General features: G+C 40.1%; 6 protein-coding genes across 10 annotated transcripts; 2 read left to right on the top strand and 4 right to left on the bottom strand.

Moving 5' to 3' along the window:
- Positions 1-23,447: 23,447 nt before the first annotated feature.
- SMS (spermine synthase) lies at positions 23,448-69,301 on the bottom strand (the record flags this gene model as incomplete). Of its 2 annotated transcripts, XM_084259171.1 has the most annotated exons (11): positions 69,142-69,205; positions 47,962-48,082; positions 44,747-44,840; positions 44,170-44,234; positions 39,523-39,698; positions 38,284-38,438; positions 37,482-37,571; positions 29,231-29,345; positions 28,465-28,544; positions 23,879-23,994; positions 23,448-23,487 (listed from the first exon to the last, which is right to left on the bottom strand). In XM_084259171.1, the coding sequence occupies exons 1-11, from the start codon at positions 69,188-69,190 to the stop codon at positions 23,448-23,450; spliced, it is 1,101 nt and encodes a 366-aa protein (XP_084115297.1). In that variant the 5' UTR covers positions 69,191-69,205. The 2 variants fall into 2 exon arrangements, with proteins under 2 accessions (XP_084115297.1, XP_084115296.1); XM_084259170.1 differs by lacking the exons at positions 44,170-44,234; positions 44,747-44,840 and having other exon boundaries at positions 69,142-69,301.
- Positions 69,302-113,954: 44,653 nt separating this feature from the next.
- On the bottom strand, positions 113,955-155,060 carry MBTPS2 (membrane bound transcription factor peptidase, site 2; the record flags this gene model as incomplete). Its single annotated transcript, XM_084258558.1, has 11 exons — positions 113,955-114,177; positions 115,858-115,933; positions 117,897-118,092; positions 118,863-118,957; positions 123,841-124,021; positions 124,910-125,028; positions 138,974-139,101; positions 141,167-141,270; positions 148,055-148,274; positions 151,877-152,025; positions 154,986-155,060. 11 exons carry the CDS (start codon positions 155,058-155,060, stop codon positions 113,955-113,957), a joined length of 1,566 nt encoding a protein of 521 aa, XP_084114684.1.
- On the bottom strand, positions 132,666-133,923 carry YY2 (YY2 transcription factor; the record flags this gene model as incomplete). The annotated part of the gene is made up of 1 exon (XM_084258147.1): positions 132,666-133,923. One exon carries the CDS (start codon positions 133,921-133,923, stop codon positions 132,772-132,774), a length of 1,152 nt encoding a protein of 383 aa, XP_084114273.1. The 3' UTR covers positions 132,666-132,771.
- A 53,693-nt stretch (positions 155,061-208,753) lies between the features above and the next one.
- On the top strand, positions 208,754-225,730 carry SMPX (small muscle protein X-linked; the record flags this gene model as incomplete). Its single annotated transcript, XM_084258423.1, has 3 exons — positions 208,754-208,792; positions 219,035-219,121; positions 225,596-225,730. The coding sequence occupies 3 exons, from the start codon at positions 208,754-208,756 to the stop codon at positions 225,728-225,730; spliced, it is 261 nt and encodes an 86-aa protein (XP_084114549.1).
- A 63,808-nt stretch (positions 225,731-289,538) lies between these two features.
- On the top strand, positions 289,539-291,512 carry KLHL34 (kelch like family member 34; the record flags this gene model as incomplete). Its single annotated transcript, XM_084259254.1, has 1 exon — positions 289,539-291,512. One exon carries the CDS (start codon positions 289,539-289,541, stop codon positions 291,510-291,512), a length of 1,974 nt encoding a protein of 657 aa, XP_084115380.1.
- A 3,330-nt stretch (positions 291,513-294,842) lies between these two features.
- CNKSR2 (connector enhancer of kinase suppressor of Ras 2) lies at positions 294,843-532,880 on the bottom strand (the record flags this gene model as incomplete). 4 transcript variants are annotated; one of them, XM_084259165.1, is made up of 22 exons in its annotated part: positions 294,843-295,058; positions 297,235-297,431; positions 330,698-331,244; positions 333,858-333,958; positions 339,896-339,963; positions 345,116-345,187; positions 345,760-345,833; positions 348,511-348,683; positions 349,081-349,129; positions 368,561-368,775; positions 370,360-370,449; positions 387,423-387,634; positions 392,440-392,573; positions 402,138-402,284; positions 418,601-418,669; positions 424,186-424,245; positions 430,991-431,110; positions 446,052-446,093; positions 466,696-466,783; positions 478,174-478,376; positions 486,716-486,879; positions 532,817-532,880. In XM_084259165.1, 22 exons carry the CDS (start codon positions 532,878-532,880, stop codon positions 294,843-294,845), a joined length of 3,105 nt encoding a protein of 1,034 aa, XP_084115291.1. The 4 variants fall into 4 exon arrangements, with proteins under 4 accessions (XP_084115291.1, XP_084115292.1, XP_084115293.1 ...); XM_084259166.1 differs by lacking the exon at positions 370,360-370,449; XM_084259167.1 differs by lacking the exon at positions 402,138-402,284.
- Between the last annotated feature and the right edge of the window lie 43,836 nt (positions 532,881-576,716).

The following is a 576,716-nucleotide window of genomic DNA, read 5'->3' as shown; positions in this document are numbered from 1 at the left end:
CTGTACCCAGTGCTTGTATAAATAAATAAATAAATAAATCTTTTTTTTAAAAAATGCACATTGACTCTGCCTGAGGCATTGCTGATGGCTTCCACTCTGCCTGGAAGGTATGCGGACAGGGTGCCTGTCCTTCCGACTCAGATACAAAAAGTGTACAAAGCAATAAGACACACTGAGCAATAGAAAAAAGTAGACAAAAAACTTGAAGAGATAACTCAAAGGGAGAGTCTCCAAGTCACCAATAAACATAAAAAGGGGCTGGACTTCATTAGCCATTAGAAGGATACAAATTATAGCACAAATTATAACGTCCTTTTCTCTCAGGTCCCTTATCTAGCTCCTCAGCACCAACCACAGCACCCCGTTCCCAGTTGGTGAGTTCCCACAGGTAGCAAGGACAGTCCAGTATGAGCAAACACCCGTGTGTTTCTTACTGTCTTGGAGCCATTGAGGGTTGGGATGAGGGCCTAGAAATCTTTGTATCTCTGGGACCTGTCAGAGAAGGTACTTACTGCAGGATGGATGCAATCCCAATGAGATGGCAGAAGTGGGCCTAAAAAGTCTACTTGTGGAATATGCTTTTCCAACTGGGATGGAGAGAAAGGAATAGAGGAGCGATAGCAGACCTTTCTCTGAAGTTGTGAGGCACGGTCCAGCAAAAGGGGCATCATTTCTTTCAAGCTGCCTCTGCTATAACTCACCTGACTCCTGAATGTCACGTACTCTCCAAGTCCACTGAGACTGATTTTTAGTCAATGAAGACATACCCTGTTTTCTAGAACTTTCTGCCAACAGAATACTCAGTGGGGGAAAAAAAGAAAACCAAGGAAGTCATCGTCTACAAATAGAGGCAGGGAGCTAAGATAAGAGCTTCAAATTATGATGGACTACTTTCAGTTTCGTAATGGATTTGAAAGTGTTTGGCGCTAAAAAGAGCTTGCTTGACACAATGTAATGGATACCATTAGTCTTCCCAGAGTAGCTTCATGAGTAATCACTGTCCATAGACTTCTTATTGTCATACAGTTCCCCTAGCCCCTCCTGCACTGTAGGACCCGAGACGAGTGCAGCTGCATGTCCAACCACATGCCATTTAAAGCTGCAAAGCTCGGGTCTCTCTGGTGGCGCAGCGGTTGAGCGCTGGGTTGCGAGGCTGCCCGCGGCCTCTGCAGCGCCGGTTCGATCCCCAGCTGCTCCCCGGCCACCAGAGGAGGGTCCCACATGGCGCGCAGACCTCTCCTGTCTCGCCCGCTGCTCCCCTCAGCAGTGTCCTTCGGTCCTTCTGCCTGTTCTGCTCCCTGCTCTGGCTCTGGTGAATTCTCTCACCCTCCCGCGGTTCTGACTGTGCCCAGTGCTTGTATAAATAAATAAATAAATCTTTAAAAATAAAAAAAATAAAAAAAATAAAGCTGCAAAGCTCGCTATCAGCTGTTACATCAAATCCATTCCATTCTCCTACCTGCGGAATACCCACCTGGAAGGTTGCAGGTTCCCATTTAGAATTCTCAGACTCTGGTGTTCAGAAACATGTTGACACGGGACCCTCAGCCACTCCCTTCCCCCCCCACCCCCCACCCCCCCCCCACACCCCCACAGGGCCCGGGGCGCTCTTCCAGCAAAGTGATGGGACAAGCTGAGAAGGAGCCCCCCATGCACCCTGGAAGTGGGCTCTGAGCACTTTGGAGAGGAAACTTCAAGTCTCGGGGATGCAAACTGTGTTCCAGAGGTGAACACAGGCACATCCCCTTTGGCGCTGTAGACCCATCACGCCAGCCCTAGGAAAACCAGAGTGAAGCCAGGACCCCGGCAGGGCTCCTCCTGCCCAGGGCTAAAGGCAAACTTGTAGCCCTTATCACACACTTGACCATCTAAACCCTTGCCCATCAACTACCCAAGGAGATTTCAACTGCAGGAATTTGGTTTTTGTTTATTTTTAAAGATTTGTTTATTTACGCATACAAGAGCTGGGGTACAGGCCAGAGGTGGTGATGGGGGGATGAGAGGATTCACCAGAGACAGAGTGGGGAGCAGAACAGGCAGATTCACTGAAAGACACTGCTGAGGGGAGCAGCGGGCGACACAGGAGCGGTCTGCTGCACCATGTGGGAAGCTCCCTGGCCAGGGATCGAACTTGCACTGCAGCGGCTGCAGACAACTTCGTAGGTTGAGTCCCAACCCCTTGCAGCCTCCAGGGAGGCCCCCGAGGTTTTTGTTTATTTTGCAAGCAGAGGAATACAGCTCTCAAGTGTGGGGAGGAGCTCCTCTGCCCCTGAGGGCCCCGAGGGCTAAAGCAAAAAGGGAAAGACCTCAGCTATTCTTAAATAAAGCAATTTATGCAAGTTCCTTTGTTTCAGGAGACGATTCTTTCAACATGTCAAATTCTGAGAGCATTTTATTGTGTTAGTATTATCTAAAATTCAGCAAGTGATATATATGAATTTCAAAAATGTAATACATTATGCAAATAGGAAAAGATCATTTGTCTTCCTAAGGGGGTGATACATCCGCTGCCTCACTGACATTCTCCGCCGTGAATTCCATTCGGAGTTTACTACTCATTTCAAAGGCTTAGCACTATTTAACCATCATAACTCCCAGTCAGAACCACTCAGACCCTCGATTCTGTTTAATTGTTGATGTTCCTGTAATGGTGAAAAGACGAGATTATTTTTGTTGGAAGCTAGCGAGCCAAGTCCCACGGTATGGTATAATTAAGAACAACTGTTTACTTTTTCTTAAATTCAACATCCCTCACCCCCACCTCAAAAACTAGACATTAAAGTACTAAATATAATGATCTTGGTAAACCAAATTGCTATGTTCCTGGCAGCCCTTCCCTGCTGTTTCCCTTAAACATTTCTATCTGAAATGGTGATGAATAAAAAAAAGAAAAAAAAAAGAAACCTGGACAAGATGCCGCTGCCCCTTCCTGGCCTCCTCCACCTGACCCTCAGCGTTTCCCTTCAGTGCCGAGAAGCGCTGTCTCCTTTCTCTCGCCCTTTTCCACCATTTTAGATTGTTACTTGCACTGTTCTAAGTGTCCGTGTTCTAAGTGTCACCACGCGGGCTCAGGAGACACCGGCCCCCTATTTCATGCCTGTGAGTTACTGTTCCCTGAGTAGATGGGAGGATATTTTTTGAGGGCCTCACCGGATATTGACACATAGGCTGTATCTGTGATGCTGGCTAATGAATAAATGATCACCTCATGGCCATGATGCAGTAGGTAGCGTTGTAGTACTGGAGCTATTCTTGCCGAAACAATACGAGAATCAGTTTCCCAGGGAGGAGAATCAACCTGTAACAGGGTGGTCCCCAGGGAAGGGGGAGGTTCCAGGTTTCCTGCCCCACCCAAAGGGAGGGTGGAGCTGATCAGGGAGAGAAGAAGCTGCAGAGGAGACTGAGGCAGGAAGCAGGATGGAGCCAGAAGGAGACCTGGAGGAGGCACATGGAGCCGAGAGACACATGAAGAAACGGCACTTGCCTTTTGGTCGTGGACTGGGTGACACAGATGTGGGTGAGACCCATGGGGAGGTGACCATGGCGGTTTTTATCTTGATGTTGATTTTGCCCTTTTCCTTCCAGACTTGTCTGGTTGTTTCTGACCCTTTTCTGTGGGTCCCCACTGGAAGATGCTTTAGACTTGTGGCAGGCTTTGGGGCCTTGCTCTGGGCCAATCCCATCTGGATGGACTTTTACCCACGAGGGGACTGGTCACTTTGGATGCTTGATTTAGAAACTAGATTCTTTGCCTTTCCTGTATTGTTTCCGAGTTGTATTAAAGTTCCTTTTCATTAAAGTCTCATATGCTTTGTGTTGATGCGGCGGATGGCAGAACCTATTTAGAGCAGGCAGGTTTTCGGGGTCTGGGCTGCCCCTCTCCCTGCCCTGTAACAAACCTAGCATGCTACCAATATAAAGTTTAGAATCTAAGAATTAGAAAGTCTAGTTATAAGATCCTGGATGATTCAAATCCGGGATTTGAATGACATATAGAAAACTCCTGGAATTTAGTGGCAAAGGCAAGACTGACAAGGCAGGCCCTTGTGAAATCTTTTTAAGATGCACTTTGTTTTAATAACATTTTATAATCATCAGGCAACTAGTTTTGGCTGTGCTTTAAGAAACTCTACAACACTGCACTTAATCCAAGGTTATTTTTAGGAGGTGAAATTGAGAAAGCATCAGACTCTGGAAATGCCTAGAAGGGAATCATTCTGAAGGGGGTTGGAATCAGTGATGTCACAATATGGCAACTAAAGCTGTCTACTTCAGCTATTCTCTTTTAAATATGTTGTAACACGTCAAGCTGCCTCTGATCACTTTGGAGAATAGCTGGGTTATAAAGTATGAATCAAGACAGATAACCACATCAATTTCATTGTTTAGCTAAGCACAATTTTGTGGTTATTAAAAACCCATGTTTCTTTCACAAGGTGGTGCATGGGGCCTGGCTTAACATATTTAGTTTAACTGTCCCCAAGATATAGGGAGGGGCAGGTATGTGTGTGTGTGTGTGTGTGTGTGTGTGTGTGTGTGTGTGTGTGGTGGATTTCGCAGGCTGAATGGCTCTGCCTACAAATTTAATAATCTTGGGTATAATTATCACCCTTGATGAGATATTTGATTCACAGCATCTTCAGCAATTTGTTATATTGCAGTTGTTTAGCATATAATAACTGATCCCACATAATTTAGCAGTTTAATTTAAGGTTTACAAATAAATTATATAGTAAGTTGTCAGAAAAATAATTTTGTCTAGACTGTGATCAATATATTTCCCTTTCTATAACATTCTAGGATAAAATATAATCCACTGGCATTCTGTAGCCATCTGTATATCTTTTTTAAAGCACATTTGTTGGTATAGCCATCAACGATCACTTTCTCGATGTTCAAAAAAATTGTTGCACCTAGAAACAGGCTCGAACAAATGAATAACTTCATGTAGGACAACAAATATATTTAAAATCACAGGGAAATGAACGGACAATTTAATCAAGGATATTGAAACAATTGGTGATCACAATGGGGAAAAAAATACCCTCGCAACACATAGCATACCAAAAATAAAAACCAAATCAAAAACTCTCACATTCTACTGGGGAAGAAAAAGCAGGGGAGAGGGAGGGAGAGAGAACGCTACATAAATGAAAAACCTAATTATGAAAAGCAAACATTTAAAACACTGAAAAATTATTCTAAGAGACAATCAGGCTAGGGAAAGGTTTCTAAAACAACACATAATAAACACAAACCAGAAAGTGAACAACGGACAAATCTGACCACACTGAAATGAAAAACGAGCACGAGTCTTAAAAAAAATCCCGTTGATAAATGAAAAGACAAAGCATAGCCAAAACTAATCTCTCGCTGATTATAAAGTGTAATTAAAACAAAGTGCATCTTAAAAAGATTTCACAAAGGCAGATGGGGAGCTGATACTTGTAACAATATAACCAACACGGGATTGCTATCCTGAAGATGTAAACACATCAGATCAAAAAGAAAATAAAAGCCAGATAGACAATGGACATAAGACAGGCATTTTCCAAAGAGGAACACTGGCTGGCCAATTAACTTAGAAAAATGTGCCCAACCTCATTAGTAATCAGGTAAATAAAAATTTGAACCACAAGAAATTACCATTTCACACCTCCAAACTGGCAAACATTTTCAAGTCTAAAGATGCCAAGTGCTGAGGGGGCGGAGCAACATGGCGGCGAGGAGACGCTGCGAGTAAGATCTCCCATTAAAAAAGTTAATAGGGGGCCTCCCCGGTGGTGCAGCGGTTGAGCGCTGGGTTGCGAAGCTGCCCGCGGCCTCTGGGGCGCTGGTTTGATCCCCAGCTGCTCCCCGGCCACCGAAGGAGGGTCCCACATGGTGCGCAGACCTCCCCTGCCGCCCGCTGCTCCCCTCAGCAGTGTCCTTCGGGCCTTCTGCCTGCTCTGCTCCCCGCTCTGGCTCTGGTGAATTCTCTCATCCTCCCGCGCTTCTGACTGTACCCAGTGCCTGTATAAACAAAACAAACAAACAAATAAATAAATAAATAAAACATGCCTCTATAAAAAAAAAAAAAAAAAGTTAATAGGGAGGAAAAGCGGCAGGTCCCAGTGAGAACTGGGACACGGAAGATAAACGGGTGACTCCAGCAAACTACCCGAAGAAGAAAGTGGCCATAAAAGAGGACGAGAAGGGAGGGAAGCGCAGAACCCTGCTCCCCTCCCCCGCCCACAGAGGCGGCACTCTCCGACCGGCAGAGACGAGGGAAACAACAAACCAAAACGGCCAACAAGAACAAAGGACGCAGCAAGCGGGACTGTGAGGGGAAAGGAACTATTGCAGCCACCACACCCCGTGAACGGGAGCTGAGGCGAACCCTGCAGGATTCGCCGCAGCGGTGAGCGAACGGCTCCGGGCGCCATTAGAGAAGAACAAAGACCCCGGGAGACGCGCACACAGCCCGGGCTGCCGGTAAGCTGGCGCGGAAAGCGGCGCGCTCGGCGCGCTTGAAAAGCAAGTGCAGACCTGGATCGTGGCTGCCCAGGTCCCCGCGCCTGCGACCTAGGCTTGGGAGACGACCTAGGCTTGCGGGGAGACGCGCGGAGGTCCTCACTGAGGTGAAGGTCCCTCCCTGAGTAAGCAGGAACCAGGAACCCAGGCACGGGAGCGGTGCAAAAGGCGCCATTCCCGCGCCACTGAACTGGGCTACAGCCCGCGTCCCGGAACTGAGGGCTTTGAACTGACACCCGGGGCACGAAAATTCGGGGCGTGGGTTCTCCACGACGGTGGGGCACAAGGCAGACACAGCACCCCAAAGCTGTTGAGGTGTACCCTACCATTCCCGCTCTGTTCCCTGTCCCACGGGGTGGGGGGAGGCGAAAAACAGCCCCCCAAGGACAATAGGAGAGATCTCTGGCGCCACCTAGCGACCAGGAAAAAAAGTCACTAACACCCCATAGAACAGGAAATTTCTTAAGACTGCTTGAAAAGGGCAGAAGGCTTCTGGAGGACCCAGTGGCCAGCCGGGAAGTTATTCCACGCCAGGCCCCTTCCGACCAGCAGTCTGAGCCCACAGAGGGAGCAGGCACCCACGTCCGGGGCAGACCGGGTGCGCAGAAGAGTGTGCCTGAAACCGGAGGCGCAGGGACTGCATCCCGCTTCGCCATTTGAGAACAGGGACATTTCTTCAGTAAAAACTGCCTAAAACCAGCAGAAAGCTCCCCCAGAAGACAGAGATGGCTCCTGGAAGAGCCAGAGGGGAGCGGAGAAGTTCACCCAAGATGTCAGTCAGTCCGAGCAACACAGTGTCCCAACGCATACGACAAATTAGAAAACAGACAGTAGGGAGTAGAAGAACCACACGCAACCTAACAACTCCTCAGGAAAGAAGCATACCACAAAAAGAAAACCACTCCCCAGATTGCAACGACAGCAACTTGGAAGAACTTCTGAGCCTTCCAGAAAGAGAATTTAAAATTGCCATGATTAAAAAAGTGATAGATCGGAAGAAGGAAATTGAGTCCCTAAAGAGGGAAGTAAAAGAAATGCAGGAGATCAAAGAATTAATGGAGGAACTAAAGAACTCCGGGAAAAGCAAGGAAAGCAGAATAGATGAAATGGAAGAATGAGTAAGTTCTCTTGAAGACACAGAAATAAAAAGAACCAAAACAGAAAAGGAAAGAGAAGTACGAAGGAAAAAGAATGAAGAAAGACTTCGGGAACTATCTGACTCCATGAGGAAAGGAAATATAAGAGTTATAGGAATTCCAGAAGGAGAGGAGAGAGATGTAGGAACACAGAAAATATTCCAGGAGATAATTGAAGAGAACTTCCCAAATGCGAAGAAGGAGCTGAAAATTGATATACAAGAAGCAAGAAGAACACCAAACTTCCACGACGAAAGGAAAAACACAGCAAGACACATAATAGTAAAGCTCCCAAGAATCCAGGACAAGGAAAAAATAATGAAGCTGACAAGAGGGAAGAAACAGATAACATTCAAAGGAAAACCAATCAGGCTGACATCAGACTTCTCTGAAGAAACACTACGGGCAAGGAGAGAGTGGAGGGACATAGTCAACAGACTCCAAGAAAACAGATGCCAACCAAGAATACTCTATCCCGCAAAGCTCTCTTTCCTCCATGAAGAAAGAATATGGACCTTCCCAGACAAAGAGAAACTCCGGAATTTCATTACGAATAAACCCCCACTCCAAAAAATACTACAAGGAATCCTAAAGCCAGAACCTCAGAGGGACGAATAACAATGAAAGAAGACCAAAAAAAAAAAAAGTTATTAAAAGAATAAATAAAATCAAAGGAAAGACAAACATAATGGCAAATACAGATGCTAACATATCAATATTAACTCTAAATGTAAATGGACTAAACTCTTCAATAAAAAGACACAGAGTTGCAGCCTGGATTAAGAAACAAAACCCAACCTTTTGCTGTCTCCAGGAAACACATTTAGCTACAAAAGATGAAAATAGGCTCAAAGTCAAAGGATGGAAAACAATCCTACAAGCAAATGGGCCAAAAAAGAAAGCAGGAACAGCTATACTTATATCAGATAAAACAGACTTCAAACTCAAAAAAATAAAAAGAGACCCCAATGGTCACTACATTATGATTAAGGGGACAATACTTCAAGAAGAAATAACACTCATTAACATATACTCACCAAACGAAAGAGCACCAAAATATATCAGACAACTGTTGTCCTCTCTGAAAACAGACATCAGAGAAAACACATACGTAGTGGGAGACTTCAACACACCACTATCAACAATGGATAGATCAACAAGACAAAAAATAAGTAAAGAAACTAAAGCTCTAAATAAGGACCTAGAGCATTTGGGCTTAACAGACATCTATAGAACACTAAACCCCAAAAAAACGGAGTACACATTTTTCTCAAGCGCACACGGATCATTCTCCAGGATCGATCACATACTGGGGCACAAGACAAACATCAACAGATACACCAAGATTGAAATCATACCAACCATCTTTTCTGACCACGAAGGCATCAAACTAGAAATAAATCATAAAAAGAAGGCAAGGAACTATCCTACCTCATGGAGATTAAAAGCCACACTACTGGAAGACCACTGGACTAACGAGGAGATCAAAGAAGAAATTAAAAAATTCTTTGAATTGAATGACAAGGAGGACACTAATATCCTAAATGTATGGGATGCAGCAAAAGCAGTAATAAGAGGAAAATATATAGCAATAGAAGCTCACATCAAAAAACAAGAAAGAACTCAAAGAAACAACCTAATCTCGAAGCTCAAAGATCTAGAAAAAGAACAACAAAAAAACCCCAAAACCAGTAGAAGAAAAGAAATAATAAAAACCAAAGCAGAAATAAATGAAATTGAAACTAAAAAAACAATCCAAAAGATCAATGAAACCAAGAGCTGGTTCTTTGAAAAAATAAATAAAATAGACAAACCCCTAGCCAGGCTCACAAAGGAAAAAAGGGAGAAAGCACAAATACACAGGATCATAAATGAAAGAGGAGAAATCACAACGGACACAGCAGAAATCAAAAGAATAATCAGTAACTACTATGAACAGTTATATGGAAACAAGTTCAACAATCTAGAGGAGATGGACAAATTCCTACAACTCTACAATCACCCAAAGCTAGATAAAGAAGAAATAGAACACCTAAACAGACCAATTACAAGCAGCGAAATTGAAATGGTAATCAAAAACCTCCCCAAAAACAAAAGCCCAGGACCTGATGGATTTACAAATGAATTCTACCAAACATTCAGAGACGAATTAGTGCCTATCCTTCACAAACTCTTCCAAAAAATTGAGAAGGAAGGGACAATACCAAACACGTTCTATGAAGCCAATATTACACTAATACCAAAACCGAATAAGGACAACACAAAAAAGGAAAACTATAGGCCAATCTCCCTAATGAACACTGATGCAAAAATCCTCAATAAAATTTTAGCTATCAGAATCCAACAATGTATCCATAAGATAATTCACCACGACCAAGTTGGATTCATTCCAGGGGCACAAGGATGGTTTAACATCCGAAAATCAATCAACGTTATCCAACACATCAACAAAAAGAAATATAAAAACCATATGATAATATCAATAGATGCTGAGAAAGCTTTCGACAAAGTGCAACACCCATTCATGATAAAAGCCCTTGAAATTCTTGGGATACAAGGAACATACCTCAACATCATAAAGGCCATCTATGACAAGCCAACAGCCAGTATCATTCCCAATGGTGAAAAGCTGAAAGCAATTCCATTAAGATCTGGAACAAGACAAGGATGTCCACTCTCACCACTGCTTTTCAATATAATACTGGAAGTCCTAGCCAGAGCAATAAGACAAGAGAAAGACATCCAAGGAATCCAAATAGGAAAAGAAGAAGTCAAACTATCACTATTTGCAGATGATATGATAATATACATAGAGAACCCCAAAATCTCCATAGAAAAACTAATTCAACTCATCAATCAATTCAGTAAAGTAGCAGGATACAAAATCAACACGCAAAAGTCAGTAGCCTTCCTATACACAAACAATAAATCTGAAGAAGAAGAAATCAAAAAAACCACCCCTTTTATTATCAAAACAAAAAAAATCAAATATTTGGGAATAAATCTAACAAAAGAGGTAAAGACCTATACAAAGAAAACTATAAAACACTGTTAAAAGAAATAGAAGAAGACACAAAGAAATGGAAAGACATCCCCTGCTCATGGATTGGAAGAATAAACATTATTAAAATGGCCATCCTACCAAAAGCAATATACAGATTCAATGCTATTCCAATCAAAATCTCAATGGCATTCTTCAAAGAAATAGAACAATTATTGATGAAATTCATATGGAATCACCAAAAACCCCGAATAGCCAAAGCTCTACTGAAAAAAAAGAAGGAAATGGAGGCATCACACTCCCAGACTTCAAACTATACTACAAAGCCATAATCATCAAAACTGCATGGTATTGGAACAAGAACAGACATACAGACCAATGGAATCGAATAGAAAATCCAGAAATAAACCCACAGATTTATGGTCAACTAATCTTTGACAAAGGAGCAAAGACTATGCATTGGAGCAAAGAAAGTTTGTTCAATAAATGGTGCTGGGAAAACTGGGTCGCTACATGCAAAAGAATGAAGCTTGACCACTACCTCACACCATACACAAAAATCAACTCAAAATGGATTAAAGAACTAGACATAAGACCTGAAACCATAAAATACATAGAAGGAAATATAGGCGAAACACTACGGGATTTGCACATCAAAGACACCTTTACAGACACATCACCCAAAGCAGTGATAGTGAAGGCAAAGATAAACAGCTGGGACTACATCAAATTAAAGAGCTTCTGCACAGCAAAAGAGACAATAACAAAAACAAAGAGAAACCCCACCGACTGGGAGAACATTTTTGCACCCAACACTAATGATAAAGGACTGATCACAAAAATCTGCAAAGAGCTGATGAGACTCAGCAACAACAAAGAAAATAATCCAGTCAAAAAATGGGCAGAAGAGCTAAAAAGAAACTTCTCTGAAGAGGAAATGCAAATGGCCAACAGACATATGAAAAAATGTTCAACATCACTTGTCATCAGGGAAATGCAAATCAAAACTACCATGAGATACCATCTCACACCAGTGAGAATGGCACATATTAAAAAAACTAGCAACAACAAATGTTGGCAAGGGTGTGGAGAAAAAGGAACTCTTCTGCACTGTTGGTGGGAGTGCAAACTGGTCCAACCACTATGTAGAGCTGTGTGGAGATTTCTGGACCTACTAAACATAGAGCTTCCATATGATCCAGCAATTCCACTCCTAGGTATTTACCCAAAGGACACAGAAACATCAATTCCAAAGAGCACCTGCACCCCTATGTTTATAGCAGCACTGTTTACAATAGCTAAGCTTTGGAAACAGCCCAAATGCCCAAAAATAGATGACTGGATCAAGAAGATGTGGTACATATATACCATGGAATATTATTCAGCATTAGAAAAAGATAAACACATGCAATTTGCAGCAACATGGATGGCGCTGGAAGGGATCATGCTCAGCGAAATAAGCCAAAAAGAAAAAGAAAAATACCGGATGGTCTCACTCATAGCAGGAATCTAGAAAACTTAAATAAGGGACCAGGAAAATGACTATAAGAAAGTGAAAATCAAAATCAACAAAAAACTATGAACCAGAGACACTTTTTGGGGGGTGGGGGGCGGGAGGGGAAGGATTGGGGTCAGAATGGGGCATTTGCAATTGTATGGGGGAATATAAAAATAAAATATTAAAAAAAAAAAAAGATGCCAAGTGCTGGCAATGGTGCAACTCCAACTCTCATGCCCTGATCAGGATGAGAAGTGCGCGCACCATTTTGGAAAGCAATCTGACAACATCTAATAAAGGTGAAGGTTGAAGAAGTAAACATGTGGGGAGGTACTGGAAGAGTTTTATTTTAAGAATCTACAATGAGGTGCCATTTCTTTTTTTTTTTAAAGATTTGTTTATATATGCCTACAATAACTGCGGTGTAGGCCGGGGTGGGGGGGTGGTGAGGGGTGAGAGGATTCACCAGAAACAGAGTGGGTTGCAGAACAGGTGGATCTACCAAAACACACTGCTGAGGGGAGCAGCAGGCAAAACAGGAGAGGTCTGCTGCGCCAGGTGGGTCAGCTCCCTGGCTGGGGATTGAACTCAAGCCACAGTGGCTGGCGATAGCTTGATAGCGCTGAGACTTTAACCCCTGCACCACCAGGGAGGCCCACTGAGGTGCCATTTCTAAAGGAATTGCAAATTTAAAGACCAGGAGCAAAGCAGTGAGGGGTAACAGATAGGAAAAGAATACAGTTCTAGATCACTTCTGCTACGTTTGCCAAGTACCTTTCCAACTGCTGATGACTTTTTGTTGATCAGCCCTTCACAAGCAAGTTTTGAAATTCCAGAATTTCCTATTTTCAGAACTCTACCATGAACTCTGAACAGGGGGTATTAAACATGCCTTGGATTTTACATTAACTTCTTAGTCAAATGTGGTAGATTGAATTATTGCTCGCAAGCTCTCTCCTGTCGTCCATACCCTGGCCATGGCCTGATGACTGGCAGGCACACTTCCTTGCTTCTTGGCCTCAAGGGTGGCCATGCATTGTGCTCTGGCCAATGGAACAGTGAGGGACATGACCAGATAGAGGCTGGAAATGGGCTTGCATCGTTGCGCTGGTCCCCTGCATGCCTTTTGCCATGAGGACGTGTCTCCGGCAGCCATTGGTCCAAGGAAGATTAGAGCAGACCTAGACCCAACGCACAGCTTGGAACAAGACCCAGCAGAGCCCAACCTGGATCAGTTGAGCCCCAGTCTACTACCAGATGGGGAGACATCAACTTGTTGCTATAAACTTTTGAAATTTCAAGTTCACTTGTTATGCAGCATTACTGCAGTAAGAGCTGATTAATACATAAACCCTCCATCTGCTGTCTTTTCTGAGACCATCTGTATTAGTTTCCCGGGGCTGCTCTAACAAAATTCCACAAACTTTGACTTAAAGAGCAATTATTCCCTCACGCTTCTGGAGACCGGAAGCCCAAGACAGAGGTGTCATCAGCAGGGCTGCTTTCGCCTAAGTGCTGTGCAGGAGAATCCGTTTCGTGACTTCCTCCTCAGGCATTCATTGGCTGGCAGGATGACGTTCCATCTTCAGATCACATGTGTTTCTGGGTCCAAATTTCCCCTTTTTGCAAGGATACCTGTCAGATGAGATAAGGGCCCACCCTAATGGCCTCACTGGCTTTTGTGGAGTCTTTTTCAACTTGACGGGAGGGTCTCAGGAGCCCATCCCCAGGGCGCCCGGTTACTTGGTCCATCCTTCTGAGTCCCAGCAGGTGGAGCAAGACAGTGACTGGATCATGTCCAGCTTATCCACCCGAGTGGCTGGCAGGTGGGATTGGACCCAGGGACATCGGGCCTGCTCCCTTGCCCGGACAGGAGCAGATAAATCTTTTTGAGCTGGAGTCTTCGTATTTGGATAGACACCTACAGTGGTCACCATGAAACTTGTGAGAATGGCCCATATCAAAAAGAATGGAAACGACAAATGTTGGCGAGGAGAAAAAGGAACTCTCATCCTCTGTTGGTGGGAATGTAATTTGGAGCAGCATCTGTGGAAAATGGTAAGGAGATTCCTTAAATAAATAAAATAGAAATAGCCTATGGTCCACACTTCTATTTTCAGCGGGCCTCACATGCCCCGTTGCTTCGGGATGGTGTTCTCTGCTTATTTTCTTTGCTGCTTAAGCAGCTGCCCACGTTCTTCCCTCCACACACTGCCCTGAATATATTCCAAACATCGCCTTCTGTGACCCCCGACAGAGGCTGCGCCAAGCATAGCCTATAGTGCCACTAAAAGCTGTTCTAGTACAATGTCAGGACTGAATCGTGTAACCCTTAATCCTTCCCCTATTATCCCTTGTATTTTGAATAAACCCGCAAAAGACACAAGCAGGAATTAAAATTTGCTCTGGTTTTACTCTCCACAGAAATAAACAAACTTACCTAAACCCATGAAATCAAAGCACAACAAAGGCTTCAGTGAGTTGCATGTTTATTTAGATGAATAAAAAGCAGAATCCTTTATCCTTGTATGTAGAAGGTTCTAACAGTTAGGGTCATCTCTGCACACTACCCAGGGCCTCCATATCCTTTCAGAATTTGGGAAGGACTTGGAAATTTCTGGATCGTGCATTGTTTCAAAGTCCCCACTAATTGGCCTCCATCCACAGAGAGTTTTGTAATTTTTCAAATGCTGGGGGTATAAATGCCTTTTGGGGAGTAGAGGGAGCTTAAAACCAAGCCCCAGCTTAATGGTTTGTCCAGTTGTCTTTTTAAGAAAATCCATGAGAACATTTTTAACCCTTGGAAATCAAACAGCAACTCATTTTAGCAATTACTATGGCAACGCCCATTGCTTTCGAGGCTGCTTGTGGCAGTAAGTTGGTATTTAAAACACTTCAGCTCAGTAGCGAGTCTCACCACAGCTTTCTGCATTTGTCTGATGCCAGCCATCTGATTTTCCACTTAGCAGCACTCCAGCTCGGCACTACTCAACACGTGGTCTCCTTGCGAGCAAAATGCAGATTCTTGGGCCAGTCCCAGAGCTACTGAATCACACTGCATTTTCAGGAGCTCCTCGGTACTCCTTACTCACACTCAGCCTTAACCAGCACTGTCCTAGTTTTCCTCTCCTACTTCTAAATCAGGGCGCAGCTGCTATTCCACTGGGACCTTGTCAAGTCTTCCGCCGGTTTTCTTGTAAAACGTAACTGGGTAGTTTTTAAATGAGATCCTACTTTTAAATTTAAAATATTACACGGGACCCTTTGCTTTAAATAAAAAGCTTTCAGCCCCCCTCTTGCTCTTCATTCTGCTCTTCTGCCACACGCATGGGGAAAGAAGGAAAAGAAAACCTATTACACCCTGCAGTGTCTTCGCAGAAGCTCAGGAACAAACATCGAACAGCAAAGAAATGAGGGGGTCTCTGAAGCAAGATCTTTGCCCCAGGCCGTCGGTCTCTGAGCCGGCAGGGCGCAGGAGAACCCGAGTGCAGATGGCCCTACCGCTGCCCTGTCCTGACTCGAGCTGGCGGCGGCCTTTATTTCTCCCGCGGCAGACCTCGCGGGCAGACCCCGCCGGCACCATCTCCCGCCGGCACCCGGGAAGGGCCGGGTTCTTCTCTGTGCAGCCGACAGCAGGAAAGCCCCAAAGACACAACTCAGCCACTCGCACTTCGGCGGCCTGCGAACCTAGCGTTTTACTTCCTCCTGCGCTAGATCTTAGAGGCGGCCCGTGCTTATCGGGGGGCCTCTTGAGCCTGTTTCATGCTGTGTCGAAAAGCCTGGCTAACGTGGCCCTCAAGCAGACGGGAGGCCAACTGAGTTGAGAGCAAGCAAGCCTCCCTTATTTTTTTCCCTTTAATGTTTCACATTTTACTTGGAAAAAATTGCAAACTTAAAAACTGCAGTAAGAACTTCAGTTAGTTTAATGCTCACACAATACCTGCATCAAAGCAACCGTTCATCGTTCGCCTTGTCGATGGGAGCCATGGTGCAGGATGCAGTGTAGGGCCTGGTGCCACATTCATTGCCACGTCTCCCGAGTGTCCCTTAATCTGGAAACCTGTTCACGGCCTCGTCTTGCTTGACACTAATACTTAAAAAAATACAGACCGTCTAAAACATAGAATGGTTCTCATTTGGAGTCATGTTTCCCCAGTCTTGGATTCAGGTAATGCTCTGAGCCAAATACTAATTGGCGCTGCAGCTTCGCCACGACCAGGAGGTCACGAGCCCATCTGCTCCTCGTTGATTCAATCCCCTGGTCAAGGTGTTGTTCGATTTCTGCACGGTCAAGTTACTGCTACTCTTACAATGTGAGGTAGGCTGAGTAACGGCCCCCTAAGGACGTCCACAGCCTATTCCCAGAACCCTTTATTTTATCTTACATGAATGTTACCTTATAGCACAAAAGGGACTTCGCAGCTGTCATGAATAATCTTGAATTGGGAGATGAGCGTGGGTCATCCAGGTGGGCCGTGTGTAATCCCACGGGGGCCTGACAACAGGGACGCAGGAATCAGAGAGAAGGGGACGTGGCAATGGAAGCAGAGCTTTGAAGATGCTACGCTGCTGGCTTTGAGGCTGGAGGGAGTCAAGAGCCAGAGAATACAGGTGGTCTTCAGAAACTAAGGAAGGCAGGAAACGGATACTCCCTGGAGCCTCCGGAAGGAACCTGCCCTGCCAACACCTTGATTTCAGCGCGGTAAGACTCAGTTCAGACTTTTGACCCCTAGTACTGTTCAAATAATAAATTCACATTATTTTAAGAACTAAATTTGTTCCAGCAGAAATAAGAAACTCACAAGCAATCTGTGGGAGACATTCTAAAGCCACATATATATGATCCTTGTTAAAATTTCCTAAAATTTTACATTAGGGGATGATTCTTGCCTGATTCAGTCTTCACGGTGATCCCAAAATTTGATTTTTCAACTCCACCCCTCCCCATCCCACAACTAATTGTCATCCAGCATTCTAAGGTAGGCAAGTTTCCCATCTGTGTATTTGCTCCCCGTTTATTTGTAATTTGCTTTTCAGAAGCACTCGTGATTTCCATGTTTTTGGTGATTTACAAGTCCCTACTACGCTTAATAATTTTAGTACACAGACTCTTCTGGACTCTTTCAGTGGGCACCAATGGCCAGGTTGAAACTAAGCACAACAGGCCAGGATCAGGGCCTCCCTGCAGGCACAAGGGGTTAAGCAAAGCACTGTGGCGCTATCCACAGCCTCTGCAGCAGAGTTCGATCCCTGGCTAGAGAGAAACCCACACGGTGCAGCAGACCTCTCCTGTCTCACCCGCTGCTCCCCTCAGCAGTGTACTTCAGTGGATCAGCCTTTTCTGTTCTCCGCTCTGTCTCTGGTGAATCCTCTCACCCCACACACCTCTGGCCTGTCCCCTAGTTCTTGTATGAATAAATAAATCTTAAAAAAAAAAAAAAGAGTCCAGGATCAGGCCTTGCAGCCTGCCTCCAAGGATGTCTGGAACTAAGGGGAGACCTGGTGCAAGAATTCTAGCCAAGGGCGGGTGGGCAGATGGGCACAAACAACAGACCAACTTACATTAGTGGCTGTGGATGTTACCTCGTTCCAATATCCTGGTCTGAATGCCGTACACCTTCCTGATTTCTGCTTCTCTTCAGCCCTAGGGGACCCTAGGAAGGAACCCGAGAGCCTGGTGAAGAGGGCTTCCTTCACCAGTCCAGTGCTTTTGCCAACATGGGGTCCATGCCCTCCTACGAAGTGCCTACGACACGTGCGAGGCATCCGACACCGACCAGTGCCAGCCAGAGGGACGCGGTTGAGGCTTTGGAGCTTACATTCCAGCTGTTGGCTGGACTCGGGCTGAAGTCTTGCTTACCCCGCCCCCAGGCCACTTCAGAGCCTCCAGGTGTTACGTGGCCAACTTAGAAAACAAACTCAGGTGTGTTCTTTTTCCACCAGACACGCTCTCATTAGACACTACACATTTAAACATGTAAGGACAATATATACTGGGATGAGGACTAATAAAACTGAAAACATCAGAGTCCTCAAATAACATGGTTTTGTTCCCTATCACTTCCTCATAACTTGATGAGCAGAGAGAAATACAGGCCAGTGTTGATGAAACTATGCTAGTTGAGGGCCTGGTTTAATTGTACATTGTTTCCCTTAAAGTCACGTTTTGCCAAGTACCTATGGGCGATACTGAGGACTTCCACCTCCAACACCGAGAGTGAAGGAAAGCCGGAGCTATGAGGAGAGAAGCTTCCCTCGGCAGTGGGAGGAATGCCAGAGAGGGGATTTCGGGTATCAAATTTAACTCGGACGACTGAAAGCAGGCAAAGTCAGAACCGGGTAGAAAGTAAAGGACACAGAGTGTAACCCAAGGAGCCTGCCTCTCTGCAATGAACACGAAGCTGTCAGAATCACTTCGTGAGAACCTAAGTTGCCAACATCATGATCAACGAAGATGTAAAACTACCCTAGAGCTCCATGCGGAAAAAAGGATTTCTGAATGGAAGCAGAAACCATCTCTAGTAATTAACTCCCGGGTCAAAGCCAACATCTACAGCCAGTCTTTACCACTGTGGGCAAAGCCGACGTCTACAGCCAGTCTTACTACTGTGGGCTCCCATTTCTGGGTTATGGGGTGCGGCAACCTCCCAGAACCCCCTCTCTACATATTGGAGGGTTTCTGGCCACCAGACCTGGCCAGTTTCCCCACATCACCGGGGAAGCCCTGGACTCATTTAGGCCATTACATTCCTGTGCAGAGGGGCATCTTCCCCAACGTGTTGTCATCGAGGATTTGCTCAGACACAGCCTGGGGACGCTGGCTGCATTCACGAGCTGGCCAAGGTGTCTCCAGAACCCCTAGACACAGGAGATAAGCATACCTGTCCAGTCACATCTATCATGTGATGTCCCAGGGAAATCACGCCCAAGAGTATTCAAATCGCTTTCCAAAAGCACCAGGCTACTTCTTGCCTGTGTTCTACCGCTCATTTTTGAAATAATGACTAAAGCAGAAATCAGTGGAATGACCGCACTGGGTAATTGAGATTTTAAATGGTTCTGGCTGAAGAGAACTGATCTGCCAGCATTGATCTGAGGTTCTGACTGAAGGTTGAAGGGACCCAGCTGCCCTTCCCCACCACCTAAATACAAGGGAAGCAAAAACTATAGGACAGAAGTTCTTCACCATGGAATGCTGAGTCCTGAACGTGGATGGGAAAACATCCTTATCTTTATTTTCACTAACCTCTAATGAAATCTAGCCTATTCTTTAAGCATGAACATTCAGTGACAAACCATGTTAGCAATGGCCATTGCTACACAAAAGGAATTGGATATGTTCTTAGTGCATTTCAGTGGCTGCAGTTTGTTTGTGCTATGACTTCAGAAATAGGGCATTTGACCCATCACTACATGCAGCTACGGAATAAGCCATTAAAGTACAAATATTTAATCATACATTTTTGAAAGCATAAAAGGTTTCCTTGCAACCATTTTGCATATTAAGAAACATGTGTCTGAGGAGGCGCTACAGGCTTCATTCACCAGGCTGCCCAAGGCGTCCAAGGATGAAATAGTTTAAGAAGCCATGATGCGGGTTTTCACCTACCAAATTCAAAATGATAGAAGATGGAATCAACATTGTTACTAGCAAAAAACCTAATTTTGTTATCAGCCATGGGACCTGCTGGGTACATATCAAATTTTGACTGCTGGCCTAACCCAGTGACATTAACATCTAATTTACAAAGCTATTTTAAGACTGAGCAAGATGATTTAAATAAAGTGGTTTATTAACCCAAAGCACAACAATGTAAAAGATTATCTGATACAAAAAGACATTCAGCAATCCATGATCAGAGGTCATTTCTAAAGGCCACATAGGGGGGGCCTCCCTGGTGGGGCAAGGGTTAACACGCAACCTAGAAAGCAATCCACAGCCTGTGCAGCACAAGTTCGATACCCGGCCAGCCAGGGAGCTACCCACATGGTGCAGCAGACCTCTTCTGACTAGCCCGCTGCTCCCCTCAGCAGTGTACTTCGGTCAATCTGCCTGTTCTGTTCCCCACTCTGTCTCTGGTGAATCCTCTCACCTCCCCCCACACCTCTGGCCTGTACCCCAGCTCTTGTATGCATAAATAAATAAATCTTTAAAAAAAAATAAAGGCCACATAGCAGCCTGTATCCAATAAGCAGCATCAAATTACAGTAACAGGTATCAAATAACCTTTTTGAGGACTGGTGTCTACAACAGTGCCATTCAAAATGCTATTCCAACACTGGGGTAAGGAGCTAGTGCTACAGAGTCAATCAACACTTTCCTCCTTCATAGAGAAAATCTTGCTGGGGGTGTGTGTGCGGGGGTGGGGGGGGGAGTTGAAGAAAACAAAGCACTTAGAATGCAAAGAATGCATGGAGGACCACAGTCTGAGTAGCACTACTCAAGTCTCCAATACAGGCCATGAGAAATCATCTCTTACACACACTTATACACACACAACCATCCCAGGAGTCACAGGAAAATAAATGAAATTTATCAATTTATTGAGACAAACGCAAGCCCTTATGTCAGCACCAGTTAGGGCAAGCAAGGACCTGGCTGTTCAGCTACACAGGAAGGAGCAGTGTAGCATTTTATTTTGATATCAGCACTGGCCTCACCCAGTACAATAACTATGGCAACCCACACTTCACCCAGCACTTAATCACAGTCAAGTAAGTTTTTACAAAATAGTCAATCCCATTATCAGGAGAAAGGAGCCTTTCTTTTTTTTTTTTTTTGCTTTCTAGATTGTTGTGTAATTATTACAATTAAGATAACAAGGCATTAGTGCAAAGACACAAAAAGACCAATACACCAGAATATAGAGGCCTCAAATACACCCACGCTTATATTAAAACATGATCTATAATGGATCTGGGTGGAATTTGATAAATGGAATGGGGAAAATAGCATGTTTTAGTCCTAAACCAATTTGTTTTAATTTTTTTAAAGATGTATTTATTTATTTATACAAGCACTGGGTACAGTCAGAAGCACGGGAGGGTGAGAGGATTCACCAGAGCCAGAGCAGGGTACAGAACAGGCAGACTGATGAAATACACTGCTGAGGGGAGCAGCGGGTGGCAGGAGAGGTCTGCGTGCCATGTGGGACCCTCACCCAGCGGCCGGGGATTGAATCGGCACTGCTGAGGCCGCGGGCAGCTTTACAACCCAGCGCTCAACCGCTGCACACCGGGGAGGCCCAGTAAACCAATTCTTGATATCTGGTGTGTTGAATAGAATTTAAACAACTATGTGACTTGTCTTTAACTAAAAAGTAGGTCTATGATAATAGGGTATACTGTTTTAAATCATAAAGGCGACCATAACATTCTGACACAACATCCACTTTAAGTAAAACAGCAATGGCTGGATCCTAGAACATTTCCTTACAATGCAGCAAAATGTAGCTGTTTTTAGAGTTCAACTTGCAAGCTTTTCTTTTAAAATAATTACAAAGAGATGTTCAAAACAGGTAGCATCCTTTCTCCAATACAACGAAATGAGTAGAGTCAGAATTTATCATCACCCCAAATAAAAAAACATTTCCATTCCTTTCTTCTTCCCATACCCTTACCCATTCCCAAATGTATAGCATGTGGCATGGCACAACTTGATTTACCTCATTTCTAACTTTAGGCTCTTGGCAGGCAGGACCTATATGTCACCAGATTTATCCGTGGATTTAGCCTTGGCATCAAGCCAGTCTTCAAGTATAAAGTTATGCCTACAAATTAATAACACCATATTCAGGCATCTTTTCTAAAATGGAAACCATTCTATCAATCCAAAATGGTATACTAACAGTAACAGTAACCATTGTTTTCAATCTCACAGTATACAGAACCTTTGCAAAGCATGGTAGACAATCCCAAGGGGGGTGGGTAGATTCTTCATGTTTACCTATGCTGTTTTCAACCAAGAGAAATTTGTTGAAAGCCTATCTAGTTTGCACATGACTAACTCCTCTTATTCTATGTCGTTTCTTCTCCTGTGCCAGTCTAGTAAGAAACAAGAGCGGGGGAGTAGACACACTCATTTTTAAAGGGTATCTATCATATACCAAGAACCTATCATGGGAGGAAAAATGTTCTGAGTTGACAAATATTCTATCTCAAAACAGGCACTGAATATTTCGTTTTTAAGGCTTACTGCAAATTCACCATAAATGAACCTATCCCATTGATAAAGCAAAAACCTTTCATATAAACAATACTCAGTGATTATCGGACAGCTCAATATTCAATCTTGATGTGGATTATTACCCACAAATCCACTGCCACGTTGTTAGTTACATGCACTTTCCTCATGTTCGAGGTGCACATCATGGGCCCCTCCAGCCAAATTTATTGCTATCTCTGCATCCAAACACCTTGCCCAAAATTCACAGCAGGAATCCAAAATGATCTTTATTCCACACCTAATACACAGGTAAGAGTGGGAACAGAAATAAGCTTTTGACTTTCAACTTTATAGTGAGGCCAAATCGTTCCCTATCCTCAGGTCAATTTTGTAATGAAGAACTGGTGGATGTAATAGCCTGTGCATCATTTACCTCCAGTGGTAAATGAAGTCATTACTTCTGTTCAAAAAAGGCCCTAAGGCCATCCTATTATAAAGAGATAAATGGTACTGAGTGATATAACCAAACTAAAAAAAAAAGACCAGGAGACACCTTTGTTCTGTGAGATCAGAAGCTAGATGGAGGGGACTGGACTGAAATAAAAACTGAAATAAAACAGCACACACACACACAATTTCTTTTGTGATTTTAATTGATTCATTGGTATTCTCTTTTTTTTTTTTTTAACTTTCTTGTAAGCACCAAATTTTAATCTTTAAGTCAATTTTTGGGAAAAGAAACACCAACAAGAACTTCCCTCCAGAATAAAAACAATGATGTCCATTCCTCCAAACAAGCAAATTGAAAGGCTACCAAACAAACGAACGAACAAAAAAAAAAAAAGAGGCCCACACAGAAAAAAAAAGTAACAAAAATCACATTCTAGGGTTTCAGTGCATTTAGCAGCTTTCGCTGTGGTGTCTAATCATCCTTCAGCTGACTTTCAAAAAATAACACCCTAGCTCATCAAAATATACATTTTCCATTCGCTTTTTTTAAATTAAAAATAATAATTAAAAAAAGAAAACTGGAAGGAATTCACAATCAATTGCCTGACTTGTTTCGATGTCATGTATAGCGTGTGAAGGTCAGGAGGACCGTCTGCAGCACGCGTGATCAGAGCGAGCCGACCTTCAAGGTTTAGCCTTCTTCCAAACAGTGTAGAAAACCCACCTGGACAGGGAGTCAAGGAATAAGAACAGGTGATTCAAGAAGAACAGGCCTCCCCGTAAACATGTTTGCTGGCCTACCAATGGGAAGTCGGGTTGAGTTTCTGGCGTGTCTGCCCAGTTCCAGGTGATGCTGCAGCAGAGCACTACATCATTAACAACTCCTGGGGAGCTGTAGCAGGCCACACCCCAGAATCTCTGGGGGTGGGAGCCAGGAATCTGTATTGCTTTAAAGCTCCCAAGGGATTCCAATGTACAACCTTGTTTGAAAGACAACCAGGGCTTTCTATACTAACAAGCAAATGCTGTTTCTTCTTGAGACTCAAAATGTTAAACCAGCCTGGGATTCACTCAGCTGTCCTAGCTGGCAGCACAATGCTACTGTCAAAGGATACAATTCCAAGTATGAAGGGACACAGACGGTTTCCTTTGAGAATTCCACAGGACAATACAGGTGTCCGAGCTGTTCTTCATAGAGCGACAGGGCTTCAGTCAAATTGACACAGTTCCCCTAAATCAAAGAGAGAAAAGCCAACAATGGAGTCACGGAGTTCCGCTAAGGGGCCACTCACTTGATGGTCTCTACTAAATGAGAACAATTCTGGCTTTAGATAAAAGTTCACCTCTGAAAATGAGATAAGGCTTCTGTACTTTCACAAACTGCATTGAATTCTATTTATAGATCCATTAGCTCATTATCCTTCCACCTCATTTACCAAGCCATTTCAAATTATTGGAGTATGAAGCAATAGAAAGCAGTGAGACCAATTTCTCATTAGTGACACAGTCATTGTATCAACACCATGCAATTAGCAAAGATTCATACATAACCCATTCAAAATCAGTTTTTCCAATAATAGACACTATTGTGCAGAGAATGAAGTATCAAAAAGATAATGTTCTTGATTTCCAGAATGCCTCTCACCATGGCCCTCTGAAGAGTGTAAAATATTGACAAAGGATGAATCCATATCCTGTAATTTCTCCCCCAGACCCACAATTTACGGCATTAGAGGACAAAAATTTACTCAGGATACATACTAAAGCGATTCCCCAGTTTCACTCCTTACCAAATATTTTCTCTCAACTTCAATGTTCTAATTTTTCTCCCCTTCTTGCCACCACTTTTTGGTCCCCAGCAAAGAGATAGCGGGCATCTGCTTGGGAACGTTTTCTTATTCTGGACAATCAAGGATAAACAGAGTGACCCACCCCTTCAACTTTCTTCTAGCTTACAACCCAGATGTGACATTTGGAGTTGGAGCTGTAGCAGTCACTCTGTGACCATGAAGAAGAGAAGGTGGAGAGTCAGAAGCTGGTGAAGACACAGTAGAATTACGGAAAGAATTCCACATGGTCCTAGTTCTAGAAGCACTGCAGCTCTAGCCCTCTTACGCATATGAATCACAGCAGATCTTGTTACAATGCAGACTTTCATTCCGTAGGTCTGGGTTAGTTTGCCCTCATTTTAGCAAATTTTCTCCCAAGTGCTTTTCAGAACAGATTTAAAAGAATGTTATTCAACGCTATCTATTTCCTTTTAACCTCTGAAGTTCTTAATATTCAAAAAACTTTATGAGCTCATTCTATTTCTTCGCAAGAACTTCACTATTAAATTTGCCTCAAAATAGCCAAGAGCAATGTACGATGAAATTATTTACAAATAATGATAACCTGTGATGCAAATACTCCTGGGAATGGCACTACAAAAGCAACCAACCCGACCTGCCAAGGGCAAGCGGGAGAGAGAACCGTTCGGAGAGCTGGCCTCGGCAGCTTTAACTCAGCACATTCGCTCAGCATGACGTATGCGTCAGTGCCAGCCTGTTTAGTAACCCATCATCTGGGATCCTGCAGTGGATTTGGCCAAAGTGCCCTTCCCCAGCATATAATTTGGTTTCAACATCAAGTTCACCAGGAGAGTATATAAACACCACACATGTAATTTAAGATTCACAAATAGAAAACACTGCCCGGCTGTTTTTAGAACACACATCACCCCCGAGGAAGCTACAGGATGGCAATGCCACCAAGGCACACCGTTCAACGGTTTTCCTTGCCACCATCAACGCGACAGTGCGCTTTTTATAGAGGCACATGGGAGGACCTCTTCAGACAGTGTGGTGAGGAAACAGGAAAGTTTTGATTAGTTCTTCCCCAACACTGTCAAAAAGCAATTTAAAAAAGGAAAAAACTCACCACAAATAGAGACCTACTCCAAAAAAGTAACGTGTTGCATTTCACATTCCTGTGTATTTATTTAAATGGAGCTGCTTTTTTTTAAGAATGACTCGTGAGTGATTCAACACACAAGTCTAGTAGCAAAGAAGAAAGTACCTAGTAAGGATTAGAGAGAATAATGGGGCAAGGAGAGGGCAACTCCTGAGGGTAAACCCCAACTCAGTAGCTTCAGTTCTAGAAAGTTCTCCCTAAAAGATGTCTGTATTGTTTCTCTGTCTTAAATTTAATAGTCAGCTTGTGTAATTTTTGTAACATAAAAAACAGGTCCAGAAGAATATATCCTGAAAGATACAACTTTTACCCATTTCAAAAAGAGCGAAAGTATGTATGAGTTGGGAAATGACACATGTAAACAATCTATAAAGAATAGCTCAGAAATAGGAAAAAATTCACAGTAAGGGCGGGCGCCTCCCGAGAGGAAGCCAGTGCTAGGCAGCACGGGAGGGCCGAGGGTGCCGCCGCGTGCAGGTCCCGAGTGCAGGGCAAGGGGCGTTAGTACTGTGGCATCACAGCTTACACCAATCTTTCTGTATGTATCATTTTGGTTGAAATGTGGAGCGGCGGGAAGGGGGAGGGAGGTCAAGCCCCAGGACCTGGCTCCTGGCCGCGCGAACACCATTCTTCCAAACTCAAATCCCCCTGGCTCAATTCCCACCAATTCAAGACACCCCCAGCTTCGTGGCAGCCAGTGATAATAGTGACCACTGGGATGCAAGCACGTCAGGCAGGAACATTTAGTTTTTGTCAGTCGCCAAATAAAGGCCCACCAACGCTGCCATCTCATGTCTCACCCCACTCCCAGGAGAGGGAGTGGGGGAATCACAGGTGTCTCCTGGGCCTTCCACAGCAGTTAAAGCAAGTATTACACTGATGACACGGTGGCAACTCCACTGGTACAGCCGCGTGTCCCATCCTGGTGGGCTTCTGCTTCCCCAAAGGCGACACTGCCCAGTGCGCATGGCTCTCCCTATGGGGGGCAGCCAGACTTCCAAGGTGCCGTTTGACCCCAGGTATTATAAAACAGGATCGCCTTGAGTTTCCAACAGTGATCACGCAGGGACAAGAAACATGTCCTAACACATCTTCCAATACAGTTTTTTTTTTTTTTTAACACTTCTTAGAAACACAGTCCTGGGCATATAATGTATTTTTTTGTAAATGCTATTTAACAAAGGGAAGTTATCAAAGTCTCAATCATTCATATTTAAGAAAGGGTCATGTAACCATTTAAGCAAGCATTCATATTAGTTTTCCTCACTGAGATCACAGTTCCCCAAGAAGGCTGTCCACCAAGCAAATACTAAAGCTAAGAAACAGTCACTCTGTCTTCCTAATTTACTTGCTATCTACTACAAACTGGTTTGCAAGGAACCAAATTATTTTCATCCTCTGCCCGTTAAAGATCCCCAACTTAAGCTGTGAGAGATTTCCTTCTATTTGCAAATCTATGGGTGAGCTCTGCTTGAGAAATGGCCACTCATGGAACAACTCAAAGCCCTGAATCATCCAGGTTGCTTTTACACAAATAAGGGGACTTTGTCTGAGCAGGTTTCATTGTGGGCTTCCTGTAAGGTGTGATTAGCAAACTTTCTCTAAAGAGCAGAACAGAAGATGTCCCCATCACAGCTATTCGGGGCAGTTGCTGCAGCAGGGAAGCAGCCATGGAAGACAAGTCAGGAATGGCTGTGGCCTTGTGCCAAAGGAACCTTCCAAAAACAAGTAGGTGAGATTTGGCCTATAGTTTGCAGATCCCTGCTTTAAAGAATCAAGTCTAGGCTGTGTTCCCAAACACTCCAAAACAACAGGAAAAGAGTTCATTCACAATTACCTGTTCCCCTAAAGCTTCTGGACAAGGCCTAGGATTAATTGCCAGTCTGGGGTGGGAGATGGGTGCTCCTACATGCAGGGGGAAGAGGAGAAAACCAGGATGGGCTGGAGACTAATTCAAGGTGTCTCCCAACCGTGCTGGATGTTTTCAGCATTATTGATCTCAGATCCCGTTAACTATACAGCATCTGGCTGAAATGCCCCCTTAGGAGAATAAACTTAAGACCTCTCTACTAGTTCCTGACATTTAAAAAAATAACACTTAAAAGGAAGGTGGGGTGGGAAGAGGGGAGGCGGGATTCTCTTGAAAACTGACGACGTGTCACAGGGACGACTGCCATTCTACTTAAGTGCTTGTCTTGTATTAATCAATGGATTTTTTAAATAAGTGGTGAGACTAAGTCATCAATTAAGCCTTTTGCTCATATTTTCAAAATTTTGTTTTGGATGTTTAACATTTTATTATAACCTATCAGGAAAGACAAACTTCAAACTTTCTTTTAAAATAAAGAACCCCCCAGAGAATGAGCACACTGCAACTGGTTTCCACCTTGTGGCAGGAGCCCATACTGCAGCCAAAGCAGTGGATCACATTTATATGGGTAAGCTGGCTAGAAGATGATGGGGCAGCAGGAAGCAGGGAAAAACGCAATCTGTGTCTCCATCTGGTGACAACAGTTCATACTACAGTCAAAGCCCAGGGCTGGTAAAACCTGGATGGTTGTGGCAACAGGACATAACAAAAATCATTAAGTTCCAATAGATAACAGGTAGATCACTTACTACGAAACTTACTGCCAGAAAGAACATTATCCAATTATGCTGTTCTATCCTTAAAGACTTAAATATCAAGACTACACATTCAAAGTTCAAAATATAAAATTCAAGCTCTGGTGGAAAATGGGTAGCCTACCTGTGTAAAATATTTCCCATCCTGTTTCAGTACTTTCATTGAGAGGTCAAGAATCAGTCTGAGAAATTCCCATGTGGAATCTGGATTTAAAAAAATTAAATCTCATCGATAAGGGATTTCATGCATCAGAAGCACAAAGTCAAACATTCACACTATTACTTCAATGATACCAATAGAAAGAACTACGAGTTTTAGGCTGAATATTTGAGCTTACTCATGAACCATACTGTACTGTCATATGGGGTGACATGGACAGACACACACACACACACACACACACAAACATGGGCAAGGTCAAAACCAAATGCACATCCACTTAGCACTGTTCTCATGACACCAAAAAAGATTCCACCCAAAGGCAGTGGTTGAAAACTGCAAGACCACCAGCTTTAAGAAAGGGCCTGCAGTGTCAGCAGGTGGGAGCCCCCAAACTCAGCAGGAAGAATGTCTCCCACCTTGCTTTGAAAGGTCACTAGTTTGTCCCAAGCAGCTTAAAAATATAATGTAAATTTTCAAAGGAGCTAGTTTCAGTGATTTGATTATGAGTCATCTTAGTTAATGTTTCAAATGACTGCTAATTTGCTCACTGAGTGGCAGAACAAGCCAAATCCGGTCATCTTTCCCCAGGGCCTCAGATTAACTACCTTTGAAAAAATGAAGGAACTTAACTAGACAATCTCTAAGATCCTTTCTTCCTCGCATGGTGCCTAGAGAAACACCTCCATGAACAATATCTTGGTTAAAACAAATAAAAACGAGAACCTACCTTCTTCTGGAGATGTGGAGATCGGAACAGCAGTCAAATCATTAATCACATAGTCAAACTCCCTCCCTTCTTTGGCGTACCTCTTCAGTACTGGAATACAGTCTTCTATTAGAACCTTCCAGAGGCAACAGAAAAAGATGGGGGTGAGCCAACAGGCAGGCAGGAGGTCACTGGAAACCTGACCTGTATGGGGCCCACTCTGTGGAAATCGCTATGGGAGCTTGAGGGGTACAGCGGGGCATGTGGATGCCTGGAATTCCTATCCAGGTTTAGAAGGTGATTAGAATCAATAAGCTGGTAGCCCTGTGTGCTCACTTGAGGGGTACAGCTGGGTCCATGAAATGAGGGGGCAGTGGGCACTGCAGCCATGCAGATGTGGGCTGTGTTCTTTTCACCAGCACACAAGAGAGATTGCAGACTGCTGGGGCAGATTCCCAGGGAGCCCTGGGGGACCACAAAGAGTCCCAGGAGGAATAGACACTGAGCGTGGACTGGCTGTGCTAACCTGGTGGTAGATGCAAATGCTGACAGTGCTGTAAGACAGACCTGAACAGAAGCTATCGGACCACTCTGATGGCCGACCATTTCTTCAGACCAAAGAACACACTGCACAGCCCGTAATGTCAACAGCAGGCACAGGCCATCCAGAGTGGACGGCTGATAGAGAAGTGGAATGGGCAATAGGCACTGGTGGTCTGTTCTCTGGTGGAGGACTGTGGGTGCTTCAGTGGCGGGTGTGCCACACAGGGACTACACTAAAGGGGTTGACCCTAGTCTTCCAAAACACTGAGGAGGATGTGAACCAGCCGCACTTGAACAGAACAGCAACAAAACCAACAAACAGGGCCTCCCTGGTGGCAAAAGGGGTTAAGACGCAACCTATGAAGCGGTCCGCAGCCACTGCAGCACGAGTTCGATCCCTGGCCAGGGAGCAATTCACATGGCGCAGCAGACCTCTCCTGTCTCACCTGCTGCTCCCCTCAGCAGTGTATTTCGGTCAATCTGCCCATTCTGTTCCCCACTCTGCCTCTGATGAATCCTCTTACCCTCCCACCCACACCTCTGGCCTTCACCGCAGTTCTTGTATGCATAAATAAATAAATCTTTTTTTAAAAACCAAGAAATAAAAAGACCCCCAAAAACTGGTTGTCAAAAATGGAAGCATGAAGGGCCGGCTTATATGCCTTCATGATTGTGTGCTCACACTCAGAATGAACACGTGGGGCTCAGAGTGTCCCCACTAGACAGATGTGTTTTTCTGCAGGATCTGGGGAAGAGGGAGTGGGGAAGGTGCTGGTACACTTTCTTCTCCACATCACCTCAACGTCCTCTATTGGTGGTCCCATGACAAGTGCCGGAATGGATTTTAACAGCAAAAACTTAGTTTCCGGGCCTCCCCGGTGGCGCAGCGGTTGAGCGCTGGGTTGCGAAGCTGCCTGCGGCCTCTGCAGCGCCGGTTCGATCCCCGGCTGCTCCCTGGCCACCGGAGGAGGGTCCCACATGGCGCGCATCCTGCCGCCCGCTGCTCCCCTCAGCAGTGTACTTCGGTCCTTCTGCCTGCTCTGCTCCCCGCTCTGGCTCTGGTGAATTCTCTCACCCTCCCGCGCTTCTGACTGTACCCAGTGCATGTATAAACAAAACAAACAAACAAAGAAAGAAAGAAAGAAAGAAAAACATGCCTCTATAAAAAAAAAAAAAAAACTTAGTTTCCTTTTCACCACACTCTTTCCCCCTTTTCTGGCAATAACAATACCTTTGCAAACATCTCTAAGGATGTAAAGTTCATTCTGTGCCCTGCATTAAACTGCCATCTGCTGTTTCATGATGTGGCTGGTTGAATTTGGTCCTCTCCTCCCGACTGCTGAAAGGCAGGGTTCTTCTTGGCTGCCCGTTCACATTTGCAGTTAGGGTCCACTGTGTCACCCCTCAGCCCGCGTGAGAGCCCCTGCTTGCCTAGCAATGACCCGAACTTCTTTTTTTTTTAGCTTTTTTTTTAAATTTTATTTTTATATTCCCCATACAATTGCAACCCCCTTATTTTGACCCCAATCCCTACCCTCCCGCCCCCTACCTCCCATAGAGTGTCTCTGGTTCATAGTTTTTTGTTGATTTTGATTTTCACTTTCTTATAGTTATTCATTTTCCTGGTCCCCTATTTAAGTTTTCTAGATTCCTGCTATGAGTGAGACCATCCAGTATTTTTCTTTTTCTTTCTGGCTTATTTCGCTGAGCATGATCCCTTCCAGCGCCATCCATGTTGCTGCAAATTGCATGTGTTTATCTTTTTTGATTGCTGAGTAATATTCCATGGTGTATATGTACCACATCTTCTTGATCCAGTCATCTATTTTTGGGCATTTGGGCTGTTTCCAAAGCTTAGCTATTGTAAATAGTGCTGCTGTAAACATAGGGGTGCAGGTGCTCTCTGGAGTTCAACATCACTTGTAATCAGGGAAATGCAAATCAAAACTACAATGGGATACCATCTCACACCAGTGAGAATGGCACATATTAAAAAAACTAGCAATAACAAATGTTGGCGAGGGTGTGGAGAAAAAGGAACTCTTCTGCACTGTTGGTGGGAGTGCAAACTGGTCCAACCACTTTGGAGAGCTGTGTGGAGATTTCTGGACCTACTAAACATAGCGCTTCCATAGGATCCAGCAATTCCACTCCTAGGTATTTACCCAAAGGACGCAATGATCCGACCTTCTAACCACAGGAGTCCTGTCTCCCTAAGTTCTAACCACAGGAGTCCTGTCTAGAATCAGCTCCTGGGAAAGAAAGGAACCAGGTCACCAGCCAGGCTTTCCTTTAAAGGAAAATGAGTACCCCATCTTCCAGACACTGGAGGGCCACAACCCTTCAGGAGTCCTACCAGTGACCTAAAACGCCGTCACCACCCTGTTTTTCACACACACTTGGTCTTCATTCACTGTTCCTGGCTCACAACTCCAATGACTTAGAATTTTCAAAGTGGGCAGAGTGATAAAAGGGGTCTCTTGTTCTGTTAATGGGGCGACCTTTGGGGGAGTACCTAAGGATGAGGTCTGGTTACTAGGGAAGCCAGTTTTAATAGAGAGCAGAGCTGATTTCCAGTGAAGCGAAATATATTACTGAGCAAATGAAATAATAAAGATTCCAGCAGGAGCAATGAACACTCCAATGCAGGCATCATCAACAAGTTTGCTGATTTACAGCTCCTTCCCTTTCTAGACTCATGGCCAGGGCCTCAGCACTCTTATCTACAAGGTCAGGCAGCCGGCCAAGCTGGTCTCTCTCTCCAAGGCCAAACCTGTATGCCTGCATCTTCCCCCCTTGCCTTGCCCCCCTTGTCAGGGGACTTTGCCATAAATGGTTGCGCCTGCTGAGAAACGATGTTATCCATGTAACAGATCTGGACACAGTTGTGTGTAAAAGGAACCCTTGGTCTTTAACCGGGTGCTCAGACCTTACGGGGCTGCTCAGGTCTGGGACCTCACGCATGAGTAATAAAGCTTCTCCTGCCCTCCCCCTTCCTGAAGTACCGCTTGTTCTTCCTCTGCCTGGGGAAAAAGTAGAATTTATTTCTACAACACCAGAGGCACAGCTCCTTGGCCAGCTGTCAGTGGCTTTCAGTGTGTCCCCAAGAGCCCTTGAGGTGGGTTCACAGAACTGCGGGGCAGTGAGCGTGGACATGGGCGAGAAGGCACGAAGTATGCCTCTTCCCCACAGCTTGCCCCACATACCTCTTCCAACCGACTGTTCCTGAGTTACAGTCTTTGTAATAAACTGGTGATCTAGTGAGTAAACTGGTTTCCTGAGTTCTGTGAGCTGCTTCTAGCAAGCTGACTGAACCTTTAGGTAGTAGTCCTGAGAACGAATTTTTTTGTTCACATTATAATCTACGTCATGTGTACAGTATTAAACATCAACATCTGTACTCACCACACTGAGTTCACCACTCTTCAACCCAACTCTGTCCCTCACTGTACAACTAGACCTCTTTACCCTGTTTACCTAACCTCCTGCCCCACTCTCCCTTCCTCGTCCCCTTCTGGTCACCACTCACGCTTCTCATAGTCTAAAAGCTTATTTTTGTTTTATTTAGTTCTGGCTAAGAGTAAAAAATTGGGGAAGGAGGCATGACAAACCAGAAACTGGAGGTGGGGGTAGACATGATCAACAAGGACATTAAACAAGCTATAGAAAAGTAAAGTGAGCACATGAGGGGGAAAAAACCTCCTAGTCTGCCTTTATCCAATCACTTGAGCCAATTCACATTAATTCAACTTGCTTTCTAGATTTTCTAAGGAGTCATATTTCTGCAAATAATTTGATTCTTTCTAAAATTATACTGTTTCATTCTCCTACCATACTGTATTGGATAATGCCTCAAAAACAATGTTAAATAAAGCTAATAATAAGCATCTCATTCTGTTCCTAATTTTAGTGGAAATGCCTTGTATATTGGCAACTTAATATAACCTTGCCTTTCGTTTTCACATAGTTTCAATTATTTAGGTAGTTTCCCCTCTACCACAACTTTATTTTACCTAAAGAGTATTAAGAATGATTGCTAGAGAGTCTCAAATACTTTGTCATCCGGTAATATTACTTTCTCCTTTATATCATTCACATAATGAATTATGCTGACAGGTTTAAGATATACGTCTTTGCATTTCTTTTTTTCTTCCTTTTCTCCTTTCTAAACATTCAAAATACTTGTGATAAAAATATATACATATAATATATTTGGAAAATATAAGATATCAAGATAAAAAAAATCATAATATGACCTTCCATTAAAATACCACTAAAGCCCAAGACTAGAGTCACATCCTGACACAGCTCTTGTCCTGGTGTGCTAGAGTTCTCGGACAGAATCTGCTGGTCTTGATTCACTGGCAAGGGCAATCAGTACGCCTGGTAGTGCCCAGGTCAGAAACATGACCTTCCCCTGAATGGAGAAGGCTGATAGGCTTATCCACAGCAGGGCTGATAACTGTTGTAACATAACTCTTTTCTCTGTTCTAGGGCTACTACAAAGTTCTGGGGAAGGGAAAGCTTCCAAAGCAGCCTGTGATTGTCAGTAGAAGAGCTGAGAAGATTAAGGGTGTGGGAGGGGCCTGTGTCCTGGTAGCCTGAAGCCACTTGGAGGAAGATTCATTAAATGCCATAAGTGCTTTTCAAAAAAAAAAATCCACTGAAGCGTTTGACAACCTTTAAATTGTTCTATATTTTTTAATATAAAAACCCTATAAGATCATTTTCTTTCTTTTTTTAAGTAATTTATTTTTTTCATTGTGGTTACATTAGGATTCTCATCAGGAATCGCCGCCATAGGGTACCACCACCAAATCACCCACAGCCCATCACCATCATCTTTACATTTCTGAATGAAATCTTTCTCAGATGTTAATTCTTTAAAGATTTTTTTAAATTTAATATTTTAATTTATTATTTTACATGGAAATCTTATAAATCAGTAAAAGATTTTTTTTTATTTTTCTTTTTGTACTACATTAATGATTTTAGTATTATGATTATTTTCTCACTATAAAAGGAATGCAGAATGCTTTGTAATATTTTTGATTTCTTAAAAAATATTAAGAAGTGGGCCTCCCCGGTGGCGCAGCGGTTGCGTGCTGGGTTGCGAAGCTGCCCGCAGCCTCTGTGGCGCAGGTTCGATCCCCGGCTGCTCCCCGGCCACCAGAGGAGGGTCCCACATGGCGCGCAGACCTCTCCTGCCGCCCGCTGCTCCCCTCAGCAGTGTACTTCAGTCTGCCTGCTCTGCTCCCCGCTCTGGCTCTGGTGAATTCTCTCACCCTCCGCGCTTCTGACTGTACCCAGTGCTTGTATAAATAAATAAATAAATCTTTAAAAAAAAATTTAAAAAAAAAATATTAAGAGGTAGTGATGTTTTTCAAGTGACACACAGTTGCAAAGCCCTGTGGTTTTTTTAATAGGAGCATTTTAATGGCTTAGGAGCTTGCCTGCTGCTCCCCCACAGACCAGAACTCCCAACCCCTTTGGGAGCTCCAGGAAACTATCTACAAATTCTCCAGGCTCCCCCTGGTGGTTGTTCTGCTCCAGAAAGAAAGCAGGAGAAAGGATGCTTTTGGGTACCCAATTTCACAAGGTTCTTTTCAAATGAAACACTCCTTCTTCCCTTCCGGAAAATGCTGAATTGTCACCACCTGCCCTTGGTGCTCGGCTTTCAGATGGACCAGCCAGTCAAGAGGTTGTGGCCCAGGGCCATTAGTAAATCTTCCCACTTATATCCATCTCTAATTACAACAGCCTACAAGCCCACAGTAATGCAGGTTTGGATTTGAAGTTCTGTTTTTTTTCTTAATGCATATAAGGCAGTCCTAGGAGACAGTGAGTTGGGGTCACTTCTGTAAAGTTACCCTCTAGCATGAATAAGTTTCCTTTAAACTCTGTCAACTTAATCTTCATCCATAAAATAGAAATAATACACACTTGGTAAATCTTCCAGTATTAAAACACTTTAGGCAAAGGTTAGGCGAACAATGCAAACATTTGCAAACAATAGCAATTTGTAGTTCATCCAGAAACAGATCTATCACGCTACTCTCTCCTTCCTTTTTAAACTTTGAAACAGTCTCCCAAGTCATCTTTTTTTTATAATTTTATTTTTTATTTATATATATTTTACATCATTGTTCATTTTTAAGCAGTGTTTGTTCCCACCCCCACCCTGTAGAACTTGTAGTTCCCTGTAGAACTTGTAGTTCCCTGTAGTTCCCTGTAGAACTTCCTTTAGTCCCTGTAGAACTTCCTTTACCAGTGCACCTGTGAGGAATGCCTGTTTTTTGTTTTTGTTTTTTAAGATTTATTTATTTATTTATACAAGCACTGGGTACAGTCAGAGACACGGAAGGGTGAGAGAATTCACCAGTGTCATAGAGGAGAGTAGAAGAGGCAGAGTGATGAAGTACACTGCTGAGGGGAGCAGCGGGCAGCAGGAGGGGTCTGCGCGCCATGCGGGACCCTCCTCCGGAGCAGCCGGGGATCGAACCGGCGCTGCAGAGGCTGCGGGCAGCTTTGCAACCCAGCACCAACCGCTGCGCCACCAGGGAGGCCCTCCCAAGTCATCTTCAAACACCACTTTGCCAGGAAAATTAACTGGATGCACACACTTTGGGGGGGTGGAGCATAAATGATTTATATGTCAACAAAATGAAGCACTCCTAAATTGTTTACAAATCTGGGTGTGCACATTTAAGATTTGATTCAAATAAAATGTACTTGCTTAGGTATTTTGCTCAACAATCATTATAGGCACACGCAGCCTCAAAAAACAATACAAAATGTATCTTACAAACTACAGTGATCAGTCAACATGCAAGTAAGACTTAGGACAGAAACTAATTTGCTTAGTGAGAAACAACAGTTCCTGTATCAGGCATTTTAATCATCTATACCTTCTAAGCATCTGCATTCCTCTGAAGGATCCAGACACAGAGATTATTTAGGGTAGAGAGACAAAATGTAATGGGCTGCCAGGTCACAGAAAGACATGCCATATTTTATAAAAGAATAAATTAATGTCATTAAATATAGAATCTAAAGTTGGTGGTTTACTATATTACACCAAGCCCCTCCCAAAGAATATTGAGGAATCAGCTGAACAGGGATAGTATTTTACTATTTTGAACACTGGAGTGGGGTGGGAGGGGCGGCGCAAATGCTGGGAGGGGCCTTTTCTGAACTCCCCTAGAGCTACATCAGGACAGAGCCATCAAGACAGAGCCAGGGGCATTCAACCTGGAAATAAGGATTCTTACCAGGATAGGAGAGAAGTCATCAGCCCTAACAACTTTGCTACAAACTACCACACCTCCCATCCAGTCATCACAGGGCTTATTAAACTCCATCCACTTTTCCTAGTAAGATATTAGTTGAGCCTAAATTCTATGTCTACCTCTGAGTTGTTACCATTTTTCCCTGAAGATCTCCCATGTAGATATGAAGCATACATGTTAATAACATGCATGTTAATAAAATGGTTTTCTCTTGCTAATCTCTCTTCTTACAGGGTCTCAGTCAAGAACGAGTAGAGTGAAAATTAATTTTCCTCCCTTACAAGAAGATCTATTTATTTTCTTAACTATACTTAGGATTTTCTTAATTATACTAATTATACTTAATCATTAAAAAGCTGTTTTCAAGGTATAATTCCCATGAATAACATTAATTATATTATCAGTGGACTTAAACAGAAAATTATGTGGAAAACAATTACCTGATAGCAGTCTCCTTTAAGATTGTCTAAGACATCGCCACACGTTTTTCGCATGTATTTCTTACATCCATCAATCACCATTTGGTCAATGTTCCCAAGAGGTTAAGGAGAAACTTATTGTGAATCTAGATGCAACCAAAGAATTCTGAAACCGTAATACTTTAAATGAAAGGTTAACACAAACAAGTTTTAGAATATTCATTGGGCCATCACAAGATTTTTTTTTTTTTTAATGAGAATGTTTTCTTGCACCAATGACACTCAAGAGGAATCAGTTTTCAGCAACTGCTGAAGAGAAGACACCAAACCCGTGCTGTGCCCAAGTCACTTGTACTTTTAATTTTCAAGTAGATTCTCTGTTTCCTTGTTGGTGGTCACAGAGAAAGGCTACTGATAGGTACTAAACTCAGTGTTTGCTGAAGGAAGTTTTCATAACATATGCCTCGCCTAGAGTCTTCAGGGCCTCCCTGGTGGCGCAGTAGGTTGAGTGCAGCGCTGTGAAGCTGTCTGCACCCTCTGCGGCACGGGTTTGATTCCCAGCTGGCCAGGGAGATTCCCACATGGTGTGGCAGATCTCTCCTGTCGCGCCCGCTGCTCCCCTCAGCAGTGTACTTTGGTCCTCTACCTGTTCTCCCCACTCTGTCTCTGGTGAATCCTCTCACCCTCCCGCGCCCGTGGCCCGTACCCCAGCTATTGTGTAAATAAAAAACAAATCTTAAAAAAAACAAAAACAATAGTCTTCAGACTGAAGAGGAAGAAAACAAAAGCAGCCCACAGAGCGTCTCTTGCAGACAAAGGATATCTCTACCATCGTGACCATCTTTGGTTTCAGTTTGACTATTTCACATAATATGCCCCCATCTCCACCTCCCAGAATCAGAACATCTTTGCCAGTGTAATCTTCTTTGCCACTGCCCATGATGGCCCGTGTATACGCCAAATCACTCTCTGCCAAATCTAGGGAGGAGAAAGAGATCCAAAAATGGTGAGTCAACCCAAACCCACACACTACCTGACTTGGTAGAAAGTACTAGAATCTACCCCAAAATTCTTTAAAAACTTTTAACAATGTGCAAAGTTGTTTTGTTTTGTTTTGTTTTGTTTTTGGTTTGCAGAATTTTTATCAACCCTACTGATCCAAAACCTATTATTATTTACACACACACATAATCAGTGGGGAAAAGTCATTCTTGCAAATATTCTACTATGCTCAGAAATTGAAAGCAAATACATCTTTCCAGATAAAGTAACAGGACTTTGAGAATTGCTTCAAAATGAGTGAGAAAGTAGACCAGAGTTCAGAGAAAACAAGATTGCCGAGGGCTTGATAATGGCTGGTGCTTGAGGGTAAATAGACATTGTTTCATCATATTATTTTTTCATCCCAGGTTTGAAATTTTCCACAACAAAAATTTTTCTTAAAAAAATAAGCAATTATATTTCCTTCTTAATATATCATCCAAAAAATCCATAAACCACTCCAAATAATTAAGAAATTAAGAAAAAGTAATGTTAAGACAAAGCTTTCAGGCCTCCACTATAAAACATGAAGGCCCAGGGCCTCCCCGGTGGCGCAGCGGTTGAACGCTGGGTTGTGAAGCTGCCAGCAGCCTCTGCAGCGCCGGTTCGGTTCCCGGCTGCTCCCCAGCCACCGGAGGAGGGTCCCACATGGCGCGCAGACCTCTCCTGCCGCCCGCTGCTCCCCTCAGCAGTGTACTTCGGTCCTTCTGCCTGCTCTGCTCCCCGCTCTGGCTCTGGTGAATTCTCTCACCCTCCCGCGCTTCTGACTGTACCCAGTGCTTGTATATATAAATAAATAAATAAATAAATAAGTCTTAAAAAAAAAAAATTATTAAAAAAAAAAAAAAAAATGAAGGCCCAGAAAATCCACAGGTTAAAGATGCAAATGTTCATTTCAAAAAAAAAAAACTGCTGTGCCAAAGATACACTTGGTGAAATCCACTACAGGAATATTTATCAGGAAAGCACTATAATATGTCATCACTTTGTTAAGTCATTGGGGTATCAATGGAATACTTACTGACATCCCCACTAAGGATGAGAATATTCCCAAATTGCTTCGAGTGCAGGATTTTGATGTTCTGATATGGCGAGTCTTCATCATATACCACTTCGTCTATGTCATACTCAACCAGGCGGCCATCAGCAGTGGGCCAGTATCTGTCTATAGCCCCTCCACGAACTATGGGTGGCAATCTGGAGGGAAAAAAAAAAACAGGAAGGAGACTTAGAAGAATGTTGCTTATGGAGAGGCTGCTCAGAAATGGACCTGGGAGCAAGAGGGCACAAAAGCCACATGACCCAGACTGAGTCCTGAACAGTACATGACCTACCTGGAGCCTTGGCTTTTAGGGCCGTACACGGACACCAGTGCCATACACCAGTTACTTTTCTTTTCTTTTCTTTTTTTTTAAGAAAAGATTTATTTATTTATGCATATAAGAACTGGGGTACAGGCCAGAGGTGTGGGGTGTGGGGTGGGTGAGAGGATTTACCAGACAGAGTGGGGAACAACACAGGCAGATTGACTGAAATACACTGCTGAGGGGAGCAGCACAGCGGGCAAGTCAGGAGAGGTCTGCTGTGCCATATGGGTAGCTCGCTGGCCAGGGATCAAACTCGCACTGCAGTGGCCGTGAACAGCTTCATAGGTTGCATCTTAACCCCTTGCGCCACCAAGGAGGCCCACATTAGTTACTTTTCTTAAAAACCTTCCTGCAATGCCCTAAATTTTCAACTAAGAGCTAAAGAAAACGGCCAGTGGCACAATCACACTTCATTCCCAAATACCTGGGCAAGATGGCTCAGGGTGGTGCACAAAAGCACACTGCCGCTTGGCTCTAATGCCTCTACCTAGCACAGAATCCACATTCAAGTGTTCCCAATTAGTCCCATGCCTACAAGCTGTTCTACTTTTAAATGAAGTTTGCCTGAGGATCTTTTCATTAGTCAGGCTGTCACACAGTGGCAGGTACCGCATCGAGGCCCAACATGTGTGCCCTACCACTGGGTGCCAAGTATGACTACCCAGTTAGATCAGATGCCATGGGATCACTACATGTGCAAAGGGCCGCTTTTTCCCTTTGAAATCATTAAGTAGTCTGTTGGGGGTTGCCCAACAAACCTGGTTCCCCAACAAATCTGCACACCAGTGCCTTTGATGTCTGCAAGATTTGTTCCTGGGGCCTTCCTGGTGGCGCAGCAGTTGAGCGCTGTGCTGCGAAGCTGCCCGCAGCCTCTGCAGTGCTGGTTCTATATCCAGCCACCGGCGAGGGCCCCACAAGGCACGCAGACCTCTCCTGCCGCACCCGCTGCTCCCCTCAGTAGTGTACTTCAGTCCTTCTGCCTGCTCTGTTCCCCGCTCTGGCTCTGGTGAATTCTCTCACCCTCCCACGCTTCTGACTGTACCCAGTGCTTATATAAACAAATAAATGTTAAAAAAAAAAAAAAGATTTGTTCCTGAACCAAGTATTACTTGATTGGCTGCAAATGGATGATTTTCTCTTTCCATTCTTTGGTAAATGCTCAGTCTTTTTAACAGGGTGAATGTACTAGGAACTACCAGCAGAGGACACTAAACAGTAGGGGGAAACAGACCTAGAAAGAGGGTTGGCAAATCCAACCTGAACACAAAATGAGGACGTTGCACACACAACCACTGCATGCAAGTCTCATGTCTCAAGCACGGGGGTGTTGACAGTAAAGCAGCCAGAGACACTTAAAAGGCCAGGTAACCATCCCTGACCTGCTCTGCTGAGTCCCCTTCCTGCTCTCCTGTTCCCAAGAGTATGGTCTGAACCTGTTCGAAGTTAACAGTTTTCTATCAAGAAATACTAGGATCCATAATAAGCACTGAGATTTACCAAGCAAATTCCCATAAACTCTCGTTCAATCCTAACAGCTCCTGGTATAACCACTTCATCTTTCAAGCTGCTGGAATAGAAGGCAGACGAGTTCTTCTGGCAGAATGTGGGGCCCCAATCAGGGCAGCCCCCAAAGAGCAGGCCAATAGGTCTGCAGTAGAGCCTATTCCACCCCTGCCCAATGGGTGGTGGTCGGAGTGGAGTGACATTGGATGAAGGTGACACATCAAGTCACTGGCTCTCCGGGAAAGAACCTGCCCCCAGGGACCTCCCTGGTGGCGCAAGGGCTAAGATGCAGTCTATGAAGTTATCCGCAGCCACTGCAGCATGAGTTCGATCCCCAGCCGGGGAGCAACCTACATGGCACAGCAGACCTCTCCTGACTCGCCCGCTGCTCCCCTCAGCAGTGTATTTCAGTCAATCTGCCTGTTCTGCTCCCCACTCTGTCTCTGATAAATCCTTTCACCCCCCACACTTCTGGCCTGCACCCCAGTTCTTGTATACATAAATAAATAAATCTTTTTAAAAAAAAAAAAAAGAAACTGCCCCCAGCCTTGACAGGTAACTACTGAGCTGTGCACAGGCCACTGGAAAAAAACAATGCCCATTCTCAAGTGTGCCAATGGGGCCTTGGCTAAGGGAAGGAGCTCGCTCCTCAACTGCAACACAAAGGTTTTTAAAGGGTGGTATAGAACAAGGGCCTCTCACGGGAGGGGAAGCCAGTCATCTCGATGAGGCACCCCTCCTAGCACACAGTGCATTCTCCCGACAGGCAGAGGAGATAATCTGGGAGTGTCAGGGACTCTTGCTTCATCCTTTTCTGCTGAAAATCGAAATTGGGTTCTGCCAAAGTCAGGCACATATCCTGGGGCTCATGTATACTGTAAACAGTCAAGAAATGTTTTCATTTTTCTTTAAAAAAAAAAGAATCTATCTGAAGTGAACTTGTTTTCCTCCTGTCTTTTGCAAAGGGTAATTTTCTAATAAATCCCATGACTTAGTTGAAAGTTCATGGCTAAGTCACTGGCCGTGAAGGGGTGGTATCTTCACATGTTGCTGGCACATTTGCTAAAGGCTGACTCGGTAACCATCTTAATCCCCAGAAAAGTGGTACCATTTTTGTTCTTTTGAGCCAATACCAAGTGACACTCAAACTATTCCCAATTTCTTGTCCCCTCCCACCCTGAATTTATAAAAAGACACAAAAATCAATGACAAGCAAAAACCAGATCAGCATTGGGTTGAAAATGTAAAGCTCAATTCCACTCTCACTTAGCAAACTTCTATACCGAAAAACCCAAGTGAACTAGACTTCTCACGAATGCCAAATCCCACATATATACTCCCCATCCATTTACTCACTCCAAGTAACCCCGATAAAAATCTGACCAGCAAAATCAAAGGTGTTTTGCTGTGACATTATCATGGAGTTAAGACAACTTAACACAAGAGAATGCTCAATTCAAGGGGGAACAGATAAGGAAAACTGCAAGCAGGACAAGGTGGACTGCAGAAAGAGGTGTGGGGGTGGCTGTGATTTCTGAAGGTAAGGGAAGAGGCTGGGGCCACCTAAACTGAGCGTGGGTGGGGTAAACAAATGTGGGTGTTCTGGCACACTTCACAGAAGCGGGCAAGTCCTGCACTGGGCCATGTTCTGCTTCCTGCCCTACGTTAAACAACCTTCCAGCTATCGTGTATCTCACATCTGCCCTAGAGCTGATCAGATTTTATGTACTGTGCCTTGAAGTACTTAAAACATCTTTGCTCTTGCCAACAAGGATATCCCTTCTGGAAAGTGATCAACTAGAGCAATCTGTGCTCTGGCCACTTGGGTCCACGTTGGAGTGACCTTGGTAAAGTCCCTCCGCGCCTGCATCTGTGAATTTGCCTTTATGATCAAAGGCCAGGCCTCCCTAGGGGCCTGGTAAGGAACCACCCAGGCAAGGGAAAGAGCAAACTGCTGAGAATCACTAGCTGTGCATCCATAATTCCCACTCTTAATTCCTAGGGCCTACCAAGGTTCTATCCCTTCCCACAAATGTCAAAACTGTTATTTCTATCAAGGAAGGTTCTCAACGCCCGACACCACTGGCAAATACCTCTGCACTCTCCAACAGAACTTTCTGTGGTGTCAGAAATGTTCTACATCTGCTCTAATATGAAAGGCACTAGCCATTAGTGATTGACACGATGCTGGTGAGACCAAGGCTTAATTACCCTACCTTAAAAATAGCCACATGTGATTGGTGGCTACACTACCACACAGGGAAAGGTTAACTGTCTTCATCGTCATTTGAAGTCAGCAACCTCCTGTAGCTTTACATCAGGTGAGCCTCGATGCTTAGCACCTGGCCATGTCTTCTTACAGGAAAGCTCTGAGGTGAATTTTCGATCACACTATCTTGTCATTGATCTCTTAAACTGGTTTAATTCTAGTATGGGGACCAGAACTGAGCAGAGACAACCTTTTCTCTTCAGAGGCTGAGAGAGGTGTTCCTGACACCCTGTCTGAAAGGGGCAGCCCCACCCAGGCCGTGGCTTTGTCCAGGTCCAGCTCCTTGGACGTACTCTGCATCCCCTTCTGGCTTACTTTCACTTTACTCAGCATTTGCCAATCTGTGTGTCTTCTACGTTGTCTCATTTGGTGCGAGGAGCCCACTAGTGCTCAGTCCACCAAGTTGCCAGAAGCAGAAGTGGACTTTGATCTTTTCCAGTCTTAAGCAGACACCACCAGGGACGCCACCACCACCCCGATCACGTCCCCACTGAAGCAAACATAAAAGGACGTTCAGGAGAGGCCTTACCGCTTCACTTGGCCAGCAATGTCCTGACTCAGTTCTTTCATTCTTTCTTCTACTCTGTTCAAAAGCTGCAATGAAAAGTAAAGAAATCAATGGGCTTATAGAATAAGCTGGGGAAAAACGGCTCAGTTACAGGCCACGAGGTCGAGGCCGTGTTGACTAGAGCACTGAGGTGTTGGCAGAAACCCACGTCCACTGTCCTGCCCCTACCCCTGCACAGCCTCCAGGCCCGGCCTGGCCCCACACCAGCTAGTCTGCACGGTGCTGACCTGACCTAAAACTCAGTGTCAGCTACCGACACTAAGGTTAAAGGATACGGTAAAGGTGACATCCTGGTTAAAGGCTATGCTCCCCCCGTGCAAAGTCAAGTCAGTACTGAGTACTCAAGCAGTCAAGGGAAAGGCGAGAGCTGGATCCTCACAACGGAGGAGCTAGTTTTCTTCTAGAATCACTTATCTGGAGGGAGGAAAGCTTAAATCTAGTTAACCGGTCAGTCAGTAATCAAATGAAGATAATCTTCTTCGACTAAGCACATTTTACACTCCTCTAACACTTGAGGAATTAAAAGTGAGGAACCAACACTTTCAACTTCTTCTTTGCCTTGCGCGTCACCCTCGTAGCTCTGAAGGTCCAGCAACACCAATCCATGTGGGTATATTCTCAAGTTGGCAAAGCTACAAAGGAAAGGGAAATCTTAAGGTTAGTGGTGGTGTCCTGGGACTCAAAAGAAAGTAAGAGGCCAACCCAACAAGAAAGAAAGATCGCTGCTTCTTCCCCTTTTGTTTTCGGTTTCGAGCCTTTTCTTTGGGAAAAGGACAATCAATAAGTTAGAGAAGAGTCAAAAGCTAACTAAGGTTTATAAAACAGGTTCTAGCGCCTAAGAAGTGACTCAGTAGCAAGTTCCATGCATCTGAGTTTTAAGAAGGCTCCCAAATCTGTGAGGCTGCCAGGGTTAGTAACCACTGCCCCACAGGCAGGGGAGAGAGGGCAGCAAAGGGCAAGTGAACGGAGTTCAGCTTAGAGGCTGTTTTCTGACTGCCAGCAGGTGGCAGCACGACTCATTTTGGGCAGGGTCAGCCAACCCATGTCCTCCAGCCTGCAGCCCCAAAAATGGTTTTTACGTTTTTTAAGTATTGTTAAAAAAAAAAAAAAAAAAACAAAAACAGAATATGCGACCTTATGTGGTTCCTTGCATATAAGGTTTTCTGACCCCTAACTAGTGAACCTCACCAGCTTTTTTTGGATGAAATAAATGTGTTACAAGCAACAAGAGTTAGTAAGATATTTTGATTTATGTGTGTATTTGTATTGTACATAGCAGACATGCCTATACAGGGTTATGATATAAAACTATTCCTTACTATAAATTATGGCTGACAAAACAGCTGAAAAATACCGAATCAGAAGATAAATTTTGTTCAAGGAACACAGGCAGCGTGGTTGGACGAAACCAATATAACCAGTGTATTTTCACCTTTAGCCCTTCCATGGTGTCAAAATCAAGTTTAGGCTCAGGAACCCCCAACACTCATCTACACTGAATGAGCTGATCATCCCCCCTCCTCCTGCAGCACAAAAAAGAGGAGCCCCATGAAGGAAGGATAGAGAAATGGCGCCCCTTAACCGCTGGGTGGTCCTGAGAGTTCTCCCAGCAGAGTGGCACAGAACAGAGAATGCTGGGAGCTAAGGTCAAGTACTAACCTCTGGACGTGAAACCTGAACGAAAGACAAAAAGTTGTCAGAGGAAAAATGGAGGAAAAGAGTTGGGTGCGCCCCAGGACCATGACCTCAGCATCACAAGGAGCCATTAACTAGAAGTGGGGTGTGGGGTGGCAATCCTTCCCCCTGAGAGAGAGGAACCACTGAGCCTCTAGAATGGGTACCCTGGAGATGGGCTCCAGCTACTGAACAAGAAGAGGGAGACCAAGGTAGAAATGTCTTTAAACATGTTGACTTGTATTTCCTCTGCTTTCAGAAGCAACTTCCAAACACCTCTTGTCCGTCAAAAGCTCCCTTCAGGCAAGAACTCTCAGGCCTCTGGAGAACTGGAATGATGTGTAGGGTAGAAACTGCTCATGCACACGAGGCAGGGCTCACTGCAGAGGCCTTTAGGCCACACAGGCTTCGTCCGACCACAATGATATGGTCCACTTTCCTGTGGTCTCACAGACAGTGAGAGACAGGCAGAGAGGGTGGGGCAGAGGCCAGGACACAGAGGAGCTGGGCACGCACCTACAGCTCAGACTCAAGGGCAGCCACAGACCTCTCCAGTTACTTCTAGAGACCTGCCGTTAACTGGGCAAAGCATGGAGGAGGACAGAATGCAGCGGAGGGTTTGCAGATAGAGGTGATTTGGGCTCATCTTTGACGTAGTATAGATACAGTGGAGGTGTCTGCTAAATATATACGGAGGTTTGCTATGTAGTTGCTAATACAACTCCCAGGTTGGGCAGTCTGACTGGCGTCGGGAGAGGGAACAATCACTACCAAAGGAGTGGACTGTGTAGACTGAGGCACAGAGTAACAGGAGGGGTGGTGGGCTCAGGAGCAAGTTTCCCTCATCTCTCAGCACTGTCTTCTGGGCCTCTGTAGGGCTGTGGCAGGGTGGTATCTTTTCTTTAAATGAAAAACGAGGCAGAAATACCGGGACATTAATGAACATACGTGGAACACTTGTACACACTGGGGCAAGGGATTGAAAGCCATGAAATATATCCAATTCACAATTCTAAATTCACAGTGCAAATATACCAAGAAACTTAGGCTTTGCATATTAAACCAGCCTAGATATAATACATAAAGCTCAGTGCATTCGTGTCTTCTGTTATTGGTCATTTCTTAATTTGGTTTTCTTTTCCTATTTTTAGAACACATTCATTTTCATCTACAAATTGACTGTAAAGATTATAGATACTCTATAATCTTAAGGAAAAAACCAACATCTGGGTCTCCCTAGTGGCACAGAGTCTAAAGACACAGCGCTATCAAGCTATCACCAGCCACTGCAATATGAGTTTGATCCCAGCCAGGGAGCTAACCCACATGGCACAGCAGACCTCTCCTGTCTTCCCACTGCTCCCCTCAGCAGTAGATTTCAGTAGACCTGCCTGTTCTGCTCCCCACTCTGTCTCTGGTGAGCCTTCTCAACCCCCTGCACCTCTGCCCTGCACCCCAGTTCTTGTATGCATAAATAAATAAATCTTTTTTTAAAAAGAGATTAAGAACAAGAAAAACCCTAACTTTGAATTCTTGGATCACTTAAGCTTTCTGGTGAGCTACTTGTGGATCGGATCTTCTTATTATCCAGCCTTTGACTGTGGTCTGCATTAGCTGATAAGCACTCAGCCCTGGGACAGCACTGTGCACTCATGCTCAGTGAACCAGAAGTATCAGCATCCCCTGTGAGTTTATTGGAAATGCGATTTCAGGTGCTGCCAAGCCTACCACTTAAGAAACTCTTGGAGTGGGGCCCAGGAATCTGTGTTTTAATCAGCCTTGAATAGTGGCTTATGCTGCCCAAAGCTCTGGATTCTGACCACGCAGTGCCATCACCTGAGGGGATCTGGAGAAATACTGATGCCCAGTGGCCTCCACCGCTGGGAGAGTACCCCAGCAGGAAATTCTGCAAAGTTCTCCGAGGTGATTCGAATGTGCTGTTGAAGCGAAAAGCACTCAATTCTAGCCCCCTCCCCAAAAAAATGCTAAAGGGGGAAAAAATATATATATACCTGAACATCCCCACCACCACCTTTTGTCCACCCCACCCCCTTCAGTGTGCACTTAAGACCAACTCACCTGCCATTTTTGTTTATGTAGGTTGCTAAGTAGCCATGGTCCTGCCAGGTGTGCACTGACTCTGTCATGCCCTGCTCCTGGAAAATGGACTGGAGGCCTTTCAGAATGGTCTCTCCATCAGCTAGATAACAGGGCAAGAAGGCAAGATGATTAGGATGAAAACATGTTTAGAAGGAAAGTCAACACGGCAGTTTAAGCACTGAACTTTACAAAAGAATCTCAACAGTCACCAGAGCCATTGACGCCTTGTCATGAGCTACATTCTCAACCCCACAAGGAAACCCTCAAGATATTAGCGGGCAATACAAGAACACACAACACAAGAACACGACTGTCTGACCACGGGCTACTCTGTCAAGGAGTCAAAAGATGTTCAGCCAACTAGAGGTGGTGTGACAAGAGGTTCAGCCAATTAGAGGTGGCGTGACAAGAGGTTCAGCCTAACCAGAGGTCAGAGTAATGCAAATGTAATGACAGTCTGCTTTAGGGCTAGTTAATGAGGATCCAGAGTACTAGTAGAAAGCTGTCCACCCTCTGGTGATGGGTACTATCAATCACTTCTAATCTTTCAGCTTGAAGGCCCAGGTGTTGTACAGTAACAATGGGTTGCTTTTATCAGTGAAGAATAAATGGTGCCTCAGTAACATGTTGCTCAACGGTAGGTACTGAACAACCTTGCACCCACAGAAACCCACTAGGCACTGTGATCCCCTCCTCAGTCTAGAAGTCAAACCCCCCCCACACTGACCCCCACACCCCTTAAGGTGGCGCTCTGGTGTCCTCAGGTAGGACTCCAGCAGAGGTTCTAGAAGCTGCATTAACATTTGCCGGTTCACGTGAAATCAGAATCTTCGAAAACATCCAACATTAGCATAATTAGAGAAAAGGCAAGATGCAATTTATTCTTTCCTAGTTATAGTTACAAAAGTCATTCCTTGAGAAGGGTTAAGATGAAGAACCAAAATGAGCCAAAACCCGCCCCAGCTGCACTCCACAAGCTGCTGCTTTTCCCACATGGCCGGACAATGCACCTGCCAAGAGTCGCATGGAAACATCCCTGTGACCTGAACCCAGACCAGGGAAGAACCCAAGATTTGCAGCTGACCACAGTGGCACTGCAACCCTTCCTATTGACTAAGTGATGCCAAAACTTGCACTGTAAGTTAAGGGTTTCTCTTTCATTTCACAAAGCCTATCTCCAGCGACACTGGGAACTGTCTCCCCAAGACCTCCCGCGCACAGTGAGAACAAAGGCCGCCGCGGTCCCAGTGCAGCTGGACCACAGGTGTGTCTTATTCTGGGGCTGCAGAGACTTCCTTAAGAAATGTGAGTTTGTTGCCATTTAAAAACAAGGGGGGCCTCCCCTGGTGGCGCAGACGGTTGAGTACCACGCTATGGAGCTCTCCACAGCCTCTGCAGCGTGGGTTCGATCCTGGCCAGCTGGTGAGAATCCCGCATGGCGCGGCAGACCTCTCCTGTCTTGCCCGCTGCTCCTCTCAGCAGTGTATTTCAGTCAGTCTGCCTGTTCTGTTCCCCGATCTGTCTCCGGTGAATCCTCTCACTCTCCCGCACATCTGGCCTGTACTCCAGTTCTTGCATGCATGAATAATCTTTAAAAAACATAAAAATGGGGGTCTCCCTGGTGGCGCAGGCAGTTGAGTGCCACACTGTGAAGCTGTCCGCAGCCTCTGCAGTGCTGGTTCGATCCTGGCCGGCCAGCGAGGGTCCCACATGGCAAAGCAGACCTTTCCTGCCTTGCCCGCTGCTCCCTTCAGCAGTGTATTTCAGCAGATCTGCCTGTTCTGTTCCCTGCTCGGTCTCCAGTGAATCCTCTCACCCTCCCGCGCATCTGGCCTGTACCCCAGTTCTTGTATAAAAATAAATAAATCTTTAAAAATAAAAAAAATAAAAACAAGGGTCCCCCACCCTCCATGTGGTGGGTGGAATGGTGGCTCCCTTTAAGCAAGCATGTGCAAGTCCAACCACCCAGAACCTGGAGGCATGCCCTTATTCAGAAAAGGGGTTTTGCAGCTGTCATCAAGCAAAAAGGCTCTAGAAAGGAGATCATCTCAGATTATCCAGGAAGGTCATAAGTCTAATGACAGGTGTGCTTAGAAGAGACAAGTGAGCAGACACAGGGAAAAAGAGTAGCAGGGGACAAGAAAACAGAGGCAGTAGCTGGAGTGATGACAGCCACAAGCCAAGGAGCACTGGGCAGCGGAGACTGCGAGACCTGGGGCCTTGAGGGAGTGCTTGGCCCTGAACCCTTTGTTTTAAATCTTTGGAATCCTCAAACACAGAGTAGCTAGACAGCACAACTGATACTCACCATAACATTCAGACAAAACTTGATGACAGAGAGTACTCCCAAACCTCCAGAGCAGAGGACAGAGAAGCAGGTCACGGAGGAAGATGCGAGAAAGCAAAGGGACTGCAACCCCTCCATAAAACAACAAAAGAGGTTCCCCCAGGGACAGAGAAGAAGGAGGAAGCCGAGCAGCTGAAAATCACAGGGGCCCTGGGCCACCAGAGAGTCGAGTGGTGGGCAACCCGAGTGAACTGAGACCACCTCTGCAAAAAAGCCCCACATGGAGGAGGCAGAAGCCAACCACACACTAGTCAACACCACAGGGACCCCCTGTATCATTAGCAGCTGGCTCACTCCCAGCAGAAGTGTGCTTTGGAGACTCACTTGGCAGAAAATCGTCTGCCTGGCTTTGCTATATTCTGGCATTGGCTTCAGGGCATGAAAAGGGGGAAGCCTTAACCCCAGAACTATAATTTTAAGATGGAATTTCTCCCCCCCCCCAAAAAAAAAATCTGATTTGACCTTGATAAAAACACTGATTTTTTTGGTTTGTGTTTGTTGATGAGGCCTGGTGGGGCCCAGCCTCCACCTGGTCAAGCTGTACACTGGTAAGGACGTGTGCCCCCACAGATCACCCCAACAGGAAAGGCCCTGGGTCATCATTCAAGCCCTCCTTGGCTAGAGAATACATCTTCTGTTTTGAAGTGCATAAAACAAATCATCACTCCTGGTAAATCGCCTCAAGACGGGCACTGCGAGCACATTACGAAACAACACAAATCCCCCGTGCTGGCAAGGGGACAATCCACACAAGGCCACCCTGCGCGTCACCGGCCAGGCTCTGCAGTGAATGAGGCCCCTCAGCACTAAGACTGAGCTGGGGCAAACTCCGTCCCTTGGGCCAGGGAGAGGGGTTGTCTTTGTCTGCTACACACAAAGCCCTTGACTGCTGGCCAAGCCAGCCCAGCATGGCAACCCCCCCCCACCCCCTTTCTAACCAACACAATGAGCAGAAGGCACTGGGCGAGCTAATGGAGGCCCCTCCAGCCAGGTTTCAAACTGAAGAAAAATACATTACAAAAGAAATCCAATTTGAGCCCAATTTGAAGTGTTCCTTATTTCTATACTCTGGACGTACACGCTCCAGCCAGGCTCAGTAGAAATCTACCAGGTCTGCAGAACTTTCCTGGCCGTCGCCACTGCGTAGTCCCTGAGGGCACTGAGTGTCAGCACTGCTGGGATTCTGGGACTGTGCCACTTTGCCAAGTGTCCACTTCATTTTTCTATTTGCCTTCCTCCTGCCCTGGGGACTAGCCTTGTCATCCACACTGCTGCAGAAAGAGGCACTGGAGCCGAAACAGTGCCCACCCCCCCTCCTTTTTTTTCAGAATCAGGGTGAAAACATGAGCTTCAGCTTCACTTAGCTTAACAAGGTGGCCTGCTTGGCCAACTAGCTCTCAGGTGCTCGATGTCTGTGTATAAATGCAAATTTATTTTATTCAGCTAAATGGATCATCCTTATTACTGTATCTTTGCAGTTTCCAGAATATCTAAATGAGTGGTTTTCACTCCTAGTTGCACATTATAATCAGTATCTGGGGAGTATGTCAAATTTGGATGCCACATCTTAGACCAACTAAATAAAAATCTGGGGGTGAGACCCAGGTATCAAGCGTTTTTTAAAGCTTTCTGGGGAATTCTATGGCACCTCAGTTGAGAACCACTGATCTAAACCATTAGACACAAAAAAGAAAAACAATTCCCCCTCCACTATCTCCAAACTAATGACCAAAAGGGTATAGAAAATGTTCGACCGAATGAAGTCCAAACTCCATATTAAGCATAGCCACAGGTAACCCATGACATGCCCATAAGATACTTTGTAATTAATATCCAACTTCTCCCTTCATGTATGTCTAGTAAGAAGCACATGACACACACGTCCAAACAAGATGTCCTCCTTTCTATCAAGTTCCCTCAAGTGAAGCTGACAATACGGTGTGAAGGACTGTCTGTCCCTCACAGCACTTTGGCAATTCCAGTCATACTGGCTACAAATGTGAGTAGGGTTGGGCCTCCCTGGTGGCGTAGGTGGTTGAGCGCCGCACCGTGAAGCTGTCCGCAGCCTCTGCAGCACGGGTTCGATCCCAGCTGGCCTGCAAAAATCCCACATGGGGGCCTCCCCGGTGGCGCAGCGGTTGAGCGCTGGGTTGCGAAGCTGCCCGAAGCCTCCCGAAGCCTCCGTGGTGGTGTCGGTTCGATCCCCGGCTGCTCCCTGGCCACCAGAGGAGGGTCCCACATGGCACACAGACCTCTCCTGCCGCCCGCTGCTCCTCTCAGCAGTGTACTTTGGTCCTTCTGCCTGCTCTGCTCCCCACTCTGGCTCTGGTGAATTCTCTCACCCTCCCGTGCTTCTGACTGTACCCAGTGCTTGTATAAATAAATAAATAAATCTTAAAAAAAAAAAAAATCCCACATGGCATGGCAGACCTCTCCTGTCTCGCCCGCTGCTCCCCTCAGCAGTGTATTTCATCAGTCTGCCTGTTCTGTTCCCCATTCTGTCTCTGGTGAATCCTCTCACCCTCCCGCACATCTGGCCTGTACCCTGGTTCTTGTATAAATAAATAAATCTTTAAAAAAAATTTGAGTAGGGTTATCCCCTCACCCCCATCAAAAAAAAGACTCCATACTCCAACTGCCCAGAGGCAGACAGGAAGAGTGGGCAACAGAGTTCCCTGAGAATGACTAGACACTCTAACACGTGGAGAAATGAGCCTGGGGTCAGAGCACAGCCAAGCTTAGGAACACAGACAGCAATGTCAGCAGTGTCCACATATCACAACATTTGAAAGTAGACTCAAAAGTTAAAAGAGATTAATAACCATCGGGCTTCTAAGCAGAAATGGTGGTGCGAATTAGGCTGGTAAAACACTTGCCAAAAGTTCTTAGAAAGCCGGCCAGGCAAGAATGATGTGAAACTTGTGTATCATCCTTCAGAGTCTTCCAATGTGGTCACAAACACAGAGACCAGGGCAAAATATGTCCTTTTGTCCACCTGACAACTCAATGTCTGTTTCCAGACCACTGCCTGCTTGCTGTGTGAGCAACAGTTTTAAAAGAATCAACTTCATAGGCTGGTCCAAACTAAATGCCCTGCTACCAGAAGGGAAGGCCAAAAGGGAGGCAGGGAGAGAAGCCTAAGCTCCACCCACCCCCCAACCTCATGACCAATGGGATGTGTTTCTAGGCTTTGCTGGGGAGTCTCATCCTCTTACTCTGCCCATCAGCTCCAGATGGCTGAACCCCAACATTCAGCTCAAACTGCCTCCTGTCCAACTGTTCTCCCAATGAAAATCTGAAATCAAAGTCCAAACTCAGGTTGGGATTTCCCTACTCCCTCCCATCAATGGTTCCACCTAAGATCTCCTATGAATTCCCCCTGAAGCTTCTCCCACAAATCCCCCACCAGAGCCTCTCTGCTCAACCCAAACTCACTGGCCAGATCTCACTCATCCACAGACCTAATTCCCTCTACCATCAAACAGGGGCACTATTTCAAAGGGTTCTTGTAAAGAACCTGGCACCCACACAACACTAGCTACCTCCATCCCCTGGGGTCCGGTACAAGTCATTTAATTGTCACCCACAAGGTGGGTAACCCTTGTGCACCGACCCAACTTTACTGGCCCAAGTAAATTAACTGCACCGACCCAACCTTACTGGCCCAAATTGAGGAATTCATGCTGGAAAAAAAGGTGCCAGGCCCCCTGGCAAATAGGCAGATAAACATGCTAACTATGCTGGGCTGGAAGCAGTGGAGTACAGCACCTGAAAAAGTGAATTCCAACAACAGAGGTTACCCCGAGGGAGTAAGCAATTCTAGACACCTCTAGAAAAACCCTAACTCTCCCAACACCTTTGGGTCATCTTCAACTTCGAGCTAGGAATAGTCAGGACTTGGGAGCGTGGGTTTTCCTTAGGCTACAGCCCCCAGCAGCACCCAGTCTCCTCCTGGGGTCAGGGGCGGGAACAGACCACAGCAGCCTCATTCCCTTCTGTTCTCACACTGGAGCAGCACCAGACTGAGGGCATTAGCAGATGAAATCTGTTCTTGCCAAGAACCTCTCTCGGCAGGCTGGAGATTCACACGCCATCGAGCCCCTGTTCCACATTTCTTTGTCCCCCAGTCTCTCTCCCACAGGAGACTCCAGCTATTCGAGCTCCGAAGAGGAGTGGTTAATGACTCCCACCGATGCCCCTTGCCCGGCTGGCCAGGGCCAAAGCCCAGCCTCCTGCCAGCCCACCTTCTAACTCACAGGCTAGGATCTTTCTAGAGCCCCACAGCCCTAAGTCACCCACCCTTCTCCACTCCCTCCAGCTGGTCTGCCCCACCCATATTTTCCAGTTAGATCCCAGGGTCCAACCCACTCCCTCCTCCCTCCCACCTCCCCATTTCTGCGTCTGCGCTCTGGTCAGGAGGATGGCCAGGAAGTTGGCTGGAGGCAGATAAATGTGTAGCTCCCTGCAAGAGGAAGCAGAAACACGGTGTCCTTACCCCAAAACCCAAGCCTGTACTGTCAGAGAACCTAAAGGGCCGGCTTGCCTCGTGCAGGTTCCCTTCACACACAAACCAGCTTCCTGCTTTTCTCACTAGACCCCTGAAGAGGAAGACAAGGAAAATGTACACAAACACAGGCTGAAGTCACTCCTGGTTATCTGCCTAAAACATCAGCCCAGCGGGCTTGACAGTGTAGTGGTGGGGACACGAGTGCAGGCACCGGTCAAACCCACAGCACCATACGCTGGATTCACGGGGTTTTCGAGTTAAAATGAGCCCATCCACTGCCGCAGGCATAATCCTTCTGAGAGTAAGAAACAGCAAACCGCTCACCACAGCCAGCAACTTGCCTAAGGACGGGAGAACATCTTCATATTTCACAATCAAAAAGAGCTTAAGGGGCCTCCCTGGTGGCTCAGATGGTTGAGCACAGCACTGTGAAGCTGCCACAGCTTCTACAGAGAGGGTTCGATTCCCGGCCAGTGCGAAGAAACCCAAATGGCACGGCAGACCTCTCCCATCTCGCCCGCTGCTCCCCTCAGCAGTGTATTTCAGTCAGTCTGCCTGTTCTGCTCCCCGCTGTCTCTGGTGAATCCTCTCACCCTCCCGCACTTCTGGCCTGTACCCCAGCTCTTGTATGCATAAATAAATCTTTTTTTTAAAAAAAAAAAGAGCTTAAGGCTGAAATTTTAAATTACACTAATTTAAATTTGTTAAAAATGTTAAAGTGTCTATGTGTCAGGCAACTTCTCAAACATTCAGAAGCCTCATAACTCCCAGGGATTAAAGTGAAGGTCTAGCAGGTGGCCCCTTGGCCTGTCCTTACCCCACAGCTTGGTGTTATGTTCCCACGTGCCATTTTGTTCACAACAGCTGCAAGATGATAAATCATCACGCAATCCCCAAGCTGCCAAAAGGGGAAACCACCCAAATGCCCATCCAGTTATAAATGGCTAAACACATGCTGGTGGATCCATACCACGCCATGAAGGAATGCAGCGCTGACACATGCTACCGCGCAGGTGCTGCTGGGAGGCATCGTACTAAGCGAAAGAAGTCAGTCCCGAAGGACCACATGTTACACTGCAGTTCTGAGCACATGAGATTGCCACAAAGGCAAATCCTTAGAGACAAAGAGCAGATTAGTGGTTGCCAAGGCCTGGGAAGGATGGAGGTGAAAGCTAAAGGGGTGTACGGAGTCTCTGGGGTGATAAAAATGTTCTAAAATTGATTGAAGTGACAGTCACACTCTGAACATTCTGAAAGGTACTGACTTGTACACTTTAAACAAGGGAACTCTGGCATGTGGATCCTATCTCAATAAAGCAGTCCCGAAACACCCAATCAAACAAGCTGAGCTGTAAAAGTCTCAGTTTCTGTAAGGCGACAGAAAGTTCCAGAAGTCTATTCTTCAATCAAACACAGGTACCAGGATTATAGGGGCTGCAAAGGAAGGAGTGGAGTGGTCTTCTCCACCAGCTGTCCGCCCCCCCTTCCCCCCATGGAATAACAGATGTCTGAGTGGCTGCTGGGTGCAGACACTGTCCCCGGCACTAGAGCCGGCTGTCCTGCCCAAAGGCGTGGCAGCCAGCCTTGGTGTCTGAATTCAGCAAGAGGCAAGGAGGGGTTGCAGAATGCAGAAAGCAACAAAGACATCAACAACTTGGAGGACTTATTTTCAAAGCAGTTCCTGATGTTCATACAGAAGAGTAACAAAACCAGAAAAAAGTAACTGCAGAAAGACCGGGAAAGACCTAGCTGAAACTAGACTGACAGACACACGACACAAATGACAAGCCGGGCTTTCCATGCAGAGGGCATTAAGGAAAACTAGCCATGGTGATTATTTCTTAAAGCTCACATTCGGTGCCCTTTAGCATCTGCCCTGCCTTCCCTTTCCCTCTGCAGGAGAGCAGTGACAGGGCACTGCCCACAGACACATGGGGCCAGCTCCTGCACCTCCCAAACAAACCCAGGCCCCTCCACCAGGCAGCCCTCCTTTTATCCTCCTTACCAAGCTGAAGGAGGGCTCATAAAAACCTAGCTGAGACACAGCGCTCACCCTTCTTTAGTCTGGAACCAGAGCAAGGGGCAACAGTGACCCTCTTCTTCCTGTCCAGCCAGCTCCCCAGCCCCACAAGACTAGGGACGTGTGAAAAGCAGCCCCCACGTGTGAGCGGGAAGCAGGCAGATAGTGCCAAGAGCCGAGAGCCCATTCTGACTCAGCCCACGGGGGAGACTAGCCAGGAGTTAGAAAACAAGGCACAAAGAGGGGAGATTAGGCAAAAGTCTGGCTTTTATAGGGGGTAGGGGTGATGCTGCCAGTCGGTAGTCATGAGGCTACACCAGGCCACCTGCTCTCTCCCAGAAACCTTGGAGAACATCAGGCAACCCAAGATGCCATGGCCTGAGTGTTTCCGAAAACAGGAAGGACACAGGCAAGAGCAGGGGGAGGCCATCCAGGCAGGGAGCACAGAAGAGGTCAGCACCACCAAGAACCCTCTCTGGGGGCCACACTCAACACAACTGGAAGAAGGTAAAGGAGTGAGGTGACACCAGGCCCGCAGCAGCATAATATGGACAAGGAAGGTGGCCAGAGGGGACGTGCAGGGTTGGAAATGGGAGGACAGGAGATTTAGGAAGGTACCTGCACTAGTACCGAGACCAAGACCAAGACCACCCCTCCATTCCCTACCTGTAGTTCAGAACTGTCACCGGGACTCTGGGGAGGGCCCCCCGCTGTCACCGAGCTGTGGGATGAGAACAGGTCACAGTCTAGCCACTGCAATGGTTTCAGTTCCACCAGATTTCTTCCCCGTAAGAGAAACTGGAGAATGGCTCTTTAGCATCCAGGAGGATGAGAATGGCTCTCCAGCACCCAAACAGGATCATGACTATCCAGTTTTCTGCCAACTTCAGGAGGGTAGAATCCCTTACAGGTCACACCGATACCATCTGTTTCAATAAACACCTCTAAGTTTTCTGCCTAAGCTCCCATGACAGGCTCTGAATCAACAATGAAATAGCACTTCTGCGGGTAAAGCTATTTAAACTCTGCAGTCAAAAAATCATATTTACAGGGCCTCCCTGGTGGCGCAAGGGGTTAAGACACAACCTATGAAGCTAACTGCAGCCTCTGCAGCACAAGTTCTATCCCCGGCCAGGGAGCAACTCACATGGTGCAGCAGACCTCTCCTGTCGCGCCCGCTGCTCCCCTCAGCAGTGTACTTCGGTCAGTCTGCCTGTTCTGTTCCCCGCTCTGTCTCTGGTGAATCCTCCCAAACCTTCCCCCACCCCCCGCACCTCTGGCCTGTACCCCAGCTCTTGTATGCATAAAAATAAAATAAATCTTTTTAAAAATCATATTTACATCGGCGTTGTCCCAAGGCAGCCCCAGCACCTTCCTTTCTTCTGGGTTAGGCCAGGGCCTGCTGCTCAGTCAGCATCCAGGTGGGCCCCCTGCAGAATGGACCTCAGGAAATTACTAAGGCCCAAGGAGGTGCAGAAGAGTGTTCTGGAGGATAGTGCAGAAATGAGAGACAAAGGACCCAAGTCAAAACCCCCAGGACATGGAGAGGGGAGTGTGCTGTGATGGATTCCAGATGAGGAAAAGGCCAGGTCAGGGGCCTGGCAATGTAGCCTTGTAAAGTTTTCCATGTGGCTCGGAAGCAGGCCACTAGACTTGGATGGATGGCCTGCTGGCGGGGTGGGCACACTTGCTCTGTAAAGGGCCACTTGGTAAAGATCTCACGTCTGTGTGTGTGTGTGTGTGTGTGTGTGTTTCTACCACCTTTTAAAAATGCCAAAGTTAACTACAAAGAAAGGCCACAAAAAAGAGCAGGATTAGGCCAAAAGCTGTAGTTTCCCGGTCTCAGACGTTTTCCGGTTCTCAATTACTAACCAACCGAGACACTTGGCTCCAATTCTACAACTTTAATGTCCAACAGAAGTATCATTCTTAGATTTTGAGACTAGAATCATCTGAGGAATATTTCCTACCTTTAAGTTAGCTACATTACAGGTTGGGAAAAAATAAGTTAATAACCAATATAAAACAACAAAATTAGGAGGCAACCATGAATCAGAGCAGAAATGGGATCAAAACAGAGGAGAGAAGAGCACAAGACACTGTGGTGATGGTTCATGGGTGAATTGATGGTGGGAATTTTAAGGGGAATACACAATGATGGAAAAGACACAAATTTAAAGAATTTTTAAAAATAACCAATATAACTCAGATCTCTGATTATTAAGGAATAAGCAGAGTTAATTATATTCATGGCTAATGGAAACCTCTCACACTATAGAAGGAGAGTGTACCTGCCTCCATTTTCAAGTCTCAACCTCTCATCTGTGGCCCCTCTTCAAGAACCTAGCAAAAAAAACAAACCCAGAGCAAGCAGAAGGGAGTAAGGGTAACAGCATTAATCAATGCGACTGAGGCAAAAAGCTATTTGAGATCAATAAAGTTGAGTCTCTAGCAAAACTGACAAAGGGAAAAGATAACACAGACTGCCACTAAAGGAAAACTACAAACAATTCTACACATAAATTTGACAATCTAAAAATAAAATGTGTCAATTCCTTGAAAAACACAAACTATCACAACTTACCAATATGAAATTGATAACCTGAACAGTCCTATAACCATTAGGGAAGTGGAATCCATGATTTAAAAATTCTGAAAAAAGAAACCTTGAGGCCCAGATGATCTCACTGGAGACTTCAAGTAGACATTTAAAGAAATTAACACCCAGTCTAAAGAACCTTCCAATTCAGGTTATGAAACCATTACCTTAATACCAGACTAAAATAATCTATCCAGTAGAAAGCTGCAGATCAGAACAATATCTCTCATGAATATAAACACAAAATCCTTAACAAACCCTTAATTTCCTTAACAATTAAGTATTTAGCAATATGCAAAGCTTCATACCATGACCAAGTGGGATTTAGTGCAGGTATGCAAGACTGGTTCAATATTCAAAAATCAATGTGACCCACCATATTAGGTCCAGAAAAATCACATGATACTGACTCAAAAAAAATTTTCCCAAAAATTCAATACTGATTTAAAATAAAAGCACACAGAAAAGTAGAAACAAGAGGGAAACTTCCACACTTGATGAAGAGCATTTACAAGAAACTTATATTTAGCATCATACTTAATGGTGCAAGACTGGATGCTATTAACAAAGTACAGCCTACTCATCAAGGCACAGGGAGGTCAAGAATTTGTCCAAGATAACACAACTAGTAAGTGGTCAAGCCAGGATTCAAACTCAAGCAGTTGGGCTCTGAGAGTCAATGTTTTTAAATCATGACACTGTGTAGCCTTCTTTAGTAATTTAAACGACAAGAATAGGCTATATTTCCCATACACGAAAACATAAGCAGTGGTTACCTACCTGTGATAGGATTACATCTGGGTTCCCCCTTTATTTTCTCCTATACCCTTGAAGTACTATAAAATAAGCAAGTAACTTTTAAAACAGAAAAAAAAAAAAAAACACTAACAAATACATAAACAATTACTCCAACAGCTTCTGCAGTCTTCAAGTAAAACCAAATCCTTTATTAAAAAAAAAAAAACATTAAAAAAGTCCTATCATGGGCCTTCCTGGTGGTGCAGAGGTTAAGTCTCAGCGCTGTGAAGCTATCACCAACCACTGCAGCATGAGTTCATGAGTTTGATCCCCGGCCAGGGAGCTGACACACATGGCACAGCAGACCTCTGCTGTCTCGCCCGCTGCTCCCCTCAACAGTGGATTTCAGTAGATCCGCTGCTCCCCTCAGCAAAGTATTTTAGTAGATCCGCCTGTTCTGCTCCCCAGTAGTCTCTGGTGAATCCTCTCACCTCCAGCACCTCTGGCCTACACCCCAGCTCTTGTTTGCATAAACAAAAATAAATCTTAACAACAAAAAAAAAGTCCTATCGTATTCTCTCTTGAACCTCATGCCAAAGAGAGTAAACTGATGATAAGCACTTCTTTCTCCAACCTAGAGGGATCACACTTAGGAAAATCAAACACTTGGACAGACAGGTCCAGGACTCACTTCCTCAAAATTCCAGAACCAAACAGGCCACTTAGCAGCAGCATTGTGCAGTTCAAAGATTCAGGGTGGAGCGTCTATAAAACCTACACCATTACTATTTCCAAAGCGGAACCAACAGCACTGGTCCTAAAAAGTGCTAAAAGGATCCCACGTTGAACCCAGTTTCAGATACATTCCATACTCACCTTTAGAAATCCAAAACGCCTGTTAGCAAATCACAGCCTGCCTTGTCCACAATGACCCGCAGTTCTTTGGAAGAGACAATTTAGTGTCAAAGCTAACAGTGTCCTAGAAATTGCTCAGGATCCTCACTAGAAAAAAGCCTCATCCCCAGGGAAATAGAGTCCCACAACATACACCCAAAGAAGTGTTATCTGGAAAATAAAAGTGTTCTGCTTTAATAACTTTTTTTAAAGATTTATTTATTTATGCATACAACAGCTGGGGTACAGGCCAGAGATGCGGGGGGTGGGGGTGGTGAGAGGATCCACCAGGATCCACAGGAGAGGTCTGCCTCGCCATGTGGGTAGCTCCCTGGCCAGGGATCGAACTCGTGCTGCAGAGGCTGCGGATTGCTTCATAGTGCGGTGCTTAATCCCTTGCGCCACCAGGGAGGCCCGGCTTTAATAACTTGAAGGGGTCTTTTAAATAAGCAGACCAAGCTTCAAATCACATGCCAACCCATTATTTTCTGCCCCTTCTTCTGCCAGAACTGTCCTTATCTTTCAGTACACTCTTAACATCACACCTCTTTATAACTGAGTATATCTTTATCCACTGGCACAATTTCAAAGTACTCAGTCCTAAGTAATGAAATTAGTGTTAAGTGTTTTATGTATCATCTGACACTCTTCCAAACAGTTTATTGGCTGTCCCACCTAACTTGGTGTGTGGGATTTTGGTATCATCAGCACTTTTGTGCAAAAGGAGAAATGAAGATACATGTAAAACTACCAGGAAGGTCAAGTCAGCTCAGGAATCTAGAACATGCTACCAGTTCTTACTGTTAGGGGAGGCACCATGTTCCCTGCTTCAGACTAGCTCCTGGGAACCAGGGGCAGGGCGAGCCACCATGTGAAGACACATAGCACAGAAGGCAGGTGGGCTCTGGGAAACTGAGCTCGCTTGTTCCTGCAGCCCTACCTGCACCCTAGTGCTGCTGGGAAGAGGGCAGTGGGGAAGAGAAATGTTGAGACACTGGGGAGATGGGTGGTGAAGCTGACAGTAATGGCCATTCTCTCGATTTGTGCTTTGATTTTGTCCCTTTAGTCCCAGACTTGCCTGGCCCCTTTCACCCCCTTGCTGTGGTTCCCCACTAGAAGGTACCTTAGACTTGTGGCAAGCTTCCAGGCCTCGGTGGTCCTCAGGCCGAGCCTGTTTGGTTGGACATTTGCACACGAAGGGATGAGTCATTTTAGGTGACTTATTGGGAAAAATATTCTCTCTTCTCTTCCCCTTCTATGCACACTAATTCTAGTAAAGCTCTTTCACACTAAGACTCTCCTTTGCCTTTGTGTACAGGGATGCTGGACTCCAACAGAGCTTTTGGGAGGGTCCCTGGGTACCCCTTGGTCACACGGTAACATTACCAGCAACTTTCAAGTATGGCCACTACATCAGTGGCTCCTTCCGGAACACAGACGACAGGATCAGTTTGATGAAATGCAGGCCCACCACAGCTGATGGCCCCAGAGTTGTTTTTCCTGGGGTCTGGAAAGGTGCCTAGCTAGCTGCAATGGTTTACAAGAGCATTTGTGCAATGGTTTACATACTTGGTGTGCAGATTCAATTGAGGAGGTTTCCCGACTTTTCAAAAGAACTGAGCCTGTAATTAAACTACCATGAAATGGTGGTTGCAGCCGCGGCACACACCCGCAGGCTTGGGTGACAACTGCAGTGAAATGGTGGATTGAAACGCTCAGAAAATGCATGCCTCCAAAAACTCAATTCAATAAAATAGCTTTATTGAACACATTCTTAAATCGACACCAACCACAATCCAGTGACTTTCTATTCTTACCTGCCAAGGGTAAGTGTAACTGTGATAGTCTTAATTCAAATTATAAAGCCCATAAATTGGTAGCCCAGGTACCAAGCCTGACACCAACAGATGAAACTTTTCCAACTATGAGACCACGGCACTTGAGGGTCCCTTCCAGGCCTGCAGGTGCTGACTCCAACCCAGCCAATTCATTACATCATGATGCGAAGATTCCAAATTTCTAACAGCTCCTCTGCCAAACAAAACTGCTTTCCCCGACTCAAACACCCAACGCAAATCATCCACCAGTTATTAAATTGGAAAATGCTCTCCCCTTGAGACACGTAAGACCTTGGAGTACTTAAATTAAAAAAAAAAAATCTCTCCCTAGCTGGGGTGGGGATGGTTCCTAATGCTTCCATTAGAATCGATTTCTTAAACAGCTGTTACCCCAATGCACTTGAAACAAGAGGGCCACCAAATAAGAACCATGCAGCTTCTTGATATAAAAGCACAAACTAATTTTATTATGCACTACACCTCCAAAGATTTAAAGAAATGCGTTTAACTTTGGAACTGTACTGCAATCATTATCATTTATACAATTTAATGGCAAGCTCACAAAATGAATTCCCGGCAATGTGCCTGGAGTCATACAGAACATCATCAGTGCAATTAAAATCTTTTGCAGAGTGGAGAGAAAGGGAGTTTTCGAGAAAATCACAACAAAGCCAACGAGCTTGCCAAATGAAGACAGACTCCAACAGAGACCCCCCACCCCTCCGCGGTCCGCAAACATTTGCAAACACAATTCAGGCAGGAGAGAACACCTAGGTAACATGGTTCAATTCCAGATGCCTCCCGGCTATGTGAAGCACAAGGAGTGAGAGGCTCACACTTATGAGTTGGGGGAGGCAGAGGGCCAGACCAGTAGAGAACAACCTTGTAAGTGCTAATAAGGTATCTCAGCTTTAACGACAGGGTAATGGAGGCGCTTGGGATGGTTCTGAACTGGGAAAAGGGAAGACAGGGCTCCCACAGGGGGATGGTGGTAAAGCAGCGTAGCCAGGACAAAGGTAAGCAAGTGTGAGGCTGGCAGGACCCGCAGGACTTAAGGACTTGCTGATGGGTGGCTGGGTGAGATGGGTCTGCCACCTATTCTGATTCAAAGGATTTTTTGTTTTCAGCAAGGATTACACTGCAGTGGTGGCACACTTCATCTGCATGAGAATTACTGGGACAAAGATGATTAAGAATGCAAATTAAAGGTATCCCTCCATTCAGTCAATCTAGAGTTGGGGGGGCAGGCACAAATTTCCCACTCCTAGTCATCACCCCCCCTTCATGTTCAAGTGGATGTGTGGGTGGGTGCGGTGGTGTTTATCACAACGGCAGAGTGAAGGAAAGGGATGATAATGCAGAGGGGGGAAGGGAAAAGCTTTTTCTACCTTTGAACATGAAAGTTAGATGCAACCAATACAGTCTTGTTTAGGCTTTTATGCTTATAATTACATTTAAAACACACAAAGACTGTGTGCCTCCACCAGAAAGAAGCTCAGTAGATACTCAGAGTGGGAGCTAGGCGGATGGGCTGAAGTTTCAGGAAATCAGTGAGGGAGGGCGTCACCTCAGGGCACTGGCTGCACCTACTTCCCACCACCCCCCCAAGTGAGGCCTTCCTCCCTGGAGCCTAAGGAGCCAATCAATTTGTGCTGAACTATCAGGTGTGAGCAGCACCTCCCCAGATAATGCCAAAAGCCCTCTGGATGTTGGGGGTGGGGGGGCGCGGAGGTGGGAAGAAGCTGGGTCACCGAAAATCATAGCCTTAAAGGAAGCCTTTCACAGCCTTGGAATCAAATTGAAATGGCTGAGTCCCAGCTACCTATCTCTCAGGGTGAGAAACTTCAATGTGCCTAGTCTTTAATTTTTTAAATGGGGATACAGGGCCTACCTGGTGGCACAAAGGGTTAAGCACAGCACTATGAAGCTATCAGCAGCCACTGCAGCTCAGGTTCTAGCCCTGGCCAGGGAGCTACCCACATGGCACAGCAGACCTCTCCTGTCTCCCCGCTGCTCCCCTCAGCAGTGTATTTCAGTCAGTCTGCCTGTTCTGCTCTCCACTCTGTCTCTGGTGAATCCTCTCATCCCCTGCACCGCTGGTCTGCACCCCAGTTCTTGTATGCATAAATAAATATTTAAAAATAAATAAATAAATAAAATGGGGATACAGGATCTATCCCAGGGCAGGGATGCCGGAAGGATTATGTAATGTGCTTAGAGTAATGCCTAGCCTTTGAGACAATTAACAAACAGCAAATGGCCGACTTTTCATGTCTTCAGAGTTGTCTAGAAAAGGAACCGGAGATATTTGCTTACAGCTCTGGGCTTGGTCTTCAGTGGAAGGAAACCTACTCCTCCCAAAAGGAATAATAGACATATTGGGCCTGCCGCTGGGCTGTTATTTAATGTGTTACTAAGGAAACACATAGGCCACATATTTGGGGGTTTATTTTTAAAGCTGTTTTAAATAATTGTGTTATTTTACACATTTAAAACTCTTGCTCTGAGAAGTATCCCATAGGCTTCCTTGATGGGGATCAAAAACACAAAAGCAGACCTCCCTGGTGGTGCAAGGGATTAAGATGCAACCTATGAAGCCCTCCGCAACCACTGGAGTTCCATCCCAGGCCGGCCAGGGAGCACATGGCACAGCAGACAGAGTCTCCTGCCTCGCCCGCTGCTCCCCTCAGCAGTGTATTTTGATCAGTCTGCCTGTCCTGCTCCCCACTCTGTCTCTGGTGAATCCTCTCACCCTCCACACCTCTGGCCTGTACCCCAGTTCTTGTATGTATAAATAAATAAATCTTTAAAAAGAAAAAAAAAAACGAAAAAAAAACACAAAAGCGCCTACCCTAAACCTTTCTGGTCTAGGCCACCACCTTCTATTAATTAAATTGACAATTACTGAACAAGATTTTTCTTATAAAATCCGTGAACTTGAGGGACACAAGTTACTTCGTTTCTCTACATAAGCTGCAGATCAGTGATCCAAGAGATGGACTAAAAGCATCAGTCAGGTTTTCCCCACTCAGGATCCATCCTCTTAAATAATCTACAGGGAAATGTGTGCTTGTGTCGCCCTAATGGACTGGAACTAGCTTTCCCCCTTTACCAACATCAGGTCAGGTCCATTTAAGCAGCAGAAGCAAACGCCTATGATGTACCAGAACTGTGACTAGGAGGCACAGTCTACAGGTTTCCCTTCAAAGACTCTCCAAGTCCAAGGGAAGAAATGGATATAGACACCATTAGGCTTTCCTGGGGCTGACTGGTCAGCCAGGGTTTGCTCCAACAGGCTATGAGAACCTCGCTGATCCCTGTGTAGCCAGCTCTTACAGGACTAGAAACAAACCATGTGTCGTTTTCCACCAGCCCAGGGAGGGGTTTCTTCCTTTTTTAAGATTTATTTTTATTTATTTATGCATACAAGAACTAGGGTATAGACCAAAAGTATGGCGGGGTGAGAGGATTCACCAGAGGCAGAGTGGGGAGCAGAACTGGCGGATCTCCTGAAATGCACTGCTGAGGGGAGCAGCAGGAGAAACAGGAGAGGTCTGCTGCGAGCCAGGCGGGCAGGGGATTAAACTGGTGCTGCAGTGGCTGGCGCTGAGACTTTAACCCCTGCACCACCAGGGAGGTCCTGGAGGGGTTTCTTCTTTTCAGCTTCAGGCTGAGAAATCGCAAAATGCTTTCTGGGCTAAATCCTCAGAGATGAGGAAAAATGAGATTATTTTTTAGCAAAAATGTCCTCGGTGACCTCATCAGGCGGAACACTAAATAGGAACCACCAGGCCCAATCTATAACTGCCCCAGTGGCCGCTGAGCACTAGCTGGGTTCTAGGCGTAACTAAGTTATATGGAAAGGCAACATGGTAACATAACTACCTGGCTCAGGTTCAATTCCATTAAAATCACATCATGGAACTGCATTACCATTTCTGACAAATGAGAAAAAGAAGACCATGAATCTAGGCTCCACAGGCATTTGACTCACCCTTGAGTCACATCCAATACTCACATGCCAAGAGTAATGCCTTTTGACTCATTACTATCAATTAAAATAAATGTTTTTGGAGACCTCACAGATGGTAGATTTCTCACTAAGATCCCCTTATTTCACAAGTGTGGATGCCTAGAGACAGTAGGGGTGACATGCCCCCCCCCCTCGAGTGATGGGGGAACACGGTGAGAATCAGCATTCTTTCTCACGAAACACTTTTGTAGGGACTCAGATCTCACATAGATGCATACATATACACACACCCCTCCTTGGTATTTCTAAAATGTTCTTCCCTTGCCATCAAACCTGGCTCAAGATTAAAAGGCTGGCAACTAAGAGTAATTGGCTGGAATTTCTCAAACTTTTTTTGCACACCCATGGTTCTCTCTCTGGCCCCAGAGTCAGCCCCAAGTATTCACTCCCTTTCTCTTCAAGCAGTGAAGGTTTGTCCCCAGTGTTGGAAGGGAACAAAGAAGCAGCCACTTTGAGCCATCTTTTCACAAGGCTGGTTAAGGCTTCAGGCAAGGACATTCGCAGGCGTGGAGTGCCATAATCTTCAGGATTCATCCCGAGACTACCGTCTTTAAGTTCAGAAAACCCCAGCTCCAAGACTGCAGGTTGAGTGTTCACAGGTGCTCACCACCAGGGATAATCCCTATAAAGTGCTCGTACTGGCTGGGCGACCTTGAACCACTATTACTTCCTCGAGTTTCACCTCTAATTGAAAATGCTAGAATGGCCACTAACAAGCCCTTCAGTCCGCGAGTAATTTCTGTACAAAACCTTAGCTACCTCACACCCCACGGGCTACAAGCCCCAATCACAATTTTATCTCCCGATTCTCCGCAGCAGGGTTCTTGCATTCCTGCATCCTCGACCTAAAAAATGTGGAAACTTAAAATGCATTGTTTTCTCCAAGTCACTTCGCGACCACGCACATACACTGTTATGAGTTGACCCTGCCGTGTTTTATAGAAACTTCCATAACATTAAAAGCACTAGGAGGTGGGCACGTTCCTTCCCCTTTTCAACCACAGAGAACTTGAGGTTCGGAAAAGCTGAGACACAGGCTAACGTCACATGTGAAAGCAGTCGAGAGGCTCCAGGACGCAAAATTAGTTCTCACTGCAAATCCTCGGCATGTTTATTAAACCTTGTGCCTTCGGAGATGGTCGGCGCGGGGCGCGGTGCAGAAAACACCGAGTACTCAGAAGTGAAAAAAAAAAAAAAAGGTGGCCGGGGGGGGGGTTAGAGAACGTGAAGACAACGTTTCAAATCGTGGAAACAGAGACGGTCGCTCCATCCAATGGGCGGCCACGGTGAAAAAGCAAGAGAAGGATGAGACGCTGCTAGTGGGACCTACGGGAAGCGCAGATTCACGTCTGCGGCACCCCCGGATTTAAAAGGCACCAGAAAAAAGACCCGCAGTCCTACTCCACCCCACCCCCCCCGCCCCCCCAGAGTAGAAGCACCCAGAAGAAAGCCTGCAAAATCCGCCTCCCCCTCCTAATTCCTGGACGCAGTTCCCGCCTCCCCAGCCCCGTTCGGGTCGGCTCTCCGTCTCGCCGGCCTCGGGGATCGGGGAGTTCCAGTTTCCGCGCCCAGACCTCACCTGCCCCCCCCACCCCCAATAGCCATCGTTTCCTTTTCCCGCCCCCCGTTCTTTTCCGGGGGCTCCGTCTCTTAGTGGATTGAATTCTGCGAGCGCGGCGGTCCCCGCCAAGCCCCGCGGCTCCCACGAGGTGAGCCCCCGCCCCCCACGAGGAGCGCCCCCGCCCCGGGGGGCATCCGCCCGTCTGGGACACTGGAAAAGGTCACGCGGGCAGCCCCGCGCGGCACAACCCCCCGCCGGGGCCCGCCGCGAGCTTCCCTCCCCGACTCCCGGGGTGGAGGGTGGGGGGAGTCCCGGCGCCGCGCGGCGCCACGGGGACCGGGTGGGGACGGCCGAGCCCGCGTGGGGCGCGGGAGGTGCGCCCGAAGCCCCCCCGGAGAGGCAGGGCCGGAGGAGACGGGGCGCGGCCCGTCCAGGCCCCGCGAGGAGGCCGCCACCAGGGCACGCGGGCCCGCAGCGCGCGCGGCACCGCCGCCCCGGAGGCACCCGAGCCGCCCGCATTGTTCGGCCCGCGCCGCGCGCCGCGTCCGGCTCCGGCTCCAGCACTCCGGGCGGCAGGGGCGGCCGCGGCGGGGCCGGGCAGGTGGCGGCCGCCCGCCCTCACCTTTGGCGCCGAGCTTGAAGTCGAGCGTGCTGTGCCGTGCTGCTGCCATAGTGCGGCGAGGCCCTGGGCCATGCCTGGGGGGGCGGCGCGGGAGGCTGGGGGCCGCGCGGCGGGTCCGGCGGCGTGCGGCGGGGGGGGCGCCGCGCCGGGGAGGCCGGGCGAGGAGTGGGCGGGGCCGCTGGGAGCGACCCAGGGCGCGGGGGCGGGGTCGCGCCGCCTCCGGGAGGGAGGAAGCGAGGCCGCGGGCAGCCCCGAGCGCGAGCGCGGGGCGTGAGGCCTCCCAGAGCAATGGTGGCAACGTGGGCGCCGCGTTCCCCGGCGTGCGTCACCAATGGCCGCGCCCCGCGCCGAGGATCGCGGGGCCGCTCCCGCCATCCGTTAGGTCACCTTAGGTGGAGACACCGCAGCCGGACTTCCGGGCGCCCCATCCCCTGCGCTTCCAGCGCGGCCTTCCCCGCCCCCCCCCAGCCGAGCCCCTCGCCTTTCCCGGCCGAGCCCAGAAAAGAAAACGCCGGGATCCGCCCCTGCCGTCTGAAAGTCCGACCGCCTTTCCCTTAACTCTTCCGGGGCTGCCGGCGAACCCTCGAGCACTGCGCTCCCCCTCTTCCTAGCCGGGGCTGCCTTTGCCTCTGAGGGCCGACTAGAAAGCTCGCGCGCTGCAGGGACCCAGGTTTTCCTGCCAAGTGGGAATGGGGGAGAAGCAAGCAAGCGGACCGCGTGATGAATGTGCATTTGGGGGACGGCAGCGCCCAGAGGGGCTCCTCCAGCGCCGCGCCTCCATGGCGCGCCGGTCCACCTCTCTGCGGCGGCTTGTCTTTGAATCGGGCGTCATGCCTGGGGTCCACGGAGATGCGGCAAAGCAAAGAACAGTAGTGTCCCTGCCCTCACTCCCTCCTCATCGCCCGGCCAACGGCTCCCGCTTCCCAGAAGCTCCACAGGAATTACTGTAATGGCAAGGGCAAAAGTCACATCAGTGAGCTCACCTAGAACCACAAAAAGGAGAACCCAGATGTTAGACTCAGCTCTCCGGCAGGCCACCCCCAGCGCCTGCTGTGCCGAGCCCCTTCCCTTTCTCCACCTGGGCCAGGTCTTTCCTTTAACAGGAAGGTTTACAATGTTCTTTAACAGACCATTCGGGGAAGAACCGGGCTTCCTTTTTAACAACTGCATTATTTTTTTTTTTCCTACCCAGGTCTCCTGTTTGTGACTGCGTGTTTTCCCTTCGGTGAATAAGGAGCCCCGAAGGCTCAATTCATTAGCTGTTCTGCTTCTGATCCATCTTTATTTCTGGACTCTTCTCCAGTTCTTGCTATTGCTCTGGAGTCGTGTAACTGGGAATGCAGGTGTCCTCCATCTAGTTGCAGGGGAAGTGGGGCTCCACAGGTCTCAAGTGTGCCTCTTCAAGGCGGGGGAGGCGCCACCAGCAAAGAGCCTGGGCAGTGACACAGGGCCTGGAACTAAAGGTCCTGCACTTGGCTTAATTCTTTGCTGTGATGTCTTGAAATTTCCTTTTGCCCCGGGCCTGCCCAGCAGCTTGCGTCCTGCAGTGCAGGGGACAGCAGCAGTGACCTCCACTCCCTTCGGGCTCCTGCTCCTGCTTGAGCTTGGGCTTGAAAGCCCAACACCAGTGGCTCACTGTTCTTCAACAAGGTGCAAAAAGATATGAGGGTCTCCCTGGTGGCGCAAGGGGTTAAGATGCAGCACTATGAAGCTATCCACAGCCACTGCAGCACGAGTTCGCTCCCCTGCCAGGGAGCTACCCACATGGCGCAGCAGACCTCTCCTGTCTTGCCTGCTGCTCCCCTCAGCAGTGTATTTCAGTCAGTCTGCCTGTTCTGCTCCCCACTCTGTCTCTGGTGAATCCTCCCCCACACACACACACACCCCTCTGGTCTGTACCCCAGTTCTTGTATGCATAAATAAATCTTTTTAAAAGAACATATGAAAATCGTTGAGATGCCTTGCTATTAACTAGGGAGCTAGTCAGAATAAAGTGGAGTTTAACAAAAACGCTTAATGATGTGGGCACAATGTCAGGGATAAATGGGCCTCGGTAGAGAACTGACATTGTTTGGGGATTTGGGGAAATTATTTTAAGAATGTTTGCAATGCAGGTATTATCCACAAATGACACAATCTTGGCCAGATTGCTAAAGATAGGGCATGGCTAGGAATCAAGGACTGTTGCTTTAAACACCTCCAACACTGGAAGGCTTTCTCATTATCTGGGTTTTCTAAGCTCAGCCCCCGACTTCAAGGCTTGCTACAGGACGAATCATGGCTTTGTTGCTGGGAACTGACCAGTGTAGCCTGTGCAGCTGCTGTCAGGGAATCTAGCAACTCATCCTGCAATGCAAAAGCAAGTGAGACTTACCCAATGACACTGACATTTTTTAAACAACTTCCTAATCCATGAGATCTTGGCAATGGTGAAAATGCAGATATCTTGGATTAATGTCTTCTGGTAACTTGTCTCTTCTTAGTAAAAAAGACGATTGAGACAGAAAAGCAGCGCCCCCCCCCCCCCGCCCCGCCAGCCGGCGAACACCTCTGGTGAACGTGAACAGTCCTCCAGAGCACCGGCGGCGGACAGGGCCGTTGGCGAGCAGGGTGGGACAGGACGCAAGCAAGGCCACTCCGGAACGTGCCTGACACCGAGAACACGTGAGCCTCCCCCAAACCACAAACATCCCCCGGCCTCCCCTCGGCCTGTGCATAACTAAGGAGCAGCGGCTGCTTGACCAACCACCGCCATCACCTGGTCTCCCCTCCTTCTAGAAAGATCCAGCAAGACACCCAATCAGAGAATGGCCCCCAACAGCATCCGCTTCCTTGACAGCTCCCCCAGAGCACCTGGCACAGGCCCCAGCCCATGTGGGGTCCTTTCTAACGAGCGCTTGCTGGGAAGCCCCAAACTCCCCCACGGTGTGCGTTCACCCACCGCTGCCACGAGAAAATACTGTCTTGCTCCAATCCAAGTGTATGCTGGGATGTAGGGGAGCAGGGGGCTGGAGGGCAGTGAGGATAAGATGAAGTCAACACATAGAGTGATAAACCACTGACCCTCTTAGTAAAATTCTACCCAGTGTTAAACATAACTCTTATCTAAAACTCACTTCCAGGGCCTCCCTGCGGGTGCAAGGGTTAAGCTTCAGCACTATGAAGCTACCTATCAGCAGCCTCTGCAGAACGAGTTCCATCCCCAGCCAGGGAGCAGACAGCAAACCTCTCCTGTCTCGCCCACTGCTCCCCTCAGCAATGTATTTCAGTCAGTCTGGCTGTTCTGCCCCCCACTCTGTCTCTGGTGAATCCTCTCACCCCCCACACCTCTGGCCTGTACCCCAGTTCTTGTATGCATAAATAAAATAATTTTTTAAAGGTAAAAAATAAAATAAAACTCACTTCCACACGGGCCTGCCCGAGGTCTGGCCCAAGTTGGACACCTGTAACAGTTTTTATAGGCGCAGTGGGAGAGATACCCTCTCTGTCCTGCAATGTTGCAGTGTACTTCGGTCTGTCTGCCTGTTCTGTTCCCCACTCTGTCTCTCGTGAATCCTCTCACCCACCTCATCTCTGGCCTGTACCCCAGCTCTGTATGCATAAATAAAGAAATCAAAAAAGAAAGAAAGAAAGAAAGAAAAGAAAAGGAGAAGGTGGTGGTGGTGGCCAGGGTGCTAACTGGAAACCTCCAGGCTGTAAGAACTCAGAGCCCACCCATTGCGCTGCTGTCCCCAACCTTCCTTGTAAAAGGAGGGTGCAGACTCAGGGATGCCCGGTGGCCCTTGATTGCTATACCTGTCATTAAAGCCAGTAGCAGGCCTCCCCGGTGGCGCAGCGGTTGAGCGCTGGGTTGCGAAGCTGCCCGCAGCCTCTGCGGCGCCGGTTCGATCCCCGGCTGCTCCCCGGCCACCAGAGGAGGGTCCCACATGGCGCGCAGACCTCTCCTGCCGCCCGCTGCTCCCCTCAGCAGTGTACTTCGGTCCTTCTGCCTGCTCTGCTCCCCGCTCTGGCTCTGGTGAATTCTCTCACCCTCCCGCGCTTCTGACTGTACCCAGTGCTTGTATAAATAAATAAATAAAATCTTTTAAAAAATAAAAATTAAAAAAAAAATAAAGCCAGTAGCCTTTTGTTTCACTGCTCCTTATTTTGCTCTTTCTCGAGTTTCACCAGGGATCCTTGGACTTGCCTCCTGCGCAGCTGTGGTGAAATCACTTCCTCTCTTAAAAACCCTGGCCTCGGCGTTTAGGATTAGAATGGCTGACAGATATCTGGATCAGTCCCCTGCCATTTTTCAGATGAAGGCGGCCTCGCCCAGCTAGCTAATTTAAGACTGTGTAACCAACAGAGAGGGACCTGGAATCTTTGACACTGTGATTCTCAACTTTGGCTGCACAGTGAAATCACCAGGGTAGCTTTAAAATCAACTGCTGCCTGGGCCCTGACCCAGGTGCAGCGGGGGTTAGCAGGATTGTTAAAAAATGCATTAAAAAAAAAAAACAAGAATTCCAAGTGGCAGGTCAAGGGTGCCACTGCCAACTCAAAAGGCAGCGTGAGGTTGAGCTGACTACAGGGAGAGGGAGAGTGGGGGTGTGAACAAAGGGTGAGGGGGCTCAGTGGTCTAGGGTAAAGGATGATGGGTGCTTTGATGGTGGTGATCGCGTGGTCACATATATCTGAGGACGTGTGAACCCAGTCCCCTAAATCGTGTGCGGTGCTGTAAAGCACGTGACCTCAGTAAAGGAAAAAAAGAAAACCAACCAAAGAAACAAAAAGCAGTGTGAACCGAGAGGGACACCCCTCCGATTCACACCCACAAGCATGGCCGTCATGTCAGTAAGTAAGTAAGTAAATAAATAAATAAATACGTTTTTTAACCTCCCAAATAACAAATGTTGGCAAGCATGCAGAAGAAAGATTGGCGCCCTCATCTGTTGCTGGTGGGAATGTAAAATGGTGCAGCCGCTGGGGAAAACGGTTTGGTGGTTCCTCTAAGTTAAGCAGAGTTACCATGTGACCCGGCAGTTGACTGCTTAATGGGGATTGGGTTTCCTCGTGGGGTGCGAAAAATGTCTGTGATTAGATCTAGGCGTTGGACGCTGAGCTTCGCACGTTATTAGATGCCAGTGAGTTGGTGTAAAACGACCCATTCTGTTACGTGAATTTTACCTCAATTAAAAAAAAAAAAGCCTGGCCTCCCCGGTGGCGCAGTGGGTCGAGCGATGCACTGTGAAGCTGTCCGCAGCCTCTGCAGGTTCGATTCCCGGCCAGCCAGGGAGATTCCCACATGGCACGGCAGACCTCTCCTGTCTCGCCCGCTGCTCCCCTCAGCAGTGTACTTCGTTAGTCTGCCTGTTCTGTTCCCCGCTCTGTCTCTGGTGAATTCTCTCACCCTCTCGTGCCTCTGGCCTGTACCCCAGCTCTTGTATAAATAAATAAATCTTTTTTTTTTAAAGCCTGTAGTCAGGGCCTCCCCGGTGGCACAGCAGTTGGGCGCTGGGTTGTGAGGCTGCCCGCGGCCTCTGCGGCGCCAGTTCGATCCCCAGCTGCTCCCCGGCCACCAGAGGAGGGTCCCACGTGGCGCGCAGACCTCTCCTGCCGCCCGCTGCTCCCCTCAGCAGTGTACTTCGGTCCTTCTGCCTGCTCTGCTCCCCGCTCTGGCTCTGCTGAATTCTCTCGCCCTCCCGCACTTCTGACTGTACCCAATGCTTGTACGTATAAATAAATAAATAAATCTTAAAAAAAAAAAAAAGCCTGTAGTCAAATCAAGTTTGGAAGTAAAGCTGTATTAAAACTTTTAGTAAGTGAACTTCATCGCCCGAAGTACCAAGTCAACGCCTGATGGAAGGAAGCTGAAGTTTGCAAAACAGAACCAAGCTAAAGGCTGACTGGGAAACTAACCTTGTTTTCCTCTGGGTTTTCCCGGAGCAAAGAGCATGGGCGTGTTCCTGGGCTGTTCCCGAGCTCTGTACCGGGCGGGGTCCTCTGACTCCAGGGGCAGCACTGCCGGGTGCTTTCCCACCTGGCGGGAAGGAGGGCTTTTCTCCATCCTGACCCCAAGACCACCCCTAAATTCAGGTCGTCCTGCACATCTTTGTTGATAAACAAATATCCTTAAGTCAAAAAAATGCCAAATATTTTAGGACCTAAGAGGAAGGACTGCTCCTGCATGCAGCCAAAGAAGGTTCTGGAATGGGTATCTGCCTGGAACCACGAGGACCAGGTGGCGAGCCCTCCTGACATTGCTCTGCTTTGAGAGCTTCTTCAGTCTCAAATGCTAACTTACTTAATCACAGGAGGTTGGTGCAGTTGTTCCAGGAGGTTGGTGCAGTTGTTCCCATTTTACAAATGAGTGAACTGAGCACCAAGAGGTTAGTTAGCTAGAAAGTGCTAGAATCAGGACTAGAACACAGGCAGATAGATCCAGCAGCCGGCTCTTCGCTTCTTCTCTGTGCTACCTCGGATGGCCCTGCCTGTTGCCTCAAAGTATCCTCATTTTTTTTACCACCCCCCAAACCCAAGGTGTGTGAGACTATGTGCCTCTCACCAGCAGGCACCCCCTTGCCATCAGGGAGAGTGTGATGAGAGAGGACACTCTGCCTCCCCATCTTTGGATGGTGCCGCTATCTGTACCAAACAACTCCTACCCCACCTCCTACTAGTTTGTGATAGTAGATAGGTCCATCAACCTCTCTGTGCCTCCGTTCCCCTCTGTAAAATGGAGCCGATAGTGAGAGTCACCTAGGAGTTGCTGCAAGGATTAAGTGAATACATATACAACAGCATTTGATAAATGGTAGGTAGGTGGCGAGGTGGGTGCTGCCATTGGTATGGTGCACCCTATGCTAAGTACCAAGCTCCTGCAGGGAGCCTGATTTTGCCCCTGTGCAACCAGTACTTAGCCCGGTGCCTAGCACACAGGAGTGCCTTTTGAAATGAATTGAGTAATAGAACATCATGCTCGATGCCCCAGAGGACTCCAAGCAGAGACCAAGTACCCTGGGTTGGTATTGGGAAAGGTAGCTGTGGGTGACAGCCAGCCCTTGTGACTTCCCTGCCATACTCTGATTCCTGGCCCACAGGATGCCGGGCAGTCCACAGCCCAGACAGAAGCCCCTTACAAGTCATTGGTAGAACCCTCTAGATGATCACTTAAGAAAAGTAAATGACAAAATAGTCTTCCCTTGAGACATTTCAAGCCAGCACCCTGAGTGCCAGCCATAATCCTCATTTGTGTGCATACTGACCCTTCTAGAAGCAGCATGTAGAATACAGATCGAGGAGCCTCTCTGGTGGCACAAGGGGTTAGGTCTCACCGCTATGAAGCAATCTGCAGCCACTGCAGCATGAGTTCGATCCCTGGCCAGGGAGATACCCACATGGCGCAGCAGACCTCTCCTGTCTCCCCGCTGCTCCCCTCAGCAGTGCATTTCAGTAGATCTGCCTGTTCTGCTCCCTACTCTGTCTCTGGTGAACCCTCTCACCCTCCCGCACCTCTGGCCTATACCCCAGCTCTTGTATGCATAAACAAATAAAATAAATCTAAAAAAAAACCTCAGAAGGATACATCAGTCCTGTTATTACCCTGCAGCCACTCCTCTCATCCCTCCCTGCACTCAGGCTCGGGGTGCGTGCGGAGAGATGTGTCCACACACACCACAGGGGTCCTCCAGTTTGAAAAAGCCTGACTGAGAGGGAAGATGGGCAGCCTGAGACTTCCCTCAGCCCTGAGAAGGCACACCCCCGACAGCCTTTCCTACACTGCGTGCAAAGCGCTCATCTCCACACTTCTCCTTTTCCTTCCATTTCCAACAAAGAATGGTGCATTGAGGGAGGGACTTAATGATTGGAATACATTACATAAGCACCAATGCCCAAGAATGGCGTCATCAAAATTGCTACCAAAGCAAATAATAGAGTGTGCTTTGGCATAAAGAAGTAACTTGCTGCCTTCTCTTCTGAAGGCAGCATTAACTGCATCTGCACTCGAAGACGTGATTGAATTCTCAATTACTAGTGCTTCTTAAATATGGTCTTCTGTAAGATAGATTCCTTTCTTCCTCAGTGTGAGGAGGCAGGTCAGCAGAATGTTTTGTCAGCTGGCTTGGGTCCTAATCTAAATTCCTGCACTGGTTTACTGATGACCTTTGGCAAAGACCTAATCATTTGGACCTAAATTTCTTCATCTGTGAAGGCAGTATTGTAACAGCACCTGTACCCCAGTTCTTGTATAAAAATAAATAAATCTGTAATAGCATCTCATGTTCTGAGGAGCACAATAGTTATTAGAAGTATCGCACTAAGAACAGTGCCTGGCACATAGAAAGCCACATGGAAGGTGGCTGATGTTTAGGGCCTCCCTGGTGGCGCAAGGAGTTAAGCACCACACTATGAAGCTGCCCACAGCCTCTGCAGCAAAAGTTCGATCCCTCGCCGGCCAGGGAGAAACCCACATGGCGAGGCAGACCTCTCCTGTCTCGCCCGCTGCTCCCCTCAGCAGTGTATTTCAGTCAGTCTGCCTGTTCTGTTTCCCACTCTCTCTGGTGGATCCTCTCACCCCCTCACATCTCTGGCCTGTACCCCAGCTCTTGTATGCATAATAAATAAATCTTTACAAAAAAAAGATTGATGTTTAACTGGCAGTTTTCTTGCCCCAGTCCAAATGGCGGGTACCTAAAAGTTTATAGGACAGCTCCCATTTCAGTCACCGTTTCCCTGCAGTAGACTTAAAAGATTTCCAGAGCCCACAGAAGGTCCACTTATCTGAAAATGCACCACCACCTCACAGTCAGAGGTGGCCCAGAAGCTGACTGTGTGGCAGTGGATCAGACTCCATTTTGTGGCACCATGCCCTTTACCTGCCAGACCCTCGGGTCTTTGTTCTCGCCTGGAACATCCCCTTTCTCCAGTGGAAAAGCCCACATGTGAGCATTCAAGGCTTGGTTCAAATGGCACCCCTAGACCAGGTTCAAATGGCACCCCTAGACGTTGTCCCGATATCCGACTTACCAAATGTCCACCCTGGGCAACCATGTTTGTAAAGTACTGTGAGTTCTTCACACATGTCACTTCTAATCTTCACAACCCATAAGGTTTCTCTTGTTTAAATACCAAACGCTGAGGCCTGTGATGTGCTGAGAGTCATGCGCCAGCCTGAGTCTGACTCCGGAGTCAGGAGAATTTTTCGCCTTTCATGTTGCCGCTGGGGACTGGGAACGAGAGAGCAGAAAAAAAAGCACTGAATGGCTCATTTAAGACAGACTCATTCTACATGCAGGCGATTGTTGTTTTAAGGAAAGGGTAGAAGAAAAAAGAGAGACTCCATTTTGGCATGCAAAGGCGAAACAACAAATATTCTTTTTTTCCTGATCCTGGATCCCTTTGCAGCTTCTTGAAAGCAAGTTATTTTATACACGCCCACACAGCTCGTATTTTAAAATCTTTGGCTCAGTTTTCAGCTTCTTCCCCTTGGTACAACCAGTCCTGCGACTCCCCTCTGTCGGGCTACATCCGTTCTGCGGCAGTTACTGCTGACATCCATGCTGCAAGCCCAGCTTCACCCCTCTCCACTATGACATGCTTTCTTCCGCTGCCACAGAACGTTGCCTGGCACGTCATGCTAATAATCATAGCAGTCTCGCACTTAAATATTATATATTAATATTAACATTTTAAAAATATGTTCATTGTGTCAGGAACTTAGTCCTTTAATAACCTTCAGTCACCTTTCTTTAGAAGTATATATTTTTATCACTTTTATCTGAGATAAGCCGTAGATTTCATTTCAATCTAAGTATACCTCTTCAGAATAAAACCCACAAGTGAAAATGAACATGTGTTATTTTAAATTTGCTTCTTTAAGAAAACACCAGGTTACTGCACTTTGGTTATTTGCAATCAGTCAAAATAATTTAGAAACTTTGCATTTTCATATTTGTGCAAAAGGAAAATTTTACTGCAAAGCAGTAAGTCTGGAAGAGTGAAGATAAAAGAACGTTCCATTGTTACAAAGCAATGATAAGAGATTTAAACAGGTTGAAATCTTTTAAGCCTGTTTACTGTTCTTTGACAAAACAATGGTAAGATCATCAGTGCAGCCAAGTCGTGTGTCTCCTACCACGGGGTATTGAGAAGGACCTAACAGCGTTTCTCTGGTCTTCTTGCCAAAAATACATAACCTCAGATTCAAAGTACGGGGTCTTCCACAAAATGAATAGCCGACATTTTTCAAAAAATGTCAAGGTCGAGAAATACAAAGGAACTGTTCTGGACGAAAAGAAACTAAGGACACATGACAAGTGAAACCACAATGTGTTACTCTGGGTTGGATCCTGGGCCAGGGAAGAAAAACAGCCATAGAAGATATTACTAGGACAATTGACGAAAATGGTACAAGAACTGGATTAAACAATAGCTTTGTAGCAGTGCTAAATTTCCTGACTTTGATCAGAGGACTGTGGCTGCCTGGGAGAAAGCCCTGGGGCTTAGAAATTACACCCTCCAGCATTTGGGCAATGGGGTATGATATCTCCAACTTACTAAAAAAATCGAATGGATGGATAGACAGACAGATGATAGGCAAGCATTTGAAATTATATTCAAATGAAAGGATATCAAAACAATGAATAGATAAAAGATATAAGAATGTTTTAAAAAAAGGAAAAAGTGAAGCAATGCTCCTGAGGTTCATGTGACACCGCAGCCACTAAGACAAGTTTAAATGTCTTGGAAACATTCTGCCTTTTAAGGGTTGAAGAAAACAGAAAAGTTGTCTCTTTGATACTCTCACTCCACTCACTGCTCACAGATTTAACAACAGCAAAAAGACCCAGGAGGCTCAGCCTGGTCCAGCCCTGTTCCCCTCCGCCAGGGCTCCTGGAAGGAGGTCACCCTCACCGACAACTTTGTGTAACCTCCGTGCTTGCCTCAGCCTGAGTGGGGTTTCGGCTTCTCTTTAGAAGATTCCCCAAGGCCCTCTCTGCTCCAGTAATTCTCAGTACAGGTGAGTGGGTGGGGTAAAGGCAGCTTCAGGTCAAGGCCAAGGACAGTCCTCAGAGCACACTAAAAGTTCATGTGCCCATTCTTTGATCACAGTAGGACATTTTGTCCCCTACCACATCCTCTTGCCCTCACTTTATCACTCAGCTCTCATGATTATCACCATGTCCTCAACCCTCAAGGCCGCACCCTTCTCCCTACAAACTCCCAACCCTGTATCAATTCAGCCTTTTGCTTTCTCCTGTCCTTCCTGTTTGTTCAGGGTAATGGGGCAAACCTCACATGGGTGCCGATTGGCACAATCACACAAACACACACGTATATGTGTATGTATACATATGCATGTATATGTGTATGTAGAGACATGCCCATACTTTTTTTAAAAAAGAAGATTTATCCACCTATGCATACAAGAAGTGGGGTACAGGTCAGAGATGTGTAGGGGTGTGTGAAAGGATTCACCAGAGACAGAGCAGAACAGGGGAGCAGAACAGGCAGAGCAGAACAGGCAGACTGACTGAAACACACTGCTGAGGGGAGCAGCGGGTGAGTCAGGAGAGGTCTGCTGCGCCATGTGGGCAGCTCCCTGACTGGGGATCAAACTTGTGCCTCAGTGGCTGCAGAGAGCTTCACAGGCTGTGTCTTAACCCCTTGCGCCACCAGGGAGGCCCCCCCCCACACACACACTTTTTATTCCGATTATTTTCCCCAACACAACCTTGCATTCACCCTACTTGGCAATCTTTACTCACCTTTTCTCAGTGCTTTTAGTACTTGATCTTTCTTCATTGTTTCATACTGTTGAAGCCGCCTTCTCCCATGGCTTCCATGATATCGCGTTATTTGGGTTCCTCTCATTGACTTGACAACTCCTTCACAGACTTCTTAGCTCTTTCTGTGTCTACTCTCGGACTGTTGAGCTTCTGCAGGCTTCTCTCCTTGGCACATCTACCCTCCTTCCCCTGCACCAATGGTTCTCAAACCTGGCTGTATATTAGAATCATCTGGGAATCTTTCCAAAATTGGCTTGCCTGGGTCCCATCCCTGATTTGATTGGCTGTGGCATGGGCTGGACATTGGGGTTTTTCATTCCCCCCAAATAATTGTGAAGTGAGACACGGTGGAGGTGGAGAACTTCTCTCTCCACTCCTGGCTCTCACCTCATCCTCTGATTTTGGTCTTATCTGTTGATTATATTCACCCACTACAGAGTCAAAGTCAAATCATCAAACTGAACGCTTTACCTTCCTTCTTAACTTGGTCTCTCTCATGTAATCTCAGACTTGAGACATTTACACACTAATAAGTAGTGGGGAAAAAAAAAAACAGACTTTGAATCACCATCCACGAAGCTGGCCACATCAGAAACTTTGGAGTCATTCATGAGTCTTTCCCATGACTCGCCATACTCACCGAATCTTTCTTAGATCCAGCTTATTTCTCTCAGCTACTTCCCACTACCTAAATCCAAGCCTTTAGTCTTTCTAACCTGTACAGTAAGAACTAATTCCCTGCAATTCATGTGCCTCTAACTTCTATAGTTAGTGGCGGAGAACACCAAATGCAATGACTCAACAACCCCCTCACTGACTCTTCAATCACTGCCAATTGCCTACCGAATAAAGTTCAAACGTCACCTATGGCTTAAAGACTTTTCATAATGTAGTCTTGGCCTTTCTTTTTTTCCACTCAGCATCTATTGTTTTTGCAGAGACACAGGGCTCTAAACCTGCTAAGTTACTGTGTCTCAGACACATCATGGTCTTTCACCAATCAAATCTTCTGCATACAGATTCTTTAGGAAAATATATAAATCATAATTATTGATATGAATCATGAAGTTTCAGTATCTTTTTTTTTTTTGAAGTTTCAGTTTCAACCACATAAATTCTTATACCTACTTAGCTAAGTCACAAATAAGCTTTTGCTCTTTTTTGGAGGTCCACATTTATCTTGTTTACATACAATGCGAGGGGCCTCCCTGGTGGCGCAAGGGGTTAAGCATCAGCACTGTGAAGCAACCTGCAGCCACTAAAGCACGAGTTCGAGTTCATTCCCCAGCCAGGGAGATGACCCACATAGTGCAGCAGACCTCTCCTGACTCGCCCACTGCTCCCCTCAGCAGTATATTTCAGTCGATCTGTCTGTTGTGCCCAATCTGTCTCTGTTGAATCCTCTCACCCCCCAGACCTCTGGCATGCACCCCAGCTCTTGTTTGCATAAATAGATCTTTTTAAAAAATACATGCAATGCCATATACGTGAGAAAACATGTAACTCAAATTGTCTTTTTACAATTCATGGTTATCCGGCAAGCATTATTTTTGCTGCAAGTAAATCTTGAACTGGAGGCAATAGCACAATAAAACCTTGTAAAACTCTTTGTGGCTAAACTAACAAGCTTGTCAAGGAACACAGAATATTAAATTCATCGTGGACTTTTCTCACTGGTTTCCTAAACTGGCGATGAGTCACTGCATTTGCATGTATATGCTGGACAGTTGTAAGAAACATATCCAGGAGACTTCTCAGAAAGTCAATTTCAGAAAACCGAGCACAAATGTGTATCATATACTGGTATGACATCACCAGAAAAAGATCAGTCTCTGTTTTCAAATTTCAACAAATCAGGAATTTTGACCTTACAGTTGGAGGACGATATATCATGATGTATTTTTTTAATATCTAACTGAAATTCTTCTTTGACTGATGCAAAACGTTAAGGAAAATCTGTGCCATCGTGTTTAGACTCTGAATTGGCATTTCTTTGCAAATATGGCAGTTCTTTGAGACAAAACATACCCAAAGTATTAGTCAAACAGTCCTAAATAATAGGTCAACTAAAGCAAAGGAAAAATACTTACAATTTTTCAAATTCTGAATCAATTTATCTTGGGTACTGTTAAAATTGCCTGTTAACCTACAGATAATTCTTTTTACTTTCATTGAAGATATTTCATTTTATAAAAAAGTCATAAATTTTAAACAAAATTTCCATAACTGAAATACTCTTTTTAACTATCACCATCTATAACTGGCTTCCTTTCATGTGCAAGAATCCAAACCATTATAAAGTGGGCCAAAGTTACAAGTTCAGAGCGTGTTATGTTCATTTTTGTAAACAATTTTCACTGGATATTCAATTCTGAATGCAGGCAACTAATTTTACTGATTCTTTGTTGACTGTTCTCATCAAATTCACTCTCTGCATTTGCTGATAATGTCCCTTACTATTGCACTCTTTATTATCTTTAAACAATTTTTATATACCAGCTGTTTTGTTTTGCTCTGTTGTAGCAGTTACTTGGAAGTTTCAACATTCTTTCTTCCAGTCTCCTTGGTTTACTCCCCCCTTGTGCTGTAGTACTAGTGTCTACATCTCTGTTGAATTCTGCATTAGTAATATACCTTCATTTTGAATTTAAAAATTAGTTCATACTTAGGTTTATTTTAAAAATGTTTACTTATAAAGCATATGCCATATCTCAATTTAGTTACCAATCATGATTCACAAAGGTATCACTGTGAATGATGCTCTCTGTAAAAAAGGTTCAAATAGGCCTTCCCTGACACATGGGGTTAAGACGGAAACAATGAAGCTATCCGCAGTCACTGCAGCATGAGTTCAATCCCCCGCCGGCCAGGGAGCAACCCACATGGCTCAACATGACTCGCCTGCTGCTCCCCTCAGCAGTGTATTTCAGTCAATCTGCCTGTTCTGTTCCCCACTCTCTCTCTGGTGAATCCTCTCACCCTCCACACCTCTGGCCTGTACCCCAGCTCTTGTATGCATAAATAAAAATAAATCTTTAAAAAAAAGGTTCAAATAATCACATTTCAACATTAAATTAGTGCATAGAGGAAAGCATTTTGAGTTGAGTCAATCTGCTGAAACTCACTGGTAACAATGGGTGTATGTGTCACAGGAGAGATGACTCAGACCGGACATGTGCAGTGTGGTCTGGCACTATCTATGAGATGTAGTAGTTAAGGTGAAATGTAGTCCTACTAAAACAATAAAGTTGAGCTTAATAGAGAAAATATTTTTTACAACTTTCAGGTTTTTTTTAATTTATGTTTCAACATACATGAACTGGGGTGTAGGCCAGAGGTGCAGAGGGTAAGAGGATTCACCAGAGACAGAGTAAGGAGCAGAACAGGCAAATCTACTGAGATTGCCCAGGAGAGCAGCGGGCGAGACAGGAGAGGTCTGTTACGCCATGTGAGTCAGCTCCCTGGCCAGGGATTGAACTCATGAACTCATGCTGCAGTGGCTGGCTCAGATAGCTTCATAGCATTGAGATTTTACCCCTGCACCAACTGGAAAGCCCACTACTTCAGTTTCAATTAAATTAAAACTTAGGGGGCCTCCCCAGTGGCACAGTGGTTCAGCGCTGGGTTGCGAAGCTGCCCGCAGCATCTGCAGCGCCGGTTCGATCCCTGGCCACCAGGCGAGGGTCCCACATGGTGCGCAGACCTCTCCTGCCGCCCGCTGCTCCCGTCAGCAGTGTATTTCGTCAGTCTGCCTGTTCTGCTCCCCGCTCTGGCTCTGGTGGATTCTCTCACCCTCCCGCGCTTCTGACTGTACCCAGTGCTTGTATAAATAAATAAATGAATCTTTAAAAAAAATTAAAACTTAGTAAAATTAAATAAAATTAAAACTTCAATTTCTCAGTCTCATTGGACTTTCAAGTGCTCAGTAGTCATGTGGGACTAGTAGCTGCCATATTGGTTGCAGTGGTCTAGAGAAATATAACTTTAATGTAATAATTACTATTGATTAGGGCCCAGACTCTGTGAAGTTATATTTTTACCTATTAACTGGTAGAAAGATAAGATTATGAGTGATTTTTGGGGGGTCCTGGAGAAATGCAAATGATTTTTCCTGGTGGAAATTGTAACACTAATAATGCATATTAATCTAACTTTGTAGTTAGCAATTTTATTCCAACATTCTCTTTTCTTATACTACTGTCCTTAAATTTGATATCATAGACTATTTGATGATGTGGAAAAATATTCCGCAATTATTACAAAGGTAGGAAAAGCAGGTCAGAAAAGAATATACAGATTAGTCCTATTTCCAGATAGTTTTAAGTATATTTGTTATAGAAAAATAAAGAAGTTTGTCATTATGTATGGATAGACCTATGCAAGATTTCAGAATAGATTTCTTTTTCTGACTGTTCATATTTATTTATTAAAGATTTATTTATTTATTTATTTATTTATTTATGCATACAAGAGCTGGGGTGCAGGCTAGAGTCACGGAGGGTGAGAGGATTCACCAGAGACAGAGTGGGGAACAGAACAGGGGGGTTGACTGAAGTACACTGCTGAGGGGAGCAGCGGGCGAGTCAGGAGAGGTCTGCTGCAACATGTGGGTTGCTCCCTGGCTGGCCAGGGATTGAACTTGTGCTGCAGAGGCTGCAAATAACTTCATAGGTTGCATCTTAACCCTTGCGCCACCAGGGAGGCCTCTGACTGTTCGTTTTTAAAGCTACAGCTATACTAAGAAAAACCTCATAAAATCATTACATCATTTTAGGGGCCTCCCTGGTGGTGCAAGGAATTAAGACACAACCTATGAAGCTATTCGCAGCCTCTGCAGCACGAGTTTGATCCCTGGCCAGCCAGGGAGCAACCCACATGGCGCAGCAGACCTCTCCTCGCCTGCTGCTCCCCTCAGCAGTGTATTTCAGTCCGTCTGCCTGTTCTGCTCCCCACTCTGTCTCTGGTGGATCCTCTCACCCACTGCCCTCCCCACTATACCCTAGTTCTCGTATGCATAAATAAAATAAATCTTTTTAAAAAATCATTGTATCATTTTATTTTTTTTTATTTTTTTTTTAATAGAGGCATGTTTTATTTATTTATTTGTTTGTTTGTTTATACAAGCACTGGGTACAGTCAGAAGTACGGGAGGGTGAGAGAATTCACCAGAGCCAGAGCGGGGAGCAGAGCAGGCAGAAGGACCGAAGGACACTGCTGAGGGGAGCAGCGGGCGGCAGGAGGGGTCTGCGCGCCATGTGGGACCCTCCTCCGGTGGCCGGGGAGCAGCCGGGGATCGAACCAGCGCCGCAGAGGCCGCGGGCAGCTTCGCAACCCAGCGCTCAACCGCTGCGCCACTGGGGAGGCCCTCATTGTATCATTTTAACTCAGGTTAAATGCAGGAGGCCTTTCCTTACCCTCTTCTCTGTTCCTATAAGAGGCAGTGTACTACTCTGAGACAGTTTAGCAACACTGGAATTCTAGGAATTTGTCAGTTAATTGAAATACTCCCTTAAAAAAATGATGAGGAGGAAAGGATGACATTGATACATCGGAATACAAGACTATGGAATCCTTTGCTTGTCTTTTCAGTGACTGCTATTTTCTTTCAGCTGCTTACTGAGATGCTGAGCTGTTTTTGTACTTCCTTATGACTAACACTTCAGTGAGCCTAAATTATTGAGTAAATTGACAATATCTTATAAATGCACCCACAGCAAACCCAATGCATATTTGTATCTATGCTTGCCCCCACCCTGAGTGCTATAATTCATTGTTTCTCTTTCTCACCCTCTATGGTTTATGAGTCCTTGAAGCAGGGGCTGCGTTTTATTAAGCTCTGAGGCTCAATGCCTAGGATAGTTCCTGGCATACAGCAGGAGAGTAGGCATGCTGTGTGAGTAAGAGAACCGGGTTTCCCATTCTTGAGTGCACACACTTAGCCCCTACAATGTGTCATCCTTGGCACTGGAGCTAACTCCATGAATTTGTGCACATTTGGAATAAAAGAGGACCATGAATTAATGGCTTGAAGAGGATCAAATAATACATTTAAAAATATTTATGCATGCAAGACCTGGGGCACAAGCCAGAGGTGTGGGGGGTGAGAGGATTCACCAGAGACAGAGTGGGGAACAGAACAGGCAGACTGACTGAAATATACTGCTGAGGGAAGCAGCGGGTGAGCCAGGAGAGGTCTGCTCACCATGCGGGTAGCTGTCTGGCCTGCTAGGGATGTAACTGGTGCTGCGGATTGCTTCATAGTGCAGTGCTTAACCCCCTACGCCACCAGGGAGGCCCTAGTTTTATAGTTTTGGATGTTAATCTTATCTAGGAAACAACTGTGTTATTGTGGAAGCCAGAAGCGTGCCTGTCAACTCCCAGGGCGGCAGTGTCTGGAGCGGTGCAGGATGAGGAAAGATTTCTAAAAGTCCATGTGAAGCAATGGGAAGCCCGGAGGGGCTGCACAGGGATGTAATGTGCAGCCTCCAAAGACCGTCTTGTATTTACTGGAATCAGGTGCAGCGGTGGGGCATGCAGGGAGTGTATATGCGTGGGGGATGATATTGGGGAAGTAAGCTAGCGGGGAGTGACAAGGGGCTATTGCCTGGGGGGAGGGGCTCTATTATTCCTGCCAGTCTAAGCATATGATCTCTATTCTAATATCTGCTTCCTGTTTTCAGCAAATACTGGTTTCTCAGTATGTTCCTCATACCAGGACTTTTGCCCTTGGTGAGAGGCCCCCTGTGTGACCCTACACCCAGCTGACAAGCAGGAACTCTGGGCACCGAGACAATCTCCTTGAGAATAAGGGGGCTGGGGATCCCACAAGTGTCCTCAATAGGTTTCTTTTTCGGTAGACACCCGATCCTCCTTATGAAAACCTTAAAATGAAAAGACTGCTCTTTGCTTTTTCATTTTTTCAAATCTCATGATTCAGGAGCAGAATCATAAGTTGGTAAAGTTGCAGAGTGTTTTGTTCTAAGCACAGACTCTGTTGAACTACAAATAGAATCAAGTGTTTTCACTTGATGAAAACACTGGTGTTGCAAGGGGTTAAGCACTGCACTATGAAGCTGTCCGCAGCCTCTGCAGCATGAGTTTGATCTCCCGGCCGGCCGGCCAGGGAGCTACCCACATGGCGCAGCAGACCTCTCCTGTCTCTCCTGGTGTTCCCTCAGCAGTGTATTTCACTCAGTCAGCCTGACTCTGTCTCTGGTGAATCCTCTCACCCCCCACCCCATATCTCTGGCCTGTACCCAGCTCTTGTAGGCATAAATAAATAAATCTTTTTTAAAAAAAAAGAATCAAGTGTTTTCATCACAGCTGGAATTCTACCTTCTCTGTCAGCTGCGGTGCCCACATGTTGGGTAAATCAGTCAATAGGTTCTAACTTTGTCCTGTATCCCTGTGGCATTAAGGCAGGCATTTCCACTGAGAAAAAGGTAACGCTGAAGTAGCATCCCTTGATCATTGATGCGGTGGTAGTAAGTTCATGTAGCAAAAGTTTCTAAAGAAAGAAGATGAGACACCCCACAGATTACTAATTAATTATAATAGAAAGTTCTGGTAGACAAGAGCTGGACCAAATGATTCAACTTTTCATCATTGACAAGGGGACAAAGTGATGTCATGTGATGCCATGATGACTGGGTTCTCCATTGCTGCATGATAGACCACTCCAGAAATTAGTGAATTCAGATAACATTTGAGGGGACCTTAAAATTGAATACAAATTGAGACAAAGGAACTGAAGCAGTTTTCAAATTAACAATGTAGTCAACCAGGGAGGAGGCATTAATCCAAGAAACTTTGATACACAGAATTTGGAGAAAAAGAACTCTAAGCAAACACTGAACTCTAGTTAGAAATCTATTTCTTTTGCATAGGTGAGAGTTTGCAATTCTGAAAACTACTTTCTGTGCATTCCAGGATTAAGTAAATAAGTGTATATTTTGTGAATGATATTCTTCATTGTTGGAGAAGGTAGTTACAATTATGGAAGGAGGCAGGAATAGATTAGATGCTGCTGTGTTGGATTGGAACAGGAGGTGTCTCTTTCATTCTATTTATTTTTGAGGGATCATTTTTTAGATAGAGAAATGGATATAGATATGTTTCTCTGTGTATTCAATACATATATGCATGTATGTAAGTACACACACATATGTGTATATCTGTTCTCCAGCTCTGTCTGCTGAGAGGGTAAAAGTAATTACACCAGTAATGATGAACATACCCTGCACCCAGATCTTGGTTTCTAAAGAATATTCTCCTTGAAAAGGGAGCAGGAATCCTTAGTGCAGTGAGTGATTTCAAACTAGAGCAAGGAAAATACGAGATGAGCCTGGATGATGTTGTACTAAAAAGTAAGACAACGCTTAAGAAATGATGGGACATATAAAAGGTCAAAGAAGCCAGTTTGAAGATTCCCACTGGCCAACTCTGGAACAATTTGACCATAAAACTAATAAATGACATTTCTTGAACATAGTAAGAATCTATGAGTCCATACTTATGAATAAGTGTGCATATAAATAAGAAGAGAAAGACCTTTCTGATATGTAGTAGAGAGCCAAATAATAAACATAGAAGACTGATGGAAATATAAAATTCACAGTTTATCCCCTGTCATCTTTCTTAATTGACTTAGGCAAGAATCATCAATGTTGGTGAAAGTGTGGGTAGTAACGGGATAGTTACAGGATTCAAGTAACTCAAGAAGACATGGTAATTATGAAGGGGACAGCAATGACTCAGAGCAGGTTGATCAGAACTGGCTGAAATTGGGTGTGTTACCTCTTTTTTTTTTTATGGGTTTTTTTTTTTTTATAGAGGCATGTTTTCTTTCTTTCTTTATTTGTTTGTTTTGTTTATACAAGCACTGGGTACAGTCAGAAGTGCGGGAGGGTGAGAGAATTCACCAGAGCCAGAGCGGGGAGCAGAGCAGGCAGAAGGACCGAAGTACACTGTTGAGGGGAGCAGCGGGTGGCAGGAGAGGTCTGCGCGCCATGCGGGACCCTCCTCCGCTGGCCGGGAAGCAGCTGGGGATCGAACCGGCGCCGCAGAGGCCGCGGGCAGCTTCGCAACCCAGCGCTCAACCGCTGCGCCACCGGGGAGGCCTGGGTGTGTTACCTCTTTATCGCCTCTAGGGCAATGTTTCTCAGGATGGGGGTCCACGGGTCATGTGCATCAAAAATCATACTATGCTTATTAAAAAATGAGATCCCAAGGTCTCCATCTTAGACTTCATTCAGAATCAAAGGCACTAAAACCGAGAAATCTGCTGTTTGGGTAAGTTTTCTTTTTTTTTTTTTTTGTAATTTTATTTATACAAGAACCAAAGTACAGGCCAGATGCGCAAGAGGGTGAAAGGATTCACCAGAGCCAGAGCGGGGAACAGAACAGGCAGACTGACGAAATACACTGCTGAGGGGAGCAGCGGGCATGACAGAAGAGGTCTGCTGCGCCATGTGGGATTCTCACCAGCCGGCCAGGATTGAACCCGCACTGCAGAGGCTGCGGACAGCTTCACAGTGTGGCGCTCAACCGCCTGCGCCACCAGGGAGGCCCCTGGGTAAGTTTTCAAACTATAATTATGAAGACTGAAGTTGGAGAAATTTTGCCCTAAAGCTTAGCCCAGCAAGCTTAGTAATTGGCATTCAGGGAATTTGATCTGATCTTGTTTAAAGGTCAGGAAGGGCAGAAGAAAGCTGAATATGTGCCCTAGTCAGAGAATTTGGTTAGTGATTAAAGCTATTTCCTCACCATTTGAAAAAAATCCTCTTTGTGAGACAATGATCTAAAGAAGAGCTTTCAAGAACCAAGATTCTATCTAAGGCAGATGATAACCCTGTCACATCACCTGTCATAGGAGCAAGCAGCCTGCATTGCTATGGGCCATGAACACACGTTCTTCTCTGTGCCTATTACTCATAATACAAGGTAGAGAATGAAGTGATCTTAACCCCCAATGCACTGGTGATGAACTAGCCTCAAAAATAAAGAGTCCATGAAGCCTCATCTCTTATGAACTGATAGGGATTAAAACTAGTAAGTCCCCCCTCCCATATTATTATCTGGCGAAAAAAGAGGTTGTTAACACCATGCTGGACTTGTACGTTATTTTGAAATTTTATTGGTCCCATAAATCAGGAGATATCAGAGTCACTGATTTACAGCTCCTTAAGCCACTGCAGATTCCATTACTCATGAAAACTCTTGGCCAGCCTGCTACAGTCTCTGCAAATAGCAGCACATCTGCAGCCCACAAGGTCAGGAACATGAGTAATTCCCTATTGGATTAGAGTCCATGTCCCCAGGTTTTTGAGACACAGTCAGTTCAGTTTCTTAGCTTTGGCCCTGCTTTTGAGTTATGATGCTTTTCCAAACGTCCCTCTGTTTTCTTGCAGGAAACAAAATAGTCAGGCATTCAGTAAGCAACACTTTTGGATTTCTTATTTCTGCACCAACAAGCAGTGTCTTAGATTTCTTCAACTTTTAAAGGAAAAGCTTTGTGTGCGCTATTATGTTTTCCTCAGCTGAATTAACCTTAATATGGAAATGTGCTCATGTTACACACCAAAGAAAGTTTCTGAAAATTTGAGCTTTTTAATCAGATGATCTTTTTCTCTGCTCAGAAAGTAAAATTCCATGGGGAAACAGCTACTCAGAGCAGCTTTTGTCCTTTTATAATATTTGTTTTCTTTTATTTCTCTCTAACCAAAGGGACACTTCAAAAACTTTCTGAAGAGGAAGGATGGTATTACAAATGAGCTGTTTGGAGATTTTTTAACAAACAGATCTGTTTTGGAAGCTACTATCAGCTGGAGTGGCTTACATATGAACTGCTTTAGCTGTAAATTCCTTAAAGTTAAGCCAACTCTGAATATGCATTATCTATGAAATAATGTCTGACTTTAGTAAGCTGATAGGCTGGCATACATTTCATGGGTGGTGGTAACCTATGACCTTTGAAAAATAATTATCACATGCCCTTAAGCTTTCATTTAACCAGATTTATTAAGCTTTCATTTAACCAGCCTTGGTAATGGAAACTTTTAGGTTAATTGAATCTATCTAGATTATGATTCTATGAAAAAAGGTAACTGTGAATAATAAAGTATCTCTAACATCTGTAGGTTTGAAACAACATCACACTTTTAGGTTTTTAAAGATAACTTATTCACATGAGTCTCTAAGGCAGAAACCTGAATCAGCTTAAAATACTTGCTTTTTTTCCTGTAGGTTCTTTATCAACCACTTATGGCTGTTTATTCTGTCAGCTCTCACTGGACTGGGTTTGTGTCTGTTAAGGTGGGTGGGATGCATGCAACATTTAACTATGTTAAGAAAGATGACCTAACGCTTGGGAACAAGGCAAAAGGATGACTGCTTGTCCTTTCAATGTGGAAATAAATCTCTATTTCAAGGCCTTTATCTAACAGGCCCACCCAAAGATTACTCAGGGCTTCAACGGAATACACTGTTACCTCATAAAGGCTCACACATGTTAACTTGGAGAAACAAAAGATTGCTGTGCAGAAGTGATAACCCCAGAGGTTGTGGTTTTATTGCCCTGTTTTACTTCTAACTTAGCAAACATGCTTTTGTATGCTTTTCCTTTTTGAACATATACATGTCTTTGGAATTCTCCTTTTTAGGAATTCTTCAGATTTACCACCCTGTTGGTTCTCTCACTACCGCCTAAAACCTGTGACATATGTTCATTCTATATTTTCATTGGGGTCATGTTTTTGAAAGTTATAATGAATCTTGTTACTTTAGTTCATCCAATCTCACATTTCCGGGACACACATTTGATAAGAATTAAACCAATGCATTTTGATTCCCTCCCTTGAGGTTCTAGTTCCTGGTAGTCTCGTCTAACAAAGTCATCAAGCTTATTGTCCCAGGAAAGAAAGGACAGACAGGTGCTGCCAGAACACAGAGGCCATTCATCAGCTTTGAATTTCAAAGCTGATTTTCTTGACCTTTTTTTAGTAAGACAATGTGCATAAACCCCAGGCTTTTTGGAGAAAGGGAATTCTAAGTAACAAAGCTTCCTTTTTAATACACAGGCCCTGTGTACAGAATTGAAGGGAGCCCCCCTCCTCCTCTAGCCCTGAAGAAGAGAAGGGAAAGTTTCCCCGCTTCTGGCCTCAGTTGTAGGGAAAAGAAAGGGGGAGTGGAATCTGGGAGGGAGGTCACAAGACACCATTGTTTTGATCTCCTCCCTCCAGGTTGAAATACCAAGGCAGGAAGTGTGTGTGTGTTAGCTAGGTTCCTGGGAAAGCGGAGGAAAGGAGGGGCGAGGCCCGGATCCTGCTTTTCTTTGGGAGGATTAACAACTGCCCTTCGCCATTATGAGGTCACGGAAGCCACGCCCCCCCCCAGTTGCCATCTACGAGAGGCGCAGAGGGGGGTTGGAACTCTCAAGGCTGATCAGTTCACTCAGTCATCCTAGTAGAGACATGTTTACCTACAAGGACATTTTAGATTAAGAGATTGGGTTGAGGTTAATAAAATTAACTCAATCTCGTCTTCCCCGCCCCAATTCTGCCTGGAAGATGGGACCTTGTAAGGGCCATGAGAGCTGTCAGAGAGAAATAAGACAGTGACACATTCGCCTTGGCTGGGAACGTTGTGAGTCAGTGTGAGAGGTTGCCACCTATGTACGTATCTCATGCTCCTCCAGCTCAACAAATGCATTGTTCCTTTTATTTCACAAGGAACATATCCTATTGTCTTGTGATTTCTGGTCCCTACCTGACACATCTGTGTACTTGCCACAAACTCCATTAGAACGTGCCAGAAATCTAACCATGGTGGTGATAGATCTCTTGATGTCTTGGAGTTCTTTCACTATTTGCTTATTATTTTTTGAGGCTAATGTTACTAGGTGTTATTTACTAAATAAAGCCTGTTTTACCCACTTACCAGTCCTATTCCTGTTGGGTGGGGTTACATGGCAAACTGTGGCCACTGTGCAACGCATCACTTCCAGGCTGCTGACTTTTGTTGCTGATGTGTGACATCTCAAAGCTCTTTTTTCCCCTCTCCCATGGCATCTGGCAAAGTTGGAGATGACAGGCTGACCCATTGTTACAGGGCAACCCCTAAGGGAAATGGGATGGCCCGGATGTGAGTCCTCACCCTTGCACTTTTTAAAAAAAAAAAATCTCAGGACAAGACCCAAGGGCAGGCACACAGGAAAAGGTTAGTAAAAGGCTTATTTACAAGGGAAATGAAACGAGGGAGAGGAAAGCGAGACAGAGAGAAAGAGATTATTAATTGGTCAATAAGTCCTATAGTAATGCTGTCTGAGTTGAGACCCCCATGCACGCGAAGACAGGCAAAACACAGCCCCCCTCCAGGCCCATATGTGTTCAGTTTCATACCAGTCATTGCAGCTGAACTCCACCCTTAGTTCCCAGCAGCCCTGCTTCAGGAAGTCAAGAATCCTGGCAGGTTCATGACATGCTGGGAGCTGCAGACCTCGGTACCTGGGATCTCTTTGGCATGGGTGTGGGGGGGTGGAGTCCATAAAACATCAATGGGTGTTCATTCAGGACATAATGTTCCCCCTACACCATCAGCCTCGGATTTCTGAGTCACTCTGGTGAGCAGAGGTCCCAGAAGACTTATGCCAGACAAGTAGCATGAGTGCAAAATACCTCTTTGTTCTTTGGGCTGGTTACCACAACAGAACCTGGTGTATCCTATTTGAGACAGGTATTTCATAGACAGGAAGTGACTGACTCAAGTTCTTTCTTCTAAAAAGGACATTGGATGGTGCTTTCTTTCTTCTAATGGTTCTTTTCTTTATACTTGGATGTTTTTTCATAATGAAAGAAGTAAAGACATTTAGGAAAATACTGGAACAAAACAGAAAAACAAATGAGATCCAAAGTCCTATTTTGCAGGCAGTGCTAACATTTTGGTGCATTTCCTTTCTTCTTTTTTAACACAGGTAATTCATGGTTACTATAGGAATATTGAAAACATATATATAAGCAAGATGAAAAAAAGGTAAAACCGGCTGCCTCTGGGGAGACTATAGTTAGATTTATACTTACGCACATAAACATTCTTACCTCTTTCAATTCTTTTAGGGGATTTTTAATGTATGCACTTTTTAACCTGCATTTTTTTCAATTAAATATTGTGAACATGTTGTCAAGTCAGTAAACATGTTTCTATATCATTCTATTGGCTGATCACTTTTCTATTATATAGTAGTACTATAACTAATTTTAGTAATACCTTATATTAGAATTACTAGACATTGGAATTGTTTCCAGATTTTTACTGAAAGAAAAAAAAAAAACCCAAGGTTGTTTTATTATTTATTTTTTTTTGGCATGGTGATGAATTTCCTTCTAGTTAATCATTCCTCTAGGATCAACTCTTAGAATTTTTAAAATAAAATTTTTTTAATGAGGTAACATTAGGATCCCCCCATCAAGTATCACCACCCTAGTGCACCCGCCACCAAATCACCCATTGTCCACCACCATAGTGTATTGTGCTCCTTTCCCTCCTTCTTGCCCCCGACCCCTTCTGGAAGCTTCAGTTCTATAGTCAGCTTTCATGGGTTAGTTCTTAAACTTGTCTTTATCTGACACTTAGTTTTAGAAATAGGATTTTGTGGTAAATAGCTTTGATAATACCAATTTACAGGATTTTGCTTGAGATCTTATACTACTATAATCATACAGTGAGCAAAGTTTCATACCTTGTTTTACTTATTTATTTATTTATTTTTAAAAGATTTATTTATTTATTTATACAAGCACTGGGTACAGTCAGAAGCGCGGGAGTGTGAGAGAATTCACCAGAGTCAGAGCGGGGAGCAGAGCAGGCAGAGGGACCGAAGTACACTGCTGAGGGGAGCAGTGGGCGGCAGGAGAGGTCTGCGCGCCATGTGGGACCCTCCTCTGGTGGCCGGGGAGCAGCCGGGGATCGAACCGGCACTGCAGAGGCTGCAGGCAGCTTCGCAACCCAGCGCTCAACCACTGCGCCACCGGGGAGGACCCCCTTGTTTTACTTTTTAATGACTATCTTCCTTATGTTATCACATGTGTTCTGCACAAATAGTTTTTAATATCATTACTGAGACATGAAAGTGAGCCAAGTTAGTTAATTGAATCTATTTAGTCCACTATTTTGGTTGTTATTCAGTTAGATGTCTTCCAGTTACTTTCTGTGGGAAACCACACTTTTAGGATCATCTCTTTGTAGAAAAAGTATGTTTAGAATGATTACTTTAGGATTAATTCCCAGAAAAGGAATGACTCAAAGGTCATGGACATGTTTGATGTTAGTTGACAAATATTGCTAACTCGCTTTCCAAACTAGTTCTATCAATCCACATCGTAATATGTCAAGTCATATCATGGAAGATTCCAGAACAGATATTAAAACAGCATGATGAGGGCCTCCACAGTGGCACGGGCAGTTGAGCACAGTGCTGTGAATCTGTCCTCAGCCTCTGCAGCGTGGGTTCGATTCCCAGCCGGCCACAGAGATACCCACATGGAGGAGCAGAACTTTCCTGTTGTGCCCACTGCTCCCCTCAGCAATGTATTTCAGTCAGTCTGCCTGTTCTGTTCCCCACTTTGTCTCTGGTGAGTCCTCTCACCCTCCCGCACATCTGGCCTGTACCGCCGTTCTTGTATAAATAAATAAATCTTTAAAAAAAAACCAGCATGATGAACGGCAGAACAATCCTCTTAAGAGGATTATAAACAAATTTTAAACAAATTATAAACAAATTTTCTTCTCTGTGTTTCAGCTCAGATTTTCAAAGACCTAAGAATGGTCTCAATTAAAAAGAAAAGCCATTTCATGATAAACACCAGAAAGGTGAACATGAACTAGGGCTCTTTTCTTTCTTATCTCAGCTCTTGAATTTGGATGGTAAATTTCTTCCCAAGTGAAGTGTTTACTCATCTCTAGCCATATAATTTATACTGAACTCACATGTATAGTCTACACCTTGAGGAGGATTCTTCAATGTTAGTAAAGTTCAGGTCCACCTCCAGACATACAAGAAAAAAACAATTTTTTCTAATAAAGGAGTTCCAGAAAAAAAGGCTCCATCTAAGTTTTATCTTTGCACAAAAGAAAATATTAACCTCAAGGGGCCTCCCTGGTGGCTGTCTGCAGCCACTACAGCAAGAGTTCAATCCCTGGCCAGGGAGCTACCCACATGGCGAAGCAGACCTCTCTTGTCTCACCCATTGCTCCCCTCAGCAGTATATTTCACTCAATCTGCCTGTTCTGTTCCCCACTCTGTCTCTGGTGGATCCTCTCACCCCCACACTTCTGGTCTGTACCCCAGCTCTTCTATGCAAATAAGTAAATAAATATTTAAAAAAAAATAAATATTTTAAAAAGTGTTCACTTTCTGAATGTCACCAATCAGCAGAGCTAAAGCTTGGGCCCAAAATATATTAAATATCTTTGGTTTACAACACTGTCTATGACTTAAAAGTACCAATCACACTTCTCAGGTGTATGTTACCACACCTACCATGGAGGCACCCATAGACCAAAATATTTCTTGCTCCATTTCTCCTCTTTTTATTCTTAAATGTTTATAGGAATTATGTCATAACCAAATAACATAACAAAGCAAAGGTATGACCAGGACAGTCACATGACAACAGCGATGGATGACCAGTCACCCGAAAAGTTCATTCTGGGGCCTCCCCTGGTGGTGCAGCGGTTGAGCGCCGGGCTGCAAAGCTGCCCGCAGCCTCTGCAGCGCCGGTTGGATCTCTGGCCGCCGGCAAGGGTCCCACATGGTGTGCAGACCTCTCCTGCCGCGCCCGCTGCTCCCCTTAGCAGTGTATTTCGTCAGTCCGCCTGCTCTGTTCCCCACTCTGCCTTTGGTGAATTCCTCACCCTCCCGCGCTTCTGACTGTACCCAGTGCTTGCATAAATAAATAAATAAATAAATAAATAAATAAATAAATAAATAAATAAATAAATCTTTAAAAAAAAAAGTTCATTCTGCCTGTAATGTGATGAGTCATTTTTAGTTTGCTCAGGGGAGAAAAAATTACCAAAGTCTCCCCCAACTCACATTAATAAAAGAGAAGATCTTTCCCTGTCTTTAAAGAATGCTGTGTATATGTTATTTTACAGGGAGCAGAGAGCTAACTCTATTCTGCCTAAAAGCATGTGCCTGCTGTGCCTCCAACCTGGGAAAGCCTGGAAGCTCTGTCTGGCTCACCTTGCAGGGGCAGTACTCAGAGAGGAGGAGGGGGGAAGTTCTTTATTTACGCCAGTGGGCTTTACACCGGCAGGCCCAGAGGTGATCTCTCTCCAGAGTCTGAGGGCCGAGCCATTAGGTTACAGAGTATTTATTGACTAAAGCAAGGGGTACAGTCAGCTGGGGTGCATGAATCCGGCTGTGCGTGGCCTTGAGGGCGCTTGTTCTCTAAAACTTTCAGTCTACAGGCTATGTCCCAACTTCAGCTAACAGGTCAGCCCGACATTTTCCACTTCATCTCTAGCAGCCGAGGCGGGAGAGGTTGGAATATACGCTTGTAAGAGGGACATGGCTTTCATCTTTAAAGTGGCCCATGTCCATCCACTGGAGAGTGCTAAGGTGCTGCTGGGGGGCAGGCACTGTGAGGATGGCCAGACCAAGAGGCAGCACAGGGTCCTGACCCTCTAGGAGTTTATAAACAGGAAAGGAAATAAGACATGTGAGGACAGAGATCAGCTTCATGAGCACAAGTGTTTATAAAACTTGGGAAGGACATGGGCTACATATTGAGGAGCTCTCTGTAGCTCCACGTGAGGGACCTAGAACACCCAGACTCTTAGAGACAGAAAGTAGAATGGTGGCTTTCAGGGGCTGAGAGGAGGGAGGAATGGGGAGTTTGGGGAGATGATTATGGGGTACCAAGTTTGACTTTTGCAAGCTGAAAGCGTTCTGGAGATGATGGTGGTGATGTTGACACAACAACGTGAATGGCTTAATACCACTGAGCTGCACACATAAAACGGTTAAAATGATCAAAGTTATGTTACGTGCTTTACCACAATTTAAAAAATCCTTGAGAAGGATGAATATCAAATTATAGTGTGACATAAAGAACTCAGACTCAAGGCTAAAAGCGCTTGAGTTCGCATCCTGGTATTTTTGCTGACTTGACGGTATGATCAAGTCACAAAATGTCATTAAATGTCTTCATCTATAAGGCAGAGAAAATAATAACCTAGCTTATAAGGGTCCTGGGAGAATTCAAAGAGGTAATATAAGAGAGAGCCACTTCACTGAATACATGGTGTTATACAAAAAAGTTGTTATCCTGAATGCCCAAAAATAGATGACTGGATCAAGAAGATGTGGTACATATACACCATGGAATATTACTCAGCATTCAAAAAAGATAAACACATGCAATTTGCAGCAACATGGATGGAGCTGGAAGAGATCATGCTCAGGGAAATAAGTCAGAAAGAAAAAGAAAAATACCGGATGGTCTCACTCATAGCAGGAATCTAGAAAACTTAAATAAGGGACCAGGAAAATGAATAACTATAAGAAAGTGAAAATCAAAATCAACAAAAAAACTATGAATCAGAGACACTTTATGGGGGGCGGGGGGCGGGAGGGGAGGGATTGGGGTCAAAATAAGGGAGCTGCAATTGTATGGGGAATATAAAAATAAAATTTATTTAAAAAAAAAAAAAAAGAAGTTGTTATCCTGGCAGTGATGAGGGAAGGAGTCATAAAGATAGTGGGAAGGTAACTGGCCTTGGGAAGGTAAGGAGTAACTGTGTGCCTGTCTCAGCTTATGCACCAGTTTTGATGGTGTTATCCTCAAAAAGAAGAAATTAAGACACGGAGCTATAATTTGCCCAAACCCAAAAAGCAGCTAGCCCTGGCTCTCAAATTTCTCCTTCTTTCCACTTATAGGAAGTTGTGAAATAAAAAAATGAATTGAAATTGAATAAAATAGAAAATAAACGCATGGGAATGATCGATAAAAGCAGAACTTGCTTCTTTATTAAAAAAAAAGTTTTGAAATAATTTCAAACAAAGGTTTCAAGAAGACTACAAAAGAACTCCATACTCTTCAAGCAGATTCAAGAAGTAACATTTTGCCACCATTTGCTTTCCTCTCTCTCTGAACCATTTGAGAGTAATTTTACTCAATGCCCTTTTAGTCAGAGAGAACGAAACTTATCCTTTAATCTCTTAGGTTAATGATTGAGGGCCTTCCAATTAAAGTGGCAAAAGACAAATTAGCAAGAGGAAAAAACCCTTAATTATATACAGAAACACGGGAGTGCACCAAGAAATTTCATTCAAGGACGCTTCTAGAATTTGGGGACGAGACTATGTCTTAATAGGGGATAGGGATGGGCAGAAGGCACTTCTGGGAGAACAAATGACTTCCTAGGAGGGAGAACAGGCACTATGAAAAAAATAACTGACTTTTGGAGAGGCAAATAGGCCCTAAGGAGAGCAAGTGGAAGTGGCGATAGTTTCGTGACAATGTGAGATTAGAGGTACTTCTGGGGAAGGGTTTTATGCAATTGAGTTCTTTGGGGAGGCTCTGCTTTTAAGCAGAAAAGGGATTTCAGGAACACAAAATCATCTTTTATGCCACAATGTCTTATTCTGGATCACTTTGGCTTCTATACTTGAGCCTGTATATCCTGAGAGCTTAGGTGAATACACACCATTCCCAAAATCAGGAAATTCAATGTTACTATCTGGGAGCTGAGCTGTTCAAGCACCTCTGCTGGCAAGTGCTATCCGGAAGTGGGGTTGGCTGAGCTGTTTCTGATGGCTATGTGAAGACTCCGTCCTACTCAGGGAAGATTTCTAGAAAGCGTACGCAGGGCCAAGCACGTGAGGTTCTCAGACACTCAGGACTCATGCGAGGTTCTCTGTCCAACCCACAGGTAACTACATCTGCATCCACCTTTCCTCTTTTCCCCCCTTAGAAAGAGTCTCCTTCTTGCTGGGGGCTGCTGCTCTGCTCATCGTTTGGACCCAATCTTCTTTCTCTCAGGCTCTTCCCATCAGGACCAATGTCCTTCCCATTGCTAAAACAATGAAAACAACAACAAAAAAAATGTTCTTCTACACGCTTTCAGTCCCACACTCTTTCTCCCTGCTCCTCCCAAGTGGAATTTTTCAGGGCATTCTCTGCACTTGCCACCTCTCCCTGCATGCCTGCCCCACCTCCATCCACTGCCCCCAACTATCCACTGCTCCCGACAGGGCTTGTCCGCTGCCCTGGGACTGTTCTCTCCAGATGGTTAGGAACGCAAGTATTTTGTTGCCGCTCTCAGAAACATCTCTATTATTGACACTTTTTTCTTGTCACATTCTCTTCCCCTTGTTTATCCAATACTAAACTCTACTAGTGGTTTTTCTCTCTAATTTTCTGAAGTTCTGTAATAGGGTGGTCCCCAGGTGCCAGTTCCCTGCTCCACCCAAGAGAGGGTGGAACTGAGCAGGGAAGAGAAGAAGCTGGAGAGCAGACAGGAGAAGGAAGAAGGATGGAGAGCAAAAAGGAGACCTGGAGGAGGCACATGGAGCAGAGAGACGTGTGAAGAAACTGGGTTTGCTTCTTGGTCCTGGACTGGTTGAAACAGGTGTGGGTGAGAGACCCGTGGGGAGGTTTAACAATGGCAGCGTCGAGCTTGATTTTGACTTTGCTCTTTTCCTCCCAGACTTGTCTGGCTGTTTCTGACCCTTTTCTATGGGTCCCCACTGGAACATGCCTTAGACTTGGGACAGGCTTTCGGGCCTCAGAGGCCCTGCTTTGGGCCAACCCTGTTTGGGTGGACATTTACCAATGAGGGGATGGGTGGGTAACTTTGGGCGCTTGATTTGGAAACTATATTCTTTGTCTTTTCTGTATTGCACATTAATTGTATTAAAGTTCCTTTCCATTAATGATCTTGTGCAGTAGAGTATGTTTTGTCTTGATGTAGTGGATGGCAGAACCTATTTAGAGCAGGCAGGTTTGGGGGTTCTGGGGTGCCCCTCTGTCTGCCCCATAACAGTTCCTCCGTTTCCTCTTCCTGTATACTTTTTACCTAAATGCTGGTGTTCCTGAGAGCTCCCCCTAGGATACCTGCTTTACCCATTTTTACATCTTCTACATTTTCCTATTAAAAAGTGAAATTAACAATTTTGGTGAGCTATTTGGCTTTATTAAAGGGTTCATGAATAGGGCAGCATTGCGAGTAAATACTGCAAGGGCTTACACAAAACAGGACGTTTATAGGCAGGAAGAGGGTGGGTCAAAGTTACCAGAAAAGAAAACATTATTTCAGGTATAGCCACCTGCCCTAGGGGAAGGCAGGGGAGTCTTATCATAAAGATGACCTCACTGATTAGGAAACTCCAGATTGATTGGTTTAGGGTTACACTTTTGGGAGAGGTTGAAACTATAGTAATTATTAACTCTGCATGGGCACCTAGCATGTAGGACTCTACTTAGGGCCTGTTTTTTTCTATTTTTAACACTCTCCATACTATCTGCTGTTAAAAAAAGACATAATAGGCCCAAAATGGAGTCATGCCAGGTCCCACCAATGCTTAATACCTAATCTAATTACTGTTTCAGCTTCTCCCAAAAGTGGAATTTTAAACCAATCAATCTGGACTTTCCCGGTGACCACTAGTAAGGTATTGTGCATAACACCCTTCCCTGCTCTCCCCTAAGGGAAAGTGGTTTTGCCTGAAATAATCATCTTTTCCTTTGCTAATAACCCATCCCGCCCTCCTTCTGACCACAAAAAACGCCCATTTGGAGCCAGTCCCTACTACTTGCTAGGTGGGATGTTGCTTAATTTATGAATCATTTGATAAAGCCAATTAGATATTTCAATTTATGAATTTTGTTTTTTAACACCACTTCTGTGAATTCAGTGGCGTACTGGGGGTGTACCAGCTCATACATGGTATCTCCAACTAACTTCTCCCGAGTTCCTGGTCTGCACATTCAATGACCCACTTGCCATCTCCACTTGAAGCCCTCCCAGGCATCCAAACTCAAGAGTCCCAGATCAAGCTACTCTTTTTCTGCTGTCCAGCACTCTCTTGAGTGGCACTGCCACCTTTCAATTGTCCAAAGCAGAAAGCTGAAGTCGTCCTGACTCCTTCCTGAGCCTAAACTATATCTAACTATCAAATACGGTTGAGTCTACTTTCTAGCTTGTTCTCTTCTCTCTTTCCGTGTCCACTGCTGATGTCGGTTTGGAGCGGTGTTGGGTTCAGAGAGCAGGCTCCTGGGGTTATCTCTGAGAAAAGTTTAATCAGAGCTCCCCTTTCAGTGGCACGTGGAGAGTTTCCCCACGAGGCAGGGATGTTTTGTTAAATCCAAAAGGGCAGGTTTATAATATACAAAAAGAAAAGGAAACAAAAGGACGCTTGCATAGACACAAGAGGACAGAAAGAGATGTCCCTGAAAGGGATGGGCTTGCTAAGAGAGACACCTGCACAGACACAGGTGGGCAGGAGAGCTGTATCTTGCCTGTGCAGTTCTTTTCTTTGGGAGAGGTTCATTCCTTTATGGAAGTGTTATCTATTGCTAACTTCATTACTTCTAGGGTGTGACTAGGTTGATTTGTAAGGTCGGTGATTCTCTGTAGTGGCCCACCATCTCCACATCCCGCCTCTGGTCAGCGCCGCTGGTGCTTTCTATCACAGTCTGATACTTGCTATAGCAGTTGGGGTCTAAAATTTTTTCATTTCTACAGCTCGTCTAACGACTATGTTAATCATTTCTACCCCCACCTCCAGTTTTGGGTCTTGTGACACCTTCGTCCTAAAATTTTTTTTAAAAGATTTATTTATTTATGTACACAAGGACTGGGGTACAGGCCAGAGGTATGGGGGGGGTGAGAGGATTCACCCAAGACAGAGTGGGGAACAGAACAGGCAGATTGACTGAAATACACTGCTGAGGGGAGCAGCAGGCTAAACAGGAGAAGTCTACTGCACCATGTGGGTAGTTGCCTGGCTGGCCTGGGGATCAAGGGAGGCCGCTACGTCCTAAATTTTCTACTCTTAGCCTCTGTCACTGCCACCATCTTATTCTACGTTACCATCATCTCTTGTTATTTCTTGCTGGAGGTTACTGAAATAGTCTACTAACCAATTTCATTGTCTTCAGATTTGCTTCTTTCCAATCCATCAGCCAGGATGATCCATTTAGAATGCAAAATCTGATCATGTCACTCTCCTTCTTGAAACTTCCAATGACTTCCCATTTGCAGTCAGGCTAAAGTTCACACTCTCCTTAACTTTGGCCTCTGTAAACATTCTTAGGTTAATCTCTTGCCACCCCTTGCCTGCAACACTTAGTGGTGCTTGGCATATATTTGTTTTAAAGATAAATGGTAGCTTTTTTAGTGAAAATCAAAATCAACAAAAAACTATGAATCAGAGACACTCTATGGGGGGTGGAGGGCGCGGAGGGGAGGGATTGGGGTCAAAATAAGGGGGTTGCAATTGTATGGGGAATATAAAAATAAAATTTATTTAAAAAAAATAAATGGTAGCTTTTTTCTTTACAAAACAAAAAAGAAAATTGGTATATTTACTACTGTACCTCCAGAGCTGGGAACAGTGTCTGGAACACAGTAGGTATATGGCATATATTTTTTAAATGAACGAAAGATTGCATGTGGCAGTTATAGAGATTGTAAAATGGGGATGAGCAAGAAAAATGGAAACTTCTTCCAATAATCATTTCTTAGAGGAGCCTATTAACAAGCGTCATACTCCAAATGATTTGGCAAGTTAAAAATGAACTACTGTAATCTCAGAAGAAAAGTATTTTATTTATTTTTTTATTATTTAAATTTTATTTTTATATTCCCCTTACAATTACAAACCCTTTATTTTGACCCCAAGCCCTCCTTTCCCCGCCTCCCACCCCCCATAGAGTGTCTCTGGTTCATAGTTGTTTGTTGATTTTGATATTTTCTTAGAAGAAAAGCATTTTAAATGAAGAAAAGTGCACACTTTACCAACTTCCTTTAAATAGATTATTATGAATACAAAAAGTTGCTAAAATTTTATAAGAAAATATAAATTCTTAATATCCCTTTACCTCTTATTTTCATAATTTAAAATTATGACATAAATTAATGCATATGTTTGAGGAGGTAATTAAGAAATCAGGAAAGTGTTCCATACTTAATCATCATATAACCTGCAAAATTCAAACCCATGTTGTTCAACAGTCATACACTTTAAAATTAGGACACTTACCCTAAAGATATACTTTTTTTTTTTATAGAGGCATGTTTTGTTTATTTATTTATTTGTTTGTTTGTTTTTGTTTATAATGCACTGGGTACAGTCAGAAGCGTGGGAGGGTGAAAGAATTCACCAGAGCCAGAGTGGGGAGCAGAGCAGGCAGAAGGACCGAAGTACACTGCTGAGGGGAGCAGCGGGCGGCAGGAGAGGTCTGCGAGCCATACGGGACCCTCCTCCGGTGGCCGGGGAGCAGCCGGGGATTGAACCGGCGCCGCAGAGGCCACACGCCGCAGAGGCCACGGGCAGCTTTGCAACCCAGCACTCAACCGCTGCGCCACCGGGGAGGCCCTAAAGATATACTTTTTAAAAGTCTTTAAAGTCTAATTTTATATAACTCACAGAGAGAATAATTAAAGCTTAAAAATCTAAGAAACAAAAAAACTTAATTAAGAAGTAGATGAAAGCAATATCTTTAGATAATATATATTAAGGATTATCCCCAGATTGTCTTATCTATATTATTTAGGAATGAGAAACATTTTTTCATTAAAAATAAAAGCACCTTAAGGAAAAGATGATTTAAATACTCTATTCAATTAAAACATATGATATACTTTCAATTCAATGTACTACTGAATTGAAAAGAAAATAATAAATAGTTGTCTCTTATATAAACAAGAATGATTTAGCAAATGGGGCACTCTTATTACAATTGACTTTTCAATAATGGGTGGGGGGAGTCAGAAACGCTGACCCCTGAACAGTTGAAAATCCAGGTGTAATTTTTGACTCCCCAAAACTTAAGTACAGCCATCCCTTTGTATCTAGGGGAGTACTGACAGCGGACGCCCCTCCCCCTCCCTCCCTCTCACTCCCCCCTCCCCTACTCCCAGGGTGTTTGAATCCATGAATAAAGAACACTCAGGGAAAAAAAAATCCATGTATAAGCAGACCTGCAAAATTCAAACCCATGTTGTTCAACAGTCAAGTGTATATTGATTCTCTCCAGAGGGTATAAATTTATGCCTCTTCCTGGCTGGTATGAAATATTTCTTAAGACTAATCATCTCCTTTGAGATGATTGGTTAATCACTTGGGGATAACAAAACATAAGGTTATATTCCTATTTTGTACCAATAGCCAAACACATTGCAGATAAAGAGTGAATGTTTAAAAAAATAAAGTCATAAAATTATCAAAAGAAAATGCTTGTGAATATTTATAAAATCAAGGGTGGAGGATGAGAGGATGGGCAGGACTTTCAAAACATCACCAACGGTGGAAAATGTAAAGCAAAGATTGATACACCATGACACATAAAAATAAGCATTATACTTACTTCCACATGTAACAAATCAATTGGTATAGCTGAGTTTATGATGAGAAGCAGTAAAGAGACAATAACGATTTCCACAAAAAATTGGCAAAGGAAGAGAATAAACAAAAAGAACACAATGGCCAACGAGTGCATTTTAAGATGTTCAAAAATTTCTCTAATCACAGAATGCAAATTAAAATGAGATGCCATTTTTTTACATACCCAATTAACAAGAAAAATTTAAATGTAGCAAGGCAATATGTATATCTAAAAGTTTGTTCACATTTCAAGATAGCAATTTTTCTTTTAGGATTACCTTCAGAGTTTCTAGAATTATCCAAAAAATTGTAAATACACAAAATGATTTAATTATAAGGATATTCCTTATGGCTTTATATATAATGCATAATTGGAAATAGTTGGAAATGCCAAAAATAAATTATGGCATTTTAAACACTGCAATATTATATGGCCATTAAAACACCATTAGCATATTAATAATACTGAAAAATGCATCACACATGGAGTTTAAAAGCAGTTTACCAGTCTATCTATAATATAATCTATTTTTTCAGTAAGTTACAATTTCATTTAGCATGCTTTCTATAATGAATGTGTATTTCTTCTCTAGTAAGAAATGATTTTTATGAAGCCCCCCCAAATTACATTATCTCCTTCTGTTCTAATTCTGTATCCCACAAGAAAATTTATGATTACCAACCTCTTTTTCCTAGGTATTTCCACAACAGAAAAGGTAGTGCCCTGCCCTGACGAAATGAACATTCTTGCAAAGCGTTACCTCCCATTGTAGATTTCTGCTGAAACATAAAGCATGGAAAGAAAATTAGAAAGCATGAGGGCCTCCCCGGTGGCGCAGCGGTTGAGCGCTGGGTTGCGAAGCTGCCCGCAGCCTCTGCGGCGCCGGTTTGCCGGTTTGATCCCCCGCTGCTCCCCGGCCACCGGAGGAGGGTCCCACATGGCGCGCAGACCTCTCCTGCCGCCCGCTGCTCCCCTCAGCAGTGTACTTCGGTCCTTCTGCCTGCTCTGCTCCCCGCTCTGGCTCTGGTGAATTCTCTCACCCTCCCGCGCTTCTGACTGTACCCAGTGCTTGTATGTATGTATGAATCAATCAATAAATCAATAAATCTTTAAAAAAAAAAAAAAAAAAAAAAAAAAAAGAAAATTAGAAAGCATGAAAGGATGGAAACAAAGTGGTTGAAAGGGAAGAAAAGAACACTAGGAGTAAAGTATGAACATCAGGGGCCTGGAAAGAAGCTAAAGTGTGGTCAAACATGTTTGCAACCCCTTCTAAAAACGTGAGTCCTAAATGATGAAAAGTAGTAAAAAGGTGACAGTCACTGTAAGGAAATATAGACAAAGGAGGTGGCTAAAAAAAATCTACAGACCACCAACCTTTAAAAATAATGGTTAGCCACTGTTCTAACTAATTACAAATTCCAATGAACGTACAATAAAAAGCTTATTTTGGAATACAACCTCCTGGGCTGTGCCCAGAATAGCTAGCTTTCTATTGTCTGATTTGTCCTCAAAATACATCCTAGCACACATTCCTATGTATTTATTACAGTGCCTCCTCCTGAGTTAAGTTACTGTTTGGTAAGACCAGATTTAAATGCCCCATTACTAGGGTCTCCCCTGGTGGCGCAGTGGTTGAGCACTGGGTTGCGAGGCTGCCCGCAGCCTCTGCAGTGCCAGTTCGATCCCCGGCCACCGGCGAGGGTTCCACCAAAAAAAAAAAAAAAAAAGCCCCATTACTATCAATGAATACACCCATGAACACAGATTATTTTCAATAGTCTCAGTAAGGGAAATCCTTAGCCAAGAGCTTAAATATTACAATTTTAGGTCCACTCTGATTTGGGGAAGAAATGCTTAAAAGGTTCAAGGCCTGGAAGATAGTCTTGAAAATGAGCTAGCCTGAAGGCACTGGCAGCCGGGAAGGCAAAAGGAGGCAAGAGCTAATACCACTGTGGACTGATACCAGGACAAGTCTGTCATAATTCTGCATTCTGAATGTAAGTAATTTAAGTAGACACTACTATCTTGAGTATGCCTGATAACATAGTAAGAATTTGGTGTAAACTGTTTAAACAATCATGTAAAGGAAAAAAAACTATCATGCCTTTTTTTTTTTTTTTTTTTTTAAAGATTTATTTTTATTTTTTATTTTATTTATACAAGCACTGGGTACAGTCAGAAGCGTGGGAGGGCGAGAGAATTCACCAGAGCCAGAGCGGGGAGCAGAGCAGGCAGAAGGACCGAAGCACACTGCTGAGGGGAGCAGCGGGCGGCAGGGAGAGGTCTGCGCGCCATGTGGGACCCTCCTTCGGTGGCCGGGGAGCAGCCGGGGATAGAACCGGCGCTGCAGAGGCTGCGGGCAGCTTCGCAACCCAGCGCTCAACCGCTGCGCCACCGGGGAGGCCCACTATCATGCCTTTTTTAAAGTTAGTTCACTTTATATAGAAAATAAACCTGAATTTCCTACCTTGTACCATATGTTCCAGAAATTAAAGTTCTCATTGTTAAAATACAACTCTAAAAGCAAACAGAAGAATATTGTGATATCGGAACAGAACAGGACTTTGTCAATAAGACTTACAATACACAAACATTAAATCAAGAAATTAATGGATTTGACTATATCAAACTAAAGATCCTTGTTCAACAAAGCACCTCATAAGTAAACTTTATAGATGGGTGACAGACTGGGAAAATTGCTTGTACCATCTAAAATAAGTAAGAGATTGATATCTAGAGCATGGGTTGTTCTGTAAACTGACAGTAAATATTTAAGGTTTGTGGGTGAAACAGTCTCCTGTAATTGCTGAACTCTGCAATGGTAGCATGAAAGCAGCCATAGACACTAACAAATGTGGCTGTTTCAGTAAAATCTTCATTACGAAAATGGAGGGTGAGTAGGATTTGGCCTGCAGGCTGTATTTTGTCAATCCCTAAAATACAAGAAATGGCAATCAGTAAGAAAAAATTAGGACACTCAATGGGAAACTGGACAAAGGATATCGATAAGCAATTAGCAGAATGAAAAACCCAAATGGCTAAACAAGTATATGGACACAGAACTTAATAATCTGAGAAATGCTAATGAAAAGGAAATGTTATTTTGTACCACAGATTTTTCAGAATGTGTAAGCCAGATAATTCAGGTGGAGGTAAAGGTGTGGGGACACATGGAATCCTCATGCCTTACCCTTGAATGTTAGTTACAGAGAGCCATTCTGGAGAGCAATCTGACAGTGCTAAGTGAAATAAAGCATATGCTTCCTTACTCCAAAGGAGAGCTCTCTGGTAAAGGGTGGTAGGCGACCTTGTAACATTCATACATTATCTTTGTAACTAGAGACAATATACAGCTCTATTTTTCTCACTTCTCTACTAAGAAAAATACCATCACAGATTGTCCCTAGTCTACAGATCAGCTGGTATAAACTACTTTCTACCAATGTATTTTAGACATGAAGAAAATCTTGATATTCTTAAACATCTAATTCTTTTACAATTTAGAGCTTCCTATCTCTAAAAGAAGTGACTTTATGATGACTGATTATTGGGCTGCAAAATGCACATGAATGTAAGATAAAGTGAGACTTCAATTTTATATAACAGAGAACCAATTACAGGGTTCTACTCTGAAATCCCTGTTTTCATTCTTCTGCCGTGCCAGCAGTACTTCAATAGAAAAGTTTGAGAAGCATTTAGCTAAAAAGAAGGGAAACTGTTGAGTATCCATCAATCTTTAGCTAAATAAAACTAAGGTTTAAAGGAAAATTTTCTTTCTTTAATGGAAAATTAAATTACATAATATAACCAGCTTGGTAAAGAACCACAACTTCTGTTAGTCATTTTTATTTCTACCCCCACCCTGAGTGTAACCTATTGTAGTTTAGATTCTGAAATAGAGGCTTTCCTTTCATTGAATTCATTTGTCAAGGTCTGATAAAATATACAATGGATTATGCAAATCAGTATAGCCTAAACAGCAAGGGAACTTGCAAATGCACTGATTAAAAAAGGTTTATTGTTTCAGAGAAAGTATATCCACAAGCTTTACCATAAAAAAAAATTGTCATTCAACTCTAATCCAGTGCTGAAAACCACTTAAGAGCCCTGAAATAACTGAAACATTCTTTTTCTTTCCAGTCTTTAATACATATTCATTTACTTAAAAGGTTAAACAAAGCACATGTGTACTATTATTTGAAGTCATTAAACGACAAATAGTTTACATGAATTACATACTTTAAATAGGTGAACTTCATGGTGTTTAATTATGTCTTGACAAAGCTGCTAAAAAACAAAGTGGTTTAGATTATCAGTCATCTTACCTTATGGCTCTAAAGTGCAGAGGTGAGGCGTGGGATGAAGCCAGCCAGCCAGCCATTTTATATGGCACTTAGTAACCTGAAACGTGTGTGTGTGTGTGTGTGTGTGTGTGTGTGTGAGAGAGAGAGAGGAGAGAGAGAGAGAGAGAGAGAGAGAGAGAGGAGAGAGAGAGAGAGAGAGGTGGGAGGGAGGATGGCTCTGTGGACAAGACAGGAAGCACTAAGGCAAAACGTGAAGAAGAACCAAATGTCATAGTCGAAACACTTTCTTTCAGAAATTTCTAGAAGCATAGACTGACATTGAGACTACTGTCAGAGACTAATGAATGGCAACAGGATGGTCCTTTTTCTTCATCCATAAACAGACTATTCCAAAAGAGTAGCAAGAGCACAGGAACCCCATTTATAAAGACTCCTTTCTGTGGCCTGCAACAACTTTCATATACAGAAGTCACTCGAGTCAAAACTAGAGGCTTTTAGAATCGAATTTAAAACAATTAAAATCATACTGTATGTAAGGGGAACAATTTTATGGAAAATAATATAAATTTTTAAACAAAGACAATACAAAGATGATAAAACATACAATGATGGTACACATTTATTCTTTTATTGCTAAACATCAAATGCCAGTTAACGCTTAAGAATGAACTACAGCACAAAAATTTCTAGAAAAAAATACCCGCACTTCATTAGCATGTGGACATCCAATAAATACCATAGGACAAAGTGATGACTGAGAGCCACATACCTGTGAATCACATGTTTACAATTTACTGTTATAACAAATAATGACCTGGATGAGTGATCATCCAAAGGCGAAATTTAATTCCATATTTTTTCAAACCGAGATGCTGAAAAGAATATATACATTCTTTACAGATTAGAGGTGATTAAAAAAAAAAACCTTCAGAAGTGTAAACAAGTCAGAGTAGGAACACTGAGAATAAAGTTTTACTGTTGAACAAAGTGGACAACACAGAAAAAACACTTTCTGCAAATCTCCAAAATAATTCATTTTTCGAATTATAAAAACCAAAACAAATGATTTTCCTAAAGATGATGATATACTGGGGATACAAAGACCTTCAAATTTATTTTTTATGTTAACATATTTACAGTAAATATTCAATAATACTTTTTACAACTTACTTAAATAAAAACATGCTTTTCTAGTCCATAAATAACACTAATTATCCATTCAACCACACTTATTAAGTATTTATGATGTCTCATGCACTGTGCTGGGGATGCAAAGATGAGTAAGACAGTCCTTGCTCTAGAAGTGCCCACAGTCAAGCTGAAAAGTCAACACATAACATTTCCTTTTTTACACAATGAGGTCATTTCTACAGGAATGGAACTGATGTGCTCAATAGCATATTAGAGTGGTCCCCAAATCCAGACCCTATGGAACAACAAACCAAGGTGTTTAACAGTTACAGGAAAATGAGGTGTTTTGTTTTTTCCCCAAGTAAAAGAAGCAAATGGGTAGGATTTCCTCTATCAACTTTTTTCTCAGTTAAAAAAAAGCTGTCCTGTACATACACAACATTTTTATTAACAAGCTGTTTAGTGTATGTAATTTAATTAATGATGTATTTCATGGCATTCCTCAAACTCTACTAGATCTGAGCATTACTATGTTAATACCCTTTGATCCTGACTGTCTAAAAAGAGAACAAATAATGTTTCCTGGGATAAATCAGTAATTTGTAATGCTTTTAGTTGTGATAATAGCTGATAACCTCAAGTCATTGATAACATGTTAAAGTTAGATTGAAGATATAATTTCTGTCTAAGAAGGTAGGTGAATTTGTAATCTAAAGAGTTCCCAAAAATCATTAAAAAGTTTGAGTGCCTAAAGAACAACTCAGTGAGCTGAGAAGGTTGAATCCCATGGACTATTTCACAGATGGAAACTGCTGGAAATTGGACATGTGGCTGTTCGCTTCATACTGGCCTGTTGACTGCTCAGGTCTCCCAGGGCTGCATCTCCAGTTCAAAAGTCCTGGAACTAGCAGGGCCCTTTCAAGCTCAAGAGTCAGTTCCCTGGTTCTGGCAAATCCACACTGGCACTCATATGTAGCCATTGTTACTATACTACCGATTCTTCTGTGGGCCCACAGAGGTAGCTTAGGGGAAAGAGGGGGAGAAACACAGAGAAACATGGGAGCCACTGGTGAGGACAGAGCCCGGCTCAAGGCTTAAAGTAGTTGCTTCTTGGAGAGAAAACCAGGAGTTGGGCCCTCCGCAGCCCCAGCTCTGTAGAGAATGGTAAATCGGACCACAGAAAGTCCTGTGATCTGTCTTGTGATCTGTTGGAAGAAATGGCTCAGTTCTGAGGTTCAACCCTAACTGCCTCTGCTCACATGCTGCACTTGGGAGACGCTTCCTGCAGCTCGACTGAAGGCGGAGGCCAGCGCTGCTTTTGTAAGGGCGCCGGGCACATTGCCCAGAGGCAACTCTTGCGGGGTAAAACATGTCTCATGATATTAAAGGCCCTACCTCCTACTTTGTTCATTTATTTGGCATCATTTGACAAAGATTTTCCCTTTCATGTCAGCAGATTCTTTTATACAATTTTATTAATTTAATTATAATCAAAACTTAGTTGTCAGAGTAAAAAATAATATACCATAGAGTTTTAAAATACTTTTCAAACAAGACAAAGGACAAGAGACAGAGGCTAAGAAAATGGTCATCCTTCCAGTTAGTCAAAGTCTGTTGTCTCCTTTAAATCTGGACTAGTGATACTTTTCTAAAGACATTTTCCCCAATTAATCACACCCAATTCTATCCTCTTTTATACTATTTCAACAGGGCGTGTAGTAACACAAAATGGTTTAACATGAATTTACACTTGGTTGGAAACTGTTCCACAAGTATCTGAGGTTTTAAGTTCAGTCTTTAAAATGAGAATGTCGTCAGGAACTAGGCCTTTCCTTTCTTGCTTCTCCCCCATCCCAGAGTTTGGATACTCTGGATATAGAAGGAACTTAAAGTTGTTGGCTAACATGTAATTTTAAGGAAACACTTGATAGTCTCATATCAAGTAAGGTTTTCAATATTGTGTCTTGTAACTCAGAGATTCTATCAGATGAGTGTGGACATTATCGTGCTGTGACCATCCAGAGTCCCAGGGTCACGTTGGCAGCCAGCAGGATGCTGCCACCAAGCAAAATGAAAAATCCTATCAGGTCTTTGACATCATTGTCTCCAATTACTGAGGTAAGAGTGGCATCCAGGAAAGAGTTTAAAATCCACTGTCCATCCAAAGCAAAGCAGGGAACTGCATTAACAATAGCCAGAGCTCCTGAGAGGGAAATCAGGTACCTGGTTAAAATCAGTTAAGGAGGCTCAAGTGACATCTGAGTGGAAATCTCATTTCTGGGAGTCAAAGGAAGATATTTTACTAGGACTGGATTTGGGATTACAGTTAATTTACTGCCTTTCTTTAAATATCTGCTTACCGGGCCTCCCTGGTGGTGCCGCAGGTTTAGAGCTGCGCTGTGAAGCTGTCTGCAGCCTCTGCAGCGTGGGTTCAATTCCCGGCCGGCCAGGGAGAAACCCACATGGCGGGGCAGACCTCTCCTGCCTCACCCCCCGCTCCCCTCAGCAGTGTCTTTGGTCCGTCTGCCTGTTCTGCTCCCCGCTTTCTCTGGTGAATTCTCTCACCCTCCCACATCTCTGACCTGTACCCCAGTTCTTGTATAAATCAATAAATCTTTAAAAAAAATATGCCTACTAGTATATCTCTACTATTTAAAACAAATGATTTGTATTACTTTTAAGTTCAATAACCTTGTCTAGAAAAATAAAGGCCAAGCACTTGTGAATAAGGTAATATAACGAAATCCTAGGAAGACTAAGTCTATCTAGTCCTTTAATGATACAGGGAAAGAAAAATGTAGAAGGAATAAGGGGAAATTACTTCTTGAGCCTTACAATGTATTATCTTATAATAGGAAGCAAAGATCTTGGCCCCTTGAACTCTATTATACTGTCATCTCTAAGGTTAGAGCATAACTATAACATAAATATAACTCTATTTTACCATTATCTCTAAGGTTATAGCATAAATCTCTCTAAAACAAAGTAGCAGTCTACAAAGTACAATCTTGACTACACATTTTTTAGTAACTTTTTCCATTTCATTTTTTTGCAAATTATTGCGAGAAAGTAAAAAGGTTTATAGTGACAAAAATAAAGAACCCCCCAAACTGCTCAGTTGATTACAATACTATATAATAATTAATTTTTTAAAAATCTCCTGCTTTATACACAAACATAATATGCTAAAGACAACATGAACTCTTGTCCCCTGACTTGCTATTTAAGTGGTAGAAACAGGCGTGATCTCTGTTATGTTTTCCCCCATTTGGTTTGAGCTACAGGCTTAGAACTGGCAGAAGTCGGGCTTCCCCTGGTGGCGCAGTGGTTGTGTGAGGGGCTGCGAAGCTGCCTGCAGGCTCTGCAGCGCCGGTTCGATCCCTAGCCACCGGCGAGGGTCCCACAGGGCACGACAGACCTCTCCTGCCGTGCCCGCTGCTCCCCTCAGCAGTGTATTTCATCACTCTGCCTGTTCTGTTCCCCACTCTGGCTCTGGTGAATTCTCTCGCCCTCCCGTGCTTCTGACTGTACTCAGTGCTTGTATAAATAAATAAATAAATAAATAAATCTTTAAAAAAAAAAAAAAAACTGGCAGAAGTCATCACCAGTATCTGACGCTTTCATCCTTTATAAACTTACTAAAAAGTTTTCAAACTGTACATTTAACTCTCAGTTTGTATCCTGGGTTCCTTCTCTTCCACTTCTTAACCTTTCTCCCTCCTTGATCAATCGCTCTCTGATAACTTCTTCCCTCCCACATCTGATCTTTTTCAATGTTAAAATCTCTATTTTAGTTGTTAGCATTAATCGATACTTGTAAGGTCTCTGCATGCTCTAATCAAGGTAAGACTACTCAAGTTCCAAGTAACACATTTTAAAAACATTTCACATTAGAAAGGATACTTGACAAATGTTTCCACAACCACAGGCAGATCTATGCTTAGAAAGTTGAAACGTGGGATAAAACTGGTGATGCTCACTAAAAAGGAAAAACAAGGAATAATGAACATAATTCATACCAGATAAGCAAGAACACTGTGAATTTTACCATATGGTCAAAAGTTGGGCTAGCTTACTAAAGTGGTTGAGAAAGCTCTCCCCAAGCATATGCAGGCAGGCTATTTAGTCCTACAGAGAAAAACAATCGGTAATTGTAAAACATCTAATAAAAATAGCAGAATGCTGAATTCATGTCCCAGCATATTTTGGGGATGAGAATGAGATCAAGTTGATTATACACCAAGTATGACTATCAAATACAGAGAATGAATTAAGAAAAACGCAGAATTTACTTCAAAATAGTCCTTAACTTTTCAGAGGTGTATCCTTAAAACCATAAGAATTCCAACTATTATAACACTTGACCTCTTTCTGGTTTTGGTTTTTTCTTCCTTGCAAAAGCGAGGATTAAGATGAGAGAATTTTGAGGTTTCTTCTACTCTGTAGATTCCACAATCCTGTTTTTATTAAAAACATTTAAAAACTCTCCTGTAATTAGGTATAATCCATAGTATACATTTCTGAATTACCCTCAATGAGGACATTTCTTCATTTGCTGAGGCTGTATTTAATATTTGCAGTCTAGAGTCATTTCATGTCAAACTAATAAACAAGAAGAGTGGCCCAGGTTGTATCTCAGGATGTGAGTTATAAAGCAAGGAGGAGGGCCTCCCTGGTGGCACAAGGGGTTAGTTAAGTCTCAGCACTATCAAGCTATTGGCAGCCACTGCAGGTCAAGTTGGATCCCCGACCAGGGAGCTGACCTACATGGCACAGCAGACTTCTCCTGGCTTGCCTGCAGCTCCCCTCAGCAGTGTATTTCAGTGGATCATCCTGCTCTGCTCCCCACTCTGTCTCTGGTGAATCCTCTCACCTCCCTGTACCTCTGGCCTACACCCCACTTCTTGTATGCATACATAAATAAAAATAAATTTAAAAAAATAAAGCAAGGAGAGGGCCTTTTAAAGAGTATTATAAAACTCACATGTCCATAAACTGATGAATAAAAAAAGATGTGGCCTATCCATACAATGGAACATTATTAGTCATAAAAAGGTGTGAAATATTGACACAAGCTATAAGAACATATCTTGAAAATATTAAGTGAAAGAAGCCAGTCATAAAATATTCCATTTATGTGGGAATGTGCAGAACAGGCAAATTTATAGAAACAGAAAGTAGATTAGTGGTTGCCAAGAGCTGGGGGCTGTTGGCGAGAAATAAGGAGTGACTGACTAATGGATCTGGAATTTCTTTTTGGAGTGATGAAAATACTCTGAATTGGACTGTAGTGATGGTTACATAACTCTGAATATATTAAAACTTATTGAATTGTACACTTTGAAAGGATGAATTATATGGCATGTGAATTGTATTTCAATAAAACTTTTATAAAAAAGGTAACACAGAAACATCTTTTGTACAATGAAATGAGTAAGACTATATGGTCTTCAGCCACAGAGAAGCTGCATATTTAGTCAAACCATGTTGCCACTGTCACTGGTTATAAAACTATATTCTTAACCTGTTATGGCCTGGTTATGAAATTATATTCATATAAAATTCATGTGTCATGCACAAATTACTTTATGGTCAAATTCCTATGATTTTTGGCATTCTCTAGGGTCTGCTGCTCTTGCCACAGCTTTGGGAGCATGGAGAAATTTCAGAGGACATCTGAGAAATCATCTGCAAGACCTGGATATAATGGTGATGTTGTCACGCTCCATAGGCAGAGATGGGAATCAGATCCATCTTGCTTATAAATTCTGATTCTTTTGCTACTTCCTAAATTTCATTTAAGGTTTAAGAACAAGTTAATAAGACTTTGAAAAGTGAACAAACGATAATAACTAAATGATCGCAAGGATTTGTACTGAGTTTCTACCACCAAGAACAATGACATCTTGGTTTTTCTGAGGGTTTTTCACAGTAATACCCACCTGTGTAGTGAAGGTGCAGTGGATGTCCCACATACAACATGTCGATTTGGGGTGGATGCTTCACTTTTATCAGGCGAGTATGAGTTTCCAAAGATGGTATTATACAGAAACTTGAACTTGAGTCTTTTTTACAATCTTTATTGGTTCTACAAACTTGGGTGGCTTCAACTGCTTTCCGGGCAGGCAGACATGTATGCTGTAAATAAAAAAAATAATTATCAATATTCAATACAATTTACTAACAAGAAAAACACCAAGTTACAATCCTTCAGTATTTTTCTTGTCACCTAGCATAAAAAGAACAAAACTCATATTAAAGAAATGTCATTTATGTGTAACTACTATAAATTAGATTTGTGTATTCCACATCAGAGAAGACACTACTGCTATAAATTTTAAGATTTTTGGATGAAATGTAACATGTGAAATGTACAGATTTTAGTAAAATGATACAAAGCAAAACGGTGTTTTCATAGATTCCACTTTAGTTCAATATGCTTATTTTAAATTTTTAAAAAGAGACAGTATAATTTTTTAAGATTTTATTTATTTTTGCATAAAAGAACTGGGGTGTAGGCCAGAGGTGTGGGGTTGAGAGGATTCACAGGGACAGAGTGGGGAGCAGAACAGGATGATCCACTGAAATACACTGCTGAGGGGAGCAGCAGGAGAGACAGGAGAGGTCTGCTGCGCTGTGTGGATTAGCTCCCTGGCCGGGGATCGAACTCAGGCTCTGGCAGTGATAGTGCTGAGACTTAACCCTTAGGTCACAAGGAGGCCTCTATATGCATATTTAATTACATTTTTAAATATTTAATTCAATTTTTTTAAATTGAAGTAAGACTGCATTATGACATTATACAGGTTTCTGATGTGTGGCACTGAAAATCATCATGTGTATATATCTGTATGATTATTTTGTAATAATTATATCAGAGAAGCAAGGCTGCTTCAGAGACAACTTACCAAACGCTTATTAAAGTTGTTCCTGTAAGAAAAGCACACGTCTGTGAGGCTGTGGTTGTTACAGCATTCGGTCGAGCCATCTAGCCGCTTGTAGGCTAAAGAGAAAAAGCTTATTAGAATCTGTTATATAGAGAAAGGAAGGAAAAAAAAGATTCCATTGTATAGATGTAATAAAATTTTTGCTTTCAAGACAAAAATAGTAAGTAAAATGGATGGATTCAGAAATGACTGTATAATTCAGAGTTCAGTTTGAAGGCTACTGGCTGCAGTTTGATTTGATGCTGCAGAAAGAGACATGCCCAATTTGAAATCAAGAAGCAGCACACATTCTTGGTTAGTTGCTGTTTCCATAAAACTTACCCACTCATCAAGCCAGAATTCCAGGGTCTCACTAGGTTTTACAGTAACAATAGTGGGTCAAGCATAAATATTCAATAAGCTAGATGCCCTAATGCCACTTGTCCATTACCATCACTGAGCTCCTGTGCCAACTCGAATACCAGTTAGGAGAGTGGGCAGAGGATGCATAAGGGACCATAATTCCTAAAGATGTCCCCATTATCAAAGATCTATCCCACCTCCAAACTTACTTTGGGGCCTTCCCTACAGAACCAGGGTAGCCCAATCTGACCCACATATGTGCACATATCTTTGCCTACATACCAGTAACTCACCATTTTTGGAAGACACAGAAACAGGGCAACTATTTATTTCCATTATTTGTTCATTACTTAAAGTTCTCTGGTAGACTGTTTCACTTGTATTTGGGACAGAATAAGGAAACTCACTGATAGAGGTGGGACAACAAATGATTTCTCCATATTTATTTTGGAAGGTTTCTTGCTTTTAGCACATTCAACTTGCAAAGCATAAATTGATGTATGGTGAGGACCAATTCAACTTAGTATCTTATATACATACCACCATACCCACATGGGCCGAAGAAGGCAGATTTAGGAGCAGTGTTCTCCCCATATTCCAGTACTACAAAAAGCTGTTCTATTAGAAGAGTCTGCAGGAGCACTCGCATGCAAATGTTACGCATGTAACTTTGTAACAATTTTGTATTTCAGTGAAAGGTTTTAGTTTGTTCCCCCCCCACACACACACAATGACTCATTTGAGAAAGACAGCTTGTCTTAGTTAGAGTGGGATCTCCCCTAGCCCTGCACATTTTGCTGCTGTATCTCCTTGGGAACACAAAGAATAAAACAGAGGTGAAACAAACTAGCTCATGCATCAATATCTCCTCTGCATGGGTGAGCTTGTTTTTTTTTATCACAGCTGAATGGCTTTTTAAGTTTAGCATGGTAGTATTTAAAATAGGAAGCAAATTGTGAACATCTAATGGCACAAACTGTTCTGATAATCACTTGCCTGCTCTAAGGGTCAAATATGAGGTAAGAAGTTGTTTAGGATTTTGTTTTTTTCAATCAACCAAAAGCCCTCAGTGTTTTTTCTCTCTGATCTGCTGCTACCCGCTCCCACCCCCCTCCATTTTTACCTCCTCAGTCTTTCTCTGATTATCTATTCCCACTTGGTGCAAACTTTAATTCCTTCTCACCTGACTTGAACAGAATCCTGAGTCTGGCTTGTTCACTACCTCGCTAGAAAACCTGTCCTCCATGTTGAATCCTTCAGACTAACCTTCCAACATAGAACTAGAGAGTAGAAATCCTCTAATCTGAAATTTCCAGTCCCTGTGCTGCTCTCAAATAGTCTATACCTCATAGCCTAAATCTTAAAAGACTTCTGCTTTTATAGCATCTCATCTCATATTATCCTCTTGTTAAGTCAAATAACTAGCAGTTCCCTGACCATCTTTTATTCTATGGTGTCAAGGTTCATTTCTATCTTGGCCTCTTGAAATTAAACTCACTATTGAGGTCCATTTCAAGGGCCACTGCTATAAAACCTGCCCTCATCTTCTCAGTCAAGATTGGAGGTCCCAGAGGCTTTTATGGGTTCGATTTAACTCTAGGAGATTAGAATTATCTCTTAAATATCCACGGGCTAGGAGACAATTAGAAAAAATTAAGACAGGGGCCTCCCCGGTGGTGCAAAGGGTTGAGACACAGCACTATGAAGCTATCCGTAGCCACTGTAGCACAAGTTCGATCCTCGGCCAGGGAGGTGACCCACACAGTGCAGCAGACCTCTCCTGTTGAGCCCGCTGCTCTCCTCAGCAGTGTATTTCAGTACAACTGCCTGTTCTGCTACCCACTCTGTCTGGTGAATCCTCTTAATCCCCGCATCTCTGGCCTGCACCCCAGTTCTTGTATGTATAAATAAATCTTTTTTAAAAATTTTTTATCTTTTACATCATTGTTCATTTTTGAACAATATTTGCTTCCCCCCTCAGGTGTAGTCCCCATAGACTTTCCTTCACCAATGCACCTGTGCACCATCACCACAGTCCCCTGTGCTCCTCCCTCCCTCCCTCTCATCCCTCTCCCTGCAGGATGTCTCTGCAGGATGTCTCTGATTAAATAAATAAATCTTTAAAAAAAAATTAAGACCCATGCAGTTTGATAATTCCATTACAGGGAGAGCCTGCATACTCTGAATGCACTCTAAGATGGACCTTAAGAAAATCATTGATTTAGTTAAGTCTTAAAAGGATGGTCTACACCAAAGGTGACTTTGGAATAAGATTGGAAAGAAGAGACTTTTTCAATCTATAGTTCATAGTCACCACTACTTTTTGTATTACTAAAATGATCTGGACAATCTTTTTACTATAGCTTATTAAATATATAAATGTAGCTAGAGCTCCAAGAGAGGCAGGTAAGCCTATTCATTCTTTTTCTTAAAAAGATTTATTTATTTATTTATACAAGCACTAGGTACAGTCAGAAGCGCGGGAGGGTGAGAGAATTCACCAGAGCCAGAGCAGGGAGCAGAACAGACAGACTGATGAAACACACTGCTGAGGGGAGCAGCGGGCCGCCAGAGAGGTCTGCGCACAATGTGGGACCCTCACCCGGTGGCCAGGGATTGAACCGGCGCGGCAGAGGCTGCGGGCAGCTTCACAACCCAGCACTCAACCGCTGCGCCACCGGGGAGACCCAAGCCTATTGATTCTTAATGCTTGAGTAGACTTTACTAGCATTGTGACATTTTGGCTTTTGTAATTCAATAACTAAAATTTAAAGAAGAAAAAACAAAAGAAAACAAAAAAATTTAAAGAAAGTGGAGAATAAAGGTAAAGGACTTAAGAAGTGTGAAATAATGAATTATTCTGCTTAAAGAGCACATTGTGGGTATATACCAACCTTCTGTCATCTGTAAAGTTATGAAAGATGGTAACAGGCTCTTGAGAATAGGAAAATTTTACAAACATTTCAAACTTAAAGAATCAGGTTAGTCCACTGAGCAATCCTAACATCACCACAGAGGAGACGACCAGACGCCATGTGCCTCCTGACACGTGCAATCAGAAGTACTGAGCAATAAGGAGTACTTCACAGGGAGTATTTTTGTCTTCCTGCAAAAGGATCTTGAATCTAATCAAGTCTCTAGATCTAATTACCATTTATACGAGATTGGTGGGGGAGATCAACTGATTATGGTGGTGACATTCCCAGAATTTGGGAAATTCAAGAAAACAATTGTTGCAAGTTAAAAGAAACCTTAAAAGACATGCCCTATACCTTTTTTTCGAAACAGCACTTTTCCATTTTAGTTTAAATATCTGTCATCATTGAGGCTTGCATCAGGGCATGTGTTTTCTTGAACACACCATTTATTAGCAGGTGAACATTAGTTGCTTTCTCATAAGAATACATAAGGATTCATTCAGTTATTTGCATTTGACTTAATGAGTACATTGTATATTGGGTCTTCAATTGTACTATGGAAATTATTTGGGCATACCTTATAATTTAAACAAGGAGATGGGAAATATAGACACTAACTAGCTATTAGGAATTATTGTTTATTTTGTTATGTGTGATGGTAGTCCTGTGGTTATATTTAAAATGTCATTATCTAGTAAAGACATGCTGAAGTTTATGGATAAAATGACAGATGCCTGGGATCCTGCTTTAAAACACTCCCTGCAAAAGTGGGCTGACTGAATGAAAAAACTGTCAAAACATTATCAATTGTTAAAGCTAGAAGAAGCATACATGAGTTTCCATTTACATTATTCTCTTGACTTCTAGGTCTATTTGAAAAGTTTTTGCATTAAAAAAAGTACTTCAGAATGGGTTACACATGGAAGATTATATTTGAAAAAAAAAATTAAATAACCAGTTTGTACTACTTTGCCATTATTGTACACAGTAGCTTAGTAAGGTTATTCTAGATTCTTAATCATGATTCCTAACCCTAGTATATGTGTTACGTATTCAGGACATTTCTTGACTTAAGGATTTAGTCTGTCACCATAATTTGTATTTTCCACCTCTGTTAATAATTTGGGTCCCATAAAGGGCTGGGAGACTAATTTTTCAAAGCTGAAAGAACTCAAAATAAATTTGGCAGCTTCTGAGAATAAACTTGCTTCACCTTGTCGCCTGCTACACAGAACATATCTGGCTTTAGGGGTGTTTTTGGACACTAAGATGACTTTCTCTGGATGCCTGCCACATAAAATAACTCTGCCTCAAACAGCTTTGGATATCCCACCAACCATATAGCACCAGGGCATTTGACGACTGGAATTCAGCTAATTAGCTATAGTTGAGCATGAATGCTGACTTAGCACAAGTGATTTTGAATGCCGAAAGAATTAGATACTAGAGTACTGAAAGTCAAATATGTTATGAGATGAGTTAGAAGTTCAATAATAGTATATAAAAAAGAAAACATACATATCAGTATCCAACTTACCAAGAAGAAAGTTTACTTGTTTGGTCCTATTATTACTTTACTGATTTTCTTAAAATAAGTTAGAACAAAATATATTTATAGACATGGTCTAAGAATTGATGAATGGCAAGTACTGCTGCTTGAAGCATTATCATATACACACCTCTAACTGGGAAGCTCAACTGCTGTAAAGTTGATGCACTTATACAGTAGCCAATTTGGGGCTCATAGGCGATGGTATCGAGGCATTCATTCCAATCTTGCACATTAGTAACAGGGCAATCCTGAAGATGGGTGACAAGGTCTCCCACAAAAAGACCCCTGGGTCCAACGGCAGGTGAGTCCTTGGTAAAGGGCAAATCAGATAATGCGTGAAGACAAACTGTGATTACACTGAGCAAATAACAGTCAAACACACCAAAATAATAAAATATAATATTCTGAATAATGCAGAAAACAAAGCAGCTGTGAATCTAAGATGTGTAATTCTAGAAAATTAACAAAATAAAGCCCAACAATTATAGTTACCCTTCCTACTTCTTCAAGACTTTGATGTTTTTGCCACTGGGAAAAAAAAATATACCCAACTTGCCAACTGTTCAGATTAAATTGATTAAAATGATAGAGGCTTTTCCAAACTGCTAATTGAACATTTTTGGTGAAAACAGTCATCACAACGACTTCATTTACCTATATTCTCCACGGATAAGATCACCAGACAAGTCCTTATCCAAATGTAGTCCCAACTAGGCTGACAATCTTCAGCACAAGGAGTATGTGAGCCAGTGTTCAGGCAACCTCCCTCTACCCAATGTCTGAATAGAAGTCTCGCTGCCATGGTAACACTTACTAAGGGAACAAAACGAAGCCTAGGGACATTAACTTAACCATTAGGAAAGGTTCTGGCAGGCCAGCCTAGGTTTCACCTTTCTTAGGAATAAAGACATCTGACTGAAAGCAAAGCTATAAACAGTAAAGGTTTTAAAAAGTTGATCCACAAACCACAGGTAGAACATTTTGTTATTATCCTTGAAACGCAAAACAGAAACAATTTTCAGTATTTTTGAAAAAGCCAATATGCTTCATAAAAGCATTTGTTTGATTTGAAAGGATATGTAATTTCTTCAGTAGAAAATGAGCATTTAGTGTATGAGGAAAACTAGTATAAAAGTACTTGACATAAATGCTGAGTACAACGCTGAAAAATCTGGCCTAAGTAACTCATTACTTACCTCAGCAACTTCAGTGATAAGCACCCCGACTCCAGTGTAGTAAAATGGCAGGAGAATTATAGGGAGCATAACAAGAGCTAAAATACCCAGGAGTGCAAGGACGAAATTATGCCATATACCTGAAAAGAGGGGGGAAAAAAAAAGAAAGAGGGTCAACTCGGGCTAAGATGAGAAAGGTATTTGGGCTTTGTAACACTTGGGCATCCTGATAAATTAGTAAAGTGACCAGAAGAGGCTGTGAGGTAGATAGATCTACTTATTAGTTTGACAGAGAGATGTCCAGTTAGCGGTCGTTTCCATTTCGGATACCGAAACCTGAAATGAGCATGTTAACACCAAATTAGGAAGATCACACGCTAATGTGGTTTAATACCAATAGACCCTATACTCTTAATATATATATATATATATATATATATATATATATAGATAGATAGATAGATAGATAGATCTCCTGGAGATCTATCTATCTATCTATCTATCTATCTATCTATCTATCTATCTATCTATCTATCTATCTAAAAGAGTAATAGAACGAATACCTACTTATTATATACTCCTTTTGGTAAATATATACATTTTTAAAAAGATTTATTTATTTATGCATACAAGACCTGGGGTATAGGCTAGAGGTGCGGAGAGGTGAGAGGGTTCACCAGAGACAGAGTGGGGAGCAGTACAGGAGGATTTACTGAAATACACTGCTGAGGGGAGCAGGGTGTGAGACAGGAGAGGTCTGCTGGACCATGTGGATTAGTGCAGCCTGAGGTGGGGGGGTGCAGTGTACCCCTGCACAGTGGTACAGGGGATCGAACTTGTGGTACATTGGCTGCTGATAGCTTCGTAGTACTGAGACTCAACCCCTTGCACCACTAGGGAGGCCCCTTAGTAAATATATACATTATTAATTTAAACATACTTTGATCTTTGAGATGAAATCAAAGCTATTCAAAAAGTTAAGATAAAATAATAAACATTCTTGTTGAGCTGTGGTATGAAAACCAGTACTGTGAGCCAGAGTTTGTATTTTACATCATGTCACAGACCATAACCATCTCTACTATATAAACAGAGATAGTCAGGTGGTCTGGAGCTTGTCCCTACCAGCCTGCATTGCTGACCGCCTGCATCCCTCCTTCAGTGACTTCAGATTGATACCTTGAAAATCGGCCAAAGTGGGGGTATTTACATGACAGAGCTCCTCGTCATCCCCTCCAGAGCCAGGCTTTAAGCATTCACTAGCACAACACTAGATGACCCCTCCCCCATGCCTAGTTTCCCTTCTTCTGGTAGTTTTTCTCCTGGGGAAGGGTAGGGGGCGCTATTAGCACTACTATGCCAGTACGGTTCTCAGTTGTGCAGGGGGAACTGAACCTTACCTTATAGGGTATTAAGCTTTCCTGGCTCCCTTCTACTACATGCCATTAGAGCCCTCCAGTCACTGAGACAACCAAAGAAGGCTGCTCCCTACCCAACACATTCCAAACATCCCCAGGAGGGTGATAGCATCAGTGGTTGAAAATGTAACCTAAAGACATTTCCCAGACTTGAAGGAAGTACCGAGTATGTCTACACGACTGTTTTGGCCAACAGGATGTGAGCGGATGGGATCTCCCTGTCAGACAGGCTGGAATGCAGCAACGATGGAGCTAGACCTGAGTGTAGGCCTTAAGAGCTGCACGATGGGAAGAGGAGAGCTGATTGGCAGACAGCGCCTACCAGCTCTCCTGAGTCCCCAAATCACACAATTCTCCTATCTGCACAGAACTACTTACATTTGGAATGTTTTCTGAGAGAAAAGCCTCTGTTATTTTTAGCTATTAAAGCAGCCAGGTACTGAGGTGGTACATGTTCCATGTACCCTTGTTACATGGTGAAATATTCCTCCTTTTTTTTTTGAGTATTGTAAGTTAAGTTTCAGAAATATCCAGAGCAAGTTTAGTCCAGGGCACATTGGTAAACAATCTTTTCTGTTCTAAACACAAGGATATTTTTTTTTATTGTACTTTGCTTTATTATGCTTCAGATATTTCAGCTGTTACAAATAAAAGGATTGTAGTGACTGCAGAGCAAGTCTATGGGCACCATATTTTCTTTTTTTTTTTTTTAGAAATTTTTTTTTTTTAATAGAGGCATGTTTTTTATTTATTTATTTGTTTGTTTGTTTTTTGTTTATACATGCACTGGGTACAGTCAGAAGCGCGGGAGGGTGAGAGAATTCACCAGAGCCAGAGCGGGGAGCAGAGCAGGCAGAAGGACCGAAGCACACTGCTGAGGGGAGCAGGGGGCGGCAGGAGAGGTCTGCGCGCCATGTGGGACCCTCCTCTGGTGGCCGGGGAGCAGCCGGGAATCGAACCGGCGCTGCAGAGGCTGCGGGCAGCTTCGCAACCCAGCGCTCAACCGCTGCGTATGGGCACCATATTTTCAATAACATGCTTATTTCATATCTTGGTGTCATATTTTTTAGTAATGAAGTGTTTTTAAATTAGGACATATACTTTTTTTAGACGTGCTATTGCACACTTGAGACTACAGTATAGTGTTTCTTTTTCTTTTTTTTTAAAAAAAATTTTTTACATCATTGGTCATTTTAAAACAATATTTGCTTCCCCCCACCCCCTCAGGTGTAGTCCCCATAGTTTCCTTCCCCAAGGCACCCGTGCACCATCACCTCAGTCCCCTGTGCTCCTCCCTCCCTCCCTCTCCCTCCTCCCCTGCAGGATGTCTCTGATTTATAATGGTCTGTTTTTGCTTTGTTGGGTTTTGTACTGCTATTATTTTTTTACACTGATGTCTTATTTGGTTCCCTATATTCCTGCTATAAGTGAAACCATCTGATATTTTTCTTTTTCTTTCTGGCTTATTTCACTGAGCATAATTCCTTCTAGCTCCATCCATGTTGCTGCGAATGGCATGAGTTTATCTTTTTTGATTGCTGAGTAATATTCCATTGTGTATATGTACCACATCTTCTTGATCCAGTCATCTATTTTGGGGCATCTGGGTTGTTTCCAGGTTTTGCCTATTGTAAATAGTGCTGCCATAAACATAGGGGTACAGGTGCTCTTTTGAATCAGTGTTTTTGTGTCCTTTGGGTAGATCCCTAGGAGTGGAATTGCCAGATTGTATGGTAGCTCCATTTTTAGTAGATTGAGGAACCTCCAGACAGCTTTCCATAGTGGTTGGACCAGTTTGCACTCCCACCAGCAATGTAGGAGAGCTCCTTTTTCACCGCATCCTCACCAACATTTATTGCTGCTTGTTTTTTTGATATGTGCCATTCTCACTGGTGTAAGGTGGTATCTCAATGTGGTTTTAATTTGCATTTCCCTGATAAGGGATGTTGAACATTTTTCACATGCCTGTTGGCCATTGACATTTCCTCTTTGGAGAAATGTCTTTTAGGTTCTTCTGCCCATTTCTTGACTGGATTGTTTATTTTGTTTTTGTTGACTCGTGTGAGTTCTTTGTGTATCTTAACACAAAGATATTTTTTAAAAACATCAATGGTTACAAACTACGTGCCAGAAACTGTATTTATTTTTTCATTCATATATTTTAGACTGTGTCTTTACCTGCACATTCAAATTTGTTCCATTTCTTATATCACTAGAGAATATTTCATTTTTTAAACATCACTGACTTTCCTCCCATCCTGTCTCAGAGGCTGCCCACAGATCACGAGCCATCAGCTACTTTGGGGCAGGCTGTCTGATGGCAAAATTCACCAAAAGACCAAGTACACCAGACATCACGGTTGGCTAATGCTGAGGATGCCCAGGAATTCAGTGACATGGAGAGGGCGTTTGAAACCCTCATCAAGAACTTCCATCAGGGCCTCCCTGGTGGTACAAGGGTTAAAGTCTCAGCGCTATCAAGCTATCAGCAGCCAGCCACTGAGGAAAGAGATGATCCCCAGCCAGGGAGCTAATCCACATGCACAGCAGAGGATGTCTCACCCGCTGCTCCCCTCAGCAGTGTATTTCAGTCAATCTACCTGTTCTGTTTCCCGCTCTGTGTCTGGTGAATCCTCTCACCACCCCCCTTCCCCCGGCACCTCTGGCCTGTATCCCAGATCTTGTATGCATAAATAAAATAAATCTTAAAAAAAAAAAACAAACTTCCATCAGTCCTCTGTGGAAAGTGGGAAGGAGACATCGCATCTGAGCTACAGAACTTGGTCACCCAGCATCTGCTCCACCTCATGGCAAGCAACTGTGGACTGGAAGAGAAAATATCTGACTAGGGTAGCTGTAATAACTCTTAACTGAAGTTCGGGAGTTTCTGGGTTGGAGAAGCAGCTGAGTGTAAAGACAGAGAGCTCTGTTCAGGGGAGTTGAGAACCTTCCCCTGAATTCTTGAGCGAATGCTGGGGAAAGGGAACCTTGCAGACTATAGGCCTGCAAATAAAACAACTCTCCCCACCACCCAAACCACCCTATACTCCAGTCTGCACTGCTTCACTGCTGCAAGGGTGGCTTCTTAATGGCCCTGGTGGGGATGGTGTCTCTGTTCATTTCACTCCTGGGGGTTCTATGGAGCTAATGGGTCCAGGAGTCCCCATCAGAGAGAGGCTGGGGGGCTGGTTGGGGCCAGGATGGATATAAAGGAATAAGGGGCTTCCCCGGTGGTGCAGCAGGTTGAGCGCAGTGCTGTGAAGCTGTTCGCAGCCTCTGCAGCGCAGGTTCGATTCCCGGCCAGCCAGGGAGTAACCCACATGGCACAGCAGACCTCTCCTGCTTCGCCCGCTGCTCCCCTCAGCAGTCTTTCGGTCCCGTCTGCCTGTTCTGCTCCCCACTCTGTCTCTGGTGAATCCTCTCACCCTCTCACACCTCTGGCCTGTACCTCAGCTATTGTATAAATAATAAAAATAAATAAATCTTAAAAAAAAAAAAAAAGGAATAAGGATGTTATAGGGACCAAGCCATTGGGAGTGGTGGGAGGGCAGAGAGGGGCAGGGCTATGGGAAATGATTTGAAGAAGGGGACCAGAAAATAGGGATGGATGTTCAGTACTAAAATTCTCCAAGAATTTACCTCTCCTATTTCCTTCCCCAACACCAACGATAGTGCCTGTCTAGTGCGCTCTCTTCCTGTCTCTACCTCTGCCTGGGTCTCCTCCTAAGACTTTGTCCCTGGGTTAAGACAGGGGAGGAGAGAGCAGGGTGGGGGAGCCTTTGGGAACAAGAGGACCAACTGGGCTTGGGCATTTACAGAATAAAAGTTGTATCACTTGATTAACTGAAACAGTAAAAAACAAAACTCCCCATACTGAGTTATTTGTAAGGTTGCCTACCGGTGATCACTTGGGATGTTTTAACTTTATACACTTGCTGCGACAGCTTGGTACATTGTTGTCACACAGCTAAGGACAGCTTGGTACATTGTTGTCACACAGCTAAGTAAGGATACATCCACAAGGGTATGGAAAGTTACATAGACGTGGGATTCAATGAAAAATATGTGCAGTAACAGTTTGCTTTCTAGTTTTTTCCCCCCTGCCTCCTTGTTCAGTTTCCCTAATTCCTCTTATAAGTGCAACCATCTGATATTTTTCTTTTTCCTTCTGACATTTCACTGAGAATACAAAATGAACAACAATGTAAAAAAACCTATATTTTTTAAAATGTGCATTAAAAATTGACCTCCAGGGCCTACCCTGGTGGCGCAGGAGGTTGAGCGCCCAGCGCTGTGAAGCTGTCCACAGCCTCTGCAGCATGGGTTTGATGCCGGCTGGCTGGCCGGCCAGCTGGCGAGAATCCCACATGGAGCGGCAGACCTCTCCTGTCTTGCCCGCTGTTCCCCTCAGCAGTGTATTTCAGTCAATCTGACTGTCCTGTTCCCCGCTCTGTCTCTGGTGAATCCTCTCACCCTCCTGCACATCTGGCCTGTAGCCCGGTTCTTGTATGCATGAATAATCTTTTAAAAAAAAATTGACTTCCAATGAGTTTGCATTAACTTATGTTCTCATAATTGGCATGTTTCCCCACCCTCTGAACAAGGCTGGATGCTATCATAATTTTAGACTCTGCCATCTGCCAGGTGAGAAGTAATCTGTCTTATTTTCTATTTCTTTAATTATGAGTGAGCTTGTATATATATATATATATATATTTATTTTATGCTCAGTAAAAGACTATTTGTATTTCTTTTCGCTGAGATTTTTATCTATTTCCTGTTTGCATTTTTTAAAAAAAAATACCTTTATATATTATTCTTTCTAATATATACATAGAGGAATTTGGTCCTTTGCAAGAGAAAGTATTATAATTTTTTCCTTCCAGTTTGTTGTTTGGTTTGGTTCATAGTTTTGCCTATACAGACATTTAAAATTTTGGTGTGGTCATATGGTTCCTTTGTATTAGACTTTTCTCTGTTCAGGATTATAAAAGATTCTCACCCGTTTTTCCTATAGTTTTCATAGCTTCATTTAAAAAACAAATTAAAACCAAACCAAATTGACCCACTGGGATGCATGTTAATGAAAGTAACTTAGGAATACAGCTATGCCCCAAACCCCAGTTACTAGTTTCACAGAATAATCTACCCCCACTGATTAGGGTTGCCACCCTCCTCCACCAACTCCCCAAGATGGATATGATAGTGCCTCCCAACTGGGGTTTTTCCCATGCAAATAAGTCAGGGAGCACACAGCAGCACTGATTCCTTGACTTTCTGGGCCGCCTCCTCTCTTGTCAGCGCCGCAGGTGGTACCTGATCACCCATCTAGATTCCAGATTTGCTCATGAGAACTAAGTGGAAACAACAATAGTAAAACACACACAGTTTCTTGAACATCCTGTCCATTAACAATTTATTTATAAGTACACCAAAGGAATCTGTTATAAGGTTTCTCAACATGGCATTTACTGGTGTGTTGGGCCAGATAATTCCTCACTGCGGGGGACTGTCTTACAAACTGTGGGATGTTTAGAAGCATCCTTGGTTTCTACCCTTCAGATGCCAGTAGCACCCTTCCCATTTTCTCTATTTTCTAGCTATGGTAACAGGTAAGTTACTATGTTTTTCTTTAGAACAGGCACTTTATTTTTTGCCTTTTCTATTACATGAAATACACAAACTAAGTGCTAAAGTCAATACACACAGAATATAGTGTATAATTGAACACTACTCGAAATGAGGGGGCAAAGAAATTATACTAAACAATAGCACCCGACATCACTTTAGGGGAAATAAAAGGATTAAAATAGGTTTAAACTGAGTAATATTTCAATCACATCTTATATTCAATACTGCATAATGCAATGGAACAAAAAGTTATGCAGAATGAGTTAACATTTGTTAACATTCACTAAAATTAAGATAGCAAACCTATATAACTTTTTTAAACATGAAAAGACTTCATGTATTTCTGCAACTTTTCATTTTTTCAAAGAAAATCCACGGCAAGCAAAGTTATCAACAATCAGCAAAATACATAGAGTTTCTAAACATATTCCTAAAGTAAAAACATGAACATTTGGAAAATACAGAATTTTAAATACTGTAACCTCTAGCTGAATTTCATGTTTAAAAGAACGCGAAAAGTCCCATTTTTGGCAGTTTATAAAGAACTATCTTTTGACGTGAAGTGCATGAATTATTTTCCTGTTGGGACCAAATTTTACAAAAACACCAAGCTTGCAAGCAGAATTACACAACGAGGCAAGGCAACTTAACAACGTTATCCTATAGAAGTACTTTTTTTTTACTTATTACTTTCTACTACTCTCTCAAAACATTACCCTTAGTTGTATAGGAATCAATGTGAAAATTCTAGCCTAGAATAAAAGATAAACAAGAGAGACATATTTTCAACCATTCCTGGAAGACACTTGCCGAATTTAAGGGGGGCCTTGTCTCTTACTGGCTATTTTTATTCTTAGCATGCGTTAACATGTGAGACTTGAGGTTAGTGGACTGAGCAAACTTCCTGTTGCAGGTATCGAAGGGGCACACGTAGGGCCGGTCTCCCGTGTGGATGCGCACATGCGTGCGCAGATTGAAATCGAGCGAAAAGCGTTTCCCGCAGCCTTCAAACGTGCACTGAAAGGGCTTCTCTCCAGTATGCACCAGTTGATGCCGTTTGAGTTTTGAGTTCTCCACAAAAGCTTTGCCACACTCGGCGCAGACATGGACCCTGGGGCCGTGGGTGTGCAGGTGCTTCCTCATGGAGGAGTTATCCGGGAACATCTTCGCGCAGCCCTTGTGCGGGCAGGCGATTGTCCTCGGAGTGCCTTCTTTGGGCTTTTTGGGCTTCATTTTAGTGAATTCCTTCAGTTGTTTGGGATCAGACAGGTCGATGCCAGGAATCCCCTCAGGAGGAAGCTTCTTCCCAGTCATGTACTCGGAGTAATCGGGGGAGGGGTCCTTACCCTGTTCTCTGGGCTCCAGGTCGTTCACGTTGCTCTCCGACCACATGGACACCGCGAACTCATCCTCCAGGGTTCTGAGCTGCACCTCCCTGGGCATCCACTCGCTGCCCATCTCTGCGGCGGCGGCGGCAGCGGCGGCGGCGGCGTTGGTGGCCGTGGCGCTGGCGCTGCTGCTTCCGGCTCCCACGCCGCCCGCAAGGCTCTTCTTGCCGCTGTACTTCCTGCCGCGGGCAGTCTTTTTGCCGCGGCTCGGGGCGGGCGCCGCCGCGTAGGACAGGGAAGCCAGGGTCTGCTGGAAGCGGTCGTCCTCGCTGGGCGGCCCTGAGGGCTGGCCGCCCGCGTCGCTGGCCAGCGCGCCGTGGGACTCGCTGTAGCCCACCACCTCTTCCCGCGTCTGCACCAAGATCACCTCCTGGTCGTGGTCCCCGCGGCTCGGGTCGCCGGTGAGGAGCGGCTGCAGTGCGATCAGAGGCGGATGGTAGTGGCCCCCGTGGACCCAACTGCCGCTCACATCCTCGTACACCCGGATGGTCTCCATGGCCATCACCTCCACGGGGACCGCTTCCACACAGATGACGCGCGGCTCCGCGAACCCCTCGGCGCCTTCGGTCGCCTTACACGCAGCGTCGTTGGAGGCCATGGCGGGGAGCTGGGCTCAGGCTCCGGCTCTGGGGAAGCAGGTGAGTGACGTAAAGGGGCCGGGACAGTGGCTGAGAGAAGCTTGGCGCCCGCGAACTGCACGTGCGCCGCGAGCAGGCTCGAGCCGCGGGTTTCAGCGGTTGAGGGGATGTGTGGCGTAGAGCCTTCTGGGGGCTGACGTAGGCGCCTTGACTCACGCATGCGTTTTTAGTAACCCAGGGTACGCACTTCCTGGAGCCCCCAGAATGCGTGACCCCGCTCACAGGCACAGGCATGCGTGTGTGCGTGCGAGCGTGCAAGTGTGCGTGCGTGCGTCCCGGCTCTCGCCTGCCTGCCTTTCCCGCCCAAACTTCAAGCTATTTTTTTTTTTTTAATTGTACTCCGGTACCAGGCTCTTTATGAATTATTCTGTTTCATTTCCATTCTCTTCTCTCTCCCCCCTGGTATATTACAGTATCTAGCGGAAAAACCACTACTCCTTTCTAATATTTGTGCTTCTGTTATCTTGTTATTTAGTTTCACACACTCACATTTACAGACCATGCGATAGCATCAGCGATGCTTGGTAGTGGGATTGCTTGTCATTTCCTTTACTAGAAAAACTTCTAAGTGTTACACCATTAGGAAGCTACTTCTACCTTTACTCAGGGTTTTTCAAAGTCGTGAATGGATGTTCATTTGTTAAATTCCGTTTCAATATCTGCCGAGATGAGGATTTTTTTCTTTTAATGTTTAGAGTTTACCATATTCAAATACATTTCCTAATGCTAAACCATCCCTGCATTTTTTACATAAACCCCATGTTTATAAAGGTTTTCTGTGCTTTACCTGATGTGGTATCAGTGTGATACTGGCTTTTCCATCTACTTTCTTAATTTCTCCTATTATAGTTAGCCTCATTTCTCCTATTATAGTTAGCCTTTTTTCTAATCTCCACAGGTGTTTAGGGTATTTATATATATTTATCCAGGATCTCAAAATTTTTTGGCAGAGATAACAAAGATTATTTTTTATATTTGTTTTAATTTTCTCTGGAATGTCATTCCCCAGTGACTGCTAATTCTGTCTATAGATGTTTTCTCCCAGTGTTTAATCTTTTTTTCTTTAAAGAACTAGTTCCTAGATTTAACAGTTCTAATTTTCTTTTTTGACTTAATATTTTCTGTTGAAATATTTACTAATTACTTCATCATTTCTTTACTACTTTATAGTTGTTTTCACTTCCTCAGTTGGATGCCTCATTGATTTCTTTTCATTTCTTATTTCATAATAACTGTGTATGACACTAAATGTTCCTTTTAGCAAAACCTTACACATCATTTCATTTTTGTTTTAAAATATACTGCAATTATGTTTTTGAATTGGTAAATTTTTCTAAGTTTCACAGGCACTTGCAAAGGAATTGTCTCCTATGTTTATGGTATGGAGTTTGACATATATTGATTTTTACTTGCTAAGTAAAAAAAAAAAAAAAAAAAGATCTTTGATGATCTGACTTTTTCAGCTGTATCTGCCATGCATTGAGAGATGAGATAGGCCTCCTTTATTAAAATTCTGTTTTTTCCCATCCCTTTTATTATCGAAACAAAAAAAATCAAATATTTGGGAATAAATCTAACAAAAGAGGTAAAGGACCTATACAAAGAAAATTATAAAACACTGTTAAAAGAACTAGAAGAAGACACAAAGAAATGGAAAGACATCCCCTGCTCATGGATTGGAAGAATAAACATTATTAAAATGGCCATTCTACCAAAAGCAATATACCGATTCAATGCTATTCCAATCAAAATTTCAATGTCATTCTTCAAAGAAATAGAACAATTATTGATGAAATTCATATGGAATCACCAAAAACCCCGAATAGCCAAAGCTCTCCTGAAAAAAAAAAGGAAGGAAATGGCGGCATCACACTCCCAGACTTCAAACTATACTACAAAGCCATAATCATCAAAACTGCATGGTATTGGAACAAGAACAGACATACAGACCAATGGAATCGAATAGAAAATCCAGAAATAAACCCACAGATTTATGGTCAACTAATCTTTGACAAAGGAGCAAAGACTATGCATTGGAGCAAAGAAAGTTTGTTCAATAAATGGTGCTGGGAAAACTGGGTCGCTACATGCAAAAGAATGAAGCTTGACCACTACCTCACACCATACACAAAAATCAACTCAAAATGGATTAAAGAACTAGACATAAGACCTGAAACCATAAAATACATAGAAGGAAATATAGGTGAAACACTACGTGATTTGCATATCAAAGACATCTTTACAGACACATCACCCAAAGCAGTGATAGTGAAGGCAAAGATAAACAGCTGGGACTACATCAAATTAAAGAGCTTCTGCACAGCAAAAGAGACAATAACAAAAACAAAGAGAAACCCCACCAACTGGGAGAACACTTTTGCACCCAACACTAATGATAAAGGACTGATCACAAAAATCTGCAAAGAGCTGATGAGACTCAACAACAACAAAGAAAATAACCCAGTCAAAAAATGGGCAGAAGAGCTAAAAAGAAACTTCTCTGAAGAGGAAATGCAAATGGCCAACAGACATATGAAAAAATGTTCAACATCACCTGTAATCAGGGAAATGCAAATCAAAACTACCATGAGATACCATCTTACACCAGTGAGAATGGCACATATTAAAAAAACTAGCAACAACAAATGTTGGCGAGGTTGTGGAGAAAAAGGAACTCTCCTGCACTGTTGGTGGGAATGCAAACTGGTCCAACCACTATGGAGAGCTGTGTGGAGATTTCTGGACCTACTAAACATAGAGCTTCCATATGATCCAGCAATTCCACTCCTAGGTATTTACCCAAAGGACACAGAAACATCCATTCCAAAGAACACCTGCACCCCTATGTTTATAGCAGCACTATTTACAATAGCTAAGCTTTGGAAACAGCCCAAATGCCCAAAAATAGATGACTGGATCAAGAAGATGTGGTCCATATATACCATGGAATATTACTCAGCATTCAAAAAAGATAAACACATGCAATTTGCAGCAACATGGATGGCGCTGGAAGGGATCATGCTCAACGAAATAAGCCAAAAAGAAAAAGAAAAATACCGGATGGTCTCACTCATAGCAGGAATCTAGAAAACTTAAATAAGGGAATCAGGAAAATGAATAACTATAAGAAAGTGAAAATCAAAATCAACAAAAAACTATGAACCAGAGACACTTTTTGGGGGGTGGGAGCCGGGAGGGGAGGGATTGGGGTCAGAATGGGGCATGTGCAGTTGTATGGGGGAATATAAAAATAAAATTTATTATTTAAAAAAAAACAATAAAAAAATAAAATTCTGGTTTTTCTTTTCCTTTTCCTATTTTTTCTTTTTATTTTTTTAAAAGATTTATTTATTTATTTATACAAGCACTGGGTACAGTCAGAAGCGCGGGAGGGTGAGAGAATTCACCAGAGCCAGAGCGGGAAGCAGAGCAGGCAGAAGGACCGAAGTACACTGCTGAGGAGAGCAGCGGGCGGCAGGAGACGTCTCCGCGCCATGTGGGACCCTCCTCTGGTGGCCTGGGAGCAGCCGAGATCGAACTGGCGCTGCAGAGGCTGCGGGTAGCTTCGCAACCCAGCGCTCAACTGCTGGGCCACTGGGGAGCCCCTCCTATTTTTGTTTTAATGGTTGGTTACTTCATTACAGTCAGAATCACAACAATTACATCTTCATTGTGGACTATACTTATGATTAAATGGCCCCGTTTAGTCCTACTTTCTGTTCACATTTATATAGAATGTTCTGCTGATTTTAGTTTCAATTTTTTGGAGTAATGTTTAGGTGGATTTCTTTTATACATCACAAATTTGAGGTATGTTTTTAATATAAATTAACATTTTTCTTTTCAATAGTGAGCTAATCACATATATTTATTGACAAAAAAAGTGTTTTGGTCTTTTGATATATGGTCTGTTTTCTCTGGTGTATGTTTCAAGCTTTCTCTCTGATAACTTGAAAGGTTTATCATGTGTGTTTTAGATCTTGTTGCATTTATATTTATAATTCTTAGATAGTATGTGCAAACCTCTATTTCTTGATTTATCAACATTAGGCAGACTTTTTCTCTCCAATACAAAGTTGAGGAAATTAGTACTTAGATTTCCTGTTAATATTTTACTTTTCCACTTCCATGTTTTTATGCTATTACATTCACTCTGTTCAAGATTTTTAACTCTATACTTGATTAACCTCATTTGTCCCATTTAAAGAGGTATAGGATAGGTATAGGATTTTAATGTATTTGTCTTATGTCAATTTAGCTCAGGTGGAACTGTTTCCCAGAATTTCTTTCCTATATAACTATATTTTCCCAGTGGATGTTTTTCTTTTCTTTTTTTTTTAAGGATTTATTTATTTATACAAGCACTGGGGTACAGGCCAGAGGCGCGGGAAGGTGAGACAATTCACCAGAGACAGAGCCGGGAGCAGAACAGGCAGAAGAACCGAAATACAATGCTGAGGGGAGCAGCAGGCAAGACAAGAGAGGTCTGCCGCACCATGTGGGAATCTCCCTGGCTGGCCCGGAATCCAACCAGCGCTGCAGAGGCTGCAGGCAGCTTCACAGCACTGCGCTCAACCCACTGCGCCACTGGGGAGGCCCCCTAGTGGATGTTTCTTACTTAATTTTGCCAATCCCAGAGTTCACCATCTTTCCTTGCATGCAATCTCTTCTTTTTTCCTGAATTCTTTATCTCTTGGATGATTATGTTCTCCCTTGATTTGATGCAAATTTCACTATATTTCATCTGAGTTGATATTCTTCATAATTTGTGTTTTCAGGTTTAGTATTGCTTAGCCTCAGTGAAAGTGAAGTTTTCCACTCTGTTTTTACTAAGAGTTTGTTGTTTTTAGTTATTTTTAATAAAGAAATGCACATTATTGACTTGAATGCATCTTTTAAACTAAATTTAGCAACCAAAAGATGAGATATTTTCATTTGTAATGTAATGTGAGTGCTTTCCATAAAACCATTAATAACACACAGATGAATAAAGAAATTTAAGTCTGTTACCTGCACAAAATATCCTCAGCTGCTGGACTGGTGATATAAGTTGCAAATGAGTGGTGAAAAGATCAACAAATGCTCCAGGATAAATAACGAAGAGAAAAATCCCAAAGCCATTAAATCGAACCTGTTCCCTAAGGAATATAAAAAAAATGAATTTACTATTAATACTGTATTTGTTAAATTAATAATGTATAAGTCTTAAAACTTCCCACTGTAATTCTAATTCTTGCTTAAAATACAAGTCTCTATAAGATAATCAAAAATTTATACCTGTACATATTTGTTTTATATATATGTATCTCACATCATGACTTTGTAATAGTGTATACAGATTTGGTTTTATCTGAAATTGCATTTTGTAAAATAGGGTGGGCATTCTGAAATAGCTTACAACTTCAAAATTTTTTTTTTTATTTTTTTTTTTTTTATAAATTTTATTGTTATATTCCCCATACAATTGCAGCCCCCCATTCTGACCCCAATCCCTCCCCTCCCGCCCCCGCCCCCCTAAAAGTGTCTCTGGTTCATAGTTTTTTGTTGATTTTGATTTTCACTTTCTTATAGTTATTCATTTTCCTGGTCCCTTATTTAAGTTTTCTAGATTCCTGCTATGAGTGAGACCATCCGGTATTTTTCTTTTTCTTTTTGGCTTATTTCGCTGAGCATGATCCCTTCCAGCGCCATCCATGTTGCAGCAAATTGCATGTGTTTATCTTTTTTGAATGCTGAGTAATATTCCATGGTATATATGTACCACATCTTCTTGATCCAGTCATCTATTTTTGGGCATTTGGGTTGTTTCCAAAGCTTAGCTATTGTAAACAGTGCTGCTATAAACATAGGGGTGCAGGTGTTCTTTGGAATTGATGTTTCTGTGTCCTTTGGGTAAATACCTAGGAGTGGAATTGCTGGGTCATATGGAAGCTCTATGTTTAGTAGGTCCAGAAATCTCCACACAGCTTTCCACAGTGGTTGGACCAGTTTGCACTCCCACCAACAGTGCAGAAGAGTTCCTTTTTCTCCACACCCTCGCCAACATTTGTTACAACTTCAAAATTTTTATAGACTAATATGCTGAGCAAATACTTGAAATTAGTCACACATATAAGGAAATGGTTAATATTTCTCTATGAGGAATTAAAATGAAAAACATTTTTATAGTTTACTCTTATGAGTTATTTTCAAAGACAGACAGAGTAGGAAATATAATTCAAGTAAATTACCTAAATATTTATATTTGTCTTAGGTATTATAAAGGTGGAGGTTTAAGTGTATTCCTGTTGAATTAATGTTAAAGTATAATGTAAAATGCATAATTCTCAGATAGTTCTCAAGAGAACTATTTTTTCATCAATATATTTTAAGATTTTTATTTATTTATGCATACAGGAACTGGGGTATAGGCCAGAGATGCAGGGGGTGAGAGGACTCACCAGAGACAGAGAGGGGAGCCTGAAATACACTGCTGAATGCCTGAAATACACTGCTGAGGGGAGCAGCGGGCGAGACAGGAGAGGTCTGCTACGCCATGTGGGTCACCTCCCTGGCTGGGGATAGAACTTGTGCTGCAGTAATTGTGGACTGCTTTACAGTGCTGATACTTAACCCTTGCGCCACCAGGGAGACCCCTCAATATATTTTCTAAAAATGGAATTACATTTAAAAGTCTTGTAAGGGGCCTCCCCGGTGGCGCAGCTGGTTGAGCACAGCGCTATGAAGCTGTCCACAGCCTCTGCAGCTCTGGTTCGATTCTGGCTGGCCAGGGAGATACCCACATGGCGCGGCAGACCTCTCCTGTCTCGCCCGCTGCTCCCCTCAGCAGTGTTTTTGGTCCTTCTGCCTGTTCTGCTCCCCGCTCTGTCCCTGGTGAATTCTCTCACCCTCCTGCGCCTCTGGCCTGTACCCCCACTGCTTATAAAAATAAATCTTAAAAGTCCTGTAAGACCAAATGGCTACTCCAAAAAAAGGATCATCTAATATATTGTGCTGTTATTCAGTGATAAAATGTGTAAGATGATTGTGAAATTCACCTTTTTGGGCAGTTGGAGATTTATTAAAAAATTATCCAAATTATCCTACAAACATATTGTCAATTATTATACTGTTAAAAACAATGTCTTTATATATAAAACCCTAAAGGCAGGAACCCTAAAAAATGTGGAAGCAAAGACTTAGCAAAAAGGTAAATATCATTACCTAATAGCTGCTATCCCATGTCCAATTTCATGTACAACACCACTTATGAGGACTGCAGCGAAGAAATAGGTGAGTTGGTTGACGGGTAAATTTATGCCAGGAACCTGTTCATAAACACAATGACAAATACACAGTTGGGCATCAAGAGACCACAATGTTTACTCTGTATTAAAGATTGAACTTCTAAGCTGAGTGTAAATTGAAAGTAGTATGAATATCAGTGGTTCACTTTTCCATTTCTATCATAATAAAAGTAAAAATACCAGTCAAATTTTTGAAGTAAGCATAACAACAATGTAAAGAGAACAGGGAACAAACAAATAAGGTAACAACAACAACTGACAAAAGAACAGGAAATACCAGATTAAAGATAAAACTTTAGTAAAAAGGGATAACCCCAGAAACATGGGACTAGGGGAAGAGAACTGTAAGTCAGGGGACTTGCTTCTCATTATAAATAGTATTTGTATTTGTTTTTTAGCCTCATGTATTAATTACTTGCAAGGAAAAAAAAATTTCCCATTTAAAAAAGCTGAAACTTAGGCTTTCTGAAGTCTTCAACATGGGAAAGAATTAGGGAGTCTGGCAAAGTAGCAGGAAATGGAGAATGTCAGTGAAGGAGTCAGCAGCTGACCTACCCACAAAGGCCAGAAGCTTAATTTCTGAATTCTTGTTACAATACCTAGTCCTTCTTCTGAACAGTTATTGCAAGGTTCCATGTACTTATGCAAAGTAATACAGCATAATCCCCTGCCCCATCGACAAGTTTTAATTTAACATTCTCAAGTTATACTGTGATAAGATAACCTAAGAATTGGTGGTTAAAGGAAGTGTACTAAAGCACCTTATTGGTATGGGAGCAACATGCTCTCCATTTCTTCTGTTCCATCAGTTTGGCCAATACATCGTTCAGAAAAGCAATATCAAAGGGATACATTAATATATTAAAATTGAAATTTAATGTAGAAGTGAGGCATGTGGGACAAACAGGCATGTGAAGGACCTATAAAGAAGCAGGAGTTGTCTTGCAATCACATGCTTCTAAGATGTTGTGCTTATATAAATCATTGCACATTCAAGGGACGCTTGCTACTGTTAAGGGCTGCACAGTTGTTTTTTAAGGTATCCAAGAATCTTCTCATGAGATAATCACTGTCCAGTTATGTCCTCTGTTAAGGAGGTATTCTATAAATTAGGCTAAGTGGGACACACCAGGCATCTTTAATACCATTTACATACTATGAATCTATTTCTCACAGCCCAGGAGTTAGGACCCTAAAGATATGCTTCTAGAGGAAATTCCTTCTTTCTTTTATTATTATTTTAAATTAATTATAAAATGTCTGAAGCAGGAAAACTAGATGACTCAAAGAAAAATGGAAGTCCACAGTTATCCCAAAACACAAAATTTCAGAAAACATTCACAATGTTTTAATGCCTGTCCTTCCAGTCTTCCTGTATACATTTTTTTTTAATTGTATTTGTATTAGTTTTGAAACTTCCCTCTTTAATGGTATCATATTTTCCCCATGAGTTTTTTCCAATTCAACATTATTTTTAATATCTATATTATATTCTATGGAATAGATAGTTGGGCATTTGTTTTAAAGATTTCTGCACTTAGAAATACTGTGATAAATGTATTTGAATACACATACCCAAATAAATTCTTAAACAAGCATGGCTTTGGAGACGTATCAGTTGAGTTTGAGGTCCTGGTTCTTTTACTAACTAGCTAAGTGACCTCTAGGAGATTATTTTTCTCCAACACTTCAATTTCCTCATCATTAAAATGGAAATGACCACATTTACATAAAAGGGTAATTTTGAGAATTACAGGAGATAATCCTTGTCCAATGTTTAACATTATGTCTCACAGAGAGGGTATCAAATGCAATTATTACACAAAATTTAAAGGACTTTGATACATATCAAACTATTCTCCAAAAGCAGACCCTTCCATAATCTAAGGCAAAGCTCATTTTATTCAAATACACATTTTGAGGGGCCTCCCTGGTGGCACAGGGGTTTAAGTCTTAGCACTATCTAGCTATCGCCAGCCACTGCTGCATGAGATGATCCCCAGCCAGGGAGGTGACCCACATGTGGCACAGACCTCTCCTGTCTTGCCTGCTGCTCCTCCCTGCAGTGTATTTCAGTTAGTCTGCCTGTTCTGCTCCCCACTCTGTCTCTGGTGAACCCTCTCACCGCTTCCTGCCCCAGAACCTCTGGCCTACACCCCAGTTCTTCTATGCATAAATAAATAAATCTTTAAAAAAAACCCAAAACACAAGTACACAATTTGAGAGACATACAAAAGGCATCCCATGGTTTGATTTATATTTCTTTGATCATTATTAAAGCTGAACTTTCTCCCTTCTTTTGACCACTGATAGGCCTCATGAATAGTCTACTCATAACTTACCTATTTTTTCTCCTTGTATTCATCTTTTGCCTATTGATCTGTAAAATCACCTGAACTAGCAATTGTTAGTAATACATATCATAGATGTGATCCCCGGTTTTTTGCCTTTTACTTTTATTTTGCTTTTAACTTTTCGATATATACGAAGTTTTATGTAGTCACAGCTATCAATATTCATGGTTTCTGCTTTTAGTTTTATACTCATGTTGTTTCTGTAATCTGCATTCATTTTTCTCTTTTAAGGTCTTTTATGATTTCATGTCTCTTTTAAGGTCTTTTATGATTTTTTAATTTTAGTTCAATTGGAATAACCTTTGTGTGTAATAGAGGAATTTTCACATGTAAGCCTCCTTTATTTACCTTCGAGGAGATCCAAACCATGCTGGTTAAATCACTTTCTAAATTCCATTAATTCCAAGAGCTCTTTCCCTAGGTATGAAATTAATTTTTATTATAATTTTTAATGTGTGTATACTTTGTTGAATGACAATTCCATAATTTAACCATTTCAATTATTATGTTTGTTTCTAATTTTTCATAATAATAATGTGGGGGGTGATGAATAAGATTTTTTTCTGTGTTTGGAAGTGCTTCCTTAAGCTAAAGTGCAAGATGTGGGTGGTCAAAGGATATGACATTTTTATAATGCCAAATATATGTGGTCTCCTTACTCAGGCTACTAAGCAGATTTTTTTCAAGAACATCAGCACATTTCTTTCTACATACTTGCTCCATTCCCATGTTGTCAGCAATCTGTTCAGATCAACGGTTTCCCTTTTTCTTACTCCTCCCTAAATTTATATATTTAAGGTGAATTCTTATACATTCTTTCTGTATCACTAAATATCCTGGTTATCATACCTTTATTTCAAATAAATTAATGGGCTCGATCCAATAGAACAGTGGTTCCTTTTCTTTATGATTTTATGGATACAATAATGAAATAAGGTAAGGATTTGAGCATGTGACTATTCCAACAGATGGTAGGTCTTGTTGGCTGGCAACAGTACCGACTGCCCATCTGTCTTGGCCTTAAACACAAAGGGTATTAGATGTACCAGAATAATGATCTCTCAACAATAAGAGTGCCAGGTTTTTGGGAATCAATACTGAAAGAGACAGTAGGGAATTATAGAGTAAACACAAAGTATATGCTCTAAGCTATAAAAGCTCATATCAAAGTCAGGAGTCATAACATTCTTAAACATATACATAAACATGCAGGGTGGACTAGAGAGGGCAGCTGATTGCTTAATGGTTCCAAAGCATGGCTCTCCTATCAGGCAATATTTTTCTGAGCTCTATGAATAAACAGAGAAACAGCAGAAGAACTAATTTTTCCTCTAAACAATGTTTTGCCATTCTGATCCTATCAGACAGAAAGGCCAATGACCACATTTCCTCCAAATTTGCTTCTTTCTTTACTATGCTCTTTCTTGGCGAAAACGCTAAGCAATCACATTGACAGTCACCTTAAGCTCTGCCTTCTCCCTTTGGCCTCATATTCAGTTAATCAAGGAATTTTGAGAACTTCACTCCAAAAGATCCCTTGAATCCATCCCCTTCATTCTTTTTTTTTTTTTAAAGATGTATTTATTTATGCATACAAGAGCTGGGGCATAGTCCAGAGATGCGGGGAGTGAAAGGATTCATCAGAGACAGAGTGGGGAACAGAACAGGCAGACTAACTGAAATACACTGCTGAGGGGAACAGTGGATGAGACAGGAGAGATCTGCTTCACCATGTGGGTTGCTCCCTGGTGGGTTGGGGATCGAACTCGTGCTGTAGAGGCTTCGAATTGCTTCATAGTGCAGGGCTTAACCCCTTGCGCCACCAGGGAGGCCCTTCATTCTTTTTATTACTAATTTCGTTTAGATCTTTTATCACTTCTAACATGAAATATCGCACATGTCTTCTTAAATGGTCTCCATCTTCAATGTAACCCTACTTTGGTACATTTTACATGGACTTGTTATCTACAGGTAAAATCAAAACTTTTTAGAATGGCACTTCATAACCCAGACTCTACCTATATCTCGCATCTTACCTCCTGCAAAATATACCCTCCACCATATTGCACCTAGACATGGGCCAAAGTTACTTTACAGTTACCTGAACAATAATTGCTTCTCTTAAGGGAGTAGGACAAAATACATAGGCTCTGAGGTCAGTGGTAGGAGAGTAATGGACTCACTGTGTACTATCTATGACCACAGGCAAGTAACGTAACACTTTTCTGCCTTTTCTTATCTCTGAATCAGGGATGACAATACCAATCTCCAGGCAAGAATAAAATAAAATCTCCCATGGGAGGAACTGCATATATGTAGGCTTTATTATTATTATTATCGCCTCTGCCTCTCTATGGGATATGGATCCTTCTGGTAGAGGGATGCCAACTGCCATCTTCCTTCCCCCGGCTGTGTAGACATTCCTCACCCTTCCCTTGAAGCTCTCCACTCCCTTCGCGGTGTCAGGCATGCTCATGTCAGCCTGCTTTTCTGTTCCCATAGCCCCTTGTACTCCTCCAACTATAACACAGGTTGTTAAATGCCTGTTACTGTCGAGGAATAAGCTGACTTAAGATCTCTATAATAAACAAAATTGCATTCTAATTCTCTGTAAAGTGTTTCCCCTTCTTCATGGCTTTCAGATACCAACCAATAATAACCTTTTAATTAAAGGTATAACTAAAGGCTCCATGGGGCCTCCCCTAGTGGTGCAGGAGGTTGAGCACCACGTTGTGAAGCTGTCCGCAGCCTCTGCATCACTGGTTCGATCCTGGCCAGCCGGCGAGGGTCCCACATGGCGCAGCAGACCTCTCCTGTCATGCCCGCTGCTCCCCTCGGCAGTGTATTTCGTCAGTCTGCCTTTTCTGCTCCCCACTCTGTCTCTGGTGAATCCTCTCACCCTCCCGCACATCTGGCCTGTACCCCGTTCTTGTATAAAAACAAATAAATCTTTAAAAAAAAAAAATAAAGGCTCCATGAAGGCTAGGGTTGGGTTTGTTCTCCCTATAAGCAGAGATCAGCACAGTGCCAATAGGCAGAATATAGTCAGTAAATGTTTGCTGAAGAAATAAATAATCTCTTCTGAGTTTCAATTGATAATTCTTTTTAACCTCTAAGAAAGAGCTATTTTTTTTTTTACAAGATTTACTTATACATAGACGAACTGGGGTGTATGCCGGAGGTGTGGGGGGTGAGAGGATTCACCAGAGACAGAGTGGGGAGCAGAACGGGCGGATCTACTGAAATACACTGCTAAAGGGAGGAGCAGGCTCAACAGGAGAGGTCTGCTGCACCTTATGTGTGTTAGCTCTTGGCTGGGATCAAACTCAGGCCGCAGCGGTGATAGTGCTGAGACTTGACCCCTACGATACAGGGAGGCCCCTCTAAGAAAGCTATTACCAGAAGTGAGATTCTTTATCATTTTTCTCTACAAATGACCTCTAAATCTTTCCAGAGTGCCCACCCTGGTAAAGGACATAGTGTTAAAAAAAACCTGGGGCCTCCCTGGTGGCGCAAGGGATTAAGACACAACCTACGAAGCTAGCTGCAGCCACTGCAGCACAAGTTCGATCCCTGGCCAGGGAGCTACCCACATAGCGCAGCAGACCTCTCATGGCTCGCCCGCTGCTCCCCTCAGGAGTGTATTTCAGTCTATCTGCCTGTTCTGTTCCCCACTCTGTCTCTGGTGAATCCTCTTACCGCCCTTACCTCTGGTCTGTACCCCAGTTCTTGTATGCATAAATAAATAAATAAATAAATAAATCTTTAAAAAAATCTGCCATTAACTTTTAAATAGTCTGATCCATGAATAAGAAATTGATTTAAAAAATAACATACAAGACTCATAGAAACAATCATATAAAAAACGTGAACTGAATGAGCCTATGGCAAAGCCCCTTCCAAACTCTGAAGACATGAATCACATGTGCTTTAAAGTGAGAATTTTTATAAACAGCTTACAGTCAGAGGAGCACAACTTAGCACGTTATTCTTCCTATAAAGAAATCACAGTGACGATTAAAATGGTTTTATACCTTTAATCAAAAGATTTTTATTGGTTAGTACCTGAAAGCCATGAAAAAAGGGGGACACTTTATAGAGGATTAGAATGCAATTTGTTTATATATCACAGACATAACTTAAGTCAGCATGCTCATTTCCTGACAGTAACAGCCATTTAACACCTCAAGACAACAGCAAGAATTAAATCGAGTACCCATTTAATTGTTGACAGTCTTGATATTGTCGTTTGTTCTATTACTACTATTATTACAACACGTCACAATGCCCTGTATACTTTTACTAATGTTTTTGTTCAAGCAGGTAATTTGCAACATTGTGAGACTTCTCGTTTTTCACACTTATATTATGGATAGGAGTCATGCTATCTCAAAGAAATATCTTGGATAGGACTGTTTCAAAGTTACTTAAACCAAAAAGAAGGCACTTACCACCACTTGTAGCACCTGTTCATTGTGAAATGAAGAAGAAGAGGAGGAAGAAGAAGAGGAGGAGGAGGAGGAGGAGGAAGAAGAGGAAGAGGAAGAGGCAGAAGAGGAAGAAGTGGGAGAGTCAGCCATCATTTGTGCTAAAGTCTGCATCAGTGTTTTCCCCAGGAGAAAAAATGAGCTAAACATGGCAATGACGCCGAACACCATTCCAAAATTGAACCTGTCAAGAGGGGGAAAAAAATCACATAAACATACAATTCCTCATAATTCATGGACTCATAATTCATCACCTAGCCACATTTCATAGCTTCAAAACAACAGCAAAAAATCCAGTAACTACCTCTTTTCCTTACGTCAATGTCAGATACTTGACTGAAGCACAGGCGCTAGTCTCTAGAAGCAGTGCTAATCATGCACAATTATCTCATAACTGAAGAGGCAGACTATCATTTCTCATAACAGGTTTGTTTTTACTCATGTATTTTGCTCATTTACACAGCATTGTTCTGATCTTGTTCTTATATAGTTATGAAAGCTCTTTTGACATTACAGCATCCAATTCACCTACCAATTCTATCGTTTGCATTTTATTTTAGCTGTATTTCAAGTTTAAATATTAACATGGTAAAATTTAAAGACAGTTTCTTTCTCCCACTGCTCTAACTCTCATAATTAGAAGTCATTCTTCCCTAGTTGGGAGTAGGTTATTAAGTTGTTTTTGATAAATTGTGACTTTCAAGGAACTTTTCCATTTCATTTTGAACATTAATGGTCAAATTAATAGGCATAGAATTATTCACAAAAGTCTCATTTTTTTTAAAGATTTATACTTTAAAAGATTTATTTTTATTTATTTATGCATATAAGAACTGGGGTGCAGGCCAGAGGTGCGGGGGCTGAGAGGATTTACCAGAGACAGATTGGGGAGCAGAACAGGCAGATGTACTGAAATACACTGCTGAAGGGAGCAGCAGGGGAGTCAGGAGAGGTCTAGTGTGCCATGTAGGTAGCTCCCAGGCAGGGGATCCAACTCACATCGCAGTGGCTGGAGACAGTTTGATAGCCCTGAGTCGTAACCCCGATGCCCCACAAAAGTCTCATTTTTAAAAACGTTTACAGACTAATCTGTGGCAATGTTCCCTTTTTCAATTCTGACTTTTTTTTTTAAAGATTTATTTATGTATACAAGAACTGGGGTACAGACTAGCGGTGTGGAGGGTGAGAGGATTCACCAGAGACAGAGTGGGGAAGAGAACAGGCAGACTGACTAAAATACACTCCTGAGGGGAGCAGTGGGCGAGTCAGGAGAGGTCTGTTGCGCCATGTGGTTTGCACCCTGGCCGGGGATCAAACTCATGCTGCAGTGGCTGTTCACAGGCTGTGTCTTAACCACTTGTGCCACCAGGGAGGCCCTCAATTCTGATTTTTTTTTTTTTTTAATAAGAATTGATGAAGTCTTTTTTTTTTTTTTAGTCTTTTTTTTTTTTTAAAGATTTATTTATTTATTATTTATACAAGCACTGGGTACAGTCAGAAGCGCGGGAGGGTGAGAGAATTCACCAGAGCCAGAGCAGGGAGCAGAGCAGGCAGAAGGACCAAAGTACACTGCTGAGGGGAGCAGCAGGCGGCAGGAGAGGTCTGCGCGCCATGTGGGACCCTCTTCCAGTGTCCGGGGAGCAGCCGGGAATCGAACCGGCACTGCAGAGGCTGCGGGCAGCTTTGCAACCCAGCGCTTAACCGCTGCGCCACTGGGGAAGCCCTCAATTCTGATTTTTAGTAACTTGTGTTTTCTTTTTCCTTGGTCAGTCATGGAAGGGGTGTATCAGTTTTACTAATCTTTGAATTTACTGATTTTCTTAACACTATACTTTCTATTTCATGGACTTATGCTTTTTATCATTTCTATTTTGTTTGCTTTGATTTGCTATAGCAGTTTCTACTTTTTGAGTATCTGATTCTTTACATTAGTTCTATTTCATTTTGGAGCCAAATCTTTGACAAATAGGAATTTAGACAAATGCTACCAACTCCCATACTAGAAATTCTCTCAACTATGGAAACTGCCAGTCTCTAGGGCATCCCAAAGATGACTATAAAAACCTAACTACAAAAAACCTTGAGTTCTTTTCTTCTAAAGACAGAAGTATGGGGGCCTCCCTGGTGGCACAAGGGGTTAAGACACAACCTATGAAGCTATCCGCAGCCACTGCAGCACGAGTTTGATCCCCAGCCAGGGAGCCACCCCCACGGTGCAGCAGACCTCTCCTTACTTGCCAGCTGCTCCCTTCAGCAGTGTATTTCAGTCAGTCTGCCTGTTCTCTTCCCCACTCTGTCTCTGGTGAATCCTCTCACCCCGCTACAGGTCTGGCCTGTACTTCGGTTCTTGTATACATAAATAAATAAATCTTAAAAAAAAATAAAGGGAGAAGTATGCTTGGCATGGCAGGGAGCGCTAGGACCCTCCTGCTGCTATCTGTCTGATCTGTCTGGCCATTTTCCTGATCAATTTGTGCATGTGCCTTACTGGTTATTAAATATTTCAAGCATCCTTCAGCTGGAAGTTATCACAAAAGAAGCATAGGGGAGAGGGGCCTCCCTGGTGGCACAACGGTTGAGTGCTGGGTTGCAAAGCTGCCCGCAGCCTCTGAAGTGCCGGTTCGATCCCCGGCCGCTGGTGAGGGTCCCACATGGTGCGCAGACCTCTCCTGCCGCGCACGCTGCTCCCCTCAGCAGTGTACTTCATCAGTCTGCCTGTTCTGTTCTCTGCTCTGGCTCTAGTGAATTCTCTCACCCTCCCGTGCTTCTAACTGTACCCAGTGCTTGTATAAATAAATAAATAAATCTCAAAAAAAAAAAAAAAAAAAGAAGCAGCATAGGGGAGAGCCTACTAACTTTAGGTGACCTAGGACTCCTAGAACCCTCGTTTCTATGTGTGATGAAGGGTGGGGGTGTGGGGATTCCTGATTTTTCTTTTTCTGATGGAAAATGCACCATGATTTTGCTTTTTGCCTTTCTATTAGTCTATAATTTACACAGCAAAATGCACAAGTTTAAAGTGTACAACTCACTGAATTTTTACATATGTGTACTCACGTATCCACCACCCAATCAAGACATAGAAGCTTTGATTTTTAATGTATAAAAAAGCACAAGGATGCGATTCCACAAGTTTACATAAAACCGGGGCCTCCCAGGTGGCCTAGGGGACAAGTCTCAGTGCCCTGCACCACTACTGCCTGATTTTGATCCCAGCCAGGGAGCTACCTCACGTGGCACAGCCGACCTCTCCTGTCTCCCCTGCTGCTCCCCTCAGCAGTATACTTCGGTCAATCTGCCTTTTCTGCTCCCCACTCTGTCTCTGGTGAATCCTCTCACCTCACACACCACTAAATAAATAATTTTTTTTTAAAGTTTACATAGGGCCTCCCCAGTGGCGCAGCGGGTTGAGCACAGCACTGTGAAGCTGTCCGCAGCCTCTGCAGTGCCGGTTCAATTCCCAGCCGGCCATGGAGATTCCCACATGGCATGGTAGACCTCTCCTGTCTCGCCCACTGCTCCCCTCAGGAGTGTATTTTGGTCCATCTGCCTGTTCTGCTCCCGGCTCTGTCTCTGGTGAATCCTCTCACCCTCCCGTGCCTCTGCCCTGTACCCCGGTTCTTGTACAAAAATAAATAAAAAATAAAAAGTTTACAATAAAAAGTTTACATAAAACCAGAAAGTCTTTATACTGTCAACATTTTAAAACTCTGTAGACTGGCACATGATGGAAACACCTCTCATGATCACGACTCATTTCAACCACAAAGAGAAAATGAAGAATACCACTGGTAAAGCATCCTCGCTTTCCGCCGTCCCCAACTGTAAAAGGCACGATTGAAAACAGCAGTTTGCCATCTTATGTGAAAAGGGGAGATGCTCAATCCGTTGCTTTCCAGCCAGTCTTCATAGGAATGTTTGAAATACACAGATGACTAAGAGAGAAAGACAAGTTCCACATAACTCATTTTGAAAAACACTTTGTAAATGTTTAAGAAAATCACAAAGAAGTATTTCTATAGGAAAGCAGGATACTGACTGTCCCAATGCTTGTAATTTTAAAGCTTCATGTTTAGTCTTCATTATTTTAAAGGTCACAGACTAGCAGGTGTACTGAGGTCAGGGTTTGGCACACTATGGTCCATGGGCCAAATCTGGCCTTTGGCCTGTTTTCGCATTCTGTAAACTAGGGGATGGTTTTTACATTTTTCAGAGACCAAACAAATAAAAAGTCAACAAGAAGCAAGAATATGTGACAGATCCTGCTTGGCCCACAGCTCCTAAAATACTTGACCCTTACAGAAGTTTACTGACCTCTGCTTAGAATAACATTGTCCAATAGCAAAATAATGTGAGTCATAAATGCAAGTCACATATGAAATTTAAAAATTTCCAGTAGCCAATTTAAGTCAAGAGAAACAGTAATTTATATACAACTTGACTGAAAATACCCAAGTTATTATCATTTTGACATGTAACCAATCAATATTTAAAAAACTGAAATACTTTAAATACTATTCCTTTCTTTCCTTCCTTGTTTATTATTGTACTAAGTCTTTGAAGTTTGGTACCTACTTTACACTCATAGCACCTCAATTTCCACTAGCATCATTTCAAATGCTCAATGGCCACATGTAATTAGTGGCTACCATACTGGACAGCATAGGTCTAGAAGCTTTGTTACCATGGAAAGGAAAGTCTCGTTATAATTTAAAAAGACTCCCAACCAATCCAACAGAAGGGATAGCTTAGTTGAAATCAGTGCCTTCCATCCTCTTCTGAGCAACACTTTAGGAAATTAGGCTGACTTTAATCACGTGAAATATAAAACTTATCTAAAGCCATCTGGGTCTCTGTAGTTTCTCTTAAAATTTTCAGGTTTGAAAGGATAGCCATCATACATATCTTAACATGGCTTTTATCTTTAGTGAAATCCTTGACTAATGTAGAATTTTGAATAATATAAGACTGTATATCTGACACTGATCCCTATTACCTCAGTTAGAGTAAATATTTTATCATATAGATTCCCATCCATTTGAGAAACCTACCTATCTCTAAGTTTATGTTAGTCCTATCACGGTCATAAGAAGTGACCTGAGTCTAAAGATAGTTATCTGCCTTTGGATGTATAATGTTCTCTGCTCTCAGTCTTCAGAGGAAGTTTTTTAACCCAGCTTGTTTTCTAAGACTTGGAAAAGGAGAGTGAAAACACCCCTCCTGCAGACGTCTACCGAGAAAATTCTAGAAGAATCAAGAAGGAACAACAGGCCAAGTTGGAAGCAGAGGCTGAAGGTAGAGGCTCCTAAATGCAGGGTCTCTCTATTCCTTGGGCAGATACTTGAGTGAAACAGATCTTTTGCTCAAGGAATATTGAAATTAAAGTGACACCCTAATCACTTCACACACCTGACCAGACTATAGAGGCTTGAAAAGTTCATTTTATGTCGGACTTTTGTCACACATGTAACATGATGAAATCAGGTGGCTTGAACAAAATAACAACAAAACCACTGTTAACAGAGTGGCCTGTACGGCTTATGACATGCTAAGCACTAAGCCAAGTACTTTACATCAGAGTGTCTCCAACCAAGGTGCAAAGGAACTGGGCATCTGTTAAAGTGCAGATTCTGAATCTGTAGTCTGGGGCAAGGCCTGGGAGTGTCCACATTTCTGACAAGCTCTAACATGATTCAAATGCTGTTGGTCCTTGAGCCTCCAGTTCAGCAGCAAGACTTTATGGGAATGAATAATGCAACCAGTCCTCCTTCACAATCTCAGGAGATCCTTACTATCTCTATTTTAAAGATGAAGAAACTTCAGAGGAGTAATGTGCTCTAGGTCACAACAGCTAGGAGTGACAGAGCCCAGCCCTTGCTTTAAGAACGCTATGCTATAACCTCTTCATTTTGCACGTTTAAATGCAGCAAAGAACCATAAATATCTCATGTTACTGTGAAATCTAATACACATGACACTACAGTGTTTTAAGTGGTTTTCATAACATGAAGACTATTCTATTCATAATTGGAACTTCTATTAAACATTTGAGAATTTATGATTTTATTCTAGTTCCTCCCGCAATATTAAATTCCAAAAGGTTGCTTGAAGCATGTGATCAACCGCTCATATTTTTTGGCTCCTCTTCCCAAATAACTGAATAGACCGTGCATTCAGGGTGTGTGAGTGTGTTTAGTATGCAGACGAGATGCAGGATGCAAATCAGAATTCGAACTGTCACAAACTAAAGGTCTGAATTCTTTCTACTTAACTGTGGTAAGTAGCATGGTCTGTGGACTAGCAGCAACATTGCCGGCTCTCGGGAGCTGGTCAGAAATGCAGAAACCTAGGTTCCACCCCAGACCAGCTGAATCAGAATACGCATTTTAACCGGAGCCCCAGGTGATCATATGCACTTTTAAGTCTGAGGCCACTGCTCTAACTCACAACTTGATTTGGGTTCCCTGCAATACCAGAGGGTTTCGGCCCTAAAGACAATGCGGGGAAAGAATGACTTTCCGAAGTGGGAAACAATGCCTTTCAGAAGCAGACGCTTTATTTTCCTCCCCGGTGCACTGCCATGGATCTGACAGGGTCCCGGCCCTCCCAAGTTCACTACCCGCGCCTCCTGGGTAGGAACTTCAAGGCTGTTGCGGGGTCTGCACCGCCCCGCAATGCGACTGCGGGAGCTGCGCAGGCCGCCACACCCCGCCCACGGGCCGCAGTACTTTATTCACACTGCATGGGTCCGGGGAGCCACGCGGAAAGTCGCACGTGGGCAGGGCCGTGCGGCTTCCTGCGCGGGAGGCGCGGGGCAGGGGAAGAGAAAAGGCCTCGGGCCTTGCGCTCCGGCCCTGGGCGCCGCGGGCTTGGGGCGCAGGCCCGAGGCCCTCACCTTCAGTACCAAGTCGGTCAGGTAGACGGCAGTCCAGCCGCCCACCACCACCACCACCAGCGACACTGGAATCATGGCGGCGGCGGAGGCAGCGGAGGGAAGGCGAGCGCCGGCGTCCTCCTCCCTGCGAGCCGCAACCAGCCGACTGCTCGGCGCCTACAGCCCCAACATCCGCGGAGGAACCAAGCAGCCACCGGTTCCCTTTTCGCGGTTGCGCCGTTTCCCTCCGGACGTTTCCGGTGGGCACACACGGGCGGAAGCATGCGCACCGGAAAAGAGCGCGGGGACTTATTTTCATGGGACACACGGCGCCGGAATGCCAGCATCGGCAGGGCTGCGGCTGTTAGACCACTAATGATTTCTTAGGCGTTGGCTCTCCCTGCTGTCTGCCTGCTCTCGATTCTTTATGGTTGTGGTGTGGGGATTGCTGTTCCTTTTAATCTAATGAGGATTTGGGGTCATCTGAAGTATAATCGTCTCGGATCCCCACACACAGTATAAATACCTAGATTTAATTGTCTATTCATTCTTTTTATTGAAGTGTAATCTTACAGCTCTCAACTGTTCATCTCAATGAGTTTTGACAAATGTGTATACATCTTCCTTAATCAAAAAAGAAAACATTTTCATCTCAGGAATTTCATTGCATCCCTTCACAAACCCCTTCCCCCGCTGCACCGCCCCCCTTTCTAATTTATGTAAATAGAATCGTACAGAATGTACTCTTTTGTCTTGGGTTTATATCGCTGAAGGTAATATTTTGAGATTGGTCCACATAGTTGATTAAATTAGATTCTTCGCCCTACCTCTTCCATTATATAAGTTGGGATTGGTCCTACTGTTCAAGGGGTGGGGGGAGGGGGGAGGTAGAACTCCGAACAACACGTATTTTTTTGTTGATGTAACCTGATTTTGTATTGACCTGGATGGAACCAAAAGGTCTCAACCTAGACTACGGGAGGCATTTAAAATTCCCAATGCCCATCCTGTAGCCTAGACCACTTAAATCAAATTTCTGTGTGGGAACCAAGCCTCAGTCTTTTCTAAGCTCCTTAGGTCATTCCCCTGTGCAGCCAACATTGAGAACCACTGCATTAGATGATCTCTAACAGGAAGAAAAACCAGTATTTATGGAGTGTTTTTCTGCATTCTCTTAATATTCATGTCTTTTAAAGTTGTTTTAACTTTTCTGGAAAAACCATCAGCAATATTACTAATACCAAAATATCAAGATTTAAGAGTACTAACTCAAATAAAAATAAATATACCTTTGATCCCCTCCAAAATAAAAATTTTGTGTAATACTGTTATAGAGCAACCCCGATATTAAACGGGTTCCTGGCTGTGGGTCCTCACCCGCGCTTTAAAGGGACTTATGAATACTCTACTACAGACACACAAAAGGGTTAGTAAAAGGTTTATTTACAAGAGAAAAGGAAATAAGGAAAATGTACAACTCAGGGAGAAAATAGGAAAATAAAGTCTTTCATGCGTCCTACCCGATCCGATGACCTGGAAACCCAAAGTCACTCTCAGAGCTGGCCGGATGCTGCGAGCTGGTGGAGAGCCAAAATGGGGTCCCCCCAAAGCCCACGTGTCTGCCTTTTATATCCACCTGGCTGCTTGACCCCACCCTCAGGTCCCAGCCACCTTCCCTTTGGTGGGGATGGGATTTGGAGTTCCCAGTCTTTGGCTTTGACCTGGGGTGGGGGTGGAGTCCACAAAGCCTATATGGAATTTGCTTTGGGACATCCTTTTCCCCCTAACAATACCAGATGAAAGGTACGGCGCCGTAAAGAACAGCCAGGCCAAGCTTCCTGGGGGAAGGGAAAGTTTATTGCTCCCGGGGGAACCTCACAGACCCAAGGCGGGGGTCAGTGGAGTCGCCCACGTTGTTAGGGGGAAGCAGGGTTTTATAAGGTAAGGAGAGATCAGGTGGGAAGTTGGGTTCGTAGGGCTGCAAACGTTTGAGAAGAGACTCGTAGGGGGAGGAGGGAGGCTCATTGTCTGAATCCTCCTGGCAGCTATCCGCATTCCTGCCCCCCAGGTGGGCTTCCTGGTTGGCTTTTGCATTCCGGCCTCCTGCATGGACCGTTCACCAGAAATCTGTCTTACAAATATTACTACTTATTTGCCTCACTCTTCAATATTTTTCCTCAAGTTTTAATAATTTAGCACCACATCTTTAGCTTCACTAAAACCAAAGTCTCAATTCTACATCTTGTATATATGTGTGGATACATATTGTTATAAAATTTTTTCTATTTCTTTTAGCAATAACTGGCTATCAACTACAAGTCTGTATTCAATTGCCCTGTGACCCCATCGTTTTCCATTTACAGGTGACTCTAAAGTCTTAATGTAGTTTTAGGTATTGATAATTTCAGGAATATAAATGCTGGAAAACCTATTTGGATTTTTTTTTTTTTAAAGATTTATTTATTCAAGCACTGGGTACAGTCAGAAGCACGGGAGGGTGAGAGAATTCACCAGAGCCAGAGCGGGGAACAGAACATGCAGACTAACGAAATACACTGCTGAGGAGAGCAACGGGCACGGCAGGAGAGGTCTGCGCGCCATGTGGGACCCTCGCCGGCAGCTGGGGATCGAACTGGCACTGCAGAGGCTGCAGGCAGCTTTACAGCCCAGCACTCAACTGCTGCGCCACCAGGGTGGCCCAGGAATATAGGTTTTTTGATTGGTTCATCTTGGGGCAAGAATATACTGCTTAGCTGTCCACAGCCTGTGCAGTGCTGGTGCCATCCCCGGCTGGCCAGGGAGATTCCCACATGGCGTGGCGGACCTCTCCTGTTGCGCCCGCTGCTCCCCTCAGCAGTGTATTTTTGTCGTCTGCCTGTTCTGTTCTGCTCCCTGCTTTGTCTCTGGTGGGTTCTCTCACCCTCCCATGCCTCGGGCCTGTACCCCAGCTCTTGTATAAAAATAAATAAATCTTTTAAAAAAAAAGAATATACTGCTTAGATAGGGTGATGAGAATTGTCAAAGGAAAACAGAAGAAAATTCTGCATTTGTTTTCTAATATTTTTTGATAACTAAGAAAATGCATAAAGCTAACTTTTTCTATTTCAATTTTTATTACTTTTACACAAAACATACACTTTAACAATAAGTCCGATAGGTGACTTGAAAAATTTAACTTGTACTTTCTGTACAAATTCTGTACAATATTCACAATGGATGTTTTATCATTTTGGCTTAACAGTAAGAACTGCAAACTAGATAGCAGCTGTACTTGGGTGCTTGGAAATTTTCATTTACTTATTTTGTTATCTTATCAGTGACACAATTAAAAATTGCTAAATTATCATCTATTCAGCTAAAAAACTGCCAAAGGTCAAAATCTCTGATACTGGTTTTCAGCATATTGACCGGCCAAAGCAAATGATACAAACGTTTTAAAATGTTTTCAGAGCTAAGCAAAATTTTGGCCAAGGAAAGTTTTTATGCTGGAAACAACATGTAAATGTCTGTTTTTCTCTTACTTTTCCAGAAAACACAATTGTCCACTATGTAATGTAATACCACATAATTCCAACAAACTCTTCTTCATTCCATTAGCTATAAAAAGAACTCACCATAAAACGGCAATCATGTGCAGCAAAGCCCTTTTATTTTTGTAGATGCCAATAAGGATTTCATTTCTTTTGAGGAATAGGCAAAGATTATTTCCCAGCAGACTATAAACGGGCTCCTTGCCTACATGATGATCCAGGCTGGTTCTTTTCTGTTCCAGTTGTTCTGAAGCAGAGATCCGCTTAAGAATCATGTGGGTGGGTATGTTTCTTCCACATACCCCAGGTCCTGGCCCCTGCTGGCTGCAAGGCTGGGGCCCTTGAGACTGGGGCACGGGCATGTTCTAGTTAATGAAGCGCAGGCTTCCGGTGAACTTCCATTTCAGGCCATGTGGCAGTTGGACAGTCTAAAAGCCCTTCCCTTGCAGAATAGCTAAAAGTGTTTTTTTTTTTTTTTCTGGATAAAAAAAGGCAAGCATCCTTTTGAACACATGGTTAGGATCGTAAGGGAAATACTTCAAGGCCAAGCTCAGAGCTGGCCTATAGTTCCACATGGTGAACAGCTGCTGATACTCTGCTTATCCTGGGAGACAGAGAGCAGCCTCTGATGTCTATAACCAAGGGACTTGGGTTTTAACAGCTTTTGGAGGTAGGGGGAAGGCTCTGAGGGCAGATAAGATAGGGAACTGGAACTAAAGTTTGTGCAAAGTTGGGATGCTGAGAGGTCTGCCTTGGAATAGAAAGAAACACTATCCATTAGCTGAGGTAAAAACTACAGAGCTTGCCTGCCCATTTGTCTGAGATTTTAGTGAAAGAAATATCTATGTGTGGGAATTAAGAATCACCATCTTTCCTCAGGTGGTTTTCAGAGTTTACATGACTTGTGTGGCCTGGCAGCCCTGGGTTGCGAAGGTAGTATAAGAAATGGTCCCAAGCTGGGGTACCTCAGGGCTTCCGGAAATAGCAAATTCAGGGCTTCTCTTGAGGCACACACTCTCAGGCCAGACCAATCCGTGCTTGTGCGGCAGCCTGGGAAGAGTTTGGCAGAGGCCAGGCACACCTTGGAGTGTGGAGTGACTGAGGCTGGGGTGGACTGCCTGACCCCCTGCAGTCACTCTACTTCTCCTAGACCCTCATAGCTGCTGGAGACCATTTTGTCCAAGCACTTCTTTCTGAGGGTTCAGAGGTATACCCCGGACCTGAGAATTTGCTTGGTGGGATGAGAATAAACAGGTGATTCTATTTCATCACCCTGTTTCCAACATATAATATGGTTAGTGCCTTGCACTAAGACTTGCATATGGGAAGTATTCCTTGTCACTGCTTTCCTTGACCTTTGGAGCTGATCAAGATTAGGGACTGGCCTTCAGCCATTATCTGTAGATATTAAAAGCCCAAGTATTCGGTAGCTCCAGGGGAATACAACTTTATAGGCTAACAACTAGACATCTGAAGAGGACAAATACATCAAAAGAAAAATCGCAAACTGGAAACCATGTACCAATCGTAGGACATACAAATAAACTATATAACTAAGCAAGCATGTAAAATAAGTATGAAAGGAGTTGGCCTTTTGATTGGAATGAAGAAAGGTGAAATTCTGTCCTCACCGTACCAGGTGATTCTGAAGTAACTGCCTATTGAAAACTGTTCAGTAACCCAAATGGCAATAAATATATGAGTAAAAAAAACTAAGTATAAGGCTAAGTTTGATAAGAATCATAATCTATGAAGATATTGTTGACATGCTTGTGCTTTCATTTTATTCGATACTGTATCATTTTATCTTGAAACTGCTTGGTCACTTAGGGGTTACTTGGTAGAGATGTAAAGGTGAATACACACTGATAGAATGATTTATTATTTTGTGGTTCATTAGAAGACCAAAGATTGTTCTGACAATTGTGACATTGCTAATTCCTTGTCGTGGAAGTGTAACCCCAAATTGAAATCAGCGTGTCAAAATTGTAGTGTAACAAGCTACATAGGAAGAACCAGCAATTTTGAAATTGACTTAGCACTGCTTCATTTGCCGATTTGTTTAACAAATTGCATTTGCCTATTCAACCTTACTGTATTGAAATATTCCACATGGGAAGGCAAAGTGGCCTTCATGCGGGGAATCACCTTCAGCGTCTTTGAGGAAACCCAGGCGTCAGTCACAGCAAGGATGGAGAGCACTGGAGCCCTAGGAAAAAAGCAGGGTGAACTAGATAAACGTGGGCAGTGCCCAGCTATGCATTGTCCTGGGAGGGTGTTCCCCGAGTCTTACTAAATATCCAAATTGCCTGATGCTTTGAATTCTGAAATTATGTCAGGCTAATAAAACCTGATAACACTTTGACATTTAAATCCTCTTTCTTTGCTCTAATTTCATATGCCTCAAGTCATCTTCAAGCCACCTTCCGATAATGAGACATCCCAAATTGCTTGTAAAGAAAAAAAAAAAAAGACACTGGCTAGACAGATTAGAATAAAAAAGTCTACCTAACAGTTGTATTTCTCAATAAAAAATAAGTTGAAACATATTAGCCTGTAATATTTAGTTCCTTGTGGGTTAGCATGAATCATGATATCTGAGATAAACCTCATAGATGGTAACAACCAGGGCCAAGAGGAAGCTATTAAGGTAAATGCTACTAAGGTAGCTCTAGCACAGGGTGAATATTCTGACACCCTGATGGAGAACTTAACACCAAAAGAAGTGGAGTAAGGAAGCTTGTGTTTGCAATGCAGTTTCTTACCCCAGCACTCTACTGAAATTGCCCTCAAAAGTGATACTGACTTATTTCGCTGAGCATGATCGCTTCTAGCTCCATCCATGTTGCTGCAAATTGCATGTGTTTATCTTTTTTGAATGCTGAGTAATATTCCATGGTGTATATGTACCACATCTTCTTGATCCAGTCATCTATTTTTGGGCATTTGGATTGTTTCCATAGCTTAGCTATTGTGAATAGTGCTGCTATATATATAGGGGTCAGGTGCCCTTTGGAATTAATGTTTCTGTGTCATTTGGGTAAATACCTAGGAGTGGAATTGCTGGATCATATGGAAGCTAAGCCAGAAAGAAAAAGAAAAATACCAGATGGTCTCACTCATAGCAGGAATTTAGAAAGCCTAAATAAGGGACCCAGGAAAAAGACTAATTATAATAAAGTAAAAGTCAAAATCAACAAGCAACTATAAACCAGAGACACACTACCGGTGGGGGCAGGGAGAGGAAGGATTAGGGTCAAAATAAGTGGGGTGCAATTGTATGGGGAATATAACCAAAATGAAAATGCATACATTGTACAAAAATGAAAAATGATGTAAGAATTATATAAAATAAAATATAAAAAAAGGTGATACCGAATTGGGGGTGCAGTAGTCCTAATGTTACCTCAATTCAAAAAGAAATGGTAATTTAAAAAACAACAGTAGGAACCTCTTGGTAGCCCAAGGCAATGTCTTTTCAGCATTCATTCTGTGTTGTTTTTGTTACATGAGACTTGACCATCATCTCGGTTCACAGGAATTCTACCTGAGGCAGTCCAGACAGGAAGGCAAATCTGAACCCAAGCTTGGGAAATGAAGCACAAAGACCTCTGTCTACACAGATGAATAGAAACGTCTTCCGGAATATTACTAAAGGGTCATATTCTCCTTTACATTCCTATAGGCTTTATTCTCCCTTTTATTACAGTGCTTCCAACAGGTTATTGTTATTGCAGTCATTTCCTTTGTGTCTGTCTGTCCCTCCTCCCAGGACTGTGGGCTTTGGGCCGGCAGGGACATCATATCTTATCATTCTGACACATGGCAGGTGTTCAAATGGCAGTAGAGTGAATATATAAAGGCACAAATGAAGCCCAGTTGCTAAGCAGGTTTGAGCTCTAATGTCTTAGAGAGATTGTGCTTATCTTGGTCTTGGAGGAAAATAGGTTTTATATTAAAAAGTAAACTCTCCACAAAACAAGAACACTACACTAAAGGAATACTAAAGATGAATCAGTGCTTCGCTCTTTCTCCTACCCTTGACTCCCTAGGCGAGGCCACTGTTATTTCCAGCTGGGAGTGTTCCAACGTGCAACTGTCATCATGCTATTCCCTGCTGGAGAATTTTGCCACGTTTTTGTATTTTAGTCAGTTTCTGCTGTATAACAACCTCCAAATCTCAGTGGCTTATCAGAATAAGTATTTATTGTCACACTCTGGGTCTGCAGGTTGACGACAGTTTGGTCAGTGAGGCTGAGTTCAGCTGGATAGACTTAGGTTTCTGGTGGGGTTTAGGATTCATCCAGGAGCCATCATTCTAGAGCCCACACTGGAGAGGGTGGTGCTACATGAAGAATATCCTTTCCATCAAAGATGCGGGGCACAAGGGGGCAAGCCACACCATGGGCACTGCTGCCCAGCTTCTGCTGGCTCTCTGCTAACATTCCATCGGCCAAAGCCGATGCTGTTTGGGTTGCTGAACAGTTTTCTATAGGCAGTTACTTCAGAATCGCCTGGTACAGTGAGGACAGAATTTCACCTCTCTGCATTCCAATCAAAAGGCCAACTCCTTTCACACTTATTTTACATGCTTGCTTAGTTACACAGTTTATTCGTATGTCCTACGATTGGTACATGGTTTCCATGTACCCAAAGTTAAACCCAAAGTCAAAGGGCTGGAAGTACACTCTGCCCACCACAAAGCTTCGGTCCCACCGTAACATGAAGAGAGGAATTGGGAGCAATCCGATCAACCCCACTTTTCCTTGATCTTGGGGTCAAGTTCAAAACCCTTCCCAATCTGCTTTTGTCCCCTCACTTTTCCACCTTCTTCTCTTAGGATTTCTTCGTCTCCCTCACTGCATGCTCCTTACTCTGTTCTCCCGATAATCTTTCAAGTCTAACAATGGGACACGCCATCTCTCACTTTTAAGCCTTCATCTGTGTTGTTGCCTTGTCCTGATGCGTTCTTTCCTCTCCCTTCCCCACCTCTGTGTTCCCACCCTCCTGCCCCCTCCCAACCTCTCCCGATCACCCATGTCACATTACCTCTGCAGGACAGAGGTTGTTGCTCCTTCTCTGCATAGTCAAAGCTCCAGCTTTTGATTTTATCCCAACTCTTAGCAGAAGGCATTGTTTTTTCTTATTTAATTGACTGTCTTCCCTGATAGATTATGACCTTCGTTAGGTTGGAAACTATGACTCTTTCACCAGCCTGTCCCAGCACCTAATGTCATTTGTGCCTTGCATGTAGAAAGTACTCATTTGGTTGTTACTTAACAAATGCATGCATGAGCAAGAATAACAGAGGACACAATTTGGTTTGAGGATCTGCTCAAAGTAATTAATTTTGAAAAGTCTAGTGTGTTGACATGTGCGAAAGACTCATGACAATGAAATATGTGCATAACCTTTGCATTTTTTTCAAAGTCCTCTATGCCGCTTACTTTCATTACACAAATCTCTCCTTTGTTAGACTTTTGTCATCCACATACTGCATTGCAATATAGCCTACAGGTGAATCTCGTAGTTTGAAGAGACTCTACCCTGTTGCTATAATGAAAGACAGAACCAGGCAGATGATGCTTGAAACAGTTCAAAGGATGCAGTCAGAATAATGATCAGCCCTTGAGGCTGACTGGTTGCCAAGGGATGAAGGCATCTCCCTACCCCCCACCCCCCCACCCCCGGAGGGAGTGGTAGGATCTGCCTTTGGAGTGACTTGTTTGTAGCCAGAAGACTAATTCTTAATTGATGCATTTCTGAGTGAAGAGACCCAGATGTTACATGCTAATTTTCTTTTTTCGAGTATGTCAATTTATGCAATTCTGGCTTGAGGGCTGGGAGAGTCTATCAGTCACACCTGACTAGCTGCTCTGCATGAAAATATGAGCAATAACGTTTTGTTGCTGGAACTTGAGGAAGAAAATTTCATTGACAGGAACCACTCCAGGTCCCCAATAAATGACAAACAAGAAGACCTAAGAACCTGAAAGCTATTAACTTGTGGGTGGTGAGTGGGGGTGGGGTAGAGATGAGCACAGAGGGGGATGGGAAAAGTCACAGAGGAGACCTAAATCTTGCAGGGTCCCAGCATATGGATTTGTTTACTTCGAGAAGTAATTGCCAGCTGAGGCCCATGTTCTTGCAGCTCATTTTGAATTCTGATGATAGAGAAATTATTCCTTTTTCTGATGATGAGAAATCTGATCCAAGTTGCATAGGCTCAGAAATGTCTTGCTAGTAATTTGCTAGATTTAAGGATATAGGATTTCCCAATTAGATTCTCATTTAAGAACCATCTTGCTTATTTAGAGAATTAGTCTTTTATTAGTCAAAATGGATTTGCTTCTGAGGCCTAAACTACTTGGACTCATTTCAGGCAAATGTTTTCTAAGAGCTGAGTTCTTAAATTGAAAGAGAAACGTGAGCCAATGTAATAACATATTTAATGAATGGCATGAATGCCTTGGAAAATCCCATCCTGGCCAAACAGTAGAACAGAAATCACAACTGAAGGTGCCAAATAGCTTCCATTTCCCCCAAAGACTCCAGTCCTCCTAAATCACACTATAGATTTGTGCATGTATTTATTTATTGTCATGTCTTTTATAAAGCCTGATCCTTTTAAAATTTGGCCTGATTTTTCCTGGATAGTTTAAGGGCATGAGTGGCAACACTGAATCAATAACTGTTTTTCAGAATCAGTAATCCCTTTAGGAAGAGTGTGTGCCCGTGCCTGCTGGGGAGCCCCCGGGGACGGTTGTTGAGACTTGGAGACTGCACTTTACACACCCGAGCAGGGATGTGGACAACTCTAGATGATTCTGATGAACGTCTTCCTAAATGTGAGTTATTTCCCATCCTTTGTTTTGTGACCTTTCATCTCCCAAGTGTTTCAAAAGTTGCCATGAAATTCTCAGCGTAGCTGCTGGAACTTCACAATGGCCTTGGGGACATCCCCTCTCCACATCTCCTCACCCACAGTACAGTGAACCTTTGAAAGGGCAGGTGGGGGGTTTTCCAGTGGTCAGAGAGCAGAGCCAGCAGGGCAGGCTGTGTGAGGAGTGGAAGTAAGGGAGAGGGGCTGAGGGCTGGAGGGGGGCACTGTTCTGGGATCTAGAATATTGGAAGATCCTGAACTCAAGGTGAAGAAATGACTTCTCAAGGCCCATTTCAAAGTTCCAGGGAGAAGCCCCGGAAGAGAATTTGCATGGGTGGCATGGGTGGCTGATCTACTCACCATTCTCTTCAACTTGCCCCTGACCTCCGGAAAGATGACCTTCTCCTTGGGGTTTGCTCTTTGTGATGCTGTCGCCACCTCCAGTCCTCTTAGAACACTTAAATGACACGAAGCCAGTGTTTCTTTGTTAATAAAGGAAAATGCTTATGGATCAGAGAGAGAGGAGAGTTATGGATCTCCTCCATAACGAGTGGCTATAACTATACAATTAAGTGGCAGACTAAATTCTGCCAAACGCACACATATCATTGGCTCTTGAGTAACACGGGTTTGAACCACCAGGGCCCACAGTTTACATTTACAGACAATGTAAACTTATACTATTGATAAATGGTGCTCGGTAAATGTACTTTCCTTCTGATTTTCTTTTGTCTAGCTTACTTTATTGTAAGAATGCAGTAAATAATGCAGATAACATGTAAACTATGCGTTCATCGGCTGTTTATGCTATTGGTAAAGTTTCTGGTCAAGAGCAAGCCATCAGAAGTTGAAAAGTTTTAGATGGACTTTTGGATGCAGGAATGGGGGTCAGTGGCCCTAACTCCAGTATTGTTCAGTGGTCAACTGTACTTAGGTGTGTCAAACAAGGTCAGAGAGAATACTGGATTCTTATTTCTCATTTATGCAGAACTGTAAAGCGCATACCGTCTCTCTGGCCCATACTTATCTTTTTAAAAAATTTATTTATCTATGCATACAAGAGCTGGGGTGCAGGCCAGAGGTGTGGGGGGCGGGTGGGGTTGAGAGAATTCACCAGAGACACAGTCGGAGCAGAACAGGCAGATCTACTGAAATACACTGTTGATGGGGAGCGGCAGGGAGACAGGAAATGTCTGCTGCGCCATGTGGGTCAGCTCCCTGGCCAAGGATCAAAGTCGTGCTGCAGTGGCTGCCCATAGCTTCATAATGCTGAGACTTAACCCCATGCACCACCAGGGAGGCCCTAAGCTCATCCTTATCTTGAACACCATTCTCTTCACCAAGGAGAAATTATTTCTACCACCCCTTAAGTTAATAGAAAAGCCCCAGGCAGATTCACCCATGTTTGCATAGCTACCCTGGAAAGTAGATTACTGATTAGAGGCCATCAGTGTTAACTAACTACCTTTGGGATGTCGATTAAAGTACATGTTCACTCACAGATTTAGCAATTCTTGTGTGACTATCCCCCACTAATGCCCATAAGTGATATTATAAACATCCTTCATGGAAATAAAACAACTCAGTCAAATCCCTGCTACTCTAGAGGAAAGCAGTGGACCAGTTTTAAAGGCATGTTCCTTAACTCCACAGCCTTTATTGCGATGGGTGGGGTGGCGGCTGACTGTCGCCATCAGAGTCTGCCTGCCGGGCACTAGAGAGAGACTTCGAGGTTGGCTGGAGAAGGGATGGCTCCCTTCCACGGCCAGACGCCAGGCAGTTACGCTTCCCTTTGTCAGCAGCAGTGGGTTCCAGCACCAGCTAGTTTCATGTTCCTGGTTGTTTTTAACATGGCCAGAAACAGCCTCCTCATGCTCTCCTCAGAGGCTGGGGCCCTAGCCTCATAAGGCTGCCTTCTTGTGCTCCTGAGGCACCAGAGCCAGCTCAGGGACTCCGGCTGAGAGGACTGGGTCCTGACTCCAAGGCACCCCTCCTCTGAGCTTCCGGGCTATGGCAGTTCTGACTTCTTCCCTTGGTTGCCTCAACCCGGGGCACTGTCTTTGTGTTATGTCAGTGTTCCCATTTTGATTTTTTGAATTACCAACACCTGCTTTACTAAATCCCTGTATTCAATTTTTGTTAAAGTAACTGGTCTGGGTTCTGTTTTCCACATGGAATCCTGAGTGATATGGTTAGGGTCTAAAAATAAGAAGCAAAAGAACAAATTTTAGGAGCTTTGCAACGATACTTTCAAACCACAAGACTTGCTTGCAAGGAAAAGACTAGTAGAATATGATTGTGTTTGAATAGCTCAGGATCTAAAATGTCAGTGTGGCAGGCCTCTTATACTACTACTTTTCTTGTGGATACTCACAAGACGCAGCTCTGGCCAAGGAGACTTAAGTAGAATTGAGAAGTATTTCCCCTACTTTCTGACTTTGGGGACTATGTGAGGCTATGATGCTTCTAGCCAGGGCAGTCATTTTGTGACCTTTAGAAGATTTTCCAAAATCTGGTTATCACAGTGATCTCACAGCAGCTAAGGGGGCACTGAGGCTTACGGGTCATAGACAGTGTGCTGGCTGGTCTCCAAAGATGGCTCCCATAATTCCTGTCCTTCCTCTATAACCTCTCTTTACCTCCCTTATTCCCCCGCCCTGTGATCTGGGCTGGCCTCCTTCGTGACTGACTTTTTGCTGATATTCTGGGAATTCTGGGCCCAGTTAATAAGAGGACTGACAGCTTCTGCTACTGTCTCTTGAGTTGCTTATTCTTGAGCACTCCCTCTCATAACCCAGTCACCATGCTGTGAGATGCCCAAGCCATGTGGAGTGGCCACATAAAGAAGAACTGAGTTATGCTGCCCAGTAGACCCCGTTGAGATCACAGCATTTAGCCAGCATTTATTGGCAGCACATGGGCAAGCCACCTGGAATGTCCCAGACTACTTGGACCCCCAGATGATTGCAGTCTCAGTTGACTTCACGTGGAGCAGAACTACCCAGCTAAGCTCAGTCAGCCAAGGGACTGTTAACAGAGAACGAACTGGTTGTTTAAGTCACCAGGTTTTGGATTGTACTGTAAGTAACAAGAGAGAACCAAACACACAGGAAGCCCAGTTCTGACACACTGGGCCTAAGGTCGCAGATAGGAAACTTGATGACATGGTTAATACGGCCCATCAAACCCATTCCAGCAGGAGTATTTATTCCTCTAGCAAATGATTCTTCTTAAGCTTGCACAGCAGGATATGAATTAATTATACTGGCTACTCGCAGAGGTTAGGGAAGGGCCTAAAATTCTTTGGGAGGTGGAAGGTGAAAAACTGGGTCTTGAATGGAAGGAGAAAACAAAGATGTATGCAAAAATTGCCGGTATAGAAATGGATGGGAATTTCTGCCGGTAAGTGAAGACAGAGGGAAGAAAAGGAGAAGCAGAGAGTGAAAGAGTGAGTGAGCAAGGGCCAGGGTGAGAGTGAGACCAGAAAGAGAGTAAACAAGAAAAACCGGCCACATGGCAGGAGGCCAGATCCCTGAGGAATTCCCAGGGGTGGGAGGGGCAGGGCTTGTAGAACAAGGTTGCTCAGTACTCAGTATTTGCTATAAACGTGTGTCTTTTGGTGTCTTTTGGAAGGTTTTCATTGAAATTGATGTGGAAATGAAACCACAAACTCAAAATTTTTGTAAATAGAGCCTTTGACATTTACTAAAAAAAATGCAGGTGAAAAGAAAGGAGAGCAGTTCTAAGTCAGAGCCAAATGTTAGTTTGCCTCGTTCTTAGCACATTGATTCTAGCACTTCCAACTCATGAGGACAAGCTGAGATGCCCCACCCCAACCCTGCCCACCTCCTTCCCAGAAATTATGTTGGGATCCGCAGGGGATGGAGGCTCTGCATTCACACACACAAAAAAGTGTTTGATTTTGCAAAGCATTCAAGTGTGCATTTGGAAAACAAGGCAGTCAAAGTAAAGAGAATGAATGTTCACCTGGGGAAAGATTCAGGTGACTATTTGAAAAGAAAGAGAATTACAGTATTCGCACAGAACAGGGAATTAAATGTTGAAGGAGCAAAGCATTAAGAATCTATTTTGTTAGTTGAGTTTTTAACTATTGAGATCCATGACAGAGTTCGTCTGCTCTTTGGATAGCTGACTTCTCTCAGCTAGTGGAAGGATAAGGGGCTGCATTTCCCACCTGGGCAGAGATGAGAGAACAGAGTAGGCAGAAATGTGTGAAGAGACTCATCAAAGCTGAAAATCTTACCAAGAAGTGGCCAGGAAGGGCCTCCCTGGTGGCGCAAGGGGTTAAGCACCGCACTATGAAGCAATCCGCAGCCTCTGCTCTCGCCCGCTGCTCCCTTGAGCAGTGTATTTCTGTCCGTCTGCCTGTTCTGTTCCCCACTCTGTCTCTGGTGAATCCTTTCACTCACTCCCCTGCATCTCTGGGCTGTACCCCGGCTCTTGTATGCATAAATAAATAAATCTTAAAAAAAAGAAAAGAAGTGGCCAGGAGACCCTAGGATATGCAGGCATTTGGGGACAGCACTGAATCTCTCACAAGGTTTGAGCTAAGCTCCTGCAGATCCAAAGAACAGACCCAGGTGACAATTTTAAGAGGGTTCCAAGAATTCGATCCCCTGTGTGCTCCAGACATCCATTGCAGGATCAACTTCATTCCTGTACATCTAGAAAGGCACTTTCTACCAACCCTTCTTGGGAGAACTGAGAAAAGAGCCTCCAGAAGAGTGTTCCATGTTTTGGGCTTCCAAGATCAGGCTCTAGTTGAGCCATCAGGCTTTTTTATAGCCAGAATGAGGTACCTCGTGAAGGGGTCAGAAGAGTTTCAGAGTTTCTAGAGGAAGACTTTGGTGCTCCAGGCCCTGGCTGTTGGGAGGTTACATAGTCCAGCCATCTGAAGCCCCTCATCTCCAAGGTGGACGGAACCTTGAGTCTCGGAATTCAGTCCCCTTATTTTCCTGATTGTGAGAGTGAAGTTCAGAGAGGTGAGAACATACCTCAACATCATAAAGGCCATCTATGACAAGCCCACAGCCAATATCATTCTCAATGGTGAAAAGCTGAAAGCATTCCCATTAAGATCTGGAACAAGACAAGGATGTCCACTCTCACCACTGCTTTTCAACATAATACTAGAAGTCCTAGCCAGAGCAATAAGACAAGAGAAAGACATACAAGGAATACAAATAGGCAAGGAAGAAGTCAAACTATCACTATTTGTGGATGATATGATAATATACATGGAGAACCCCAAAAATGCCACAGAAAAACTAATTAAACTAATCAATCAGTTTAGTAAAGTGGCAGGATACAAAATCAATGCACAAAAATCAGTAGCCTTCCTATACACAAACAATAAATCTGAAGAAGAAATCAAGAAAACCATTCCTTTTATTATTGAAACAAAAAAAATCAAATACTTGGGAATAAATCTAACAAAAGAAGTAAAGGACCTATACAAAGAAAACTGTAAAACACTGTTAAAAGAAATAGAAGACGACACAAAGAAATGGAAAGACATCCCCTGCTCATGGATTGGAAGAATTAACATTATCAAAATGGCCATCCTATCAAAAGCAATCTACAGATTCAATGCTATTCCAATTAAAATGTCAATGTCATTCTTCAAAGAAATAGAAAAAATATTGATGAAATTCATATGGAGCTACCAAAAACACCAAATAGCCAAAACCCTCCTGAAAAAAAAAGAAGGGAATGGAGGCATCACTCTCCCAGATTTCAAACTATACTACAAAGCCATAATAATAAAAACTGCATGGTATTGGAACTAGAACAGACACATGGACCAATGGAACTGAATAGAAAACCTAGAAATAAACCCACAGATCTATGGTCAACTAATCTTTGTCAAAGGAGCAAAGAATATGCACTGGAGCAAAGAAAGTTTGTTCAATAAATGGTGCTGGGAAAACTGGGTCGCTACATGCAAAAGAATGAAGCTTGACCACTACCTCACACCATGCACAAAAACCAACTTGAAATGGATTAAAGAACTAGACAAAAGACCTGAAGTTCAGAGAGGTGAAGTGACTTCCCCAAGGTCAAGGGTTGGTTAGGCAGGAGGGTTGCTCTAGGGCTCTTGTGAGAAGTAACTGCATGTACTTGGGGTGGATTGTATGACTGTCCCTCCCCCTCTCCCTGCCCCCTGCCATTCCCTTTCCAGTCTCCCTTCAGTCGCCCTCTTCTGTGGTTCATAAACTCTTTTCCTTTTGGACCAACAGCTGAGTTAATGTGATATGGAGCAGATCTGTGCTAGACATGTGGTGTGAATGAGAAATGCTCCTTTCTGTTTGAAGCTTTGAAGTTGTTTGTTACCACAAGCTCACTTTGTCTATCCTGACTATTGCTGTTTCTTCTGCATTGTCAGCAGGCTGTCAGTATTATCTATCAGTCTGCCTGGAAACTACCTTTCTATTGCTAGCTATTACTTTGCAATGATGCTACAAATTCACTTCCGATGAGTCTGGGTGGCCTGAGGAGTGTTTGAGTGGATTTAATCAACCTGGATAACTGGAACATCAGAGCCAGGAGTTTAGAAAAGAGACAGTGGCCTTGAGGCCTGCCTTGACCATCCTCTTCTCCTCTAGAGAGTAAGTAATGGACAAAAGTGGGGGGAAGGGTCATGGGGAATTGCAAACAGGCAACATTTCCTGACTCTGCACTTTTCCATAGGGCCAATCTTGATAGTACTGTACCTGAGCCTTAGAAGGTCCCTGCCCGGTACCCGGTACCAATTCCATGTGACCTACCCTCTCACAGGAGACCATGCCTTATCGGGGCAGAAGAAACTGTCAAGATGGTGGCTTTTGGACTGTACCCTAAATATTAAATTTCCATTTCCATGTTAGCAGTACAAAGTCTACATTCTATATTACTTACTCAAGTTTTAAAGGATCAAAGAGGTTGAATTAGGGTAATCACTGGCTATTTATCACATTATGTCACTAGTGTGACCCGTGGTATGTTGCTAAAGTAGATCAGCTTCAGGTGAGGTAATGGTAGCCTCAGAATGGGATTATGTCATTGGAGAGTCACATTCTGGTTGAAAATATTGTCTGTCTGCCCTGTGATTCATACATCATCTTGAAGCAAATCCCAAACGTCCTATTTAAGTGAAAAATTATTGGGTTGTTGGAAAAATCATGACACATTTTCCCTCTGTTTTTCAAAGAAAAAATACGTCATGACTTTTCCGACAACCCAATATATTTTTTTTTTACTTTATTTATTTTTTTTTAGATTTATTTATTTATTTATACAAGCACTGGGTACAGTCAGAAGCGCGGGAGGGTGAGAGAATTCACCAGAGCCAGAGCGGGGAGCAGAGCAGGCAGAAGGACCGAAGTACACTGCTGAGGGGAGCAGCGGGCGGCAGGAGAGGTCTGCGCGCCATGCGGGACCCTCCTCCGGTGGCCGGGGAGCAACCGGGGATCGAACCAGCGCTGCAGAGGCTGCAGGCAGCTTTGCAACCCAGCGCTCAACCGCTGTGCCAGCGGGGAGGCCCCCAATATTTTTGAATTTTTAGAATTTGGCTATTGGCCCCGACACAGGCCAAGTTACTTCAAGGTGATGCCAGAGTCAGAGGGTGATTCACTTCTGTCATGACACCCTCAAACACCAGGTCATTACACATCCCTCATATTTTAACCCACATTTTATAAAGTACTCTTTGGAAAGCGCCCTGAAGGAAATCTATCTGTAAAAAAAGTCTTCTTAAAGTACATTTTATATTTGGTATTTCATAAATAAAAAGGTACAAAGCAATTAAAACAGATAAGAGCAAGCTTTATGCTTCAAGAATTGGCAACTCGGGACTTTGGCAGTCAAGACAGAAACTATCTCAGGCCTGTATTAGGCAGGCAGCCATAACATCTCTCTGAAGTAACTGCCTGATAAACAAGATATTTTGTTTATGTATTATAAAAGGCTCACAAAGTCTCCATTATGTGGGAATGTTAAGTAAAACCCAAGTGACAACTGCATCCTAACACATGCCAAGCTTGATCTTGCCTGGCCTCGAGCGGCACAGCTCTGAGGACTGCTCTTTTCACAAATATTTGGATTAGACACTCTCCTTTCAGCCTTCCTGTTAGTGCAGCGCGCTGCTGTCCAGAAGGAGTGGTTCTCACGCCCTGGCCCAGCTCTGCAGCACCAGGGGAAGGCACCAGGCCCTGCATTCCTGCTTCACCCTGTGCTCTCCACTGCCTTTATGGCTTGCATTTTTGCAATGTTGGTTTCTGTAGAACCTTGTGATGTTTACTTGGATTAAAAGCAGCAGAGTGGTTAAGTGTGCGGACTCTGGGGCCCTGCCATTTATTAGTTGTGTGACCTTGAGCAAGGTCTCCTTACCCTCTCTGGGCCTCATTTCCTCACCTATAACATGTGTGCGAAGGTAACAGTTCCTCCTCACAGGGCTGTCACAAGGCCTACATGGGCTTGGGCATATGAAGGCTGTAGGACTCACTGTTCCTGTTCTCAAACGCTACTTTGAGTCTCAGCTGTCACTATTGCCTCTAGTTACCGTTTCTGTGACTTGGAGCTGCATCAAGAGTGGGTCTGTCTGGCTCATCAGGACACTCAGTGACCAAGACACCTAGAAAGCCTTTCATAGCAACTGATTTGAGAACCCCGCCACCCAGGGGCACCTGGAGGCCAGGCTCCCGGGGAGCATTCTCACTGCACTTTGTTCCCTGGGAGGGACTTGGGAGCCCCAGCCTGGCGATGTCTCCTCCTCCTGAGAGGGGCCAGGGTGGACCTGGCGGTTCTTGACATCGATGCAAAGATGGATGGTGGACTGGTGGCAGCAGCCACGCTCTGGGGAGAGGGGAGCCTAATGATGGATCTCACTGTTATTTCCCAAGTGGAGAGAGCCTTTTACACCAGGACTTTGAAGTGAAGAGCATTGTCCCCAAAACATATGTCTTCGCTAGAGACTTTCAACCAAAGCTTCAGTCCAGAACCGTCCCCAAGCCATCTGCACAAGGTATTAGAAGCCCCGTCCTTACTAGGAAAGGGGATTCTGGAATGGGTCTGCCTGCCCAGGCCTGGTGTTCGAGATACTTGGTAGGGAAGCCCAGGGCCCAGAATATCCCATCAAGCTACAGCCTCCTGGCCACGCTGGCACTGTTGACTCTTGGCTAGCCTATCGCCATTCGTGTTTCCTTTGCCTACCTCACACTATAGAAGCGAGATAGTCAAGCAACACGTTTTCTGTGGGTGGTCACAAGACACAGATCTGGCCAAGGAGACAAAAGGAGAACTCTTAAGAATTATTTCCCCTACTTTCTGCCTTTGGGGACAGTGATGTGAGGATATGATGCTTCTAGCTGTGGCAACCATTCTGTGACCATTAGGTAGCAAGACCAAGGACCAAAAAAAGCCAATATGCTGAAGAAAGGTAGAGGAAGGGACACCCTTTGCTCAGGAATTTGACCTGGCTTTGCTGGTTTTCCCAGTTCTGTCACTTATCTTTCCCATGTGCTGGAGCTGACCAGCCGCAGTCACTGGTTGAGCCCCAATGATGCCCTGCTTACCTGCACTAAGATGCAGAATCTCACCAGAGAGTCTTTCCATGGTGTCCCATTCATGGAATTGCACCCCTCTATGTCCATATCCTTCCAGACCCATGGTGTTCCTATCGTCTGGGACATTATGATTTAAGTTTCAGACCACCCAAGGCAGGGTTGGCTGTCTTAGGCACAGGCCCGCTCCGTCCTGCCTTCCTCAGGCCTCCCTGGTAGGCCTTCCACTGAGATGACATCCCAACATGGCTGGCAACTGGCTCCTGCCTCATCCCTCCAACTGGCACCCACACAGCCTGGAAGTTTAAGACCCAGAGCAGCTCCTCTCACTCCTGAAGATTTTGAGTTCTAGATACTTTATCTCTCACACCTCAGAATTTCTCATGCTGCTGATTTGTTGTATTGCACTTGGCCAAGAAACTTGATCTTAATCCCTGCATTGCATCTGTTCAGAATGCTAATTCAGAAAAGAGACCTGGATTTTAATAGTTAGCTTTTGGCTCTAGTCCTGCTTCCCCCACCAACAAACCAATGCAGGCTTGTACAGTTGCTGTCTGTGCTTCCATTTTCTGTGTACAAAATGGAGTGTTGAGCTTTTGACACTGCCATTTACATACTTAGGAAGTGATTTTTAGACTTAGAGACAATAAAAATGATAGAGTACACCTTAAAGAAATTATTTAGAACACCAAGGGACATTTCTACATGCACTCAGAGTGTCATCTTAATTTTGAGGTTTGGGGAGTAGAATGGAAATTGCACTGGAGCCAGTTTCGATTTGGAAAAAAAAAATCCCATTAATTTCCCCCAGGGTTTTCTAACACACCAGAAATAAATTACAGAATGAAGAAGAAAGCACTAAACGGTAATTCTGCCCAGCTGTAAACCTTGCTTTTCATGTGAATTAAGTCTTTGATCCCTAAAAATCCATTTTGATCTGGAACAAATTCCAGAGACACTGCCCTCTTGGGGAAGCAATGGTGCCAGTGACAGAGTGGCTGTTCAGGGATGAGATTTCGCTTACGATCATGCTCATCCAAGAAAGCAGCTTGAGAAATGCAGGTTGGGTGGGGGAGTGAGCTCAGCGTTTCCACTGCCTGGCGTGTGCACAGTGCCTTCTCCCCTGTTCAGTCAACTCTGCTGCTTCTTGACAGAGGCAGGCTCTGAGTCTCTCCCTTATGGTGTGTTTGTCTTTGTAGCTCTGTGAGGCCACTGCAGTCCTGCTGAATAAACTCCGCTGGAAATGGCCAGACCTTTCGTGTATAGCCAATTCTATCCTATGTAAACACACCTTTTTTTTTTTTTTTTATATCTGAGCACTTCTATGTGCCAACTACTGTTCACAGATGTGCTAAGGGGCAAAGTGGGTGCAGGGCACCACCAGAAGAAAACCCATTAGGGGTAACTTATACTGTGGTGATAGAGACTGTTTTTTTTTTTTTAAACAGGTTTGTTCTTTATTCTGATAAAATATACATAATATTTGTCATGTTAACTATTTGTCAATTCACTGTTATTAATTACATTCACAATACTGTGTAACCATCACCACTGTTTATACCCAAACATTTCTCATCATTCCCAACAGAAATGCTAGCCATTAAAGAACAGTTCCCCACCACCCTCCCAACCTCTAGTAACCTCTATTTTGCTTTCTCTTCCTATGAATTTCCCTATTATAGATATTTCGTGTAAGTGGAATCCTACAATGTTTGTCCTTTTGTGTCTGACTTCTTTCACTTAGCATGATACTTTGAAGGTTCATCCACAATGTAGCACGTGTCCGTGCTTCATTCCTTTTTATGGAAGAGTAGTGTTCCACTGCCCAGGTAGACCACATTCTATTCATTCACATGTTGATGGACACTTGGGTTGTTCCCGCCTGTGTTATTGTGAACAGTGCTGCCATGAACATGAACTCCCTGAGATCTGTTCAGGCTCCTGCTTCAGTTCCTTTGGCTGCATACCTAGGAGTAGGCCTGCTGAGTCAAGTGGCTTTTACATGTAGACTTGGTGACAGTAATACCAACATGGGTGACTGGGGTTTGCAAACACAGGACATGTAGCCACGCGCAGGGGACAGAGGCAAGTATCAGAGCCCTGTGTAAGGAGAAGAAGGGCTTGGAAGGGTGGGCCATAGAGTTCTCCTATAAGATGCCATGATTCCATCAGGCTCACGGTGGAGGCAGAACCAGGGCCGATGGCAGCAGTACGTTTCCGCTGTAGACAAACTACAGGAGCTCGAGGGCGGGTGCGGCTGAGCAGTCAGACAGGGAGCCTGAGCAGCCAGGAAGCCAGAGGCAGAGGGTCAGTGGTGGCCATACAATAAAGAAGCACAGAGTCCACAGGAGCTGAGAGCAGGACAGGGAAGGGGTCAGGGGCCAAACTAGCTGTCCCAGAAGCAATATGAGCCCTGACAACCAACAATCCTTGATCATGGGGGCGTTCCTCCCCCAGACCCCAAGCAAGAAAGTTTCTTGATCCCTCTTGCTGCTACAGGAAGAAAATCCTGATGGCTCTTGGTTTGCAAAGGAGGATATTTAGTTAAGGGCAGATCCTAACCAAGCCTACCTATGGGAAAGGATCTCTGAAGCAATTTCCTTTTGGAGACCAATATAAGCAGCAAAAGGCTCAAGATGATCCATCATCTTGGACTACAATATAAGCAACTCTTAGCAAACAGCACAGTTTTATTATATATTACACCCAAGGGTGAATATATTACATGTGCCCCGAACAAAGTTTTCTGTTATGACACCAAGAAACACACATATTAAATTCTAGGTGATGATTAATTCCCAACTACTTGGCTTAAAAATAACTACAGAGGCCGTTCTGGGCCTCTGTGCTCAGTCATTCCATGAGGGCGCAAACCAGGTGGTGTCCCAATCCCTCTTCCCTCCACCCCCTCCCCGCACCTGTCAGGAAGGGAGTTTAAAACTTTAAACCCCTTCTCCAGGTTTATCCCTTGAGCAGCGCCACCATACAAAAGGTCATCTGGTAAAGGCAGTCAGGGACAAGCCCAGAGGAGCTGAGATCTCAGCCCAGAACTGCGCAGCTCCCCACCTTCGGGCCTACTGAACAAAGCTACATAAACCTTGGATGGTACCAAACCTGCTCAGCTATAAGCCCCAGGTGGTTTTCTAGACCAAATTCTCTCTGGGGTCAGAAGTTGCCAAACCGGGGCCTCTCTGGTGGTGCAAGGAGTTAAACACAGCACTGCGAAGCTACCTGCAGCCTCTGCAGCACGAGTTCCATCCCCAGCCAACCAGGGAGCTACCCACATGGCGCAGCAGACCTTTCCTGTCTTGCCCGCCACTCCCCTCAGCAGTGGATTTCAGTCAGTCTGCCTGTTCTGTTCCCCACTCTGTCTCTGGTGAATCCTCTTATCCCCCAAACCTCTGGCCTGTACCCCAGTTCTTGTATGCATAAATAAATAAATCTTTTTTAAAAAAAGAAGTTGCAAAACCCAGTCAGGCAAAATCTGTGAGCCTTCCCTGGGACTAGTTTTCTACTAAAATGACATCCTGAAGGAGCACAGGGGACTGAGGTGATGGTGCACGGGTGCATTGGTGAAGCAAATTCTATGGGGACTACACCTGAGGAGGTGGGGAAGCAAATATTGTTTAAAAATTAACAGTGATGTAAAAAATAAAAAATAATAATATAAAAAATAAAAATAAGAACTAATAAAAAGCTGGAAATTAAAAAAAAATGCACTCTTTCTCCAATTTAAAAAAAAAAAAATGACATCCCCACATGATTAGGAGGGTTGCTGCCTCCGCTACATCCCAACAGAGAACTGCATCAGTGTTTCTAGAAAGCGAACACATTCTGCTTTGAATTTGCAGGATATGTAGTGCAAGCCGGGGTAATCCATATTATGAGAGCATCTAGTTCATATTCCCCTCCTCAAGCATTCTCGAATAGGTTTCAATAGTAATAGACCCAACTGTGGTCATTCTGGAACTCTGGGAAGCCCTGTGCTTTCTAGCTGTTTCCTGGTGGGGACCTCACCCTCTTCACTTGTGCAAATCTGAACTCCTCCAGGCTGAGGGATACCTTTTATGAGACCCTCCCTGGGTTTGCTAGCTGCTCCCACAGGCCTCTCCTCTGAAAACCTAAAGTCACTGTGCATATTCTGTTTTTATTTGTGGATCTTAGATTTTCCTCTGCTATATGGTAAAATTCTTGAGATCACATGGTTTTTCTTCATTTTTCAATTTTTTCCAGTGTATCTTGTACTTAAGAGGCATGCAATGGATATCTAGGAGAATATTAATGCATCACCTCATGAATATAGAAGCAAATTTATATTTGGTATAACTTTTTGGAATCGCTAGTCCATAAATGGTGCCAGTTTATTTTGGGAGAAGTGTTCCTCAGCCTCTGACTTGAGTTCTCAGTGTTTCAGCCTATCTATTTTATTTTGTCTTTTTCTTAGCAGAAAAATCACCATCTGCTACATAGTATAACTTAAATTATTAATGATATGATTAATTGGGCACTACATGCCTCTGTAGCTCCCCCATCTCAGGCTACTGAGCTCCCATTCTCTTTGTCCTCTGTTTCCTACAGCCTGTGACTTAGTTTTCTTGGCAGTGTAATACAGACACACATCATTTTATTGTGCTTTGCTTTATTGCACTTTGCAGATACTGTGTTTTTTTAAGATTTATTTTTATTTATTTATGCATACAAGAACTGGGGTGTAGGCCAGAGGTAGGGGGTGAGAGGATTCACCAGAGACAGGATGGGGAACAGAATAGGCGGAGCTACTAAAATACACTGCTGAGGGGAGCAGCGGGCAAGACAGGAGAGGTCTGCTGTGCCATGTGGGTTACCTCCCTGGCTGGAAATCGAACTCATGCTGCAGTGGCTGGCGATAGCTTGATAGTGCTGAGGCTTAACTCCTGCGCCACCAGGGAGGCCATACTATGTTTTTTTTTTTAAAGATTTATTTATTTATTTATTTGTTTGTTTGTTTATATAAGCACTGGGTACAGTCAGAAGTGCGGGAGGGTGAGAGAATTCACAAAGCAAGAGCGGGGAACAGAACAGGCAGACTGACAAAATACACTGCTGAGGGGAGCAGCGGCGTGGCAGGAGAGGTCTGTCATGCCATGTGCGACCCTCGCCTGCGGCAGGGGATCGAACCGGTGCTGCAGAGGCTGCGGGCAGCTTCGCAACCCAGCGCTCAACCGCTGCACCACCAGGGAGGCCCAACATAACTTTTATATGTACCGGGTAACCAAAAAATTCATGTTGACTCACTTTATTGCCACACCCACTTTTTCAATGTGCTCCGGAACTGAACCCCTAATATCTCCTATGTGTGCCTGCGGGTCAGTATGTGACCTCACTGGCTTGCTGTGAGGGGAAAATAATACAATGATGAAGAAATATTTGGAAAATTGATCGGCACCAAGCAAAGTGATTCTGGACCAGGAGCTTTTCAAACCACTGTATAGAATGACACATTTGATTGCATCGGAGAAGACCGTAGAACAAGTTATTAGTCATAATGAGCTCTGGGGAGACACAGGTGTCTAGTGAGGAACAGGCAGAGAACAGGACTAAGGACATTTCCTCCATTAATCGTGGTACAAAGAACAGAGCTCTCCTGTGTACCCACTTTATCAAACCACCACACGTTCCCCTTCCCAAGCAGCCCATACTAAAATGTGCAAGCACGTTATTTCAAAGTCACAGAAGTTACCTTCCAGAACAAGACAGCCTATTAAAAAGTGAATAATGTGTATTTCTCCCCGGAAAGAACAAATTGATATCCCTCAGTGGGCCCAGTGCACACACCAGCTTCCCCACAGCAGTTTGCCCTTATCCAGGAGAGATGGGAATGACAGCTCTTCCTGCAAGCCCTGTACCCCTAGCTCACCTATTTTGCCTCAATGGAAGCAACTCACATTTCTCTCCCTTCAGAGGCTGAATCTAGAGTAAAAGATGCTTCCCTCCTCCCAAATAGCACATTATACATTGGGGGCAAATATTTTTTTCTAAGAAAAATACCGGATGGTCTCACTCATAGCAGGAATTTAGAAAATCTAAATAAGGGACCAGGAAAAAAACTAATTAAGACAAAGTAAAAATCAAAATCAACAAGCAACTATAAACCAGAGACACACTATGGTGGGGGGCGCCATGGGGAGAGGAAAGATTAGGGTCAAAATAAGGGGTGTGTGTGCAACTGTATGGGGAATATAACCAAAATGATAATGCATACATTGTGCAAAAATGAAAAATGATGTAAGAATTATATAAAATAAAATATTAATAAAAAAAGAACTTGAAGGCTGGCAGGTTTGAAATGAGATATGAGTATAGATGATACACTAGAAAAAAATATTTTTTTCTAAACCCCAGACTATGTTCAAATCACCCAGAGAGGAACAGTTGTCCATTTTGTAGGTTCAACTACAACCACTTGAAGTTCAATTCAGTTAAACAGACATCAATTTTTAGATGAACATTTTTGAGCCTCTACTATGTACCTGACCCTGTGCTGAGCACTTTCCATAGTTTCACTTAGTTCTTTCAGATTTCAGCTGAAATCTGATATTATATTCTGCAGTGGTGGGTCTTAGTTGAATCTTCTGTTTAGGTGCCCATTACTGACACCACTCTGGCAGCGGGGTGCTGCCTTGCTACTGCTGGGCGGGGTAGAAATCCTGGTTCTCCACAGCCACCTGGATGGGGAGGGTACCCCACTATTGTGGGTTGAGGTGGGAACACCGCTTCCTTCCCTATGAGCCTCTGCCAATAGCACCCTGGCAGTAAGGAATCATGGTGTCATTTGAAATGTTCACCACACAGCCGCCTCGTTAACATTGGATGGTGGTGAAAGTCTTGACTTTCTATGAGGCCTCCACTGACACCACTAATAAGGAGGGGGCATCGGCACCTCATTACTGCCAGGTGTTAGGGGAGGGTCAAATTCCTCACGTGGTCTCTACTGTCATGGGTGGCTAGCGAGGGCAGGCTTTTCTTCTTGGGGCTTTTATTTTATTATTTTTTTAAAAAAAGATTTATCTTTATTTATTTATGCATACAAGGACTGGGGTACAGGCCAGAGGTGGAAGGGGTGAGAGGATTCACCAGAGACAGAGTGGGGAGCAGAACAGGCAGACTGAAATACACTGCTGAGGGGAGCAGTGGGCAAGACAGGGGAGGTCTGCTGCACCATGTGGGTAGCTCCCTGGCCGGGGATTGAACTCGTGCTGCAGTGGCTGGTGATAGCTTTATGTGCTGAGACTTAACCCCTGGTGCTACCAGGGAGGCCCCTATTTTATTTTATTCTTTTACTCTGTGTATAAAATGAATTGGAATTCATCCAGTGCCACCTTTTCCAATGCCCAGACTGGCATATATGAGGCAAGGAAAAAGAAAAAGAAAAAGAAAACCCAGAAACTCACCACTGTGTTGTTCCACTGTGTTGTTCTTCAGGGCCCAAGGTCTCTAGCTTGTCTGCCTTCTCTCTACCTTTTGAGTCTTCTTACTCTTGTTTCAGGGCAGCAAGGGGCACTAAAACTGGCAGAGGATACTGCCCAAGTAGTTTACTGGTCACCATCTGATTTCTTCACCTGTGTACACAATTGTAAGAATACTCAGGTTCAGAGAACAACAATAATGGGATTTATTTAACAAACCAGGGAAAAACAGTTACTGAGACCAAAAATGGCCATTTACCTCAGCCAAAGCAGTGTCCAGTGTTGTGAAATCCTAAACACAAACGTTCCCAAGATGGCATCTTCTCACCACTGAGGACAGGGAGCTCCTATCCCGAACAACAGGCCATGCTCCCAAAATGGTGTCTTCCCACCACTGCAGACCTGGAGCACGCGGCAGCCAGATGATAGGCCAGGTTCCAACTCACAAAGACAGCGGAAGGCACAGCAGGAGATGTTCACCGGAGCTGCCGAGATGCCCCAGCACAGCATCAGACAAGAGACTCTCAGAAGAGCAGCTGCAGCGGCCGCACGACTGCACAAACGGCCACACTCACAGCTCAGCGAGGCTCCGAGCTCCGGGTCTTCACCTTCCCTGCCAGGCTGTCACAGCAGCAAATCTGGGAACAGCTTCAGTCGCTTGGCTACTTGCAAAGCCTCCGAACTTTTCCTCTCTGAGGTTGGCTGCTGGAAGCATTCAGAGGCCCGCAACGGCCTTCTGGAAGATGGGTGTGTTGGGGGCACAAATCCCTGACCCCAGAATAGCTGGACGTCTGAAAACCTGAACACTGAATCCTGGGGCAGCTTCTGCAGTCCCTTCTGTTTCTTATCAGAGTCTCCAGCAGTACCCATACTGTGTTTGTATTTCGCCTGGGGCTATCTATCCTCACTAGCACCCCCCTCTAGGGGGCGCTACCTCTAATGGTCTTTGGGTTCAGCCACCCATTACATTTCCATTTATGTTGTCCAGGAGTTTAGCTGGACCGGGCAGGTAGAACTGGGAAAAGTACATATTCTATCTTTCTGAAAGCAGAAATGCTTTCTAAAGAGTGGATTTGAAATGTTGTTTCATGGGATACTAGGATTCTGGGGTGTATCTCAGGGGCTTCCATGGTGAAAGGAGCGGGGACCACTGGGGGATGTAGAGGGACCCTTAATACTCTGGGAGTCCTTACCTATGATTCACTGACACCAGCTTCTCTCTTGTTGATTTTCTATATTGAGTTTTGATCTAAGTTCTCAGGGAAAAAAAAAGAGTTCTTCTGCTTAAAAGAAGTTGGAAGCCATTGCTGTAAACTAATGAAATGTCCTCAAATTCCAACATGTTAGTTTCCAAATTATGTCTCTCTCACTGTCTTTCACACCTGAGAGAAGTGCAAAAATCTTTTATCAAAACCATGTGTCTGTGTTTTTAATTCAGGCAACATGGTAGCCACAGCCATATGGCGTGTAAACAAAGCGTCTAGGAAAGTTCCAGATATTTGCACAACTAACACAGATGTTCCATTTTTTTCTTTTTTTGTTAGCTAGTGGGACAGGGGAGAGGGTTCAGCCTCTGGGGTCTACATGCCTGGAGTTGAGTTTTAACTAATTCCTAGCTGTGTGATCTTATACGAGCGATAAGTTCTCAGAGTGTCCATATTCTCATTTAAAAACAGGGATAATGAAGTCTGTTTTATGCGATAACTTATTGAATGCTGATGGGCCATACAAGAGATACTCGTCTGAAGGTCTGGCCTCTACACTGTCCAGCACAGCAACCACTAGTCATGTGTGGCTTTTGGACATTTGCAATATGACTAGAGTCACCGAGGAATTGAATTTTATTTTCTTTAAATTAAATTTTAAAAGCTGACACTTAATTCAGTTATTGAAAAATTTCAAAGTATATTTAGAACAACCTGAGTATGAGCATTTGGGACACCCTCAGTATGGAACAGTTGTAATGCTATGAAAGCTAAACACAGGTCAAGTATTTTTTTTTTATTTGTTTGTTTGTTTTTTGTTTATACATGCACTGGGTACAGTCAGAAGCGCGGGAGGGTGAGAGAATTCACCAGAGCCAGAGCGGGGAGCAGAGCAGGCAGAAGGACCGAAGCACACTGCTGAGGGGAGCAGCGGGCACAGCAGGAGAGGTCTGCGCGCCATGTGGGACCCTCCTTCGGTGGCCGGGGAGCAGCCGGGGATCGAACTGGCGCCACAGAGGTCGCGGGCAGCTTCGCAACCCAGCGCTCAACCGCTGCGCCACCGGGGAGGCCCCAGGTCAAGTATTTTTGATGTAAATTTAGTGTCTGAGTTGCAATATACTCTAAGTATAAAATGCATTGGACCTTGAAAGCTTAATATAAAAGAACATATAAAGTATTAATACTTTTAAATATTTGCTATATGTTGAGGTGATAATACTTTAGACATATAATTTCACTTACGTTAGTGGCTACTAGAAGTTCTAAAATTACATTAAGTCACTTGCCTCATATTTCTGTTGGCAGTGCTGCCCTAGAGTGATACATATGAAGTAGGTAAAATAACTTTGGTGAGAAGGAGTGGCTTCTTTAGGTAGTTTTAGCTGCTAAAGCCATTAACATTTATTTGCTTAAACATCTGCGCATTTTTGAATATGCAGAATTTTTACCTAAAAGTTAGCTAAGGTTATGAACCTCTAGTTTTTTGGGGGCATACACATTGATGTAATCCTTACTAGATTATCATTTATTCATAGAAGAAGTTGTTTTTGAGGTTGTACTAAGTGCCTGATGCTAGATTGTGTCTGCAGACACAGAGGTAAGCTTATATGAGCTGCCTGTCCGTGTAGAAGTTTCTGACAAGTCACATCTCTGGGTTAGGTGTGCAAATATCTGGGCCTTTACGGAACACTTTGTTTTCATGGAATATGGTTATGGTTACCATATATCCCAAACTAAATACAGAGACACATGTTCTTCACACAAGATTGATGCACTTCTTTCATACATGAGACAGAGAGGGAGATAGAGATTAGAAGTCAAATGTTGGAAGTTAGTGATTACTTGGGAAGTCATTCATTTGAAAAATAATTTAAGAATAGCCATTTAATTGCATGTGTGGTAGATTCTGCAAAGTAAAAAAAAAAATACCATTAAAAAAAAAAACCTTTTAAAAGGTTAAAAAAAAACCTTTAAAAAAAAACCATTTGTACTGAAACTTCTCTCCTAGGAATTTCCAGAGATTGACTGATTGATGGAGATAACACTGCTTTACATCTTGAGTGTGTTCTCTAAGACCTCCTCCCCTCAGGTGTTGTTACCACATCATACCCACCCCAAAACACCCATCATAGTTCATTGTGCTCCTCCACTTTCTTCTCACCCTTACCTCCTCCCTGCCACCACCACCCCCACCAGGGAGCCTCAGTTCTATATTCAGCTTAGTTTGGCTTTATATGACCCTTCGTTTTGTTTCTCTATATTCCACATATAAGGGGCACCATCTAGTATTTGTCTTTCTCTTCTTGACTTATTCCACTTAGCATAATCCCCTCTGGTTTCTCAAAAGATTAAAAATGGATCTGCCATATGACCCAGGAATTCCACTCCTAGGTATCTACCTCCTAGGAATTTGTCCTAGAGAAATAATCATAGGTGTGCCCAAATGTATGTACAGGAATATTTCCTGATGTGTTAAAATGTTAAAATAGCAAAAATATCCAGAAACAACCCAAATGGTCAACAATTGGAGATTTGCTGTCTAAATTAACCATTTGGTGGAATACTATGCAGCCAGCAAGGATCATGTTGAGAAAGATGTCAAATGACTTTAAAATGTGAGCACATAAGCAGTATGTATACTATGATCCTGATTAAATAAAACATGGAAATGCATAGAAAAGTACTGGAGCAATCCTCACCAACATGGCAATAATAGTTGTTTTTTTTTTCTGATGGAGCTATGAGTGATTTTTCTTCCTTTCCTGACTTATGTGAAATTTCTACATTTCTTTTACAATGAATGTCTACTAGTTTACTATCCAGAAAAGAGGCAAAGAAGTTTTTTTAAAGGGGAGCTGATTGAATCAAGGTGTATATTATTTTGTAATTGTGTTTAGTTGGGACAGAGGCCAGGAAATGGAAAATGGGGGTATTAGTCCTATAGGATTTAATAGTGAATTTTTACAAGTTAGGCCATGTTTATTCTATATTCATTACTGTTTGAAATAATCAACATTCAAACAAAAATCATGTAAGTAGAAAAGATAGCAACCTCAGCAACCTAAATCAGGAAGTGATTTCTTCTGTGGTTGGGTGTATCATCATGGGCCAGATTTTTCTGCACAACATACTTTTTCAGAAGTCACATTTTATAAATTCAGGTGCTTTGTAAATTCACAGTAAGGCTGTTTAATCAAATCTTGGCTTTATTGTACTGCAAAGATCAAAGGTTCCCCTCAGCAAAGTGGGGATTTCTTGGGGCTTATAAATACGGTAAGAAATAAGAGGCAGTCTCCATTAGCCACCAACCACCTTATACCCCTTGGCTCAACCTGTGTTTCTAGCATCCAGGGTTTTGGTTCTCCCCCATGTTACCCATTCCTTGGGCTGTTGTCCAAGAAGAAGATTGCACAAGCCTGCTTAGAATAGTGATTTCACCATATCACAACCTCCAAAACCGACTACCCCGAGGACTTTGTCTTAAGCAGTAAGACAGTAAGCCTCCTTCCTCAGATAAAAATACTGGGGTTTAAGCAATGACTTAAAGGAGGTTGGTGAGGGCTCAAAAGTGCCAGTGGGAGAAAGAATGCCAAAGGAATCAGGGAGAGAGAACACGGTGAGGATCAAACCAAACCATCTTTAAGTCTGCTATTTTATGAAGATGATATACTTTTCTGATTGCATGTCATGTACCTGGGTGAGAGAGATAACTATGGTCTGCTGGTGGAATGGCTTACCTCCACAGACTTTGAGGACATGTCCAGTGAGTGGGGACAGGCATCAGGGAGGGAAGGGCATCAGGTCTCTGGCAAATGAAAGCACACCAATAACAATAATCACTACAGCAATTCAATACCTGCTTTGAGCCAGACCCTGCCCTGTATATTTTAAACAAGTTATTTCACAGGCAAATTTATCCTCAAAACCCTTATTAGCAAAGTTTTATTTTTCTCATTTTACAGATGAAGAAAGTGAGGTTCAGAAAGGTCATTAATCAATATCACTACTAATATTGCTACTGTGACTGCTGTTTAATTTTATTGAGCAATTGCTATGCGCCAGGTAGGGCTCTATATTTCTTTGTCTCATTGAATCCTGGCAACAATCCAGTGAAGTAGGCATCAGAACACACACCTAGTAACCTGAGATTTAGATCTAGGTATGTTTGACTTCAAAGTCCAGCTCTTTCCATTGCACTGTATAGTGTCTGTCATTCATCACCAATTGTCTTTAAAATGGTAATTTAATAATATAAATGCAGAATAACTGAAGAATGAAAGTTAACTTGATTTTTCTTGTAGTTCTAAATTTGTTGTGGATTTCCTTGAGGGGGGCTGTTAATATGTTGTATGTGCCATTCATTTTTGTCTTCCTCTTTAAGGATATAAAATTTGGGGGATTTGTGTGTGCTGTAATGTTTATTTCCATCCTTTTGGTTAAAAGTGAGAGCCCTTGGCTCTCTCAATGATGATCCTGGGAGCTGATCCTCAGTCAATTTCTATCCTGAGCCTCCCTGCCAACCCAATCCTCAACAAACATTGATCAGTGTCATTATTTTGCTTTAAAATCTTGTTTAAGAAAGTCTCAGAAAATACCCAAAGTGGGGCTGCAATCTGAAGTTCTCAGTCATCTTTGTCTTTTGCTCCATGTTTAAGGATTCGGGTGAACTCATAAAACCTTTTGCATGCCCTTAGCTTTGCAGCTTTTGCCTTTCTTGCTGTATTTATTCTCAGCCATTTTGGACATATGCATCTCTATAATCAAACTGGAAATGGGACTTTTTGTCATTTTCAGAATAGAAAATAGGGTAATTTAATTTACCAGTTCCCTCTTCCCCCAAATAACTGCAGTCTCTCTACAGAGTCAATATATTTTTTCAGAGAAAGTTATTCACTCGATTTTTTCTGAATCATTATTAAACTTTATGATAAAAAAATAAAAATAAAAACTTGTTTAAAATCATATAGGAAATTATTTCCCACCCCCAAATCAGGACAATAGAGATAATGAAGATAGTATGTTGAATTTGACTGCAGTAAGGTAAAAGAAATTCCCAGACCCAGCCACAGGTTCTCTCTTAGGCACATTAGTTCTGTTCATTGCTCCTGCAGATCTTGTCGATCAAATGTTTATTTAAAGAGGGTGTTTTGAACCTGGAAAAAAAAATAGACCACCCTGAGGCCAGCTTCAGTGTGGTGATATATTTAAAAGAAAAGCTCAGTCTAACGTTAAAGTTTTCAAAAGTAATGCAGATCTCTTTCAACACTTAGTTTTTTCCTTTTCCTCCCTCCTTTCCTATTTACTTTCAGCCACTTGCTCTTACGGATATGCATCTCTCCCTTCTTCCCTGGTTACAGCAATACCAGATGTCAGAGCAGCACAAAGAAAAGGTGGGGGAGGGATGCAGGAGAAAGACTCTAGCACTGAGTGTCCCTGCCACCTCCTGAACTGTGTCTTTTTGTCCCTTCAAGTCAGTGGTTCTCAACCTAAGTGCACATTTGAATCCCATGGAGATTTCTTTTTTATTAATTTTTATTGTGGGAACATCGCTTTACAACCCTGTATATGATTCAGAGGTACAGATTTACCTTCTTCACATGTATGTTGGTACACCGCACTTGCCACCAAGGCACCCCAAATCCTCCACCATAGTCCTTTGGGCCCCTATTCCATTTGCTCCCTCTCCTCCCCCTCTGATAGCCTCAATTCTATGATCAGATTTCTAGGGTTTGTTTTGGTTTAGTTTGGTCTGTTCCTTTGTTTTCTTTCTGTGTATTCCACATATGAGTGAAATCACCCAGTATTTGTCCTCCTTCTGGCTTATTTCACTTAGCATAATCCCCTCCAGTTCCATCCATGTTGCCACAACGGCAAGATTTTATTTTTTAAAAGATTTATTTATTTATTTATACAAACACTGGGTACAGTCAGAAGTGCGGGAGGGTGGAATTCACCAGAGCCAGAGCAGGGAGCAGAGCAGGCAGAAGGACCGAAGTACACTGCTGAGGGGAGCAGCGGGCACGGCAGGAGAGGTCTGCCCGCCATGTAGGACCCTCGCCCGGTGCCCGGGGATCGAACCGGTGCTGCAGAGACTGCGGGCAGCTTCTCAACCCAGCGCTCAACTGCTGCGCCATCGGGGAGGCCCAAGATTTTATTTTTTTAATAGTAGAATTCCTTTGTGCATATACACCGCATCTTCCTAACCCAGTCATCTGTGCTTGGGCACTTAGGTTGTTTCCATAACTTGACTACTGTCCATAGTGCGACAATGTACTCAGGAGTGTGTCTATCCCTTTGAATTAGTGTTTTGCATCCTTCAGGTGGCTACGTGGGAGAGGAACTGGTGGCAATACTTACACATGACAATATATGGGAGGAGGATTGAAGTACAAATAATTTCTTTGGTAGATGAACCTAGAAAGTTCCAGTCAGGGAGTGGGGAAGTAAGACAGGGCAGCCAACAAAGGATTTGTCATCAAGGGTCTCCACTCTGGGCAATTAGAGCTTACTTTGGTCAGGGAGGTAAAACACATACCTCAGAGTATCCCCTTTATGGAGAAGGGAGATGGAGTATTTATCTACTAATTCCTGTCCATTTTTGGTTGAGGACTCTCCTGGGGACCTTTAGTTCACTGCTACTTCTAGCCTGCTGTGAAGACAGAGGCTTTAGCAGCCAGAGGAAGTCGTCTTGCAAAGGGCTACAGATGCTGACAGCTGGAAGTCTGGCCAGTACGCGGCAGAGTTAAGCTACGTCATGCTTGCCTCAACCTCTGTTTAACAGATTCAGGTTCAGCACCTTAACATCTTCTGCATCTACTCTGTTCTCCTCAGCTTTCTTCTATTTTTTTCATGTTATCTTATTTTATTCCATGATGCCCTCATACTCCCTCTTTCCTAATAATTTTCTCTTTTCTTCTCTGTCACTCTCCTTTGAGATTGAAGACTATGATTATTTCTCTTCTGGGCAAATGTGCATGATGCATAGTGGTTAGGGTTACTGTAAAGAATGAGGTAGTGGGCATGATCCATGCTGCTGCTGGATCTATAAACACTGATGTGTTTCCAAAACACGTACTTGGCGTTGGAGGTGTAGTGGTGAGCATAGCTGCCTCCCAATGCATGTATTTGGCCATGTCTCATTCTCAACTCTTTGCCCCCAAGATCTAGCTTTTCTCCCCTTCCCACCCTTATCAAATTTTGCACATGGATAACTCATCCTTCAATGCCTAGTCCAAATATCACTTCCTCTGTAAACCTCGCAAAGCCAAGTGAATTCCTCCTTCTTCAATGCCGCCATAATGCTGCATGTAAACCTCAGTTATAGTGTAGTGATCATTACAAAGCATACTCTATCTTTATTTATATGCTGGTTTCATCACACAGAACATAAATTTTAGGAAAACAGAAGTTATTTTTTCTTTCCTTCCTTTCTATTCCTTCCCCAAGTAGAATGTTCCACAAAGTTATGTGTTCTAAAAATGTCTGTGGGATTACACCTAATTCATATTGAGTTCAAGATGATTTTGGAATATGGAAATTGTTTTACAAGTGTGCTAGCAGACACATTCATGAAAGACATAGCAAATGGATCTAGTCAGAGAAGCTTTCAGCAGAAATGAGTTTTGGGAATTTGTCCTGTTACCTGAAGAATGATAATGAAAGGAAATGACAGAAATTTGAGGAAATACAATTACATCTAGCTAAACTACATTTTGGACAAATGATGAGAACATTATTACTGGTCTTCTAATTTCTAATTTATTAATGTCTTCTAAATTCTAGCATCTTTGTCACAGGGAACTCTTATTTGCATGATAAACAGCAGAATATCTATCAAAGGGGCACCAGGTACACGAGTCATAATAGCTTTCCGTAGTACAACAAGGTGGAGAGAGATGTCAAGTGTCTTTCACTGAAAGAATGCTATAAAAGGAAAACCCTAGAAAATAATTTGAGTCGGGTTCTCCATTGAAATGAAGCTATTTTCATATCAGTCTTGTCCTATAATTTTGCCTATGGAATTTGACCTCCCCGATTTAATCATTAGCAATTTTATATAATGCTTTTCTTCCCTGAGGTATAATTTTGCTTAAGTTGGAATCTATTTTTATACATTTTGTTTTCAACATTCTTGATTCAGGAGGTGGAAGTTGGAGGTGTGGGGGTAGGGGTTCATAGGCAATTGTTGGGTTGGCAAATGGTTTGGCGGTGGACCAAGTAAAATTTCAGGGTGTCCTGGTAGGTCTGCAATTTATGAGTTGGGAATTTTTTTTATATAAGGGATGAATAAAAGGTAATCTCTGTCTTTCTCCTAATTGCATTCACTAGCTACCTTACTCTTCTCCACTTTAGATTAAGTAAAACATATTCCTTTTGTATTTTTGTTATGTCTTTTTTAAATTTTGATAAATTTTTAGAAATATAGAAAAGTACAAAGACTAATATAATAAATACCTTTGTACCCATAAGCCATAATTGCTAATGGTTAACATCTTATCAAATTTTTTATATAGAAGTAAGCATTATAGATAAACTTGAAATAATCTTCCATTTTTTTCTCCCCTTCCTAGAGGCAATTATTTGCATACATTTCATATGTGTCCTTCTCATCCAATTTTAAGTTTACTTTTCACATTTTAAATTTTATTCTTTGTACTTTTATTCTTTGTACATCTTGTATTTTAATGCTGGAGTATCTTCTTCCAGGCTTTCTATATGGAAAACTCCTACTCTTTCTTTAGGACCCAATGCAAACATCATTCTCTCTCTGAGGTCTTTCCTTAACCCTTAAGAAGATTAATGATGAGTTTCTCAGTATTCCCACAGCATTCAGTTTCTGCTTCTATTGCACCGGCAGCCTGGCTAGGTATATCTGTATCCCTCATTATGGTCTCAGGGCTTAGAACACTTCTTAATTGTCATTATATCCCCAAGTCTAGTTCAATGTCCATCATAGAGAAGGATTTATTAGTTGAGCAAATAACTTGAAGTTTAGAACATTTGTGCAGTTAAGGATTGAAGAAACAACACTTTTTCTAGAGGAAGAGAGACTTTATGTAGTGGGAAAAAAGAATTTGAGGTATCAGATAGTCTAAGGATTGGAGCTCATTTGACTTGTGTTTCATTTGAGAATTGAATATCTATGCACAAAAATCAATGAAAAAAAGCACTCAAATTTGGTAAAAATTTACTTTAGTTGTTTGAAATTTATTATGCTCATTTCCTCCATGATAAAATGGAAATTTTAAGATGTTTCATATAAGGGAGATGTGTAAAAACAGTAAGAATGGAGGGATTATGAATATTCATGAGGGATTATTACCTTATTAATAGAAAAATGTATTAGGCCCAAATTTTGTTCAATCTAGGTCAAATTGCTTGCTGACATAAGGCGTGAGCTCTAAAGACAATTTCCATTACAATTTTTATGAAAGCAAATTATCTTTCAAAATATTCTAATTAAAAGTGCCCAGGAAAACATGTAAGGCAAATTCAATGATTTTTTTCCTTTTATTGTGGCAGGATGGTGAGGAAGAAAGCAGGTCAGAAACAAGTGTGGAGATGAAGGACAACACATCTCACAGCAGCCTCGGAAGTGCCAGTTGCAATTAACATCTTGCAAGCCACATAGTTCACACTGTGTCGACAAATGATGTTCTACTGCTGAAATTTCATATTCCAAATATGTGGGGCCTTTTAGGTGTAAATGTTCCACCAAATGCTCTATTTTTACATTTCAAGGAAATTCTAGGCATCTCTCTAGTGTCTGACCTGTTCCCGAGGACTGTGAGATGATCCTGGCCCCGAGTCAGGTAGGGACCCCTTTGGCTTCTTGGGAGCCACATCACTAGTCATGGCATTTGAATTGATGGGATACAAATGTGTCTTCTCTGTTGTGTGTGTACGTGTGTTTGTCTGTCTGTTGTGTGTGCATGTGTCCAAGCCACTACACAGTTTGTTAGATTGGCATGATGGGTATCTTCTAAATTCTATCTACTCTTGGCTTTTAAATCTCCAGTTATTTCAGGGGCTTAGGGACTTACGTCTTTCTTTCACTATACTCCAACTGAAAGTTAGCATTTATTTCAATTATTAATATAGGCAATGGACCACATTAATATCAGGCATTGGTCTGTAACTTTACCACCAACAGAGCTGGTATTTTCCGAGGACATTATAACTGTAATTGTTGAAGTATTTATGCTCATCACTTGGAACTGATGGTAGTTAACAGAACTATCTCTAGAATTGATTGTGTAATGCACTAATAAACACAAGAGATTTATTTTTAATATTTTGATAACTATTTCAATATAACTGATATATTTTATGGCACTGTGTATTTTATGCATTAAAAGCATTATTCTGAGAAGGGGTTCAGAGGCTTTACTAGATGCAAAAGGGTTCGTTAAGAATCCATGCCCTCCATCTGCACCCCTATATTTATAGCAGCACTACTTAGAATAGCTAAGCTATGGAAGCAACCCAAATGCCCAAAAATAGATGACTGGATCAAGAAGATGTGGTACATATACACCATGGAATATTACTCAGCAATCAAAAAAGATAAACACATGCAGTTTGCAGCAACATGGATGGAGCTGGAAGGGATCATGCTCAGCAAAATAAGCCAGAAAGAAAAAGAAAAATACCGGATGGTCTCGCTCATAGCAGGAATTTAGAAAACCTAAATAAGGGACCAGGAAAAAGACTAATTAATACCAAGTAAAAATCAAAATCAACAAGCAACTATAAACCAGAGACACACTACGGGGGGAGGGGTAGGGAGAGGAAGGATTAGGGTCAAAATAAGGGGGGGTGCAATTGTATGGGGAATATAACCCAAATGAAAGTGCATACATTGTGCAAAAATGAAAAATGATGTAAGAATTATATAAAATAAAATATTAAAAAAAAAAGAAATGGTGTAGATGCAGCTGCGCAACAGAGCAGTGTTTTTGAACTTTGTAGTCATTATCTTCAGACAATCGCTTATGTGGATTCTAATATGTACAATCAGCAAAGCTGTCTGCCCTGTTTGAGGCGGGGACCCGAGACCCAAAGCCCCACTTTCATGGTCAAGTATTTTGAAGCTGGCCCTGGGCAATGTCAGTAAAGGGAAGCTGGCAATGGACTGTACCTTTAGCCTCAGACAGAGTCAGAAAGAGCAAGGGAGAAACAGAAGTTGAGGAGGAAAAATAACGGAGGGGAAGGAAGACCAGGGCAGAAAGTAGGCTAACAAAAGACAGGGCGAAGACTGGGAGGCAAAGCTTGATGCCAGCGGGTGGGCGCCCTCTATCCGAGACAGCTCTCCTTTTAGTTTTGGTTTTAGTTGTAGATATCCAGCACGTTTATTAAGAGAAGCCTATTTGTTTGCTAGAGCCAAAGGGAAATACACGAAAGTTTGGTCTTGCTGTATGAGAGCAGACTTAGAAAAAATGGGGGATTCTCTTAGACTCACACACGAGGTTTAGGGGAAATTTTTGAATGAAAGAGTCTCTGAAAAGAACCTTGTTGTAGAGCCTCTGTTTAAGCTAAGGGGATGCTGCTGTGCCCTGCCAGGGTCGCTTTCACTAGGATGCACTAGCTTGGTGCACTAGCCCCCCCTGCTGCTGTAAGTGTTGGGGGCCTGTCTCCAAAGAGTTGCCCTTGGCTCAACTGTAGCTTCTCTCATCTTCAACAACCTCCCCTCCCCCAGCAAATACCTGGGGGTGCCAACACTTCCCTGATTGGTGTGGTGCTATTTGTTCTGAGAGGTCTCCACTGCTCAGGCTGAAGCTGGTCTATGACCGAGAGCACTCTTGCAAAGCCCCTTCCACTTCCTATCCTGCTTTTCTCATACCCATTCTGAGGTACCTGGGGTTAGAACATCAACACATTAAATATAAGCGGCACACAATTCAATCATAACATCTACTAATGGGAAAGCTGCAAATTATGGTTTGAAAGCTTGGCTGTACCCCAGAAGTAGATTGTTAATAGATAAACTCTTCAGATAAAGTTTGACATAAAATATATTCAGAATTTGCAAGAGTTTTCCCAACTCCTTTCTTTAACTAAAGTTCTCTCTTTAAAGACATCCTCTTATTTACTTTCCAGAATCTTTTCATGCTAATGCTTATGTTTCTCCTTAAGGCCTTTCTTGGCCTGAACTACCATCACTTCTATTTTGGGATAATATCAGCCTTCACAACAGGTGACCTAACACTTCCAAAACCACTCAATGGATGGTGACAGGAAGATACTATCAGAAGAGCTCCAGGGACACAGGGAATGATATGTCCAGATGGCAACAATGAGGAAGGCCATGATTAGTCAATGTAACTCTCTTTCAGGTGTTCAAAGCTGACATTTGCTAAATTCTTATTTCTTCAGAGACTCAGAAGTGGCTTTTTAAGATCTCGTTCAAAAATAAACCCATGGGTTTTTTTTTTCTGTAAAACTTAATACAAACATTGAAGGACAGCAAAACTGCTGGTTCTAGATGGAGAGATGGTTTTTAGAATACATATGAAATATACTTGGCAGAAAAGAACAAAGTTTATGCTTCCATCTTGGTTAGGCCACTTGCAGGTTTTTGATGATTCCAAATGCTTACAGGGGATTAATTCAGTGCTACCTTATATCTTAGTTTCTCTAGGGAGTTTTCGCTGCTGGCTATTTGTTATATTCAAAGATTAAATGGTAACTGAAACCAACTTTGGGTCTAATGCAGCTGTCCCAGAGTTATATTTCAGTGTTTGTGTGGGCTACATTCATAATGCACTTTGTAAGAGCTTAATATAAATTCTTGGAACTCAGATAATACCTCTATGTCTATTAAAAGAGCTTAGAACTTTGAGAGTTAAGATGAGGTTGCTTGGCAATAATAAAACAGAATAAAGCAAGTTACTTTAATACAAAGCAATTATTTCTTCTACAGTACAGATTGTCACAACTTAAGGGAAAAGGCTTTCATTTTTCAAAAACTAGAAAAAGCAAGTTACCACACTGTAGAATAAATTTTTTCATATATAAAATGAAAACTTTGTTTCTACTCATTCAGTAGAATAGAGTGATAGATAATAATTAGAACTCAGTTAATTACCTTAATATATAAATGCAATTATATATATTGTTGGAAGAGTGGACACCCTAACCTCTATTGTTTTTCACACGATTATAAAGGATTTTTTTGAACATGAAAACAAGCTGAGTTATTCCCCATAGCAAAAGAAAGAAGATTCAGGAGAAATGAACGACCTAGGGAATATCTGAATGACACTGTGCATAGAAATCAGCAAAGTTTTGCTGTAAAGGGCAGATAGAAAATATTTGACTTTGCAGACCATGCCATTTCTGTTGCAACTACTCCCCTTTCCTTTTCAAGGGGGAAAATAGCCATAGACAACATGTACGTGAATGGGTGTGGCTGTGGTGCAATAAAGCTTTATTTACAAACACAGGCAGCAGGCCATAGCTTACCCATTCCCGCTACATGTCATTAGAGAGTCCATTATGATTGGAAATAGTATTGTTGAATTTGGTACTTACAACCTTTCAACTAATTCCACATACATTTTCTTATTTCAACTCTTTTCTCCCTGTGGAGGGGGAAAGCTTTAGTGAAAATCGTAGGGGAGACTTTTTATCCATTGTGAGTTCCTTGAAGACATGTTTCTTATCTTACTCTCCAGTGCCTGGCAGTGTGGATTGAATTGAATCTATGCATTTTCCATGAACTCAATGCATGTATTATATTTCGTTCCCTACTTCACTTTCCCCGTCTCAATGATGCCTTTCACGCTTCCAAGCAGCTGTTCCCTTGACCCTTGTACACAACTGGAATCTTCCATATTTATGGTTGAATATTTATACATATTTCTAAAGATATTTCAGTTGAGCTAAAGAATTAGGGTGGTGGAGTCGATGACTTTTCCTTCTTGTGTCTAACCCTCCCTGGATGGATGAGCCTAACTGAGCGTCCACCAGACACTTAAGAAGGAAGTGAGGTCTATTCCTACAGGCCCGGTGAACAAAGAAGGAAAAGACAGAAGCCCTTATTTCTCTATTCCCTTGACCTCGGAAACAACTAGATGTGCTCTTGTTCTGGCCTTACCCTTGGAAAGTAAAGTGTTGGGCAGGGTGAGATGTCAACGAGCACTTTGGACCAAGTTGTGACTGCCGCGGGCCCTTGCTCGGAGTCACTTATTCCTAAGCAGAAAGTACTGGAGTTTGCTAAATTGGACCTCAAAAGACCATCTAAACAAGAAGATATACACTGCAGCAGCTTCTTCCTTTCCCCCCTAAGCCTTCTTGCTTTTTTCCTTTGTGGCAGATTGAAAAAAAACAGTCATAATTTTGTATAGCTTCTTTCATCAAGAGGCAGATCTTTAGGGCTATGAATTTTTTTCTAAATGTGCCTTGTTTTCACTGGGGTTAATTTATAAATGGGTTGTAATTGTAATTTTGATGTTTTTCTTCAACCCCTGAGTTATTTAGTAGGTTTCCTAATAGTTCTATTTCTTTTGTTGCTGTTGTTAATTTCTAGCTCTTTTTTTTTTTAGCATTTGGGCCAGAGGCTGCAGAATATGCAATTTCTAAATTTGGGGACTTAATCCTTAAATACTGTAAATATTTTGTGCAGTAAGAAATGAATGTTGAATTAAAATTCATGTGTGTATATATGTGTGTATATACATATATATGCATATGTGTACATTTATATTCAATTAGGCTTAATAGCTAACAATTCAATTCTTTATGTCCATTTAACTCGATAGTTTTCCAAATTCTGAAGAGGTGTTCTGTCAGAACATGTTCTGTGTGTGTGTGTTTGTAATAGTCCCTGCTCTCTACATGTTGACAAGATGTTGTCAGTACTTAGAGACTCAGGACTGATATATTTTGGTGGCTTGTTTAAAAAATACTCCTGACTTCTCAGAAATACTTTGAAATTCTTATAATGAAAGAGGAAAGTAAAAATTGAAATTATACACTATTAAGAAGCTATTAGCAATACAAATAATACATAATCAGATAAAAATTGGCCCTGATCTCTCTTGAAATTTATGAGCAAAGATCCTACTTAGGCCCCCAGAGTTGCCTCAGGGTCCTACTACGTTTTGGGGCAATATCCTCTTCCTTTCTGAGAGGGCTATTTTAACCCTTCTCAAAACTCCAGAACTTTCTCCCTCTCCTCACTCTCATTTGCCAATCTTGCTTCATATTTCATTGAAGATTCCAATTTTTTCTTGATCAGAAGAGCGCATTCCCCTGACAGTTGACCCAACCTGCTCACCCCAACTCTCCATCTGCCCGCCTCGTCCCCATCCTGTCACACCCTTGCTCCTACAGAGCCCAGCACGCTTCCCAGTAAATTGGATCCACACTGCTTGTGGCTGCTCTGGGTTTAGTGACAAGTGTCCCCTCCTCCTGCCTCAGCAACGTTCCCTTCTGTGTGGGATCATCCCAACCTCAGCCCTGAATAGGATGCATTATCTTTCATCTTAATATGAGTCTCCCGTGGTCACTTCTAGTCACTGTCCCCATTTTTCTGCCACCTGAGGAGTTAGCTGCCCTCTCCATGCTGCCGTTCTCACCCCCCACAATTTCTCTAGCCCGTTTCAAACAAGCACTTAGCTCCATTTGCTCTGCCCTCAAGGTCACTGCATAGCCCAAAACAATGTTAACTGTTGATTTTTCAACAGTATTTGTTCTGCTTGATCCTGCTTACCTTCTGGAGACACTTCTTCAGTTGAGCTCTTGTATCCGTTTATCTCTCACTTTATTTTTAAAATTTGAGGTAAAATACATATAACATCAATTTTACCATCTTAACCATTTTTAAGGGCGCACTTCAGTGCTCACATTGCTGCGCTGCCATCGCCACCAGCTCCCCAGCTCCCTGAGGACTTCACCTAGCAGGAGGGGAACCACCTGTGCAACATCAGCCCCTCTCTTCCCCCACTCCTCTTGCTCTCCTTGCCTTCTAGTAGTTGTGCTCTGGAGTTGGACCCGATTTCTGCCCTCCTTATACTCCTTCTTTAGGAAATCTCACCCAAACCTCTGGTGCTAAATACCTTTTCACAATGCCGACCCCCAACTTTGAATCACAGCCTGAATTTCTTCCTTGAACTCTGTGTTTGGACATACCAATTTCTTTGAGATTTAGAGATCTAACAGGCATGACAAACAACGTCATCCAAACCAAACTTTGTTTTCTGCCCCCAAGCCTGCTTCTACCATAGTGTCCTCGACCCCAATATTCGCCCACCCCGCCACTCACTTACCAGTTCAGGCCTAGAGCTGAGGGTTCTTAGAATGTGAGATCCAAGAGAACAGGGATGCCTGTGTTTTGTCCACTGCGCTGCCTCTAGGACCTAAAATTGCACAGGGCACAAAGGAGATTCTTGAAGGCTCTATGTGATCTAACTGTGCCTACGTTTTCCCCCCCCATTCTCTGACTTGTTGCACTAAAGCCATTTGGTTCAATGTGCCAAGCATGTGTTCACCTTAGAAATGTTGAAGCTATTACTCTTCCACTTGGTTCTGGAGTGTTATTAGGAATATGAATTTAAAAGTGTTCTTAAGAGGATTTAGAAAGAGCCAAATTAATAGTTTAATAGTCATCCTCTTCCCTCCTACCCCCAACATGGTCCTCAAGGTCAACAGATGCACACAGGAAGCAAATCCATCTCTATTTCTTCCTGGGGCAGTGCTTTCCAACCCCATGCCAATGGGACATCGACCCAATTATTGGAAGCCAGTGCTACTGAAAGTGCCGTCTGGCTTGAGTACCCACCGTAAACTGGGTACAAATTTGGTTCAAAGGCTTACAGGCCGTAGTGATGTTTCCATAACATTACAGATCTCTGGTGCATGTGCCAGGTGGCTACTGTTACTGCTTCAGACCCTGGAGGTGGGCCCTCCCCCATCTACCATGTGTCACCAAAGGGACTAGAGTTACCTCTTTTTTGAAAAAGAGCCAGGTTATTGCGGTCTTGTGTGACCATGCAGGAAAAGATAATTTTAAATACATTTCTAGGCTGTCAAAAGCCTGCAAAAATGATCCATTTCAACACTCATTAGAAAGTGACTAATAAGAGTGCTTAGTATTAACATTATAGCAATATAACTTTGTAAGATTGCACCATATAAATTGGGCTTTTTATTTATTTTTTATTATTTTTTAAAGATTTATTTATTTATTCATACAAGCACTGGGTATAATTAGAAGTGCGGGAGGGTGAGAAAATTCACCAGAGCCAGAGCGGGGAACAGAACAGGCAGACTGACGAGGTACACTGCTGAGGCTGCGGGCGGCAGGAGAGGTCTGCGCGCCATGTGGGACCCTCCTCCGGTGGCGGGAAGCAGCCGGGGATCGAACTGGTGCTGCAGAGGCTGCGGGCAGCTTTGCAACCAAGCGCTCAACCGCTGCGCCACTGGGGAGGCCCTAAATTGGGCTTTTTAGAAACAGGGTGCTGATGTCATTCAGAGCACCTTTGCTGAGGCCTGCGTACCATAATGGACAGCTGCTTGGGGCTGATAGTGATCAAGCTCACACCCTGTTTGTTGTCTGTTCCTGGCTTCACTAGACATTTGCTTCCAACACCTTAGCTCTCTTCTAAAGGCCTGCCTTAGTCCTGCAGACCCCTTTGTAGCTGGTAAGAAGAGCCAGAGGCCCTGGGAATTCGTTATCCTGGGAAGCCCTTAACTGGTGGTGGGCAGGTGTAGGAATGCAACACACTCCTTTGTTAGACTCTGGAGCTCTCCTGTGGGGTCAAATGGAAGATACTGTTTGTGGAACTTGAGATCAAATCTTTGTTCCCCAGTTTTCCCCAGGAACACTTTTAATAGATCACTTGCACACAACTCCTTACTTCAAGATCTGCTCCTGAGGGAACCCAACCTTGAAGACGTTTCTAGAACCAGCACTCCAGCAAACCAGTCACCATGTTCACAAACCACCACCTTCGAGGCACTGACGTTGCCAGCCTTCTCTGGTCGGTCAGCTCAGCTGGGCAGTACTTATAGCTCTTCCCTAATCTCCTCAGCGATTTCCTCTTCAAGATCATTAGAAAGTTGAGGCAGGTGACCTCCCTTCTCCCCATTCCTCCCGCCCCAGACAATCTTATATGCTTTTTGGCACCTGCCTTGCACCTCTGAGGCATAACTGTGTCGTCTTCTTTGGAATTTTCTCCTCAGTGAGCACCTTTTGACCTTTTATCTTCTTTATCTTGGCTTCTAAATATGTTTAAATATTGTTCAGTCACAAATGTTGTCTTTGTACTAGAAACCTCCACACCCAGTTACTCTACTTCTCTCTAGTCTTAGTCAAGGGTTCACTTCTGCCTCAACTCGCTACACAACTGGCACTGACCTGGTCTTTTTTTTTTTGTTTTCCTTTTTTTCAATTTTGTCGTCAAATTGTTTAAAATTAAATTCTTATACATATTTTTGAAATCCAGTTACCCTGATTTCTGTAAAAAAAATATTGAAATGAAAGGAAAGAATCATTTGTTTATATTGACTGTAGTGGAAATAAACTAAGCAAACTAGTCTACCAATAAAATCTGCTGGATAGTATAAAAAATGAAGGCAAAATTAAAGTATCTTCGACAAACAAATAATGAGAGAATTCTTCACAGGACCCCATACCACAGGACCTAAAAGGTATGGTTTTTTTTTTTTTTTTTTTTTTTTGGATAAAGGAAAATGAGCTCATAAGAAGCATAGCATAGCAATATAGGAAGAAATGAAAAGCATCGGGCCTCCCTGGTGGCGCAAGGGTTTAAGCAACGCACTATGATGCAATCCACAGCCTCTGCAGCACGAGTTCGATCCCCGGCTGGCCAGGGAGCAATCCACATGGCTAAGCAGACCTCTCCTGACTCACCCACTGCTTCCCCTCAGCGGTATATTTCAGTCAGTCTGCTGTTGGGTTCCCCACTCTGTCTCTGGTGAATCCTCTCCTCCCCCCGCATCTCTGGCCTATGCCCCAGCTCTTGAATGCATAAGTAAATAAATCTTTAAAAAAAAAATGAAAAGTATCAAAAAGGGAGAAATAAGAGTAGCTTTTAAAAACAAAGTACCATTGTTTTAGACCCTCGTTGATTTCTTGACAGTATAGGGTTTCTCCCCTCAGGTGTGGTCACCACAGCTCTCCTACCACCCAAGCACCCACAGTTGTCCGCTAGAGTCCCTTGTGCTCCCCCTCACCCTTCTTATTCCACGCCCTCTCCCTCCTCTTCTCCCCCCCCCCCACCTCCAGATCTACTGACCTGGTCAGGATCCATGCTTGAGACTTGAGACACGCTCCCCTTCCGCCTTTCCTTCCTTCTGCATCCAACCTATTAGCAAGGGTATTTTTGATTATTACCAAAATGCATTTTCAACTTCTCTCTTTTCTCCTTGCCAGTGCTTCTGTTTGGGCATTGGAGCTGGAGTGAGCGCCAACACAGAGAAACAGAGATTGAGCTTTCGAGTTGCAAACTGACAGTGTATGGGCAGCCTCTTCAGCTGCAGAACTCAGGGGGGCAGAGGTGATATTGAAAAGGTGTCAGCAGTGTCTGCTCCGCCTTCTCTGGCCTTCAACTATCAATAGTTCATTTTGGGTTTCTGTCACTAGGACCAAGGGAGACCAGATCATGCAGCTCACCTCATTTCTTCCCTCCTAAGCAGCTACACTCATGTTGGGCCAGCGTCTATACAAGCTGTTGCTGCCAGCAACACTTTCTTCAGTGCACACAACAGAGGGGTTGTTGGAGGCAAAAGGACTGTGGCAAAATGTATGGGTTGACTGTAGAGCAAGGGGTCAAAAAAAATGTCTCCTCATTCACCCATGGGCTGCTGCCACCTGTTATCTGGTGAAGAGCTCACATAGCAAGTAAGAGTAGCCAAACATCTGGGGAAATAGTAAGGTGCTCACAATACATACAAACATCTCACTTTTGGTGTCATATGATCTCAAAGTGTGATGTCTAAACTGAATTTTAAAGGTAATGTTCCTTTAAATAGCATATGACTAGAACTTAATGGTGAACCCCCAAATTGAGGTAAACCACAATTATCTGCTGACCTCCTAAATGACCAGAAAGTTTTTTTTTTTTTTTTACTGACCTGAAAACAAGTCGATTGCTGTTATTTGGGTGCATTTGGCTGCAGAGAGCAGAAACTGGCTTCACGGGCTCGTCCAAACTGGGGCTTCTTTACTTCACTGGTACAAGACCGTTGTTGGCGATCATGCTGTCAGGGACTCAGAGGTGGGGTCACTTCGATCCAGTGGATGAGTTATAAGTGTGTCCACTCTGTTTAATCCTTCCGCTAAGGAGAAATTCTACATTATGGCAATTTCAGAGTCAGGAGAAATAAAAAAAAAGAAAATGCAATAATGTTAAAAATAATAAGCATGTGTCTTGGAAATGGACAGGATTCTGTTTACAAAGTGTTCTGCCTCCTGCTTGGTCCTGGTCCTTGTCACACTTAAAATAGAGAGTTCCTCTTTCTTTGGTTTTGTTCTGTTTGCTGTGCACTGGGGTCAAAGTCATTGCCAGCGGCAGAGGGAATAAGGCCTCTGGCCCGGGACCACAGCTGCATGAGCCGCCACCCTTTCTGCCCTACAGGAGGGGCGATGTCCGATAGTTCAATGTAATCTTATAATGCTTGTCACTGGGTGACCATTCAATGAGTGCTGAATAGAAAATAACTTGAACAGGGCCTCCCTGGTGGCGCAGCGGTTGAGCGCTGGGTTGCGAAGCTGCCCGCAGCCTCTGCAGCGCCAGTTGGATCCCTGGCTGCTCCCCGGCCACCGGAGGAGGGTCCCACATGGCGCGCAGACCTCTCCTGCCGCCCGCTGCTCCCCTCAGCAGTGTACTTCGGTCCTTCTGCCTGCTCTGCTCCCCACTCTGGCTCTGGTGAATTCTCTCACCCTCCCGCGCTTCTGACTGTACCCAGTGCTTGTATAAATAAATAAACAAATCTTTAAAAAAAAGAAAAGAAAAGAAAAGAACTTGAACAGCTCCTAAGTCACCAAGCTGGGGCACAAACACTGTGATGTGGGTGTCCTGCTGAGAAGCGCGAGCTGCGCCTCCTCTCTCCAATTTTTACTGAACACGCCTCAGTTTCTGGCCTCCTGGTAATAAGGTTAAAGACAGAAACTTTTCCTACTTCCCAAACTTCACCGTGCCCCTCAGAATATGTAAGGAAATGCAGCCAGCATCTTCTGGAAGATTAGGAGGGCAGTAAGATTCCAGAGCCACCTTCCGGCTGACATTTGAGCCCTGCTTTCAGCACGGTCAAGCCTTTCGGAGGCAGCCAGTGTATGGCTTGTATCAAACTCTATATTTAGGAAGAACAACTGTGAGCTATGACAGGAATTCTCTTTAACACTTAGCCTTAAACTGAGTTCCCCTCCAGCCCCGAGCTGGGAGCAGCTCTCAATACCCGGTGAGGCACGGAGCACTTGAGCTATTTCAGCCCTAGGAAAAGCATCGGAATTGAGATCGCAGCTCAGAGGACACCAGGAGTCCCTTCGACCTTCTGAGGAGCCTTGTACTCTCGCACCTGGCTGCCTGGGACTTTCCTTAGGCAGTAAACAAATCCATAAGCAGGTAAGCAGAGGGACCCATCCCAGCAACTGGACTTTCTGAAGGAAATTCCTTGATATCGAACTTGAAGTGGCTACTTATAACTTTGTAGACTTGTAACTAGTGGGTGTAGCTTCCTTGTAAATTCACTGTTCATTGGTGATGTTGCTGCTTCTGATTTATAAAGTGTATATGTTGGGGGGAGTAGTATGGGGGGAGGGGTGCGTTTGAAAGAATACTGAACTAAAAGTAGTTTTCATTGATAATGAGATTTAGAAAATATCCACGGTCCAGATGTGATAGCTGTGACCCTGAACTTTCTGTCATATTGATTGTAGTGGTCAGAGCTACAGTCGTTCAGCTGCAGACCGATTCGGGCTGTCAGCCTAGAAATAATCAGGAGAATTTGGGGCAGAGAAAAACTATCATGCCAGCTTCTTGGTTACCTAAATGCAAGTTATTGCCAGAGTTTTTACACAGTAGAAATTTAAAATGCTTTTCTCTTCTCCCTAAGCGCCAGGCTTGGCTTCTGCAATAAAGTTCTATTAACATAGAGATCGATTACTACTCCAGAACCACCCTTTTGAAAACCCCACTTTGGCCACAGTTTTCCCTATACCCAACTGGGTAGAAGGCAGCACTGGCATCTCTCTGTGTGGACACCAGGTCCTGGAACATGTTAGAGTGCCTTTTTTCCTCTCGGCATATTTAAGGCAGAGTCAATAAGGAGCCAGTCAGTTTAGACAACTGAACATCTTTCTACACCCTTTTCAGGAATTATTTTTAGCTGCAGGACAGAAGATTATTCCCCGTGAGATTGAATTTAGCCATTTAATTGACCTTTAGAAAGAACAAGCAAAGCCCCCTCTCTTCAAATATTGATTTATTTTCCTCTGAAACCCTTCTGATTAAATTAGTGATATTTATGCTGACAACTTTTTAGTAAGTCAAAGAGTCTTATTTAGAAATCAGATGTCGGGCGCAATCCAAAGCAAGAGGAGGTACATTGTGCATGACTCAGCACACAGACCATTAAAGGTCCCCACTGACTTGCAGAATTGCCAGGCAAAGTTGACTGTGCTGAGCTGGCAAGCATTGCCATTGTAATTTAGGCTTTGTAAAAGTCAATCAATGCTTTGACAGGCTTCCCGTGCTTCCAAATTTCATCCAGAACAGGGAGATACAGTAAGAATGTTTGCAGGAGTACCTCTTGGGATGAAAAGCCTGCCCCGGTGTGAGTGTCACTGGGCCTCTAAAGCATGGCTTGCTTTTTTGGTCTCAGGACGAAACGTGCAGATAAAGAAGAAAGGTGCATTCTATACTCTACATCCCTAATGGAGGTGAATGCAGGGCCAGGGAAACAGCCAGGGAACACTGTCTATTTTTATTCATCAGTGTGCTTTGCCCTGATTTCTCTGCGAATAATGAGGACAGCAGGCTGCAGAACTGATTTACACAAATGTTATCTAGCCTGTTTGCAAGGAATGAGAACTGGGATCTGACCAACTTCTAGAGATGTCCCTGTTGTAGGTTGCCATATATGTTAAGAAGGAATTTGTATGCAAATGATACTATACCAGAGCGAAGCAGGAGACAGGCCCACGGTATATCTATCCCTTAGGCACAGAGGTCCACAAAAAAACCAAGCAATCCAGTAGCTCATTGAAAAAACAAAGTCATCCTAATTAAAAATAATCGACACAGTATGAATGACACCATTGTTCACTGCCTGACCTTTTTTTTTTTCACATTTCAACCTGCCATTGTGGTAACATAAAAAAAAGTCCTAATTCCATATTTTGAATTGATGTACAATAACTTTTTTAAAGTTCCCAGGTGATATCAGTTAAACTTTAGTTGTACACACACAGAGAATACCATATGCTGAGGTATTTAAAGTCCTGTGAGAATAATTGCTTTGTATTGCTTCTACTAGCTGTTGGGACTAGAAACATTGAAAATTAAGCTACCAGGTTTTCCTTCTGAGATGAAGCTCTGTGTCCTAGATCCTCATATTAAAAATCCTTTATTGACTCTTTGACCCTGCAGGAAAGATAACAACCCACTTGAAACATATTGTAGAGCAAAATGCATTCCTGATTATTTAATTGCTGTAGCTTTTTAATTAAGCATATTGATAACAATTCTACCTAGACTCGTGTTCGTGAAGGCAATATCTAAACATTATCAAAACACTCAGGTGAAACTTAAAAAAAAATATCGTATTGTTTTCATGTATATGACACCAGAGATTATATATCTAATCTTTTATTAATTATGGAGATTTTTTCTAAAAATTATGCAATTGTTTGACTTCATAAAACAGAGTGTAAGACTTTGAAACACATGCTCTCTCTCTTAAAAAAAAAACACAAAAAAACCTACGGTTTTTTAGAGTTCTCAGATCTGTTATCTCTGCAAGTGTTGAGGGCATCACCACACCAATTCCGACTCTACGCATAAAACTGTAGATCAGTATAGTACTAAAAAGTCACGAGCTATGAACACTGGCCATGAAATAATAAATGTTTGCATCATGCTTTACAGTTTACAGGCATTTTCAGAAACATGGTGTCATTTTGATTCTTACCACAACCTGAGAAGCAGGTAAAATTTAAGGAAGAGTAGACGGGCCTAGAAATGTTGAGTGACACAGGCCAGGTTACAAACGACTGGTGACAAATGCCACTCTGTTCTCTGTGCCGTTCTGCTCAGTCAATAGTTAGCTCAAAAATCAATAGAAGAAACCCAGTTAACCCATTTTACAGTTTGGCTTAAAAAACAGCACGTCTCCGATTCACTGAATCTGTCACTTCTGTGTCTGACCTGTTGACGTTTAACAGGCCGAGATACAGCAGCACTTACGTGTGGGACAACAGGCCAGGGCTGGGTTTCAGGAAGCCCTGCCACTAGTCACTGCTCTAAGTCAGGTCTCACATGGTCACGGAAGCCATGTTTGCCTTCTGAGACTGTCCTGTCAGAGAAGACAAGTGAGGCTTGCCGGATGCGGGCGTTTACAGAACCCGGGCCCTGCTGGAGAGAGGACAACAGAGTGCACAGAGGCAGCCACATCCCCCCAGGTTGCGTGCAGCGAGAAGAGAGTTTGCTCTATCTAGTAAGAACAGGGCGCAGGCCCTTCCCTGGGTGTTCAGAGGAGCAGAGGCGACTGACCAGCGGGGCAATAATTCACTCAGATCAAAAGTTCAGTTTCAAGCAAGAGCTTCAGTGGCTCCAAACAAAGGTGTTTTATTCCCACACCCTCTTGGCGTTGCTGCTCCTGGCAGGGGGCAGGAGGGCAGAGGAGAGGATAGTGCCTTTCAAGTTTCTGATTGCCTATCATTAGCATCAGGGGTGAGGCTTCTCAGCGTTTCTCCTTCTGAATGATTTATCCAGGCCTCTAGTGTTCCCTCTCCCTGAGGCATTAGGAAGGAGAGCCGCTAAGTAACTTTGGAAACTGAGACTGAAAGAATATACGGCCAGTGAAAGCATGACTGCCCAGTTGAATCATGAGTTATGTGCTACTTTATCAAGCCCGAGAATCTGAATGCGCCACCTCTGACAGTTTCTTGCTTGTTTTTTTAGGGAGAAGGCCGCGTGAATATGTCGAAACAGCCAGTTTCCAATGTCAGAGCCATCCAGGTGAGTAGGTGTATTTGCGTTTTAATATCAGCTCTGTGACTGCTACCCTGTTTGCTTCATAAACCAGACTTTTCTTTGCGATCGTTCACCTCTGAGGAGGAACTTTGAGAAGAAAAGCAAGTTCCTGTTTGTAAGAGTCCTAAGGTACAACTGAGAAAGGGCATTAGGCTGACAAGGTTCAGTTGAGAAAGGAGAAGCTGTTTTCGTGCAACTGTGCTGAACTGTAAGACAAGCCACGTTTATGATGAGAATTGAATGATCTACAAGAGTGTAGGCTGTATTTTTGGGATATTTTTGATATGCTCTTTGGGAGATAATTTAACTTTAGTTCCCATTTTTATCTCCATTTGTGTTGACCTATCCAAGATACATCTTTAAATAATATCCTTTTTCCTGTTTTTTAAAATTATTTATTTATTTATATTTTACATCACTATTCATCTTTTTTTTTTAGAATAATAATATCCTTTTGCAGTCAAGTATTTTTTCCAAGGCATGGATATTTAGCTTTTTAAAGTCCATACGTGATTATTTTGTCTCCTGCTTTGCCAGCAAGCAAATTCTTTGGTTGCTTCAACTTATACTTAAGTGTCACTCACAAAAAGGGAAGGGAGATGCAGGCATTTGGGGACACAAATACAATTATGAAAATAACTTTTGAGATTTGTCTTGTACTCAATACTTAGTTATTTTTCTTAAGGATTCTGTCTTCTAAGTCTCAAGGGCTGCTACCCCGAGACTTGGGGCCCAACTTCCCCCTCTCCTCTCCATCAGCATGGAGTCATCTGTGCTTTCTCCATAGGAACTGTTTTCCCTTGAATACTCCAGAACATGTGGCAGTTCCCGAATAGCTTGGGTCAGATGCACCTCCACACCATGAGTACACCCACAAGTGGTTGGCCATACTTTGGAGGGGCGTGTATGGCCATGTTGTTTGGTTAGAAACCCTAGCACACTCCAGTGGTGGAGGTGGGAGGAGGGACGGCTCTTCACCTGTCATGACTAATGCATAGCCTTAAATGGGTTGTGTTCATAAGTGGCAAGATGCTTAAGCACCTTTGGAAACCTGTCGTGGAACCAAGCATCAAGGAAGGGCCTGTTGGCAAGGATCCCACACCACACTGCCACGTTTGGTCCTCTGGTGTCCACCTAGTGAGACTCTGACATACCCTGGCATTGGTGGTGACTTTATTGTGCTACCCAGACCTGGAGGCATCCTTGAGCCATGGACCTTCTCTTTTACCCAGTGTCAACGGTTGTCAGTAGCATGGACTGTGAAGCCAGATTGCTGGGTTTTGCATCCTTAGCCCAGCTACTGTGGGATCATGGGAAGACTACTTTACCTCTCTGCCTCTACTTCCACATAGGAAAAAATGCATAAAGATCAAGATGCATAAAACTGTATAGTAAGTGCTTATTAAGTTTCAACCATGTTTATAATAATTATCCTTCAGGAATTCTTTCTGTCAAAGTGATGAGAAATAATACTGTTTAAGCACTGCATTTGATGCTCCGGAAGTGCTAAACATTAATTTCCCTTTTTATTTTGCAGGACACCAAAGCAGTCTTCTCTCAGGCTGCTTTTGCTTTTCTTCCTTTTTAAATCTCAAAATGTGTTTGTTCGCCCCCCCCCGCCCCGCCCTTAGTACTTCCTAGCCTCCTTCAGATCCACACTCAAAATTCACCAGTACTTTATTAATTTTCACCTTGCTCTATTTTTAGGTCTGTAATATTTAAAAGGCTGCTGTTGACCATTCTCAATAGCTGCTATTATACTGTAGGGAAAGACAAATCCATCCACACTACCAACAAAGGCAATACAGTGGTTCCTTATGGATGTGGTATTGTCCTTTTGCAATATATTTTATGCCAGACAAAAAGCCTAATTTAATGTACCTTCAAAGGGAATATTATTTCTTGTGACTAAATAGTGTCTATACTATCTGATATTTTCTTATCATCTCTGCATTAACCTAAAGTAGGGTCCATTAAATAAACTATGAAAGAGGTTACAGCATACAAAATGGCTTATAGCAGGAACATTATCTAGGATATGGTTTTGTTTGGAACAAATAGAAACCCTGATTGATAAGGGAGTGCCCTCATTTTGTAAATACCGATCAAAGGCCTTAAATGTTCTAGTCAACACAGTCTACTTGCTTTTCTCCCTTTTATTAGGATCGTATCTGCGATTCAGTGCAGCTGTCATTTCCTGGGTGCATAGTTTGTGTCAGGCACTGTGCTATGTGTAGGCTGTGCAAAGATGAACTGATAACTGATCCCTGTGTTTGAGGCCCTCACCGTCTCTAGGACTTACTAGCTATGTAACTTTGGGCAAGCTGTTTATCTTCTATGTGCTTGGGTTTCCTCATCTGTCAGATGGGGAATTAATAACAGTACCTAGTTCCTAGGGTTGCTGTGAGGGTCAAAAGACTTAATACATGTAAATGCACAGGCCAGTGCCTACTTCATTATAATCATTTAATAAATATTAGCCATTATCATTACTCATCATCATCTAGTTCAGTGGTTCCTGAAGGGTGTCTCTTGGACACACTTTAGATTTATGGGATGTTGTTAATTAAAGGGTTCCATGATTAAGTGTTTGGGAAATAATATGCTACACAAAGCTGAACAGGTTCTTCCCTGAAGGATTTCTCAGAACCTGTAACTTGCTTATGTCATCATATATTTGCAAGAAGGTGGTGATGTGTGCAATGTGTGTCTTGCAGGACAGTACTGTGCAGTGCAAAATTGCAGAAATAATGATATAGAGCTCTATTTTGTCTAGATTGACTGAACTTGAGCCACTGTCAACCATACTTCTAATGTCAGGCACTTAGAGAGTTAAATTCCTGGACCTATGTGCATCAGAGAATATGGAGTCAAAGTATTACAAATCCCTGCCTGCCATTCACTCTGTGACCTTAGTTCACTCTTAGTTTATCCTTCTGTGAATTGGGGACAATCATCTTACTATTAGGATTGTTATAATGAATGAACAAATAATGTATAGCAAGTGCCTGATTTGTAGCACACAAATTTCTTAAGAAATGGCTCTTCCACTATCCAAATAGTACCTGCAATGGCCTTGCTGTCTCTTCAACTGGTCCCACCTCCTCCATGGTCCAGAATGAGAGGGAGGCCAGAACTAGACCCACCCTTGGAGAAGATGAACACTTGTCTTTTACATCCACACTGAAATAGAGACAGCCTTTGAGTTCTAAGAGGGTTCTATCTATGTCTACATTTCTTTTCAGTTATCTTAATGAAATCTCAGTAAGAGGCATACAAATACCCTGAAGGAATCAGTAGATCCTTCCATGCCCTGGAAAGGGCTTTTGTCTCCTAAGCAGCTAATAAAGCTCTATACCAGATGTTGGCAAACTTTTCTCTGGAAAGGATCCGATAGTAAATATATTAGGATTTGCCTATCGCTGGGTCTCTGCTTCAACCAACTCAACTCTGTCATTATAGCACAAACTCAGCCATAGGGAATGCATAAATAAAGGAGTGTGGCTGTGCGCCAATGAAATTTTATTTACAAAAACAGGTGTCAGGTTAGATTTCCCCCACGGGCCACAGTTTGCTGACCTTGGTTCTGTGTGCTTCAGGTTGTTTGTTAAACCTCATTGTTGATAGGAACGGAGTTGCAACCAAGGTAACATCAGCACGCTAGGCATAGTGGATCTGATCCCTTCAAATGAAAAATTTTGATGTGACAGGTGGTGGGAAATCTAATCTCATCAGTGATCTGCTCAGGGAGTCTAATGAGACCAAGTGACACTGGACAGTGGCAGCACCTGCTTGTCCTTCCCCTTCCTCCTGAACACACTCCCTTTAGAAAACATCACAGGCCTTTTCAGGGTCTCAACCCATCTGGGGCCAATCTTCTCTGGGTGGGCACTGGCCCTTTCCACTGTTGAGCAAAGCATGCTGAGTATCTATGATTTGTCCTCTCCCATGAGATCTTCATGGCAGAACCAAAAAACATCGTGTGCCTCTCCTAGCTCTGGTCTGTGACTTCACCCCTACCCACTGTCCTCATGACCTGCAGAGGGAGGGCATAGCATTAAATGACTGCTGAGCTTCTGTCCAGCTTCTAATAGTCTATGAGCTTCTTGAGAATAACTTCTAAGGTTTATTATTAGGATGATAATAGTCACAATCTCTTCAGGGTTTACTATGTACTTGGCACAGGGCAGTGGATTTCCATGGATTATAATGAAAGATTTGGAGAAGCAAAAGTACTCACTCAGAATCACGCAACTTGTCAATAGGAGAGTCAGGACCTGAACTCAACTTGTTCAGTCTGATCCAAGAGTCCATGCTTGCAACCGCTCTGTCTAGCCTCACTGCTTTCCATCCCTGCCTTTGGCACAGACACCGAGGCTGCGAGGGTATGGATGATCTGAACAGTAGTCTTAAGTATCAAGGTCACTTGAGGGGCAATTGTCGTTTTATGGATGTTGGGTTCTCCCTTTTAAAGAACTCAACCGCCTATACCTGAGAAAAGAAAGCAAACATTAAAAAAAAAAAAAAGAACAATGATGTAAATATATATAAATAAATAATTATATATTAAAAAAAAAATAAAGAACTCAACCTCCATTCAGAAAATGCCCACATTTCAGTGAGGAATTTAATAGCCTATGCTGATTAAAGTCATTGTAGAAGGCAGTCAGCAAGGAGCCAAAAGTACAAAGCAAAGTGACAAACATAGTTTTGAAATGCAAACAAGCAGGGCCACTCGCTCACCACCTCCCTGCTTCATGGACTTAATTAAGGTGCTTGTGAAACTAAGTCTAATTCCTTTATCATATGTTTTAAAGGGATGATGGAATCCTGCAGCATTAGTGAGCACATGACTTCTAGCCGTGGGAAGTTTTCCTTTGCTGTCCAATCCACGCATAGAAGAGGAGGTCTTGCTGCCTTGAGTTTCAGTCCTTTCTCCCCCATCACTGTTGCTCTCCCACTTTCAATGGCCCAGGCTGGGCATAAAGGCTCCTTGGAAGAAGAAAACAGCCTGTGGGTTGCTCACTGGCCGGCCAGGGATGGAACTTGAGCTGCAGTGGGTGGTGACAGCTTGATAGAGCTGTGTCTTTAACCCCTGCATCACCAAGGAGGCCCCCTGTGGCCTACACCCCAGTTCTTGCATGCATAAATAAATCAATCTTAAAAAAAAAAAAAAAAGAGCCTGAAAAACATATACCGACCGGGGCTAGGGGCTCCGTTTCTGTCTAGGATTTCCAGTTTAAAAAAGATTCCCAGTAGGGCCTCCCTTGGTGGCGCAGCGGTTGGGCGCTGGGCTGTGAGGCTACCCGCAGCCTCTGCAGCACCGGTTTGATCCCCGGCAGCCGGCGAGGGTCCCACAAAAAAAGGGAAAAAAAAAGATTCCCAGTATAGGACAACCTTTGGTGCAAAGGAATAGACTGTCACCACCCACGGTTGGTCAGTTCATCAAATACACTTATTAAAGCTAAGAACAATAATGATACAACCTTCCTTTAACATGTTATTTAAAGTTAAAACATAAAAGATGAACTTTCATTTGCCACTTACTTTAATGTTAGAGTCAGTGTTATGGGGGAAATACCGGGATGAGGCTGGAGGCACAGGGGTGGAAGAATCCACCAGAGACAGTGGAGAACAGAAAGGGCGGAGTTATTGAAATATACTGCTAAGAGGAGCAGCAGGCTAGACAGGAGGGGTCTGCGTGTTGAGGAGTTGAGGCTCTCTTTTATACTGTGTTTTCATGGGCTTTCTAACTTGGGGTGCCAGTTTGCACTAGTTACCTGCTGGGATGTCTGGTCTCTGGCGCTGGCCTTTGACACAGAAACTTGCTTTGGCCTCTGCTTCTGCACTCTTGGAGCTGGGCTGGTTTTTCTGGTCAAGGTGGTGGGTTTTATTATCCATTCCCTTATCTATTCAAGCCTTCCAAGCCTGCCTGCTGGGCCAGGAGTGGGGGCTTAGTCTTTAGCCCTACTAAATTGTACCCTGATAGTCTAGCTAGACCTTTTTTTTTCTTTTTGAGCATGGAGCTTTTCTTTCTTTCTTACATAACTCACTATAATACAGTGTTTATGGTTTACAATGCTGGTTCCTTTAAAGTGTAGCCAGCATTTGAATGTAGCAATCAAACTTTAGAGGGGGCCCATGGCTACCTCCAGTGGGTGATCTTTCCTGGGTACATGAAGCATGCAGTCCTATACCAGCTAAAAGGTGTCTTTTTTTTTGAGGCTGGCATACACCTGTACTTCAGAAATGTATCCTGCTCCCAAACAACTGTGCACATTACCTTAATGTGCACAGTACATTCTTGAAATCTGTTTTCCCCTGGATATTGAGACTGCAGTTGAGTCATTTGAGAAATTATTGACGAGAACAAAGTGTTGAGAACAGAGAGAGAGGGAAAAAAAATACTTTTCAATATGAAACATGGGTGAAGAACAGTGGCGTAGTGGAAGTTTCTCCAAATTGTGTTGAATGGGAAAGTTTTATGTGTTCTGCATCCATTCCACATTTCAAGAATCCCTAAAGACAAAGAAATTATGCATTCTAATGATATGTAATTTTATGTTAAAATAGGTAGGACTATCTTTTAATTGGTGCGCCTGCTCTCCTAACTTAGGTCAATATATCAAATAAAATCTCATTTTCTAATCAGCTACTGAGAAAATAAATACACCTCTTTCTGAATGTCTCCCATGAAGAGGCTAGAAATTTCAAAATGCCGTATCTTGTATCTTGCTTATTTCAAAGAAGAATTAAAACTGGCAGAGTAGGAAAACAAAGACAGGAACAGTTACATTGCAAAATGTAACCCTATAGGGTTTTCTCCGCCTGTGGCCAGAGAATGGCATGGGGGCGGCTATACATTCTCTCCCCCATGCAGGAGGAAGGAGCTAGGCGGGACCTTTGAAAACCAAAGATAGAATCAGTAGGGGGTCATCTGTAACAAATACTCAGTGGGAGGAAACTCCAAAGGCCTCCTGCAGTAAAAGGAGCGCCTGAGTGGAACCATAAAGGAGGAGGAGATAAGAGAACAATGACTGCGGAAAGTGACGTGGATAGGAATTGTCAGTACCCAGTGGCTGGCAACTATCTGCATCTAACCCACTGGGAAAAGAAGACGTCATTCCATTGTAGGAGTGGCTGTGGAGGGAATATTGTTTCCAGCAGCCTCCCCGCTCAGTCTGGGGCCAAACAGGAGAACAATACAAATAATTAAGGGAGTAGTGGGATTAATTTACAGGGAATTCTTTCAACTTTTCTTCACTTGCTGATATCAAGTATAGTATTCATTTCACATCAGATAAGTCTATTATCAGGGAACTGTATCCTGTTCTGGCAAAAGATGATCTAGTCGATTTTTTCCATTCCCACCTTTGAGGATGTAACAAATTTTGTATAGCTTGGGACAGTGATGCACCAGGTTTGCAGAGTCAGGGGCATTTTTAAAAACATCGAAGATGACTAATCTCAACGAGGAAAAAGAAATACAAGGGAATGTGTTACCAATGGGAAAAACAACCCCGCTTCCTTTGCATTCATATAGAATCTATATCATCAAGCAAGTCTAATCATACATCAACTTTAGGTCACTGACGTTAGACTTTTTCTGGTTGTTTCTTCTTTCATAAAAATTTAGCTCATATTTCAAATCCATTTCAACTAATAAACATCAGATCCAATTTACAAATGGGGCAATCGAGTCATCAGGCAGTTATTTTACTTGTGCTCAAACAGAGCAGGTGAGTGAAAGGAAAAAGAATAAGGCACAATTCTCTGGCCAATGGAATAAAAATCGAAAGCTACAGGTCTACATACTCCATCAAATTCTAGTTATAAGGAATTTTTCTTATGGCTATAATTTAGCCTATAATTTGACACTCAAATATTACTGCCCTACAATTACAATAATGAAACATTGCTCATCGTTTACAAAACACTCCTCTGACAGTCCCTTAAGGTGTACATTAGTGATTAGCTACTTGACACATTCTTAGGCTGCTTTGGATCCTGTCAATATTTGCTGTCAAAAACCCATTAGGTTCCTGGTTTCTTGAGTGATGCTTTTAAGATGAAAAAGCATCAAGTCAGTGAGTTAATGGTTCATTTTTCAATGTGACTTTTCTTTGACATCTATTGTGGAATTAATCCATTTTGTGTGCCCCCTTCACGAAGGCCACTCTCAAGGTGTAAGTCTGTAATTTTAGAGCTAGTTTAGTCTAGTGAATTTTGGGCTAGTGAAAAGAGCTCTTTGGAGAGGGTTTGATAGAATGAAAAGCTCTGTCCTTGAGGTCAGACAGCTGCCATTTGGAATCCTGACTCTGCCTTACAGTTCACATGACCGTGAGCAGATGATCTAACCTTTTCGAGGCTTGGTTTCTTCATTGATCAAAGATGATAGTACTGATGTCAGAAGTTTGTTGTGAGGATGCAGGTGTTGTGACAACCTCAGCTGAGTCTTGGGGGTCTCTGGGCGGGGGTATAAGGTAGTTTGTGGTGGATGGAGGTGGGGTGTCCCACTACTTCACCACCAGGTTAAGATGAAAGTTAGTCTCTAACCTGACTGTACCATACAGAGACATTTTTTAAACACACATTCATTAACAAGTGAGCATAAAATCGTTCTGTCTGCCTGTGAACTCGATGAAGCCTCTTGTGCCCTAAGTGCACTGAGTGACCACATCCCACACAAGGTTCACATGCAATGGGCGGGTCCTCCCTCCTGTGGGAGGGCTGGGTTGGTGATGCCAGTTGGCAGCAGCCAGATGGAAATCCTTATCATCACCAAGGGCTGCAGACTGGCCCGTTCCAGGATCACTCCTCCAGCTCTTTCTCTGGAAATATAAGCTATTCACTTTTCATGTTCTGTTCAGCAAGGTAGAGATTGTCTCTAAAACATTTTAGCCAGTCTACATATCTTCACATCCTTTAAATTCATCAATAACAGCTGATTCTAATGCTTACTCTCCTACTTCACTTATTTTGGTGTGTCCTCGAATATCAAAACTTCAGGGCCTCCCTGGTGGCACAAGGGGTTAAGCACAGCACTATGAAGCTGTCTGCAGCCTCTGCAGCATGAGTTCGATCCCCCGGCCGGCCAGGGAGCTACCCACATGGCACAGCAGACATCTCCTGACTTGCCCGCTGCTCCCCTCAGCAGTGTATTTCAGTCAGTCTGCCTGTCCTGCTCCCCACTCTGTCTCTGGTGACTCCTCTCACCCCCCGCACATCTGGCCTGTATCCCAGTTCTTGTATGCATAAATAAATAAATCCTTAAAAAAAAAATCAAACCTTCAGGTGTTGGTGGGGATATGGCCAAGGGAAGCAGTTGGAGTAGTGATCTTGGGAATGTGGGGTTAGTGCTGTTACCACCTCATATCCTAGGAGGACGAACTTCCCAATAGAGCAACCGAGTCCTCCAGACTTGAAGTTTAAATACCTGCACATATAAAATATCATACTGTCTACGCCAAAGTATTTTAAAGCAAATTACTGACACTTGAAAAATTGGCAGAGCAAACATGTTAACTGTATGTCATATTTATGAAACATGTTAACTGTATTCATTCACTTAGAGGTGGTTGTCAGATTGGACCCTCAATGTCCAAGGAACTGTTGATGGGTCCAAGACTTGGGGGAAGCAGATGGGGTTCTGGGCTCCCTACCACCTTAACCAGAGCAGCTCAACCTCCACCTACTTTGCATTTTAGATAGTCTTATTACACTTTACTGGAAGGAAGGATCCCATGGCCAAGAGATTTAAAAACAATTCAAGTAGCAAGACCTAAGAAAGTGCTGGAATGGCCATAGGACATTCTGGAAAGAAGGAAGCAGCTTAGGAGGTGTGACTACCCCCCTCCAGGGTAAATCTGAAGGAACCAGAGGATGGCTAGGGTTTGAGATGGCATTATGTGTTCTTTCCTCATTTCAGAGAGAGGAAATATTAAGCACCACAGGAGGGTAACAGCCAGAACAAAATGTCTTTAGAGACTTCCATCCAAAAGGGCTTTATGAAATTATTGCATAGACCTAAGGCTGAGTACCAGAAATCTGTAATAAATGAAAGTCAAATTTTCCTTTACATATTTTTATTCTGTCATTACAGCAATTTTCTTGAGATAAAAAGCTTTGAAGATGTACTTTTCTGATGCGTTTTCCCCTCCCAGTGATAACCGTGTCAGAGTGCCTTTGCAATTTCGTGAACTAAATCCTCCCCGTGTTCTCTACTAGGCAAATATCAATATACCAATGGGAGCCTTCCGGCCAGGAGCTGGGCAGCCCCCCAGAAGAAAAGAATGCACTCCGGAAGTGGAGGAGGTGAGGAAAATTTAGCTGGCTGAGGTCAGCACTCTTTCTCCTCCATATTCTTTTTTTTATTTTTAAAAAAGATTTATTTGTTTGTTTATTTATTTATGTGTGCAAGAGCTGGGGCACAGGCCAGAGGAGCTAGAGGGTGAGAGGATTCACCAGAGACAGAGTGGGGGGCAGAACAGGCAGATCCACTGAACTACACTGCTGAGGGGAGCAGCAGGTGAGTCAGCAGAGGTCTGCTGTACCATGTGAGCTTCACAGCGCGTGCTCAACCCCCTGTGCCACCAGGGAGGCCCTCTCCTCCAAAATTCTGACTGAGTGGGGTAGAAGCAAGGTGAGGGGCATCTCCCCAGGACCAGGGAGGCATGGATTGATGTGGGTTGAGGAGTCAGGCTGTGGACTCTTTGTCGTCTTATATAATCAGCCATGAAACACACAGCCCCTTCCCTGCCTGCTGCTGAATGTAAGTGCCTGGCACAGTTACTTGAAGATGCCAAGTTTAGCATCTAGTTTGCTGATTGATTGATTGTGGGGTCGGGGGAGGGAGAGAAGCCTAGCTCCTCAGATGCTCTTGGGCCGGCAACAGTCACTAGCTTGGTCAGTTTTCATTCTGGCACTTTTATTGAACCAAGCACGATGTATTTAGTACAGCTTCTCATGAGTGATGAACCCCAGTGGGAATGCAGTTAATAAGCACATTAACTTACTTGTGGATTCAAACAAAAAGCCTCAGTCTCTGGGTATTTCCTTTGAAAGGAGGCCTTTGCAAAGGAGTCTATCAATTTCTTTATTTTTTCCCACTCCTTTTAATGCTCTACCTCTCCTCCAAATTCAATACTCAATCTTCTCAAATGGAAGCTAAAATTAATAATGAGTGCTATAAATAGAGATTTTTTCCTCCCCGGATTGTTCTATTTCATCCTCAGTTGTGACTTTTATGATAAAAACTGGAAATTCTGAAAAAAAAATTAAATAAAGCCACAGGACACAGCAAACTTATTTTATCTTTTTTCAAAAAGCTGAAAGGCCTTTTTAACTTTTGCAGGTGACATTTTTTGTATTTGCCCCAGAAGAACACCTATGACCATTTCAAAGTTTCCCAATAAAGCACTGGTTGTCCTGCATCTAACCTTTCTTTCCTCATAAATAATTCCTGACATGGTTCTAAGTTAGTGGTTCCAGCCTCCTATCAACAGAGAGAGAATTTCTGAAGGGAAAAGATGGTGCATTTGAGACACAACGAAGTTCTGGAATTTCAGCCACGAAGAGACCTTTGATGGATAAAATTTTGAACATACAAGTTGAAAAGATCCCTCCCTCCCCTACTTTCACGGTGCACAATCTCAAGTTCTGATGTTGCTGACTTGACTATTCAGTTAACTCATGATCGTGAGCTCTTCCTCTGGAACTTCGGGCCACTATTTCTGAGTGTGTATCTGCAGAATAGGACCCCCTCTGTTCCTCAGAGTGTGAAAAGCCAGTGATATTATGCACATGGCCTAGCTTAGCAGGTATTCAATAAGTGATTGCTTATCAATTAATCTAATTATCCAGTTTTCGTAACTGATTCCTGGACCTCTTATTTTGCATTTTGTAAGAAAAAGGCATAGGTAGAGGGAGGTGGAAGGGAGGGCAGTGTGATTCTTCTTACACCTCCATTTATCTGTACTTTGATTTTCCTCCTGCTTCTTCCTCTCTTAAGCTTTGTCTGTCACTACTATGGCCATCTGTTGAAAGGTAGCATGACCCTCAACTGTCACCCGGTTGACGGAAGTAACAGCTGTTTCGGTGGCTTTGCATCTCAGCTTCCTGTGGTCCAGAGCTCTTGGTTCTTCTTCGCCCTGGGTAGTTTCTTCCATACAACTATCCTGGTTTCAGGGTTGGAGAAGCACTTTCTCTCTCCATTGCTTTGTCCCTAGTTTGATGGTTCTAGCACCTTTTAAAATAGCCAAGAACTGACAATGCCTGGTTTGTGAAAACCTACTTTATGAGCAGCCACTTACACAGAGGACAACCAGGGTTGTTTGCAAAATGGAGGAAGGGAGGTATTCACAGAGATCCAGAGACCCCAGGAGTGTCTCCTGAAGTCAGCTACACCTTCTTTATGGTGTTTGTGGGGTGCAAGGATGGAGTTAGGGGTGGCATTTCCTTACCTTATAAGCAGAAATGAATTCCCAGGACTTGTGAGATCTACTGACTCACGTCTGGGCTGCACCTTGGAATAAGTTCCTCACAGTAACAACATTGCAAGGGGACCAGTTCGGCCGCCTGACTTGGCTACAGGGCAGGTGAAGGAGGCTTTTATAGGCTCACTTAAGGCCCCGCCGCCTTTAATGGCATAGTTTGAACAGGAAAATGGAACCTGAAATCAAAGTAACTTATATACCCACACTTTTTATTATTATCGAGTCTGCAACCTTGGAATTGTTTACTTTCTTAGATTTGGGGTTGCTTGCCTAACCCTGCATTAAGATAATCACTGCACTTACATGTGGACTATAGAGAAACCAAACAAAGAGTCAGACCAAGGCAAACTTTAAAACCAACCCTTGAAAGCTGACCACAGATCTGCGGAATGGCCATGGTGGGGGCGGGGGGTTGGGGAGAGTGCAAAGAACTGTGGTGGAGGATTATGGGTACCTGGTGGAGGGAGAACTTTTGGTGACCACACCTGGGGGAGAAGTCCTATACTGTCAAAATATTAACAAAGATGCAAAACAGCGATATTTCATTAATAATGAAAAAAGATAATCGCTATATAAAGCAGAGACCATAACATACTGTCCCTGGGCAGAACAGGCCACCTTTACGTGCCAGTACCTCTCCCTTTCAATCTGGACACCATCCCAGATGTAAAGAAGCGAATGTCCCCCAGCAGGAAGCCAGGATGAGCCTTTGAGCACCGGTGGGGTTTCCAGTCCACCTGTGTTCTCTGTGAGCCCTCTGCTCTGCTTACAGAACTGGAGTGCATGCCAGCCCCCCTCGGCTCTGTCCTGCCAGAGTCTGGCAGGTGCCCTGTGTAGAGGCCTTACAGGCAAATCCTAATCAGCAGGGCAGGGCTATTGCATGAGACAAGGCAGAGGCTCACTCGGAGAGATTCAAAGGGTATTGACAAGGCCCCATCGCCCCTGCCCCCTAAATCTCTCTTTTGACTGAAATTCCACCATCATTAAGCCACAGAATAACATGCTGGCATTTCCTGCCATCTCCTCTCCACCTGGATGCTCTACAAAATGCAGTCATTAGTTCTGGTTCCACTGCTTCTTATCTGTGAGGCTGTGGGCAATTTCTCAGCTTTCCCTCCTTGTGCCTCAGTGTCCTCAATTATGAAATAGGGATAGTAACAGTAACAGCCAGATTTCTAGGGCTGATGCGAGGATTTAATGAGTCGGTAGGTGTAACTTGGAAGAGCTAGCAGCGCAAGTGTTTTTGGTGTCACTAAAGATTCGGAGTTTAAGCATGAATGAGCACATCAGACAGTATTGCCCCACACAGGGGCGTTTAGGGGAAACCTCAATAGGGCATCTGGTAATAAGAGAGAGATGAATGTGAGATCACTGGAAAACGACTCACCATTTTGCCAGATTTTACAAGCACTCTCTCAAACCCAATGGGACCACTTCCCTGGGCAATAGCCAGTCTTGAAACGGCAGCAAATGGTGCTGGGGCTGAGAAAGCTTCTCTCAAATTCTCTCTGTTTAAGCCAAAGAATGTCTCCCATGTCCCTTCTCACTTCAAATGTCTACTTACAACAGAAAAAAAAATAATGTGCTTATTAGTCAAATGGGGCCATCTGGACCGCTGCTTGTTCATGCCTTAATTGATTATCATTCTTATAATACATTCATAGAAGAAATGGAATATGATTCTCATGTTTTTGAAAGATGAGAGAAGATTCATTAAGGATATGCACCACCGGTCACCCTCCTTCCTGAGCCAATATCATAATATCTATATATTTAATATATCCACTTATAATTTTCCATTATATGCAACCTTACCAAATCAAGTCTTAGCTTGATAAGTAAAAAATACAGTGTGTTGAGGTTTTAATAACTCGAAAGTGCCTACTGTTAAATATTATCATTCTTTATCTATGTGTGTTCACATCATAAATCTTTGCACACAGACACATAACTACACACTTTGGCTTTATGTGTTTAATGTGCCAATATAGCACATTTTGATTTTGCAAAGATAGTGAATGTGACTTACTTGAGAATTTAACAGAAGAAATTGGAAACATTTTTCTCCTTCATGCTTCTTTATTAAGCTCTACCCACCTAACAACCATGGGAACATTATAAGTGAGGAAACATTTTTCATTTCACCACTACACATATTAAAAAAAAAAAAACCAAACCCAACACTTTATAGCTTTGCTTAAAATTTCTTTCCAAAAGCCTAGCAAAGAACATTTTGGAATGTCTGGCCCTTCAAGTGGATGTTTAACAGTTTTAATCATTGCTTCTACATCTGCATTTATAGGTGATGAATGTGCGTGATTGAGGCTGACCCTATGGTTTTGTGTGTTGATCTAGGGAAGCAATATTTGCCAGATATTTATGACAGGTAGAGTCTACATTGAGCTATTTTATCATTTCTTGTGGGTGAACGCAAGAAAGCAATTTCATCAGCACTGTGCCAGATTCAAAGAAAATGACTGTAGGGAAAACCATTAGCCTTTAGTAGAATAGCATCTTGATATTTTATATTACTACTCATCCCCTCAAATAAGCAATTTAAAAATATTTCATTAAAGGAAGTGTCTCCCAAGTAATTGGTTAGATTTTGGGAGCTTCGATGGTTCTTCCCTTTCCCTTTAGATTCTAGCCAAGTTGAGAACTAGATATGAGGAGCCAGATGGGGCCTAAAATAGCAGCATCGGCTTTGTTATTTTTAAATTGTTTTTTTTTTTGAGGTAAGGTTGGTTTACAACACTGTGACTTAGGTGTACAGGATGACACCTCTTCAGATGCATGTTACCACACCACACCCAACACCAAGGTACAAATAATCCTCCACCATAGTCCACTGAACTTCAGCTTTAACAGTAAAGTTACAGGGCTGCCTGGTTAGGCTGGCAGCAAGGATGGGCATGGGGTTGGCATCCGAGTCAAGCCTGTAGTTTCTGACTCCTTTGCCCCCTAGAACCTACTGGTTCACCCAGTTGTTGGCTAACACGGGGACGGTGTTGTGTTCTCTAAGCAGCACACCCAAAGGTGGGATTAGATCTGCAAAGTATTTACTGGGGGAAATACTTGTAAGTTAAAATGGGAGGGTGGTTATGTGGTGATGCAGGTGAGGGAGAGCGGACAGAGTTGAGCAGACACCTCTTCGCGCTCTAAGCTGTTCTGAGTCCCTCAGCAGAAGAGTCCCCGGCTCGCAGGGATGGGCCCGCCTTAGGCCCCTGTGGCACACAGCCATTGGCTGCGAATAGGCGTGGGAAGCGTGACCTCAGCTGGGGCTGGGAAGGTTTCTGAGCGAAGCAGCTGGGGCCATCACTCAATTACCCTCCCTGCAGTAATCTGATCCGAGAGGCGTGTTCTCGGGCCTGCCACGGGGATCAAATGTTCCTCCAACACCTTCTTCCGCAGCCCTGGAGAAAGTGTCTGCCACCTTCAGGAAATGGGAGGAACGAGTTGACAAACAACTTACTTTTGTAGCAATGAGTTGGAGTTCTAGGAGCCACACACAACAACTGATGTGTTTTGTAGTCTCTGTTAATGTGTGTTTGGTGCATGCACGCAGAAGCATAGATGTTTCACTAAGGAACATTCTTGGGATTAATCAGTTAAACAACAATCAACAAGTATGTGTGTGCACTTCTGTGTCAGGCATGGGAAGTGCCATAAAATAAAAGTATAAGAAGTTGTCCTGCCATGGAGGTGTAACAACATGAAAACATTAAGTGGTAGGAATATTTTAAATATTGATACTTCCCAAAGCAGGAGGGGAGTGCTGGGCCTCCTTTGCTCACCCCATCCCATCCACAATCAAAGAGGTTTTGCTTATGTCGGTTGCCATTTACTTACTCTTCTCAGCAATGTCATTGGAACAGAGGTTGGCAGCTAATGCACCCCAAACAAAAAAGGTGAAAAGGCCTCCCTGGTGGCACAAGGGGTTAAGATGCAGCCCTATGAAGCTATCCGTAGCCACTCCAGCAGGAGTTCGATCCCTGGCCAGGGAGGTGACCCACATGGCGCAGCACCCCCCACCTCTCACGCACCCCCCACCTCTGGCCTGCACCCCAGCACTTATATGCATAAATAAATAAATCTTAACAAAAAAAAAAAACAAAAAAAAGGTGAAAACCTGCTGGACTAAGTCACTGGTAGAGCCGGCCGTGTGCACCCCTGTCACTGCTAGACTTACCTTCTGACGTTATTTGACTTTTTTTTCCTGGTTTATGTCCATGACCCAGAGAGACCAACTGTCTTTTTTGGTGCACTGAATCTGTCGTTCTCTTTTTCTCTGCAGGGTGCGCCTCCTGCCTCAGATGAGGAGAAGAAGCCAATTCCAGGAGCAAAGAAGCTTCCAGGACCTGCAGTCAACCTGTCGGAGATCCAGAATATTAAAAGTGAACTGAAATATGTCCCCAGAGCTGAACAGTAATTGGCAGAAAATAGGTGAGTGAGAAATTATTTCCTTTGATTAAAAAAGACCACTATCAAATGGCTTAAGGAAGCCTTCTCGAGGAGGACCCTGGCATTCCAGACATGTTTATTAATCAGGACCTTCAATTTAGAGCAGTATTTCAGTGCAATGGTCTTCTTATACATAAAGCCATGCTTTGGGGCCCATCTTACTCCATAACCAGTAGGACAGCAACTGAAGATGTTTGCCTGCCACCCCTATTTCGGTCACTATCTCAGTGCGGGAAGAATGGGGTTGTGAGCGGACAGATGCTTGGGACGGGGCCTTGAGGAACTTTTGATCTTGGGGTCTTCATTTCATGCCTCAGTCTTCCCACCCAGATGCCACAAAAAGCCTCCTGAGCTGCAGGACAGAGGATCACGGAGCTGAGAGGTTTGGAAGTATAAGGGGTTCAGGCCTGGACACTGGCAACCCAGGTGTGTGTAAGGCAGACCAAGAGAACCCAGCAGTGACTGGGTGTGGACAAGGAAGGGTGGACTCAAAATTGTACCTCCCACCTTATTTTCATTTTAATTGGACCTGTTCAGTAATGATCCCCTGGCCCCACCCTTTACCTGCAGCCCTGACACCTGGTATGGGGATTCTCTCGGGGGCGGAGGGGAAGAGAGTGTGGGGATGGGGTGGCGGTGGTGGAATGGGCCCAAGTCATCGCTCTTTCTCTGGGGGTAAATCTGTCCATTATGCAACATTACCGAATCCCACCATGCAGACCTTATTTCATTTCTTAAGCAGAAGTTCAAGTCTAGAGGCGAGAAATCTATCCTGGGAACATAAAGCAGGTATTATCTGGCTGATCGTTCATTTATTCATTCACACGCTCCTTAATTCAATCAGTATATATTACCGGTATGTGCTGGCCCCTGGACATTTATCGATCCCTCACCATGTGCTGCATACTGCTTGAAGAGCATTCTGTCCCTCGATTCCCTCACGATCTCCAATCTTGTCCCCACTCTTGAGGCGGGTCTTGGAGAGCCTGATTTTCCCCATCTATCATCTATCATGCATCTTACAGGAGGCCTCACTGCAAAATCAGTTCTGTCATCTACTTGTTATACAGCATCACAAACTCTGTAAGGCTCTTCCTACTGTGCCTTACAGATGGATTGCACACTTCTGGTGGGCATTTAAAGGTAGAATCTTCTGGCTGCATAAATGGCAGAGGCAAGCACAGCAGTAGGGTCCTGCTGTGTCCTTTCCTGTATACCTAAGGACTTACTAGGGTATTTACAAGTTATTTATGCCAAAAAGATTTCTTTGTAGTCTAGAGAAAAAGGAAATTTAATATTTCGGGTTAAAAAGTAATAATATTTAGTGTTTTCAGCACAGCTACTTGAAAGAACAAGGGAGTAAGAATAAAATACAGTGGATTCTATGACCGTAGAATAAATTCCAGGAAGCAGGACAGGGACGAAGTGACATGAAGAGGAACGGACCTGAACACAGCTGCACAAACTTATTATTTTAACAGAATGCCACATTATATTCAGACGTGCTTGTGTTGCCAAACAGAGATGAAATATTCCAATATGCTGAGGGACAAAGCTGCAGAGCTTTCCTCTGAGAAAGCCCAGAGAAGGGAAATTAACTTTTTGTAATATTTATTATCACCATCCAACCAAGGCCGTTCTGTTAGATACATGAATTTTTAATGCAAACTTTAAAGGATTTTGCTTTTATGAAATCCATGTCGACCTAAATTTAACCCCAGTTCCAGTTGAATGTGGCTTGGAGGATTCAAAGGGATGCTGTTTTAAATCAGCTCAGACAGTATCCTGCAGTATTATTTGGCAGTGGGAGGTTGATTTTGTAGCCTTGAATCCTTTAGGTTACAGTAATTGGGCAGAGTATCAATGCAATAAGGTATCGAAAAGGTATAGAGTATCAGGAACACATTTTTGTTACATCATTTTCTCAGAGAAGACTTTAATGATTCCGCTCTTCTAAACAATTTCTAGTAATGCAGAATGACTCAGAGAGGTCGATTTGTCCTTATTCTAGAGGAACGTGAAAACCTGTGTTGTCAGGGTAATTGATTTGAATTTCAAATGAGCGCAGTCTTTGTTTTAAGCCAAAGAATGATTCTTTCTTTCTTGTAGGGAAGGTATTAAGTGGGTTTGCTTTAGACTCATCAATTCCTCTGCAAATATGTCAGTTTGAAACTTCCATGTTCATGGTTTGTGGTCACAGAGGGAGAGCATTTCTTAACATTGATTGATTCAGTGGACGCATGAGCAATAAAAAGCCTGGGCCAGTCATCATTCAGCTGATCGTACTGCAAAATGCTCAAGATAAAGGAATGTGGTTGAGGTGTTGAAAAATGTCAAAGTGTGTTGTTCTAATACAGTATGGAAAAGGGTGACCTTTCTTGCTATAAATATGTTCACAATTCCATTTTTATAAATATTGCATGGCTTAAGGGTTTGAGAAATAAAAACGAAAACAGAAATCACTAGTAATTTCCACACTGAGGTGTTTCCCTTCTAAAAAACATAGCAAAACAGGGCCTCCCTGGTGGTGCCAGGGGTTAAGTCTCAGCACTATCAAGCTATCCGCAGCCACTGTGGCACAGGTTCGATCCCTGGCCAGGGAGCTGACCCACATGGCACAGCAGACTTCTCCTGTCTTGCCCGCTGCTCCCCTCAGCAGTGTATTTCAGTAGATCTGCCTGTTCTGCTCCCCACTCTGGCTATGCTGAATCCTCCACCCCCCCCACACCCCGCACCTCTTGCCTACACTTGAGCTCTTGTATGCATACATAAATAAATATTTAAAAAAATACCAAAACAAAACAAAAACCCAAACAAAAAATATACATATACAAAGTTAAGCTTTTAATGTATGTTTAGTTAAAATCATATTTTATATCTTGCTTAATGAAACATGGACATACTGATTTTCAGCTTTGCTGACCTGAGGAATCTGTCTTCATTTGCTTTTAGAGAATTCCATTTTCTAAATAGACACATTTTCTAATATTGCCAGAATAATGCAGAAAAGTTTTTGGTAATAAAGAATTATCTGTGGGCCTCCTCAGTGGCGCAGCGGTTGAGCGCTGGGTTGCGAAGCTGCCCGCAGCCTCCGCGGCGCCAGTTCAATCCCCGGCTGCTCCCCGGCCACCAGAGGAGGGTCCCACATGGCGCGCAGACCTCTCCTGCCACCCGCTGCTCCCCTCAGCAGTGTACTTTGGTCTTTCTGCCTGCTCTGCTCCCCGCTCTGGCTCTGGTGAATTCTCTCACCCTCCCGCGCTTCTGACTGTACCCAGTGCATGTATAAACAAACAAACAAATAAATAAAACATGCCTCTTTAAAAAAAATAATTATCTGTTTATTTCTAAAAAAGAGGATTATACAATTTTGAAATTTTTAATAATGATGAAATGTTTAATAATGAAAATTTTAATTAGTAACTACTTTTAAATTAAATGTAATTACTAAATAAATATTAATCAAAACTTTTAATTAATTTAATTTATTAACTTAATGGCCTTTATTTTAGAATTTAAATTAAATAGTATTTTAATATAAAATTACATTAAAAAAGGATTGATTTCTTCCCTTTTGAACTACCACTTTGTACCCACCTTCACTCATGATTTCATCAGATAGATAGTTGTTTGAAGAACGAATGATTAAGTCCATAGCACTAAACACTGTGAGACTCTAGTCTCAAAAGCCACGTTATAACTATTACAATACTTTAGCCCTATAAGACAGAGCACTGTCTCCTTCCAGCTGTGATCAGCTTCTCCTTTCAAGTGGGATTTCAATTTTTTTCCTGCACTAAATTATGGCAACAATTACTCATGGAAAGTGATTAGAAACATTATGGAACAAGGAACCAGAAAGGCCAGTGACCAGCCATTTAGGTATCAGCAATCATGGCTTACAGCAAGGGACTCAGGCCATAGACCTCAGGAGGAACCAGAACTAGGCAACATATCAGACTATAATAGACACAGGACCAGGAAGGTTAAGTATTCAGCCACATACCTCTCAGAATTCTGGCTGTGACTTAAGGTAGCCCCATGGTTAGTTAAGTAAATCTCAGAGCCAGATGATGGAAGAAGACCAGCAGCAATGTCTGAGAACCACAAGCCCTCTGATACTCCCCTACCTGCATGCTGGCTGTATGATCAGGAGTCAGTAGACACCTATGTCTACTGTTGGAAGTTGCTGTCAGCTTGTTTGCTTAGAGCTGCAGCAGATGCCATCTCATACATCCTGGACAGGGGCTAGGAACCTGGAAAACTGCTCAAGGCTGGTGTTCATTTCTGTTCCTTCCCAGCAATCAGATCAGGTCACAGGTGCCCATTACAAAACCTCTGTAACTAGCCTCCGTACCAAGGGCACTTTCTTCATTCTTGCTAAGAAACAGATGTCAAACTTGGTCCCTGCTCTCTGGATACTTAAATCTTGGTGGAAAGATAAAATACTTCAAGAGGCAGATGATAATACAAGAAATAGATATCAGCTCAGGCATTCAAGATTTCTCACTACTGCTTATGACCCACTAGTAAGGAGGCAGTAGAGATAACCGATATTATGACTTGTGAGAGGGGAGACTCACAATGATAGGGGAGTCAGGGTCAATTTCAAGGAGGTAGTGGGAATGGAATGTAAAGAGAGGTTCAGAGATAGCCTCTGAATATGTAAAATGTTCAGAGCATAATTAATGGACCAGTCTGGTGAGACCAAAAAGTTCTTTCAGGGCAACACTTTCTAAACTTGGGGGGCAGAGTAAAACAAGGTCCCTCAATCCATCCACATTATTTCTTTTCTTTTTTTCAGTGGTAAAAGAACTCAGTGATAATGAATTGGGGAGGAACAAAATAAACATCAAAGTGGTCACAATGCAGTAATTACAAGAAAAATGATTAACAAAAGCAAATTCTAAGAATAATTCTACAATTATGTTAATGGACACAAAGATAGCAGCAGTTGAAAATCCTGGGACTGACAAAGCTTTCAAAAGAAATTGTCATTTGAAGTTGCAGGAATTCTTGTTTTCTGTGTTGAACACTGCAGCATGGCCATATGTTATATGGCAGCCAGACTACATTATTATGCACTAAACCAGGGTTTCAGAAAAATGCAAAAGTTTAGTGATTTTTTTTAAAAAGATTTATTTATTTTTATACAAGAGCCAGGGTACAGGCCAGAGGCACAGGAGGATGAGAGGATTCACCAGAGACAGAGTGGGGAGTAGAACAGGCAGAGAGACCGAAACTACTGGTGAGGGGAGCAGTGGGCAAGACAGGAGAGGTCTGCAGCACCATGTGGGTATCTCCCTGGCTGGCCGGGATCAAACCCGCACCGCAGAGGCTGTGGACAGCTTCACAGCTCAGAGCTCAACCCGCTGCACCACCAGGGAGGCCCAAATTTAGTGATTCTTAATGACTCAGTAGCTTTTGACCATGCAAAAAGTGAAAGTCTATGGAATTAATCCCATTTGCTTTTATGAATTGAGGAAAGCACTTGCACTTTTGCATCAGGAAATCTTTTGAGGTCAACCAATGGGCATTCCCATTCTTTGAGAAACAATGCTGTAAGGCAATAAGTGAGAATGAATTGGAATGATCTGAAATTCCTATGTACCCATATGTAGCCCTGTGATCTCACGTTATCCCATACCCCACATTGGCCAGTCAGCACTGATTCTGGATTTTATAGATCTTAAAAGAACCATTATAATGCTCTGTTGAGGGAGGTATGCATTCTATCTCACCTCTGACATATTCTGTTTATGCTGTCACAATACTCACCAAAGATGTATTGATTTTCTTGTTTATATCTTTTTAAAAAAATTTAAAAAAGATTTATCTATTTTTATACAAGAGCTGGGGTACAGGCCAGAGGCGCAGGAGGGTGAGAGGATTTACCAGAGACAGAGCAGGGAGCAGATGACTGAAATACACTGCTGAGGGGAGCAGCGGGCGCGACAGGAGAGGTCTGCTGCACCATGTGGGATTCTCGCCAGGACAGCTTTACAGTGCTGAGCTCAACCCGCTGCACCATTGGGGAGGCCCTCTTGTTTATATCTTAAAGGCTGGGGTGCACGTGACATATTTTGAGCACACAGGGTATGCCTGTAGAATATTACTGGTGCTCTGACCATAGTAAGTCTGCTGTCTCCTAGAAATGTGTCCTCATAGACTTTCCAAATCCTTGTATTCTCAGGAAGACTACTATTTAAAAAGCAAGATGAGCTTCTTACAAGGTCTGAAGGTAATATAGTTGATGATGATTAGTGAAGGGCTCAGAAATTTGACTTTAATTGTTTGCAACTTTATTTCTCTGGGAACTGAAAATGTTAAGTTTGACTCATATCCCTCAAGAGGGGAGAAAAACATGTGAAATCAGAAGAAAAATCACTTAGTTTTAAAGAATTCTTTGGCTTTATTTTTCAAAGTATATCTATGTCCAGATAAGACATATTTACAAACCAATCATCCAGAGAGATGCCATCTCTGATTGAGAACATAAGGTGTTCATTACTCTTAAATGTTAAGCATTACGCATCACCATCGTTCCTGCTGATTCAAGGGCTAATTTTGAGAGTGTTGGCAAGAGGGCACATTGATGTACCCAGACAGTTGGTAAAAAGTTCATTTAGCACTTAACAACAGTTCCTCCAAATACATGAGGCAAAACTGGACGGAATTGAAGGGGAAATTGACAGTTCAACAATAATAGCAGGAGACTTCAATACCCCACTGTTAATAATGAATAGAACAACTAAACAGAAGATCAACAAGAAAACTGTCTTAGTCTGTTTGGGCTATAATAAAATACCATAGACTAGGTGGCTTATAAAGAACAGAAATTTATTTCTCACAGTTCTGGAGATTGGGAAGTCCAAGATTAAGGTGTTCACAGATTCGGTGCCTGGTGAGAACATGCTCCTTGTTTATATATAGCTGTCTTCTCCCTATATCCTCACATGGTAGGAAGGGCAAAGGAGTTCAATGGGGTCTCTTATAAAAGGGCACTAATCCCATTCTTGAGGACCTTGCCCTATAACTTAATGACCCCCCAAAGGCCCTGCCTCCTTTAGAGATTAGGCTTCAGCATATGAATTTGGGGTGGGGGCATAAACATTCAGTCTATAGTAGAAATCGAAGACGACCAACACTAAAAACCAGCTAGCCTTAACTGACATCCACAGAACTGTCTGCCCGGTGACAGCAGAGTACATTCTTCTCAAGTCACATGGTGCATTGTTTAGGGCAGGTCATATATTAGGTCATAAAACATGCCTCAATAAATTTAAAAGGACTGGGCCTCCCCTGGTGGCGCAGGCAGTTGAGTGTCACGCTGTGAAGCTGTCCACAGCCTCTGCAGTGCTGGTTCGATCCTGGCCAGCTGGCGAGGGTCCCATATGGCGCAGCAGACCTCTCCTGTCTCGCCCGCTGCTCCTCAGCAGTGTATTTTGTCAGTCTGCCTGTTCTGCTCCCTGCTCTGTCTCTGGTGAATCCTCTCACCCTCCCGCGCATCTGGCCTGTACCCCGGTTCTTGTATAAAATAAATAAATAAATCTTTAAAAATAAATAAATAAATTTAAAAGGATTGAAATCATGCAAAGTATAGTCTCAGACCCTGTTTTCTCACCTCCCTGTCCCCCTCTGGATGCCTCAGTTCTATGGTCAGCTTTTATTTTTTTTTAAAAGATTTATTTATTTATGCACACAAGAGCTGGGTACAGGCCAGAGGTGTGGGGGGGTGAGAGGACTCACCAGAGACAGAGCTGGTAACAGAACAGGCAGATCTACTGAAATCCACTGCTGAGGGAGCAACGGGTTGAGTCAGGAGAGGTCTCCTGCGCCATGTGGGTTGCTTCCTGGCCGCCCGGGGATTGAACTCGTGCTGCAGAGGCTGCGGATAGCTTCACAGTGTGGTGCTTAACCCCTCGTGCCACCAGGGAGGCCCCTATGGTCAGCTTTTAGAGGTTGGTTTTAAAGTTTGTTTTTGTCTGAAACCTTGTTTGGTATCTCTATAGTCCACATATTAGTGACACCATCCAGTATTTATCTTTCTCCTTCAGGCTTATTTCACTTAGCATACTCCCTTCCAACTCCATCGAAGTTGCTGGAAATGGCATGAATTTATCTTTTTTGTTTGCTGAATATTATTCCATTGTGTATATATACCACATCACCTTGATCCACAGATCTGTTTTGGGGCACTTAGACTGTTTCCATATTTGCTATTGTAAATAGTGCTGCAATAAACTCATTGTGGTTTTTGACTAGCATTTTAGCGAGATGTATTTTAAAAAGTATTTCCAGGTACAGGGTCTGGATGGGGTATTCAGTAAATGGGAAATGTTCTACTTATAATTTTTTCTTATGTAGCATTCACATCACTTGCATGGTTTTGTATTTTACCTTTTCCACTTTATATTTTCTCATAAGAATATCTTCAAGTTTTTTTCGGCTTTTAGAATTAAGATGATTTATTTCTCATAGCCATCGACTTAACCACAATTTCATAACCTTTTCCCTATGCTAGAAGATCGAGGATTGATTTATTGTTGTACATAGAACTAAACTTTAAAAAAATCTTCAAATCCCTTCTCTGTGCTTTGCTGGAAATTTCTTTGTCCTCAATTTTGAAAAGTTCCTTTGTTTTGACCCAATTAAAGGAGTTCTATTTACTTTCCTTGATGGAATAGGATCTATGCTGATATTTTTTACTTTCTGTTGAAGACACATTTCTTTGTATTTGTGATGCTCTCTTATTTTTTTCCTGCTCTCCACTTGGTTAGGATAAAGACAAGTTCTGAACTTTATCAAGGTCTTATTTGTTTTCCTGTCTGGCAAAGCTATCATTCTAGGCCCTGGCTACAGCTTGTGTGGGCATAAAGTACTCTTCAGGGTGAACTTGAGGCGCCTTTGAGCTGATTGTGGTGGTTGCTTCAAGAGCCTCTCCACAGCAAACACACAGAAGTTACCTGGATGGTTTCTATTAAAATGGAAATCTGGGGGGGTCTCGCATGTGACTTCTTAGAAGGGAGTTAGATTAGTGAGCTTTCAGGGAATGGGTTTTTGACCAGAGAAGCACATCTGATTCAGCCAGCATGGAAGAAAGCAGCGGTCACTTGAGACCCAATTCTGTAGCTCGTGTGTGTTGACACATGGATTTCATGGGCCAAAGACAGTTGTGATAGGCACTTGCCCTACTCCTAGCGCAGTGCAACTCCTTACCCCAACAGTGGTTCTCAGCGAGAGTGGGGGGGGGGGTGTTGGGAGGAGAACATCTGGAGACAGTTTGAGTGGCCACAACCGGTGGGAGGTATGACCTGTTACTGTCATCTAGTAAGGAGACTCCAAGGATCCTAGTAAATGTCCCACAATGCCCAGGGCAGGCCCCCACAGCAGAATTATCTAGCCCCAAATGTCAGTCATGCTGAGAGTGAGTAACCCTGATTTATCTACTTAAAATACTGATGTCAGGACCAACTTGTTGCAACTTTTCCTTTCCAAGCAATCAATGCATTGCATTTTACAGAAATTAAACCTTAAAAGAGAATAGTAATTAATTGCTTAATGTTTATGATGTCTTCACAGTAATCAGATACTTAGGAATAAAGAACTCTGAAATATGATTCTCTTGCCAGTTGATAAACTAAATATATTTATCGTATATTGTATACATGGAATATTCCTGGGTTATTGTATTAGGTCTTAAATAACATTCTTTTTTGTAGGTTATCCTTTTCATCTGAAATGTATCAGAAAGCAGTAGTTATCTCTGTCGCTTGTGAAGTCTTTTAAAATATTAATGTTAAGCATTAGTCATCATCAGCACCAACATCAATGCCATTATTTTTACTGTCATCAATAGCATTTATTATGCTCATGACATGCCTGATATCGCATTGTGCAATTCACATTCATTATTCCAGTTACTCCTCGCGCTGGCTCTGTGGAGCATATACGATGATGCCCATTTCATTTTTGGGACAATGAAGGCTAAAAGAATTTACCTAATTTGACAAAGGTCACCCAGAAGTGAGCTGCAAACCATCATCTGTCATATTCCACAGCTGGTCCTTTTAATCACTGTCACCCGCTGCAGTTTTAAATGTTCTTTTAGTTATGGTTTTCCAGGCGTTGCCAATATTTCACTGTTGGGTCAGAGTGAAACAAGCAAAGGCTAAAGAGATTGCAGAAAGTGTCACCTCCACAAAGGTGACACTGAACCAGGACTCACATCCTGGTTTATTCACTCGCTGGCTTACTCAAGCAGCATTTAGTATGCATAAAGCATGCACCGCATGCTGAGACAACCAGCTTTGGGCATTTAAATAGGAAGCCGGCAGTGTCTACCCAGGTTCAGCTGACAGGGCAGAACGCTGCCTGGCAGTACAGAGCACTTGTTCTTTTTAAGGGTCTCAGGAAAGAGGGAAGGGTTAATGTCTCTAAATATCAGAGAAAGCATGAAGGGGGAGAGAGGCCAAGAGAAGAAGCAAAGGAAGAGAAGGAAGGCCTGGCGAGGGGAGGCGAGGAGAGGGTCAGAACAGCAGCGATGATGCCAGTGCTGCCAGTGCTGGGGGTGCAGGGACCTGGCTGGGCCTGAGAAACCGGCAGCCGAGGAGCACCAGACCCCTGCGGAGTCCGCCTTTGCTCCCGGGCTGAGCGAGGGCTGCGCAGCAGTCTGTGTCATCGGGAGGCAGCCCTCTTTGAGCCATGAAGCCTTTTCTCTCGTTCCCTCTCCTGCTGTGTGCAGCCCACGCAGAAAACGGGAAGTGAATCCCAGGCTCTCTAATCAGACTTGGCGACATCATGCCAGTGATGCTGCTTTTAACTCTGTACTCTTTGGTGTCTGAGGAGTAGGAGGACTGGCATGGGGCACAACTCACACATGTAGTTTGTGCTCCCGGCTACTGCTCCCTGCCTGGGCACCGATCATTCTACACCTTCTGCCTTAGGGCTCTGTGCAGATGGCAAGATGGCAGCTGCCTGAATCCCAGGCAGGGTAGGTCGGCTGGCTTCTCAAGAGGGAAACTTCTATTAAGCAGTCGGCACATCGGAGGAGTGGCTTTCATCCAGGCAGGTCGCACAAAGGCTGCGCAGAACAGTTCGTCTTGATTGCTGGGCAAACAGCAAGGAACAAGCATGTCCTACTGGCCGGCGGACACAGGATGCCTTCTGTAGAAACCACAGTGGCACTGCCTGCCCCTCCGAGAACCTGCCCTGACATGTGGCGGGCAGAGCTGAATAGTTAACAAGTAATAGGCAGTTCAGTGCTGAGCTCTGCCTGACCCCCAATTTTGGACACAAAATGATGGGAATTATGGCTGCCCTTTAGTTTTGGAGGCAACAATTCACTCCTGAAGACTTACCAAGTGGTTTATTAAATTCTGAGTGTTCAAATATCCAATTACTCAGACTCAATTAATCTTCATTTCCTAATCATTTTGTACTTGGGCTACTTAGAATTTACAGTGACTGAATTAACCTTTTTCTTTGTAATGCAAGATAGCAGCATCAGCTAGATTTCAATGGGTACTGGAATAAATCCACTCAGTTAGTAAGTGAACATCTGTGCACCTACTGTGTACCAGGCGCTGCTACTTTGGGCAGGAAATACAAGACAAGTCCCTTGCCAAGCTCATGGTGCAGTTGGGAACGGATGTGAGAGGAGACAGCATATAACAGCTGCAGCAAGAATGAAGAAGAAACAAAACCCAGGACTTGAATATAGGTAGCAAAGGAAGATTCCAGATAGGATGTCGGAAAACTTATTAAAGAAGGGTGAAGAGCATCTACGGTCACAGTGACTCACGCAGAGCCTGATGCCCTGGCATGGCTGTTCCCTTGGCCTGTCATTGGGCATACTGTGTTCTGAAGTTCTGTGAAAAATAAGAAAACCACAAACCTCACGGGGACAATTTTGCTCCCACCCTAAGGGACATTTAGCAGCATTAGGAGACCATGGTTGTCATACCTCAGGAGTAGGTACTGCTGGCCTCTAGTGGGTAGAGGGCAGGGAAGCTGTAAATGTGCCACAGGTGTGGCATGAGAACTGTCAATTGTGCCGAGGTGGAGAAATGCTGAATTTCATAGTGTACAAGCGTCTCAGCACAGCAGCAGCTGTGATGAATGATAACATGTTCTCAGCGGGAAGGATTTAACTTAAGGCACTGGAGACGGGACATGCTAGATGGAGTGGCACATGCCTGCACCTCACTTCCAGCAATTCTGTGGCCTTGGGCAAGTTCCTGACCACACTGAGCCACACGTGTGAATAGGAATGATAATGCCAAGCTTGAAAGGGAACAACAGAGGTAGTGAGTGGACTCATCTGGGGCACTGGGCACAACTGGCATCCAGGAAGCCTTCATTCCTTTTGCTGTTCCCACAGCGCACCCAAGCCTGTGTCTCTGCCTCTATTTTCCAGGGGCAAGACTTGCTTGATTGATATTTAAATGAGATACACTCTAAAGAGTTGCTCTGTGTTTTTCCCCAGGGAGCATGAAAAAAGCTTACTGAAAATGAAAACCCATTAATTGTCTGTGACCAACAGGAGCTGACGGAGCCCTTGTCAGCACCTGGGAGATCTCCTTCTTAGTCGCCACCCACCTTGAATCATCCCAGCCAGTTAGTGAGATGGTCTCTAACCTGCAAGTGTCTTCTTTCTCCTGGAGGAGGCATTGCAGTTCCATTTTTCAAAACTCGCAGCAGCTTCTGTTTCCAAAGCTCTTGTCTGGAGCCAGCAAAATTACAAACATTTCACTTGAACACTTTCATTTTGTTTTGAAGACTTCAAGGCACCCCCCACCCCCCCACGCCGCCATTTTTGACTAGTAAATGCATCATTTGTAGTTTCTGATTGTTCTCTGAAGAAAATCAGTTTCAGAAATATTTGGACTGTCAAGCTCCTCTACTATCAAGGGAAAGTAAAACAATACATTTCAGACGCTATTTTACTGAGCATTTTGATTGGACATGATGGCCAAAAAGAGGCATGTCATCTTTTTAGTAAGCTTTCCTACACGCCGCCATACTAGTGGAGTCTGTCCAGAAACTAAAACAAGACCAGGTGGCTAGAAACATCCAGAAGTGCCCTGGTATCTCCTCTATGACATTTTATCCAGGCTTGTGCCTGATCCACATCTAATTTCCAACTATTATTACTCTCTAAATGTGCTTTCTCCCTCTTTCTGATATTTAATTTGCTAATTAAGCAATGTCTACTTTGCAATAAGAATGAAACAGGTAGACAGCCAACAATAAATCCAGGTGCCAAATAACAGGGCAGCCTGGAGACTGAAATGGCCAGTGAAGGGGGCATCACAAGCCAGGCAATGAGGAAGCAGAGGCTTATTTGGAGTTTTATGGCAAAAACAAAGTCATGTCATTTGACAAGAGGCTAATAGTACAATAAAATGAACAAGACGACGCAGCTGATTTTAAGAATCAAATCAAAGTGCGTCCACGGCCATCTTCTCTTTGAATGCTTGCAACATCTCCTTGAGGCAGGTAGGGCAAAAACCAAAATTGCAGTTCATTCTTACTGATTTCTGACTTCACACAAGATAGAGAGTTGCACGATGTATTGTCATACCCGGCCAGAGAATGTTCATTTGAAGACAGATTATTAACTTAGGCTGGTCTGGTCCATTTGTAGAAAATGGATGTGATTACTTTTAATCAGAAAAGTGGGATCACTGTGAAGTCTGCAGGCACCGAAGAGTTAGTCACCACCCATGTCATGGGCCAGAAGGGAACTGCTAACTGCTTTGCTGTGCCCAGGAGGGCTACTTTTACAGACAAAAATGATGGCCAGGACTCATCTTCCCACTTCTATTTGCAGACATATTTAAAAGGAAATGTGCTCTCTCAATTTTCACCTCTACTGGTTTTTTTTTTTTTTTGCTCTTTTTAAAAAAAAATTATTTATACATACAAGAACTGGGGTGTAGGCCGGAGGAGCAAGGGTAAGAGGATTCACCAGAGACAGAGCAGGGAGCAGAACAGGCAGATCCACTGAAATACACTGCTGAGGGGAGCAGCAGGCGAGACAGGAGAGGTCTGCTGTACCATGTGGGTCAGCTCCCTGACCGGGGATTGAACTTGTGCTGCAGAGGCTGCTGATAGCTTCATAAGCTTCATAGTGCTGAGACTTAACCCCTTGTGCTACCAGGGAGACCCCCTGTTGTTTTTTTTTTTTTTTTTGATCTTTACTTCTAAAAAATAAAACTGTAGCCTTGGTACATATATAAACATACAACACACACACGTACATATAAATTAGATTCAGGATTTGAAAATCAGGTTGAAATGTCTTAACTTCAGAAAGACCAGTTGGTCTTTGTGGTTCTGGAGAAAACTTCACTTCAAGATGCCCCCTAATCATCGTCCTAAAGGCCAACTCTTCTGGAAAGCCCTCCAGCATCACCAACAGTCAAGAAACTGTGACCTGGGCTCCCTGCAGAACCATATATGAAGTTTACCGCTGGTTCTCTGTCAGGGGAGAGAGAGCCTGGGAGGCATTCTGAGCTCAATCCAATCCAATTACTGGCCAATTATAGACCGGCTTGTACTGCCAGGGGCAGGCTGCACCACAGCCCAGCTGGTCTCAGGCCCCCTGGCTGGCAGGGACTATCAGTGCATGAGAAGAGCTCATGGCCCAGTAAAGACAAAAGAGCTGATGATGCTTGGAGACCAACACAGATGGCAAAGGCAACTTCATTAGAATGATCCAGACTCTCCTCACCATCCCACCGTCAACCCTTTGTAACCAACTTCAGACTCATCTTCCCTTCCTGGGTGGCATCTTTTCTCACTAGGTGATAACAGGAGACCCCGGGAGGCAGCAGGCAGGGTTCTGGCTCTGGAATCACGCCCTCCCCCTGCCGAACTCTGGTCTTGGGTGTGGTGCTCACTGGAACCTGCTGCCTGGAAACCCGCATCACTGCTGACGTCACTACACATGTGGGAGTTGAACTGCCAAGAAACTTGAGTTAGCAACTAGTGTTAGGTAAAAATAAAGCTATCTGGGGCCTCCCCTGGTGGCGCAGCGGTTGAACGCTGGGCTGCGAGGCTGCATGCAGCCTCTGCAGTGCCGGTTCATTCCCCGGTCACCAGCAAGGGTCCCCCCCCAACACACACACAAAATAAAATAAAATAAAATAAAGCTATCTGTATTTAACAGCAAAATAACTGAATTTCGGCTGGCATTTCCCACCAACTTAGATGATTTGGGGGCCACATTCCAACATCTAGTAATGTAGTTATTCCTCCAGGATGGCTTTGCATGTCCGATCTGCTAGTATGAGAAGGAAGCACGTTCCTATCTTTAACTGAGATCTTGAGGACCATGGGGATAAGGCAGCACCAAGGACAGCATCCTGTGGGCTGTGGCAACTTAAGACCTAGAGTAATGGTTCTCGAACTTTCACTTGTATCAGAGCCAGCTGGAGGGCTTGCTGAAACTTAAATTGCTAGGTACCACCCCTAGAGTTCCTGACTCAGTAGGTCAGGGGTGGGCCTGAGAATCTGCATTTCCAACAAGTTCCCAGGGATTTCTGCTGCTGTCGTTGGGGGAGCACAGTTTGAGAACCACTGACCTAGGGGCATCGATCTAGGTTGTTTAGGTCTGAACTTGCAAAACTCCCGAGCTATCCAATACCTGGTCCATGGTTTTATAGCCAGTATCCAAGGAACAGTTAGCCACTTGGTCAGATTTCCTTGTGAAGCATCAATGAAGCAACAACGATTAATGCTTATAATAGTGCCTCCAAGGGTGAGTCTCCGTGTGGCAGCTGGCTTCCCCCACAGCCACTGACTCAAAAGAGAGCAAGGCAGAAGCTTCAATGGCTTTTAACAGCTAGCTGGGGAACACACACTGTCACCTTCGTAATAGGCTCTTGATCATGCAAGTCAGCCCTACTCAGCGTTGGAGCAGACCACACAAGGGCCCAGATACCAGAAGGAAAGGCCGCCTGGAAAGTGGCCTACCGTCGCGGCCTAGCCTGTCTTTTCACACAGGATAAAATCGCCTGTCATAGAAGTGAGGTTGGCCCAAAGTTGCACATCCTCACATTTCAGTATTTGCTTTTCTTTCAACCCTGAGGATCCTCATGACCCACAATTTCTGGCATTTATCTAAAACACCAAATACTGTTTATCTTTGGGGAGAGTAGAAAGATAATTTTCAAATGTGAAGTCGGTTTCCCTGATGCTTTATAAACCTGACACATGTAAGCAAATTGCATACTCCGAGCACTCGGGGAAGGTTTTTCTTCATTTCTGTGAGTCATCAGGGAGAGGGTGCGCCAAGAGAGCAGAATCTTTTAGGGATGACAAATCCAGAAGGAGCTGAAATCCAGTGTTGGTGGGGTAAATTTTAGCTTCTGCACACTGTTCCCTCTCCTTGCCTTGTTCCCACATTGTGATAGTTTTCTTGCTCTCCCTTCTGACTTCTGAGGGCAAAAACAAAAACAAGAATAAAGCAGAGAGTGCCACCAAAAATCCAACCACTGAAAAGGACCCCCTCCTCAGGAGTTGCTGTTTCATTAACCCCAGATGAAAGACCAACCGAGCCTCAGGGACGCCCCTAGGAGAAGCACACAATTTTTTTTCTGTAAAAACTTATGTTTCTGAAAACACACATGAACACCCCTCGCAGACACCCACACACAGACTTTTAAGCACAGAGCTCAAACTGTGATAAATATTAACAGTTCTTTACTTTTAGGATCCTCTTTGAAAGAGTCATCTTCTAAGAAAGAAAACAAGAAGGAACAAACCTCTTGTTTATTCCCTCCCCCTTTTTGATTAGTGAAGAAACAGCAAGGCCTGTCATCTCTGATCAACCAAACTTGTCAGGAGACACAGTGACCTTCTCCCCGCCTGACCTGTTTCTAATGGGCCCGCTCCTTTGCCCTCTGACAAGCTGCCCTCTCTCCTGAGTTCCATATATAGCAGGGTTTTGTTAATGGGCGAATCGTTAGGAACAAATTTCTCTCCCTCCCAAGGCTTATTTCCCCTGTTCTATAAAGTAATCCTTGGGATTGGAGAAACTGTCCATTTCTACTTTATTTAAACTCAGATTCCTTCTAGCTCACAAGATACTTCAGACTGACAGGTGAGAGCTCAGTATGAATTCCCAGTGCCTGCCCAGCATTCAGTGGTCATTTATGATTTGTCTTGTGTTTTGTTCTCTAAGTAATGCTTGTGAGGCCTGTGGGAATTTTCCTCAGCCCTTGATGGAAGCCTGGGATCTGGAGCAGAAATATTTCAGTGAGGAGCCCCTGAGCCTTTGTTAATGGGAAGGGCCTCCTTTCTCAGTCCTCAGGCAAGAACCCTTGGACAAGTGCTATGACTTTCTGGTAGGTTCGACCCCTTGCTTCACCTGGAAAGAAGCTTTACAAACTCCATTCACTTGCCATTTTCGTGGCTGTCACACAGGTGACCTCCTGAACAAATGGAGCATTAACGGCCCATGCACAGCACTCTTCAAAACCTTTTCTCACTTGTCCTTATTTGCTAGAACCCTGCAGTCAACAGATCTTTCCAAAAAGAGAAAAGCGCTGAAGTGATAATGTCACTGTGCTGTTGAAAAACCTTCACTGGCTTTCCATTACCCTCTGGGACTGCATTCACTGGCTCAGGCTACCAGTTTTTGGCTCTTCCCATCTTGCCTTCCTGGCTACAGTGCTAGTGAATGTCTCCCAGTTCATAGAGAAGCCTTAACTAGCTGTGGGACCTTGGGCAAGTGACTCAACCCTTTGGGGTTAGAAATTTCCTAATTTCTAAAGTGAGGAGAAATACTAAATTCGAGTTCCATTCATCTTTGACAACAGTTTTACCGTTTTTCAAGATTATAAGGCTTTATAGTTATATTTTTGCCTGATGCTCCATCACTGACACCCATCACTGTTCCCCAAAACCCACAAAGGTTCATCAGCCCCGAGGTTACCTCTAGGACAATGTGCAGCCTGGGATACCTTACTGGAGACAGACAGGGAGGCCTATGTTTATTTCATAGATTCTGTTACCTTTCTATCAAAAAATTCCACTTGGATATTCCAGAACCCCTGGCTGCCACAGACTGTTGCCAGATGAGAGGATGCTGGGTATTTCTGAGTCAACATCATTGTCTCTAGACTCCTCTGCTCAGGCCTAAACAACACAGAAGGGCTTCACCATCTTTGGAGACTCTGGGAACCTCTTGGCTGAGACTGCAGTCTTTTTTAAAAACATAATTTATTTATTTTTAATTGAGGTAATATTTGGAAACTGCCATCAGGTATTACCACCCTAGTACACCCACCAGCAAGTCATGCATTGTCCACTACCATGGTCCACTGTGCTCCCTGCCCCCACTGTTCTTGCTCCCTTCTCCAACCCCAATCCCCTTGGTGCTTCAGGTCTGTAGCCAGCGCTCAAGGGCTGGTTTTTAAGCTTGCTTGTAAGACAGCCGTCTTAATCACTCCGTCTACCTCTCCGTGTTACTGAGCTCTGCTTTGCCAGGAAGGTCTTGGGTGAGTGCTTTTCTGGCGAGTTTCACTTTAGAAACTGGGAGCTCTGTGCTCGAGGGGATGAAGGGTAGTGTTGGATCATGCCCCTTGCTCCATCACGTCTCCAAACAAATTCAGTGTTGTCTTAAGTGCCAGCCCCCGCTCCACGCCTCAATAGCCAATACAACAAACTCTCAGGGCAAGAGGATTTAAAAACCCCCTTCCACTTATTTGAGCGGGACTTGCCATTTGCCTTTTCTTGAAGGTCACTCAGATGCTCCACATCCAGCACGAACACTTCACGAATTTGATTCCAGGTGCAGACTTTATTTTTTTTTTTTTTTTTTTTTTTTTTTATAAATTTTATTGTTATATTCCCCATACAATTGCAGCCCCCCATTCTGACCCCAATCCCTCCCCTCCCGCCCCCGCCCCCCTAAAAGTGTCTCTGGTTCATAGTTTTTTGTTGATTTTGATTTTCACTTTCTTATAGTTATTCATTTTTCCAGGTGCAGACTTTAAAAAACAATTCTGCTGCTGGCGCCCTTCTCACCTTACTGTCCTAATTATTGCTGGAAACATTTCGGAGTTCACGTCATCCACCGAACGTTTCGTGATACAAAAAAGTCAATTTGGCTGAAAGTGTTATAGTTTCAGAAACAAATTTCTCAAGTCTTTACTTAGAGTTTTGTTTCTTTCATTTACTCGGTGGTCGTTTGGGGGAAAGGAGAGAGTTCTGGGCATGCATGTCCCGGCGGTTCGCAGACTGCGCACGTCCAGGCTCCCTGACCTGCGTGCGTGAGGTAGTGCCGGAGCCCTGGGTGAATGTCGGGCATCGTGTGTGAACATAGGCTCTAGACGATGCCACAGGTGCCAGCATTTTTTCTTATCTTGATGCCCTCTAGCCAACTCCAGAGCTTCAAGCAGTTTGCTCTGAGTGCACGGTCAGCCGTGTGTATGGAACTGGAGGTAAGCTGAGGCACGGCCTGTCTCCTGACTACTTCTGAGTGTTGCTGTGTTTATGGTTCTGTGATTTAGCACCACACAGCGGAGGTGATCACGGCACCACCCTGAGTGTCTGGTTAAAGGAACAAATGCAGAGAAGTGTTGAGTGGACTCCATTTCCTAAATGATGCCTGTGGGGCTGCGGCGACTATGAGTAACACAGCTATAAATGGGTCATGGTGAGGTGTAAACATCACATGCTCCTCAGCCTGGACTTGGGGTGACACAAGAGAGACACTCGGTGTATCACCCCTGTGCCAGCCAAGCTGTGCCTCTCCGACATGTAAACCGAAGTTGGGCGCTAAAAGTGTGTTGTTTGATTTGGGTACAAAAGGTGTGCAGCTGAGAGTGACTTTGGGGCAGGATGCCTCACATTTCCCATAGTTCTCAAAACACAGGACAGCAAGACAGGAGAAGAGCTGACAGCTGCTGCCCAGGCAGCAAAGCCATGTGGCCCAGATCCCACCCAACACACTTGCATTCCAACAGCCCCACAAACAAGTGTACTTTACATCAGGGGCACTTCTAGCTCTGAAGCCCTTCCTGGTGTTCCTGTTTCTGAATTTGAGCTCTGTCCCAGGTTGATGGATTCCTGGATTCTGGGAACACAGGGACAGCCTGACAACACGGGTGAAGGTGGAGGGGATCATGCAAAGAGAGATAAGTCGGAGGGATACAGACAAACACTGGATGGTTCACTTATATGTGGTGAAACAGAACAAAGGGTCAAACAAAACTAAATCAGAAACAAACCCTAGAAGTCTGAACTGTAGAACTGAGGCTCCCAGACAGGGCGGGTGGAAGCAAAGCGGGAAGAGGGCCCGGTGGACTGTGGGTGGCGGGTGTGTGGCAACATACATCTGAAGAGGAGTTGAGCCTATAGCTCTGAATCACATGCGGAGTTGTCAACTAATGTTACCTCAAAGAAAACACAACAACAAAACAACCCCCTCCCCCCCCAAAAAAAACCCCACAAAAACAATCCATACGGGCATCCTGAGAACACAAGTCCTACAAGACCGAGGATGGACTCTGGGCCTCTGGCCATAAGCAGTGTCCTGTGTTGCTGGACCTTCTTGGATTACAGTTGCACCCAGGAGGGAGAGGGTGTCTTACAGAAACACTGCGGAGGCTCCTCTGGTCTGCATGTGGCTTCCTGGCTGGAAGAATCAGTTTCACTTTTTTTTTTTTTAGATTTGTTTATTTATGCATACAAGAGCTGGGGTGCAGGCCGGAGAAGGGGGGTGGTAAGAGGATTCACCACAGACAGAGTGAGGAGCAGAACAGGCTACTGAAATACACTGCCGAGGGGAGCCGCAGTCAAGTCAGGAGAGGTCTACTGTGCCATGTGGGCAGCTCCCTGGCCGGGGATCGAACTCTTGCAGCAGTGGCTGTGGATAGCTTCATAGCGCTGTCTTAATGCCTTGCGCCGCCAGGGAGGCCCCGAATCAGGTTCACTTTGTTGAGTGAACAAGGTCATTGTAAAATCAGTGGTGGTGTGCCTGGCAAACAGCAGGCGCTCAAAATCCACACCATCACCATCAGCTGCTTCTCTGCCTCCACGTGAAACACAGGCCAATGGCACAGTCTCCCCCTTCTCAATCAGTTTCCCAAGTTGCCCTTGGCTCAAGGAGCAGTGAGTAAAGGGAAAGAGTGCAGTTCCCCTTGGGTTAGGGCTTATAAAGAATTCCATGCAGTGACTTTTCTAAGATGGCCACATCAGTAGCCGCAGTGGTCTGAGCAAAGTGGATAGATAAGGTTTCCTTGTGTTTCCAAAGCAGCTCAGAGTCAGAAAGGTCCATGAGCGAACCTAGTCATGAGGGGGCTCGTGGGGCTTTCAGTCACTGGAGGTCATTGCCAATGGCTCAGCCTATAGTTCTCGGCCTGGCCCCATTTTCTCCGGGGACAGCACCTTGTGATCAAAGTCCACAACAAGCCTGTCACAGAACGCGGGCTGCAGATGGTGCTTCACAGTCTGGACTCTTCTCGGACAGAAATCACACCTCATAGAACAGGCTTCAGTGACAATTTGCTATGAATCATCACCCCTTCCATGCTGTTCTGAGAAGCCCAAGGAATGTCTCAGCTTCAAGGTCAGCTTGTCATGGGCCTCTCATTTCGCCAGTGAGACTGGCCGTATGTCACCAGGACAGGGACCACAGCAGTACATGGCCAAGAGGGGGCTGTGTGGGGGGGGGCCCGGGGCAGACCCAGTACAGGAGAGACCCAGCACATCAAATCAGCACTCCTGGGCGCTGCATCTGTGGCCGCTCACTCGTTTCACCTGCCTCGAACTGGCTGCAACTCCAACTCCCCTTGTCCTGTATCCACTTCTCTGGGGGCCCAACTCCTCAATCCTCAGGCCTCTGCTACGAGTCAGGTGCCATGAGAGGCAATGGGGTGTGAACGTGAGCGGGGCGTGTTTGACCTTTCCCAAGGTCACGGCCTACTGGCTGGGCAGCTGTGGTGGGAGAGGAGCTGGAAGCTGCCTATAGGCAAACACCGTGCAGCCTGCTAGGGGGGAGGTGGGGTGGGAAGACTTTAGTCCAAAGTCATCAGCAAAGCGGGAGAGGCCTGAAGGCCCCCGGCATGTAGCAGAAGCAAATGTGTCCGGCAAACAGAGAGCCGCGTGTGTGAGGGAGGGCGCGCAGAGAGGACCAGCACGGTGGGCCGGGGTGCGGCTGGGAAGTTGCTGGGCAGCAAAATCCATTTCGCCTGGAAGTCCTGCTCTGGGAAGGAGGTGGTATCTTGCTTCCTCTTGGTGACTGGTACAGACAGAAAGTTGAGTCCATTTTTTTAAAAAATGCTAGAGAAATAGGCGAGTCTATGTGGACTGCTGTTGACAGTGTTCTCAGTTTCGCAGTCATTAAGGCCTTCCTACCGGTCTCTCTGGTTCAAAATCCATTCAAACCTTCCCTGTTGCTGGAGTGGAAAGAGCCCCACAGTCCGGACACCAGGGTTGAAACCCTAGCTTTTCTGTTGAGCAGTGGTGAGACTTTGAGCTACTCACTTGGCTTTTCAAACCTCTATGTGTTTCACTGAGGTTTAACACAATGAGTGTAACACAAACGCACGACAGCAACGCTATAAAGGCTGACACCATGGGCTTTGCAACAGAAAGGAAGATGCAGGAAAGCAAACCTTTCTGGAAACCTCTGTTGCAGAATTCTTCTTGGGGTTCCTTGGCCAGAACTGGGTCACATGGCTACCCCTACCCATAAGAGTATCTGCCCACCAGCCTCTAAAGTGGAGGACAGCAACGAGGAGGTGGTTGTGGCAGAGGGAGACGAGGAGAGCCAAGCCACAGTATCTGAATAGCAAGGGCGAGGAGGGGCCCCTTGTCTGTGGAGTTTTCTTTCTTCAGCCATTACTTAAGAGAAAATGTGAGCCTTCTATTTCTTCGAAAAGTCAGTCCATTCACTTAAGTAAAACACGCAAGGAACGCCACTAAAGAATAATGGACAAAAATACGTAAATAATGTTCAGTGATCTCTGCTGTATAAGTCCTTTTAAAAGAAATGGCACCACAGTCAATTAGCTATTCCTGCGTAACAAACCATCCCCAAAGGCAGTGTCTTTAAGCAAAATCATTTCTTATTCTGGCTCATGTGTTTGGGCTCCGCTGATCTAGGCTGGGCTCACTTAACCATCTGCGTTAGCCGAGGCTCTGCTCTAGATGGGGCCTCCCTGGGCTGGTTAGCTGGGTGGCTCTGCCCCACGAGCACCTCATGCTTCTCCCGGCATCAGTAGGTGAGTTTGGGTATGCCTTGCCTATGGCAATGGCAAAGGTGCAAGAGAGTAAACCCAGGTGTACTCCCTGGAAACCTAGGCTTAGCTTCAGAACCAGCATAACCATCGCTTCTGCTCCATTCTGTTGCCCGAAGCCAAGTCATGTGGCCAAACCCAGGCAGGAGGAATCATATGCTCCCCACAATGGCAGTGGGGATGGACACAGGAGAGGAGGGAAGTGGAGCCATGAATGCAAATTTACCACAGGTACCAAAGGTCTTAAAGGTTGTAAATCAAGTTGTAAATCATAAGGTTAGTATTAAACGTTAATCCCTTAGAAGGAAGCCATATTTATTTAGTTTGGAATTACTTAAATCACCAGAGCCAAAGTTGATGGTTACATCTTCTACTCATAGTCCACTTTACATTCATGGAATCCAGAGAAGTTTCCATGTGAAAATGACTTGTACGTATCATACTGATTTACAAGTAGTCCCTAAAAATATCTCATAAAAACCACTAATGGGCCCTTTCATTTTTCTTTTGCAGGCTTGATGTGAAGAATTGAAGAGGAAAAGAATGGATTCAAATGAAAATAGCTCACTAAAATTTTTATATATTTGTATGTAGATTATGAAGCTACTGAATGTTGAGTGCCTGAGACTGGCAGAAAGATCTGTTTGTACATTTATATCTCTTCCTTCTAGTTGGTTTCATTTCTTACTCTAACTGATCCTCGTGTTTGGCACCTTGCAGAACAAATCAGCTCAAGAATTCACCAGTTGGAAAGTGTGATATGGAGGAGGGATATGAGTGTAAGGAAACGGATAGGGCAAGCATGTATAACAACGATTTTGATGGAATGTTCTCTAAGCTACTTCCCACACTATTTTGGTCAATATTTGAAATGTATTTTAGTTCTTCACCTTCTAACTTATGTCAATAAACTTTTTATGAGTTCAGATAGATGTCTGAGTAAATGTAAAATGTGAATCTAGACTAAATTAATTTTCCTATCTTCAGATAGCTACACGTTCCCCTACATGGAGAGAAATGAGATATGAAAGCCAGTGAAATCTCACATTGCCCACGTGGAGGCTTCTCATTCTGAATTATTGGGTGCCCTGGACAAAACCATGGCTGATTAGTTGCAAATAATGTGAAATATTGCCAGAGAAAGTAGGTATCGCTGATATTCCTCCTCCAAGGAGGGCCTTCATGGTGAGTGTATTTTTCTTCCATACAGGCTCAGAAATTCCCTCCACCCAGAAAGAATAGAGTTCATTACAAGACACAATAAAATGAAACTGAGCAATGAGAACCAAAGAGAGGGGCAGACCAGTCCGAGCTGCCTAAAGACAGAGGAAATGTGTCCCCTTCTGCTAAGATGGAGGGCATCTAGGAAACTCAAACAATGGCCAACAGGATCATAAGCAAAAAGCATCAACCCAGGACCCTCTGGAATCTTAATCTTGCCCAAGGTTCCCCGGGGAACTGCACAATATGAAGATTCGAAGGACCAGGTTCTCAAGACCACACTGCCTTATAGGCAAGTGTGTTGCCAACCTGGTAGACAGAGACACCAACACCATGAATTTTACCTTTGCTTCAGGGCAGCCATTAAAAAAGAAAATCAGATGTACTTCTAAACCCCCCACCCCCAAGCATAAGGGAGTCCTTGGCTCTTCTGTTTGGTAGAGACTGGCTTCCAAAAGCAGGACCATTGTTGCACACATGAGACACTGCACATTCAGAGGTGCCTGATGAGTTTAGGTTTTCCTGAAGGGGGGCCCATCTAGCTGGTGAGTCCCAGACGTCTCGATGGGGGTGGCTTAGCCTGGTGATAAAGGCGAACAGCGACATATGGGCCAGGAGGAGCAATGAGAACAGGATATGCCCCCCTAGTCACCTGTCTGCAGAGCAGGTCCCAAATAATACGGGGTGGTGTTGCCCCAAGCCACTGCACCCCTTCCTAATTAGGGTGGTTGGGTAGTTGATGGGATTTACCTGTGCTCCCTTTATTTATATATAAATGATCTCTGTTCAGTTTCAAAATTAAAATCTAGTTTAATGTTGTAAAAACTGCGTTCATGCTGTAATGCAGCTTCCCATGTCAAATTTGCAGCATAATACAGACCAGAATCATTAGATACATTCAGTGGATTTTTTGGTTTTAAATTTATATATATTTTATCTTGATCAGGTTCAAATTCAGGGTAAAGGAAATTTAACAAGTTCTATATTATCATTAGTTGGACAACATATTTAATATAAGAAAAGACAGATTATTTTCAATGAGGTTATGATTTTAAAAAAATTTACATTTCATGCTAAATGGCTCTTTAAAAACCCATATATCACATTGAAACAGTCAATAGTTACCTTACAGGTCTGCCACCAACCAACCACTATGCAGCTTTGCAGGGACAAGGTACGACACTGGTTTGGGTTATTAGAGCACAGGGTATGGTGGCCAGTTTTTAGTGCAAGTGCTGGAAATGGCACCGCCCTCGGATACTCTGCTGGGGGGTGGGCAGGGGGTGTCTCTGGGCACAGAGCACCTGTGCTGGAACATAGCACATTCACCTAGGTAATCACCTTACTTACAACAGTGCCCCCACCAACCACCTCTCCCACCTCACCTCCCTGGTGTGGGACTCCCCCATACTGTGTAGAGGCTGAGTGAAGGGAGAAGGCCCACCGGGTCAGGACTATGTGGGACACTTGAAAAACTTGTCCCTTTAGTGCACACGCCATCTGGAACAAGCCAGGCCCTCAAGAATCTTCTCACTCACGCATTTTTTTTTTTTTTACGAGATTTCCATGTCAAGAGCATAGACTGGAAGGTAATTAGCTTTGCTTCCAAGGTTACTTCCTGAGTAGCTGCATGACACAGTAGAATTTTAAAAGTTAGGCCCAGGGCATGGGGGATGATAATTTCCCAAATACATCCTCAGTTTTAACTAGAGCAGTTAGAGAATTTACGAAAGCCTCCCGTTGTGATTAGGTCCATACAAAGAGTGCCGCTCATTTGACTCTACAATCCACTGAAGCCTCTTCGCCCACATTTTTAGATTGATTTGGAATTAGGGGTCCCCCTCCAAGATAAGTCAGGAAAAGGCTCAAGGGGAATCAGAATGGGGCTCATTTGGACTTAAGGACTATAGGGTGATCAATTAAAACTAGTTCCCTTTGAAAGCGTGTGGCATTATCCCATTCTTTGGCAATCTAGCTAGAAATAGAAACTGCATTTAACTTGGTAATTGATGCTCTCTTGGGAATTTAACCTGCTGCTCGATGTCTGTATCACTGTGGCCCACAGCCAGTTCTTTGCTTCACATACCGTTAAAGACATTTCTGTGCTTTTCTAAAGGAGAGGATATATTGTCATAACGTTCAGACCAGATCGTGTAGTCAGTCAACAACCGTGCACAGGGCAACCGGCAGGGGAGAATTCGACCTGCTGGCATGTTGCCGGACCAAGACCTTCAGAGCTCATAGATTGAGTTCATTTTTTTTTCTCTAAGCAAATGATCCTGCACTGAAGGCAAATCACACTGTCAAAAATATATATATGCTGATTATAAAAGGGATTCAGCTGTAAAATAAGATTACAGCCGCACGCCATCACCTAAAGGTGTTCTTCAGAGAAAGAAAAACAACTTCAATTAAGAAATCATTTTCAGATTCTAGGATGCACTTGGCCTCAAATCCTTCAACCCTGTGCTTGCTTATTAAAGGAGAAAAATAACTCCCATAACATTTGACTTCTGTGCAAAATAACTCAGTGGTGAGACCACACAAACAGGTAACAAGGCTTGTTTTTATGACCAGCTCTCCCCAGGTTCAGTGCGGGTACATTCAAGATGCAGAGGGGGAGGGGAGGGGCTTCCCCATCCCCCACCCCAAATGCCTGCAGATGAGCTGCAAAGCCAAAGGGGGTCTGCAATCTTCAACTTTTCAAATCTTCTGGTGAGTTGGGCAGTGATAGGGCCGGAGGCCCAGTCAGGATGTGACCCTTGTGTGATGGTCTTGAAACACGACCCAGACCCTAGGGTTCTTTGGGATCCATTACAGCTCCTTAGTGTGGCTCATATGACTGTGGTGCAACAGACAAACAGAGTCCCGGAGGAATTTCTGCTCAGAAGCCTTTTGGAACACACAAGCCTACAACCCGCCTGCTCACATAAGGAAACTTCTTTACAGCTAATGGCAGGCTTTAGGCAAAAACCAGGGAAGGTTTCATGCTTATTTATAGCTTTGTTCTGCTTTTTTAAAAATTTAAATTTATGTATATATATTTTACATCATTGTTCATTTTTGTACAATGTTTGCTGTCTCCTCTCAGGTGTAGTCCCCGTAGAATTCCCACCACCACTTCACCCGTGCACCATCTCCACAGTCCCTTGTGCTCTGCCCTCCCCTGTTTTGATCCCTCTCCCTCCCTTCCCCCACAGAATGTCTCTGATTTATAGTTGCCTGTTAATTTTTTTTTAAATTTTTTTCCCCTGATCCCTTATTTGGTTTTATACTATGTCTTCCTGCTCTGGCCACAAACAAATCTTCTTGGGTTCAGGCTATCCTTACCCTCCACACCCAGCTGAGTTTTCCTGCATTCAGTGGGAGGGGAGGAACATTTAAGGCAGCCAAAGGAGACACCTCAACTTCTAGGGGGCTGGTCCCCCCATCTGGGCATGGACATTTCTGCTCAGTGTGGGAAATAAGGCTTTTGCTTAGCATTTTATCTAATATCATTTGGATGAATCTACCTTTATTATAATTTCTTTGAAATGGCATGTTGCATTTATTTAAATTTGCTGGAGAGAAAAGAGGAAATAGCCGTCACCAGTTGTCTCTAGCGATCAATGACAGTACACAGACCAAGACTCCTTAAATCTTAAACAAGCAAGTGCACATACACACAAACCCACCGCCTGAAACTTCCAAATCTTGACGTGCTCGCCAAGCATCATGGCTCCAATAAGGATGGTGGAGGAGGAATCGGGAGATGGAATTGGGCAAACCACACATGTGGGAGGGATGGGGAAGGCGGAGGGAGGAACCAGCCAGGAGGGATACCCTTTAATGAGACCCACTGGTTCCAAACTGCAGATTCTGGTTGACGGCTGAGACCCCCTCCGACGGACTAAACACTGTGGCCCTATTTTGTCTATGGCTTGCTGATCTCCCCAGACTTTTCCTAACATCATTTCTTTACCAGTTGGGAAAGGAACCCCCCCTCTCTGTTGCTCTGGAACCTTCCCATCTGGATAATTGGACTCTGGCTGCAGATAGACCAAAATGACTGTGGCATTCATTTCCTGGGCGAGCACGCATGCACAGGCATTAGTGCTCGGCCGCCCTGTAGTCATTTGTTCCATTTGGCCCTGGACATAAACCATACTGCCCATGGCAGGCTGGAAAAGAAACCATAGGAACTGGCGTAGTTTTCAGGGAGAGGTCCAGGAGAATAGCATCGGCACTGGCCCCTGCACCTCCCAGACCTTGCGCTCAGAGGCTGAAAAGAGGCAATGATCTCTAACGGACGCATCATTAGCCAAGACCTACATCTGAAAGCTTTGTTGACTCAGACGCTCAGTAATTAAGTTGTGGGCCAGCGAGCACATTTTCTGCAATCAAACATGTCCCCGATCAACGATTAGACAGGCAAACATGTGACCTCATTGTCTCCTCCGAAGGATGATTATGTAACAGTCTCCCGCTGCAGACATCATGGTTATTTGCCAACTTTTGATCCCTCTAAATAAGCTGAAGTCATTTGCTGTGGCTCAGGGAATCAGATTTTTAGGACAACTGACTCGGGAAGCTTGTTGCCTTTGACCTGATTATTGACCTGGGAGCACTGCGGAGACTCGAAGACGAGGCAGGTGGGTAGCTGAGAGCAGGGAGCTGGGGCGGCATTGGCGAGGTGGCCCTGTGTCAAAGGACTTTCCATACACCAGGACACGTCAAAGAACATCTTGTAAACTTCAGAGCTTTCTTGTTGCGTAAGAGTAGTAAGGAAAAAGGCGACGAGGAGGGAAGGAAAGAGACTGAGAGCTTAAGAGAGGATGTGGGAGTGCATTTGCTCTTAGAGCCGGGGCGGGGGGGTCACTGAAGAAAATTCTGTGGCTTCTCTAAGGTCCGGCTGAGCAGCGGAAGCCTATCTGTTTCATGCACAATTGAACACTCACCATCTATTTTCTTCTGAAGGGGAAGGAGAATGCAGGAGAGCGTCCAAGTACATGTGGCGAAGCCAAACAAGGACTAAAAGATAATCTCGCTTGGGGTGACCGGAGACATCTAAATGTCACATAGTCTTGATGCACATGTGACCTGGAGCTGCCCTGGGGTGACTCAGGCACCAGCCCTCTCTTAATCCCTTATTTGCCATCTTTACTCTGGTGAGATTAACACAGCCGTAGCCCTGCAGGCAGCTCCCAGCCGCCCTCCCTCCTGCTTCCAGCTTTGAGGGGCCAGCGCTGCAGTTCTGCGGGCACCCAAGAGCTCAGTCTCTGAACTCGGATTCTGCTGCATCTACATCCTGGCTACTCTATTAGGAAGAGGACCGATCACTTAAGATGACTGCATGTGCCTTCAAAACTAAACCTGCAGCCAAATCAAAAGTCTCCAACCCAGGGCCAAGCACTAGTGGAGGCAAGAAGACTGCGTTGTGGAGGCCCTCTGCCCACACACTGTGAGGGGAGAGTTCTGATGAGTATGTCTGAGGGCTAATATTGAGGATCATATTTGATGAGTACATGGAGAGCTATCTTAGAGGGAGAAAACTGCCAACAATGATAGAAAAGCAACCTATGTATCTAGTGATTTAAGTCACGATTCAAATCATTTGACTTAACTTAAATGCCTCATCATGCAGATTTCTCTATCTCCATCTGCAGTTCTGATTCAGGCAAATGTCCAGGGTAATAAGCATATCAATAAGCATTTTTGTTTTGCTTGCTTCTGTCTTCATTTCTTTCCCCAGTAGCCGGCTCTGAGACAAGGATTCAAGTATAGGTAGCTAGTTGACACCAGGAAAGAAACACCAGTATGGGGCTGGGGAGGTGAGGTAAGGCCAGGAAGGCAGCTGTGGAGCCACTTATGACCATGGATAACTGGAACTTATTCCCGCAGGGGAAGGGCTGGCATTCTGAAGAGTATTCGCCCCAGATGATCCCAGCTCAGAGGGAGGGAGCTAGGGTATTTAGGTGCCAACTCCCATCCTTCATTGCTGCAGGGCTGCTTGGTGCACCAGCAGGCAAAGTACAGGGATCAGGGAATGCCCCCCATACCCTTCCCCCCCAAGGAATGCAGTGATTTGCAGGCTGGAAGCTGGATCACATGTGCTGAAATGTGTGAGCCAAGAGGGTATGGGTGAGGCATAGGGTGCTTTTTGGCTTTTATGTACAGATGGCAAAACTAAACCTACAGCCAAATCAAAAGTCTCCAACCCAGGGCCAAGCAATAGTGGAGGAAAGAAGACTGCATTGTGGAGGCCCTCTGCCCGCACACTGTGAGGGGAGAGTTCTGATGAGTATGTAGGAGATCACAGACACCATTTCACCTGAAGATGTGACTGGCTACATCACTACTTTCACTCAGGAAGTGAATCATTCCCGGAATTTCTCACTAAAAAGGAGCGAGGGGCAAAACACCTTCTGGATGGCAAACTGGGATGGTTCTTCTCCACAAGGGTGCTTACTCATTTTGAAACAGTACTCAAGATGAAAAAAAATTAAACAATAAAAATTTTATAATTAATTTCACAAATATTCTCCTTCGTGCACATCTTCTAAGCTACATTTTCAACATAGTGAAATAAAGAGAAAGCCAGGTAAGTCTAGATCTCTCAATAGTAAATATAGATCTATATAAACATCTATCTCTCTATATAATAACACTACATGATTAATGTGACTTGCTCTCCATAGACAATCAATGTACAAGATTATTACTACAAAGATTTGTTTTTATTTTTCAAATGTGTTTCCAGAAAAAGCTGATCAGACCCAGCATTCTCTTTTCTGGAAAAGCAGCATGTTTTCTTCTAATAGCTGCAATGAAATACCCCTATGGTTAAGCTCCAATGGCCCCAAAGCACCCTAGCCTTCCTGTCACTCTTATTTATGTAAATCATTGCAAAACTGTACATGACTTGGGGCTTAAGTATCAACTCAATAAGAAAGCACCCTTGAATAAATTGATAAAAACAGCGAAAGAGAAAGAGGACTTGAATATAATGTGCAATCGATAGCAATGATTTGGTAGCCTGCTAGGCTCTGCAGTGGAAATGGCAAATGAGGTAATAGCATCGAGAAGGAATGGGGACGGGAAGCATCAGCAATGGAAGCGTGTGGTTGAGTGGATCGTTACAGGATGCCCTGAGAACCCCCGAGAGTGAAGTGTGGCAATCAGGTCTTTTCTGTTGAGTAACATCCACGTCCTGGTGATGTGGGGGTGGCGTGAGCACAGAGAAGGGAGCAGGCACTTTTGCCACTGTTAAAAGAATCTTGGAGATTGGCAAAGAGAGCTAGGTGTCCCCCCAATACCCATCCCCCTTTCATCAGCAATAAGACCTCTAAATTGTAACTGGCTGCACAATCGTTCCTTTCGCAGCTCACGGTGGCCCTGTGACTCAATTCTGGCTAAGGTCATGGAGCAAAAGAGTGTTAATAATACAACGGCTGGAATAGGAGTGGCCATCTTGGACCAGGAAGAAGTCGTGTTGATGGATTCATAGAACCACCACACTAGACTTGACTGCCTATGTTTTTGAGGGGGAAAACAAAACAACTTTCTTTTTTGGGGGGTTTTTCATGATTCACAACTAAACCTTACTTCAACTAATATAAAGGCTATTCTTCCAGGGAAATGAATATGGGATCCTGTGAGCTATATCCTGAAGAGACTCTGCTCTGTCTTACACCTTTCCCTCCTTCTCTTTCCAAGTCTGTTTCTCCAGGACTTCCAGTGATTATATGGATCATCCAACCTCCTTTCAACGACGGGTCCATATTTACTACTTGCGATCTGGACAAACTGACATTCTGGGCATGATTTGCAACAAATTGCTTTAGGGACATGGGCGTTCTCTGGAATGAATTATTTGTCCTAGTTGGAATGGAAGGCAGCGTTACAGGGTGGCACTCTGGCAGCCATGCCATGTCGGCAAATGAAACAGTCATCTGTGGTGACCTAGCGCACAGTACTGATTCATTCCTCCTCCGACTGCCACATCTTCACTGGCAGCATCAAGAGTGAGTTTTGAGGTGGGGCCACTTCTCTGCTGCAGGAGAGAAGAGGTGAGCAACTGTAGGCCCCCACTTCTCTCATCTCCCTCAACACACACCCCATCGCCAATACCTGTCTCGAGACCGCTAGGACTAATTTAACTGCATCCTAAGTTCCCTTCCTTCATCACAAGAAATCAGACCACCTGTCACCCTCATCTTCCATACTTCCATCCCACGTGATGGTGCGTATCCCATTATTCACTTCCCACCTCCCAGCCTTCCCAACTCCTTTGAGATGCCCTCCGCAGCCCCTAGTTGGTAATCAGCAGAAATCTCTCCTCCGCCCGTCCTCAATCTCCGTACTGGATGATACCTGAACACAGGGTTCCCTGATGGAGCACAGGGCCTGTTTCTAATGGCAACTTGGATTTCTCCTGAGAAACTTGCTTCCCCCGCAACCCTCTTAAAATGTGGATGTTTTTATTTTTATCTCCACCTTTCAAGTAGCACAGGGCACGGAGATGTTTATCTGTCTCCTTGTGTTCTCTGCTCCTTGTGGTTCCAGACCTTTCCCCTCTTCCCTCAAGTCCAGCCCCCAAATCTGAATCTCAAGTCATCAGTACCCCTTGTTGCAGTCATGCACCACCTCATTTATTGGGATTTAATTTCTGAGCTCTCTGTTGCTCTCTTCAGCACAATTTTATTTCTTGATGATTTATGTCTGATGCATATGTATTTCTGTCTTTCTTCCTATATCCTTGCTTTTCAGTTCACTGACGTCTCTCTTGTTCTCCACCCTACCTTAGCCACTCACTCTCGTGTTCATACACAGACCTTAAAATATGACTATACAATGTGCAACCCCTCCACAATCTCAAACATCCATTTTGGACTCATTTTTATAGCTTACATTCTTTAATACCCAGACTACAACAATCCAGCTACATTCGGCTGTGTGCATACAGAAATGGAAGAGCTGGGTTTCACTGGGGTGGGGGAAGGGAGTGGATGGCTAAGGAAATTAAGCTGGATAAAAAGGGCAATGAAATCCTGCAGGGGATTGCTTGTAGGTCCAATAAAAGTGGAGGGATTGTTGGAGGCAGTGCTCTGTTTGATGAGGTCATTCCTGTGCTAATTGCCCATTTATCCATTCATTGCCTTTTAAAACTGGTTCCTGTAACATTTCTCTGCTGTCAGCCAGCATAATGCTAAGTGTTGGCAGTAGAGGGGCACTGGAAGGGCACTGTAGGAAGGAAGGAGCTTCTCTTTCTGATCTTGGCATGATTTTTTCAGCATACAGCAGTCAGTGAAATGCAAGAAACCCAGTGGGGCTCACCACCAGCAAGTTTCAGTGCACACCAGGTGATGATTTCCCAGCAAGTTCCACCAACATCCCAACAGGTGGTCTCTTAATGAGCTTCCTGGACAGCCCAGCAATTGGTTTCCTGCAGGCCACATGTGACCTGCAACAACTCATGTGAACTTCCCAATTCAGGGCTAGTCATCCTCTTGACTAAGATCTCAGTCTTGGAAGATGGGGCCTCTTCCAGATTTGTTCCTTTGTTCTGCCTTAGCTGAGGTATAGCTACTGCTTAGATTAACCATGCCCGTATTCTCTACAGTTCTCCAAACTATTTAGTTCTTCACCTACTGTTCTGAGTTAATAATCCTTTATATTAAACCTTATCTCATTCAGATTACTATGTAGCTCCTGTCTCCTAACTTCCAAAAGGAAGTGACTCAATAGCCAATTTTCATGCTCTACTCTCTCCCTGCCCCTAGAGTCAGATCAGTATGTTGTGGTGGCCAATCAAGTCACCTCAACAGAAGGCGTAGACACCAAAGTAATTGCAGATTATTTGCTCATATCATTAACAATCCAGGAAATGTATGTAGGAAATGAAAGTGTTAGACCAAAAATGGAAAAACAGATATTGGGCTGAATTAATCAACATGGGCTTATTTACAGAGTCTGGATCCAGTAGGATAGCTTGACAGGGTAAAAGAAATTTTAATAGTTTACTTGATTGGTTGACTAAAGCCTAGATTCAGTTGCAGCTTATCTTAAATGAAGCCAAGATGCAAGAAATCAATTGTAAGAGCTTTAAAGACTCAAGGACATAGTAAAGCTTCTGTTGATTCATTTATGTTTCCACTAATGATGTTACCTGAGAACACCCCAAAATATAATCTCTTCCCCGTGACCTTGAGAAATGAGTTACTGAGGGGAGTATTTCTTCTCTAGTGGCCAGAATAACTGACAGGAGCGGATATGTGGACATGGGCTTCCTCAGGTGATGTGCCAGGAATATCTCAGAGTGACAGAGGCCGGAGGCACGACCTAAAAACACCTAAAGCAGGATAAGCATGGTTACCAGCGTGGGAGCCAGGAGGGCTGAGTCACAGAGATCTTTGGCGGTAATGGACTGATGACGGGAGCATCAGATCTGAGGATGCTGGGTAGTCCACTGAGGTCCTACTTGTGTTGTACAACAGCATAACTCCTTATCTAGTTAACGGAGGTTAGACACATGACAAAACATAAAAATACTGAATTAAAGCATCTCACCCAATTCTAAAACCAGAGTCACCCTACTCCCAGATCGGAGTTCTCTGAACAAAACCGGGAAAGGCGCCTGCAGAGACGTCTTCAGTGCCTCCTGGACCTGCCCTCTCGCCCACATTAGAGAGATGCCATCGTCTGCCTGCGCACAGGGCAAGGGGAAACACAGACATCTTTGGGGATTAGTGAAGTCTGGCGCTAGGAGAAAACTAATTCCTGAGGACCCTGAAAGTTACTATGACCCGTTAGGCAGATTGGCCAGGAGATAAACAGAGACTGGACAAGAGTCCACCTCTTGGTAAGGCCTGTGGGACACCGAACCCCTTCTCAGGTCATTTCCTCAGTTTCAGGGTTGATGAACTATATTCTCAGAGACTGGCTGTGAATGGTTGTATTTTCCAAAGATGACTGCAATTTTATCTCCTATCCCGACAGTGTCCTAAAATAGGAGTGTGTGACATGTTTTCTCCACAGGTATCACATGGAGAAATACAGGCATATCTGGCTAGACTAACCAGTTTGACACTGAGGACGGGTTTTGCCATATAGTTGAGAAGGCTGACATTTTCCACAAGTTGAATGAGCTAAAGCTGCACTTCCAAGCTTTTGATGAAAGTGATGTAACGCATGCGATGATATGAATGTACTTTATAATAGTGCAGTGACAAATACTTGAAAGTATTTGCTACACTTTTCTAAGTATAAAGGCTCAACAAGATACCTACTGGGGAAGGAGCAAGTGAGAGTAATAGTTGTGTTGTTAAGTCACAGTAATGTTTTTTAAGTATACTTTCAGAAATGGAGAAAGTAAATGATGCTAAGAGTAGATGACAACTTATTTCTCAAGTCATGCAGTTCTAACTCTTTGCTTTCAACAAAATAGAAAAATCTATGACTTGGGGGGCTGATACATCATTAAAAATAATTTTTGTCGCTAGATCACTATGTAGCATTTAGCACATACTTGGAAAGAGCTCAGCAAATTGAGTGACACTGGTATAGCAAAGCTGCTCTGTTCCCATATATTTATTTATGTGAGCAGGCTGCCTCAGTGCTTACTTCTATAACAACTAAAGAAAAAAGGGCTAAATTGTTAAATTGTTGCTGAACCCTGCCTCATTCCAGCAATAAGTCACATTCATCCATGGATACATGCATTTTAAAAAATCAGTTCATATATACCACCAAGAAATGTTAATTCAATTAATTTTTTCATATTATGATTATTTGTTGATGGTTATAATGTATTTATAATATTTCAAATCAAGTGTGTACAAATAATAACAGTAATGATAATTCAGAAACTGATTGAAACTTTAAATTCCAGTTTACATATATGTATGTGTATATATTACTGAGAATGACAGAATATAAACAAAAAATTATAAATTTATGGAAAATAGTGTGGCGATGCCTTACACTACCAAAAATAGAGATGCCATAGGACCCAGCAATATCACTCCTAGGCATTTATCCAGAGACTATGACAACATTCATTTGAAAAGATACATGTACCCCTAGTCCACAGAGCCATTGTTCACAATAGCCAACATGGAAACAAGCTAAATGCCCAGGGACGAATGACTGGATAAAGAAGTTGTGGACCATATACTCAATGGAATACTACTTCAAAATTACAAAAGATGAACTCTTGCCTTTTGTGACAACACGGATGGAACTTGAGTGATTACACTAAGCCAAAGAAGTCAGAAAGTGAGATAATTACTGGATGGTTCTCTCATATATGGAACAAATAACCAAAGCAAACAAACCAACAAAGCACAACAAAAGAAACCTCTTAGACTTTGAAGATTATGGTGGTTACCAGAGGGTAGAGGGGCTCAATGTAATAGGGATTCAATGTGATGGGTGGTGAGTACAGTGAGGTCCAGACACACATTGAGGTGTGAATATGTACTCCTGAAACTGATGTAGAATAGTAAACCACTGGTGCACCAATACAATCTTATTTAAAAATATGAAAAATAAAAAAGCTTGAAAATAAAAAAAAATAATTACATATCTATTAGCATAAAATCCTATGGATCATGCTATGGAAATTCAAGTTCAATCCCAAAAAAGAAAAGATGTAAAGTTTATTGAATGTTAACTAGGCATTTGCTTATATTTTTTAAATTGATTGAGTCATGATATGGTATTTTGTGATGTTCTAAACATAAAAAGGTGATGAATAAAATGTTAATAATGCATTTAGGAATAATGCAGATTAAACTTAAAATTGGGTTGTATGATTACATTGTGAACAGCACAAGAAGTTGAGGAAATATTCATCCAATATTTGGAAACTCATCATATTCAGTAAAGGAGTAGCTCATGTCATTGACTCAGTAAAGGAGTAGCTCATGTATATCTTCATTTGTTATACTTCCATTTTGTTAGTACAAACAGAATTATCAACCAGTATCCATGTCTGAATGTATGGATGGATGTAAGTATGGCAGAACCATACTTGTTGATGACATCTTGGCTTCCAGATTAACTGTTTGGCCAAACTAAATAGTAATAGAGCCTTTGTTTGCAATCTGGCTTTGTGACTTCATGGTTGAATTGCAACCATAGGTTGGCAAAAAAAAAAACAACAAACAACAAAACAAAATAAAAAGATAGCCTTTGACAACTGGTGATATGGAGTTGATAATAAAGTGCACAGTGTATTTTATTATTAATTGTACATTGTGTGCTAAACACTCCTTATACCAGTAAAATCTAAAATGAATTTCTTGGGCCTCCCCAGTGGCACAGCGGTTGAGCGCCGGGTTGCGAAGCTGCCCGCAGCCTCTGCAGCGCCAGTTCGATCCCCGGCTGCTCCCCGGCCACCGGAGGAGGGTCCCACATGGCGCGCAGATCTCTCCTGCCGCCCGCTGCTCCCCTCAGCAGTGTGCTTCGGTCCTTCTGCCTGCTCTGCTCCCCGCTCTAGCTCTGGTGAATTCTCTCACCCTCCCGCGCTTCTGACTGTGCCTAGTACTTGTATAAATAAATAAATAAATATTTTAAAAAAATAATAAATAAAATTAATTTCTTCCCACCCCTCCTTCCTGGAGTTGGTTGTTAACCATTTGAAGCATATCCCTATGGCCAGCCAAGGTGGGGACACAGGCGTAATGGAGGAGGGAAGGTGTAAAGACCTCATCAGCAACTGCAGAAACAAGAATCACGCCTCGTCCCATATTCTCTTTCTCACTGTGCCATGTACGTATGTACAACTTTTAAGTGGCTGCCCTCTCTTTCCTTTTCCTTTACCCCATTATTGCACACAGAATGTGCTGGTGGTTGAGAAAGGATTATGCTAGAAATAGGTATTGCTCAGGTGCCCAGGGCAAAGGGCTAGAAGAAGCAATTGATAGAACACCGAGTTATTTTCTTAGGAGGAGGGCAGGTTGCATTATTTGGAGTGGTAGTGTGTGTGTGTGTGTGTGTGTAATTTTTTCACCTACAAGTATGGGAAAATGAGTGTCTTCAGGCATCTGGACAGCCAGAGGGGTAGAGAGTTCTATCCACTTTGCATCCTTTCCTATGGCTGGGGAAGGGCCCAGTGTAAGAAATTTTATTTTATTTTATTTTTCTGCATATTATCCAAGCAGAGGAAAGTTAAATCTTTCCACTTTGCAGCTACAGCCTCGGCAGCCAGCCTGTAGGTGACAGAGTGGGGAGTAACACTCAGGACCCAGAGGTGGCTTCTCTAAGGACGTCCTATGATGTAATTTTAGCAGCACAGCCAACTGCCTGTCTTTGTTTCCTGCCCCTTTTCAGAACCCATTCTCCAACCTTGCTGTTAATCCTGTAATCAATAAATTACTGCAAGAAATTCATTTTCTCTGTAAGGTAAGTAGAGTCGGTTTCTGTTGTTGGGGGTTAACATAATATGCCCAGATGGAAGTCTTTCGAAGGATTATGCTGTGATTCCAGAACGCAGACATTTCCTAAGGAGGCCCCTGGCGAAGAGCTGTCAGTCTGCTGCTGGAAAATCGAGAAGGGCAGAAAGGCAGTGGATGAGGCTGGCTGCTTAGCATAACATCCACGGCAATGACTAAGAAATACTGCTCAAAAGTCTGCTGCTCACTCACATCTATTACAGCAGAAAACTGTCTTGATGATGGTTAAACCTCTCTTCCAAATGTGTGCATCTAAATTCAACATTTTTTTTTGCAGCAGGCATTAGCTCTGTGTCATATTTTTATAACATGGCTGACCAGGGATCACCTGACACCCACCAGCATTTCCCTTTATTGTGTTTGAGGACTTCGTAGAAAGAAATATCCAAGTTGTCACCATCACAACTCATCTTTGGCAAGTCAACTGTGAGGCTGTATGTTCCAGGAGCTTCACTACCAAAACTTGTCAGGCGTCTCATCTCTCAACCTGTGCTTTGTGTTCAAAGTCAACGTCACTAAAATTGTCAATGGGGTGGGTAAATTAACAAATTCTGTAAATCTATAAAACTCAAAATGTGCCTTGGTAGTTATATTTCTATTGCTGCCTTAAAAAAATTATCACAGAGTTCACTGTTGTAAATAATACAAATAATATAAATTTCTGTAAGTCAGAAATCGGGGCAGGGTCCTTGCTGCCTCATCCCACAAGGTTGAAATCAAGGTGTCAGCTGACCTGAGATCTCTTTTGGAGGTTCTGGGGGAAGAATCTGCTTCCAAGCTCATTCAGCTGTTGAGAGAATCCAGTTCCTTGGTTGCAGGGTTGAGGTCTCCTGTCCTTGCTGGCTGTCAGGCTGCCTGCATCCCTCCCGTACTGCCTCCCCCGTCTGCACTCTGGTGACAGTGCATAGAATCCTTCTCATGCTTCATGTTTCTCTGATTTACCCTTATGCAGCATCTCTTCTGCCTGCAGTTGGAGAAGGTTCTCTGCTTTTAAAAACTCACATGATGAGACTTGGCCCACCTAGATAATCCAGAATAATCTCCCTATTTTAAAGCCTGCAGCCTTAATTACATCTGCGAAGCCCTTTGGCCAAGTAGCTAACATGACATGTTCATAGGTTCCAGGCACCAGGGCATGGGCATCTCAGAAGGGGACATCCTGCCACCTGCAGCAATCCTCTGTCAGTCTTAGCCAAGGACTCCAAAGGTGAGGTTTCCTGCCCCTTCTATTAAGCTCTGTCTGGCTCTTTGGATTCCTGGAGGTACCTAGAGGATACTGATAATTTACAGGTTCTCAGGAAACTGTATGGTGTATGGACTGAATGTGTGTCCCCCTCCAAAGTTGATGTGTTGAAGCTCTAAACTGAAATCTGATGGTGTTAGGAGGTGAGGCTTTGGGGAGGTGCCTAGGTTTAGATGAGGTCATGAGTAAGGGGCCCCTCACGATGGGATCAGTGCCCTTATATGGAGGTGAAGAGACTGCAGGGCTTCTCTTAGTCATGTGAGCACACAACAGGAAGACAGCTATCTGCAAGGAACTGAATTGGCCAGCCCCTTGCCTTTGCAGTCCCCAGCCACCAGAACTACAAGAAATAGCATTGTTTCAGCTACCCAGTCTATAGCATTCCTTAATAGCAGCCCGAGCTAAGACATATTTTTTTGTTTTAAAGATTTATTTATTTATTTGTTTGTTTGTTTATTTATTTAAACAAGCACTGGGCACAGTCAGAAGTGCGGGAGGGTGCGAGAATTCACCAGAGCCAGAGCAGGGAACAGAACAGGCAGACCGACGAAATACACTCCTGAGGGGAGCAGTGGGCGCAGCAGGAGAGTGGTCTGCGCGCCATGTGAGACCCTTGCCAGCGGCTGGGATCGAACTGGCGCTGCAAAGGCTGCGGGTAGCTTTGCAGCCCAGCGCTCCACCGCTTTGCAACCACTGCGCCACCAGGGGAGGCCCCCAGCTAAGACATATCGGACAGCCCTTTGTCTGACGTCTGGACAATAAAGGTGCCTACCCACCCAGCAGTGAAAGGCGAAGCGCTTCTCCAACATCACTTTGCCTGGAGTCACCCAGAGCACTTTCTAAAAGAAAGTGCACACCCAGAGAATCAGGTCCACTTGCTGGAGAGTGGAGCCAAAGTCTTAATATTTTTAAAAAACTTCCCAGTTGCTTTCTCTGTGCAGCCAGGGTTGACCAGCACGGCTTTGAGACAAAGACTGCAGGTTGTCCCTGGGTGGCTCCGCTTAACAGATGAGTCAATTGCAGCTGTCAAGAACTATGACATTACCCATGCTGGGAGAACAATAGGGAAGGAATAATTGTCAGAGCCTGACATTTAAGCAGGGAGTATACAATATCTTAACTCTTCTGTTACTTTGTAAGGAACTCCTCTCTGCTTCTCTGAAGAAGAGGCTCAGCTGGGAACTGGCAGCAGCACACCTCGGGCAGCAGGCAGAATGCATTCCGGTGCCATCAGCTGGGAACTGGGCAACCAACTAGGACAGGCTGACATAATGGAGTGCTGCCTCTGATGCTGTGTGGTATGGGTAGCTGGCAGGATTCACCCAGGGCCACAGATGAGCGAGACCATTCCCTTGTTACTATACCTACCGAAAGCGAATATCCACTTCCATGAGTTAAGTAGGAAGAATCTCAAAAAGGATAACTACCTTTTATTAAGATAATATTTTTTTGAGCATGAACTTCATTTACATGCTTGGAAGCTTAAAACGGCACAATGTATTTATTATCTCTGTATTTATTATCTTCCAGTTTTGTAGGTCACAAGTCTAGCTTTGGTCTCAACAGGCGGAAATCTAGGTGCTGGGAGGGCTGAGTTCCTTCTCCAATTCTGGGGAAGAATCTGCCAGGAGTTCACTGAGATTGGAGGTAGAATTCAGCTTCTGGGGGCCTGTTTCCTCACAGCTGAGGATTATTTCTGCTCTAGAGGCTTCCTGCATCCCTTGGCTCACAGTCCCTTCCTTCCGTTTCAAAGTCAGCAATGGGGGAGGCCAAAGTTCCTCTACACTTTGCCTCTGTCCTACCCCTTCCCTCTTCACCTCTCTGTCTGCCTCTTCTGCCTCCCTCTTTTAAGGACCCAGGTGGTTGCACCCGGGTAATCAGGACACCATCCCTAATTTATGGCTTATAAGGTTAACTCCATCTGCAGAGTTCCTGTTGCCATTTAAGGCAATACTTTCACAGGGATTCGGACAATGCTATTTTGGAGCTACTGTTGTGCCTACCAGAGAACTTATCAGGTTTTCCTCCTGCCCCTGTGGCTAGTCCTTTTCAATCTGTTAGCCCAGATGCGCTTCCTCTTATCCATTTTCATGCTGGATTTTCTTGGGTCTCCCTCCTGGCTCCATTTCTCCTTTCTGCAAACTTTCTCCCAGGTGATCCCTTCTGTTCCCCTGCCTTTAAGCAGCATCTGTATGCAACATGTTAAATCAGTATCTGCTCTTCTCTGCCCCAGTATCTTTTCTCCCATGGCCTACAAGACAGCTCCATTCAGGTGTGTCACATGCATCTTCCAAATAACTAAACTCTTAGTTTCTTTTCCCCCATTTTCAGCCTATTTCATACCCCTTATCCCTGACGATATCACAAATGACCACTTGATTACACCAAACACTGGGACTCATCCTATTTGTCTCTCTGTCAAAGGCTTATTCAATCATCCCCAAGCCCTATTGTATCCCAAATCCTTTTTGTCACTTTCCCTTCACCCCATAGTCACAGTAACGAGACTGAACCAGGCTACCCCGAGTTCGCCATTAAATCCACCACTTCTCACAGCAATGAAATAGATCTTTTACAAGCTTTAATCAGAAGTAACAATGCCAAAATGCTAAGGGGTTATTTCTGGATGGTGGAAATGTGGGTGGCTCTTATTTTCTTCTTGGTACTGTTTTGCACTTTAAACATTTCCATATGAAACTCAAAACAAAATGTTCCATAAAAACAAAACAAAATGTTACCTTCTCAGAAGAACTCCCTCACTTGCCCATTCCTACATTATTATCTCTAATAGCATCCTGTTATTTTCCCCTCTAGGTCTTTATCACATTTTGCTGTGCTATACTTTTTGTTTGTTTGCTGGTTTATTGTCTCTCTCTCTCACTAGCTGTAAGGCCACGAGGGCAGCACCATATTTATTGTGTTGATTACTACATACCCAGCTCCCAGGCCTATACCTGTCACATAGTAAAGGTTTTAATTCACCCAGGTACCCTTCATTATGTGAACTCTCACTATGCAACGCGTCATCATTACGACTTGCAAAAATGTTTGCTCCAGATTTATTGTCTGAATCAAAAACTTGTATTGCAAATCACCAAGCAAATACCAGAGAGTCTGTTCAAGTTGCAAGCGACTCCAGGTAAGAGCGTGCAGAATGAGTTGTAGTTCCACTGCAGTTGCTGCCTGACGGGGATACATGTTTAAATATGTATTATCAACATCCAGAAGGTCAGCATTCCCAATGATTAGGTGAAAATGCCTTTTCAGAAAGTAGAAGCCATTCAGCTTCACACTGATCAACATTTGGAGGAAAGGGAAGAAGAGGACCCACCAGCACTCTGTGCTTAATCTTCAAAAGAAATTGCAGATCATACCCACAAAACCATTGCTGCAGCAAGTGTGATCAAGATGTGAAAGGAACATCCCATGCCAGAAACGCAATGACAAGCTCTGTCTTAGGCTACCCAGAGCTGAATGACCTCAGCAAAGAGAGTATATGAACACATGTGCACTCGGAGAGATTTTGTTCCCTTCCCTTCGTTTCCTCTACAGAGCCATACACAGTCACTTCCGGAGCCTTGTATGCCAACCAGAGAAAGCTTCAAACCCCAACCACAACCGAAGCTTCCATGTCCTCTCTCTGGCTACCAGACTCTGCTCAGGCAACACTCCCATGGGTCAACAACCATTATTTGAAAAGCACAGTATTTTGGTTTTTATAAGTGTAATTTTCATTAATTAGTTAAAGCTTCTTGTTATTTGTACTGCTTATTTATAGTGTAGTAATAATACTGAGTGTGTGGAAAGATGAAATCCATATATTCTGAAACTCTACAGTGGTCCTTATCTCAGTGACATCTGGGATAAGCTGCATCAGCGTCACCAGAGAGCTTGCTAGAAACGTTAATTCTTGGGTTCCACCCCAGACCTAGTGAATCTGGAAATCTGGGTCCCAGGATTCTCTGCTTTGACAGATTCCCAGATGATCCAGATGTGTGCCGATGTTTGAAAAGCTCTGCTCTACCGTGGAAAGGAATACTGTACACAAAGAACTAGGTAATTGATGTTTTAAAATTACATAGAAATTATGCTCACATTATGTAGAAATCATGGGTGGATGGTTACAGAGAGGCTTAAGAGTATTTTAGTGATATTTGAGAAAATTGGTTGGCTTTTGGATGGGCTGGGAATACATTATTTTTGCTGGTTAAGATAAGAGAATATAAGCTTCCTTTACCTGAGACTTTTCTATGCAAACATGTTTCAGAGAGCAAGGGAGGGCTGCATTCACAAAAATGTCCACTGAGACTCTGAGAGGTCAGCCAGGAATTCCTTCACAGCAGGAAGAGCCTGCGAGGCTGCCCTTTCACTTCCTGTCTGTAACTGCTTCGCGACAGGCTGCGTACCTGGGCCAAAGGGGGGAAATCAGGGGACAGCGGCATGAAAGATTTGGGGGAATGAAGAATTTTTAGGATTTTAGGAGAAACAGTTCAAGGAAACACCGAAGGAAAACTCAAGGCTGTGTGGAGTGTCAACTCAAATCCTCACGCCAAAGAGTAACAGCGGGAAGAGAATGACACTTTGCAAGTGGAAATGGACCTTGAGATTGATTTTTTTGAGAGTGAAGATTTATTTGAGGTTGATTGACTAGAGAGTGAAGAGGACTGAGTATTTAAGCTGAATGGCAACTTTTCTGAAATTCCAAGGTGGCAGATCAAGATATTTTTCAGGACCTGCTGTTTAGTGGAGAAGGGAAGAGCATGGACCAAACGAGCGGCAACTGGTCAACAGCCCATCCATCCGTGTGGAGGGCCAGCGCGGGTTCACGGGGGCCTTGTGATCAATGTTGTTCGCATTCTGATTGCTGTCACTCTTGGCACCTGGATAGACCTTGTGTTTCTGTCCCCTTGATATTAGGCACGACTTTAACCTTGTGACTATTCTGCCAATGAGTTATGAACGCAAGTGACATATGTCACTTCCAGGCCAAGGCAATGACCTAGAATGGTTGGCGCCCGATTTGCATCATCTTTCTCTGCTACAGGAAAGCCCCTGCTGACGTGGAGGTGAAGTCCTGAGGCAGCCTGAGGGGGCGAAGCTGACCTGGAGAGTGGCCTTGTTTTAAGCGGCTGAGATTGGGAGTTTGTCACTGCAGAATGACCTAGTCATCCTGGCTGATAGACAAGCTAACTGAGTCCCAGAGGTCAGGAAGGAGGGAGTGGGGAAATGTTGCAAGGAGTGGGACAGTATGGTGAGCCTAGAAGGCATGAAAGAATATTATCTTTTGTGACTTGTGGAAAGTATGGAGGCCTAACTGATGGTGGGTTGGGTGGTTTGGAGAAAAGAGGTGCCCGAAACCAGTTCAAGTCATAATTTAAGAATTTGGGCAATTTAAAAAAAATTATTTATTTATTTGTTCTGTTTTATACATGCACTGGGTACAGTCAGAAGCGCAGGAGGGTGAGAGAATTCACCAGAGCCAGAGCAGGGAGCAGAGCAGGCAGAAAGACCGAAGTACACTGCTGAGGGGAGCAGCGGGCGGCAGGAGAGGTCTGCGCGCCATGTGGGACCCTCCTCCGGTGCCCGGGGAGCAGCCAGGGATCGAACCGGCGCTGCAGAGGCCGCGGTCAGCATCACAACCCAGCGCTCAACTGCTGCGCCACCGGGGAGGCTCTGAATTTGGGCAATTTTTAGATCACGTCTTCTGTAAGGGCCAGGCTACAATTTATCCTCCCTAATGAACCCACTGTGGAATTAAGTGTGGGACCAGCAGGCAGCAAATGCTGTAGATGGTTTTGCTCTCAAATTGAATCCTAACTTTTTTTTTTTTATGGGTGAAATTCTACTCCTCTTACTAATTTCTTTTAGGGGCCAAGGAAAGGTATCAGAGATTTTACAACTTGGACATTAATTTGAAAAAGAAAGTCTACTAGTAGAGATTTCATAAAAATGTACCAGATGAATGAGGGCATGGATAAACAGGAGGCAGCTTTAATGCAGCTGCCGGGCCAAGGGCATCTCTTCGTTTCACAAATGCAAGAGGAAAGAAATCACCATTATTCTGAATTTGATTAATGCCTCCAACGCTGTGCTTTTATTAAAGCATGTCCCACCAGCTATATACAAGTTCCAATAATTCATGCCGTTGATAAACAATGAATAAACTACATCTTGTCAATGTCACTATCATTCTGCAAAATTCTGTTGAATTGCATCTCCTCCCTATTCAGTTTCACCAGATTCCATACACTGTTGATCTTCAAGCTTAGTTTGTGAAATTACCTCATCCTCTAAACAAACATCAATGAGCAATCTTTATCCCTTGAACCTGGAAGTATTGCTCAAACCCACAAAAGCTAAAAATAGAGAATTGGCCTTTTAAGTACCATGAGCACCAGATGCAGGAAGAGAAAAAAACATTGGGCCCACAGCAGAGAACTTTTATATACATTTAAAAATAAAAACTGGGAAGGAGAAAATGTCAAAAGAGTGAGTACACCAAATTCCACTACGCAAGTTATTTATGGCGCGTCCTCTAAAACTCCTGACCCTGGAATCAATGTCTAAATTAATTGGAAACCAATCTCATCCAGAGTGCAACCCATAGAGTCTCACTCAGAGCCGGCTGGCCTCTTTGCACTGCTTTCCAGCCCTCCTCCTGTGGGTTATGACCTTCCTGGATATGGAAGGTCTTATTGGCCGCCTGCCCAGGACAGTTTTTAAGAGACACTTATCATCCCCAGTTACCCATACCAATTTTTGTGATTTCTTTTTTTTTTATTATTATGGAGGAATTAAAAGCATGTACCATTTGAACAGCATCCCTCAGACCCAACCCGTCACTCACTTTTACCACTGCCAGCTCATGGCTGACCTCGTTCCATCTGTATATCCATTCAGCTCTCCCCTCTCCTAAAATTCCGAAGTAAATTCCACTTCATTTGTAAATTTTTCAAAACATAGGGCTCTTATCTTGGGCTGGGAGATCTACTGCTCTTCCTTCCATTTGTCTCAAAGGGTGACAACAGAAAGTGACGTGGGGTGCTATTGGCATAGCCTTCTCTTTTCAGCGTGATCTGGGGCACGCATCTTGTCACCACACTCCTGAATTCTATCTCAGGAATTCTACTTTCATTTCACAGGCAGGAAAGACGACAACTCACATGCATCACTGAAGCATCTCTGCCCTTTTCTGGTTCAAAGCAGAATCATGAGGGACCCAAATGCTTTTCGTCAGCTCTAAGGTTTTGCTTTCCCCTGGTATACTTCTGTTATTGATTTCTAGCTTAATCCACTGTGGCCACAGAACCTGCTCTGTAGGATTTCGGTCCTTGTTTTACTGAGATTCGTTCATGCCTCACAATATTGGTCTATTTGGGTTAATGCGCCATAAGATTTCTGCTGATGTTCTACAAATGCGAATCAGGTCATGTTGGTTAATCATGTATTAATTTTTTTTATATCACTACTGATTTTTTTCCTTCTTGTTTAGCAATTAATGAGAGAGAAGTTTAAATCTGTGTAACTAGGATTGTTGGTCTGCCTAGCCCTATTTTTAGTTTTCCTTTATATATATTTTTTCTTTTTTTTTTTAAGATTTATTTATTTATGCATACAAGAACCAGAGTACAGGCCAGAGGTGTGGGAGGGTGAGAGGATTCACCAGAGGCAGAGTGGGGAACAGAACAGGCAGATCGACTGAAATACACTGCTGAGGGGAGCAGCAGGTGAGACAGGAGAGGTCTGCTGCACCATGTGGGTAGCTCCCTGGCCGGGGATCGAATTTGTGTTGCAGTGGCTACGGATAGCTTCATAGGTTGCGTCTTAACCCCTTGTGCCACCAGGGAGGCCCTGTATTTTTTCTTTATATATTTGAAGCTATGTTATTAGGGTACATTCACATTTAGGATCACCATTATTACTTTCCTGTTGAGATGATCCTTTTATCATTATATATCATTCTCTTTATCCCTAGTAATACTTGTTTCCTTAAAGTTTACTTTGTCTGGCATTAATTGAGCCAGAGTTTTCCTTTCAGTGTATCTTTCCCATGCTTCTATTTTTGACTTAAAGTTTGCCTTTTCCAAACAGCATATAATTGGGTGTTGAATTTTTTATCCAGTCTGCCTTTCTGTTTTTATTGGAGTGTTAACTTCATTTACATTTACTGTAATTATTATACAGATGGGTTTAAGTCTACCAAGTCGCCTCTCTCCCCAGCCTCCCTCTCTGCCTTGAACTCAGCAAAAGGTCTGTTGGCGAAAGCTGGCTATGTCTGGGCTTATTCTTGATTCCACTCCGTTGTGCCAGCCACACACCCTTGCTTCTTGTTGGCCCTACACTGTCTCTCTGCACATGGCAAGCCTGATCGGCAGCTCTTGCCCACCTTTGGCTAATGTCTCCTGGGAGGAAAACAGTTGCTAACCTCTGCTCACCTAGGAATGCTTCTTCCCTTTTTGGAATTTCGCTTAATTAAAAAACAATAGAAAAGAGAACAAGTGAAATGTGGAGCACTACAAAGTGTCTAAATTTCCAGGCTCCTCAACCTCTAGCCACACATTAACATCTTGCCACATTTGTTTAACCTTTGCCCTTCTCCCCCATGTCTTGTTTTGTTCTTGCAGACACTGAAGCAAGTTGCAGACACGACTGCCTGTCAGCCTGCACCTCCTGAAAACAAAGCTACATACCCAGAGGGGCACTGCTAGCCCAAGAAATTTCCTGCCACACTTTGTATTCTAATCTCTCCAATTGTCCCCAAAACATTATTTGCATTTTTTTTTTTTAAAGCTAGGATCGGGAGGGCCTCTCTGGTGGCACAGGGGTTAAAATGCAGCACTGTGAAGCTATCCATAGCCACTGCAGCACGAGTTTGATCCCCCGCCAGCCAGGGAGCTACCCACATGGTGCAGCAGACCTCTCCTGTCTCACCCTCTGCTCCCCTCAGCAATGTGCTTCTGTCAGTCTGCCTGTTCTGTTCCCCACTCTGTCTCTGGTGAATCCTCTCACCCCTGTACCTCTGGCCTGTACCCCAGCTCTTGTGTGCCTAAATAAATAAATCTTAAAAAAAAAGCTAGGATCAAATCTAGGACCACAGATCACACGTGGTTATCATTTTTTCAGTCTCCTAAAAAACCAACTATCGATTTTATTTATCTTTCATGGCCACTAACATGTTGGATTTGTCTAGTTATTTCCTCACTATTAGATGTAGCTCAAGCGTTTCAGCAACACTTCTATGTTAAGTATGTTCTTCCCACTGCATCCTATCTGTGGGCACATGGTATCAGCTTGTCCCATTAGTGGCGGTGCCAAGTTTGATCATTGTTGAAGGTGGGGCCCACCAGATCCCTCCAGTGTAAAGATATCTTCCTCCTGAAATTAATAAATCTATGATTTGATACATAGAGGTTATACGAATACCTGTTATCCAATAACCTCTCACTCACTAGATTTAGTATCCATTGATGATTTCTGCCTGACTCAATTATGACACTGTTGGTTGTGAAATGGTGATTTGTGAATTCTATCATTCCTTCAATTGCTAACATGACATTCTTTAGTAAAGAAGGGCTTTCTGGCCTCCCATTGTCTAGATATATATACGAGAGTCATTGATTTCCCTTTTTGAATAAGCCATTACTGTCATTAGTCATTGTGATCCTCAAATTTTGCTGGTGGGAGTCCTATGCAGCCAGTCTCCGTGTCCTTTTGATGGGTGCCCCCTGTTCTTGGAGCACTTCCTTGCTTTCTGCACCACGGGAGGCACCTGGCTCACTTAAACTACGCCATGCCTGCAACCAGCCATTTCCCCAAGGAGGCTGCTAGCCTTCAAACCTGGCCTTCATGGCAGTGTCCAGCATTCAAGGTGCCCAGGCCCAGTGGCAGCAGTACCGGTGTCTGTGTGGCTGCGATTTATGGCATCTTTACCAGCTGCATAACCTCCCAAGCCTTATTTTCTCGCCCGACAGGGGATTTTATGAGCCACCCGATACCATTTAATCATTCCTTGTGCATTTAAATGAGTTAGAGTGTCTGTTGCTTGCAGCCAAGGACCTTGATTGATACAAGCACCAAATAATTCACATTAGAAGCTGGAACTCCTGTTCTCTGGGTGGTAGTAGATAATCCAGAGTCTTTGTAAAAGTGTGATGTGATAATAGCTCATAAGAGCAAGCTCGATAAAAATGAATTTAACAGCATTTTTCAGTTCCATGGTACTTTAAGGATCATCTTTAATACCTTTGACATGTTTGAGAGATGTATTATTTTCCTCATTTGAAAGATGGGAATTTGAAGTAAACGTTACAAGAACATGTATTAGAACTGAACTGTTTGAAGATAGAACTTCATATTGAAAACTCAAGTTAATAAAAAAGAAAACTATAGAGCCTCCCTGGTGGCGCAAGGGGTTAAATCTCAGTATTATGAAGCAATCCGCAACCACTGCAGCACGAGTTCGATCCCCGGCCAGGGAGCTGACCCACATGGTGCAGCAGACCTCTCCTGACTCGCCTGCTGCTCCCCTCAGCAGTGTATTTCAGTCAATCTGCCTGTTCTGTTCCCCACTCTGTCTCTGGTGAATCCTCTCACCCCCCCACACCTTTGGTCTGTACCCCAGTTTCTTGTACACATAAATAAATAAAAACAAAATCTTTTCTAAAAGAACAAAAGTATAATCAAATAGGTTTTGGTAGTCATTTCTAGAAGCCAAATGTTACTATCTACAGCTAGAACAAGTTTAATTGTCCCTGACTGGCCACTTCTCTCCAGAGAATTTTACATTGAATTTAGGAAGATACACCAATAAAAAGTAAAAACTCCATACTGAGAATACAGTAAGGAGAATTTGTAGTAAAGACAAATGGGATGTAGGTTACAGAGCTAGACAAGCATCTTAAATGGTAGTAGTTTGTCATAGTCACTGAATTAAAACTTTGGTCCACATTAACTTTTCTTTGTAAACTCCCTGGAACTACTCCTGACACCCTCACAGGCTTTGCGTTGGTTCAGTGATTCCCCATGAGGGTGAGCTGCCCGTGGTAGCATGTATCAGTATAAATGAATCCAAGTGTACTAGTTATTGCACACTGTGTAACATTTCTCCACATCTTTGTGGCTTAAAACAACCCTCATAAATGAGGGCGGACTCACCGTTTCTGTGGGTCCGCATGGCTTTGCTGGGTCCTCTGGTCCGGGGTCTTTCACGGGCTGCACTCAAGGTGTTGGCTCAGGGTCTGCTGCCCTCTCTGGCTGGAGGCAGCATTCCGTTCCTTGCGGATGTTGGCTGAGGCTGCTCTCAACTTGTCCCACATGGTCACTTGCTCCATCAGAGCGTGCAAACTGAGAAGACAGCAGATGGAGTCTGCAACAAGACAGAAGTCACAATCATTTGTAACCAGTCATGAAAGTGTCATTCCATCACTTCTGCCCTATTTTATTGGCAAGAAACAAGTCAGAGGTTTCAACCAGGGGAGAGGACTGCACAGAGGCGAGACCCCCAGGAGGCAGGGGTCACGGGACCATTGTAGAAGGCAGCCCACCACACCAAGGACACTGTTGTGATGGGGAGTCAGGGCTATTCCCAGTGAGAGGGAAACAAATCCTGGGCTTACTATTATCCAAGGTACCCCTGAATCACTCTTCCTTGACTTTCTAAAAAGTGATCCCTTTGGGGAAGCTGTGATTGTCAAACATTTTTGTTGTCTAATTTTGAGGACAGATATTTTTTAAAACATACATTTGAATAAGTCAATCATCATTTGAAAAGGCAGTGTAGGGACTAAATTTTATTCAGCCCAGGGTCATGTGTACCGGGAGGCAGGGAGATGATAGAGGGGGGTCCTGTATTAGTTCTTACATGTAAATATAACGCATTCATTAGTTTAAAAATATTGTCACCGCTCCTCCTGGGATTTCTTCCCATCATCCCACCACTCCTGCTGCTTTTTATTTACAGATTTTCCTGTTACCATCACTATTTATAATTCCCCATGATGAAGGGCTTTGTACCTCGTCAGAAATCTCCTTTATTAGACAAATTGCTTGCTTTTATCCTTTGAAATATTCCACTTTTCCTAAATCATGGTTTTTTTTTTCCTTATGAGCCTATTTTTTTTTTTTTTTTAAAGAGACAAGCCTGCAGCTGTGATATGGAAGGTGCCAAAAGGGAAGGTTGTGGCTTCTATAATCTGGAAGGATGGTTGGTTGAGAAATAAAAGCTCTAGGGAAGTGGCAGGAAAGTAAGTTCCTTCATCCTAAGAGAATGGTCCCCACTCTCACCAGCATGTGGTGGTGTTGCTGAGCTAGTTGGAGTGGGGGCAGGGAAGAAAGGGGGGCTGTTGGTGACACACCAGAAGAGCACCATGAGCAGAACCCCCTCTTAGGAGGAGCCCAGGAAGGGTTAGTGGCAAAACCTCCCACCTAGTCAGGCAAACGGGGTAGGATGTGAAGGTGCCAAACAGTAGATGAGAAATAAAAACACAACCTGCATTACAAAGCTGGAAAGAGGTGCGAGAAGGTTGGCCAGCAGGACCAGCGCTTGTTCACAGCCGGGAGCCAATACCCTCTAAAGGTGGACAAGGCAGCTGAAAAATTTTAACTCCAACCACTTAATATTTTAGAATCTTTTTCTGTAAACTCAGGTGTCTCTTCGAAATAATATCTCCTCGTGAAGAGGTAGCAATTAGGATTTCTTCATTTTCACCTCATTTTTCCCCCTTGATATTCAAGTAAAGGTAGTATTTAAGTTAAAATAACATTACTCTTAATTTAATTAAGAAACAGAATCTTTTTAAATAGCACTTTCTTAAAAAGCCTCCCTATCTGTACCTATTTACTCCTCTATCTTGCTGTATCAGCCAAGGTAGCTGTCCGAAAGCAAACCGAGGTCAGTGATAATTGCTTCTTGATGGAGTTTTGGGGTGACTATCAACTTCCTTAACTTTGGACATATCTAAACTTTTGAATTCCTCAAAATAATCATGTATCATGTAGATTTAACAGATGGCTAATTTTTCTTTAAAGAAAGAAAAAATAGGATAGGCAGAAAGAGTTGTGTGTGAGAGAGAGAGAGAGACAGACAGACACACACACACACACACCCTGGAAGCAAAAGTGCCAAGATATTAACAGTGGTGTATTGTGGGTCTATAAATAGGGACAACTTTTAATTCCTTGATACTTTCTTGTTTGGTTGTGGCTTTTGTGTTTTCAAAAACAGCTTGGGTGTAGCTGAGGACAGGGAATTTTCTGGTCTCTTTCTCCCAGAGGACAATTGTAAGGAGGAGGGCCACTCTGAAGTGAGAGGTTGTAAAATGTTTTCACTTTGCAACATGATCCCCCTAGTGAATGAACCCATGGAACAATTTCTTCTAAATCACGCCTGCAAAATTCCTCAGGGTGACACTGGGTGAGTTTTATGGGGCAAAGATGTGCTTCTCACACATGTTGCTTCCCATGGGGGTCTCGCGCTGTGTCTGTGCTTGCACAGTACCCCTCCCCTGGCAAGCAGGGGGTTGCCTGAGGTGGTCACCCCTCGCAGCTCCAAGGATTTGAACACATTGGCTTAAACTAGTCATGGGGCGGCCCTTCTATTTACCAGAGAAAGTACAGTGGCCTTAAATTGTGTTTTTAGAGTTACCCTTTGAGGCTTCTACCTAGGAAACTTGAAGATATTCAGATGTAAGCCTTGTGTAAATTTTAAATATTCCTCTTGTAAAAACTAAGTAAATGTCAACTTAGAAGTTTCTGGTATTGTAACATTTTCTTTGGAGAAATGTTAAGCTCATGATAAAAGGAATTCTTGCAAGGAGGAAAAAAAATCTGACTGTACTATTTTTTTGAAGGCTACTTCCTAAAAAGGGGCTTCTCTCTTCAACAGATTTTAGGGTGTAACAATCTTGAGAAAGAACACGCTAGGCACATGTCCACTTAACACATCGCTGCAGTATGGAAGAATAAATCAGTTAAAAAAAATAAATGAAATGCAGCAAACAAATCAAAAATTATTTTGAAGTCCCAGGATTCAAATCGAAGAAATAGCAGATTCATGATAGTAGGTCAAAGGCTGTGATGTAGCAATGACATTCTTGTAACTAATGATGACAATGGTTTGGAAACTGAAGATATCATTAGCAGAGGCCACCAAGCGCTGGAGCGAGCGCTGGAAGCCATCACTGGTGTCATCCAGGTAGAACGCTGGGGCTGGAAGAGCCTCTAGCTGGAGACGAGAGAACACATTGCTTCCAGCTATGAATGGAAGGGAGGGCTTCGGCCAGGCTGTCATTTGGGCAAGGCTGGGTGGGAAAGACTGAGTTTCCACATAAAGGGCAGCAAGTTCCCAAGTAGAAGAAAGGCTTTACTTCTTATTTGGCTGAGGAAACTTGGGGCAATCCAGATATCTAACAGTTTTGAAAACACGGTCTCAGTTCTAAATGCATCGGAAATTGGAGATGCCAGACCCATCCAGATGGCTCTGGGGACTGATATTCTCCCTACGTGTGGGAGCGTCCAGATAATCTGGCTCAGTCTGAAAGGGTGATAGATACCAGCTATTGGTCTGGGGGTTCCCCCTTTCTATCAAGGCTGCTGTCTATCCAGGAGGCTTCCTCTGTCACACAAGCACAGTGACTATTGCCCCTGGCCTCTGGACCCTAGAACTAGTCTCTTAGCATCATGGGTGGGGTGGGGTGAGGGTCTCTCTGCTGGAGCACTGGCCACGGTTACGGAGTTGGGTAATAGGAGTTTCAGGGGGGACTGCCTGTGCGTGTGCTCTGCCATTCCTCTTTCACATTTTTCCCCTCAATAACTGCTACTCTTTATTCGCACAATGTGTGTCCTGTAACGTCAGAAACTTGATATATTTCCAGAGGTTCATCTTACAGATGCATTTACCATCAGCAAAAGGTGCCAATCCACCTGTAGAGCGATGTTCCCTCCTCCCCCCTATAACTGAGTTTGCTTAAATCGACAGCCAGGCAGATGTGTTATCTGGTGTGTGATCCAAGTCATCTGGTTAACGAGCAGTCACGGGGCTTGAAGTTTTCAGAACCTCCCCAGGTTACTTGATCACAACTACGATCAGAACTAATAAACAAACTCGGTCAAGCTGCAGGAAACAAGACTCACCGCCAAGTCAGTGAGGCTGTGACCTCACGTCCACTGGGCCGGCATCCTTTTTACTGAACCACTGAAGGAAGTGGAAGGTTTGGGGCCAGCTGGGTGTCAGAGCTGGGGTTTACGTGTTGCTCCTTGGAATGCTGGTGAGGGGCCCTCCTAAAGTGGCAGCCTCTGGAAACAATGCTCTAGCCCCTGTGTCGCATATTCTGGTGGCAACATGTTCTTGGTGGGGTGACAAAAGGGGTCAGATCTGGCTGCTGCAGTGGGAAAGGTCTCTTGCTTGGAGTTCAACCTGAGCATTTCCGAGCGACATTCAACATTGCCAATGACCGTTCTTGCCCATGACTGTAGAGGCAACTCTTGGTAGACACGTTCACAGAATCTTTCTTAATAAATAGACAAGATTTTGAGGCTGTTAAAATATGAATACCTTTAAGAAGATCATAAGCTGCTGAGAACAAACTGTCCTCTAAGCTCCCCCCTGGTGGCGGGATCTCGTATAGAATTGTTCCCTATTAGTCACTGCCCAGCATCCTCAGAAAAGGCTTCTGAAAATAGCAGAAGTAATTGGCACAGTTGACATGTAGGTCATGTGTCAGATACAGAGAAAGTTCGGGAAAGAGTGTGATATCTCTATTGGGTTTTCTTTCTCTCTCTTTTTTTCCTAAAGCACCTGAAGTCTCAGACTCTGCAATTCCTTATAGGCATGGGTGATTGGAGAATTTTTCTAACACCCCAAAGGTGTTTCATGATTTTATTTCTGATTGTGCTCAGGGACATAGCTGAGGTTCTTCTCATGATCCGAATTGGTTTTTACAGTGCAGCCATCTACAATTTTGAAAGATGCCTAAGAGACTCTGACGTTGATGCCAGGATGTTGCTTGTCCTACTGGAGGTTCAGCAATCAAAGCCATGGATTTAGTTACCTGGTCATGCCTGTAAGCGAATGACAGCTGGCCCACAGATCCCAAGAGCTAGCCCACTTCCTGGGGGCTGACTGTGGCCTTAGTGCAGAGGCAGATGGGCTGACGTGGTGTGTTTCACAGCTCAGGGAAACCTGTCAGCCAGCACCCTCCCCCAGACCCTGGGGAACCTCAGCAACAGTCAGTAGGGAGCTGGCATTGGGTTCTGCTCCTTTGCTTATCATCTAATGAGGTAGGAGAAGCAAAGACCTCATGAAAGGGACCGAGTAGGATGAATTTTCTTGGGAATCTAGAAGACAAAGGAGTGATGCACCAACATCACAGGAAATCTGCTAAAGCTGAAGTTCTTCCAGAGTAGGGCCTTGCACTTCTTTATTCAGTCTTGCACTCAGTGCCTAGCACGTGCTCAGAACACAGTGGTCACGCATCCTGGTCACATATATGGACCACATATGGACCACATATATGGACCACATATATGCCAGTGGTCCCCAGGTGATACCCTAAGGCCTACCCGTGGAGGAGGCTGTACCATCCAGGTGTGTGTAGTTACACTCCATGACGCTCACGCAAGGAGGACATCTCCTAGCCATGCATTTCTCAAAACTTTGCCCATTCTTCAGTGATGAACGAGTGTAGATACACATTTTTGAAAGAATGAATTAAAAATCTGCATGAGTGATTCTGGAAGTTGAGAGCAGCACTTCTCAAACTTCAGTGAATCCTCTGGAGGACCTGATAAAACACAGATGGCAGGGCACCACCCCAGAGTTTCTCATGCCACAGGTCTGGGGCTAGGGCTGAGAATTTGCATCTCTAACAGGTTACCAAGTGAGGCTACTCCTGCTGGATAGCTGATCACGCTTGAGTAGATCTACTTTGGAGTGTGAATGACAAACACCAGAAGCTTGCTTAAAAGGTTGGCCTCCTGGCTCTGTGCCTGGAGATTCTGCTGCAGCTGGCCTGGGGTGTGGCCCAGGAATCTGCATTTTAACCAGTTTCTGATGTTGCTGGCTGCCAAGCGCATGGCCAAAACCACGGATGGTTTGCTTTTCTTTTTGAGGATGTATAGAGTTACCATCTGCCCTTTGGAAACCAAGTCAGGTGCAAAGCTCAGTGGCAGCCAAGCCCTGGTGCACCACACATGTGAAGATGGCTGAAAGCAGGGTCATCAGCATGAGCTACTGTGGACTGAAGAAATGGACATGAGGCCATACTACACAAGGAGACAGCTGGGCACAGCTTCGAGCCACGTGAGATGTGGATGGCAGCGGGGGTGGGTGGGGACAGCAGCAGCAGTCAGCCTGAGTTGGTGGCACAACACCAGAGGATCAAATCCATCCTATGGAGCCAAGCCTTCGGGGGAAAGCTCACACTTAGATGGCACTTAAGGAGCCAAAGGTGCCAAACTGTGTGTTGGGTTGGAAAGGACCCTGGAGTTCACCTGGGCCTCCACAGGAGCCCCGAGAGCCAGCAGAGCATTGCTGGGGACACCGTCCTGATGTCCAGGCCCAGCTGTGCACTGAGCACACACGCCTGTCCACACAGCACCTCTGCTGTATTCTTTACATCGGCAAGCGGGTAACAGATGGCCCTCGGAGGGAGTAGAATGTGCCTCTCCCTCTGAGAAACCAGCCTGCTGTGTGTCTGGGGCTGGGTACCCCAGAGGCAGGGGTTCCTTGTGAGATGAGAATTCCTGTGGAAATCATTGATCAGGAAGTGTCCCCAGAAAAGGTAAGGGGGTGGCAATATGAGACCAAATAAGCATGTGACCCCAAGCAACAGGGTACCACAAAAGGCTCAATCCCTGGAAAGGGAGCTGCCCCCGACCATCAGTTGGTGGTGGTGGTGGTGCCTGGGAGATGCGAGCTAGCAGGAGGAGCCATTGTGTCTGTTCATGTGGGCAGGCAGGGTGGGCTCCAGCAGCCCAGGGTGGCTGCTCACCAAGGGGAGCACGTGCTGGATCACTGTGCGCGGAAGGGGCGCTGACAAGGTCTGCTAACCCGGGTCACTTTGGACAAGTTCCCTATCTTTCCTAAGCCTCAGGGAACTCTTCTTAGGCCTGGTGTGTTCTACTTGTATGTTTCTTCCAAAGTTTGAAATTGCTAGAAGGCTCTTATTTAGGCTGTAGCCAAATTGTCTTTGTAGTTTTCATTTACTGGTCCTGGGTCTGCCCTTTGTGGCCACGGGGTCACCTCTGTCCCTCCTGCCTTTCGGAAAGTTGAAAATAGTGATGATTTAACCCCCAGAAGGTTCTTTTCTCTTAGCCTGAAATCTGCAGCTCTTCCAGCTGCTCCCCATGTAAGAAGAAATGTTTCCAGACCGTGCTTCCTCCTAGTTGGTCTTTTTGGGCATCCCCCAACTTCTCCAGGAGCCTCTTATAACGTGGCATCTAAACAGGAAATTGGGGCTACAGGAATCTTCCGACTTGAGTATTCGATCGAGTGCTTGGGAAAATACACTGGCTACCAAATCATCGCCTCATGCCTCAACCATCTGCTGCTAAACCCTCATCTTGAGGAGGGAGGGCAGACTAGCCCGCAATCTATTTTTGTTAATATGACCAGTCATATGACAAGGGGCAGAGGCCACTCATTTTTCCTGTCTGGGTCTCTGGCCTACGACCTTTGGAGCTGGAAGTCTCCCTCTCTGTTCTGGAAAACATTGGCATCACACACAGAAGAAACTGTTACCGAGAAAAGTGAATTCAGGATGTAGCAGAAATTATTAACAACCCTCTATCACAGTGGCCCTCACACTGTGTGCACTGGCATCCCGGGGAGGGGTTGTTAAAGCAGATGGAGTTTCTGATGCTGTCAGTTTGAGGTAGGGCAGAGAATTCACATTTCTTAACAGGTTCCCAGGTGATGCCCCAGGAGGCCCGCTGAGCACTGTTGCCTCCCCACATGTCGTGGCTGCTTGGGTCTTGGTATTAAGACTTTTCAGAAGGAAACACATCCATTGTGTGTGCTTGTGCCAGGGGCAGTCAAATATATTGTCCAGTGTTATTTTACCAATCTTGGGCGTGCAGTATCTTCCCATTACACATGACATAAGGACACTCACAGAGTTAAGTCACTTGCTTAAAGTCACATGGGGCAGATCTGGAATTGGATCACAGGTCCGTGTGACCCGAAAGCCCAGGCTTTCCCAGCCCCTACTGCTCCGTAAACTTTCAGCTGGGCCAGAAGGCCAAAAGCGCTCAAGATTAACATACCAACAGGACACAGAAATCCCGCCTCTTGAAGTCCGGCTTGAATTGCATGTCACAAAGATAAACTATATTTCACATTGGAAGAAGATGAAGATAACATGGCATTTTTCTCTATTGCAAGTCTGTCATTATTTGTAATCATGTTTTCACAATCAGCTTAGTTAATGTGTCAATTTCTAATAATAGGCTCTCCATGGAGGCTGCCAGGAGTCATGTGGAAGCATACTGGGATTGAAAGGCGCCAGTGATAGATGATAAAGAGTTAACCTTCCCCAAACTGCAGCCTAATCATTGAACATGAACATTTTAAGAGTTCGTGATTTTGAGAAAAGTTACCAATGTTGTTATTATACAAAATCTTTTTCTTCCTCCAAAGTACATTATAATGGATGAACCCTGAAAATATTATACTGAGTGCAAGAAGTCAGTACAAAAGGCCACGCTATGGTATATGATTCCACTTAAATGCCGTATCCAGAATACACAGAAAGTAGATTAGAGCTGCTTAGAGCTTGGGGGGGGGGCTGGTGGTATAGGGAAGTGACGTTAAAGGGCACGGGGTTTCTTTTTTGAGGTGACGTAATGCTCCAAAATTAGCTCTGGTGCTGGCTGCATATCTGTAAATATGCTATGAACCACTGAGTTGTACTCTAAATGGGTGAACTGTATGGTACGTGGATTATACTCAGTAAAGCTGTTGCAAAGAAAAAGCATTATATTTGCAAAAAACATTTTAAGTGCTATAGATGTTTGTAGTTTTGAAGCTTTTCACCATGTGCAATTATTTTACAGTGAAAGCTATGGAATTTAGGTTGAGCTAGGCAGGGCCAATTGAGGGACAGTGGCTGACTAGCATTGCAACCCTAATGGGGACGTGAGGTGGGTGCTTGGAGGACCTAATCTGGGTTCTGTCACTGGAGGTGCAGGTGTATGGGAATGGACTGTTGAACCTGACAAGGGGTGGAGGCTACAGGGCAAACTGCCAGGTCTCGAAAGACATGCTGGAGTGCATAAATACACGCTGGGGCTACAGGGTCCTGGGGCATCTGGGGCTGAGTCCAGGATGGCTGGATGCCAATGTGGCCTGGCCTTCTCAGAAGAGTGGAGTCCACCTGACTCCCCAGTCAGGGACCACCCAGGGTCACCTACTTGATGCCTAGGGATATAAGCTCACAGCCTGACCAGGATATTTCCTCAATCCCATCTATGTGAAGACAAAAGAACCAGCGAGAAGCAAGTAATTGTCTCAGTCAACTTCCTGATTTTAATAACCCTTTACTCCTCCCACTAGTGGTGCCATTTCCTATAACTGTTCAACTCAACATTACTTATGTCAAAAACAATGAGAAGGGATAGACAGACCCCAAAACAAAACAGTCCCTGCCCTCAAGGATTTTGTGGTCTAAAGGGGAAGGGCAAGTCATAAGCAGGTTATTCCAATATCTGCTCATCTCTATGCATTCCAGGTGGGTTGCGGGGCCTGCTTCTAGAACCACCAACATGAGACACACATCTCCCACAACTTAAAAAAGGACACACTAACTTGGCTTACTGAAAATTCAAATATTGATGGACTAATGGTCGTATTTCCTAAACAAGACCTTGTGAACACATGTAGTATGAAAATTTCTTCAGTCAACACAGTTCCTTATGCCCTGAAGGCAAGCCATGTAAAGGTGGCATGCTGGGCCAGCAATGAACGAGTACTTATTATGCAAAATTCCATTTCTGATGCCAGGAGATTAAAGTCTTCCACAGCATCTTTATTGTCAAGAAGTGTGACATTTAGACTTCAACTTGAATGCATGGTGATGCACAGATCTGATGGGATGTGAACTGATTTCAGGGTTAAAAACATGCTGTTCAAAAAATCGTATTTAAGCTTATTCTGAAATTTGGTTTAAATCTGTTGTACTAATTTTATTCTGATCATACCCTAGGTCACAAAATATAGTGGGGAGGGAGTCCTAGATTGTGGTCCAGACTCCATAACTCAATATCCCAGTCACCCAGGCAAACCTTACTGTCTTTGAGGCTCATTTGCTGCATTTGTTTAAAAAGAAAAACAAGAGGGTTTGGCCAAAGGAGCTTAAATATCCCTTTTTGGCAAAATTCTATTAGGTTGGGTAAAGGTCATTTGATTCCAACCTACAAGATCTGTGCAAATTGAACCAAACCGGTATTTTATTTTTGAACTTGGAATTTTAGTGATTTAAAAAACCCCAGCAACTCCCCCCCTCCCAACCCATCTGTAGCTCTAACATTAGGAATTCAAATTGGAATATTTTTAGGCTCTGAAATTTAAGCAAGTCCTTAACCTGAGCTCCTGCCTGCATTTTATAATTTGACTAATTTAAGTCATACAGCAGTTCCATCTTTGACAAGAAAGCAAAAATCATTTTACTAATATCTTTATGAACTTCAAGACTTGCTTCTAATTGGAGACCTTCTAAGTACAATGGCATACCAGGAAGAAAATGACAGAATTTTTTTCTATGAAATAGAACCTCAACTGTCAGAAATGCGAGTTATTTCAGATGCCCTCAATAAGTTCACTTAAAACAGATTGCCGGTGGGTTGCATCAGAACATTAAAAAATCAATTCTAGATGAAAGCAAAAGACACAGAAGCCTCCGATTTGGCACGACAGAACAGTCATAGTAATCATTTAAGTTATTTAAGAGCAGGATGGAGGAGATGGAGAAATGCTTTTCTAACGTCTCATGCTTGGGGTGGTTTTAGTCATCATTTCTGTGGTGGGCGCTTCTTATAAAAATAACTTCATGAGGAGCAGCCCGAGGAAACTCCAGCCGCGACAGAGCAGTGCAACCTCACTGCCCATTAGCTCGTCAGGGTATTGAGGCTGGAGCAGGCAGTAATTAGACCAGAGCCTTGAAAGTCAGGCTGGGGGGAGAAACTGGAAGGAATTATTTTCTTAAAGGAAGTGGTCATTCAAAGGCTGAAAACCCAAGTTACCTACAATCTCCTTGTCCAGTTTGCCAAGGGAGGGGCCGGGCAGGATCCAAGAACAGGAAGGGACAACTCGGCTGGGGCGAGGGGGCGGCGGTGGGCGCACATTCCCCGGAGGTGTAAAGTGAAACAAGCGGGTCGGAGCCTCGAGCTGCCTTCGGAAGGGCGCAGGCAGGCCCAGCATCCCGGCAGGGTGAGTCCAGGTGAGGGGCGAGTGAGCGAGCGCAGCTGGCGGGAGCCCCGATTCGCCCGGGGCGTGGTTCCCGCCAGTGGCTCCTCGGCTGTCAGCCGCCTCCTGCGGGGGTGTCTGCTCGCAAAGTCGCCGCTTAATCCCCGCGCCCGCCGGGCTCCTTAGGGCCTCTTCAAAGCAGAAAGTTGCAAGCCCCGGGGGTCTTTCCCAGGCGCAGGGGCACCGAGGGGTCGACACTCCTCCGGCCCAGCCGGGAGCCCCTCCCCGGACGCCACCAGGTACTCGGTCCCCGCTGACTTGCGCCTCTCCAGTGGGCACCCCATCCCCGCACCCCTAGTCGGCTCGCGGGACCCCCTGGAGACCGGCGGTCTGTCGGGTCACCGGAGAGAGGTCCCGGGCCCCGGCGGCCGCCGCCTCCCGCTCCCCGGCCCGAGGTTCGCGGCCAGCAGCCGGGGCTCAGGGCGGGGCACGGCCGGGAGGCCCGGGCCGCGCTATTCCTGTCGCGGTGAGCTACCGGCCTGTTATGTGCGGCGCCCAATCACGCCTCCGACTCGCCGCGCTGACCCGAGGCCCCCCCACCCCCTAATCCCCCAGGCTTTGATTTGATCCTCCGCGCGGAACAAGCTCACCCCCCTGGCCCTAGCCAGTTGTCCCCGGCCCTCGCGGATGCCCGCAGAACCCGTCCTCCTCGTCCACCCCGGGAGGTCGGAGCGCTCTCCCTGCACGCCGGAGCCGCCCCGAGCCCGGGCCCCATCTGCGCATCCCGGCTGTCGCTGTCGGAGATCCCCGGTCGGCCCGCCCGCAGCGCGGCCCTTCCAGGTGATGGTGTGTGGCCATTGCGGCCCCTGGCGCGCAGGTGTGGGCTCCCCAAACCGGGCCGGGGACAGGGCTGTGGGCTTCGCGCTGGCAGTCTCAGCCGCCTCTGAAACCGTGCCTTGCACCCCCTGGGAGGCTCCAAACGCTGTGCCCTCCCCTACCAGGGGTTTCTGGACGCTGACCCCCGAGCGGATTTGCCCCGAGAAGGGCGCGGGGCGATCTGCGGAGCTGGGGGAAGGAGCCTCGGGCTTTAAACTGAGCAGGCACAAAAGCAAGCTTGCCAGGGGCGCTGCGGCTCGCGCGGGGGACCGGGGGGCGCCGTGCCCCGGGATGCCTCCAGTCGCGCCCGGCTGGCCCCAGCCCCAGTCCGGCCGCTTCCCGCCCCGGGCACCATGAGTTACTTCCTGTCCTACTGCAAAGCTCACGGCGGCGCGCTGCTCACCGGCTACCAGGCCCTGCGCGCCGAGGGCTTCTTGTGCGACGTGACGCTGGAGGCCGAGGGCAGCGAGTTCCCGGCGCACCGGTCGCTGCTGGCCTGCTCCAGTGACTACTTCAGGGCCCTGTTCAAGAGCCACACCCGGGAATCCCGGGAGCGTGTGATCCACCTGCGCGTGCCGTCGGCGGCGGGCCTGCAGCGCCTGCTGGACTTCATCTACACCGCCTGGCTGCCGCTCTCCATGGACACCGTGGAGGACACGCTGGAGGCCGCCAGCTACCTGCAGGTCTCCGAGGCGCTGGGGCTGTGCGGCCGCTACCTGGAGCGCCAGCTGGCCCCGGAGAACTGCTGCTTCGCGGCCAACATGGCGGCGCGCTTCGGCCTGGCGCACACGCAGGGCGAGGCCGAGCGCCGCATCATCCGCCACCTGCGCGAGCTGCTGGCGCGGGGCGCGGGGCCCTCGGGGCTGCTGGAGCTCAACCCCGCGTCCCTGAAGGCCGTGCTGGGCGCGCCCGACGTGGCGCGGGTGCCCGAGGCGCGGCTGCTGGGCCTGGCGCTGGCCTGGCTGCGGCGGGAGCCCAAGGCCGAGCGCATGGCGCACGGCGCGGCGCTGCTGGAACGCGTGCGCTTCGGCCTGGTGCCCGCCGCCGAGCTGCGGCGCGTGTACTCGGGGTCCGGCCTCGCGCTGCCCGCGCGCATCAAGGGCCTCATCATCCAGGCCCTCAACTACCACACGGCGCCCTCCCGCCAGCCGCTCCTGCAGGGCGAGCAGACCACCGTCCGGAGCCCCCAGACCCGCATCTTGTTGGTCGGGGGGCGCAGGGGGCGGGAGGTGGTGACCCAGCCGGTCGTGGCCCCGCGGCCGGTAGCCCGGGTCCGGGTCATAGTGGTGGAGGCCCAGGAGGAGGAGGAGGAGGAGGAAGAGGAGGAGGAGGAGGAGCAGCAGGAGCAGCAGCAGGAGCCGGAGGAGGAGCAGCTGGAGGAGGAGTGTGAGCTCACCCAGGACGTGGTGGCCTTCGACGTGTACAACCACCGCTGGCGCAGCCTCACGCGGCTGCCCGCCCCGCTGCTGGGGCACTGCGTGTGCACCGCAGGCAACTTCCTGTACGTCCTGGGCGGGGAGCGCCCTCCCGGGGACGCCTCCTCTCCCCAGGCGGGCGGCCCGCGAGTGGTCACGGCCGAAGTGCACCGTTACGACCCCCGCTTCCACGCTTGGACGGCCGTGCCCGCTCTGCGGGAAGCGCGGGCCCACTTCTGGTGCGGCGCCGTGGGCGAGGGGCTCCTGGCCGTCGGGGGCCTGGGCGCGGACGGGGAGGCGCTGGCTTCCGTGGAGATGTACGACCTGCGCCGGGACCGCTGGACGGCGGCGGGGGCGCTGCCGCGGGCGCTGCACGGCCACGCGGGGGCCGTCGGGGACCGGGGCGTGGTCTACGTTTCCGGGGGCAAGGCGGGGAGAGGCGAGAGCGGCTCGAGCAGTCTCCGGGACATGTACGCTCTGGGCCCAGGGGAGCGGGACTGGAGCAAGAGGGCGCCCATGGGCACCTCCCGCTTTGGGCACCACATGGCGGCGCTGCGCGGCGCGGTGTTCGCCTTTCTGGGGCGCTACGAGCCCTTCTCTGAGATCGAGCGCTACGACCCGGGTGCAGACCAGTGGACTCGGCTGCAGCCGCTCCCCTACGACCGTTTCTGCTATGGTCTGGCCGTGGTGGAGGAGACGGTGCTGCTGCTGGGCGGCCTCAAATGGCGGCACTCGCGCCAGGTGCCTACCCGCAACGTGGTGGGCTATGACCTCGACCTGGACCGCTGGGAGGACATCGACTGCGCGCTGCCCTGGGCCTGGAGCGGCCTGCAGTGTGGGGTGCTGCAGCTGGCCGAGGGTGCGGACGAGGAAACCGAGGGGGAGCCCGGAGAGCTGCCAGATTTGGTGTAGGGCTCGTGAAAGCGTTAGTGTGGATTCTGGGTGACGAGAAGTCACAGTGTTGCTCTTGACCACGCTTACAGAGCGAGAAACACGAGCGCGGGTCCTAAGAGTGGCACTCTGGAAGCAGAGTGGCTTTCTGAAGGCTAGAGGCAAGGCAAACAAGGCCAAGGCCAGAGAGGAACATTTCCCCTTAAGCTGAAGGGGAGGGGAGACAAGTCGGTCACAAGGAACCACGAGTCAGCTTCAGGGAGTTCAGAGACTCACGCTGGACTAGAGATGGGTGCTGGAAAATAAAACAGGACCCTCTTTTTCCTAGTATAGTAAAAGTGTTTCCTTAGGTGCTAAACAGTTAATATTTTTGTGCCAAACAAAGAAGAGGCCAAGGAATGTGCCACAAGAAGTTATATACAAAAGCCACAAAATTGCTAGTTATAAAGACTATACAGAATAAGTCCTAGAAGCATTATCTGAATAGGGAAGGGAAAATGTCCTTGTTAAATAGCATAAGACCACTTGAAGAATTAGGCTTTTATGACCCAGAACGATGGTCATAGTTCTGCTCTGATGGTTTAACATAACTGCGCATCCATTTTGGGGGGAGGGTGTAGAAAATATTCTAGGTTAAGTTTTCCTGACCCTCACATCCATGCCCCTTAGCCTGCTTTCGCCCTGACTTTAGGCAACTCATTGGTTTTGTTTTATTTCAGCAACTCTGAGGCATCATAATCAGGCTCCTCTGGTTAAGTGAAACATCTGACAAAAGAGAGCAAAACAAAAACCTATTTCTTTCACCCTCTTTAAAAAATGTTCATTCTGCAGGTTATATTTGTAAAAAAAAACAAACTTATTTTTGGCAGTCTCCCACTGTACCAACACATCCCCCCACCACTTCCCCAAAGAGCCAGAGAAAGGAAAGAGGAGTAAGTGAAGTTTTAAAGTTTGTGTCAGATAAACTAGCTTGGTTTTTCAGGGTCTCAGAGAAAATACCTGTCTGCAGGAACGGGGCGGGGGGGGGTGTGCTTCTTCTGGCTTGTGCCATCATGGGGTGGCAAAGTTAGAACTCAGAACTGGGGTGGGGGGAGAGGGGGCAAGGAGAGATGGTGGCTGTGTGATTAGGTCCCAAAGAAATGTGATGAGGACTCTGCATGAATAAAGTAGGTGCTTTATAAGGATTCATTAAGAGCTGAATTTATTTGACTTCAGTTTACAGTGCTGCCTCTCGCCTAGATTTGCAACTAACGCAATAAAATGTACAGATATATAGTGTTAAAAGGTCTCTTTCATGCTAGGCTAGCCACGAGTCTTTTAAAATTCATTAGTTTAATTTTTTACCATTTAAAACAACAGAGCTGACTTTACAAAAGTAAAAGCTGCTTAGTAGCGACAGAGCTAGTCCTTCCATCACGGCTCGCTGTTTACAGGGCACGACCTGGCCGCTGTATCCATGACACATCCATCAGGTACAGATATTTTTAAGTGAATGTACACATTTGGTCTAGTAAACATCAACAAGTCTAAACACCTGTAACAAGCACACTTCATTTTAGGACAAGAGGTTTTTGTTTGTTTTTTTGTTTTTTACATATACAAAATCCCACAAATTTAATGTGCGTCAATATCCATGCAGTAAATAAATGTTTTTACAAATAGGTTTTTTTAAATGATAAAAATATTACACTGGACCCAAAATTCCATACAAACATTAATACATGATTTCTCATCCATTTTGACTAAATACAGGATTACTGAAAATGTGCTGTAGAAAGGCCACTCTCCTGTACAGTTGTGCAAAGTCTGCAAAACGATAGTGATTCAATGGTGGTTCAAAAGCAAAGAAAAAGATCCCCGCTGTGGAGTTTTGACTTTCTCCTCTACAGCAAAAAATATTCACTGGCATATATCTGAACTCTTAGAGATGAAAGTACATTCACTGAGCTGTACAGGCAACAGTATAAAGCTAATTAGAAGTAGGTTTTACGATATAGAATAGTAAAGGAGAGTCCCTCCTCCTAAAAAAACCAAAAACAAAACCAGCAAATTGTGACGTTATGCAGCCAGACACTAAAAGCAGCACGGTCATTGTCATGCTGTGATCACTTTCAAAAACGAGATGCTTATACATGGCAATAAATGAAGAGGACTTTTTCATAGACTTCATCCACTCTATGGAACAATTCATGAAGCTAGGAAAAACCTCTATAAATTGTTTCTCTCGTGTGATTCAACGTAACAGGCCTCTGAATGACCATCATCCTCTTTCTCCTAGGGAGAGAGGTATGTCTTCGTTTTTTCAACATAGTTTTCTGTATTACAACTCACATCAGTCCGTAACTAAACTTGTTTTATTTCCCTGCCTGAAGTATAACTACATATGTTTAATCAATGGACTTGGGTGAAAACTGGAAACTGGAGAGTTGATTCTTTTCAGTTTATACCTATAGTTTTGTAAAGAGCTGGAGTTTAAAAACATGAGTTTGGGCTGAAATTACATATATATAGGTAACTGTTAGCTGCCTTTCTGGGTGAGTTAGGTGTGTTTTAAAAAATCCACTCTGAAATTCCTCTGTACACAATCAGCATTTCATCACTACAAAAATAAAGGAAGATTTAAACCAAGAAAATAAAGCAGCTCTATCTTCAATTTTGGTCTTAGTTACAAAAACATCTTACAAAGCTTTGCCCTGATACACCATTAAGTGTCCCCCTTAAGATTTGGAATAGTGTTTCCATTAACCAGCTTTCACAAGTTAATAGACTATTAAGACGAATGTTAGATACCTGAACTTTTCTTATGTTGATGCTCTTCTATTTTACTTAACTCTTGTATGCGCATCTACATGTCACAAAAATAAAACTACAGCATTAAACTTTGTGCAATGTTTAAGAAAATTCTTAGAACATTTTAATAAATATAAAAAAGGTTTAAATTCTTTCCCACCCATAAGGATGTCTGCACCTGAAAAAATGTGATTTACTTTTGAAGTCTGTTTATATAAAATTAACTTAAAGGGAGAAAAGATGACCTTAGATAGAAAACTGCCTTTTTGTGGTTTTACTACTTGAAGACCACCTGTCTTCAGAATTGTTTGCAAAAGTTAATTTTAAGTCATTAAAGACAGTTGATTTTGCACATGGTAAACATATAAGCTGAGCACTAACTGCATATAAAATATACAAATGCTCATTAAAGACAGTGGTATTAATACCATATATGTTTCATATAGTTTGGTAACATTAAAGGATAGCTTGTCAAGTGTCCCACACATTGATATAAAAACTACCTTATATACTTGTTCAAAGTACCAGAAGGTTACCAGGTGGCCTGAAGGCAGGATACACTTACACATGCGTTTCAATGTATGAATGAGTGTGTGTCAGAGAGGAAGTGATTACATCTACTTCAGAAGAGATACTTAATGGATCATTTGAGGTGGTGTTTTGACAGATATCCAAGAAGAGGTCGAGGTACATCTGCTTCCACTGTTGGAATTCTTTAGATGTCAAGTCTGGATTGTCTAGGACTTTATCAATTATGGCTACTTCCCCTTCTCTGGCCTGAAAAACAAAAGGATTCAACAGTTAAGATGGGGACAAACTTTGAGTCCAGATTTAAAATAAAAAAATAGGTAAAAATCACATTAGGAGGCCTCTACGCAGCAGCTCTGGCATATCAAACTCAGCCATTAAAACCAAATCTTAGTGTACCTTTTTCTACACTCAAGGTGGGCAGGCTCACATTGCCCAGGCTCAAGTTTAATGTTTCTCTTTACCTGTCCTGTTTTCTATCTCTGTCTTTGGATATCTTCCTCAATCTTTAGGAATCCAGTTCAAATGCCTCTCATTTCTTAAAGCCTTCCTTCAACAATCAGAAAAAATGTTTTTTCTGTCATCTATGTCCCTGTAACACTTTATCACTGCCAATGAGTGGACCACCACATTCCATCGAGTTACTCTGGTACTAAAGATTTGTTTTGGTTCCACACACAAGTAAAATTATACAATATTTGTCTTTCCTTCTACGACTTATTTCACCTATCATAATGCCCTTAAGGATCATCCATACTATTGCAATTGGATTTTTGCCAACTTTGTTTGCCCCAGAAAGTCAAGCACATGTCACACAACTGGGGACTCATCAATACTAAATGAACTAAACATTGGCAAGAGCTCAGATTCTTTGTTGCTAGAAGAGAAGGTTTTGGGGGAATCTACAGAACATAAAAGATAGGGGCGAGGGGCTGAGAGAGAGAGGGAGAAGACCAGGCCATTAAAACAGGTGAGCCCGACCTGCTTGAAAATCCTGCCTGCTCTGGCAAACAGGCAGTCAGTGGGGGTAGGGTGGGGGTAAGGCTGGGTAAGGTGGGGGGAGCGATTAGGCTATCTTTGGAGGAGTGTTGGTCACAGGAACTATTTTTACGAATATTATAGCTTCTTTTTTAAAAAAAAATCCAAAGTCTGTTAAGTTGTCCCTTGAACTTGTATTAGTAATTGCATGAAGACCAACAGAAAGCTAACTGACTCTGAACACTTGGCTGCTTGCTACTGGAAAATTTTAAAAACATGCACTTTTTTTTAAAGATTTATTTTATTTATTTATGCATACAAGAGTTGTGGTGTAGGCCAGAGGTGTGGGTGGGCAGGGGGTGTGGTGAGAGGATTCACCAGAGATAGAGTGGGGAGCAGAACAGGCGGAATGACTGAAATACACCGCTGAGGGGAGCAGCGGGTGAGACGGGCTGGGAATCAAACTGGTGCTGCAGTGGCTGCTGATAGCTTCACAGTGCTGAGACTTAACCCCGTGTGCCACCAGGGAGACCCTAAAATCATGCACTTTCTATTTTGTTTATCTATTTGGTACTCACCTATGTTTCAAGATTACAAAACCTCAGCAGCATACTATGGATCTGAAATATTTCCCAAAGGAGCCCTTTAATATTTGTTTCCAGAAATTAGCACATCACATCCTCTGTATGACAGTTCTTTTTGGTTTTTGATTTTTCAAGGGTGGAGGGCCTGCTTAGGGAGTTGTGTGACAGGCCATTTCCCACAGACACACACAGTGGGCTGCTCATTTTTCTGCCTCCTTCAACTTCCTGCCTCTCTGCTCTCCTTCTCTCGCCACCTCCTCCCCAGTCCAGGGGTAGCAAAAGAAGACTGAAGATAATGTACCCACTTAATGGAAATGAGAATAAGAAAGTCACATGTGGATTGGAAACTAATAGTGTAAACAGAACAACTATAAAATTTCTACGTGGAACGTCAATCACTGTGGCTTCACTCAAATGCACTGCAGGAAATACTCATGAAATATCTCAACCTAGTTTAGCGCCCTCTATTGCATTCTGCATGCCTACTATGTTTTTAATAACTATAATAATTATGTTACACGACATATTTATCTTAGGAAAAGACTGAGGAATGACACCGGCCCTGCATTTTTACAAAGAAAAAAAAAATGTAATTACATCCTGTTTTCTCCTAGAACTGTCACATAACATTTAGTCAGTGCTTTGAGATGGTAATGAAAAGTTAAGATTATTTCCCCTTCCGCTTTACTAATCCAGTTCTATGCCACAGGGACAGCTTAGCCTTAGCTGCTTCCTGTTTACTTCCCCCTCCCCCATCCTGAGCCTATTTTGTATTTCTTTACATAGTAAAGTATCTGGTAATCCACTTTGAGTTCAGGAATGAATCTCTTAAAAGGAATTTCTCCTTTCATTTCATATCTTACCTTTAAAGTGCTTTTGAGAATTCTCAGCCGGTGTAGTTTTTCATTCATCACAGGATCATTACATCTCTTTATAAATGACAGTTTGTATTCCATCTTGGTTGAAATGCGATGTTCTCCCAGCGGTGACAGGTTTGCTTGCTCCAATGCCCTGTATAAATCTTGCAATGAATCTCCTAACTGTTCTTCCCTACTTTCACCTGCAATGTCCAAAAAAAGAGAAAAATGAATCCAGTGTAATCTACAGTTATTTGACACTCCAAAAAGCAACTAAAAAAACCAAAACCACCTGAAAAACAGGATAATGAAATGACTGGGAAAACACTCTATTACATTAAAGAAAAAAAAAAAAAAACAAAATCACAGCTGCTAATAATAATATAGTATGAGATTAGCTACAAGCAGCCAATTGTTTTAGACTGACCAAATAATAGTATGCTTTAATTAACCAAATATTCTCTTAATAGCAAATCACCATACATATCTTGAGTCCATTAAGTTCAAGGAATTAGAGTACAAAAGGTACACAACACAGAAACAATCCTGCACATAATTTAATATTTTAAACATTAATGAATATCCCTTATCATATTGATGAGCATAGAAGTGCTGATTAGTAGAGCTTTCCTAGTTTTGCAATGCTGAATGGACTGATTTTTACATTTTTCCAGGCCACATAAGATGGAATGGCATTCACTGGCATATATTTGATTATAAAAATCTTCCAAAAGTGTGCCACAGAGGATTATTAGGGTTCATGTGACCGCCACAGTAATGCCTGCCTCTTTGTGAATACACTAATCGTAACTAATACTACTACTTTAATTAAGATGAAATATGGGAATGTTTATATGAAAATATAAGGAAAAATATGGCATGTTCTAAGAGAAGCTACTTTGCATTTGTAAGACCTGACAAGGAAATACTGTGAAGTGCTTTGGAGGAAAACAATTAGAGAATGGTTCAGGAAAGGATCTTAGATCTAACAGAACAAACTAAACTCCCATCTTCTTTAATTGCTGGAAGACTGAAGTCTTAACTTTCTCAACAATGACAAATAACTCTGGATTTTGCCTGGAGTGGTAGACAGGATTAGGGCTTGCTTGGGTTTCCTTTAATAGAGCCAGAGTCCTAGTAGAGGAATAATAATTATAATGGCCCAAGGGTGACTATGAGATGTTCATTCCTAAGGTCCATGTGCATATTTTAAGTTTTCTGACTTAAAGAAAAAAAAAAATAAAGGATCCCTAAGTGGTAATGAAAGGTAAATGCTTAACATTCATGATCTCATTTAATCCTCACAATAATACTAAGAATGGATCTCTTTGATTTTTATCTTATAGCAAGGAAGTACCTAGCTCAAGGTCATCCTTTGTAAGCAGTGGAGCTAGATTCCAACTGGGCAGTCTGGCTCCAGCAATCACTCTAATGAGAATCTTATACTGCCAATATTGTCAGCAAGCATTTGAACTGTGTATTTAACAGTAGGTGTTAATGAATTCGTGTGACTCCTTTAAAATTCAGCATTCTAAATATTTTTAAAGACTTACCTAAAACTGCCAAAAAAAAAAAAAAAAAAAGCCCATAAACAGTACCTTCCTTCATTTGAAGGGATCACCTCGAGGATTAAAAAGTAGTTTGATATTCAATTTTTGGCTCCTGCTGAGGTTAGCAACTAATGGTAGGTGTGATATTGAGTCCTTCCATTGGAAAAGCCCTTGTTTCCATCAGCATGAGCTATCACTAAATCCTCTATAATAATTTTTAACTTCCTCACCATCTATCTAAAGTTAGAACTATCACATCAAAATACAAAAAATCGCTTTAAATAAGTTTTATAATTCTGTTGGTTCATCTTTGATTGTTTTTGACCCCTAGAGGATTTTCAGGGGTAGGTAGATGTGGGACTGTAAAAAGGAAGAACTGCTTGTGGGTTAAAAGTAAGATGGAAATGAGATAGGGGATGTCACCAGAGGAGAGACTGAAACTAGGAAGGCACGAATCGTAAGGTTATTTAGAGTAACTGAATGGAGTTATGAAAACAAGGAGACATTTGAACAGCGTAATGCCGTTTCATAAAATCATGGGCTGGGAAAAGACCCACAGGGATTAGTTAGTGGCCATCGTACTTAAAGCCTCAAGGCATAACTGCATCTAAAAGCTAGATGCAGTTTCATAGAGCAGAGGATGGGGGAGAAATGTATACCTAACAGACATGAATTACAGCAGTGAAGGGATCAGCCTAACATGTCGTTAGTTTTTCAGTTCTTGAAAGAAGGTGAAAGAAAAAAAGGGTTTGAGATTATAGTTTTAGGATTTAAGGGATGCACAAGTGTTTTCACACAGGAAACTTTCATTTTAATATAAACTTCTTCCATATTACCTAACACTCTAGGGGGGGTATATATTATTTAAAAATCATTCTCAGCAATTTTTTTTTCTCCCCAATTTTTAGCTTGTGGATTTTAAATAAATTTTAATGTTGTTTTACTTCAAGAAGGATAAGGATTAGATATAGAAAGTGAGAAGTGCAGCTATTCCATAAATAAAAACGAAAAGTATTTTTCCTTCTTGCCATTAAGAGGGGGAGGGGGGAAGCATTCAACCAAAAGACAACATAGTTCTACAAAGAAACTGGTTTGACAGCTATAAGAAAAATTGAGGATAGATTTACCTCTGGGCAGCACGTTTGAACAAGGAGTGACAATGAGGCTGAACACAGAAACACTGCAAAGTATAGCAATGGACAGTGCAACAGGCTCCCCGAAAGATCAGGAAGGAGCACCCCCCCCCGCCCGCCCCCCCCACCCCCCCACCCCCAGGCCCTCACACCATACACATGCAACACCACAAGACACAGGAGTGGAATGAAGAAGGATGAGCGACTGAGATGCCAGGCTACCACAAAATGCCACCATTTACTTAACATTTTAAGACTAGACAAAGAGTTCTTTTATCTTCAAAGAAGGAGGGTGAGGGGCAGAGTCACATTATTAGTCTGATTCACTGTGCTCAACAGTCAAAACAACACAGAACTCAACATTCAAGACAAAAACAGACCTTTATTTTCTTTTATAATTTTCAATTGGTTTCCTGGATTTTTTCTCAGATGCATAGCAAGTAAGTCAATTGGGGCTACTGTTGCAACTGAAAATATGAAAGCACCTTTATTTTCTTCCCTCTTCTTCTTCATCTCCTTCTCACATCTCTTCTGGTTTCTCTCTCTTTTAAACCCTTGCTTTTCTTCTTCGAGAAGAAGCTTGCTTTGGAAGAGGAGGCAAGCACTTGGTGAGGTCTGCTTCCTGATTGACTTTCTTTCAACGTGTCAGTCCAGCCACGGGAGCGCTGGCTCAAAACCAGCTCTTTTGCAATTTGAATGAATGTTTTCTGAAAGTTGGCAAAGTGTAGAGACCACATGCAGACCACAGGACATATACAGGAACCTTCTGTGACTCCTAATGAGGAAGTGTGTTGTTGTTACAATGAAATTTTAATTTGTATCTTATTTATTCAGAAATTCTGGGCCTATGCAGGCATGAATTCCCTCCCAAATTATATTGATGTTTACAACATGTAAACTAGTCCCAGGTCAGATGACATACTTTTTGATTCCAGTACTACTAAAGCAAAGACAACATATAAAGTTCTCTCTTCTACATAAAATGTCATAGACATAGATTTGAGGGTCACAAGGAAGTGACTGATGAATTCACTTGTGTTCTGTGCCAAAGGAGGGTCATTTCTGACAGTGTCCTACATGGCACGGGTGTAAGAGCCTCTCCGTGTCTCATTTAAACTCCAGCTACGCTATGAGATACAGTGACTAGCAATGTGGTGAGCATCACAACTTCCTTGTTTGCTTCTTTCAGGCTGCATCTGACCTCCAGGTAGTAATAGCGAAAAGCTCAAAGGAAAGATTAGCTAATGCTTAAAAGAGTTTGTTGGGACTTTCTTGCGAGTGGTTTATTAGCAGATGATAATGCATTTCTCAATCACTAAAAGTTCTCTCTGGTTGACGTCATGCTCAGTGGTTTCCATGCTTTTTTGACTGTGCACCCTTCTCAGTTAGAACACTGTAAATGGCTGGTTACTTATACACATGTATTACTCTATATTAATAGATAGGCAGGTTAGCAAACAGACACGAAAAAGAACTTTGAAAGGGTGAGATAGAAAGTCTGAGAAGAAATTCCAGTGTTTTTTCTTCCTGTACCTCAATGGACCTATGTGTGCCCCCCCAGCTTCAGCCACCTTCCCAGAGTGGAACAGGCCTCTCTCATGTTTGCATTTCCCATTCTCCTAGCTGCCGAGGAGCCTCAGGCACCCGAGTGAGGGCTTTCTCCACGGTACACATGGGATACTCCACAGCGGGCTCCCCTATCAGGTGACTGTCACTTTTATAACTGTCCATTGTGTCATTTCGTTCATGTTTCTTTGGTGAAAATGAAGGAGAGAAGAACACAAACTTGGCGACCTGAAATATCATTCTGGTGTCCTCTCCTCCCCACTTCATGGCCCCTGCGATGACAATGTTGAAGGAGAGTAAAAAATGAAAATAAAACAAAATGAGTATACCGACTGGGCTCTTGAAGAACCAAGCCAACAATGGATAATCAGCTCCGGGACGTGTTTTGGAAGGCAACTGTGCTCTTTTAAAATTGGACAACGATGCCCTTGTGGAAACAGTTGTTCCTTCCACAGCACAGCTGGGTAATGAGCACAGAAGGCTGGGAAAGGCTCAGTTACAAGTGGGAGAGAAGGCTGGACATAGCAGCATTAGTCACCAGTCAAATGTGAGAGGCATTTGTGCCTGTACAGCCGCAGAGTGCTCAGAAGCTTCCAGGCTGATGGTGTCACGTATGTAAAGCACTATTCTTGTCATGAAGGGCAATTAACATTTGCGTTGAGACACGGGAATATTTTCTGTGAATACTAATTTACTAGTGCACCATAATGAACAACTTATTTATATGTAAAGTGACAATTAAACTTTTAGTGGGTTTAATGTGGATGGGTCTGATGTTTGCAGGTTTTAGATGATTATGTATTCAGGATTTTACACTGTAATTTGAATTGTTTTATAATTGAATATTAGCTTTCTTAATTCAAGTTTAATTCGTGTTTATAAGTCAACTGACTATGCCTTGCATTGCAAAAGCAGAGAAAGGGCAATTTGCTGTAGCAGAAAAGCAGCGTAAGATTTTAAAAGCTGGATTTTACTCCTTGCTCCGTAATCAACTGCCCTTTCCTAATTAGAAGTAATTTGTTTATTTTCTCTTAGGCAAAGTAGTAATAATTTCTGTCATGAAAAAATTGGATTTTGATGAGGAAAAAAAAAGCCTTCTTTTAAAAGGACAGCCTGAGTGAATTCACCAACACTGTTAAGTGTACTTTTAAAGAACATGTGAAGCCCATCCCGATGAAAATGATCCTGCGCTTTGCCAAAGCTAAGTACACCTGCTACAAGTGTCTGTCCATCCCTTCTGCGCAACAGCATAATTCGACAGGGACGGAGCTGAAGTTTATTCTATGCTCCACTCTCTCAGCATGTAACTTCTGCCTAATTGTGTGACTTATGGCTGCAGTGTTTGAATTTTCTGAGCACGATAGTAGTTTTTATGATAGATGGTTCAGAGGGCATCCTTGGCATCAACTTATTGACCCCCCCCACCCCAAAGGAGGTCTTTGAAGGACAATCACAAACATTGATGATGGATTCTAGATTTACCCACAGAATTTAGGAAATTTAACTAAAAGAGACATGGAGGTCAAGGCACTGGTTCTTAAGCAGGAATTCATAAAAGGGAGAATCTAGAAGCAAAACTAAGAGACGATTATATTTCAAAATTAATGTGGAGTCACCATATTCCTTAATGAGAAACCATGAAAATTCTTCATATCATAAAGTTTTACTCTGACGTAAACAGGAAGGCGACCCAAGACAATCCCGCTAATATTAAATGCCAATAAAATGCTTTTTGATGGGTTGCTACAAACCAGAACCATCGTTTTTAAAGTATATTTTAAAAAAACGCATTAAAGTGGTTAGAGCACAGAGGCAGTTGTAAGGCAGATCAATGTGATTTTATTCACAACACAAATTCCATTTGTGAGAAAGAAGCATAGATTACTTCTCTTTAGAAAGATATTTACTATCAAGCATACTTAGCAAATTATTTAGCTATCTAAAAAGATCTGATACCAATTGGTCATATTTTTATTTTTAAGTAATTTATATTTTTACAGGTATTCACATTATGCAATACCACACACTGAGGCGACAGGAAGAAAAAAAACATTTCCAAATACAACGTTAAATTATCTGTTCATTGCACAGTATGAAATATCCATTAATCAGCATTGAAATTATTACAGAGTATCTTATCCAACTAAATAAAGGAAATTTCACATCCACTACAGAGGAAAAATAAGCAATATTGAGCCACGGGGGCCCAGTTACAGAGTATTAAATAATATCCGAAGCTAGTTTGAAAGACATCCAGACAAAATACTTTTTCAAAAGTGAAAACCACAGCCTATAGATTCGGAAAGTGTTACAGAAAAGAAGAGCTCATGCCTGTCCTATGAGGGAACACCATTTGTATACAAGTGCCAAGAAAAAAGGAAAAGTCAGGGTTTTAGCTGAGGGATCTAATAAAGCCTGGCATGAGGAATTTTCTTCATTAGTGTCACTGAAAGCAGTTTCTGTGTTGCACCTGATACACTTTATAATAGAATAAACATAGTAAGTTTCAGAGCAGGTTGTGTATACCTTGCCTTAATAGATTACACTTAATGTAGTACAATACAGCACGTCAAGTTTTAAAAATGCAAAATACACTTAATACACAGAATTTGCTTCCTCTGCTTTGCCTTTAAGAGGCCACCGAAGAGTCCATTAAACCGCCAGGGTTTTCTAGTTATCGGAGCTGATCCCTCTCCTTTCCTGATGTCAGGAGAACACAACTGAGGTGTCACCACACAGAGCCCTTCCCCAGTCATTCCCCTCCCCCTTCTGTTCTCCCACAGAAACGGCAGTTTTCTGTCACTGTGCTCCATCTTGATTGGCTTTGATCTTATGCTAGTCCCAGTGGAGAAAGCATTCTTCTTAAGAGTGGCCTGCCCCTCTTAATATCCCTTTAGGGAGGCCCCCAATCCAAAACACTTGATGCTCTAAGCTTTTTTAAAAGTCTGTTTTCTGATATAAACAGCAATGACGAGGCCATTTTAGTTGCTTGCAAGAGGTTGATGTTGAGTCTGCGCCGTGCCGACTCTCTCCGATCTAAATTCTCTAAACATTAGCTTATCAATCTGTGAGTCCAATGGGTTGAGTGCCAACAGAAGTGGATCCGATTTGGCATGGAGAGGTTCTACCAACTCTCGCAGTGTATTAGCCTAATATGATAAAGCAGTGATACAATATGATGAAAGACCTGCGAGTGCCATAATTTCCAAAGCATATTAGTATCTGTATTAGAAATACCACCATGCAATACCCATGAAGAGAAAAGAGAAAAATATGGCTAGAATTGCATATGGTTTTAATACCATAATGTCTTTTTCTGTTGGCATGCAAGTCTACTTGGCCATAGATGGAACACTTTTTGCTCAAAGCTTGGTTGTTAGGAAACGCCAATCTTAAGTGCATAAAATAATACACAGCGCAGCTACATCTTTTCCCACGTCTATACGTGTATATCCACATCTAGAATTTTAATTAGGAAAGCTGGTGTTAAAAGTATTCTCTGTACACGTGTAAAATGGTCAGTCTTTTAAGGAGATGAAACTATTTCTACACAAGATCTTTCCTCAAATTCATCTATCAAGAAGCATGAGGAAAAGTTTTCTGGCCTACCTTCATTCTAACTGGTCTGCAGGCTCCCAACGCTAGCCAGCAAGACGGGTGGAGGAACCCAGCCCGTGTGGCTCCATGGGGGGCTGAATGCTGACCCCACAAAGGGACGAGAAAGGAAGAGCTCTAACAGGGTAAACATGACGCAGGAGTGACTTCACTGGGCGGAAGTCCAGTGAACCGGAAGAGAACTAAACCGACTTTAGTTTAGTTTAGAGAGCTAGAAGAGACTAACGTTTCTGAATGACCTGGGAAACTAGGAACAACTGGGATAAAATAAGCTGTAGTTTCTTTTTTAGTTCATGGTTTTTGGGAAGTTGAGGAATCTGAACATTGGATTTGAGCAGGCACTAATCAGCAATACTTCATTCAAGCACAGAGCATATTTTATCCGCAGCAACATCCTGTAGTACCTTCTGAGTTATATCAAGAAGAAACAAAGTGGGAGAATGCTGAGGAAGCAGGCTGGTTCATCACTATCTCCCTCAGAAAATGGGAGGGGTGATGCTGCCATCACACTGTATCTAGAAAACAGGATGCAGCGCAGCTCAGATGTGAGCAGAACTAATTTTTGTTTATCACATATCTTTTTAGGGTGCAGAAAAGGGCTGGGAACTAAGTAATCTTGATATGTAGGTCAAAAACAAAAAAATGATACCTCAGTTTTAAAGAAAATGATCAAACTGGGCTTCTACCACTTTGTTTCACGGAGTCATGCAATGCCAAACAGCAAAATCAGAGGCAATCTAACCTTGAGCACAGGTCATTTCTAAGTTTAAAGTGTTCCTAATTTACCTATGCAGTTCAAACATTTTGCAAATTATTGTTTTGAAGGCATCCCTCCTTTACCCTCAGAAACAATGTTATGCGAGTAGGTTAATTTCTGGTGTATTCCCTAGTGCCCATATAACCATATTAAACCTGAGCTAGAGCCTTGGTAATCAAGTCACTTTTAGTTCCATTTTCGACCTTGTTTCTATAGGGCTTCTGAATTCTACTTCAAGAGACCAGAAACACCTCCTCGGTTGAGCGCCAGTCAGGAATACTGTATGGTGGAGGAAGACCACTATTTACAAAAGACTCCAGCTAGATTCCAGTCTGTATGTACTAGCAAGAGAAGACACTTGGGCAAGGGGTCTCTTCAACTAGTACTGGTCAGGACCATTGACTACCAAATCTCAGGGGTGGGTTTTGGGGCCCTACTCCTAATCTACTGATTCAGAATCTGTATATGGAACTCTGGAATCTGCATCTTAAGCAAGCAACTCAGGTGATTTTTCTCAGATTAGAGTCTGAGAACTTCTGTGTTAGGCCAGTCACATCCTGACGGGCTACACAGTGGGCAGGGGTGGCTGGGGGGACGCCAGTTTGGGGACTGCATATACATGGAGTTTGTAAGTCAGAAGCCTTGGAGTTGGGCACATCACAAAGCATTTTATTTTTAGTCCTGTCACTATATAAAAGCATCACAGGGCTTATACAATTTCAAGATTTTTGCCAAGGAATCTGATGGAAATATCTTGGTCTACTGAGAACAAAGAAAAATGAAAGAGGCCTTGGAAAATGTTTGAATCAATTCTTTAAAGCTATACTTTTACGCGGTGTTAAATAGCTCCTATTTACTTACTTCAGAGACAAACAGAACAGCTTATAAAACACTGTCAGACCCAAGTCCACTATATCAAGTGCATGTCTTGGAGTGTACATTCCGAATCTCAAACATGAGTAGCATTGGTGGGCTGGGAGGGTGAGATATGACAGAAGTAGTATATGGCCTAATCTGTATGAAATCTCTGACACGCAAAAACAAACCCACTTCGTAAAGATACCGTTGCAAGAAGGTTGATCTTTGATGACTTTTGTGAATCACATTTATGGGTCTAACTTTTTGCAAGCCCCTTACTGGTTTTCAACACTTCCCTTTTTTCTCCCTTTGTGTTTTTGTTGGGCTTTCTCCCTATTCCTATCCTTCTTTGTAGCTGACAACCTTATCCCCATGCAAACAGTCAAAAGGTTCAAATCAGAATTATTTCTTACAGTGACAGGCTACTTTTATTCTTGTTTTTTAAAAGAACAAGTGGAAAGTGTGTGTTCCATAAAAACAAACAAATAAACAAACAGCCAACACCCTTAAATTACATGGCTTTTGATTGTCTTGTTTTCTGTTGGCCAGTGTCCTAACTATAAAAATATTTCCTCCTTCCTGCCATTAAAAAGCAAGCATTATTTACCAAGTTTTTAACCAATTACATTTTGAAGCGACAGTAACATATCTTGCTATCCCCAAGAACAGCAGTAATGTTTCTGTTTGGCAAATTACTTAACAAATACTGAGCTTCCACTCATCACTAAAAGCTCCAATTGCGAGGCTATCAGCCCAGCTGGATAAAAAGAAACAGATCCTGTTTCCACTGAATGGTGAGCCCAGATGTAAGGCCATGTCGAGTCATGTGTAGGATAACATTCCAGTGTGGGTTCCTTTCCCATGCAAGCTCTTCACAGACTGAGTCTGTTAGTATATGTTGAGGAGGATGTTTCTTTCCCTTTTTGTTTTAGGAATTAAAAGATCTGATTACTAAGGACTGCTCGTTAATAAGCAGACATAGAAGTTCTAGAAACACACATTTTTAGAAATGTAATCAGACTTCTAATAGTAAACATACCTGCTAAGAATAGCTGTTGATCCTTCAATCAAATGCCTGAGGATTATAGATAAGGATAGAGGCACAAACATTTGCAAGAGAATGATTAACTACAAAATAGATAGGGAAAACAATCTTTCCTTAATGATTGAAAGAGAAGACAATATGTGAACATGGAAAAAAGAAGTGCTTAGGCCAGAATAGCACTTTCAAAAATTCCTGCTTCTGATTTCTAAGAGAAAACTGGGTTCCATTTACTCACTTCCATTATCAGTGAGCTTGAGGGTCATTTAAGGGGTCTGAAGCTGCCAGCAGATACAAAGGTCACCAACAGCATACATCCAGTAACATTCCTGGAGCTCTGCAAGAGTATAATTGTTTTGCGCTTTTTAAAAAAGCTTACTTGGGCCTCCCCTGGTGGCACAGCGGTTGAGCGCTGGGCTGCGAGGCTGCCCGCAGCCTCTGCAGCACTGGTTGGTTCCCCGGCTGCCTGCGAAGGCCCCACAAAATAAATAAATAAACAAATAAACAAACAAATAAATAAATAATAAATAAATAAAAAAGCTTACTTAATAAAATGATCTGGAGCCTCTCTTCTAAATATATCTTTCAGATTTTTTTCTTTTTGACAAAGAGGAATATTTAACACCATGAACCGACAGTGATAATCACTTTTCTAGGTGTATGTTTTGGAAAGAGTGGCCTGATAATAGTGACTCAAAAGAGATTTGTTAACTGTGGCTTGAGTAGCATCTGCCTAGATTTTGAGGGCCTATTTTCTCATAAACGTTGAGTTTGAACAGACATTATATCCAATTTTAAAAATTTGCTTATTTTGAATATAACAGTATAGTGGAAAGGAGCTAGAAAGTCTTAATTTTTGAAGAGTAACATTTTTATGATAGAAGTATTCTTTCTCAAAATAAAGTGATAAATAGCAAAAAGTATCATAGTTTGTGTTTATACCTACAACACTTAAGGAAATCTTTAATTAGCAATTCTAGGTAAAAGAAAAATGGATGAACCTATCTTCAGGGAAAATAGATGAGGAAATCCAGTTTCTAGGTAATTATAATGTGTCTCTAAATTGCGAAGTCACAATTCCATCCTCTGATTAATTCACAGGAGAAAGTATTTCCTTATGAAAGTAGTACCTCATCCTAATATATCTACCTCTATACCATGGCCTTAGAGTGCATTTACAGTAACTTAATTAGTTATTATGAGTATATCACACACATTGCCTTTTTCTGTATTAAATACCACTATTTGAAATGAAGATAGATCTACATACCTTTTAAATGGAGCTTATATATTGTCAACAATTGAAAAGGTCTTTCACATTTAACTCACAGAAATACTTAATATTAACATGTTAATTCACTTTACCACTAATTTATTTTCAATGAAATGTCCATAGATATTTCAGAAAAATGCACTATGAATTTTGCCATATTATATTGTCATCCCAAATGACAATTCAGATTTTCAAATAAAAAATGGGAGAAATTAATTTTTATAGACATACATTGCTCAAAAGGATTGAATGGATGCCTTTGGGTATATCTGCCATAGCAAATGTTAGCAATAACTATAGAAATACAATAGTCTGGTCTCAATGAGTTCACGGTATGGTTGTATAACTCCTTCCCCATTTTTGCCTTAAAATTTTATAGTTAAGAATAATCAATAAAATAAAGCTCTATTTTGTTAAATATAAATATATATACATATACAGATTCAATTATATGGCTATAATGTATTATACTGTATATGCAATTACATCAATGTCATGGGCTACTAATTTTAATTAATATACTTCAAATATATATAAAACAGAAATATTTGAAATTTATGGTACATTTAAAGGAGAGAATTAAAATGTGAATGTATGTATATGAATGTATGTATGTATGCATGTATAGGTAAACTGTAAAACAGCTGAGTTAGTTAATGCCTACAATGGTAGTATAGATCTTTGTGAACTTTTGCTGTTCTTATTCTCATACTAAATTCATACACTATCTTCAATTTACTGCCATCTTGATTTTGGTGGGATTACCCTTTTTTTTTTAAAGAATACTATTCAATATCAGTTCCAGTATCATGATATCCCTCCAGACTATATGAGGGGGGAAAAAAGAGGTAGAATTCTACAAAAGTGAGTGAAATACTAAATTCTTTTCAACAAGAGTACAATGGGTATGTGGGTGTGTAAGTGCTGGTTGGGAGTAGAGTAAGAAAAAGAGTGAGTCTTATGCTAAAAATTTAAACACATATTTTCCTTTCAGGCTATAACATTGTTTATGACTACAGAAGCTCAAAATATACTTCTGCTTACTTTTTCTGACTGATCTTACTGTATTACAAAAAATTGCAATATTGATTTTCTCCCTTCAATAATGTCTAAATGTTAATGCCTTATTATTATTATTATTATTATTTTTAATTTTTTCTAGAGGCATGTCTTATTTATTTATTTATTATTTGTTTGTTTGTTTGGTTTATACATGCACTGGGTACAGTCAGAAGCGCGGGAGGGTGAGAGAATTCACCAGAGCCAGAGCGGGGAGCAGAGCAGGCAGAAGGACCGAAGTACACTGCTGAGGGGAGCAGCGGGCGGCAGGAGAGGTCTGCGCACCATGTGGGACCCTCCTCCCGTGGCCGGGGAGCAGCCGGGGATCGAACCGGCTGCAGAGGCTGCAGGCAGCTTCGCAACCCAGCGCTCAACCGCTGCGCCACCGGGGAGGCCCAATGCCTTATTATTAACCTCCTTGGCATACCAGCCTGACATTTGGGATCATTTGCTCATTAACAATTTTGGCAAGGAGGAGCTGCTTTGGATACACTGCCAACTGAATTTCTTAGCAATAAGGACAACCAAAAATACCTTCCCCAGCAAAGTTAAGTGCCAAGAAAGATAAAAGGAAAATTCGAAAGACATTTGTAAGAACCTAAAATTCTATCTTGGACAGCTACTTATTAGAATTAGTATTTTCTTTACTCAGATCTGTTATAAACTGAATTGCTCATCTTAATACTTTCATATTCTCTTATTTTTCAATCTGTAGTTTTTACATCATAGGCTACTTTCAGAAATCCCTGTTATGAAAGTCATCTGTATATTCTGTTATTCAAACTGTTACTATATTTTCAGATATTCAAAATGTATTGTGTGTATAAGAAGAAAAACAATTATTTTGCCTAAAATCACTGTAAAATCATGTTTGTAAGAAGTATAGCATAGATGTAGACAAATCATCACAAATATCTATCTTAGCTAAAAACTCAGAAGACAGATTAATGAGTATTCATTCATATTCAATTTTAGTTGTTTTAGAAATTAGTGGTTATTAAATTTGAGACCAGCAAACTCATCTTGTTATTGGGGTAGAATAGTACAAAATCTAAAGACACAAAGAATTTTTTTTTTTTTGTGGGACCCTCACCGGTGGCCGGGTATGGAATTGGCGCTGCAGAGGCTGCGGGCAGCCTCGCAGCCCAGTGCTCAACCGCTGCACCACCAGGGGAGGCCCCACAAAGAATCTTTTTTTTAAAAATGCCCTATTGCATGAGTTTCATTTTTCCCCTCCTGAGAAGAGGGGAAATAGCACTGCCCTTTTAAAGAAAGTAAGTTTTACTAAAGAGTTAGAGATATGCTGACTCAATGTTCTTATGGAAAAATACAAATGACTACTGCAAAAGGTTTCAGCTGTATCTGTGTTTAACATTTAGCATCACCTGTTGAATTTCACACTCACCACTGTAATTACAGAAAAACTAGAATCATGCAAGGACTTCATTAGGGTGAGATAGCCTTTTGCAAAATTCAGATGTTTGAAATGTCAAAAGGTTCTCTGTATCCTACAAATTAATTTGTATTCAAATACAGCAATGAATTGCTAACTTCCGATTAGTGAGCAAAACAAAAATCCAATTATATTAATACATTTGTTTTCCATTTGTAAATTAATGAATTTATAGAACCTTTATGGTGATAGCTTATTAATAATAATTTTAAAAAATAAGGAGAATTCCATATTTCATTGAAGTCAGGCATTTTGGGATTCCTGCTTAGTGTACTTGTATTAAACGAGGACCACGTTGCCTTCTCTAGGGTTAAGAAACACAACCATCAAACTAGAGATGTAAATTTGTAAGGATGTATAAACCAAGTTCCACGGAAGATTTTCTTACCATCTCTTCTGACTGGTGCCTTTTGGGGTGAGGGCAAACAATGACAGCAGCTACGGTGCAATTAGTATCGCTACAACAAATGTGAGCATCAAAGAACTTTGTAGAACTTTGGCGCTTCCCTTTTCGGTGATATTGGTCTGTGTGTCTATATGTGTGTATGTTGTATGTACCTATATCTTTATATCTGAACACACTACTGCCACAATGAAAAAAAAGAACACATTAGTATATAGTTGTACTGGTCTGTATAATCTATAGTTCATCAAAACTATCTGAATGTGCTATAACTGGATTGATAGTGATAAATTACAGGAATCCTTTGTTAAAGTCCATGTAAGGTGGTGATTAAGGTTCTAGAGTTACTTTTTCTCGTATTGAGTTCATTGTGAGCAAGTGCAGAACTAATCTAAAAGATATCAGTACTGGATTTAGAAACACATAGAAAATCCCAAACTAAAATTTAAAGCAACGTTTTACGACCACCATGAAGTGTTCATTAAATCTGTTTATGACACTTTAGCAAACCTGTCATAATTAGAAATGAAACATTACTTCGTAGTAATTAACTGCGCAGATACCATAAATATACGCAAAACCAGAACCTGACCAAGGAAAATGTCATGATGACATTTTCTTCCTCCTTATTGTAAATCTTCATCACACCACAAAAAAGTTTGTTTTTCTTTGTGGAGAATCAATATACACTTCAAAAAGCAGAAACAGGAACTCGTCTTCAACAGACAATACACTTTAATTCTAGAAGGCCAGGCTTCCCAAGGCCTTCATTTAGCTAGGCTAGGAATGGTTTCAGATCTTAGTAGTGTGGGGAGATCTGGTCTCCATGGTGATGGAAAAGTCAGCCTAGGAAGTGGAAAGAAGTGTGGTACATTGCTCCCCATAGAAACAGACAAGCTGAAATCAAATACAGTTTCTGTATTTAGCACTGACAAAGCCTGACGCTCCAGTGAACTGGTACCTTACTTCAGGGGTTGCCATGGCAATCTGCTAAGAAAGGTGGGTTACAGATACCCACATCAATTACTACTAAAATGTTAAATAAAAAGCCAGAATGTATGGGTTAAAGGTAATAACTTATTCACTAGTTCTGAATTCGGTTTTCTTAAATAGGATCTAGGAGTTTAATAGAGGCATTGTTTTCACAAAATGTCATATAATCTGATAAGTAATGCCTTTTAAAATAAAATCCTAAGAAAAGCCCTGAAAAACTTTTACTCCTCTTTAATTTAGTATAAACATTCTGAAGGCAAATCAATTTAGCATGTTAATTTATTAATAACAAGGATTATGTTACTAACATTTATATTTTGCTTACCACTTTATAGTGTTTTTATAAGCAGTATCTTGAAAGAAGATGCAAAAATGTGAAAATTTCACTAGAGTTCATTTTGGTAATGAATTTTCATTTCATTCTACAATAATGTACAGTACAAATGAGAAATCAGAAGTTAGAAACAAATGAAAATGTGAAGATTGTACTTTTTTTTCTAGCCGCCCTCACCAAAAGATTTAAAAGTAAATAAATAAATCCTTCAGCTGATTAAAAAAAAGGGTAAACCATTTGGATTGCTTCTAAGAAGATGGATAAAGAGTTATTTTGAAGAAGAAAAGTGAAATAAGTTTGGCCACTGCATGAAATACTTTTCAAACTGGTCTCGCTCGAGATCTATTCTTGAGAAGCAGTTTATTATTTTTTTTTAAATATCACAGTATTAACTTGGCACAAATTAGCTATAAAAAGAAATCATATCGAAGTTAAAATAGTAAGGAAGAGTTTTGAGTCAAGTGGTGGAACTGTTTCACTCTACATATCATGCATGGTACAAGATTTTTGGGCACTGATTAGTTTTAATTGGTAAGCATAATGATTTCAATTTTTGGTAAACTGGCACACAGGTATTGCTTTATTTGATGGAGCACATTAGCAGTGATCTTTGGCCTGCTGTAATAAAACCTAAAACTTTTAGTTTCTTTAATATAGGTCTAATATGTACACAGAAAAAAGGCTGAGTTTTAACCTGATTAAAAAGATAGATCAGAAGGACACTATGTGCTTGAATGCATTCACTCTGCTGTCAGAATGTCTTAGTCTAAATCTCAGATTTGCTATTAACTAGCTGGGAGACCTGAGCCATGTTATTTAAACTCAGTTTCCTCATTGCAAAGACGAGGATAATGACAGTATATACCTTAGAGGGTGGTTGTAAGGCTTAAGTGAGTTAAATTTTAGTAGGATCTTAGAAGAGTGTTTGAAAAGTTAGTACTCATTAAAAAATGTTAGCTATTGTTTGGTTAGAGTCAATGTGTTCAACAAACCCACGAAGTTTAAAAAAAAATACTATAGATGTTTTCGCTTTACCTTAGGGAAGGCAATTCTATTTTAGTATTTTTTCTATATGGAAAAATATTTTCTTCCTCTACACGAGGAAAGAAAGGAAGGTTCAGATTTATGGGATGCCTGGCTTTTCAGATTGCATTTCAAGTGCAGACTATGTAGCATACCTTTATAGGAAAGATGAAAGCGTTTACCTGAGACAACAGTGAAAGTAAAAGGACAAATACATATATTCAATCACTCCATTCAAAATGCCTTTGAAATGGGCAGAAGAGCTAAAAAGAAACTTCTCTGAAGAGGAAATGCAAATGGCCAACAGATATATGAAAAAATGTTCAACATCACTTGTAATCAGGGAAATGCAAATCAAAACTACCATGAGATACCATCTCACACCAGTGAGAATGGCACATATTAAAAAAACTAGCAACAACAAATGTTGGCGAGGGTGTGGAGAAAAAGGAACTCTTCTGCACTGCTGGTGAGAGTGCAAACTGGTCCAACCACTATGGAGAGCTGTGTGGAGATTTCTGGACCTACTAAACATAGAGCTTCCATATGATCCAGCAATTCCACTCCTAGGTATTTACCCAAAGGACACAGAAACATCAATTCCAAAGAACACCTGCACCCCTATGTTTATAGCAGCACTATTTACAATAGCTAAGCTTTGGAAACAGCCCAAATGCCCAAAAATAGATGACTGGATCAAGAAGATGTGGTACATATACACCATGGAATATTACTCAGCATTCAAAAAAGATAAACACATGCAATTTGCAGCAACAGGGATGGCATTGGAAGGGATCATGCTCAGCGAAATAAGCCAAAAAGAAAAAGAAAAATACCGGATGGTCTCACTCATAGCAGGAATCTAGAAAACTTAAATAAGGGACCAGGAAAATGAATATAAGAAAGTGAAAATCAAAATCAACAAAAAACTATGAACCAGAGACACTTTTTTGGGGGGTGGGGGGCGGGAGGGGAGGGATTGGGGTCAGAATGGGGCGTTTGCAATTGTATGGGGGAATATAAAAATAAAATTTATTATTTAAATTAAAGAAAAAAAAAACAAAAAAAAAACAAAATGCCTTTGATATCCTATTTAATATTATCTTATTCAAAGACTGATCAGTTAATGATGCTATAAACTGAAATAAATTGAGATTTACCTTAGAAAGGAGATAGCAAGTAAAAACATCTTTACTTTTCACTTCCTTATAATTCAAGTTATGAGCAATATATTCACTAAACAACTGAAATATGTAATAATTCATCTTAACATAAATGCAATTTATTCCCAACATCAATGAGTGGGTTTCCCCCTTGCCATTAAATAGCTTTCTTTTCACAAGAATGTGGCAAAGTATTCCAAAGTATTTTTTTCCCCTTCAAGATATAAATAGAAGAGATCCAGATATTGAAGAGTTGCTTTTGAAATAAGTGCCCTCTGTGTTGGATTCTTGCTGTCAAATGCAAAAACATCACACATTTGAGCTTGTCATCATGGTGAACCATGTCACCTCTGAAGTATGACAACTCTTCCTGATTATCGCTTCCCCCTTCTAGTTCTTCCACTACGTCTAACCTTTGATCTTATCAGGAAGCAGTCCCCTCCTGAATTCACTTCCTTATCCAGTCTGAATCCCTCAATTTCCTCACCCTCTTCGATATGCAGCACACACACACTTTCCAGTATTCAGCCATCTGCTTTCTTACTCCTGCCTGGCCACTGAGCATTGCTAGAGAAAGCTGGATATACATGTTAATTGGCAACATTCTAAATTTGTGTTTTTTGCCTCTTGGTCATTCAGGACCAAGTGGCAGATTTCTTATTAGTGCGTGGTGAGCTCAATTTCCAATTTCCTGTTGGGGGCACTCTGAGCTTCCATTAGATACTTCAAGTCCTACTCTCTACCCGTGGATCTTCTTTGAGCAGATAACTTTTTGCCTCCACACTTGTAGAGGGGATATGACATCTCTCATCTGGACTATTGATTGATACAGTTTTCTAACTGGTCTCACTTTCACTTACTTTGCATCCTCCCACACCAATACACTGTCTACACTGCCATCAGAGTCCTTTCTGAAACTTACATATTATCGTGTCATTTTCCTACTGAGATCTTCAAATGCTTTCTATCATGTTTTTTTGGGAAACAATCCAAACTTCTGATCATGGGATACCAAGGCCTTCATAATTCATTTCTAGCATAATTTTCTGTCTCTTTGCTACTCATTTGTACTATATAACACTGTATTTATTTAAATTATTCTTTGTTTTTCTTAATTTTGCCCTTGCTGATGTTACTATTTTTTTTTAACCACATATGATATAACTCCATTTTCTTTTCCTTCCACTGAAATCTTACCCATCTAGCTTAAATGTCAGATTTTTAGTGAGGTCGTGTCTGATTTCACAAAGTAGAAATAATACAGATCTCTTAAGTGATTTTGTAGAACTTAACATGTTTCTCTTTTAAAACACTTCATATGCTGTACTGTTACATTTGGATGTGTCTTTTGCCTATCAGATGACAAACATCAAGTCTGATTTTTAAATCTTTGCTTTTCCAGCACTTAGCAGAGTGAAAACTCAGGACATTGTGCCGGCTCCATAAATATCGCTTCAATTTAATTAAATCCCTAAAATATATTTTAATTTGATGACTAAGTACTGAATACTGAATAAAGAGTTTCATTAAGCAACTGGGTAAAATGCTTTATTTACCTTGCTAGATTTTTCAAGTAAGAAAATCAACTTCAAGTCTTTACTATGAACTATGTGGCGGTGGGCGCAGTCTTAGGAGGTCAGGACACTGAGGTCAAAGAATGTTATTTATGGCACTGCTACATTAATGGAATGATCTGTACGTTATATAAAGTGATAGTCTAACCACGGCTAAAGGGTATTTTCTTTGAATGACCTAGGTTTTCAAGTATTCACATGTCATTCATATTTGGAGTAGAACATTCTCCAATCACCAAATACCTGATTTCCTATTATATCACTATATCAATTAAATGGTTTTACTAAAAATCTAATCATCTCACTAGATATGATTACAACATAGGAATTAGTATTCTACCTTTCTCAAACCTAATGACTTCTATCACTCACACTTTCATTTAAGTAGGAAATAACCACCTAAATTGTACGCTCTTGGAGTTAATCTATAAACATGTCAGATATCTGCAATCTAAGACATTAGACTGATTTTAGAAATTTAGCAATGAATGAAATAAGCTTGTTTAGGTAGATAAATTAAAACAGCAGAATTCTACTGAACTTGGAAACAAATGGAAAAAGACATGACAGAAAATGTACAGATACCCCCACTCCTTTTCATATCCGGAAAGGATTCCTATTCTGTGTCAGAAGCATTATACCATTACAGACATAATTCTCATCATTTTAACTCCACTAAATGCAACTGCCAATATAATAAAATGTTCTTGAGGTTTTAGTTATTCGTCAGATAAACTATTTGGTTTATGTTTATTTTTATGATTCACTTTTAGGATAATAACCAAGCCCTGTTTAGTAGGCTTTTCATGATTAAGTAAAACAAACTGCATTTTATCTTTTATCCTTGTTTTTCTTTTTCTCTCTTTTTTAACACTTCAGAAAGTTTACAATAGAATAGCTCTGCATTTTGTGAAAATAGTTTATAAACTGGCTTGCTGTCAAGCATCTCAATATACTAAAAAAGATTTCTGACAGTACTGCATAGGGCTTCCTTACACATTTCATAAATTGAAGACTGTGATTTGGTGCCACCTGCAGAAATATTGATGCTTAAATAGTGAATCATTCATGTAATTTGGCTGAACCATTATCATTGTTGGGGGTGTTTTCATTAAACTCTATAAACTAAAATAATGGTGGAAATGCTAAATTTTAGTTGCAATTCTGTTGTTCTTTCTGCACACTATCACTAATTAGAAACCATTTTTGGGCATCTATATCTACCTTCTTCCAATAGTATGCAGTATTTTATAAGTTATAAATCTACAAAACAGTTTTATGTAATATTTATTTAGTCTGGGTTCCATTTTAATGAAATGTATGCTTTATATACTGTTTAATACACATATGCTCAGTGAACTATTGGCAAATAATTTTTGTAGGGCTATCTTGAGTTTGTCTGCTTTTACCATTAACTATGTTAATTACTAGTTTGGGAGAGGTATATCACTGACTATGTATGAAAATCTCAGGAATAGCAGGAATAGCTGAGTGAATACGGACAACATTAAACTACCTTTCATTAAATCATACATTCTAAAATGTTAACATGTATTCTCTAAAAATCATAAAAAGAGATTACCTTCAAGAAATATGTTTGTTTTTTATAGCCAGGCAGCACATTTTCGGCACTGGCTACATTATAGATTTTTAGTTTATGAGATTTAATGTAGTTTATTAGATTTAACAAACAGAGATACTCAAATGTAATCCTATTAAGCTTTTTAGAACAGAAACTGGTAATACAATTCATACTACCAAAAATTATTCTATTATATAGAAGGGCTTAATAAAAGAGGTTTGAATGCAAGTTGTTTATATAATTTGAAACTATAATTTATAGGAGATGTGGGTTGGGGACACAGTACAGAAGTGATAATTCTTAGAAGCCAATGAATGCAGTTGACCAAAGAATACGGCTGATCATGTATAGGACTTGGGTCTGAAAGAATAAGCTACTAGAAATCTCTGTTACTTTCATTTCCTTACTCTTACTGTATTCTTACTACATTCTGTAAATGGCCAAGGTCTCTAAGGTTCTAATACCTGATCCTGGCACATTCTGGTATTGAGTAAGGGATGCAAGAACAGATTAAAGTTCTTGCAAACTGTCCTCAGGAAAATCACCCTTAGTTTGAGGATAAAAGGAGAGGCTCCTAGAAATGAACACCAGAGAATGACTGACTATAAATTGCAGAATAAAAGTTGGTGGATCAGTTTCTATGAAACACTCCCCTTTAAATTAAAGCTGTTTACTTGCTTGTAAGAAGGGTACCAGGAAGGCAAATGTTGAGCCAAGGTTTGTAAAACAAATTGAAGAGAAAAGGGGCTTTTTATTTTTTTTAAAAAAGATAAATGACAAAAGCATATGACTTCAATGATAGTTGAGGTTATTTTTTAATAAAAAATTTTTGTACTAGGAAATTAAAAAGACGTGAGATAAGGGACTACTAAGGACCACTGTATGGGCTCTTTGAACCAGAAGAATAATCTTATGAACTAACTGCATAGCTTGAAAATGATCTCAGGGCTACTATCAGAATGCTCTGAGATCTATTACTTCAAAAGAGAGTTCTCTCATCCCAACCAACCCACCCACCCACCCAGTATGGATTCTATGAGAACACACTGATAAACCTCATACAGACACATGGTGAAATTTTAGAAGAGACTATGATTGGAAGGAGTTTCATCTTTCTGTTTCAATTCAAGGACTAACAAAGGTTCAATAAAAATGAAGCAATTTACATTTTTTTCCCCCTAGAGAGTAATCGAGGTTGGGAGACAAAAGGAACACCTTGGTGGTATGTCACACCTATGATGATATTCTGCTCGATATCCTTAAGAATAAGTACTGTGCTCTGGACTAAATATCACTGGATCCAGAGAAGGACTTTAAATGATGGAATGAAATTGATATATAAAGTTTCAGACTGAGTGCTATAAAGCTCTATCCTTGATCCTTTCTCCTTTTAAGTATTTTCTTTAAAAATGTTCCTCCGTGCACGAGACTATGGGGATGGTTCACGAGTGTCTTGGTGGTAATTTTATGAGGATTACACCTGAGAGGAGAATGAACAATGATGTAAAAAATATATAAATACATTTAGGGCCTCCCTGATGGCGCAAGGGTTTTAGACGCAACCTATGAAGCTGTCCGCAGCCACTGCAGCATGAGTTTGAATCCTGGCCGGCCAGGGAGCTACCCACACGGTGTAGCAGACCTCTCCTGTCTCGCCACTGCTCCTCTCAGCAGTGTATTTCAGTTGATCTGCCTGTTCTGTTCCCCACTCTGTCTCTGGTGAATCCTCTCACCCCCACGCCTCTGGCCTGCACCCTAATTCTTGTATGCATAAAAAATAAATCTTTAAAAAAATAAATACATTTAAAACAATGTTCCTCTCTTTAATATAGTGCATAGTTTGGAAATTATCAATGAAGCAGTTAAAAAACAAAAAGGATGCTTAGAACATTAGACGTTTACTCAACAGTATGAGGGATAAATAATATAGATAATAAAACTGAGATTCCAAATTTTCTTAATAGGACTGAATAATGCTGGTTGAAAATTCAGAAGTTAAAACTTTTACAGAAGTAAGTACAAATAATTGCAGTTGGGTTAAGAAATAAAGTAAATAAGTGTGGGATGCTATTTACAACTTAAAGCATTATATGAGTCTTTTCATGCCAACAAAAGTATAATAGTTCCACTAAACTTGGCATGGGGCCATGAAAAGGAAAAGGCATGTAGATGAAGGCAACCAGGATAGTCAATTATCTAGAACTCATGCCAGATATAGAAGGTTAAAGTGACTGTATACATTCAACTCAGAGATCGGACAACACAAATTATGTTTGATAACACAATTCTGGTGTATGGTTCTGGACATGTACAATGTGCAGGACACTGGGATCCAAGAGTCAAGGTGATATCATTATGCTAAAGAAAACTGTAAAACCTTAGAGTTAGAAGAAGTCATTGGGTTCAACTGTCCAGCTAACTCAGGAAACCCTCTCTTTTTTACATTTTGAATAAAGGTTATTCCACTATTTGGCAAATGCAATCATTGGAATGCTTTCCTGCATGTCAATCTAAAATCTGCCTCTGTGTACCTTCTACTTATTTTGTGTTACGGAACTTCACAGACTGTCATATCCCTCATCCACATGGCAACCCTTCCAAATACTTACACTGCATTTTTCTAATTTGCAATGTCACAATCCACAATGAGTACAAAATTTATAAGGAGTCAGCTTCTGTATCATTTCTAGAAGAACTTTTTAGCTAGGGGGGCAAATAAGTTGAGTCCCTAAAATATTCAAGCAGTGTCTAAACAACAATCTTCCAAATATATAACAGGTATTTCTATACTAAGTGGGAGGGTGAATATTTAAAACTCTAAGTTCTGTGGTGAGATGACTGGTTATTATGTATATTTACATACATTCATAAATCCTGGTACAAGTTATATGCATACTCCTATAAAAATAATTTATCTATTAAATGAATTCTTTAAGACATTTTAAGTGGGCTCTATCCAATTTACTAGAGAGAAATCACTCACTGTAACACACACACACACACACACACACACAGTATTACAAATTTAAAGAAGCATTCAAAGTTAAAACTAACTTTTCACTTAATTATTCTGCAAAGATATTCAGAATTGTACAGAATTATTTTTAGAATGGTAAACATCTTTCCTACCTCCAGTGCTGGGCACAACCCTTTTAATTAGGTTAACAAAAGCGCGTGATAAGTCTTAGAACTCAGGATGCTAAATAAAGAGAAGGCTGCCCAGCAACTACACAGGGTGTAAGAAGACAATAGAACACGAAGCGAGGGCTGGAGCTTACTGTCAGAGTTGGCAGAAGGATTGTATTAAAGCTGTCCCTCCTCCCTGTTCTTTTTAGAAAAGGCAAGAAAACCCCTGGGTGTTGGCATTGTTAAAGAACAAGTAGAAAACAGCAGAGATGCTAAAGGGGAAAAAGGTGTAAAGTAGAAATTTAGTGATAACAAAATTATGGGTTATTTGGTCTCACCAAGAATCCTAAAGAGAACAACTCCTTTAAGACATCCATCTTGTAACTTATAAAGCTGGGCCAATGATGGCAACCATAAAAGAAAACTTATAGCAGAAGGGACCAATAAAGTCATGGATTAGAAAAATTTTAGGTCTTAGATGAGTAGCTTTAAGAAGTGAGTCAATAGATTCTATGAATGATTTATAAAAGAGAAATAGCAAAACTGTCAGATAAAAAATCGTGGAAGATTAGGGACTTTCAATGTGGAAGAAAGTGAAAAACTGCTTAAAAAGTTAAGGTTCAGGGCCAACCTGGTGGTGAAGGCGGTTGAGCGCCACACTGTGAAGCTGTCCGCAGCCTCTGCAGTGCGGGTTCAATCCCGGCCAGCCGGCGAGTGTCCCACATGGCACGATAGACCTCTCCTGACTCGCCCGCTGCTCCCCTCAGCAGTATATTTCTTCAGTCTGCCTGCTCTGTTCCTCACTCTGTCTCCGGTAAATCCTCACCCTCCCGCGCATCTGGCCTGTATCCAGATTCTTGTATAAAAATAAATAAATCTTAAAAAAAAAAAAGAACTTAAAAAAAAAGTTAAGATTCAAATTTCCCTAACAGATATTCAAAATACAGTATGTTTTGCATTTGGCACTCTACTAATATTAATAGGTTTTTCTGATAATCAAATTTCATATTGTACTATAAAATTAGAAAGCATCTTCACAAATCATCAAAATATTAATTTATAGTCAGTACAATATGATGTTGAGCATTCCACATGGATGGTCATATTATACTGACCATAGATTAATATTTCTTTGATCACTGAGAAAACTATACCTAATTTTATAGTACAAATTAATAAAAATTTTTAGATATCTGATTTGTGTTAATCAGTACAGCTGAGTAACGAGAACACACCTATCTCAACCATATGTTTAAGAGTGAAGTCAGAAATAGCTCTACAAGTGATCTCATCTGATTCTATCTCATTTTGTAAGTTTTATATAAGCCATAAGTACCTTAAAATGAAAACAGAATATCTTGTGCCATCTCTCAAAGAATCATTTTTATTTTATAAATTTATTGCTAGGGAAAATTATTGGCACAATGTAACAAAGATGCTGCATATTTTGAATTATTTGCTCATTTTTGTGTTACCAAAAAGAAAGATGTTTCTTACTTCTTAAAGGTAATTTACGAATTTTTGTTATAAACAGTCTTATGGAAATGCCAGCTACACTTTTCACATAGTACCTGGCGTGTAGTAAATAAATAAATGTCTGTTGAAAGAATATGAATGAATACATGTTGAGGACTGACTGTACTTTTCTTTTTCGATGTGTTAAAATAACAACAAGCAGGGCCTCCCCTGGTGGCGCAGCGGTTGAGCGCTGGGCTGCGAAGCTGCCTGCAGCCTCTGCAGTGCCTGTTCAATCCCTGGCCACCGGTGAGGGTCCCACACGGCGCACAGACCTCTCCTGCCACCCGCTGCTCCCCTCAGCAGTGTACTTCGGTCTTTCTGCCTGTTCTGCTCCCCGCTCTGGCTCTGGTGAATTCTCTCACCCTCCCGCGCTTCTGACTGTACCCAGTGCTTGTATAAATAAATAAATAAATCTTTAAAAAACAAAACAAAACAACAAGCAGTTTTAATATTAGTGTTACTAATCATCTTGTCTGATCAAATAAACTATAAATCTTAAATTGTCTAACTTATACTGTGAAGGGGCTGTCACCCTTTCATATGTGCTTTAATTCTCATCTGGCCATCTCTTCTGCTGGTGTTATCCTAGTATCTAGATTTCATTCTTTTGCCATTTAAATCTGGCTTTATTACTTACTAACACTCCTGGCTGATGCAGGGCTACTGCATCCATACAGTACAAGTTACAATTATGTTTATTGCAGTAAAGTTGCATGCTTTAAGAATGAATAAAGATAAAGCTAGGTGATGGGTGACTTCCAAGGGAGACGTAGGACTATGAACCGAGCATATTTTTTTAGGAAACACAACTGCCTTAGTGGTGCTGGAAGATGTGGTTTCTAAAAAGAACTGATCTCACATGTCAAATTTTTGTTACCTTCATGTTTGAAATGGGGGTAAAACAGGAAGAAAATGGATTCATGAATACAGATAGTGACTATAAATGAACCATGATACAAAGAACAGTGTCTCTAGTAATTAGCAGCCCAGCTTTGTGGTGCCCAGCATGAAGAGGGTACACTGAACACAAGCACTCATATCCTTCCCTTTATAAAATCCCCCAAATGAAGAATTCTGCAATGTTTTGCTTCCTGCCGTATGTCATAGTGATAAAATAATAACTTTAGCTTTAACTATTATATAATAAAATAGAAAAGAATATGGTGACAAAGGGAGTAACCATTATTCATTCACTCACTCTATTAATTCATTCCATAGTGCCTGGTCTCTATGGGCCAAGGGAACACAAGACAGGAATAAAATCTCTGCCCTTAAAATGCTTGTATAAAGTAATGAACAGTATTTGATATTATAATCACAGTGATAAAGGTGTGAAGAATATAAAACAGGGTATCTGGATCAGATTGTAATGTCAGGGTAGAGGGAGGAATTTGAATTACACCTGAATGGCAAGGTCAGTAATTGCATATTTCAATAAATATATATAAGGCTATTGCTATTTGGAATACAAGGTTTCATTTGAATTTCCAATTGTCCGAAGTCAAAAAGGAAAGCAGTAGTGAGTGATAAGAATGTGACACGAAGGACATTTCTATTTTTAGCTCCCAGAACATGGCTAATATCTATATGAAACTGCTGACATTTCATCATTTTGACCTACTAAAACCACAATTCACATGGTCCAACTCAATAGCTGGAAGTGAACAAAGATAGGCCATATCATCAGGTAAATGCTAGGGAAATTTGCCAGGAGTAATTCCCTAACTGAGTATTGTAATTGTTTTCTTTGCCTAAATCCAAATCTGCATAAAATCTACGTAACTTGAATAATTGTAAGATTCATTGGACGGACTTACAATGTGTCAGATATGGAAACTAAGTGCTTTTTGGCATTACCTCATGTGATCCTGGTACTTCAAAAGGCAGTTATTGTTACCCTGTGACTTAATAATGAAGACATTGAGATGTGGAGTTGTGAAAGAACTTGATCAGTCATGCCACTTAAGACTGACGGAACGGCAAAGTTAAGGTTTGAAGTGAGGAATATTTCTCAAGACTGTATTCTAAACTCTACTTAGCATTTATAGGAAAGCATGCTTATTCATTTCAAAATCAACAATAATCATATGTAGCTTGATATATTCACAGGATTACATAATATTTATTCCCTTTTAGTTATCTAACATTTTGTTAGTGCTAACACTTTTAAAAGATGTGATGTGATCTGAGGTCATTTTCACAGGCAGATAGGTAAGTAGGTAGACAGAAACACTACTTGGACAAACGTATTTGAAAACATAACATATTAACAGTAGAGAGGCTCTTGTAGAAAGCAATAATAAGCTGTTGGGTATATTTTTTCTTTATAATCTTAAAAACAAATCAAGGCTAGTTTAAACTATCAATAATCATTCCATTTCCCTTTCCATTTAGGGCATGTGATGCAATCTTGGCCAATGAACTATGGAGCTAAGTGTGCTGGAGGGATCCAGGAAAGATTTGCCTTGACTTTACAGAAAAGGACTAAAGACTGGGCCTGGTCTTCGGCTCTCTGGATGCTGTCTTATAAGAAGCGATGCTTAGAGCTGTGGGCATTACAGAAAAGCTAACTGAGAGCTCTGACCCCATAAAGCCATGAATTGCACTCCAGAACAGCCCTACTTCTGAATGTCCTGTAACTTTTCCTCAATGTGTAAGCCAAATAGTAACCTTTTCTCATTATTTGAGCTAAAAATTAGGGAGCTGTGATTAAAAATCTGACCTGTAACAAACATCAGAATTATAGCTCGATCATGTATCTAGTCTTCAGTGCTAAAGACTGTCTCCCTAACAGTCCTTCTTCTAAAGTCAAACAACATGGAATTGAGAGAATATTTGTTTACTACTTTTTACAGTTCTTTGCATTCTTTCTTTATATATACTTATCATTTAACCAGCTAAGGAAGGGACCCTTAAACTTCACAAGCGTGACATATTGAAGGTTCTCTTGCTATTCTCCCTCTGACTCTAACACACATCTTTTACATTCACATTGTGTATATCCTTTTCCACCGACTCCCTTTAGATCTGAACTATAATTATAGATATTATTATGACTATGCTCTTCCAAACTCTTTGTGCATAATGTATCTTAATAATAAATAAAACTGATAAGTGCTGCAAAATTTTTCTTTATTTTCAAGTTGTTCCTTTTTCTCCTTTAACAATTTCATATTCTGTGAATAGCTTCCCCTTGCCCACACACTTCCCACTTGCGTGTTCTTAAAAATAAAATTCATGACTTTTAGAAACTCTTCAGGAAATTACTCTAGGATCCGTAAGAGATTTAACAGGATTAATGCATGTTCTTCTGCACTGTATTGGTAGTCATTTTCTAGCTTCTCTACCTACAAAATTTAAGATATTAGGCCACTGAGCAGCTCCTGAGTTACCTACTATGCAAAAGATGTTTGATTTTTAAAAATAACTTTAAAATATATTTCTTAGCAGATCTCATTTGGAAAGCATCAATAAGTATACCCATCAAACAACTTCATGTGTATTGTAGCTACAAGCTACCAGATTTTATCTACCCCCCCCCCCAGAAAAACAAACAAACAAAAACAAAAAAATAAACACCCTAGGTTTTGCTTTGGATTTCTAAGACCAAGCTGATGAACGTGTAAATTAAGTGAGAATACTGGTAGGTTATCTCTGAGACAATGAAAAAAGAGCACATTATGACTTCATTGAGTAAGTGGAGGTACCAAGGGCATATGACTAGTGAAGAGTACTGCCAGGAGGGAAATCAGCAGGATTAAAGGATAAAGCTTTCAAAAACCTTGTCTAAATTGCCTCGCATGGCAAAGGAAAGAAAGCTGTTCCAAGCAGACTTCAAGCTGCATTAGTCAATACAGTATTTTGGTGTTATGGCAGATGATTTCTGAATGAAGTATTATCTTTACATTTTGTCGCATAATTTTATGATTTATGTGCCTTGGAAGTTGCACTGGCTGACATAATTTATAATTCAATTTATCTAAGGTATTATAAGGCCCACACCTCGGAAAGCTTTGAAAGTGCTAATTGGGATAATAGGAAATTACTTGTCTTCTCCCAAATGCCAGTGAAGTAGGTCGGGATAATTAATATGCGAGCTGACTTTTCAGTCAAAGGAAAACAAGACAGGTCTCATCTGTGTACTTTTAGTACCATCCATTTTAGACTAAAATGAGTTCAGCCCGAGAAAAACCACAGTGTGACTCAGTTAAATAATTGGATTTCAAAATAAGACAAAAGACAGTTCAACCATGAGAACACATATTGAAGTCTGTTCTAAAGAAGGCTAAATTTATACTTCATAAGCAAGGCCAAATTTCACACCTCCAAAGAAAGTAAAAAGACAGGTCACAGATTCAGGTGTATTTTGCTCCTTAGACTGCTTTGTAAACTCCTAAATATTATGCAATATATGTCATATAAAGTTAAGGTAAATATAAATGATAAGGGGTTTGGTTGAAGGCATAATTCTTCACCCTTAAATCAGAAGACAGGCTATATTTCTATGTTTTCGTCCATTACACCTTCTGCCTATTCGTAGTAAACTGAGAAAAAATGTTTAGAGCTGGAGACACGAAACGTATTTCCCCTGCAGGTCTGTACTTGATTAGTACAAATTCACCTTAGTAGGTCAAACCAAATACTGGCCTCAAGCAGGACACTTAGTAATATAGTGCGGCTGGACTCTGATTTGAACAAACATGGCTGCCTGCCGATGGGTCAGCAGCACAGAGAATGTTCCGTGTTGGAGGTGTGCCAAAAGTCTGAGGCTGTGATGGCCACAGCGCCCTTCCCATGTAGAGTTTTTGCTGGGTTGACATAACACCAAACAGCTTGATCTGAATAAGCAGCCTGGAATATACTTAGTCCTACCGGCCAACCAGGGGTAGTCGTGAACACGACGACATCCCTTAATTAGACCCACGAACATTCTTTCGAAAACACTGATTTTAGAGTTGATGTTTCCCAAATGAGGGTTCACCAGACTGCACACTCCTAAAGATTAGGAACAGTAACAAGGAAAAACCAATGTTAGCAAGATATATTTTACTAAGAAGCATCTTCTAGGCAAGCATGAAATGCACTGCTCTGGTGAGAATGGTCTGAAGGACAAAAAGACATAAAGTGGCAAGACTTATGGAGAAACACCCAGAAAGACATGGGGGCTCTGAAAGATAGTGCATGGCCATCTTTAGTGAAGCAAATCTGACTGAATAACATGACTGCCCCACAGTACTGAACTGCAAAGACAAAATGTGCAATTCCAAATTCACTGACACTTTTTTCTGAGGACTGTTCAGCCTTATCATGATGATTCCACAAAGAGAAAGTCCACTGGAGAAGATAGAAAGTACAAATAACTACCCATTTGACTCATTTGGGAACTGGAAGAAAAAACGCCATCAACTCAGGAGAGCATCTATATGGCTGAAAATAAATTCAAGCAACACGACATGCTAGAAGAAAAAAAAAAAAGGAAGTCATCTGGCTAGAGATCTCACTCCCAGGCACCACTGGGAAGCCTGAAGGAGGGGTGAGCACAGGGCCGGGGTTCCCATTCAGATCCCAGGACATGCTCCCACCTTGCTCGCCCTCCCTATGCAATACCCAGCAGGGACTGTTAAGTGTTTAGCTTAACCAAAAAAGACAGCATCGACGACTCCCACCTGTGGCAGTGATGGAACGCTTTCGAACAGAAATTTCTATTTCAGAAGGTTGTGCCTAATTTCAACACACTTTATTTTAAAACAGCAGAGATGGAAGCACTTTTTCCAGTGTTTGTAGAATCCTAAACAAACCGCATGCACTTTGTTGTGCAGCACCTGGTGACAGATGAAATGACATATCTAACATCTTTATTTACATTTTAGAAAACAATTAATTTTGGTAATCATGATAATAATAAAAGTATCATCATGCTTGCCAGAATTCCTAGAGAGGCCTAACATGGCTCCTAGATATTTCTCCCAGACTCTTCCATTATCTCCTATACGTGGGCATGTTTGGAGGACCTGGCAGGTAGCAGATGGTATGACCCTTCCTGCCCCAAGAGTGTACTTTCCATAATGCTCCCCACGGAGATTATGACTAAAATACATTTCATATGCAAGCTGTTTTAACATATGAATTGTATTATAAGCAATAGTTATATGTGGATGGTGGAAGATATAATTTAAGTCCCACTAAATAACGCCATGAAGATCCACACCATTATCGAGGAGATCCAGTGTATTTTCTTGTTAATAATGTCCAAAGTGATTCTCAGTTTGAATGAGCCATTTGACATTGACATGTTGGTAACCTGTGAGTTTTCAGTTGTCTTACCAGTAGTGATACAGAACTCACACTAATATATCTTGTAGCCAAAGTCTCATCTATCTGTCAAGCAGGCCAAAGGATAGTCTGTCTGCATCCTTGAAAAAGAGAAATGAAAGGCTGTGGGCGACAAGATGAGCCGTTTCATCAACGCAACTCAGGTCATCTGCACTAACTGGCCCAGACTTTGTTTTGAATAAAGAGATGCAAATAGTTTCATACTATTTTTCTAAGCTATATATTTTTGGTATTTTACATTCAGGACTTAGAGCCAGGCCTAGGTGTGCTTTCTTACTGAAACGACTGAGTTATAGCCCTTCCCTAAAAGTAGCCTGGGTTTCTGGCCTGGTGAATCACATTAGTTAGAAACAGATGCTTGGCATGGCATGTTGGATAAAGAACTCGATAACCAGTAAACATATTCTTAATGCCAACAAGACAGAAGTTATTTAATTGACTTGTCTCTCTTAAGAGTTGATTTACAAATTGAGTTTTGCAATCAACGTACTTAACAAGAGAGCAGATAAATGCTTTCAGCAAATGGGTTTCTAGAAACGAAATAGGCTATTTCAAATGGACAGAAAATGCTATGGGAAATTTCTTCTTGGACAAACCCTTTTGGATTTTCCCCTGGAATTTTCTAGCAGTGAAAAGGGAAGTTATATTTGTATATGTAGAATGGTGACTCTGTGTGTGTGTGTGTGTGTGTGTGTGTGTATTCACTGACGCAACCAAGGCTCTGATAACATCCTGTTTGAACCATTTATAGTTTCTTAACCCAAACTCAGAAGGCAATGACTGTGGACCAAAGGGATGATGCATGCCAGTGAGAGAAAAGTGGGTAAGAGGAGGAAGAAAAAGAAATGAATATCATTCACCTTAAAAGGCAATGAGTGACTGGAGAACAAAATGATTTGCTCTTACTATGGATGTCCTGGGATATAGGATTCATTGCTCATCATTTTCCCCCAATTTAGTGATATTCTGAAAGCAGGACATCAAGAGGCACCTAACTTCCTATGCGGAAAGACCATTATTTAGGGAAAATAAAATACTATTACCGTAAAACAAGAAATTTGGAAAAGTTAGAACTCTGTGTACACAGGCTAAGAATCTCCATCAACATACTTACTTTTGTCTCCTATGTTTTCCCCTGCTGCCTCCCCTTCCTCCTCCTCCTCCTCCTCCTCTTCCTCCACCTCTGTGGGCTGCACGTCATCCTGCGGGTCACAGGCACTAACTGGCGCATTCAGACAGCAGTGGTTGAACCCGCTATCTCGAGGCAGAGTGAAGCTTCGAGGCTTGCCCCCGTTGCCGTTTAGCACTTGCATCCGCTCGCTCTCGGCCAAGGGGTACGGCCCGTAGTGATCCTGGAGGTGGCACTTCTGCGTGGGAAGGGTGGACTGCCGCCGGTGCTCCGGGGAGATGGCCGCGGAGTCAGAGAAGACGGAGTCCTCCAGGGGCAGAGTCTGGAGATAGTGCAATCCGGAGCTGGTCAGGGGCGTCTCAATTAAATCCTGCCAGGAGCGGCGCTGACTGGCCGTCTTGCGGATGGGGGACACTGCACTGCTCCCAGTCACTTCCTGGCGAAACTCCTCATGGGAGGACTGTGACTGAGAGGTCTCCGTGGAGGAGAGCCGGCTGTGCTTGGCTTCCACGTAAGGACTGGCGCAGCTCATCTGTGGGAAGGAGCCGCAGGTCAGTGTCTACAGAATATCATTTCCACCGCCAAAGAACACACGCGCATTAGGCTGCTACCAGGTAACATCTGCTGGTCAAGTTAATGACCCGGCAACAGTTCTCAGACGTCTCAAAGTTAGGCCCCAGATTGAATTTTAAGAGATGCACGGCTACACTGAAATGCAGCTATACTGGGTTCTCATGAAAAATCTGACCTATGGATGCAAAATTTTACAATGATGAAAGCACAGGAAAAAGTGAGCGCTTATGTAAGCAGTATTCAGCAACCAAAATAACCCTAAAGTTTACAAATCTCTGTATTTGAAATCCTGAAGAACTGCTGCCAAATTCATATTTTCACATCGTGAACATCTATATTATTTTATGTTGTGCAGTTTGGGAGTGAGGGCCAGGAGAGAGGCTTTTGGATATCACTGGACAGAGTCCTTCCTTTTTTTTTTCCATAAAGACTGTCTGTCCCTATGGGTGCCACGGAAATGCTTTCTTCTGGCCTTGCCAATTCGATGGCACTCTCTAAGGGGTTAAAAGAGCAGGCAGGATAAGATTCTACCCTGATGGGGATGAGCATCTGCCTGGCGCGTAGGGATCGCGGGGTACGTAAACACAAAAGAAAAATGGGATATTTTATCACTGGAATTTAGAGTTTGGGAATTTACGTTACAGCACAAAGCGCAACTAAGAAAAAGGACTGGCATCAGGTGAATGCTGTGAGAGGCTTGCAGACGTCCCTGCGGGACAACCTTCCTCTAGCTCTGGGGTGGACACACCAGTCCAAGGCCCTTTCTGGCAGGATGAGGCAGATTTGTTTTGTGCGATGGTTGGTTGAGCACGGGACAGAGGTATCAGGCAAGACAGGTCCAGCTTAGGTGATGTGCGTGCGGTCTCTCTGGTAAAGGTGAGGAAGTTACGGGTCACCGTCTGTGGGCATTAGCTCATCTTTCCATGTCAGTGACACTGTGAATAGTTTCCTTCTTAAAATTCACAGATGGGGCCTCCCTGGTGGCTCAAGGGATTAAAACACAACCTATGAAGCTATCCGCAGCCACGGCAGCACGAGTTTGATCACCGGCCAGGGAGCTACCCACATGGCGTAGCAGACCTCTCCTGTCTTGCCCGCTGCTCCCCTCAGCAGTGTATTTCAGTCAGTCTGCCTGCTCAGTTCCCCACTCTGTCTCTGGTGGGTCTTATCACTCCCCCACACCTCTGCCTGTACCCCAGTATGCATAAATAAATAGATCTTTTAAAAAAATTCACAAATTGTGTAATTAAAGAGCTATTTGGTGAAGCTGCAGTTTTCCTGAAGTTTGAGGGAAAGAGGAAAAATATGATAAACTACAGCTCGTCACTGACTTCACTGTTTCATTTCCATAGCTCATCCCTGCAGTCTGATGTGCTAGGGAAACCACAGCATTTATTAAAGAAATGAGCACACAGACGGGAACAATTCTCCATTCTCCCTGATGTTTCTCCCGTGCTCCTTAGATAAGAGACACCGTCATCAAACATTTTCATTAAAAATACGGTTTTCCTTTTAGTTACCAGCTAAAAGCGCCCATTCATTTATTTCAGAAATACTGATTCAGTAAATAAGTGCCTGTGCTCTGTGAGGCCATGGAAATATGCCGATGAACAGGCAAGGGTCCCTCTTCTCAAAAAATTTCACCGGGCTGCCTGGTCCAGTAAGCTATCTGCTGTCCCAAATATTCTGATTTAATATGTATGGATTGGCCTGAGCATCGGCATTTCTAAAATGTTCCAGAAGTGATTCTTATTCAAAGCCACAGTTGAGAAGTGGTAGAGAATTGTATCAATACCTTGCATAATGTCTTTCTTATTAAGAATTCCCTGGAGTAATAGGGCGGTGGAATTAGGTTGGCTATTGTCACCTAAATCTAGCTTCTATTTCCTATGTGGAAGACTCAGTCCCAAGATAGGCAGAACTGACTCTTCTGGTACTGTGCAGTCTGAACTGGGACACTACCGAGACACGCTCGATAATTCTGATGGGAAAAGGGCATAAAGCAGGGTAGTCACAAGCAAACCAGGGCAGCTGTTTACCCATCAACAGATCAAAGTACAGTCCATACACAGGGTAATTTCTACAGGTTTAAGAAGTCTGGGGCACCACGAAACACACACATTCAACCAGACCCCCTGGCTGTCTAAAAAGCTAATGACAAACATGTTCAATACAGATAAAATATTAATTTTTATGAGTTGCTTCTAAAGGACAAAAGAATTAACTTTATTAATGTAAATACAGGTCAATTTATATATCTTTTTTCCTAAGGAAACACCTTTTATTGTCACTATTTCCACGAAAACTACTCTGACAGTGTATTTTCTTAATAAAGCTGGTCAGATATTTATTATGCCTGAAATCCATGGTGATTATTTCTCCTGGTTAAATTTTGTTTGTAACCTTAAATGGTCATTCCTTTTTGCTTTTACATTTCCTATTTTCTTCCTCCCTAAGAAATGTGAGGTCATTAACACTCAATTTCACTACATTTTTTTTTTAAAACATAAAAAGGGATGTTTCAGATCAAAGAATCTGATGTGATATTAAGTACACTCGTATGGCAACTTACAGAGGGAGGCCGTGGGTATGTATCGTAGGGGGGTGGAGGGCTGTCCTGTTTGGGTGTCGACGGAGTATCAGCTTCTTCCTTGTCACTCTCACTCCAGTAATCTGAAAATCCATACACATGGATACATCAACATTCTACTAAACATTTCTGGCCATATTTTCAGAATTACATGCTACCAGCTTACAAAATAAAATTAAAATTCCAACCCTACAACTTGCTCCCCAGCACCCTCTACCCCAGGCCCACCAACTTTTATTTTCAGCTAGGTGTTAAAGAGGAAGGAAGCGTATAATCACCCAATTCCAACCTTCTTTTAAAGTAAGAATTATATATAGCCACAGTCTTTAGGAGTTACAAAAAAGATATTGAAAACGAATCAGATTTAGGATGTTTCCGATTCCAAACAAAATTATTCTGAAACTTCGACTAATGAATGATGTCACTTAAAGGTGTATCATTTTATCCTAAAGATGCATTCTTAAAGAAAAGCAGTACTTATACTGCCACAGACTTTATAAACAGCTCCAAAAATAATGTTCTTAGTTCTCTTTGGCTTCGATTTGCTGGTTATCTAACAATCACTCTTTCCAAAAGAGTCATGTTAACATGAATCTCTATAACACCATACTCCCACCTCTCCTTGGAAACATATGGCAAATCCTGATTCTTGCCAAATGCAAAAGGGCAAATCTGGTGATGTGGGCTGCAAGTTCCAAACTTCTAGAACTACTTAAAAGGGCAGAAAGCGTAAGCTGCCAGACAAAGTGACTTGGCAGACCTCAGGTAAGAGGGAGGGGAAGGAACTCTTGAGATATACAATTTTTGAAGAAGTAAAATACAGCTGGAAGGCTAATAATCAGAATCTGTTCTGCAAACATCTCAATTGCCTTGTAACTGTTGGGTTAATTCTTTACATGACACAGAAGACAAAACTTAGAAGTATTACCCATACGAATTTTGGGTGAAAAAGGACTAAAACAAAAAGTTCTTTCGTTTAATAAAAACCTAAATCACAAGAGACATTACAAGCCTTAACTAATATTCAGGTTTAGGTGAAAAATCACAATGCATATTTTTACTGAACCCATCTCCATCCAGGAATTCCCCTATTGTAGTATTTTCCTTGTGGTGCTGATTAATATCATTTAAGGATAGCTAACATATATTAGGTCTTTACTATATGCTGAACAGAATGCAGAAGAACTGGAATTTGAACTAGGAAATTGTCTTGCCTTAAATCTGTGAAGGCTAAGTCACTGGATTTGTATGACGTAGCAAGAGAGTTTAATGTGGCAAATATTACGATCCTTTTATTCATCCTCCTGCTGATGCTCTATAACTGACTATTGTGAATTGAAATTCTTTAGCAATGGACATCAGGAATAAAATAAATTGTCTATTATATTCAGGCCTCAAAATACAAGGACATTGAAAATATAAAAGATAAGCTAGGAGTTGTTAATTTAAATTTCATGTCTGGTTTTTTTTTTATATTGGAATGTGCTGGTGATTTGAGCCTTCCCTCAAATATGAATTGACATAGTTGTGCAGAAATGGGTCCAGAAAACGCTGGTGAAAAAACCCCGAACTATATACTTGGGCAGATGAGGTTCAATTCTTGGCTGCACCACTTACAGTCTCTGTGCTCTCGTGATGGTTACTTAATCTCTCCGAGTCTGTTCTGTCACCTGTAAAAAGGGGCTAATAACCACCTTTCAGAGCTGTGTGTGCAGTGAGGGTGTTAAATAAGGTAAAATATGTTAAAGCGTCTTGCAATTTGAAAATTTAAATATGAGGATGCCCAGATCTTGGGTGTATTTGTAGGTAGCATGCCAGGATAATCTGACCCAGATCACACAGGAGAGAAATACCTTGTGTTCCTCTTTGAAGACAATAGTTTTTTCTTGTAGCAAGTTCTAGCAACAAAAAGTGATTTCTAAAGCTGTGTGGCCAAGGTATTGTGGGAGCTTGAAATACTACGATGAAATCACTGCTGGAGGTGAAGGGACTAAGCACCCCTGTCTCACCCCCAAGTAGTGGGCTTGCTAAGAGCACTCTGTTCTTACCCTGCCCACTAGTTCCAGAAACTGTGGCACCTGTGCTGTGTTTCTCCTTGATGTCTGCATTGATAACTCGGGCTTTCAAGGAGTTAGCACCTCAAGTGGTTCTTGTTAGCACACTGGGAAGGAGACATGTTATTAAGATCTCTTTAGCTATCACTACACGAGAAAGATTTTGGAGCTTCTCTCTTCTCTTTCCTAGATAAATTAGGACAAATTCTAGGCACTATTTGATGTAATTCTTGGGTTTATTAAAAAGCACCATCAATCTAAAGTTTTCTTGGGTTACCAAACAAAAGACTGAAATTAACTTCATTTTGTAAATTAACTTCATTTTCACATTAAGCTCTGTGTCTTTGAAAGAGAAGGGCCAGACAACAGGGTATGTAAAAAATTTAGTCAGCCCATTTTGGGTTTATGAAAATTACAGGCTTACTGTGGCTCAGAAGCTGAAACTAGTCTGATTTCATTCTAAGAGCAAATTAATTCATTTTTTCTAGCTCTCCATAAAGCACAAAACAAATGGATTCTTTTAACGTCTCTTGCAGTGATATTTAACTTTATAAGTAACTAAACATGCATAAACAGTGCCATCACTAAAAGAGAATTTCTCCTTTACCTCTCATGATGATGCAAATGGATAATTTGAGAAAAAAATGACTTTTTCATCTAGAACTATCAAATAAATACATTTTACTATTTTTTATGTGATTAAAGCTTTACAAAATCCTTATATGTAACTGAAGATAATGTATCATGAATATCTGACTTCAAGCTGAAAAGATATAGAAAAATGATAAGCAGACCATTAGCCAAATTGTGATCTGGGCAGAATTTAGTATGACCCTGTTTTCTCTAAGTACAACAAGGAACAATGACACAGAACCCCACAGAACCCCACCCCACTTCTGTAAAGCCAGCAATTCACCAAACTTATATTTAAGCCAGAGTCATTTCCAAGTTGTCCTGGATATTTAAATAGAAACAGCATTTGGCAGTTACTCCTTTGTATTTTTGTGAAATACTCCCAATTCTCCAAGAGCTATATTTTGTATGAAGTTTAACTTCTGTACTGAGAATTGTGCTCAGGAGCTATTAAATAACTACAAAAGTGTGGAGCAGACACGTGCATGCAATACTTTCCTACCGAGACTACACTTAGATCTAATCATCCGTGCAGAAAGGTAGGAAGCTAGTAAGTTTCTGACCTATGTTAAAGAGCCCGAGGAACATACACTCTATGAGGAAATCTAAATTATTTCAGAGATTGGGCCTCAGCTGGTGGCGCAGCGGTTGAGCACTGGGCTGTGAAGCTGCCCACAGCCTCTGCAGCGCCGGTTTGATCCCTGGCCGCCAGACGAGGGTCCCACATGGCGCGCAGACCTCTCCTGCCGCCCGCTGCTCCCCTCAGCAGTGTACTTCTGTCCTTCTGCCTGTTCTGTTCCCCGCTCTGGCTCTGGTGAATTCTCTCACCCTCCAGCGCCTCTGACTGTACCCAGTGCTTGTATAAATAAATAAATAAATAAATCTTTTTAAAAAAAGTATTTGAGAAATTCAGGTTGCACTGTATTTAGCAAGAGAGGCTTGAATTGTAACTATTACCTCCTGTCTAAGATTGTCTACCACACTCCGGGAGGCACTAAGATATATACTCACATGCAGACCAGGGGCAGCAGGAATCCAGGGAATGAACACATTTTGGAACTTGCATGTGATATAACTTACCAGTTCTTTCATCCATAATGTGATTTGGTTATATAGCACCAAGGACAAAGGAAATTCACTAAAATGAAGACCATGCTCAGCTTCAAAATAATGCTGAGTGATAAAATACAGAAGGTAAGCCTGAAAATTCAAGCTTCCTTATTCATGCAAACTGATTTTATTCAAAGATTCATCTTCCTATCAGTCCATTGCCCACACTTCTAACTCTTATATCTGCAAAAAATTAAAAACTCTCTATGCACCTTTAAAGAAAGGTTTAAGCCTTTTAAAGAAATTTAAAAAGGAAGGTTGGTATTGTTTTTAAACCACAAATTTAGGCCTAAAAATTCAATTAAAGAATAAAGGTGAGGTAAAAGCTTTGAACAATGAAGAAATATGACTTAATAACTGGCCTCATATTGCAGAATGCTGCCTGGGCACACTGATTTGATGGGAGCGCTTCCACATTATTTGTGGAAGTATGCAGGCTGTTTGCATTCCCAGGAATTTTTTTTTTTTTTTTTACTTCTTGGCTCCAAATCCCTCCCATTTTCGAGACTCGGTTCTGACAACAGAGCCAACATAAAGTCATTTCCCATCCCTGCTTAGAAGGAATCTCTCCAGGCTCATTCCCAAGGAACTTGAACTGTACTTCCTCATGTTTTACTTTATGTATTGTACTAGGATGTTTTCTACTTTTAATACCATGTAATTTCAGGCAGGACAGGTGCTTACTTCACCTGGACATAATTAAGAGTGCTGCCTGAAGTCCCCACACAGAAATACTTTCTTGAATCAACTATCTCTTCTCCTCTCCACTGCTGACTTGACATTGGGCTCTCTGATCACTTTCTCCAGCAAGCATTTTCTCACTAATCTGTTTCCTCCTCAGGCATTTTTTTTTTTAATTTTGTATTTACTTAGCACATTTTAAAAAATCAGCTGCACTTTGTGCAAAAATTACTATTCATTTACTTTACATTGCTCTTTAACTTTCCTTGAGCAATTTCAAGTATGCATTTTTGAGATCCTCAACAAAATGTTCAATTCCATTGGTAGGAGCCATATTTTGCTATTTCTTTGAAATCTTCCTGCCCTGTACCCTCACCCTGCATTGTGTGCTCCATCCACCCACATTCTCTCCATGGCTCTAAACCAGGGGTTGGTAAACTATGGCCTGCAGCCAAATGAGGCTTTCTGTTTTTATACGGCCTGTGGCTCAAGAACGGTTTTCATATTTTCAAATGGCTAAAAGAAGTTCAAAAGAATAATACTTCTCAAAACACAAAAAATGACATGAAATTCATGGCCAGCGTCTATAACCAAAGCTTTATGGTGCACAGTCACACCCCTTTGTATGCCTATGGCTGACTCTGTGCCTCAACAGTAGAGCTGAGCAGTTGTGATGGCAACTTTATGGTCCATAGATGCCCTCCCTAAACATTTGCTGACAGACTGGTTTTGGGATCTGGTTATCCTCTTTAGACCTCTCTCACCTTTAGTTTTTAGAGGTTTTAAAGTTTTGGCTAAGGTTTTGCTCAGCGGAAACAAGGCTTTAGAATATCCACATCAAAAAACAGGTTATGCCTACTGCAGACACGACTAGAAATACGTTTTATGTCTATAAATCTGTAGAGTTCTTTTAACTTTAGGCTGTCTCAAAAAATTTCCTTATAAAGGATGTACCACAAACTCCCTTTGGGAAAGGTAAAACCACTTCAGAATGGCGACCACAGCTTTCATTAAGATTTCAATACTACATCATGACATTATGCTTTATAAATCTGATGTCGATACCACGGCAAGTTCCATAACATTACAGTTACATAGTTAAAGAACTGAAGAACATAACCAAATGAGATCATTTATGGAAGAAGGGGTTATCCACTTGAGTTCTCTGCAAGAAAGGCCACTTAAATGGCTATGAAACTACTAAGCAGAGAAAAATAACTCAACATCAAGGACCTGGACTTGGTTCAATACATAGGACTGGTTATGGACTTTTAAATTTTTAAGATTTTTCCCACCATAGGAAATAGGGTGAAGGAGAAGGTAACAAATAGGATAGAATTCCACATACCTACCCCAAACAGTTGAGTTTATTCCCTATCTGTTTAAATTAAAAAACCTTACCTGTAAGATGCTTTGGTTTGAATTTAAGTGTTCAGAAGAGAAATAACTATGAACTGACATATGCATTTTCTCAAGTGGCAACAGTACAAGATCGCAGCACGAACAAAAGCCTATCAATTGTAAAAAACAGTATTTCCTTACCTTGTTCTTGTTTAATCCTCTCTCTTTCTGCATATCCTGCAGTTAGCATATTAATTCTGTTAAGCCACCTGAAAAAAAAAAACAAACCTCAATATTAAAATCAGTAACAAAGTAACTTAATTTATCATAGTTTACTTAGAAATAATTATTTTAAGATGTCTAAGAATACATGAAATAACCCCACATAAAGGTATGTCCTTTGCTACCCTGGACACGTTTATTCTTCCCTCAAGCTGCAATGTGCTGTAGTACAAAAACCTGCTCCCACAGCAAAGATGCTATTTCAGTAGAAGTCTTTAGCACACACTTGTTAATGTTTGTAATGGAAAGGGTTTTAAGATGCCCGAAGTCCTGTTAATTTTGTTGTTCCCAATACATGAGCATTCCAAACATTTCTGTTGTTTCTTCAGATCAAATGTTCCTTTAGAGATATTTAACCACTATCAGATATAATTTGTCCTGGCAAGGGAAAAAGCTATGGACGTTTCCTGTCAAAATAAGTTTTACTATAAAATACTAGTTTTGAAGAAGCTCATTTAAGTTTAATGATCCAAGGAGAAATACATAACTGGAGTATTTAAAAATTTTGTCTCCAAATACATGGGTTTTAGATGCACAAAGATACGAGCATATACAATTTTAACTTCTATTTAAACACAAGAAAGAATAAACCAGGAACAAAAATAACCTAAAACTAAATCTTAGATCTTTCCTACTGCTAATATAAGAGACCGTCCAGTTCAAAGCTTTATTTCAATGTCCATTTTTTTGTCCCACCTGGTCTTTCATCATTCCAAATGTTCACACTGCATCAGATTATCAAATCACGAAATCTCTAATCTGAAAATTCCCACTGGTGAATACTGAACGATCTAAGAGCCATAAACTTTCCTGAATAAGAAATTAAGAAAGAACCTGCCTTCCAAACTAGCTTGAGTAAGCTTGGGATCACTAGTATAATAAACATCATTAAATGGTGGAATAATCTGATTGAGATACATTTTTAAGAAAAAACTGTGTTTTATAATTTTTTTCTCTTAAGAGTGCATCGCACCTGTTAAGTGGAAGATGAATTCTTTGAGGTGGCATACATGTCATCATTTATGCCAAGGGATGTTAACTGTGTGCCAGATGCTTAGAATATCTTGAAAAGGGAGGAAAGTTGTGTCTCTAATGGACAAAATTGCATCCGTGGAAATTTAAGCTTTAATTTTAAGAATAAGTCACTTAAAGCCCAACTTCATCTTGACAAAAGTTACAATGTAATTATCACTTTACCTATATTTGGGAATTGAAGAAAGGAGTAGAGCAGATATGAAATAAAGATTGAGTAAATGAATTCAGCAGCACGGTATACAAACACACACTCCAGAAAATTACAAACTATAAGTCAAGAAGTCAACTTCATGACAAGTAACCTTTAAAAGATGATTCTAATCATTAGTAAAAGGTCAAAATTAAAATGTAGCCCATAGGTCATTTGTAGTGAGAAAGGGGTTGAATTTGTACTACAAGACAAATCTTAGCACAACTTGTGGAAAAGGCTGGCCTTATGCTTTGTGGGTGAAAATGAACATTTACTATTAAATTTTAATCCAGTACCTTATACCTACTAATTTAAAAAATATCACTGAAATTTCATTTTATTAGAAGTCTAAAGAACATGAGGTCTTTATGAGATGAAACTAAAAACAGGTTTCCTCAATTTTTCATTTATTTAAATAAATTAAATAAATGTTTGAATAAATTAGATTTCATTCAAATGAAAGAACATTTACTAAGTGCTTGTTATGTGATTAATGATGAGCTATGTTTTAGGGGTACAGCAATGAATAAGACACAATTTCTGCCTTCATTGTGTTTCAGAACCGCTAAATTTCCCAAGACAATTGAAAAATCAAACTACTTTCAGAAAGAAAAATTCTGTTTCTAATAAAAACTCTTCCTAAAGTGTGTGGATAAACTAAAGCCGCTTCAGAGAGCCACAAAAGGTTGAACATGACACAGGTGATGGGGTTGTCATAGATAAACTCGTCTTTAATACCTCAGCTATGATTTGATATACAATGTTACAAATGGCAGACACATATGCATTAACTGAGTCAAGAAATGTTTATTGACACCCTATGTGTTTCAGGTACTGTTCTACACACTGAAGTTGCAGAGATAACAAAACAATCTCTTCCTTCATGATGCCTACATCTTAGTGAAGACAATGAATAGAGATACAAATAAACGCATGTCAAGTAGCAGCAAGTATTATTTAAAAAATAAAAGGGAGGTAAAGAATTAGAGTATCAAAGGTGTCAAGGGATGGGGGAATCTATTTTAAGATATAGTGATTACGGATATAAGTATTGAATTTAGAATCTTTTCAAACATATTGATGGGGGAGTTCTTTATTATTTGATTTAAATTTAGTATCTTACCATTTCACCAATTCTTTACAACAAGAAAATATAAGTAAGGGGATATTGGGCCTACAGAGAACATTCCACTGAGGTTGTCAATAACAGAGAATAACATATTGAGAATGAAAAAATAAGAACCATGGGAGAAATGTACCAATAATAATTACCAAATAGAAACTGGTGAGTCTTCACAATCAAAGGGACATCTGTGCTGACATGATAAGGAATACATGGGCCAAATGAATTCAGTAAATAAGTCTCAGAATACTTGAGAAACATGATGTTTTGTTTTCTTCCCACAGATTTCACAGATTGGCCAATTTTTTTTTTTTTAATGTTTCAATGCTCATTTCTGAGGGAACAGATGGATGGTGGTGGGGTGCTCAAAAGTGTTTTTGCAAATTACCCCACAATCAAACTATAGCTGTCCAAAAAATAGAAGGTGAGATTTTAGTATTCCATGTATATATACATATACTTTATTCTATGTATACATACATATACTTGGGTATATGTATGGTTGTGTGCATGTGATTTTATAGAGAAAAATAAAACTTAATGATGATCCCATTTACCAGGTCCTCTAACAACTAGCACTGTATTAAAAATATATATGATCATGCTTTAGAAATTATGAAATAAATAAAGCATATATTTATATTTATTATAGTAGTATAATTATAAATATGTCATCTCTTGAATATTTAGGTATATACCTTTAAAATATTACTTATAGAACAAACCAACACCCAGATCATCTTGCTCTTATGTAACAATGAGGTTATTGAACAAAGTTGTTGCAGGGTGTTTCTCCCTATCATTACCTCTGTGAATATTTCCAGCTCTGATTCTCCCCCTTTCTACAGCAAGTAATTCTTTTTAAACTAGCCTATTAAAAGCAGACATCAGGAATATGATTATGAGAAAGGAAGAACAACTAAACAATAAAGGCCTGTTGTACTTAAATTTCAAAAAAGATTCAATATTTCAAGATAATTAATTCTGAAAGCTGTAGAGCACCATGGCCAAGCTTACATAAAATACCACTCCTGAATTTACGATGTGCAGATGACATATTTGATCCGATTCATTTTTTTTTTCTTTGACACATTGCTAAGAAAAAGTAACAAAATGAAATACACAGGTTTGGTTTAGCTGCTTCTGTGATATACTACACCAGAGAGATTCATAGGAGATTTAGGAAAGAGCAGTGATCCCACATGCCTCTGAATTGATTGCTAACATAGGGTGGGGAATGGAGCCCAAGAAGGCTTATATAGCTTATATAAATGCATTTTTAACAATTTTCTGAGCTTAAAAAGTCCCTGATTAGCATGCAACATGATTAAACTGTGCTAATTTTTGATGGGGCTAATGACATTCTACAAGTATCCATCTTGTAAAATAGGACATGCTCAGACATACAACTTATTTGCAGCTTGGTAGTGATAGAAATCCTTTTTATGACAAGGGCATTGAGCTCAACATGTGGTAAAGGGATAGCGAATGACTAGAACAGCAAAGTGCAAAATTACTAAGACACAAAATAGTATATGACAACCCCACACCCCACCACGTGCACATGTGAATAAACATTTTTATTCTCATTTTGAGAACAAGTTAAAGAGAAGAATCTCTCTGAATTCCCACTGACTAGAATGAAATTTCAAGAATGACAACAAATAAAGCAAGAGAAGATTATCAAACTACTCAAAAGGTTGGGTTCTCTTATTAAAAGATTTTATCAAGTGTTCCCAACACCTTTCTTTGCCATTTCCTTTGCTTTGGAAAAACCATGCTTGAATTCCCAAGTGTGAAAGAACTAGATTATAAAAGCATATGAAATGTTCATTTAGTGTGCTCAAGCATATTTATGAAGATACACAATCTTGGGATTAGAATTATCTGGATACTAACTTTTTAGAGACACACAAAGAAAGAAATATGGGGTAAGATTCCAAAGTATGTAAGAGGAATATATATTGCTAGCAATCACTTAGCTAGTGCTTGCAACTTAACAGACAGTTTTAAGCCTTTTACATTGGCTTATATAGGTAATATGTACTGCCTGGTGAAGATATATAAATGGGAGAATTTTGAATCTTCAATCCAATTTCTAGAAATCTAGAAAAGGTAGAGGAAAAGGAAAGAAAAAGAATAAAGGATCAAACTCATAAAAGCTAAAGTAGAAACACAAAACAGAATGTTGTAGAATGATGAAAGACAAAAAAATATAGATTTTCCCAGAGCCACCAAGAACCACATAGTCATCGTGGCTGTACAATCTAGTCAGGTGATAGATGAAAGGTAACAAATAAATACTAACTTTACTTAGGCCTGAATTATTGAGATGGATATTCTGTCATAAACACTCAGCACCTGAAGAAGTCAGCTTTTCTAGGTGGATATCATTCCCCCTACCCCTAATCCTGGGAATGTAACTGAAGACATAGTCTTGAAATGGACTTAAAAAAAAAAAATCTCTTTTTTGTGTGGATTTTTTTGGGTTCCTACATGTGGATTCTGACATATTTTTGGTAAACATGACAGTCAATGAGTTTATTCTGGCTTTTTAAATGTCCTTCTTGAGAATCCTAATGTTACCACAATTAATAGAATAAATTATTATTAAAAAAGGTCACTCTTTAATGCCATGCATGGCCACATAGAACTATGACTGGGTCAATTTTATTTTAAACATCAATCTAGAAACTTCAATGACATTATTCTGTAAGCATTAACATAGAACACTTAGATTTCTAAGTCTAATTGCTTTTCTAAGTAGTTTGAAATTTAAGTAATACTTTACCTGTTCATATCATCAAGATGCTCAGCAGCAAAATAAAAGCTTTTGATTTTAGGATGACAGGCTTTGAATGCACTGCAAAAGGAAACAAAGTACATTTATGTTATTTCAAATTGAGAAATAAATTAGAACCACATAATTTTTATGGGTAACATTACTTCAACATCTAGGGCCTCCCCAGTGGCGCAGTGGGTTGAGCGCAGCACTGTGAAGCTGTCTGCAGCCTCCGCAGTGCCGGTTCGATTCCTGGCCGGCCAGGGAGAAACCCACATGGCGAGGCAAACCTCTCCTGTCTTGCCTGCTGCTCCCCTCAGCAGTGCTTTTGGTCCATCTGCCTGTTCTGCTCCCTGCTCTGTCTGGTGAATCCTCTCACCCTCCCGCAACTCTGCCCTGTACCCCAGCTCTTGCATAAATAAAAATAAATCTTAGAAAAAAAAAAAACACACAAAAAATTACTTCAACATCTAACCTAAGTTCATGTATATAATGATTCTGCCATGACAGAAATCAGTAAAAATTCAATTTTCTGCCCCTAAAAATTTCTTATTGTCTTAGTTTGAAAGCATTAGAGCAACCTACAAGTTAAAAGCTAAACATTTTACAAAATTCATCCCCTTTTTTTCTCTCTCCAAATAAAGTCAACTTACTATTTCTTGCGGCATTCACTGGCTCTATCAATTTTAAATTCAGGCAGACTGATAAATCCTTCTGCTTTTTCATCCTAAAGAGGCAACATTTTTGTTTAGGGTATTATATATACAGGTTGAAATTGATAATACTATATATTACTATGCCTTAAATATCCATATTAATAAATCTGTTCATTTGATTCCTTAAATTGGACATTTCAGAGATTAGAATTCCATTTTTACCTGTTAGATTACAATAAGTCAAAGATATATTTTGAACATTTAAAACATACACAGAAAACCAAAAAAAAAAAAATTACTATCAAAATGAGGATAGGAAATTCTTTCATTCTAAAAGTGAAACATTTTATAAGTAATTTTCTCATCAGATATTTATATATATACTTTTATAACATAAAATAACATTAGCCCACATTTATAATTCATGATTTCCATCACTTGCAATGGCTAGATGCAAAATATAGGGAAATTTATGAATTTAATTTCTCTCTGCCTCTTATCAAACATGAATTAAAAATTATTTCATGTATCCAAGATTTTACAAATGAATTAGGTTACTCTGATCCTCAAATATCTAATATGGTATATTGCTTGAAATATCTGACTTGGTGTAATGAAAAGTCATCTTTCACTTGAGAAACTGAATGAAATCCATGTATTCCTCCCCTCTCTAATGAAGGATGGAAAAACAAGGTAAGAGAATTACCCAAAAATCTTAGCTGTAAGTTAATCCAACCAGGCTGAGACTACCTCTGGCTAAACCCTTTATGGTTGTCATCCCTTTTATGCTCATGATCAAGCTCCTCAGATTTTCACTCTCTGAAACTTTCATACATGCTGTACCCATTCATGGCTCCTTAGATATCAAATTTAAGTAAGATAACACCACCATCTGCTATCTTGAAGGAATAAAAGGAGAGATTTGGAATTCTTTCAGTGTGTATATATATCTATATCCTGCAGGAGATGTCTATGTGACAAAAAGAGTAGCATTATAACTTTTTCAATATTTTCCCCCTCCAGTCCTGAAGTAAATACCTTATTCTCAAAACTCTCAACTTTGATTTGTTATATTACCTTTGATGTATTTCATCAAAAACTTTAAGATTTGAACAAATTTAAATATCTTTTGGATAGTTATCTCCACAGAAAGAAGCGATGAGGGATTTTACATTTCTCCTAAAAAAAATCATACTAGTGTACTCTTGCAATGTATACTATGAAATTATTCATTCACCTCTCACAAAAGTAACACAATGATAGTAACTTTGAAACACTGCCACTGTTCAATTTGAAAGTAAGAATATAATTTAGCATACAGTAGAAAAAGATACAAGTAAACTTACAATAAAGAGAAACATAGATACTATAATTTGATACTACTTGATGGGCATATAAGAAGTATTTAATATCTATCTGTTAAGTGAAAATGTAAGTAAAATTATGGTTTAATAGATTTAAAATGCACACACTTAAGTGAAAGAGAAGATTTTTTATACAATTTACAATTGCAATGAAAATATCAATAATATAGGAAATAACCAAATCCTTCTACATGGGTAATATAGAAATTCATATTAAATAGCAAAATATTGACTCAAAATGTTAAAATGAAATTAGATATGAATTTGAAAAATATTAATAGCATATTTATTGATTAATTAGTGTATGCCAAGCATTCTTTAAATGAGCTTCACGTGCATTGCTTCATTTTCTCTATAAGCTAAGTCCAGTGAGCTGGGTGCTATTATTACTCCTATTTTGAAGAAGAGGAAACTAAAGCACAGTAAATCAGGTGGTGTTAAGTCTACAACATAACCTATCAAACATAAAATAACATAACAGCCTGTCTAGGGAGCCGAAAATTCTCGAGATACTGCACTATTATAATCACAGGCATAGCAATGTTACAGTATTTCAAAAATTAGTTTTCAAAGCAAGCTGATGAATGTCTTAACATAATAGTATTCATATAAGGCTATTTAGCCAGCACACTATATTAAATCATGCGCATTTTAAAAGAAAACAGTTGCAGAAATTATTGTTTAAAAAATAATAAGGTGAACTGATAGGTAGCTATGGCAAAGGAATCCAAGCATGTGTAGAGTCAAAGAAATATCAGTGAATAAGGTATACTCTAATATACCTGTTGTAATATATGATTGGTTGTGATGTAATTACTATAGATATAAATCTCTTTACTGCAAATGAACCAGGAAATCATAAGAACAATTTACATGCACCATATGTACCTCCCCCATGCCTGAATTGGGCCAAATGAATTGAGTATTGCAGATTTTCAAAACTAGTCTACTAGCTCACTTGTTCTTCGAGAAAAATTAAAATAAATTCAGGTGACATTAATTTACTTAAATTACAAAGGACTTCCTCTCCCCCTAAATATACAGAAAATAATTAAAAATTTTGAAAAAACTCAAAGACATTTAAAATTCATATCAAAATTCCACATATAATCATTTCAGTTAGGCTACTGCTTGGTAGTTTCAGTAGGAGATACAGAATTTTACGATACTGTGTATGTACTCCAGATGTGTGGTTACATTAGAATGAAAAAACTTTCTTTGCAGAACTACAAAATGCAATCATTTTTAAAAGGCAGCTTGAAAAATAACTAGCAGAACTCTCCTGAATTATCCTTAAAGTGATTATGATTTAGTCTCAAAATGGTGGTTCTTTCACAGTTAAATATAGAAAATGGATGAGAAAACAAAACATGCTTTATCTTACCTCCTCATTAATATACCAATATAGGGATGCATCCTTTAGGACAAACCAATATTTCTTCCATTTCTGTGAAAAATAACTCTTCGCATCTTTCTTTTTCCAAAGCCAGCCCTCACAGTCTCCTCGGCCAAGATCTTTGCAAGAAATTCGTCTTTTGCTCTTGCCAGCTATAGGACCTAGAGATAATGGTGGGTGAAAGTGCTAAATTTTGTACTGGTGTGCAGGCAGAAGACCAGTCTATAGGTCATAAAAATATGTCTGGGTACATAATTTTAAAAATCCTACTTTTCACATTGTGTCAGATTAGAAAAATATGAAAATCTTTAATACCTTTACCCTGCACACCAATCACATGATTTAATCAGAAGAGTGCAATTCCAGTCTCAAAACCTGTGGAGACCATGTGTTGTAAAAGGGACCTTGTCTCATCATTGACCTGAAGGCGAAGTTGGTCTTGGCAGCTTACTTACTCCACAGCACACTGATCTCAGGCGAGAGAGGTCGGGTGTAGTATGCTAGGGATTACCCCAGGGCAAAGTGAGCAGCAGGTAAGTGTCCATTCCCTTTTCTTACCTTTGTTTTTCTTCTTTGATTTGTGCTGCAGAGAAGACTGTTGAAATGTCTGAAATCAAGGACAGGGAAGAATGTTATTGTGAGCAGAACTCTCAAGAGTTAGACGATGACTCTGAACTCTTGTCAGAGAAAGTATTCTTTTTTTTAAAACCTCAAAACAAATTCATATTTATCGTGCCTCTTAACTTTCTAATCTCCCTTGAAGCAGGAGAGATTATCTTTGTCCTTATTTTGTGGGCAGAGAAATCAGGGCACAAAGCAATGGTAAAACTAAGGGCTCTTACACGTGTAGTACCACTTTGCTCCTTTTCTAGGGGTTTATTGTGCTTTCTCAGGCAGTATCTCATTTGAGTCTCATAAAAATCTTATGAGGCAGGCAGGCAGGCAAGTAAGACTAAAATTTGTTCCTCTTAAGTTCATTTGATTCCAGAAGCCACCACCACCAACTGATATCTTAGGCGTTCTCTTTCTGTTCCTAAATATTTTAGCACTTGGATCAAAATTTTCTTCTCAGCTCTACTAGTGTCACTACAATTGGTAAGTGATCATCATGTAGGGGATATCAGCACCTTTGGTCCTCAGTCTCTTACCTCCTGTGATTGTAACTTCCTCACTCCTCAGTCACCCACCCCCACAACATGTTTGTTATCTTAAGCACACGCCAATCACTGCCTTCAATACCCATGGTTTACACAGTTCAATACTCCCAGACAGCAATTTTAAGAAAATATTTATTAAGATGAGCAATTCATTGTCCCAAACAACCTTCTGTGACTTTATTTTCCTTCTTCTACTCGATTGCTATGGGATATCATAGTCATCCTTGGAAACTTGCTCCCTGTATCATATTTGCTTAGCTAAAAAAAATTATCTAAACAACCTGTCCGTCTGTTTACTACATTTTAAGGACCAGGATAGCTCAATGTCTTAACATAAAAACTTACAACTGTAGTGATTGGCCTCGATTTTGAGTAGTCTATTAATTACTGATTCCAGTCAGTCAGTCAGTCTACTAAGCTAGATTGTTACTGGTATAAAAATGCTAACTATGTTCATATGATTTGCTAGCTAACAGGGAATAGCTAGCTAACCAAGGCGTATCTTTGAGGGGCAACTGGATTTTGTTTACTACGTTTTATACACTACATTTGTACTTGGTGACATACTCTCTTTTAATTTCTATTCCATAATCCTTAGCATCGGTACATTCCTAGGATTGTTTTGGCTTTTTGAACCAACAGAATGTCCTTCATAATCATGCCATCCTATTTAAACATCTCAGCGCCTTGATTTCTCTTCCCCATAATATATTACAGCTCTGCACTATGGTGACACGCTTTCTTATTTAGCACCTTTGCTCAAAAAATAAATTCTACTTAGATAATAACTTTATTAATTTATATATGATTTACATAATTCTCATGAATTTAATACCATGGGTGGATAGAAATCCTGAAAATAAGGATCAAATAATTTGCTGACATACAGTATAACCAAGAAATAATCACCCAAGTGTCAAAGCAATATTAATAGGTAGGTATGTAGGGATATGTGCAAGTGTGTGAAACATATATCCATGACTACAGAAAGTCAAAATCAATTTTAGAGAGAAAGCATAAAAGATAAAACTCATTAAGCTGTGTTGATTTTCTCGAGTGCACTTTGCGTCAAAATAATAACTCAAATAATAACTCAGGCTAGTGTGCTTAAGTATAGTTAATTTACATATAGTTATTTTCCCTAAATTGTTTGGCTGTAAAATTACTGATTGGATTTTTTTCCCTTTGTGTTTGCACAAGTAATCATTATAATTTAACAGCTCATTATTTTTTTTTTAAATGACAAAGATGGGGGTGGTTTATTTTTAAGAAGCTACATGGCTAACAGACAGCTCAAAAGAATTGAGTTATATAATATACATTCTATGCTTTCTGCGTTATATTCCTTAGAACTTAGCGGTCTACTTTATTAAAATCTACACAAAAATAGCTCTCTGGGTTTTCTTTTTAAAAAGATTGTCTTTTCTTTTTCTACAAATATATTCTCACACTGATCATGATTGCAAAGTACAATCAGTGCACATACTGTTGAAACCTGAGAACTCCCAGGCACTCAACACAGATTTATCCATCAAAGAAGCAAAGCCTTATATGTCTTTTGTAAATATTACAAATATTACAATGGAATTCTCTTAAGATACTCCATCATTTTCCCCAATGATGAGGCATTTTCTACAATGAAAAAGTTCATTGAATTATGTGCTTTTGAAAGTATTGGGAAAAACAATGAAATTCACAGTATAGGAACTAGGTCTTTGTACAGAAAAGACTTAGCATAGCAGGCCTGGGGTTGCTATTTTAGAAGGGTTTGTTAGTAAGTTTGGTCCTCAGCTGGCATCTGAGAACTTAGCTGGCAAACAGTTTCCTACACTACATGATAGGCTGTTTTGCCCACTAGGACACTAAACACCTGCTTTTCTTGTGGGAGCCTGGCATTTTTATAGTTGTTAAGAAGGGGTGCCTATGTGATCAAGCTAATGAAACCCTTGGGTGCTTAGTCTCTAAGGGATTTCCTTGGGTGGGGACACTACACACCCAAATGCATTTTTTTCTACTGAGAGGTCAGCTTACTTTGTGTGTTCTGTCATGAGACGGAGAGAACATAGGAAGCTTGCACATGTATTTCTCCAGATCCCATGATCTTTTTTTCCTTATTGATCTGACTGTTTACCCTTGCTGTGTCACTGTAATAAATCTTAGCTAAGAGTACAGTCATATGTTGAGTCTGATGAGTCCTTCTACTGAATCACTGAACATGTGGGTGACCACTGGGACCTGTGAATCAGAGTCACAATTAAAATATCCCTTACAAACTTATATAAGAAATGGTGCACTGCTTATATACATAAATAAGCTTCTGACCGTGAAGGTTTCCTATGTCATGTCATCAGCATTAGTGTGACTAAGCACCCTAAGGTTGAAAATTTATGATCCTGTATAGTCTTTTCAAGTAGAACTGATAGAATTATTCATTTTGAGTGACAGATTTTTTTTTTTAGTTTCCAATGACATCATGAAAAATTTAACAAGACTAACACACTAGGAATATACGTAACTAAAATGGATCATAGAGTAATCGCAAAACATGCTACAACTAAAAAAAAGAACCCTGAAATCTTTGCATTCATGATGACGCATGTTTTTATCCGATATCAGAGTGCAAATTTATAATATATACATATTTTAAGTTTCAGATTATCCTTCTTCCAGGTTCATGTGTAAGTATATTCTCTGAAAATTGTTTTACAGCAGTGTGTAAGGAGCAAGCTCCTCCTTTTTGTTCCCAAACAAAAATCTTTCACTTGAATCATAGCCTAGCTGGTTACAGAATTCTGAGTTGGAAAGAACTTCCCTCAGCATTTTGAATATATTTATTTTCTTTTGGCATACTGTTGTTCTTAGACACCTGTAGCTACTCTGCCATTTGTTGTAATTTGTTTTTGTAGCTTTTAAAATATTTTTCTCTTTATCCCTAATAATCTGTACTTGTACTACGATGTGCCTAGGCTATAAATTAATTACTTCTATTTAGACAACAACATTATGTTGTTCTTGAAGAAATTATATCTTTAATGTTGAAAATTTTCAAGCATTCGCTCTTCAAATGATTTTCTTTACTAGTTCCACTTTTTATTTCCTCTAGATATATGTTGGCATCTCTTAATTTACCTTTCATGTATCTTTCATATTTTTTTTCCTTTCATGTACCTGCACTGTCTTTTTTTTTCTTTTTTGCCCTCCCCTCTACAATACTTTTTAGGTAAATTCATTCTTTCATAATCTTAAGTCTATGCTTATATCCAGTCTAAAGTTTATTTAAAGTTTATCTGCTAGATTCAGAGCCTAGCACATATGTGGCTTCAGTTCCCATTTATCATTGAGCGATTTTATCTTTTCTTCTGATCCTTGGTGATTAGATTTTGTTTTTGATCACAATCATCTTTTTATGTGTATCAGTTATGTTATGTGTATGTGTGTGAATCTAAAACTTAAGCTTCTAATGCTTAATGTCTACCAGAAATAAATTTCTTTTGTAAGCATTTGTATAGGTCAAGTCCCATAAAAACCAGATTGTTACCTTATTCCTAAAATAACATTGAATAAAATCTTTTCTAATGCCATCACTAGCACTTTGTGTTTATTGTTGTGTATACATCTGGTGAAAGTTCTTTGAACCTTATCTCCAGGAATGTTTACAAATTCCATCTAGACTTTTGCAACTTATGAATTCTTATCAGCAGCCAGCATTTCTTTGCTGTGATACAGGCTATCTACAGACTTAATGTGTATAAAATTGGATGTATGATATCTACCACTCATCAAACAAATCTGCTGCTTTCCTAGCCTTCTATAGCTTAGTAAATGGCAATTCCATTTCCCCTCACAGTGGTTGATATCCAGAATCTTGGTGTCAACCTTAACTCCTTTTTTTCTCTTACATCCCATAGCCAATACACCAGGATATAATACTGCTCTGTCTTCAAAATACGTTGACAATATGACTTTTGTTAACTCTACTACTAGTACCCTGGTCTAAGCCAACATCAGCTCTCACCTGGATTACTGAAATAGCTCCTTACTGTTTTCTCTGCCTCCGCCCTTAACCCCTTTATTATTAATACAAGAACCAGAATGATCCTGTTAAAATAAAATTTGAATCACCTGCATGACCTGGCACTGGTTACCTTTTTCTCCTACTTACCACCCCTCCTTGTTACTAACTTTGCCCTAGCCACACTTGCTGTTCCTACATCATACCACATAGAGTCCCAAGTCAGGGCCTTTGTCCCTGCTGTTCCCTCTGTATAAAATGTTCTTTTTTAAAAAAGATTTATTTATTTATACATACAGAAACTGGGGTACAGGCCAGAGATGCAGGGGGGTGAGAGGATTCACCAGAGACAAAGCAGGGAGCAGAATAGGCAGATTGACTGAAATATACAGCTGAGGGGAGCAGCAGGCAAGTCTGCTGTGCCATGTGGGTAGCTCCCTGGCTGGGGATCGAACTCGTGCTGCAATGGCTGCGGATAGCTTCATAGGTTGTGTCTTAACCCCTTGCGCCACCAGGGAGGCCCCTAAAATGTTCTTTAGAATAGATGTTGTTGTGGCTTACTTCTTTCTGTCCTTCAGGTCATTACTCAAATGCTTCCTTAATAGTAAATTCTTCCCAGGCTTCCATATCTAAAATTATTATTCACACTGCCCTCAACACTTCCTGCTTTCCTTCCCTGCTTTATTTCTCTCTGTAACATTTGGCATTCTCTAAGACACTTGTATTTCATGCTTCAGCAAAGACTTCAAGTTGACTGTTTTAACCTGAAGAAGTTCTTTAGCAGGGAAATAACCAAGTCAAATGTCTTTCTCTAGTAATCTATGTACAGTACATTATGGAAAATTCTGTTCTTTAGTAAGCCATTTCTTTTGATAAGAAAAAAAGGTCTTAATCCAATCTTCTTTAGCATTACTTGCACTGAAGATTTTCTTCATGCACTTAACATTTTAAATTTGAATTCAAGATGTGGCTGGCAAAAGTACATTAAATCTGTGTCAAAAGATATTTATGCAAATAATTATATGATGATTTATGAATGACTGTGTTGAAATCATAATTCTATCCATAAAAATAGAATGTGCTAAAATAAAAGGCCATTATGAAAGTATTGTTGATCCTCTTCTTAACCATGGTGATGCATGCAACAGTATTCTGTTTGGCTATAAAAGATCCCTTTTTCAGACATTTGCCTGAAAAGACCATTTGTCTTTCATTTTGTCCACAGATGTTCTGTTCAAACTTAATTCCCCCCTCTTTGGATGAGGAAGTGTGGGGGAGGGTAATTTGGGTCATTCTTATCCTGAAACTTTCAGAAGCACTTATTTTAATTGTGGAAGAAAATGACAGTTTCTGTGTTACATTTTGAAAGCTCAGCTACTATTAAATTCTTCTCCAGTTGCAAATTGCCACACTTATGGAAAAATTTGCAATCAAAATACTCTCTTGTTGCAATATAGCAACTTCCTCTTACTGTAATTTTCTGCAAAGTGCCAAATTTTCTTCAGTGACTAGTCAAACCAATAGCTTATTTCTTATACATAAGAAAAGAAAGTGCTTAGCAATTTGAAACACTTGGAGTAAGTGATAGCTACTTCCCCATATTTAATTGTTTAATAAACAGATAAACAAAAGCCTTTGAGTTTTAAATATTTCACAAAGAAAAGTATTTTCTCTTACTTTTGAATTACCGTATGTGGGCAGAAAAAACATCTAAATATGAGCAAGTGGGGTAAGATGTTAATGGGACTAAATATTAAAGCAAAAAGTCTTCCATTTACAAGGAATAACAGCATAGGATTGACCAAAACCACACGTGGCGGTCTTGCCCATGCTGATGCATGAGAGAAAAACTCTGAGCTGAGTAGGGTGGGCCACTGGATCTTTCAGTACAGTGAGTGTGAGGTTCTTGATTCCATCAGTTAAGTTTACCTGACTTTTTCATTGACTAAAAATGGCTCCACACTTATGCAAAAAGAAGCATACTTTTAAAAACAATAATTGTGCTAAGAAATTTATAGTCTAATAAGAATAAAAAGGCAGTAAGTGGGAGGAATATAGAAAAGGTCAGTCAAACTCATTAGATCAGGCTCATTAGAGTCAATGTTTTATCAAAAGAGTATCACCCGCATCGGATTCCGAAGGAAGGAGGTGACTGGATCTTATACAAGATCTTATAGGTGATTCGCCTTTTCTTAGGGCAGTAAGGTAGAAGGGGGATGATTAATGGTGAGTTTGGGGGATGGGTGACAAGAATCATTACTCTTGGAAAACAGAAACTGTCAGCCTTAGATCATAATAATTACCATTTACTGAGAGGGTGATGTGTCAGGCACACAATTTGGCACTTTGATTGATATCAGTTCTCAATCTTAATCCTTACAGTAACTCTATACAGTGTTATAGTTAGCCCCATTTAAAAGAGAAAACTGAAACCGAATGTATAAACAGTGAGCTCTGGATCACATGGGTAGTGGCAGAATCAAAATTCTAACGACTGCAGTAATGCCTCCCAGCAAGTATTCTTCTATAGTCACAGTGGCCACGTGAGTGAAGAGACAAGTTGCCTCCGACACAAAGACACGCATTTATGAAATCCTCCCATAATGTGATGTAAATGCATGGTTATATGGAATACTAGTATATGAAGGATAAGACTTGTATTAGTGGAGATAATTAAAAGTAGTAACATCTTTTCAATCTCTAATTCTTATTCTTATGTCAATTTTATTTGAATTAGCAAGTTATATTTTGTGTGGATAAAAAAGATTTTCACCATATTTTGGGGGGGGCAAGGGGCAACCATGAATCTTTTAATCATCATATCTTCATGAGAGGAAGGCTCATGTTAACATTTTAATTTTCTTTTTGTTTTCAATTTAACCACTTTATCAAGGTGTGGCTGATATAAATCATTTGATACATTCTGACATACAAAAATACACTCATAAAACCATCACCCCATACACACACACATACATACGCATACACGTCACCCCATGATTTCTAATGCTACCTTTGTAATCCTCTCCACAACATTTTAATTTCTCAGTGAGATAGAAACTTAGGTATAGAAAGGCAGTGAGGATCAGCCAAGGTAGACAAGAATGGGACTGCAATCACATTTTATTCCAAACCTATTGACAGTTTTCACTGAACTCAGGACAATGACAAAACCCTATACCAATACTAATGAGGAAATCAGTGATCCAAATAAGGCAAGCCTGCCTCTCCACTAAGCTTTTACACAGGAGAAATATCCCGGAGGAGCTGATTCATCGTGTTATGTAATTTTTCACCTGATACACTGCTGATTATTATGCAATGCCTTAAAATTACTTGGTTCACTTTCTCAAGATGTGGTTTTTGCTGCATTAATTTCTAGGAAGGCAGAAACTATCCGCTTCACTTATTGCTCTATACTCAGCTCCTAGCACAAGGCCTGCCATACAATTATCTGTTGAAAGTAGGAATCAGCTACTGATCACCTCTGTGTGTGGGACACTGAGCTATACAAGTTTTAGCATCTTATATGCAATCTGCTAGACACATTCTGTCCACTCTTTCTTCAAAACATATCCAGAGTCCACTCATTTCTCACCACTTCCACTTCGGTACAGTTAGTCACTTAGGCTAAGCCACTGTCATCTCTCACTTGAAGCAAGCAAAGCCTACCTTGTTTCCCTGCTTCCATACTTATTCCAGTCCCTCCAATCTATTCTCAACACACCAGCTAGAATGATATGCTTCGAAGGCTTATGTTTCATTAAGAATGGGATACCCCCCCCCAAAAAAAAAGAATGGGATACATGGGGCCTCCCTGATGGCACAGGGGTTAAAGACAGCACTATTAGGCTATAGCCAGCCACTGCAGCACGAGCAGCCACTGCAGCACGAGTTCTATCCCCGCCAACCAGGGAGCAACCCACATGGTGCAGCAGATCTCTCCTGCCTCGCCTGCTGCTCCCCATCAGCAGTGTATTTCAGTAGATCTGCCTGTTCTGCTCCCCATTCTCTCTGGTGACTCCTCTCACCCCCCACCCCATGCCTCTGGCTTACACCCCAGTTCTTGTATGCATAAATAAGTAAATATTAAAAAAAAATGGGATACATGGTACCAATAGAGCAACACTGGTTGGAACCAGGAGACCTGACTTCTTGTTCTCCACGTTCCAGCTCTGACTCAATTTCCTCATCTGCAAGATCAGAGATTTAGACCAGATGCTTTTAGAATATCTCAGAGAGCACTAACATTATAGGATGCTGCCTTAAAAATGAAGGAAAAAATGGCTATCCAGTCACCAGAGTACATAGAATTATTGATGTTTTACAGATTATGGATACATGTAATCAGAGTCAGTCTTAACAATCAATGCCAGAATATACATTTAAAGGTACTGAGTTTATTTTTAAACACCACCATGTATGGAAATAACTTATCAGTCATATTAGATACAGTTATTTTGGGGTGCTTGGGAATTAACATAAATTTTGCACACGAGGCAGAGGAAGAAAGTTCCAATAGGTGAAAAGCAGAACATGGGACGCTCTTGTTCCTGATGCTTCTGTTGACAAACGGTTGGTATCTGGATGTCAGAGAAATCAGGGTAGGTTTGCTCATCTTTTGTGGGAAAGCAAAGACATGTTCGTGAGCAGAAAAAAATTTAGAGAACCAGATATGCTTCCTGAAGGCTACTGAATGACATGGAAAATAAACTGTATGTAAAAGGAAAGAGAAATGAATAGTATAGAATGAATCAGGTCTAATGAAGAATGCATGAAACCTAAGAATCTCAGAGGAAGTCACTGCACATGGCAGGATAATTTTGCCTGCAGTGATATGACTGAATCATAATTATTAAAAAAAATTCTGGTTATTAACAATGTCTTTATTTAAAAGAATCTGAAATGAATTAGCTTTTGGGGGCTACCTTTATTTTTGGCTTGTGCTGATAGAATATACATATTTTCTCATAATGGAGTTCTTGCAATGTCAATTTAATTCATTGTAAAAATGCTAGCATTTATCTAAATACCTTTATTTATAGCTAAGTGTATGTTTATGTCAAGCTCCTATGATGAGGTTTTAGCTCTTAGAGAATAGGCAAACTCCTTAAAACAACTACTTCAAATGTTTCCACATCTGCTAGTCTTGCTGCAGTTTTCTTGAACCAGAGAATTTTTTTCTTCACAGAAAATTATTAAAAGAGATTTCTGGATAGAAATAAAAGTTTAGAAACCTTTAAAAGTCACCCTATGCAATCCATTTTATAATAAATGATTGGGAAAGATAAATCATACTCTTCCTCTTTTCCATATTGAGCCATCTAGCAAGACATGATTTTAAGACTAAAAAAGCAAAATTGGTTTTATGTAACAGAAGGGAAGAAAGCACTTGACAGGAATTTTTTTTTTTTAATTCTTTGTTTGCAGCAAGAATCAAATCATCATTATGGTGTCAATTTAGATGGCATTTTCCACAGACCTCTCTGCAGTGCTATGCTCATCTTGTAAATGAGAAAACTGAGTAAGAGGAAGAAAGCAATTTATGCAAGCTCAGATATAAGAAATTAGATTTCTGTAGGGCCTGATGTTGACTGCCACTTCAGAACTGGTTGCCTCACATGCACCTACATTAGGTTCTGTTGTTCTCATCCCATGGGTGAGGAGATTTTGGTAGTATGGTTGGAGGGAGAAAGCCAACAATATTTATGCACTTGTACAACGCCAGACACTGTATCAGATACTTTACACACACTGTCCTCAGAAGAAGCTAAAGCCTCTTCTCAATTATAAATATACATGGGGGGGGGGCACGGCACAAAAGAGTTGAAAATATCTTCAAAAAATTTTTATGGCCAATGAAGTAGATTTCATATGACCACATCTTATAATAGCCTGTTAAAATTGAGGACATGCTATTAAAGTGGAACTGAGTGAAGGGGACTGAACAACTGGCTAAATTAATATGCTGTAGGTATGCAGCCTTTTGGTACTCTTCCTCAAAGAGAAAATGTGAAGAAAATTTGAAAGAATGGTCTAATTTAATAAATTGTCTGTTTTAATGAATAGAAATCTCTTTGAGTAACACACACATTTTATCCTAATTATTACTTGTATTGTCAATCTCCTGATTGAAGATAGATAAAATAGCTTGAAGTTACATTTTCCAATACATGCTTTGGGAAATGGAATTAAGTAGGTTAAAGAGAGGATACCTTCTTAGAGGTGAGCTATACTCTGGAGTGCACTCAGATTAATGATAATTTGGAATTTTTCACTCAAGCTGTGATCCTCATACATACTGTGAGAGAAATGTCAAAGCAGGTTTTACCTGGTAGGCACCTTCAGTGTCCACAGAAAAGCAAACCTCAATGTGGTAGTTTCTTACTGTGTCAACTTAGTGAAGCTGCAGCAATGTATATCCTAATTCTCTTCCTGTACCGTCTTAGTGATGGTCGCCCACACTGTATGAGCTTTGGAGAATAAAGTGAAGTAGTTAAGCTCTGGGTGTCAGTCACTGCTATGGCTCACACGTTTTCCCTTTTCTGTTGGTGTGCCCTGTTAGTATGGATCAGCAGCCAGGCCTACAACTCCTTTGGCTTCTCAAGTCTTGGACCGGGAGCCTGTGAAACTCCATGGGGAAGGACTCAGCTTTGATGCTGAAGAGGGAGAAATGCATTCATAGGTTCTAGTTAGTTCGAGGGTTCCCTGCTACATCCAAATTTTCTTCATAACTGCTGGCTCTGCTGAGATGCCTTCACCAGCTCCTCAACTGAGTAAGATCTAGTTCTTTATTCCATGTCATTTAGAATTTTCTATTTCCCTGATTGAAAACTAACTCACATACTCATTAATACTCTGAAGGACTGGGTGTTTTATCCTAGATGTTCTCTTTGCTCACCAGGAAGTAAATTCCATTTCACATAAATGGATTAATTCCTTTTCTATAAGGAGTTAAGAATAGTTACTATGTGGCCAGCATAATGCCAAGAAATTTATAGACAATGTATGACTTAACTGTGAAATAAATGAGTGAGGTGAGTATTATTATCCTCTTTTTACTGATGAGAAACAGGTTTAGAAATGTGTTTAGGTTCATATAACTGACTTGAAACTTATGTTTCATAATCCAACATTATTCTTGGCCATCTGAATTTTAGAAAAATCAATTTTCTTCTTTAATGTTGAGCTCTTTTACCTGGAGGCAATTAGATAAAAGAACCATTGTCTCTTGAGACCATTCCAGATTTATGATAATAATAAAATGAAATGAGAAGTTAACTTCCCCTGTTTCCTATGGCAGGAAAGTTTGCAGTTAATCTAAAATTATTTTCATATAAAGAACAGGGATTGAAACACTGATGTATTTACCAGCATTACAGGTTGTTTTGGGTTCAAGTCTATTAGGATCTTGTTTCTGGCTCAGTGAGGAACTTGTAGAGATGTTAAGAAACACACTCAACAGTATCATTTAGAACAGACTCTAAGTTGAGCTCATATACTTTGGCCCACTGCCAATAGCTGTCTGAGCCAAAAGCCAATGAAAAGTCCATGAAGGCTGCAAGCAATTTAAAAATGTTCTTGGAAAAGTTACCTTCCCGAAACCAGAATCTAACAGAATTCCATAGTTGTGTCTTAAACTTCATTTTCACATAAGATCTAGGCCGAGAGACTTAGACATGTAGTTTATTAAGAGGAATTTTTGGATATATATGCCAAACTCATTAGGCTTATAGTTATGTGGAATTAGAGGATAGTGAAACCACCAAGGAGGTAATATTTAGGATTTGAGTAAAGAACATAATTGGGTACAAGTTATGGTGCTTCAAACTGAAGAGGTTCTAAAGAGTTCTAGGTATAATTTACCTGTTGTTTTATTAAACTTCAAGTGCTTGATTAAATGAATTATGGTGTAGGTAGGGTGATTCTGGGAACAAAAAAGGCTCGTTACCTATAATATTTGAGGGTGTTTTTTCAGGCTAGAAAGCTGGGAGACAGAGATCTTCAACATGAAAGTGAATGGGGATTCAGTAACTTCGTTGATCAGGGCAGGTACATCCCCAAATAGTTTGTAATTATTCACCTTATTAATCAAGCCAAGGGCCTCTTATTAGAATTGATGCTTTATTTTTTCTAAGGCAACAAGGAATTTGTAATGAAGTTTAAATTTCATAAATTTAAATTTAATGAATTCTTTAATTCAATTTATCTATGTCCTGCTTTGAATGCTGCCTAACTTATCCAGATTTTATTTTGCTTCCTTACAAGCCATTAACCAGGAACTAATAGAATGAGATTCAGATTTATTCAAACATAAAACCAAAGGAACTGATTTCAGATTGTCAATAATCTGATTTACACACTGAGTAGAAATCTCTCTTGAGTGAGGGTGTGTTAGTGTATCTTTGTATTTTGTTTAATGTTCACTTTATTAAACTTAATTTATGAAACAAAAAACTCAAACTTTAAAGCAATATTTTTATAATTAATAAAATTTATGAACTTAATCCGTTTCTTAGGAATTCCATTAAGTCACAAGCTCTACACATTGAATCTTTTATAGGCAGTCAATACTTTCAAAGAACCTGAGAACATATCAATACAAAATTATTTGTGCTGTAGGTTTGGTTCTTTTCTGTCTTTTTTTTTTTTTTTTTAAAAGATTTATTTATTTATTTATTTATACAAGCACTGGGTACAGTCAGAAGCGTGGGAGGGTGAGAGAATTCACTAGAGCCAGAGCGGGGAGCAGAGCAGGCAGACTAACAAAGTACACTGCTGAGGAGAGCAGCGGGTGGCAGGAGAGGTCTGCGCACCATGCGGGACCCTCACCCAGTGGCCAGGGATTGAACCGGCGCTGCAGAGGCTGCGGGCAGCTTCGCAACCCAGCGCTCAACCGCTGCGCTACTGGGGAGGCCCTCTTTTCTGTCTTGCTGTACTTAACTTCTGAAAGTTTTAAATGATTCATTTTCTTTATAATAGTTAAAGGGCCACTTACATCTACTTCATCTTGGGAGAGTTTAGGTAGTTCATGGTATCTGAGGGTTTGGTTCATCTAATCTAAACTATTAAGCTCACATACAGAGTTTGTGATAGCACTCCCTTATTTATTTCTTTAATACCGATGAAGTGTGTAGTGATAACCCCTGTTTCACTTCTAATGCTTGTAATGTGGATTTTCTCCTTGTCAATGTGGCTAGAGGTTTATCTATTGTTTTTGACTTTTCAAAAAAAAAAAAAAAAAGAGAAATCCATGGCTTTTGTTTTGATTGATTTTCTGTATTCTATTTTTAAATTTCAGATTCCTGCTCCTTGTTGTCTCCCTTTTGCCTTTTTTTTTTTTTTAAGGTGGGAGCTTAGATGAATGATTTCACACCTTTTTCCTTTTCTGACATTTAGTGCTATAAATTTCCCAGTAAGCAAATACTGTGTTTTCATCTTTATTCAGTTCAATTTTCTTTGAGGATTCCTCTTTTATCTATGGATTATTTAGAAATATGTTCTTTCTAAATATGGATTATTTAGAAATATGTTCTTTAATTTTCTCATGGTTGGAAACTTGTTATTTGTTCCTGATTTCTAGTTTGATTCTGCTATCATCAAAGAACATACTTCCTAAGATTCTGATTTGTTTAAAAGTAAGGTTGATTTATGAGCCAATATATGGTCTCTGCTGATGAGTATCTTGACAAAAATGTGTATTCTGCTATTGCTTAAAGTCAGATACCACTGGCGGGAAGTCATTCAGAACTTCTACATCTTTGATGTTTTTACTTTATGGCTCTATGAGTTGAGAGGCATGTTGAAGTTTGCAACTGTAGGTCTGTCAACTTCTCCTTTCACTTCTGTTCTGTTAGATTTTACTTTTAGTTGTTGGATGTATATCCATTTAAGATGATCATGTCTTCTTAGTGAATGGGAGGTTTTACCCTTGTTGTGGAGAAGAAACTTTTTACATGGATTCCACCTGATGAATAGGGACAATAGAGTGTGTTGACTAAGAGAGAGACTTCCAATGGTCAAATCCCAGCTCCACCAATTACTACTTAATCCATGTGCCTCAGTTTCCTAAGCTGTAAAATGGGGACAACATCACCTTTCTCCTAGGGTTGTTATGAGGATTAAGTAAGCTACAATTAGAAAATTACTTAGACTAGTATCTGTTTCATAATGTTTATTTAAATGTTGAATGCAAAAAAAAAAAAAAAAGCAAAACAAAACACGGCATCTTTTAACAGTTCTTCTCCTCCAGGAGCTCTATCAAAAATCCCCTCCCAAGTACTTAACAGAAATAAACAACAACTGAATGTTTGCAGTTATATCCTAAATAACTAAGCCACATAAATATCAGTACATTAAGAAAGGAACTATCCAGATTTTTGAACACCTACTCAAAATCTGTTTTAAATAAGCTATCTAAGATCACGATTCAGTTTATGAAAATATACCTGCATGCAGCCTGGATCCATAATCAAATTTTACTTGCTTTGGCATCTCAGTATGCAGATTTAAAATAAATATTTTGTTTAGGAGGTTAGAATAGCAGCTTTAATGTAAGAGCAAGTTGTCATACATATGTCATATAAGGGAAAAAAAGTCCTGTATCTAATCATTCTTTATCCACAGGCTTCCATCACTACATTTGAATTACACACACACACACACACACACACACAGAGGCACAAACACCATTGTCTGCCTTGCTTTAAGGTCAGAGGAGGGCTTTGAGAGTTAGCAATTCCCACATTTGCAGACAGAGAATCAGTGAATAGGTAAAATAAAATTATACTCTTTAAAAGCACCATAATCTGCTGGCTGACAGGCATATTGTGGCCTCTGTAATGAGACAGCAGTGAAAGGCAGCAGGCAAGAACCAGCTGGAACTGAAGCTGTGAGCTGGAGTGGAGGCGGTGGGGGAGGGGGTAGAGGGGAGCCAGTCCTGTTGCATCGGGGGCACCCACAGAGCAGAACAGTTCTGTAAATTGCCCTAATTAAAGGTGCAGTTGGCACCTGGTTTGCTAGAGACTCCAACATGGTGTGGTAAGTTACTAGGTGCTCTGAAATGGGTGGGTGGCCAGAGAGAGGAACCGTGTGGCACACTGTCTGTCATCAGTAAACCAACCACAGGCTACTTGCAGGAGGGGCTGATGAGGATGGGTTCCAATGGTTGATGTGAAATGGAATGTTAATGATAAAACGAAGAAGAATTTAGTGACATGGGATAGACAAACTCGACAGAAGATACTCAGAGCTCTCCCTGACACACGGGACACGAGCCTGTGGTGAGAGAGCCTGGCAGTTCCCACCATGAGTATACTCCGACTGCCCTGCTGGCAGGCCAGAGTGGGCATAGGACATGGAGGAGGGGCTCTCTGCAGTCCGAGGACATCAACTAAGAGATACTGAGAGGGCCTCCCCGGTGGTGCAGCAGTTGAGCGCTGGGCTGCGAAGCTGCCTGCAGCCTCTGCAGCGCCGGTTCGATCCCTGGCCGCCAGTGAGGATCCCACATGGCGCTCAGATCTCTCCTACCGCGCCCGCTGCTCCCCTCAGCAGTGTACTTCGTCAGTCTGCCTGTTCTGCTCCCCACTCTGGCTCTGGTGAATTCTCTCACCCTCCAGCGCTTCTGACTATACCCAGTGCTTGTATAAATAAATAAATAAATCTTAAAAAAAAAAAAAGAGAGAGATACTGAGAGAGGCACTGAAGTTCCTATCCCATTCACTTTTTCACTTAGCGATCGCACTGTTGTTTAGCACCCACTGTGAGGTTGTACAGGTCTACTAGGTTAGAAAATACAGTGCTGAATGAAATGGAGATATTATCCATGACAGAAACAGATGTACTAGGGAGAAAGACATTAAGACTCACATAAACAAACATATAATTACACATCATAAGAAAGGCTTTGGAGAGAATGTACAGGGTGTTAAGGGAGTATAATAAGAGAAACTGATCTTGTTTAGGGGGTAGTGATGAGGGAAGAATCTCAGCAATTTCAGATTTACATCAGAATCAGCTGGGGGGGTGGAAAAGAAGAGATTTAATCATTCTCAGTAGAGAGAGAGCAGACCAAGAGAAAAAAAGAGGTAGAAAAGATGGTTGGGTAAACCAGGGTAGTTAGACATGGTGAATGATATTCCTTTAAATAAGTTTAAGGAAAAAAAAATGAACTGGAACAACAAATATATGGAATTAATAAAAAAAATTGTATATTTTACCGTCCAATAGACTTCTAAATATTATTTTTTAATTAATTTTTTTTACATCACTGTTCATTTTTAAACAATATTTGTTTCCCCCCACCCACTCAGGTGTAGTCCCCATAGAGTTTCCTTCACCAATGCACCCGTGCACATCACCTCAGTCCCCTGTGCTCCTCCCCTGCAGGATGTCTCTGATTTATAATTGTCTGTTTTTACTTTGTTGTGCTTTGTACTGTTATTATTTTTTTATACTGAAGACCCCTAAATATTCTTTATTATTATAAAATCATTCCTGCTGTAATTAAGAGGAATGAGTGAAACACTGAAGCCAAACTGTATTCGCCTTGCTTTGGGATGCTTTTCTGGGATGCTTTCAAAAACAGACCAGTGAGGACTATAATTTAGATTTGTTTATAAGAAATACCACACACACTCTTTAATAAACTGCTTAAGGGTATGTCATGCTGGTATGTTCCTGCTATTAAAATTAACTATATTTTCTAAGTTTGAACTCAGATACAGCAGAGAAAGCAGCCCATGAAAATCAGTACTCAATTGTCTACTTAAGTCCTGTTCCATTAAAAAAGGTGAGCACAAGGGACTATGGCAATGGTGCACGGGTAAATAGGTGGTGGGAATTTTACGGGGACTACACCTGAGAGGCAAAAGCATACATTGTACAAAAAGGAATGGTGTAAAATATATTAATTTTTAAAAAAAAATATTTTTCACCAAAAAAGGGTGTGCTATCCAAAGAAAGTTACAGACATCCATCATTCATTCTGGAGCTATTATTCTTTTTTTTTTAAAGATTTATTTTATTCATTCATACAAGCACTGGGTACAGTCAGAAGCGCAGGAGGGTGAGAGAATTCACCAGAGCCAGAGTGGGGAACAGAACAGGCAGACCGATGAAATACACTGCTGAGGAGAGCAGCGGGTGCGGCAGGAGAGGTCTGCACGCCATGTGGGACCCCTGCCTGGCAGCCAGGGATTGAACTCGCGCTCCAGAGGCTGCGGGCAGCTTTGAAACCCAGCACTCAACCGCCGCGCCACCAGGGAGGCCCACTAACTATTATTCTTACTCTACACCTGAGCACAGAGTTAGGAAGTGTTGCACTGTCTACTCTGGTGTTGCTTTCTCAAATCTTTCACATCTTACACACCTACATAGTGTACCTCCTACAGAAACGGCACATTGATTTTTTTGATACTCTGAGCCAATAGCACAGTTGTTTCAAATTACTTAAAAAGTTGTAGTTCAAACAATTTCAAAGAGCACCTGCATGCCTATGTTCATAACAGCGCTGTTTGCAATAGCTAAGCTTTGGAAACAACCCAAATGCCCAAAAATAGATGACTGGATCAAGAAGATGTGGTACATATATGCCATGGAATATTACTCAGCATTCAAAAAAGATAAACACATGCAATTTGCAGCAACATGGATGGCGCTGGAAGGGATCATGCTCAGCGAAATAAGCAAGAGACTCTTTATGGGGGGTGGGGGGCGGGGAAAGGAGGGCTTGGGGTAAAAATAAGGGGGTTGTAATTGTATGGAGAATATAAAAATAAAATTTAAATTAAAAAAAAGTTGTAGTTCATGTTTTTCATGGACTTTTAATATGAAGCTATTGGCACAATAAGCTCCCTTTTAACCAAAATGGCATACAATGGGCTGATTTTCTGAATGTTCTAGTAAACAAGATTCACAGCCTCTACACTGCCATGGTCCTAGATTCTCATCATCCATCTGGCCTGGGCTTAATGGCCCTGGCTCTGGCCTCAATGCTCTCCACTAATGTCCTGCACCAGAGTGATCCAACATGCCAGTCACGTCATGCAAGTTCCCAACTCAAAATTCTTTAATAGCTCTTCGTTATTGCAAGAATGAGTTTAAGTACTTTATCATAAAATTCCTGATCTAGCTTTCTAGGCCCATCTGCTGCCCCCTTTCCACCTGCTTGCTTCCCTTGAATTTTTAAAGAACAACAATTTTGAGACTCATGAAGTTTCTGGAACATGCCATATTCTCACAGAGTTGTGGCACATCTTCATGTACATTCCCCCAAAGTACTGCTACTCAGCTTTCACTCTTTACCCAAATGCTCCCCATTCTGAAGTCTGGCCTCACTTCCCCCAGGAGGCTAACACCCTCCTTCTCTTATGTTCCTCCTATGTTTCTTGCATCCACCCATTACAACGGTTAAATTATATTGGGACTCTTGGCCTCTTTCTCCCCAAACAATGGTGCACTACATCTTCCCATTTTTTATCTCAAGCACCATCCTTCATGCCTGGTACACACAGCACATGCTCACAATTTAATAAATTCATGAATATATTAAAAATCCTGTTTTCAATGTTGAATTTTACAGCTACCCATGTATTGTGTTCATCACACTGATAATTTATCAGCTAATTATTATTCTCCATCACTTGTGTGCATATTAAGTTATTTTATTAAAATTCTACCCTGCTGCAACTTATGAGCTCACTGCACATTGACCTCATGGTTTTTAAGAGCACAAACTCTTAAAATTAAGATCTTTTGTGAAAATTGAGCAGTAAGGTCAAAAAAACCACCTGGAATTTATCCCAAAGAGTCATTTGCCAGTCTCAAAAAACACAAAGTTGGATAGCAGAGTGTTTGAAATTTTACTCACGTGGTACAGTGTGGTCTCTGGCACAGGTGTGCCCATGATGTCTTGTCTCAGCGCATCCATTTGCAAACTAGGTAGCAATGAATAGTGAGTCGGGCTATTACTCTTGTCACCCTTCTTTTTTGACTTCTTCCCTGTGTCTTTTTTGCTGTTTCTCTGAAACATGTATTCTTCTTGAGCAATTTTTTCATTGCTCATATATCGGAGCAGAGAGTTTTCTATATAAAGAAAGATAAATATACAAATGTCAATATGCAAATACTCCAAATCTGCCATTCTTCCTTAATTGTGCTATTAACTTCTACTTCAGAAATGTAACAATTTAATTTATAAAATATCTATGTAGTGAAAATATAGAGGATCTTAATTATTTGGATAATAAGGCAGTAAGAAATAGGTAGATTAATCCTCCAAGTTTGATCTCTGGACCAACTGAATCAGAATCACCTGCAGAACTTGGAATAGAAGTTCTGGGTGTGTGACTCATAAAATTTTTAATAAGCTCCCTAAGAGGGATTCTGCTAAAACCTGATGACGAGCACTGACTTAAAGCAACCTAGGATAACACCCTTGGAGAAGTTTGAGTACACATTATGAACCAACAGTCAGGAAACTTAGTTCATAAAAATCTATGTATAAATTGATAGCCAACACTTAGTGTTTCACAAGGCTTCCACCCTCCCACAAGATGTCACTATCAGATGAAATCTCACAAGAGTGACTTGTAGATGGCACATGGTAAACATGTCTCTACTTTTTTTTTTTTAATTAATTCTATAAAACAAACAAGGCTAGAAACTGAAGTTTGGAAAATGGAATGAATACACAGATGTAAAGGAATCTATCAATGTTTCTATATTTACCAACATTTTCTGAAATGCTCAGTCTATAAAACAAGTGTTAAGAAGACTAATGAAGCAGATACTATGCTTGCTTATCCCTACGTGGTCTGTGGATCGGTGTAGTAATGAAATAAATTTTGTACATTGACCAGATAACAGGAAAATGGGTTAAACATACCATGAAGGAAGATTAGGTTCTATGAAGTGTTTTGCTTTGTTTGGATTTGCTTTATTTTTTATCTACAACCTTATGGCTCTCTGTTTTGGAAAGTGGAAGTAGCATCATGACCACCTGGGCCCACCATATCGACATTTGAACAAATCCCATCTGGTAGTGAGACTTTCAGTTGCTCTCTTTACAGCTCACCTCAATAGCAAGATAAGTGAACATAAACACTTACTTTTGGTAGATACGTCAAGTGTAGCCCACCCCCAAGTAAGAAGATAACCCTGAACAGCAAACAGAAGAGAAATAAAAGCAAAGCAGTTTTTTTTTTTCCATTTCTCTATGGTTTACATTAGAGTCACTGGCCCAGTGTCCATTAGCCTTTACCCATGTTTCACTGTTCATTTTAAGGTTGTATACAAAAGTAGCGAGGCTGCATTGTGGAGCAATAGGGACTGATCCCAAGCTATTCCTATTTACTGACCTTAATTCATTTATGCAGTTTCACACTTCTGACCTTGTTTTCCAAATATTACTTTCAAATAACAATCAGATATTCCTTTTTCACACTGTACTTATCTACCCCAAATCCTTTAGGAGACATTCAGAGAAGGTATCTATGTAATAACAGATCAAGAGAGTCAAACATTGGTCTGAGTCGGTTTGTATGCACCATAAAGTCAATGAGAGAATGAAAAATTTTCCACTGAAGCTATAACATCCTATTTAAAGAACATTTTAATTTGCTTTTTGTTTCAACAGCCCATCCTACACTGAAATTCTAGAACACTTACCTCTTCTACTATCTCTCTTCATCTTATTTGGATCTTCATAGTCCCCCACCCAATTATATTCCACTGGCATAGATATAGGTCGTAGCTTGCCTAAACACAGAGAACAAAATTCACATCACATTGTTTTTCTTCCCCATGTCTGCTCAAATTTACACTGATTTTTAGCCACAGTCTGCAAAACACACTCACTCATATGCAACATTATGGTTGGCATTTGTGTAGATGAAAAATGTGTGTTTTGAGCCAGAAGGTGAAACTGCCTGTGGCAACTGGCCAGATAATAATGCAAACTTAAGGAACTTTTTATATGTAATAAAAAATAGCCTAGGTTTGCTTTCTTAGGAGTCCCAGACTTTAAGAGTGTGGTCCTTTAGAAAGAGGATCATTGCTTCAGTGATTTTACTTCATTTTCAATAACTGAATCTCTTAATCCCCAGTGCTCAAGTGTCTAGATCTTGACACAAGGTTGCCCTTGTGTTGGACCTGCATGCCAGGACATTAACCCATTGTTTCATGTTGGAAAACGACAATGCTAATTTCTCCTCTTTACTACCTCTTTAACCCCCTATCACCATACATTCTGGATACCACCGCGCCTCAGCAATATGATTGGATTCTTTTTCATAGTCTATAACTGCATCTGCCTCAAGCATCTCTTTTGCTACAGAGTACATGTCTGGTTTACAGATTCAAGTAATCACTGCTTCGGCCTGCCCCATTTGCTATATTCCTTTTCCATTTCCCTCTGTGACTGTATTTCTACTAAACAGCATTTTCTTTTAGCAGGCAGAACTCAAGGCATAGATGTCAAGGATAACTTCTTAGTAAGGCTGCAATGTATTATTTTCGATCAATTTGAAAATTCCTAAAGCACAAATCAGCCAAAGAAAATCATACAGAAGCTTTTAAAGGACACAGACATACCTTGTTTTATTGTGCTTTGCTTTATTGTGCATCACAGACACTGAGGTTTTTTGTTTGTGTCCTTTAACAAATTGAAGGTCTGTGACAAACCTGTGTCAAGCAAGTGTATGGGAGCCATTTATCCAATGGAATGTGCTCACTTCGTGTCTATATCACATTTAATGAATGCATGTACCCTTTTTTTAAGATATAACACTAGTGCATTTAATAGATTATGGTATAGCGTAAACATTTATATGCACCAGGAAACCAAAAAAGTTGTATGATTCACTTTATTGTGATATTAGCTTTATTGCAGTGATCTAAAACCAAACCTACACTGCATCCAAGGTATGTCTGTACTGAGTACATGTCTGGCAAATGGTAGGAGCTGAATAAATTTTGATTGAATGAAAAGCACAAATGCATACAGGACTGGATCATAACAATAATGACTGTGATGATCATGATAACAGTACTAACACATTTACCGTATGCCACATATTGTTTAGGGTTTTACAAGTATTAAATTGTTTAATCCTCATATTATAAGAAATATACTATCATTATCCTGATTTTGCCAGATAGAGAACATGAGACAGGTTAGATAATTTGTCCGAGAACACACTTGGTAAGTGGGGAGGACCAAGTTTCAAACCCACGCACTCAAACATCATTGCTGCCACCATTTTTGGTGACTTCAATATTCACCTTTCAATATTCCTGTCCTCTCTGTTTCGTGAAGGTCTCTCTACCCATTTCTATGGTCATGTGCTTACTCTCATCATCTGCAAAGGCTGTAATCCCCAGCCCCTAGTATCCTATTTTCCAACTGCCTCTCCAGTTTCCACTGGACATTCCAACTCGAACAAGTCGTCCTTCCTTTCCACCTTTCAACCCTCTCGGTTACTCTCTGGCCTCTTCACTTCCCTTCTTGCATAGCCAAATTTTGCAATCAGTCACTAAAATCAGTCCAAGTTAGAAAAATTCTGTTAGGAGATTTCTATTTCTATTTCTGTTTTTAAGGAAAATGTGCCAAACTTATGGCTTTTGAATATGTAGCTTTCATTATGATAGTTTATTTAGTATGTTTTGCTAAGCTCTTTTAAAGTCCGAGGTTGAACTAGGCATGATAAAATCACTAATGAGCCAAAGAATGCAGTATTTATTTAGTGGCTTCCTTTCAAGGTATGCAAATGACTTTATAAATGATCTCTTAAGAGTCAAACATTCTCTTGAAGTAGGTCTCTGTGCTTTCACAGAGGAAATTTGGGTGAGCTGATACAGGTTGACATATTCTGCTCATCCAAGGCTAGGTAAAGGTTTTAGAAGGTTCTCCTTTTGCTATGTCTATTCAACTGCTTTGCAGAATCAGTCCTCCAGATTTTAAGTGTTTGAAAGCTTTACTTTTGAAATTCCTACTATTTATTTCTTTAGAATCTGGTTTTTAAAATAAACTCCATTTCAGTCTGGGCACTGAAGCTGAAGCTGAAGCACTAACAGTTCTAACACTGTTTCTACATGTTAGCAAGAAAATCTTTTGAAAAGTGAAAAATCTAATGAATAAGTAGTTGTTTTACTTGTTCCATATGTTACAAATATATAATTTTATCATATAAACTACACAATTATATAATATACTTTTATTATATATGATATGTAATTTTATTATATAATATATAATTATATATTAATACTTTTCAAAGACTTGATTGGCTTGGAATCAAATGTATGTGTTCATAAATAAGAAATGCACTCACACATAGAATGTTAAATACTTAATTGTAGTCATTGTATTTGAGATCTCTGAGATTTTCATGAAGCCAAGTCATTGAACCATGTAATTAAGTCTTTGATATTTCTGGTTATATCATCAACTGTAGGCAAAAATTTGTAGAAGATTTAAACACTGTCTTTTCACGGAGTGATTTTTTTTTCCAGAGACATATGCTATATATTACTAATACAAAATTGAGGAAATATATTGAATTAAACCAAAAAATGAAATAAAAAGTCTTAATTAAAATTTATTTTTGGAGCATGTCAAACTTCTCCTTTTATTAATAAAACTATGAAATTAGCATTGTAAATCAAATAAGTATTTTTTATCAAAATAAGTATTTTGAAAGTATTATTTGTTTAGGTATAACAAATAATGTTGCTTATAAGTATTACTTTTTAAATTCATTTTATGTTATGCTGAAATACTGACACAAACAAACAGTAACGGAACAATATAAGGTAACATTCCTTTATAAATAGCAGTCTTCGGCAGATTGAGAAGCAGACAATGGCTTAAATTATTTCTAATTCCAAGCACACAGATCTTTGATTGCAGTTTGCAAATGTTTGCCACTCTATGTATACAGCAGCATTTTAACTTTACTTGACAACAAAGTTTAAATGAAAAAAGGTCTTTGTGGTTTGATGCTTTAGTACTGCTGATATAAAAAAGAGCACTATAAGCATTATTGTGATATAGATGGACACTATTATACTAATACACACAAGGTATATTTGTAAGCTCATGTGACTTTTTAAGGCTTATTAAATACATTTGACTAATCCCTATGTAAAAATTTAATACTAAATATGAAAAATATGAAAACAATTAATATATCTCTTTAAGAAGTAACACATACCTACTAATTCACAATGAAAAACAATAATCATCAAGAATATAGTAAAAAAAAAAAGAGCCCATTAAAATTTTTTTGCTGATTACTTTCTCTTAAAGTAACTTTTTATTCCTCTAAGCATAAAGCATTTATTAAGTGTAGAGCTCACTTCATACACTATCATTAATATTGCAATATCTCTGTGCTAGTTAGTTTCATAGTTAAACTATTATTTTGTCACTTGACTATTCATATCTGTTGCACATCTGGAATTTTCTAACTGGGATGCCAACAGAAGCACAAACCGTGGGCTGTAATTCTCTCTACTTTAATAGAAGTCATAGAGTGGAAAGATTAATATTTTTGGATTTTGTGTGAATTTTATTCAAGTATATTTTTTCCCTATGAACTCTTTGTGCAATTAAACACAAAGAGAATACTAAGTATAATTTTGAGAATATTGAAAAATAATGGAGTGGTTTGTAATGAGTATTTTATTATTTAAAATACTGTTTTAATATAAAATTGCTATGTTTTAATACTAGTGTAAGAATTACTTGAAAATAAAATAACCTTTTCCTTAGATAATAATGCAATTCAGAGCTATTACAAATGCTACAATGTCCTCTGGCAGTTAACTGCTCGCTCTTCAGGGCTCCTTAGCTCTTTCCTTGTGCCTCTGGTATATATGATGCTTACTATATGATACTTTGTTTATAGGTTTTTCTGCTTTTTGGCACAAGCCAGGTCTTATATATTATTTGTGTGGATGTTCCTGGGAAAGACTGACCCAGAGCAGATGCCACCGAATTTCTCCTGAGTACTTGAGTGGAAGGACACTAGACATTAGGGATGTGCCAAGTCACTGGGATCTTCACTGGATCCTGTTTCCTCCTACCTATTCAAGGACATCATTTGAGCATTCCTCCCTTTCTTTGTCCCATAGGATCACATTTTTTCCCCTCTCTACACAATGATTTCCATTAACATATAAACATGCAATTTTTATAATCTAAAAAAAACCCCATCTCCTTTCACCATTAAAATCCTACCCAGGCCTCCCTGGTGGCACAAGGGGTTAAGCACCGCACTATGAAGCAGTCTGCAGCCTCTGCAGCAGGAGTTTGATCCCCAGCTAGGGAGCAACCCACATGGCGCAGCAGACCTCTCCTGACTTGCCAGCTGCTCCCCTCATCAGTGTATTTCAGTCAGTCTGCCTGTTCTGTTCCCGGGTCTGTCTCTGGTGAATCCTCTCACCCCCCACATCTCTGGTCTGTACCCCAGCTCTTGTACGCATAAATAAATAAATCTTAAAAAAAAAATCCTACCCAGCCACTACCTTATTTCTCTGCTCCCCGTATGCAGGAAAACTACTAGAAAACCTCTATTCTCAGTCTCCAATTCCTCTCCCCTCCCATTTCTCTTTTTTCTAGCTTTATTGAGGTTATGACTGATAATTTTATATATTAAGGTTGCAAAACATGATTTTTAAGGTATACTACAAGATGATTTAATCTATGTACATTATGTAATGCTTACCACAATTCAATTAATTAATACAACCAGCACCTCACATAGTTACCGTTTTATCTTTTTGTGGTGAGAATACTAGCAAACCTCAACATGGAGGTTCTTCAAGAAATTAAAAACAGAACTATCATATGATCCAGCAAGCCCATTTCTGGCTATATCCCCAAGGAAATGAAATCAGTGTCTCAAAAGAGACACTTCCACACCCATGCTCACTGCAACATTGTTCACAATAGCCAAAGCATGGAAACAACTTAAATGTCCATCAACAGATGAATGGAAAAAGAGGTGTGTGTACACACACACACACACACACACACTCAGCCATAAAAAGAACTGCTGCCATTGAGAACAATCCAGAAGAATCAGGTGGACATTATGCTAAGTGAATAAAGTAACCTAAGGGTCTTTCTCATGCACTGGGCCCAAGAATCCAAGCTATAGTGTTAGTTTCTGTTTTCACAGTTTTCTTCCTCTTCCTTCCTGTCACCTTCCTGTTTCTCTCTTTCCTTTCCCTTTCCTTGCTTTCTTTCAGGCAGTATGTAAATTTGACCAACACTATGCATTTTTTGAGCAAACTGAGCCTTAGAAAGCTGGGTAAGTAATCAATCAAAAGTAGAATTCCTGTTTCCGGACCTTACCTAGAAACAGTCCCATAGTGAGCTACCCAGGATGTCTGTTGAAATACTACAGAATTGCTGCCTTTTTCAACTATGTCACTTTTTAAAACTTTCTCCCCAAACATGCTAAAATCATTAAGTTTCAGGGTGATAAACAGCATCTGAAAAGCAGTCTTTTAAAGTTGCCAGAGTGGAAAAACAGACTTCTCCTTAAGTCTGACATACCCTTCAGTGCTCACAAAAAAAGCTTTCTGTAGAGTGTAAGTAGAAAAATATATATACATATATACACACATACACACATCTGTTCTGAATATTTTAGCCAATATTTTGATGAAAATGAGTATAGTAAGGAATGTTAAACTATCAGCATACCACGTACACCCATCAAACGCTCCACATACCAGACAGAAAAATTACTTTCAGATGGTTGACTGCATTTCTAGGAAAACATCCTGAGGTTATTTAAGGTAGAGAATCACACATTTAAAGAGAAATAAAACTAAATTAAATGGAAGGCCAGTATATTTTAAGGATAAAGGTAACATATCTGGATCTAATAAAATAAGTAAGAATTGGGCACTTTGATCTCTAGAGCCATATTTTTTAAATTTCATTTTTTTGGATAAAAGGGCTTGGGAAAAACTTGGTTTATAAACATCACAATGTGCTGATTATTTAAGTACTGACTTTCATGCCTTAAAAATAACATAAATCAAACCCAAAACCAATTAGTAACTTGAAATTACTTTCAGTTCCATTAACAGAGGGCAAAAACAATTAAAATCTCATTTCAAAGAATAAGGTACATCTTGTTTGTACATTTTCCTATTGCATTCTAAAAGTGACATATTTGCATATCATACATCCAACAAGAGGCTGATATTTAAGATCTACAAAGAACTCACACAACCTAACAAAAGGTAAACAATCAAAAAATAGGAAGCGCTAAATAGACACTTCTCCAACGAAGACATACAGATGGCCAAAAGGCACATGAGAAAAAATGCTCATCATCATTTATCATCAGGGAAATGCAAATCAAAACCACAATGGGATACCACCTCACACCCATGAGAATGGTCCATAGCAAAATGACCGGAAACAAGTGTGGGGAAGATGTGGAGAAAAAGGAACCCTCATACATTGTTGGTGGGAATGTATACTGGTCCAGTCTCTATTGAAAAATAGTACGGAGGCTCCTAAAAATATTAAAAATAGCTCTAACGTATGATCCAACAATTCCACTCCCAGGTATCTACCTGAAGATGTAAACACACTAATTCGAAGGGATATATGCACTGCTATATGCATTGCAGCACTATTCACAATAATAGTCACGTTGTGGAAACAACCTAATTGCCCAATGACAGAGCAGTAGATTAAGAAGATGTAGTATATATACAGTAGAATACTACTCAGCTATTTAAAAACAATGAAATCTTGTCATTTGTGACAACATGGATGGAACTACAGGGGATTATACAAAGCAAAATAAGTCAGAAGGAGAAAGTCTGATATAAGATTATTTTTACTCACATATAGAATATAAAGAAACAAAACAAAGGAACAGACAAAACTAAACCAAACAAACCTTAGAAATCTGTAGAACTGAGGTCACTAGAGGGAGAGGTGGCCCAATGGACGATGGTGGAGGACTATGGTGTCTTGGTGGCGCATGTGGTGTGCTAACATACTTCGAAGGACGTGTGAACCTGTACCTCTGAATCATATACAGTGTTGGAAACCAACATTATCTCAATGAAAAATAATACAATTTTTAAAAAGTGATCTAGGGCCTCTCTGGTGGCACAGCACTATGAAGCACTCCGCAGCCTCTGCAGTATGAGTTCGATCCCCAGCCAGGGAGCTGACCCACATGGCGCAGGAGACCTCTGCTGTCTCGCCCGCTACTAGCTTCAGCAGTGTATTTCCGTAGATATGCCTGCTCTGCTCCCCACTCTGTCTCTGGTGAATCCTCTCACCGTTCACACTTCTGGCCTGTACCCAGTTCTTGTATGCATAAATAAATAAATCTTTAAAAAAAAAAGCTATCTAGACTTTAAATGGGGAATAATAAAAATTGCTGGAAAAAAATTCTGACCTGCATCATCAATTACATGGAAATTTTAACACTTAATTTCAAGGCTAACCATATTTTGAGCCAAATTACCTTTTGTAAATTTTCTACCATGAAAACCAACATGCTACACACATTGGAGTTCAGAAAGACAGGCTTTCATAGTTGAAATGTTGCCACTTTACACAGAGGCACCTCTATATTAGAAGTGTGTTGGAGGAGTGCAAGGATTCAAATAGTTTAAATACTGTCCAAGTGACAGATCCTCTGAAAACATCCAGTGGGTATAAGATGCTAAATGCTTTTAAAATTTAGCTAAAATAATTTTGCACTTTGCATTAATTAAGACCATGGATTGAAGACTTTAATTGGAAATAAAATGACATCTTGTAGTAACTTAATCATAATTCCTTTCACATATCTTTCTCTTTGGGATTATATTAGTCAATGAGGCTAGTAAGAAAGGAAGAGAGGAAAACCTTAAGAAGCTCCAAAGTTAATTTCTCAGGATTTTACTAATAATCAGTGTTGGAGTTAGCCCAGGAATACGGGGTTTCTTCTCTCAGTGATGAATTCAGGACCATTCATTATACAAAACTCCAATCCTTTTCTTTTCAAAATAAATCAGAGATGTGTATGATTACTGCATTTTTTTTGTTTGAAGTGCCCTCCCAGTCAGTGTACAGTGCTTACAAAATATTCTAGAGGCTAAGTGAAGAATTAATGGAGGATTGGAACATAAACCATGGATATAACTTTCTGTTGTTTTAATTACTTGCTCAAATGTCTCCAGTCATTAAGGCAATCAATGTAGAAGTTTTAGTCATTTCTTCTTTAACAAGATTGGACTTAACACTTGACATTTTCTATTCCCAGGGATCTATTTGCTCCATGATTGTTGGGAAATTGTTTTGCAGTGATACCAGTAATTCTATAAGGAATCCAGATTATATAACACCATGCAAAGATCTCTCCAATTAGTACTTACTACTTTAGATTTTATCACAAATAAGATTTATATAGAAAATGGCTTTTCTGCATGACAAAAATAAGAAGACATTCAACATGTCGACTGTTAGGACAAGCCTCAACTTAAGAACAGAAGTTTTCCCAAATGCTTATCTATAAAACAGCTGCTTGGAATATAAGACACAAAGAAATTTATCTTTATTATATGGATATTGAAGAGGAGCTGGAAAATTGTATTTTAGCATTTGCCATCAAATATCAGTTTCACTGGCAGATTAAAAAGCAAAAAAGTTCCATTGTATAAATATATTTGGAGAACAATAAGTTAACCCAAATTCAGTAATTTGTTCAAAGCCCTTAATATGCTAATGTGCAGTTATTAATCTCCAAAAGGGGAAGAAAATATGCAGAGGTTCCCAATCTTAACCCCAGTATCTTTCTTTCATACAGACTCTTAGAACCTGTGAGCTAAGGAACTATTTAGGAAAATGCAGTATTACTTAAGCCACATTGTGACTTGAAAGCAAACACTAATCACTCTACTTAAATTTTATTAGCTGCCATTTATTAGCATTTATTAGCTTCCCCCCCTCAAACCCCCCTCCAGGGGAAGATGCATTCTGATTTTAACTAAAGACAATGGGTACCCTCCTGTTCCAGGATGCCATGCTTAGGTTTTGTATTGTAGGACTGGGTAGGTAGGTGATTCCAGACACCCACAGTCTTTTTTTTTTTAAATAAATTTTATTTTTATATTCCCCATACAATTGCAACCCCCTTATTTTGACCCCAATCCCTCCCCTCCCCACCCCCCACCCCCCATAGAGTGTCTCTGGTTCATAGTTTTTTGTTGATTTTGATTTTTACTTTCTTATAGTTATTCATTTTCCTGGTCCCTTATTTAAGTTTTCTAGATTCCTGCTATGAGTGAGACCATCCGGTATTTTTCTTTTTCTTTCTGGCTTATTTCGCTGAGCATGATCCCTTCCAGCGCCATCCATGTTGCTGCAAATTGCATGTGTTTATCTTTTTTGAATGCTGAGTAATATTCCATGGTGTATATGTACCACATCTTGATCCAGTCATCTATTTTTGGGCATCTGGGCTGTTTCCAAAGCTTAGCTATTGTAAATAGTGCTGCTATAAACATAGGGGCGCAGGTGCTCTTTGGAATGGATGTTTCTGTGTCCTTTGGGTAAATACCTAGGAGTGGAATTGCTGGATCCTATGGAAGCTCTATGTTTAGTAGGTCCAGAAATCTCCACACAGCTCTCCATAGTGGTTGGACCAGTTTGCACTCCCACCAACCGTGCAGGAGAGTTCCTTTTTCTCCACACCCTCGCCAACATTTGTTGTTGCTAGTTCTTTTAATATGTGCCATTCTCACTGGAGACACCCACAGTCTTAAACTACTGCCCAGAGTATGTGCTAAGTGTGAATACATAGGGGGCAGTAACTTCCCAGATTCTTTGAGTTAAAAAAGACAGGTCCTTTTTGTTAGATGAAAGCTGAGTTTTATTTTGTAGCCATATATAACCTGCTTTTGTCTGTTAAGTGGATTCTTCTTAAGTTAGCTAGGGTTTTGCAGCAGCAGCACTCCTGACATTACACACCAGATGGTTCCTTATTGTTGGGAGCTGTCCTGTGCACTTTAGGACATTTTGTAGTCTCCTGAGCCCTACCCACAGTATACACCAACTAAAAATGTCCCCATTGTCAAATACCCCTGGGGGGGTTACTTTCTAGTTGAGAATGAATCAATTATTTCAAATCTTGGCTTTCCCATCTGTGTTTAAGGGAAGCCCTATTTCATCTACTTCCTATCTTTTTTATTCATTAATGTATTTGAGCAATTTATTCCCTCTGATGTCACATCAGCTTTGTTGATTTGGTTTTCTAGTTTTTCCATTTTGTCCACATATTAATGGTCTGGAAATTATTATATCAGTTTTTCTTTCTTAATCTTAGTGTTTTACTCATTACATAGTCACTTCAATTCTTTCAGGGTGATCTTTGCTTGCCAGGTTTTACTTCTTTCAGAGTCTCCAATTATTTTACTTATTTTAAAGACTATTATCTCTATCCTTTTATAAAAAAAGCAAGTAGGTTTAAACTTTAAAAATGTGTGGGATCTGAATTATTTTCAGGATTCTTTCTGATGCTTTGAGGCCCTTCTGCTCAGTTTGTAAGTTACTGATTTCCAAAATTCAATTTACAAGAAAACTGGATCAGAGTAGTGTCTAAATGTCATTAGCTATTTGAATGCTCTTACTTCCATTTTCACAAAGTCCGGCAAACCAAAAGACACGAACAAACATTAGTCATTTCTTTTAACTGCTATCATTTAAATGGCTGATTATTGGGTAGGTAGAGAGAACAAACCAAGAGAACACTTCTGGTCCTTTTTTCCTCTATGAAGTCCCTCCACAGGAGAGGGGGAGATGTTAATTTGATTCATCAGCACTTGCCAATCATTGGGACACTTTGATTTATGAGCAGCAATAATTTATCATACCATTTAGGCACTATTTCTTGGGTACTTTCTATGAGGCAAGAAAAGTGCTAAGTATTTGACATACATTATCTCATTTAGTCCTCATAAAAACACTGAGTAGTATTGCTATACCATTTTACAGATAGGAAACAAAAGCATACTGGTTAAGTTGCAAGTTCAAGGTCAATCAATTACTAAAGGTCAAGCTGTTATACCAAATTCAGGTCTATCTGACCTCTAAACTCATGTTCTGCTATTTCTATCAGTAAAATTATACAAATTAAGGAAGACTGCCTTCCCTAGGTAATTAAATTTTACATTAGAAATAAACTTTTCTATTTCTATGGCAAAATACTGCTAAACTACTTTTCTATCAATTACAAGATCCCTTAACACCATAACCTTGACGTTCAAAATTATTTTGTTAAGCTAACCAACATGCAGTCTTTATGAAACGTATTCAATAATCCAAAGGAATAAGAATTCTTATGAATATAGTATACATCCCATACTTCCACATTTTTGATTCGTTAATTTCTATTTGTATGGTTACTTCTGCTTCCGAAGTGGTATATTTTACTTGAACACAGAAATTTCCTATAGTCAGAATTCCATCTTTTTTTTTTTGGGGGGGGGGCGTCTAGCATAGCTGATGAATGACAATGGAATTTTACCAGATAAAGATTATATTAAAAAATCACAGAAAAGAGAACAGGCCTGGATTTGGAAGTAAAGAACTATGAATGTACTGTGCGTATCTGCTCCTTCAAGAAATGTTTGAAATAATGCTGTAATTATAATTTTATTGCCCAAAGGACAAAAGGAAGTTGAAAGACAAGGAGAAAGGGAATGTTGAAGTACATGGAGAGAACCTGGAACCTATAGGTAATGTTCTCACTTCATGTTGATGAAACTCAGTTTACAATATCATTGTCCACAGGCCCTTCATCACTTACTGTTTACATGGAGAAAAGGTTTTCTCTTGTCCCAACTACTCAAGTGGCAATGCTGAGGTACAATAGTACAGAAATTAATTTTCCTCATCGCACAATGTGTACAAATAACATTTCTGAGGAACATTTCTAAATTACCAGCTGTGCACCCATTCATGTGCTTTTGTGAGGTTTTGGATTTTCAATAAATGAGAAAAGATCTGGATTCCTTCAAAACATTACTATTTGTGATATTAAAATGTTTACCTCCTATTCTCATAAAATCTGACAACTCATGACTACAAAGGGACTCAGCCAACTGTGTAAACCTCTTAGCAGTCGTCTATGCATAGAGACGTACAATGATGGAAAAACAAGGGCAAGGAACCTCTGGATAGCAACTGATAGCATCAGATTTGAACCTTTGTCTTTGAAGCATGTGTAGATGAGACAGAGGGTTAAGGTGATTTAATGCTATCCCTTTCCCCATTTGATTTTCATATTAAAATGTCTTCATTTAAAAAAACTGAACTGTTTATTCATGGCATTTATTCTTCTAAGAATTTTAAGTGGCTATATTAATATTATTTACATGTTAAGATCTTTAAACATTTATTTTTTTCCCCCAAGCTATACTGAGGTATAATTGATAAAACTGTACACATTACGGTGTGCAATATGTGGTGATGAGTTGATAGATGTACACACTGTGAAACAATTACCACAATCAAGCTATTTAACAGCCATCACCTCACATAGTTACTTACCCTTTTTATTGATGGTGAGAACCCTTAAGATCTGTTCTCTTAGCAACATTAACGTTTCAATGTAAAAATGACAACAGTGAAAATAAATACCTAATGGGCACTTTCTAGGCAATTCACAATGTGCTGTCATTAAATTCTCACAATAGGTGTACGAGAGAGATATTATCATCTTCATTTCATGAATGAAAAAACTGAGGCCTAGAGTCACATCTCCAAAGTCACACTGGAATAATTAGATGGCAGAGAGGATTACTAAGCGTGGCTGCTGCTGTAGCCAATGTGAGAGACCACTAAGCCAGGTTGCTTCCCCTACTGTCTCTGTTTCTAGAAATTATTCTTATCTATCTTTGCAGGAAAGTAAAACCTATTTTATGTTCTCTGCATTACAAAGCATATATCATATCGATGCTCATTTTATTCCTCAATGTAGCCATCTTTTACTAAGGTCTGTCAAGGCCACGACTACGTAAATGTGTTTATTGTAGTGTCAGTATATAAAACATGTACAAGAACTTGCAAAATCAGACTTAGTTCTGCTTGCCTGAAATCAAATGCTTGAATTTGGAAGGAGTAATACATTTTTTTGAAATTGTTTTCCTATTATTTGGCAAATTATTTTAATTACATTTAGTTAGTACCATTGGTAGAGTCAGCAAATATCTATGGGTACTTAATCACAATTCAACCACTTATTAGATGGATAAGTTATATAACCCTTCTGTAAAATCAGGATTCTATTAGTGGTATTTATCTCACAGGTTAGTTGTGAGGATTAGATGAGTTAATGCCTCTTAAATGGTTAGAACAATGCTTGGTATCCAGGATATAGAACAGCACAAGGGGCACTGTTTACTTATTTTCTTTTTTTTTTTTTTAATAGAGGCATGTTTTATTTATTTATTTGTTTGTTCGTTTGTTTGTTTATACATGCACTGGGTACAGTCAGAAGCGTGGGAGGGTGAGAGAATTCACCAGAGCCAGAGCGGGGAGCAGAGCAGGCAGAAGGACCAAAGTACACTGCTGAGGGGAGCAGCGGGCGGCAGGAGAGGTCTGCGCGCCATGTGGGACCCTCCTCCGGTGGCCGGGGAGCAGCCGGGGATCGAACCGGCGCCGCAGAGGCCGCGGGCAGCTTCGCAACCCAGCGCTCAACCGCTGCGCCACCGGGGAGGCCCTGTTTACTTATTTTCTAGAAGGGCCATTCATGTCTATTCATGCTACACTTGCCTAATAACTTAGGGCGAATAACTGAACTTCATTTAGCTCATTCTAAGGCACAACTAATGGGTCTGTGATATAAAATGAGAACCCTGGTTAAACTTTCTTTACTGCTGTGTTTCTCTGTCACTGCAACTTTCCTAACTACTTTCCTCCTATATCTAATTTTAAAATATGAATGTACCAAGAGAATATAACATGTACATACATGTTTTCACCAAATTCATATGCTAAGAATTGTATGTTTCACCTTTGCCTTTCAAAATCCTGTCTAGAGTATTATAATCTTAACTATAAACTCTCTTGGAGCAAACAGGCAATCTGGAAAGTTAATAGCTTGGCTAAGTTCACATACTTCAAGTTAAGGGTATTTGTGACTAATTAAATTGAGCACCATAAGGCCAAAGGACATATACTGTGCACTTTTAGTTAGGTATTATACCAAAAAAAAATGCTTATAAGTTTAAATAACTGTCACTTCCAGAAAATATCATATGTGATTTTTTTTTTTGTACTTCAGGTAATTTTTGCAATCACAAAACAGGATGATGTACTTTCACTATCATTATTTTTAAATCCAGGAGGAAATTGTCACACTTGGGGGGGGGGGTCCATGCCATGGGACTATTTCCTAGGTTAAATAAAGAAGTCACTCACTATTGCTTATGAAAGTTTAAAGTACTGGGGCCATGTCGATCTGGCCTGTGATATTTATATGAACCTTCAGCTATAAGACCTGGGTTTGAGAAGGTGCCAGATGCTTGCTGTGGATAAATGGCATTTTGAAACCCTGAATGAAGACTACTTATCACCTAAAAACTCAGTATCAATGTTATTTCTATTTATGTGACTCTCAAGGCAGACTGTGGGGCTTCAGCTCCAGCATTTTGTCACAACTTCCTGTTTACCTAAAGTGACAGCAACGCATATGTTGATTTGTTCCTTTCCTCTGGGTCTGGGTTAGGACTGCTTTCCAGGGAGGATTTATGATTTATTCACCTTTGCCTCCCCAGGCCTTAGCTGCCTTTACATACACAACAAATATTAGCTGGATGTGTTAATCTTCGGGAAATATGCAACAAATTCCTGAACGTTCCATGCAGGTTTTATTGTTTAAGATCTAATTTAAAAAATTAAATACACTAAACTACTAGTTACCTAAAACAACCTTCAGTTTGTGCTAGGAGATATGTACAGGTATCGGCACTGAAGGTTGATATTAATATTTCAGGTTCAAAAATCAGGATCAAAGGTTTAAAACAGAACTTCCTTGTATCTCTTTTAAACATATATACATTTATTTTCTCCTAAGTTGTTTACAAAAATATATAAAATGCCTATAGAATTTCTAAATTTTCTAAAATTGTTTTTTATTGGGAAAAATGATTTAGGGAACATGATGGCACTAAGGACTTTAAACTGCAGTCTGAAGAGACCACCAATTCATCCTCATTCAAGACTCTGGTAAATATATTTTCTATAAGCTATCACCAACAGCTTTATTGACTAAAATTTCCCCTTAAACATTCTAATCTTCTTCAATACAAGTGAAAACATAAGATAAGGAAGTATTCATATAGGTTGTTGCTTATCCAATAGCAATAGGCAGCTAGTAAGTACTTGTAGAATGAATGACTACAAATAAAAATCTTACATAATGTGATGAGACAGAAAGAACAATAACACAGAGGGTAGGCCTCTGTACTGCAGCAGTTTACTAGGTAATAGGAGAAAAGCAAAGGTGCAAAGATCTCAAATTATGACACTTCAAAATAAGTTTCATCAAAGTGGTATAATTGAGGAGCTATGCTAACGAATATTTATTCTTATTTAAAAAGCACATGTGAGGAGAAAAACAAAGCGAGGTAAGTATGGTTCCTACTCTCTGGGATCACTTTGGGAAAAAGTTAACATACCTAATGTTACCAAAGAACTGTAAGGAAAGAGGTACTTGGTGACTAAACTTGATGGGGCCATAGGAGGGAGGCATATGACCATAATAGACAAGTAAGGGGGGAAGGTGAAAAGACAAAGTCAGAAACAACATTTCTTTGGCTCAGTTCCCAGTGATCAAGTATGGACTAATCAGCAGGGATACTGTCCTTCCCCGTAGCATAAGCTTCTCACCGAAAGCAATTACTCTGAAAACTGGAAAGGGAAGGGTACAGACTTCCAATTAAATCCATTCATTCTTGCAATAAGATCACAGGCTTTACTACTTTAACTTTAAGCAACTTATCTGCAAATCTTTCAGCTATACTACATCAATTTTAAGTATCTGTGATGCATCACTCTCTTTCTTGGTCATGCATGGAAAAGCAGAAGCCAAAGACAAAAATTCCTAGGAACACGGCTAACTCTAGGCCCATCTAAACTTTAAATATGGTATGTTCATCCTATTTAAAATCCACATCCATTTAAATTTTAGTTTCTTAAAAATACCAAAGTTAAGATGATACCTTCCCTAGACAAATCTAGCTAAAGATATTTTTAATTCCTTAAGAATAAAGGAGATAATGGGCCCATGATGAGTGGTATTTCGGTAGGAATATTCTATTTAGGATTAGTTATTTTAAATTAGTCAAGTTGACAGTACATGTTCATTTTTTTAAAAAGGAAAAAAGAAACCCTGAATTATTCCAATTTGGCAACATCTGACATACAAAAATTACATGTAATTCTAAAGGATTTCAGAAATCACTGAATGAGCTAAAACGCTACCTATTGTTTTTCTTATCTTTGGAAGAGCTAGAATTTTTCACGTCATGCCTCATGTTGTTGAAATTCTATTTAGAAGCATACAACAGACACATATCAATCATAAAGATTCAAAAGCTATTAGGTGATTTTCATAATACAAAACTCCATGAAGAAAAAATTGAGATTTCAATACCAGATAAATGTTCTTATGCCAATGTAAGAGAAGAACTCTTACCATAAGTTGGGGTGCTTTCTCGTCTTCCTTGACTACTTGATCTTCCTTTTTCATATTCATAGCAATACAAGACAGTATCTTCCTCAACAATATTAAATCGCTTTCGATATTCTTGATCCAGAAACGAATTTGGTGATTCAGATCCCTTATGTACTGGCTTGCCGACCATATGTCCTCTGAGGTCTTCGCAAGGAAGGTTTCCTTTTTCATCCCTAAAAAAAGGGTAGATAGAGCAAAGGAGAAACACAGGGAGGAGTGAGGGTTGTAAAATGGTAGAGAGTGTCTAAAATAGTAATGATGTCCTATCCATACAAAATATCTTCTGATCTTTCCAAACTTTCTTTGAAATGTAGAGGGCAATTTTCTAAGTATTCCTATTTTGTGGGGGAAAAATGTGGTGCTCAGTGAGGTTAAATGACTTGGTAAACGTCACAAAGCTAAAAAATGACAGAGCTAGACAAGGGGCAGGGATCTTCCCATGCCTGCTCTAGTCCATTTTTCACTGTACTATGTTATCAAAGGAAATCATCCTAGCACATAAATTGCTCAAGAGAGTAGGTATAATGTTAATAGTATAGCTTCCTTCTGCCAGTTTATCTAATTGATTTATGGTAATATTTACAGTGCTTAAATAAAAAAAAGAAGTGTTTAGGAACTACCACCTCTGTAAGAGTACTATAGCCTTAAGAACCAAATTAGCACTAAATAAACATATCATGAAAATTTCAAAAAACATATTATTGATTTCAATTAAACCTAAATGAAAAGAATTACTGTCAGTATTTAAACTCTATGTAACTCGTCTAACAGTAAAAGGACTTATTCATAGAATTCATTCTAAATGCATAGATCAAAATTTCATTACATATCAGCAACACTGCTTATGTAGAAAGCATAGATAAACTTAATATGAAGTTTAAGAGTGGAATCTAAGATGATGGCAAGTTGTTTTTTTCTTTGTAGGATTCTAAAGAGAAAGATCTCTAGGAATCCCTGAAACTGTTACTCAAAATTGAGGTGACTGGGCACATTTTCACTGGTATTTTGGAAGAACTATCCTATTTAGGATTGGTTATATTGAACCTTGTTAACTTCCTGAAATATTTCATTGACTAGATATGAAATTTTTGTTAGGACATGACTATGGATGTAAATGATTCTTTCCTTGTGGATCATTAAATTTATTTTTTCCTAGTATTTAATTGTTTCCAGTTCTACCCTAAACAGTGCCATCAGTGTTATCAAACCAGGTAAAATTTTAATTTATATTAAGTGCAAATACTGAATTTTTAAACCAACCAAACAAACTGAATTATAACAAGACAAAATTTTTTTGAATTGACATGTTGTAAGATGATGAAAATATATATCTAATGTCAGTTACAAAATATGAGTTTCAATCCAGCAAAACCCATTGTACTATAGTATATGCAGTTTCTGTATCTGTATACAAATGTTTAGTTTTGACCAAAAGAAGAGAATGATATCCTAGTATTTGAAATATGTACAAAGTAGTAAATCACATTCAAGATTAACTCAATCAACAAGTTACTTTACGTATTTAATTCATCACAAGGTGATGCTTCCATTTGCTCATTCATTTTAAAAAAATTGCTTGTTATCAAATTGTAACTATATAGCTAGTTCTTACGGAATATGAGAAGAATAACTATAACATTCTGGCAGAACTTTATTTTCAGTTAGCTAAATAATTTTCCTGAACAAACTGCTGGGTACTTGTAGCTTCTGTCAGTCTTCTAGCAAAAAGAAATTGGCATTGCAGTTAGCTTGAGAACAGACTTGAGGAACGCATGGCACCAGAGTGAGGTCATGTCAACCATAATGGGCAGATTTTTCTACGAGGCCTGTGACATGAATGTTTAATGCAGCTGAGATCAGAGGGTGACCCTATCTAAGATAATTCACCATGCTCTATTTATATAGACACATCATATGGCAGGAAATTGGAAGGGCTGGTACTGCTTTCTTTATAATGATATGAAAGAGGAGCCTTATACCAATGAGAAAGATTTATTAAACATGTCTATACAGAATGCATTCAAATTAGGTTGAATTAAAAAAGTATAAGGCAAGAACGAATTTGGCTGCAGCATGAATACATGTAATGTGTACAGAAGAGTGTGTGTATTTATGTATGTACTCACATTATGAGTCCTTGAAGAACTCAATATATTAATTTGTTCTGCTGTAAAGAATTTTTAAAAACTTTTCTTAATGTTATGAACTTATATAATTAATGTATACTTTTGCTCCAAAAAGGCTTTAAGGGAAAAGATGATAAGTTAGAACACAGCTTTAGTGGACTTTATATTTAAGGGACCATAGTAAAATTAATTTAGCACTTAAACTTCATAGTTGTGCAAAGTTCTACAAATTATTGATTTTTCTGATAGCAAAAGAAATCTGGTTAAGTATACAGATGCACAATATGCCATCAGTAATGAAGCTATATATAATAGATATCGTATATACAGTCTTAAGTATATAATGACTCACGATATATAAGAGAACTGACCAAACTTCACATACATGAGTGTTTCTTTTTCTTCTTTCAGGAAAAAGGTACTTTTGCAACTATTTCTTTTTCCTCTGGAATAAATGTGCTCAAATAATTGAAAAAAAAACCTCTACTTAGTAACTTGACAACTAGCCCTACCATTCTTAAAGTTTTGGTGATTTTAAGATGTGGAAACTTTTATTATTTATGATTCAAATTAAACATAATTTATGTATATTCACATAATACCAAGATGCCAAGACTATGTTTATATTTTTTAAATAGGAGAAAAGAAATGTTCAGATGAGTTAAATTAGGTGAGCTAACTCATTCTTAAAATGAAAAAATGAAAAAAGGTGTCAAGGCTGTATCTATAAAAAGAATGACAACTACAAAAAATTTTGTCCGTAACTTAGAGTCAAATGAGAAAATGCGGGTAACTTAATCAAGGCTGGAGTACAAAGTGACTGTGATACATATGGGTTATTCTGATGGTGCTGTGTCAAACAATTGTGTGACTGGGTAACTAATAATTTGAATCAAAATATATTGAGAATAGTCTGCTAACTACATCAGAAAGCAATTCAAGTGAAATAATAAACACGAATTATGAATTTTACTTAAAAGTACAGAGCTCACAGTTTCTGTAAAATACTGACAAAGAAAGTACCACTACATTGGTACTTCAACCTCTCGAATTCTCTACAAGTTCTGAACAGCATGCGAAGGCTTCTTATTGACTTTCATATATTGTCTTAATCATATCTGCAACACACTCAGAGGACACAAATGGACCATTTCACTCTTTTGTCTGGTGAAGTGCATTTACTATATTTTCTGTTTAGGAAAATTTTTATAGTCAGTTCCTCCCTACCCATGAGAAAAGGAAAGAACATTACAGAACTTCAGAGATTTGATGAAAATAATCTTCTTAAGTTTATCTGTACATGTAGCCCTTTGAATAAGGTCTCTAAAACAATAATTTGTATGAAATGATCTTTGCAATTAAAATGCAAGCAAACCAAAAAAAGAGCTACTTCCTATTTGAAAAGCACACGCTAATATTGTTCCTCATGCAAGAGTATTTGGAAACTCTGAGACCATCTTAATAGAATTCAAATGTGACTATGACTAGGGTATCAGATCTATAGATCTGATTTCAAAATTGAACATAAGAGTATAAATTATAGGGCCTCCCCTGTGGCGCAGAGGTTGAGAGCTGGGTTGTGAAGCTACCTGCAGCCTCTGCAGCGCGGTTCGACACCCGGCCACCAGGCGAGGGTCCCACATGGCGCACAGACCTCTCCTGCCGCCCGCTGCTCCCCTCAGCAGTGTACTTCATAGGTCTGCCTACTCTGCTCTCCCTTCTGGCTCTGGTGAATTCTCTCACCCTCCCGCGCTTTTGACTGTACCCAGTGCTTGTATAAATAAATAAATAAATCTTTAAAAAAAAAGAGTATAAATTATATATTAGAAAGATTTATGAAATATCAGCCTTGTAAATTCTATCTTCTCATAAACCACATTCCCATAGATAGGTTTAATTTTCAAAAATAACAACTACAATGTTTATAAAACTGAGATAGTTTTGCTACTAATGACAACATGGTATTTGCAGACAGCATGCTGTCATGTAGCACTTAGATGTAAAACACCAGTACCATAATATCTAATACAATGAAACATTAGATGTAATAAACAATGAAAATTAATTAAAACAAGGAATTTCAATTCTTTTATCTACTGAAGAAATTGAATATTAAGAATGACTTGAAAATAAGAGACCTTAAAATACTGTTTTTGAATGGCTGCACAACTAGTTTGTTGTAAACTGAATCAAATTCTTTGTGATTTGCATTAATTATCTCCATTGAGTGCTGGCCCTTTTCCATATTTTTTCTATTTCACAAGGCTGGAGAATCAGAATGCTTTTGGACAGAATGTATTACGGCATAGAGTTGTATTCTTCCACACCTGCCAGGAATTTCAAATAGGAATCTGGAAATGAAATGGAAATAATAGCCTCAAGAAATCTAGAAAATAGGCTTTAAGGGCAAGTCATTCTCTTGCAAACTCTACTTTCTGAAAGAAACATTAATAAGAATAATCAAGTGAAAATTCTATATACAGGAATATTAGAGGGAAAACATGCTTCCTCATCACGTGCAGTTAAGAAGAGACAAATGTCATCTATAAATTTTTCTTTCATAAAAGAGGTATGAAGTGCTTTAAAGTAACCTGAGATTTCCTGGGGCTTTGTAGGCAAAGAGCCTCACTTATTAAAATTGTTCTAATTGTTACTTAACGTTACTTTCCTATTGTATAACAGGCATGATACTTAATGCATAAGTGTTTAATATAAATTAGTTATTATTATTAACCAAAATGTATTTTCTATAATGTAATAATTATTCAAGGTGTTTATTTCATGATTTGCATGCAGTTAGGTTAGTCTTCAGATAGAAACTGCCTAGAACAACAAGATGGTTAATTTTATACCTGGGAATGTATGGTTCTGCAGGAGGAGGGGGGATGTAGAGATCCTGAAGGGCAGAACTGTCTCTTTTGGTGGGAGTACTGATGGTGCTGGAAGGCGTGGCAACGCTGCTTGTGGGACTTCTAGGTATAAGAGGCTGGTTAAAATGAAAAAGAAAATACATACGCACACAAACAACACACAAAACAACAACGACACATAGTTATCATTTTTAAGTGATCTATTTCTGCAAAGTTTTTTTTTATTTTGGCTGAAATCAAGAAGCATGTTATTTAAATACATGGCTAGTACTTTGAATCTCCAAAAACATATAATTTATTACTTTAGTTTCCAACTTAGTTCCCAACTCACCTTAGTCTGTGGTATAACCACTTAAATGCTATTTATAAGGTAGTTTTACCATGCAATGTTGGATAGTGGGAAGATTTATCTCACAGTCAGAAATTTATTTAAATTAAATTTGCTTTGTTAGACTCCCACCTTTAAAAGAAAGATAATAAAAAAACAACTTATAAAGAAATATATTTCAGATCTTTTCCCAAAAAGAGACACAGCATGCTCTTAAGTAGAATGTCACAGATTCCGAGGAAAGGTTACAAAAGTGGTGTATGAAAGGCCAATATGAGAGAACATTTTCTATGAAAATGTACTTTTTCCATAAATATTAACAAAACTAATTGTCTTCTCAAAGTCATTTTATGGTACATCTTCAAAAGTATGGTGATTAGTGTGACACAATCATTTCACCTTTCAAAGGCACACACATATATCACTGCTTGAAATAATCTTCAGTGGCATATCTACAGATCTCATATTTGTGCCTGTATTAAGTATTAAATAGAAAGTTGGGTTTTTAAAAGTCAAGATAGTTTATCTATCAAATTAAAGACCACATCAGGATGCATTAAGAGCACTCCCAAATCTAAGCTTCACAGCACTTGGAAATGATCTTGTGGTTTAAGAAATTACTCTAACGTGAAAATAAAATCCACGTATTTCATGCTTATTATCTTACAGCTCTTACTGATTACCTACACATACAATGATATTAAAAATAAGAACTTTAGAGCAATCGCGAACACAAAAATAATGATCACAAAATAAACTGTATCTTCACATGACAAGATGTTGCCATTTCAGCCAGTATGCAAACACTTTTGGCATATCTATATAGATCCACAGTTCTATTACTTTAACACTTATTAAATGGACAATCAAAAAATGGCACATTACAACTATTTAAATTGTGACAATACTTTTATACAGATAAACAGAATTTGTTCAAAAAGCCAAGCATGAAATACAATGTACAATGCAGTCACTGGGGTAGGCTACACAGTTTGTGACTCAGGTCATGGTTTCTGACCTTCCTTGTTACACAGCTCACCTTAATAGCTTGAAATCACACATCCTACCAAAATGAATGTTAAGGTTTGATCTATCTGAGATAGAATTTAAAGAGAGAGAGAAGTTGGTAATTTATTTTCAGATTCTACAATATCCCATCTCATATGATGCAAAAAAAGCCAGAAATTTTATATGCTGAAGAATTTTAAGATATTATGAAATCTGTGCAGTAAAGACTATATTTAACTATGCTGATTTGGGATTTAAATTATATGTATCTCTTACAAACAAAAATCTTGGCAATGGGAAATTCTGATATTATATAGGTAATCAGGAGTCACCTATACAGATGAACACCATGAAGCCTGAGGAAATGAAAAATTATATTCTTTCTAAGGATATACCATATGCCTCTACAATACATCTTTGAACGACAGGTTCTTTAGATCAAGTATTTAAACAATTCTTTCTATATAGTCACTGCCATGTGACTCTGTTTGTATTTGCTTTTCTGTTTTTCAGAACATTTTGGTATTAAAGACAGATGACATGAAACAAAAATTTCACTGTTGAAAGGTAAAGAAAAGATTCATTATACAGTACATTACTTCCCAATACTTTCTAACAGATGCACTGAGAGAAAAATTTATACTCAGTATGCTTTTTAAATGCCGTAATATATCTCTTATTTTAAAATCTCCTAATCCTGTAAGTGAACTGAAAAACAATTTCTAAAAATATAAGCATTAAAAAAAATTCTCACTTAAAATTTTATATCCTTTTCTCTCTTTGAGATTCCCTATTTCTGTTTTGAAGACTTCACTCCTTTTATTTTACCATCAATAGGACTAAAGGCAAGTTTTCTTCATTAGAACATAACCCTGCCCGTCTCAAATAAAGAGGAAGGAGTGAGAAAAGGCGTGGTAGAAGTCTATGGTTACAAGTCTATTATAAGTACACTTATTTAGAGTGAGGGGTAAGGACCAACCATATTTCTTTCTGCCTGGACTAATAACAGAAACGTCTTACTTTGGGTACTTGGTCTTTCCCCTTCCAGGCAATTTAAATAATGGCCTTGCCAACTCCATTCAAATTTCTATTTTCTCTAGGTTTCTACTCTCAACAAGGCATTGATTGCTAATAATGTTATCAGTTAATAAGATCAGCTAAATAAATACTTAGAAGACTTTTACATATATTTAAAAAGAGAACAGAGTTGATTGTGCCAACTTGTTAGTGAGAAATTCTTAGTTATAACAATAATTCAGCTGGTTGAAAAAAACAACTTGTTCTTTGCAGAGAACAAAAGAAATTAATACTGTTGTTTAACTCAGCTGGCTAGTTACTTTATTAACTGGTAAATCATAGAAAATATCTCAACTAGTTTACCTTGCAGAAATCATCTGACTAAGTAATATGCCTTATTAAATATTCAGTATGTTCAGTTAATGTTCAAGTTAATTCAAACTAAAAAAAAGACAGTAAGCAATGGAAATGTAAGACATAATAAATACAAACTTCATGTGGGAAAATGAAAATTGCTACTCAATCCAAAAGGAAATCTTTGTAATAATTTAAAATTATAATCTCTTAAAAATTTTTTTCCAAATTTGGATGAGAATTAAAAGAGCACAAAATTAAATGATCAAAAAATGCAAAGTACATTAAAGAACATTAAAAGATAGGCAAAATATGACTAAATCAGGCACAGAATAAATGATGCTATTAGCTGAAGTTATTAGCAAGACATTCCTAGTTGTAACAAGTGGCATTAAAATGACACCTACCAACAATAATCATATTTAATTGTAAGAAAATACCCCAAAAAGTAACAAATACAGATTCCCTCAATTCAAAAAAGGAGTTCCTTTAATATTAAATTTAAATTTTAGTAGGGAATTTTGTTTTTTAGAGAGAAAAAAAGATCTTAATATTTGAGTATAATAACCCAGAGGATAGCTTTTCCTACACTGGCACGATTTACTTTCAATTATTTGTTCATAACACAGTATGAGAAAAGCAGATACCATGGTACAATAAAGAACTTCCAATTTAAGTAAAAAAAGGGTATTTTTTTTTTTTTACCACATTGTCATTTTGATTTTTCCTCTCATATTGGTAAAATTTGTATAGGAAGAGAATTACGAATGATCATCACTTGTGGATAAAATACATTTTAAGAATGCATCTTGTTACTCAAGTAAGCCTATCTAAATGGGCCTAGTAACATAAAGCTCTCCTTCAACAGATTCAGTGAGATGTTAGCAGAAAAGACATGTTCGAGTTTATGTTATTACACTTCTAAAATAAGTATATATAGATTTCTAGGGGAACTGACTTGTATATATTATTAAAATTCCAAATAAAAGCATCATATATTAACTCTTTAAATATATATTAATAATCCTAGGTCGAATTAATGATAATTGCTGTTAACAGGACTCAGAAATCTACTAGGTAAAATGTGTATCTACATTTTTCATAGCACTTGTTTGAATTATATATTTTCAAATTGTATACCACAATGTAGTATGGCACAAACCTTCCTCTGAATCATGAGTGGCGACTTTGGCAATAATATCCTACACTCAGGAAGATTGTGATTATTGTAAAATGAAAGTTTCAGCTTTTGTAAAAGATCAATTAAGTCTCACTTTAAATCCTCTGATGGCACAGGTCTTTTCTTTGTGTCCCCAATACTAAGGTAACTGAGCATTTCTGGAAGGTGTTAATGCACTTCTAAAACCTCAATGGTCTTAAAGACTAAGAGAAAAGAACTTCTACATTTGAGGTTTTACTTGAAACATTTTACATTTTAATAACTTTTGGTATAGTTGTGCCTCTGTCTAGTACGTGACCTAGCTTTCACAGAATTATAGAAAGTCTTGAATAAAACCAATGACATAAAGACAACCCCAGCATTAAAGATTAAAACAGTGCATTACGTTGTTATATCTAAAATTTACTGATGTAAAGATCACAAAGAACTTGCTTTGCCTTCCAGGGGGAAAATAACCATTGAAATATGAATGATTACATCAAGTATAAAACCTGGCCATTTAGTTTATTCACTCTTGGGAATAAGCACAGACTCAAAGGTCTCAAAATATCCCATTATTCTAGCACAAAACATTTATACAAATCCTTAGTTCAAACATATTTTCATTATAATTCCCGACACAAGTACCAGAATATTATTTTATGTTAGCGACTCCCTTCTTAATCTCTAAACAAATGATTCAGAAAAAAGTATGGTCTGGATTTGGGGAGGCAAAACATTGCATACAATCTTTTACGTTTCTTAACCATATAATGAGTATGAGATGTAATTCAGAAATTACTGGGTATACTTTTTCCTGGGTAAGTTTTTAAGTAGTAAATTATTTGAAAAGAAGCTAAGCAAGAGAAACACATGTATTCAAAATCTTCTCACAGTTTTTTCCATAGCTTGTATAAATACAAGTTTGAGTCGTCTTTTTATATAAGCATGTAATCTTTCCTTTCCTATCAGACTACGAAGAAACCAATTTTTTCTGATCACAGATTTGATCAAGAAACCATATCTGTACAGGTTAAAAAAATGCAGATATATGTGCATTAAAATATGTATGTAGTTACACAATATACGACTAATGTAGACTTCAGAGTCATCCTACAAAATGGGTTTTCCCCACTGAGTCATCATATCTGCCAAACTGTATTGAAAATACTAGTATATTTAATCTTGTGCTGTCTAGTTTTATAGGCATAGTTAATACTGCAACATTAAAACTAGACTTCCAATTTTGTCAAGTTACCAAACATCATTTTTGGAATATTAACTAAAGAAAGATGAGAAACTAAAGAATAAAGAAACTAAAATACAACTGTTGCATTTTAGGTGTGATTATTTGTCATCAGTGTTAACATTTTGAAAGCATTTGGCTGAAAAACACAAATGTGATTTAGATTCTTTAATTAACTTGCTTAAAACATTGGTGAACAAAATTTGAAGTGACAATTGCTTGCAGCTATTTAATAATTTGAGCATGGAAAACACATAATTGTTTCTGCCTCCCAGTCAACACAATTACATTTTTAGTTAAAATTTATTTTCTTTAGTATAATATCTATTATTAGTTCTCTTCCTCTTCAAAACATGCTTTTAAAACAAATCTCTCAGAAACACAGCAACTTTTGTTATTAATGGGTTTTTCAATTAACCCAACCCAAAATTTTGATACTGAAATAAATTTTTATAACTTGTTTTTTTATTTTGACAGAATGACTTGAACCATTCATATCTGTATTATTTGAAAAGTAACATAAGGAGTGTTCAGTTTTTATACCAGTTTAGAGATAGAATTTACTGCTATGACTGTTTTCTTTCCATTTCCTTTTTTGCTCAGTCATTTAAACATCCTGTAAAAATCTTATCAAGGCAATGCTAAACAATAAAATTAATATGAAAAGCACAAAACCACACAACAAACTATCACACTGATAAAAGAGATTTATGGATTAGAATCCAGTTTAGGAACATAGTTCTAATGATACAGCTTGATGTCATTTTATACAAAAATGTCTTTAATGAAACCTTTATCAGTATGTTGAATTCCTGCATTGATTTTATTTTTAGCGATCATTTCTGAGATGCCTTCTCATAAAAAAGCTGTATTTTTAAATTTTTTTTTTAAAGTTGTTGATTTCCAGTGCTGTCAATCAACATTCTTGTCAGTGTCCAGCTAATTCTCCCTTACATCTCTTGTAGAAGAAAATGACACCACTCATGCACGCCTGTGATCTATGCACACTAATTTAAAACCACAAACATCTAAAACTATAGCTTAAGGCTTATCCACAGTTCCCTAGGATTTTTTCATCTAATTGGTAGAGCTTGACCATAAGCAATCACCATGCTTACCAAAATCCAGGATATTAATAGCAGGTACTACTAAGGAGTTTTCAGAACACTTCTCAGGAAGCAGGGAATCCCTGCTTTGCTTTCTTAGGATAAAAGATTCTATCTCAGATAAAACATCTATACTATTTATAAATAGGTGTAGAGGACAACAGAATTCAATTCCAGATTAAAACTGAAGTAGTATTTGACTAAAGTATCTTTTAAGTTTTCAGTTAAATTGCAAAAACGTTTGAGAAATCAGGAATTTACAAAAGAGCTGTCAAATTTCATGAAATGTACTAATGGAATTGCTCTGTGAGCATGAGGTTGAATTGTATGCTTTTGTTTATTTGGCTATAATTCCATGGTTGATTTTTAAAAAGACAATCCAAATCAGAATTCTTCATTAAAGTTGATTAATAATATAATTTATTTTTAGAAATATGATTAGAAATAAAACTTGTGCTTTCATTAACAAGTGGTATTCCTTAACAATCTTATACCTTAAGGGTAGATAAAATTATGTTTTATTTGTGTAGGTACAAATTTTTTCCCTGTTAGTTTAAGAAAAAGTATTCCCTATGTTAGGATAAAGTTGGTCTTTTTCTTTTAGATGCACATATTAATGTCCACCTCCCCATTATGTAAACTTTGCCATATTTTATCTGAAAATTCTACTAGGTAAATTAAACCTAATATAGTATAAGAAAAAAATGAACTAGATATACTGCACTAAGGAAATGTCATATCTTGTTCCTTTTTGTAACCTCTGTTTTAAATACATTATTGGCATGCCCTATGAAAAGACACAACCTAATGTTCAATTCTTTAGGTTTGAACACTGAAGATTCATAATCTGGTAAATTAGTGGGCGTTTAACTCCAACATATCTGCACACATACCAGAAACAAGAATACAGTAAGAATGGTACTGTGTCTATACAGAGGATGGTTACCCCATTAAGCACTTATGTTTTACATTTGAAGTCCTTAGCAGGAAAAATATATGGCCTTAGGCAAAGTCAGGAAAGAATCAAAACTGCCTTTAAGACCTTCTCATTCCACTATTTCTTTTGACTTTCCCCTCCTCTGGAGGCATTTGACCTTCAATCTACAGATCCTGGTACCCTCAAGTATTGACCATCATTGGTTGTATCAAAATATACATTCCATAAAAATTCTGACCAGTTTCCAGATATGCTTCTAGCACAGGCCAAAGTCACAATATCAAGAAAAAACTCTCTAATGGTAAGATTTTAGGTCTTCAAAATAGATTCTGGGGAGATCTGGTAGTGGTGGTGGTGGTATGGTCTATTAGAGGACTTATCCATTGCCCTTATTCCTAAAACCTTGTTTTACCAGGTGGAAGAATTTAATTAAAACTAATACCCTTCCTTTTACTCTTTAAAAAGTCAGCAACTGAGAAACCATTTTCAAAGAAGTTGAAAGCATGTTTGTTTCCCTCACCCCAAATTCCCTATAGTGTTGTTTATCTATTAGTGGTTAAACTTGGACAATACATTTTAGGTGGACAAAATTCAGTTGAAATAGCAAATTTAGGAAAATGTTGATGGGTATAACCACTTAGGTAAATGCTAAGTTTCTTTTTTCCTGATTTTAACATACTGAACAAGTAAATTTAAAAATATAATCAGAGTACCTGAATAGGCACTGGGAAATAAATATAATTAGTGATCTGATGAGGTGCATTTCTTGGCATTTAGGAATGGACCTAGAAACAGTACCTTAAAAATCTATTATAATTATATTATAATTAAGGAATGATGTGAGGTAATTTAAAAAATTAAAGTCTTTGTTCTCTAGCTTTAAATACACATACCAAATCAATGTTTATCACAAAGGAAATGTTGGACTTTTAATTATCTCAGCATTTTATATAAAAGTGATTCTTAAATGGATACTGTCATTACCTTAATTCTCCACTTTAGTTTGTGCTGGGGAACAAATTATCAGTTTATTTTCCAGAGATATTCTCTCAAACATATTTCATGGATCAACAGATACTAGTGTTCTTTGGCATTCAAAGTGAAATACAGAACCCAGTTGTTAAATTTAATTATACTTATATAGAGAAGAACACTTAGTGGCTGAAAGGATCTCTTCTTCAGGGTTCCCACTTCTGACACTTTGAAGAAGGATCTTTAGGGGGTACATGTCAATAGGAAGCTACAGAGTAGAACAACAAAGCAACTTATAATGCAGTGAGAAAATAAAATGAAGTGATGGGAAAGTCTGAACTGTTGATCTATGATTTAATGAGTCAAACACTGAACTCTAGTGATCATCAAAAATTTCTGATCATATACACTGCAAGTCAAATGTATTTGGACATATTAATACAGTTTTACATATATTCATTTGAAAAATACTCACATGAAAAATTTAAAGACCTTAATGTTACAACAGTTTATATATTTTTGTTACTTAAGTGTAACATCAACTTTCAGGCCAATACGTAGTAAAGCTTTACAGAATGAAAAATCATTATAATCTATATGGTCATTTACATGTAAAGGAGAATTTGCTTATCAGGAAAAAAATCTGAGTGTTCTGTTACTACTATAGAACTTAGTAACAATTTACGTAGTGAAAACACCTGTATTTTCACATATTGCTTTTCTTTTTAGCCTCAACAAATGGCAATATTCTATTTCAATGGGCATTTAAAATTTTTAAAAATTAGACTTCTAGAATGGTAATAGTCTCCTATTTTTAAAATGTAAGCTTCACAAAGTTTATCCTATGATGTGTTTAAAGATTATATCCTGAAATGAAAGAAAATGTATCATCTCCTTGCCTTTCATCTATCAGAATCATGTTTTTAATAACTTACTAGATAACTCTGCTTCTTAATGAATATGATTTATCTTTACACAGAATATATTTTAGAATAATGTCATGCTTAAGAAAAATGCAGAAAGTCTAACACAACAATTTCTCTATTTCTGCCACATTACAGGGTGGAAAAGAAAAAAGACCAGTCAGGAGGACTGTACTAGGACCATTTTAATTAGTACCTAAAACTTACTTTACCTATTGTTTATAAATAACTATTATTATCTTATGACCTGATTTAAAAAATTCTATGAACTACCATTTAGTTTCTTAGATGGTAAAACTTTTCAACAGAAGGTTGTATCCACAAATGAAATCTCTTATTTTCATTTCTATCTATATTTCGGCTTGAAAAAACTTGTTGTTTTTAATATTGCTTTAAATGTTTACAGATTAAAATAGAATTTACTGTTTGGGTTTTAGTTATAGTAACTTTCAGATTTCATCACAATTAAGCCTACTAGGATAAGCTGTGAAGAGATCATTTCACAAACAAATTTTCAAAAGCATACAAGATTAATCCATATGCTGCTGAGATGAGGCACAATAAAGAAGCATTACTGAGATAATCTATGGCTAAAATGATGGTGTATGACTTATGATTAAGCTTCATTACCTGCAGAGCAAGGGGCTTCCATCTCATATTTTTCAGTAAAGCTGGTGCTGAGGTAAGCATGCTCTGAGGTCGCTTTTTCAAAGTTAAGATAACACCACTCGGGTCCTCTCGTAGTGCATTCACCAAATTTTTCAACTGCCACCCCACCTGGTAACCAGCAAAATCATTACAATAAAATTGAGGTACAGTATTCAAAGATTTAATGTCTCCCCCTTTAATAAGATTAGTAAAAAAAGAAGAAAATCACATCATTGGCGTACCATCCTATCAATTTTCAGGAGATATACTCAAGAAAGAAATTTTATCTTTGAATTGATTAACCATGTCATTGTATCAGAGTCCACATAATTATAACATAATGGACATTTACCTTGTCAAAGCAGAGACTTAAAACGGTATTCTCCCAGTGGAGTAATTTAGAATTTAAAGAAATTATGTCATCGTTAATGCTGCACAAGGTGTAGATCTCAGTTCTGTTACAAGCACAATTTAAAAATCTGCATGGCTAAAAACAAGGATTTGGCATTCCTGGACTTGCAAACTACACCACATGCTCTCTCATCACCATCTTTTAGAGATACATGGTACAATATCTCTAAATTAGACTGACATTATACTACTAATAGCTGGCACTGACACCCAGGCAACATTCTGACGCCTGGAAGACAGCATCAATAAAATAAGCCTTTATCATACGATAGAGATAGAATAAGAAAATGACAATGTAATGCTATTCCAATGCAGTAGCTATTGGAAACCTGTTCTAAACGACCTTACAAACTTAAAAGTATAATTTGTTAAATTTAATGAAGTCATTCTATTTGAATATCATCTAAAACATATTGTATAATTAAACCAAAGTACTTGATAAATATCTTTAAACTGTTATCCAATGTTAAATTACTTCACTCATCATCCTTTAAAATTTTTTTTGAACGAAGAATAATTTTTGTTAGCTTTCATTTTTAAGAAAAGTTATGTAGTTATAAGGTAACTGAAATCCTAGAACTATGCTTTAAAGAAACACATTTAAAATATTTATTATTCAAGGTTTAAAAAATACATTTTACATTTAAAAGAGAACCGTTTATCCCAACTCTAATGGATTAAGATTTTCCAGGATGTGTTATGTAAATACACTGCATCAAAATCTATCCTGGATTGCAAGCAGGATTTAGCAAATGATCTGAATGGTGATCTATTTTCTTCCTAGGCATCGAAGTGAAAAGGAACGGGTGCCTTCAGTCTGTTATTCATCATGTTTTTGCCTGGATAATAATGCTCAAATTGGAAGGAATGAGTACTTCCACCAGAAGCAGCACACCTCCCCAGACACTATGATGCAGGGGTACTCTGGATGCAGTCACTGTAGGATAATGGAGACTTTCGTTCATATAATGAGCGATCATTCTTTAAATTATAACCTTTACTATAGATGAATTGACTGGTGGTAAAGAGAGGGCAAAAAAGCGAGATGTCATAATGCTTAAAACCTCAGGGGTCTCCAATACAAATCAAAATGGTCATTATGATGCTTGCCGAACAGGAGTAAGAGGCTACCGGTTTTTAAAAAAAAAAAATCACAGTAATACTGGTCAACTACAGTAATAGAACTCGCCAAATGCCTCCCATTATATATAAGTGAGGATTATTATGTGCCCAAAGGTATATTACATTGATTCTAATTCCTCTAATAGCTAAGTAGTTTCCCTGCAGTCATTTCTATATGCCGTGTCGAAGCAAAATGAGTTCAAATCCAAGTATTCATTTTGCTTGCCAAAAAAAATAGAAGCACAGACTTTTCGGCTGCAGATTTGGAGGGAGGAAACATACTGTTTAGACAAAGAGTTTATGAACAATTTATTAATGATAACCACATTTTATTATTTATTAAGTAATTGCCAATCATACTAAAGCTGTCACTACGGCAGTTATCTTTATTTTAAAATGTTTATCTATTCTGAACAATGAATTACACATTGAATTCTATCCGGTTTCTTTCCACTTCATTCTATGATATGATCATTGTGACTGATTGAAATATTCTAAAGCTAGATGGTGTTTTCCTGGATAATGTTCAATGGAATTTGATTCATCCTATTCTTTCATACTTTCTATATGTTCTTCTTGAATACACAATTCCAAAAAACAGAATTGCTTTTCCACGAGAGCAGAATTGCTTTTTGATGAGAAAGTTAATTTGGTAAGATTTTAATTTTATAGCTGAATCTATTTAATGGCAGAAAATTTAGATAGATAATTTCACTACTTGTTAATCAGCTGCCCCGCTTTCAGTGACTTAACATTAGCATGATTTTAAACAAAGTAAACATATACCAAGATCTATATAAATGATATCTCTGGCTTCTAAATTTTATTTCTACTACCCTAAAAGATTGGATAAGAGAGATAAAAATGTACAACATGTATCACAATACTGTTTAAACCAACCAAAAATTGTGCAAGTAAATGGCCACTAGTATGGGATATTAAAATTACGTGGGAAAAAAATGTAAGTTCCAAAATAACAAGTGTAATTCTACTATTGCAAAAAGATATTCTATAAATATAAAAATCACCATTAGCAGTGGTTACATTAAAAAGGAGTAAAGACTACAATATATATTTTCTTCTTTATACTTTTATTTCCTAAACTTTTAATAAACCTGAACTACTCTTATAAACAATAAAATCAACAAAATAAGTGGACCAAGTCCATGAATTGTAATATTTCAGTTAGAAAAATTGTGAATTTTATACAGAACCAAAACAGGACTATTAGTTGTGAATGGAAAATTTTCACAAAAAGTACAGAACAAGAAAGACAAATTTAAAACACTAAAAAGTGGTGATGGGGAAATCACATCTGCTCTGTGCATCATACTTTTAGATGATTAGCAAAAGGAAAGCAAAGCTATTATTCAGCTGTGCTCAGCAGAGACTACATTATCCGTTGATTTTTGATTCAATGATTGACTCCAGAGATACTTTACTTAAGTGTTAGGTCAGGCTCACATAGAAATTATTGAGTGGGAATGAAGCTGACTGAGTAATTTCACAGGTTTTAGTTATGGCAGTCCCATTCCAGTATTTATATACAAACAGCAACCATACTTCATGCCTTTCTCAAACTGCCTCATTTGGATCATTTCTTCATTACTTTCTATCTTCGCAACATGTAATTCTTAACAATTGTCCCCACATATTAGGGTATATCATGTTCTATTCAAAGGCAAATGTGGTATGTTCCCAGAGTTCTAGTAAATACGAATTCCAGCTCTGGTTCTGGAATATCCTAATCTTCAGCCATATTATGAAATATAGTTGACTCCTGAAATCAATCTATTTTTCTTTAACTGCTATTGAGGTACTTAAAATTGATAGATTATAGAGACATGAGTAGTGATATAAAAAGAAGCAAGTATGTATGTTCCAACTTCAAGAAATTGGGAGTACCCATGTGAGGAGCTAAATGTCATGGTAACATTGAAATGGTAAAATGTATCAATGCATGTTAACCACTTTTCAAGATTAGCTTTCATTTTCTCATTTAAGCTTCTGGCTATACTTTTAAAATTGTGTATTAAGAGTGATAGACTTGAATTAGAAACCATGTGAAGATATAACAGTAATATGAAAAGCAACTGTTAAGTACTTTTTCCTTTTTTCATTGGTTGCAACTTTACAATGGCTTCTGTACTAAGAGATAGAGGGACATTTCAAAGCAGAATGAAGGGATCCTAGCAGTGGTCCATAATATAAGAATATAATCCAGTAATATGGGAAGGAATTAAATGAAATACAAAACTTTAGGGGATAATAGATTGGGAATACAAATGAAGAAAAGCCATTCTAATAATCAAAGACATTCACAGAGGGAATTGGTTGATTTGTGAGTGAGCTCAACACCATAAGAGATGTTTTAGGTTAAAAGATCAGATAATTAGATTTCCAAAGTCACGGTAAATTCCAACTCCATATGCAGACTGGATAGGAAAAGTGCAAATAGAAGATAAAATAACACATTAGCTTGAGTAACGGAATGTGGACCTGGTGCATCTCTTACTACTTGTCCTCCATCTTCCTCCTCTGAACCAATATATGTAAACATTTTCCCTAGGCTAAGTGTTAGATCCCTTTCAAATGCTGTCTTCTTACAATACTCTCCTTCTGTCCAGAGCTGCCATTCACAACTTTCTGCATGACTCTTAAATCTTCCTAACAATCCCTGCTTTCTATCAAGAACTCTGGTGACATTTCCAACTGTTCAATTAATCTATACTAATAACTACTGAATGATCAAGCATCAGCAATTCAGTATGCGAGACCCTTATATTTATTACATTTCTTTTGTTTACATTTTTACTCTTCCAACAGCCTTTGAGGTAACTCTTAAAGCCATTTTTACATGAAGAAACTGAGTCACAAAGAAATTAAGTTTTCTTGCCCAAGACTACAAATATACACACTTAACTGGCAAAGCCAGAATTCACATTCAAGTCTGTTAGAGTCTAAAGAAACAAGGCACTATGAGAGCAATTACCCTCCCGTAAATATTTCATTGGTAGTTCAAGGGCATACAATACTTTAAAAATCAAATTTATTATCTCTCTGTGCACACACACGTGTGCCCATGCACACACACACACACAAGTTCAGCATGATCTCAAGCTGGGAGGCTGAAGACACCTATGGCCTTTCCATCTTTGTAATCCATATTATGTGTCCAATAGAACCAACCCTAGCCACTAAAGCCTCTCCTCACTGCATCAGTTCTGGCTTGAGTACCTGACCGGTAGATTTAAAAGGAATCGTTCTGCTCCTAGTCAGTTGCAGTTTCAGTATACTGCTACAGTCTAAGTGTTCTGCCCTTTAAAACCTTTGAAAACTTCTCCAAAGGCTCAACTAAAGAAACAATTCCTTATTGTAGGTCCTTTATCAATATGTAGAAAAAACTTGTTTTCCATTCTCTTCAATGTGGTTCTCAAACATTAGCATATGTTACAATCACCTAGAAGACTTGTTAAAACCAGATAACCAAATTACTGTATTTTAACACCCAGTTTTTGATACAGTAGGTCTGGGTGGGGCTCTGGAATTCACATTTTTTAATAGTTTTTTTTTTAAGATTTATTTTTTTAATTTTTATACAAGAACTGGGGTACAGTCAAGAGGCGCGGGAAGGTGAGAGGATTCACTAGAGACAGAGTGCAGAGCAGAACGGGCAGACAGACCGAAGTACACTGCTGAGGGGGGCAGTGGGCAAGATAGGGGAGGTCTGTCGCACCACATGGGTATCTCCCTGGCTGGCCAGGAATCGAATTGGCACTGCAGAGGCTGCGGACAGCTTCACAGCGCTGCGCTCAACCTGCTGCGCCACCAGGGAGGCCCTCACATCTTTTTTTAATATACCAATTTCCAAGGGATGCTGATGTTACTGACTTGGGAACCACATTTTGAGAATCCCTATACTACACAGTAAATTTCTTGAAGGCAGTGACTTGCCATGTCTAGAATATTTTAAGTATTTAATTTTTTTTAAAAACTAGCTATAACTCATAAAACCAGTACCGTGTGTCTTCCATGTTGCATGCATGGCGAATGCAGCAGTCTGCCTCATTAAGGAACATGATGAACAAGGCGATGAGCAGGTGAGGAACATTTACAACAAAGTAAGAGAAGCATTTAAATAGGATGGATACAGGGTGCAATGGGACCGCCCCCCAAAAGGGGCATCTAACCCATTCTTGAGGGTTCAGGGGAAGTTTCCTACTAGTCTAACCTGAATTTCAAAGAAGCTGGACAAGTGAAGGAGACATGAAGCCTGTGAGACAAAATATCACTAGCTTGAGCAATTTTAAGTAGCTCAAAATGGGTGGACAAGGCGGTGGCGCGAGTATATGTTCTCCTCATTGTGCTTTTCTCAATGACACCTTTGCAAAAGCACTATTTCTTCTGTTTTTATTTTCTCTCACTTATAAAATCTTACCCATCCGTAAAGGTTCACACTAAATGGGACATACATCATAAAGCTTCTCAGAACTAGATTCATATTTTCCTCACGTGAATCCCACAGCTCACTGCATTGCTTGTGGCATGTATTTCAAGGACTGCCTCTTACCGTATGTTTTACCACACCCTTTCCTCTCCACCTACGCACACAAAACTGGATTTGGAGGGTTTTGGAGACTAAACACTGAATCTTATTATCTGAATATTCCTGCAATCAGTAAGATAAGATGCCGTACAAATGGTAGACACAATATTTTTTAATTACTTGACTCGTGAGATGATGTGACATGAGAAAGTAAATGTTTCAGAGACAACAAAGCACCTACAAACTACAAAGGGGGGGGTTTAGTTTTGTGTGCAAAACCACGATGTAGTATTCATTTTTTTCTCTAAATGTTACACTTAATTCTAAATACTAGTAGACATTCTTTACATCCAAATTACCAAATAAATGTTCTTATAAATGAATACTTGAAAAACTAGCATTAATCTCTTAGATACTCCAAATCTAAAGTCATAGAGATGAGGTTATGACAGACCTTTAAAGTGGATATAGTTCTTATTTGCCATAAAAAGATTCTGCTTTATCAATACTGTTAAGGTTCCTCCTTTCCCCCAGAAAACTATCTTGCAATGGTTGTAAATAGTCTAATTTCTCTTTTTGAATATCTTAATAGATTATTTTATTTACATTAAGTCACAGAGTGGAATAAATCTTTTAAAAACTATCATATGGGGCCTCCCCTGGTGGCGCAGCGGTTGAGCGCTGGGCTGCGAAGCTACCGGCAGCCTCTGCAGCGCCGATTAGATCCCCGCCCGCCTGGTGAGGGTCCCACATGGCGCGCAGACCTCTCCTGCCGCCCGCTGCTCCCCTCAGCAGTGTACTTCGGTCCTTCTGCCTGTTCTGCTCCCGGCTCTGGCTCTGGTGAATTCTCTCGCCCTCCCGTGCTTCTGACTGTACCCAGTGCTTGTATAAATAAATACATCTTTAAAAAAAAAGAATATTAAAAAAAACCTATCATATGCATCTTACACAAAGCATTACTTATTACTAGCTATAAACATTTTCAAATATGCTAAATTACTACCACTATCTTTCTGACTGAGTAGCAAAGGTCACTATTTTCAAGCAATGTTAAGTCATAACCCCCAAAATGTACATGAGAATATATTTATAAACAACACAAATAGGGTTGAAATTTCCTCAAAAGTTTTAAGGTATCCCAAGTGTGAAAAGCCAGTGGCTCTGTTTTCCTGTGAATGGGGCTTACAATTGCCATGAGCAGGCTGAAGTAGACAGGTCTTCCTAGGTGAAGGACAACATAAATTGTTGGGCAGGTCTTTGGACAATGGGTTGCTTGGATTAGGTGCAGAACAGGTTTTGGGGTTAGTGATGAAGAAATGAGAGGCTTTCTTTCCTTTTGGTATACAAAGGGAAGAAGTTGTTTCTGACACCTCTAAAGCTTGTCCTAGCCTGTTTTCTAAACAGCTGGGGCACTGTATGACCAACATATGAAAAAATCTACTCTGATTACTAGTCAAAGTTACAAGTAAGCATAAGAGTAAGAATTTAGGTCTGTCAACCCAGACTTTCTTTACCTTTGTCACAACTGTATTTGGAGTTACAAGAGAGTACCTCTACAGCTTAAGTCAGGAACATAGAATTTCTGAAAAAAATTTCAAAGCTGCTATCATTATCCTTCACACAACAAAGAAACAGATTAACATTTACACATGCTCCTGGGTCTACCTAAGTTATTACTTACAGGTTGCAATGTATATGAGAGGTCTTGACAAAGGAAATTTCAGACGAGGTGTGCCTATATGAATGTTCAGTCACCCAAATGTCCTTCTGCTCTTTGTGAAAGCCCTTAAGAGATTTAATTCAATACACAACCCATCACACTGCAACTGTGACACTCTGTCTTTGCCAAAGATTTTGGAACTGAAATATTTATTATAGTGTTCTGTTCCTTTGCATTATGAAAAAGTTATTGAAGTATCTAATGAATTCAACATTTTATCCCAATGACTGCCTTTCTTTAGCAAAACAAGCTTTGTGGAGGAAATGTCATACAGATATAAACATTTCAAAAATAATGACTTTTGATAACAATACCTTTCAGAGGCTCTAGAAACATTAAATCTTGAGTACCAATCAACAAACTTCACCTTCTTTAATTTTTCTTCACACAATACTAATGATAAAGTCTTACAATATTAAATTATATTTGGAGATATTCTAATTTTGCTCTTCCACATACATTTAACTAAATGGAAAAGTAGAGAATTCCTCCATGGTTCAAATATAAAGAAATATAAACTTAAGAGTGTACATTCAGTAACTATGTTTAAGAGAGTGATTTTAAATTCCAGAATGGAGTAATATACATAGGTACTTGATTCAGAGTATTCAGAAATCTCCCACAGAGTATCTGTTTTAAATAAAACCTTAATATTGATATTTTTATAAATAAGATTAGAAGAGATAACCTTGGGAGAAGATAAAAGGAACAAACATTTGCAAATAGTAATACAGGAATGAAGTGTTCTATCTTCATTAGAGGAAAAATTCAATATTATTATGTCTTTAAAGCACTGAGTTACTCTTCACCTCACATCCTCCTTAAATTTAAAAGGCACTTACTTCAGGGAAAATAAGACTACATCAAGAAAAATTTTAAGGCATTTGCTTTTTATGTGGCATGTGGTTTTAATTTTACTGTAAAACTTGGACCATGTTGAGCTACTCATAATCTGAACTTACATGCTTTAGTATTTAATATTTTCAGGTGAATTTCACAGATAGTCACATATGTAATGTTTGTATCATAATATTTAAAGAGAAAGCACAGAAAACATAATTTCTGACTGCTAAAGACGGAACAGAATAGAAAAAAGAAAGCCAATTTGAGCACTGTAAGAAGCCAGTACTGTTTTTCCCTCCTATTAAACACCATTTTCCTGGAGTCTTTTTGTCTATAACCAGGAAGTTCTGAGAGCTAAATAAGAATTTTTAAATTAGCTCATGAGGATACTCATAGAAGAAAGAAAACAGTAATCATAAATTTTCTTTTAAGTTTTACTAGTTATCCACATTAATTTTCACCAAAGGTGACACATTTCCATAACTGGTTATTGCATTAGTTCCCTTTACCTAGCACATAAATTAACTGCAGCCTTTATATCACTGATGGCTCTACTTCTGTGGCAAGCTCATTTACAAACTGTGGGCTAGTTTAGCATCTTGAACATACACTTCTCTTTCCCTTCTTCCATTTTAATATGGTATTCAGTAACACTGAAGTTCAATTGTTTATTTTGGAGGTTTCATGGTTTACATTCATGTATCTACAGAAAATGACATCAAAGCCAATTTTTGTTCTTTAACATCCTTAACATGCTGTCTCCAAAACATAAAACTGAGTGAGTCTGACAGCCTCTGTTATGGAACATGGAAGAGGAAGAAAATATTATTACAGTGAAAAGCTGTGGGGGAAAGATTTGATCATACCACAGAAGCTTAGTCTCCCATTCAGTAATATAATTTAAAAGAACCATAGTAGGCCTCCCTGGTGTTGCAAGGGGTTAAGATGCGACGCAACCTATGAAGCTATCCACAGCCACTGCAGCACCAGTTTGATCCCCGGCCAGGGAGCTACCGACATGGCGCAGCAGACCTCTCCTGTCTCCCCGCTGCTCCCCTCAGCAGTGTATTTCAGTCAGTCTGCCTGTTCTGCTCCCCGCTCTGTCTCTGGTGAATCCTCTCACACATACCCTCTCTCCACATCTCTGGCCTGTATCCCAGCTCTTGTATGCATAAATAAATAAATCTTAAAAAAAAAAAAAAGAACCATAGTAATACAGGTTTTTAACTAAAAATTCTATAAAGATATTTACATGGGATAATTTTTAAATAATTTTATAATTGCATATATTTGGAAACACATTTCAGCTGTTCCTGTATTTCATTGCCATTCTTACAGACACTGGGTACGGTGTGTTTTAAAACGAAGAGCCCCAGTCACCAAATCTAAGGGACGAAACAAAGCATTATTATCTAAAATCTATAGCTCTGATTTATAAGAATTCTAGGAAAGAATAAAGAAAACACCTATAATTATGAAAAAAATGTTTAAATTGAATTTAGGCATCCAGATGAAAAAGTAGTGAAGAAACCAAGGTGGCTGTGGTGTGGTGACAGGCCATCTGGAGAGGTGAACCTATTCCCTAAATCACATACTGTGTTGTAAATCAACGTTATTGCAATAAAAATAATAAAATTTAAAACAAAAAAAAAATACCAGAAGGAACGTGCTTAAAAATTTGCCATGATTAACTTTTAAAATATCATTTACTGGCAGATATTTAACAAAGATACACTTATTTGAAAATACTAGTAAACTTTATTTATCAAAACAGAATCAAAGCACATATATATGCACATAAATATAGAGAAATAAACAGCATTCTAAATCTTAATAAAAATTTTTACTTTCAAAACTTCCATAATATCCATAAATACTTTTACTATAGAAGTTTTAGAAATCATATTACCAGAATTCCAGCAACTCAGATAAAAAGGGTAACTCAATGTCAGCTTCAAACAGCGCCGTAATGAACTCTCTCTACCATTTGTCCCAATTTAAAAAAAAAAAAACCCTTTACTGCCCAGTATTAGGGTAATGAGATGAAAGTCATCAGTGGCTGCAATACCTAAAATTCAGCTGCTGGGCTGATTAGAATGTTAATTTAGTGGATGACACCTGTATTTGAAACTCGGGCTAAATAACCTTAAAAGGTATTAATATTATTGTCATTGTCTCTTAAATTTCCTATTTTATGGTGTACTAGTGCTAGTGTGTTTCCCTTTCAATAGTATTTTCAAAATTTTTATCAGTTGCTATGCAAGTGAGGCACACACTTAATAAGCTAGAGTAGGGAAGAACATCAGTCAACAGATATATTTTAAACATACAAAATAAGCATTTCTAAAGAAATCTTTTAAAATTCCATGTTAAATAATTAGTTCATATTAACTCTATGTTCACACTGAAAGATATATTCTAATAATGAAAATAAATTAGAGTAACCATTTTTAAAAAGAAATTACTCTTTTCTTGATGAAGCAATAAGAACTGCATAAATAAAAAAGAAAGAAATCAGGATGCAGAGATCTACAGACAAAAAATCAATCAGTTAATAGGAAGTCACCAATGTTCAGGCACCATACAGCTTATTTCATTTATGCAAAGACTCGGGATAATAAATTTTAATTTGATAACAGAAAAATAAAATATACTAATGGATGATAAAGTAATGAATTGATTTCTCTAAGCAAAATAAAATATATATAAATATGTGGCACTTCAAAATCAGTTTCCACACACTCTCATCAAATTACAATGTTCAATGTAAGACAGAATAAAAAAAACCCTATGATCATTTCATAAACCACCCATTGTATATTGTAAAATCTGAAATATTTCTATGAGTAATTGAAATCTGTGATGTATTGTTTCCTTTAATTTTTGATAAATGTCTCTTCATTACTTTTTTTCTTTCTGAAAGGGAACAATTCATCTGTTCTGTTTTAGAATACCAATTTCTTAGCAGATTTTTTTTTTTTTTTTTTTTTTGGTGGGACCCTCGCCGGCGGCCGGGGAACGAACTGGCGCCGCAGAGGCTGCGGGCAGCCTTGCAGCCCAGCACTCAACTGCTGCGCCACCAGGGGAGGCCCAGCAGAATTATTTTAAGGTACTATCACAACCATTTATTAATTAATGTTAAATACCACGCGGACATATTTAATTTCTGTAAAAAAGTAACATCTTTTGTTTACAGGATTAAGATGTGGGGTACACCAAAAATACACCCATGTGAGGCCTCAGTTTTTAGTATTTTGGGTATTAGGATTTATAAGATAAGTACTTTCTCCTTTGAGAAAGAACAGAATTTGCAAGAATGAAAAAACCAAAGAGGTGAAAAAGGGGGGAGAAATATTCATGTGAGAAGGAATGAGGATGGTAAAGAAAGGAAAGGAAAAGGGAATTAGAAGAAAAGTCTAACAAATAAAGACAACAATTCGGTAAACTTAAATTGAGAGAAAGCACCACCTAGTAGTAACCAACATCATGGTATTGATTGTACTCAATGAGCCACTACTTCCTGCTGTAGTCCAGGGAAGGGGTAGGAGAATGAGATGGTTAAAGAGAGATGGGCTTTAATGCGTCATCATACTCTCCATCCATTCCGATTACGATGTCTTCCCTCTTGAACAATACTCTCTTGTTGTTCTGGGGTTGAAGGGTGAGGATGGAATAAGAAACTAGAGTGAAAACAAGGGAGGCAACTTTGAGAACTACGTAAATGAAGTTAGAATGATATTACAGATGACACAATAGTCTTTGAATTTTTACCCTTTCCCTGGTTCCCTCTGCCATCACCTGCAAGTCTTGTTCAACAATGTTTATACTATTCATCTCCCAACTCTCACTGATCAGTGTCCAACATGCTGACTATCTGTTGCAGTCTATCTTCTTGACTATCCCAACCTGGGTATTTTCCATTCTATAGTCTTTACAGCCACATCTATGAAACCCATTTCTTGACAGAATGTAGGAAGGTTCCAGAAGACATTTCCAAATAAATAGTAATATGCTTTAATATTTACACAAAACAAAAGGAAATTTTTCCAAATGCTGCATCCAACCATCACATATGCCACTCTTTTCAACTGATATTCCTAAGAAGAAAGTATCTGTTTTTAGGTATGGATAGAATCTTTAGAACACTTACACACCAAAAACAGTATTAACATGAAATTTAACAGGTTCATTAGGAATATGCCCAAATAGATTAGTAACTATATATATATATATATATATATATATATATATATATGTATAGTCTCATCAGCTAAAAAATAACGTGATAGAAGTGCATCATGAGGGCAGAGTTGTTGGTTCAAACTATGCGAGGCATCTCCCAGAGAGAGGGATGTAGTGGCAGATGAAGTGGAAAAAATCTTGGGATATTCCAGCAGCCTTTGAGGAGTTGGATCTTCAGTGGCAGGGAAGACATGCAATAGGACTCAGTCTGCTTTGCTTGAATGTTCATGATATTTTCTTCTTCCTACCTGGCAGCCACAGTTTCTCAGCCTCAGAAGTATGTTGATTTGAAAAGCTTAAAAGCCACTTATAATAAAGAATATAGCAACATGAAAAAGGACATAAAACTTCCAGTTTCATTTCAAGTAAGAAAGAACTTAAAAAAAAAAAAAAAAACAACAAACTAGAAACACACACACACACACACACACACACACGCATCTAGTTGGACATCTTGAAGATATACCATACTAGCAATTTCAAAAAATAGCATTTGAATTCATCTGTGATTCATTCAACTTTCTCAGACTTAGGAAAAAATTTCAAATTGCTTTTCTGTGTGTTTTAAAATAAGAAAAGTTATCAAATTTTATATTTTATGCTATTAACTACAGCAGTGGGAAATTTTAGAATGATAAAAAAATATTATGTGGGCTATTAACATGCAAAATTACAAGATTTAACACTACACTTTTCATTATTGACTCTAAATTGGTGTAGAATAATACTGGTAATATCTCACTATTCTGGTCAATTAATTAGAGGATTAAAAATATGAATTATGTATTTCAAATGTATTAGGACACACTTTCATGTAACTCACTATATTATTATAAGCAATCCCTAATGTCCATGGTAATGAATGTAAAAATAGAGGGAGAACTGCAGACTACAAATAATTTATACTTGTTTCAACAAATTTATCGACCCATCAAACCTTTCATAGTAACAACCCAGAAAATTTCCATTTTATCACCTTTGTATATTGTCTAGTAAGAAGTTAAAAGCACTGTGTAGACCACAATGCAGGCAATGACAAGAAAAATAAGGCAGAGTAGGCTGCAGTTAATGAAATGCAACATTCCTGTACAAATATGCCTCTTACTTGCACAGAAAGAAGAAAATCTAGCAATTGATCATATTTTTAAGCAAATCTGCTTTTACAGAAGTCAATATATTTTCCTGTCAGAGGATGTCTCTATTATAATCTACAATCAATTGAAGTGTCTTGTAGCAGTCTGACACTGGAGAAACTGGACTCCGCTGGCCCAACTGTTGTAGTAGGAAGTAGGAAGGCAGGGAGGTTGGAAAGTTAATGCTTATTGAGCTTCTAATGAGGATGCCACTGTGCTAGATGCTTTGCATATCATTTTAAGGAAGGAGAGAGTCAGGAGGTGGCAGTAAAGTTAAATTTTAACCCCACTTCCAATTTCAATAAGCAGAATCATTACCCCAGGTATGTAAATTCTCTTTCTTTCCTCTTCTCTAGCCTTTGGCCCCACTTAATCTCTCACTGAATCCTGAGATTAAATTACATGCTTAGAATTTTTCCCCTTTTGTTTGATATTTTTGAATTTGAACTTAGGGAAATGTAATAAAATTGAAGAGCATGGGCCTTGGAGTGAGAAAGCAGTGAGTTGTAGATGAATTAGTCATTCTAAATCTCAATTTCCACCCATTTCTTCTTTATAGGATTAGTGTAAGAGTAAAAGACACAAAACATGTAGAAATACTTAACATGATGCTTGGCAGATTGTGAGAACCCAGGAAGTGGTGATTATGGTTATTGTTATAAAAAGGTAAATTGATGCTTGAACAGTTACCGTAACTCCCTTAAAGCCACAAGCTAATTTCAGAACAAGAACTGGAAACAAATTCTCCCAACTGTCATTCTGTGAAGTTTTCAATATTTTAGAATATTCCTGTGAAGCAAAGATGAATTTTCACATTCTTACAGTACTTCAATGTCACCAATCCATATAGATTTTATTATTTCACTTGTATTCTTTCAGAGACTTTCATACCTGTTTGATAAAACTTCAGAATCTCTGCCTCACAAAAAGTATCCTTTAAGCAATTTTATTTTTCACGAGAGACTAATTTCTACCCTCCTAGAATTGACCAGCTGAAAATTGGTACAACTGTCCAACAGATGTCATATCTGTTAAGGTCACACTGTAGAAACGGAGGCAGCATGAACATCAGAAAAGAGGGAGATGCTGTCTGTCTACTGAAGCAGCCAGTTTCCTCATCCCAACACCCTAGCCCTCATTCTAGAGGACAAGAAACTTTAGTCAAGATAACCATACTTCATATAGTTTCTGGTAACAAGGACTTCTTTTTAATTACCGAACTTGTCAGAGTGTGGGAAGGCTTTGTCTATTACCAACATTCTGCTTTAGTCTATCATTACCTTATAGCCACGTTTCATTTTCTGAACTTTCATTAATTTTTAGTAACTTAGATAATGAACCAATTGAAGAAAACCATGACATTAATTATCAATGTTCAGGAGCCTTTCCAAAATATCACATATTTGTTAGTTTATTCAAAGAAAAAATTGAAATGGCTTCTTTCTGTTGAGATTAGAATCACTGAGAAAGATCAGCCATTTCACATGAGTCTTTCTACTCCTAAAATATAGCCTTTCTGTTAAAAATTTTCTTCTATGACTAGAACATGCAAAAGCAAATTTAGTTTAAAGGTTTAACGTGAAATACTCACTTTGAAGATTTAGTGAGTAGAATACCAGAAAAAAGACCCAATTTTTTCCAAATATGATTATATTAATAATCAGATTATTTTTACTTCATTTTTATCTTAGAAAATAAACTTTATTTTGGCAAAATAGGAGAACAGAATGACTCAACCCGGAAAACTGTTCATTTTCTAAATATATGATTAAAAAAAATAACCACTGAAAATCTACCACAGGCACAGAATGCCACTGTGCCCAGAAAGAGATTCATGAGGTTTCCAGAGCAGGAACATCTTATGAATGTATTTAGTTAAGTACAATAGTTTTAAAACTGAAACCATAGTCCTTTTGGGGGAAATGAAGTGCCAATCTAGCTATTAAAGTTTAAACAGTTTTTAAAATTGACATTTAAAATGAAACAAACGAAAATCTACTGGACAAGTTAATGAACAAATCGATGTTAAAATAGACGAATGGATGTATGCTGTTACAAAAAATATGTACTAGGTAATTCAATAATTTGTAAAGTGAAACACAAAAGTTCTATCAATAAAGGCGGAATTTGAAATCATCACCTTGTTAATTTCTATTCCCAAATTATTATGCCAGTTCTTGCGGTGCATGTTATCCTGCGCTTGCCCGTATCTAACTTTGACAACCATCAATATTTCCATGTGTTCTTTTAAAACCGTGCCTTACATCCCATAAAATAATTAAGAACAATAGTTCTCCATTTACTTTTTAAAAGGCTATTCAATTATTTTGTACACAAATAGGCATTTCATTTCATTGGCATTCTTTTAAAGCTTTAGAAAATTTTTATATTAGTTCCTCCCACTGACTTGTAAGGTAATTATACATACCACAGTCTGATGATTAACTTGAATCACTTCATCGCCAGCATGGATTTTCTTGCACCGATCTGCAGGTGACTAAATTTAACGTAAAGGAAATAATAAAAAACATAAGTTTTATCAGTCATTTCCTCCCTCTGACAACACTTCAGTAAGTTAATCTTCTTAAATTAGATCAAGAATCTAATTATAATCCAAAAGGAATTAAACTGATAAAATTGGTTAGTATTTAGTATACTATATACATTCTATATAAAACCAATGAAAGAAAGTAGAAATGTAAAACAATACATAGATATGTTACAAAAGACAAGTACGTGTTTGGGAGCGTTAAGGAAAAATTGTAATTGATATTAACCTTTGCAAACTTTGTACAGACAACCCTACTAGGCAATCTTGTTCTACTGGGCAATTATTGCAAATGTGTATTTCAAAACATTATCTTTTGAAACTTTGATCCTTTCCAGTTAATGTAAATAATTTATATTAACTTTAGCAAATAAATATTTTCCAAGGACATGATCAGCATCAAAGCTTTGTCAACTGATATTTAGGTTGCTAATTTATTCATTATTAATAACATCAATTCTGAATAACTGAACAAAGCAAACTGAAAGATGGATGGCAATTAGCTCAAAGTTACATTATATAATAGTAACCTATTTATTATGTTTTATACAGTGCAATATACTTGCAAACAAAATGACCCTACATAAACTAAAATACCAACATTTCTACAGGATGTAATAATTTTATAACTTTTTCTTTGTTCTCATATGAGATTAAAAGCAAAACTAAAAAAAAAAACAACTTTGGGAGGTTAATGTTGACAAATTTTATGAAGCCTTTAGGAAACTAAAATGAGATTTAAGAGAAATCTTATAATATTGTTGGTCTGGGTAATGAATTTAAAATATTATTCTTTATTTTTCCTCTAGTGACTACTGTTGATTGATTATATGTATCACTAGACATTTTGAGGACAATATGCATACAGAATATTGAATATGCAGAAAATGTGTTTTTAAGAAAAATATATTTAGGGGGCCTCTCTGGTGGTCTAGGGTTTAAGTCTGAGCACTATCACTGCTATGGACTGAGTCTGATCCCCAGCCAGGGAGCTAACCCACATATGGTGCAGCAGACCTCTCCTGTCTTGCCTTCTGCTCCCCTCAGCAGTGTATTTCAGTCAATCTGCCTGTTCTGTTCCCCGCTCTGTCTCTGGTGAATCCTCTCACTGCCCGCACCTCTGGCCTACACCCCAGTTCTTCCACAAAATAATTAAATAAATATTTTTTAAAAAGAAAAATATATTTATGTATTTGTATGTGTGTGCTAATTTAGTTATCAGACATACCTATGAACACTGTTATTTATTCATTAGTATTTACTGAAAACTAAAGAAGAATGATATGGTGATGCAATCTGTACAGTAAAATGCTACTTTTGAGAATCTGGAATAGGATTTACGTTAAAAGTGATTTACAGTTCTCTTTTTTTCCATCAATTCCAATTATTAAAGGAACAGAATTCTTAAAACAATGTTAACCTAAATTCAACAAATCTTAAAATTCACAATAAAATTATTCAGCATTGGGAAGAATTCAAGATAACATGATATCCCAGGGAATCCCAGTCACTGAAGTACTAGTGTACTATTAAAAATGTGTATTTATAATAATAATAATAAAAATGGGCAGAAGAGCTAAACAGAGATACTCCTCCAAAGAAGATATGCAGATACCCAACATGCACATTAAAAAATGCTCATCATCACTTATCATCAGGGCATTGCAAATCAAAACCACAATGTGATACCATTTCACACATGTGAGAATAGTCCATATCAAAAAGACCAGAAACAACAAGTATTGGTGAGGATGTGGGAAAAAAAAGAAACTTCTTATACTGTTGGGGAGCATCAAGAATGGCTCAGCACAAAAACAGGATGGCAGTTTCTCAAAGTATTAAAAATAGATCTACCATATGATTTCACAATTCCACTCTTAGGTATCTACTGAAAGATTGTGGAAAACACTAATTAGAAGATATACATGCACTTATATGTTCATTGCAGCACTATTTACTATAGAAAAGTTATGGAAACAACCTAAGCACCCAAGGACAGATGAGTGGATTAGGAAGATGTGGTATATATACATAATTAAACACTCGGAAATAAAAAAAAGATGAACTCAATCATCATCTGTGACAACATGGGCGTAAGTGAAGGGGACAATGCTAAACAAAGTAAGTCATAAGATGAAAGACAAATGGCAGATGACCATCTGCTATTTAGAGCATATATAGAGAAACAAAACAAAAGGTCAGAAAAAACCCAAACCAATAACAAACCCTAGAATCTGACTGTAGAATAGAGACTACCAGAGGGGGAGAGGGAGTGTGGACAGCAGTGTCAGGAGGGGGCTCACTGGACTGTGGTGGACTGTAAATGCCTCGGTGGTGGGAGTGGTGTGGTAACATACATCTGAAGAGATGTGATCCTATACCTCTAGGACATATACAGTGCTATAAATGTTATCTCAAGAAAAACAAAATGATCTACTAGGAAAATGAGCAATAAATGAAAGAATTCATAAAAACTACAAAAAACTAAATAAAAGGATAGATTCATCTAGGATATGAACTCTATGAACAGGATCATAACAAGAAAAAAATACATTTATTTCACAAACCTTTAGGAATGGGGAATAGTACCAAATCAGAAAAGTATCTGGAAAGTCTGGAAATTATCATTTTAACAGAGCTGTAACAATAAAGTCAGTCCCTGCATTATTTGGTCCACAAACGATTTTTTTATATATTTTTTTGAAGATTTTATTTATTTATTTATACAAGCACTGGGTACAGTCAGAAGAGCGGGAGGGTGAGAGAATTCACCAGAGCCAGAGCGGGGAGCAGAGCAGGCAGAAGAACCGAAGTACACTGCTGAGGGGAGCAGCGGGCGGCAGGAGAGGTCTGCGCGTCATGTGGGACCCTCCTCCAGCGGCCCGGGAGCAGCCGGGGATCGAACCGGCGCTGCAGAGGCTGCTGCAGGCAGCTTCACAACCCAGTGCTCAACCGCTGCGCCACCGGGGAGGCCCACAAACAATTTTTTTAAAGAAGAATATTAAAGAAAAAGATCAAGTCGATGGCCCTTGGGATGGCACATAAAATTAAAAAAAAAAAACTAGCTTTTTGCATAGATAAGAGGGAATAAATTATATGAATTATAGACTGTCAGTGTTAAAAAGAATCCTAGAGATGATTTTGTCCAAATTCCTTATTTTATATATGAGAAAGCTGAGTAACTGGCAAAGCATAGTAACCCACCTAGTCAGCAGTTTTACTAAGACTAAACATATATTTAATTAGAAATGAATGAGGGTATCAAAATTAATGTTCTCAAGAAGGACTGAAGTGAATTCAAAATATGGTTTATATGTAAACTCATAGAAACTTTCTTTGATTACTCATCCATCTGTCAATATTACTGAATGATATGAATAATACATAGTGCTCAACTATTTTTTACAGATCCCAAATAATAAAGAGATATTAACTGATTCTTCAAGATATAATTCAAAATCATTATTTGTTATTTTTTCTCTGATTTTACTTGAGAAAATTTATTCTCTCCCTTGTCCATCTATGCAAATTTCACTATCTGTTTATATAGGTAAGCCCCTACTTGCACTCCTCATGGGCAGCAAGCTAGTTTAATTTAGAAATTCTTTCAGGACCTCCCTGGTGGCGCAGGTCGTTGAGCGCCTCACTGTGGAGCTGTCTGCAGCCGCTGCAGCTCAGGTTCGATCCTGGCCAGCCAGGGAGCTACCCACATGGCGCAGCAGACCTCTCCTGACTCGCCTGCTGCTCCCCTCAGCAGGATACTTCGGTTGATCTGCCTCTTCTGTTCCCCACTCTGTCTCTGGTGAGTCCTCTCTCCCCCCACACCTCTGGCCTGTGCCCCAGTTCTTGTAAAAATAAATAAATCTTTAAAATAAAATAAAATAAAAATTCTTTCAATATCTAGTCCCATGCCTAGATCACAAAAAACATGAAGCAGAGGGTCATTAAATGGATACATAAATGATCAAATGAATGTACAAATAAATGAGAATGATGAGTGAAAAGACTATAGTTGTCAGTATCATTTAAAATTTTTATATAGTTCATAATATGCATTTAATTGGTATTCTCTACTCCATACTTAATTTTCATATTTAATACCAAACATGAAGCCACTAAGTAGTGAAACTGCAATGTACATTATGTTTTACCTTCACAAGAAAACAAGAGAAGCAAGAGAAAAAAATTCAATAAAAGTAATGGGTGAATTTAGAGGAAGAGAATGTTGAGGTTTTTTAATAAAAATTGCTGGTAAAATATTGAGATCAATAATAACTTGAGATTAAACTAATTCCCCTCTAGTCTTCTTTGAAGGAACACAGTACAAACATGAAATTGGTTGGAATTTCTAAAAGAAAAACTCTCAAAGCTCAGCACATACTTAGTTAAGAGTAGAATGGAAATCTGGAACTACTAAATGCAGGGGTAATGATTTAGTATGCTATTATACTGATTGTGTTATTGTGATCTATTATACTGATTGTGTTAACACCCAACATTATCTCTTCACATTTCCATAGCTCTTTATAGATACAGATACAGAGCCAGATACAGAGCGGGGAACAGAATAGGCAGGCTGACAAAATACACTGCTGAGGGGAGCAGCGGGCGAGACAGGAGAGGTCTGCTTGCCATGTGGGTTGCTCCGAGGCCGGCGGGGATCGAACTGGCGCTGTAGAGGCTGTGGACAGCTACACAGCGCTATGCTCAACCGCCTGCACCACCAGGGACGCCCACAAATGATACTTTTTTTAAACTTACAGTTGAGGAAACTAAAGCAATGAGAAGGTAAGTGATTTGCAAAAATGACACTGCCAGAAGGATGCAGAACTGCTGGGAGGACACAGGCCTAGGGACCTCTCATCCACAGCTTGCAATGGTTCCCAAACCTGAGCATGTCTCAGAAACACCTGATAACAGAATCTCTTATTAAGAAACAGGCTGGTCTCCAGAGTTTCTGATTCCGTTCTGGGGTGGGGTCCAAGAATTTTAATATCTATCATGTTTCCAAGGAAGGCTGGTGCTAATGGGTCCAGGGAGGGAGGGAATTCACTGTAAAAACCACTGAGCAATACCATCCACTGAATTAAAATGAATTACATTGCAAGTATTCAGAAAGCTCGACTTACTGTTGTCTCTATCTTACATAAGCTTCTTAATATACCTAAATTATTCAATAGATGAAGTGGATTCTTTCAGGTGTCACAGTAACTTGTCACAAACCAGAAAATACTGAGCAAAGACAAATCACTTGCTGTGAACAGAAAACATGATTCACTTTACATAAACATCTATTCTAAACTAAGTAAGACAATTTCTCCTCAAACACTTTTTAACTCTATATATTTTCTAGTTTCATCTCCTAATCTGTTCAAGTCCTCAGTAGTCACCCTCAATTCTGTCAAATATAAATCTTAACAATAAGAGGAAAAACACACCAAAATTTGAAATGTTACAATACTTACATTTTCTGTAGTTCCAGTAATTACATGGAGACCATCATATGTTGATTTAATATACATACCCTAAGAAAAAGATAGTATCAGAAAAAAAAGTGAAACAATGAGAATAACTTCAAGTATATTATAACTTCATATACAAAAAATTTTATCCTATTGAATTTAAATTGCCATAGACAAATTAAAATTCATGGCCCAGAATGAATCCATAATAAATAATACTGTCTCTAAACTGGTAAAAAATCCTATTTGAATGTTCAGGTTTCTAAAGTTTGCTCCAAGAAGCCTGCACTCAATCAAACAACATGTTAGTGATGATAAGAGAAGAAGGAACTCTTGTACACTTCTGATGGGACTGTAGACTAGTCCAGGTTGTATGGAAAACAGTATGGAGATTTCTCAGTGTACTAAAAACAGATATAGCATGTCATCTGGCAATCCCACTCCTAGGTATATACCCCAAGCATGTAAAAACACTGCATACATAGGATGTATGCACTCCTATGTTCATTGCAGCACTATTACAATAGCCAAGTTTTGGAAATAACCTCAGTCCCCAAAGACAGAAGAATGGGTTAAGATGAAGTGGTATATATACACAACAGAATACTACTCAGCCTAAAAAAAAGATAAACTCTTGCCATCTGGGAAATATGGACAGAATTGGAAGGGCTTATGATAAGCAAGATAAGTCAGGAAAAAGACAAATACTGGATGGCGTCATTTATATGTGGAATATAGAGAAGCAAAACAAAGGATCAGATAAAACCAAACCAATAATAAACTGCAGAAATCTGACTGTAGAACTGAGGTTCCTCAAGGTGGACAGGGAGGAGGGAGAGCAGAGTGAGGAAGGGGCTCAATGGACTGTGGCTGGTGTGATTTGGTAACATATACCTGAAGGGTGTGATCCTATACCTTTAAGTCATATACATTGTTGTAAGCCAATGTTATCTCAACTATCTGATAAATGGATTACCTATGAAATATATAAAATACAGCAAAATAATTCAATATTCTAAATAAAGAACATACCTCATTTCTCCCTAAAATCCTCAACTGTATGTTCTATGGCAAAATAAAAGTTACAATGAAATATTTAAATATTGGTGGGTTATTAGCCTATTACATTTGATACAATTAAACAATAAAAATTGGTTCATACAAAGCTCCTTTGCTGACAGCTAAATGGAGACGGAAGAGTGATATCATTTGTGTAAACTTTTATCTTCCTACTCTTTTGCGGTATCTTGTATTTTCTGCTTTTATTTCTTATTGATGAAGTTTTAATAATTATATGCAGTATCTATATATCAATAATTAAGAACTAATGTGTGGCAACCCTTCCTCCCAATAAAGAAGGTGAGATTTCATTTTCCATTTAAACAAAGCCAGCTTAGAAAAGGCTTCATTAATGTTTAAAGATTATCCAGAAATTCTGAAATTGTGCAAGCTTTAAAAACAAATGAACATTTTAAATTATGAATAGTAACAGGAGTTTAAAGGAAAACATATCACAAGAAAGTATTCATATTTTAAATATTCAATCATTTCAAAATATTGATTTCAAGAATAAAATACAAATTTTAACGAACTGGAAGTGTGAAATATAAGGGACTTAACTACTATATCATTGTAGAAAAAAATACCAATACTGCAACACTAATTTCCTCCACCTTTGTGATAGATATGTATTTTCATTGAAAGTAAGAGATAAAAAAAAGAAGTAGTGGAGCTCATATTATGGAACTAATAAATCATTGGGTAGGTTTTTATTCTTAAGCCATTTCAGTAATATCATATATGTAAAATTTTGGTATCAGTTCCAAAAATAGTTGAGTCCAGTTCTGTAATGTGAAACAAAATGAACACAATTTTAAAAGATGATTTATTTGTAAAATCTAATTTCTTAAATGAAAATTCATGACTTCATGTTAGTAATTAATCTCAACAGAATTACAAATAAAAATTAAGAAACTGGTTAGTACTTCTTGTTCCATACAGTAATATTTTACCTTACACTGGTGACAAGTGTATAAGATATTGACTTTTGAGGTTAATATTTATACCCTTATTTATTAGAAGGTAAACAGAGGGGGTGGAGTGAGGGTGGGAACAAACTGGGGAGGGGGCCCAATGGCATGAGATAAAGGGATATGGGTGTTCCTTGTGGCTGAATCCACATTCAGGTGATGGACATCTGAGGAGGTGTGAACCTGTTCATCTGCGCTGTAAACCAATGTTACTCCCCAAATAAATAAAAAGAAGGTAAATATAATGGTGTCACTATACAATATAGAAGAGGACATGACTTTTGCTATCAATGCACCCGCCCCTGCCAGGGCCCCACTAGCATGTACTTGTTATGATATGCCAAAGACTGTTTTAAATGCTTTAGATTTATTTCAAGAGAGCCTATATGGTAGAAATTACCATTACCTCTATTTTTTGAGATAAGGAAACTGAGGCACAGAGGTACTGGGGAGTTGGCCAAGATGGTGAGGCCATGTTTGAAGCCCAGACAGTCTGACTCCAGTAACCACACTCTCAACTGCTAGGTTTCTGATTTAACAATTTATTAATATGAGAGTCGTGTACCTTCACTTTTCTTATTAGATCATAATATTTGGGAACTATGGCTATTAAAGTCATTCACTATTTAACATATACTCTAAAAGACTAAGACCTCTGTACATTTACTATATAAAATGTGGTTATAACGGGCAATGGGATTTGATATTTTACAAATTTAGTTACCCACGTCTTGTCTGAAAACTATAAACAGAATTTGCTTATACTTTTTCCACATTCCTTTTAACACTGCATTACTGATTACAAATTAAGGTGATTGACAAGAATTCTAAATAACATCATAAGAAATTAGGTCATAGAGAAAGTCTAGTATCCTACGATGAACGTTTAGAAGTTCAGAAAGACATTCTAATTGGGATAATAGAAGATCATGAAAATCATCTAGCTATGTCCCTGAAAGTAAAATCTGTGTGTGATTATTTCACATACCAGGAACTTGAAATTTAAGTTAAAGCAAGTAACTATTAGTTACAGGAAGGATCTCATCATAACAATGCTATGTAATTTATACTAAAGCTAAGTTTTACTGATGGATACAAATATTTTTAAATACTTAAGGAAGGATCTAGCTGTGTACATGGAGTTCAATTCTAATGACTTCATGGTCATGAGCAATAGGATAAAAGCAAAGCATAATTTTAAAATGTCACAAAGAATGAAGATACTTTGCGTTATTCATTATTTCCTTTCCTAACCTCAATATACCGTTTGTTGTTTAATAATCAAAACTGATTTCTTCATCCTTTTTTAAAATCTCTTTTAGGTAGTACTAATGAGAAAAATGGTCAAAAGTCAGGTACCACAAGAAAGTAAGAGAAGTTGCTTGGATGAGTTTCAAACTAATCATCTTCTGAATAATGAAGAGTCCACAGAAATACATCTGATCGCTTGTTCACCTCTGAGAAAGTCAAACAGTTGGAGGATATGTAATTCAAATGGCTCTTTTTCTGGAACTGAGACAAATCTGGTTTTCCAATTTCATCAAAACCTTCATTCTTTTTTACAGAAAAAAAAAACACAACAATTAATTCTGGAGCTGACTTGAACAGCTCCCTCTCTACTGTTCGGCTTGCCAAAATGACATTTGCTTCACTCTGTGTCCAAATGTTGGTTAACCAACGGGAGCCAAAGTAACCTCACAGTCAAGTCAATGGAGAAAGTCGTATTTGGAGATAGTTCAAGTGCCTAAATAGAAAAAGAGGTTTCCCCAAGCTTGCCCCCTCAAACCCCTTTTTCTCTATACAAGTCATTTCTTATCTCTGATCCAGTTTTGTTATGTCCCATTAGCTCTCATTTTCTTTCCTTCAATTCTCCATTAATTATTACTGTTTAAAAGCATTTCAGAAGCTAGCTTTATATATATTTTTTTCTGTTTTATTTATTTATTTAAATTTTATTTTTATATTCCCCATACAATTACAACCCCCTTATTTTGACCCCAAGCCCTTCTTTCCCCGCCCCCCACCCCCCATAGAGTGTCTCTGGTTCATAGTTGTTTGTTGATTTTGATATTTTCTTTCTTATAGTTATTCTTTTTCCTGGTCCCTTATTTAAGTTTTCTAGATTCCTGCTTAGCTTTATATATTTTAATCCTAACTAAGCACACTCTCCCCCATACTTTAAAACGGTCAATAATCTTAAATCTAAGAAATCCTAGGAGATTTTGCTAATTTTGTAGAAAGCTGAACAATCTACCCAGTTTATCAGTTAGCTGTTACCTTTTACCAGTGAGAGATGTTCTGTTTAGAAAGTGGCAGAAGACTTTCTGCAGATGTCTCTAAACTAATTAAACTTCATTGAAGCTTGCTATTCACCCACCTCTTTCTTTATCTCCCCTACATTTACCATTTAGACACTTCCTATGGTTAAGTACATGATAAATATTATCCAAATCTATTTATTAGAAATGTGGCTGACTAAACTTACTTAAAGGTGGCTGATTTTAAAAATATTTTAAATAAATAAGTCATGTAAAATTTCTATTTCATCATCCCCCTTTCACATGAATCACAAAAAATAATTTTATATTTAACTCTCTGATATTCAACATTTTAGGTTTTTCTTTTTCTCCCTTTGAAATATTTTTCCAATGAAGTGCTGCTTATTGTCCGTTAAAAATGAATTTCTCAAGGTAGTTCCAATTTTGATGTCATCCTCTGAAACTTCTCATCCCTCTGCTTTCAGTGATTCCAAATTTAAATGTGGGATAAATGACTGAGCTTTGTTCAGATTACTTGTACTCAACCCTGTTTCTAATGCTTATTACCTATATGTAATACAGGAAAAATCGTTGAAGATCTGTGATCCCATTTTTAGTGCTAGGAAGGACCTCAATATCTAGTTTACAGAGTTGTAAGGAAAATACCAAGCAAATAGGAGGTACTTCTTTAATTTTCTCTTTCGCTTCTTTCCCTTACCTTTTTTATTGAATCTAGTTCTTAACATTTTAAGTTCATGACTATTTCAAAAAGTAGGCCTACTGCTTTCAAATTTAAAACATAAAAAAGATCTGGCCAAGGCTATATCTTCATTTAAAAATAACAAGATTTCATACAATGCATTAATTTGTATTGTGTTGACTCACTTCACATGGTTATTTTACCCAATGATTTCAGTGGAAATTAGAGGTAAAAAATCAGGCTCTTTTCTTGTAACAATGCCATCTTTTTTTTTAATTTTTAAAAATTTTATTTTCATTGTAACAATGCCATCATTAGAACCAAAGACTCATAGCACTAAAGAGGGAGCTTTAAAGATGATATAATCTGCCCTTTTCTGCCTCCAACATTCTACAAATGAAAAGATCAAGGCCAAGGAGGTTAAATTTACTCTCCATCTCCTCTCGGTAACACTCATAGCTATACTTTATGTGTTTTGTATCCAGGTCCTTGATACCCAGTCTCACATGACACAATATTAGTTCATAATTTCCCACTCTACAAATCATGCTTAGAGATTCTCCTTTCTTTCATAACTACAGAAAAGGGAGATGTAGAAAGGAAAATCTTTACTATAGGTTGAAAGAGGCTTTAACATGGGACTTTGTAAAGGCAACAAAAAGGGATAGCAAGAATTTAAAATCATAAATATTACTTCAAATAAATTTACAAATGTTAGAAATAAGCATTTAAGGCCATTAGAGTTAGGAAAAAAAACACTTAAAAGTTACAATGCTGACATTTTCTTTGGCTACATGTGATATGCTAATTTCCATCTTCCTAGGAAAATACTGATAAGTCACAAAAGCATGAGGAAGTATGGTTACCCAAAAGTTATTTGCCACACATCATAAGAAAAGTCAGTGACTGATATGTATATCTATACAGATATGTAAATATATGAATGCATATATGTATAAATTGAAAAAAATCCACTTAAAATGTTAAACCACATTAGATATTTAAGAATATATTTTATGATATTAATGCTCCTTTAGAAAGATATTTTCTAAAATATCATAAATGATATCATTTTAAAATTCATCTACAGGGAGAAATGAGAAACATTTTAGAACCAAACTAACATTCAATAGTTGTGCAGTAGGTAATATGTTCCCTAGCTTGTTTCCTATTTTGTTTTCACTCATTAATAATATTATTTGCTCTCTTTCTAGAGATTTATTAAAGAAGTTTTCCTTTGGGTTAAATTTAGAACCAATACAATCAGGTGAACAAAAGATAAGATGATCATCTTTATTACTATATAATAAAAAAAAAATCTCACAGATGTTAGCCTAGTTTTGGCAATATCCACCTGCTTACTCATCCTTATAAGAAAGAACGGAAGTGAGTTATAAAGAATATCAGGTTTGTTTAGTTTATCCACCCTCAGGGTAGAGAGACTTATTAAAACCAGAACAAACCAAAGCAAAACAAACAAAACACCCACTTGCATGGACAGGTAACACTGTGGTTCTTTTAATATGAACACTCCAAAACTTCCTGTAAGCTAAGGAACTTTGGTAGGAGCTGATAGTTGCAATAAAAGCTAAATTATTACCAAAGTAAGCAGGATAATTCAGAAATCACCACTTGAAATTCTCTTTTTCATAAAACCTTATCATGACAAATTCCCAACAACCTCCTCTAGAAAAAAACATACCAAAATGTTTCGTGTTTGTTAAGATTCATGGATTCCCATATTCAGAGGTTATTTTGCCCACATCATTATTAGCTGCCTGCTGATGGATGGTAGCTGTGATAAACACAGGCTCCCTTACCAGCCCTTCACTTGGTTTGATGTTTGCCAGCTGAATCACTTCCAGGTGGGCAGACTGTGAAACGAGAGGATCTGATGACAGAGATATGATGTGGTCACAGACTCCAGAAAGAGTTTTACACTAAAAGTGAAAAAAAAGAAAAAAATCATTACGATAAACACATAAGTAATGTATAAATCACTTGTGTTTTTTTTTTTTTTGCAAACAACAAAAAATAAAAGAAAAATAGAAGAAAGTAGTTGGCATTTTATTCTGTAAAATCTGTGTAAGATATTCAAGTGAAAATATACATCTATATTCTAAAGTATATTCTAAAGTATATATTCTAAAGTAAAGTATATTCAGAAGTATATATCAAAATATACACGAAAGTCATGGTTATATATTATTTCTACTATTTTATTCATCAGACCAAAAATGATTGTTTGTAAACAATCAATATTGTAATCTGAGAACTTTTTGATAATAACCATCATATTGAATTGAACTCAGTAATTTAAAAAAACATGATTTTTTTAATTCGTGATCAGAAAGGTTTTAAAGGTGGTTTGATATGGTAATAACAAAGCAAGGGAGAGATATACCTCTAAATCATACAATGTTACCTCAATTAAACCAATGTTACCTCAATTAAAAAAAGCAAAAAAAGAAACAATAGCCAAGGTCCAGGAAAGAGTAATTTCCCAAATCTACTTGAACTTTTCCTACTTATTCATCTAGACTTTCCTGCTTGAAGTAATCTCTGTATAAAATTTCCCACCTCTTCTAGGCAAAGTTTGGTATTTATTCAATCCTGCTTTCTCAAGAGTCCGAAGAACACTCTAAAACTGCATGCTAACTACCTCATTCTGGAGCCCTCGGAGGTAGGAACCATGTCCTAGTCAACTCTAGCTTCTTCTGTCACTCCCATGCTTACCAACCACCCACACCAGGCAGATAGGTCCTAGAACAGGCAAGACACTCAACGAATATTAGTTGAATAAACTGATAAGCAAATGAGCTTTAACAATGAGTGGCTTGACTGATGACAGAAAGGTAATGGTTTAGTTAGGATAAATCCATTTTGTGTTGATACAGAATGACACATTTAAAACATTTGTTATGTCCATAATGGTGTGGTTAAGATTTAAGCATGGCAAAATCATGAACAAAGTGGAACATAAGTGAACGAAACTGGGAATACACTGCTCTAAAATATACTGGCCCTTATATATTTCGCGGACTCTCGCTGTACTTAATGAAGACTTGTGCCCATCATTTGAAATTTTGTTCCCCTTTACTGTAAAAGGAGCTATTATTTTACTGCAATCAATGTTATCTTCTATCCATCCCCAACATGTCACATTTGTTCTGCGACCACTGTTTTGCTCTGGTGGGGGTAGGGAGGTAGGGAGAGCTCTGTGCCTGGTCAGGATAATAAAGACTCTCTTTTCATTGACTGCATTCTATACTTGGACCGTGGCCTCAGTCTGTGCTGGGCTCAGCTTCCTCACATGACACAAACTGCCAGGCTAAATTTCCCTCCGTAATTACTCTCCTGCTTTTTGCATCTGCTTCTTGAGGCTGCACATTTATTGTGGCGATTAGCCCCTGAAGACAGACATTTCACTGATACCCACAGAAAGAACGTGGACTTGGCATAATAACAGATATGGGCAACCATTTACTTCCTGTAATGCAAGATGCCATCAAATGCTTTTTTATATACTTGAGGTTCAGTCTCTTCAGGTAGAAAATGGGATAATAAAAATTACTTTTTTATGGTTTATATGACAAATCAGGACAATGTGTAAAACTAGAGCCTAATGTGGACCTTATCCAAAGAAGACACTAATTAAATACTTATTCTCTCCCTATTGGTTTCTTTACACAAAACAGGTTTAATCCTTAGTCATAAGATGAACTATCTTATTGTTCTTAATTTTACAGCCTTGCTAACCATCTTACAAACAAAGATCAGGCATCACACTGCAAGGTGATGATGTAGTTCACATCTCTTAGCTCTCTCTGATGTTTGAGTCTGAATGCTCTCAGATACAATGAAGGTATTTACCCTTAAGAGCTTCTTTTTTTTAAAAAGATTTATTTATTATTATTTATGCATACAGGAGCTGGGGCACAGGTCAGAGGTGTGGGGGGTGAGAGGATTCACCAGAGACAGAGTGGGTAACAGAACAGGCAGATTGACTGAAATACACTGCTGAGGGGAGCAGTGGGCGAGTCAGGAGAGGTCTGCTGCGCCCTGTGAATTGTTCCCTGGCCTGCCAGGGGATCGAACTTGTATTGCAGAGGCTGCGGACTGCTTCATAGGTTGCGTCTTAGCCCCTTGTGCCACCAGGGAGGCCTTACAAAATGCCAATAGGAAGACCACCCCTTAGAAACAGGAACACCTCCACCCCCACCTCTGCCAGCCTATGCTTAGTATTAGGGTCTCCTGTTGCTTTGGTGGAATTCTTAATTGTTTTTGAATAGGGAGCTTGGCATTTTCATTTTGCACTGGGTCTCACATATTATGTGGTCCATCTTGAGGGGTGTGTGTGTGAGATTTCTTTCTGAAAATATTCATCAGCAACCATGGGGAAAAGAACAGAATGGCAGCAATTAACATACAAAGTCTGGCTACAGTTCAAAACTGCTCCTCCTATTTGATGGGAAGAAAAACCACTTTGGGGCAGATCTACATCTTTTAACTATTCCTTTCCTCCCACATTTGATTGGCAATATTTTTATTTTTATTCTTTCTTTATCTTAAGGGTCGGGGAGGGATAACACTGATAATTCTGAATGGTTGATGTACAGGATACTTGGATTGAATGATAATCTGAAGGCTAATAAATCAATAAGCTAAAAAGAAACTTTTGTGGTTTCTACAAATTGATACATATTTCAAAGGAGTCCAATGCATACATAAACTGGAAGGTAATAGATGTATACATGTACTTCAATATTCAGAGTCTCATGTAACACTCCTATTCATACAATGGAAGTACTTCAGAGTAGGGTAGAGAGATAAGGCAGAAATACTACTAAACTGCTGGCATTTTTACAAAAGAAAAGAAAAGAAAATACCAATTAAATCCAACATATTAAGTTGCAAATCATTTGTTCAGTTTCGTCTTCTTGAGTAATTTTGTTTGCCAAATGCCTGCTATGTGTTAGGTCTGCTGGGAATATAAAATATGAGTAAAACACTGGCTTTACCAGTAAAGCTTTCAGAAATGAACACATTACAGACCTTGAAAAAACAATAGAAAGATTTAGAAATGAAATTCCACTAGAACCTTGCTGCCTGTTTTAGAGATAATGTACTAGAACCTTTATATTGCAGCATCTGGCACTTGATTAAATAAGCCAATTAGAAGGGGTATAAAATGGCCTCACTTTATATGCTAATCCTATAGTCATTACTGAATCATACATCAAGCTATTGCAGGAAACCACATTAAGAGTACTATGGCAAACTTCCAGGGAAGTTATTTAACACATTGTTATAAAAAGTCAATTTGTTCATTCAGTGAAATTGTGTGATATTATGTTATCATTTAAAAACTACCTAATTGCTACCTAATAGTATCTTCTAGAAAAGGAAAATTAACTATAATGCAGCAAGGAAAATGCATTTTTCATTATTATAGGTTAACATAATATTACAGAATACCTACCATGTTTCTGGGACAGTGCTAAATATTTCATATTCATTTTCTTATTTATCCTCATAACAATTTCCTGATATTGGTTTTATTATAGTCACTTTAGCAATTGAGAAAGCCAGGCAAAATAAATACATCAAGGTTGTTGTCTTGGCAGAAGAACTTGAATTCTTAATCATTATGCTTACCATCTCATTTGATCCTTAAATCTTCATTTCTGTTTTTGATCAATTTCATTGTGTACTGTATAAAATCTACTTCTGCAATGGACGATGTTATATGATTAAGTTGATACTACATAGTATAATGAAATATAAGGGCAAAACCTACAAGTGTTCTTGCAATTTAGAATGCATTTTAGATAAGGACTTTAGATCTGCAATTGTGAAAAAACAGCTCTTTAGGAAAATTTAAAGAAATTTTAGCCATCAAAAAGAACAACTCCATTCTAACAAGATTACTGGGAACCACATGTTTAAAGGGGATTTTGCTACTATTTTTTCAATCTTTATACCAAAGAATTCTCAGTTCTATTTATCTTTATTTTAAAAACAAGGAAAATTTTGAACCAAAAATTAGACTACCAAATAATATGCCTTTAATAAAGCAAAAAGGACCATAAAATTGTAGTATTATGCCTGACTCTGAACTCAGCTATGACCTACCCAAGTCAACAAAGGATTAGTGATGGAAGAGCAATTAACAGGGAGGTTAGCTACGACTTAAGAATCTTTTAAAACAGAAGACTGTCACGAGCTAGATTTAATTATATTTTGTGATTTTTTTTCCTCTTAGGTTGTTCACATTAATTTCATATTTAAAAAGTATCTTAATATGAGTATAATTAAATAAAGCATATTCTCAGGATGAAACAAAGTTTTCCTATTCTGCTCTACATAAACACGATATTTAATATATATTTCTTTTTGCTGTGGATTTTATTTATTTTTTTATTGTGGTAACATTGATTTACAACACTGTATATGGTTCAGAGGTATAGGATTACACCCTTCAAAGATGTATGTTACTAATACACACACATACAGTGGGTTAATTCAAATCTAACAGTTCTAAAAAGAAAAAAAAAATCTGAGCACAGCATGTTTAGTATAAAGTAAATGATTGTTTTAAACACAGGTATAAAAGCAACACTTTAATCAATGTAAAGGTTAAAAAATGGCAACCCTACATTAATGTATTAACCAATAATAACATGTAGCATTCTTTCCTTATCATTGAATATATCATATACCTTTTAGATTAACGTGAAGTTTTAGTTATTGTACTTTAATAAGGAAACACACAAAATGTTCTAAGTGCAAATATTAGTGAAAAGGTAAAGGATAGGAAAAGAAGTATTACGCTAACTTTACCATATACTAGTGGGTGACTGAGCTATTTATTTAATATTTTCCAAGTAGGTGGAAGATTGTTCAGTTATTCTTCCAAGTGTATTGGGGCAAATCAATTGAAATATCATTAGATTAAAAGATGAGAAATTTATTTAACATAGAAAAGAACCTTAGGCTCATAAGGTTAAATAAAATAAGGCTTTACAAAAGGACATTTCTATTTTGGGGCATATACATATATACAAGGGACATGAATGTAAAACCAAGATATACTGGGGAAACAACAAACAAATGGATATACATTTTAAATTTAATTCAATTAAGCATAGCTGAAATGATTCAGGTTTATTGTCAATGACATGGAAAATAGTAACAAGCTTTATTTTGATAGGGTATACATGTTAAAATAAATACTGATATACAATAATATTTCAATGAAAATGGTCAAGGACTGAGCATGCTTTTATTTTATTGTTTGGTCTGCCTATTAGTATAACTCATTATTATAAATCATGCATTTGTGTCAATTTAGGATGACTTTTGCATTGTATTTGGTGAACAAGAGAAGCTTTGTTTTTACAAAATATTGCACATTTATTATAATATTAAATAATGAGAACTCTAAATGACATAAGACTCATTCAGAAATATAGCATTCTTAGTACCTTGGTACTTGTCAGATCTCTGTTGAGCTAGCAATTTTGTACTTTGAACTATGATGGTTCCCTAACAAGACACAAAGGGTAAACAATTGTAGCTAATTTTGAAAGAAAACTAATTTCAGTTGGTATTCAAAAGCATTATTTTACATACATATTTCCCAAGCATCAAACTTCTTGCTCATATGAGCAAGAATCGAAGGAGAAACAATTCTTTACCTTAAAAAACAGATTAAACTTCAATTTTAACCCAATGTAAAAATTGCATTTGTATACAGCAAGGATTAAGAATTTCAAAGAGTTTCAGAAAGTAACAACAATACCTAGAAAACTCTGCAATCCTTTTTAGATTACAATCTCTGATGGTGTGGGATAAAAAGAGCACATAACAAAACAATAAGCAAGATGAAAAGAAACTACCACCAGCACCACTGTTAATGAAGCCATTCAATCATTCAATAACCACTGTCTGCTACACAATTCAAATGCCAACTACTAAGCTCAAGGATTTCACAACCTGGAACACGGTTTACAGCAATGTATTGACCTGACTTTGTCCTTAACATTACTAACATTAACCATGCTGCTCTTATATTCCTGATGACAGAAACGCAGCAATGACATTTTGAAGTGATAATCACCTAAGACTGATGAGGTCAGTGCCAAACAGTGAGAGAACATCAGCCCCAAAGATGTACCTGCTTTGATGAGCAAGAAATGGATCCATGACACTTCCAGCTACTTCCTTGGGACAAGAGGCTCCATTGCTTCTCTGATTCTGGTAGGGAAAGTCAGCTGGAAGCCAGCATCAGCTACGGGAAATTCTCCATTCTATTTGCCTGCTTTTCCCTAGGCAGGAAACAGAGCCAGGTAGGCTTGCAGTGTTCCCAGATGAGAGTGCTTCCTCAGGAGTATGCTCCTCTACAGGTTCAAGAATAACAAGGATCTGGACACATCAGTGTCTCAACTAAGTTGTAGGCTATTAAGAAGATAATTTAATTTTACTTTAGATTTAAATATCAAGAGTGAAGCAGGGGCCTCCCTGGTGGCGCAAGGGTTAAGATGCAACCTATGAAGCAATCCACAGCCACTGCAGCACGAGTTCAATCCCCGGCCAGGGAGCAACCCACATGGCGCAGCAGACCTCTCATGACTCGCCTGCTGCTCCCCTCAGCAGTGTATTTCAGTCAATCTGCCTGTTCTGTTCCCTACTCTGTCTCTGGTGAATCCTCTCACCCCCCCACACACACCTCTGGCCTGTACCCCAGCTCTTGTACGCATAAATAAATAAAGCAAAAAAAAAAAGAGTGAAGCAGTTTCATTATAACTGGGTAAGAGTCTAGAAAATCCACACACTACCTATATACAGTTTATGGGCAAATGGGGAACAAACAGCAGAGGCCTGGGAGCAATGCCTTCACTGATAGTTGAGAAATTCAAAGTTGTTATATTGGTTTTAAGGAGAAAATTACTATCCACACTGTGCCAGTTATGTACCGGCTTTCAGTTTCAAAATTCACCCTTCAGTGCTTGCTCTATGATAATGGAAAGGACTCTTCAAGCATTTCTGCTTTACAGTGAGCACAAGGTCAAGTTTTTGTCAGCAGAGGGCACTGAAGGGACACTGCAGGGGGATGGAGGCTTCCCTTGCAGGTTCCCTTAAGCTGTTTCAGTTTTCCTTGCTCTTGCAGCAAGTATCATCAGTGGTGCTTGTGTGTGGGTAAACCCAGTTCTGCACATGCAGTTCCTCAGTAATCTCACAGCCTCATCCTGAGCCAGGGATTGCCACCCTGTGGCCCGCCCTGACTCATACTCACAGCAGCACCCCATTCTCTCTGTGAGCCTTCTCACCAACATCACTTGCTTGCATCTTGAAAGGTTGTTTGCCTCTGGCCTGGCAACTGTGAGCTAGCTGTGGCCACAACCACAGCTAGTTGTGAAGCTACAACCTATCTGCTCCAGTGAGTTCTGACACTCAGCCTGGGGGAGGGTGTCTGCCTACAGGCTCTCCTTCCTTGGCTACTCTCCCCCAGTCCTAGGGCATGCTTTAGAGTCCTTCTTCCGTGTGTATAGCTATACTTTTATCGTAGTTCAATCATTTATTTAGATTCAACTTCTCTTGTTCAAGGTACTATATGATTTCTGGCTCCAATCTGATTTAATTAGCTTGTTGAAAAATCGTTACATTTGCAGTGGCTGTAACTATAGTTTTAAAATTCCATGTTGTCTTTGACTATATAAATAATGGTCTCAGATGAAGACAGTCCATCAATTCTATCACTTTATGTGGCCATACTGTTTTCTACTGATTTTGTCAGCTAGTTTCTAAAGAATTATGACATTTAGACCTTAGAAATCACAGACATTTCAATCCCCCAACTTAATCGGAGAGGCTCATTTATCCTGTTCAGAACTAGTAAGTGCAAGAATGGGGTTGAGATGCCAAATCTTTTTAATTCTCAAATTAGTGTTTTTTTCTACTACATTATCCTGTCTCACTTGACTCTCCAACAAAAAAGAAATGCTCTGAATCCAACAATTATATGTTCAGAGTCGGTCTGAATAGGAAAACACTTTATTACAATGTATGATGCATTCAGCAAACGTAATGTTTGCATGTATACTGACTGACTTACTGTCCAAATCATAACAACACACGCTGAAACAGACTACTTTAATTCTTCATGCATGGCTACATTCCATTTAGCATATACACATGCTTTCTTTTTGTCCCAGGAAAGACAAATATTTTCCTTCTCCATCATATCTCTGGATTTCTTCTTTCCTGTACTGCTCATCAGTTGTGAAGAATTAAAATATTTTATAAGGCAATTATCCCCCAGAGTATCAAAACTTTAAGAAAATCTAATACAACATTCAAGAAATCAAAGCTTATTTCAGCAAGTATTAGCTCGCTTCTCTGGGCTGACCACAAAGATAGTTCACAGGGGTCCAGATAGAAGGGTCACATTGACTATGAAGATAATGAAGCACCTTAACACTTTTCATCTACAAATCAGTATGAGTTCATATTTTAACGAGACTGACCATAATTTTATGTTCAAATGCTACAGTTATAAGCTGAATGTCAACCATACAAAAAAAATTCATTTTACAATAGCCCAAGACCACAGTTTTAAGAGCAGTGGTCTAATTGGTAAAGTTGCCTTTTCAGACAAAAGAACCCTTCTGATATAAAATTACTGTTATGCAGTCACTGGAGTGCCACTCTTTTCAAGAAATTTCTTAAGATAAAATATTAATATAATCATTTTAATTTTATTATGGGGCCTGCTGCTACCCTGAAGCCAGTATGAGAAGAAAGTAAGGTACAGAACTGAAGAAAACACCAGTTTCCTTAGAGCTGATTAACTGCTGCAACAAGAACCTGTACAGAACAAAACCTAGATGAGCTCTAACATGCCATGGAATGTGTAATGTGGGACAAAGCCCGAGAGGGAAATATCAGATCCACAGAGGTGAACTATAATACTATTCATTCTTAATCAATGATCACTCAGATATATATTACACTGATTATCAGTATTTCCTTTTGTCCTTTATGGCTGCACTCTGCCATCTGTTCCATTATATTTAACGGTGAATTCCAAAAACTCAGCCTGTCCAGTGTCCTTTCATTTATTCCTATATTTCATATCAGCAGATAGGTCCATCCACTGTTGCAGTCAAACAACCCCCATGCCTACCTGGCTTTCTACCCTCCAGAGTCTACTACTTCCTAATTTTAAGTTAAACAACTCTTTCCAAGTTTAAAGATGAGAAAAGTGAACAGGAAATCCAGCCTAAGGACTATCCAAATCATTTTTGACTATTTTATTACATGTACCATAAAATTATCCATTAAAAGCTATCAGGATACTAAATATATTAAGAATGAATATATACTTAAACAATTTCTCTTTACAAACTGTAGAATTGAGGCTATTAGAGGGTAGGGTGGGAACTAAGGGAGGCAGAGGCCCCGATGGTCTATGGTAAAGGACTATGAGTTCCTGATGGTGGGCTGGTAACATACATCTGAGGTATGAACCTATTCCCCTAAACCATATATAGTGTTGTAAACCAATGTTACCCCATTAAAGAAAAAAAACCTTTTAATTATAAAAGCAATGCAAATTAATTGAAGAAAATCGGGAAGATATTTGAAACCCAAAAAGTCAGTTATCAAGCAAGTACAGGAAATATTAATACAGAATACTTTCCTTTTTCAATTTGCAACAGTCATGATTTATTCTTTGTTTATAATGCTTCCAATTTGGTTTTTACCTAACATAATCATTTATAAACTTTCCTTTAACATTGACACACAAATATTTTAGATATATTAATATAATTTATTCAAATATTATATATTCACAATTATAGTTTCAAATAGTGACCATGAATCATAAATATTTCATCCTATGAATGCACCACAGTTTACTAAAGCATTATCCTATTATTCCCGTTCTTCCATTATTTTATATAATGCTGCCATAAACAAGTTCCACAAAAAATGTTATGTTTTAGAATTTCTTTTAAATTATATTCCCAAGATGATATAGGCATAGACTCTGTCGACAAATTCCCTGAGTTCAAATCCTACCTTAAATCCTTTCTAATTCTGTCACTTTGGGAAAGTCACCTACCCAATCTGTGTTCCAGTTTCCTCACCTGTAAGATGGAGATGCCGTTGACAATCCCTATCTCATAAGGTTGCTAATAGGACTAAATGAGTTATTGATACAGAGCACTTAAGTGCCTGAGGCATACTGTAAATACTATGCAAGTGTTTTTGCACCTTGAAGTTACCTATAACTCGCTTTCAAAATGGACTTTATGAATGCACACGCTTAGTAGTAAGGTGTGTCTACTTTAATTTCTTCAGATTCTCATCATTTTTTAGTGTGTGTGTGTTATTGTGTATTTGTGTTATTGTTATTGATAGTACTGATTCAATATACTATTTCACAGGAAGTCCTTGTTATGTGAGGATAATTTCCACTGGAAAGCAATGGTAGTATTTGTGATTTAATATAGGGATATAGGTCTTATCTTTTCCAAAAAAAAAAAAAGAAAGAAATTGTGATATTTGCATTATCTGTCCTTAGTTATAGACTCAATGTTTGTGTCTTTCCCCTTAAGCCCCAAACTCATTTGTTGAAACCTAATCACCAAGGTGATAGTATTCAGAGATGGAGTCTTTGGGAGGCGATTAGGTCATGAGAGGAACCCTCTTGAATGAGATTAATGCCTTTATACAAGAGACCCCAGGGTTGCTTTGCCTCTTCTGCCATGTGAGGTCACAGCAAGGAGATGACTGTCTTTGAACCAAGAAGCAAGTCTTCAGCAGACACTGAAATGGCCTGTGCCATACTCCAGACCATGAAAAATGAATGTTTTTGGAACTACCCATCCTGTTTGTTGTAGCAGTGTGAATGGACCAAGAAGATACTGCCTCGTCTGCTCTTGTTGTTCACTACAAGTTCTTTGCTACCACAACGCCTATTCAAGAATTCAACTTTTGCTTCATTTATTCGGTAAACTTATTCAAAGCCATTTTCCAAAAAGGCACTTTAGTGACCTTGTTGATCTAAAAATGTTTTGTTTTGTTTTGCTTTTGCACATGAATAAATTAGACATAAACATATTTAGTCATTGCTTTACTTGAAAAGTTTATGGATTTTGTTAAATTGTCTCCTGGCATTTATGGTTTTAGAGTATCCACCTGAATACAGTCTCATTTTTATTTCTTTGAAGTCAAAACCACTCATCTTTTTCCACTGGCTGAGTGAAAGAAGAATTACTTCCTGCCACAGAAATAACAAAATGTGATCAGAAAATATTTTGAAATTGTTTTCTTTCCATTTTTTTTTGATGAATCCAAATTTCACAATTTCTATTCCTAAATTTTCTGTTTATTATTTCCCATTGATTTATTCCTCAGAAACTAACAATTAGTTGAAAGGTTAACCATAATTTATCCTCTATAGCCATTATCTTCTCTCATTTTTAAATTAATTTAATTAAAAATCCGAGTCATTAAAATTTCTCTCATTTCAGTTTTCTGCAATATTCTGTCTGCTTTTGAGTGCTTTCAGTCTGCTTTAATTTCTATTTCCATGTTTTTAGTTTTACAAACTGTTTTCTTCATTCAGTTTGCATTCACCTTATAATGACCTTACCTTCTTATTGTGGTCTACTATATCTGTATCAATGAACCAATGTACTTTTGACACACACTGAAAACAAACAAATTTTCTTAAACTCAGTTCATGGGGAAGGATTTTCTTTCAATGCATAAGAGGATACTCTTCTTCTCTTTCCCATTCTTTTTCTTTACTCACTCTTAAATACAGATCTATTTTGGGAAAAGACACACCTCACAACTTTCATCAGCTCCCTATCCCAGTTTTCCCAGGTGTTGAAGGGCAGGGAATTCCTAGCTATGGCTGGGTTTCATAAGTAATAAGTTCCCCTTCCTCTTGAAAACTGCCTCCACTACCCTCCAGATAAAAGACATAGGGACTGGGTTTGGGTTGAGACAGTTGATGTTACAGTGAGTATCACAAGCTACTGCAATCTCTCATCAGCTATATAGGCTCAAATATTTCATTCTAAACAAATGATATCAAAACCCAGGCGTTTTACTTTCTGTTGCATATAAGAAAGAAAGAGGAAATAAAAAAAAATACTCAAATACTGGAAAGAGGATCCTCAGATTACAAACAATCATACTTGGAAGATATTAATTAATATGCCCATTCTACATATTAGTAACAAAGCCTCAAAAAAAGTTAAATCATTGCATATAGAAAATGGCAGAACTAGGATTCAAACACAGTTCTGTAGACTCAAAGTGATCTCTCCTACATTACAGGAAATCTGCAAAGATATTTTCTCTAAAATTTTATTTTACAGAAAGTATTTCTGCATCATATACCAAGTGGTACAGTATATATTTTTTTAAAAACTCCTATTGTCAGGCAAAGTAACAAACAAGTATGAAACCTTTAGTGCAGTTTGGGCTAAGTCTGAATTAAAAGGTTAGGAAGGAAAGTGGAATAACATGAAAATGCAAGTGTTTTCTGAGCTGAATTAATTGGTTAATGTCAATCAAAACAGTACAATTCATAAAGTTGCAGCCATCTACTTTCTCAATCATCATTAAACAGAATCATTCAAGTATCAATAGCTGAAATATAAAATCACCAAAGCAAATTACTGCATTCATTCCTAAACTTCCTCAATGTTATTTATGCTGTCACTCATTTCTAACAGCAAGTACCTCAGAATCTGGCTTTTGAGAAAGATAAATGAAATGGCAATATAGCAATAATGAATCAATTATTAAGAATTTAATTAAGAAATTAATTTAATATCTGGTTATTATTTTTAATAAATTTCAAATCATTTTATAATCCAAAGAGCTTATTTCCTTAGCCTAATTATATTTAAACTATTTTGTACTTAATTAAAATTACATTTAAAATCTTTTGTACAAAAGAAATCCCACAGTATTTCTTTCATCATTTAAGTAGCTTTCGGTTATTCTGTCACATGGTAGAATCTGAATTTTCTTCAGAAACAAAGTTCATGTTTCTGCAGTGCCCTAGAGATTTTTTCTTGTGCACTATTTTCATTTCCTTTTTTGACACTTGAATATCAATTTTAAGTGTCCATTTGTTTCTATTAGAATTATTCTTTCATGCAAAAGATTATGTCAACAAATGTAAAATACATACCATATGTATGTTAAGTGAGAAAGACAAAGTAAAGAGAAATCATGGATATAAGTTAGAATGAAGAATGAAGCCAACATACAAAATGAATACCATGAGACATACTTGCCAAGCATCGGCAATAATGCATAAGGAAAAGTACAACTCTTTTTGATACCAGCACCAGAAAGAGATTACTTTGGAGAAACTTTATAAATAGCAGTCTGTGTAACACACAGTGACCTCAATAAGAGCCTGGCAGTAAATGTATTGAAGAACTCACAATAGCAAACCAGTCCAATTGAGTAAATTCAATATTTCAGAAAGAACAGTCATTGTCATTGGAACTTCAATGCCAAAGAAAAAGCCACTCATAGGAAATAAAATGTAGGAAGAAAAGGATCTATTCGTGCTGCTTAGCTGCTAACACCACAGGCAGAGCTAGGTGGTAGCCCTGCACTCCACAGAGAATAAGGCAGTACAGTTCAGAAAATCTCAGAGAGGTAGAATTGGCAGCAATTGCAAGTGCAGGCTTTGGTATCAGCTCAACACTTGAGCACTGTAACATCTTGCTGTTTGTAAAATTAGAATTAGGTAAACTATGTTTACAGGACCTAAACTACTACCATGTACTACAAAAAACTCTAGATAAACGTTAGTTTTTTTCTATTCTCCATATTTTATATGTGGATGAAAAGGATGGTGGTAATTATTTTCTCTCTTGGACTAACAGAGAAAAGAGGACATTCATTGTCTATGCCTCCGACTAGCCTTACAAATCACCATGGCAATCACTGCTGCACAATGAGGGCGAAGAGGGTTAGAAGGGGGGTTACTCAGACACTTATGTAGTAGAGAACAAAAGCAACAGGCATTCTGAATTAATATTTTCTCCTTATAATATTAGGGAAGTTATTTTAAAATTTACTCAGATATATACAAAAAATACAAAATAGCATCTTCTTTTTAAAATATTCAAACATTCCAGAAACATAAAACCTATCAACTGAAAGCAGGAATAAAACAGACAAGTATCCTTGTCAAGTGTAGAGATCTTCACAACCTAGTGGCTGGAAGATGCAGAAATTACATACACTCACACCAGAAGTGAAAATGTTATTGAGAGAGATTAAGTATCAACCAAGGTACAGATTTACAAAAAAAGGCAGAAAATTGTTCATTAACAAGAAAGGAGATGACTTTCTCCAAAGTATAATGTACCCAGACCCCATTTCTACTAATAAAAGATCTGCAAAGTCATTAATTGATTCAATAAATATTTTAAAAATAAAATTTCAAAGGTTCTTGGGTGAGTTTAGAAACAGAGTAAAAGCAGTTTGATTATTTTATGAAGTATTTCATCCAAATGATGAGAGGTAAATCAGATTAGCAGTGAAAAATTTCTAATTGAAAATTCTCATCTCTAGAATCTTTATTGTATTTATTATATTCTAACCTTAATATAAACTGCAACTTTACAATATTATATCATATTTTCCTTTTACATATCATAGAACCATTAAAACTAATATAACTTGCTATGATTTGATTATTTTGTCATTTTCCTATGATATATACAGGGTTCACTTTTTTTAATTTGTAGGCTGTAACTTTTAATTGAATTATTAAACAAAGAAATATTTTCTAATGAGGATGAAAATAAATTCAAGTATACTTACCACATGAAGAATTTTATTTTCTGTTTCATATACAGTACAATCCTGAAAAAAAAAAAGAAACACATGCATTAGTTTAAAAAAAATTAAGCATCCCTTTTAAAATACGTTCTCAGGAATTGTACTATAATTTGAAAAGGTCTTGACAATTCAAGCAAAACTAGAAGAATGGGAAAACACACCAGAAATTTTATATCAAAATATTCATAGTGGTTACCTCTGATAGTCAGTTACAGGGTTAGTCTTGTTTTTGCTTAAATGCACATTATAATTTTACTAATTTCAAACACACATAGTAAAGAAATATATACATTAAATACACTATTAGTAACAAATGCTGGAAAAATTATTGCAAACATTTCTACCTATACTTTTACAAGTGATAACTGTATTTTGTTGTATTATTTCCATCATTTCAAATACTAACATATAGATTGGGACACTGAGAAAAACTCTAAAATTTACTTCAGCATATCAAAATCTCATAGTCATATTTTCAACTACTGTAGGCTATTAAATATATTTTATACATTTAAAATTGATACATTGTACCAATAAATATCAGGTTTATAGTTATTGCTTAAATTTGAGCATCTGAAGTTATAAAATATTAAAACACCATGGTCTTAAAATTAACCAATAACATAGCAAAGTGATCTTTGCTTAGACACTTCAATGTTTCTACAGCTCAGTTTCCTCAAGGAATTTATAAAATGGGGACAATATTACTAGTAACCTGTAAAGGGTATTATGAGAATTAAATGAGAAAATGAGAAAAATGGGTTAGTATACTATCTGTCATACAGTAAATGATAAATACATGTTGACCACAAATTATTGTTCTTAATTTGTGCATCATTATTTAAAGATTTTAAAGTTAATTACTTTTACATAAAAATGTTAATTATTTGGCAAATTTTGAAAAAAAAAAAAAGTCCATATTCCATGGTACTGCCTATGTCAAAGAATAAGAGTCCGTTTCATTTTTCCCCCAACATTTTTTTAACAAAAAGAAATGATATTCAACATAGTTTGTGATAATGCCTTTTCACCATGCTATCTTGTCAGAGAAATATATATTCTTATCAGGTGCAAATGTTTTAAAGGTTATATTTGGTTCTAATTCATTTCACAAACTAATAGAAATACTGAAAGTTTGGGTATCACTTTTCTGGAAAGCTCCTTTGCTAAAGAAATTTGCTAGGACTATGGTCATATTTCTGTCTATATACTTACATAAAGTCAACTATTAATAATTAGGTATTATGTACACAAAGGTGTCAAGGTATAGAGAAGATATTTATGTATTTGGAAAGAGCATTTGTACTTTCACTTGAATTTGAAAGCACTCTGAAAGAATCCACTTCAAACACAATTACATTAGAAAGATATGATTTGGGAAAAGCTGGGAAGTTGCCCAGTTCCCATGCTGCCTCCATAGTTTGCTTCAGCTGTAATGGATACAAGTTTCTTTGTTTACCTACCTTCCCAGAATCAGAGGATATGATTAAATGCTCAAACTTCAAAAGCGATTCTCCTCAAGAAAAAGGTAAATATGAGCTTAATATATATATCCTGCTAGTGAAATAATAGTCACACAGAGAGTAACTATTTCACATCTCTCTAAAACAGAATGCTTTACTTGCACGTCCCTAGTATATCAAACTCTTACTATCAAAAATCTATCAAAAAACTATCAAAAATCTTATGCTATTTTCAGTCATCATATTGATTGTTGGTAGTAGTGCTACTAATCTGTTATTGTTTTGATGAAAGTGTTCTATGTATTTTATAGGAGGAAGCAAACAATTAGATGAAGGCACCTGTGACCACTCTTTCTCTTGGTGTCACTGATAAGTATGACGTATGACTAGCATTGGAGAAAGTTAGAAACATATTTAGGAGGCTAAATAAAAACTTTAGTTTCTTGATGCATTATGAACAAAAATACACAATTTGTATGTTTGTATTTCTAAGCACTGCCCGTTGAAAGGGTATAGACAAAAATGAGCAACATAGTAATAAATGAAACCCCAGTTTGAGGCCTTCCTGGAAAATGTGATTTCAGACCTGGGATAGGAAATGTGCAAAAATGAGTTTGGATTATAGTGACACTAGAAAGAAGCCATTGAGGACAATAAGGATTGTGTCCATAGGACTTAGGAGTCAACATGAAGGAGTCTCACAGGACAAAGATTGAGTAATTTGAAGATCTAAAAGGATAGTAAACATAATAGATGAAAACAGGAAATATTATTAAATATGAAATAAGTTGATGCTAAAGTTTAAGTTACTAAATATATCAAAATTTACTAGGTTACAGTTTAATATTAAGTATATTAAACTAACTGGACAATATACAAGAGATATACTTTTCCTCTTCATTGAAAAATATTAATCAATTATGCTAGAGAGACAAAGACAAATAAAACATAGCCCCTGACTTACAGAAGTGCAGTTCAAGAAGACAGGCATTCACACAAATAAGTTAAAACATGGAGAATTCCACAGCCTTAATGAGATCTTTAGTTTCAGTAACTTTAGAAGTATAAATGTCATAAATTATACAAATCAACATGTGAAAAGTCATACTTAAATTTTTAAAATATTACTATATTTCTTATTAAAATTCAACACAGCCACGGGGGTCTAGCTATATATAGTCCAAGTCAAATTTCAAACTTTGTAAAAATTTTCATCAGTTGCTGCCCAGTGACTAAAAGGATTACATCTGTAATCCTAGATGTAAGATTGTTCAAAGAATGAAGTTTGATGCATACTTGACAGTTCTGACCTGACTCCATAAGATAAAGTCTCAGAGAAATACAGCAGATCACTGAGGTGGTCATGTTTTCACATCAGGCTAAAAAACTGTCACATACAAATATTGAAATTAAAAACTTACCATATAAAATAAACAAAACTCAATGACTATAAGATAAATTGAAAAACTAAAATCGTATTTTTGTTATTTGGTAGCATATTTACACATGAAATTATTAAAGCTTAAATCTGCAGTAAGACTTTTGGGATATCCACCATTACTATAAAAAAGACAGGAAACAACTAACTAGGTCTTAAAAAATAAATCAGTCTGAAGAATACAAAATACCTATTCAAAGAGATCTCTAACCTCTTGCTCATCCCAGCATTATTCACACTAGCCAAGAATTGGTTATTAAAAAGACTTGATATAATGCATTGCATAGAGACACAAAGGAATGATACTCAGTCATAAAGAAAGGATGAAATCTTGCTATTTGCAACAACACAGGTAAACCCAGAGGGTATTGTGTTAAGTGAAATTAGTAAAACTGAGAAAGAGAGATATACCATAAGATTTCATAGATGGTCAGTAAAGAAACAAAATTACTGAACAAAGCAAAACAAAATAATCTAGACTCTTAAGAACAAAACAGTGGTTACCAGAGAGAAGGGGAAAGAGTTGTAAGTACATGGGCTAAGGGGTCAACTGTATTTGAAAACTAGACTTCTGGTGGCATACAGATGTTGATTTATGTCATACACCTAAAACCTATATGACGTTATAAGCAAACGATAGTTCAACAATTGTTTAAAAAGATTTATTTATGCAGACAAGAGCTGGGGTACAGTCTAATGATGCGGGGGGTAAGAGGATTCACCAGAGACAGAGTGGGGAACCCAACAGGCAGACTGACCGAAGTACACTGCTGAGGGGAGCAGCGGACGAGTCAGGAGAGGTTTGCTTGCTATGTGGGTTGCTCCCTGGCCAGCCGAGGATCGAACTCATGCTGCAGAGGCTGCAGATTGCTTCAGAGTGCGGTACTTAATCCCTTGTGCTACCAGGAAGGCCCAACAATTTTTTTTTTTTAAATCAGGAAAGGTAGCTTTTAAATTGGGTTTGGGAAAAAAAACAGGTCTTTAGGGCAAAGAAAATAACAGCATTACAGCACAAGCAATAATAACTACACTCAAAAGAATTAAGCTACTGAAGTAATTTTAGTTCTGTGTTATGTAAGTATCAATGGGGGAGTGGGCTAAAATGCTGATTTCCAGCAGCATACCCAAAAATGCTGGTCCAAAGTGAGGATCCTCTAAGATGATTTTGAGAAATGCTTGATGTAATGCATATCATGTGGTAAAAGAATGCAAACTAAAACAAAGATGATCAAATATACAGAATTCATCCATCAGTTAATTAATTTAAAAGTAATCTCTGGTGGCTCACACAGACCTCTTTGTTTTGGTGTCACAGTCCCCCAATTTAGGGATAGATTGCTTTTTTCCCTCCTAATAACCTTTATTTTTTCCCCCTAGTAGCTGACTACTTTGTCTTGGTTTGTTTTTGTTGTTGTTGTTTTAAGATTTATTTATTTATTTATCCATCCATCCATCCATACATCCATACAAGCACTGGGTACAGTCAGAAGCGAGGGAGGGTGAGAGAATTCACCAGAGCCAGAGCAGGGAGCAGAGCAGGCAGAAGGACAGAAGTACACTGCTGAGGGGAGCAGCGGGCGGCAGGAGAGGTCTGCGCGCCATGTGGGACCCTCCGGGGATCGAACTGGCGCTGTAGAGGCTGCGGGCAGCTTCGCAACCCAGCGCTCAACTGCTGAGCCACCGGGGAGGCCCCTAGCTGACTACTTTGAATAACTGCTTCTATTTGTTTATACCTGTACTTTCAGTCAGATCAGCTTGTTCATTATTAAAAGTCAAAGGATTTCACAAAGGGTAAGATACAGCATAATAAAAACAAAACAAAAATACAGAGCAACACGAAAAAGTAAAATACTGGGCCTCCCCTGGTGGCGCAGAGGTTGAGCGCTGGGCTGCAAAGTTGCCCGCATCCTCTGCAGCACTGGTTCGAACCCCGGTCGCTGGCGAGGGTCCCACATGGGGCAACAGACCTCCCCTACCACGCACGCTCGCTGCTCCTCTCAGCAGTGTATTTCGTCAATCTGCCTGTTCTGCAACCCGCTCTGGCTCTGGTGATTTCTCTCACCGTCCCGCGCGTCTGACTGTACCCAGTGCTTGTACAAATAAATAAATAAATCTTTAAAAAAAAAAAGTAAACTGCTACTTTATATTAAGAATAGAAAGTAAATGACTATATTCTATTTCATCAAGCTGTAATTTTATGTAATTTTAATTTTATGGACAAAATTTCATTTTGTCATGTTAAATATTTAAAGAGCCTGAGGCACTTTGCAGGTTTCATCTTCTTAGTTATTTTATTTCCATTAAAATATGATTTTAAAATATCTGATTCTCAAGTGTGAGTTTTATTTACACTTAGAGTCAAATCTTTTCCTAAAAGTTTGGCAAAGAAAATAGCACTGAATATGGAGAAATATAAATTTATAAACCTGCTCATCCATGGAAAGGTACACCTATGACGTTCTGGTTATTTTTAGGTTAGGATTAAATTTTGATTTTTAAAATTGGATTTAGAACTTTGCCACTATCTACTCCCAGCAACAATTTACAGTACTTCATGCTGTATTTTAATGTACAGGCAAACTAACAGTTGCATTTCTTCTTTATCCTTTTCCATACATTGTTATGGAAATTTAAATGGGCCAAATTCCTAGTGAGACACACAGGATTATAATCAGTTATCCTTCCTGTGAATGATGCAGGTGCTCAGTAGCATACATAGAAAAATTTCTACCGTCCATGTTACCATTTGTGTTCCATACTTTATAACAAATTCTAAGCACCTGGAGACATATTGCTCAGTACAATTATTTCTCAACTCTGTATGATATATAACCATAAAAATAATTTACAGGATACTAATTTGAATACATAAAGAAATAGTAAAAAGAAACAGCATGTCTTTGCTACTATATATATTTCACAGAACTACATAATTATAAATATAAATTTTCATGACCCTTTTTAGTACATATATTACACAAATAAAATAAAAATGTTTTGCTTATAAGTAATATTTAAATGATCATTGAAGTGATTGAAATGATCTATGCAAACTTTTAATAATGGTTAACCTTATGCAAAATAGCTTCAAACCAATTAATTCATCACAGAGTATGTATAACCAGAAGATAGTGGAGGATAGACTCTCAAACAATGTTTATGTTTAGGAACCAGACTAAGTTTCATGATCAGAAAAAACTGGGAAAAGTGGTGTCACACAGATAAGGAAAGATAATTCAAGAAAGGGACACGTTATAAACAGTGTCAAATTTAAATGAGAGACTTAGCAAAATGACAATAAACTCTAAAAAATCAATGTAGTATAATGATGGAGATGAAACTCTAGTTGAAATGAACAAGGGTAGGGAGTTTACATGTGCAAAAAACAACTACTATAAAGTACTTTTCCAAGAACTGTATCAAGGTTTGAAAAGGAACGATATATTTTCTGAGAAGCAGGATCAAAACAACAGGATAAACAATGAGGGGAGGGAAAGAAGACAGAGGCAATTTTGAGTTTATCCCGATAAGCTAACTTAAATACACCAAAAATAAACATGCTTACATAACTCAGTTAAGGTAAAATTCAATGACCACCAGTTTGTTAGTGTTCTGGCATTACTGCAGGACTAAGGAGGAAGGTTGTAAAAGATGGTATCTATTGAAACTTTAAAATGAATGATTTTTAAAAGAACTGGCTAAAATTTTCATTATGTTAAATAGGGTTATAATCCTTAACATTGAAAGAACAATAAACTAAGAATGGGAGAAGAATGTGGCTGGGCTGTCTCCTAATATCCCCAGTTTTACAGATGAACAGAGGCCCAGAGAAATCAGGGAAGTTACTGAATTTGTTTTCTCAACTATCTTTAAAGTCTTTTCTTTGTATCATGGCTAGCTGTATTTTATATTATATGGCAGACCCTATGAATTTTTCCTACCAGACAGCTATAATTAGTAGATTAAAAAAAAAAAGCTCTGCTTATAAGTATTGTATTCACAGAATAGCCATGAGCATCATAACAAAATAATAACTACCTGAGAACATCCAGTGAAAGAGCAGAAGTACTTTGTAAATTATAAAATATTGTGTAAATGTTCATTACCTGTTATCATAATCATAGACTGGATGGAAGGTTGATTAGAGGATCCTTTAAGTCCCTTCCAACTCAACAGGCTCTGTTTCCATAATTCCCTACTTGGGTTATCTCCACACCTACAACATTAGTCATTTTCTGCCTACGACATATACTGATATATTCTATATTCACACATCCATTTATGGATCATCACTACCTTTCAAATAACTATCTGCTTAGATGACTATATTAATCAATATTGTAATTACATTATGGAAGGATGTTTAACATACATCTTACCCAACTACAACACATTAGTTAGGTGTTCTACTCAAGGAATAGTTCTTGATGATTGACTTCTTACCAAAGCATTATGCCAAGTAATGTGCTATTACTTGGTGGTGTAGAGAAAAATATTCTCAGGCTCTCCAAAAAACACAAGGAGTTAAGTAAGGGTCAAATTAAAAAAAAAAATAAAGAGTTGAAAGTCTAACAGAAACACCGCAAAAATAGCATACAATGTAATTTGGTAGCAGAAAAGACAGAGATGGTTAGAAGGGGTTAAGCAAAGATAAATACATCCAATTAAGCAGTGTGAGGAAATTAAAAAGGATTTTGATGAAAGTTAAGCATGAGTTGACTTTGAAAGGTGTAATCTGAAATAGGGGTTATATCAACAATGGATGAGGTATCCCTGAAGGCAGAGGGGACAGCACTAGAAAGGCAAAGGGATCCTACTTCCCTCCCCACCGCCCCCCAGTGTGTCTCTGGTTTATAGTCGCTTGTTTATTTTGATTTTTACTTTATTATAACAAGGGTGGTGGGAATTGTATGGGGACTATAACCAAGATAAAAATGCATACATTGTGCAAAAATGAAAAATGATGAAAAAATATATAAATAAAATAAATAAATAAAAAAAAAAAAAAGAAAGGCATAGGGAATGAGAACCTGATATATGCCGGTAAGTAGTAAACACAGCTTTAGGTCACTGGAATATGAATTATGAAGTAAGAAGTACTGAAACAAGAGGCTGATGCAGTATGTTGGCACTCAGCCATTTTAAAGAGCTTATAATTTATCTTGTACATGATAAGTTATCCATTTAAGAATATAAAAACAGAAAAGTGTCATGATCAAATGTGGCATTGATATCAATCCCCCTGTTAGAAATATGATTTAAGGGGAGTAAGGAATTATCAGGGAGAATTCTGCCAATAAGGTTTTCTACTGATTTATTTCTGACTTGCTTTCATTAAATCTATTACATAAGATGATGTTCAGTACAAAACGGCTTTGGGTATAAAGTTTCCCTTACAATCTGTTGAGTGAAACAAACATCTTTATATAAAAGTGACTTAACATCTCTCTATTCAAACACTAGAAAAGAGACTGTAGAAGCTTCAGGTAACAACGTTTGGCACATAAAATCATTAGAATATTGTTTGACTAATTTGGCACATAAAATCATTAGAATATTTTTTGACTAATTATCAATAAAGTACAAATAAGCTGTATTTCATGTTTTTCTGAGGCTCTGTTTCAATACTTTAACATTTTATATCTCACTAAGAAAACCTACATTATTAATGTCAAAAACTGAACAAGTAGCAAAACTGAGTATTTAGTTATAAGATTCTCAGATTTGTAAAGGCTCTGAAAAATGTATGAGAAAAATCCTAAGCTTAGTTTTTCTTCTTTTCAAATATAAAGGCCACTGACTTACCAATCAGTTAGAAGATGTATTCAAATTACAGTATTGCTTTACTCTGATCATCATTAATAAGAACTCAGGTTAGAAATTTTCAATGTCAAAAAAAAAAAAAAAGAAAATTTCAGTGTCAGTAGCAGACCTCTCCTGTCTCGCCCACTGCTCCCCTTAGCAGTGTATTGCAGTAGATCGGCCTGTTCTGGTCCCCAAAGGCATTGAATTCCATAATAAACATTTTGCATTGGCTTTATAGATTAGGTATAAAAACAGAATTTCTAGGGGCCTCCCTGGTGGCGCAAGGGGTTAAGCACTGCACTGTGAAGCAATCTGCAGCCTCTGCAGCATGAGTTCGATCCCCGGCTGGCCAGGGAGTAACGCACATGGCGCAGCAGACCTCCCCTGTCTCGCCCGCTGCTCCCCCAGCAGTGTATTTCAGTCAATCTGCCTCTTCTACTCCCCACTCTGTCTCTGGTGAATCCTCTCACCCCCTGCATCTCTGGCCAGTACCCCAGCTCTGGTATGCATAAATAAATAAATATTAAAAAAAACCCAAACAAACAGAATTTCTGAAGTCTTTTTTTTTTTTTAAAAAATGAAATTTCTAATTCCCAAAGAAACTAGTATATTTAGTTTCTTCACATTCCTATTTTGTGCAAAAATAGACTGAGTTTCACAGTTTTAAAATCATTTTAAATGTGAATTTGATTTTAAACTTTAATCTGCACGATCTCAGCATGTATTTTCCATAAAAATAATTGGGTCTTTCTCTGCATGAAGATTTGTGAACTATATGAAGAATTTTACATTCATTCAGTGAAGCTAATATTTCTTTGTAATAAAAAGCCTCTCTAGCTTCCAGATGTTCAAGTTACTTATTGTAATGACCATCTAATATATCACTGGGGAAGAAAATCTAAAGTGTCTAAGAGATGGGAGACAATTTTTTTCCTGTGACAAATTCTACTAAAGAATTCGAGCAAAGATAAGCACCATGCTCCATTATAAATAACAATACGAACATTAATTCTTTAAATCAAGATCATTCACCTGACTGTTAGAAAGCAAATAGTGTCATATTTGAAAAAATTCCAAGCACTAGTTGAAAAATTTCTTTAGGCCATATTTCTCTTCCACTTTTATTTAATTAGATTGCATTTTCATGGATAAAATGTAACAATTTCTCTTTACTATGTAAAATTTGAAAAATTGCCATTTATACCCAGTCACTCAATAAATGAGATCAATGATGACAAGATATTTAAATTCTAATAAGTGCTAAATTGTCCAAGTAATACCAGCCTAAATCTGGGCTTAATTTGGTATACATTCAAAAGAAACATTTTACAAAATCAGTGTCCATTTAAGATTCCCTGATAGTAACACTGAGTGGTTATAAGGCTGACTTCTATGCTTTGAGATAATTCAAAAGGTCATTTATTCCTGCTTCCTCAAACCAAAACTACCGCCCATATTCCAACAAACTATACTTAAAATAGACACACACACACACACACACACACAGGCGCATGCACTGAGGGAAGTTAAATTTTTCAAACTTCACCTTTACCAAGTAGTTTCTTTTATATTTAAATATTTCCCTCATAATATTATTCTATTTAAATAAAGTTTTGTTATCCTTAAAATTCCTAGTATAATACTATAATAGAATTATCATATTCATTGCTGTGACAGATTATGATTTCTAAATACACACTTTCCTTCATTATAGGAAAAGTAAACTTCCTTGAGCCACTGAAGTTAACCATGAACATGGACTAACTTTTTCTAATGAAATGTCTGCAGAAGTATTATGCCTCATTTCCATGCAGAAACATCAAGAACCAGTGCATTTCACCAGATTCTCTTTTACTTCTACTAATATGACCAACAGTCTTTCAAAAGACGCTACCCTGGGTTTTGAAATGGAGACGACATGGAATACATTCACAGCAACACAGGATGCAGCTGGAGCCTGGGTAGTAGACATGAGTGCTATTAAAGCCATACTACTTTTGCCTTGTTACTGCAGGTTAATTCAGTTTATCTTATTGATGATAACCCTCCACCAAATACAAGGGAAAGTAGGGAACATGCAAATGAAGACCTAACCAATTTAGAGATTATGAAACAACTATTCCACGAATTTCACAGGCTTATTTCTTCTTTTTGGGAAATATGAGGGCTATTTTTTCAGAGGTGCTATCCCACTCCTCACAAACTGTAATTCAGCCAACTTCAGATTACAATGCTGTTACCTTCATGCCAATTTATTTTTTCTAATTTTGTATTTCTAACTGTCTCATTTTTATAAGTTTGATTTATGCTTACCTAACCTAAGTACTTAATTCTGACCAACCTGGAATTGTGAATTATAAGTTCAATCAATTATTTCATTTATGTCAGGTTCTAATTTCACCTGAATTACCTATCTGATGCTGGTGGCCATTCTGATCCAATCCAAAGGAACTGGGTTATTAAAAACTATTTCAACAGAGGCAAAATGCCTTAGGAAATCTGTGCCTATAACTAGTAAGTTCTATGTTTTCTTTGGTTTGCTGCTTCATCTTCATTAAAGTCTATGCTGTAGATATATGTTATAATTTGATGATGTAATCCATGTAGAGCACGATACGGTTCTTAATATTATTATTCCTCCTTATTTTACTAATTTTGGTTTCTGCCTGACTGGTGAAACCACACTGGTTTCTAGCACTGGTTTTCCCTTTATTACAAACACACAATGACCCTTCATTTTCATTAATAACTTATGTATGATGTTTCAAAAGACAGGTCTAATTCTGTTGGATTAATGTATGAAGATAGCACAGTGGTGATCAACTTTATATCATATTAGCATCAATTAAGGCATGACTGGAAAAATACTGATGCTAAGCCTTAATGCAGAGAGTCTTATAGGTCTCAGAAGATGTGTAGAAATCAGTATTTGTAAAAAAAAAAAAAAAGCACTTTACTTGATTTTAAGATGAAGCACTTGAGAAGCAATGAATAGAAAGTATTATAAACCATGACGAAGCACCTGGATCTAAGTGCTGGCCATGTCACTTACTGATTATGTCACTCTTTCTTCTTAGAAATTCCATTTACTCACTTCCAAAATTGAGATAATGATATTTCGTCTATGTATGTCATCTGGTTATTCTGAGGAACAAGTCTGAATAATATATTATAAAAATACTCCACCAAGTTCAAAATAGCATTAATGCCTGTCTATTAAAACTTTATATAGTTTTATGAACCAGAGACACACTATGGGGGGTGGGGGGACGGGGAGGGGAGGGATTGGGGTCAAAATAAGGGGGTTGCAATTGTATGGGGAATATAAAAATAAAATTTATTAAAAAAATTTTATATAGTTTAAATTGTTAATTATTTTTAAATGAATTAAAAAGTAAGATCTAAACAGATGATATGAGTTTAAGGATGGGTTAAAAAAGTGAATAGAAAGGCCTGGGCAAATACATTTAAATTCTAAAAGTCAGTTCAGAATCCTCTAGGGGAAACAAGGCAGGAGACCATTTATGTAGTTTCAATGGGAAGAAACAGGAAGACTAGAGAGAAATTCAGTAGTGTAAGGAGGACTGTGAAAAAATAAGACTTTAAAAGGAAATTAGTAGTTATGGTATTAGTAACTGCTAAATAGCACTAGGATAGACATTTCAAAAGGTATTTTTAAAAAACTCGGGGGAATACGGAAGAGGGCAGCATGAGGAAAAAAACTGACAAAGAACTTAGGGGATAAGCACTTAAATAGGAACAAGATACAAAAGGCAGAACCAGAAGCAATAAAGGTACCTAACTGAACTTTTAGATCCCTTACCCCCACCTCCTTAAACACACACACTCAGGTTCTTTTTCATAATTCCCACTCTGGCATTGCATAGTCCAGTAGCATTATATTCCATATTTCTTTATGGCCCAGATTCCAAATCTGGTATCAGATCAAAACTGGAATTTTTATGCTACAAATGCATTCTAGAGGATACTTAGAAATGTATACTTGGACTTATTTGGGAAGGGTAGAAGCAGATTGGACAGTTATGGGAAGTTTCTTTAGCTACAGAACCAGCTTTTTCCTATGAGCCTCTGGTCCTTATCATAGAAATTCCTTTTTCTTCCCCTCACCAATTAACCTGTCATTACCTGTGTCAAGGAGACCGGTGCTGTCACCACTGTTTCCCCATAACTCATCTCCCTAGAGATGCAAGTATGCATAGGAGAAGGAATAGGAAGAGTCAACCTTAAAGTTTAAGGTTGTATTTGAAATAACTGAATTTTATGAACTTCAAAAAATTAGTATTTTCTGTTGAGTGCTCTTTTAGGTCTTAATAAACATCAGAGTGAGTTAAAGCAGTTAAATTTAAAATGCTGTGACTGTTATGCATGCTTGTGAAAATTTAAGGGGAAAATTAATTCTTTCATTCTTTCCACAGACATTTATTTGCCAGGCCCTGGAGAAACAGAGGATTTCACCAAGTCTACAATGGATAGGTACTACTTTTGGCTGAGTCTGTAAAAAGATTAATCACAGTACATTACAAATGTAGCATATCAGGGACTCTCTTGTGAAGTTTATTATCCGTAAGGGTTAATAATCCGCCAGTTCATCTTTCTACATTTGTCTCCTTATACATAATACAGCCATAATGGCAAAACTTGTATCTCTTTTTAGGTTGTGAGAAAAATTCAAAAGCCTCCTTAAGGTGAACGGCATTAGAATGACAAAAATACAGTAATTCAGGGAGTAGGGAGAGAATAAAAGCACACTACCTATATAGGTAACCAAACAAGGAGAATAGGTTGTGATACAATTGTCAAGGTAAACATGGACACCAATTACCCTACTCAGTATAAACTTAAATGTAGGTGTATATCCAAATGCTCATGGTTAGGAGCACATACGCAAAATTAAGCATATGAAGTGAGTGAATGAACTACAGCTACTGAACAAAACATGAGTGGAGAAATATAATACTAAGTGGAAACATATACAGAGATACTATTTTTCCAAAGGTCAAAAAGAAACATGAAGAAATGAGACGTTTAGAAAAGTATATGAAACTATTTTAAGAAAATAATAAGAACAAAACACCATAAGAAGTAAGTTGATGAGATAGGGGGACGATCTAAACCATTACTAAATCAACAATGGTAATGTTCTAGTTATTAAATCAGATGGGAGAGTCATGAGTGTGTGATTATCATGCTACATAACATTTATACATATATAATGTATGATATGCATTCTCTTGTCACTGCCGATACTGTCTTCATCGGGTATGCTAAGTAATATAATCCATATTGTTTAAAAATTACATATAAAGATTGCCCTGGTTTTTCATCTGAGATGCCCCAGTTTCAATCCCAAGGGCCCCAGTCCAATTTTCAGGTCACCTATAATGTCTCATTCAGGAAGGTTTAAACAGAAACCCTGAGAATACAGCAAAAATAGTATGTAAAGTTGTGTTTCAGATGACTGAGAGCCTATCTTGGCTAGGCTTTTTTATGTGTTAATGCTTACTATATGAACCAAAGACATACACTGCCCACCCCAATATTATTGTATCCCTACTTTAGAAATTTACATATACTTAACTACTACTTGTATCTTCATATCCTTTTTACAATACGTCTCTGTATGACTGACTATTATGCACTGGCCTTTCCACCTATGTTTTGAGTTTTCTATTTTCAGTTGTAGATTATTTGAAGGTGTGGCTAAGATGGCAACTTCACAGGTGATTACAATTAATTTCTTTATTACAGCTGAACATGAATATTTCAAAGTACCTTTCAGAATAGGAAGCACAGTAATAAATTTGCATTAAAAATGCCTATTTAGAGAATAGTAGACGTATTTTATTGATATGTTGTAAAACAGTATAAAGACAGCATAAGCACACAAATACTTTCAGTATTGATCTTTGAAGAAAATGTTTTCCATTTTCTTGAATAAAGATTTAAAAAGAAACAAAATATACCTGACTGTTAAATATGAAACAAAATTAAGCAAATGAACAGTCAGAAAGTCTAAATAACAACTAAAGAAGTTGTAGGAGAGACCAAAGCAATAGTACCAATGGTTTCTATGTAATTAGGTTAGGGTAACTGTAAGTATTCTTTACAGTTTTCTGGATTTTGACAAATTAGTGAGATTTATTATTTCATAAATCTTCTAAAGGAGAAGATATGCAATTTGAACTATGCAGTAAAATTTAAAAATTTAAATTTTAACATCTCAACCTTCTGTTCCTTGCCCTAAAGAATTCCTCAGACCTTCACTTTGCAAGCTGATACTTTTATGCCCATTTCTTAACAGGTGACAATCTATTAATTTTTGCATTTGAAGTGGAAAATACAAAAATGGTACTGTAGTATGATTTTATGTTGAGCTGATACCCAATAGGGCAGGCACCATGGCAATTATTTCAATGCTGACAAGAAGTGCGTGGGTACCTGTCTCATTTTTCTGATTCAGTTGCTGACAGCACTCTAAATGAAGCTTCAGTTCTTTGTGAAGAACTCTTTCTATGCAAGATTTTTAAAACCAGTATTCCTTTTTTTTCCCCTCAAATGAGATATTATAACCAATCTTATGTGGAGAGAAAAGTGTTGGGGTGGATCTCTTTAAACGACTTAGAATATAACTATCCAAAATCATCACAACTGGAAATAAGTGGATAAAGTAGATTACATACATTCCTCCGAACACACTTGTTAAATGATTTCTCTTATCTTTCTTGAGTAATGTTAGCATTACTTTAAGTAGCCAGTATTAAGAAGCACTATCCACTTACTTCATGGTACCACCCCTTTGTGTTAAGAAGGGAAAAAAAGCTATTTGTGACATTTTATTTTTAGATATTGATCATCTCATCTTGCTGCAAAGGGAATAAAAATAATTAAAGTTGAGTAAAAAATAATTTGAAGTACAGCATATTTCAAAGCATAACTACCGTCATAACTGTTCAGATGAGATTTCTTGAATGCCTGGTAATAAATGCATGCCCTAGATATTTTTTTTTAAAAAAAATCTACACTTTGCTTATTCAAATTGGCCTCTTTTGGCAGCTTAAGTTTAATTCCTGTCTTCAGATACTGCATGTAATTCCAAGTGCACTCAGTGATTAGTATGTATATAATAGCTTAATGAAACCATTAGATGGACATTGACTGTCTGTAAACTAAATAATTTATTTTAAAATATAATAGGCATTCACCCATGCTGGCCCTTTCATCAAACTTAAAGTAGTATTCTTGCTTTTCTAGTAACTCAAATTTATTTTAGAAAGTACATAATGTAGAGTCTACATAAAATAAAATCACCCATTCATTATCAAGAAGCACTTAACAAATTTACTCTTTTTTCTATCATCCTCATTCCTATTGCTACAAAAGGTAGCCAGAGACCACAGAGCCCAGAAAAATGTGGTACCAAAGATGTGATCTTAGGTTAGGGATGAGTGAAACATGTGCACATATGGAGGTGTAAAAATATAACCCTAACGTTAAATAGATATGTAGATAACCAAAAAATTAATAAAAAAATAAATTTTAAGGGGATAATTTACAAACACAAATATATCATGCCTATAATTAAATTTCCTCTTAAAAGATATTTTGGTAGCATTGTATATTTGCATAGTGTTTCAGAAGTTCTGCTTACTTTCATTCTAGCATTGGAAAGTGTTATGAAGATCAATAGTTTTGTTTTAATGAATCATCTGAGACTTAATGAGTATTTCTGGATATCTCTGAGGTTCTTTACATGAATAGCAGAGATTTCTTGAATAAGGATTTTTACACAGGAGTTGAAATATAAATGAATAATGATTTAAGCATTTAATTTCAAAGTTTCCTTGGAAAAGTATAACAGAATGTGTGCTAACCACAGGGAATAATGGAGAGCTCAGGTCAATTTATTTTAACAAGGATCTAAATGAGCACCTACTATAAATGAAAATGAGCTAGACATTTTCCCCGCCTTCGAGGAGTTCATTATTTAGTGGAAGTCAGATAATTGCTACTTAAAGCAGAATATAACTGTGATAGATGAGATGTGAAATGCTATGCAAAATACATTTAAGGGGTTTCTACCTCTGTCCACACAACAATGAATTCTAGCTAATAAATCAACCAAGGGGACAAAATGGAATCATGAAAAATAATCAATATAAAAACATACAGGAAAAAAAGATTAAAAAGAACAGATGGGAAATAGAAGACAAATAGCAGAGTGGTATATTTAACCCCAACTATATCAATAATTACATTCAATATAAATGGTCAAAATAGGGGGGTAGGTACAGATGTGAAAGATAGTAAAAGTTTCATGAATGAGGAAGCATTTCCTAGACACTTTAAAGGATGGGACATAATTATAACAGCCACAGATAAGAAGATATATGTGGCATGTGTAAGGAGGCCTTAGAACGACATGAAAATATAAAACTGCAAGAGTTATTTCACCAACAATAAGTTATCTACATGAGCTAAAAGTATGATTAAGATTCATGAACGTACTGGAAGATAAAACTGAAATTATATTATGAAATTATGTTACAACCATACTTATTCTTTGAATGCCAAAGAAAGGAATTTGTGATCAATTTGGAAATCAGTGGAAAATTATTGTAAGTGATAAAATTGGAGCTGGGCTTTGGGCCAACTAATTTGAAAGTGATCAATTCTATACTTATAAGTAGATTAAATCAGAATGCTATAAAGACTTATTTCATTAAGAGAAATTTGCAACCAATATTTATTTTAAGATACAACAGAAATGATCTTACAAAAGCAGACTAATATCAAGTCAAATAAAAGTTGGGATGGGGAGGAGGAGCCAAGAACACTAATATGTAGAGGTTTTTGTTCAGAAGTACCTTAAAGATGACATGTGGAACAGAACACGTGCTGGAAAAATGTGTGAGCCTATAAGAAACTGTGAAAAATTTAATGAACAGCCAAACTTTAAAAAACAGAAATTGGTAATATAGAACAAAATGTGCTAAGAAGGGCAAGGCTTTCTCCTCAAAACAGAGTACACAGTGGGTGGGTGGAGGTTACAGAAGGCCCTTCTAGGTCCTGAGTATCTTCAGAGTATTTCAATTGTTGTGAGTAATTTCAATAACCCGTGTGTTTGTCAATACAGAATATACTTAAGAAGTTCAACCTGAAAAATCCTCTTTAGTCTACATAATGCTTCCTGATCTGTAAATAGCAAAACTTAAACCTATTATTGCCTTAATTTAAGATTCCTAAAGAAAACGCTGAGCCAAATAGTGTAGCTGTAAAAAGATCCTGTTGAAAGCATTAGTATTCCTTTGAGGGCAGTACCAGGATGAGATCTATTTTCTACAAAGTAGTTGTCAATAGCAGGTGTTCATACATTCTGGAAAAAAAAAAAAAACTGAATCACTTGTTACTTAGATGGCAGGTTTCCAAGAGCGGAATGGGTAGATTAATCATATCTGACACCAACTGCACTTCCACCACTGCTTGTGTCTCTACAGGAAATCTTCACTCACTGAAGTCATTTCAGTGAATAGTCATTTCATTTGAAACATCTGAAAGTTTAGAAAGACAAACGTATGCTCGGGAACCTGTGAGTTCTAAACATAGAAAACTCTATTTCTGACCTCAATCTGTATGTTCAAGTTAAAAGAAAGGTGACTCTTTTTCCCAGGATCACTTTGTTTATCCACTTTTGATATGGGAAAACATTAGGTATATATGAATTAAGTAGAAATGAATACACCTAAGTATTCTGCCTCAAGATTTTCAAGAAAATATTAGCTGCCATTTAGAAGTGTAGTCTTGTTTATAAAGCAAAAAAGAGTTGGTCAATTACTCAAAAGTTAACCTTTAACTGGCCATCCAGATACAGATGTTTGGAGGAAACATAGGAAATGAAAAATACACATTTTCTGTTGTAATTATGCTTGGAAATAAAGTTATTTTGGAAGTCGACATCAGATGGGTTGCATTCTAATAGAACTGACAACAGTATGAGCTTCTTATATATAAGAAAATGAAAAAGAAACAAACTTCTGTTTTCCCCATTTAATTCCACGGTATTTCAATTGTGTTAGATCTCATGTATAAATGAAAGCTGAAATAATAAAATAGCTATTTTTAAAATATAAAATAGCTATTACAAATCTTGTCATGTATCAGAAAATAAGTGTTAATTATCACTGTATTATGATGGCTTATATATACTGTGCACATATCCAATATTAAGAAGTTATGAGTGATTATCATACAAATACTGTGTAATAGGTACCCTTAAATCAGAGAGAATTTCCCTCCTAATAAGGGGAAACTAAAAATCTGTTATCTACATCTCAAATCTCCGGTCAAGGCAAATAATTTAAAGAGAAATAGAACTTTAGATAAGAGATATCTGAAGAAACGTCATTGACAATACATAACTACAAGGAAAATTAGCCTAAGACTTTATTACTGTTCTTTTATCCTTACTCCTCTAGAGCAATGTATGAGTAACAAGATCACCTGGAAACCTACCAAACATGCGGATTACAGAGTCTCCCCTCAGTTCACTCATGGCATGTCCAAGCAGATAAATTTCAACATGTTTCCATGTGAGGATATTGCTGCTGGTCTGCAGATTGTACTGGACTAGTAATGCCCTAGAACACAGCTCAGCAAGCTGACTTAAGTAGCTGCCCTAAGCACTTAGTATCTGGCCCTTTCCAGAAAAAGTCTGCTGACCTTTGCCTTAAAATGCTACTCTTCTCTGCATTATCCAGTTGAGATCTTTGGAATTAAGTGAAATCTACTGATACCAAATATGAAGACATGCAGTGAGACTTTAAAGCTTATAAAATGTTCACCTTCTTCATGAATTCATGTGACTAACAGCAGAAAGTTGCTGAATTTCCCACTGCCATGATATAATCCTGATGAATGTTATGTCCCACAATTAAAAGTCACATTTCTCCTTTCCACAGTGAAAAATAACCTAAAACCTGCAGTTTCAGAGAAATCGTACAAATAAAATCTATATAGCACATTAGAAAATACACTAAGGCATTTCTATCTGATACTTAGAGAAAATACAGGCAATCTGAGAAATTCTTAATTATTCCTGGTAATAAAGAACAGGGAATAGAAGGATAAATTAAATCATCGATTTCCCCAATAGTCTTCAATATCATGTTTTGCCCTTTCTTTTCCTTATGTGTGTATTGATGGGTAGGTTAACAAGCAATGGCACTGGGTTCAGAAAGCAGCAGCACTGACAGGCTGACATTAGGTTTACCGAGAGCAGTGGCTGCAGGCCTCAGATCTCTCCGATATGTTTTCTGTTTAAATTTGAATACATTTTTGCAGATTATGTTCCAGTCAATTCAATCCTCTACCACTTCTCCGTATCTGATGCTAGGTTTGATTTGAACATTCATATCAACTGCCATACTCTTGAAGGCATTTGATTAGGGACACCTGGCTTAGATAATAAGCAAGGTAAAAAATTAAGGTCATATAAGTAGATCAGGGTTAAAGGGCTTGTTTGCAAATATACCTATGTAAATAAAATAGTTCCTAATAAGGAACACAGATTGCTATCTAAATGGGACAATTTAATACTGTGAAAGTCAATATATTTTAGTCATCCACATTGAAGTGTGAGACTAACAGACACTGTGACCTTATTATAATCATGTCTCTAGAGGTTCAAGTTACTTTTACATTCTGGCAAATAAAACCCTGTTCATTAAGGACTATATAAATAGTTTTCCAGTGAATTATAGTATCTGGTTTCTTTAAAACATTTCTTTGAATGACAGGCCAGCATCTTATAAACTCTTGGTAAACAGAATACTCCTCATTGTCAGAAATTGTTAAGACTATGAGATAGGTAATATATTGACAAGGAAAATTTGTTAGTTAATACCTGTTGCACAATTGTTGTTAGTTCCAAGCATAGCTGTATGACATTATTCCTTGTAACTGAATAGTCTGTGACAGCAGCAAATGGTGACCTATAAAGGGAAAAGGAAAACTGTGATTAATAGGAACAATTTTTGAAAGATCCCAAAATACAAGTTTAAATGAGATTTTGAGTAACATGAACTGTTCTAAAGTTTACATAATAATAAAAATATTCAGGACACATTTAAGGAAAAAAATTGAGGGAAATGCTTGGAAAAGAATTAAAAAAACATAATGTTTGTTTTCCATAAAATCAGCTTTCATTTCTTACAAGGTCTCTTCACTACATCCAAAACAAAACAATAAATAAAGGAGTACTTTAGGCAGCAAAGACAAAATTTTAGTTTACTTTCAAACGAAACTAAGATTTGAACACAATATCTTGAAATAATCATTTAAGAGCTAGCAATAACAGCTAACACTGAGGATTTACTATATGCCAGTTACTGTTCTAAATGTATTACATACACTAAATAATAATTTTCATAGCATTTATATTATTATTATCCCCATATTTCCCATGGATAAGAGATCTGAAGGGGCCTCCCTGGTGGCGCAAGGGGTTAAGTAAGCACAGTACTGTGAAGCTATGATTTCGATCCCTGGCCAGTAAGGGAGCTACCCACATGGCGCAGCAGACCTCTCCTGTCTCGCCAGCTGCTCCCCTCAGCAGTGTATTTCAATCTGCCCGTTCTGCTCCCCACTTTATTTCTGGTGAATCCTCTCACTCCCCGTACCTTTGGCCTCTACCCCAGTTCTTGTATGCATAAATAAATAAATCTTAAAAAAAAAAAAGAGAGAGAGAGAGATCTGTAGTAGGTTAAGTGACAAGAAGAAAAAGTGGTATATTATTATCTATCCCATGAAATCTGAATCCAGAGCACAATCCCCACATATACACACTAATATACCACCACTACACACTTACCTACTTTTTTCTTGTACCACACCAAACATACGTCACTTTGGATTCTTTTTCAAACAATTTATCTGGATAATTAGTGTTATAGCTAAGAAATCTCGATCTGTACCCTGCCATGTTTTCTTCTAAGTTTTATAGTTTTTATTTTCTACATTTTAGAACTATGATCCATTTTTGAGTCAACTTTGTGTATGGTGTGAAGTTTGGGTCAAGGTTCACCTTTTCCTATGCTATCCAAGTGTTCCAATACCATTTGTTAAAAAGACTACCCATTTTCAATTGAAAAGCTTTAGTGTCTTGGGCCTCCCCGGTGGCGCAGCGGTTGAGCGCTGGGGTGCGAAGCTGCCCGCAGCCTCTGCAGTGCCGGTTCGATTCCTGGCTGCTCCCCGGCCACAGGAGGAGGGTCCCACATGGCGCGCAGACCTCTCCTGCCGCCTGCTGCTCCCCTCAGCAGTGTACTTCGGTCCTTCCGCCTGCTCTGCTCCCTGCTCTGGCTCTGGTGAATTCTCTCACCCTCCCGCACTTCTGACTGTACCCAGTGCATGTATAAACGAAACAAACGAACAAATAAATAAATAAATAAATAAATAAAAACCATGCCTCTATAAAAGAAAAAAAAAATAAAAAAAAAGCGCTTTAGTGTCTTCGTCAAAAATCAGGAAACCATAAAGATTATAGTTTCCTATTTTATGTGCTTATAATGTCATCAATACCACAATTACAATTACTGAAGACATATAACCCTTAAAATCAGGCAAAGTAGTTTCTTTTTCAAAACCGAAGTGCTCCAGTTCCTTTGTTTTTAAATATAAATTTCAGAATCAATTTATCTGTAGCTATTAAAAATATCATGCTGGGATTTTTATGTGAATTTCATTAAACCTACAAAGATTTGAGAACTGAAGTTTTTACTAATGTTCACAGTATTTCTCTCCATTTATTTAGGTTTTACTTGATTTTATTCATTGGAGTTTTAAAGTTTTCACATATAGACTGCAGAAATTTTGTTAAACTTATATTTATAGAGATATAAATTTAGTCAAATTACTGGGACCATGCCGATTTAGATAGATCAATTATTTTTGCAGAATTTTAAATTGTATCATGTTTTTAATTTTGATTTTCAATTGTTCACTTTTATTACACACAAAAATTAACTTTTTATGTGATACTTTGTATCCTACAAACTGCTAAATTCATTTACCAGTTCTAAGAGATGTTTTGTGTATATCTTGTAATTTTCTGCACACACATTACCTGCAAATAGATAAAATGCTATTTTTCCCTTTCCAATTTCTTTTTTTTTTTTTTAAGATTTATTTATTTATTATTTATACAAGCACTGGTACAGTCAGAAGCGCAGGAGGGTGAGAGAATTCACCAGAGCCAGAGCAGGGAGCAGAGCAGGCAGAAGGCCCAAAGTACACAGCTGAGGGGAGCAGCGGGCGGCAGGAGAGGTCTGCGCGCCATGTGGGACCCTCCTCCGGTGGCCGGGGAGCAGCCGGGGATCGAACCGGTGCTGCAGAGGCTGCGGGCAGCTTCGCAACCCAGCGCTCAACCGCTGCGCCACCGGGGAGGCCCCCTTTCCAATTTCTATGCCTGTTATTTCCTTTTCGGACCTACTGCACTTGTTTTGACTTCCACTAGAATATTAAATAGGATGGATAAGAGTGGACAGCCTTGCCTTAGTCCCAATTTTTGGAGCAAAGTGTGGCCTAAAAAAAAAAAAAAATTCTAATAGTCTATTGTGAGCATGTCTCCTACTCTGAGATACTACAGTTCTACAGTAGGCTGGAGTCAGCAAAAACTTGTCAGCATCTCACTGCAGATTAGGGAATTTCTTGGACATCACACACAGCATTCCCCCAATATCATTAACTAATGATGTTCAAAAGCAACTTCCTTTATTGTTAACTGAAAATGTTAAAATTAACCAGATGACTCCTTTGTTTCTGCATTCTTTCTGTGCACTAACTGTATATAAGCTGAAATCAAACCTCTGAGGAGTGGGTCAGTCATTTAGAGAAATCTGATGCTGTTTCCCATGGCATAGGTCCTCAGAAAGACAGAAGAATATTTTAATAAATTTCCTTTTTATTATTTATCCACAGCAGTGACGATTTCAGTAAACCAAAGTATCGTCTTTCACAAAGAAGCATACGGTTAGCTGTTCCTTTTGTTCCTATATGTTCTTTATCAAGTTGAGGTGTTACTATTCCTACCTTGCTGAAAATTTTTTTTTATGACCGGGTATAGAATTTTACCAAATGCACATAAAAGGAATTTGTATTCCACTACTGTTTGATGAAATGCTCTTAAAATGTCAATTTTAGGGGGCCTCCCTGGTGGTGTAAGGGGTTAAGCACAGCACTATGCAGCAAACTGCAAGCCTCTGCAGTACGATCCCTGAGTTCGATCCCTGGCTGGCAACCCCGCTGCTCCCTTCAGCAGTGTATTTTAGTCAGTCTGCCTGTTTTGTTCCTCACTCTGTCTCTGGTGAATCCTCTCACCCCCAACACCTCTGGCCTGCACCCCAGCTCTTGTATGCATAAATAAATAAATCTTTAAAAAATAAAATAAAATGTCAATTTTATCTTGTCTGGTAGTGGTGTTCGGCTGTTCTAATCCTTACTAACTTTCTGTCTAGTAGTTTTCTTAATTTTTGAGAGTGGAAATGAAGTATCCAACTACCACTGTGGATTTATCTGTTTCATTTTTGTTCTGTAACTTTTGGCTTCATGTACTTTCAAGCTCTGCTTGGTTCATACATCTTATAAGCAATATATTTTTCTTCTTTTTTGAACTGTCTACTCATTCTGATATATTGCATTTGTTACTTCTTTGGTTTTTAATTTGAATGTAATAGTCACATAATACACATGAGCCCTTGGTTATACATGTATACAAATAAAAGAAGGCTGACAGGCAGTCTTCCCATGAGTTACCAAAGATGATCACTCATCATTACTTAAATATCATGTATGAGTTTAAAAAATCAGATTTCTGTAGTATAAGTGGACAAAACAAAACAAAACAAAATAGAGTAATTTGTTCTTAAGTCTGAAGAAACCCCAAGTTAGAACTCAGGCTACTTAGAAAAAGAACTCCCTAAGGAAAATTTAATTCATGGCAATTTAATTCAAAGGTTTTTGATGCCAGAAAGTAAAAAAGAAATTAAATAAAATCCTTAGCCAACCAATAAATGCCTGTTATAGGAACTATCCTATTTGGATCGTAAGCCATCATATGATAAATATAACTAACACCTGTATTTCTTTCTAGTGCAGAGATTTATGACCCTGTAAGAAATTATTCTTTGTATATTCTTTTCAAACAGACGCATTGCATTTATTGGTACAATTATTTGTGGTTCAGGAATTCTAAACAAATTAGAAGCTAGTAAGAAAAGCTAAAAAGCTAAGACATTAATAAGCAAATCTGGAGGCCTTATTACTTCTCAGGTAGGCACAGACGGGCCTGAAGGGTCAGTCCAGGAGCAGTGGAAATGCTAACAGCTAGCTCATCTCTGGAACCCATTGAGAGCAGTGAGCACATGAGAGGAAATAAGACCAACCAACAATGAGCCACATTTTCTGAACGTGTTTGAGGTAGTTTTGTCATTTTGTTCCTGGTATAGAATTAATTTTTGTCCTACAGTTTCATATCATGGAAGAAGAAATTGAACCGTTTTCTTAGATATGGTAAAAGATGAATTTTTTTTTTATTTCAGAGAAAACATATTTTTCCTTTGTACCATAACATTTATGACTTAAAAATTTAAAGGTTTTCACTGATATAAAAAGATACTTCATTGATACCTTCAAAACAGAATGGTCTTGAAAGGTATCTTCAAAAGAATTGAATTCAGTATTAATGCTAAAATTGAGAAGAAAGAATAAATGTTCACCATAAATAGCAAAATAAACTTTCTATAAATAATACTTTTAAATATTCTTAATGATGTTACTGTGCACAAAATATACACATCTGTAAACTTCTAAGTATAAAGTGATTTGGCAAAGACATATAAAACTGCAAGAAAGAATAGATGTTAAAAGCAGCAGGATGTAGATTAAAAATAGACAAGTAAACTACACATTGAAAAAAACAGTAAAGCTATGAATTGCTATTCATCTCTGAGGACTTTGTGAAAATGTTTCACTCAACTCAATATTCAAATTAAGGGGAAAGAGAATTTCATTAACATTAGATTTTATTTTATTTAAGAAATGCAGGGAGTTGGTTACTTAAGTGGAAATTCCAATGAAATAATAGTTTTTGTGAATTGTAAACATTTTTTCACTAGCACCCTAACTCTCATGCCTTCAACATTTAGAAGATTTTCAATGATATTAAAAGATTCAAAGTAGAATTTGAATTAAGTTTTCTATAAATAAAATTTTACATAACAATTTGAAATATGAAGGCCCCAAACAGCATGGTACTCTTGTGCAGCATTTGAGAGAAATACCAAAATACAAGTAACTGTTTATATATGTCACATTCCCAACAATCACTTCCTCAAAATCTTTAAGGACAGTCAGCATTCAAAAGGAGATGCAGCCAGACAAAAGAACATGATAAAAGAGAAGCAACGGCTTTCATATCAGACAAAAATAGATTCAAATTATAATTTTCTTTTTTTTTCAAATTATAATTTTTATACTAGCTGAATGACTTCAGACAAGTTATTTAATGTCTCATATGAAAAATGAGTCCTGTAATACCTACTTTGTGAGAATTCAATGAGTTGACATATGCAAAGCAGCAAGTTTAGTGTATAAATTAAAGATTTTTGCCTATTCTTTTCTTTTCTCTCACCCCTTTTAAGTGACATAGAAAATTGCAACAAACCCATTTGATATTGCTGTGCCTGCAAATTCTCCCCAAAATGTAGTAAGATTTAATGGCAAAAAACATATATATTTTTAATTAAGCCAGTTGTTAGCATCAAAATTACCATATCTCACAGAACATTTTATTCTTTAACTAAAGAATTATACTATATTGTATAAAAGGAATCACTAAGATTAAAAATTCAATGATTGGCAATATCTACTTACAGAGGCCATTTCAAACCTTCCAAATTAAAACAAATCTACACTGAAAAATCAAAATATTAAGAATTTTTGGTGGGCCTCCCCTGGTGGTGCAACGGTTGAGCACTGGGCTGCGAAGCTGCCTGCAGCTTCTGCAGCGCCAGTTCGATCCCCGGCCACCAGCAAGGGTCCCACATGGCGTGACAGACCTCTCCTGCTGCGCCAGCTGCTCCCCTTAGCAGTGTATTTCGTCGGTCTGCCTGTTCTGCAACCCACTCTGGCTCTGGTGAATTCTCTCACCCTCCCATGCTTCTGACTGTACCCAGTGCTTGTATAAATAAATAAATAAATCTTTAAAAAAAAAAAGAGCTTTAAAAAAAGAATTTTTGGTAAACATTTCAATGGAACGTTAATAATTATTTATGTTCTTTCTAAGTTCTAGAAACAACAAACATATTTTTACCATATATAAAAACAGATTAGTGCTGTTCTATAACTTAAAATGAAAAATCCAAAAATATTAACTGAGTTATTTAGAGAAGAGGTAGTAACTTACATTGTAATTCCACCAGTCACTACCAAATTCTGTGTTTATCCTTTGGTAGTATACGAATGGAAATATGCTGAATATATTCCTCATGTGACTTTGGTAAACAAAGTCAAGGAATGATAGAATACAAGCGCTTTAAAGGGAAATTCAATGTCTGCTCAAAAAGTAAATAAAAACAGAGGCTGAGGCTCAAAGTCACCCAGGGCTAGAGGCAGAGGTGAAATTCAATTCTTTCTGAGTTCTGGGCTTTTATAACTGCCTTTCAGGAAGCATTTCAACTGAGATTCACAATGGTGGTCATGGAGAACACTGTTTTTTGGTTATTCTATCATTGATTAATGTGTTTTGTTTCCTGGGTAGTTAGTAGGACTACACTGAAGTAAAAGGGCAAGTAGAATGCTACTTTATGCCCTTGCTGCTACCTAGAAGATATTTTTTTTTCTTTGAACAGAATAAACATGCAACAAATATACACTTGCTAACAATCTGTAATAAAAATCTGGGATATATGTCTGGAAAACAAAGAGCCTAACATTTCAACTGGCACAGTTAAAGATAAAATTCTATTTTTATTTAAATTTATTTCAGAACCATGTGAAATGTATATTAGTCAAGGAGCAGTTATGATATTCACACATCCATGATGAAGAAGGAAGCAAAGTCAACCTCCCAAATAAAGAAGTACCACTCATCATTTGCCTAACCACTTTTCCGCCATCGTAAAGGATTAAGCATCCGTGAAAGGGGGAAGTTAATTTTACACAAAGCTATACTAAACTACAAAACATTTCACAGAAAGCTTTCTTCAAAGTTTTCACTTACTTTTAATTTACAACCATCCCATGCATTCCAGTTTTTATGAGTTCTCAGTAAAAATACTTAAGCTACTGCTGAAATGGTCACGTATATCCTGATCCCCTAATCTACCGCCTACGTTAAGTCATTATGGCCTCACCCTATCACAGAAACATGATTATACTCACCACTTCTTTTTACTCCTATCTTAAATATTCTCACCACATCCACAAAAAAAGTAATTTATGAGGTGATAGATATATCAACTGCTCTTCCTGTGGTAATCACTTTGTAATACATACGTGTATCAAATTATGTTGTACATTTTCAACTTAGGCAATGTTTTATGTCAATTCCATCTCAATAAAATTTGATAAAAATAAGGATGAAGTCTTAAAACCTGAAAAAAAAAAACCCTCTTCACTCACTTTTTATGCTTCCACTTTCAGCTAATTCTTTCCTACCTCTCTGGTTATGTCTTCTTATTTTTTCACATAAGCTGAACTTGGCCTATATTTTTAACTATCCCCCAATTTCTGTCAGTATCTTTTCTGAGCAGCAAATACATTTTTATCTGAATATTCTCTAACCATCACAATCTATCATAACCAACATTGAAAACTTATTTGTCTTCTGCCATAACCAATGCCTCCCTATTTGACAATGGTGTCACCACCCACTGGGTCTGCCAAGTCAGAAACCTCTGATTCAACCTAGATGTTTCCTTTTTCTTAGTAACTACTATATCCTACTTGTAACTGATTCTTATATATCTGCATAAATATCTCCAACATTCTTTCATACTGTCTTCTGTTTCTCTAATTAAGAATCTCAAAAAATAGTGGAGAAGATATATTTTGAAGGAAGGGGTTCAGAACAGGCCTCCCCAAGATGTGTCGTATTAGCATACACATTATTTTGAGCTATAGCATGCACATATTTTTGACCTTGTGGGCTCAAGAGAAATTTTTGCAGCTCCCGTAACTCCTTAACCTAGAAGAATCTGAACTGGAAGTCTTACCCAGAATACGTTACTACCAGAGATAACTTTTATCTGAACGACCCATCTGTATAGCAGAGCAAACAGCTAATTATGAAACATCTGCTCTTCCTATCATCCTGTGAAATGCCCTCCTTCCCTCTGAAGGGGAGATGCACTACTCCATTCCTTAACTCATAATGACATAGACATCTCACTTCACTTTTCTGACTTTGAGCCTCTTTTCTATGTGGGGTTCTTGTACATACAAAAAAAATTTTGAACTTGCTTTTCTCTTGTAATCTGTCCTATGTCAATTTAATTATTAGACCAGCCAAAATGGTAAAGGAAATTTTTTCCTGCCTAACAGTAGTCAGATGCCTAGAGTGAATACTGTGTAAGTGCTATTTTTTTTTTTCTATCTGTAAAATAAAGACAAATCACCTAGGGTAATTTTGATTAAATGAGAGTGGCTAGAGGTAACAGTGTCAGAATCACCAACATTAGCAGCAGCATGATTAATTCCTAAAATAGCCTCTAAATTGGTTTTGCTTCCTCTAGCTTTCCACTTCTCTAAATCTTTTCCAATATGATAGCCCAAGTAATCTTCAAAATTCACAGATCTAAATACAGTGCCACTGAACAGGTCCCCATTGCCTTCAGAATAAAGTCCAAAAGCATTATTTAGTATTGCATATAAGTATTTTTTCTATTTTACTTATCTTTCTTCTCTCCTTTTAAAAACTTAATTTCTAAGAGCAGCATCATCTCTGTAATTAACTTCAGTTTCTTTCTTTAATGTACAAAAATCCCAATAGTGGAAGATTTTAAACTTAACAGCAAATTCTTTTTTTGGTACTAGCACGTATGAATTTCATTTTAATGGTCAAAATGTTGCATGGCCATTTATTTAATTGATAATAATAGTATGACATCATATGAAAAAAGCATTGTGAGAACCTTTGCAGCAATGGAAGCCAAACAGATGATTTAAATTATTTCCTTCAGGCTTTTGTCACATTTTCTCTTCCTATAAAACAAACACAAAACACCACAAATTGACTACATAGATTGCTATGTGCAGGTTTTTATGCATGTTTGTTTGCTAATATGTGTAGGTGAACTGGCATTTATTAAGACTATCTTACTAAATGGCAAAAATAATGCCACCATTACAAATTATATAATACAATAAAATCTCACAAACTATATATAAGACATTTATGTGATTTTATAAATAGCCACATCTGCCGTTAAGAAGCAAAAATATTCTCTGGCCATTCTATTCACTTCCTTCCTTATTTATTTAGTTAACAAGTACTAATATAAATCAAAAATATAGTTAAATTTACTTAATACAAATTTCAAAGCTGAGCAAAATTACAATTATACGGCAAGTGATAATATGAGACTATAACTAAAATTCAAGTATATGTTTAATAAACTTTCTGATAACCAAGAAGCCTCCCAAAACAAAACTTAACACCAAATTGTAATGTATTAGATTACTTAAGAACTAAATCATATTTTAAATATAGTTGTCATTGATCATTATATTACTTATAGAATTTATAAATTACACCCAAAGTTAGTTTACAACAGAAGAGCCAACTGGGACAACTGGACAGTCATATGAAAATGAATGAAACTAAACACAAAAATTAACTCAAAATGGACTGAAGACTTGGAATGAGACCTGTAGCCAAAAAAGTCCATAGAGAAGCCATATAGGCAAAACACTCTGAAACACCTTCAGCAATTTGGGGGGACTCTATACAAGGGCAAGGGAAATAAAAACAAAAACATATTGAACCATAATAAACTAAAAATTTCTATACAGCAAAGGAAACGATCTTAAAAATGAAAAGACATCTTACTGAATGGGAATATTTCCATCTTATACGTCCAACAAGAAGCTAATATCCAAGATCTACAAAGAACTCATACAATTCAACAAAAGGAAAATAAAATCCAATTTTTAAAAATGGGCTGAATCAGTTAAACAGATACATCTCCAAAACAGATATAGATGGTCAATATCTGCTTGAAAAAATGCTTGCTATCACTTCTTATTAGGGAAATGCAAATCAAAACCACAGTGAGATACCACCTCCCATCCATAAGAATGGACCATATCAAAAATAGGGAAGAGTAAGTGTTGGTGAGGGTGTGGACAAAAAGGAAGACTTGTACACTGTTGCTGGAAATATAGACTGGTCCAGCCATTATAGAAATAATATGGAGGTTTCTTAAAGCATTAAAAATAGGTGTGCAATTCCTCTCCTAGGTATCTACCCAAGGAATACAAATACAGTAATTTGAAGGTACATATTCAGAGAACAGCACTATTTATAATAGCCAGTGTTTTATAAACATTCTGACTATGGAACTGAAGTTACCCGAAGGGAAGATGTGGGTTAGGAGCAAAGGGAGGAGGAGACCCAAGGCACTATGATAGAAGATTATGGGTGCTTCTGTGGAGGATGTGGTGTGGTAACATACATCTGCTGTGATGTGTACCTAAACAACTAAATCATATACTGATTTTCACAGCAACATTACTTCAATTAAAAAATATTAAGGGACACCCTGGTGGCACAGGGGGTTGAGCACAGTGCTGTGAAGCTAACAAGAGCCTCTGTAGCGCGAGTTCGACACCCGCCCAGCCAGGGAGCAACCCACATGGCACAGCAGACCTCTCCTGTCTCGCCCGCTGCTCCCCGCAGCAGTGTATTTCACTCAGCCTACCTGTTCTGTTCCTCGCTCTGTCTCTAGTGAATCCTCTCACCCCTGCAACTCTGGCCTGTACCCCAGGTTCTTGTATGTATAAATAAATATTGTATGTATAAATAAAAAAAATTAAAAAGAAAAAAAATCAGGAGACAAAGCAGTATTATATTACCTTGCTTACAAAAAAGCAACAGTAATTTGCAACTATCAAGACTATAATTATTAATTGGCTTACTTTGTTGGATATAAAATTTTACAAAATATTAACATATATTTAATATCCTTATATTGAGATGAATCATAAATATACATTTGTTACTTAATATTCCTCTATCCGTCCAATATTTTCACAAGAAAACATAAAATAATGTTACGCCCAAACTTGTCAGAGGAAGATCGTTTGTGAGACACATGGAAGCTTTTACCTGTCCAGCCAGGCAAGCAGACTCTTGGCTGCTCCAATCAGATCTACAACCGAAGTCAGAAAGTCGTTTGGTAATTTTCGGCTGGTTCTCCCATCATAATGACCACTTCTTCTCCTTCCTGTTATAAAATTCTGTAGATTTTTCGCAGATGCATTCAACTTGTGAGAAAGGGTTTTTAGATTTTCTGTTTCCAAGCCATAGTTCTAGATTACAAAAAAAGAGACAACGAATATACTGAAAGTTAGAATTTTACTCATTTTGAAAACCATTTACTAACTACTGAGTAGAGGTAATGGGACTAGAGTTTAGAGTTACAAATAACTTAGGTGGGATTCTTGGTCTAGTGGAACTCACAGTCAAATGAGGATTTGGGGAAATGTCAGGTAAACAAGTTATAAAAATCTGTGATGAACTAATTATGAACTATAAGGGCACTGTATCATGAACTATGTCGTCCATGACAAAAAGACTAGCAGGATTCATAGGTGGATTTTTAAAATGTAAACCTAAATTTATTTATTTGTCAAATTCAACAATTACTATCAACAATTATTTTTGAGTCTACTGTCATATGCTTAGTCACGAATATAGTACTAGTAAAATTTCTACTTTCCCAAAACGAGCAAAATAAGCATAACCCACTAAAAGAAAAATCAAGAGATAAATGACATGTAATAAACCTTTTTTCTGTATACTCTACATAATGACTCATCTAAGTTTATTTTATAATATGTTACCAGGAAAAACCCTTCTTCAGAGGAACCAATACACTTTATCCTTTCTTTTCCACAGGCCAATTTCTTTTGAATAGAATTCAAAACTATACTTCTAAATTCATTTTCATTTTGCTCATGGCTGCATTAGCTCACTCAGATGCAAAGCACATCTGAAGCAATCATAGTGACTTTTTGTAAGTATGTTGTTTTCCTTTTTCTTAGTCTCGGTCACACTTTTCAATTTGTACTAGTGTATTATTTCACCCTAAATACTTTGTCTAAGAATTATTGCAGGAAGGTTTGTAGGAATAAATATAATAAATAAATAAATAAATGAATAAATAAATAAATAAAAATAAACTTTTAAATCGTATTCAATAGGAAAATATTGTAGAATCCCATCAAATATATTTTAGGGGAAGATTTTATAAGTTACAAATAATTTTTAAAATAGGTAATTGCAAAATTCTCATTATTAATAGACACTACAGGAAGAGACTTGCCCCACTACCTAGTCTCTGAGCATTTACTTCAGAAATTTTGTAATTGCAATTCTCCCCCTGCTTCTTTGAAAAGTATGTAAATCTTTTCAGAAGTTAAATAACCCTGGGTCTCCCTGGTTAAAAGGCAACCTATGAAGTTATCGGCAGCCACTGCAGCATGAGTTCGATCCCCAGTCAGGGAGCTACCCACATGGCGCAGCAGACCTCTCCTGTCGCGCCTGCTGCTCCCCTCAGCAGTGCATTTCAATCTGCCTGTTCTGTTCCCCACTCTGTCTCTGGTGAATTCTCTCACCTGCCAGACCTCTGGCCAGTACCCCAGTTCTTGTATGCATAAATAAATAAATCTTTAAAATAAAAAAAAGGTTAAACAACTCTGTTATCATCATCATAACCCAGGAATGTATTCTCAAAGACCTGGGAACAATCTCTTTGAAATGTCATTATCCAGGATGTTAGAGAACCTGGCTCAGTTTCTGTGGGAGGTTCGGAGCCTAAATTTTGTAGGTGCCTTACTTACTCCAGCTTGCAACACTACTTACGCCTATAAAAGCAAGAGCTTTATTTTTGAACTTTGAATAAAGCCAACTGGCTAGCAAATATGGTTACTTCCTAATACTAAATGAGTTTAGAGTAAACTGTGTGACAAATGGGGTATCAGGTCCTCAACTTGAGGACTAGGTGTTATTTATCTTCATAGTATGTTTGTAATAATTTGTTTGACTATGTACAAGAATAAAATTTTTCTCTGTACTGCAATCTCTTAGTGGATTGCTTATGAATTTTAATGCTTATCAGTAATAAAATGGTTTTAAGTCTAAAAAATAACTAATTTTGAGCTGTAAAACACCTCTAAGAAAAGCTAATTAATTTGATCAAAGATGAACTTCATCAAACAGGTACACAGCATGTACAAATCTGCCATGTGTAAAATTAAAATTATCATCACTTTACAGGAAATCATAAGCCCCCCAAAATGTTCTAAGCTTCTAAGGCCCAAACACATTTAAGGTAGATTTACCCTTTTTTTACAATTGAGAAAAGTGAGGCACAGGGAGATTTTTTTGGTTTGTTTAAAGAGCTTAGAATAGACAGAGCTCAGAGTGGGTCTAACAAGTCACCAACGCACATGTAAGGGGATGCTTCTACCACAATTCTTTAGCACCAATATCCCACCCAAAGCAGGTGGGAACCACAAATGAAGCAAAATACTGGGAGAATGAGAAAGGGAGGTAAACGGCACAATCAATTTAGCTATTATCATTAAACAAAAACCACAGGGAACCTACTTAATATGAAATTTAGATTTATGTTTTTCTCTGGTGATATTAAAAAAAAGAACTTGGAGGGCCTCCCTGGTGGTGCAAGGGGTTAAGACACAACCTATGAAGATATCTGCAGCCACTGCAGCACCAGTTCTATCGCCCTGCCGGCCAGGGAGCAACCCACATGGCACAGCAGACCTCTCCTGTCTCGCCCACTACTCCCCTCAGGACCGTACTTCCGTCAATCTGCCTGTTCTGTTCCTCACTGTCTCTGGTGAATCCTTTCACCACCACCCCCCCCCCAGGCCTCTGGCCTGTACCCCAGCTCTTGTACGTATAAATAAAAGAATCTTAAAAAAAAAAGAAAGGGCCTCCCCTGGTGGCACAGGCGGTTGAATGCAGCGCTGTGAAGCTGTCTGCAGCCTCTACAGTGCCGGTTCAATTCTGGCCGGCCGGTGAGGATCCCACATGGCATGATAGACCCCTCCTGTTGCGCCCGCTGCTCCCCTCAGCAGTGTATTTCATCAGTCTGCCTGTTCTGTTCCCAGCTCTGTCTCTGGTGAATCCTCTCACCCTCCCGTGCATCTGGCCTGTACCCCGGTTCTTGTATAAAATTTAAAATAAATAAATAAATAAATAAATGAAATGAAAAGGAAAGGAAAGGAAAAAAAAGAAAAAGAGAAAGAACCTGGAGGAGAACAAAGGAGACACTAGAAATGGATCTGGGTACATAAACATTAAATACCAAATTAAGTATGTTACCAATCAAGATTTAATAACTATGAAAGTCTGATTGTACTTTGGTGAGGATTTCTATTTTTATTAAAATACGTTTTCTTGGAGCCATGGATTAATTTTTAAAAACACAGTATACCAAATATTCAACCGCTTAATTTGAATTGCATTGTAGTCTCTTAAAGAGGTTTGGCTTGCACAAGTGAAACTATACTCTATTGAAATTCTCTTCCACGCAAACATGGATTATATGTGAAACCTTTGGGAGATTTTATGCAGGATGTTACTACAAGAAGGAAATCTTTTTATAAGTTTATAAAAGAAACTCTCTCATGACTAGATAGGAATAATTTATAACTATATCAATTAAATGTAAATGGTACTTCTGAAGTGCTTAAAAGTATTTTTAGAAGTTTATCTCTTTGTTAAAGCATTTTCTCTGATGTATAACAGTTCGCATTCTTTATTTTTGTGTATTAATGATTTTAATGAGGAAATAGTTATTTACAAACAAATAATTTGTTTTACAGAGATGTCTACAAATAAGAAATTAGCAATGCAACTTTTACTCTGTAGCTATCAGCCTCTATAAAAGATTAATTTGATGTATTTCTATATAATACTAGCATCTCAAAAATTTTATTAGAAAAGGTAAAATAAGTTAAAATAATAAAAGGATTATAAATAAAAACCTGACGGGAAAACAAATACTTCAAAACCTTCAAAATTTAAGATAACACTAAAATTATTTTTTTGAAATATGATGCAAGAATTAGGAAATAGGAAAATCTTCTGGACAAAACCTGGAAGGACACCCTGAGAAAGTCTCCTAACTTGGAACCTTACTAAAGAAATACCCTATGTGGAACAGCAGTGAAAAGTGAGACAGACAGAGGAATTCAGTGGCAAGAACAGACAAAAGATAATGTCATAGAGGATGGAGAGGGAAATCTTTTCCTAGAAGAGAAATATAACCAGTTAAATATGAAATGTACATAGCTGTTTTCTTTGTCCTATATGTTACCTATTTGCTCATACACTAGGCCAAAGTCATGTCTGCCAGGAAGCAGTCATGACTCCAGTAGTGACTTCAGGCTAATTGCACATAGCCAGTCTAGTCTTATAGAGTAAGTGATAAGTTCATATTGTTCTTCTCCTTCATTTACATGCATGCAAAAGTACATAAAAAAGAAACAAAGGAATGCACTTAACATTTGAGAAAATTGCGTTGGCTATATTCTCAGTAAACACTTCACTAAAAATATCCAATATTGACACCACATATTATACAATGTCAGTGTTATTTTACTCAGAGCTTAATTTGAATGAATCAATGTAGCAGGTGTTTAGGCTTATAATACTTGGCTTTATAAATGAGTAAGTTCTAAAAGGATGTTTTAATGAACTTTTTTAGAAATAAATTATTTTAAATGAATGAAGCAAGTAATTATGTTGCAAAGAAATAAATCATAGCAACTGCAGACATCAGAATTTTCATGCAAAATGTCTACTGTATGAAAAGTACATGAAGAATGAAATAAAACTGTTCTTATCCAGATGTGAATGATTCAGTTATACTTCCAAAATAAAAGGTATATTGTCATAACATAAATTAAGGGTTGTACATTAAACTACATATATTTTACTTATGCCTTACAACTTCAGTTAATACACTGTGCTCTCTAGTTAATCACACTAAGTGATAGCATAACAGCCTGAAATAGTTAATACAGCTTCAAATCATTAACAGTTTACTTCATCTTAGAAAAACTTGGTATGAAACAATATAGTTGCTGCTTAATAATAAATCCATAAATTAATCAGCGGTCATAATATGTATTCCTCATCAGTACTAACTTTAAGACCACACAAATGAAAAAATTCCACAGCTTAAAAGAAATAGGAATTTGGTAATTTTTCTGTCTTCCTTATAGAAGGATCAGAAACTTTAAAGCAAGAGGCCATGAAGGCAAAAGATAAAATTACAGTTCTCTGGAGAAAGGCAGAGAATTTAACGCAGGAAGGTAATGTTATAATTTAACATCCTCTGAGTGCTAAGTACTGGGCAAAAAGCACAGTGGTGGACTGAAAATTAGTGTTAAGTTGCCTTTCTTCCCATCAGTTTTCACTCTGCACCAGCCAAACCAAAATTCTGATTTTTCTCTGTGCACTCCATATTCTTTCACAATTCTGTCTTTACACAAGATACTCTTTCTGCCAGATAACTATATCTCCCACTTTTTTTTTTTTTTCATCTGACAAACATCCACTCCTCCTGCAAGTCCCAAAGCAAATTCCACTTATACTTGCTGGATCCCTCAGCATGTTCATCATTTACTTCTACATTCCCCTGGGATGTTCTATAAATCTGTAGTATCGGGCCTCCCTGGTGGCGCAAGGGGTTAAGACACAACCTATGAAGTTGTCTGCAGCCTCTCCAACAGGAGTTCGATTCCCTGGCCGAGCAGGGAGCAGTTGCCCACGTGGCGCAGCAGACCTCTCCTGACTTGCCCGCTGCTTCCCTTCATCAGTGTACTTTGGTCAATCTGCCTATTCTGGTCTCCACTCTGTCTCTGGTGAATCCTCTCACCTTCCCACACCTTTGGCCTAAACCCCAGCTCTTGTATGCATAAATAAATAAATCTTTAAAAAAAATAAATCTGTAGTATCTTTTAATGATGGGTGGATGTCTTCTTTACTGGCCTACATACATCTTTACTGGACTACATACACACAGACTATCCCTTCTTGATCTTTGTATTCCCATGGTAAGCACTATTTGAGCATGAATATATAGTAATTGAAAGAAGAAATAAATACAATAAATGTAAGGAGAAAGCAAAGTCAGTAGAGACATTACAATTTCAAAGAGACAAGACATAGTTCCCCCTAACCAAGTTAGTTTGCTGCTGAGGGATCTCATCTCCTGACTTTAGACATGTAGAAGTAAATCAGAATTCACCGCTCAGAAATTTGCTTTATATCCCACGGAAAATATCTGTGGCAAAAACTGGAAGTTGTTTGCACGTCTAAAGGAAGTTTAATATTTGACCTCTTTGGGGAATGTAGCCAGTTTAGCGCTGAATAAACACAGAAAGAATGAAATTGGTGTTTTCTTTTCCCCAAGAAAATACTGCAACAGGGCCTCCCCTGGTGGCGCAGGCAGTTGAGTGCAGTGCTGTGAAGCTGTCCACAGCCTCTGCTGCGCCAGTTCGATCCTGGCCAGCCGGCAAGGGTCCCACATGGCGCGGCAGACCTCTCTTGTCTCACCCGCTGCTCCCCTCAACAGTGTATTTCGTCAGTCTGCCTGTTCTGCTCCCTGCTCTGTCTCTGGTGAATCCTCTTACCCTCCCACGCATCTGGTCTGTACCCCGGTTCTTGTATAAAATAAATAAATAAATCTTTTTTAAAAAAAAAAAAAAAGAAAAAGAAAATATTGTAATATGACAGTGCTTAAATGCAGAATTGTAGCAGGATTAAAACTCAGTATACAAAGTCATATAGTATAGCTCCATGGCTCCAACATGGAAATGGTTTACACAGGTAGCTCTGCTCTCATTCCTTTATATAAGTTTAGATCAGTAGAGGTTGCTGTTCATGGGCCAAATTTCAAAGCCTCTACACAGGTCTCAACTATCTGTAGGTAACACTGTGATCTCAATCTTCTTTCTTTCTTTAAACTGGCAGTGTGGGAGTCCAGTACATAAGTAGTTCATCTATGAGGAACCCTGCTTATGAAACAAAAACCCTTGACTTCTAAGTTCTGACACACAACTATTACAGTTACAGAAAATACAGCAAATGAGGCATTGCCAGATCAGATGCCCATCTCCAAATCACTTCTATTGCATCTTCATAGCCACTGAATGGATGTGGAGACCACTATGCAAAACCATCATGGAACTCTTAACTTACCCTAAGTACTATCTTTGATTTCTTCAGTCATACTTGAATCATTCATGGATGGTACTGCAATGTCCACAAAAGGCAGTACAAATTTCTTATGGTGTTAAGGGACTTTATAGTCTGGCCCTATTCTATCTTTCAAGCCTAATTTTCTGCCTGCTCTCTCCTTTGTCATTCCAACGAGCTTACCGTTTTTCAAACACACCATGCATGCCCTTTATTCTGTGTGCTCTGTGTGTGTTGTTTTAAAATGTGCTGTTTTAAAATCAACCTGGAATGTCCTTCCCTCTCTTCCCTCACCTACAAACACACTGTCATCCTCCACAAGGCTGCTTAATTATCACCCCTTTGGCAATATAAACCTATATTGTGATTATCTCTTACCCCACTAGGCCACTAGGCTTTTCAAAAGGGCAGGAACCAGATTTTACAGCTGACACATACAGTACCAAGCATATTAATTGCTTCTTGAATTGAACTATGTTTATTATCTACTCATTTCTTATTAATCATCACCTTAATTATAGTTAATGTCTACTGTGTGCCAGTCACTGAATTAGACACGATACAAAAACTATTTCATTTGGTTTTTATTGCAATTAGACTATATACACCATGTCATCTGCTTTTCACCACCACAAGGTATTTTCATTTTCTTTTTAATAAAAAAACTACTTATGATGAAATTATTTGCTCACAAGTGTTGGTAACCGACTAAGCCAAATTTCAACATGAGATTACATTACAAAGCTAATGTTCGTTCTCATTGCAGTTCTTGCCTCCTCACAAATACCTGAATTTAAAACCAACCATCTCACCTAACATGAATAAGAAATCCATGTTCTTCTCAGAACAGCCTATGTATTATCAGGATTTTGCAGGACGATTATTTTGACATTGATTTCTCTTGTCTAAAAGGCAGTGATTTTTTAACATATAAAGTAACCATATAATATGCAATATTCAATTTTTATTGGCTATATACCCAGACACTTAAAGAACTTGATTATTTTATGAATGATTTTGCTTAAAAAAGATTAGTTAATATTTGTGACACTGAATCAAAGCTTTTAGAAGAGAATGAACTTTATAACTGATTTTATATAATTATATTATCTTAAATGCTGCTGTGAACCCACCCCATGTTTTCTAGTAGTGGAATGCAAAGTCACCAGTTGAGTTAGAAACTTCTTTAATTTGTCATTTGATACTGCACAATATATCAAGTTTAGTAAAGGTGGATAAAACCACATTGAATTGGTAGAGAATTAGGGGATTCTTTACTACTTGCATCTGAGTCATTTTTAAAGAGGGACGGAAAGGTAAAGAAACAAAACAATTAAAAAGGGAAAATAATTTTAAAAGGAGAGAAAATAAGAAAAACAGGCAGGCTCCTTTTCCACCTGTTTTATGTCCTTACCAGAGCACACAGAAGGTCAACTGCTTCCAAGATCAGTTCCTGATGGCCAATGCGGCTGACCCCAAGATCTTCCAGCTCCTGATGTGTGATGCGCAGCAGCTGGTCCCCACTGATCTTCTCCCTCTCAAAGTTCTTAATATACTGCTGCAAACAATCATCAAGACCTACACAAGAAAAATAGGGAAAATGAATGAAAAAACAGTTGAACCAAAAAGAAAATGGTAAAATAAAGCAAGCGTTAACACCTACCAAGTTAACTCCTGCCAACTCAGGTTTAGTTTAGTCAGCCACCTTTTTTTTTTTTTTTTTTAAAAGATTTATTTATTTATTTATACAAGCACTGGCTACAGTCAAAAGCACGGGAAGGTGAGAGAATTCACCAGAGCCAGAGTGAGCAGCAGAACAGGCAGACTGACGAAATACACTGCTGAGGGGAGCAGCATGAGCGGCAGGAGAGGTCTGCGCGCCATGTGGGACACTCGCAGGGGGCCAGGATCAAACCCGCGCTGCAGAGGCTGCAGGCAGCTTTGCAGCCCAGCGCTCAACCGCTAAGCCACCAGGGAAGGCCCTAGTCATCCACCTTTTACCAACTTATATTATAGATGGACTGCAGTGGGGGTGGGGATTACTTCCATCACATCCTGAGTTGTTAGGGTCCCATTTGAAGTTTCCTCAACAGTTACTGGAAATCTTTACCTCTCTTCTCAACAGTCCTCTTTGTTGGCTTTCATAAGGTTGTTAATGTGCAGGCTCCCCTTTTTCTAAACTTATTTCCATCCCACTTTTCTTTTCCTTTTTAGTACCATGGAAGAGGGAGAGGTATTCTTCTCATATGAGGCATGGAAATCCCATCTTCTGTCACCTTCTGTCACTTTAACTAGGCAACAATTAAAAATTAAAATTCTCTCTGTATTTTAATCATTTCCTATTCATTGACTCCTGTGTCCAAACTTCTACCATCTTAAAAAAATACAAATGTCAAAAATAAATATCTGAAACATGTGTATGGAGAAAATATAATCCAGAAAGAGTAGTCTCTAAAAATCACACTATTTTATTTAAAGTAGAGTTGTCCCATCTTTAAGGACAACAAATTATTTAGTTGTGACATTAGATAAAATACGAATGAACATATATACCAGATTTCAAAAATATACCAGATTTTATAAATTATTATTATCTTTTTCCCTAAGATTTTAAAAAGGATTTATTTATTTTTATTTACTTATGCATACAAGAACTGAACTGTAGGCCAGAGGTGTGGGGTGGGGTGGTGGTGAAAGGATTCACCAGAGACAGGGTGGGGAGGAGAACAGGCAGACTGACTGAAATACACTGCTGAGGGGAGCAGAGGGTGAGACAGGAGAGGTCTGCTGCGCCATGTGTTAGCTTTCTGGCCTGGGATTGAACTCATGCCACAGTGGCTTGCGATAGCTTGATAGCACTGAGACCAACCCCTGTGCCTTCAGGGAGGCCCCCTAACTAAGATTTTAAATTCTACTACTGAATGAATTATTTTTATGTTCCACCCAATTTTACTTTCTTGTTGATATACTCTAAGTAATTATCTGTAAAATTTATAATATAAATTCCTAACCGTTTTTCTTAAGAAAAAATTAAATTTGGATAAATATTCTAAATTGCACAAATTTATGAGAAAATCCTGCACTTTTGTCAACTGAAGCACTAAACAAACTATACACTATTTTGTCTGTTATTAGACCACATCTTAAAATGTGAAGTATCCGAAATTATATGGCTTTACTTCATCTGCAGACAACAACAATGAACATAATCACAGATATAGAAAGAGGATTCAAAAATAATGAAACATTTACAAAATGATAACTAGAGAGATATCCTAAGGATGTACAAATTTTCATTAGTCAGTATTACTGAAGATGTGCTGAGGTGAGAAACCTGTTGATCTGCAATCTATATAGTGCTGGTAAACTAATGTTACTTCAGTAACATGAAAAAGAAAAAAAGAAGAAAGATGGAGTAAAATTAATCTATTATAATATGGAAGCAGAAATAGAATATGCAAACTGTATTAATTTCAAAATCTTAATAACCCATTTAATATGGTTGTCAGAGGGTGACTATCTCTACTCCAAGAAATTTTACTTCATACATCATTTTATGTGCAACACATACACTTTTATATAAAAGCAGAACATTTCCTGATGCTTGTAGCAGACAATAAAATGTAAATTCAACAGTTCAGAGTTTCTGTTACCACTCACAATTTACTGTGAAGAACAGAGACATACGAAGATATGTAAGGAAAATAAGTTTGGGAAAACAAACACGCATCAATCTCAGTCTTTTGCTGATGCAAATACATGAGTGGTAGATATTTCAAGGCAGATCTTACTTTTAATCTAGCTTTCAGTCTCCTCATTTCACTGACACTGCTTTTTTCTAAAATCACTGGTGACCAATAACACCAGATTCAACTGCCTCATTTCCAATCCCATTCTCCCCTAAGCAACCTATTTTTCTATTTCTACCACCGTTTTTCCAGTCTCAGAACTATCTTTGATGACTTCCCGATGTAATCTCTCATGTTGTCACATTAGTGAGAAACATAATTTCTTCATTCAATATAACTCTTGCTCTGTCCTTTCATTTCTGATTCCGCTGTCACCAGCGTCTTCATGCTGCACAGCCTTCTCTGATGCCTCCCTGCTCGCCCTGGCAGTAGTCTGGCCAGTCTATCACTGTTGGTGCTCTAAAAACTCTTTGATCAAGGCATTTTCCAGTTCAAAAACTTCAATGTCTCTTCTGCCTAAAGGTTCAAATTCAAAGCTTTTCTTCTAATTTTTTTTTTAAACTGTAAGGTTGTTTCTGTGTATATCAGGCAGTATTCAGCTTCCATTTGCAATATCTACTTTAGACAATAAAAGGATTTTCTATAATACGAACAGGCAGAAAACGCAAATAACCATGCTTTTCTTCTACACATAGGATAGTACATATTGATAAATGAGCTAGTAAAAGACAATTCACATTTAAGATCCTGGAGATACTTCCTAAACCATCTGAAAAGGATGAAATTGTATTTGGTAGCATTTCAGCATTAAGTGAATGTAACCATATTGTCATATTAGAAAACTGGCCCAACTACAAAAACGTATAAGCTACTTCCGTCACAGATACCCAGAAAATTTAATGAATCAAATTCCTGAAGCTTTCTAGAAAAATGAGAATTTTGCCCTAGAACCAACCTATGTACTTAAATTTTTCTGTTTAACAATTCCCATATAGTTCTGGGATGATACAGCCATATAAAATTACTGTTATAATTCAGAGAAGAGCTGGCCATCATCACCTGTTAATAGCAAGAAAATATATTTACTCTTCGCTTGCCTTTAAGTATATTTTATATTTATACATTTATATTTATTTATATTTTTTATTTTCCTCTACCAAAGATTAAGAAAATTTTTTTTCAAAAGCATCCATGAGGGCCTCCCCTGGAGGTGAAGCGGTTGAGCGCTGGGTTGCAAGGCTGCCCGCAGCCTCTGTAGCACCAGTTTGATCCCCGGCCACTGGCGAGGGTCCCACAAAAAAAAAAAAAAAAAAAAAAAGCATCCATGAATAAAACTTAGCTGTTTCTAAGAGGAAAACAAAGCCTTTGGGAGACATGTTTCAAAAATCTTCCTAATGAGGTATTTAGGCGATAATCCACAATGGCTTTGATTACAGGATAAATATGGGATTGCATTCAGACTTTTGAGAAAATATATATAATTACAAAGATTTAGCAAAGTATGGCTAACAATTTTTTTTTAACTCCTGGCACTGAAAATTGCAGCATCAAGAAGCTTAAGGGTTGGGACGTTAAGCACAATATTTGCCCCAAAATACACACTAGTCTTTAGATAAGTATCTGTCTGTTGTGCCAACTTTTTCCCCAAAGATTGGGATGCGGTGTCTGGGATGCGGTGTCTCCATTGTTTGCGTGTTTTTTTTTTTAAATTAATTTATTTATTTATACAAGCACTGGGTACAGTCAGAAGTGTGGGAGGGTGAGAGAATTCACCAGAGCCAGAGCAGGTAACAGAACAGACAGACTGACAAAATACACTGCTGAGGGGAGCAGCGGGCGAGACAGGAGAGGTCTGCGCGCCATATAGGACCCTCGCCGGCTATGGAACCGACACTGCAGAGGCTGCGGGCAGCTTCACAACCCAGCACTCAATCTCCGCACCACCAGGGGAGGCCCTCTATTGTTTTTGATGAAGCAAAAAGCAAGTTCACTGGCCTTTCCTTAGTCTCTTCACAACTTCTAATGAGATAAGCAGCCTCAGAGCTCCCAGCAGCAATTATATCATGAATGATTCTAGGTTTGTTTTATTGGGAAGATTTAGAAATCATGAGATTTTAAAGCAAGACCTTGAGTATTTAAATTCTTCCAGATGGAAGGAAACTTCCAAAAGTTATGGAAACGATTATGACATTGATATATTAAAAAAATGTATGTCACTAAACAATTCTAAATTTCAACAATAGAAAATATTGAAATATCTGCTTGAACAAGAGAGGATTCCATTAAGAATAACAAACCGGGCATTCATACCATGGAATACTACTCAGCAATTAAAAAAAAATACTGATAGAACTAACTATAAAGCTGGAGTGAGTTTTTTGGGGTGATGAAACTTTTTTATCCCAATTGTGGTGCTGGCTATATAAATTTTCATACATGCTAAAACTCAAGTTTATCACCCAATTTTACTCTAAAAAAATTACAAATGAGTTACAGGCTACATAATATTTGGAAAATGTGATTAAACTAAAAAATTAAAAGCAAAACATTTTCTCTTGACATCATTTTGTCAAAGTGTTTGCATTAAAGAACTAGGCTAGCAAACAATGTTTCCAACATTCCATTCAACATTTATTAGGTACCTATTAAGTTTGGAGCCGTATAGCATGCACTGATGCATTTAACTACCTTTGAAAAAATATTTTGCCCTGCTGCTTGACAGATCTGAGAGGCTGTAAACAGAAATCTGGAAAGCTGTGTATGATAGGGCCTGTGCAGACAGATGCACTAGGAAAGCAATCACTGCCTGGATTTCCAAGGACCATGCTGTGGTCTCAGAAAGACTAATCACCACCGTTTATACTCTTAAATTCTTCTCAGACCTTTTCTTTTTTTTGGTAACAAATTAATGTAGTCTGTCTTCAAGACAGACTAAAACAAATCTTGACTGGGTAGTAATATGTCAACTGTTCTATGTTGCAATTATTTCAGCATCCTTACAATCTACTTCTGATTCATTTTAAACCAGAGCAGATTTTAAATGCCAGGTGACATTAAAACAATTTCAAAGAAAAAACTGGTTTAAAACTGCCCTCTCCTAGAAAATGACCAAAAGAAAGCAAAGTAGGAAGAAAACTTAATCAGTACAGAAACTAGGAGAGTACCAAGCACGAAAGAGACAAATGGAAGATTTAATGTTAAAAAATTAAAAGGAATAGGAAGAAAAAATCCAAAGCAGTAAAGAAAAGGACAGATTTTACTACATTAAAAGTGTTTGTTGTTATACAACAAATCAGAATAATCACAAAAATTACTTAAATCTATCCAGTGATAAACAATATCAAGGTCAACTCAAAAGGGCAAAGTAACCTATAGATATACTAACAAGTTGCTTAAAACTGCTCAATTTTAAAACACTGAGTGGTGTTCTGAAAGAACAACCTTAAAATACAATGGCACAACCACAAAATAATGAATAGCAATTTTGTAACTTTTAAAGTTTTATCTGGGCAAGCAGTTTTTGTCAGTGATTTTCAGGACAGCTTACAGACGAACTTGTAAATGCTTTATTAAGTAATGTAGAAATAAACTCTAAATATTATATAACTATTTGGCACGTCCATTATTTTAATTTTTAAAACAAAGTCTAATGACATGGTCAAAAAAGAGATTGCCTGTTATTAGTTATGATCATGGACGTTAACCCAATTATATACTTAAGAATTCATACCCAGTATTTTTCAAAGATCATACTTTCTCCCCCAAATTAAGTCAGTTTCAATTAAAATTGAAACTCTGCTAGTCTTTGTAATCCTAAGAATTTATTAACTTAAACATGAATCACTGGTAGACCAAGTATAGGGAATTAGTTGCAAACTCAGCAATTAGTGATACCTTTCATTTTACAATGTAAATGTGTTTGCTTTGTAAGAAAGGACACAGATATCTAAGCCTTTCAGCTTTTAGTCTGGCACTCAAGGATCTCCAAATTCAAGTTCCAAACTATCCTTCTAACATTAAGTCTTATACACTTACATATACTGCACTCAGCTGAACAAGTCAACTGTTTCCATAATGTGATTCCTATTTCCCCAACCATCTTCTACATATTTAGTTGCTGACAATCCAATCAGATGAATCTTTCTTCTTATAACATCTATGGATATTATCATGGTACTTATTACCCATGCTGGTTTGTTATCATCTTTACACAAGTGTCTTATTCCAACAGAGCAGAGCCCTGACGGGTAACATCACTGAGCACAGTGAGCACCTGACACATTCTCAGTCATTCCTTCATTTAATCAGTATTTACTGAGGTGATTACTATGTGCTAGGCACTGGGAATCTAATGCTAAACAAAGACTAACATGGCCATTTACTTTTGGAACTTCATAGTATATGGTTGACAACTATTAGTCATTTATCACCAAAATATGTGCATAAATATAAGCTATGACAACTGTTAGGAAGGAAAAACTATACTGTGCTGTGAAAAACCAAAATGGAGGCAGATCCTAGGCTAAGATGGGATTCAGGAATGGAGGGCATACCTGAGGGATCAATGACTGCATGGAGATCCATAGAGGAGTAGAGAGGGGACAATGAGGGCAAAAGAAACAAGATATATAAAGACACCGCCCTACAACAGGAACACTACATTCTAAAAACTGAAACAGGTCTGTGAGGCTAAAATACAAGGACAAAGATCAGAACACAACAGGATCGGGGTAGAGAAATGTGTTGGGGCAAGACAATGCAGGTCTTGTAGGCCATGTTCAGAATCCTGACCATGACCCTAAGAGTAATGAGAAGGTACTCAAATAGATACCATTAAAATACTCTGTGTTTTGGGCCTCCCCTGGTGGCGCGGTGGTTGAGCGCTGGGCTGTGAAGCTGCCCGCAGCCTCTGCAGCTCTGGTTCGGTCCCGGCTGCTGGCGAGGGTCCCACATGGTGTGACAGACCTCTCCTGCCGCGCCCGCTGCTCCCCTCAGCAGTGTATTTCGTCAGTCTGTCTGTTCTGTTCCCTGCTCTGGCTCTGGTGAATTCTCTCACCCTCCCGCGCTTCTGACTGTACCCAGTGCTTGTATAAATAAATAAATAGATCTTTAAGGAAAAAAAAAAAATGCTTTAAAAAAAATACTCTGTGTTTTATGAACATTACTCTACCTGTACTCTAGTGTTCATCACTGATGATCAGGGAAATGAAAATTAAAACCACAATGAGATATCACCTCACACTGATAAGAATGGCCCATATCAAACAAACAAACAAACAAACAAACAAAAAAACCAGAAACATCAAATGTTGAGAATGTGGAGAAAAAAGAATCCTTGTATACTGTTGGTAAGCATGTAGACTGGTCCAGCTCTCATGGAAAATAGTATGGAAGTTTCTCAAAATATTAAAAATAGATCTATCCTACAATCCAGTAATTACACTACTAGGTATCTATCAAAACCACTAGGGATATATATGCCCTCCTACGTTCATTGCAGCACCATTTACAATAGTCAAGTTGTGGAAACAACTTATGTGCCGAAGGACAAATGACTGGGTTAGGAAGATGCGGTGTAGACACACACACACACACACACAATGTAATATTATTCAGATATATAAAAAAGATAAACTTTTGCCATTTGGAACAACATATTTGGAATTTAAGGTACAATGCTAAGTGAAATAAGTCAGAAGGGGAAAAACAAATATCAGATGGTTTCTATTATATGTGGAATACAGAGACACAAAACAGGGTCAGATAAAGTCAAATTGTAACAGGGTGGTCCCCAGGAAAGGGGGAGGTTCCCTGCCCCACCCAAGGGAGGGTGGAGCTGAGCAGGAAGAGGAGAAGCTGCAGAAGAGACTGAGGAAGGAAGCAGGATGGAGCCAGGAGACCTGGAGGAGGCGCGAGGAGCCTAGAGACACGTGAAGAAACTGCGCTTGTCTTTTGGTCGTGGACTGGGTGACACAGATGTGGGTGAGACCCGTGGGGAGGTGACAATGGCAGCTTTTATCTTGATGTTGATTTTGCTCTTTTCCTTCCGGACTTGTCCGGTTGTTTGTGACCCTTTTCTGTGGGTCCCCACTGGAAGATGCTTTAGACTTGTGGCAGGCCTTGGGGCCTTGCTCTGGGCCAATCCCATTTGGATGGACTTTTACCCACGAGGGGATGGGTAACTTTGGGTGCTTGATTTAGAAACTAGATTCTTTGCCTTACCTGTATTGTTTCCTAGTTTTATTAAAGTTCCTTTTCATTAAAGTCTCCTATGTTTTGTATTGATGCGGCGGATGGCAGAACCCATTTAGAATAGGCAGGTTTGCGGGGTTTTGGGCTGCCCCTCTCCCTGTCCTATAACAAAACCAGCAACAAACCCGAGAAGTCTGACATTAGAATTGAGGTAACCAGTGGGGGATATAAAGAGTGGAGAGCAGAGAATGGAGGGGTCCAATGGACCATGATGGAAGTATGTTAACAAACATCTGAAGACGTATGATTGTAAGCTCTGAATCATATACAGTATTATAAACCGATGATATTTCAATAAGAAAAAAAATTAGTATACTCTAATGAATCATTTACAGTGTAGGTTCCCAGTTGGTATTCAAACTGAAGCTGCGTTCAAATGAACAGATTTTACATACCACCAAAACCAATACAATGTATGCTGACTTAAGAAAACTGCTTTTCCTTATATTCTTCAATGCTATCCTCCAGCGACCCTTTTGCAAGCAAGTAGTTGCTCTATAACGAATTAGCAAACAATTTCTTTTCATGAGGATTCCCAAGAAAGCCAAATCAACAGGAAAAGGAAAGATACTTTCCTTCTGAGTCTGGTCTCATTTACTGTGTCCTAATATCGTTTCGAATATTCTAAGTCGGCAATTGTTTTCCATCATTTCCAAACGGACAAGTTGAGGCTGAGTAACTGCAGTATCTTCCATTTATTATTTTTTAAAAGATTTATTCATTTATTGTAACATTTTTTATTTGTTTTCCATAGAAGAACTGGGGTGTAGGCCAGAGGTGCAGGGGTTGAGAGGATTCACCAGAGATGGAATGGGGAGAAGAACAGGCAGATTTACTGAAATTCACTGCTAAGAGGAGCAGCGAGAGAGACAGTAGAAGTCGCTGTGCATGTGTGTTAGCTCCTTGGCCAGGGACTGAACTCAGCTATCACAGTGGGCTGTTGTGGTGGTAGTGCTGAGACTTGATCCCTAGGCCACCAGGGAGGCCCTTCCATTTTATTTATTTATTTATTTATTTATTTATTTATTTATTTATTTATTTATTTATTTATTTTACATAGAGGCATGTTTTCTTTCTTTTGTTCTTTGTTTGTTTGTTTTGTTTATACATGCACTGGGTACAGTCAGAAGCACGGGAGGGTGAGAGAACTCACCAGAGCCAGAGCGGGGAGCAGAGCAGGCAGAAGGACTGAAGTACACTGCTGAGGGGAGCAGCGGGCGGCAGGAGAGGTCTGCAGGCCATGTGGGACCCTCCTCTGGTGGCCGGGGAGCAGCCAGGAATCGAACCGGCGCCGCAGAAGCCGTGGGCAGCTTCGCAACCCAACGCTCAACTGCTGCGCCACCGGGGAGGCCCTATATTTATTTTTTTAAAGATTTATTTTTTATTTATACAATAGCTGGGGTACAGGCCAGAAGCGCAGGAGGGTGAGAGGATTCACCAGAGACAGAGTGGGGAACAGAACAGGCAGACAGACCAAAGCACTGCTGAGGGGAGCAGCGGGAGCGATAGGAGAGGTCTGCTGCACCATGTGGGAGTCTCCCTGGCTGGCCGGGAATGGAACCGGAGCTGCAGAGGCTGCAGACAGCTTCACAGCGCTGTGCTCAACCCGCTGTGCCACCAGGGAGGCCTCTCCATTTTATTTTTTTGTGCTCACTGTAGGCCAACCACTTCACAAATATTTTCTCATTTAATCCTTAGAACAAGCTCATAAATTACAGATCATTAACTTTATTTCACAAATAAAAATACTAGATTTATAGACCATGCCCAGGATTCTTCTGCTTATAAATGTTAAGGCAAGGTCTACATCCAAGTCTATCTGACTTCAAATTCCTGCACTTAGGGCATGGAGGAGAGGTCAAAGGACAGTTTTCAAACTGAAAAGGACTGTTTCCAAAACGCTTATCTGAAGGATACCAAAAGTCGTTATGCCAAAAAAATTTTCCATTTAATACTTTAAAAACGTTGCTTTAAAACACATTAAATTACATTTTGTATCAAAAGGGATTTAACTGTCATTTACACAAAGTTGTACTCAAACACAAAATTCAGCAGAACACAAAAGAAGAGAAAAACAGGGTTAAGAAAAAAAAAATTTACTCATAAAATGGGAGCCAGAAATAACAGAAAATTCATACCAAGGAAAAATGTTAGATTTGCTAAAGTGTGGGAAGAGTTAGAACTGGCTGTAAATTTTCTAGAAGTTAACATGCAGTGGGAAACAAGATCACGTACAAAGTAAAAAGCATTCATTAGCTAAAAGCAAAACAGTTGCTAAGAAAAACCATCCATTCCTGACACTAACACTGGAAAAAGATTTTTTGTGGGAAGAAATCCTTGTGTGATATAATGAGCACCATCTTCAATAAACCCTTTCAGTAAATACAACTACAAGTTCCCATTGGACTGTTTCTTACAGCAAAGTCGAGATCTTTTCCCAAAAATTATATTGTATACCAAATAATAAGTCCTTATTGTGAAGACAGAACACAAACTATATTTACTAGCTTTAAATGTATAATTCATCAGGGCCTCCCTGGTGGCGCAATAGGTTAAGACGCAGCACTGTGAAGCTATCCACAGCCACTGCAAAGAGTTCAATCCCTGGCCAGCCAGGGAGGTGACCCACATGGTGCAGCAGACCTCTCCTCTGGCGCCCGCTGCTCCCCTCAGTAGTGTACTTCAGTAGATCTGCCTATTCTGCTCCTCACTCTGTTGCTGGCGAATCCTTTCATTCCCCTGCATCTCTGGCCTGCACCCCAGCTCTTGTATGCATAATTAAATAAATCTCTTAAAAAATAAATGTATAATTCATCAACAGATTATAGTTTTCTGAAGAAAATAACTAGCAGTGTTTCTCTCGGGATGGTAAACAATGAACAGGTAAACTGCATTTGAATCACTGCTTTTTAAAAATGAAAGTTTGTCCACAGGTGCCTAAAATATTTTGGGGATCCCTAAAATGTCTGGTAGATAATGTTTATTTAATACAATGATAATTTAAAATTGAATGAAATACTCCCACTGTCATACTTATTTTATAGATTTTAAATTCAGTCACAGGTCACAAAAGAAACAATGATAAATTGGGCTTCATAAAAATGGATTAATATGTAAAGAACTCCCACAACTCAACAATAACTACTTACTCATATTCGCCAAAGATACACAGATGGCCAATATACATATGAAAAGATACCCAACCTTACTAATCATCAGGAAAATGCAAATCAAAATCACAGTGAGATATCACCTCATGCTAATTAGGATAGCTTCTATTCAAAAGCAAGCTAACAACAAACAAACAAAAAAATCCAGAAAACATGTGTTGGCAAGGATGTGAATAAACCAGAACACTTGTATACCACTAGGGGAAATGTAAAATGATAAAGCCACTATGGACAACTGTTTGGTGGTTCCTCAAAAATACTGAATTCAGCAATTGCAGTTTTGGGAATATTCTGAAAAAAACTGAAAACAAGAACTTGAAGAGGTATCTGCAAACCCATGTTCACAAAGGCATTATTTGCAATAGACAAAAGGAAGGTGAAAGCAATCCAAGGACCCAAATGGATGAAGAAAATGTGTATTAATTAAGAAAACAAACAAACAGAAAGTAACAAGTGTTGGCAAGGATATGAATAAATTTGAACTCTGGAGTGCTACTGGTGAGAATATAAAATGATGTTGTCACTATGGAAAACAGTATGATAGATCTTCAAAAAATTTAAAAGAGAACTACCATATGATCAGCAATCTCTTCTGGAGATATATCAAAAGAACTTAAAACAAGATCTCGAAGAAATATTTGTATACCATGTTCATGGTGGCATTATTCACAACAGCCAAAAGGTGGAAGCATCCCACCTATCAATGGGTGAATAAACAACATGTAGTATTATACACACAATGGATTATTGATTATTCAGAAGAATGAATGGAAATTCTAACAGTCTACAAAATGAATTCTAAGGACATTATACTATGTAAAATAAATAAATCGCAAATCATATGATGCAATTTATATGAGGTACCTAGAGTAAAATTCACAGAGACAGAATGTAGAATGGTGACTGTCAGGAGTTTGGGCATGGGAGTTACTGGATAAAGAGTATAGAATTTTAGTTTTGCAGGATGGAAAAAGTGCTATCGACAGATGGATGGTGGTGATGGTAGTATAATCATGTGAATAAATTTAAAATGACTGAACTATATACTGAAAAAATGATTAAGACAGTAAATTTAAGGACATCTGCAATTTATAATTCAAAAATTTTAATGGTTAAAATAGTAAATTTTATATTATGTATATTTTAACACAATAAAAAAAGTACAAATTAAGAATAAAAAGTTTAAAAGTGTTACTTTCAAATTTTAATTAGACTTAAGGATTTTAGGAGGCATATGGGTATATGAAAGTCACATATGGAAGTTACTGTATTTCATATCTGATTACCAATGCTAGGTCCATGTATAATCCATTTCTCTAACAAACACAATTATCTTTTTTATTGTATACAAAGAAACCATCAAAGTTATTGATTTAGTAAATTCAGTAAATCTTATATGGAATTTATTGCTATATCTCATCCATTATGAAAAAATAATTTGCCTAATTGTGATGTGACTTCATACAGCTGCCATCTTTTCTTACTATTTTTGTTTAATGTCTAAGCAATATTACTGAGTGCAAAGACATGCCAAAAATTGTTTTAGCAATTTGTGAATTTTATAAAAATTGTATATTAGACATACCAAAGTGGAGAATGAATTTTAAATGCACTTGCAAAGTGATTATGAAGAAATATTATCACAAAGAATTAATCAGTCATTTTTGATTGGTTACTGGGAATGATGTCCTTTTCCAGGGAGGACATGTCCATGGGCAAAAGGGAGTTGTTTTTCATTTAGGATGGGGGAAGAGTTGGTGGTAGAAACAATACTGAGTTATATCACTAGAAAGGGCAAAATAGGAGCGCCACCAGAAGGTATGGTGAAGGAGAGAACTGGACTTTTAGGGGTGAACTCATGGTAGTGAATACACATGCCAATTTATATTAATGCACACCCGAAACTTAAATAATATTACAATGTTACTGAAAGGTCCATGCAGCAGGCCGAATGCAGGAGCCAACCAGGAAGCCCACCTGGGGGGCAGGAATGCCGATACCTGCCTGGAGGACTCAGACAATGAGCTTCCCCCCTCCCCCTACCAGTCTCGACTCAGACAAAGAACCTATACCTGCCCTACAAACTTTTCCCGCCATACGAGCCCAACTTCCCACCTGACCTCTCCTCACCCTATAAAACCCTGCTTCCCCCTAACAACGTGCGCGACTCCACTGACCCCCGCCTTGGGTCTGTGAGGTCCGCCCGGGGCGCAATAAACTTTCCCTCCCTTTGAGAAATGTAGCCTGGCTCTCCTTTTCTTTACTGCGCTGAACTTTTCAGCTACTTCAATAAAAATTGTTTCAAGAGCAATACACTAAGCCCCATTTAATTTTAAGCCAATATGTATTTTTCATTTAATGTTTGTAACACTTAGTTTTACAAAATATTAAAATTAAAATAAAGCTATACACAGTGGCATTTTAACAGCAAGTTAAAATGTATTTATAGGGATTTATTTTCATAACAAAAAGCCCAACATTTATACCATCACCACTTCTGGGTTGGAATAACAGCATTAAGTGGTGAATTGGGATTATTTGGTTTTATTCATTTATCAGAATCAATACGTAATATCACACAAGTGTGTTAAAAGCTTGTGAATATTATTTGACGTAGGAAACTGGCTATTTTGAGAGGTTGACATATTTGTCTAAAATTCACAAGACCATCCTCAAAATTATTCTAATAATTATAACTCAAAATAATGTCAGTTTCCCAATGTGCTTCAGACTTCATGTGCACACAAAACATCTGGAGATCTGATTAAACTGTAGATTATGATTAAGCTGGCCTGGGTGGGGCCTAATATTTTGTAGTTCTAACAAGCTCCTCAGTAAGGATGGAAATTACTGAAAAAAATACTTGTTACAGGTCAAAAGAGACTTTTATTTTTTTCAACAAGTAATGAAGTCATTATCAATAGGGCAATAAAGATGACTGGTAATGCACAGAAATAGATAAAGTAGGCTAATATCTCTAAATGTCTCACCAAGTTCTTCAGGGGCTTATCAGTCCCAATTAGGGAAAGTATTTATAATGATATCCAAGAATCAACAAATATTACTCATAAATTTATAAATGACAAAGGAATAAATTTCTTATACAATAAAGAGTACACATTATTTTTACTAAATGGAAAGAAAAAGATATTGCAAACTAATTGTAATCATGCTTATTTGAATTAAATTCCTAATAGCATGTTTCAGGATAGGTATTTAGAAAACATCCCTAATTTTCCAAAAATGTGAAATCTTTGGGGAAACTCACCAGCCTTAAATAGGCACAATTAGTGTCATCCTTTAAAATATTATTATCATCAATTATAGGATGCAGTGGGAAGCTCTTCAAAAATAGGAAATCATATACAAAACAAATCCACATTCCTTATCAATAAGCATTTCTCAATGACTTGCTAAAATATAAGAATCTTCTAATACTTCTCAAGATTCCTCTCTGCTCAGTAAAATTCTCCTTCATTACAAAAGTATTCTATTGCTGTCAACATCACTGTCTGTTGGGGAATGGGGTTTCTCCTGTCACCAATCAAAGGGCAACAGAGAGGACTGCAGAGCTTAAGGTTCCCTCAGACCCTCAGAATACCAATTTCCCATTGGAAATTGGAAATGGGTCAGGATGGAATATACTAGAAAATTAGGAAGGAAGGCAGAAGACTTTGTACAGAGATGCATATGAATGGGGGGAGGGTAGAGGACAAGGGGAAAGGAGAGAAAGGGAGAAAAGGGAGGACCTAATAACTAGGGAGGACTGGAAGATCAGAGCCTAAACTAATAACGTGTCAAAGAACATTATGATAGAACCACATTTAAAAAAAATCTAACGTTCACTCCCGACTGCGGAGAAAACATTGCTTCTCTAGTCACAAATGAACCTCCATAACATCTGTTTCTTAGCAGATTGTAAGTGCTTGCCAGAAATTTAAGAATTAACTTTTAGATGACATTTGCAAAGTTCCAAGTCATAATTTAATCCTAGATTCATGCTGTTGGCAACCCAATAGTTAATGGAGCTTGATGTTCTTATGATTCTCCTGATTAAATTACTGCTCAAAAGACAAATCTCATAGACAGCACTTTGTAAGAAGAGAAAGATACATGGACATCATCTTCACTCAGTTCTCAGAATTTAAAAACTGTCTTATATGAAATGTAATTTAAGATTGCTAGATATTGATGTCTATGAGAGGCCAATTTTTTAAAATTACCTTAGCAGGGCACAAAGAAAAAACAATCAGCTCTTCTAGGGCAACAAGATGGAGCAAAGAGGAAAAAAAAAAAGAATGTAGGCGCTGGGGAGGTTAGGGCAAGAGCAAAGAACCAACACAAGTAATGATTTCACATTAAGCAAAGCTCTACCCAAAAGCTGCTGAGTGTGGTCCAACAAGGGCCATTCATACACCCTCCAAAGAGACTTCGGTCATTGCCTGAAAGCAGCTGTGCAAACAATCTTTTAGCAAGCTTTTATTTCAATTCAATCCCAAATCTCTGCATTCGTGAATTTCATGAAAAGACCCAGAGGGAGGCAAGATTTGCATACATTTAAATATACTACCACTGCCTGCAACTCAGACCTATACTCCAGACAGCCATTAACCTAATAACCAAGCACTTTCCAAGAGACATCTTGAGTAGTCACAAAGAGCGAGCTATCAATATTTCCTGCACTGTTTTGAAACTGTTATGAATATAACAAGGAAAATTATTACAAGCATTGCAAATAATCCTGGAAAAAGCTTTGTACATATTTCTACCTCTATATGAAAATGATTAATATCAATTGTCTTTTCATTTTAATTTTATACTTAAGTCAAAACTGCTCTTTCCCAAAGGCAATGCTTTACTACTGGTGATCACTTTTGACAGCAGACTACTAAGCTGCAGGTATTTTTCCACAAATGGAAACATTTTAAGAACCCAGAATGAAAAGAAATTTTTCATTTCAATAGGGAAAATAAATATACCAAAATATGTAACAATGCAAGAAAAGCTACAATTATTTTTTTATTGTCAGCAGCCTCCAGGATTGGCTTTGGTTATGGTACGACAAATTATAGTCATTTAGTAAGAGTGTGATTCATTCAGTAATGATAAAGGCAACTTTAAGTTACTTTCAACATTTTGGATACCTCTAGTTAGGAAGTAATGACTCTCATCCTGACCTCCCAGTGTTATAATGAAAAAACAAAAATATGTAAAGAATTCAAAATGGAACCCTGCATTTTTCTATTATTAAAAAACAAGACAACAGACTCCAAATGGACCCATTTAAGCTAAAGCCCCTAAGTACCAAACCAAGACTTTAGACTTGTTGAGGCTCTCCCAGAAATGGAATATTCAACCAATCCATTAGGAATCACCTGATTAGCATTAGTCAGGTCATCTGCCTGATAAGACTCCTGCTATCCCCCTAACTGAAAGTGACCTTGCAATATTGAATTTTCTTTTTTGACTAATGTAACTTGTCTCTGCTCTCCTGCTTTCATTTTGAAGAGTTCCTCAGAGCTACTTTCTATCTGCTAGACTGGATGTTGTCCAATTCAAATTGATTTGTGCTCAAATAAATTCTTAAAATGTTTACTATGTCTCAGTGTCTCTTTTGACACTAATATCAAAATTCAAAACTAAGCAATGTCATCCCAGAAAATTTTATATATAAAAATTTCCTTACTTTTTTCATGGCAATCCCAAATCAAAAGAGGAAAAAAAAAACCAAATTATTTCTGCTTGAATAGGCAGGGTGTACAATTTGGTGATAATCTTGTAATAACACGACAGGGAAAAAAAACAACTAAAAATGATAAAAGTCTAGCATTGGAAAGAGTAATCCAGGTAAACTGGTAGAGAAAAAGGCTCTTGTGCGACTATTTAACTACACAAATACATCTATTCTCCAATGCATACAGTATATTCCACCCTTGCTATTAACTAGTTCAGCTTTGGGCAGCTAATTAACAAATACTGAAATTTAGGGATTTTCTTCTGTAATATTACTTATTTCTTTATTCTTCATTTCAACCTTGTAATATTTTTAAAGAGTACAATGTTAAACTACAGTTCTACATTGGCTTCAAAATATTTTACAGCTCTTAAATTTATTTTAGAAATAATACAGTTCTGATCGATTTTCATAACTAAAAGCTCTGGCCAAGCCCATCAAATGGAAGAAAGTAGTGTTACTCTGTGAGTATAATCTAGAAAGGCACAAAATCAAAAACTGTTTGAAATGAGAAAGGCTTTAATTTATGGTTGTTATACAATTTGGTCCTTAAGGAAAAAGAGGATAACACAAACAACACTTACTTTTGCTTTTTAAAAACAGGTCTTACATTAATAGCAGGATTATTATTTCTTGCATATTTGGAAGGTCTCAAAAAGATTGCAAACTTGTATTTCAAATCACAATCTTGGACCTCCCCGGTGGCGCAGCGGTAGAGCGCTGGGTTGCGAAGCTGCCCGTGGCCTCTGTGGCGCCGGTTCGATCCCCGGCTGCTCCCCGGCCACTGGAGGAGGGTCCCGCATGGCGCACAGACCTCTCCTGCCGCCCGGTGCTCCCCTCAGCAGTGTACTTCGGTCCCTCTGCCTGCTCTGCTCCCTGCTCTGGCTCTGGTGAATTCTCTCACCCTCCTGCGCTTCTGACTGTACCCAGTGCTTGTATAAACAAAAACAAACAAACCAGCAAACAAATAAATAAATCATGCCTCTATAAAAAAAAATTAAATCAAATCACAATCTCTATAAGCTGAAGAGAGATATGATAATGACTCTCCTATTCCCACCTCTTCTCCTCTAAATGGAAGTAATGGGGAGGGGGACCTCAGAATTCAAGTGCTACTCTGGCCCAGCTGGGAGAGGTCCAATGATCTCACCTTTCCAATTCTCAGGAGCTTGCTTTATAAATGTTTTCAAGAAATTTCTAAATAATAATAGGGGCACATAATTAAGTGCCCTACTGGTTCAATAATTGCAATGTTAATAGTATTAGAAATACATATAAATAAACTGAAATAGAATTAAAACATTTTGTAGCTAAAACTATATTTTTATTATAAGATCTGACAGCAAGTGATTTCATAAAGTTATTAAGTGAATATATATGAAAATCATCCTCAACATAAATTTGCTTCCGAGAAAGTAAGAAATTAACTCCTCAAACTTGATATCATCTCCTCACACTAACTTTTCTAATCCAATCATCAAGATTTATGCACACACACACACACACACACACACACACGACATTTATCTTTTAATTACAAATGTTACAAATTAAAAATTAATTTATGGACTATGTATCTTATCAAATGCAGAGACACATTTAGAACAATTCAGAATCATATAATCAACATTAAACTCATAGAAGCATTCTCACTGAGGTCAAGAATATTCAACATTAAGCAGTAGCCTTAAGTAACACAAAAAGGCAAAGTTAGGAATATTAAGAGAAAAAATTATCAACTTATGCAAAATGATTGTCTTCTTGGAAAATCAACAGTATAACTATTAGACTAGTAAGTAATTATACTCAAGTGGCCAAATATCAGAACAGTATACAATAACTTCCCTATACACATCAAAGCAAATGACAAACTATAATAAAAGAAATTCTCACAATAGAAACAAAAACAAACAACCTAGGAATAAAGCTAAAAAGAAATGGAGAAAACATTTATTTCTTAAAAAGCTATCAAATGTCACTGAAGGATATAAATGAAAATACAAGTAAATAAAGAACACCATGTTCTAGGATGAGCAGACCAATAATGGATGATTTTTTTTTTTGGGGGGGGGTGAGACTTGACAAACTAAAGGAAAAGAGAAATGAACAGTAAGAAATATTTGAAAAAGCTGAACAGGTATGGCATAAGACTACTTGTCACTCAGCTGGCAAAATTCACATGAGAAAAAAATACAGTCAGAGCCAGACTTTAAAAATGATTTCATACCGGAATCACAAAAAACCCCGAATAGCCAAAGCTCTCCTGAAAAAAAAAGAAGGGAATGGAGGCATTACACTCCCAGACTTCAAACTATACTACAAAGCCATAATCATCAAAACTGCATGGTATTGGAACAAGAACAGACATACAGACCAATGGAATCGAATAGAAAATCCAGAAATAAACCCACAGATTTATGGTCAACTAATCTTTGACAAAGGAGCAAAGACTATGCATTGGAGCAAAGAAAGTTTGTTCAATAAATGGTGCTGGGAAAACTGGGTCGCTACATGCAAAAGAATGAAGCTTGACCACTACCTCACACCATACACAAAAATCAACTCAAAATGGATTAAAGAACTAGACATAAGACCTGAAACCATAAAATACATAGAAGGAAATATAGGCGAAACACTACGTGATTTGCACATCAAAGACATCTTTACAGACACATCACCCAAAGCAGTGATAGTGAAGGCAAAGATAAACAGCTGGGACTACATCAAATTAAAGAGCTTCTGCACAGCAAAAGAGACAATAACAAAAACAAAGAGAAACCCCACCGACTGGGAGAACATTTTTGCACCCAACACTAATGATAAAGGACTGATCACAAAAATCTGCAAAGAGCTGATGAGACTCAACAACAACAAAGAAAAGAATCCAGTCAAAAAATGGGCAGAAGAGCTAAAAAGAAACTTCTCTGAAGAGGAAATGCAAATGGCCAACAGGCATATGAAAAAATGTTCAACATCACTTGCCATCAGGGAAATGCAAATCAAAACTACAATGAGATACCATCTTACACCAGTGAGAATGGCACATATTAAAAAAACTAGCAACAACAAATGCTGCCGAGGGTGTGGAGAAAAAGGAACTCTTCTGCACTGTTGGTGGGAGTGCAAACTGGTCCAACCACTGTGGAAAGCTGTGTGGAGATTTCTGGACCTACTAAACATAGAGCTTCCATATGATCCAGCAATTCCACTCCTAGGTATTTACCCAAAGGACACAGAAACATCAATTCCAAAGAACACCTGCACCCCTATGTTTATAGCAGCACTGTTTACAATAGCTAAGCTTTGGAAACAACCCAAATGCCCAAAAATAGATGACTGGATCAAGAAGATGTGGTACATATACACCATGGAATATTACTCAGCATTCAAAAAAGATAAACACATGCAATTTGCAGCAACATGGATGGCGCTGGAAGGGATCATGCTCAGCGAAATAAGCCAAAAAGAAAAAGAAAAATACCGGATGGTCTCACTCATAGCAGGAATCTAGAAAACTTAAATAAGGGACCAGGAAAATGAATAACTATAAGAAAGTGAAAATCAAAATCAACAAAAAACTATGAACCAGAGACACTTTTAGGGGGGCGGGGGCGGGAGGGGAGGGATTGGGGTCAGAATGGGGGGGCTGCAATTGTATGGGGAATATAACAATAAAATTTATTATAAAAAAAATGATTTCATACCAAAAACCTAAATTAAGATTAAAAATTAATATACTGCAGTAAAATATATGAGAGGATTTAAGAATACTGGATTGGAAAAGGTCTTCCTAGATACATCTCAGCAGGGATTAAAAAAAGGATAAAAAAATGACAGGACTACATCCAAAGATAAAAATTTCCTAATAAAAAGCACACAAGAGACTTTTTCAACCACACTTGAGCCCTAATTTCTGATAAAAATCTAACCTTCCTTCTTTCCTTTTTCTTTTAACAAGCTAAGCTTTTTATGAATCACTGTTTCTTACAGAAATGTGTTCCATTTCTTGCACACAGATTGCAGAATAATTTTTTTCTTCAAAACAATTTTTGTGAAAGGTTAGTGATTAAGTACACTGATACTTTCCACTAATTAAGCTACTCTTACAATCTAGTCTATGTACATTGCAGCATGTTTGTCTATGAATGTAGGAGCTGCAATAGATGACCTTATGTGGAACAGTATGTTATAAAATGCTATTTTCTGGAAGCAGTCATTTAAAATGTACCATAGTTTACCTTTAGTTCTGATAAGGAGTATTTGGCATAAGTGAAATATAATCCAGCAGCAATATAAAAAAATGTAAATTCATAAACTGGAGTCAATATAATGACCCTTATTTAGGATAAGATTCTATGCCAAACTCATAGTAATACCAGTTCTGGAACTATATAACATTTTTGTATTTCCAGAACAGAACTGAGCTCACAGAAAGTATGTAATACAAGATTGCAAAAATATCTCTTTCGTTTTACCTTCAAATTCAACATAGATTAAGTTTTGTGAGGTTCCTTTAAATATTAAGATTTTCTTATAAAACCTTTATGTAGTAAAGAATCACCAGTTAACTCCTTTCTATAACTCAATTTTGCACTCATTCACCTTACTCAACAGAATTTAACATATTTCCCCTATCTCACCACCATGAATTCTGAGTTGCATTTTATAATTTTTATGGCGTTAAACAACTTGATACTAAAATTCATAGAAAAGATTGAAGGTGGAATTGCTAATGTACACAAACATCATTGCCATTGGGAATGAGTTTTACTCTTTAGGAAATAATACCAGTACGAATTCATAATTTTGTCAGTAATGTTTTTTAAAAAAAGAGAATACATGTGCTGGATAATAAGATTGAGAAAAGTGAAAGAACTGATTCTCCCTATGCCCTGTTACCTGTGAATGATCACATCTGCAAAAGAAAGGAAAAACCTGCCATTGAAAAGGAAATTTTCTTTAAAAATGTATACCAAAGGGGCGGGGAAAGGAGGGATTGGAGTCAAAATATGGGGATTGTAATTGTATGGGGAATATAAAAATGAAATTTAAATTAAAAAAAATTAAAAAATGTATACCAAGGTTAAAATCTTGGATTTTCTAGTATTTTTCTCTTCATTTTTTTACATGAGATTCCTAATCCATCTGGAGGTTATTCTTGCATGTTATGAGGTAAAGTTCTAATTTTATCTTTATCATAAATTTCCGTATATGCTGGGGTCTGGTTCTGGGCTTTTTATTCTACTCCACTGGTGTATTTCCCTATTCATGGGCCAGCACCAAGCTTTTTATTATGGAGGTTTTATTATATTTTTATGTCTGATAAAACTAATCACATCTTAGTCCCCATAAAACTAATCACATCTTAGTCCCCCCCCCCCCTCCACTATTTCCTGGCTCAATTACATTCAATTACAGTAGTCATTTATATAGGCTACTGGCATGACACGCAGTGATAATAATAACCAATACTCTTCCATTTCCTACAAGGATCTTTGTATATATATTGTATCAGCCCCAGACTAGACCTCCCCTAACCTCCTCTGGTATAGGTCCTATTGGCGGTGGCAATAATAATGGTCAGCATTTATTTTGAAATTACTAAATGTCAATGACTGAAGTATACCTTTTACATAGATTATATCATTTAAGCATCAGTGTTATATAAGGTAGGCGCTATTTCCTCATTTTAAAAATAAGAAAACAGAAACTCAAAATTATTATTATGTGGTCAAAATCATATAATCAGTTAAGCAGCAAAGTTGGAATTTAAATCTAGGTGTATATGGCTTCAAATCGACCATTTTTGGTTTCAAATCCCACATTTCCTCCACTGTTAGCTGACCATTGGAGTTGTGTAGTGTAGTGTGATCACTAGGGATTATTGTTACTGTTATGCAGTGGTCACAGTGAATAGACCTGATAGGCATTCAGTTAATGTAATTACATAATATAAACAATCCTTACACTATTCAGAATTAGAATGGGCACATTCTGATTACCTAAGGAAAAAAATGACTGCATTATTCCTAAAGGTTTTTATGGTAGACGCTCATGTGTAGAGTAACTCTTAAAAATACCTAATTATGTCATGTTATATTTTGCTATAAAAAAAACTAAACCCATGTACAAATAAAAAAATCACCCAAAAATATAGAATTAACTGTTATAATTAGCAAATCACATGTTTCAAGTAAGACTACAAAGACAGAGGGGGAAATGTCTCTAAGACAAATTTCCTTTTATGTGAAGGCGATACAATTATCCTCTATATGAAAAATGAAACATGTAACTTGATGATGCACATTCTCAAAAAGAGCCATTCAACTGAAGGCTTTGTTGTTTTTATAAGATACTTATTTTAATCATATTGACACTAATGGTCATACTGCTTTAAGGTCATATACTTTAAGGTTGCTTATTTGAGTAGGTGAAGGTGGGTAGTTTCTGTGATTCCAAATCTTATTGGCATTTATTAAGGGCAATCAACTAAGTTTTCTAATGTTGTATTACTTCACTGCATAACTGAATACTTTAAATATAAAGTAGAAAGCCAGCAAAATAACAGTTGTGTATCTACAAACAGATAGGAAAAAACATTAAGGGTCATATTCCAGTACTGTCTGGGTTGTTAAAACTGGTTAACACATTAAAAAACTACAGGAACAAGGCTCAATTCTTTAGTTCTGTACTGCACAAGGACTTTCAGTTTGAATATATGAAGTAATAAAATTTAGTTAAGTGAAAACAATTAAAATTTGTGAAAAACATTACTAAGAATTCAAAACTGCTGTGTGAAATAAGTCACAGACTTCACTTTTTACACTTCTAAATATTAATTTTTCCTAGGACTTAAGACATTTGAGAAACATTTCAGTTACACCATGTGCCAGTTTGCCATTTGTCATGGAACATGAAGAGCCCAGGTGGCTGCCAATGACGTGAACTTTTCCTACAGGCCCCACAAGCATGACTCAGTGCTGTCCTGAGGTGACCACACTTCTAATGGTGGCAGGAAAAATATTATTATTCCAATTTTGACAGCAACTATCAGAAAAGGTGCATTAATGTCACAGTTCATTCTCAAGTGACTAACTTACAGAATTGTGCCTTTCTTAGAGGATGACAGATCTTGAAATCTATAATTCCTAAATATTAACATGAAAAGGAGGTCATTCCTAAAGGATAGTTATTACCATCAGAAAGAAAGAAATTTAGAACAGAAAACACACAATGACATCTCTGTCATGAAAGAAAAAAAAGTTATTGAAAGTCTGACACATTAAACGTGAAAAAAGTTAAAATGTGTGCTTCCATTTTGTTAACTTTTATTTATTAGCATCTCCCTATTTGACATCTATATATTCACTAAAAAATAATAATACCAGAACTCTAGTCATGTAATTTATCTACCTTATCAAACCACTAATAAATGCAGGTGTTGTCATTACTCTACATTTTAAATAAACAAATATTCTTTTAAATCACATTCCTACCTTTGAGGTTTTAACTACTAAAGACACAGGAATGTTAGAAATAGAAATGAAAACAATACAAATGACATACTATCCACTGAATAGAAAAAAGCAGTATTTAAAATAGGTACAAAAGAAGACATCAAAATAAGCTCTATGAACAAATTTTAAAACAATACAATGGTCTTGACCTTTCAAAAACATTTTCTGGATGTATCAAAGACAGCTATTTGGATCTGGTAAGAACCAATTTATTCTAATATATTTAGAAATTTTTTTTAATTTTTTTTAAAGAGGCATGTATTTTTATTTATTTATGATTTATTTATTTGTTTTGTTTTGTTTGTTTTGTTTATATATGCACTGGGTATAGTCAGAAGCGCGGGAGGGTGAGAGAATTCAGCAGAGCCAGAGCGGGGAGCAGAGCAGGCAGAAGGACCAAAGTACACTGCTGAGGGGAGCAGCGGGCGGCAGGAGAGGTCTGCGCGCCATGTGGGACCCTCCTCTGGTGGCCGGGGAGCAGCCGGGGATCGAACCGGCACCGCAGAGGCCGCGGGCAGCTTCGCAACCCAGCGCTCAACCGCTGCGCCACCGGGGAGGCCCAAAATATCAGATTTTGGTTTAATTCAGTTACACTAAACTATCCCAACAATCTGCAAAACCTTAGTAAATAAGATTTAAAATCAAGAAGTTTTACTAGCAGTTTAATAGCATTTTAACTTGCTATAAACAGTATTTGGCATTCTCAAGGTCTTACATTCAATTCTGATAAAATGAACTCTAACAAACATTTCTAATGAGGGTATTACCCTATGAAGTAGGCTTGCAATATGTGTTAATAAAGATGTGCTCTTGCTTTGACACCAGGGATCAAAATAATGTATTCTCTTTTGCTCTTAACAGAGGTGTTCTTATAACAATGAAAAGATCTATGCAACATACAGCTTCTGAACTTTCATTTTTGGGGTTCTCTGTCATATTAATTTTGCTACTAGAAAGATAGCAAATTAACACAAGGCCTTTAATCTCTCTGGGCTCAGTTGCTACACCTAATAGGATGATTTAAAAATAACCACCAGTTTTTTTTAATATATATACTCTAAATCAACTTGAACATGCCACTTACCCTATTTTTTTCTCTTGGTCTTGTGAATACATTTGTAATTCATATTTTTATTTTTATATAGAACTTTTCAATGGGACATTTTTTAAATATAACCAAGGGATAGATAAGAGATTGTCAAGAGTTCAGACAATCCAAGTAGCTATAAGGTGTTTTTGCTCAATGGCCTACTTGCTAATAATATGTAACAGTTGTAGTTTTGGTGGTAATGATAACAGAAAAGCAGAGGAATTTATAACCTACTACATTAGGAATTTACCAACCAGAATTTGAAAAGGCAATCTGGTGCTGATGGCCTAGATTTGGGGGATTCAGGTTCTCCAAAAACAAAAGAACACACCTCTTGGTTTTGCTAAATAACAAGTCTTTATGTAAATAAAGCACATGGGGTTTTGTACCTGTCATATATTTTACAGAATAGAATAAAATTAAACATTCTGAAAATTCAGAATGCCCAAATTTCAATTTGGGTCACTAAAGTAGATATAATCAAGTATGCTCACTGTTCACTGCTTCCAAACCAATATGAGAATAAATGAAAAATTTAGAATCACAGAATCTTACAACTTTAAAGGAAAACATACTACTTAATTTTTTTTTTTTGTATCAAAGGAAACTAAACTGCATACCTTAGGTAACTTTGATAGAAGTAGAGATGTCTCAACAAAAAGTTTTCATTGTTTTAAAAGAATTCATTTAGTTTTAAACTTACTTAGTTTTAAAAAATGAGTTATTAATGGCTCATGACCAACTGTCCAACTGGTCTTCAAAGTCTGAATGAAAGGATAAAAGCTGGCATATTGCTGTCCTGTCAATTAGAATCATTATCAATATCAAAAAGATGGAAATAGCAATTTCCACAAAATCATGGTTAAAGATATTTCTCAAAAGCTTTAAAATCAATATTGTGGGTCTCCCTGATGGCCTAGGGGTGGAGTCTCAGCTCTATCACTGTCTCTAACTAAGGCCTGAGATGGACCCCGTCCACAGAGCTATAACCCACATGGTGCAGCAAACCTCTCCTGTCTCACCCGCTGCTCCCCTGTGCAGTGTATTTCAGTAGATCTGCCTGTTCTTCTCCCCACTCTGTCTCTGGTGAATCCTCTTAACCCCCCGCACCTCTGGCCTACACCCCAGATCTTCTATGCAAAAATAAAATAAAATCAACATTGCTACACTGATGAAAAGGAAGCTCTTAATCAATACCTGTATTCTAAAAATCATTCTAAACCAAATCTTATGGGAGCTTACATCATTTATATGAAGTGCCAGAAATTTTGGACATATAGAACATTTTTCCAAGGAAAACAAAATGTGAAACCTAAAGAGAAAAACAAAACTGCTGGTAATCAAAAAAAAAAAAAAAAAAAAAAAAAGCCTGCATACTAGCTTTTAGAAAGTACACTTTCCAGCAATCATTCTATACAACATGGGAACTAATTTGCAGTCTTTATGCTTCTCAATTGTCCTTAATCTAAATACCACTTGTGACACAAGAATGAGAAAAGGCATTGTTTTGCCAGTGATTTTCTCTTGTTTTCAGTAATCCAGGCTCAAATGAATTGGTTCATGTTTCTTACAATTGACTGTTTCTCCTATGAAAAGTCAATACATTCTTGTCACTTAAATGGAGCTCTAGTGCTCATAAATGCCTGTCATTTTCATTGCAGAGATCTAGTGTTTAATAGTATTTATCATCATGTGCCTGTGATGATGAAACTTATTTTCTAATCATCTCAGAAAGCCTGAAAAGTGAAATTTCAATGATCATGAACCTTTTCATAAATTAATGCTGATAAGTACAAGGAAACACGATACACAGTGTCCATTACTTCAGTCTTAGCCAGCGATGGGAAGGTCACCAATACAATGCCTTAGAATCTGCTGAGTTCCCTGGCAGGAAAAGTGAGACATACCATTCTAATAATTAAGCTGTGTTATTTAAGTGATTGTTTGATTCAAATAAGAAAAAAACTAGAGAGAAATGTTAAAATAAAGCTATTAGAGAAAACACAGTGGCTACAAAGACGAAGCTAGTAAGAGGGAAAGAGTTCCTAAGATAGAGTCAGCCACCTGAAATCCATACCCCAGATACATTTCATACGAAGTATACCTGGTATGCCATGTCTTAAGCAAACATATGTGTGCTATATCCAGTAATTTATTTCTTAATGGAATACTTAAACTATTTTCCATAAAAATCATTTTAAAATCCTGTTCAATAACTACTTTTTGCCAGTATCAAAAAGTTACTCCAAGGCCTTTCTAGTGGCACAGGGGTTAAAGTTTCAGCGCTATGAAGCTATCACCTGCCACTGCAGAATGAGTTCAACCCCAGGGCAGGGAGCCGACCCACATTGCACAGCAGACCCGCAGCCGACCTCACCTGTCTTCCCGCTGCTCCCCTCAGCAATGTTTTTCAGTAGATCTGCCTGTTCTGCTCCCCACCCTGTTGCTGGTGAATCCTCTCACCCTCTGCACTCTGGCCTACACCTCAGTTCCTCTATACCTAAGTAAATAAAAATAAATCTTTTTTAAAAACGGTACTCCATTTCTACTTGGACTACATCTTTACAAATATCCTCAGAATTCCCTATAAAGTATTATTTTCTCTATGCCCATTTTTAGTAAAGAAACCAAGGTCTTGAGGTGAGGACAGAATTTAAGTTGAAGTATACCTGGAGAGACTTCCAGTTGTAACTCAATACTACAGATGATTTGTATTGTCTGCTACATACAGTGTTTCCTACTAGATATTTGTCTCTTTAATCTTTTTTCTTGTTCTAGTTCATGACATGCAGAGGCAGAGAAAGAGGACAGGGTAGGAGAGTGAGTCTTTTGGCATGGCTATAGGTGATAAAGATGTTTTCAGCAGCCTTGAGAGGCATCATCTGGCATTTATACTTGGGAAAGGAGAAGACTAAATTGATGGCAGCCCACAAGACGCTGGTCACTATACAATGATTAATCTTAATTAACTTCACTGAAGAACTAATGACTGTCTGCACTCTGAAAAAGCTTCCAAGTCTACTTCTCTGCCATCTGTATTTCATAAGTCATGCAAATCACACAATTTGTTTCTAACATTCTGTTTTTGTTATTATAAGACTGCCTGTATTACTGCAATAGCTAGGCATCCTAAATTTGTGTAATTTTGTTATTAGAAGTATCACTGGAAAGTTGTGAAAATAACTTCAACCTAAATGCTGTGAAACTATCCTGGGACAGGATAGTCAAAATAGCTTCAAATATTCAAAAATAGCTTGCTTCAGAGCCTTGATAATTATGTAGTACACAGTCTACATGGTTTGTTTTCTTTGAAAATGTCTTTAAAATCAAAGCATTCTTACCTTACTAAAACAAGGCAGACAAAACAAACATTCCCTCAATCCTATGAGCATAGCTTAAAGAAATTCCTTAAATAAAAAGAAGAAGCATTTCACAAAGAACACGATAATGCATATCTAGGCCAGTACAGAACATAAAAGTCAGGAAAAGAAAAAGCAGCAAACCAAAGAGACAGTTCTAAGACATTCACATCAACACCAGCAGAAAGTCACCCATTACAGGCGTGGATTAATAGCAAAGATTCAAATAAGCAGAAATTGTGATATATCATTTTAATTTATTGTGGCAAGAAATAAAAGTATCAGGTTAATGCATAAATTCCTGGTCATGGTTTTATCTACTTGTTACCAGAGCCTGTTCCTTATAAAATTTTCACACCAGTAAACCAGAAAACAAGGAAGAAGTTAACTGAAAAATACAGGAATAAAGTAAAAATATTTGTATTTCAAAAATCCTATATAATATTTTGCAGATGTGACCAAAGGAGGCCTGAAGTTACAAAGACCCTCATACCCAAACACAGCTACTAAATACACTACATGACCCCATTATACAAAGAAAATAAAGTGACAAAAGGAAAATGTTGACTTTCTTGCCAGAAAAATGAGAAACTCCATTTCAGCATATCTGCCTTAGGCAAATATCTACCTTAAGTAAATGTGTACATATTCATACACATATTTACACATTCAGCTTAAAATCAATTATTATAAACTACAACTTTTATTTTCTCAAAAATTTTCACACCTTGTTGAACATTCCTACACAAAGTGTCTGCAGGAAAGAGACTACAATTAGGAGGGTGGGAAATACAGCTTTATTAACAAGGCTTAAAATAGCACTATTCTGTCCAAGGGTTTAATTGCAAATCTGTTAGCATAGAGGTGAAATAGGGAAATGGAGATAAATTCTGGTGGTTTCCATCTTATCCATGCACATGAGTTTTCTCTTCTTAACATAGTTCCTGATTAGCAGAAGGTAAAAAAGAAAGCCAATCAAGCAAATGATTAATTAGAAAGGAAACCAGATACATTCATTCAAGAAAATTCTTTTCACATGTGGAACACATGGTTTAGACAGGAGAAAAGAGGTATGGTAGGGATTCTTGAAGCTAGGCCAGGGCCTGTGTTGCCTTTTGGGAGCATTTCAAGAACTGTGAGGAGTTTGGGGTTATCACAATAGTTGGGTTACCAAATGACTGCTAGATCAGTGGATATAACAGTCCCACACTGAAGAATTACCTGTATCCCAGGTAACATTTTTGGTTTGCATTTGGAAGAGTTAACGTTTAGAAAGAAAAGCAAAGTTTTTTTTTTTTTAACATTTATTTATGCACACAAAAACTGGGTACAGGCCAGAGGTGTAGAGGGGTGAGAGGATTCACCAGAGACAGAGTGGGGGACATAAGAGGCTGATTGACTGAAATACACTGCTGAGGGAAGCAGCGGGCGAGTCAGGAGAGGTCTGCTGAGCCATGTGGGCAGCTCCCTGGCTGGGGATTGAACTGGTGCTACAGAGGCTGCAGATCGCTTCATTGGTTCTGAGTCTTAACCCCTTGCCCCACACCAGGGAGGCCCCAGAAAAGCAAAGTTATTTCAAATGACATACTGCTTATATTTTGGTATTCCCAATTGTGAAAATAATTTTTAATTTAAATAGGATGGAAAGTTGCAAAAATAGTGCAGAGTTCTTGTGTACCTCTCACTCATATTCCCCTATTAACAGATCATATTACTATGACATTTGTCACAACTAAGGAACCAACACCAGTATACTTCTATTAACTAAAGAAGTCCATTTCATTTTTTTTTTTCCTAATGTGCTTTTTTGATTCTAAGCCCTCTCCAGGATACCATCATAGAAATAATCATCATGTCTCCTCAGTCTCCTCTGGTCTGTGAGTTTCCACATTTCCTTTGTGATGAACCTGGCAGTTTTGAGGAGTAATGGCGAGGTATGTTGTGAAATGTCCTTAAATTTGGGTTTGTCTAATGATTTTTCTCATTGTTAGACAGGCTTATGGGTTATGACAAGGAAGATCAGAAGTGAAGTGTCCTTCTCATGGAAATCACATCCAGGTTCTATGCCATCTAGCTGACTCTTAGTTGACACTGTCTTAGTCAAGGTAGTATTCACTGGGTTTCCCCACTGTGAGGTTACATTAAACCCCCTCCCCACTCTAGTTTTTCATTCTAAGTGCTGTCTACAAACAAGGTGAGGGGAGTTAAGTGCCATCTCCTCCAGAGTATCAACACAAATTATTTGACATTCTCTATATGGGAGATTTGTCTGTTTTCCTTTGTTTCTTTATTTAGTAATTTATTTACATCAGTATAGACTCATGGACATTTATTTAACATATTGAGTTAAAATCCAATACTACTTTTGTGGTTCCAACTGTTCCAGCTTTAGCCACTGAAAGCTCTTCCAGAATGGCTTCCTCATCGTACTCTCAGCACTATACTTCATGAGTACTTTCACTTTCTGGCACTAAAAGGTGCTCCAGGAGGTCATCTTTTATATATTTTTTTAAAGATTTATTTATTCATACAAGAACTGGGGTACAGTCAGAGGCACGGAAGGGTGAGAGAATTCACCATAGACAGAGCGGGGAGCAGAACAGGCAGACGGACTGAAAACACTGCTGCAGGGAGCAACGGGCGAGACAGGAGAGGTCTGCTGTGCCATGTGGGTTTCTTCCTGGCCAGCCAGGAATCGAACCCGTGCTGCAGAGGCTTCACAGAGCGGTGGAGTTCAATCCACTGCGCCACCAGGGAGGCCCCCAGGTCATCTTTTATATTGCCTGACAGTCCTAGAATCTGTTATTTGTCCAAAAAGCTGTGGTTCCTTTCCACATGCTTTTTAATGCTCAAAAGAATTATTAGGATGACATATCAAGCGAATCTGGTCTGTTACTTTTCCTAATACTCATTTTTATTTCAGTGTCCGTGCTTCAGATGTTCTTCCATTTTCTTGTACTTATTAAATGGAATGACTTCTGAACTTACTACTTCTCTTAAATTCAGCTTTGTTCACGTAGCTGTAAGTAGCAAAAATATGAATTACTTCCTTCTAATATAGTCAACTACATATAGAAAACAATCCTATTTTTATAGTTTTTTTTTCCTTTTCATTAAAGGTATTATAATGAAGTTTTTAAAAATTGCTTGAGTAGGTACATTATCTATGACTTTTATTTTAGGAAACATATAATGCTGATATATAAAGGGGTACTAGGTCCAATAGGATCGATGTAGAAAAAAAGAATAAAATAGACTGCTATGTACGGACATTATTTGGATCCTGAATTAAGAAAACAACAGAAAACATGCCATTTATGAAAATAGCAATTTGAACTGGATACTTAATGTAGTGTTGTAGTTGTATATGTATAGGTAATACACAGGTATATTTTATTTAAGTCCCTATTTTTAAGATATACACCAGTCTTAATTTTTTGTGATCTCTACTTTTTTTGTGATTACTACTGGTGTGTAAAGAGAAAAATGTCTTTCGATCCCTAGCTATTAATCTGCTGTATTTATTTTCTGTGTGTGTGTTGGCTACACATAGAAGAACGAGCTGGCAAAACATCTTCAACTGGGAAAAATCTGAAAATAAGAAAACATTTACTTTAAATATTAAAATAGACACCTCTTTAAAATTTATAGAGAGATTCATAGTGTTACCATACATAAGTCTCTTACCAGACTGCTTATTACCACAGAATAACATTTATTTCAAGGGAAGTGGTGAAATTCTCAAAAACATCTCCAAACAAAATTATTTTTAATTCATATGGATTTTAAAAGATAATAAACAGGGCCTCGCCGGGTGGTGCAGCGGTTGAGCGCTGGGCTGTGAAGCTGCCCACAGCCTCTGCTGTGCCGGTTCGATCCCCGCCCGCCGGGCAAGGGTCCCGCATGGCGTGCAGACCTCTCCTGCCGCCCGCTGCTCCACTCAGCAGTGTACTTCGTCAGTCTGCCTGTTCTACTCTCCGCTCTGGCTCTGGTGAATTCTCTCACCCTCCAGTACTTCTGACTGTACCCAGTGCTTGTATAAATAAATAAATACATAAATAAATAAATAAATCTTAAAAAAAAAAAAAGATAATGAACACTTTAGGGGAGACAAAATACTTTAATCAAATGGTCTCTGCTAAGACAACTTCAAAGTAGTTGGCAATTACCACTGTGCACAGTTGTTTAATATCTATTGTCCTGGGTATTGAGCTTTTATAAAAAGTGAGGTTTCAAATAATCCTCTCCACAGGTAGAAGACAGTGTAAGTTTTCACTTTTTATAAAAAATTTCCAGTCTAAACCAAACTCACCTCAATTCTATTAAAGGAAAAGTAGACAATATTATGTATTTTTATTCTGAACAAATTCTACTTGAAGTTCCTAAGTATTACTAGGACATATATTTTAGATTTACGTGCAAAACCATGTATATCATCAAAAAATAACATGGAGATGGAACTGTACCTTTCACTGTCATTTTACAAGCACTCAACTGATCAAACATCTCTAATTTAACTTGACCATGCCAAATTTTGCAGTGATTTCACAATTTTTTGGCTAATTATGACTAAATTTTCTCTAGCACTTGCTTCTTTAGTGATTTACTATGATAGAATATCAAAATTTGGTGTATGATAAAGTTTCCAAACAAAATAAAAAAGAACAATTTTGGGTAAACAATTACTATTTCAAAGACAGGTAAGGGCTTCAAAGTTACAGGAATGCACTGTTTGAAATGCAGATAGCACTGTTAAATAAACCTGAACAGCACATAGCAGAAGCTGTTACATCTAGCAAAACAAAGCTGATTATGAACATGTGTAATCAGGCACTTTTATTAACAATCCTTTGAGAACAAAATATCTGAACAGTGGGCTGGATCTTTCCGTACATCCAGACTCAGCAGAGTATTCACCAAGAGTATAATTATATGGGGCAGCTTTGCCACTGGCTGAAGTTCTATTCTGAGTAGAAACACTACCATAAACACCCTTCCCCCCCTCAACCAGGGGTCAAAGGGATCCAGGAACTACTGACCATCTTACTATACACTACAGAAGGTAGGTCTGGAGATGATATCCACATCATTCACAATAGTCCCAGGATTACTCTCTTGTCATGTCTACTATGTGTAGTAGAAAGGCAAGGTGGAAATATTCTATGTCTTGGAATCTGTGAGAAATCGATTCAAATTCTGTTTCTTCAACTTACTACTAATTCATTCATCAAAATATTTATTGAATACCTGCTCAGTAAATATTTGGGCATAATGGAGAAGTATTTGTTTACCCATAAAGTAGGGAGAACCTTTCAAGGCTATGGCAGGCATAAAATAATGCAGGAAAAGCACCAAGCACAGTACCTGGGACACAGTAAGCATTCAATAAGTATTACTGGTGATGTAAATACTATAACATATTAGTTTTGCTTCTGAAGACTGCCAATAGAATGCAACCTTTTTGTTTATTAAATAAAGGAGTGTGGAGAGGAGGGAAGGTGATAGGGTTTTGGAACTGGAACTTTGGTAAAGGGTGAGTGAAGCATGTGCACTTAAGGAGCAGTAAAGTGGTACCCCCAACATTATAGTTAAATAAATCACAGTAAATCAATAGAATCTGAGGGGGAAAAAGCTGAGACTTACCATGCATGTACAATGTACCTTTGTTTTAAAAATCCCAAGAGCTTAAGGGGTAGGTAATATTATCGCCCTATTTTACAAAAATGAGAAAACCTGGCAAGTTAAATTTTTCCCCCTAAATATAGGCAGTAAAGCAGACTGGGTATAACTGAGGCATCTGATTCCAAAGTGCGGTTTACTATATTTATATGGTGCAATTTTTCAAATAGAAAACTCAGAGCCTTTTTAAAAAGTCAAATCTGAAAATTATGTATAAACCCATGCAAGTGTAAATCCAATCCAGTAGCAAAGAGTTTATATTAAACCTAATTCCATCACTGAACAGCTATATAATCTCTGTTCAGCTGTTTAATTTTTCTTTGTACCTTAGCTGTAAAAAGGGTGTTAATAACTCTCCCTTACCTCACTTTTCAGGATTACTAATAATAATAGATATGAAGTACATGACACCTGATTTGGTCAAGTGAGGGGAAGAACCAAACTACATTATAGAATGTTTGCAGATATATCCAAAAAATAAATAAAATGCCATGACTGCAAGTATGCAGAAAAGGTCATTTCTAGTATATACATTCTCAGTATGGAAATGGCTCCTGGCAAAGTATACTACTTGAAAACACCAGATCCTTCTGGATTAAACAATTTCTTTCCAATGCTCTTTGCACAATTAGATTGATCAGTAAATCCTTCACATATTATAAGTAACCATCAATAGTTTACAATGACTATAAATCCAAAATAAACAGGCTCTGAATTAATATATTTTTACCATAAAGAAACTTAAAGCATTATTGCTAGGGGCAGGTTAGAAAAATGAGCCCTAAATATTCCATAGATCAAACATCTATGTGTGTGGCAACTCAACAACCGAAAGCCTCTGGTCTGAAAGCTAGAAGGCAAAAAGAAATCTTCTAGACAAGAAAACCTACCACTGATTTGATGCAACACTGGTACCAACAGAGATTGGTACAAAACTCACCCCAGTAGCAGTACCTAGCCCCACTCAGGTTGGCTCTACATCGCATTGCTACCTGGTCTCCATCTCTGCTCACTAAGCCTGGGAAGAAACCTAGCAGCTAGGTGACAAGTCTGTTTTGAAAGCTATTAACAGAAACCCTACAATACTTTCTCTTTTGATAGCCCAGTGGTGCGTTTTGAGACAAAAAAGAAATGAATTACACAAAATTAAAATATGAATATTCTGCTCTGGCAGGATTAAAAGAAAAAAAATCACAAGTCCCAGGACTATCAAACATTTTGCAAACAATATAGGTGGTTGAAAGAAAAAAGTATATGAAATAAACTCCTTTATACACATATAAAACATACTTTATATAAGAAAAATTCAGCTGAAGTTGAAAGTATTCACTCAGCGTAAATTACTCAAGGCCAGTATTTTATTTTTTTAATTTAAGGTAACATTGGTTTACAACAATGTACATGATTTAGAAATATAGATCCCCCCACCTCTTCAGATGCATGTTATCACTGCATAACAAGGCCAGTATTTTAAATGTTTTTATTAACAAATTACATTTTAATTCTCACGAATTGCTAGAAAATAAATTCTGTCATAATCTTTAGTGAACAAGATGAAAATAAGTAAAATCCAGGATCGAAGCCAGCGTTCCATTGATTTGTTGTAGAAATTACTTGAGAAAACATGTTGCAAGCCCATTTTTAAAATAGCAGATATGGCTGAAACAGAATAAAGAGTTCAAAACAAACAAACAAAAATAATATTGGGCAACTAACAATGTGGTTTTCACTTATCTATCATTTTATCTGAGAACTATCCAACTTACCTAATAAGACTAATTTCCAAGAACATTAATGTCAAGTAAATATAAAACAATGTGCTAATGCTAAAAATGGTATCATTTTTGAAGTCGATGGATTCGAGAGTGTGGTCCTTGGGTTCACTCTGGGAAAGGTTTTGCCAGAGCTCCCCTTTTTCTGGCACCGCAGAGTTTCCAGGCGAGTCTCTCCACGACAGAGTCATTAGTTATATAAAAAGGGGCAGGTTTATTATAAAAGGGAGAGCAGAATAAAGGACATCTGCATAGACAAAAGGGACAGAAAGGGCTGCCCCGAACAGACAGGTTTGCTAAGAGGCCTGCGTGGTCGCAGGCAGGCAGCCTTGAGGAGAAGAGCTGCCTGTGCTGAAGGTCAGTGCAGAGAAGCCCCGACATGGTACAGGTCACCAGTGGGCAGGAAGGCTGCTGCCCTGTGGAGGGACAGAGAGTTGGTGAAATGGAGCACCTGCATAGTCACAGGTGGGCAGAAGGACTACTGCCCACTGCCAGTGCAGAGACTGCACTGATCTAGTCTTCTCTTTGGGAGGCGCTCACTCCTTAGGAGTGGTTTGTTTGTTGTTGACTTTGAATAACTATGTAGAATTTGAAAGGGGCCAGATTTCTATGATGGGCTCAATTTCCGTATCTTTACCTTCAGGTCTGAGCTCCTGACTCTCCCTACAGCAGTCTGACACCTGCTTGGGTCTTGTACTTTGTTCTAGGCATTGGCACCTAAGGATCTTGGTTCCTACAGCTGTGTTGACAGCAATGTTAGCCCCTTCTCCCCCTACCTCCAGCTCTTGGAATTGTGTGAGCCAGGTTTCTCATTTTGTGGTGCCTCCTTTCCAGTTTTTCTATCCTTATCCTCCATCACTTTGTATTAGCTATGTAAAATGTTTTTGTCTCTGCAAACTAACACATTAATGCCACTGTGATCTTCGGTTTAATAAATTTTGGTTTTTAAAACAATTCTGTGTTGTGACAAAATATTCAATAGATGAACACAGAAAACTAAAACAGTAGCTCAATGTACTTTAGTACAATTTAAAATTCAATGAATTTATGCAAATACCCACACCCCTTTCTTTCCTGAAATTGCAAGATTAAGATTAAGATAAAACTTCTATTAGAATTCATGATTGCAATTTAAATTAAAATGGAACAAGAAATTAAATTCATCTTTAAAGTTAAATTTTTTTTATCATGTTGAATAGTTATTTGTAATTCAAATCAGGGTACAATTGCAAGTCACTGTTTTGTAGTCAATAGCTAGAACATTTCAGCCTCAAGGTGTTAAAAACTGAAGTTAAAAGGCAAAACTATGTTAAGGTCTTAAAATTTAAGTATTCTGATTTATATTTTAACCATTATAAATGTGGGGGGAGGGGCATGCTTTATTTAAAAAACTCTGTAATTTGCCTACTAGTCCTGATTATCCAGGAGCATGCAATTCACAAAAAATCCACATAAGGCATCTGTATTCAATAAACTACTCTTTATAATAATTCTGCATTAGTTCTAATAAGTGTTTTTCAAAAATTAATCCAAATAAGCTTATATTCAGTTAAAAATTAAAATACATTTTCCATAATCAGAAAGAGGGATGGAAAATTATATTTACAAAGTACTGATCTAGGATGCATCTATAAATACCTTAACTTAATTCCTATTAATAAAAATGTAAATTCAACATTAAATCTAGTAAGATAATGGTTCTCATTAAACTAAAAGGATATTTTTTCCATCATATGATACAAATTAACAAAGGATATTTTATTCTCACGACAGAGAAGTACATTTTTTTAAACGAGCTATCTTAACTTTTGTTAAGACCACGAAGTACTTTATTGATTTCACTCTACCTTAGAGTGAAACACCAAAAAATACCAAAAATGAATAATTAGAAAATTCATAAAAAAGCAAAAGGTTGCTTAAGGGGTATGTTTTGATTTCATAAAGTAATGTTTGCCTATTGTGTTGGCCTATTAAGTGACATGAGCAAAAAATATTTACAGCAAAAACACAGATTACAGGTTCATTGAAATCATTGATACTTTTTAACAAAATGAATCTAAACAATGATTTAGGTCATTGTGTTGCTGGCCAGAGCAACACAACTATGAAAAATGGATAAGGCAACCCTACTTCCTCTGTATTCTGGCACACGATATACAAGTTGGCACTGAAGTAGCCATTATACAGGGCTTTATGTGCTTTGTCATTTAGGAAAGCAGATCTGCTGACAGACCAGTGATCTGTGAATATTAATATCCAACAAATATTAACTGAATGCCTACTTTTCACCAGCTACTTTCTTATGCATTGTTATACAAAAAAGCTGGAGACCCTACCCTCATCAAATGAAAAATAATCTAAAATTAAAACTGACAAGTGGGACAAATAAGATATACATTGTTACCAGGGGAATGGATAATTGAGGATATGATGTGATCTGGGGAAGGCTTTTTGTGAGGCAGAGGAGAGAAAGCTTGAAATCAGAAGGACAGTAAGAATTAACTGGGGGAAGAGGTAGGAAAGAACATATTAAGAGGAAAGGCCAGTGGTGGACAACAGTATTCAAAGACCAGAGTGGTTAGTGCTAGGAGTAAGGTTTAGCTCAGACAAAAGCCAAATGCTCAAAGGCTTATGGGCCATGTGAAGGACTTTGATTGTTACCCTAAAGAAAGTGAGGAACTATTAAATTTTTTAATGGTGGGGGTGAGAAGAGGATAGGATCACATGAGAATTATTCTCAAGAAGTTCATCCTAACTACAGGTTTATGGAGCAACAAAATAAGGTGGTATACTTATCATGACATTGACTAAAAAGATCTTATTTTGTCCCTTGAAATAACAAGAGTGAAAGAGGAAGCAGAGTACATTAATTTTACTGTTTCCTAAATCCAATCAGTAATTCTCAAACTTTTCCACTGATGTATCCATCACTGTTGAATGGAGTGTTACTCATAACCCTGGGAGGTCTGGGAAATGGTAAAAGTCCAGTTCAGCCTCTAGTCTCATCTTTATTTTTCAAACATTTATTTATTTATGCATACAAGAGCCGAGAGCCGTGGCGCAGGCCAGAGAGGTGCTGGTGGGGAGGGGGTGAGAGGATTCACCAGAGACAGAGTGGGGAAGGAGCACAACAGGCGGATCTACTGAAATACACTGTTGAGGGGAGCAGTGGGCAAGACAGGAGAGGTCGGCTGTGACTTAGGTGGGTCAGCTCCATGGCAGGGGATCGAACTCAGGTCAGTAGTGATGCTAGTGCTGAGACTTTACCCTTATGCCACCGGGGAGGCCCAGGGCTCATCTTTAAAAATCACCCCAATTTTACATTCGGCATTATCTTTTGTAAACAAGTTGAAAAAAGTAAAATCTAGGATCTAGCCAGTCCACCATTGAATATATTATCTGTTTAATATAAAAATAACATTTTAAGATATTTAGCAAAAATCAACTCTGGCTTCTTTTGACCACTTGGTTTCCACATACACAGAAAGGGACCAATTGGGGAGCACAGGCCAATGCTATGCATGTAAACTGGACTCCTTCACTGCATGGTCATGTATTGAAGACTACATTTGCTGTTCTCTAGCAAGACACAAAAGCATGACAATGTGGTAAAAAATATAAAGCTTTATGCCCCATTTCTTTTTTAAATTACCTATCCACCCTCCCTTCTTTAAATTAGTACAGATGATCCTCCCTCTATTATTCTTTACAGCAGCTAATGCTTCATCTTTTACAATAAAACATGTGTGTGAGGTGCTATAGAGAAAATCAGGTAGAAAGCTAAAAGTTATTAAGAACAAATTAAGTCCTAATCTGAGGTCACTCTGCTATAAATGAAAATAATTGATCAATGCTTTAAGAACAACATCAATATTTAAAAGCCTACCTTCATTCTTCATCTGAGAATTTGGATCGGTAAAATTCTAAATATCCAACAACATAATGTTAATGATGTAATTAATCTTCAAAATAAGCCATTTTAACATTATTTCCAAATTATTCCTAAGAAACAGATTTGAAACAGCTGTACCAATTCAATACACATTCTTTGTGGGCTTATTTTTGGCAGCCAAAGTTTTATAATGTGGTATTTATTTAAACTCAGGACATGATGAGAGTTTTATTGTCTTTGTGAAATGCAGATTTGTTCTTGTACTTTTGTGCCACCTACTCATGGCTCCTCCCTCACTTTTCCTCCACTGCCCACCTCTCCTTCAACCAGACAAACCTAGACACAACCTTTCTAGTTAATCACCCCATCGCAACTCTAGAACACATCCCTCTTAGAATATAACTGAATAAAATAGCTTGAACAATTGCTAAGTCCCCACCTTCTCTTTGGATTCCTTTCTGATTTTCTGAAATCACCATCTTCTCTTTCAATTGGTACTTGAATACATAATGCAAACTTTTAAAAAATTTACCAAATGTAGTAGTTGGTAACTTGGCATAGGCTTGATAATGTCACTGCCAATCCTTACAGAGACTAATTTCTCCAAAGCAGAGAATAATTTATTTAAAACAATCCATTAAAGTACCTTCCCTGAAGAAGTACTGAGTAAATAATATCTAAGGACCAGAATACAGCTACATAAATATACTCTTTTTCTTAATCTGTACTAAATCATGAGTTTTTCCTTAATCAGGCAAACATTAATGGCACTGTAAATAAAACAGTTCTTATGAACTGGATTGTAATACATGTCAAAAAGGTAAACTACTTCTTTGTATAAATTTATAAGCATTCCTGTTTCAAAAAATATCAAATCTGAAGTGATTGTTGATGGCTATCTAGTCATCCTGCAATTCAGAAGAAAAACTAATTTTTCAAAAGAAAGTGACAGGATCAATTTGGTCATTTAAGTTTAACATATTTTTATCTTACAGGGTATACTTTTAAGTTCTTGTCAGAAAATTTCTGATTCCTCTCAAGCGGTTTCACTCAAGATTTTGACATTTCCCTTCATCTAATAAATACAGATTTCAATCTCGGCTCTGGGTGCTGTGAGGGGTGGAAAATTATTAAAGAGCATAGTACCTGTAAAAACTTCTTTAACCGATCATATAGTTTCCTTTACAGTATTTAACTTTTATACAAAACAGACCTATGTCATCAACTACATTTTCCTTTTTTGTAGGGCTATATGCAAAATGTTGGTTTTAAATTTGCTTTTTATACCTAACATAATGTATTTCATTTTCTATCCTCAAGATGGCTGAGTCATCAAGAGAGAAATGAAAAGTCTGGGAATGCACCTTAAAGAAAATAAACAGGAAAGAGAACAGATAATTGGGAGATGGTTTGAGAAAAGGCTATCTTAAAAATTTTATTTATTTTAGGAATCATAATAATACAAGAGTAGATGGACTTAAGTCACAGAAACCAGAAGAGAAGTCCAGCAAAGCAAGGACTATAGGTTGGCTCTAAAACAATTATTTCATTTGATCCAGAAAGGGATTAAAGATCACCGGGAAAATGTCAAGGATGGAGCTGGTTCCAGAAAATAACTTTCTTAGTCATGTGGCTATTTTTAAAGAGTTTTAAAGTTGGGAAAGGTGTGAGAAAAAATCTTGAATTATTAGGCATGGCATGGACAAGGAAAAGTAATAATCAAAGTAATAATAGGGCCCCTAATGTATGCAGAGGTTTTTGCTGTATTTCTGTAGGCTAAAAAGTAGATTCAAACAATTGCCGATTATGAAGTATTTGCAGTCCTTGTACGTGAACAGATAGAAGCTAAAAATAATGTATTTTGGAATAAGAGAATGAGCCAAAATTAGAAATAGTTACTGACCTACTTTTCTACCTATACCTTATTCCAATAACGATAACTGCTTTGCTTTTATTTACTGTAAAAAGGTTTAGGTTTTAAAATGTTTCCAAAATTACAAAAGGATTTAATGAAATTTCCAACTGGAAAAGACAATAAATGAGTACTTGATTTTCCCAAGCAATATTTTTCTAAAATTAATTTTTCTAAAATTAATTTTGAAGATCTTATATAAGAAATTTCCAAATAGCCTCAAGTACTATCAGGATGATCTGGGCTATAACTGCTTACTTCACTGACTCATGAGGAGTTCATATATTTACTGGAACTGACTGACATTGTGTGAAATCGAATTTTTATCATCGGGGGAAATTTATGAGTATTGGATTTTATAAACAGAGGAATTGGGGGTGAGCAAAAAACTCCAAGTGTTTCTTTATCCCTTCACAAATACTTAATATCTAAATTTTATTTGTATGTCTCTCAAATACATTTTAATAAAAGTAACATCAAAATGAATGACAATGTAAAAATGGTCCTTCATCAACAATCCTGCATATATGCCAAAACTTAATAATCTTTCCAGCCTGCTTTTTTACCCCCCTTCATATCCTTCTCTGCTGAGTTTCTACGCCTTCTATAAATTGTCTGGAAGCCTAAATCTCTGGCCATGCTGTTCTTACATGCTTAATGATTGCTTTTCTTTTGGGTGGAGAGAAAAAGACCCTAGAAAGAGCATAAAGCATGTACCTTACCAAATACAGTTGTAGCTATTTGTGACAGTGACTAGCTGAAAGAACATGCTATGCTTTAAATGTTAAGGATGATGAAATTGTCACATTAGAAGGATGCTTTGAAGAACCCCCACATTGTTGCAGTTCTAAAGTCCTGTTCATTTGTTGGTATTGCCTGTAAGATACTACATATATTATACAACACTAAGCGAGGTTTAGCCATTCCAAAGCTGCAGCTTAAATTAGTTGACTTTTAAACATTACTGCATCTGAGGAAAGGGTGAAAAGTATTTTTTAAATGTGTTCTGTAAAGCTTATTTGGGGGAAAGGGAAGGGAAGTAAAAATTAAATAGTAAAAATTAAAAGTTGAGGAAATGTTCATTTAATCCAACCATTGTTTAAAATCTTATTTTCTAATAATCACAAATTAAATTTATATAAAGATTATGGAAATTTCAGCAGTAAGCACAATGAGATGTGAAATACACAGAAAATGACATCAGACTCTTCCAGTCTGCTACAGACAAAGATACACAAATTCGATCTTGGCTACCTCATTAATATTTTCAATTAGTCCTAAAATGAGTCACCAACAGGTACGAAAATAAGTTACTCAATTTAAATACATCACAGCTAACTCTGTTATTAGCCCAACTTCAAAGAGGCTGCATTTTAGACTGGAGTCATTTTTTAAAGGACTAGTGTATTGGAAAACTAGTAATGTGTTAGAATATGTGCATCATGTGTTCTTCTTGCTTCAGTGGGCCAAACCTGTCCAGAGGGGAAACTGCAGGAATATAAGTAAGTGGGAGGGTGGGAGGTGAAGAAGATGGAGTATGGAGCTCTCACCGCAAGCGTCACGGGAATTTGTGAAAGGTATTCACTGAAGGTAATCAGACTCCCATGAAGTCAGAATAGCTTTTCTTTGAGTATTTCAGTAAGAGACTCCAGCTAAAGTAACCTTTTAGGTAAATTCAAAGAAAGGATTTTAATTAAACATTCTTGCTTCTTGCATAGACCCTGGCCCTTTCTTTCTTCCATGACTGACACACAGAAGACATACCTTTGTATATGACAATCCATGGAGGTGGGGTGGGGGGTAGTTGTGGGAGGAATGGCTGATGGGAATTTAGGAAAGGGGAATTTCAATAGCAAATATGAAAAAAACAGAAAAGGTAAGCACTGCAGGACTCTTAGTCATGGCACTCGGGGCCCCTTAGTACAATGCACTGCACATAAGGGGGTAGTCGATAAATAATGAATTGGATTTAATTCAGTTCACCCTCATTTGCACTGTGCTTTGCAGTTACAAATCATTTCCCCCATATTAGAAAAGAAAAACGAAGTAAAGGAGAAAAGAAGAGGTAAGTAAGGGAATAAAAGGGAAGCATATAGATAAAGGAGAACCCACAAGAATAAGCAAGAGGCAGGAAATGTCTGTGAAGAAAGGAGATAAAATGAGTTTCTCCCTGTCATTCTCAATCACTTCCAATCGACCTCCCCCCCTTCGTTCTAGAGTGCTGTCCAGAGGTTAGAACGTCTGCCTGCTAAGCAAGCCCCTAAGGGGCTTCCTCATCTTCAGAAAGGGCATTTTCACAAAACGATAAGCCTTTGGTCCCTGACTAATCTACTTAGAGTTCGTGCTTACGAAAAACCCCGAACAAACCTCTAACATCTCCCAAGTGTGGTCAGGAATGCTTTTATTCTATCCATTCATCCCCTGTTAGCAATCCCAAAATCTTAGGAATCTTAGGGGATGGGGAAGCTGTGATCTTGAGGAAGGGGGCCCTCTACAGGCCCCTTAACTCAGACAACAGAGGGAGATAGTGAGACAGGAAAGCCCAGGAGAGTAAAGAAAAAGCCCAGGTTTGCGACTAGGAGGGCGAGTGTCCATAACTATGATTATTAGAAATTGCCAGGGGGGAAAAAGGGGGTGAGCGTTCAAGATGGAAGAAACGAGGGGGTACCTGAATGCGCATCACCTTACACCTGGCGTCGAGCTCCTATTAAAAAGCTGTGCTGTCCAAAACCGCCTAGAAGAGGCGGCGGCAAAGGATGTGTGTGTGTGTGGGGGGTGTGTGTGTGTGGGGGGGGATGCGCAGGAGGAGCCCACTGACAGCAGTGCGGACGCTGTCCCAGGGGAAGCATGTTTGTCTCTTCCCCAAAGTAGAGCGCCCCTCAAGCATCGCCAGCCAAATCTGGGGGGAGAAAGGAAGCTCCCCAGATCCAAACCTGGGCCGTCGCGTTCTGACCCCATTATGTGGGCTTAAAAGTTGCCGGGAGAGTTGCCGCCGTAGAAGGAAGGCACCTGGCAAGGGCGGCCGCCGAGGGGGCGTCAGATTTCCTAGGAACAAAGGGGTCGGGGAAGGGGCGACCAGCAGAGTAGGTCTCTGGGGGCTCCTCCTTGAGGGCAGACAAGGTTCCCCACGTCCTTCCGGCCAGGAGGCGCCGAGGGAAGTGGGGAACCGGCCCGGAGGCGCGGGGATTCCGCCGCCGGGCTCCCATTCTCGGGTCCGGTGGCGTCTGCGGCCCCCGCGCTTTCCGCGCCTCTCCGGCTGGGGAGCCACCGGCGAAAGACAATAGGACACCGGACTCCGAGCCCCCGCCAGCCCTCGAGGACCCCCGGCACCCCACGATCGGTGGGCGGAAGCCCCGAGGGCGGGCTCGGCCGCGGCGGGCGCCCCTTCCTTCCCGCGCGCCCGCACCCCTCGCCCAGGGCCGCCGCGCCCTCCGCACCGCGGGCATTACCTTTCATCCAGTCCACTACTTGACTCGGAGACCATTTGCTCACCGGTTCCATGATGAGAGCCATGGGCACGGGTGGGCTCCGCGCGGGGCGGAGAGCTCAGACACAAAACGAAGTCAGCAGCCCGAGGCGCCCGCAGGTGGGGTCCCTCGCCGGCCTGCGCCTCGCTGGGCGGGAGGTGCGGAGCGGGCGGCTTTTGTGTGTCGGGGCTCGCGTCTGCAACGTCTCTCGGCAGACCGCGGGCGGCCGCGCGGGGAGCGGCGACGGGGAGGGCGACGCGCCGGGACGCGGCCGGGCGCCGGCTCAGCTCGCTCGCCGCTTCGCTCGGGGTCTCCGCGCTCCGGGGCTTCAGTTCATGGTTGGCGGGGCCGAGGGTCGCGGCGCCGAGCGCAGGAGCCGCCGCCGCCCGCTCGCCGCCAACTTGCCCGCTCGCCTCGCGCGCGGGACTGAAGCCCCCGGCACGAGCAGCCACCGGCGGAAATGACGAGGGGCCGCCTGGCACCTAAAATATCTCTCCGCAGCCCTCGGGTGCGGGGCGCGCGCGCCACGAGCCCCCCGCCCGCTCGCCGCCGTGCGGTCCCGCCCCCAGGGCCGACGGTCGGCGCGCCTGGCGCGTGCGCGTGCGCGCCCCTGCACGCGGCCCGAGCCCGGGGCGCGCTGTCAGTCAGGCAGGTGCGGGCGGCCGGCCGCCTCGCCTTCCCGCCACGCCGGCCGACCCGGCCCAGAGGTGCGCGGGGCGCAGCCCGCGGGGGGCCGTCCTTCAAGTGCCGGCGGCGGGAGCTGGGCTCCGAGGGGCCTCTGAGGGGACGCGGCGGCGACGGCGGGACGGGCCGCCCACCAGTTGAGCGCTGACGGCTGAGGAGGTACCTGCGTCCCCGCTGCCGAGGGGAGGGGGACCCCGCTGAGCGCGGGGGGTGACGGCGGGAGCCCGGGCTTTCCTTGCTCCCGCCCTCCCCGCCGCTGAGTGGGCTCCCGAGGTGATTCCCGAGCCCCGCGCACGCCCGCGGAGACGGAGGCGTGGACCGTGCGGACGCGGAGCGGGCCCCGCCAGCCAGCCGCGCCGCGATGACGAGGCAGGAGGGCCGCTGCTGGCGGCCGCCCCGGGCTGCTCCGGGCCCGGGAGTCCGGCGCGGAACCCGGCACCTACGGGCGCCCACGCTGGTCGTGCCCCCGAGACAGGTTCGGCCCCCACGTGCCCTCGGAGGACCCGGTGTGGGGTTTACATGAAGTCCTCGACACCGAGAGCGCCCGGGACCTATTTTAGAGGATGTCCTTGTGTTTCCTGACATTCTTATGTAAGACTTGACGGGTGACACTGGGGTTTAAAACGAATGACACGTTGTCAAGCACGTGACCCTTCAGAACTTAAGTTCTTCAAAAATCTTAACCCAGGCTCCTCTGCCACCCTTAGTGAAAGACGGCTTGCCTGAGGAGGCTTCACTTTAAGGGACAGATAATTAATCCTCGAAAGTATAAATGCAAGCTCTCTACCACCATTAGACAGATTTTTCTCTTCATCGTTCTTGAGTAACTCCGCTGACGAAGAGAAACTCACGTTACGTCTATGACCATTTCGGTGATGGCGATAGGTTTTGCCCAGGTCCCCACGGTAGCCCATTTTCATTGGTTCGATTTTGTAAGATGCGGAACTGCCACTTTTCTCAACTGACATGAGTTGACATACACACAAAGAGCTGAAACCATAGTAATTAAAATATTTTGATGTTTTCAGGCTCATTAACGTGAAAAGCAAGTGACATGTAAGTTGGCTTGTATGTAGGAGTGTTGATTTTTCTCGTAATCCAAACTTTAAAAGGATATGGTAGGGTTTGGAGGGAAACTGACATGATCTCAACAAGTCTACCCTCCAGGGATACAGGCATAGCACCTTTCATAATTCAGATCATGGTTATCATCTACAATTTTTTCTTGGCTAACCAGTTGTGAGAGGTATTGTGTTTTGGAATGCTTACATTCCAGTTGAGCCTCAGAACATTACATCAATATTGCTAGAAAAGATCGCTGCCAGCATCAATAATGCAGAGTAGCTTTATATTAAAAAATATAATGGAATAGATAAGTCCTGATCATTGGAGGTTAAAGTCACAGGGAAATGTTAAAAGCAATTTTTTTGTTTAAAACAATACTGCTATTAATTTACTGAGCACTATGCTAAGTACATACATTTCATCCTCAAAACAGTTCTATCAGCCACATTTTACAGGATGAGACAGCCTTGGCTATCATATTTACTTCCTATCCCCCGAGCCTATTACAAATTGTTCAATAAATAGTAAATGTTGAATAGATTAATAAGTAAGCCTTAAAGATGTTAGGTAATTTGAGGTCATAATGCATGATTCATATTTGTAATACCAAGTTAAGGTGATTTCAGAAGATGAGCATTTAAAACTAGTGAAAAGGTTTGTGTTCGTGTCACAAAATGAACAGTAGGAAAGGGAAGGTCCATTGAGTGTTAACTGAATATGTCTCATCAGAAAGTTAACTAGAAAGGAATCTGAGAGTCATGATGCCTATACCTGACCAGTACTTAACCACCAGCTGTGAGAATGCAGAAAGTGACCAGATTTGGCTGAAATATCAAACAGCATATAGAGACTGGGCTGGCATGACAAGCAACCAGACTACACATCATATTGCAAGGCAGTTCAAAGTGAGATAGTGATTGCATACTGAGTGGAATATCAATCAAAACCAGGAAGCAGTCTTTGAATTTTAATAAAAGATAAGTATTTCATGAAAAGCCCACTGCCAAAGACGGAAAAAAAAAAAATCCCAGAGAAAGAGGATTTTGAGGAAGACCCTACATCAGAATTACGTTGCACATTTTCTCTTATTTATGTTACAGTGAGGAATTTACTAAGTCTAATCACTTGAGATAACTAAAAAAAAAATTCTAAGAGCTAAGAATGATTGAACCCAAGTGTGGGTGTAGAGTTAGGCCAATAGAGTTCACCAAAACTTTTGATATTTGTCCTAAATCTCCTCCCTGAGGTTCCCCTTACAAAACGTTAAAATTATTTTTAATTGCCTCGGATTTTGACAATGTAAGAAGCATAATTTTTTCCACTTAATTTGTTCAGAATGTAACGGGTTTTTCATTAATATATGTTTGACTCAGCTCGGCTAAATTTTTCCTGCAATTTTCTTTCCATAACTTTTCAAATAGATTGGCTTTTACATTTTATGCCAGTTATTCAAAATGTTAATGTCTTGCTCCACTTTTACAAAAATAGTATAATGTGATTTTGTACAAACCAGTGACTTAATTTTACCTTCTCTTATAATGTATAATACAATCTAAAAGATTAGGGGGTAACATGTTATCATAAAATATCAAAACATAATGAACTAGGGCCTCCCCTGGTGGCATAGGGGTTAAAGACGGCGCTATCAAGCTGTCACCAGCCCCTGCAGCACAAGTTCTGTTTCCCTCTGGCCAGGGAGCAACCCACATGGCGCAGCAAACCTCTCCTGACTCGCCTGCTGCTCCCCTCAGCAGTGTGTTTCAGTAGATCTGCATGTTCTGCTCCCCACTCTCTGGTGAATCCTCTCACCCCCGCACCTCTGGCCTGTACCCCAGTTCTTGTATGCATAAATAAATAAATCATTAAAAAAAAAACATAATGCACTAAATGATATGGTGTCATGCATCAACAGTCTATAAAGGCCAAACTGATTATTTGGAAGCAGCCCTGGACTCTTTGGAAGCAGGCTGAGGAAAAACATTAAATTAAATTAATTGGAGATATAAACCTTGTGAGATGTTTTGAGCCATATCAAAATTGGTAACTATTATTTGTTATTTTATTGATTTACAAAGCTATAAACTTTGAGATTACATCTTCACTTCTATGTGTGTATAAGCCTCACCTCACTCGCCATCAAAGTTCTAGTGCCCTTCCCACTATTAATTGGCATTCTCTGCCTTTCCTCTCATCTCCCCTCTCTCTCTGGTAACCACTATATTTTTCAGAGTCTAAGAATTGTTTTGTTGTGATTTATTAATTCATTTGCTTTGGTTATTTATATTCCACATATGACAGAAATCATTCAATAACTATCATTTTCTGACTCATTTCTATTAGCATAATCACCTCAAGTTCCATTCATGTTGTCTTAGAAGGCATGATTTCATCTTTTTTATTACTTGAATAGTATTCCATTGGGTACATGTACCTCAACTTTTTTATCCAGTCATCCATTGATGGGCATTTAGGTTGTTTCCATGCCTTTGGCTATAGTGAATAATGCTACTATGAACATAGGGGTACATAAATCTTTTCAAATTAATGTTTTCTTGTTCTTTGATTAAGTACCTAGGAAAAGTATTGCTGGGTCATACAGTTTTTCGACTTATAAATATTTTTTTTAAAGATTTATTTATTTATACATACAAGAACTGGGGCACAGGCCGGAGTTTTGAGGGGTGAGAGTATTCACCAGAGACAGAGTGGGAAAAAGAACAGGCAGACTGACTGAAATACACTGCTGAGGGGAGCAGCAGGCAAGTCAGGAGAGGTCTGCCGCGCCATGTGGGTCACCGCCCTGGCCGGGGATCGAACTTGTACTGTAGTGGCTGTGCAAGGTTGCGTCTTAACCCTTGTGCCACCAGGGACGTCCTTGACTTTTAAATTTTTAAGGACTCTCCCATACCGTTTTCCATAGGGCCTGCACTAGTTTACATTCCTACCAACAGTGAACCAGAGTCCCTTTTTCATAGCTCCCTGGGCAATACATTATTTTCAGTCTTTCATATCAGCTATTTGCCTTTGTGTGAGGTGATAACTCATTGTGGTTTTGATTTGCATTTCCCTAGTAAGTGAAGCTGAGCATTTTTTAAATATGGCTATTAGCCATCTGCGTGTCGTCTTTGGAGAAGCGTCTGTTCATATCCTCTGCCCATTTTTGATTGGATTATTTTCTTTGAAGTTGAGTTATATGACTCCTTTATCTATTTTGGATAGTAAATCCTTTCAGATAGATATATGATGTACAAATAGCTTCTCTGTCCATATGTTTTCTTTTTCTTTTTGTGGTGATTCCTTTTGCTATACAAAAGCATTTTAGATAAGTCCCATTTATTTAAGATAAATCACGTTAGCAAAACTGAGAATTTCTGTATCAACCTCACCTTTTCTGAATATGGAGAATTCAAAACTCTGCAAAGGAGTGGAACTCCACAAAGGAACTGGAAAAGGAAAATCTGACTTTCCATTGCAAAGCTTTGTCAGTAGAGGAATGGAGCGTTGTAGTGAAAGTACATCAACTACAATAAGAACCTCTGCAGAGAGGACTAAATGAAAAAGAAGTGTGAAAGAGGACAAAACTTCTTGTAAACCAAAGATAGCACAAGACAATGACAAAGTAAAATTTCAGAAGAAACTGAATCCAACATTGTCCTCCAAAATGATCAACCTGCTTCACTGGGAGATTGTGGGGGCCTGGTACAGTGAACTAAAGCTCAGCCCCAAAGGAAACAAATTAGAAGTTTGTAAGAGAATCTGGGAGTATGCATATCTGAATCAAAAGGACATTCCTGACACAGCAAAGGAGCCAGAATCCTAAAACAAGCTCTGGAAAGTTTTGAGGGAACTACTTCTCCCTGGAGAGGGCCCATGTCCTCGAAGAATCTACTGCTCTTGAGGGAATTGATAAATTGATAGCGACAACTTCTGCCTGGATGCTGTTTGCCTCCTGAACCAGAATTGCAGCCATGGCCAGAAAGAGGAAGGAAGTAGAAGTACAGTCACCACAAGAGTTAAATGGTGTCAGGTGGCATGTAGCCCATGGAAGAAGTCTGTCTCCAGACAGAGAGGGTTGATTTTGTCTGCAGTTTCATGCTGGAGAAGCCTAGGTACCTGAAAACAAGGGCAGAGTGTGCTCTTCTCCTGTTTCCTGCCTGCAATCATCCACCCCCATACCTGGAAGACAACATGTTGTGCCCCAAATGCCAAATGAGTCCAGAGGAATAGGGTTTTGATGAAAAGACTCCAATGAGATTGCAATACTAGGAAATCAGTTTCACCTATGATTATTATGATAAAAAGATGACTACAATCAACTCCATGGTGTAACTGACAGCTGACTCCAGGCCTCTCTATACGCATCATGCTTTCTGCATTCTAAGTTTAATGATATCAAGCTGTTAAGTATTTTAAACCAAAGTGAAAGCTGTTATTGTCTCTACACTCCTCAAAACATATTCTTATGCATATAAAATATCCTTTTTCATTTTTCTTAATAACCTGAGACTTACGGTATGTGTCTGGGATAACATTGTAAGGCACTTTGTCATTATTTCCATTTGTGGCTCTTCTGTATATTTCTACTGCTTAAAAATGTTTAAGATTGCTTCCGAATCATAAATGCATCCTATATTGCATTTAAAATATATACATAGAAATTCATAATCTGTTGTATTTTAGACCATTTCATTGTGTGAAAATTATGTTCTTAGTGGGATTAAACCAAAAGCATGACTTTCTCTTGTATGATTCGTTTTTTAACCACTTTGAGATAATGACATGAAAACTGTACATAAATTGTATTCTGATTAAAATAATCACTTTAAATGATGTTTTTTTAATTTCTAATTAATTTCAATTTTTATTTATTTATTTATTTATACAAGCACTGGATACAGTCAGAAGCGCGGGAGGGTGAGAGCCAGAGCAGGGAACAGAACAGGCAGACTGATGAAATACACTGCTGAGGGGAGCAGCGGGAGCTGCAGGAAAGGTCGGAGCTGCAGGAAAGGTCTGTCACGCCATGTGGGACCCTCGCCAGTGGCCGGGGATCGAACCGGCGCTGCAGAGGTTGTGGGCAGCTTGGCAGCCCAGCGCTCAACCACTGCACCACCAGGGGAGGCCCTTTAAATGATGTTTTAATCCAATAGTTATAGTTTTGTCTTTTTTATTCTTCTCCCTCTTGATTTAAATTTAAAAAATGAAATCTCATTCATAGCCAGAGTGATCTCAGTTAAGATTTAATAGTATATGTAATGAGTCTAAGTAGCTCCAAATATGGAATTTACAAAGGTCCTCTGATTAGAATCTCTGTGATCAATGGGTCTGATTCAGGGATTGGGTTAGAGAGGGAGGGCGATGTCCACTGGAAGAAGCTTCAAGCCTTTGTCTCTTTGCGGGGAAAGAGTAGTAAATAATATGAATGTTCCTTCTGGAGTAGCAAACAAAAATCCCTTGTCTTGACATTTTCCAACCGAGGTTGTCTTATAGAGGCCTTAAATCTTTACTTACCATTTCTTCTATTAAGAAGCTTCCTCTGCATCATACTTTGGACTTGACATGGAAGATATTTTAATGATTTTAGTTAGTTAGCATTTGGACAATATCTTGCAGAGCCCTTTCTGATGATTTTCCCAGTTTGCTTAGATTATATTTTTGCCATAACTGTCCTTAATTTTTAGATTTCTTGCCTTTTTAATAAGTAATATTTTATCACAAATTATTTTTCTTTTATATAGTTTTCAAATGATAAGTGAGACATGATAACATAGAATAGTTATGAGGGTAATCCATGTCCTAAAATAAAGAATAAGACCCTTTTTTCCCCACGTAGTTTTGCTATATATGTCCTGTAATTTCAAAAACAGATGTTTGATGTTGGCACGAGCTGTATGCTTTGATCAGAAAAATGAACTAGACAATATAAGAATAGTAGTGATAAAACAAAATGCAAGTTATTCTAAAGAACAGTAATATAAAACTTGATGCAGATAAACCTCAGCAAAATATCTGGAGCATTGTTTTTATTTTCTTGCAGTATAATCCAACTAACAACTATGAATAAAAAGCCACAGCCTCTTATATAACCAATCACCAGCTAGTAATCTATCTATGCCTTCAATAGTCAGAGAAGCAAGTAGAAAGAGACCTTTAACTATAAATGGGCCTTCAGTATGCTGCTCTGGGCCAGACTTCCCTTTAGATAACCTGGAAGAAGCACCTAAAGATTATAATTAAATGAGTAGAATCTCCTTGCTGTTTTACCTCTAAGGTAAACTGTATTAAATCAAGCCATGTCCTTCCCAGACCAAAAGTCACAGCAATAATTTCTGGGTGAAAAGAAATTGACTCGAGTTGAGATTACTGCAATTTTTTTTTAGGGCTCTTTCCAGGTGTTCCCTGAATTAATCACAGTCTAATAAAAAAAAATCCCAGAATCTACCAAGATTAGGAAACTTCATTTTCTTCACATACTAAGCCCTGGTCCCTCAGAGAAGTTTCTAATGCATTTGCCAGCCATTAATTGCTGGGAACCATGCTACTCATGTCGTCTGACAAGGGTCCGGGCATGGGGCAGATTCCTGAGACCCTCAGCAGGATGATGTCCGCACCCTGATAAGTGTTTGCGTCTCCTCACTCATTTTCTACAATTGCGCCGATGCCGTCCCATCCTTCAGGAACCCCTGACACCCAGGCTATTGCGGCTGGTTTGCGGCAATTGATGAAGAACACATAAACCTGTTACTTGACAAACATTTTTTGAACACTACCAGTGTACTGGCCCAACTTGTATTTCTTGATCAGAAAAAATATAGGTTGATTTTGTGGATGCAAAGATGACCAAGATGCTCATAGACTGGTAGAGGAAACAGAGACATTCACAGTTAATTTGATAGGCTAAAGTGATAAATACAATGATAGATGTGCCAAGCACTATGCACAGAGGATCACCTAACAGCTGGGGCTAACACTACATGGAGGGGATAATGCCTGTTCTAGGTCTTAAAGGATGACAGTCAAGTGGTAATGCAGAAAAGGGTTTATAGGCAGGACGGTGTGAGCAAAATTTTAGAGTACTATGTAGACATACCTAGAGGCTAGAGTTCAAAAGCAAAGCAAAAATATTGCCCATTGAGGAAGCTCACAGAAAAAGGGAAGATAAGTAAATTATAAAAAGAACAAAGAGAATAAAATGTTGGGGTAGCCCGATGAAAAAAAAGAATTTCCAGTAGGAAGGAGTGGAAAATTGTGTGAAGTGCAAAAATGATGTTCCACTAAGTACCAAGAAGAAAAATTGGTGATAATATCACTTTGGATATCCTTCATAGCTATATTAAGTTCTGAGAACTAAATATCAGAACGGAGTGGCTTGGTCTATGGGGCATTTACTTTTTTACAAGTCAATTTTCCTTGTATCCATCCTATAGCCCACCTATGTTTATATCTTATTCAAATGGGTGGTAACTATACTCCAGTTTAACACCACCACTTACATTACTCTTTTTTTTTAAGTTTTATTTTTTTTTTTATGCATGCACAGCTAGGGTACTGGCCAGAGGTGCGGGTGTGTATATGTGTGTGTGTGAGAGAGAGAGAGAAAGAATTCACCAAAGACAGTAGGGAACAGAACAGGCAGACTCAGTGAAATACACTGCTGAGGGGAGCAGCGGGCCAGACAGAGAGGTCTGCTGTGCCATGTGGGTTGCTCCCTGACTGACTGGGATCTAACTTGTGCTGCAGAGGCTGCGGATTGCTTCATAGTGCTGTGCTTAACCCCTTGCGCCACCAGGGAGACCCACTTACATTACTCTTTTCAGATTCTGATGATGACCCCTGCTTTATCTGATTGTACTTTCATCACTAACAGAACGATACCTTTTAAACTAGTCTGACTTTGAATCCTTCCCACTTCATCAGATCATAGGAGATCTGGTCATCTTGCTTATCATCTTGCACATCTCCACTTAGGCCATGTAGGCAAAGCTCAACTACAGTCTGACATATGTCTTGGCATAATGACTTGTGATCTTCCCTGGAATGTGGCAAGACAGTCTTGTGAGGTGCTATACCAGGTCTATTTCTCAACTGCCCTGATTCCAGTGAGACATGGGAAATTTCTGCCTCACCCAAGGTTCTGGTATTGCTTCAGACTAAAGAACTGTTAAACTGTAATTAGAGTTCTTCAATGACAAAGCACCCATCATTAATATGATCTATCATCTGACCCCTCTGGTTTGGTATCAACCTGTGGAACCAGGGACATTAGGAGTTGACACCATGTTGATCTTGTGATGCTCTCTGTATATATAATAAACTTTCTCCTCATCAATCAAAAAAGATGATCTTGGGCTTCCCTGGTGACGCAAGGGGTTAAGACTTAACCTATGAAGCTATCTGCAGCCACAGCAGCACTAGTTCGATCCCCGGCATGCCAGAGAGCTACCCAAATGGCGCAGCAGACCTCTCCTGACTCGCCCACTGCTCCCCTCAGCAGTGTACGTCAGTCAATCTGCCTATTCTGTTCCCCACTCTGTCTCTGGTGAATCCCCTCACGCCCCCTCACTTCTGGCCTGTACCCCAGTTTTTGTATGTATAAATAAATAAATTTTAAAAAAAACAAAAAAACAAAAAAGGTAAACTCGTGCCATTCGCAGCAACATGGGTGGAGCTAGAAGGAATGATGCTCAGTGAAATAAGTCAGAAGGAAAAAGAAAAATATCGGATGGTTTCACTTATAGGAGGAATATAGGGGAACCAAATAAGACATCAGTGTAAAAACAAACAATAACAATACAAAACACAACAAAACAAAAACAGACAATTATAAACCAGAGACTACTGCAGGGGAGGAGGAGGGAGAGTGATCAGAGAGAGGGAGGGAGGAGCACAGGGGACTGTGATGATGGTGCACAGATGCATTGGTGAAGGAAACACTATGGGGACTACACCTGAGGGGGTGGGGGGAAGCAAATATTGTTTAAAAATGAACAATGATGTAAAAAATAAATAATTAAAAAATAAACTTTCTAAATCCATTTGCAGTTGTTTTTGCTCTACTAGCTGAATCTATGGAAGTGTGATAAGCCAACCTAGCTGCTGCCACCATGCTGCTTCTAGTTACTGCTTGACCACTTAGCACAGATATGATCTACAAGTCTGTAAATTCTCCCAAAATGAGTGAGCTCTGCTGAACGTCTGCCTGGTTAAACTAGGGCAATCTACTACATCCTGGCCAAGTAAATCAATAGCAGCAGCAGTAGGAGCTCTTTCAAATTTAAAAAGACTGCATTTTCCCTAATCATTTGAGCTCCATAAGATAGCCCTATAATTAATAAGAACCCTGTATTAATGTTTCAGGATAAGAAACAAAACAGGGCCTCCCCCGTGGCACAGCAGGTTGAGCGCAGTGCTGTGAAGCTGTCTGCAGCCTCTGCAGCGCGGGTTCAATTCCTGGCCAGCCAGGGAGATACCCACATGGTGCAGCAGACCTCTCCTGCCTTGCCCGCTGCTCCCCTCAGCAGTGTCTTCGGTCCATCTGCCTGTTCTGTTCCCCACTCTGTCTCTGGTGAATCCTCTTACCCTCTCGTGCCTCTTGCTTAAACTCCAGCTTTTGTTTAAATAAATAAATCTTTTAAAAAAAGAAAAGAAAACAAAGATCCTGATCTAGGACCTTTTTTTTTCTGATTTTTAATATTATTTATTTGCAGAACACCTGGATTCTTTCATATTTGATATATCTCTTTTCATCTGCATGTTTAGCAGTTTTACTTGGTAGTACAAGTGTGAACTGGTAAAATTGCTGCTAGATAAGTTCATAAGTTTATAAGTTAACTAGTATTAACTGTTTATAAGTTAACTAGTATTCTCTATAGATCAATTTTTTTTAAATGTAAAAAGTGCTTAGTTGGAGACAAATTGTTAAATACTTGGCCAATAACTGACAGACTACAAAGGAATGAAGAAGGGGAGTGGGAAAGTAAGATTGCTTTTTTTTCCCCCATAGATTTTGTCTGTTTTCTCAAATAGATCTTATTTACTTCTAGGAAAATTGTCAAATTAAGGATGCGAATACCAAGTGGAACAAATCAGTTATTCCCACTGACCAAGAACTATATCCAGAAAAGAGAGACATGTAAGTTTGTCACAGTTTTTGACATTTTCTTCATGTTGAAGGAAAGCTTTTTTTGGTGATCTAAGTAATGAAAATATTTTGGTTTGTTAAGTTTCTCTTGGGAACTGTTTGAAATACTTTATAGTACAATGCAAACTATCATTTATTGATTTTTTTGACATGAACATGTACTCTGCATAGGCCGTGTGCTAAGCACTGTAGATGTAAAATGTGGTTGCTGTCTGCAAAGCCTGTAAATGAAATAAAGTCTACAAATAGATATTTTTGACATCATGTCGCAAGAAAAATTATAGACATACAAGAGTATTTTAAGTGTATTTTACAATATGAAAATATGAATTCATACCAAAAGAATAAATAAACATGATATCAGCAGAGACCAAATGGTGAGTTCAAGTTATAAAACATTCTTACCCCTCCCAGCCAGAGAGATATTAGTGGAAGCTTGTAAGAAAGTCTTCAATCGTGGCCTAGCAGTAATGAGAAGACCCACCTTCAGATCTCAGCAAAGGCTGAGTGAGGAACCTGGACTTGCATCAAACCTGGAAAAAGAAGGCAAAACACACCCCCACATCCACGACTAGAGTGGTGTCACAGAAAGTCAACTGAAAATGAATGTTTATGTAGGATTTATAGACGCATTACATAATACCCCAAATGTCCAAATTTCAATTGAAATTCACTTGTTATACTAAGAACCAGGAAGATCTCAAAGTGAATGAAAAGAGGCAATCAATAAATGCCAGGGTGACAGAAATTTTAGACTTATATAACAAAGATTTTAAGAGAGCCATACAGGCACATTTAAAGTATGAAAAAAAAAATAGAAAATCTCAGCAAAGAAATGGTAGGCTTAAAGAGGAGACAAATGCAAAATGGTGTGGTCATTATGCAAAGTGATTTGGTGGTTCCTCAAAAGATTAAAAATTAGCAATTCCATTTCTGTGTATATATCCAAAGAAACTAAAAGCAGAGACTTAGTCAGATACTTGTATACCAATGTTCATAGCAGCATTATTCACAATAACCAAATGGTAGGAACAACCCAAATCTGCACCAACTGTTTTCAACCTTAAAACAAGAGTTCTGACATGATGCAATATGGATGAACCTTAAAAATGCTGTGCTAAGTGAAATAAATCAGACACAAAAGGACAAATATTCTATGAATCTAGTAATATGAAGTATGTAGAATAGGAAAGTCATAGAGACAGAAAGTTGAATAGTGCTTGCTAGAAGCTGTAGGAGGGGAAAATGGGGAGTTATTATCTAATAGACAAGTTTTGGAAATGGATAGTGGTGGTAGTTTTAAAACATTGTGAATGTACTTGATGCCACTTAATTTTATATTTAAAAATGGTTAAAGTGCTAAATTTTATGTACACAATATTGTGTAACAACACAATAAAAAAGCACTAAGTAAAGGGCAAAAAAGGAAACCATGGAACCAAGCTTAGCCAAGGTTTCGCCATTTTGTATATCCTCCACCTTGATATGTTAGTCCTTGTATAGCCGCATTCCGGAGATAGTTTCAGTAGTCACAACCCTCACTCCACTTGGTGACGAAAAAGCAGACCACCCCAGCCGCCAATGAGGGCAGTCCTATCCATAAATGGGACAGCATCACTAACCGTCCAATCAGTTTGAAACTATAACCGTGTGCGCCAAAATGCCTTTGTAGTAGCCAATGAGTAATTACCAGCTTCTTTCAAAATTCGCGCCACTCATGACCCTATAATAGACCCCTGCTTCCTCTGTTCGGGGCTCTCGCTATCTGCCACTGCCTTGGTAGGTGCCGTGAGCCCTGACTCGAGCCCGTAATGAACTCCCTTTTGCATTTGCATCAGCTGTCTTTGGATTCTTGGAGGCTATGCTCGCCAAGTCTGCTGATCTTGGGCACAACAGGAACAATAGAGTCCAGGAAAAGGGGTACAGCATTTTTCAAGTGCTGAAAGAAAAGAACTGTCTACCTAGAATTCTATATTCAACAAAAATGTCCTTTAAGAATGAAGGGTAAATCAAGGTAATTTCAGGTGAAAGAAAACCAAGAAATTTTTCCAGCAGATCTACCAAAAAAGAATGGCTAAAGGAAGTTCTCTAAACAGAAAGGAAACAATAAAATAAGAAAAGATGGAACATCCAGAAGGAAGAACATGGTAAGCAAAAAATGTGTAAATAGAATACAGCATACACTTACATTCTCTTGAGTTTTCTAATTTGTGTCTGGTATTAAAGCAAAAATTATAACACTATCTGTTGATATTCTCAATGTATGCAGAGGCTATATATAAGATTATTATAGTATAAACGTGGGAGTGTAAAGTTATGTTTAGAGGGGTAATGTTTCTAAACTTCAACTGAACTGGCAAAATGATGATACCAGTAAACTGTGATAAATTGTGTGTATATAATGTAATACTTAGAGCAACCACTAAAAAACCTATACAAGTGATACACTCAAATATATTACAGTTAACAATAGGCAACTATAAGCCAGAGACATTCCACAGGGCGAGTGAGGGAAGTAGGATCAAAATTGGGGTGGGAAGAGCACAAGGGACTATAGTGATGGTACACAGATGAATTGGTGGTGGGAATTTCATGGGGAAAATAACTGAGATGAGAGCATACATTCTACAAAAATGAAGAATGATGGAAAAAAATCTAAAATAAAGTAAATTTTAAAATATTACAGTTAACGGGCCTCCCTGGTAGCAGAGCGGTTGAGCACTGGGTTGTGAAGCTGCCTGCAGCCTCCGCATTGCCGGTTCAATCCCCGGCTGCTCCCCGGCCACCGGAGGAGGGTCCCACATGGTGCACAGACCTCTCCTGCTGCCCGCTGCTCCCCTCAGCAGTGTACTTCGGTCCTTCTGCCTGCTCTGCTCCCTGCTCTGGCTCTGGTGAATTCTCTCACCCTCCCGCGCTTCTGACTGTACCCAGTGCTTATATAAATAAATAAAGTAAATCTTTAAAAAAAAAAACTCCACTTTATTAAAAAAAATATATTACAGTTAACATGAAATTTCAAAAAATAGACAAATTACCCCTGGAAGATAGAAAACTGAAAACCAAAATGAGAAAGAGAACAAACAGAAAACAAAAATAAGATGGCTGATATTTAAACTCTAACATAATGATAATTAACTAAGATATATATGTTTAAGTACACCAATTAAAATACAGAGATTTGCAGAATGAGTTAAAAAAACATGATCCAACTACATGGTCTACAAGAAATCCCAAATATAATGATATAGGCAGGTTGAAATTAAAAGGGGAAAATATAGAGAACAAATATTAACATTTTAAAAAGTAGGAATGCTTATATTAATTTCATATAAGTATATATCAAGATGAAAACTGAAGGGGAAATATAGAAGGCATACTCATCTTTGCATGGCGGCAGCAAGGAATACTGTTGTATAGTTGACAGGAAAAGGAGTGAACATGCAAATATATTCCTTACAATAAAATTGTAACCAATAGAGGAGCTGAAAATAATCACATGAGGGGTAATGAATGAAGCACTAGAGATTGGTATAAATTAGCTAAAATTCTTCTGTCATGGCAGAAAGTCCATGGATAATGTCTTGAATTAACCAATTTTGTTAATAGTGATGATCGGCTTAAGAGAGTTAAGCTAGGAGAATATGAGTGGGGCAGAGGACTGTGGTTTTCTCATTATCATACTATTTGAATATTAAATCACATGCATTTATTTCCTTAGTAAACATTTTAAAATATTTTAAATACAACCAGAAGTTTCTATTTTTGACTAGAACATAAAATCTGAAATCCCTTGCATGAAGGTCAAAATCATTTACAGACTGATCCCAACTTAGCTTTGCCTTTCTTCCGTTTAGCCATTCTCTAGAACACTTTGTTTTAGACATCAGGAAACACAGTCTAATCTCACCCTCAAATACCCTTCTCATTCATTAAGACCCTATTGAGGGCCTCCCCGGTGGCGCAGCGGTTGAGCGCTGGGTTGCGAAGCTGCCCGCAGCCTCTGCGGAGACGGTTCGATCCCCGGCTGCTCCCCGGCCACCAGAGGAGGGTCCCACATGGTGCGCAGACCTCTCCTGCTGCCCGCTGCTCCCCTCAGCAGTGTACTTCGGTCCTTCTGCCTGCTCTGCTCCCCACTCTGGCTCTGGTGAATTCTCTCACCCTCCCGCGCTTCTGACTGTACCCAGTGCATGTAAAAACAAACAAATAAATAAATAAAATACGTGCCTTTAAAAAAAAAAAAAAAGACCCTATTGAAATGTAACTTCCTCTGTTGAGTCTTCTCAAAAACAATCACCTTCTGGCCTCCCTGGTGGCGCAAGGGGTTAAGCACCGCACTTTATTTATTTTTTTTAATAACAAATTTTATTTTTATATTCCCCATACAATTGCAACCCCCTTATTTTGACCTCAATCCCTCCCCTCCCGCCCCCTACCCCCCATAGAGTGTCTCTGGTTCATAGTTTTTTGTTGATTTTGATTTTCACTTTCTTATAGTTATTCATTTCCCTGATCCCTTATTTAAGTTTTCTAGATTCCTGCTATGAGTGAGACCATCCGGTATTTTTCTTTTTCTTTTTGGCTTATTTCACTGAGCATGATCCCTTCCAGCGCCATTCATGTTGCTGCAAATTGCATATGTTTATCTTTTTTGAATGCTGAGTAATATTCCATGGTGTATATGTACCACATCTTCTTGATCCAGTCATCTATTTTTGGGCATTTGGGTTGTTTCCAAAGCTTAGCTATTGTAAACAGTGCTGCTATAAACATAGGGGTGCAGGTGCTCTTTGGAATGGATGTTTCTGTGTCCTTTGGGTAAATACCTAGGAGTGGAATTGCTGGATCATATGGAAGCTCTATGTTTAGTAGGTCCAGAAATCTCCACACAGCTCTCCATAGTGGTTGGACCAGTTTGCACTCCCACCAACAGTGCAGAAGAGTTCCTTTTTCTCCACACCCTTGCCAACATTTGTTATTGCTAGTTTTTTTAATATGTGCCATTCTCACTGGTGTAAGATGGTATCTCATGGTAGTTTTGATTTGCATTTCCCTGATGACAAGTGATGTTGAACATTTTTTCATATGCCTGTTGGCCATTTGCATTTCCTCTTCAGAGAAGTTTCTTTTTAGCTCTTCTGCCCATTTTTTGACTGGATTATTTTCTTTGTTGTTGTTGAGTCTCATCAGCTCTTTATAGATTTTTGTGATCAGTCCTTTATCATTAGTGTTGGGTGCAAAAATGTTCTCCCAGTCGGTGGGGTTTCTCTTTGTTTTTGTTATTGTCTCTTTTGCTGTGCAGAAGCTCTTTAATTTGATGTAGTCCCAGCTGTTTATCTTTGCCTTCACTATCACTGCTTTGGGTGATGTGTCTGTAAAGATGTCTTTGATGTGAATATCACGTAGTGTTTCGCCTATATTTCCTTCTATGTATTTTATGGTTTCAGGTCTTATGTCTAGTTCTTTAATCCATTTTGAGTTGATTTTTGTGTATGGAAGCACCGCACTTTAAAGCAATCTGCGGCCTCTGATCCCAGGCCTCCATGGAGCAACCCACATGGTGGCAGACCTCTCCTGTCTCGCCTGCTGCTCCCCTCAGCAGTGTATTTCAGTCAGTCTGCCTGTTCTGTTCCCTGCTCTGTCTCTGGTGAATCCTCTCCACCCGCCCCCGCATCTCTGGCCTGTACCCCAACTCTTGTATGCATAAATAAATACATCTTTAAAAAAAAAAAAACCAAAAAACCCAATCACCTTCTAGTCCCAAGATTAGAATGTTATCAGCTATCCAGGGTGTTTTTTTTTAATTCCTTTTTTGTATGTAGTAGGTATACAATGTACCTTTTGAGTCATAATAAGTAAGTCAAAACAAATTCTGGGAATTCAAAATAGAAAGCATTTCATGTATTCATAGGGGATATGTGAAAGAATTGTGCATGTAATAATAAAATACAGGGACAACCACATTTAAAAAGGAACGTTTGCTAATAGGAAAGTACCCTCTGTCCCCTTGGCAATTCCAACAGAGCATATTTCATGACAACTCCACCTCCCTAAATTCATGAAGATTTCCCACATGTCTTCTAAGTCAGAAATGTTATTTTTAGAACAATATATTATTTCAAAGCTTGACTGAAGCAGCACATCTTTTTTAGTAAGAAGAAAATAATTTTTCGATGTCATACAATTATAAGTTAACTCAATTTTCGTGGAGTTTGGAATGCGATAGAAGAAACAGGAATCAATCGATAATGTTAATCCGACAATATTTTCTTGCTTCCCAAGCTAGTAACTTTTACCCACGTCCTGTAGGAATATATCATCATCAAGCCTTTTTCTATTAGCATTTGGCAATTAAAAATTAATTTTCTTTAAATTGAGGTACCATTGATTTATAATACTATATAAATTTCAGTCGGAGAACTTCACACCTTAAAAAATGTACATACCAGAACACCTACCAAGATGTGGCTGCTTTTAATATTCTACAAGAACAATTTTTTTTATTAGATAATAAATTTTATTGTTATATTCCCCATACAATTGCAGCCCCCCCATTCTGACCCCAATCCCTCCCCTCCCGCCCCCACCCCCCTAAAAGTGTCTCTGGTTCATAGTTTTTTGTTGATTTTAATTTTCACTTTCTTATAGTTATTCATTTTCCTGGTCCCTTATTTAAGTTTTCTAGATTCCTGCTATGAGTGAGACCATCCGGTATTTTTCTTTTTCTTTTTGGCTTATTTCGCTGAGCATCATCCCTTCCAGCGCCATCCATGTTGCTGCAAATTGCATGTGTTTATCTTTTTTGAATGCTGAGTAATATTCCATGGTATATATGTACCACATCTTCTTGATCCAGTCATCTATTTTTGGGCATTTGGGTTGTTTCCAAAGCTTAGCTATTGTAAACAGTGCTGCTATAAACATAGGGGTGCAGGTGTTCTTTGGAATTGATGTTTCTGTGTCCTTTGGGTAAATACCTAGGAGTGGAATTGCTTGATCATATGGAAGCTCTATGTTTAGTAGGTCCAGAAATCTCCACACAGCTCTCCACAGTGGTTGGACCAGTTTGCACTCCCACCAACAGTGCAGAAGAGTTCCTTTTTCTCCACACCCTCGCCAACATTTGTTGTTGCTAGTTTTTTTAATATGTGCCATTCTCACTGGTGTAAGATGGTATCTCATGGTAGTTTTGATTTGCATTTCCCTGATGACAAGTGATGTTGAACATTTTTTCATATGCCTGTTGGCCATTTGCATTTCCTCTTCAGAGAAGTTTCTTTTTAGCTCTTCTGCCCATTTTTTGACTGGATTATTTTCTTTGTTGTTGTTGAGTCTCATCAGCTCTTTATAGATTTTTGTGATCAGTCCTTTATCATTAGTGTTGGGTGCAAAAATGTTCTCCCAGTCGGTGGGGTTTCTCTTTGTTTTTGTTATTGTCTCTTTTGCTGTGCAGAAGCTCTTTAATTTGATGTAGTCCCAGCTGTTGATCTTCGCCTTCACTATCACTGCTTTGGGTGATGTGTCTGTAAAGATGTCTTTGATGTGAATATCACGTAGTGTTTCGCCTATATTTCCTTCTATGTATTTTATGGTTTCAGGTCTTATGTCTAGTTCTTTAATCCATTTTGAGTTGATTTTTGTGTATGGTGTGAGGTAGTGGTCAAGCTTCATTCTTTTGCATGTAGCGACCCAGTTTTCCCAGCACCATTTATTGAACAAACTTTCTTTGCTCCAATGCATAGTCTTTGCTCCTTTGTCAAAGATTAGTTGACCATAAATCTGTGGGTTTATTTCTGGATTTTCTATTCAATTCCATCGGTCTGTATGTCTGTTCTTGTTCCAATACCATTCATTTTTGATGATTATGGCTTTGTAGTAGAGTTTGAAGTCTGGGAGTGTGATGCCTCCATTCCCTTCTTTTTTTTTCAGGAGAGCTTTGGCTATTCGGGGTTTTTTGTGATTCCATATGAATTTCATCAATAATTGTTCTATTTCTTTGAAGAATGACTATCACTATTTGCAGACGATATGATATTATACATAGAGAACCCCAAAAACTCCACAGAAAAGCTAATTCAACTCATCAATCAGTTCAGTAAAGTGGCAGGATACAAAATCAACACGCAAAAGTCAGTAGCCTTCCTATACACAAACAATAAATCTGAAGAAGAAGAAATCAAAAAAACCATCCCTTTTGTTATTGAAACAAAAAAAATCAAATATTTGGGAATAAATCTAACAAACGAGGTAAAGGACCTATACAAAGAAAACTATAAAACACTGTTAAAAGAAATAGAAGAAGACACAAAGAAATGGAGAGACATCCCCTGCTCATGGATTGGAAGAATAAACATTATTAAAATGGCCATCCTTCCAAAAGCAATATACAGATTCAATGCTATTCCAATCAAAATTTCAATGTCATTCTACAAGAACAATTTTATCTTTTGTTTCTTTTTTTCATGGCAGATTATAACCATTAAGAGAAAGGATGCAATGTTATTTTCCTTTGAATGTATCCAGATTTTTATTTTATTTATTTATTAATTTTCAAACAACTTTATTTTTGCATAAAAGAACTGGGTTGTAGACTGGAGGTGTTGGGATGAGAGGATTCATCAGAGACAGAGTGAGGAGCAGAGCAGATAGATTTACTGAAATACACTGCTGAGGGAAATAACAGATGAGACAGGAGAGATCTGCTGTGCCATATGTGGGTTAGCAACATGGCTGGGGATCAAACACAGGCCGTTGTGGTGGGCTGTCGAGGTGATAGTGCTGAGACTTAACCCTAAAGCCACCATGGAAGCCCCAGTATCCAGATTTTTAAATTAGTGTAAATGATTGGTTGTTTTGATACAATAACATTTCAAGATATCTGGAAATTTTGAAATAATGATTGAGGCTTTGTATTTTCTAAGTTATTATTTTGAATGTGCAAATTTATTACATTTGTCAGTTGTTTACATGTCTGTAGAATTTGGGGGTTACATTTTTACTCCATGTGTTACATGCTTCACTTACCCTCTGCCAAACCTCTCATGAAAATGCCTTACCCTCTTCCCCTATCCCTTCTTCACTCCTCCCCCACTCCATCTAGTAGTCAGTATATTTTTTACCAAGTCTGTGCTTTGCCAGTATATGTTTTTTTTTTTGTTATTAATATTCCACAGATAAATGAAACCATCCAATATCTGCCTTTCACTTTCTGATTTGTTTCACTTAGCATAATTACCTCAAGAGCCATGCATTTTGCCCTAGAGGCACTATTTCATTTAAAAAAAAAATACCTGAGTAGTATTCTATTGAGTATATATCTCATAATTTCTTTATCCAGTTGTCTGTCAAGGGGCACTTATGTTGGTTCCATGACTTGGCAATTGTGTAAAGGGCTGATATGAACATAGGAGTATGTAAGTCTTTTTGTATTAGGGTTTTCATATTCTTTGGGTAAATGCCTAGCAGGGGTATTGCTAGATGATACACCATTTGCATTTTTATTTTTTTAAGGTATCTCAATACTGTTTTCTATAGAAACTACACCAAATTGCATTTTTTAAAAAAAATTTATTTATTGATTTATACAATCACTGGGTACAGTCAGAAGTGCAGTCAGAAGCGCAGGAGAGTGAGAGAATTCACCAGAGCCAGAGCGGGAAACAGAACAGGCAGAGTGACGAAATACACTGCTGAGGGGAGCAGCGGACTCTGCAGGAGAGGTCTGCAGCACCATGTGGGACCCTCGCCGGTGGCCAGGAATCGAACTGGCGCTGCAGAGGCTGCGGGCAGCTTCGCAGGCCAGCGCTCAACGGCTGCGCCACCAGGGGAGGCCCCAAATTGCATTCTTACCAACAGTGGATGAGTACTCTTTTTTTCTCCACATCCTTGCCAACATTTTTTGTTGCCATACTTTTTGATTTAGGCCATTCTTACAAGGGTAAGGTTAGGTTTGCATTTCCCTATGTTTTATTTGAAATATTTTATGGTCTCAGTTCTCATATTCAAATCTTTGATCCATTTTGAATTATTTTTTGTGTATGAATTTGAGTATGATTCTAGTTTCAGTTTTTTGAATGTTACTATCTTGACAAAGGTGCAAAAGCACTGAAAGGAGGATCCTTCTGTGAAATGGAACAAGTGGACAGCCATATGCTGAAATATCTTACTCCTGATGGAAACCCAAACCTTACTCTTTGTCAAAAAATTAACTCAAATTCATCATAAGCCTAAAGGAAAAACATAGAACTATACAATTTTTAAACAAAGCATAATAAAAAAACTTTGTGAGTTTGGATTAATCAAAGAGTTCTTAGATATAACATCAAAAGAACAATTCATAAAGAACAAATTAAACTTCTGTCATCTCTCACTTATTTAAACTTCTAAAAAGTCTAAATTCATCTGTCTTTATTCCCTACTGAAAATTCTCTCATTATGTTCTATAAAACCTATTATCAAATATGACTGGGCATTTTCAGTTCTTATCTAATTGGGCCTCTTTTCTGCATTTGATATGTTGATAATTCTCTTCTTGAAATTCCTTTCTTTTCTTCCAGGAAACTATTCCTCTTAACACCTTCTCAGTTCTCCCCTCTGCTCTGCTCTCATAGTTTCAACTGCCAAAACTTCATGAAGGAATACTTACATATCTAACTGTAACATATAATTCCAATCAGATACTTTAAACTAGTTTTGTCATCCTGTCCTCAAATGTTGTTCCCTTTTTGCTTTCTGTAATTCTTTTAAAGGAACAATCATTTGTTTTTCCCAGTGAAAAACGTGTGTCTCTCCCTCACAACTCACATCCCATCACCAAACCCTGGTAAATATTTCTGGAATTCATCTCCCATTTTCCATGTTCAAGCTCTTATCTTTCACTTAGATTATTGTAATCTTCAATATTATACTCATATCCATCCTTATCCCAATTCAAGTGATATATCTAAAATGCAAATCTAGGGTCTCCTCTGGTGGTGCAGGAGGTTGAGCGCTGTGCTGTGAAACTGTCTGCAGCTTCTGCAGTGCTGATTGGATCCCGGCCAGCTGGTGAGGGTGCCATATGGCACTGCAGACCTCTCCTGCCGAGTCCACTGCTCCCCTCAGCAGTGTATTTCATCAGTCTGCCTGTTCTGTTCCCCGCTCTGGCTCTGGTGAATTCTCTCACCCTCCCGCGCTTCTGACTGTACCCAGTGCTTATATAAACAAACAAACAAACAAATAAATAAATAAATAAATCTTAAAAAAAAAGAATAGACATTATTTAGAACCTTTTTAAAATATATGCAAATCTAACCCCATAATTGCTTTTTTTAAAAAGATTTATTTATTTATGCATATAAGAGCTGGGGTATTGACCAGAGGTGTAGGGGGGTGAGAGGATTCACCAGAGACAGAGTAGGAAACAGAACAGGCAGATTGACTGAAATATACTGCTGAGGGGAGCAGCGGGCGAGTCAGTAGAGGTCAGGGAATCAAACTCTGGCTGGGGATCAAACTCATGCTGCAGAGGCTGTGGATTGCTTCATAGTGCAGTGCTTAACCCCTTGTGCCACCAGGGACGCCCCATAATTGCTTTCTTAAAATTCTTCAAGGGCTCCCTTTACTTCAAAATTCCATAATATGGAAAATGTGCATCTCTGCTATCTAGCTACTGCTTGCTTTTTCTGCCATCTTTTGCACTTATTTCTTCACTATGCTTCAATGATACATAAATGTTTATATTTCTTCCTGCATACCATGTTTTTCATGTCTTTGCTTGAACCATCCTTTCTACTCATTTTTTCAGACTCAGCTTAGGAATCTTTTCCAGGGCCCTCTAGGCTGGAATAGGTGGTCTCTGATGTCCCATAATACCCTGTGGTATAAGTATAACTCTATCTCGCATTGTAGGAATCTGTTTGATCAACTGTAATATATTTTGTAGTCTTTTGAGAGTTGGCTTTATCTCCCACTTGCCTTTGTATGCACAACACTTAGTGTGCAACCTAGTCTTTTTTTTTTTTTTAACCTACTCTTCACTAAATGTTTATCAAGTGAATTGAATGAGTTGTTGATTTTACTTCTGCAAAACTGATCTCATCTGTAAGGGGTAATTGACCCCTTAACAATTTTAATTATTCTATGATAGGTCTCATTTCTTGGACATAAAGAATATAAAACATGATGTACTGGTTTTGAAATTAAGCTTGTGAAAAACTACCATTCCAAATTACAAGAAGTCAAGAACTCAATTAAGGAAGTACTTTTCACCTTCTGTATTTTTCCATGAACTTGGTTTAGCAGCTTGGTCAAATAACTGATAATGCTCAATTGTTTTGAAGCTTAGGTGATCCACTATACAAACCAACATTTATTTAATACATTATTTAGGAAGTGAGAATGTAAATATAAACAAGATTAGTTTTCAAAGGAGCTCACACTTTCTTGGGAAATTAAGAGAAATGAACAAAGAATAAAGGATATCTTAATAATTGTAAAGAGAAATGAGTAAATAATTGTAAAGTGAGCTAGGGAGGGAGAGTTGATGGATATTTTCCTTCCATGTGCCTTTTTAGTGTCAATCTGTTCCTGGCTATAGACACACTATCACCAGTCAATTATTTGGTCCAGAGGAATGCAGCCAGGGGTTATGAATGAGTAAGAAAAAAATTTACACTGCTACTGAGAAATCAAAAACAAACTAACAAAAGCACAAGTCAAAAATAAAAGCAAACAACTAACCAAAACCCAAAAACAACCTTAAACATGAATCAGTAAAATTACTTTTCTAGACAAAGGGCAGTTTAATTAGTGACTGTGGTGGTACCGAAGTGCTTGTTTTACTAATGAAGGCCCTGACTTAAACTATTAATATTAGAATCTGAGGTTACATATTTTGGGGGGCTTGAGTTATTCCCAGGGTTCAAACAGTCATAGTAAACTATGTGAAAGAAATACAGGCAGTGGGTAATTATTCCATTCTCATTTTTGAAAAGACATTTATCTGTCATCAGACATCACATTTCTTTTTCAAATAGGCCAAGTTATCTCTGCAGAGCAATCAAAATACACATGCATTCATTTTGCCAATAAACTTGCAGAATGGTTATATAATTTTAATTTTCTACTCCTCTTTTTTTTAAGGATTTATTTATTTATGCATACAAGAGCTGGGGTGTAGGCCAGAGGTGCGGGGAGGGATGGGGGGGTGAGATGAGAGGATTCACCAGAGACAGAGTGGGGAGCAGAACAGGCAGATTGACCGAAATACACTGCTGAGGGGAGCAGCGGGGTGAGACAGGAGAGGTCTGCTGAGCCATGTGGGTCACCTCCCTGGCTGGCCTAGGATTGAACTTGTGCTGCAGTAGCTTTGGATAGCTTCATAGTGCTGATGCTTAACCCCTTGTGCCACCAGGGAGGCCTTCTATTCCTCTTTTAAAGAAAACAAAGTTATTATATACTGACAATTGTTTTCCATTAAAATGTATTTCTTTAAATAATATCATTTGTGCAAAGACAATCTGTCTTCATCAAACAAGAAATTTGATTTGTTATATGGTGTTTTCTTATTAGATCAAGCAACCAACTTGAGCTTTTTCTTTAGTTAGCTTCTCTTCCATATATGCTGTGCATAATACAATTTTAATGAAATCTCTTTTTAAAAGGATATTTTTAGGAAAAGGAAGAAAGTTTAGTTTTAGTAACTACCACCTACCTTACCTCCTATATGTAAAGGTAAAACCCACCAAGCATTTAAGTCCCCAGTTGATGCTCATATCCAAATACCTATGCCAATATGTATCATAATGTGACATTTCCCCTCTGCCCCTGTTGACCCACCAAAGCAACTGTCTCCTCACCACTTGTTCACCACCTTTCTACACTCATTCACAGTTATTGAAGGAGTCAATGAAAGTTGACAAATTATATAAATGGTGAATTGTTTATTAAAGAAATTAACATATTTGATATATAGCTTGAAGGAGGGGAAGATATAATGCAAAGCTATCAGGGTAACTGAGGCCTAAGAAAGGCATGAGAGAATAATGTGTCAGAGCCCAATAAGGAGAACCAAAAGCATGCTAGGTTTAATACAGAGGAAATGGCATCAGAATTGGTATGGAATACATGGATGGACTTGGGGTCCTCCCATGTACCCAAAAACAAACTTGAAATCAATGAGCATTACCATAATTCACTTCAATGGAGATGAGAAAATTGGCAGAAACAAGATGGCATCAGAGGAGGTTCCATGCTTTGCTCTTCAGAGGATCATCTAGGTTAACCAGTAGAATACTACACCCAGAGAATCCTGTGCCTTAGGGTGAAACTGGAATTAGACACCAGGCAAGCTATACCAGAAGGGATAGAGAGATTCATGCTTCACTGAATAAGAGATGGATGAATAGAGAGCCTACAGGTTGTTGTTAGGGGCAAAGGAGGCTGCAGTAAAAATTATGGTGCTGCAACTTGGCCAATCACTTAACCAGAGGTCCTTGACTGAAGAGAAATATGTGTGGAGGATGTAGAGTGCTCCCAGCAGGCTGAGTCCTCAATGAAAAGAACAGAAAAGTTTGCTGGGCTACATTCCTGTCTCCCTCCCTCCCCTACCCCTTGGGACTGGTATTAACCTTGTAAATGTCATTGATGACATGCAGACAGCAGAGTCTCCCCTCCCACGCTTCTGACTGTACCCAGTGTTTGTATAAATAAATAAATCTTTAAAGAAAAAAAAAAAGAAAACAAGCAAGCTGACTTAAAAAAAAAGAAAATAATAGAGTTGCAGGATATAAAATTATAATTGGAAGAGATAAAAAGTGAACTGTATAGAAAGCAATGAAAGCAGAATAGACCAAATGTAGAATCCAACCAATGAGCTTGAAGATAATGAACAAAGGACCCAGGTGGAAGAAGAAAGAAAACGATGAAGAAGTAAAATGTAGAAATACTTCAAGAAATATCTGACTCCATTAGAAAAGGTAACATAAGGACAGTGGGTATTCCAGAAGGGGAAGAGCTAGAAAAGGGGACACAGAAGTTATTCAAAGAAATAATAGGGAGAAACTAACCAAATCTTGGGGAGGAACTAAATATCCAAGTCCATGAAGCTAAAAGAAAATTCAGTTTTCTTAAAATAATCAGACCTACATCAAGACACATAGTAGTGAAATTACTAAGGTTTCAAGACAAAGAATATTCAGGGTGGCTAGGGGGAAAAATGCAGGTAATTTACAAAGACACTGCCATCAGGCTTACATTAAATTTATTTGAGGAAACATTACAAGTATGGAGAGAATGGAATGATATATTCAAAATACTTAAACAACACCAGTTAAAAATAATATATCATGCAAGACTCCCTTTCAGATATCAGGGAGAAATAATGACCTTCTTAGACAAGTAGAAGCTGAAGGAGTTTGCAAACACTAGACTTCCACAACATGAATTGTTGAAAGGAGCTTTCCTATGCAAATCAAAGAGATAAAAATCCACAAAAAAGCTGAACAAGAAAACAGGTAGAACTAGAAAACTTAAGACAAAATGGTAATAAAAAGCCTCCACATATCAGTAATGACTTAACTGTAAATGTACTGAACTCACCAATCAAATGTACAGAATAACTAATTCGATCAGAAAACAAAACCTAACATTTTGCTGTCTTCAGGAGACCCATATGAACTCCAAAGGTGTCCATAGGCTCAAAGTAAATGGTTGGAAAACAATTGTTAAAGCAAATGGGACCACCCCCCATAAAAATGCAGGGAAAGCTATATTTATATCAGATAAACTAGACTTCCAGCTGAAAAATGTAACAACAGACAGGGATGGACATTATGTAATGATGTCAGCTAGACATGATATATACACATACATACATACATACATAACATATATATATATGTCAATGAAGAAAAGAGCATCAAAATATAGGAGAAACTACTATCAAATCTGAAAACAGACATTGACAGCAACAGAATACTAATATGGGATATCAGATCAATAGAATGATCAACTAAAAAAATCAACAAGGAAACAATAGACTAAAACACAAAATTATACCATACAGGCTTAATAGACATTTATAGAGCACTGCACTCAGCTGACAGCTGAGTACATATTCTTCCCAAGTGCACATGGAATGTTCTCCAGGTTAGACCACAGGCTTTGGATCACAAAATAAGTGTCAATAAATTCATGAAGACTGAAATATCGAGTGTCTTCTCTGATCACAATGATATCAAATAGAAACACACCACAAAAGAATGCAGGAAAAAAACTAAGGTGCGGAGACTGAACAACGTATGAATGAATGACTATTAGGGTAGTGAGGAAATCAAGGAAGAAATTTAAAAAATTCCGGGAGACCAATTAAAACAAAGACATGATACACAAGAAAATATGGGACACAGCAAAAGCAATAATAAGTGGAAAGTGTCAATATATAGCAATACAGACCTACATTAAGGAATAAGGAAGAGCTCAACTTAATCCTACCCTTTATCTTAAGGAACTAAAAAAGAACAAACAAAACCAAAAGTCAGCAAGAGGAAGGAAATGATCGAAATCAGAGAAGAAATAAATGAAATAAAAATCAAAAAGATACTTCAAAAAGTGAATGAAACAAAAAAAATGGTTGAAAAAAATAAACAAAATAGATCTCTAGCTAGGCTTACGAGAAAAAGAGGGAGAAAACACTAATACAGACAGAAATGAAAGAGGAGAAGTAACAACAGATATCTTTGAAATACAAAGACTACTATGTGCCAACAAATTGAATAATCTGTGGGAAAAGTACATTTTTTAGCGTTGTACAAACTTCCAAGACTGAATCAGGAAGAAATAGAAAATGTGAACAAACCAATTAAAAGCAAGGAAATTGAAATAATAATAAAAAATCTCCCAAGAAACAAAATCCCAGGACGAGATGGTTTCACTAGTGAGTTCTATCAATACCTATCTTTCTCAAACTCTTCCGAAAAATTGAGGAAGGGGGAACCCTTGCAAGCACACTTGGTTGAATCGTAGTAGTGAGAGCAAACATCCTTGTCTTGTACTGGATCTTAGTGGAAAGGCTTTCACTTTTCACCTTTGAGAATGACGCTATCGGGCCTCCCCTAGTGGCTCAGTGGTTGAGCGCTGGGCTGCAAAGCTGCCCGCAGCCTCTGCAGCACCAGTTCGATCCCTGCTCTCTGGGCGAGGGTCCCACATGGCGCACAGACCTCTCCTGCCGCCCGCTGCTCCCCTCAGCAGTGTACTTCGGTCCTTCTGCCTGCTCTGCTCCCCACTCTGGCTCTGGTGAGTTCTCTCACCCTCCCGCGCTTCTGACTGTACCCAGTGCTTATATAAATAAATAAATAAAATCTTAAAAAAAAAAAAAAAAAAAGAGAATGACGCTATCTGTAGCTTTGTCACCTACAGCTTTTATTATGTTGAGATATATATCCCTGATTTTTCAAGGGTTTTCATCAGTGTATGTTGAATCTTATCAAATGCCTTCTTGGCATTGATATGATCATGTAATTTTTATATTTTTATATTTCTTTGTGTTCACGTGGCTATGTAAATGCTTTATGATAAGAACTTACGATATAACTTCATGAACATTGCCTAATACTATATTTTATTGTTTTCAAGTATTGATTTTACACCTAGCTACCTTTATTTAAAAGTTTATGTTTTATTTTGTATTTAACTCACAACTAATTAAGTTTAAAATGAAAGCAAGCATAGCACGGGGCATAATTTATTGAAAAGTAAACTATTTGTCATGGGAGTGAAATTTGGTCATGGAATTGCTGGCAGCTGTCAATTAAATGCGATGGTGCCCTCTTATTATATCTTTGAATCATTCCATTTTTCTATGTCCCCACCTCTATTATCCATGCCTATTCCCATATAATAGCTATTACTCTGTTCCACTTTAAAGGATGTGGTTTTCGACTTCCTCTATTTTCAGGAGGCATACTTTCATGCAGGTCAGCTCATGAACAAAAATGATCAATGTTTATTATTCCAGAGAAATCAATGCACTGATATTTTGCACAAAGTCATTTAAGACCAAGTCTTTGTATTCTGATAATAAAACTCACTTTTTTAAAATTCAGGAGAAACACTTGCATCTTCTATCATCCTTAAGCAACTCTCTGGCATAATAATGACATTTAAAATTGTATGAAAATCTCATTGGGTAGTAAGACACTTACATTTTTTAGTATTTGTTATGTTTTAATGAAATAATGATAATGCCTACCCTCCACATTTCTTTTAGTGCTCGTTAAGTCACTTAGGCCTTATGTTGTGTGAAGAAGTAATTATCAAAACATTGTCTCTTACTCAATATGAAAAACATTCTAATTCAAATTTAATGAAACAAGTATTGAGAATGCTAAAGGAAAGATATCTATACCTTCTGTGAAGGCAGTAAAAACTTCCTCTTTGCTCTAGACAGGAATGTTGTATCCAGAGATGGTCCAAGAGACTCAAGAGAACACATGGTTTTAGCAGCTTAATGAAAGAGCAGAGCCTTTCCTTAAGGAACTATAATTAAAAAGACCTATAATTATCCTGCTAAATCAGGATGGGGAATTCTCAGTACCTCACAGTAATTATCTAGAGGTATGAAAGAACTAAGAACACCTGGAGCCTACGACAAGGTACATGACCCGAGGCAGGGTCTACTTCATGGGCATGTGACCTGTGCAGTTAAACAGAGCCAGTGACTCATAAGTGCCTTGTGCTTAGTTTAATACTCTGCTGTCACTTTCTTGAAATGATTAATATTTGAACAAAAAACAGGGCCCTATAAACATGTAGCCAGTCCCAACCTGAGGCCATCGGAGAGAGCATCTCTTGGAAGAGGCAACTGGTTAGTGAGAGAAATCCATTCTAGCACCTTGCCAATGATAATCACTGGGGAAGCTGTAGAGAGCAGTGCAGACGGGGCTCTCCCAAGATGCACATATTGATTTGTAGAATAGTGAGTAATTTTGGAGTACTTGCGGGGAGAAAGGCAATAGGGTGGAGATGGATGCTGCTTTCCTTTTGGTTCCTTGTGTCCTACATTATTCAAAATATATGGCCCAGTTGGCATTTTCTATCAGCATTCTGCAAACGTTTCTAACTGCCCACTCGTTATAAAAATGTGTAAACATACATCTCTCATTTATAGGCTTATTACTTTAAAACTTATATGTCATATGATTATAAAACTATGTTTTATGTTAGTGTTGTCAATTAGAAATATAGTGTGAGCCACAAATGAGAGCCAGATATGTAGTTTAACATTTTTTTAGTTCTGAATTAATTTTAATGATTTTTAAAATTAAGTCAATATATCATATATTATTTCAACATGACATTAATATAAAAGTATGAGATATTTTACATGTTTTATATGAAGTCATGGAATTTGGTGTGTATTTTAAACTTTTAGAATCTCAACTCAAACTAGTCACATTTCAAGTATTCGCTAACCTTGTGTGGCTAATGGCTATTGTATTTGATAATGTAATTTATATATTTTAAAACATGTAAAGCCATATGATGCATAAGAAAAAATGATAATATAAAAGGCAATTCTGAGTTCTAATATTTTCTCCCATTATCCTAGCAGATGGCCTTGCAAACCCCCATGGGTATGTGAATCCCATATTGAAAACCAGCAGTCTAGAATCATGATTGGATTTACCTACTTTCTAGGTATGACAATTATGAAAGATGAAGTGTTTCTTTATGCCATACTTAGTATTGAGGCAGGTATTACTTTCCCCCCATCCCCACATTCATTTCCTTTGAGAGAAGACAACAGTGACATAATCTCTTGATGGATTATCTTTTTTTATATTTAAGAAAAGTATATAGGACGAGATATATATCCTGGTGCCATCTATGGAAAATAGAGTTTGCCATAATTCCTTACCACTGTATAAAGTTGAAACTCTATATTGTTCTCTCTGGTATACTGTTTCATACCTCTGAGCTCATGCACATTTCCCTTTGGGAAGCTCAGAAAGAATATGAGAAAGTGGAGCGCTAGCTAGAATATATCAAGTCATGGAAGCTTTTGGAGCCATGCTGCAGAGCTGACCTTTAATCTCATTGGTGATGTTTCAGCAGGGGAATAACACAGTCAGAGTCATTTTTTAAAATAGGTTCCTCTAACTGCAGTGGGAGGATGAATTTAAGAGGCCAAGACAGGACCTTAGGCAAGTTGAAAGCAAACTTGTGTATTACAGTAATGATCTTAGCTTGCTCACCAAATCTCATCTGATACACATGCTTGCTTATTAAGATGTTCTACTTGGAGCACTTGTCAAGTGATATTCTAAAAATAGTGACAGTTGGAAAGAAGCAATTGAACAAACTTATAATGAAAATGTTAAGTGTTTGAATATTAATAACTTTGAACCTATGTTTAAGTGACCACACTCCTATTTCTTTCTCCACAAATTCAAATGACATTTATCTTAAATTAAAGAAATATTATAAGTGAAGACGCCTTAAGGTATCTCTGTGACAGCCACAAACTCAAAAGATGTCAAAGGCTTGGCGAGTAGGGGTGGAGATGGTTCATTTCAGGGCTATATTTAGGCAATTGAGGAACATTTTCAGAGAACAATTGATCTCTACTTTACAAAAATGTCAATATCATGAAAAATAAAAAAAAAACAGAAATTGTTTCAGATTGAAGGAAATAAAAGAGATGGGATAAGGACATGCAAACCTGGGTTGGATCTGAGATCGAAAAATTTACTATGAAAGGGCATTATTGGGACCATTGGAGAAATTTGAATTTGAACTATGTATTAAATAATAATTAAATAATATTATATCAGTGTTACATTTCCTGAATTTGGTATTTATAGTATGGTTATATAGGAGAGTATCCTTTATTCTTTTTTGTTGTTATTTTTTTATTGAAGTAGATTATACCATAACATTAAATAAGCTTAAGTTGTGCACTGCTATAATCAAATGTATATACTAAATCTGTATATACTATATTAAGTCCACCACTAAAAGTCCAATTTTATCCTTCACCATACAAGTGACCCCCTTTACTTGATCTACCCATTCACTTTCCCCCTTCCTTTCTGGTAATCATTGATTTGGTCTTATAGTCTATAAGTTTATTTTTGTTTTATTTCATTTGCTTGTTTTCTTCCTTTATGTACCACATATGAGTGAATAGTGTGGCATCTGTCTTTCACTATCTGACTAATTTCACTAAACATACAATGTAGCAACAATTATGTATGCAACTTAAACTTGCTCTTACATGATTCAGCAAGTTATAGAATATACTTGCATATTTGCTTATAGACCACATAAAAAAGATAAAGCAAATCTGGCAAAAAGTTAGCAGTTGATAGTCATGGTAAAGAAGTTACATCATTGTGCTATTTTTATCGCTTTTCTGGAGTTTTGAGTTTATAAGATATATTTTCGAGCTGCACAGTTATATACAACTATAATGATGTAACGTGAGATCTGCTTCAAAATACTGGTTAGAGGGGAATGAGAGAAGGTGGAAGTATAGATGAAAAAATTATCAAGGTTTATAGATTGTTGAAGTTGGACAGTAGGTTCATGGGATTTCCTTCTATGCTGTTCTCTCAACCTTGGTATATATTTGAAAATATATGCAACAAAACATTAAAAAAGAAGCCAATGATTAGATAATGTTTAAAGAAGAATATAGTGCCCACCCTCATAAATAAGTAAAAAGAAAATGCTAAAGTTAAAGAAAGGAATTGCATCTAAATTGTCACTTCACCATTTCTATTTTAACACTGAGGTGTGTCAAGTGGGACACAGATATCAAATATCATATTCTTTCATAAGGGGATTTTGGATGCTGCTCTTGTGTTTATGTCTTACCATATACTTAATTTCTCATTGGAAAATTTTGCATTAGTTGCTGTAGGGAGAGGAATTTAGAAGAAAATTAGGAAACTATATAAATAGATTGATTCTGTTAAAAAAAAAATACATGATGCAAAGAGAAGCTTCCAAGAGGGTCTCCATTTTTTTCAGACTGTATATTGTGTTGATCTGTATAAAGCGGTGAAGTGAGTTGCTGAAAGTCTAAATACATCTATGTTTTCCCAGTAGTTTAGAGACTAAGAGGATTTTAGCATAGCTGTTTTCCCCTCATGACCCCATCTAACTCTCACATAAAAATGTTTTTCTGCCAAACATTTGTCAGAAACAATTTATATGAAATCCCAAATTCTTGGTGAGATGCAAACTCTTGTTTCACAGTTGTGCTATTTTTAAAAAAGTTCCCGGGCCTCCCTGGTGGTGCAGGGGGTTTAAGACACAGCCTATGAAGCTGTCCGCAGCCTCTGCAGCATGTGTTCGATCTCTGGCCAAGGAGCAACCCACATGGCTCAGCAGACCTCTCCTGACTCGCCTGCTGCTCCCCTCAGCAGTGTACTTCAGTTGATCTGCCTGTTCTGTTCCCTGCTCTGTCTCTGGTGAATCCTCTCACCTTCCCCGCACCTCTGGCCTGTAACCCATCTCTTGTATACATAGATAAAATAAATGTTTAAAAATAAATAAATAAAAAAGTTCCCTAGGTGACACTTCTTCAAAAAACAGATTTATCAAAAAAATGAAAATAATTCATCCAGAATCATGAGTACTGTTATGTCTTCAGTTGAGTTCCTTTGAAAAGCACACAAAAACAGATTGCTTTGTGTTACCTTTTGGATTACAAAGGAATTAAAACTGTGAAAGGACTTTAATAGAGTCAAAATGTTGTGAGACACACCACAGTGAACAGATTAAGCCTTTCGTTCATTTCATTGTTTAATAGAAGATTAACACCACCTTTAAAAGTATGTACGCACTACTATACATTCTCTGTTCACATAAGAGAATGTTATATGATATTAACAAACCCTGAACACTGCAAAGACTTTTAGTATTAGAATAAAATACTTTTTAGATCATGCTACTCAGACATTACCTATTATAAATCAAATGTCTACTAAGTTCCAGGGTGATCTGGAAAAGAATTGATAATGATCAGTGATAAGTACACTATGTAAATTTATGGAGTACATAAAATGTGCTTGACTAGGTTTTGTTTTCTGGCTGCAAAGGAACTTGTATTTTTTTCCCTTACCACCATCACTTATATAGGCCCTTTCCACTGTCTGTCCCTCTTAACCTCAGAAAGCTTGCTTCATTTATTAATATCTGCTAGTTTTTTTTTTTAAAGATTCATTTATTTATTTATTGATACAAGCACTGGGTACAGTCAGAAGCGCGGGAGGGTGAGAGAATTCACCAGAGCCAGAGCCAGGAGCAGAGCAGGCAAAAGGACCGAGGTACACTGCTGAGGGGATGGCAGGAGAGGTCTGCGCACCATGTGGGACCCTCCTCCAGTGGCCAGGGAGCAGCTGGGAATCGAACCAGTGCTGCAGAGGCTGCGGGCAGCTTTGCAACCCAGCGCTCAACCGCTGCACCACCGGGGAGGCCCCAATATCTGTTAGTTTTTATAAGTATTTTAGTTTGTTGAATTGTCTTGTATAAATGTTGAATATTTGTCACATCATTCTGACTCTATCACATATCATTCCCTCAAGTGCCTTCTATCTTACTGTATTTGGCAGCATTTTATTGTTCCTTATAGCTTAGTAGTATTTCATGGTGTGAATATGCCACATCTTCTTGATCTAGTCTCCTGTAGATGGGCTTTTGTCAGTAGGTTGCTTCCATGTCCTCGCGATTGTAAATAGTGCTGCAATAAAAATTATAGAGTATATAGTTTTTCAAGATGCTGGTTTCATATTCTTTGAGTAGCTTCCCAGGAGTGGGATTGCTAGGTCATATGATATTTCCATTTTGAGTTGTTTTTTTAAGGCAAATACTGCTTGCTTTCCGTAATCGCCTTATCAGTTTACATTCTGACCAGCAGTGTAGGAGGGTTCCTCCTTCTTCACATCCCCTGCAGCACTTGATCGCGGGATCTTTTTTTTTTTTTTTTAAAGATTTATTTATTTATTTATACAAGAACCGGGGTACAGGCTAGATGCGCTGGAGGGTGAGAGGATTCACCAGAGACAGAGTGAGGAACGGAACAGGCAGGCTGACGAAATACACTGCTGAGGGGAGCCGCGGGTGAGACAGGAGAGGTCTGTCGCGCCATGTGGGACCCTTGCCAGCTGGCCGGGATTGAACCGGCGCTACAGAGGCTGCGGACAGCTTCACAGTGCGGTGCTCAACCGCCTGAGCCACCATGGGAGGCCCTCTTGGGGATCTTTTTAATATGTGTCTTTCTCATGAATATAAGATACCTCTTTGTAGTTTATAATCTGCATGTCTCTTATTGGGAGCAGTGAAGAATTTTTTCCAGGTATATTGGCCTTCTGGATATTGGCCTTCTTTTTCCAGGTGTATTGTCTTTCAGATTTGCTGCCCATTTACTAATTGGGTTTTTTTTTTTTTAAATGTTGAATGTTATAAGTTTGTATATATGTTGGATATTAACCCCTTCTCAGTTATATAATATAGTAAATATTTTCTCCCATTTGGTGGATATCTTTGTAATATTTTTTCTTTCACTGTGTAAAAGCTTTTTAGTTTGAGATAGTCCCAACTATTTATTTTTGCTTTTATTTCCCTTGCCATAGGGGTCTAGTCTCCAAAAAATCTTTATCATTGATGCCATGGAATGTATCACCAATTTTTTCTACTATATGTTTTATTGTTATAGGTCTTACACATAGATCTTTAATCCATTTGGAATTTATTTTTGTGCATGGATTTAGAGTGATCCGACTGCACTCTTTTGCTTTTGGCTGTGCAGTTTTCTCAGCACCATTTGTTAAAGAGACTCTCCTTGACCCATAGTACGGATGTGGCTGCTTAAGCATAAGATTTTATATATATCTGGGTTTATTTCTGGGCTTTCAATTCTATTCCATTAATCCACGTGTCTATTTTTATGCCAATACCATATTGTTTTTAGTACTGATGCTGAAAGTATAAAGTCAGGAAATGTGATGCCTCCATTTCTCTTTTCTCAGAATTTTTTTTTACTAGTTCAAGCCTTTTCTTGTTTCACTAGGTTTGAATTTTTTTTTTTGTCAAGTTCTTTGAAGAATATTGTTGGTAATTTAATGAGGATTGTATTAAATTTATAAATTGCTTTAGGCATGATAGTCATTTTGATTATATTCATTCTCCTCATCCATGATCATGAGTCTTTCAATCTCCTTATGTCTCTAACTCCTTTAATAATGTCTTATAGTTCTTAATAATGACTTGCAGTTTTTGTTTACATCATTCACCTCTTTTTAGAAATTAATTCTCAGCTATTTTATTCTTTTTGATGTGACTATGAATGGAACTATCTTTTTTTTCTTCTTGCTCACTGTTTGTATATAAAAATACAACACTTTAAAATTGAGGAAACCGTTGGTTTGCATTGTTGTTTGTGTTTTAGAATTATACAATCTCCCCCTTCAGATTGCAACATTTTCCTGTGTTGATTTTGTTACCTGCCACTTTGCTGTATTCGTCTATTGTTTCTTAGAGATTTTCAGTGAGTCCTTACGGTTTTCTCTATATAGTATCATATTATCTGTGAATAATGATAGTTTCACACCTTCTTTGCCAAATTTATTCTTTTTATTTTCTTTTGTGACCTGAGTAGTCTAGCCACAGCCTCTAATAGTTCTTGCATATGTGGACTGATGACAATAAATTCTTTTAGTTTCTGCTTTTTCATGTAGCACCTCATCCTCATTTTTGTCTTGAATGTTAATCTTGTAAGAGAAAGTATTCTAGACTTTATTTGGGCCTCTTGGATGAAGACATCTTATTTCTCAGGTTGAGATAGTTTTCATCAATTGTTTCTTTAAATAAATTTTCTAGACCTTTGTCTTTCTCATCTCCTTCTGGGAAGTGATATCCATGATATGGATGCCATTTCTCTTTAGGTTATCCCAAAGGGCTCTTACACTATTTTCATTTTTAAAAGTTCCTGTTTCTTTTTTGGCATTCTATTTGTGTTTTCTGACACTGTAATTTTAGCCTCACTAATTATCTCTATTTCTTGTGTTTGTGTGCTGTTGATGCCCTCTATTGTATTTTTAATTCAATTTTAGTATTTTTTTAGACCCAGTAGTTCTAATTGTAACAGCCTCATTTTCTGGGTCTTTAGTCTATTGTTGTTGTCGTGTTGTTGTTGTTGTTATTATTATTATTATTATTATTATTATTGTAATTTAGCAACCACAATTACAGCTGCTAGATTGATCTTGCTTTATGCATATTTCATAATCCTGCTGGATTGAGACTTCTCTGTTTTTTTTGCTCCAGCATTGATGATATGTTCTCCTGTCTTTTCATTAATAGTTTTTATAGGTTGTAATAAGGATAAACTTTCAGACTGTTGCCTTTGCACCTTCTTAGTTTGCCAGAGAACTGGTACTGACAAAAGGTAACAGGAAGAAAGGAATTGATGCAACAGGACATAAGGATCACCTCCAATGAGTATCAAGTGTCAGTCATCCTACTCTGTTGTGGCTACCAGAGCTGTATGATGGGGATCTACAATGATGCCCTCCACTAGGTTAACTCCTTGGTCTCAGTGTTTTGTGAACTGTCATGCCAGCCTCAACTTCTGGTTTACTTTTGAACACAAGTTCAGTATTGGCTACAGATTGTAGTTGAGACATGGCCACGTGGCAGGAGTCATTCTCTTTGTTTCCAGTATAGTGCCTTTCCCTGGGGTGCTTGCTCCTTTTAAGATCCAGATACTTAAACTCTGGTTAATAAAAGTTTTCGGTTGTCTCAGGTTTAGCCCTGGGTGGAGAGTGGGGTGGCAGGTGTTTTTAATAGCTCAATCCACAAATAGCCTCTTCTATGAAGAGGCACAAATGATCCAACCTGCCTCTTCCCTCCAGTAGGGGCTTCACCTGTTCTGTATAGGAATTCTCTCACTTAAGCCAATGTCATCACCCTGCACCTCTGCTCCTAAAGTTCTCTAATAGTGTACCCTCTTTATGGGCACCAACTCTTTGCATCCCCTTATCCAATGCATTGCTAGATTTTCAAAGTCCCTTATGTGGCTATGTCCCCCTGAGTCAACATCTGTATGCTCCTATCTGTATGCTCCTTCTGGCACCTACTCCTCCCTCTCAGGAGTTGTACTGCTACATATAACTACAAAGTTCAACTAAACCATATAAACATAAATTTGTAACTGTTATATAATATGATACATTCTGATGATTCAAATTATATGCATTTTTAATTTTCTATTTAACTGACACTGTTAGTTGTGATAAAGCACCTTTCAAATTATTCTGTTATTTTGAATGACTCTAGCGAAGAGTTTTAGATACAGCAGTTTCTGTTTTCCACCCTTTTTTAGTTGACTCCACATAGTTATTATGGCTGAATCAATTTTCGGTTTTCAAAAATGTGATATTTATTGGCAGAGCAAAATTATCCCTAACATTCTCAACTGAAGAATCAGCTGTTCTCAGCCACAACTCAGCCATTGGGCTTATTTTCCAGCAATGTCTGTGCATAGTTGATTCTTCACATTAAAATAAGAAAAAATTCCTAATAAGTTGAAGTATTTTTTCCCTGCTGCATTTCCCATTGTGCATTATTATATGCAACAATATTCGAGGAGTTTGGCATGTATTTCAAAATACATGAATAAAATTGCTCATACTTATGGCATAATTTTGATTTTGGGGGGCATTCAAAGCAGTATTTCTGTTTATGCACATGTACAAATTTTAGTTCTCAGTGTGAACTTTGGATTTCTTAATTCAAAGGCCATTTTTTTTATTTCTATACTATTGACAAACAGGTTTTGGCTACTTTTTTTTTCAGTTTCCTTGAGTAATTCTTCCTGTAATTGTTGCATAATTTATATTTTGTAATACTTTCAAAAAAGTTTTGTAATTCTCTTTCCAGCTTATTATCTTTCTAATAATGGTCCAATGGTTTCCAAGCTTTTAGTCACTGAAAAATATGGATTGTTCTACTTAGATCTACTCTCCTTTCTTGGGTACTACTTAAATAATTCTGTGAGAACTTTAGTTGGAAGATATGCATTTTTGTGTATAGTCATTCAGTTGTTAGAAAAGCAGGACTGTGAACTTTATTAAGCAAGGTTATTGTTGTCTCATATTGCCTTAACCATATTTTACCTGGTTAGCACATTGTTATCTCTCTCATATAAATCACATGGTGGTCTTTCCTTTCCTCTTGTCTCTTTGGTAATACTGCTATATGGAAACTGGCTCCTACTGCTTCCATTGTTGCCTGACAGCATTCTTTAAATCTCATTTCTTTTTTTTTAAAGATTTGTTTATTTGTGCATACAAGAGCTGGGGTACAGGCCAGAGATGCGGGGGGTTGGGTGCGGGTGAGAGGATTCACCAGAGACAGAGTGGGGAACAGAACAGGCTGACTGACTGAAATACACTGCTGAGGGGAGCAGTGGGCGAGTCAAGAGAGGTCTGCTGCGCCATGTTGGGTGCTCCCTGGCCGGTCAGGATCCAACTCGTGCTGCAGTGGCTGTGGATTGCTTCTCAGTGTGGTGCGCAACCCCTTGCGCCACAAGGGAGTCCCCTCATTTCCTTTCTAAAAATAATTTATTTATTGCAAAGTATATTAATAGTTTGTCATGCATTGCAAATGAATACTGTGTTTTTTCCCCCCTTATTTTACTGTATTATTTTTTTGTTGTACTGAAGTTTTATATTGAAATATAATCATATTCTGGTGTAAAAAGTTATTTATTTATATATATTTTACATCATTTTTCATTTTTGTACAATGTTTGCTTTTTTTTAAAGATTTATTTTTATTTATTTATACAAGCACTGGGTATAGTCAGAAGTGTGGGAGGGTGAGAGAATTCACCAGAGCCAGAGCGGGGAGCAGAGCAGGCAGAAGGACCGAAGCACACTGCTGAGGGGAGCAGCGGGTGGCAGGAGAGGTCCTCGCACCATGTGGGACCCTCCTCCAGTGGCCGGGGAGCAGCCAGGACTCTAACCAGCGCTGCAGAGGCTGCAGGCAGCTTCGCAACCCAGCGCTCAACCGCTGCGCCACTGGGGAGGCCCAAAATGTTTGCTTTTTTTTTCAGGTGTAGTTCCCGTAGAATTCCTACCACCAATTCACCCGTGCATGATCACCATAGTCCCTTGTTTTCTTCCTGTCCTGTTTTGATCCCTCTCCCTCCTTCTCCCGTGCAGAATGTCTCTGATTTATAGTTGCCTGTTCATTTTGTTTTGTTTTAGTTTGTTTTTATTGTTATTATTTTCCCCCTGATCCCTTAATTGGTTCCCCTATATTCCTCCTATTAGTGAAACCACTTGACATTTTTCTTTATCCTTCTGACTTATTTCACTGAGCATAATCCCTTCTAGCTCCATCCATGTTGCTGCAAATGGCATTAGTTTATCTTTTTTGATTGCTGGGTAGTATTCAATTGTGTATATGTACCATATCTTCTTGATCCAGTCATCTATTTTTGGGCATTTGGGTTTCTAAGTCTTATCTATTATAAATAGTGCAGCAATAAACATTGGAGCGCAGGTGTTCTTTTGAATCAGTGTTTTTGTGTCCTTTGTGGATTTCTAGTTTCTAGGATTTCTAGGACTTCTAGGTTCAAGGACTCGTCAAAATTTTTCACTTATTTCCTGATAATTTCAACTCACACAGTGTCTCAATCTTGGAAACCTCCTTTAGTTTGATACAGATTTCATTATATGTGACTGATCTTTCTCCATAAATAGTGGTAAGGGGATTGCATATGGGGTTTCCTTGCTTCACTTTGAATAGAATTTTCTTCTAATTTTTAGTTTCTTTTACTCATTTCTAGGGCCTTCTGAGAGGAATTATGAAAACATACATTCACTTGGCTACAGTCCCCAATAACTCAATGGCCTAATTGCTTTTTCAAGAAATATATGATAATTTTTGCTTATGTTGAATAAACAGTATGTTAAAACCTTCACCTGAGACTAATAAAATCAATACTAGTTGTTTTAATGATAAACTATAACTTTCTTTCCAATTCCCCTGAAATATATCATATTACCTTTATAAAACTGACATCACGGAACAGTTCTCAGGCTCTTTTCACCTTTTTTATGTGTGAGGACATAATTAGTTCCAGGACACGTTTGCTTGTGTAATCTGTCATATACATAATAAAATAATTTGTATATTAAAAAAAACAAAGGGCCAGACAAAGATAAATTTTAAAAACAACCCTTGAAAACAGAAAACTGACCATAGGTCTTAGGCTTTCGGGGAATGAGGGGGAGTGGGAGGGTGAAAGTAGGGGGTGGGAGGAGAACACTATGGATTATGGGGTATGTATCCTAGAGGTTGCTGGGGATGCGGGGTGGTGATCCTATACTGTCCAAGCACTAGGAAGGATGTAAAATAATGATACTTCGATAACAATTTAAAAAAGGTTGCAATGACATATAATAGAAAACATTCTTTTTTTAAACCTGATTCCTAGCAAATCTGTAGTCTTTAAAAAACCCAAAAAGCTCAAACGGAAAAAGGAAAAACTTACACTTCTTATCTAAATTCTCATCTACCTAGAGTAATGAGATTATAATGTGGAGTCAAATCTAAGGCTAATACTTGATTAAATTTAACTTTAGTTTGTTGTAATATTTCCTTGCTAGTTTTAGTATTATATCTTCGGCAGAAAATAATATCCCATTTAAAATACTTTACCTTTACTATTTGTTTCCAGCTTGGTAAGATCCAATTCTTTCATAAATTCTATTCCAAATTTCTTGAAAGTCAACTGGAAAAATAAATGAAAGTCTAACAGTGTTTGTTTTCTACAAACTTATGCATCATAGATTAATGAAAAGATAAGCAATATTTATTTTGCACCTTTAATTTAAAGGTAAATAAATAGTATGCAGTCTTGAGAAAGAAACCCAATACTTTTTATTTTACTTTTTTTATTCAAGGCAATATACTAGTAATTAAATAAATCATGCCATTGAAGTACACATGGACCTCTTACTGAAAATGTGGAGAAGCACTTAAACCTTTCAGTTACAAAACTAAATGTAATGAAAGTGTATGTCAAATACCATAGTTACCATCTACAGGCACAATGTTTTAAACTAATGATGAAATATTTCCTAAACAGAAAAGTAAATTACTACAAAGCTCATAAATAATAAAAAATAAAATTTATTAAGCCATTCTTTTACTAAATTGGTTAAAAATAATGTTTTTGGCAAATGATAAAAATACATAATCAGGGAGATTTTTATCAACAAGCATTAAATTTGGGGTATTTTAATTATACTCCATTTAGATCTTTCAATGCTGTCTTTTATTTCTTAGTGTGAAATTATTCTCTGTGCTAAATGTCGGGCTGAGGCAAGTCACTCCCTATTACAACATTGCCAAATATGACTGAAATGCCTTAAGTCTGTGATCTAATCAATGCTGCTAGAGAAATAATCAAACAGTTAAGGAAATACATTTTGGAGAGAATTGGCAATCTTTGTTTTAGTAAACCATAGCACTTGAGTAGAATGGCAGTATTTCAGAGTAGGATAAGGAAAATGCTTGCAAAAATTCTAGTCAATTTATAACAGATTCATAAATTTAAAAAAATCTTGCTGAAGAAGTATTCTTCAATGGGTGATTTTTTTTTTCACTCATTTTCCTACTTTACTAAATCTTACTAGTATTCTTTAAGGGACAAACACACAAAAAAGTAGATTACAATAAAGAAATCTTATTTTTATGAATTAAGGAGCCACTAAGTTACTTCTAGGTATTATCTGCAGTAATTTTGTTTATCTTTACTCTGGGACTCCAGGTAATATTCAGCTCCCAAGGCTACCACAAATGCGGCAAATCCCTACTTGAATCCTTTTAATAATGCACCAACAAAGGAAACATTGTTTGCAAAGCCACTTGTATCTCCAAGCTTCATTGTGGCCCTAGGATCCCTTAGCCCTCATGCAGCCAGCTTCTCCTGGA

The sequence above is a fragment of the Talpa europaea genome (assembly GCF_964194135.1).
Source record: "Talpa europaea genome assembly, chromosome: X".
Lineage (NCBI taxonomy): Eukaryota > Metazoa > Chordata > Mammalia > Eulipotyphla > Talpidae > Talpa > Talpa europaea.
Note: the sequence above shows the minus strand (reverse complement) of the source record. Positions and strands in the feature narration are given on the sequence as shown.